Consider the following 576,716-nt stretch of genomic DNA (forward strand, 5'->3'; position numbering starts at 1 on the left):
GTTGATTGAACTACTTGGGATGGCTTGATTTTTGTTTGTTTTTAAACTGAGAGGGGCGGACCAAACTGCACTGCAGGGAGAGTCTGGTGAAGAATGACAAAAAAACAAGAAAAATGAGGTGTTTTTGTTTTTGTTTTTGGATTAATTCTTCTTTGGTCAACCTACCTCAGTTAAATTCTCTGAACTTTGGTCAAAGAAATGATGAGGGGGTGCCTGGGTGGCTCAGGCGACTGGACATCTGACTCTTGATCTCAGCTCAGGTCTTGATCCCAGAGTCATGAGTTCAAGCCCCACACTGGGCTCCATGCTGGGGGTGGAGCCTACTTAAAAAAAAAATGATTAGAGAAACAGTAACAAAAATAGTGGCAATATCCTTAATAGTTGCTTCTTGCTGCAGGAGTTGTTACCACCATTCTTAAAGAGGAGTAGAAAGTTCTGGAGACCAGGAACCAGGAAAACAGGTTCTAGTCCCAGTTCTGCGACCTCCTAGCCATGTGGTTTTGAGCAAGTCACATTTCTCTCGGGGCCTCAGCCTCCTCATGTATAAAGTTCCTACACTACGTTTTATCATCTAGGAAATGCAGTGACACCTGTCCTGCTTTGCCAGCCATCTGCCAAGCGACACTGGGCTTGCTACTAACCTTCCTGAGCCAGAGCTTCCCCACGGGCACAGAGCAGAGTAGGGCACACACCTACTCTGGTGTGGGGAAAACCCAGGGCCCGTGGTAGGTCCCTGGACACGAGATTTCTAGGCTGTATGACTGGCAGTAATGTCTTCCTCCTGAATTGTCCTCACGTTTTCCCTGTTAAAATGTTCCTTTGCTCCACACTTAATATCCTACGATCTACAATGGCACAGTCATGGAAAAACGAACACCGTTGTTCTGAGCTTGTTTTTCTGGGTGCCGGAGGGTCTGTCAGTTTTGGGGAAGAACGGGACTGAGCAAGTCCTCGCCAGTTACGTGAGGCCAGGAGCTGGGACTGTGTTTGTTTGTTTGTTTGTTTGTTTCTTTCTTTCTTTTTTAAATTAATTAAGCTCTTTTTTGTGTTCTGGGGTGGAGGTTTGTCACTCCCAGGTTAGCTCTGGGCTATTTTCAAAGCTGGTTTCCTTCCTGGCACTGCTATCTTGGGTGGGATAGTGGCCCCAATCCACTACCTGAAAGACCCCAAAACTGCTCTGGCAGCCCCAGCTCCAGGGCCAAAATGCTGCTCCAACAGGTTGGTTGGTTAAGAAAAACAAATGTGAGGAAATTTCCCTTAGTTCTGCTATTCATCCCCCCGTGGATTGTTTGGTCAAATTGTCTGCTGTGCCTTCCCACCCCTTTCTGTGTCCTTCCTCAAGGAGCTTCCAGAAGGAGCCAGCCTGGCAGCAAGGTGGCAGCACAGGACACAGGGGGGCTTTAGCTCCTGCTTCTGTGAAGTGGTCACTAGCCAGGGAGGAGACTGATGGCAAGGTCTAGTCAGGAGCTTCCCAGTTCCTGGGAACTGTGGGGTCTGTGGGGTGACCTCAGAGGTTGCCATTAGTTTGAGGTCTAAGCTGAATGAGGGTGGGGGCTCTCCAGCTCCCCTCCCCCTGCTAATCCTTGCATTCTTGCTTTCATTTATTTCATATACAGGGAGGCTATATAAAATTTCATCCATATTAATAGTTCAAAAATGTTTGAACGTGCTGGAGCTAGCCCACTGGGTGCTACTGAAAGAGAGTTCATTTCCAACTGCACTAGGAGAAAGCTGATATTTCTTCTGGGAATATCAACTCAGCAGGCCATACATGGAAAGGGCTCTTTATCATCTTCCCAAGTCTTGCCTATCTCCTGTCCCGTCCCATCTGCTGCAGTCCTGAGAGGTGGGCAGGATGGATGCGATCACCTCCATTCTACAGGTGACCGCTGAGGTTCAGAGGGATCTCATGACTTGCCAGGGAGCTCAGACCCGAGCTCGGGCTTTCTGCCTTGTAGGCCAGTGCTTCCTTTGTTTTGTATCTAGAACCCCCAAGAAGAACCGGGAGCCCTGGCTGCTGAAAGGGGACCCTGGCGAGAAAAAGCCCTTAGCTAGTGAAGTGTACCGGAAGAGGCACCCCCCAAATGAGCTACAGGCCAGTGAGAACAAGCGGATGCTTGAAAAGCTGTTCAAACAGGGCACAAAAGGAAATCCATTTTTATAAAGTCAATTTGTATTTGTAAAGTTGTCTTCCTTTCCTGTAATAGGAAGAGAAGGGCTTAATAACTCCTATCAGTGGAGAAAATGTGGACTTAATTCTGCATAACAAACCTTTCTAAACAATCCTTATTTACTGTACTTTTCTGGCCACCTTTCCATAACTTGCCTCTTCCTCCCAGAAGCGCCAAACCCCTTTTCCTTTATGTAGACTAAGGTGATCTAGAAGCCTCATTCATCTGGCCGCCTCCTTGAACCACATTTTTCTTTGCAAACTGCTGTGTGTAGATAGGTATGTAATTGAAACTGTTTTTCTCCCCTTTCTTAATCCATTTTTTTTTTCAGTTTGATTCATTGGCCCCAGCCAATGAACCTAAGATGTATAGAGGGAGAAAGAATTTTTTTTGCTCCCCTGCACTAGTCTGCCAGTGGTACCCAGGTATCAGGGCCGCAGTGGCAGGGGTAGAGCGAGCAGAGTGTCACAATGGTGTCCTAGTCTTCAGGCTCCTCAGAAAGATCCCGTCTCTAAGTAACAACTGGGGCTGACTCCTTTGGTGCTGAGTCATAGCGTCTACCATTCTTCCTCTTCCTTAACCTTTCCCTGCAACGCTGCAGGTAGTGTTCATAGAAGGGGAACTCAGGTGTTAAGGCAGACATGGTAACTCCCCTCGTCCCCCATAGAAAGGAAGTCCAATCTGGCATGTGTCTCTAATATATTTGTTAGAACAACCATCTGGACTCCTTGCTGCCCAGTTGCCTGCAGATGACTTAGCCTTTTGGAAAAAAGCCATCTAGTTCTAAAGAATTAGAGAAAATAGCTCTTCTTATGCATTATAAATGGAACAGACAAGATCCAGATTAGCTCTGTTTCTTATTAATCCTTTCGTTCCAGAGAGTTTCCTAGCGTGGAGGATGCCCCCTTTGTCATAAAACATTTGCCTGGAACTGGGATTGCCTCTAAACTTTGGGATGGAAAAAAGTTTCATAGAGGGAATAATGTGCTGACTCCAAAGTGAAATTTGTCCCCAGGCCACTCTTGATACGAAACGGATGGCCAACAAATAGAGCCAAGTGTGCATCCCCATGCAGGGGGCTCCTTGGCAAGACGATAGAAAGCAATCACGGTTTGGGCAAAATCTGGAGGATCTCACTCTGACTGACAGGTTGACCACCTAACAACAGCCCGACCAAAACAAAAATGTGTACCCATCAGAAGGCACTTTCAACTCTGAATACAGAAGAAAAAATCAGAGTCAGGAGGCCAGCAGTGGGCTGCCAGATACTTCCTGACTCGGGGACCTGGCTTCTCATCAGTTCATAGGAAGCATCTCTGGAGCCATGTAAACTGCTCTTTAGTTCCAAAATAAGGTGTTTTCATTTGATGTTGTGGGCATTTCATCTAGAACATTTGGCATTTTCTTCCAGGCCCCTATTTTGAAACCCTTTCATTAAAAAAAAAAAATGCTTTCCTTAAAAAATGTGAACGTTTAGGTGCAGTCATGGCTCATTCTCTCAGACTCTGTGCTAATTTAGAATTTATGATCATTTACCGAATGGATTTCTTTTAGCGAAGTTGCACGGGTCGGATGTGGTGTTAAAACCACCTGGGGGGGAGTGGGGTCAGGGTGGGGGGTGAGAATTTCAATTCTGCAAGGAAATGACAGTTTCAACCTCTGGCTCCAAAAGAAACCATACCATTCATGGAAGCAAGCCATGAAGTTTTTCCTAGGTGGAAAAGCACGGGTTGCCCTGATTTAGAAATTCGACTTGCATACCCTCTCACACTGTAAATGAGAAGCCAAGAACACCCTGTCTTCTCCCTTTCTGAGGTGGATTTCTTTGGATAGGTTGGTCTGATGCCTGCTTATATGTGGATTTTACCTCAGTGTGCACACCACCCTCTTAGGCACCAACTTTGTAAGGGGCTGGGGGTGGAGGGAGGGAGAAACTCTAGCACATTAAATGTATGCTCTAAGTCGAAGATGAATCCTCATTGTATGAATGGAGTGTTTTTATTTAATGTGTGCTTTGGAAGTGAGGATATAAGACACTCAACTTCCGTCCTCCGTTTCTACAAACTCACAGAGGACAGCACTTTACTGACTTTGAAAGACCCAAGTTGCATTTTAAACTGTTTTATAAGTCATAGATTGTATACATAGAGACCAACGCCCCCATTGTCTAATCAGCTTAGGTTGGGGGGAGTGGCCACTGGCCAAATCAGGTCCACCTCCTGATTTTGTAAATAAAGTTTTATTGGAACCCAGCCGTGCTGATTTGTTTACGGACTGTCTGTGGCTCCTATCCCACTACAACAGCAGAACTGAGAAGTTGCAACAGAGGCCATATGGCTTGCAAAGCCTAAACTATTACTGTCTGGCTCTTTACAGAAAAAGCTAGCTGACCCTGGTCTAAGGTTATGCAAACTGCCCCCAACCTACCAGCCGTAGCCACAGATATGTTTAGATGGTGTTTTAAAAAGTAATGCAGCAAGCAGGCATACAAGCAGCACGGCCCTGCTGTTGGCCCCGGGCCTCCTTCCTGCATTCTGCTCACTGCCTGGCACCCGTAGGCACTAGATCCCACCCCTGGTTAGCAGACTCAGGAAGGGGCTTGGCTTGGAAGTCTGGAGACCCGGCTTGCAGTCTTGCTCCACTTTGAGCTTACCCTGTGACCCTAATAAAGCTAATTCTATTCCCTGGCCTCAGTTTCCCCTTGTCTTACCTGGCTTCTAAGCAGCACTTTCGACTCTAACACACTCCCGCCTCGCTGCTCCCAGTGTGGTCCTCAGGCCAGCAGCAGGGACATCACCCACTACTTGTTAGAAATGCACAGTCTCAGGCCTCCGCCCAGACCAGAACCCACATTTTAACAAGCCCCCAGGTGATTCTCATAAACACTAGGTGTGAGCAGCACTTCGCTAGAATATCACCTTCCTGATGTGATGTTAGCAGCGAAGTAAATTAGAGGCGGCTGGGGATTTCCATTCTGAGTTGTTTTTAGTCCTAGGGTGAGCTAGGCGAGACTTAAAATGTGTGGCCTTAGTAAGCAACATTTCCCTAGGCACTTGCTTAAGACATTGTGGGACCCACTGTGAGTCTGAGGGTCAGCAGAACCGCTCACCACTCTTAAAACACACACGGCACAAATGCAGGACAGGTGCCACCTGGCTGTGAAATGGTAGCTTGACTTTACCAGTAAAGAAAGAGTATCTGTATTCACAACTGTGTGTCACAACTGTGTGTGTGTGTGTGTGTGTAGCAAAATGCTGAAATGTCTTTCTCACTGGGGAGGTGCTATTCAGGCATTTGCCAGAAGGTCTCAAGGAATCAGAAATGAGGAATCAGAAATGCAAAAATCAGGGGCGCCTGGGTGGCACAGCGGTTAGGCGTCTGCCTTCGGCTCAGGGCGTGATCCCGGCGTTATGGGATCGAGCCCCACATCAGGCTCCTCCGCTATGAGCCTGCTGCTTCCTCTCCCACTCCCCCTGCTTGTGTTCCCTCTCTCGCTGGCTGTCTCTATCTCTATCGAATAAATAAATAAATCTTTAAAAAAAAAAAAAAGAAATGCAAAAATCAGAGCATGTTTGCTGCTGGACTTTAAGAATACACACAGAATTCTTAAAAATTGCTGTTTCCAAGAGTCGAGGAGATTGCATTTGAGTCATCTTCTTCCAGGGTCCACTGTCCAGTAACACAAACAACAACAATAACAGTAACAGCCAGTCCTTCCTGAGCGCCTACTATGTGCCAGAAGCTGTTCTCAATCTTTTAACATGCATAAACCCATTTAATCCTCAGAGCAGGCTGATAAAGTAAATACTATCACTATCCCCATTTGGAGATAATGGAGAAACCTGGGAACAAAGTGAAACAATTTATCTAAGGCGACAGGGCAGAGCTGGGATTAGAATGGAGGCCTCTAGCTGCACGCTGGCAGTGGCAGTGTTATGCTGCCAGACGTGCTGAATCTATTTGCTGGGTGACTGGAAAGGACGGGGCTGCCAGTAGCCTATTTGCAAGGAGCCCCGGGGGTATCTCGGGAAGGGCATAGGCTGGATTCTGCTTGCCTGCCTTCTTGTCCGAGTAGATAATCGTCTGCTATTTGTTACTCTCCTCTGATAGATGGAAAGTCCTTCACAGCAGGAGCCATGCCTCCTTTGTCCGCCATTGTGTTTCCAATGCCTTAGCACAGTGCTTGGGCCAGACTGAGTGCTGAGTAAATGCCTGGTGAATGAATGAGGAATGAACTAGTGAGTGAGTGGCCTATTGCTTGGAGGACAAATCAGAGTCCGACATAGGTGCAGTTTGGTCAAGGGCTGAATCACTCAAACGGTTGAGACTCTGAACATCTGAAGGAATCACTGAGGGCTTCCTGGAAGAGGGAGTGCTTGTGCTGAGCCTGGAAGCAGAGTGGAGGAAGGTAGGAGCAAGTATTGAAAAAGCAGTGTTTGCAAGCTCTGGTCCAAGATGTCACAAACACCTGTCCTGCGGAGGGGGACCACACAGGCAATGTATTGAACAGACACCTTCCTGCTTGGCTTGGGGCTTTGGCTGGAGCACGTTCTTCTGTCCAGCTTTGGCACCAGATGGTCCCCTTGCATCGGCCAAGGATGCCCGCCTGTCTGCTCCTTCTCCCTCCTCTGCTTATCAGCTGAAGATGAACTCCGTAGAGCCCTCCTGTCAACTGAAGCACAAACCATTCCCTTGTAGGGCAAAGGCTTGTGATTCTTTGCAACAATATTTCATAATTTATATATTTGATTAAAAACCAGAACCTGTGCCAGCAGCCTGCATAATCTAACATATTGGGATCATTAGCTGCTTGTGTCACTCTTCTATTTTAAAACTTTCCATATTTGAACTCATGGAAGTACATCCTTCACATTTATTAAACTTTTCCCATAAAAACAGTTTAGTAAGGCTCCATCATCTTTCATAGAATTAAAAACAAAGGCCACAATAAAACGCTTCAGACATTTCCTTTAGGGAATACCATTTTATTTAGGCCTTTAAAAACATTTGTCTTGCCAGTAATTAAAAAAATATCAAGACAAATGGGATTTTTAGTGGCTTGATAATTAGTTCAAGATGAGCTTTGTGACTTGGCTTCTATCCTTGCTCCTCGGGGCAGGTCCTCCTAGGCCTCTCAGGAACCTGCGTTCCCCAGTCCTGGGACAATCTTAGTCCCTTCGGCTCCTTGGGTTGGTTCTCTTCCAACTTCTCAGATTGTTCCTTTTCTGTGCTTTGCTCCTGTTGTTTCATCCACCCTCCCTCTCTGTAGAGAACCAAGCCAGCTCTACTTTGCCCAGCAGGCTCCCCGCACCCTGCCCACCCAGCTCTAACAGGGCCTCTCACTCTTTTTTTTTTCCCCACTAGAGGCCTATTTCGGGGGTCTGCTTGTGGCCCCCTTTGTGAATCCCTTCTCCTCCACCTGCAGTTGCCAGGTTGGCACGCGATTGAGACTCTGCCAATCATAATACCCCAGTCCTCTGACACAGTGATTGGTCGAGGGATTGGCACGTGACCCACATTGGGCCAACCAGAGTCCTTCTCAGAAAGCCCCAGAAAGAGACGGTCATTTGTCTTCGGGCTCACCAGCACCAAGGGCAAAAGTGACCCTCTGGTTGCTGCTGGTGGCCATGGCCGCTACTATCTAGATCAGCTTACCTGAGGATGAAGCCAACATGGAGGGAAACAGAGGTGAGATGTGGAGAGAGGAATCAGATTCTTAACTACATAATTAGAATTACTAGATCCAGTTGTTCCTGAAGCTGGCGCTCCTCTTGAACTTTCTGACTAAAAAATAGATTCTAGAGTGTAGATTCCCTCTCATTGTATTTGTTTGTTTAAACTGGTTTGAATTGGAGGTCCCTCACTTGCAACAACAGCGTCCCAGATAATATTTATTCTGTCCAAATGCTTTCTGTTATTCAAAAGCCGATGTTGTCCCAAACTGAGACCAAAGAACCACTTTATGCTGATGCTTGCAGTTTCTATTACAGAACAGAGGGAATCAGACCAAGAGATCATTTTGCTTCAAATTAGTGGAATCTGACTGAATGTAAATAGCAGTTGAGAAAAAAGGAGCCAACGCACTTCTTCCTTCAGCAGCTCACCTCCAATGTTGGCCATTGCACAGTCTTGTCTTTTATGTAACTTTCTGGTATTTGATCACAAACATTTGAAGCCAAAGTCTGATAACCCAGTGAGTCAAGCACTTATGTCACTATCTCTTGTGTCCCCATGGGACAGACTGGATTAAAAATCCAATGAACTGAGGAGTGTAATGGCTTCAGAAGTATATAATGCACCCCGATGTTTTGGGTGTCAGTCACATTGTTTTTGGCTAGAATCAACACGACCCCACTAATGAGAAACTATGTGATGAGGCAATATGTTCCACGAGAAGGAAATGTCTCACCCTGCACAAAGAATAATGAAATGTATAGTCTCATGTAACAGGAAGCCCAGGGGTGCGTTCACTGGCTGGATGACATAACCAAGTACCTAGGCTCTGTTTGACTCTCAGGTCCATCATCCTCAGCTTACTGGCTGGGTTAGCTTGTCTCCTCAAGGTTCTAAGATGGCACCAACCCAACTGCACCCCACTCAAGAAGAGGGACCTTCTTGAGAAATGGCTGACCCCAAAGCTGAGGTAAAGAAAATACAAGATGAGCTGTGAACTCCTGATTGTGCCAGAACGTTAAAACTGTGTGTGAAGAATGATGGTGACATATCAAAAGGACATAGCCAGTTTGAGAGAGTTTTCTTTGGGACAATTTGAACGTCCAAATAAATAACGATTATATTAGATTGAGTGATTGAGCGTCAAAATAAATAATGATAGTGTTAGCTTATAAGTGATTTAAAGGAAATCTATGGAAATCTATAAATTTATGGAAATCTATATCTCCAAACTGATATAAATAAGGGGATAAATAAATAGAAGAGAGAGCTTTTCCTTATAGTAGAATGCTAATTAATAAACATAGAAGGATGACGCAATTAGAAAAATCAACATTTGGCAGCTATCATAGTAATTCATTAAGTCAAGAAACATCAGTGGATACTTAGAGGCAGCGGGTGGCATGTTGATGAGGAACAGCATATTAACATAGTATCAAATACAAGCGTATCTCAATTTATTGCACTTTGCTTTATTGCATTTCACAGATATTATGTCTGTTCGTTTTTGTTTTGTTTTTGTTTTTACAAATCGAAGGTTTGTGGCAACTCTCTACTGAGCAAATCCATCAGTGCCATTTTTTCCGACAGCGTTTGCTCACTTCATGTCTTTGTGTCACCTTTTGGTAATTTCCTTAATACTTCAAATTTTTTCATTATTTGTTATTGTCATCTGTGATCATTGATTATGACTTGCTGGAAGTTCAGATGATGGTTCTCATTTTATAGCAATAGAGTATTTTTAAATTGAGGTACATACATTGTTTTTTAGACATGATGCTATTGCGTACTTAATAGATGATGGTATAGTGCCAACATAATTTTTATATGGACTGGGAAGCCAACATGTTCATTTGCCTCACCTTATTGGTGATATTCACTTTGTTGCAGTCGTGTGGAACTGAACCCACGGTATCTCCAAGATAGGCCTGCACCTTCCCACAAGATCCTCATTTAATACAAAGAGGAAAAGAGGCACTTTACAAAGGAAAAACCTAGCTTAATCAAGTGCTGAAAATTAATATCAACACCTAACAGCACAAATGCAAATCTCGTACCATCTGTTAGGGCACAATGAAAAGAAAACAACCTCCCTTTCGTGGCATTCCCACCAAGAATGCATAACCTGAATCTGATGATGAGAGAGTATCAGACAAACCCGATTTGATGGACATCCTACTCAGTAAGTGGCCTTCTTAGATGTCGAGGTCATAAATGTCAACGCAAGAGTGAGAAACACTTCCAGATTACAGAACACTAAAGACACAAGACGACTAAATGGAATGCATCATCCCCGACTGGATCTTTCTGTAGTAAAAGATATTATTGGTACAACTGGTGAATCTGAGGGTTCAATGGTAGAGTGTTAATTTCTGATTTTGATGGTTGTTTTGTGGCTATGTGGGAGAATGTTTTTGTTCATGGGAATTATACACTAAAATACTCAGGAGTGATGGGGCGTTGTTTCAGCCACACCCTCACATAGTTCAAGAGGAGAAGTTCTTTGTTCTCGTCTTGAAACTTTTTTTAAGTTTGAAATTATATCAAAAGAAAAAAGAAAGCAGGGCTATTTCTTCCAGAGCGTCTCTTTCCATTAAGGAAGGAAACTTTTCTTCTTCTTTTTTATTATGGTACGTTAGTCACTATATAGTACATCATTAGTTTTTGATGTAGTGTTCAATGATTCATTATTTGCATATAACACCTAATGCTCATTACAACACGTGCCCTCCTTAATACCCATCACCAGGCTACCCAACCCCCCCACCCCCCTACCCTCTAAAGCCCTCTCATTGTTTCCCAGAGTCCATAGTCTCTCGTGGTTCGTCTCCCCCTCTGATTCCCACCCCCTTCAGTTTTCCCTTCCTTCCCCTGTGGTCCTCTGTGCTATTCCTTATGTTTCACATCTGAGTGAAATCATATGATAATTGTCTTTCTCTGCTTGACTTATTTCACTTAGCATAATCCCCTCCAGTTCCATCCATGTCGATGCAAATGGTGGTTATTTATCCTTTCTGATGACTAATATTCCATTGTACATATGAACCACATCTTTATCCATTCATTTGTTGAAGGGCATCTTGGCTCCTTCCATAGTTTGGCTATTGTGGACATTGCTGCTATGAACATTGGGGACCCAGCAATTGCACTACTGGGTATTTACCCCAAAGATATGGATGTAGTGGAAGAAAACTTTTCTAAGCAGCTCCCCAGTGGAGAAGCCCATTGGCCAGGATCGAGTCACATACTGTTTCTTTTTGGAGCCCAGGGCCACTGACAACAGTGAGTCCTCCAAGAGCCCTAGGCTGTTTGTCCTTGCATTTAGTTGCTGGGTGCTATCATAAGGATTGGGGAACCAGAGATAGACTCTCCTCTTAAGAAGTTCATAGGAACTATGAATTAGTTCCACCAACTAGGAATTATAACCCAGTAGCCTCAGTCAATGATCACAGAGCACCTCGGATATCTGAGAGCACAGATGAACCTAAAACACCCCAGAGGGGAGGGTGAGGCCAGGGAAGTCTTCCTAGAGAACGGGAGTAATGGGAATGGGGCTGCTCTTTTTGCTGAATGGGGGATAAAATCAGGCACAAGGTAACACTGTAGGCTTTGAAAGCATACCACCTTCCAGTTCTGCTCTAGAATGCCACTCAGCTCTGGCGGTTCCACAGACGAGGCAGCAGTTGAGCTCAGTGTGGGGAACTCTGGGGAAAGGGAACAGCCTGAGCAATGGTGCAGAGGCAGGGAAAGCCTGGAGCATGTCTAGGGCCCGGCAAGCTGTTCACCTGACTTCTGAGTGGGGAGCAGGAAGCAAGGTGGTTCGGGGCCAGGAAAATTAAGAAGCTTGATTGTAAGGCTAAAAAGTTTTGACTTTCTTCCGGGTGTGCCACAGGAAGCCCCTGACTGTTTTAGAAGAGGCTTGTGTTTCTGAGCAGTTCTTGTGGGCAGTGCGTGGAGAAGGGTAAGTCCGTGGTAGGGAGACTCACTAGGAGACTGTTGTCAGTCTGGGCAGAAAATGTCCAAGGTGAAATATGGCCTCGGGGATGGAGGGAAGGCGATGACAGAGAGAAAAGACTGCGCTGAGTGACCCATCTGACAACAGGGGAGTTTCAGAGAGGATTTAGGTGTTCCAAGTGCAGGCATGGTGTGTCATTAGTAGACATGGGGATGACAGGAGCGTGTCTGGTGGGGTCTGTCAGGGGACATCACTCCTACGCACAGTGGTGTGGGCAAAAAAACCAGGACAAAATCAGTCAGGCATCATGCTGGGGTTTCAACAGAGGAGAGAGAATGTATCCAATAATCTCTCTGTCTAGTCATTACCACTGTTGCTTAAAACTCTCTGAAGGCTCCCCATTGCTCTTAGGACAGAGACTGTTTTTTTCTGTTGTCCACAAAATTGGTGCACCTCCTGCATCTCACACCATCCTCCCTCTCTGTAGGCACCACACTAGTTTTCTTTCAGTCCCATCCATGGGCCATGGTCACCACTGTATTTCCAACACTAGTAAATACGTATTGAATAAACTGATGTTACTTCAGCCACAGGACCTTTGCACATGCCATCTGCCCATCCATCCTTAAACACCTTCCTTTCCCTCTTTGGCTGCTCAGAGTTTATTCACCCTTTAAATCTCAGTTCAAGTGTCAGTTTTCCAGGAGCACCTCTCCTGACATCCCTGACTAGGTCCAATCTCTTTCATATGCTTTATAGAGGCATGTACCTCCCCTTTCTGTAATTTTACATTGACTTGTAGGAATATTTGCTAAGGCCCATCTCCCCCACAGACTGTAAAATCCAGGGGGTAGTGGGCACTGTTCTTTCTGTGAACACTCTATCTCCTGTACTCAGCATGGGTAATGGAACTCTGTAATGCCCAGTGGATATCTGCAGAATGAATTAGTGAGCGAATGAATGAGTGAATATTCCATTGGTGCCTCTGGGAAGGGATTGAGAAGCAGGTTATGTTTGAGAAGGACCTTATAGGATAGACAGAATTTCAACAGATAGTGTTGGTCTTCAAGAAACCACAAATCTAGCAAAAGCACTGAAGAGGGCTTGATCAAAGGCAGTTGGTGAATGTCTAGGAGAAACAGGGAAATGGAAATCAAGAGAAACGAAGAGTTCCAAGACCAGAAAAACAATTAAGCCAGATTTTGGAAAGATCCAAATGTCGGGGAGGTCTTGGTTCTTAACTTGAGACACGGGGGAGCCATGTCTCAAGAAGATGACACCCCCAAAGCTTCTCCCTGGGGAGATGGACATAACGGGGAAGCAGGTAGCTGGAGACAGGAACTGGAAACAGAAAACCACCAGGCAATTGCAATACCTTTAGCCAAATGTGCGAAGTTGGGGTATTGTAGGTGAGAGATGAGCAGAGTGAAATTCGGGTGGGGAAATGAAAGAAACTTGGCAACAGATGGGAAGTTTAAGAATGAATGAAAGCCACAGGTGACTGGGCTGTGAGCTTGTAAGACTCATGTCTTTTTGTCTTTGGATCCCCCCATAGAAAAAGAGATTCCTTTTCTTGGAAGTTGTGGAAAGGAAACTAATCTGGGAGCTGCAAATGCTCAGAGAGGCCGTAAAAAGAGAGGAAATCTGGCCCAAAGACTTATTCTATTTGGCTCATTCAGTGTTCAGTTGGCAACATTTAAAAGCAGAGAGATTTCTCATAAACAGCCCATATTTCTTCAAGACTGCCCTCACTGGTCACCGTGTCCCCCAGGGCACCCTTGGTTGAGCTCAGGTGTCCTTGTGTGGCTGCTCCCCAACACTCCCCCTGGCCTTACTCCCAGAGGAGTTCCCTCACTACCTGTGAGGGCAGCTGACCAGCTCCCAGACACCGCTCTTCACTGTAGCAGGAAACATGACGCGTTCCATCACAGATCTGGGGCTTCCGGGAACTGGGGTCAGGAGTTCTGCCCCGAGGACCTACACTCTCAAAGAAATCTGATGAGACAAAGAGGCACGCTGGCACTTACGGCGCCTCCTGCCACCACTAGACGCTCAGGGTCACAGGGATCACCGGACACCACAAGGTCACTGCCACGGTGTAAATAACTACACCAGGGCGTATGCGGACTTGATCAAACTTTTATTGATACGTTTATCATGCCAAAAAAGTTTTTTAAAATTCAAATTCCATTTGAAAAGGAGGCCACAAATGATTGTTGGGGTCCCAGCCTGCTCCGGGACGAGGCCCCACGTTCATGAGAAAGCACGCACATGCTACAGCTACGTGATCTGATCACCGAGAACCATGGTCTGGGAAACTCCTGGCGATCCCTTGCAGGATGCCAGCTGTGTCTTTAGTTGGTAGCTGGGAAACAACAACAAAATAACTCCATTCTAAGACTTCTCAGAACATCGCTGGCTTTGAAACTATGGACCCTCAAGGATCTACCACCACCCAACCTAGAATATATGTATGTATGTGTGTGTATATATATATATTCCCACTAAAAAAATCACTGTTTTTGTTGCTTGCTGCTGGCACATCAGACCCTTAGTATGGCCTCAGCACTCCTGGCCTTCCTTCTTGGTGGGACCCCGTGGATTCCGGCTGTGGATGGGCGGCCCTTCAGGAGCGCTTGGACTTGCTGCAAGTCGGGCACAGAAGCTGCCCCTTGGTGACGATGTACGCCCGGCCACTCAGCTGCTGCTCACAGCCCTCACAGACAAAGTGCTTTCGGTGCCAGGCCAGGTCTTCCACGCGCTGGTAGTCCTCCGAGAATATGATCTGGGGAGGGGAGCAGAGGAAATGTACGACTCAGGTTCTGTCCCTAGTAGAGACAGTGAGTGGAGGACGAGTTATAGATGGTGGTTCGTCTTCCCCATTCTCCTCTTGACCTTTAAATGCGTCCCTGGAGGATTCTGACCTAAATCTCAGGCAGTAAGTACAATATCTGGCACAGGTCATGACTGCATCTTAGCTTCTTAGATGGAAAAAAAAAATTCTCCGCCACAGGCAAGTTTTACTCTTTGGCCCAAATCCAAAGCCCAGGTGTGTTCTGAGATGGGATCACATACCCCACTGAAGACAGCCCAACGATAGCTAAGGGCCAATGGCCAGTCTTCAACAGCAAGGTCACACAGGGTCACGTGGGCTTGGAATAAAGTAACACTTTGGAATGTGTATATATACACTGAGGAGTCCCTGAGGAGAGCAGAACAGCAGACTTATTAAATGTATTTTATGATTTGGGGGGTCAAACAGGAATCAGGGAACCAGCTGCATGATGTTGGGCAAATCACTTCATCTTTCTGTGCCTCAGTTTCCATATCTGTGGAATGGGGACATAAAAACTACCCATCCCACGGGGTTTTACGAGTGCTCTGTGTGTTACTACATATGCAGTACTTGGCATAGTGGCTGAGACATAGCCGATGCGATGTGATTGTCACTGACCTCTCTGAGCTGTTCTCGTCTCAAACGTAAAATGGAGATAATGACAGTCTCTCCCTAAGGGACCGCGGTGAGGTGTAAATGGCACATCACATGTAAAGTATGGAGCAAAGGGCTGACCCACTGTAAGCCCTTAATATTGGGTGGAGTGTTGCAACTCTAAATATACTGTTGTCCTCACAAAAATGAAGTTGTGGGGGAGGGGTGCCTGGGTGGCTCAGTCAGTCCAGCCTCTGACTTCAGCTCGGTCATGATCTCAGGGTCCTGGGATCGAGCCCCAGTCATCAGGCTCTGTGCTCAGCAGGGAGTCTGCTGCTTCCTCTCCCTTTGCCCCTCCCCTGCTCATGTTCTCTTTCTCTCTCCAATAAAATTTAAAAATCGTAAAAGATAAGGTTGTGGGGCAGGCCTGCTGACAGTCCTTTTCCCTCTTAACCTCTCTTGATCACACAGTATTAGATAAGACAGTCGTAGGGTTTCAACTTCATATAGAGAGCAACACGAGGGGAGGTGGGAGGAGGGAGGAGGCAGCTACTGGCTCAGAAAGAAGACGACGTTTCTAACTGTCGTATGTGCCAACGATGAAGGGAGTGAGTTTCCTGTCGTCACAGGCATGCAGACAGTAGTTACCATGATCATAATTATCACTGTCACTGTTAATATACCTTAGAGTTCCTCTAGCCTGAACTCATATTGGAGAGTCCAAGCCCTTTCATGGCATCTCTATTGTAACGAACTATAGAAGTGATCCTGAAAGTACAGGCTGATGGCATCTCTACTGTATTAAGCTAATGTTGTAGTACTGTATCATATCATATTACATTGTAAGACTGCTAGAAGCTCCTGTTTATTAATTACGTAGGCCCTGTGCCAAACGTTTTCATGCATTATTCCATTTTATCCTCATAGCAACCCCTTGGGATGGGCCTATTTTCCTCCCATTTTATGAGTGGTACACTGAGGCACGGGAGTCAGGTAACCACACCACTAACTGTGCAGAGCCAGGTCTGAATGTGGGCAGTCTGCTTTCTGGCACGCCTCGCCCCCCATCGTGTTCTGCCGAGTACTTACTAAGTGCCGGGCATTGTGCCAAGGATCAGACCTGACAAGAACGATGTGTCCGACCCATCCCGAACAACCCCATGCGTGTGAACTAATTTCTGCCCCACTTTGCAAATGAGGAAACAGAGGTCGAGCGCAGGACGTGAGCTCTGAGCCTCAGTTTTCCTATCTGTGGATCACATTCTCAATGAAGCCACACTCACCCTGGCCTCTGGGTCCTCTCCCACAGTAGAGGGAGTACCCACCTCACCGCCCAGACCTCCCCCCACCCCCGGCTCTCACCTCATCGCAGCCAGAGCACCGGGGCCGCAGGCTCTCGCAGTAATGGCGGCCACACCAGGGTGCACCGTCCTTCCAGAAGTAGATGAGGTCCACCAGTGGCTCAGAGCACTTGACACACACAAAGCAGGTAGGGTGCCACTGCTTGCTGTAGCCTGCCCTGTCTGAGTAGACCACAGGGCTGTCAGCGGGCGCCGCTCCCTTGCAGAACTCACAGAACTAGAAGGGGAGGAGGACACCATGGATACGAGATGGTCAGAACATTTTGACACAGGTTCGAGTTTCCATGCATCTCTTTAATCCTGAGGGCCCTCCAGCAAGTTACTGTACCTCTCTGTTCCTCAGTTTTCTCATCTTCAAAGTGGGATAACAACATTGCCTACCTAGTAGGTTGTTGTGAGAACTGAATAAAGTAGTTGTTTAGGTCAGTGAGTCTCAAACTTTTTATCCTCCAGGACCCTTTATATTCTTACAAATTATTAAGAACCACAAAGAGTTTTTGCTCATATGGGTAATAGCTGCTGAGATTTATTGTAAGAAAAATTAAAGCTGAATAAAAATTAAGTAATTATTTATGCATTTAAAAATAATAAATCAACATGTTAACATAAACATTCACAATTAAAAATAACTGTTTTCCCAAACAGAAAAATGTAGTGAGAAGAGAGGCACTGCTTTATATTGTTGCAAATCTCCCTACGGACTGGCTCACTAGAGGACTGTGGGATTCTCATAACTGCCAGAGCTCCTCATCGCTTGCATTATGTTGTTTTCTTTGAAGTATATGAAGGAAATCTGACCTCACACTGGTATGAAGTCGGTTAAAGGAAGGGAGAAGTATTTTAACAGCCTTTTCAGATAACTCTGGAGCTTCTTCCTTACTCTAAATCAAAACTGGGCAAGTGATAGTTTCTCAAAAGTCAATGTGGAGTCTGAACCGTATCAATCAACCTTTCATCCTGGTTACAGTAAAACCCACCGGATCATCTTGCACTTTGAATGGATCTTTTATCCACATATAATTATTTTTTAATGAACTTTAAGTTTTAGAAGAGTTCTAGATTTACAGAAAAATAGTGAAGATAGTACAGAGAGTTCTCATATACCCCATACCTAATTTCCTTTGTTCTTAATGTCTTAGAGTAATAATGATATATTTGTCACAATTAACCAATATTGATATGTTATTCACTAAAGTACCAACTTTATTTAGATGTTCTTAGATTTTACCTAATGTCCTTTTTCTATTCTAGGATACATTACATTTAGTCCTCATATCTCCTTAGGCTCCTCTTGGCTGTGACTTCTCAGTCTCCCCTCATCTTTTTTATGGTTGTTTTGTTTTGGGTTTTTGTTTTTTTGAGAGAGAGAGAGAGTGCGTATGAGTGCGGGGGTGGGGAGTAGAGGGAGACGGAGAGAGGGAATCCCAAGCAGGCTCCGTGCTGATGTGGGACTTGATCTTACGACCCTGAGATCATGACCTGAGCCGAAACCAAGAGTCAGACACTCAACAAAATGAGCTACCCAGGCGCCCCTAGACTGCCCTTGGTTTTGATGACCTTGACAGTTGGGAGAAGCACTGGTCAGGTGTTTTGTAGAGTGTCCCCAATTGGGATCTGATGTTACTGTCATGATTACATCAGGAGGAAAACCACAGAGGTTAATTGCCATTCTCATGACATAGTATCCAGAGTACATACTTAATCCATCAAATCTTTTGAGTCATTTTGGAGTTATGTCCTGCTCCTCAAAACTCTGGTGATGCTGACGCTTGGTGGCTCTAACATTTCCTTAAGACACATCTACGTCCAGCACTACGCTCAGGACTGTGCACGCCTTACTAATACCCCTTACAGAAACCCTGGAGAATTACTTCCCCTTCTAATTTAGCTCCCTTTTAAGGAAATCATTATTTCCCTCCAGACATGGCAAAACTGAGGTTCAGAGAGAGTCAGTGGTTGCTCAGTAATGTGCAGCTGATAGGAGGCAAAGCTGGGATTTGAACACGGGCCAAGCCTGCCCCGGAAGCCAAGGTTCTTTCTACTCCACTGCGTGTAGGCGTCAGCAGACTGTAGCCACAGCCAAACCGAGCTGCTGCATATACTTGTAAGACCCACCAGCTAAGAATGGATTTTATGTTTGAACTCCAATTCAGTGAAATGTTTTTGCCCAAAAAAGAATTCCATTTTTTCTCATTAGTGGACCTGTATTATGGACTGAATTATGTCCCCCCACCCCCAAATTCCTGTGTTCAAGTCCTAACTTCCAATGTGACTGTATTTGGCCATAGGGCCTTTTAGAAGGTTATTAAGGTTAAATGAGGTCATAAGGGTGGGGCCCTAGTCAGACAGGACTGGTGTCCTTGTGAGAGAGCAATCACCTTCTCGCCCACCCTGCGTGCGCACAGTGGAAAGGTAGTGTGAAGACATAGTGGGAAAGTAGCTACGTACAAGCCAGGAGGGAAGGCCTCATCAGAAACTTATAGCACCTGGGGCGCCTGGGTGGCTCAGCCCTTAAGTGTCTGCTTTCGGCTCAGGTCATGATCCCAGGGTCCTGGGATCGAGCCCCGCAGCGTGCTCCCTGCTCGGCGGGAAGCCTGCTTCTCCCTCTCACACTACCCTGCTGGCGTTCCCTCTCCCGCTGTCTCTGTCAAATAAATAAGTAAGATCTTAAAAAAAAAAAACAAAAAAAAACCAAAAAAAACAACCTATAGCACCTGCACTTTGATCTTGGACTTGTAGCCTCCAGAATGAGGAGAAAATAAATTTCTGTTATTTAAGCCACCCAGTCTGTGGCATTCTGTTATGACAGCCTGAGCTGACCAATATAACCCGTATTACAAAAACCTATGCTTAATGCTTTTATCCTATGCTTAATTCTATTTTGAATTTCAGAAGTAGAAAACTTGGTGGAAATTTGTTTTCTCTCTTGTTACATAAAGTACCTACATGATATCATCTGTTTTAGCTCTTGGCCTACAACACCTGAAATATTTGCTACCTGGCCCTCCACAGAAACTGTTTGCAGAGCCTGGCTTTAGATGAGAACTTGATCTGACGAAGCACCAATTGTAGGTCAGCCCAAACAGAAATACTATTTTGCCATGCAAAGACAAGTAGGCATATGTTAAGAGCCTAAACACTTGGTATCCTTAAGTTATAGACTTGAATTACATACTTAATATATATTTTTGCATATGAAGATGAAATAAAGGTTATGATGACGAAAAGTAGGGAAAGAAAACCAAACGACGAGGAACGCCCATGTACTAATAGGGGTCCCCAAGCACAGTAGTTGTTGAATGAATGGCTAGATAAAAAATGTGCTTGCTAATTGATTTGGACAGCCTGACGATGGTCCTTAGAATGTGCTGGACTTGTTTCAGTTATGCCCCCGAGAATGAACAGGGTGAGTCCTTTACCACAATGAAAACCCTGTTCCCCTGCACATGACTGAGTCCCAGCTCCCATGGAGCTCATCAGAGGGTCTAAACCAAAAACAAGTGATGAATCATCATTCACTTATTTTCACCCTCCCTTCGGCACAGCTGGGAAGTGTAAACTCTTTGGCAAGCGCTGTATGAGTACCAAGTGAGTTTTCTGTCTGGCTGGCTTTCTGTAGTTCACGGGATGAAATTTCCAGCCCTTTACCTCCCGCACAGAAGGGACTTAGTGTCAATCCACCACCCAGTTGGGTATCACTGGGATACACCAGTGGGGCTCCCAACTCCAGATTTCCCAGATGTTGCTTAACATGGAAGCAGGGAAAGGGATGTAAGTGCACCCGGGTGCGTCTGGGGAGTATCGGAAGGCACCCACAATCCACAGAAGGAAACAGAGCGATGGGAGGTCACAGAGGCAGTTTGGGGGGCCGTGAGCCCAGGTTATGGTTGTGACTTCTGGAGGTAATGAGGAGCCATTACTGGTTCTTGAGGCTGGGGGCACTGTTTGGTTCACACTGTAGCGCGATAATTCTAGTGGCAACAGCAGTGTGGAGGGGGAAGGAAGAGAAATCCGTAATCGCAGAGATTCGTCCCCAGCATGTCCGAAAGTGCTGTCTCAAGGGCCTCCCTCAATGAGGAGTATCCCTTCCCTCATTGTTCCCCCAGCATCCCTGGCTCATGGCCTCATTACTACCAGTAGCCTGCCCTTTTCAAAGCAAACAGTGTCACTGCCATTTTATGAAAACAAGATGTCTGGGTAATGAGCCCTGTCAGCATGTGTCAGGAACCAATTTCCTTCTCTGGACTCTGAGTTATTTTCTGTGCTCCTTTCCCTGTCATCTCAAAGGATAGTAGACTTGACAGTGTCCTGGTTCTGTCAGCCTGGTGGTCCTTCAGACATGAGGGGCAGGCTGGCAACCAAGAGTCAGAATGCCTAGCCTTTTTGGCTCCTATGATCCTGAACCTGCCTTTCTCTGCACAAACTTATTCTCCTACGACCTTGGTACTGAAATTGACAAATTGTAAACTGCAGTGGACGGTTGAGAGTGGGGCTAGCTGTGTGACTCTGGGCATGTTACCCAACCTCTCTGTGCCTTAGTTTTTTTCACCCATCAAGTGAGGACACTAATAATATTAACATCATATAGTTGTTCTTTGGATTAAATGAGATAATTGAGTTAAAATCTCCTGTTATCCCTTCCCCAGTCCTCTTTATAGATGAGAGACCTGTGGCACAGAGGGGTTAAATCACTTTCCCAAGATGACAAAGACATGTTGAAGACAGGATGTGCTTTTGGTTCGGAGGCCTGGGGTTTCTTTCCATAACTCCAAGATCACTTAGGTCTACAGGAGGTCATTCCTCCTATCAGTGAGCTTTGTTTTCCCCATCTCCATTTTTCCCATCTGTGCATGGCCAGAGGATAGAGTTATGTGAATTGCATTGTCAGTCGCTACCCCAGACTCAACTACGGTCAGTCCCTTCTCCCAAACCACCCCCTATAAGACAGTGGTTCTCAGACCTGAGTCCGCCCCAGCATGCCGTAAAGGGCTCATTAAAGCAGACCATTGTGCGGAACCCCAGAGTGTCTGATTCGGACAGGTCTGGGAGGAGCACAGGAATCCGCAAGCTCCCGGGGATGCTGGTGTGGTCGAAGGACTCAGTTTGAGAACCACTACCATAGAGTGTTGAAAGATGAACTTAAAAATAAGCTCAGCAAACATGATACCACCAATTCTGTTCGGTTACAGCAAAAGCCAATTTGAATTCCTGAGATGCTTAAATTCTAGACAATTTTTAAGAAAGCCCACTGTGGTCATTCTCAGGCTACTTTCCCTGTGAAGAAGATAGTGTGGCCAAGTAAAAGTCCCTTGGGACTATGTTAAAAGGCATAGAGAAGAACATTTATCATTAGCATATCAGTTGGTTCTTATTCATACTCTCAACCATCTAAAGTCAGAGCTTGCCCTTGAGAATCTGTCTAACATTTGCCAGATAGCTTAGTTTGCAGACTATTTCCCCCTGGGGGCAGGAGGTGTGGCACAAAAAAGGTGAAGTTTCTCCTTGTGCCACTGAAGTTTGGCCCTGGCCCTGTTCAAATAGAGATTCTGAATGAAAAGGGTCTAAATGAAAGGGTTTGAAAATTCTGTACTTTGGGCCTTTTGTGATGTGTAAAAACACCTGTTTGGAGAAAGCTGAGAAACATTTTAGATTTCGGTGCCTTGGGAGGTAAGACCCCGTAGGGAAATGATGTTGGCAAATTCTTGGACACACCTCCAACCAATGTATCTAAGTCCCTTCCTTTGATTGTGGCCCCTCCTTAATGACTTGCTTCTATTGAATAGAATATAGTGTGAGGGATGTTACGGATTCCTGAGGTTGGTCATAAAGACAACACAGTCTCTTCCACTGGGGTCTCTCTCTATACACACACCTCGGGAGCCCTGAGCAGGCAGGAAAGGAATCCCGAGACCTCTTTGCCTGGGCAACCCTGTGGAGAAACCACACAGAGAGAGGGGAAGAGGCCCAAGGAGCCCCTCCCTGGCTGGTCCAGCCCAGCTATTTGTGTCTTCCTAACCGAAGCCACAGACCAGCGAGACAACGAGCTTCACAAGCCTCCAGCTCCCAGCCTGCAAGCTGCTCCAAATGATACCACATGGACAGAGATGACATATCCCCACTGAACCCGGCCCAGATTGCTGATCTGTGAGCAGGACAGATGTTATTTTTTTTAAGCCTCTATACCTTGGGGTGGTTTGATATGTAGCATTAGGTGAGAAGAACAACCAATGTGGGCACACAGAATTATTAAGACTTCTGAAATGGGAGTAACCGAGACACAAAGTGTTTTAGGCAAGCAACAGTAGATTAGGGATAGTGGCCAAGGGTTACGTGGCCAAAGAATGATCTCTAAGGACGGAGCTGTGTTGGCCTTCAGAGAATGATCAACAGATATGGAGAACCCTCTGAACCAGCAATAATCTCTCTCTTAGGGTTGCCAGAAGTTCTGTCCCAATCATTCCGTTCTTTTCTGGAAGGCTCTTATCCAAAGGCCTACTCAGTCTAAACCCAGAGTGCCTTGTGAAAATCTCACTATTACAATATAGTAAATATTAACACAAGGGCCTTGAATTCAGGCGTTGGGTTCTTTCCAACACAAATACTCAACAATTTATTTATAAACAGCATCTCCCCATTTCCTCTTATGGTGATTATTCACCATCTTTGCTTAGCAGCCTCATGTATCGCAGAGTTTTGTTTTTTTTTTTCATATTTTCTTTCCTTTTTTGGCCCAGTGTCATTTCTGGCATCTTTAGACTCTTGCCTTCTACTCCTCCCCACACTGTCATCCTTCTGAGACTTGCCGTACAGACTGGGCAGGCTGGATGCAGTGGTTAGGGTGATGGGCTTTGGAATGAGATCGCTGCCATTGCTTCATCACCGGTGAGCCCTCAGACAAGTCACCCACCTCTTTGAGCCTCAGTTTCCTCATTAGTAACATATGGCAGGCCCTGATTCATGGGAGATGCTTTACATATGGTGGTCACCGTTGTTAGTCAACCATTTCACCTCACGCTTCTTCTTCGGGAAGATAACTGAATATGGGGCTCTCTGCCGAGCTAGGTATTATGTTAGGCATTTCTAACTGACTCTCCCTTACCGCTTATCTGCTAAAGGGGGAACATGGAGCCAGGAAGGCCCTCGGAAGAGAGGCAGTCAGCCTGGGGTGTTCTCAAATCCAGCTCTGACTAGTGTGTAGGCAAGGACTGCTTCCCATCAAAGGAAAAAGACTGACATGGGATCATCTCTGTTGTAATGGCCATGCTTGGTGCCTGCAACTGCATGGGGGCTGTGGAAATAGAAGGTTCCATTCACTGGAGTCTTGGTGGGGTTTGGGGTAAGGTAGGCCTTAGTTTAGTTCTAGCTTAACTATTCATAAGCTAGATGACTAGAAAAAGGGGAAATTATATTTTGTAGGAGAATTCTTAGAATTCAGTAAAAAAAAATTTGTGAAGCCATTGGCATAGTGCTGGGCACAATCTAGACAGTTAAGGGATGGCAGCAGACATCGTCATCATCATCCTATTAACCTATAATAGCAAAATGAAGTTGGATAAAACCAAACTAATTCATAAAAAGCTAATAACCATCTTTTACAGTGGTTCTAGTTCTGGGGTGAGCAAACTACATCTGTGGGCCAAATCCAGCCCACCACTTGTTTTTACAAATAAAGTTTTACTGGCACACAGCCATAGTCATCTGTTTAGATCCCGTCTGTGGCTGCGTTAGGGCTACAAGGCCAGAGTGAGTGGCTGCGACAGAGACTGTATGGCTTGCAAAGCCTAAAATATTCACCATCTGCCTTTTACAGGAAAAATTTGCCAGCTCCTGTTTTAGTCAATGGAATATGACGCAGCCCACTCCAGAAAAAAAAAAAAAAAAGATGCTTGTGAAGCTTATGTGGCAACATGGAAAAGTATTTATAGCATAAAAAGTGGGATAAAGGGAATTTTCTGTGGAAAAAAAAAATCCCTTTAATGTCATTAAAATATCCCCATTGTAAAGGAGGGAGGCAGATGTTGAGAAGCTTGGTAACCATGGTGATTTTCTGGGCCTTTTGGCCTGGGTCCTCCAGCTCAGACAGAGCTCAGGATTCGGGGGTGGGGCGCTGGTTTCAAATTCCCAGAGAGGGGCTGGCAGGAAAGCCAGCCTGCCGAGCCCACAAGCCAAACATCTGCTGCACAAAGCTTTGGAAGTCCCTCGCCCACAAATATGTCCCTTGTTGGGGCAGGAGTCGGGCTGAGCAGCCAGCTGCTGTAAGTTTCCATCTGAGAGGCAGACCTTGACGGGAGGGGCGCTGCGGGGAAGGGGCTGGGTGGGGGGCACCCGGCAGGGATGATAAATACTAAAGGGTGGAGATTACACCCAGTGCTATGTTCTGGCTCTCTTTCCCCTTTCTTCAGTTACAAGTTTGGGGTGTAGGGAGAGGCGGAAATTCCACGCCCAGGAAATCCGTGTATTTCATTTCTGAGAAAATACCAAGTAAGCATTCTAAGGGCGGGGAAATGGTTTGGTGGGGCTGTTAACAATCAGAGCATTGAGGTCATTGCCCTCACAGCCCAGGCGCTCATAGGTTCCATCCAGGTGGGAGAGGTGGGGAGCAGAGGGCCTGGAAAGTGGATACGGGGCTTTGCCATTCTGGAGTGAATATTCCAGGTTGCTGGCATTGGCAGGTCCCTGGCCATGGAGCCCTCTGAAGCCCTCCAAACCCATGAGAACTCATGGTGGGTGGGATTGGGGTGTGGTGGGAAGGTCCTTCCATTGTTTTTGGCACGCAGACAAGAGGCCCCCAGATTCTTCACTGGACTGGGCTGTGGGTGACTCCAAACATTGCCGCTCATCTAGCAAACCCAAATACATGCACCTTTGTGGCATTGTCCCCACCAGCCCAGGGCCCCACCCCAGGGCTGCTCAGACCCCTCAGGACCGGTGACACACAAGGACCTGGGATGGAGTCTCAGCCCCACCTCTTATCAGCAAGCCTCTTATCCTCTCTCTGCATCAGGTTCCACATCTGTGAAATGGGTTAACAACCCCCTGACCTCTCCAGCTAGTTGTTAGGAGGGTTCGAAGACATGAATGAGTCTGCTGGGCAGTAACAGGCCCTCTCCCTCCTGCCCCCCCTTCCTTGCCAGCACATATACCTGGGGCAAGTAAAGAGAGGGAGGTGAAATATTTTGGGTTTTTAACTGGCACCACTGATTCAAAGGGCATGCTTTGGGAGTGACAGCAGCTGAGTTAGCCCCTGGGATTCTTCTCCTCATGAAGACAGATACCTGCGACAGCATTTCCCAGGTGTCCTGCCTCTCCTAACGTCAGTGTAATAATGACACTTTCAGAGGGCTGCTCAGAGGTAGGTAAGGGCAGCCACAGCTCTCGGATTCACTCTTCAGATGTGCCTTGGATGATGTGAATTTGCCCCGTCCCTTCAGGGGAAGGCTGTGTGAGGGCCCGGAGCTAGAAAACTGGGGTGCACATCTATGAACCGGACTCAGATCTGAGTAACGGCGCAGCCCCAGCCACACAGGGGAGTTGGGCTCAGAGGGTACTGTTCCCACCAGTGGGCTGGCCTGGTCCACCCATTGTTATATGGCCTCACCCCTAACTCAGCCCCTGGGGGCATTTCCACGTGGGCGATTTGGAAAAGGCTTCTGGCAACAGTGTTCCTCTGGTCTGGATAACCCTTTCCTCTGAGCACATTTTGGTGGAGGGGCTTGGTGAGGAGGACTCCACGGTCTGGCTCAGCCGTTGCCGGCTTCGGGCCCCTCCCAAGGTCTCTGAGGGAGGATATCACAGTAACAGGCTGACAGCAGCTTGATGGAGCCAAGCGAGCTCACTGGAGGACCGCCCTGCGGTGTAGGCCGATTGCAGCACAGAGGAAAGGGAGCTTGTGGCCTCAGGCTACTGAGTAGTGTGGTTGCGTGGGGGTATAAAGCAGTGTATAGAGCAGCTCTGTGTTTCCAGAACTCCCCATGGACCATTCAAGGAACGGGAGAGTGTTGTGCAGTGTCCTCAAAGCTGGACTCCCGAAGCCAGAGGCCAAATATGTCTAGAGAATGCCCGTATTGTCCTCTCTTCGATCCTCGCCATATGCCAGTTTAGTGACATACTTTTTCCCGAGCTTATATACTCCTTAGCAGTGGTTCTCAAAGGGTGGCCCCCAGACCAGCATCAGCATCAACCTGGGTGCTCAGTAGAAAACCTGGGTCTCTGGCCCCACCTGCCCCTCCTGAGCAGGGAGCTCTGGGGTGGGGCCCAGCCCTCTGGATTTTAACCAGCCTTCCAGGTGATTTTACTCTGAGAACCACTGCCAGCATCTACCATGGGCTCTCAGAAGTCCCGTTACAAAGAAACCCATGTAGTTTTGGTCACTCGAATGTCTCCTAAACTTACATGGCCATGTAACCCTTTATGGCCTAATATCCATTTAGCTTTCCAAGGAATAAGCTTTGGGCAACAAGAAAGATGGACTTGGGGTCTGATGGAGGTTGGTACAAATCCCCAGCTTTTCTTCAAGGCCTTAGGTGGTTGGGAGCTTTAAATCAGATACTCTAGTGCTCAGCGCTACCTTCCCCCATTGTAGCTGCTAACAATAGTAACCTGATCACTGGATGATAAACCAAGCTATGTCACCAATATAGTTCTAGGAAAATAGTTTTCGTGTGTCCTTCCTTTTGCCTCCATTTTTTCCCCCTAAATCGCCTCTTGAATTTGGGGTGTCAGCCTGAGTTCTACAATTTCTTCCCCATATCTGGGTTCTCAAATTGAACAACCTGACTACTTCTGGCAAAGTTCCCTGTCCTCATCGGGGAAGCAAAAATCAGGATTCCTGCCTGATGCTTGGCTCTGGTAAACTGTTCTATGCTGCCCATTATGAGAAACAGAAGGCACAGCACACAGGATGGCCAGCACCCATGTCCACTTAACTTGGCTACTCACTGGGTAAGGCAGAGCAGTCCTGGGAGCACACCCACAGCTAAGTTTGGGGTTGCTGGGGACACACTATCTATGGTCTATGTCTATCTAGCTACCTTAATAGGATTTGCTCCCTGGCTTCAAGGAGATAAACAGGAAGTTATAAATGAGAGCACCCAGCCTTCTTCCTGGAACAGATCATGAGCAAGGTTTTATAACTCTGCATCATGTAGTAGGAAAAGTATCGGATCTGGGTTCTACTCCTTAGAAACTATGGGACCTTGGAAGAGTTACCTACCCTTCCTCTCTCAACCTCTGATTCCACACCTATAAGATGGGGTTGGTGAAATTCACTCTACTAGGCACTTGTGTGATAAACAAAGATCCTGAAAGAGTGGGCAGTGTATCTGGCTAGCACAAAGCAGGTGCTTAATAAATGTGAACTTGGATCCCGTCATCCTCCTGGGCAACATGGCCATCTAGATTGTCCCCATTGTTCAAGGCTCTATTTAGTTAGAACACTCACTTACTCATCCATTTGTTCATTCATTCATGGTTCACATATTTATTGAGTACCTACTATCTATATCAATGGCACCTGCTGAAGATACAGAGATGAAAAAGACAAGCCAGCAGCACCTAGAGGTGACACAAATACATGACATATAGACATGAATCCGCTAATTACATAACTAGTTATCTAAGCAAGATTGGGGTTAGGGTAAGGAAGGAGAAGGCCATCTTCCCCAGCCGGCCTAGCCCAACCAATACGGGCTTCCTTCAAATTCCCTGTTTATTGTCTGATCTTGTTTATGTACTTCCAAACTGTCACAGCTACTTCCTAAAGTTGACAGTAGGCAGAGACCTGGGATCTCAGGGCACCTTTGCCCCACCTCCATGCTGTACAAATATGTGGGGCTGAGTCAAGGATAAAATATGTTCTCAGATCAGCATCTCTCTCCTGGGCATGGCAATTGGGAACTGTCACAATGACTTGAAGAGATCGCCTTCCAACTTGGAATTAGGTAGTATTTATGCTTGAAGGACAGATGACTATGTGATAGAGGGCTGGCTGGAGAGGAGACTAGTTTATGAAACATGGTAACTGGATCTAAATTTTTTTTAAGTTGCTGGGACATATATTCTTCCTGAGAAATGGGTCTTTTCAACACCATTTCCGAATTTGTGGTAGGGAAAATAAGTTTTGTCCTTTTGTCTTCAAGTTCTCAGATTAGGGGCACCTGGGTGGCTCAGTGGGTTAAGTGTCTGACTGAGGTAGTGATCTCAGGGTCCCGGGATCGAGTCCCATGTCAGGTTCCCTACTCAGTAGGGAGTCTGCTTCTGTCTCTCCTTCTGTCCCGCCCCCTGCTTGTGCTCTCTCGCTTTCTCTCTCAAATAAATAAATAAATAAAATCTTTCAAAAAAAAAAAAGTTCTCAGATTAACAGTGTGTTCTCAGATTAATAGTTCACTGGATGGCAAACTCAGATAAATGTGCCAACACATGGGGGCTGGACATGTAGGACGTAGGTTTTAAATGACAAGTTTGAGTCACTGCAGGGAAGAAGGAGCCCGGCCCTCTCTGAATGCAGTGACACCATTATTGGGGCTGCCATTTCCGTGGGATGTCTGGCTCACACAGGTGACTGCCAGCCTGTTACCAGCAAGGCAGGTAATTTGCTTGAGGGCTCCCTGTATTGGGACATTTATCTCCAAATCTCAAATAGAGACAGTTGAGACCAGTTGGCTGATAGGGGCAAAGGGAAAAGGTAGAACGGGACCAGAAGCAGGAAACGGCAAACATCAGCCCTCAGTGGCACCTGCCTCAAGCTAGTCCTTTTACCACACTCTCTGGAACCCAGGCCTTTTGCACACACTCCCCTCTGTAAGGCAGCGTAGGCCTTCCCTGCCAAGCCTGAAGACTTGGATGCATCCTGGCTATTCTTCCCAGGCTGGTTAGGCCTCAGCTCCTCCTCTAAGCCGACCCTCACCCCAACCAAGGTTAGATGCCCTTTCTCTAAGCCATGACAGTTTGGTAGTCTGTGACCTCCCGTGGACAATGAGCCTCTCGAGCATGGTGATTGTGTGTTATTTTCTGCAGGACAGTGCCTGGCCCAGAGTAAATGAGCACCACATAGCTGCCGGTGGATGAACGCATGAATGAATGCATGAATGAGGGGAAAAGCCTGGAGCTGGGGCCCTGCCCATGCAAGCCCCAGGCCTGGTGGTTTCAGCCACACCGGGAGGCAGGGGAGAGACTTACGTATTCTTTGGATGGGTCGCCGATGCTGCCATTGGTGGTTGGGGCGGTGGTCTCCGTGCCCTCTGGCTTTTCCTGCTGCTTCCCCTCCTCCTTGGGCAAGCCCCCCTGCCCAGGGAGGGCCACCTCTCCCACGCCCAGCGCGTCATTCTTGTATTGCTTGACAAATTCTTCCATCACTTTCACCTCGTTCTCCAGAAGTCCACGGCAGCGAGCGGGGTCCTGGTCGTAGATGGGGAGCTGGTGCATGAGCTGGCGGCGGCGGTAATAGGCGCCCTCGGTGCCTGTCACTGGCTGCTTCTCCTTCGGGATGAGCTCCATGTACTGTAGGCCCTAGTGGGGAGGAGATAGAGCAACCGTGATTTGCACACCCACACAGGATCTGGAACTGGTCAAGTTTCCAGCATCTTTGGGTTTTCTGCAGAACCTGAGGATGGTCAAGGCAGAAATGTCGTGAATCTGGCAACACCCAAGAGAGGCCTAACTTTCACTCTGCCCCGTGTTGTCACAGATTTCACATCCTGGATGAGAATGGGGTACTTTAAGTCAGTGTTCATTTTAGATTCATTGGCTCTCCGGCACATGTTTGGTCTCCTTCAGCACTGAACATTTTCACTTCATTTGCCTCTTGGCAATGCTCCTGATTAAAAAAAAAAAAAGCCGATCTAGTTTAAAATTGCTTTTCTTAGAAAAGTATAATTAAATCATTATAGGCATAAGGTATTTTATGGTTTATTAATTTAAAAACAGGCAAAGACACCTTCTAATAGAATGAATTGACAAGGTCTCAAGGTAATAACATTTCCACATCAATATGACTGGTAACCATCTGAATATTAATATATCCATAGATAACTGTCCAATTTGGTTTTTTTTTTTTTTTTTTAGTGAACAGAAATCTTATACTTGGGTGGGTGCCAGAAATAGGGAGATTCAGGGGAGATAAATGTCAATGTCAGACAGCATGAGAAAGTATGAAAGGCAAATTGTTTTCTTTGACGACTGTTCTCGGCTTCTGGGCCTGCCCCTGACTGTGACTCTGACATCCCTACCAGGTTGCCTGATTCCCACAGCCCAGGTGGCTGTTTCCATATTAACCCTCTTGGAACCTGCCTGCCCCATATCACATCACTTGGGGCTGGACTCATTTTGGAACTGAATTGTGTTAATCAACATGGAAACTTATACAGCAATTCATAATAACACCCCCGTCATTGCCTGATGTTAGGGAGTAGGGGTGAGGAACCCGAGGGAGGGGCATATTAGTCCAGAGCCTGGTTTGCTGAGTTTCATAATAAATGAATTCTGGATGAGAGCAGTTTTGGAGAAGGGAGAGGCAGGTGACCCGCATTCCCATGGGACTCATGAAGCGAGTGGCGGCTGTGATGCCCCCTAGGTGGCTCTCTCCTAGATCCTGGACCACCTGGCTAAGCCGTCTTCTGACTCTGTGGGCTCATGGTACACCTGTTAATTTCCCTTCATCTGCACAGTCCCCAGCACTTTTCCAGGTGCTCTGCTGGTCAGGACAGGAAATTTGACCAGAGAGGAACTGGCCTGGTGGTGGACGTGGTCTTGGGGTGTCAGGAAATGTGGGGTTCTAGCTCCTGCCCTGTTGCTGTTCTCTGGGTAGCCTCAGTTTCATTATCTGCAAAGTCTGGGGTAGACTGCATGATCTTCAAGGGCCCTGACCCCTGTGAGAGTGTGTGGTGACCTCACGCAGTCCTTACCTCAACCAGGAGAGAGAAGCGGTGGCACGGACCTGAGTCTACAGCTTAGGAAAGTGGCTCAAGGAGCCCATGGATTCTGATTGGCCCAAGAGGCCAAGACCCCGACCCCCGCACATGGAAGAACAAGAAGCACCAGGGGGCCACACAGCTGACTGCGTGTCTGGCAAGGGCTGAGTCCTGACCCTGTCTGTAGAAGGCAGGGGGGATGTGGTTTTTCTCTGGGTCAGTATGAAGTTGCAGGGGGCTTTCAGCAGGAACATGCCAGGCAGGTAGGTGTGAAGAATCTAGTCTCACACTTTGGGGTACATAAGAATCACTGGATGGCCTTGTGAAAAAGCTTCCTGGGCGTACCCTCAACTCTGATTTAGGAATCTGTGAGGGGCCTAGAAGTGAGCACTTTTGCAGGTCTTCCTGGCTGAGTGTGAAGCAGAACATCTGAGGATTGGGGCCTCTCTGGGGACAGTGGGTGGTGGGACAGGATATGACCATCAGAGGACAGGGAAAGCAGCAGACCAGCAGCCTACAGGCTGGGGCAGGGCACAGCGCCCTGGGGAGAAGGGGTAGGGACAGCTGTGGGGGGCAAATACCTACCCCAGCCATTCCGATTTTGTGTCTGGGGCCTGCCCTGCTCCCAGGATCTATGGAAGGATTTTGGAGAAATAGAAACAAGAGCACTGCTCACTGTGCCAGAATGGGCACCCAGACTCGGCCAACATCTCACTCATTCCGTGTTGAAGCAGTTCCAGTTGCATGGCTGATGGAGCTCATGGGAGCATAACCTCTTCTCCTAAGGGGGCCGCTGACTCCCAGGTTGAGTGGTTGAAGGCATGGTAAGAGGAGCTACCCCTTACGTGGTGCTTCCTATGATCTGGGCACCCTTCTAGGTGCCTGACCCATGCTAACGCATTTAATTCTCACAGAACCCCTAGGAGGAAGGAGCTAATAATATTACCCCTCGAAACACCGAGGCACAGAGAAGGAACCTCTCACGACTCGTCTGTGGTAGGGACAGCTTGGTACTCAGCAGGTTGGGGCTCAGCCACGTGCCTACGACTTCTCCAGAAGATGAAGGATTTGCCAAGAGAAAACAATGTCCCCCAGTCTCTAGGGGAGTCTCCTTTGGTCTCTCCGTCGGGGTGAGGAGGCCGTGTAAGCACTGCCTAGGGCCATGGTCCCCCAGTGTCTGGATGTGTCTGAGACTCCGCCTTCAACAGCAGGCATCCCTCCCTGCTGAGCGTTACAAGGAACACTGCAGCAGAAATCCTGCAGCAGAGGCACTGTGCAGGTGCTGGCCACCTGCTTGTTGATCCCTGCATTCACTGTCCTTTCCTGGCTCTGTCCTGGCCACAGGTGTGTGTGGCCCGCAGAGCTAAAGGATTCCTGGCCAGGGCCCTGGAGACAGGGAGTGTTCCTTCCCCAGGAACCCAGTGTTCCCTTCGCAGCTCAAAGCCCCGGCCGGGTACCGCAGCACCCAGCTGCCACTGGCGGGTGTTCTGTGATGGCTGGCCTCGCTTGGCTGGCCGGAGCAGCCGATTCGCACACCTGCGACAGACTCTGTTCATTGACCCTGGGGAGGGTATCAGAGTCGGCCTCAACACGCCATTCAGACAACCACTGTCGGCTGGTGTGGGCTTGGGAAGGGGCTGATGGGGACAGGGGGCTGGGTCAGAGTCAGCTGCCTGTGCCGCTCAGAGCTTGTAAGAGAATCTCTCAGGAATCTCTCCAGGAAGCTGATTAAGGTCATGTTCCCAAAACCTTTAGCAAGAGATCTTTTCTCAGAGCAGCTGGAAAGATTGGTTTAGGTTTCAGGTTTTTCACAAGGACCTTTCTGAGTCATTTGTGCTTTACTGTCTGGCTGGGACATCCTGGGTTAAGAGGTTCCCAGAATCGGGCTTTATCAGGAGAAGAATCAAAGGGCAGAGAGAAAAGTGGAAAAGAAAGGTGCTTTATGGGGCACCTGGGTGGCTCAGTTGTTAAGCGTCTGCCTTCGGCTCAGGTGATGACCCCAGGATCCTGGGATCGAGCCCCACATCAGGCTCCTCCGCTGTGAGCCTGCTTCTTCCTCTCCCACTCCCCCTGCTGGTGTTCCCTCTCTCGCTGTGTCTCTCTCTGTCCAATAAATAAATAAAATCTTTAAAAACAAAAAAAGAAAAGGTGCTTTACTCCCAGGGTTGGGCAGCAGAACACACATGGACTCTGGAATCAGAAGACCCGATCCCGCCTGTTCTTTCTCTTTCTCCAGCTGTCAGGCAAGGACAGACAACAGGCTTCATGGTACATGTCAATCCTAGTCAATAGTGGCTACTTGAAGTGCTGTGTCGAGGAGGATTCTGAGGCCCAGTGAGGGCTCCATGGGAGACAGTGCCCTGACTGACCACCAACGTTTGCCAGGGGTATGGGAGTGGAGGATGAGGTAGGAGTGCCACACCTGTGTAGGCTCCTCAAAAGCCTGTTTGCTCTCCCATAAAATGGGGTTATTATGCACATAGGGACTGGTGAGGAGTTGATGATATATCTTTATGTGTATATCTCTATCTATCTATCTATGCAGAATGCTCAATGGATGCTGGTTCCCTTCCTCTTTTCCTCCTGGCCTCCCCCCAAATCCTGGCTAGAGTTCAAAGATTTGCCTAAGTTCCCTCCCTATTCTTAGAAGTCTTCCCTTAAAAGGGCTAATCCAAGATACCTGCTTCTTTCTTCCTCTCCTCCTACCTGTTTGGTTCCTCTGGCCTGGCTTGGTAGGGAAGAGCCTAAGCTTTGGAGTCAGGGAGGCCTGAGTCCAAGGCCTGGCTCTGCCATTTAAGCCAGGTATGGGCCAGTTGGCTAGTTGTGTCACTTCTCGGAGCCTCCCTCTGTGGATAAGCATAGTTATAGTACATCCCTAACGGTGTTGGAAAATTAGATGAGACCGTGTATGTACAGCCCTTAGCATACTGCTTGGCACACATAAGTGCTCAATAAATATTAGCCATCAGGTTTATTGTGACTAGTCCTTAAAAGCTTAAGAATTTCTCCGTTTTTCATTCTGGTTGGGAAGGATGGCAGCAAGATCCAGTCCCATTTCCAAAATATAATCAGTCCTGATCACTTGGTAATTAAAAAAAACGTCAGGAGGGTGAATAGGAAGGGAGAACTGTCCAATCTCAGAAAGGCAACTTGCTCAAGCAGGCCAGATGCGGGGCAGACAGAGGGCCCTTTATACCGTGTGGTTTTATGAGCCAGCATTAATCACAGCCTGACGATGCCTTCCTCTGATTAGTCTGGGGCCGAAGTGTTTGGGGTTTTCACCAGCCAGTTCCTGACGCCCACAGCTAGCTCTTTTACGAGCTGCTTGCTTTAGTTTCCACTGACATCTTGGAGACTTGCTTGATGGCTTACCCAGACCTGGGCGCTGGAGGCAGACCCGCACTCAGAGCTGCCCGGCATGTCCCGGCACTGCTGTTGTTGGACGCCACCCTCTGTGGCCCGGATGTGCCCCTGCCTAGCCCCTCCAACTGGCAAAGGCCAATTAACCATGCTGTGTTTCCTTACGTGTAAAATGATTCCTACTTCACAGGGTGGCTGAGCTCACAAACGCTGACATATTCTTTTAAAATATGTCTTCAGAAAGTATAGCTTTTTAAAAAGCATCTTGCCAATCTCCACTTGATCTAGAAGGGATTCCCCCCTCTTTCCCCCATTTAAGCTACAGCTTAGAACTGCACTGCTCAGACTCTCTATGGTGAAGGATCAGGTTTTTTTGTTTGATTTTTCCACCTATTGCAGAATGATTTGTGGGCTCACTGCATGAGATGAGAATGTAGCTCATGCCACATGAGATTTCCACGTGAGTCTGACCACAGTGGAATTCTGTTCAGTGAGAGGAGGTCTCTGATCACATGCTTGATGTCAGTTGCTACTAAATTTCCCTGACATTTCTTCTCAATTTCTGTACCTCTCCTTGTGGGCTAATCCCAGGATTTTGTGGTGCAGTGTCAGTCCACAGACCACATGTGGCCAGGAGGGTGACGCAGCACAAATACTCATCAAACCTACTATGTGTTCTGCATGGTGCAAGGTGCTGGATAGGATGGTGCGCAGGACCGGCATGGTGTCTGCCCTTGATGATAACTAAGCAAAGACACACATCAGACAACTGCAGCTTGCAATCAAAGCTTCTAAAGAAGCATTGGCGAACTGAGAGAGAAAAAATGTAGCGGGAGGGTAGGTGGCATCTGCTGTAGATTGGGTGGTTCAAGAAGGCCTGCCTGGGACCTGACTGTCAGAAAGACCCAGCCACGCAAAGAGCAGGGAATGGACAGTTCACATAGAGGGAACAGTAAGCGCAAAGTCCTTGAGAAGGGCAAAAGCCTAGAGTGTTCCGGAGCAGGAAAGAGGACGGTCAGGGCACTGTAAGGTAATGAGTGAGGGGTATAGCTGAAGCTGTGGGAGGAGCCTGTGGGGATATGAACATGTAGGATGCTGAAGCCTCTCCTTTTTTCCCCAGAAGAGATTTAATTAAAATGCCAGGCTTGCATCTCTAAAACTGTAGGACTTTTTCATCTCATTGATTTGTGGAATGCATCTAGGCCCTTGCTATTCCAGGTGTGGTCTGGGGGCCAGCAGGAGTGGCATCACCTGGGAGCGTGTCAGGAGTGTGGCGTCTCAGGCCCAGCCCCAAGCTTACTAGATGTACTTTGGCAAGCTGTGCAGAAGACGTACATGCTTGTTGAAATCTGAGGGGCACTGGTCTGGTCTGTTGGATCCTGAAGGTGGCTGCATGTGGGATGACCTGAGGGGTTAATTGCCCATGTCTGGTGATCCTGATCCTGCAACCTAGAGCTTCTGATTTACTGGTCTGGGCTGAGGCCTGTGCATGGGGACTTGTTAGGGGTCTTTGTCATGGTCAGCCAGGGTGTGACCTTGTCCTTCTCTGGGTGCCTCTTCCTCAGGGTTGTGTAAAGCTGGTTTGGTTCTCCCTTCCAAGCCCAAGAGGCCTCCACTGTTGGAGAGGAGAGAGGACTGTTTCTGTGCTCCTCCACGGGCCTGCAATGGGTATATCCCAGGCCACTCTGAGGGAAGACGAACATCTCACACATGAAGACAAGCACTCTGAGTTTAGAATGATAAACCATCCTTTGTCCAGAAGTGGGGAGCCCAAAGGGAACCATGGACGGCCCTGGACTAGAGCTGGAAGGGCCTTACAATTCAGAGACCCTTCTATCCATTTCATGGATGAGGAAAACCAAGGCCCAGAGAGTTTTCACTTCAAGATCAGATAGCGAGGCAGGAGCAGGTTTAGAACCAGAGCTATTCCTATCATTTCTATAATCTTGCCTTCTTCTTACCCTACCTTTGAAATTCAGGCATGACTAAGATTTACAAGGATAGGAAAACCACCACTTGGTTGGAGGAAGCTGCCTTACCAGTTTCTGGGTGACTCCAGGCGGGGCCCACTCATAGGTGATGGTGTCAAAGGTGGGATCTTTCCCAGTGGCAATGGGATTGGTCATGATCATCCGATTCCTCTTGTAAATCCGGATGCCGTCCCCGCCTTTCACCCGGGCCGTGAGGGTGGAATACTTGGAGTCCATCAGCAAGCGGCCAATTTTCCGATCGTCTTCCAGCTCATTGCTGAAGCAGTGGTCCTCGTGGCTGCATTTGCACGACTTGCATATTTTCCTGGGGTGGGAGGTGAATTGGGACACATGAGATCAACCTCCAGAGGAGAAGAGCAGAGTCTCCTGCTGGTAGCATCTGCCTTTTTTGAAAGCAAGTTCAAGGTTCAACTTTAGTAACTTGGAAGGGCTGGCAGCCGACAAGTGGTAACCTGAGATCAAAAGGCCTCTGGGATTGGGAACTGCATTTGGGAGACTATCAGTCTGTGGGGAATATGGGAAAAAGAACAGCACATTTTTACTCACTTTGGGTATGACAGCAAAGCCTGGTTTATTCATTAGAGATGCTCGAAAGCAGGAGTCTTTATGACCTGTGGGGTAAACCTGGCCCACAACCTGCTTGTGTAAATAAAGTTTTATTGGAACCCAGCCATGCTCATTCATTTACATATTGTCTGTGGATGCATTTGGGCTACAATGGCAGACTTGAATAATTGCAACAGAGACCGTGTGGCCCACAAAGCTTAAGATATCCATGATCTGGTCCTTTATAAAAACATTTGCTGACCTCTGCTCTAAGGAATTATTGAAATTGTCTCCCAAGATCCATGATCCTTGGAGCTTCAGCAACTTTCAACTCTTTAGCATTCATACTGAAGTTAGAATACAGCTGGAAATTTTCTTCAAGAAATGGGTGGATAGGACCCAGGGGGAAGGGAATGAGCTCAGAAAACCCCTTGGGCTGGAGAAATTGATGTTCACTGGCAAGGTTTTGTGGTGAGGCTCAGAGAAGGAAAAGCATCCTGGGGAAGTGTCAAATTCACTTGAAAGCCGTATGGTTCTGTCTGACAATTAAAAACTAAAGCAACTGGCTGCTTTGTGCCATGCTGTTCAGGTTTCAAAATCCACAGTGTTCCCAGTATAGGGGAAAACCGCTTCCCTCCCTTTCTGGCCTGACACCTGAGGTGTGCTCTATCTCCGTTGCTCTCACGCATGAGATTTAAGAACTTGTTAAGTAAAGTGAGCAACATCAAGACCTGCAACAGGGATGAGGCAGGCCCAAGCAAGAGACGTGTCACTGCATAGCACAAGACCTCACAGCCAGGCATGCCCAAAGCAATCCTCCTTTTTTCCATCAGTCGTTCTTTTTTTTTCTTTTTTAAGATTTTTAAAATTTATTCATTTGACAGAGAGAGAGAGAGAGCGCGCGGCAGGCAGAGGCAGAGGGAGAAGCAGACTCCCAACTGAGCAGGGAGCCCGACTCGGGACTCAATCCCAGGATCCTGAGATCATGACCTGAGCTGAAGGCAGACACTTCACCAACTGAGCTACCCAGGCGCCCCTTCCATCAGTAGTTCTAAACTAAGGTCACACCCCCAGGAGGCATGTGGCAATGTCTGAAGACACTTTTGATTGTCACTGTCACAATGGGGTGCTACTGGCTTCTATAGCGTAGAGGCCAGGGAGGCTGCTAAACATCCCGTAATATAGAGGACAGCCCCCTCCACAACAAAGCATTGTGCTGTCCAAAATGTCAATAGTGCTGAGGTTGAGAAACCCTTGCCTAATATAAAAGGAGGGAGGCCCCAGTGCAACCTTCCAGGAGCCTATAGTTGGGGTGGGAGAGGGAGAGAAAATCCAACGGACACTGTAACAGAGAGTAAGGTTGGGCCCTGTGAGGACTGCACATGCTCGGGCGGGGCGGGGGTTCTGCTGATCTGAACCAGGGCACGTGGAAAAAGGCTCAGGGTGATAAGTATGGGAGACAGTGGGTTACAGAAGGTTAAACACATTTCTCCAGTGCAAGGCTGATTCTTGTTTTTAATGCTCTGATATACAGCGTGACTTTAAGGCAGGGAGAACACAGTGTTTCCAGTGTTATCTGAAGAGAAGCTTGCAGTCCAAGTTCACGTGCAATGGGCTACAATTTGAGAAATGGTAAAATCGATGACCTCAAGGATAATTCCAGTATTTCAATACAGAATATGACCCTGAAGATGATGCAGGGCAAAACAAGAAGTCTTTTCTTTTTGTTCTCATAAGAAGGGATTATTCATTTTACAGAATTGGGGCATTTTATTCATAATAAATATCCTCTTGCCTCTCCCTTTTACAAGCCAGGCATGAAGGAGACTATCTCTCTAAGGTAGGGGATAGCACAACCAGTTTACACATGGGGAGTGACAGCAGCAGAGGGGGAAGTGGAAGGCGGAAGAGGAAGGAAGTAAGGGAAAGCCTGGTGTCCCACGAGATCATCTGAGCCCCAATGCCTTCCATGTATGGAGCTGGGTGGGGAAGCCGCCATTTGCTTTTTTGGTTCTCAGGATGCTGTTAGAGATGTGGCAAATGCAAAACATTTTGAAATGGAAAATGTTGATGGATATGAGATATTCTTTAAAATTGGGTCAATGTTCTTTTGCCCTTTATTCATACCATCATGTTGCCAGGCACTGTTGCTGGGATTCTACAGATGAGGAAGATAACCCCCTACCCCACTCTACTCTTTCCAGGCACCCAGACTGAAGGGGGCACAGACACACCCAGAAAGATCCTCAATCGTATTAAAATGGCTATTTCTGCAGTCTGTCCTGGGCTACCTACAATGCTGGAAAAGGCAAAGCCTTGAACTCTAATTCCAGCCTGAACGCTTGTCCAACACAGGCCCACGGTCAAGTTTCTTATCTGACAGTGAGAGAGTTGGTCTACATCAGGAGTTGGCAAACTACATTCCATTGGCCGAATCTGGTCCATCCCCTATTTTTGTACAGCTTGTGAAGAATAGTTTTTATGTTGCGACATGGTCGGAAAAAAAAATTCAGAAGAAGATTACTATCTTGTGACACAGGAAAATGATATGAAATTTGAATTTCAGTGTCCTGAAATAGAGACTTATGGGAACATAATCACATTCATTCATTTACATGTTGCTTAGGGATGCTTTCACGCTACAAGGGCCAAGTTGACTAGTTGTGCTGGAGGCCATATGGCTTGTCACACCGAAAATGTTTACGAACAGGCTGTTTACAGAAAGTTAGCTGACCCTTGGTCTATTTGATGAGTTTTCAAGCTTTGCTGCCCATCTAAATCACCTGCGGAGCTTGGTAAACTTGGAGATGCCCCCCCCCCCCCCCCATGGCCCCAGCTAGTCAGGTTCCATGGGTCAGGAGTGGGATCTGGGCAGGGTACTTGTAATCCTGTTCAGAGGTGATTTAGATGCCCATCAAAGTGCCAGAGTCCCTAGTGAGTGCCTTTCAGGAATTTAAGCAGCTCTGGTTGACTTTCTCTAGATTGTCTCCTGAAAAGCACAGTGGGCAGAGTTACCAGTAAAGATTCACTGCCCCGGGGAGAAGAGGCAGAGTTAACACTGTAATTCCCGGTGTAGCCACCTACACCAGCATGGAGACAGGACCTCATCAGAGGGGGTGCCACGATGAGGACACGGGGAGAATCCAAAGAACGACCCCTGAAGAATGTAAAATTGGGTAATCTGAAGAGCCAGTGGTCTGTCTCCCATTTTCATACTATGTCCCCTACTTCCCTCAAACTGGGGGTTTTCTCTACTCACTGAAGTCAGTGTGCATTTAAAAAAAATAAAGCTATTAGGATTATGATAATATTAAAAAAAAAAAAAAAGAATCCCTGCAAGGAAGAGACTTTCTGTCGGGCTCTGTCTGAAAAGCCTGGAGTCCTGGACATGTGTGTGCCTCTGCCCTGAAGGGCAGGTCAGCATCCTGAGGATGGCTCAGAAGGCCAAGGGACCCAACATGTCCATCAGGGAAGCAGGAGGCTGCAGGCTGCTCGGGGAGCCTCCCCTTCTGTTTTCATGAAAGTCTGCTTTTGCCTTCACTCTGTACCCTTCTCTCCAAGTAATTCTACCATCTGCGCCACTAATACTAATTACCATTCTAATTCTGCTAACCATGTCAATCACTAATTTGATTATAGACAGCTTGCCTGAAACTACTGATTTTAAAGCCAAAAGTGGACTCTAGAGCACATGGACTCCAATGTTCCCATTTTTCAGATGGGAAAGGTGAGGCTTACAGAAGGGGAAGTGTTTGTTCAAGCTGAGTCAGCACGTGAATTTGTCCTGTGATTATTAGTCGAGAGACTTGCTCATTAAAGCAGGCTGGCTGTCACTTCGGTCATTCAAATATCTTTCAAACTACCGAAAGTAGTTTGAGAACTGGAGCATAAAAATGATTTCATGTGGTTTCACCCCTAAGGTTCTGGGACCTCCCTGCTCCAGTATGACATGAATTTAGGTCCCCATTAAAGTTATTCAAACCAAAGACAACACCTGACACTGGGGGCCAGAAGCTACAATCTGCATTTCTCAAGGATCAATTTACTTGACGTTCAAGTCCTTTGTAGAATGGTGGGGGAACGTAGGGATTAAAACAATGCCGACATTCCTGCTTATAGTCCCGAAGAACAAGGCCCAGAATTGCCCTCTTGGGGCGCCTGGGTGGCGCAGTCCTTAAGCGTCTTCCTTCGGCTCAGGGCGTGATCCTGGCGTTCTGGGATCGAGCCCCACATCGGGCTCCTCAGCTGGGAGCCTGCTTCTTCCTCTCCCACTCCCCCTGCTCTGTTCCCTCTCTCGCTGGCTGTCTCTCTCCATCAAATAAATAAATAAAATCTTAAAAAAAAAAAAAAAAAGAATTGCCCTCTTGCCATAAACAGCTAGAAAACCAGACAAAATATGTTGAATGAACCTTTTCAGATGTCAGGCAACAAGCAGTAAGGGACTGATCCTTGAGAGGGGAAAGCATTATCAAACTGAGTTGGTGGGAGCATTCAGGGAACATTATCCCTACCCTAAGGATTCTAAAAGGAGCTATCCCAGCTGTCTTCGGAAAGCTGATGAGGAGTCAGCATTGTTCTGTGACACCCTGAGGGCAGATTCAGGACCAGGGGGTGAAAGGATAGGGAAGCTGACTCTCCTCAAGCCCAGAAAGGGCTCCAGTGGCCAGAGTAGATGTGCAGGGCATTCCCCCGATGGGGAGTGTGTTCGCTGTGGGAGGAATTTGTGCAGGCGATGGAGTGGGGTTTGGACGACCTTAAAGGTCCCTTGCATCCAGAAGACTATATGAGCTCCTGTGAGGTCCAGGGCTGTCAGGGAATGGAGTCAAGGAACAGTTTTGTGCTTCGAAGGCTTACGACCCACAGTACTGCCAAGTGTTTGAGAGCATGGGGGTAGGTTTCATGAAGACCCAAGTTTGAGTTCTGCCATGTACTGGACATCTCCCTGCTACCCACTCTCAGTTTCCTGACCTGAAAAATGGAGAAAATGCTACCTACTGCTCAGGGTTACTTCAACATTTAAATGTAAAAGACTTGGTTCAGCTCAGCAAATGTTTTTGCAATTGCCCTCTCACAATGGAAGTCAACAACTCTGAGATAAAAACCTCCAAATTTTCCTCCCCCATTGAGTGTCCAAGGAAACCCTCTGGCAGAGGAGACAAAAACTCCCTCTTTGTTATCGTGCCCTACAGAGATTAACCTCTCTCTCCCAGGGCTGCGGGGACAGTCACAAAGGCTGTGCCCTACACACCTCCAGTGGGCGCCCTCCATGTAGATGCTGATGGTGATAGCGCCCGGGAGCTTTGCAGTGGGGCAGCCCTACCTCCGGTTTTCAGAGTCCTCAATGAAAGACAAGAAAAACTCTGCAGATCCCAGTCCAGCTGGGTCTTATGGCCCTGCCTTGTGGGTATGAATGCACCACGGCCTGGTTTTTAAGTCCTGCGGACACAGTGACTTTTACTTCTGGCCCAGGGGCATCTGAGATTAAAACAGGGGCAATGACATAGTATGGGGAGATCAACCACATGCACCAAGCCCCAGGATAGAACAATCCAGAGAGGACCAGGCACGGACTAACAACTGCCCGTATCTTCCCCGTGCAGCCTTGGTGGGCTGAGTTTGGTGGCCTCCGCCTTGAAATGGTGTGTGAAGCACTAAACTCCTTCTCATCTTGGCTCCCAAGGGCTTCTCTGTCATTTCTGAATTAGGCCAAGCAGGAGTGCATTCACTCCGGAGCCAATCCTCCCCGAAACGCATGCATCTTAAGCAGTCCCAGCAGAGAAGAATGACCAGGGGTTCCCAGAAAGGACAGCCAAGAAATGAAGGCCGGCAGAGCCTCTCCTGACAAACTCCGTTACCTCCATGGATGTGGCTCAAAGCCTGAACACGTCCCCTTGCATTTCAAACAAGGCACACCTCTTGCTGACTGCTGCTGGCCCAGGGACATCTGGAAAAGGAGACAGAAAAGAGGGTGTTTTCCTTCTAAAAGTCTTGGACCGGGGATCGCTTGACCTCTAAAAGACTTGGCATGCCAGCAAAGGGATTGTGTGGGGTTCAAAGGGCTCGAGATGAATAAGCCATCAGTTACTGTTTACCAAGAATGGAGAAGACCAGCCAGGAAAGTGGCCATAGGGCAGGCAAGTGTGGAAGGGTGGGGCCCTTCCCAATAAAAATGGAACGAGGTGGGGGCTTTCGGTGCTGTTGCCAGCCAGCCACCAGGGCCCCGCTGGAAATCCCCTGCTAGTGAGGGATCATCTCCTCCTTCTTCCATATTCACCAGCTCCCCTGGTCCACTTGTCACTGGAATGGAATCTTCCAGCGAGTACCTCCTCTCCTTCCTTTGTGATTTATTGATAGGGTGTGATTAAACCAAAGCTACAGGCACAAACAAATGTTCATGCTGCCAAATGTTTATAGCTCAAAGCATGACTTAAATATTTTGCTAAAACACGGAAAATCAGGAGCATTTGAAATCTGGTGGTCCTTTGGAAGGAAAACAACACACAGGACAGGTTTTATTCTTTGTCACCAGCTGCTGCTGCTGCTGCTGCTGCTGTGTTGAGACCCAACTGGCTCTCCAATGGGGTCTTCAAATCAGCAGCATCATGGGAAGCTTGCCAGAAACACAGCCCCTCAGCTCCCGCCCCAGCCCTTCTGATTCAGAATCTGCACTTTCACGAAATTCCAGGAGTTTTTTATTACATTAAAACCGGAGAAGCAGGGGGTTAGTGTGTGGATCTGCTGGCTGAGAAACATACCTACCCCTCCACTGGGGGTGGGGAGGACTTACTACAGTTATGCATGTGTATTATGGTTTTATCAAGAATAAGGCTTCATCAACTCATAAGATAAAGGGATAACCTCCTCACTCAACAGACTGTTGATTCATTTAACCATTTATTTAGCATATGTCAGGCACAGGGATACATCATAGGACTCGGGTGTACCCTAGAGGTACTCAGAGACCAGAGGGAGATGGAAAGACACATACTTATCACCTGCTTCTGGAAGGGATAAGTTTGAGGCAGAGGGAGCTACCTGTTATGTAGCAGAAAGGCATGGACTTTGGAACCTGGGAGACGTGGATTCCAAACCCAGCATCGTGACTCAAAACGCATACTGGCCTTGGACACACTGGGCTTCAGTTTCCCTACTTGTCAAATGGGTACAAAGGTAATATATATAAAGTGCCCGTTCACACTGGGTACTAAAATCTGGTAGTTGGTGTTATTTTGCACGCAGACTTTAGGTGCATAGAGGAAGGTGTGAATAGACCTGTATGGGAAGTCCAGGGAGGCTTCTTAGAGGAGGTGACTCTGGATGGGGGTTATGCAGAAAGAGCAGGCAGAAGAGGAGACGGGGGTTCCAAGATGGGAGAAAATGTGCAAGGGCAAAAAGACATGAGAGGACATGATGGGTGGGATGCTGCCATCTGAGCATTACTCCTTAGTCTCTTTGCTCTTAAGTGGGGGGAAAACAGGCAGTGGAACTTGGGAGACCGTCTGCATCGCTACAGTTAGGATCCGAAGAAGTACACGAGAAGACACACTTATTCTTCACCATATTTCTCTTCTGTACCTCAAATCTTCCCACAGTGACCCTTGCTCCCCATCTCTCACTTGACAGCTGCTGTTTGCACACGTGCTCGCGGACTGCGCTGTTCTGATACATGTTCACAACTCTGCAGAATAAGGGCCGTGCTGCACGCATTGGAAAGAGAGCATGTTCACATCTGCCTGGTCAGTGCTAGATTCTTGGTAACAAAGAAAAACACGAGGATGCTCACCATCAACTCATTGTCCGAAGCTGGGGAGCTTCCCGTCACAGGCAGAACTTTGTTCTCTAGAACCCTGGCATCCAGCACCGTGCAAACCTCCACCTCTACTGCTTCTGACTCTTGTCACCTTGGCTTCTACCAGTTGAAACACAGTGATCCTTTCACGCTTCATGTTTGAGTGATTCAGTGGTTATTTTGGAAGGTATACAACTTATGAATAAGGCTTCATTGTTGGATCATTTTAGAAAGACCCAGAGGCAGCAAAGCCTGGAAACTGAAGAGCTATGTGGAAGCATTTCATAAGTGGCAAAGCACCCTGCGTGCGAGCACTGCTGTTCTTCTAACGAGTGGCTGATTTAACAGGCATCCTATAAGGGGATTAGTCCTTATGCTTGGCCCAAGAGTTGAGCTGCTGGCTCAGGGTTTGCTTAGAAATAGTGATGCGGGGGCGTCTGGGTGGCACAGCGGTTGAGCGTCTGCCTTCGGCTCAGGGCGTGATCCCAGCGTTATGGGATCGAGCCCCACATCAGGCTCCTCTGCTATGAGCCTGCTTCTTCCTCTCCCACTCCCCCTGCTTGTGTTCCCTCTCTCGCTGGCTGTCTCTATCTCTGTCAAATAAATAAAATCTTAAAAAAAAAAAAAGAAATAGTGATGCGAGGCAGCAGCAAGCCACAGAGCATGGGCCTGCGGGGCAGGGGGCTGGCTCTGTGGTGCCAACTCTGACATTTATTAGCTGTGCAGCTTGAGGCAACTCATTTCCTCTCCCAGCCGAAGTTGCTTCTCTGTAAGATGAGAAAACTGGCCTGGATCGAGGTTGCTAGAATCCTGTTCCACAGAATCCTTGTTCAGTGAGATGTTGCAAAGGGGTTGTTGATGGCTGGGAGCGCGAAGGATTACATGATCAAGTAAAAATGGTGGACACTGGGTGTGTGCAACGGCTTTCACGGCCTCTGAGGTGCTAGCCCATGTGAAGAACAAGACAAGAGGTGGGGAACAGGCAGCTATTTCAAGTGAAGAGGTCCAGGCTTTGGGGTCACAAGGTCTGGATTTTAGTCTTAAATTTGTTCCTTTCTTCTGCGGGACTTGGGCAAGTGACTGGACTTGGCAGAGTCTCTGTTTCTCCCTCTGGTAGTGGAGATAATAGGAACCAACCTGCCTCATGGAGCTACTGTGAGGGTTAAATGGGTTGCTGCAGGGAAAGGGTTTGGCGTGCACATATTATGCACTGAGTGTTTGTTCTCCTTGTCAGCACACCTCGTGTAAATGGTCTGAGAGACCCTGAATCAGATGTTCTAAAAAAAATTCCCTTTCCAGCTTCAGAATTCTAGGGAACTTTAGAGGAACTACTTTCTTTTTTTTTTTTTTTTAATTATTTATTTATTTATTTGACAGAGAGAGACAGCCAGCGAGAGAGGGAACACAAGCAGGAGGAGTGGGAGAGGAAGAAGCAGGCTCCTACCGGAGGAGCCTGATGTGGGGCTCGATCCCATAGCACCGGGATCACGCCCTGAGCCGAAGGCAGACACTTAACCGCTATGCCACCCAGGCGCCCCTAGAGGAACTACTTTCTAACTCCACACCTCATATACTTTCTTACTGTCTCCTTTGCTTCATATGTCTAAGTGTTGCCTCTCTGACTAAGTGCAGGAAGCAGAGAGTTGGCCTTAGTCTCCATCCTGCTAGTGGGACAATTTCCATGGCGACAGAAGTCCGTGGGAGAGAAAAATAAATGGCCTTGCAAGGAAGAAGCAGATTTGGGCCATCAGGCCACACTTGCTGCCAGTTTCCTGGCCGACTGCTTAACACAATAAATAGCCATTTGTCCCCTACATGTCATTCATCCAGGAACCAGACAGACCTGGCTATGTCGGACACAGAAAATGATGATCCTGTTTATTGAGAAGAGGAAAACATCAACCAGAAACAGTGTTTCAAACAAGATATTCTGGTTTATAAACAGTAGGTTTCTCTGATGTGGACTCTGTCTTGGATGAAAGATGGTGCAGTGGCGGCTCACAGTGGCTCACAGTAGCTGGAAACAGAAGAGCTTAAAAGGAGCCATCACTTTAAAAAAATGGGTTCCTGGAATGTAGCATCTATTCCATCTTTTTTCCTGAGGGGAGATAACATGTTTTGACAATTTTCTTTGGCTTGGGAAGAGTAGGATGTTGTGGAACTGGAATAGCATCAGGGACTTAAAAGGACTTAGGCCAGGAGCCCTGGGGACACAACGGCTGGAGAACAACAGGGCCTCCTCTCTACTTTGAGCATTTCCTTCAGGTGAACCCCCAGGGGAAGTCTTACAGGGGGAGAACAAGGTAGGACAGACATGAAGAAGGGAAAAGAAGAAATGCAATATGGAGTTTAGGAATGGACAGAGGACATGGGGTTAGACAACAGAAACTCCCCTCCCATATGTAACTCGGTTTCCTCCTCTCCAAACGGGTTTTCCCTGCCCGTTTTTGCCTCCACAGGGCTGTTGTGAGCATTAAATCAGATTAAAAGGTTGTTTGAAAAGTAAAATATTTACCATTATTAAAAAAAATTATCCAAAACTTGAGCATAAGGCAGAAAAGTGGGTGGCACGTCCTCTCAGTGTCATATGGTGGCAATAATCCCCTCAAGGATTATCTAGACATATTTACTTTGCTGTACTCCCAGACTTGGTGAAGCTACATGTTAATTTGGAGATTTTTGTCTGGTAAAGATACAAATACAAAGAGTTTTTATCTTTTTGAAATAGATAACCTGGAAGGTTATGGTTTATTGTCGTGTTGGGCATTATATCTAGTTATGTACCTAACCCATCAATCTTTTCCTAACATTAAATTGCCTATAAATACCCAGCCCCTCAAATCCTTTTTGAACGGGTCTAAATATCTTATTGATTACTTCATCAACTAATGAGTTGAATAAAATCTTTGCTAAGTTTTATTTTATATTTGCACAGGAGTCGTGATTTTACGTTTTTGGAAATTCTCTCTTCTCATCATCACATGACCTCCTAACCATCCCCGGGTTTGCTTTCTGAGCTAGGGTGTTCTGAATCTTAACACTAAATTCTATTCCAAGTCAATCACGCTGATTTGTCTTTTATAGGTAAACTCTATAGGCATATGTGTCATTAAAGATTATTAGCCAACATGCTTTGCTACTTGAAAACAAACCCTTTCCTCCCTACCAAGGAGAGACGTGGAGTAAGAGCAGTGAAGGGTGGGGTGAGGTGAACATGACAAGGTCCGGAAAAGAACTTCCATCATACACAGAAAACAACAATCCCAGAAACTCCTCTCCTGCTATCACCAACTCCAAAATGTGAACAGCTTAACAATCCATGGAGTGATTTTACTTACTGAAGCATTCTCTTCCTGAACACTTGACAACCCTGTGGAGTGTAATAATTATTCCTAATCAACAGAGGATGCATGACAGAGAGCAGAAGCAACTTGTCCATTCAGAATGGTCTAGACTGGAGATCCTATGGAAAAGGGGGGGGTCTCCTCACTCTACCCTTATCTGTACTGGGCTTGAAGCAAAAATGTTATAGCTTTCTTAATGATTCTGACTGAGCTAACATTTATCGAGTACACCTTATGTGCCAGGCATCTGCCAAGCATCTCATAATATTTATGCTTGATGAGAGGTACTTTTTGTGACTTCGTTTTCAGATGAGGAAGCAGGCTCAGAGAGGTTAAGTCTCTTTTTCAGGATCCAATAGCTAGTGAGTGGTGGAGCCAGGAAGTGAAACCAGGCGGGTCTCACTTCAGAGCTGTGCTCTCCTCTAATCTGCTGTGGTACTTTCCACTAAGGGTACAGCACTTGACAGTTTACAAAGTATATTTACATTCCTTATCTCACTTGGTTTTCCCAACAACCTTAGGATGTAGACACTTTGCATTTGGCTCATGAAAAAAAAATGCTCATAGAACTGATGGGATTTGCTGCTGCTCAGGACATAATTCACACTCATGTCTTTGGAATCCAGATCCTATGATTTCCTACCACACTGGGAGTCTGCAGACCTCAGACAGCCTCCTACGAGTCTAGCCTTGACTCTGGGCATCAGGCCAGCTGGATCCAAACAGACGGGACAGTATGTCTGTAGGAGTGGGAGGTCCCGGGTTAGGGCTGGGGGCAGCAGGACAAGGCCATGATCACCTTGGTCCCAAGATTTCTACCATCCAACCCAGTTCTGCTAAATAAACTGAAGTACAGATGTTCAAGGCAATGGACAGGTCTCAGAGGCAGCTGGAGAGGCAGTGGCCAGAGGAGAACATGAATCAGAACCACAGACAATGCCTATGGCAGAAAAGCACCAAGGCACTGGCTTCCCCCCTGGAAGCCCAAATGAAACACAAGAGGTCATGTGTGCTTAGTACCAGACCAGGGAGCTGGAGCTCATGCTCCAACCCCAGGCCTGCAGATGACTGGACAGACAGTGGCTTGGGGTCAGCATGCTGAAAACTGTCTTCTAGAAACTGCTACGACTTAAAAAAAGAAGAAAACCATAATAACCAAGAAGCAAGTCATTTCTGGGTTTATTCCCAACTCTTAATAGTTTGTTTATATTAAGGATACTAGCACCCATCTCATTGTGAAGTTGTATTGAGCTGCCTTTAAAAGGATAAACATTGTTGAGTGTTAGATGTCACGGGGCTCCCATGATGTGGTCCACCTCACTGGGCCAAGTGTATCTATTTCTACTTCCATATCATCTACTCCTTCTACCCAGTACTACTACTTCTCTTTCCAATCACCCGAGCCTCTTACACTTCTCCTAAATATACACTGGGGTTTTGGTACATGCTCATCTAAACCTCAGAGAGCTCACCCCCACCCACTCTTTAGGGACCAGTCAAGTCCCATCTTTTCCATAATAAAAATAGTTAATAGCAGCTGTAACGAGTACTAGGCTTTGCAGTTTCCTAGTCACTGTGCTATGCCTGAGCTCAGGCAAATCTTACACCACCCCTTTGAGGTAGGGGTCTTGTGGTGGTTCGCAAGGTGTGGTCCCTGAGAAGCACCTCAGAACTTGTTAGTAGTGCAAATACTCAGTTTTCACCCCAAACCCACTGACACAGATACTCTGCATAGGGCCCAGTCATTGCTGTACAAGCTCCCCAGGTGATTTGGACGCAGAACTGAAGTCTGAGAACCACTGATCTTTGCTGGTATCCCCAGGCAGTGTATGAAGTAGCTGAAGGGAAACCGATTCTTGGTTGGCCTGAGACTGAGTCAGAGCCTGAATGTAGGACTTTTTGTGCTGAAACCAGGAAAGCTCTGAACCAATCACGATGTGCTGGTCTTCTTAATTAAGACTATTCAAAGAAGTCAAATTAAGGTGCTGGCGCTTAGATTTGAACCCAGGTTTCTCTGAGTCCTCAGTCTCCATTTTAATTAAACCAATGCACCATAGGTGATGCCAGGAAGACTTTCCCAGATATTTTGGGGTGCTTACACTTATTTCTCAAAGAGCTCCTATAACTGTAGAATTACAAATGCAGTTGGAGCCAGGAATTAGAAAAAGAGTGTGCCATGAGTTGATACTTTAGTAGGGGGATTTGGCCTGGTCTGCGTGTGTTTGGAGGCAGTGACACTCTGATTAGCCTAAAGATCAGCCGGGCTCTAGCTAATAGGAAGATTCTGGTCTTGCAAGTCTGGCGTGAGCCTGATATTCCAGTTCTGCTGACCTCCCAGCAAAAGCTGCTGCTGCCGGTCTGGGGACCACACTTTAAGGAGCAAGGGGCTACATCAGAGGTTCCCAAACTTTTCTGCACATTAAAATCACCTGGGGAGCTTTTACCACTTCCAAATTCCAGGCTGCATGCTGGAGCAATTTAGCCATAATCCCTGGGGATGGGCCACAGGCTGCGGTCATTTGTACAGACAAGTTTGGGAACAACTGGGTCTCCCCATTGTACCCTCAGCCACTACAACGTGGACTCTGAGGCTCTCAGCTCATTGGTTCGACATCTTCTCCCACATTCTACTTCCAGACCACCATTCCATACAAGGGGTGTTTTTAACAGCACTCCTGACTTTCGTTATTTCATTTTGGTCCCTTCTTCCCCTGGCACAAGCCCGGCTCACAGGCTTTCATGCCAAGTGCAGGAACTCTCTTAACAGTTAGACAGGAGGGAGACAACAGCCCTTCCTCTGCTTCTAAATTTCATTGGCTGCCTGGCTCCCTGAGGGACTCACACTGATGTTGAGACCCTTTGCCAGGCCTGAGGTCAGGGGTGGTCCCCCCCTAACCCAAGTAGGGACTGAGAGGTCCTGCCAGACAGAGGTGCCCAACCTAGGACCCCTACAGCCCAGATGGTCACATGCTGCATCATGGAAAGTTGTCCACTCCCCTGCCCCCCCTTAAGAAATGTGAACATTTTGGAGAGTGTCCTGGTTGGGAAGTATAATGAGAGCCTTACATCCACTTCCCCATTCAAAAACCCCATGGTCTTGACAAGGTCTGGACTTCTTCCATTTTTTGAAGCTCCCCAATGATTGGAAGAATGAGTTGCTAAACAGCCTTACAAAATCTTAACAGAGTAATGAAATCAGTACACTAGTATAATAACTGCCCATCCTTGATGTCAAAATGACATTTGTGCCCTTCCTGAACACAAACCGTCCCTGTGACATGTCCTGTATGCTACCAGAGGTAGAGACTGGGGCCCAGGAGCCCAGGGAAGCTGGCTGAACCGCACAGAATCTTTCCAGTCTGTCTGCTCTTACATTCGGGGGACTTTGGGCATCCTGTTCCATAATGTATATTTATTTTCTTTTCATGTAAAATGGGCATTCCCTATCTTGCTCCCTCCAATCTTAGGCACAACTATTGCTCTGTGTTTGTCTTCTGGCTCCTGGCTCACTCCCCTCCCTATTGATGCTTGTACTCTTCCTGGGGAAGCCTCAAGCTATGGCTTCAGTTTGTGGCCAAGAAAACCCTGTTTCCCCAAATAGGACACGAAAACTGGGATTTGTAGCCCCAGTCCTGGAGGGTTCTATTTTTTTATCCCACTTGGCCTTAAGATGGCTGGCTTAGAATATGGTACGCCAGAGAAGTGAGCAGACCTGGCTGCTGGTGGTCTTACTTGTTCGAATTTCCATTCTGCACTGACTGACCTATGCTCTAATGCCATGCAAATTAGCCATGGAAACAAGTTGGGGTACAGCACCTTCTAAAACCAAGCAAGTCTCACAAAGGCAGCAACAAAGACCGTGTCTACATCAGAGATCATATCTGGGGGGCACGAATATTCTTCAGGGGACTGTGTGTACATGGATGGGTGTGCAGATGTGGGTAAATATATGTGTGGGAATGTGTCCAAATCTACTGTTTCTACCCCAGGGTTGCTCCTTGGGCACTTCTAGTCTCCTGTCCGGACAAGCACAGACGTAAAGAAATCACTTCAACTTAGATACCCTTTTCCTGAATTGTGTAATAAGGATAAAAATGCACAGACTAAACAAATTGAGATTAGCCCAGCCGATCTCGTACTCAGAATTCTATGGACGGAAAACTTGTTCTTTTTCCTTTTTGTTTTTAAATACCAATCTTATTTAAAGCAACAGAAAAGGAAAACATTTGGTGGGTGATGAGCTGATGGCAGAAATGCTTGAGTTGTCAGTATTTCAGGGTACGGATTCGATTATCTTTCCTAGTCAATGGTTTGTGTGTATTAAATTGATTCCATGGGCCAGCTGTGGTTGACAGAGTTAGTCTGATGGATTTAGCCCATGATGTTAGGAGTATCTAGTGTCCCAAACAAAGTTTTGCACAAATGCCCAACAAAAGAGTACTTTTTACTCTCTACTAAGAATTTTTTTTTTCCTCTTCTGTCAAGATAGTTTGTCCAGGCTTGACTCTAGAAGAATTTGTGTTTGGGACAAAATACACTATCCTTCCCTTCTCAACACATCATGTTTCACAGGTAAAATTAAGTGGAAATCAGGGCAGCCAGCGAGGAGAGACAAATTCACAGAATCCAGCACATGCTAGAGTATGTGGGAAGTTAGCAGAATCCCTGGTGGTCCCAGCCCCTTCGGGGTGGTGAAAGAGGCCTGTCGCTCCCCTGTCTCCCCCACAGCTGTCCCTGAAATGGGTCCCAATCCCTCTGTTCAGGCTGCTTGATGAACAGTGCCCCTGGGGAAGTTCTGGAAACCACTGGCCAGTAACTCCTATCACTTCTTCAGGAAGCTCTCCCCTCTCCCCTCCCCTATAAGCTCCTAACTGCCATGGAGGACCTGTTACACACCCTTCCACATGCATGCACACACACACGTGTGCATACATCTCCACACGCACATGCACACACAGCCCTCTACGGAACGATTCTATACTTGTCATCATTTGTTTGGTTCTGTCTTCCCCTCCAGGGAAGGAAATTATTGGGGATTCCCAAGATTCACATCATGTGTGAACAAAAAGGGTTAACACAGCTATGAAAACTGAGTAGAAAAGCAAATCCATATGTGGACAGGGAAATATGAAATGAAAGGTTTCTCTGTTTAAGACCCTGCTCTAGCCTCCTTCCCCATCCCCCCTCCTCCTCTTTCAGGCAACCTTCACTGACTTGAGGCTGGTTCCAGAAAAGCAGGAATGCCCAGACCCTGGGCCATGAACAGAGTAGGCACACGGAAGCCTGCCTTTGGGCAACAGCTGATCCCATCCGTAACTGGCTGCATCCTGAATATCTCCTCCCGAAGAGAACGAGCAATTGCTATCAACCCTGTTGTCAGGCTTGGCTGGCTGAGTCTGTTCGTAATGTCTACCTCCTACCACATCATTACTTGGCATAATGGAGCAGACACTGTCGGAGCTCCGCTAGCCGAGATAGGGGATTATCTACTCCTTTTTCTTCCCTTCCGTCTGCCTTTTTGGTAATTTTACTCTTATTATTTTTAGCACTTTCATCAAAAATAGGCAAAGAAGCAGTAAGACTCAAATTAGTATGTTTTCCAAGGGTTTGCAGCTCTTGGAAAGGCCTGGTGTGAGGGAACTTTGGCCAGAGGAGCTCTAGCCATTCCAGGAGACAATGCACATGGCTGGGCTCCTTTCCCCCTCGGCACTGGCCAGAGCCCTTGAAGGTGGGCAGCCTCGAAATATTCATAGAATATCTCTTATCTTTCAAAGGTGAGGAGGCTGGACTCATTTTGAAGAAGAGGAGTATGGAACAAGACAGAAAGTTCCAAATCCTACATTGAGCAGTTGATGGCAGGCTGATGGCATCCGTGTGATGGCAGGGCATGAAAAATGCAGGAAATCATCAGGCCCTGCTCAGGACTCTGACTCCTTTGTTTGACATTCCTTTGGCAGAGCAAAAATGATGTTGACCAAGGGAGGGAGGAAACCAGCCTCTGCACCACCAGCTTCTTGCTGACAGCTGATGGGTATGTGTGGTTGAATCCAAAGCAGGTCCACAAATTTTATGTATGAGGGACCCCGCTGGACTGAAGTGATAGGATTTTTAGGATTGAACTAATATTTTCCTTTGACACCAGCTCCCTTTGAATTAGCTACAGATGCTGCCCACTGACAAACCATTCTCTCCCGTTTTTGAGAATTACCTGTTTTTAGACAAATCAGCCCATTATTTGGGGGCACACTGCTTATTTGAAATAGGCAGTGGGAGGAAGGTCTTCCTACCTCCCCCCACGTGCAGACTTTTTAGGGATATTTTGAGACCACTAGGTTCCCAAAGTGTGGGCATTGTTTTCATTGACCGCGAAAGGGATTCCCATAGCGTAAGAGTGGGACCCGGCATTTCTTGCCAAACTGTTTCCAGAGGCTCTAATGCTATCTTTTTAAAACTTGTCTTTTTTCTTTCATGGATAGGCCCTGCCAGTTCTTGGGAAGATGTAAGTAAAGCCACTAGTCTCACTATGAGCCAGAAGTAATCCAAACCCCTTGGGAATTTTATCAGAGATTTACCAAGTGGTTTGAGGGAAGTTAAGATAAAAGAAAATAAAGTCCTTGTAGGGTTTCTTTACTCTCCCCTCCCCCATTTCCTAAAGGAGAACAGGCTGTTGGTGTCTCCAGGCCTAATACCTTCAGGCCATACTTGGAAATTAAAATCTAATTAGCTTCACGGTTCTTAGGTTTCAGCCCTTAGTAGACTCCTTCTCCAGGATAAGACTGCCAGCTTGAGGCTGGCAATACTGAACTTATTATAACTCCCCAGTTTTATTAGACCCCTGATTTTAGCAGCCTAATGTCTTAAGAACATCTTCCTATAAGGATGTTAATTTGGTATGTGTGTATGTGTACTTGTGTCTGAATTCTTGTAGCATTACTGATCTAAGGATAACACACTTTTATTGAGTTAGTTGTGAAAATGGAGAGACTTAGCAAACCAAGTTGGAGAATTTTTAATCTTGCTTATCTGAATCTTAATATCGTAATAGTAAGTGTGTCATGTAAAAATACAGCACTGTTATTAAAAGTCTGGAGGCTTTGCTTATGCAAATGATTCCTGCTGGGAATCTCACATGTAAATTCTTAGGTTAACTGATGACCATGGAAGCCTTGACACACACACATTTCCTTCAGCCAACTTTGGTGCCTTGATGTTAAGAAACCACTTGTGTTTTGAGTGCCTCTAGCAAGATGGTTTCTTGGTTTAAAACAAGTACCCTTCTTATAAATGACTTCCCTCTTCTTTATCTTCGCATCATCACGTTTTCTTTTTTTAAAGATTTCATTTATTTATTTGTCAGAGAGAGAGAGAGGGAGAGAGAGAGAGAGCACAAGTAGGGAGAGCAGCAGGCAGAGGGAGAAGCAGACTCCCTGCTGAGCAAGGAGCCCCGTGTGGGACTCCATCCCAGGACCCTGGGATCATGACCTGAGCCAAAGGCAGATGCTTAACCCATTGAGACATCCAGGCATCCCTATCATCATATGTTTTTCAAACTAACGTTAAATACATTTTCAAATATTTCATCCTTCCCTTGATTTTCTCCCTCCATAATGAACTAGTTGTACATACTTTATACAGTGGAATTCTATCTTTAAGAAAAATCTGGCATGAGGAAATCATAGATTCTTAGAAATGAAAACACCTTAAAGAGTATTTAGGTAAAGTTTTTCTAAGCCTAGTTTTATGAAACAGAAATTAGCAGATGGTCATTCACTTTGCCAATAACTCACTTTCAAAGACTCACCTTTGCAGCTCATCTAACACAATTAAAATGTAAAATCAGAACTACAGAAGCCAAGTCACTTTCCAGAAAATGATCTCTTGAATAGTTTTAGGATATTCATTTAACCATATGCCCCAGCAAAGATGCCACGTTCCTCTGAGCCTGCCCATATGCAGTACTCTCTGCTTTGAACATTTCTCTCTCCCTTCACCTGACTTCTATTTGTCATTCAGGTACCCGTCTCACACGGTCTTAGAAAACCCTCTATTTTGTACCGCTTTGTAGTACCCATCATGATTGTAATGATTCAATCCTGAATGGAACTCTTCAATGACATTCTCTCCTGCTAGACTGTAAGCTCTATGGGGGCAGGGTCCCTGTGTAGCGAGTTTATTGCTCTAACACCAGTGCCTCAAGTACTGCCTTGCACAGAGTAGCTCCTCAGCGAACATGTTTGACTAGCTTCTTTTATAACACTTTCATTTGTGCCTTCAATCAGTGCTTGTTCCGTGTTAATGTGAAAAGCTATTGCATAAAGGTATCCTTCATCCGAGGCTGATGCCTTGTGGGAAGAGTTGAAAAAACAAGAATCCCGCTGATTTCCTATAGTTTCAGGGATTCTAGCCTCCACTGGTTGCCCGACCCTTCTTGGCCCTCCTCAAGGGCTCCCGCCTCCCCTCTAAGGTTCTAGCACTGGTCCTTACCTCCTCTAGATTCTCAACATGCTTCTCTCTTAGGCATTGATCTATTCGAATGGCCTCAGGTATTCTCTATGGCTCTCAGTGTTACCTGCAGGAGTGTTTTCAGCTCCTGAAATCTCTTTGTGGGTAGACTGATGGAACCGCACTCTTACCTTCTTTGCCACCAAACTCACTGGTTCTCCCCTGTTAATGTATTCCTGCCAGTCCAGTCACCTAGACCTGTGGTCTGAATTCGGGTCAGTTATTCAAGGCAAGTAGACATGGAAAGAAATGCTCTTCTTTTTGGGCAGAATCCAACTTTTCCTCTTTGAGGGGCCCATTTCTAGTTTGTGCCATCCTGTCTGTGGTGTACCCCTGAAGGTAGGAGATGCTCCCTGGATGGGAGAGCCATTTTCTGAAACTTCTGGAAGGTGACTCATCAGAGAGAGAAAATCAGACTTCTCTAGAGCAATTCAGAATTTAGCAACCACAGGCTACTCTATGAAACAGAATATGTACAAGCACTGGGAAACTGAAAACTCAGGTCAGCCCATGAGAGTCGTTAAGCTCTGTAGACTTTCCGTGGCGTTTCTGGTCTTGGCTCATTGCTTTGGAATATCCCTTTATCCACTTCTGCCCTTGAAATGATTTGCTGGCGGGGCACTGGGGGAGCACCATTCATGTTGGAGCTCGAGGAGTTGAACCCAAGCCCTGGCTACCTTATCACTACCCATGTGACCCTGGTGAGCAGTTTCTGCTCTCTGAACCTTGATTTTTTTCACCTTTAAAATGGATCATAATTCCTACCAGCTTCATGGGGCTATTGTGAGAATCAAACATGATACTGCATGTAAGATGTTGAGAAAATTGTGAAGTGCTATAGAGATCAGGGATAATCGAATATTAGGTGTTTATGAAACCCTATGAATTCTGTCCTAAATATACCACCTGTGTGATTATTTGTTTTTCTTTAAACAAATTACTTAAAAAAACTTACTTCTTGAAAAATAAAAACCTTACCCTTAAAATGTATTAAAACAGAAGGTAACAGTAAAAAATACAAAAATATGAAACATCATTAAGTTCAAACTAATACCATTGTCTTTTAAAAGGTCTGAGCCTGAGGGCTACTCTCTTCATGGCCCATCTTTCTGGAACCCTACAAACATGTTACATATAGATAAGAAATGGCATAAAGGGAAGAGGGAGAGCTGTGGATTGAATTTCATCCATTTAATTCATGCTCATCATCTAGCTATGTCACCAAGGCAATTTATTTAATCTCTCTGAATCTTACTCATCTGTAAAATGAGATTTCTGTAAACATTAGGAAAAAAAACTATGTACCACAGTGCCTGGCCCATGGCCTGTGCTTGGTAAGTGCAGTTCATATGCCTTGTGCAAGAGAGGAGCTTCTATTTTAGTCCCTCATATCAAGGGCAGAACTTAATGAAAGTTTTTTTGCAATTTTGCTTCTGAGGAGTATGGAGTGACTAATAAAACCGAAGAGGGCCATTTGTCAACTAGCAAAGTAAAGAAGTGAGTTAAAGTGATTAACCATCCAGATTTTAGAAAGGTGGGAAAAGTACCAACCAGCAAAGCAATTTCACCCAGCTAAACTTTGAAGAGACTTACCCACTCTTTCAAGAGTGTTCGTGGTGTCCAGGGCTAGGCTAAAATTATAAAGCACTGAGAGGTGGTGATATTAAGTATTTTTTTAAAAAAGGAGTGCCAAATCTAAGTTTTCGGGATGAGAAGAAATATGATGGGTCCAGGGCCTTCTCAGAATTTCTTGTACTTCAAAGAGCATGTACTTGGCAATGATTCCGCTACTTTCCTGAGTTTGGTCAACGTGGCTGAGGGAAGGCAAAACTCTTAAAATCCACACAGATGGAACTTTTCCACTGGCCCTATTTTGGTATAAATATTCATCAAGGACTAGAAACTTAAAGTCGATATGGGTCTGAGCTATGAGTGGTTTGGACTAAACTTCAGCCAATTTTCAGTCGTCCCGCTGGCTCTTGTCTCTCAGGAGGGCCAACTCTCCTGAGATGCGGCTGCTGTTGTCCAGAGACCTGAGCCAACTGCCTACCCAAACCATGGAAATCACTGGAGTTTGTTCTCAAGAGACTTTCAGCCAGAAAGAGGGGGACCTCAAGGGTCAGATGAAGGTTCAAGTCAGTCGTTTGAAGGAAGGAAACAAATCAAGGTTTGGCTCATCCACCATCCTAAAGCCAATCCTTTCGTAGGCGAGTCGGCAGGAGGATAATAAAACTTGGGACCAGACATTAAAAATTCAGAGTCTGGTTTGGAATGGTGCCTTCCCCAACCCTCTCACTTTCATTTCCTTTTCATCTCCAGATTCTTCCTACATCTGCCAAAGAGTCTCCCTCCCATGCCTCCGGCCCCACTCCTACCATGCCAGTTCTAATCTTGAGCCATAGGTCAGAAGGTTTTCGATTAAGCCACATGGGTGAGGATCCCACTGAGGGGTGCTGGTCTCACTCTATTCCATGTCTGTCTTGTATCCTTTGCCCTCATGTTCTCTGTACCTCTTTCTACCCCCTCAGGATTCTTTGTCTCTACCAGTTTCCCAAAGTGGTTGTATCTTTTTAAAAATTTTTTAAAGATTTGAGAGAGAGAGAGAGAGAGAGAGAGAGAGAGGGCACGAGCACACACACGTGCATGCACACGGGAGGAAGGGCAGAGGGAAAGAATCCTCAGGCAGACTCTCCACTGAGCGCAGAGCCCCACACAGGGCTCAGTCTCATGATGCATGAGATCATGCGTCAAGCCAAACCAAGAGTCAGACGCCTAACCAAATGAGCCACCAAGGTGCCCCAGCAAAGTGATTATATCACTTTACATTCTTCCCGGCAACGTATGAATTCTAGCTGCTCCACGTCCTTATCAACACTTTTGCTATTGTCAGTATTTAATTTTATTACTCTTCTGGGTGTGCAATGCTATCTCACTGTGCGTTTGTGTTTTTCTGATGATTAATAAGGTTGAATATCTTTCCCTACACGTAGTAGCCATTTAGACATCTTCTGTCACATGCCTGCCTGTTCAAATCTCCAGCTATTTCTTTAAACTGGACTGCTTTTTAAAAATTGATTGAAAGGAGTTATTTATATATTCTGGATATAATCCTTTGCCAGATATATGTACTGTGAGTATTTTCTCTTTGTGGATTGTCTTTTACTTTCTTAGTGGCATCGTTTAATGAAAGCAAGTTGGTTTTGGTGACCAGCCTTCATATTTATTTTTTGAGCATTCTCTCCAGATGGAAAAGTCACCAGGATATAAAATTTACATTACTCTCTTACTGCTCTAGCATTCCACATAGTAATAAATTATGACAACTTGGCAAATATTTTTTAAAGCTTTTTAAAAAGATATTACCTCTGCTTATCAAGGTTTTCTTCTTTTCCTTCTTAGTCTTCTCTGATTTCTTATCATCTCCCCCTGCCTCCTGCCCTTTATAAATGAGGTACTTTACATGTGGTACAGTGCAGATTTTTCATGAGTATTTATGATGTGGGTTTGGAGTTCCTAGTGCTTTAGGGTTGCCTATCCCCTTCTCTTCTGTCATGTTTTTGTACTGTAAAAGCTCTGCTCCAAGAAATAGAAGTGACCTTCCCAACTGGGTGCGATTAGAAGGAGAGGTAAATATGCTGCTCAGATGGAGAAGGGGGCACAAGTCACAAAACTCATGTCAAAACAAAAACTGGGAGCTGTCTGTTGGCCATCTCACTCAGCTGAAAGCTGACAATAGGTCTCCCAGAAGGCAGGAACTAACCAAGGAAACAGATGCTTTGACCTTCATCCTGAACAATATGTAGGACTTGGTTAGTTACCAGAACTGGAACATTAGAAAAAAGTGGTTACTGCATCCTTGACCTGGGGAGCTAGGGAAACAGAAGTGATGGGAAAAAGTTGCAGAGAGAGAGATTAGCTCACAAGAACTTATAATATTTAGAGGGGTTCAAAAAATAGGTCCCGTCAGGAGCTGCACATGCTGGTCAGTGGTATTCTCAGAGCATCTGGCTTTTTTGTCCAGTTCATCTCATGTTTATGGCTAAGGATGGGATGGTTGAACAGAATAAAGTTTTAAAAGTCTTTCTGAACATGAAATGCTATGAGACCTCAAATTCTTACCCCAGCTCTTCTACTAACTAGCTCTGCGACCTGGAGCAAGTCACCTGACCTGCTAGATCTGTTTCCTTGTTTGCTAAATAAGGAGGATGACCTAGGAAAACTCTGAAGCCCTTTCTACCTCTTAAAAATTAATTGTAATGGCTGAAATATACAGTACAAGCATTATTCGAATAAGTGTATCATGATTTCCCTTGTGATGGCCCCAGCCCTGGGCTGGACCCAAGGAAAGGTGCAGAGGCGGGTGACAACAGCCATTCTCAATAGCATGAATCTTATTACAGGGTGTCTCTCCCTATGGGCTGTTTGGGCATGTTGGCTGTGTAGGAGGACAAGGAAACACAGCTTTTCCATTAAACTTTGCCTCTTTTCAGGTCCTTGCAAACACAGGCATGATCCCCATAACTTCATTTTCCAGATAACTGAGAGGAAATCTTCTGGGATTTTTTTTTTTTTTAACATATCATATACAACTGACAAAGATCAAGAGCAATCATTCCAGTGGCATTTTGACATCCAAACCATGTGTTTTTCATTTCGATGCCTCACCTGCTCTAACACATGGCAATGAGGAACCCACACTCTCAGGCCAAGTGAGAAATCTGAAGAACTTTACAGAAGGTATTGTTTTGATGTAAGATTCTGGATCTTGTTAAACAAGTTCCGTATTTCAAAGGGTTGATTTTCTTTCACTTATTTCACCAAAGAGTCCTAGTTGGGATTTTTCCTCCAAGTATCAGAGTTTAAAGGTGAATAAAACTTGGGGTGCACAAACACGCCCTGTGACGCTCTGGATCACTTTCATGTTCTGCTCACACGTGCAGTATGCTGAATTTCACGGGGTGTGTGTGCGTGCGTGTGTGTGTGTGTTCCTTTCTTCCTATTGATATTGCATATTCTCAGTTATCTGAACCTAAATCTTCCTGCAAAAATTCAAACTCAGAGGGGGTGAGTTGGCTGCATTTCCTTTGCTGGAACTGAGAGAGTCTCAAGCCACTGCCATAAAGCTTTCTGGGTGCCAGTTTGGCAGGGCCTGCTATCCTGATCACTCTCAAGTGTTCTGGTTGAGAGGCAAGAGGAGCAAGTCCTCAGATGAGAAAATAAAAGACACATACGTGGGGATGGATGCATACATGGAAATAGATTTCCCCACAGTTCAAGATGGAGGACATTCCCCAAGTTAGAAGTCAGGTAGGATGGAGAATATACGTGCCAGACTTGGAAAGCATAAAGCTGGACTATGACCTGATCCTAACAGCTCATTTATCCTTGTCTCTCAACACTTGGCTCAGATGTCGTCTCCTGGGTAAGTCTTCTCTGACCTCCCAGGTGGGGTGAAGTACTGCCTCCTCTGATCTCCCTCAGTTCCACACTTGTACCTCTGCTCGAGGTTTTCAGGCACTGTTCATTCTCTGATGGCCACACTGGCTGTTCCTTTCCCGAAACCATCAGCTTCCGAGACTCTTCTCCTTCTACTTTTCCACTTAACAGCTTAGTCCCTTTGTCCTAGCATATAATAATTGCATATAATACATGTTTGCACAGACTGACTTCTTGAAGTGTGCCAAATTGGAAGTGGAGAAGTTTCACCAAAGTAATATTTTTATTATCTTTACCATTTCGCTCTCATGCGCTCTTTTCATAGTGATGGTAACTCCTGTTTAACATACAACATTATTTGTCAAGTACTGTGCTAAGAACTTAACAGATTGTTGTTGAGGACAACTTTTAGGCCCGTTTTACTGATGATGAAACTGAGGCTCAGAGGTAATGTGACTTGTTCAAGATAATAGGAAGTGAGTGGCCAGGCTGAGGTTTAAAAAGAGCCTCAGATCTCAATCCATTACAGCTATATGTGTGGATGTGTGTTTATATATGTACATATTTGTGTATATGTGTATAGAATACTGTTAAAGCTTTATTTTGACAGAGGTCTTAATATATTTGGGCTCCTTTGGTTGTCTGACATGAAAGCATCCCTTCTCAGAACAATAGTTTAAATGCATGAAATATGTAGGATTACAGAGGATAGTACCAATATATAAAAACAGGTCTATGATTTAGTAATATACATGCCTTTATTAAGTTAATTAACAAGACTTAGCAGTGGATTTATTGTTATTTCAGAACATGGGCAAGTATAAGTGGTACATTAGACATCTATCTTAGCTGGAATAGGTATGAAAGTATTAGATTCCATCGGTATCAAGGGCACAGGGCCTATATCCAGCTATCTTTTTCTAATGTCAATGTCTTGTACAACAGCTTTATTTGGTTAAAAAAAAAACAGAACAAGTTAAGGGGCTGCTAAGCTGTCAGGGCTTTTACCTTCATTCATAATTGAAAGAAATGCTGAATCAGAAAGAGGTCGGGTATATAAAGGTGCAGTTTTTCTTCATTTACATTCCTTGATACCCTCAATTCTGTCCACAGATCCCTGGTTAAAAATGTCTCCTCTATCTGCTTACAGGATTTAAAAAAATTTCCTTGACTTCCTCTAAAATAAGCTCCCAAATGCTGACCCCTGCCCCTGTTATGGCCAGATCCCCTTAACAAGGACACCGGCTGGCCACAGGAATGTCTCGGCAGGTGGATGGCCCTCCTCCAGGATGAGGGCAGGGCTGGGCACCACTTTCCCTCTACTTCTTCCAGCCAATGGATTAGCCAGGCCAGTCACCTTGGTAGTCAGCCCCATGAATCAGTACCTGGACATGCCACTTAGTCATACAGCCCAAATAGATGCTGTCTTCTTAAGGGCAGGTTATAGGGGTGTTAGTCAGCCAAAAGGCCCTTTCTCCATGCTCCTGTCCTTTGGTGCCCCTGCCATCAACACCACTAAGGACAGAGCCTGGGGTGTTGGGCTGCCTCTGAGGACATAGGCTGAGCACGGACAGTTTGTCCAGCACCATGTCTGCAAGGCAGCTGAAGGGGCTGCTGGTTACCAGAAGTACCTGAGAGCAGCCAGTAGTTTCCCCTGGCCTCAGACTTTTCACCACTAAATACCCTGTTTAAAATGCACTAACTAGGGGGTGCCTGGGTAGCTCAGTCTGTTAAGCATCTGCCTTTGGCTCAGCCCACATCCAGCTCCCTGCTTAGCAGGGAGTCTGCTTCTCCCTCTCCCTCTGCCCACCGCCCTCACTCTCAAATAAATAAATAAATAAATAAATAAATAAATAAATAAATAAATCTTTTTTAAAATGCAATAACTGGGAGAATTATCAGCCTCATTCCTCTGTTACACTGTAGAAATGACTGCGGTCGGATGTGGCTCAGATGTGTGCAGTGTTGGGAAATATGAGGGCGGGTAGCAAAGGAGAAGAATTAAGTGTGTAGGGGTGTGTGTTTGTGTGCGTGTGTGTGCACGTGCGCATCCGCACACACAATACAGGTGGTCAAGGAATACACCGAATCATAGAACACTGACATTATTTGGCCTTTATGCTACCTTTATGGGAAATGAATTTCACCAGACTCAAGTTTACATGGCAGGGACCAAAACTTTCTTATTCACTGACTTCAGCACAATGCCTGGCACATGACAGATGCTGAATAAATATTTGCTAAATGAAGAGATGAGTGACTATTACCTTGATTTATAAGCAAGACATCTGAGGCTCGGTGAGGGTGAGTGCCTATCTAAGATCACATGGTTGGGGCCAACCACTGGTTTCAGGCAAGGGGAGGGCTGCTTTCTAGAAGTGTAGCAACCAGCCACCTAAAGCAAATTGTTGCCATTGTCACGATTTTGCATATGATGCAGCCTGAGTATATTTATGGCTAAGTCTAAGTTTAGCTACAAAGAGAAAATCCTGCAATCTGATATCTTAGAAGCCACATGTGACATGACGTAGGTAAGCTGAACTTGGTTTCCATGCTCCGGCGCTTAACTACCTACGGGATTTCTGTGCTGTACTGAGGAGAGAGGATACCAGGAAGCAAGAGGAAATATTTTTTGAGCACTTACTAGGCATCCAGGCACCTGACGTGCTTTATCTCATTAACTATTGTTTAGATGTAGAACTATTGTTAACTCTCTTTCTCGAATGGGGAACCAGAGGTCCAGAGAGGAAAAGCAACTTGGCAGAGGTTGCAGACCTAGCAAATGGCAGGACTATGAGTCACACCTAGATCTCCATGCTTGCAAAGGCTATGTGTTTAACCACTTCTCAATTGGCCTCTAAATCTTGTGGCCAGAGCTAAGTTCATAGCCAAAATGTTCGCTTGACCTTCTGAAGTTTGAAGGTATGAAGCCGACATGAAATTAGAGTACTCTGGGCATGGAAGTGACAGAATATAGAACATACCCTTTCCCCCACATTCATAAAAGATGCTGTGAATCAGTGCATCTTTCAGCTACGTCTCATGTAAGTTTTGGATATGCTATTTCTCCCCCACGTCCCAATTGCAACACAAAGGGACTGACCAAGCCAATCCCTAGATTCTGCTCAGCTCTTTTAAGTAATGATTCATTTGCATTTTTCTCCAAAGATTAATTTTATAAAGAATCTAATGTTTTAAAACAGAAGGAGAAAAAAAAAATCCATAAACAGATCATGTGGATTTGAAACAGCCGCCATGGGCTGGACCCCAGTACTCCTTTGTGCTTCCAAAGAGTTACTTGCCAAATGGAGCCTTTGCTTTTCTCCCCCTCAGCAATCTTATTTCCTTTTAAAGCATGTCCTGGTGGGGGCTTGGCTGTGTTTTGCTTGGTCCTGATTCACGTGTTATTGGGTAGACCATGAGTCAGGCTGACCAGGCATGTAGAGATACACATTCCAGAGGCCAGGCTTATCCCCAGGCTAGAATTTCCTGGAAGCTCTGGGACTGGGATCTCTAGGATTTTTTTATTTTTATTTTTATTTTTTTTTGGTCAAGGGTCACTGCTTCTTCAGTAATTTTAGGATACTGTTGTATGCTTCTTTAGACTATCTGTCTACCAGCCTCCTCCCTTGAGAGTTCAATCAGACATCTAGAAAACCAGGAACCAGGTGAAATCTAGAAAGCCCTTGTTCTATACCTGGAAAGGGCTTTGACTTATTGTGGGTGACAGGAGACACCGACTAGTGACCAAGAACTACCAGAGAGGTACAAATGCCTGGTAGCATTTGGCAAATGCTGGGCAATTCCTGAATCAGATGTGTAGAGAGACCTTGATCTCTGAGTGAAGCGCGCAGTGATAATCAGAGCTCCTCTCTACCAGACTGCTACTTCTGAGGAAAGCCTTATTTTTTCTTAGAGTGGAAAGAGCTTAAGGTTTGGGATCAGAGAAGAGCTTAAGGTTTGAGTTCTTAACCCGCCATCATATGATCACTTAGTCTTAACTTACTCATGTGGAGAAAGGACATTCACATTTTTGCATGGTAGTCCTTAAGGCTAAATGGGAGGTGAGAAATGTCAAGTGCCCTGCATGCGCTCAAGAGAGGTCTTTCCTTCCTTTCTGTGGTCTTTCCTCAAATTTGTCAATGCTAGCAGACAACAGATGAGTCTTCCTTCAGAGTTCTTAGGGGACAGGAGTCCAAACAAATGATAAAAGGAAGACCAAACATGTCCCTTCTGAGAAAAAACAAAAAAGGGTTTGCTTCTCATATAAAAGGAGTAGACAACAAGTGAAGAGTTGATCTGGGAGTTTGACAAAGCTTTGTACTTGTTTTATTGTTTCTGTTTTTGAGAAACCACCATCAAATTTCTTCATCAGATATTTAGGCCTAGATACAAAGTTTAAGTGGTGGCCACCGAAAAAGTCTCAGTGAACATATGAGACCTAATTCTTGTTTGTTATTTTATTTAAAAGCTTTATAGAAAAGAATTCTGGAGCTGCAGCAGATCCAGGCCATTGATATATACAAAGCTCCAAGAATGGGTTTAGGACATCTTGAATGTTCCATGTGAAGTTACAGAAATATCATAATCTCGAGGGACTCCTGTCAAATTGGTTGGTGGCCCTGGACCTGGCAAGATCGTGGCAGCTGCCAGCCAAATCCTCTTCCTGATAGCAACTGAAAGGGTGTGTGTGTGTGGGGGGGGAGTACTTCCATAAAGAACAACAGTTGTCTCTTCCTTCTGGATGTCCTGAAAAGCTGTTCCACAATTCTACCTTCAGTGGAACAGAGTTTTAGGCCTGTTTTTCCAGAATCACTTATTATTTGGGAGACAGCATGGTGTATAGGAAAGGTCAGTGGACTGGAGGGAAAAGGAAGAATGGTCCTCATCCAAGGTCTGCCACTTACTAGGGAAAGTGACCTGTCTAAAGTCACCTGGTAAATAAATGCTTGCGGTTATTAGAATGACTCAACCCCTGCCAGAAAGCGTTTCTCATAATACATGTTTAAATGGTGTTGGATGAACACTGGGGAGTTAAGAACTCCCAAGGTCTATACTCATCATGCCAGATTTCCACTTTATTATTCACACACTATTCACACTATTTTGAATGTGCAGGTTGGAAAGAAAAAATGATTCTTTCCAAAGTCAAAGTCAAATCGAATACCTCTTCTGGAGCCCTGTGACTCCAGTGGGTTGCACGAGAATTATCCCCTCACTTCTTTGCTCCTTACCTCTTCCTCACCAGAAGTGGTAGGCATGGCGGTGGGAAGAATGATGCACATGTGAGTCTGTGTCAATGTCCCTCCTTCCTGGTCCCCAGCTTTTGCTGAACTCAGCCTATTCTTTTTCTTCTTTATTACTTTTGGCCAGTTAATATGGAGAGAAGATCAAACTACGGGCCCTTCAGAGGGGAATACCAAAGTCCTTTTCCCACTGTCCTGCTTATAGCATGGTGGGTAGGCCCTGGCTAAGAGAAGGTCTTGGAGCCTAGGTGGCTGAGAGTAAACCCTAGAGATGGTCTGTGATTAAGCCTTTCCCTGCCTCCCATCTCCCCAGATGGTGGATGCACTGGTGAAAGTCAGTCATCAGCCCCCAACCCCATATATTCACACACGTCTGCACAATATGACAAGCATCTGTGATGTACAAAGTAATGGCTTCAGCATCTGTTTTCGGAGATTCTTTAAGAAGGACTTGGATAATTTCTTTCTCTCTTTTAAAATAAGTCCTCTCTTTTGGGCCAGCTTGCTTTTATACACCTATGGGCATGTCTCCAGTGCTTGGCTATTACGGTCTTTAAGTGACAGCTTAATATATTTTTAATATTGAGGGAGCCAACAACAATTCTCGAGGAGCTGTGTTTACATTGGATCGGCTCGCTCAGGCAACGTGCCAGCAGTGTTGCACGTCGCAGGAACTGGAGGTGAAAGCAGGAAGGGCTGAGGACAGAGGGGAGGATGAAGCTGGAGGACAGGAAAGCCAAGAGGGAGGGGATGCAGAGAATGGTGTGGGGAGACGCCCAGCTGAACCTGGCATTGCACTTAGAACCATCATTTAATGCTCCTTTGACATCGCGTTGAGGGGTGAAAAAGAGAACCTTTTGGAGCCAGTCCACTGGCACATGCACAGTCCACAGTGAACATGCTCTCAGATCTCTTTGTTCTTGTCCTTTCTAAATTCCTGCAAATGGCTCCTTGGCAGCCAACGGGCCTGTATTGTTGCAGAGCCTAAATGGGCTTCAGCACATCTTCTCAGCAATCTCAGATAAGGAGCTTGACCCCTCTGGGCCTCAGTTTCCTTGCCTAAAAAGTGAAAAGAGCTCCCTGTCCTCTCGCAGGCCTAAAATTCTGTGACTCCAGAGTGAAATGACTGGTAATCTCTGTTCCATGTAAGCAGATTTTGTATCTGTTGGGCTAGAATGAAGATGAGATCAATGTTCAGCTTATCAAGACTGAGCAACTCACTTTGGTTCAGTGGAATGAAAATTAGCTGCTCTTCAGAAGGGATAGTCATAAAGAAAAGTGTGTCCTTCATTCACCAAAAGACTCCTTTCAGCATTCACACCCCCATCAAAATATACCATTGCCACCAATAATAATAATAACAACTAACTCTATTTGAGAGCTGCTGGGCTGGGCCCTTTATATACATTATCTCATTTAATGATCACAGACACCTTGGGAGGTAGATGCTGCTATTGTCTCTCCAATTTTCAGATAAGGACACAGACTTAGAAGTTAATTAGGTAGTACACAAGAGCACACAGCTAGTAAGTGGTAGAGCTGGGGTATGAACCTCGATTTGGTTATAAGAATAGTAGTACCAGTATTCTTAAATATGTTTAATAAACAATAGAAGAACAAATCCACAGTAGTGGTTGATTTCACTGAAAGAAATGGCATTTGGCCTTCAAGGCCCTTTATTACCAAGGAATGTTGACTATTCTCAGGGAACTCTCTGTTCTAGGAAATCTTCTCTTTCCCAGTAGAAAAACAAATGATGGCTCAAGAGCAGCCATTGGGAGCATTTAACTTAGCACAGATGAGAGAAGGCAGGTAACTGTTTCTAAGCTCTGCCGCTAACTAGGTATGTGATCCATGGTGAGCCACTCAGTTCGTCTGGGATTGGTTAGACGATCTCTAAGGTTACTCCAGGTTTTGGATTTTATGTTCTCTTGAAGACCTTTTTATGACTTTCCAGCTGCTAGGGATTCCTCAAACCCCACTTCCCCTTGGGGTTAGGGCAGTAGAGACAGTCTGTATGCCATTTTAAGCCATTTCTTATTTTGTAAATAGGACCCTTGCAACTCCAAGAGTCTATGAAATCTTTTCAAAATGCTTAAGTGTGATTATGCATCCTGAAGCCAAATGTTATAAAACCCCCCACTGCTGTAGATTTAAAGGGTAAATATGCAATAAAAGCTTTTCAACATGCTGTTGGCATGACATGGTGTTTAATCACTATTATAACGCTCAGCAAGGAGAGTTTCTCCCCCACTCCTTTCCCTTCCTTTGACTTTTTGAGTTGAAGACATCGGTTAATCTACATAGTGTTGATTGTCCTCCTCATTGCCACGGTCCCAAGAAGTTAAAAAAAAAAAAAATCCACCCTTTCATCTCTACCCACCACATTCTTTCTCTAAGCCTGAAATTGGATCTAAATGGAAAATAAACCCTTTGCAGGCCAAGGAAGTTGGCACTAGAGGGTGACAAGAAGGGGAACATGTTCCACCTCTAATCCAGATAATCACACTCTCCGATGCAAAAGAAAATAAAAACAAGGCTTCCTCCAAGTGGTGGCTTTGGTCCTCAGCAAGGAGGAGGGTTTCCATGTACTGGGTCTTACTTCACATATTATCTACCCATCAGCTTGTAGTAAAACCACCCCAAAATCATCTGACTTTCTAGAGGACCATGGGGCTCTGCCCCTTTAGTTCTAAACTCTTTTACCTCAGCTGAATTTCAGGAGGCAGTTCAGACACACAAATATCCTGGTGCTATAACAAGCTAAAGAACGTTCATGTACAAAATGTACTGTCCGCGAACGCTATGGTCTTAGCTGGACAGATATTCAGTGGTTCACTGGTAGTTTATTGAGTCCTGCTGTGTATGGTATGCTGTGTTGGAACAGAGATGAACGGTTTGTCTTCAAGGAGTTTAGAAAGATGTATAAAGAAATAAAAGCTGTGCATGCATGACTTGCTACTAGGTAGAAATTAACAGGTAGCTTACCAAGTCTAAAGTGTTGGGAGAAGTCCATAGAAGGAGAGAGGACTTGATTCTCTAAATAGTCTGGCAAATGTGATGGGACATGGTACATTCCAGAGAGATGCCCTGATTAAGTCTGACTTGGTGTACACATTCAGAAGGGTCTGCTGGACTCTGTATGGGAGTCTGGGGAAGGTCAGCTGTGTACTGGTGCAGCTATAAATCAGATGCATGAACTCTGTGCCTCTAAGTTATGTGGCTTGCATTTTTATTTTGATTCTGACATACATTTGGGGTTTTTCCTTTCTTTCTTTCTTTCTTTCTTTCTTTCTTTCTTTCTTTCTTTCTTTCTTTCTCTCTCTCTCTCTCTCTCTCTCTTCTTTCTCTCTTTTGTTTTGTTTTGTTTTGTTTTTGCCTCTCATTCTACTCCACAGGTAATGGCAGAGGTCTAAGGAGGACTTTGCCCTGCAAGAGTTTAAAAATGACTGATGAGCACTGGGTGTTATACGTGACTAATGAATCACTGAACACTACATCAAAAACTAATGATGTACTATACAGTGGCTAACTGAACATAATAAATAAAATAAAAATAGAACTACACTATGAAAAAAAAATTGACTGCTTTGGGAGATTAACCCACAGTGTACTACTGCTGTTACTGATGCTGGGAGAGAAGAGGGACTATCATCCCCAAAACTGGAGACAAGAAAACAGAGGCACAGAAAAGTGATTTGGTCAAAACAGTACAGCTAAAAAGTCCAGGGCCAGGGTTTCAGTGCCTATGGCTTTCCATATGCTCCACTGCCTGCCGGAACCAACGCTCTATAACCCTGGGCTTCAGTTCTCCATTGGCTTAGACTGTCTGTGTCTCTGCCCCCTTCCAGCTCACTTGTCCTCTAAGCCTCTGGCCTGTGCCCTCTCCCAACTGCATCCAGGTAAGTAGCCGGTGGGTGTTGGAGCTACAAGCACAGCTGCAGGCCCCTCCTGCAGTAATTCACCCGTGACCTTCTGGGCTCCTGGCCAGCCCCTCCTGAAAGGGAAACGTGCCGACCTGGGGACAGAAATTAGTTCCCATGTGCTGGAACTGCTGCCATGGCCAATATCACCAACTAAAGAAACACGTGTGTGTGTGTGTGTGTGTGTGTGTGTGTGTGTGTGTGTGAAAAACACAAAACACCAGGATGACCGCAAGAGGGAAGATTCCTTATGAGTAAATATTACCCTCCCCCCAACCTTCACCTCATTACCGGGAGGGGAAGGGAGGGTTTTTTTCCTCTCTACAGACAATAGGATTGCTATTAAAAAAAAAAAAAAAAGTTTTACTTTATTTAAATTTTAATTGGCATCATGGAAGAACTAAGATTTTTTGCAAATACTTTACACAATGGCTTTTAAGAGTAAGTTTTGGGGTGTGTGCCAGTTAGTTCAAGTATGTATTCCCAACTGTTCTGTTTTCTGGGAAGTCTTGGAATTTAATGAGTTTCATTCTTATGTCTAGGTAAGTCTCCGCGAAACCTGGGGGAGGGACACGGGGAAAAGGAAGAATGTGGGTAAGTTCAGGCAGATCGCAGCTCACCTTTTGAACTCCTTGCTTGAGGTCCTTAGCCACCTTTGCCATCTTCTGTGGTGCAGGAACAGCGCCTAGCTTCTCGGGCAGAGGCGCGAGGGCGCGCAGCAGGGACAGCGCTGGCTGAATGGCCAAGTTCGCGGGCCCAAGGGGAGCTCTGCGCGCTGCCCCGCGCCGCGGGGTCCTTTAATTGGAGAGCGGGACTCCCTCTAAAACGGCGCCAGCCAATCCTCGCGGGCGCTCGCGCTCGGCCAACCAATGGCAGAGCGCGGCTCCCCCCTCCCTCGGGGCGGCCTAAGCCGGGCCGGGCGGCTGCGGCTGCGCGAGCGCTGCCCTGACGTCAGTGCGGCCGAGGCCCCTGCCTGCCCTGGCGGCTCACATCTGTCCCTCGAGCGAGCGGCAGGAATCCGTCCCCACGCCCTTCTCCTTTAAAGGACAACGGGCAGAGGGTGGGGAGGGCCGCTGGGCCCCCGCGATCCATTCAGGTCAAAAGGGAGAGTGATCAAACAGGAAGGCTGAGGTATTTTTAGTGAGCTGGGTCCAAAAATAAATGCTGAGCCGTGTTCCCCTTCCCACCCTTTCTGCCTTGTCCTGGGGGGAGGGGGGTGCGGGGCGACGGGGGAGGCAGGTGGTGTGCGGCTGCACTGACTGGGCCTGCTAACTTTCCCAAACCGGGGCAAGTCCTCCAGTCACCAGACAGGAGGTGAGAACACAGTGAGATAGGATTTTTTTTAAAATTAGTATTTGTAAATTATTAATCTGCCTTTCACAACTTGCTTTGTGTAAATCCTCCCAATTCAGGGAGGAGAATACAGTCCTGATTTTGTACGCGCTGAGATGTACATCTTCCTAGTTTCAGAATTACCTTAGGTGTTGTTGTGACCGTGATGATGGTGATTATCATTTGCATTTGGTAGATGAGGCCATAGGCTCACAGAGGGTGACTGGTCCAAAGTTGAACTCTTTGGCAAAGCTTTAAATCTGAGTTAGCGAGAGTGAGAACTTACCAGGGGAGAAGGGGCACAGGATGACAAGAAGCCACAAACGAGGAAATTCTAGTTAAACTCCATAAATTGGGCTATGGAGATCTGGACAAGCAAGATTCTGTCTGTGGATTTCTCACATCCTTGGGGTGAAGTGTTTGGCAACATCTAACATAAGTCCTGTAAGACAGTATGAGCAAGGTCTTCCCTCACTATGCCATCTCGTGTGCCTAGAAATCTACATTTGTATACTGAGCCAGTTCCACAGACCTGGGGTCCCAGAGGCATTTTCTTCTCTACCCGACAGAGGACCGAACTAGCCCCTTTTTACCCTGTGGAGAATACTGCTCTGTCATGAGGTTTTCCGTCCTGTAACTCACGTTCACAGTACCCCCTGCCAAAACAGGGCTCAAGTGAGCTACCATAAAGCTAGGTTGCAGGGAGGCTGGGGGGGGCGGTGTCTCAAAGTACTTCATATGACTGATTTAGGGGGATGGGGAACTGCAGGTCACATTCTAGGGCTTTCTCTCTTATTGGAGGTACTTTCCTTCTTAAAGCCTCCTCCGTTTTGGTTCTTAACACCTCATCATCCCCAGCTATCCCAAATCTTGACCAATGATTCCAAATTATGATTCCTTGTTCACATTCCTGGAAAGGGCTTTCTGTTTGTGATTCCCCTTTTCTTCTTTCATGGATCTGCTATAATTGATGTTTGTTTTGCTTGCTCCCATCTATAGCCCCAACACCTAGCATGTGCTAGGAACACGTGTGTTGAATGAATGCAGGTTGGGTTCTGGCTTTTAATCACCAGTGAGCCGGCAGGCAGGACTCGGAAGAGATGGTGCAATGCTACACCTTGGTCTAGTTTGTCCAAACTTCCAAGGTGGGCTGCACATTAAACCAGTGTGTAAATAAACAGTGGCCAACAGAAGCCTGGCCTGGAAGAGGTTTCTATGTGAATAGCCCATTCAGTAGCAAATCCTAGGAACAATAGTGCTGAACTGGGATGTCATGCCAGAAGCCTTTATATTTCAGAGTTATAGGAACAGAAGCCAGGAGAAAAACAAAGACATGCTTTATCCCTTGTGAACTGGGCAGAAGCCTTCCCAGTGAAGTCATTTCTCACTGCCTCCCCAGCCACCATTCTTGCCCCATCTTGAGAAATTATTGTTCCATGGAATAATTCTAATTTTACTAACTTTAACGCTGTATAGCTCCAAACTCATGGCCCCCTTCCCCTCCTTATTTTTACCCTTGGCTCCTGTGTCAGTTAAGGAGGCACATATTGTGACTCTTTCTCAGAATGTGAGACTCAAGAGCTATGCTTGGGGTGGCCCAGTCTCTTTTTTCTGGAGAATAACCTGTTGTGGGCAGGAAGGTGACCCCCAGTCCCTGCTAGTACTTACTCTTTCCCTGGCTAAAGATGCTCACTCTGACTCTTTGAACCCTACTCTTGAGCCAGATGTTTCAGGGGGACCTATAGCCAGAGTCTTGGCTGGACAGCTAGACAGACTATTATAATTTGGGACATGCTGGAAAATGGAGGAGATGTGGCTATTATACCTCAGCCTCATTCTAGCACTGAGATCCTTTTGCTTCTCTTTGGAAGAAAATGGGCTATCTTTTCTAGGTTGGAACAGTGAGAGATCTGATTTTCCCAAGGCTCATTGTTTCGTGTGCTAGGGCTTATTGGAAGCTTCATTCATCCACCAGGTAGTTTTGGGGCACCTGCCTTGGCCAAGCAAGCTGGGTGCTGGGGATACCCTAGGTAAATAAAAGAATCCTTCCCTTCAAGAATATCTTGATCTAATAAATGTCATTGGGGCTCTCCAGTTGACAAATCTCTTCTCTTACTTGAACTTCAGGACAATCACAGAATAATTCTAATTATTCCATAAAAATTCTAATTGTTTTTCTTGGAGAAAGTGGGGATTGGTGGCAGTCTAGGGCTCTATCCAAGGTCGCACAGCAGTATGTGGCATAGCTAAAATTCGAACTCAGGGCTTCTAACTCCAAACTCTGTCCTTTTAACTATACCACACTACCTCCTGAACAAATCTTAAGGATTGACTACAGGGAAAAAAGTAAGCACTTGAAGGAAGATGGTGTTGTTGTCATTGTCATTACCAGTGGGTTTGTCCTAACTGGAGTTTTTGGCTCTGTGTCTCATTTACTTTTCATTGTTCATTCATTCATTCATTCATTCACTCATTCAACAAACGTTGAACTGTGAACTACAGTGGGTCAGGAGGCCCTGAGCTGAGGTTATGATAGACCATGAATAAGACAGGAAAGTTTCCTGCCCTCACACAGCTTCTATTCTAGTGGAGGGAGACAGGCATTAAACAGGTGAACAGATAGTTAGATAAGGTAGTTGAGGATGGCAGTGAGTGCCTTGGAGGAAGTAATGGAGGAAAGATTCACTGGCTATGTTGTCCATTCACATCAGGTAAAGGCCTGACTGAAGGGGTCATGTGAGCTGAGACCTGAAAGAGAAGAATGAATCAGCTATGAGTGGAGTCGCCATGGAAAGAACATTTCAGAAGGATGGAGTCATGAGTGCAAAGACCCTAAGGTGGGTACAGGCTTTCTATGTCTGCAGGATCATAAGGTTGCCATGGCTGGAGGGTAATGAAGGACAGGAAGAATGCATAAGGGGATCCGAGAAGTAGGCAGTGACTGGATCACGTTGGATCCTGCAACGGAGGCTAAATTCTTTTCTGAGAATAGTGGGGAATTACAGATGAGTACTTTCCAGCTGAGACATAATGTGTGCCAAATATGTCATTTAAAAATTTCTAAGGAAACAGGTGAACTAGTTATAATATATTTTAGTTAACCCAATGTATCTCAAATGTGGTCATTTCTACGTGTGATTGAAATACAGCATTATTGAGATGTTTTACATTCTTTTTTTGGTGCTATCTCTTTGAAATCTGGTGTGAGCTTTACACTTGCAGTCCACCTCTGTTGAGATCAACCACATTGCAAATGTTCAGTAGTCACCTGTGGCCAGTGGCTACCATATTGGACAGAGCAGTTATAGAGTTTTAAGCAGGGGGCCATGACAGTATCTGATTTACTATTTAATTCACAGTAAGGACACCCAAGAGGTACTAGTAGAGACCTAGCTGGTGACTAACAACCTCTCATTGTCAGGTGAAAAGACTGAGGGTCTGAGAACCAGTAACTACCTGTCTGGTCTACTGTGTTTCAGGCACTGTACTGGGAAGGACAAGTGATTTGCCCAAAGCCACAAAGCTAGAAAGAAGCCAAACAAACCTTGAACCCAAATCTTTTGGCTTCATGTCAGACACTTTAGAAAATCTCCAATAATCATGGCTCCTGAGGATGCTTTTATTGTTACATTGTTACATTGTAGCAAGTGTGGCTTGGTTGTTTTAGTTTGCAAATATGAGTTATGGCTTCTATTTGGTTATGACTTTTTAGATATATTGTGTTCATTAAAACGCTCAACACTTCAGAGTGGGTAGATGTGAATAACCCAAGAATCACCTAATATATTTTGATGTGTCTTAATTGGTACAAATAATCCCTGAGCCATGTAGTATATTTTAATGTATATTAATGGATATAAATATGCCCCAAACCACTTATATGTTTTAATTTGTATCAACTTGGACCATCATTCATACCGTATATATGTGAATTGTTCACAACTTATATTTTTGGTTTCTTTCCTGTCATTCTTAGAGTAACTTTAATTTTAGAATAACTATCTAATTTTCTCCAGATTTTTGAATGGCTTCCTAGATCAAGAAAGTCTTTGCCTATAAGGCCAAAACATCTGAATAAAAACAAAACATGGTTGTTGGACCCAAGCATTCTCCTGCCTTATAGCCTAGCTTTGACAGGGACTATGAAGGACATGAGGAGAATCTATCCATTGTGAAGGAGCACTGGATCAGGAGTCCAGAAACCTACATTTTGATCCTAGGTCTGTTAAAATGTTGTGGCTGGCCATCATCTCTAAGGTTACTTGCAATCAAATGTATTATTATTTACTAGGAGCAATTGATCAATTTTCTCTGAGGATCAGATATATATCCCACTTGATGGTGCAATGGAGCCATTCCCTTCTTTTCCAGGTCAACAAGAATATAAAGAGCTGCTCTTTAGTTAGGATCCAAACCCAACTGGGATCACTCACGAGATGCCTGGCTTTACCATAAGGGCTTAGCTTGGACAAGAAGGGGAAACAGCGTTCCTTACCTTTCAGGATTGTTCTGGATGTTTTCTGTGTTTTCCTCCAGATCCACTCTTTGCTCTCCTCCTCTATTTCTGTGTCTGGTAGGCTGACACACGGACTCCCTACTTGGGCCCCTTTGCTGTCTTCCTGGGAGCAGGAAACTCTGGTCGGAGATCAGGGTTGAGTATATTTAATCTCTCCTCTTCCTCCCTGTTGGCCTGGGTTTTGGAGGTGGTAGTTATGTTCTTCTACCTCTAGCCACAGCTCCTGTGAGCCTGGAGACAGCTCTCTCCCGTGACCCCTTCAGGCCTGGGGATGGTCTCTGCTTCCTGCTGTCACTGGCTTCAGGGTGCTTCTTCTCCTTGTGTGGGTCCACTGAACCCCGTTTTCTTCTTCATTAATAGTGCCTTTATTAAACTTCCTTTGGTTACCTCTTCAAGTGTTTCTAGCCAGGACCCTGACCCATACAGAAGCAAAGTGGATTTTAGAGATGATCTCAGTGTGGCCTTTGCTGGATTGTTGAGATACAGAGTACGTGTGGGTTTCTCATGTAGTTTTTGAAGTAGTTAAAATGATTTGGGGTTTGGCAATTAATTAGAATAGGAAAACCAGTTAGAGGTACTGAGAGAAACAAGACAGAAATTTGGAGACCTTCCCTCGGGCAGGTCTGCTAGCTGACCATGGAGTTCTTCAGCCATTGACAGTGACTTTAGGTATATAACTCCCTTGTGCCTCTGTGTTCTCCTGTGTCAAATGGGACTCACTGTGAGGAGTGAATGTGGGGTCATATGCAAAAGTTTGGCTTAAGCCTGACGGCCCTTCCAAATGTTCCATTCCCATGCCAGTGTTCCAGCTGACATGAATCTAGTCTTGTATCCTTGGGAATGAGGCTTGAATGTGAGATACTAGGGAACTTGAAGCAATTTGCTGAGGTGGACCCTCTTGAAACATTGTAATTTGGTAACCTGCATGTAAGCCAAGATGTACCAAAATACTTGTGTTCTACATGGCCCACTGGGAGTGAGGTGTTGGTATCGCTCACTACAGGGAAAATATCTTGAACGGAAAAAGGGGCAATATTGCAGCTCTAAGTTCCTAGTGTAAGAATGATCTTGATATTTGGGGGAGTGGGGTAATGGTAGGGGTGGACTAGCTTGGACAGGTTGAGTGGTGGGTTGACAGTGGCCTATCAAAGGGGAGCTTGTCCAGCTTCAATGAACATGCTCAGGATAATTGGTACCAAGTGCCATTTTTGAGCTACACCAACATGACCACCCAGCTTTTTCCATGGACAATTGTATTGCATCCTCCCAGCACCTTCCTGAGGCAAGTGGTCTTATTCCCATTTTACAGAATAGCAGACTGAGCCCTCGAGGTGTTAAGTAATGGTCCCAAGGTCACATAGCTGGTTACAGAGCAGGAATTTGGACCCACATGTGTCAGACTCCAGAGATGGTACTGATGAGAAGTACAGGAAACCAACTAAAGCCCCAGCAATCATTTCCTTGGCGCCATGTGCCAGGCCATGCTAATCACATTTAATTCCTACAGGATAGGGTTTGGATCCCTATAATAGAAATAAACCTCCGCCCCCCTCACTACACACACACACAGACACTTAACACCTGTGGTCCAATTGTAGGTGTCCTTCAACAACCTAATATGGGGACCATTTAGAATAAAATTCTATTTTGGAATAACTTTGTATATACTAGATAATGGGTGAAAATCAGGCCTGTTCAACCCATTAGGGTTGTATAGCCAGGGATTGGGGGTAGCATTGTAGCACCCCTGTTTCCCAGGAGACAGAAAATAAAAATCAATACAGTTAAAGGCATCATCATCATCATCATCTCTTATTATCACATTTTGCATTCTGTTGGCCGTCTTGGCATTTTAATTTTCCAAAGCCTTATGAACCTGCATTACCTGGTTGCATCTCCTCATGGGATATTGAAATCATGGGGAAAAATGGTGAAGTTGCTTCTGTATATTACCTTTAGGGGCAAAATTGACATATGTGGGTTTTGTTCAGATTAAAATGTCTGAGGGCCTATTTATGAACTTGCATCACTCGTAGTTTGGAACCAGTTCTGTGGCTTGGGTTCAAGGCTGAAAGTTCTACTTGCATTGTGTGGGAGATGATGTCTGGCTTGATCCATTTCCTCTCTGTTACCTGCCTTTGCTCAGTGATTAAGTTGCCTGTCTGAGCATTGCATTCCGACCTACACTCTTGTGTTTTACTTCGTGCTGCAGCTTCCTTACTCCTCTTCTGCCCATCATAATCCACCTGTCCTAAGTACTTTCTCTCAGCCCCCTGCCCAACCTCCCTCCCTCACTGGGTTTGGCAGCAAACTGTTGAGAAAAGAGTGAGGGTTTTGAAGTCAGGCGTATCTGAGTTTGGGCCCTTACTTATTAGCTATGTGGCCATGGGAAAATTAGCTTTGCTCTTAGACTACTTTAGCTGTAAGATGGAAATGATCAGCCCTACTTCCAGAGGGTAGCACTCCGCTTTATGAGTGAGCACGTGTGAAGCACCCAAGCCATTCTTGGCGCAAAGTAATACCCATGGTTTCCTTCCTCTCACAAAATTTCTCTCCCTTCCAATGTCTCCCCTCCCCCCCAGTTCTTTTGTGTTCATCACAAAGAGATTCAGAGTAACAGTTCCCCGCTGCTCCTTCCTCTAGCCTCAGGGAGATGAAACTTGCATTCTGCAGACATTGTTTTCCTTGCATGCTTGTGCAGATGGTGATTAGGTGCAGGCATGGGTAAACTTCTCAGATGATTAGTGGGCACCTACCCAAAGCAGACAGAGGGCCAGGACCTCAAAGGTATCCCACCTGCTGCTGCGGCACCTACCTCCTGCTTGGATGCTTTCCGTGTTCAAGAACTCATTCTCTGACCAGACCTATCTAACAGTTTTGGACGTCTCTCATTGTTAGAAGGTTCTGTGTTGTTTGGCTGTCATCTGTCTTCCTAGAGCCATCACCTACCTGTTCTTTCCAGCCTTTGCAATCTAGCTAGTAGAAGGGCTCTCCCTTTTTCACACGATGACAGTTGATCGATTAGAAAACTGTTATTCATGTGTTCACAAGGTCTTCAGTCCTCCAGACTTTAGGTACTATTTTATCCTGCCTAAGTTATACTCCATTATTCCATTCCACATTGTCAGCAGTCATGCTTTCCTTTATCTCAGGAGCTGTGTTGCAACCTGTGGAGGGGTAGGGGCATCAGCTTTGAAGTCAGGCACATTTGGTTCAAATGCCTCCATGGGCACCTACTGGGAACTTACCTATCTGTAAAACTTACCTATCTGCAAAATAGAAGCAGTAATACCAGTATCATAGTATGCCCAGGCAGATTAAATGTGCTGACATATAGAAAGTATGCAGTCTCTTGCCTTGCATGGAAAAGAGGCAGTAGCTGTATAATTATTATTTATAATTTCTAGGAGAGTACCCACCATGCTCGGTTCTCTTAGAAAATCTTCCTAGTGACCTTTAAGGCTTTCATCAGCCTGGAAATGGGAGTTTTTCCCCCCCTCCCTTACACCAGGAAAATGGCATTAAATGAGTGTTCTGTTTACTTTGTTACAATCACAAGATTCTTAGGAGGAGGATAAGATAGTCCAAATACCATTCCATGGTCATTTTAAGTATGTTCATTCAAGGCAGGTTTTAATTTAAAAACAGTTTGGATAGTCTGTGGCTAAACATGTACATTCTAAGAGGTCCTTTGGGATTGCAGCAGAATGTTCAGACATTCATGGGCAGAATTCCAGAACGCTTGAAAGATGAGTGTGTCCTGTGGCTGATGAACAAGGTATGAAGACACCAAATCCCCCTGATGAAGTCCAGCAATGCCATGCCACTGATCGGCCTTTCTGGAAGGACTAGATGAGCTCACCAAGAAGAAAGGAGTTGATGGGAGATTTCAGGAAAGATTCTTAGTTATCAGAAATTAGGCATTGAAAGAGCTGGGGCTTCCTGTTGATTCTCCAAGTTGTTCTCACAGCCCAAGACACATGGTTGGGCCATGATGTCATCTGACATAGATAGACACGCTGAGGCCAGAAACTGTCAAGCAGATTCTGGATCATGATGGAGGGTGGGAGGGATGTGCAATTTGAGGGCCATGTGAGTGTGGAATGAGTAATGTTTTCCAGGAGGGTATTATCACCCATCCTATCATTGATGGGAGTGGGGGAAGAACTGAACTCTAAGATATTCAAAAACAAGTATTATATATCCCCCTAAAGACCCTACTTTTCCAAGTTAAAATCCTATGTTTAGTAGTCTCATATATTGTCATGCTAGGATAATATTTTCATATCCAGTGAATTTAGATGACCAATCTCAATCATTCATTTGTTCGTTCATTCCTTCATTCATTAAATCACTCAGTTGGTCATTCAGTTATTTGGTCTGTGGTTCTAGCAGTTATTCAGTCTGTCCCTTCATTGGTCCATTAGCTGTTTAGTTTTTCATTCAACAAATACCTATTGGACATCTTTTTCTCTCCTAAGAGCTCTGCTGGGTGAGACATGCAGCAGTGAAAAAAGATTCACCGAATCTACTCTCCTGGGAAAAACAGATGTTAAACAAGCAATTACAACAAAAGGTGATGAATGGGGAGCATTAAGATAGGAAAAGCACGGGCCCTGAGGCAAATGAAGTTCAGTTTGGCTGGAGATCACAGTTTTCTATTACCTAAAACATCAGATCCCAGTGGCTTAACTTCCTGGGTGTCTAAATACGTAACCCCAAACACTCATCCACTAGAAAGAACAAGAGCTAACATTTGTGGACCTCTTGCCATATAGCCAGCCACTGAACCAAGTCCTTTACAAAGATGGTCACACTAAATCTTTCCTGAGTTAGGGACTCTAAGTATCACCATTTCACAGATGAGGAAGTTGAGGCTCAAAAGGGATAAACGGCTTTGGATAAGGATAAACTACAGCTCTGCAGTCACATAGGGCAAGTGGCAGAGCCAGGAGTTGAACCCTGGTCTGTTTGATTCTACAGCTCACAGTAATAGCCATGAACGTTTCCCTCCTCCACGTGTTTAGGAAGTGGAAAACCCGTAACAAAGACATTGAGAAGTCAGGGCAAAGAGAGCCTTCGGACCTTGCTAGTGTACTCCCAAAGAATCAAGAGCTCTGTAGTGAGCCTCACAGCCCATGGGAAAAAGAGCAAGAACTTGGGGTGACCAGGTCAGAGAACATCATGGGGCAAACTCTGTTCCTGCATCCCAGAGGCATGAGAAAGCTTTGCGGGAAGTTATTTGTAACAGCAGAAAGAGCTTAGGCAATCCAACCCAGAAACGAATCAATCTTATGCTTGCATGTACATTTTAAATGCAGTTAGAATAATATAAAACCGAATTAGAAAGCCTAATATCCACATGATATCTTTATTTAGTGTAAAGCAATCCATTACACACGCTCTCTTTCCTTTTCGGTGATTAAAAAAATAAAGTGAGTCAGTCATCTTTGCAAAAATAGTTCCATATTTCAAAAGAAAATAGTTTTCTTAGAGAACATAGCCTTCTCTCTATTTTTTCTCTCTCCTTATGTCTCCTCCTCCAGCTCAATAATAAATATCTCCTGCCCAGATGTTAGATCATGTTGAGATAATTTGGAAATCTTAGTGCTTAATTTAGACATGATTCATGTACACATTGAGTAGTACCTAAGTTTGGCCAGGGATGAGGATAGTTGCTCGTGGTGGTGGTGATTCAGGCTTGCCCGTGAATGATCCGCCTTCTATCACTTGAGATATTACTCAACTGCTGTGATGACTCAGCTTGAGTCGGTGCAACTGTGAACACAATGGTGAGCTCCCAAAGCAGCTTCTCTTGGTGTTCCCCATGTGGTTGGAGATGATTCTGTGCTCACTGGCACTTGCTGAGTTTGTGCCATGTATTCTCGATGAAGGCACGAGTGAGTCATGTTTCCATGTGTCTTGCTGTCAGGTCTGTTTGGTATTCTGTGGTTACCACAGGTCTAGTCCATACATCATCTCCTTATTCAAAGGGATTCTTTTACCTGATGTCTTCATTATCATCAAAGAATCTCCTTTCTAGACTCAAGAACCACGAGCTTCAGAATCCAGCTCATCTGCCTATATCCTGTATTGGTGTACAATGGTGTTACTTCTTCTTGACACCAAGTAGTACTACTCTACTGGTGTAATACTGCAACTACCATCAGCACCACCATGAACAGCATTTCTCTTCCCACTAGGAAGCAGGATTTGGGAATACGTAGAATGTTACAAATACTGGTTGAGTTCCTTATATGCTTTATCTCAATTATTCATCATAAAGTCATATGTAGTATTTATTTATTTATTATTTATTTATTTTTGAAGATCTTATTTATTTGAGAAAGAGAGAGAGAACGAGAGAGAGAGCGAGAGAGTGCACAAGCAGGGGGAAAAGCAGAGAGAGGGGGCGGAAGGAGAGGGAGAAGCAGGTTCCCCGCTGAGCAGGGAGCCAGACTTGGGGCTGGATCCCAGGATCCTGGGATCATGACCTGAGCTGAAGGCAGATGCTTAACCAACTGAGCCACCCAGGCACCCCTACATATAGTATTTAGATCCCGATTTTGCTTAGGAATTAAAATCAAGGCTTAAATATGTGAAGTAACTCACCTATGGTCTCATTGTTAGTAAATCGCAGAGGTATTATCTAAACCCAGCTTATTTGACATGAAGCTTTTGACCAAGACACCAGTGTTTTCTATCTTCATGATCTTTTTCTCCATCTCATATCATCATTATCACCCCTGTGCTGTTAATTATGTAATAGTGGCTGCCTGGTACTCACTACAGTCATACGAATAAGGCTGCAAGAGCAGACAAGTCGTTTGCAACATGCAGTACTTGTAACCTACTGATACTGGGACCACAATCTGCATCATCTATCAGAATAAATCCCCTGAAGGAAAACAGAAATCCTGCATTAGCATGGGCTCTGAGGGATGACATTCAATCTCCCAATCTCTTCTCTCTGGCAGAAATTTTTCTTATCAATCTCCAGGCAAGAGAGCCGTTCTCTAGGTAGTTCTTCCTCTTTGCTACATGACTTCTTTACCGTACTGTACTATAATTTTGTTTTCTCTAGTGAGGACCTTAGTTCTTTCTAGGAACAGTCTCAGGCCATCTATAACATTTTGTTCGGACTTTATTTTTCTGGGTTGAAACTCTGCCCACAAGGACCTGGTGGTGTATTTGGAAATTGGAAATTATCCTATGGTTTCTAATTTCATGGGGACTCTAAAGAGTGGTGACTCCTAGTACTGCCTTTAGACTCAGGCAAGAGTGGCTCCTGTCCTGTGGATTCCACTATGGTCTGGTCCTCTGGCCACCCATCCCTTCCAGGCTAGGCATAGGTTCCATGGACCCCTGAATTCTCTTCTTGAAGGACTCCAATACCATTTCTAGAAAAGAGTGGGCCTCTGCCATGGGGCCATTGGACCAAGAATGGACCTTGTCACAGTTTACCCCTAGGCCCCAGGGGGAAACCAAGAGGTGGTTGCTAATGGGATGTGGTTAAAGTTTGAGTATCTGCACTTATTTGAGCAAGACCCCTTGCGGTGTGGGGCAGAGCTAGGAGTGGGAAGAGAAAGTGGAGACAGACCAGAAGCCAGAGGGGAGTCCAAGAGCTTAGAACTCAAACCTAGCTTTCCAGGTTGTTTTGAAGACATTTGTCATGGTAGGAGGATAGAACATATTTTTATTAGGCAGTGTGTTAGCTTGATTTATAACTTCTGTATATTTGACACATATCTTATGGGCCTGCACTACTACCCTTTTGCCCTGGCTCCCTCAAGTGTTAGGGATAGGCCTGTTAGCAACCACTAGGGCAACCAGTCATCCCAATGTATCTGAGACTAAGGGGTTTCCCAGGATTCAGGATTTAAAGTGCTAGTGGAAAAAGACGGGGGAAACTGGAAGAAAGTGTGTTGATCACCCTAGACCACCCACTCCCTATAATGTAGTGAATGTTGTTGATTTATATAACTGTACAGAACTCAGACTCCTTCCTGGGACAGAAAGAACTTCTATTTACATTTTCATCATAATAGCATGCAAGAAATTCCATTTAATGATAGACCTTCTCTCAGAGGCAGGAGATAATTAAAGGTCATTTAACCACTGGTAGGCATCCTGTCTCCAGGGCAGGATGCAGCCATTAGCAGTGTCCTTTGTAAAATTGCCACTAAAATCAACAATGAGCATTCATTGACCACTAGAAGAAGGAATATCATCAAAATTGTTGCTGGAAGTCATAATAGCTTTGTGGACTGTCTTATTTCTTCAAGAATGAGGAGAGAGGGGATGTTTCCATGTGACATTATTCCCATTGATACCTAGTTCCAGCTTTCCAACTTGGCTACAACTGCCTAAAGCAACTCCTTTCTAGGGGTGCCTAAGAGCTAGGAATATTTTGAGGTGTTTGGCAACTGAAAAAAGGGGAGATGGAAGCATCTTTAGCCAAACACCTTTCTGGGAAAAATTGAGAGGTAGGTGTAGTTAATTTCTACCCATGCTGCTGTTTCTACTTTTCCCACCATCTTGTTTCCTGAATTTTTAGGAATAAGACATTCATTCATTTATTCATCCATCCATTCACTCAGCAAATGAGGCCAAGAGTGGTAGCACTGCGTGGAAAAAGAAACAGCAAGAGCAAAGTCTCTGTGGTGGGAACATACTTGAAGATCTAAAAGCAGACTAGAGGGGCGGGCCAGAAAAGGAGGAAAGGGGAGCAGAATAGGTTCCAAAAGTTGGGTGAGGGTCAGGTCACATGGGACCTTAGGGGCCACAGTACAGACTTTGGATTTGATCAAGTGCTGTGGATTGATAATGCCCAGAGATAGCCACATCCTTGTCTGAGAATCGTCCACGTTACCTGATACGACCAAAATGGACTTTACAGATGTGATTAAATTCAGGATCTTGAGACGGGGAGATTATCCTGGACTATCCAGGTGGGTCCTATCCCTATCGTGAGGGAAGGGGAGACTGGACAGACAGAGGAGGACAAGGCAGTGTGACTATGGAGGCAGAGGCTGGAGTGATGTGGCCACAAGCCGAAGAAGCCTGGCAGCCTCCCCACACTAGAAGAGGCAAAGAACAGATTGTCCTCTAGAGCCTCCAGAGGGAGCATGGCCCTGCTGACATGCTGATTTTAACCCAGGAATACAGATTTTGGACTTCCGGTCTCCAGAACTGTGAGTTAATAAATTTTTGTTGTTTCAAGCCACCACATTTGTGGTAATTTGTTACAGAAACTAAAGGAAACTGATACAGGCAGTTTTTGGCTTTCGGCTAGGATATGACCTGATGAGATTTCCATCCTTCAGTGACCGCTTTGAGAGCTGTGTGGAACAGAGATCAGAGGGGACAGAAGTAGGAGTAGAGAGACCGGCTGGGAAGTTCTTGGCAACCATGTGCACGAGACACAATGCCCCTGTGGAGGTGGAGAGAAGTAGAACATTCAAGATTTTCTTTGGAGGTAGAATGCCCGGACTTGCTGACAGATTGCCATCAGGAAAGCAGGCTTTGAAAAGTCATCAACAACTTAGTCTGAATGTAAATAGGCCTTTTCCTCCAAGGGAAACTTGTAATTTTAAAAGGCAGCGCAGGGATAACCCAGCAGTGGGATTTTAGGCTCTGTAATACACCAAATGTGGAGAAAGGGGCTTAGTGGGTTATGGGCTTGTGGCGTTTCCCTGCAGCCCATTCTGTTATGCTGCTTTGCTGACCGCCTGCTCTGTTCATAATCTGTCATAAATCCTTTTTTAGAAGTAGATGGACCACAAATCAATGGATGATATTTTCCATGTTGTCTCAAAGGGAATTTTCTGGGTTGGAGAGGCACCTGAAAGATGTGGTTTAAATGCCCCATTGAGGTTCTTATGACATTTCAAAGGTTTTCTGTATTAGTTCTCAAACTTCAACCTGTATCTGATTCACTCGGGGAGCATCTATGTCAGGCAGAGTTGAGAAATGTGGCTCCAGAGATTTTGATCCTAGGTGGGGGAAGATTCTAGGACAGTGCTTCTCAGACTTTAAAGGTTCTGATTCTGCAGGCCTGGGTGGAGCCTGAGATTCTGCATTTGTGACGAGCTCCCAGGTGATGCTGACACGGGTGGTCTCTGGACCACACTTGGAGTAACAAGATTCACAGGGATCATTTTCAGAGCTTTAAGCCCCCATGTGCCAAGGATGAGTCTGACTCCAGTTTGGATGTGACACCACACGTGTCAGAAACAAAGGTAGCCCAGACACACTGCCAAACCCTTCTGTGTGATGGCCCAGTTGTCATCTTGGTGCAGCAGATTCTTTTCCCCTCTAAACCGGTGACACTCTGCATTCTCTCCTGCTGAGCTCATAAATGCCTCCTTGCCAAACCCAACAGGGGCCAGCTTCCCAGACTGGGTTACGAGGGTGAGGTTTGCCAGGCTCGCCCCTTCCGTGAATGCTGTGGGCCAGACGGCTTCCTTAACGCAGCGCTCTCTGTCTTGCTTGGGGCCCATGAGGGTTGGCATGCCACAATCATCATGCTGTTTCCAACACATAGTCCCGGCCACGCTCTTCCTCCACTTCATACCCTGCCCTGGCCCTGGTCAAGCTCACTGGCCTGCCCACAAAGTTCCTCCTCCATCTCTAGCTTTTACAGTCTACAACCCAGCCAGATAGAGCCACCATGAGTTCCTTGTTTCATAGGCTTGATTTCTCTTCTCACCAGGCCTGAGTCATAGTTTAACTCAAATCATTCTCACATGATGGTGAAGGATACACACAGTAAAGAAGGAACAGAGCTGTGACATAAAGAGAGGCAGTGCAAACCAGTGGTTAAGCACAGGCTTTAGTATGCATCCCAGCTAGGTCACACCTCAGCTACGTGACCGTGGACTAGTCTCTGTGCCTCAGTTCTCTCCTCTTTAAAATGGGGCAAATAGGGGCATCTGGGTATCTCCGTCAGTTAAGTGTCCAACTCTTGATTTCAGCTTGGGTTGTGATCTCAAGGTCGTGCGATCGAGTCCTGCATCGGGCTTGCACTCGGTGCCGAGTGCACTCTCTCCCACTGCCTCTGCCCCTTCCCACCACTCCACCCTGCACTCACATGCTCTCTTTTTCTCAAATAAATAAATCTTTAAAAAAAAAACCAGAATGGGATAAATAGAATCTTTCTCACAGGGCTGTCAAAAGGACTTAATGAGCCAATGTACTTAAAAGGCTGAATTTTGTGACAGGCTGTAGTAAGGGTGGAAATTAGCAATTCAGATTAGCCACTGCTGTTTGTCATTCTCTTCCTTTCTAACCTTACCATTTTCCCCCTTCTCTCCTTGTTCTTCCCCTTGAGATCTTGCGTCTTCCATAGAAGTACAGTTCTTGGCATTTCCTCCAGGTGAAATTCCGCAGGGTTGGGAAGTATCGATTGTATTTCAGAAATTGTTTTTGGTAATTGACCAATAGGAATTGTTGGGACTGTTCGCTTCGTTACATTATGAGCGGCACTCTAAAAGGAAATGAATGGAAATGCTCATTATTCCGGCCATTAGACCAAACTTGGAGCAAACAGGAATCTCTGGGTCCAAACATTTCCCCTGTAAAGCTTTGTTTACCTTAGAGACTGAAGTCAACACAATGAGGTTGAGATATCAACAACACGGAAAGGCTTGAAGTCAAGGGCAGCAGAAGCCTTTAATGAAGCTGGTGTCCAGGGCCACAGTGAACACCTTTCTCTCTAGGCTAGGAACGGGGCGGGGGGGGGGGGGGGGCGGGCGGGCGGAGCATTTCAGGGTTGCCCCATCAGACTGAGTAATCATGAGCTGACATTAGATTCCTGATGAGATTATCACTAGAATTATGGGGGAGACTCTGTACAGATACGGTCCAAAGATGAGCATTTGCTGAGGCCCAACCGTCACCACTGCCAGGCAGATGAGACCTCAGTTGTCCAGGGAAAAGAAGTAGAGGCTTTGACTAGGGTTCATTCACGCACATTAATCAACAGATGATTCCCAAGTACGTGCCAGCCACTGTTGTAGATGCCGGTGGTGCAACACAGTAAAGGAAACACACAGAAATCCTTGCCTCCATGCAGCCCACATGCTACTTAGGGAATATCTTTAGGTCTTAGAGAATATCTACGTGCCCTAGCCTGAATTCAGAGACCTAAAGGATTCTAGATCCCTTTGGTTCATTATCTTTCTTAGGGTCACATGTTTCCTAAGGAATATTGTGGAAGCCATGAACCCATGAACTTCTTACCTCTCGAGTTATGCTGACTTCTGCATTTAGTTTCAGAGGGTTTCTGTCCTGTCTTCCCTACCTCCCCAACCTTCTGATCCTGTTCTACCATCTGGAGAACATTCCTCAGCATCCTTGCTAAGAGAGGCTTACCCTAAGGTGTGGATTTTTTTTTTTTTTTTAAGAGATGGGAGACTTGTTGCCTCTCTAGGCAGCCATTCTATCCAAGTAATGGATAGAGGCAGCTCTACAGACTACACACTCTACCAGTTTCCTTTTCCACCCTGTTCCCTGCCTCTAAACCCTGAGACTGGGATCTGGTGCAAATAGGACTAGCACCCTATTCACTGGTATTCTGGTTTTTTCTTGAAGGTGCAAAGAGAAGTGCCTACTTCTACCACCCTCCTAGGTTTGGGGACTATTATGGGCTTGGCTACTATCCTTTCCCTGAAAGGGAAAGACTCCAGTAACGTTTCTTCTCATAGTCTCTCTATAAAGATACTAGCCTAAGACAGGCCTCCTTAATCTCCTCCACCCTCTGTTTACCTTCTTATCTGAAAATATGACTGGATTTGCAGATTAGCCAAAGGAAACAGAGACTTGTTTTTAAGACTGGCGACTTGCTTTTTGAGCCTGCCAGTATTTATAAGGCTTAAATGACTTCTCTGTTCCTTGTGTTGTGTGGGAGGAAAAAGAAAACTCTTACCTACAGCCGGGTGAGAGAGCAGTGTCAACAAGGTACCCCCACCCCCCTCTGCTGAAAGCCAGTTTTTCTTTTAAACCAGAGTCCAGGCCATGTGAAATCCTTCAGGAGGACAGGGCCAGAGACCCGACCCTGAGGGTTCCTTCTGAAGGGAAGGTAGTACAAGCACGTGCCAGCGCTCTGAAGAAGTTGCTCTTCAAAGAACGTTGGCTGAAGATTTTGGAAGTAACTGGATCTTGTTATCTATCAGACAAGAGCTGTGTGATCTTGAAAAGCAAGCCCCCCTGAGAGGGTAGAGAGGTTGCACTGATTCACAAAATCAGTGGAGCCGTGAGGCAGAGGGAGTTGGAGTGGAAGGAATTTTGTTTTCTTTAGCTCACTCCAAGCTGTTTTTGAGCCACATGACACGTAACCACCACCTCCCAGGAGTTGAATGTTACTGTGCAGGTGCCCAGGAGCTGGGCCGCACGTTTAGAATCCTCACAGCAACTGCACCAAGAAGGAATCCTTGTTGTCATCATTGCTCTTCAGCTTCACAGAATTAAATGGACAGTGACTCTGGGTTCATGACACACGCTCAGAATCACATATTTTAATAATGCCACAAACACTCATGACCCTGGAGCTAGAACGAAAGCTCAGACATTGACACAGACTCACATCTATGGGTGTAGCTCCCTCTCCCATTTCATCCCTGCGCCTCCATCAGAGGCAACCATCGTCCTGAACCCACTCTCTGGCTTTCCTCTATATAGTTGTGTTGTATCTGTGTGTGTTATAAAGATATATGTGTCTAATTCATTTTAGTTGGGTTAACTTTATATAGAAGGCTACTTACTGTACTTGGCACAATTTCGGTGTAATACCTTGCTGAGATCCATCCACATTGTGTGCTCCTGTGTAGTTTATCTGTAGTGATGGCTCTGGAAGATCACACTGTGTGAATATCCCACAGTTTATTCATTCACTCTTTTACTCATGAGTTTTTGGGTGGTTGCCAGCCTTCTGCTCTTGTTAACAGTGTGGCCTTTGAACATTCTTATGTGTCTCAGTTTTTCCGAATGGTTGCACCAATTTGCACACTTATTGGCAGTGTGTGAGAGAGCTTCAGATTCTGTCCAATGCAATGTTTGGAATGGTGAGATTTAAAAATTTTTCCCAAGCTAATAGACATAAAAAAATTTGTCTCCCATTGTGGCTTCGATTTGCATTTCCTCGATCACTAATGATATTGAACATCAATTCATACATCTTTCTTTTGGCTCTGTTTCCTCTCTTGTGAGTTGTTTGTTTCTTATGCCTGCTTTTTCTATTGCATTGGCTGTATTTTGCTTACTAAATTTTGGGGTTTTTTTTCCCTTATGTTCTTGTTACTAATCCATATAAAAGAATTAATATGTGCATTTTATCAGTGGAGAAACTGAGTGTCCTAGAGAGTAAGGGACTTGCTCAAGACCATGTAGCTATCCATGGAGGACCAGTTTGACTTGGTATATATTGAGGGTTCCCGGGCTACACTGTCTTCCTGTTGTCGAGTCTGTGGACATGGAATGTGAGGTCTGGTTCTGGCAAAAGACTGGCAAAAGAGGTTGAAATCATCAGGAGTCCGTGTCCCCACACACCTCATAGCTTCCTTCTCAGTCAGGATCCTCATCACAGGCTCCCCCTGTCCCCTCTTGTAGCTGCAGACATGGGAGGAGGGGAGGTCTGCCCTTCCCAGTAGTTCCCCCAGAAGCCTCAGACTCTCTTTGAGTGGCCCAGACTGAGCTGTGAGCAGGTCCTGAACCAATCCCAGTGGCCAGGGCAACAAAACATGCCCACTGGTGGGACCGGGTTACGTACCTCAGATGTCCTTGGGACTGGGACTAGAGTTCTCCTCTCCTGGACCCTGGAACACAAGAAGGAAATGGTTGTTCCCCTCCAGGAACACTAGGATGATGCTCCCAGAAGAAAGGATAGATGCTAGGCAGGCAAAACCAACCCAAACCAAACAGAAAAAACAGGTTTTTAAAAATAAAACATGGTTTATTAGGATATGAGTTCAGGTAGGGAGCCCCTGATACATCCACATGGAAATTCTTCCTGTGTCTCTCCAAGCTCATGAAGAATTAGAATTAATGAGGGGAAAACTATCATGGAACATGTTCTTTCTGTTTCTTCCAATTTATCTCTCTTATCTCCATTTTTGGATATTTTCAGACTGGGGAAATGTGACCCTTTGGAATACATTTTTAATATTGTTTCTCATCCAAAAAGTGGCTTACTTTTATAGAAGCTCATTCAGATCCGCTGTTGTCATTGTTTTCATTCTTGGTGTTTCCAAAGGTGAGCTCTAAAGGCTGGGTCAGGGCAGTTGTGTGAGGGGGTAGTGTTCGTTACCAAAGTATTTTTAAAGCTTCAGGGTTACCATGGATACAGATGTGAGCAAGGTCATATGTCTCAAAGAGGTCTAGAGTGTCTCCTGTGATTTTGAGAAATCTATGTTCTTTAGAGAGCTCTTTTCCTGACTGCTAACCACGTCTCAGCTGGCATGATTGGGCTGTAATGTATAGACATCCACAACCTAAGGAATCGGCACCTGATCAAGGATTCAGACTCTGCAATCAGGCTTGTGTTCAAATCTTGGCTCTACTGCTTGTAGGCAAGTTCCTTAACCTTTCTGAGCTTTACTTTTTCATCTGTAAAATGAGGATAACATTAGCATTGAGAAGACTAGACGACACAATGGGAGGAAACTTAACCCACGGAGAGAACAGACCGAGTCTTTATCATCGGGAAGTTAATAATAAAGTGACGATTAATAAAATGACCAAAACCCTACAGTGTGTTACAGCAAGAATGCAAATGTTGGCTTCTAAGTCTGGATTCCAACCCTGGCTGTCCACTCAACATCTGTGGGGACTTGACTCCCTGAGTTTTACTATTCTTATCTGCAAAATGGGGATGAGGAGACCACCTTGTAGAGTTAGTAGGTGAATTAAGGTGATTTCTGTCAACCATTTGACATGTCTAGCATAAACCAAGTGCTCAGTTGGGACACTAGCTTCTCCCTCCCTTTCTGTCTGAGAAGCTGGGGCCAGCCCACATCCCTGCACAGGGGAGGGTTGCCCGATATAGGTACGGTGCAAATCGCTGAATTCACTGGGGTTGAGAAGAGAGGGTATTTTACAACAGATGCTGTCATTCAGTGCTGAAAACTGCCAGATCCCCACCGCTGGGTACCCAGAAAGTGCTCATTAAATTATGTCCCCTTGTGACAGGATTTGACATGCAGAACAAATGCTTCTGTCATGCCTGTAGCAAGTGTCATCCACCACGGAGGGAAGCTGCATACCAATGACCAGGGTGACCCCAGCTTTCCCTGCATGGCCAGGGCTGCACACCATGGTAGCTAGCACCTCACACAAGCTGCCTCTCTCACTGACTAAGTTCCCAGGCAGCTCTGAGCGCAAAGCCTGGGTGGCATTTCGCTGCCGTGACCCCACCTAGGAGAGCACTCCGGGGATAATTAATTGCAGTATGAGAGTCTGGGTGGGAGTACTCGGCTTCCAGAGTGAATAATTCACTCAGTACAAACAGTCCCCAGCTGCGTCCCACCGAGAAGATGCTGCTTCTCATCCTGGCACTGCTGCCACTCAGGCTTGCTAAGTGAGAGGCAGACAGCAGGACAGCAGGATCAGAAGGAGGAATGAGTGTAGAAGATAGGTTTGCCTGGAGCTGAGCCTTGCAGATTCCCTTTGGGGGCCTTAGGAGTGGGAGATAGGAGACAACACGATGCTTATTGCTGGTTACTTCCTTCTCTTATCTGATGTCCCTTGTCCATTCAAACTTTTCTTGTCTGTCCTCTCTATCTTGTCTCAGAACACCCTGTCCTCTGTGTCTCTCTCATTGTCTGACCTGGTAGTGTCATAGCCCTGCTCACAGTTGGCTTGAGAGAAGCAGAGAGCTCCTCATCCCCCAAACTGATCCCCCTTAAAATATACAGTAGTCCCCCCCTTATCTGCTGGGCATATGTTCCAAGACCCCCAGTGGATGCCTGAAACTGCAGATAGCAGATGTAGGGCTCAATACTATGTTTTTTCCTATACATACACACTTGTGATAAAGTTTAATTTATGAATTAGGCACAGTAAGAGATTTGCAACAATAATTCATAATACAGTAGAACAATTATAACAACATACTGTAATAAAAGTTATGTGACTGTGGTCTCTTTTTCTCTCAAATTATCTTTTATTGTACTTACTCTTCTTGTGATGATGTGAGATGGTAAAATGCCTACATGATGAGATGAAGTGAATGACGAAGGCATTGTGATACAGCATTAGGCTGCTATTAACCTTCTGATGATATGTCAGAGAGAGGATCATCTGCTTCTGTACTGCGGTTTACCACGAGTAACTCAAGCTGTGAACAAGAGGGGATGGCGGTATTTCTAGCTGTCTCCTTGCAAGGCCTATCTGCCATAAGACATTGGGATTTCAGGAGGCTTATGTTGTAGGGAAAAGAAATCACCCAGGAGACTAGCATCACTGATGCTCAATGTACTGGTTAGCTATCGCTGGGTAACAAATAAACCCAGAATCTTGTGGTGTACAACAATGAGTATTTATTTTACTCATAGTTCTGTGCATTGGTTTAGGTGGCTGGTTTGGCTCTGCTCCTCGTGGGTTCCTTCTGGGAAAAGGCTGAGGGAGTGGTGTGTTCCTGAGAAAGCTCATTTCATGGGGATGGCAGAGCTGTCAGAGGGTAAGGTCAAATGCACAAGCCCATTTCAAGCCCCTACATGCATCATGTCTGCTAACATCCTGTTGGCCAAAGCAAATCCGTGACCAAGCCTAAAGAAAAGGGATAGGGTTATACCGTCTTTTTTTTAATGTGTGTAGGAACTACATGGCTTCATGACAGAGGGAAAAGTGAGAATTGGGGTCAATAATTCAATCTATGACTGTGCTTACCACCTGAATATGAATTAGGTGGCTTGGTGCAAGGAGAGCAGTAATGGGAAGGCCTAGCAGATAGGGCTCATACAATTCCATGAGGGGAGGTGAGAAGAATATAGACAAAGCCCAGTTATTCTCTAGATGGTCAGTGATTTGAAACCTGGAGACAATGTAAGGGCACTGGACACCTAATAGCAGAGGTTCTCAAAATTTAGCTTATCATAATTCCCTGGGAAGCTTGTTAATACAGATTGCTAAACTCTACTCCCAGAATTTCTGAGGCAGTAGGTCTGGGGCAGGGCCTGAGAATTTGTGCTTTCAACGAATTCTAGGCAATGCTGTTGCCGTTCCTATAGGAAGCATGCTTTGTAAACTGCTGTCCAAAGGAAATTGGTTTTACTGAAGGCAAGCCAATATACATTAGTGACAGTCTCGCCTAAGCTTGGCCTAGCCCACTCTCTCTTGATTCCATGCCAGTCCTATTCCATCACCTTTATTTCTTTATTCTCATTCATTTCCCTCTTGATTCTACACCCCATTTTTCTTCTCAGACGGCTCTTCAATCCTTCTCCCGCTCTGTAGCACCTTGACCTGTGTTTCCCTCCTCCTTGCTCCTAGATGAGAGAACCCAGGGTATGAGTGGCTAAAGTGTGCCTACCAGACACACCAGTCATAGCCTGGCAGCTGGGTCATAACCTCCAGGAGAAAAGCACTCCCTGTTTTGGATAGAGATCACCAGTTGATACGGAGATGATATTCTAGGGAGTATGTGGGTCCCTTAACAACATTCTTTGGTGGTTTATTTGTTTATTTATTTATTTATTTATTTATTTATTTATTTATTTATTTATTTATGCATATATGCAACATCTTGTACTTTCATTTAAAAAATATATTTGGTGTCTGGTGGCAGCCATCACAAGGCACTGACTTTAACAACTTGTGAGAGATGAAGATGTTCCCATTGGGACCATAACTGATGTGCCATGCAGCTTACCCAGAAGTTTGGGAAGTGGTTAGACCTAAAACCCAGTTCACTCTCAGAATTCAACCCAGGGCTAGTGCTGTCCAACATCATCATAACTCTCAGTAGGACCCCCTCAGTAGTGGGCTAGAGTGCCAAGAGATCAAGGTTATGGCTGTTCCAGCATACCCTTCACCTCCTGCCTGAGTAAATTAATGGTTCCAAGATGTTTATAGCTGGGTCCCAGAGAGAGACAGAGAGAGACAGAGAGAGACGAAAGAGAAGGGAGCTGCTGCACTGGGACCACCAGTGGCTCCTTTATTGCTAAGGCCTTTTACATCTGGGGGCCCATGTTGTACAGGTCCCAGGGGCTCACCCTGTTATGTTCTCTTCTCAGTTCCACACACCCCACCCCTTGGGACTTTCTCCTCCAAGCCTGGCTGGGGAGTGGTGCAAGTCTTCCTGACTCTTTTCTCCTGCCTTTCCAGAAGACAAGTCCAAAGGGACATTTTGCTGAACTTAATGCTGATATCAGGGGACATCACAACCATACTGACCATTGGTTAACAAATCTTGACTATCTCTGCAATGGCAAATGAAAGCATTTATTTTCTTGATTACAGGGCTCTATAAATTCTAATTGCTTCTGACCTGGCCTTAGTGTAGATATCTTTAGTGAAGGGGTCTTTCTGTAAACAAATGAATGACTTTAATTTCCGCTGTATTAGTTTTCTATTGCTGTGTAATTACCACAAACTTAGTGGCTTAAAACAACATAAATGTTAATTACTTCATTGTTTCTGTGGTTTGGAATTTGGGCACAGCTTAGCTGGATCCCCTGCCTCAGAGTCTTATCAGCCAGAAATCCAGGTATTAGCTAGGGCTGTTGCCTCATCAGAGGTTCAACTGTGGAAATAACCACTTCTGACTTCCTATAGGTTGTTGGCAGAACTCAGCTGCTGTGATCGTAGCACTGGGGTCCCGTTTTTCTCACTGGTTTTCAGCTGGGGCCACTGAGCTCCAGAAACCATCTGAAGTTGTTTGCCAGATGGTCCTCTCCATAGGCCTTCTCACAACATGGCAGCTAGCAGTAGAGAGAGAGCCTTTTCCACTCAAGTATGCTGAGATGGAGTCTTATATAATGCAGTGCAATTACAGGAGTGAGACCCCACTGCTTTTACCATATTCAGTTGGTTAGAAGCAAGTTCCATGTCCCACCACAATTACACAAAGGCATAACTAGCAGGAGTGTCTGTCTTTCACACCCTCTTGCCAATCTGAAGATGTAGTACAGGCAGAATAATAGGTACCTCTTGGTCTTCGAAATCACTTTGCTTTTCTGAGGACCTCTGATGGGATGTCATTCAGTTCTGGAAACCTCTTCCTCTATTCATTTCTGTTGCCACAGGACATTTTTCCAACAACCCTCTCATTTGGGAAAGGAACTCCAAGACTGTTCAGCACTGAGTGGCTGTCATCCTCATTGCATAATTCATTTTTATCACTTATTTTTAGTTCACTCAACAAATACTGACTGAACACCTGAAAGGTTCTGGGCACTGTTTCAGGCACTGGAGAGACAGTTGTGAACTTGACAGAACCCCTGCTCTCATGCAATTTATATTTTAGTTAGGAGAGAGAGACAATAACAACTAAATAAAGAAATGCATAGGCTAGCGACAGGTGTTCTGGAGGAAGTAAAACATGGACAGAACATGCCAGAACAGTGCTTTAAACAGGGCAATCAAGGAAGGCTTTCTGAGGAAGTGGTATCGAGTTGAGCCTGGAATGATGGCAAAGAGGCAGCCATATTACCATTTCAGAAGAAGAAAATTCAAGGTAGGGGGAACAGCATGTGCAAAGGCCCAGACGGTAAAAATAATTTAGCTTATTTGAGCAACTGCAAGAAAGCCCATTGGCTGGAGATAGTGGGAGATGAGGTTGAGGACATAGGCTGAGGGCTGATCTTGCAGGTTCTTCTGGGTCATGGCAAGGAGTTTGGGTTTGATTTTTATGTGATGGGCAGCCAACTGCGGGGGCTTCAGTAGGGATGTTATATAATGTAATTTATACTTTATGAGGCTCACCGTGGTTGCTTTATGGAGAACAGAGTTTAGGGCAGCACAGGTAGAAATGAGGAGACCCATCAGGAATCTGCCACAGTTTTCCAGGCAGTGATACCATCAGTTTGGGCTAAGGTCAGAACAGTGGGATTGGGGAGAAGTAATTGGAATTGGAACATATATGGACTTGCCTCATTTACCTCCTAAACATGGGAGTCTAACACCCTTTAGTTGTTCACTAGGGAAAGAAATCAGTCCTTGAATCAAAAATGATCCATTTCTTTTGTTTTGCAAATGTTTGAAAATTTCTATAATAAAAAGTTAAAAAGGTAATGTAGATCTTTTCGACGTACCACCTCAGGCTGGGCCTCCAGCCACCAACTCTCAGCAGCACGAGGGATTGCTCCAAAGTGGAGCCTCATGAAATAATTATAATTTCGCTGGCTGAAGAATAACACATGATGGGCCCTTGTGCAAAATGACTTCTGCCCCCATGGTGTGATTGTAAGGCATCCACAAATATTTTCTCTGTGATTCAAGGAGAAAAAAAAAAAAAGAAAAGAAAAAAAAAAGTGCTACTAAGTTCCCAGGGCAAAGGAGTGGAGCATTTTGTGCTGAAGCATGAAGCAAAGGCTTCTTGTTAACATAGATGTGCAGCCTAGCATCAGAGCTAAGAACACAGATAACAGTTAGTGTATTTGCCTTTGAATCCGTTTTGCTGCATGACCCTGTACAAGTTAGTTAGCTTCCTGCTGCCTCAATTACCTTATCTGTAAAGTGGGATGACAAGAAAAGAGATCTAATAGGATGTTACTAGGATTTAATGAAGTAATACTTTTTAAAAAAGATTTTATTTATTTATTTGACAGAGAGACAGCCAGTGAGAGAGGGAACACAGGCAGGGGGAGTGGGAGAGGAAGAAGCAGGCTCCCAGCGGAGGAGCCTGATGTGGGGCTTGACCTCAGGACTCTGGGATCATGCCCTGAGCCGAAGGCAGACGCTTAGCGACTAAGCCACCCAGGCGCCCCATGAATTAATACTTTTGAAGTGCTGTTAGAGAATAAAAGTAAATGCCATAAAGATATTTGATAATTTAAAAACAATCGTCCGGTATTTTGATTTTAAGGCCCTCATGATTAATAAGGAACCTGTTAAAAATCAGCATTGTTTCCTCTTCCTTTACTTTAAATGTCAGCACATTTATTGTGGGAAAAAAAACAACAAACCATGGGATTTGGTGTCACATGGACCTGATTTAACCCCCAACTCTGCTATTTAATGGCTGTGTGGCCTTGGGTAAGTCACTTAACACCTCGAGAAGCATCATGTCCTTCATGAGTAAAATAGAAAGAATGATTGGAGTGGCATGCTGGTAAATAGATAATAACTAAATCTGAAAATAAAAAGCCATTATTTGTAGTGTTTTCTGGTGACCCTGTTTTAAATATGTCCACTATAGCTGATATCAAGCTATCTATGTGATCTCCCTAAGCGCAGAGTTGGGAAGAAAGGCACATAGTCTGCTCTTGGGAGACAGCATGATTGACTCCAGCAGGCTCATGAATGAAAGCAATATCTACCACTTACTGAACACTTATTATGCATGCAGTCCCAAGTTATTCGAAGTGAAGTAAGTATTTTACTTAATCTTCAAAGCAACCCTATGATGGAGGTGTTAATATTATCCTTATTCTGCAGTAGACGCAGTAGAGGCACAGCTAGATAATTTGCCCAAGCTCACATGGCTAGTCGGGATGCAAATCACTCACTTCAGTGCCTGGCCCCTGAGAGGCACCCAAGAAGAGGCAGACATTGATAGTATTGCTTCTCCAACAGAAGGAGAGATATTTCTTAGTATTTATATATAATGTTATATAATAATGTTATAATGTTCCATTGGTTTTCACAAAGTTTATCTCCAATTGACATACTTCTAAAGGAAGTAAAATATTTTGTCCTTTCCACTAAAGTGAGGATGAGAGTATGAGGTTTTATGAAGATAAAAGTTTATTGAGATAAAAGCAGAGGATTTGACTCTAAACATACTTGAAGGAAAGATTAGTGATCGAGAGAAGATGTGGATATTTGTTGAGTACTTACTATATGCTAGGTGCTTCATATGTGTAATATCATTTAATCCTCCAGAGGTAGAAAGAGTTATCCCTCCTCTGCTCCCCATTTGACAGATGAAGATGCTAAGACTCAGAGCAATACAGTGACTTGCCCAATTTTACATCACTAGTGAGTGGTTATGCTGGGATTCGAACCCAAGAGAATGAGCCAGACTTGGTTTCTTTTCATTGTACCGTGCTGCTCATACTTGGACTCCCTGTCTTGTGAATGTCAATGAGGCTGTTTTCTAGAACGCAGGTTGGAGCTCTGTGAAATAACAAACAGAGCCTTGCCAGTCACAGAGCATCTCTTGCCAGCCGGCCCAACCCTTCTCCCTCTGACCACCATCAGTAAGAGCAGTGGCACAGCCAGTGTCATGATCAGTGGCCTCGAAAAACACAGGGGCCTCACTATGGGCCTTGGGTACTGTTTATAAGAAACTGTTCAGACCATGCCCCTGGGATGCCCAAAGCCCTGGCCAGTTGTTAAGGGAAAATGTCAACCAGTGCTCCATTCTGGTCACCATCTGTACACATTCCAAAAGACAAACAGTCCATTTTAGCTGATGACCAGCTTAACTTTGAGACTGCAGAGCCCAAGCCCTACTTGTCAGTACTCACGTTCATCTTATTTGCTTTAGGTCCAGGACCCGAGTCTAGAGCACTCCTGAATTTAACTTTTTATCTGTATGGCCAGGGTGCCCAAGTAGATGAGATTACATGTGAAATTACCTTTGTAAACACTGACAAAAGTATTACTATTCTGTTATCTTGAGTTTGCTGACCCAACAAATTGAATGGGGAGGGTTGCCTTTAATTCTTGCTGAAGGGGATAGCAAGCCAATGTATTTCTCAAACATTACTAGAAGCCCTAGAATATCCAGATGAAAAAGGACTTTACTCACTTATTAATTCATTGCTTCATTCATCAAATATTGTTCGGTCATCTGCCATGTTTCAGGAATTGTTGGGTGTCCAGGTTAAAAGATCAATTTGGCATGATTCTTATTAATGTAGAGCTTATGATCTAGTTGAGGAGGCAACTTCATAGAACAATCTTATCTAAAATTGCAACTGTGACAAATATTATGGAAGAAGAAGTATGTGGGCCAATCAAAGCATTTAATTAAGGGTCTTGACTCAACTATGGGGGTCATGGCAGGCTTCCCCAGGGAAGTGGCATTTGAGTAGTGAGATGGAAAATGATGGTGGTAGTGGAGAGAGAATTCAAGGTAGAAGGAACAGCATATACAAGGCCTGAAAGTTGAAGATAACATGGCTTGTTTAAGAGTGGAAAGAAGATCAGAGTAGCTAGGTCATTGAGTTTAAGTGAGGGTAGGATAAGATGATATTGGAGAGCTGAGCAAGAACCAGATCATGGAGGGACTTGATGCTAGGTTAAAGATATTGCTTAGTCTCCTGAGAACAATGGGAAAGCACTGAAAAATTTTAAACACTATGGTAACGTGATCAATGTTGTCACTGTAACAGAGCATCTGTGGAGGAAGGAATGGAGGGAGGAAAAGGCAGCTTGAGTGTGGGGTTGGGGAGTTCAGATATATCATTTAAGCTGTCAAGGGGAGAGATGATGGTGGCTTGGCCTAAGATGGTGATATTGCAGATGAAGAGAGCACTGGAGGCAACTCCATTCCTGGGAGATTTAGGAAGGTTCATTGGCAGGACTTGAAATTTTAAAAATTTTAATTTTATTCTTTTGGGGGAAAGGAGAGGAGGTGCCAGAGATGAATTCCAGATTCATGGCTTGTGTGGATAGATAGATATTAATCCCATTCACTACCATGAGAACATTGAAAAAAGAGCAGGTTTGTGGACTTCATTAGTCAGCGTAGGCTAGGTTATTCTGAGGTAATCAAATGACCCTCAAATCTCAGTGACTTACAAGAACAAAGTTTTATTTATTGCTGTGTTATATGGCCACAAATGCCAGCTGCATTTCTGTTCCATATCATCTTTACTCTAGGACCCAGGGTGATGGAGCAGAAGCTGCTCATAGGACAGAGGGAAAAGAGATGAGGCAAACTATGTGCTGGTTCTTAAAGCTTTGGAAATGACACACATCACTTCTTACTTTTCATAGTACAAAGCAAGTCACATAGCTATGCCTGAGCATACAATTCACCTACAGGTTGAACATTTCAGGGTAGAAAACAACTATTTTTAACAATAAAATCTATTGAAAGGAAATTTAAACTTCAATATCTGAAAAATGCAGATGATGATAGTAAATTTACTTCGTAGGATTCTCATGATGGTTGAATGAGTTAATGCACAGAAAGCTGTTAGAACATGCATACAATATACCCTATGGTTCAGAAAGGAAAAGGAGTTTACCCAGTAATACCTATTAATATGTATACCCACACCACCTAATTCTCAGGTGTGTGGTAAAAATAAAATTCCATCTGGCAAACTTACTGACTTTTATACTATGTACCAGGCACTGTGCTGAGCTGAGATTCAGATAGGAAGACTTCCCCTTTAAGGAATTTATGGTATAATGGGGCAAAGGGATGTGCCAGCAAGTACAAAACCCAGGGATCATGTAACAGTGCTAAGTCAGAGTGGTCAGTTTTGGACTTTGATTTTTCATTTTGGATGAGGAAACATGTACAGAATCACCAAGATTTCTCATAAGTGGGCATTCTTGACTTGAGTCTTAAAGTCTTAAGGGGCTTATCAGATAAGTAATGTGGGAAGGACATTCCAGGAAAGGGGAGCAGTGTGTGCACTCAGGGATTCAGAGCTGTGTGGTTCATTTGTAAACTCTATGTAGTGAGTGAATTAGGCATCAGCAAGCACTCAACCCTTCCATTCTGGGACTCACCAAGCCTGCTGGGTTATCAGGGTTTGCCTAATGATCTGGCTTCACTGAAACCTCTCAGCTAGCTGCCTGGCTCTTATTTTGTTCAGTAGACATTTGAGCTGAGTGTGGGGTGAGGAGAAAGAATTAACCTCAGTTGGAGAACAGTTTTTGCATAAAGTAGAGATACTGTTGACAGTTATAATGGGGAAAGGAATTTTGAGGAAATATTTTGAAAGGAATTTTAAGGGCCAAATAATGCAGAGTAATCCCCTTTTCAGTCTTTTTATACGGACCTTCAGTATAATTCAGCTTTATTGTTTGAATGCTGTAGGGCATAGATTTGAGTGTCTATGTATTTATGTATATGTGTGTGTAAGTATGAGTGTGTTGGGAGGAGGCGATATGTTGAACTTGACTGTGGTATAATGGCAGGTTGGCCATGAACATTCAGGTGCATTTGGATCCCACATTAGCACCTCAGCATTGTTATCATGTAAAATAAAATGTAGGCAATGTTAGGATATGAATATGTAGAAGCAGGCAGGGCCAATTGTGATAATAGCCTTGAGCATCAAACTAAGAACCTGGACTTGAGAACTCAAAGTTAAAAACTATTTATAGGTACAAAGGATTAATGTCCAATGGGGGACTAGAGAAAGAACGGCAATCCCTTGGTAAAGATGGCTAAGGTGTCCTCACATGCCCTCAAGAGAGCCTGCCAACACTGGTGTGATTGTGGAGTGAGAGAAAAAGGAGAATTCTGTTCAGTTTCAAGATAAACAGTATTGCTTAAAAAAAAAAACAAAAACAAAAACAAAAAAACCACCCTGCCATATCTTTCTATGTGGTGTTGCCATGGAAAGAACTATTTTCATCAGATGTGAGAGCAGGAAGCCACATAAAACAGAGAAATGGCCAGAATGCAGGCTTGAAATATCCCTAGGCTGCCCTAACTTAGCAGCATTTTTAGGGAGGGCAGTTTCTTCATGTTTATATGACAAGAATGAGAAAAATGAAAGGTCTCAATGACCTATTCCTTCCATTTTCCCATTGAACAACAAAGCATGCCTAAAATCTATGGAATGGAGGAAATATTCCAAGTAAATGACAACTTGCTGAATGAAGAATGGTCCCAGATGGCATATCTGTGACCTCACGCCCATCACAGCCTTCCCCTCTCAACACCACTTCCCTTTTGAATAATATAGCATATCTCATTGCCTTCATGTTAAATGTATGCATTAAAACTATTTAATCAGTTGTGGTTGACTTTTCAAGGGGCATATTATGCTCCGGCAAAATATGAAAGACAGTAATAGGACATACAGATCTTTCCAAGAAAAATATGTTTTAAAAAAGAAGCACATTCACAATGTTGGAAAAAAGAAAGCATAGTCAGAACTTGGAATGAAGTGCTGGAGCCACCTTATGTGTCTGAGAAAATGATTGGTGCCAGGGTAAGTAGTGAAGTTATGGGTTGGGACAGGAATTTGCAGTCTTGGGACTCTGGGAGCTGAAGGCTCCTGTCGAATGCACCAGAAACCAGGGAAGCAAATAATATTTTGTTGGCACGTCTGGCTCCTCTGTGGCCCTGTGGACAGGATCTTAAAGTTGACACAGCCTCTGAGGGTGAACAAGGGAAGGGTTGGCAATTTTAGGCAGCAAAAGGTTAGAATAGTAAGTCTTGTGTTTTCTGAACAACTTTTAGGGGAAACAGACCTCCACTTGAGAGCTGAGTGTGAAGAGGCATCCATTTCAGAGACCAAACACTCAGATACCAACCAAATGTTACTTCCTGCTTGTTCTGTGCAATTACTCTTAGTAACCTCATGATTTACTCACACTAATAAACATGGGTTAGAAGGGCAGAGTGCAGACTACACAGTTGATTGAAAACAATTCTGTTTGGTGTGGGAATGTGGGGTATGACTATTTTCTCATGGCTGGTGGTGTTTCTTCTTAAAGTTTTGCTTAACACATGAGGCATATGGGTTTGCTTTCTCTGGATAGCTGCAGGTCACGGAGAAGAGGGTACAGAAACCACTCAAATGCCTGGGTCATGTTGGAATGGCATCCAATTTAATTGGACAAACATTAATTGAGCACCTACTATGTTCAAGGCAACATGCAGGACAAAAGAATACAAAGAATAGCAGCATGTTATCCCTCCCCTGAAGAATTCACAACCTATGGTATACACAGATCCACAAATAGCTGTGATTACTGCTAGAACTCTAAAACAATGATGTGAGGTACTGGGGCTGGACATTGTCTATGTACGTGATCTCATTTAGTTTTCCCAGGAATTGTGTTAGTTGATGCTATTATGATCTCTATTTTTTCAGATGAGGAAACTGAGGCCCAGAAAAGCTAAACATTTTCCTGAGCACCCATAACCAGTAATTGTTGGAACCAGGATTCAAACTGTCTGATTCAGAGTTGGTGCTCCTTCTAGAACGTCGCTTTCTATAATGAGATCAGAGAGGAGCAGGAGTACTGATGGTGGGGATGGGGTAGGAGCAGAATTGACTCTGTCATTGACGGAGGTGGGGGTTAAGGCAAGCTACAGAAAGTAGCTGACACTGACTGAGACCCTGAAGAATGAATGGGGTTCATTAGGTTATTTGACGGTATAACAATGGGGAAGGGCATGACTCCCCTAGAAGGAAACTCTGCAAGGGTTTGGAGGCACACGAGGATAGAGTAGCAGGGAGTCTGTTATGGCTCTTATCTGGGCTAAGTTTTGGAGGAAGGGGCCAGAGATAACTATTTCATCTTTTTTTTTTTCTTAAAGATTTTTTTTAAAATGTATTTATTCAACAGAGATAGAGACAGCCAGCGAGAGAGGGAACACAAGCAGGGGGAGTGGGAGAGGAAGAAGCAGGCTCCCAGCGGAGGAGCCCGATGTGGGACTCGATCCCATAACGCCGGGATCACGCTTGAGCCGAAGGCAGACGCTTAACTGCTGTGCCACCCAGGCGCCCCACCATTTCATCTTTTTAACAAATATTTGAGGGTCAATGTTGTGCCAGTCTCTGGTGGAGGCACTGGTCATATGTTGCCAACCAAAATAGACAAGGGCCCTGTCTAGATGGGGCTGTCACTGAGCAAGAACATAAATGAGTCTACGAATATGCCAGCAAACCACATACATATCAGCTAGTGAGATGCTGAGAATTTAAGTAGTACCATGAGAAATAGATCATAGGTCAGGCCCCTCTGACGAGGTGACCTTTAAGTTGATATCTGAAGACCAAGCATAAGCCATGGGGAAGGGCATTCCAGGTGGGGAAATAAGCAAGGGCAAAGGCCTATGGTGGGAAGAATGGGCCAAAGAATACATAGCAACCAAACCTGCATTGTAATATGCACTTATGTTTGTCATGTGATCACCCTAGGGGGCTGTGATGTTTGCCTCCAACAGGCTCATGCCTGAGGGCCCCGTTTTGGAAATCTTCCTAAAATTAGGGCGTGTATTGTGGGTTCCAGATTACATAGAAACCACTCACGTGTTCCACCCACCTCCTTTCCCAAACGGACAGGCAGCGTGGAATTTTACTTAGGCTGTGCATTGTTAAGATGTGCTTGCCTTGTTTGTTCTGCCCTGGCCCTCTCCCCACCCTTTCCCATCTGAACAATTCTGCCAGTGAGTAAATTGTCAAATTTTAACCAAATGGCACCAATTATGCTTCCCCCCTTTATTTTCACTGTAGCCATGAAAAACAAAACTCCATTAATAATCTCCAGAGTGTTCCCTTTCTAAACCTACGTTAAATGAGGTTTTACCACTGAGATCATTTGAAGACTGTCCATTTGCATTAATTAAACATGAACTTCTTTTCCCATCTACCCACCCTGCTCTTGGTTTGGAATGCTTCTTGGAAGTATTTTTTGTTGTTTAGCAGGAAGAGGAGAGTATTGAAATGCACAGATTGTTCAATTATTTCCTATTCACCCAAGAAAAAGCAGGTGGAAGCTGTGAGGAAACAATGGAAAGGGAGCCAAGTCATATCCTTTGCCCAGCCTCCATCCCCTCCCTTGTCCTGTGCCTGCTCTGCTTCCATGTCCCCTTCTGTTCCTTAATTCTGAGTAAGTGCCCTCCTCCTCCTTCCCCTGCCCCTGGGGTGGTCATGTGACTCATACCTGATGGCCATGTGACCCAGAGCCACCCAGTCAGCCCCCTCACAGCCACAGGAATCGGATCAGGCATGGACGTGTGATCTGAGCTAGCTCACTGAGTGTCAGATCAAAGACTGGTGTTGAAAGATGGGGCAGGGGGGAAGCCCCTTTTTTCATGGGGCTATTGAGCTGGGAGCATTTGGGTTTGCAGCTCCTGTTGTCTATCTTACAAAAAGCCTAGTCAAGGGAGAAATTGAGACAGATTCCTGAAAATATTACTTGAATACTTAGATCCATTCATGTCCTGAAGCCAGTACAATCTCAGACTTCTCAATTATGTGAACCAATGAATATAATTTATTCTTCTCTGAAACTAGATTGAATTGGATGTCTATTTCTTTCAGCTCAAAGAGTTGTGTTAAATATGTATCCATAGCCACTATATGGCTCCACCTCTTGTAACCATCCCAACTTGGTTTTTCCTTTTCCTCATTCAGAAGACCTTTATGGAGCCCCTACTGTATGCCAGACACATTGCCATGGTAGCAATGACCCATATCCATTTCTCACCCACCCCCACTTTTCCTGGCAGGCAGAACCTCCAGTGGTTTACATTTGCCTTTCCCATAGAGCTATGGGTCAGGCGTGGTGACACTTTTTCCATTCCCCGCAGTGGATTTAGTCCAAGCAATTCTCTTATTCTTCTCTTTTTTTAAATCAAATTTTGGCCTAATTGTAAGAGGCATGTCACCAATTTCTGTTCAATGATGTGTGAAGGGAAATCTGGGGGAGAAGGCACTTTAAGGAATAAAAACAGGGCAGGAAAAACCCCTTTTCTTCTGATGGATATTATTTCTTTGTGAGACACTAAGAACTGTAGCAAGACAACGGCTGAGCAAAACCGTGGGGAAAAAATCTGGTACTTGGTGACATCACTGAGCTACTGAATTAACTCAGTCTGCGTCCTCTGAACTTCCTCACATGTGAAGTGATTAATTCCCTTATTAGTTAAGACTTTGGATTGGGTTTTCTGTTGTTCACAATCAAAAGGATTCTAACAGATGCAGTTGCTCAGTAAATACTGATAAATTCTCTGTGCCTATTCTTTCTACTGTTTCCATAGCCAACTTCAGTCACCTGACTTCTGTTTGTTGTTGTTGTTCTGTTTTTTTAGAGAAAGCGAGAGTATATGCATGCAGGAGCAGGGACAGGAGGGTAGGGTGGTGTGGGGCAGGGGCAGAGGGAGAGAAAGAATCTCGAGCAGGCTCCAGGCTCAGCACAGAACCTGACATGGGGCTTGATCTCATGACCCTGAGTTCATGGACCTGAGTTGAAATCGTGAGTCAAATGCTTAACCAACTGAGCCGCTCAAGCACCCCATGTTTGTCCTTCTAATAGCATTTTAATGTCACCTCCTCCAGGAAACCTTCCTTGACTATACTCTCTCTCCCCCTAAGCTGTGTCAGGGTACCCTTGCAGATTCCTCGGGTGCCTTTGTGTTAACCTAAGTATTTCATTTCTCCCATTGTAGTTGCCTATTGACTTCCTGCCTCCTCCTCAACTGTGAGCTCCCAGGAGGACAGGGACTGTGTCCATCTTGATTCCTATTGTATCCCCAGTTCCTAGGGCTTTGCTCTGTGTCCCAGATGATCAGCATATGTTTGTTGAACAAACAATGAGTGAATGAATGACTGTGAAGATATTCACAGAGCCCTTCTCCCCATCTTACTTAGTGGCCTTTCAGGATGGTTTTTTTGTGGGTCACTTGCTGAATAGGTGTTCAGTCCTTCTGTAGTTATTTAAATCCCCTTAACTGGTTATTTCCAGTTAACTCCTAGTCGGTCTGGGAGTCCTGGTTTGGATTCAAACAGATCTGTGTTTAAGATCTCTTCTCTGTCATTTACTTGTAACCTTGGGAGATTTTCTTAATGCTTAGGAGCTTTAGTTTTACCATCTGTAAAATGAAGCTGATGGCAACACCCTATCTCATGAGGTTATGGTGAGAATAGAAACAAATGTAGATAAAATGCTTTACTCAGCACCCATAATATACTAGGTGCTCAATCATATTCTCAATTATGAGTACCATGAAGCTTTGTGCCAGTCCTGAGGTCTGGGGATGGAGACACGATTAATTCTGGAATTGTGGAGGGCTGACATTTTATGCCCTCCATTATAGAGGAAGAAAGAACTCAGGGCTTCCACCTAGCATTTCCAATGATTATGTTTTTCCATAAATAGTATAAAAAAAACCCCAAATGTAAGAATGTTTGAGTCCAGCCCAAGAATGTATGTTATGTTCTTTAAAAAGGAAATGTCAACAGAATATTGGGTGACAACCAGTCTCACGCTGATCTTTCAAACAAAGCAAAGAGGGCATTCCACGGAAAATATTTATGAAGAACCTTATCTGAAGGAAATTAGCCTTAAGTTTCCTTCTAAATCAGAGAACAGGGGGTTCAGATCATTAGATGTAACAAGGCTTTGGGAATGAGGACTGTAAAAGCTGGCTCTCGAGCAGTGCACGGATGGGAGGGCTACAGAGGCAGCCTGGCCTTGTGGGGGCACTCACCATGGTCCAGAATCTACCTCCACCATGCCCAAGTTGACATCTCCAAATCTCAGTTTTTCCATCTATAAATGGGCATCACAACAGGTAGCCATCAACAAGAGATAATGTGAGGAGTTGAGTGCACATGGCACACTTGGCACTGTGCCTTGCACATGGATGGTCACCAGTGAACGTCTCTCTCTCCTCCTCCACCTTTCCTCTTCTTCCTCAGTGACTATGCTATTATGACGACCTACCATTTCTATAACTATTATTTCTTTCATTATTCCTGTACTTCTATTACTATGACTTCTTCTGTGACCCCTATATTTTTTTTTTACTACTGACTCTATTACTTCTCTATTACTACTACTTCTATTCTACACTACTGTTAGTACTGTGGTTTCTTCTAGTAGTATTATTTCTCTTATTACTACTACTACTACTACTATTTTTTTTCCCCTCTTCCTCCTCCTTTTATCCTCCTCCTTCTATTACTACTAAGACTTCTACTACTCTTTCTATTACTGCTACTACTACTACTTTTATTGCCACTATTACTTTTATTACTATTACTACTTCTATTACCACTGCATCTATTATTACTTTTTCTGTAACTACAACTACTATTTCTACTACTACTTCAATATTGCTATTACTAATACTTCTACTTCTTCTTCTACTACTACATGAGCTCATCATTTATAGCAATCATTTCATTTTATAAATGGGAAATGTAGGCTGAGAGATAGGAATGACCTGCCCCAAATCAGAATTTGCTGGGAACAGAGGTGGGGCCAGAAACCAGGTCTACTAACTCCTAATACAACACTCCTTACATTCTTCCATGCACTACCATGGCTGGACTGTGTGCTATGATGGTAATTCCCAATCATGAAAACTTAAGGTAATTAACTGGTTCAAGAGGAAACTCTGGGGAACACTGACTGGCTGTGTGACTGTAGGCAAATCATTTAATCCTTCTGTACCTTATTTTTCTCACCTGCAAACTGGGGATTAGAAAGTACACATCTGGGTGCCTGGGTGGCTCAGTCGTTAAGTGTCTGCCTTCTGCTCAGGTCATGATCCCAGCATTCTGGGATCGAGCTCCACATCGGGCTCCCTGCTCAGCAGGAAGCCTGCTTCTCCCTCTCCCTCTGCCTGCTGCTCCCCCTGCTTGTATTCCCTCTCTCGCTGCCTCTCTGTCAAATAAATACATAAAATCTTAAAAAAAAAAAAAAAAAAAAAGAAAGAAAGTACACACCTCCTAGGACTGTTCTGGGCATTAAATGAATCAATTCAGGTCAAAAGTGCTTCTAGCAGGGACTGGTGTGCTCTAACAAGCAGGTAACTCACTTATACTTGTCCCCCAGACCACTCTCTCTCTGTTCTCCCTGCCAAAGGAAGATGTGACTTAGCCATTTCCTAAGCAGGTGTCAGTTTGGGAAATAAGAGCTTGCATTTCCCTTACTTGTAGGCACCACTGACTGGCAACTCCAGCCGTCTGTGTCTGTCTGTCTGTCTTGTCTCTTTCCTTTTTCCTTTCTCCCTCCCTCTCTTTTCCTCCCTCTGTCTTTTCCAGCAACACCCTTAATCTTCTGCTTCTTTGCAGTATGGCTGGGAGTGGGGGTGCTGGTTGGGGATAGTGTGTTTACTTTGAATAAGCTCCAGTGGAGATCCTTGATGCTTCTGAGTTATCAGAGACCAAGAGCACAGATGTTGGAGCTTACCTGTGTGTAAATCCTCACTTTGACACTTACGTACTTTGTGACCTTGGGAAAATGACTTCACCTGTCTGAGCCTTGGTTTCCATATTTGTTGTGAAGGTTGCAAATTGAACAGATGTAAATCTCTTAGTACGTGTTAAGTGCTGAGTCAGAGAAAGTCCTGCTTCACATTGTGTGTGTGTGTGTGTGTGTGTGTGTGTATAAGAGAGAGACAGACCCTAACACACCCTGTCTCTTTATATGTCTTTACACCTTTGATGCTGGGAGAAGAGACATGGAAACCTAAGTGGGGTTGAGGGTGGGGGGGTTTCTGGAGCAGCTATTACAATTGGTATTAATTGCTATTATTATATCGTCAAACCGCCACATGATCTGTTCATTCTACTTGTCCAGATTGGTCCAACCCTTCTGATACACCATGTTGACACAGAGTGTGTTTTCTGGGAGCAGAGCTGGAGATGTTTATTAGTGCACGTGGTATTTGTTAAGAGTCAACACTGAAGGATAGGAGCAAGTGGGATTGGGCAGAGGGAGAAGCTGAACTGCCCTGCAGGCTTCACGAAGTCTCCTCAACCCAGGGGAGCTCCGGAGTGAGTACTGCCTGTTGGAGTGTCCCATGTAGTATAGAAATGGCCAGGCTTCTGTCCCACCTCACTCAGTCACTGGATATGGGCTGCTCCCAGAAGGCCGTGACTTTGGACGGGACAGCTCTCTGCAGCTGAGGCGGAGCCCTAAGAGCCGAGAGAGGCAAGAAATTCTACTCTGAAGGTAGACATGGCTTTCCAATGTTTAGGTATGTAAGCTCTATCCATCACTTAGAAAATGGTTCCTCCTGAGTTGTTCTTCCAAGACAGACTGCAGAACAAACAGAGGAGCTGCAAGAGATCTCACAAACCCTGTCAGCTCCTCTTACCTAACTAGATTTTGAGGGGGGGGGGGGAGCATGTGACTTATCCCTACAAGCCACTGAGCTGGAATTAGAAGCCGATGAATGGTGTAGAGGGATGGGGGTCCACCTGGCTGGCTCAGTCTATAGAGCATACGACTCTTGATCTTGGGGTTGTGAGTTTGAGCCCCACTCTGTGTGTAGAGATTACTTAAAAATAAAAAAAGAGAAGCCAATAGAACAGAAGAACTGATTTTTAAATTTTATTTAATTTTGGATCATTCAAATTTAAATAGCCACATGTAGCTAGTGGCTACGTACCAGGCAATTCCATAGCCTTAGAAGAATGTATCTCCTTAACCTCACTGAGAACCCCTAATGTCACTTCCAGACAGGCAGCAGAGAAGGCAGAGAAACAAGAGTTGTTCGAGCTCTTCCTCCCGGCCCACCCTGAGGCCAGTTTTCTGTCTCCATTCCAGGGTGCTGTTAACGTCCTTTGTTTGGTTTCAATCCACTGGAAAGACTTTGCTTGCAGATCTGTGAAGATTACTTACTCTCCTTTGCTCTTCTGTGCTGCTTGCAAACATCTAATTTGGTTATCTGCAGACCAGTAATCTCTTATATTTCATTCATAAGGCACTCATCTAAACCTTGCACTTCACCTGCTGTAATTTACACAAGGAACTAGCAATTCAGCTCCCCAGGGTTCCATGTTTTGGTTTCTCCTGTGCCTTTCCCCATCTCATTTTTGTGGTAAAGCAACGTAATTCTCTCTATAATAATCTTCCCTTCCTACCTGGGTGGGTTGGCTGCCTCTCCAGCCATCCGTGTGGATTATGCCTGATGCTCTGCCGCAGTGGTGATTTTGCTGTACATGCTAGTAATGATTATAACACATCACCCTGTTAATGATTAGAAAGTACCTTGGAGCCTTAAATCTCTGCTTCTGCTTGTGAGGGCATAATTCTAATCACAGATGGTCTGCAAACCACCGTAGATGGAATTGCATCTAGGTTGGGGCACTTTCTCTCTCTCTCTCATTATTATTGATTTTCAAAATGTTACTATGTGCTTTAAAAATAAAAACAGTGAGCTGAGGGTGCTCACTACTATGCAAATTGTGTCTTAGTCAACTTTCTACAAATCCCCACTTTCTGGATTCACACTGAAAGGTGAATTTGTCCTGCTGTAATTCATTGAAAGGAATAGTTTTTGTGACTAAGATTTTTCAGTTATTAGTAATCATATAGCATCTGCATTTGATGAGTATTCATAAAGGACTCCATGCCAGAATAAATACTTCTTATTCTTTCCTGTTAATCTTCAAGACCACCCTGTGAGGTAGGTCCTAACATTATGCCCATTTTACAGATGAAAAGAGAGAAAACTGAGGAAATGTTTCACCCAAAGTCACACAGTAGCAGAAATAGGGTTCAAACCCAGGCTTGACTGCAAAGCCCATGCACTTAACCCCTAGACCACGCAGTAATCTATCTTAGAGTGAGGGGAAAGCTGGAAACCCAGGAAGAGTTTGCATCATTATGGTGGATCTCTGTTGTTTTGGACTGTCTAGCAATCTCTCCCACCCCCATTTCTTTTGGTAATAACACCTTATCTTAGGGCAGGTTCCCCTTTTGGCAGACCCTGAGAGGAGATTTGGGGACAAATGAGTTATTAAGAAAGTGTTCCCAGGAGATCCATTAAGGAAGTGGGAAGTAGGCCTGGGGCAGGAGGACATGCCAAGCAAGTGGGCAATCTCAGCAAAGTCCCAGCCTCAGCCTAGTCCCGGGGGAGTTCTGGACTGTAGATGGCACCTGATTGAGTCAAGAGATCTGGGGTTTCCTACCCACCAGCCCCAGTGAAAAGTCTCCCCTAAGAGAGCTATAAATTCCCAGGCACTCCCAGCTGTCCAGCTTACAAGTGGCTCCAGCAGCCCAAGAACTGTCCTTTGAAGGAAGACGCAGGTAGGAGCTGGAAGAAGCAAAGACTGGGGAGGGAAAATAAGAACTGGCCAAAGGGATTCAGGGGAATCTGAGTGGAAGAGTCAGGGATCATGTCCTCTACACACCTCAACTTTCTGTTAAGAAAATATCCCTTTTCTATTCCTGTTGGGCCCATCAGTCAAGATCAAGGCTTTTCAACTTTGACACTACTGATGTTTGGGGCAGGAGGCTTCTTTGTCATATGGGGCTTTGCTGTGCATTGTAGGCTATTTAACAGCATCCCTAGTTGTAACAGTCTACCGATGCCCCAAAATATCTTCAGACAGTACCAAATGTCTACTGAGGGGAACCCCCCCCCCATCAGCCATAGAAAACCACAGGTCAAGGTGATCTGCCTTTCCTGGCCAGAGGATAGATGTTTGACCCAGACTCTCCCACCCAGAACTTTCACTCTAGCTGAGTGATGATGCAAGGGCACACATCATCAGGTTGATCAAGAATGCCGTATCCTGAGGAGACTGGGCCTGACTTCTTGCACCTGGATGCTCATAGATGCCCTGGTTTCTGGCTTCCTGGGGCCTTTTTGTTTCTCCCAGTTTTCCTCTGATTCCTATCCATCAGGAAATTCCTTGTCTGCTTGAGCTAACTTGAATCTTTTCTGCTGTCTCTGATAAAATACCCTTGATAAATGCAATGGTTAATCCCTTAAACTTTATAACCTGATAACTCTAAGCCAGAAATTATAAAGCAGACACAGAATGGAGAACTCTATTTGACCATGGTCACTACTACTTTTTCTTCCTTCTCCTCCTCCTCCTCCTCCTCCTCCTCCTCCTCCTCCTCCTCCTCCTCCTCCAACTCCTCCTCCTCCTCCTCCAACTCCTCCTCCTCCTCCTCCTCCTCCTCCTCCTCCTCCTCCTCCTCCTTCTTCGTCTTCTTCTTCTTCTTCTTCATCTAGATTGTATTTATTTATTTGACAGAGAGATGGAGAGCACAAGTAGGCAGAGCGGCAGGGAGAGGGAGAAGCAGATTCCCCACTGAGCAGGGAGCCCGACGTGGGGCTCAATCCCAGGATCCTGGGATCATGACCTGAGCTGAAGGCAGCCGCTTTACTGCCTGAGCCACCCAGGTGCCCCTGACCATGGTCACTTCTTGCTGCTAAACCTTCACTCTTCCTCTTTCTCACTTTCACATACATTTGTGTGACAGCCTTCCAGGGTTGGTTGGATTTATTAACTAACATAGTCAGCAATCTCTCTGGAGAAAACCTCTTCCTTTGCTAGCTCACCAAGTGTTGGCTACAGAACCACCTATTGCTTCAGGGGACATCATCTCACTAGGAAATATATAACTGGATTGTTTCCAGGGATTTATCTTTTCTATGTCTCAGCCACAGTTCTTCCTCTCCAAAAAAGGAGTTGTTCTTTTCTTTTTTCCTTCCTTTCTCTCTCTCTCTTTCTTTCTTTCTTTCTTTCTTTCTTTCTTTCTTTCTTTCTTTCTTTCTTTCTTTCTTTCTTTCTTTCTTTCTTTCTTTCTTTCCTTCCTTCCTTCCTTCCTTCCTTCCTTCCTTCCTTCCTTCCTTCCTTCCTTCCTTCGACTTGGGAGTCAATCCATTCTGTTTTCCTTTCCTGGAAAGCTATCTAAGACTCTGGAATTATTTCACTCCCAGATATGTGTAGTGTAGACTGTTCTTGATGTTTGAGGATGGCCCTACTGGGAATGGGTATGTGTGGCTGAACATGTGAGCCCTGTAAGTCCTCCCGCAAGACTCCCAGGATGTGATCTTCTCTCAGCTGTAGCACACAGTTTTCTGTTGTGTTTGTCTGTTTTACATCAGCTTCACTACTGTAAAGTATTAGGGGAAAGCATTAATGGTAGACTAGCAGTTTTTAGCAGCACTTATCAAATCCTTATGTTTAAACCATTAGGAAACATTTTAACTATTTAAGGATGTTCTTGGGAATTTACCGTTAAGAAAGACCTTCTCTTTCTTAAGGATTCATGAAGAATCACTAGTCCTGATGCTAAAAATTATGTAGTGTTTCCTTCACCCACTCCCTGTCTGCCAGGAAGCTCACAGCCAAATTTGATGCTACTCATAGATTTTATTAACATAAAATCTGAACTACTGTGTTTCGTATTTCCTCTTCTCCTTTTTCCTTTGTCTAGATTTACTATTCCTGTACTTACTTTACTAACTTTGTTATACTCTTTGTTGGAGGCTTCCCCAAAGTCCTTTTGAGAAAGAAATAGGGAATGAGCGAACACATAATTTTAGCCAGTTGTTGCTCCTCTGAGGTTGATACTTGCTAAGCATCTGAGCATTGTACTCTACGATTCTACCCTTTCCCCACTTCTGCACCTTTGAGGTTCGTAAATGGACCAACCCCAGACACTAACAGACACTCATTCAGTACTTGATCATTTTTCCTTTGTTTTCTTCATCTTTGGTCCTTTGGATTTGAGAGGATCAGGTACCAAGATACTTAGTTTATGTCAAAATGAGGATAGAGACATTTTATGTAAGAATCATAAACTGGTGGCTTGGGTGAGGGCTGTCACAGTCAATGGAAGTGGTTCATCCTGCCATTTTGTTTGGTATTGCCTGGTGTTTTAAAGAGGCAGCACAACAAGGCAGGAGTTACATTTGGTTGTGCAATAAGCAGCTCAGCTCTTTTGCCTTTCACTCCTTTGGGTTCAACATTTTATGCTACATGTTTGGCCCTGTGGTTATTTGCATTTGATATGCCTGCTTTATGGTTACTAACCCATTTCCTCAGTAGGTGACAAATTTATAAAAACAAAAATAGTTCCTAATTATAAGAAGTGTTCAATATAAAGTCATCCCAGATTCCCAGTGAATGAGCACTTATTTTATTTTTGTCTTTACAAGCTCTGACCCCAGAATTTTAATGGAAAATTATCCAGTGCTGAAAGTTTAACACTGAATGCATTAAGCACTATAGATGTATTACATCTTGACTTTTGAGAAGAGGTAATGTTTTGTGGGTGTATTGTAGTGCCCCAATATTCCAGGCATAAAATGGCATTATATGTGTGTCTATGTGTTTGCGTCTGCATGTTGGATGTTAATATCTCAGATATAAAATGGCATCATACGCGTGTGCATGTGTTTGCATGTGCATTTTGGGTTTGGGGGGAGTGGACTGAATATTTCCTAAGTACCTTCCAATACTGGTAAGTTTCCACAAGACCTTGGAACAGCCACTGTAGCTCTCTGGGCTTCAGTTTCTTTGGAGAGCTTTTTTTTTTTTTTTTTTTTAAAGATTTTATTTATTTATTCGACAGTGATAGAGACAGCCAGCGAGAGAGGGAACACAAGCAGGGGGAGTGGGAGAGGAAGAAGCAGGCTCATAGCAGAGGAGCCTGATGTGGGGCTCGATCCCAGAACACCGGGATCACGCCCTGAGCCGAAGGCAGACGCTTAACCGCTGCGCCACCCAGGCGCCCCTCTTTGGAGAGCTTTTGACTGGATACATTCCAAATCCTTGTCTGTTATTAACTTCTGTAGTACTGCTATCACCTTGCAATTTAATTAATCTTCAAAATGGTATGGCTAATCAAGAGAGTAAAAAGTGAGCCAATACAATGGAATAAAATATTTAATAATCATGTATCTGGGGGGTGCTTGGGTGGCTCATTTGGTTGTCTCTGACTTTTGATCTCTGCTCAGGTCATGATCTCAGGGTTGTGAGATCAAGCCCTGCATCAGGCTCTGCACTGGGTGTGGAGCCTGCTTAGGATTCTCTCATTCCCTCTCCCCCTTCTCCCATCTCTGTCTCAAAAAAAAAAAAAAAAAAATCATGTATCTGGTTAGGGTCTAGTATCAAGAATATATAAATAACTTTTACAACTCAACAACAGAAAGACAACCTAATTAAAATATGGGCAAAGGACTTGAAGAGACATTTCTCCAAAGAAGATACGTAAATGATCATAAGCACATGAGAAGATGCTCAATGTCATTAGTCGTTTGGGAAATACCAAACGCAAACCACGATGAGATAGCAGTTTGTGTCCAGTAGGTTGGCCATAACAAAACAAAACAAAACAAACAAAAAGGAAAGTAAGTGTTGGTGAGGATGTGGAGAAATTGGAACGCTTACACTTATTTTTTGGAATGGAAAATGGTACATCCTATGGAAAAGAAAACAATTTCACAGTTCCTCAGTAAGTTAAACATAGAATTATCATATGATCCAGCAGTTTCACTTATACATATATACTCAAAAGAACTGGTAACAGATGTTCAAATGAAAACTTGTACATATGCATTTATAGCAGCACTATTCATACTAGCCAAAATGTAGAAACAATAGAAATATCCACTCACTGATGAATGGATAAATAAAATATGGTATATCCATACAATGCAATATTACTTAGCCAAAATAAGGAATAAAGTACTGATATATGCTATAACATGGATGAACCTTGAAAATATTCTGCTAAATGAAAGAAGCCAGACACAAAATGTTACATATTGTGTGATTCCATTTATATGAAATGTCCACAGTAGACAAGTCCATAGAGACAAAAAGTAGATTAGTGGTCATAAGGGACTCAAGTGACGTGGGAATGGGAAGCAATTGATGAGTATGGGGTTTTCTTTTGTGGAGATAAAACAGTTCTGGAACTCGATAGTGGTGACTCGTGTCACATTGTGAATGTACTAAACACCCATTGAATCGTGTACTTTAAAACAACTAAAATGGTAAAGTTATGTGTATTTAACACACAACCCCAAAACATGCATGGTGGCCATTTTTCTAGATTAAAAGAGATTTAAAAGACATTAACAACTCAAAACAAGGCATGGCCATTTTTGTTTCAATACAATTTGCATAGATACTTTATAGATAGGTGTGTGTGTGTGTGTATATATATATATATATTTTTTTTTTTTTAATTTTATTTATTTATTTGAGTGAGAACATAAACAGGGGGAGTGGCAGACAGAGGGAGAGGGAGAATCAGGCTCCCCGCTGAGTGGGGACCCCAACGCAGGGCTCGATCTCAGGACCCTGAGATCATGACCTGAGCTGAAGGCTTAACGAACTGAGCCATCCAGCCACTCCTATAGATAGGTATATTTTTAAATCTATAGAATAATGTCAGTTTTACACAATGTTACTCCAAGTGTGATCTGTATATTGGCAGCATCTGTATCACCTAGAATGTTGTTGGAAATATAAATTCTTGGGTCCACCTACAGACCTATTGAATTGGGATTCTCTAGAAGTGGGCTCAGGAATATGGGCTTTAATAAGCTCTCCAGACAGTTCTTATGCATGCTGCTTGATAATTCACCAGGCCAGTGGTTCTCAACCTTTGGTAAGAATCACCTGGAGATCTTGTTACTTCTGCTGGTTCCTGAGTCCAGAGATTAAGATTCCTTACATGTGGGTGATGGTCACAAATCACATTTTTAACAGACATCCAGGAAATTCCAAGATAGGTGGTCCAAGAACCTGTTTAAGAAATGCAAAAAGAATGGGGCGCCTGGGTGGCTCAGTCGTTAAGCGTCTGCCTTTGGGATCGAGTCCCACATCAGGCTCCTCCGTGGAGCCTGCTTCTTCCTCTCCCACTCCCCCTGCTTGTGTTCCTTCTCTCGCTGGCTGCCTCTTTCTCTATCAAATAAATAAAAATCTAAAAAAAAAAAAATGCAAAAAGAATAGAAGGAGAACTGATTTTCAAACTGTGTTGGTCATGAATATCACCTGAGAAGTTTGCTAAAATGTTGTTTTCTGGGCCCCACTTCCAGATGTTCCCATTGGATAAGTCTAGGATAGGGCCTAGGAACCTGCATTTTATTTTATTCTTTTCAAAGATACTCTCCAATTTTATTAGTATAGATAAAATTCACTTACCACTTAGAACCTGCATTTTAAACAATCGCCTCAGCTACTTCTAATTCAGGGGGTTAAGAGATCACATTTTGGAAAACACGGCTCCAGACAGGAAGGTCTCTGAGGACAGATGACAGCTTTCAAATCATCTTGCTAGACTAGAGCTATAGCCTCCATATGATAAAATGGGATTAACTGGAGTGGTTGACAAGTCCAGAACTTGAATCCAGTTTGTCGGTTACGTTGGTAAACAATGTAGGAGATGTGGTGTAGCTGTAGTCAACGTAAAAAATAAAAAGGAAAAAAAGCCCGTGTAGTTTTATTCAGTGGTAGGTACTGAGAAAGTCAAAGCAGCTTTAGGCTTACATGAGAGAAATATTGTGCCTGGAAAGAGGGAGGTGATAGTCTTATGGTTGTATATGGTGTACAGACCATGCCTAGAATATCTTTAGTTCTAGATACCACAGATTATATGGATACACTTTAGTGGGAAGTGAAACTAACTTTTATTAAGCACCTACTATATACCAGCTACACATTTATTAACCTATTTGATCTCATTGAATGTTCACAATGACCCTGTGACATGTAGATAATACCCATTTTAAAGGTAAATATAATTGAGACTGCCAGAAAGGGGAAGGTAACTTGCCCACAGATTTTCTACTTCTTTTTTTTTTTTTTAAAGATTTTATTTATTTATTTGACAGAGATAGAGACAGCCAGCGAGAGAGGGAACACAAGCAGGGGGAGTGGGAGAGGAAGAAGCAGGCTCATAGCGGAGGAGCCTGATGTGGGGCTCGATCCCGTAACGCTGGGATCACGCCCTGAGCCGAAGGCAGGCACTTAACCGCTGTGCCACCCAGGCGCCCCAAGATTTTCTACTTCTTTCCAGAATAACTTAACATCTCTCTTGCCACTGGTGCCTATAGTTTGGGAAGGCTACATGCTGCAAGATACTCATTATAACTATGGCAGAATGTTGAGATGTCCCTTTGTCAGCCCTGTTGTATCAGGAGATGGTCCTTTGTAACATGGGAATCAAGCCACACAGTTTCCAAGTTCAACATTTCCTCGTGGAATGATTCCAGCACAGCGTTGGGATGACTTACTGTTTGCTTTGTGTCTCTGGTATGTGCCTAGTGTAATATTTACCAACTGGTCAGCTTTGTGGACACAGCAGGCTGTGAGACTGTCTGTGTTTGCCCTGCTTTGCTTCCCGGCGGGGCCTGTTTCCATGACAACAGCCTTTCCTGTCAGCAGCCTTGAAGGGATGCATAAAAGAGCACACTGTTGAGTATTGCTGTCTGGAGCCTAATGAGGTTGGTTTTTTCTCTTGGATCCTTAACAAGGAAAGAGGAGTAAGTCTTTCTCTTAAGCATTCCCACTGTATTTTCCTGTGCCCTGAAAGCTATCTTTTCAGCTTTGTGCTCTATATCAGCTAGGGAGTTTGATTTTGTGATTTGGTGAGGAGTAGGAATTTCCTCCCCAACGGACTGTCTTTTTGCGGGGTAGTAATCTGAATTGGGCCTGCCAGGTATTTTTCTTCCTCCTAAGTAGCTCTCCCAAGGTTCCTTTCTCTGTTTCATTCAGACCTAAACATTTCTGATTTAGCAAATTGTAAGGGCTCCGAGTGCCCTCCCAGCCCACGGCTTTACCCTGCCCATCTCCACCCACCTGGGGTGTTTCTAAACCCTCATTCATAGTATTGAATTGCTTCTCTGCTGGAAACGTCTGATGACTCTCTCCTGCTATAAGATGAGCCCCATGCCTCTTATGACACCACTCAATGCTTTCATGCTTGAATGGGCCCCAGCACTGTACGGTGGAGTTATAATGCCAGCCGCACATACTATCTTAATTTTCTAGTAGTCACATTAAAATAGTAAAAACAAGCAGGTGATATTCATGTTATTTAGTTTGATACATCCCAAATACTATAATATCCACAAGCAAACAGCATAAAAATATTAAGAAAGTATTTTACTTTCCTTTATTCTGACCGAATCTTCAAAATCTGCTATGTATTTTATGCTTGTGGCACATTTCTATTTGGACCAGCCCCACTTCAGGTGCTTAGTGGCTAGTGGCACCAGATCTAGCCCTTGTCTCCTGCTCTAGTAGCCTTCTGTTCCAGCTTCCCACTCTCCCCAAGTTTGCCAGTCCACCAGGCATACCAGCACCTTTGCCATCTTGTGAACTTTTTATGCCCTTGTGCCCCTGTGCCTTTGCACCTGCCCTTCCTATTGATTGGCATTCACTTCTATACCTGAATTTCTCTTCATCTTTTAAACCCAGATGCAGTGGTTTGTAAAGTCATTTTTCCTTACATCTTTTCTTCTCTCTGTCCTCTTTTTCCCTCCACTAGTGCTTTGTGTCTCAAATATAGCCCTGGATGTGTCATACTGTAATTATTCACTTAAAGTTCTTCTCCACTGCGGGGACCAGCTGTAAAGGCAAGGGCATGCCCTGGCCACTTCTGTGGCTCCCAGGAAATGTTCAGATGAGGAAATGAGCACACTGAAATCTCCTTTGATGCTGGGATGTTCCAGTTTCTCTTCCGGTACAGGCAGGACCATGCTCCCTGCCAAACTCTTGTTGTCCCTCGACTTTTGATGGTTGAGTGGTAGGCTTCTTAATATGCCACTTCTCTCTGTCAATCTACATTTGAATACATTCCCTGTGTCACACAACATACACCCTCACACGAGTGCTCCCCCACAGCAAACAGCGTTGAGACATTACATAGGCTGCTCAAAGCACACAACACCTCCCTCATCCTCCCAGATGAAGTGCAACATTACAATATATGTCAAAAGTTTTTTAAAAAGTTCTGTCTGGGCTAAATCAGACTACCATTCCACTCCATTAGTTGTTCCAGTTAGCGGTTGTAAAATCAAGGAAAGAGAACATTAGTAGAATCACGGAGTCAATGAATTAAAGAGTTGCTCTGGTGGACCTTTTGAGCCTCAGGCCTGGTGACAGCCTGTCATGTCCCAGGGAGTATGTCATGGTAGAGGTGAACGAGCTCAGCTGTAAGGTGTGAGACTGGGTTCAATCCTAGTTCAGCCACTTCCTAGCTATGGGAACTCAAGTGGGTCAGAGCCTGCCAGGCTTTCCGTGTTGTGTTCTTGCCTGTAAATTGGGGCGAGTAGTGGTATTGCCCCTCAGGGCTGTCCTGAGGGTTCATTGAGATACTGTGTGCCTGAGAGGGAGATGATGGGACACCAGGTTGTGGCATCTCCTTTGGCGACATTTATGAAAATCAGTGCTCCTTGACCTACAGCGATCTGGTGTAGCATTCCTTAGCTTTAAGACTTTCCCAGGGCTGAGCTGAGGAATTCTTAAGGATTAAGATTCCTGGCTTTGTTCTCTTGAGTCTCCAGCGGGTTTTGCATTTGGTGACATCTAGTGGTTCGATATGGTAGTTGTCAAAGCTGAATGCAAAGCCTCAGATTTGTTCTTCCTTCCCAGATCAACTTTCCCCATTCTTCCCTCTCCATTCCCAAAAAAGCTGTCCCCCAGCCCACCCCAGGTCTGCCACCTTGGTGTCTGTTTCTCCATCTCTCTAGAGTCAGGCAACAACATCCGTCCTCCAACATGTCCCAGCAGTCAATCCTAACTAGTCCTCTCCCAGCCCCTCATCCTGTTAGGATGACTGGAAAGAAGGTTTTGGTGCCACATGATTGACAGTTCCCTCTGCCTGAAGTTCCACGATCACCTCACCACAGCAGTCATTCTTCATGGATCGCCTGCAGCCACCGGCTTCATGAATTGCCCTGCTCTGCCCAGGCCAAGCCAGGCATGGCTCCTCTGGGCTTTCAAGACATTTCTTATTGCCCTTTATTTTAACTCATTTTTAATCTACTCATTCAGTCAATACTGTTTTCTGAAAACCCACTACATATGAGGCACTTATTACATCGAATTGTTGTAATATTATTTACAGGCCTGTGTCCCCCATAAAAAGTGAAATCTACCTCCCCACCTTTATCCACTCTCTTCTTTCTCTTCATTCTCTCCTTCTCTTTTATATTCCGGGTACTAACACAAAATTGGCACACAGCATATTCTAAATAACAATTTATTTTAATATCTTTTTCCAGATTTAAACACAAGAGAATTATAAATGCAGAAAATTTCAGTCCCCTTGGCGCTTGGTATGGGTAATATTTTGGGCTAGTTGGAGCTAGCCTAGTATCCTTCAAATTAAACCCCAACTGACTGTGTATTTGGCCAATAATCAGAATGAACATAAATCTATGGCTAGTTCAACTTAAGACATTATAGCAAAGTATGTGACTGGATAGTTGGAGAAAAAGTGCAATGGATTTTTGGTCAGTGTAAAGCTCAAGAAAACAGGAAGTGATAGTACAAACTTGGACCATTTCATTTCCCCTGCTTTTAAAAAATATTAACCTCCCCTTAGGCAAATGCAGTGATTCCCAGTTTTTTTGACTGTGTCTCAGCTGTAAAAGCCCTGAGAACTTCCAGTATTTTTATGTTACTTACAAATGGTATGTGTCGTGCTTCAGTAATATGCTATTTTCATTAAAAAGTAGACAAAAAGAAAAAATTTTAAATAATGAGAAAAAGTAAACATAAATAGGGGTCTAACACTCTCCTCTTATGCCTCAGGGAATCATCTCTATCCTCCTGACATCTGGAATCTTCTGCCATTTGGGCCCACTGCTCTGATACAGAGTTTCTTTTTTTCTCACACCTTCTGACCATGCTCCAGCTGTCTCTTCTCCCTGCCTTGATTCATCCTCTTGGAACTCTCTTTCCTCCTCTCCTCCTTGCGCAGAGTCAACCACATTTGAAAGCTGACTCCAGATCTTTCCATTTCAGAAAATCTTGGGGAAACTGAGGCCCAAGAGAGCAGGTTACAGTACAGGTGGTAGAGTGCAGGTAGGAAGGAGATGGGCTCAGATTTCCCAACTGACTGTTCATTCACTTAACAGGTATTTATTGAAGACTTGCACGGAGAGAGGTGCGGAACCTGGCTATATTCTATTCTAGCAAGCTCTCAAAGGTTGGCAAGCCTGGATTTACTGCCCTTGTAGTAGTTGGAAGCTGGGATGATATTTGAGCAAATCATGAAGTCAGTTGGATTTCGTGTCATGGTCTGGTTGGGTAAGATGGTCTCTGAAATCAGACCTGTCTTGATTTAATTCTGGCCAAAATGGCCAAACTTCCATATAGCTTTAGGCAAGAGTTTACGTTTCTGAGTCTCAGTTTCTTCATCTGTAAATTGGGGCTCGTAGTATCTATGTCATAGGATTGTTGTGAGGTTTAAATGAGATGATATAAGAAGAATGACCAACTTGCCCCAGTTTGCCTGGGGTTTTCCTGATTTTAGCCCTGAAAGTCCTGCATCTGGGGAGCCCAATCAGTCAAGGGCAACCAGAATGGTTGGTCACCTTTAAAGTAGGGAAGCTGCCTGGAAAGTCCCTATCATGTGATAAGTGCTTCATGAATGCTTGTTTCTGTCTTTTGTTTCTCTGTTTAGACTTCTATTTTCTTATATCCTTGATCCTTCTTTCTGTGTTAATTCTGTGAGGCTTACTGAGTGCTTGCTGTGTGCAAGGCTCCCGGCCAGGCACCAGGGAAATGGTGGGGGAACACAGCAAGCCAAGCCCGCCTTCCTGTTGGTGATGGACAGTTTCTGGCCTGCTTTGTTTGCGTGGAGCCATGGTACTGTATAACGAACTCTTAAACAAAAGCTCTGGCATCATTTGTCCTTACCTTTTCCCCATTCCTCACCAAACAGAGTATTTCTCGGGAGTGTTACAAATACCCTTTCCTCAAGATGCCTTTGAGAACTAAGAACATGGGAAATGTGAGGAAGGGGATAGAAGGCATGCCCAGAATTTAACAGGGTTGCCAGACCATGACATAAATGGCCCCTAAGCCATCTTGGGAGCCTTCAGAAACCGTTTGGGGACTTTGTGTCCCACTCATTATGCAGATGGGACAGGCTGTGGCCTCTGTCAGCATTCCTGCTGGGTCCCTTGAGGAGCCCTCCATGCTGATCTGATACATCACGGCTAGATTTTTACCAAGAAATGGCCTGGAAATCTCCACCATTCAAGGAAGCATGTAAACTGGCAGACACAACTCTGGTCTGAGCAGAGAGCAAAGTCTGGATTGGTTTTGGCCACAGAGGTTAGAAGAGAAGTAATTACTGAACAGCCCTCTTGGGCAAATGGTCATGCCTCTTTGGAGATGTAACTTTGTCAGTAATTCTAAATGGTCTATGTGTTGAGGACCTAAGTATAAATCTAGAGGTGTGTGTGTGCGTGCATGTGTGCACGTGTGTGTGTCTATGGGGGCTTCTGATAGGTAGCACAGGACACTGTTTAAAAACCCATCATTGCATTCAGTCCTGGCTCCACCAATGCATAATGTGAATCTTGGGTAAGAAATCTAATACCTCATTTTCTCCATCTGTAAAATGGGGAGAGCTTGTAGGTTTGTTGCAAAGACCAAACTACCTTATTTCATGATTTCACGACATTTTAACAACTTATAATTCAAGGGCATCTTCCCAGCAACAATGTGGTATTAGTTTGTTAGGGCTGCTGTTAACAAAGGCCAAAAAAATGAGTGGCTGAAACAACAGCAATGTATTCTGTCATGGTTCTGGAGGCTAGAGATCCAAGATCAAGGTACTGGCAAGGTCATACTCCCTGTGAAGGCTGTAGGAAAAGATCTGTTCTGAGAGTCTCTCTTAGTTTCTGGGAGTTCCTTGGCTTGTAGCATCCTACCTCCAACCTTCACTTTGGGTTCTCCCTGTGTGTGTGTCTGTCTCTTCACAAGGCATTCTTCTTCTTTGGACACCAGTTATATTCGATCAGATGCCCATCACACCCCAGTGTGAGCTCATGTTAACTCTACTGATTACATCTGTAGTCACCTCAGTCATCTTCTGAGGTTAGAGCTTCAATACATGAATTTGGGGAACACACAATTCATCTGTACCAAGTGTGTAACATTTAAAAAAAAAACTTCAGTTAATGTCTCATAAGTGATGGCACCTTAGAATCAGTGAAATAGAGTGAATCAATAAATATGAGCATTTAGCACAACACCTGCCATGTAGGAAACACTCGACTCATGATAAAAATTATCGTTATCACAATAGTGAACACAGTCTTTGTACTTCAGTTTTATTATCTGTAAAACTGGGACAAGAATACCTACTTGGCAGAATTCCCATCATACTTAAACGAGGCATTACATATGCATGTGCCCAGCGTGTGTTCTTGCACTAAGCAGAAACGTAGCCCGTGTCCTTTACTTTCTTCTCTCGCTGTGCCCCTTCCAGCGTCTGCTCGGTGTCCACAGGGTGTGGCTTATTTTTAGCACTCATCTGTTGGGTGAGTGAAGAAGTGAATGAATGGTGAGCTCACTGATTATATTAGTTGACTTTGTTTTGCTTGGAAATAACAGGAATGCAACCTAAACTAGCTCAGTCAAAGAGGGGACTGTGTTGGCTCAAGAAATCAAGCTACAGCAAGGGTGGGGGTGGGGCTGGCTTCAGCGATGACCAGGACCAAGCATTCCCAGGCTGGCTGGGTTCATCTGTGCCTCTCTCTGCATGAGCGCTTTATCTTCCCTTTCTGAACGCAGGTTCTTTCTGCACTGTGGGGAGATAGCCACCAGCAGACCCCTGCTCTCATCCTGAGACTCCCTAGTCAGAGCAGAAGGCTTATCCACGCTAGATTTTGTTGGAGAAATCTCAAGAGAGGACTCTGGTTGGTCTGTGGGTCTAGATAGATGCTGCTATCCCCTCCACTCCCAAACACATGGACTTAGAGGTTAAGACTCACTTCCCCCAAAGACGCAGCATAACGATGGCCACTGGGGAAATGTGTGCTGAGCAGCACCCCGACCAGTGCCACTCACAGCAATGAGGACTGGAAAAATTCACGTGGATGAGAAGACTTCAGGAGAAGTCGCAAGGCAATTCTGGTAGCTCATAGCCATTACATGTTTATTTACTTATTTAACAACTTTCTATTAAGTGGCCGTCCCATCCCAGGCTGTCAACCCATCATGCATGTTAGTTTTTGACATTGCTTATAGTCGTGTTGGGTGGATGGAATACCCACACATGACCAGTGAGGAGACCCAGGTGTAGAGAGCTGAAGTCCCTTGTCCCAGGTGACCCGGTGAGCGAGTGGCTGAGCTAGGATCTGATTCAGAGTATGAATCATGGCTGCATTACCCATTAGTTGTGACCTGGGGAAAGATCCTTGATGTGTGGGTGCCTCAGTTCCCTCAGTTTTCCTCAGCACCAACATGGGGATTTTCATAGTATTTAGGTTCCTAGGTTGGGAAAATTGAATGAGACAGTATGTAGACAGGGCTTGTTGCAAAGCATGGCCCAGAGTAAGTGCTTAATATACAGCATATCACCTATTATTGTTGTTGTTAGTAGCAGTATTTGGCTATTGCCTCTAAATCCCTGTGCTTTTCTCAGTGCCTGAAAGTGTTTTATGTGAGCATAGAAGGCAAATTGCGTGAGACCCCTGGAGGAAATTTACTAAGGAAAGGCGTTCTAGGAAAGCTTCCTGGGGGAGGAAAAATCCAGCTGCTCTTTTCTTAAAAACTAGGAGGAGGTGGCTAGTCTCGTCTCTGCTGTTAAGATGCCAGGTGCTTAGTGGCCTAGGCAGGAAGGGGCCCTCGTTAGTCCAACACTTTATTGTGCTCCTAAGGAGCCAGGTGACTGGATATCTCAGGCCCTAAGATCGAGGGCTCCCTTGTGCTTTTGCTGGGGGCTCTATCTCCCTCCATACTCTAGGCCTTGCTAGGGACAGGAGTGTGCTATTTTTGCCCCATTAAGCTCCTCTCTATTAACATGGGTCAGTTGTAGCACTCTTGCCTAGAATGATGTATCACAGGCCTGAATTTTCCCTCCTGCAGCCAGTAGTGCCTGGGAAACAGAAAGCTGGAGGCAGCTGCAGGGGGCAGGGGGTGGGAAAGCTGCTCAGCAGACATGATGTGTACTCCCTTGCTGGCCAAGACTTCAGGCCAGTCTGTAGCCATGTCAGTACCCTTTCCAACCTGCTCCTCTCCCTGGTCCCCTCCCATCCAAGCCCAGGCTCATCCTCTGCATCCTCTCTTCCTCCTTCCTTCCCTCCTTCTTTCCTCCCCACCTCCCCCTCCTCTCTCTTCTTTCTCCATCTCCAGCTTTATTCCCTTTCTCTTCTCTCTCCCCCTTTCTTTGCTTTCTCCCTTCCATCCCTACTGGGGCAAACAGCTGATTTGACCATTCAGTTTTCCTGCTCTTTTTGGTGACTGCCTGGAGCATCCAATTATTGGAGGCAAGCAGAAGCTCTAGGTTTCCCTCTCACTGCCTCACTTCTGGGTGGTTTATTATGTCCTCTCTAAACTCTGCCACACTTGTTACTAAGCAAGAGGCCACGCAAACAGCCCTCCACTGTCCTGGGAGCTCTTCACAGCCTGCGGTGTTTCTAGGTGCTTTGACAAGTCCCCACATGAAAGGATCACTGGGGAGCTAAACTTTCTAATCAGATCCAGCAACAGACAAGAAAGACCAGTAGACAAAGGTGGGAGACAGACAGGACCAACGGGATTCCAGGCTCAAGACACTGTTCAGCTGCCTGGCTCAGCAGATGCTTCTCCTGTGTGTACCAAGGATGGAGGGTCTGTATCGTGGCGCTCCTAGCCTCCCACATACCCTGTGCTCCACTCATTTAATCAGCGAAGTTTTTCTAACATCTCATCTGCTAATTAATGATCCTCTAGAGCAGATTTAAATAGAAGTGTTTGAAGCGCTTGAGCTGGCAGCTTCTAGAGTTTGGACCTCTGAAGAGGTCCATCAGATGCTCACCACCCCACCCACCCTGGGGTGTGGATTCCTGATTAGGTAATTTTAAATGTTAATGAACTGCCCCTAGCATAGACAAAATATAACTTGCATACTTACATGTCTGTGTCTCTAGCTTTCTCTGTGTGTTAGTTTATAAGTAGTGCTTTCAAGTAAACTGTAATTCATTCTCCTTCTTGTTGTTTATGTAGCTGGGAGAGCTTTGTAACCATAAACTCAGGTTTGACAAAATAACACCTTTCCCTCTTCCCTTCCTTTCCCTTCCCTCTATTCATGAAGCTGCAGACTTCATTCAGATGTTGCCAATTTTTCAAGAATGCCTCCTTGTGTTCTAGGATCCAATCCAGATTACCACACTGCAGTCAGTCATGGAGCCTCCTGTCTCCTGCTCGGAGTTTCCCAGCCTTTCCTTGTTTCTCGTGACATTGACGGTTTTGAAGAGTACTGGTTAGATATTTTGTAGAATTCCCCTCAATTTGGGTTTGTTTGACATTTCTCATGATGAAGTTGCAAGAGCGATCACTTAGTGTGAAGTTAACCTTGAACATTCTGTGAGGGTAGTGTCGCCAGGTCTCTATTTTTCCCCTTTCCATACAGTGTTATTTGGAAGCTGGTCAGTGAGTGGAGCCCTCGCTTACCAGAGGGAGTTGGTTAAGGTTCACCTCCTGGAGGGAGAATTATTGACTTCTATTATTTGGAATCGTTCTGTAAAGAAAGATTTTCCCCTTCTTCCCATTTATTTGTTTAGTTTATATCAGTATGGACTTCTATAATTCATATATTTATATTATACTTTGAGTTGTAATCCATTACCATGCCATATATATATATGTGTGTGTGTGTGTGTGTGTGTGTGTGTGTGTGTGTATGTGTGTGTGTGTGTATATATATACATTTTATTTTTGTTTTTATTTTTTTTTTGTTGTTGTTCAAATTGTTTCATGTTTGGCCACTAAGAGCTCTTTCAGGTTGGCTCCTGTGTCAATTTCCTATGGCTTTTGTAACAAATGACCACAGACTTGATGGCTAGAAATGACACAAGGTTATTATCTTATAGTTTTGGAGGTCAGAAGTCCAAAATGGGCCTCACTGGGCTAAAGCCAAGAAATTGGCTGCCTGGAGTCCTTTCTGGAAGCTGTGGGAGATAATTTGCCTTTTTTGGCATCTAGAGACTGCCCATGTCCCTTGGCTCACAGCCTCCTCCTGTCCTCAGAGCCAACAATCCCATCTCTCTGACCTCTGCTTCCTTCTCTGGCTCCGACCCTCTTGCTTCCTCTATCACGTAGAAGGACCCTTGTGTTACATTGGGCCCATCTGGATAATCCAGGTTGCCCTCCCTGCTTTACTCTGTTCCGGCTGCCATCACAAAATACCACAGACTGGTGGCTTCAACAATGGATATTTATTTTCTAACAGTTCTGGAGGCCAGAAATCAGATCAAGGTGCTGGCCGACCTGGTTCCTGAGGAGAGTGCTCTGCTTGGCTTGCAGATGGCCCCCTTCTTGCTGTGTCCTCACATGGCAGGGAGAGAATGGGAACTCCCTCCTGCTGTCTTTTCATATAGGCACTAATCCTATCACATCAGGGCCCTGCCTAATTGAACCTTAATTCCTCCTTATAGGCTCTTTCTCCAAATACAGACTCATTGAGGGTGAAGGCTTCAACATATGAATTTTGAGGAGGGGCACCATTAAATCCATCATACTCCCTCTCTCAGAAATTTAACTTAATCACAGCTGCCAAGTCCCTTTTGCCATGTAACATAACATACTCACAGGTTCTGGGAATTACAGCATGGATATCTTTGTAGGGGCCTTTATTTTGCCTGCCACAGCTTTTCTGACCTTCTGGTGTGCCCCGTGAAGTTTCTTAGTTAATCTGAATTACCCTCCAAACTTCCGCTGCAGAGGTATAGGTATGTTTTATCTCATGATTATTGTGGCTTTTACCCTGGGGTCTTTCTAATGTCCTGAGTAGTAGGAGGGCCTTGGGTAGCTCCAAAGCCCTGGTCCATGCTGTTCATTGTTCAGTAGAGTCCAAAGTCCCAGCTCACTGGTCCAGTGGAGTCTGGGGACTCTGCAGTCAAGCTTGGGGCTTGAGGTTGGGTCTATTGGTTGTGTCCAATAGGTTGGTCTAGAGGTTGGGTCCTACTGATGTCCTGTCACCTCGGGGGTATTGCAACTCCTGGGAACATCTGAGAACTTCTCTTTCATCTTTCTTGCTACTCTCAATACAGAAGGCTTGTTCCTTCCTTCCCCCCTTAGGAACATCTAACATAATCATGACCATTGATTAAATTTTTACAAAGTAAGGGAAAAGCTGTTGACTGTGAGCAGAGTCTGCTTTCTTCCAAAATTCTCCAAGTTAAGGAAATACATGTGGGAATTGGGTGGACAGGAGAAAAAGTAAATGAAGGGAAAAAAATATGCCATCTCAATAAATTGTCCTGTCACATTAAGTCAGGGAAAGCTTTTGGAAAATAAGCTTTAAAAAGGAGAAGTCCACTTGAGTATGGGGTTTTTCCTAGCTTGGCTCAGCATTGTCAGCTGCTTGGGCCAATTCTCAGTTATAAAGATTGACACTGGATGGGGTTGTTCTAAAAATTGTACTAGGGATCTGTTTTCATCAGGTATGGTACAGATGTGGGCATGATTGTCAAGAATGAGTTTATACTCACACATGTCTAGAAACAGGAGGCTCAGCAAGCCACACAGTGTTACATGGGAGGACACTCGGGTCTGTCAGGAGGCAGGAGAGGGAAAAAGGTCTAGAACCTTTACCGAGGTTTTCACTGGAGGAATTAGGGAGACGCAGGATAGGTACTCTGAGTAAGCTGAGGACCAGGTAGTATAGTGGTGGTCCCTAGTTATGGAGTACCTGGGCCTGGGTGATTTGGGGCAGGAGCAATATTGACGTAATGTGCGAGAATTTGATAAAGGAGATGGTTGGGAGTATAGGCTTGGGATTAGTTGACAGAGCATAGTTAAGGCACTATACTTACGGAGAGTTGTTTGCTGCCCCAGCAACGAGTGAGCCCTGGGAGATTCATCCTCGTCAGGATAAAGGCTTCAAATGCCAGAGCATCAAGAATATAGAATATAAGAAAATATAATCAATTTAGAAGCTCACCACACAAGGGGTCAGCTGACCACCACAGTCATAAGGGAGGAAGAAAAGTGGGTTTTCTCCTAAGTGAGGTAGTGACTTTTTCTCAGGAAGATATTTGAATGGCCTCTTGTTTAGATGTTGAGTACTTGGAAAGTTTTTGTTTGCAAAGAATAGGTTGTTTATCTTACTAGTGCTAAGCATCTTTTTTTTATTGACTTTTTTTTTTTTTTTAGTAATCTCTACACCCAACATAGGGCTTGAACTTAATGACACCAAGATCAAGAGTCGCATGCTCTTCCGACTGAGCCAGCCAGGTGCCCTGCTAAGTCATCTTTGACATGAGACGAGGGTGGCAGGCCCACTAACGTGCTCACTATTCTAAGATCCCAGGCCTTGGATGATGCCGTTCTGCTCCATAAGACTCCAAACTCTGTTATCCACCCGAGTAGAGGATAGGTGGTGTGACAAACCCCCACAGGCTGTTTCAAGAGACATTAGGTCTGGCTGTGAGCGGCAGTCGAATAACCAGTTGCGCTTCATTGTGTGAGCTCCCCTGTGGGTCACCTTGTCTTGAGTATAAACTGGTTGATTGATAAGGGAGGGTGTGTTTGGGTTCTCTCAGAAGCAGATGCTGAATGGAAGATCTGAGTTAAGTTTTTATCTGGGACATAGGAAGGAAGCATAGAGATGGTAGGGAGGTGATGCGGGGAAGGGAAGGCAACCAATTGTGCCATTTTCTTTTTTATAATATGCAGTTGACACATAACATTAGTTGCAGGTGTACAACATAATGATTTGATATTTGCATATGTTGCAAAATGATCTCCAAAAGAGGTCTAGTTCACGTCTGTCACCGTATATACTCGCGAAATGTTTTTTCTTGCATGAGAACTTAAGATCTGCTCTCTTAACAACTTTCAAATAAGTAACCATAGCATTATTAACTATGGTCACCATGCTGTACATTACGTTCTTATGAGTTATTTATTTTATAACTGGAAGTTTGTACCTTTTGACTCTCTTCACCTATCTCTCCCCCCCACCCCCACACACTCCTCACCTCTGGCAACCATCAGTCTGTTCTGTTTCTATGAACTTAGTTGTTTTTTGTTTTGTTTTGTTTTAGAATCCACATAAAAGTGAGATCATATGGTATTTGTCTTTATCTGACTTATTTTACTTAGCATAATGCCCTCAAGATCCATTCATGTTGTCACAAATGTCAAGATTTCATATATATTTTTTTATGACTGAATAATATTGTGTGTGTGTGTGTGTGTGTGTGTGTGTGTGTACCACATTTCCTTTATCCAGTCACCCATCAGGTTGTTCCTGATTCCTGTTCCACCACCATTAGGTTGTTCCTACCTCTTGGCTATTGTAAATAATACACAGTGAACATGGGGGTGAAAGTATCTTTTTGAGTTAGTGTCTTCATTTTCTTTGGATGAATACCCAGCAGTGGAATTGCTAGATCATATGGTAGTTCTATTTTTAATATTTTGAGGAACCTCTGTACTGTTTTCCACAGTGGCTGCACCAGTTTGCATTCCCACCAAGAGTGCAGGAGGGTTCTCTTTTCTCCACATCCTTGCCAACACTATTATTTCTTGTCTTTTTGATAATAGCCATTCTAACAAGTGTGGGGTGATATGTCATGGTGATTTTGATTTGCATTTCCCTGCTGATTAGTGATATCGAGTGTCTTTTCATGTACCTGGTGGCCAACTGTGTGTTTTTTTTTTTTTTTGAGAATGTCTATTCAGATCCTCTGCTCATTTTTTAATTGGTTTAGTTTTTTACTATTGAGTTGTATGAGTTCTTCATATATTTTGAATATTAATCCCTTGGGTGCACTATTAAAACCAGCAAGGGCAATGCATGATTTAAGCTCAATTAGGAACTAGTGCCAAATACAGACCTCACAATGATCCCATCCGAGGGGTAAGGGAGAGAGTCCCTGTAGGAGTGTTAATTCCTCAGCACCTCTGGCCTGCTGGGTTCACAGGCAGCTTGACTGTCCACAGTTCTAGAAAAAGAAACTCCTCTAGCACAGAGACGCAGCATCTAGCAGTTAGAGGCCAGCAGGAGCCCATAGAGAGGTCTGAGGATATGGATGGTATCCTGACAGTGTCTGCTTCAGGAGACCCCAAAAAGAATGGGAGTCAAGCACGGTTATGAGTTCCCAGAATTCTCATCTTTTAGGAATGTGCACCTTGGAGGCCAGAATCTCTGGGGTGGCCGTGGGCATCACACGGTGCAGGTGCCCTGACCCTGAGTAACCAAGCACCATTTCTCCATCACTTCACTGCTCTCTGTTCACTTTAACGTCTTTTTTTTTTTTTAAAGATTTTATTTATTTATTTGACAGAAAGAGAGAGAGAGAGAGGGAGTGCACAAGCAAGGGGAGTGGCAGAGGGAGAGGGTGAAGCAGGCTCCTCACTGAGCGGGGAGCCTGATGCGGGGTTTGATCCCAGGACCCTGGAGTCATGACCTGAGCTGAAGGCAGATGTTTAGCCAACTAAGCCACCCAGGCGCCCCCACTTTAACATTTTAAAACTGAAGGCATTCTCCTTTCTAACCATCACTTCTTATATGTTCATTTGGCCTTTGGAAAAACTCAGGTCGTAGGACCCAGGCACTTTACCTTCACTAGCCCCTTCCTCCTCAAGAAAGAAACAAGCACATACATGTATTCCAACTATGTTGGTATAAAGACAAATATATTAACATAATATATATTAATATCATGTGGTAAAACATTTCAACAATCTAAAAGTTCATTTTTATCTTTTTCTTTTAAAAGGAATTAAAACATGTTCAAGGTCTTCTAGAAGTATTACTGTGGGCCCTAGGCACTGCCTCTTTTGTCTAACGCGAAGTTAGCCCTGGAAAAATACGTGTGGGAGGGAAAGGTGACTGGTTTGTCTCATCCTTACACCCTGATTTCCTGGTGAAATGATGATCCGCGTGCCTGCCTCAAACGTGTGGGTGTAGAAACTCCCAGGGTCTCTGGTGGGAACTGTGAAAAGATGCCCCGTCTCACACAGCGAAACCTCTGACAGAGTTAAGCTGCCTTTATGGAGCGATTGTTTTGCTAGATGCTGAGGAATTAGAAACCTTCAAAGACCTTGTTTGCAGGCCTGGGTACCACTTCTCCTCAAGGTATCTTTGAAATGCAAACTTGTTCTCTCAGCAGACCCAATGCGTCTCAGCCTTTAAGATAAATGCTTCAAACTGGCAGCAAACCCACTTGAGTTTGGTGCCCGGCTTTCCGACAGATTAATTATATCGATTGCTGGCTGTTGGTTTGCCTTCGTGGCCATCTCTCCCTTGTTGGTTCGCATTTACTTCCTCCAGCTATCACAGTGCTGGGGCTGCCTTGAAATACACAAGCTCCGATTCCGCACACTGGCCTGACGGGCGATTGCAAACCCGTGTGCTTTCACGAGGAGCTGCCCGGCAGCAGGCTTGTGGGGCCCCACTGCAATTCCAAATCGCTTTGTTTCTGGTGGGTTTTGGGGGTTCCTTGGGGGCCAGGAGCCCTGATGTGCTCTCAGAATGTGCAGATGTCCCAGTTGACAGGGCAGGAAGGGCACGTGGTAAGATGAATCTGCACCTCTCCCTGCAGAATCCGCTTGAGGCAGCCGGCACTGTGGCTTTGCTTTGGGGGAGTCCTTTGCCTCCTTCAGTGTTCTCATCTGCAAAATGATAACAATAACATCAGGGGCTAATATTTATTGAACTCTTAGAATGCGCTATGCGCCGCTTTTAAGGCTTTGCAAGTATTACCCTTTTAATCCTCATGGCAGCGGGCTGAGATGTAGAGAGGTGAAGAAACTCAGCCAAGATTAAGACCAGGTGGGAACTACCTGCACGGTTCAAGGCTGAACCTGACTCTGAGGTTGTGCTGTCTCAGAGTGGCCAGCAGGGGTCATTGAAACTCGGTGTTTTGAGACGGTGGATTTCACCATGTGTCCTTGTGGCCTTCACGTTTTTCCCAATTGTAGTGGAAAGTTCTAATATCAATGTAGTGTCATGGCGATGCAGACAGACACTGTAGCCAGCCAGCCTGCCTGCATTTAAATCCTGTTCTACCACTGAGGAGCAGTGTGACCCTGCTCCATCTCTTTGTGCTTCGCTTTCCTCATCTGCAAGATATGGCGAATCATAATAATACCTATCTCACAGGGTAATTACAAGGATTACAAGAATTAGTGCTTGTAAAGCGTTTAAAGCACATGGAAAGAGCACAATGTAATTGTTGAAATATTTAATTATCCTTCATAAATGAACATGCAATTTCAGGAACTGAATCTAGGGGATGCCCATGTCTTACATTAGCTTAGGCTGGTGGGTTTTTGTGGCCTCAGAATCTTGAGTGCAGGGGCGCCTGGGTAGCGCAGTCGTTAAGCGTCTGCCTTCGGCTCAGGGCGTGATCCCGGCGTTCCGGGATCGAGTCCCACATCGGGCTCCTGTGCTGGGAGCCTGCTTCTTCCTCTCCCACTCCCCTGCTGTGTTCCCTCTCTCGCTGGTTGTCTCTCTGTCACATAAATAAATAAAATCTTTAAAAAAAAAAAAAAGAATCTTGAGTGCAGAGGCTGTGATTTTAATACCAAATGGAATAATTAGGTGTTGCAAGCCTGGGAAGGAAGGGATTCTACATCCTGTGACCCACTTCATTTTATTGAGCAATTAACGCGAACAAATTCACAATTAAGAGTGAAAATTCAAACATAGGGTGTGCATTTTGTTAATGAGGATTTTCTCATTTTGAAAAAGAATGTTGTTCCTTAATTTAGTTCTTGTGAAAAGCTGCTCCCCCCTTGGCAGAGGGCCCTAGATGTGTTTATCAGCAGGAGGGCCTGCTACCTGGGGGAGGGGAGTCAAGGAGCTGATTGGTCCGGGCGGGGAAGGGAGCATAACTCATACTCAAGCCTAGAAAACAAAAATCAGAGCAGGAGTTAAAGGAAAATCACATTGGTGATCTTGAGAGAATCGAATGAAATGCTGTTAGAAGCCAGTAAGCAAAGGAAAGCTTAGACATGCCTTCAAGGGCTTGGAAAACTGCCCCAGGCCAGAAAGATGCTTCGGGCAAAATAAAGAAGTCACATCAACCTGAGACTTTTCCAGAAATGATTATTTCCAAATTAGTGTATCTGTTTTCCTTTTCTCGGGTACGCACCTTCCCAGGTGGCTCCTGGCCTGGCTCAGGGTGCCTGGCAGGGACACCTGGAATGGGTCCCTAGCTGCTGTCTCCAGAGCTGGGCCCACAGATCTCAGCACCTCACGTCCTGCTCCATGGCTGGCCTGGATTCTGCCAGGCTTGCAGTAGATCGAGTGTGATGCTTGCGTTTTATCTGGCAACCAAGCATGACTTGTTTTTATAATGGAAGGGCAAAAAAAAAAAGGGCAAGAAGGAATCACAGAAGCATGGCCCACAGAGGAGGGCTTGCTTGTGAGTGAAAAAGAGGGTCATAGCATCATTTCCTGGTGGAAGAGTTGAAATTATTTATAAAGATCATCAAGACGCCGATGATGAACACATTCTAAGTGCTGTGCTAGGCACTCTCATGACTAATGCTTCCGACAACTTATCATCTCTATTTTCTAGATGAGGAAACTGAGGTCCAAGGGGCTACGGTCAATCTTACTTGACCTCTGTGTACCCAAGATGCATCTATATGTGCTGGACACCAGGACATAAGGTTAATAATGTTCACAAAAGGGGTGGGGGTGAGATGCCAAAGGGAGGGGATTGAGGGAGCAATAGATATGGATAATGACATAATATTAATAATGACATTACATATTAATTATTAATAATTGATAATAGCTACCATTTATTGGGAAATTCTGAGCTGCCAAGAACAGTAATGCCAAACTTACCCTGGACGTCATCTCTTTTGACCGTCACAACAACCCTATGAAGTTGGTGGCAGTGATCCCCAAATAAAAGTTTTCTCTCTGGTCGTGGGACAGTGAACTCTAAATCCTGGACTGACAAATCAGCATTTATTCCCTTTTTTACCAGTTACTGAGCACCTAGTACAACCAGGCCTGGGAAGATGTGTGTTGAGGAGCTCAATTCATTGGGAAGATGGGTCCAGAAGCCAAGGACTAAAGGTCATGACAGGGCTGACTCTCATTTTCTGTGGGGAGAGTGCAGAGGACAGAGATCTCTGTCTGCTGAGAGCAGCACTAGACACTACTTCTACAGAGAGATCCTGTAAACTATTGACCACGTTGGTAGTATTTATTACAAACCCACATGCGCCGAGTTCTTTATATACATGATCTTATTTAGTTCTCACGATGGTCACGCAAGGTGGATTCAATCTTGACTGAACAGAAGAGGAAACTGAGGCACAGAGCAAAGGTTTGAACTTACTCATCCCTAAACCCCTGTCTTCTACGGGACCCCTCAGTTGCCATCCCTGTGCTGGCCTGAGAAGGCTGTCCCCTGAAGCAGGACTATTGGATGTATGGGCCATGGCTTTCTCTTCCTGCGTTGGGTTTGGCACAGCCATGGTCTTGGTAGAGGACAACCAGATGCCTCAGAGCCTCGCCACATCCCTCAGCCAGTGCTCTGGCCTGAGGGTTTGTTAGCTGAGCTTGTGCGCTGTGGGAGGGTGAATTGTACTATGGGCCAATATCGTAAAGAAGCAGGGCAAGGAACAATCCACATTTCTCTGTGCCTCTAAATCACATAAGTCTTGCTTGACCCTTTCCTATCTTGTTGGAGAGGGCAGGGATTTCAGTCTGGTTTATGTTTCAGGGCAACCCTTCCCCATCCCCAGGGCTGTGTGAGAAGCCCACGGAATTCACAAGGTCTGGAAGCTGTGGGAAGGCTTGGGGATTGCTTCTGGCTGTCATGGTCCCCCTGAGCTTCTGGATGGCTGATTTTCCTGGGCCCTTGCCTGAGAGTTTGGATTAGGGTTGGGCCCTGCTTTGCCACTTATATCTTCTTGGGTGGTCCTGCCCCCTCCAGGGGTGCTGCGAGGGAGAGAGGCCGGTGCTACCTTCTCCTCCATCCTCTTCTGTTGGGATATCTGACTGCTCTCCTGGCTGGACCACTGACCACTCCTCTCCCTGGGGCTCTTCCATTTGTGGACAATATAGCCACAGGGCAACAGATTTTGCCTGGACCTGGAAAAATGCTGGGAGTGTTGGGGGTACCTGGATGGCTCAGTCAGATAAGCATCTGACTTTGGCTCAGGCCATGATCTCCGGGTCCTGGGATCAAGCCCCGAGTCAGGCTCTGCACTCAGCAAGGTGTCTTTTTCTCCCTCTCCCTCTGCCCTTCCCCCCACTCATGCATGTGTGCACTCTTTCTCTCTCTCTCAAATAAATAAATAAAATCTTTAAAAAAATGCTGGGGTTGTAGAGGGAAAGTACTTCTCTCATTGTTTTGTTATAATCATACTAAGCCAATAGCCACTGATGTTTATTTACTTCCTCCTATATGTGAAGCCTGTGCATTATTTAATAAGACCGTTGTGGTCATTGCATTTTGCAAACAGAAATTGAGGTCTAGAGAGGTTAAGTAATTTGTGTGGGGTCACGTAGCTGGTGCATCTCACTCTGAGATTCAAACCCAGGCAGGCTGACTCCAAGACCCACGCACATAACTACTATATGGACTTCAGGTCTACAACATAACTACGTAAGATGACTCTGCATTCCCCCGCTTCCCCTATTGGGTTGGTAACCCTCTTCATTCTAAATATCCCGTCCTCTTAATGTCTCCTAATTTAAACGTGAGCTTATACCTAGCAAAGGTGCAAATGAGATTGGCTGAGAGTCCTGCAGAAGACAGCATGCTAGACTCTAGGGCCATGGGGGAGGGGTATATGAGAGATTGCAAAAACAGTCATGCATTCTTTTTTTTTTTTTTTAAGATTTTATTTGACAAAGGGAGAGAGAGCACAGGCAGGGGGAACAGGAGAGGGAGAAACAGACTCCTCACTGAGCAGGGAGCCCAACATGGGGCTTGATCCCAGGACCCCGGGATCATGACCTGACCAAAGGCAGGCACTTAATCGACTGAGCCACCCAGGCAACCCAATGGTCACACATTCTTTCCTGCCCCGTTCCCATGCCTTTGCAGTGTGACTTTAAGCTCCTCCCACTGATGTAGAGTCCATTTTTTTGTTCCTTGAATGTTGGCTAGCCTTGGGGTCTGCCACAGCAATGGAATGCTGTGGAAGGGGTGGTGTGCCAGTTTCAGCCCAAGCCGTGTGCTTCTTCTCTTTGTCGTAATGCTGCCAATACCATGTTTACAAGCCCAGCGAGCTTGCCAGAGGATAACAGGCATGTGGCCCAAGCCTGGAATACCAGCCAGCTGCAGAAATGGATCTTCCTGTTAGCCTGCAGCTGACTGCTGATGCCCTTGTCAGCTGAGACCAGAAGAACCTCCCAGCAGAACTCAATCCAAGTTGCCAACTCCTAGAACCATATGGTAAATTCGTGTTTCTTGTTTTAAGCCACTAACTTTTGAGGTGATTGGATCTGCACCCAAATCTACCTGCAACAGTCAGCTTCAGGTCACATGCATTCCTCCCAGAACTGGGTGGTGAGACTAGGGGCACTAGAGAGGGCAGATAAACTAGAGCCATAGTTCTCCTTCCTCTGTGTTCCACGGATGCACACTGCTGTGGGTTTGTGCCTCCAATGCCCAATGCTGTGATTCTATCTGTGAACACCTCGACTGAGGAGATGAACCTTCCATGAGAGATGTGATCCAGTCCCAGCCCTGACACCAGCTTGCCATGTGGTTTTCAGTGATTTCCTTAACCAGCCTGGCTGGCAGTTCCTTGCCTATGTAAGACTAGAAGATGGACACACAAACTTTGTGATTTCTGCCAGCTCCAGTGTTTGTGACTCTGAGATATCACTAGTGTGATGTTCATACTGTCCACATTTGATTTGGATGGTTTATTCTGGACCACTAGAATGGCACAAAATGATGAGATTTTTTTCTTTTTAACCAACCACATAAAAAGAAACAGACCATAAATTGGCTTGTGTTATGGTAAGAAAATTCCTTTACTGACAGTGAAGCAAAAAAAAGAAAAAAAAAAAAGTCTTAACTATAAAAGTACAGATTTGGAAAGGAAATGCTCACGTTTCCTGACAAATAAGTTTGCATTATTAAAGTGAGTGGGTTTTATGGGCTTTTTGTTGAAATTTATGAAACTACATTGCTTTTGGCTTTTCTCCTAAAACAGAAAATGGTTTGGTTGGCCTGATTGCATAGGTTCTATAAAATGTGTTCGTTCGTTCCTTCATTCCTGCATTTTTTCAGCCATTGTCTGCTATGAGCCAGTCACTGTCCTCCTTCTGGGAGTGGAACTGAACAAGACAGGCAAATCACAACCCTCAAAGAGCTGACAGTGTACCAATAAAAGCAAATGCCCAGTTAGGCATTAGAGTCATCTAGTGAGTAACATGTCTCTCATCCTCTGGTTCTCAACCTGTATAACAGGGATACTACTGCTAGTACCTACCTCTCCGTGTTGTTGGCGGATCAGATGCAATAACATAAACAAAAGCATTGTGTTAAAGTTATCTTCCAGATGCACTGCACATTCCCTAAGGACAGAGGCCATGTCTTATTCATCTTATTTGCACAGAGCTTGGCATATCAAATGCTCAATAATGATGGTTGATTGAAAGAATGGGTCAGAGAATAAATTAGCACAAGAATGAAATTGAATCCCGTGGGCCTCAATTTTTTCATTTTGCATATTATGGCGCCCATGTGTAGTTATGTAGGTTGTGCACTGCACAAGTGAATTTGGCTGAGGGGGTAGGGGGACTAAAACCCAGATTTCCCACCTGCCAAGTCATGTGCCTGGTGCAGAGGGTGCCTTTCATAAAGGCCAGCAGTGGGTCTCCATGAAGGAGTTGGACTCTATTGCCTCCCAGAAATTCTAATTTTATCATTATGTGACAGGGCCCCTGATGCTGTGTCCTTCAGAAAATCTCCAGATGACTCAGATTTCCCTCCTAGTTTGGGTACCATTGGATTGGTGGTCTTTTAAGGCCTTTCCCACTCTAATAGGAGGTGATTTTGAATTATCTTTTAAATTTCTTGAGTTTATTATTTTCCAGTATTTCATGTTAAATTCTCTTTGTTAATGAGTACACGAGCGGCTGTCTCATAATGCCCTCACCTACCATTCCCTGTCTCTGGCAGGGTGTAGCAGTTAGAGTACATGCAGTATGCGTTCCCCATTCATCAATAAGGAATTCCGTGCCAAGCAAAATTTAAACAATTTCCCCGGATTTCTCTTTCCAGCCTCCACCACTTGTGTTCTTCCTGACCCCATTGGCAATATCAAACAATAATAAAAAGCAGGGTTCTCTAGGCAAGCTAGAGCTGCTAAGACAAAAGCCTGGTGATGAAAGCTACCAAGGTCTAATTTAATCTATCTGACTTCATTTCTTTCCCACCCTCTTCGTCAGTCAGGGTACAATGAGAAGAAAGAAATCACAGAGGAATTTCAGCAAGGAAAGTTTGCCGTGAAGCAGGCTTTCTCAGCTTCGACCCTTGGCATTTTGGGTTGGATAATTCTGAATTTGGGGGGAAGGTCCTGTGAACTGCAAGATTTCTTTTTTTTAAGATTTATTTATTTATTTTAGAGAAAGAGCATGAATGAGAGGGGCAGAGGGAGAGAGAATCTCAAGCAGACCCCATGCTGAATGCAAAGCCGGATTCGGGGCTGGATCTCATGAGGCAGAGATCACAACCTGAGCTGAAACCAAGAATTGGAGGCTTAACTGACTGCAGCACCCTGAAACCCCACTGTAAGGTGTTTAGCAGCTTACTGTCTAATCTCTGCATTAGATTCGAGTAGCGTTCTCTCTTTTCCTCCGGTTGTGACAACTGAAAATGCATCCAGGTATTGCCAGTGTCCCCTTGGTCTGCAGAATGGCCCCTGCTTGAGAACCGCTGCTGGAATAATTATTGACCTACATCAGAGTTTATCTAGAAAGGAGGAAAGTCAACTCTAAAGAATCACCTAGGGCTGAGGGAGAGTATGAAGGAAGGGACATGCTGAGAAAGGGGACCCCCTCCCCAAGCTGGGATTCAGACTGTGTTGAGGAAGGTGTGGCTGCAGTCCACTCTGAGGGGGCGTTCCCTCTGTGGCTCTGGGGCAGGGCTGGTGTATGGCTGCTAGGCAAGCGGGAAGGGACTGGAGGAGAGGCAGAGACCAGCTAGTAGGAAACACCCCTTCCCCATGCAGGTGGAATGACCACCGGGTTCCTGTGATTCACTGGAAACCCATCCTGGGAGTGTTGCTGGAGCTGATGAGAATGAGTGCCTCTGCCCACCACCCCAGGATACTGTGGGCAGCAGCTCTTGGTAGGAACCAGAAGAAGAACACATAAAAGCTTAGGAACAAAAGAAATCCCTTCTTCCTGCAGTGTCTCTGCAGCGCCCTCTACTGACAGAATTGAGCATCATGCCGTGTTCAAAAGGAATCTGTTCATGGAACTGGCAATAAAAGATGATTTGGATCTGAAAAAGGCAATAAATTGATAGCTGGCATATTCTTGTATTGTACCTTCCTCTTACCCATCTCTGTACCATCTACTTGGCATAGGTCTGGACTTAGTATGTACAAAATTAATGTTAACTGATCGAAAGAATGAATGACGAATGAATGACAGGATTTGCTTTTTTTTTTTTTTTTGGTAGCTGTTGGAGAATTTACCACTGGTTTAATTTTTTTCTCCAGAATAGCAAATGGCGGTGTTTACTCCCTCCAATCCCGCTTTCCTACTGAATTTAAAATTAATTGAATTATCATGTTATAGCTTCTCAACTCATATAACAGGTCAATTTGATAAAAATCAATTAAAGAATTGAGCAATTCAGTGGAAACAAATTCATTAAACTTGTTTGAATTGATTCATTGATTAAATTCCCCAGTTAAGCCAAGAAAACTCTAGACAGGTATCTGTTTTTAAGAACAGGGTATTAACCAAAGTATTGCTGGCGAGGGAACTAAGTTCAACAAAATTGTTGCACAGAAGGCTATGAATTATTAAATATTTCATATTCAATAATATGAAAATTAGATTTTATTTTGACTTAGGTGTCAAATGATTCCTTGCTGACTGCAATGTGGTAAATTAGCAGTAAGCAGGGATTAAGTTACACTCTCATTTACAATGAAGAAACAGTGAAAAGATAATTGGATTGGGGATTGAGTAAAAGTTTGGTGTGGGCTGCCAGCTAATGTAGGGGGACTACACTTGGCCTTTTCGGGGCCTCGCTCTCTTCTGGAATGTAAGAACAAACACACACTTCGTTTGGAGGAAGAGTAAACATAATATGAATGTAAAAGTATCTTGGAAATTGAAAGTACTACACAAGGGCGCCTGGGTGGCTCAGTCAGTAAAGCGTCTGCCTTCAGTTCAGGTCATGATCTCAGGGTCCTGGGATTGAGCCCTGTGTCAGGCTCCGTGCTCAGTGGAGAGTCTGCTTCTCCCTCTCCCTCTGCTCCTCTCCCTGCTTGTGCTCTCTCTCCCTCTCTCTCAAATAAATAAACAAAATCTTAAAAAGAAATAGTACTAAACACATTTGAGGCTCTTACTAGTTCATGGTTGTTTTAATCTTCTTAAGTTTCTAGAAGATTCTGAGTGTATCTGAAGTGCTGAGAATATAGTTCTATTTTCTAGTGTAAGGCAGAAGCCCAGTGGAAGGGGTTTTTAAATTTAGGGTATCACACATGATGTCTCCCTCAAGTGTCTCAGGGCCTTTGCACAAGCATTCGCTCTGTCTGGATTCTTCCCTCTCCTCTGCCTCTATAACTCCTACTTATCCTATTGGCCACCTCATTACTTCCTGACTTCCTGAGCTGGTCGACTCTCTCCTTTTTTTGTTCTTACATACCACATCTCTCTCATATAGTACATAGTGCCATGAATATTGTTGCATTTTATTGTGATTATTTGATTAATGTCTGTCTCCCCAACTAGGCTGTAAGCTCCGTGACAGGAGGGACCACTTCTGCTTTTGCCCACAGTGACATTTTTAGTAGGTGTTTAATGACTAATTGTTGGATGAATGAATGAGTGAATGAACAAAAAAACATATTATCCAGAGTTGAGCGCTGCCCACTGGGTTTCGATGTGTTGGTCACATTTTGAAAGAAACGGCTCTCTGGGGCTATAGAAAGAGCACAGGGATAGACATAGTTCACTAGAATGTCCTCAGCATGCAGCCTAAACTCTGGCATACAGTAAGAACTCAATTAATGTTTGTTAAATGAGTTAACTTTGCATCCAGAAGTCTGGGGCTTGAGTTTTCTATCTAAAATTCACAGGCTCATCACACTTAGTGAGGATGTTTAACCCGGCTTTCCCGTACAGTGAAAACAGGCTTGGAGGCCAGCATCCCTGGGTCCAAATCCCATATACTAGATGCTGGGCAAGACATTTAACATTACTATGTGCAAGTCTGTTTATTTACAAAAATGAAGGTAGGATTAATGTTGCAGGATTATTTCAAGTATCAAATGAGAAAAACTATACAAAAAGCCTTGCCTAATACGGCACGTATTAGGTATCAGGAAACGCTGGCCACAGTCCTTTCCCCTCCTTTATCCTTCACAACATTAGAATAATATCACCGGCTTCAGAATCGTTTTATCTCCAATAAGATTATGTACATCATTTTGTAACCTGAGGTGGCAGATTTCCTTTCTTCCCGTTCCACATCAAAAGAAAAATATGTGTAGAATCAGCATTTGCCACCAGGTGGCACTGTTGTAGTAGCTTTGATTTCAGGGTTTCAGCGTAACAAAATAGCACCTTAGTGGACCTTTCAAATTGAAGTCTTGAGGTAAGAAAAATGGGTTACATTTAAGAGAGAAGCATTGCTCGATATGGAGTAATGTCTTTTGTAAATGATATTTTAATGTCCAGGGTCTTACTCTGGAGAATCAGGAAGGAAAACTTTAAAACATTCCTTTACGTTCTTAATTTGGAAAAGTAAGAACCACAAAAACCAGATAAGTAAGGGAGAAGAGCTTTTATTTGCTTTATCATAACATAATGTTATCATAATTTACAACTTTTTCTCTTGGAGATCCCTTTTATTTTCTCAAATAGTCTGGTAATTTATGCTTATTATTATTTCTCCTTTTTCTTTTTCTTCTTCTTCTTCTTCTTCTTCTTCTTCTTCTTCTTCTTCTTCTTCTTCAAGAAATGTTTAGTTTGGTGGACAAATATTTTTTGGGTATCTAATGCATGCCATGCCCTCTTCTGCGTGATTGAAATAAGACGATGAGCAGGGAAGTCAAAGCTCCATATCCTGAAGGGGGTGAGGAGACCCATTATTCACTAGTGAAAAAAATGAACAAAGAGGGAATTTTAGTAGGGCGATAGGAGAAAGGGTGACTTAGGTGTACATGTTTGGGACACACACTTCAGGCAGGGTGGTTAGGGAAGGACTTTCCAAGCTGGAGGTGTTTGTTCTCCAACCTCAATAATTGGAAGGATCTGGTCAGGCAAATGCTTAGAAGAACGACATCTCGGCAGAAGAAAAAGCTGGTCGAAGGCTCTGGTGTGGAAACAAGCATGCCAAATTCAAGATAAGCATTTTTGGCAAATTAATACTATTCTAGTGACCCGTTGCTACACAACAAACCGTCCCCAAACGCAGGCGTTTTAAATGACATATTTATTTTGCTGACAGTTTTGTAGGTGTTAGGAATTGAGAGAGGTTCAGCTGGGTGGTTTGTTTTGATCTGCCTGCTGTCACCAGCAAGGGCAGCTCAAGCGGGAGGACCACCTTCAAGATGGTTCCTCATGGACATATTGGTGCCCTGATGCCACCTGGAATCTCTCTTTTCTACGTGGTATCTTATCCTCCAGCTGCTCCATCAGGCTGGGGCTTCTCACAGCAGTGATACCCTCGAGTATTTGCACTTCTTACTTGGCTACTGGCTTCCAAGAGACCAGGGTAGAAGCTGCCTGTCTTCTTAAAGATGAGGCCCAGAAATTACTTCTGACATGGCATCATTTCTGCCCAATTCTACTGGTCAAAGAGGCCAGTCCTCTTTTTGAAAGGGGGAGAATAAGTAGATCCTACCTCTTCCTTCTTCTCTCTCTCTCTTTTCTTTCTTTCTTTTTTTCCTTTCTCTCTTTGTTTCTCACTTTTTAATTGAGATATAATTAATGTAAAACATTATATTACATTACAACATAATGATTTGAGATAGATACATATGTATATATATATGTATATATATACGTATACATATATATCGTGAAACACTTACCACAAGAAGTTTAATTAGTATCCATTACCACGCATAGTTACAATTTTTTTTTTCTTGTGGTGAGATGAGAACTTTGAAGATCTACTCTCAGCAATTTTCAAATGTATTTTATTTGTATATATAAATATATAAATAATATAATAATGTTAATATAATAATATAAATATATATGTATATATACATATATATGTGCGTGTGTGTATATATATACATATGTATATGTGTGTGTATATATATATATATATATATATATATATATATATATATATATATAACTGTAGTCACCACGTTGTATATTATCTCCCTAGGACTTCTTTGTTTTATAACTGGAAGTTTCTACCTTTGACCATGTTCACCCATTTTGTCCACCCCTACCCCCTGCCTCAAGCTACCACTAATTTGTTCTCTGCTTCTATGAGTTTGGGTTTTTTGTTTGTTTGTGTTTGTTTGTTATTTTTTAGATTTCACATATAAGTGAACTCATAGAGTATTGCATTTGTCTTTGTCTGACTGAGCGTAGTGTCCTCAAGGTAATGGACTTCACCTCTTGAGAGAAAGAGAGTCAAAGAATTTGTGGCCATCTTCAATTGCAACAGATCCTGAAAAAGTTAACAGAAATTCCCTGTGAATGGCCAGGGGCCAGACTTCCACAGCCCAGTACCACAGCTCTGGTCTGTCTGTAGCATGGACATCAGGCAACAGATCTGGAGAGTTTTCTTTGGGACGCAGACCCGTAAGTAGGAAAGTCTGCACTGAACAAAATCTACTCTGTCCATTGCCCACCGTGAGCACTGTCATAAGCATGGACGTAAGTGCATAGGAGGTTTCTTAAGTCCTGATTGTGAATCTATGGCTTAGGGTCTGGGATGGAAAGCAGAGCAAGATGCCAGATTCTGTGTGTGCATTTTCCTATGCAGAAGAGTTCTGGGAAAATCTTAGAGAAATAGGAGCAAAGAGCAGCACATAATTATAGTTCAGATACTAAGAGTGTTTAGCATTGAAACAGCCTACAAACCACCTGTAACTGCACTGGTCACCATGATCTAGCCAGGAGAGTGATGAATTAGATTTGTCCCCATAAGAAAGATAATCGAGCCAGTTGGAGTCCTCTTCTGACTGAGTTCTAAGAGGAAAGAAGCAAAGGTGTGTGTGGGGGGTGAGATCCTGCATCTCTGCCATACCAGCCCTTAGGGAGAAGGAGAGAGACCAGTGGGCACTGAGAGTTTTCTCTGGTGGACAGGAGATTCGCGGGGAGGGGAGGATGAGGTGAGGCTAAGACAAGCTGACTCATGGACCTGGCTGGTCATGAGTCTGCTCTATGGAAGTGTGACAATCAATAGAGAAAATCATTTTTGTATTGACATGTGTCCCAAATCTCATGTTTGCCTAATGATGGTGGCTGGCTTCACTCAAGATGCAGTTGAACCCAAAAATGTTTGTTTAGTGATGGTGGCTGCTGAGTCAAGATAAAATTGCACCTGAGAAACGTTGGCAGAGTTTACAGTCGCAATCCTCATGTATTTTCCCATGGTAACTTATTTCTTTTAGCATCCTTTTGCTGTGCTGAGACTCCGAAAATGATCCAGTTACATGAACAGCTCTTTCTGTTCCTAAGTGATATGTCAGTATGGGCAAAGTTTCCAGTTTCCTGTTTGTTCTTGGAGGTCAGGGGGGACACTAATAAACCTCTCCTTGTTCTGTTGTTTCATCTGGAGCAGCATTTTCATTATTCCTGATTATGATTTACTGTGTTAAAATGGATGGATTTACCTGGATGAAGATTTTCATGGCAGCCCTAAAAATTAACTGGGAAAGTCCACTCGTGGTCATGTTGTAATTAAAATAGCACTTAGTTGTGCAAATCCCACACTCAGATGTTGTCTCTATGGACAGCCCAATTGTCTGGGTTTAATGAGACATGTTTTTGGAGGGCTCTACTTGAATGCAAAAAGCAATTGAATTAATAACGTATCTCTTGGTTCTAAAGTTTTACGTAAATAAAGGGAGAATGCATCAGAGATTGCTCTTCTGAAATTGGATCTGGGGTTGGATTGTATTTTAGCCTGATATCTCTGTGCCTGTGGGGCCAAATGGAGTCATAATATCACTTGCAGTGGCTTTCGTCTTTTCTTGCTCACGGGAGTGCCTATTCCTTAAATGAAACCCCCAAGCATTTTTCAGGGTCTTGGCAAGGAATTTTCACATACTCCAGAATGAATCCTGCCACTCATGGTCAGGGGCTTCCTAGGATTTTCTGTTCCTTTTGTCTTCTACTGTGGTTGCTGATACATCCACAAGGGGCTGTGGTCTTTTGCCATGCCCAGCTGTGCTGTTTCTGCAGCTGTCTGTCTCCTCTGCAGCCAGGCCTGGGGGCTTCCTCCCTTCCCAGACTGGGTGCTGTGTGCATCTGTGAAAGCAGGGGAAAGCTGCATTCCTCTTTGCACATCAAACTTGGTACCTAAGAGGGGACTCCTGCCATGTTGCTTATGCCCCAAAAGGTTACCATATTGAATCAGCTAAAATTCCATTTTAGTTGGCGTTCTCCCTCTTGATAGTGCTAAGCTGTGAGTTCATGGGGCTGAATTCAGGACAAAGCAGAGTGAGAGACCATCTGCTTCATGTGGACACATCTTTCTTCTCTACTAGAGTTTGGGCCTGGATCAAACCCATATGTCTGGTGTAGAGGAAAGAACAAAAGGGAGGCGTCTGGATGGCTCAGCCGTTCAAGTGTCTGACTCTTGATTTCAGCTCAGGTCATAACCTCAGGGTCATGAGATAGAGCCCTGTGTCAGGCTCCACACCACGCGTGTAGCCTTCCTAAGATTCCCTCTCTCCCTCTGCCCCTATCCACCCTCTCCCCCTTCTTCCTAAAAAAAAAAAAAAAAAAAAAAAAAAAAAAAGCCATAAGAGGAGCTAGATATTGTGTGTGGTGGGGGGGTGGGGGGGTGCGGTGGGGGGACAGTTCCTAGTTTTGTCGCCTGCCAGCTGTGACCTGAGGCAAGTAACTCAACGTTTCAGCCTCAATAGTTTTCTCCTCCTGGAAAGGGAATAACTATGGGATAATATACCCAAAGATCTTGTGGTATAGACCCGTCCTATTCCTGGCACAGTCCTCCTAGAACCCTTGGGACTTCCTCAGTGAAAGGAGTGTCTTATGTATGCTAACGAAGTGACTCCTGGTAAGGTCCCTAGCTTTAGGGTGGGTCTTGGCAGCCAGAAAACCAATTACAAGATTACAGTGGGAACTTTTGCCCTACCCTTGACCTCCAGAGAGGGTAGAGGGGTTGAAAACTGAGTTCAGCTACTCACGGCCAGTGATTAGCTAATCATGCCTGTGTAATGAAATCTTGATAAAACAAACAAAGTTGGAATGATAAGGATTGACGGAGCTTCCAAGTTGGTGAACACGTCCATGCTGGGAGAGTGGTACAGGCCAGACCGAGGCGGACAGAGGTTCTTCACTCAGGACCCTTCCAGACCTTGCCCTGTGTACGTCTCCGTCTGCCTGTTCATTTGTATCTTTTATGATAAACTGTAACAGTAAACATAGCTATGTCTTGCATTCTGTGAGTTGTTCTAACAAATTATTGAACCCAAGGAGGTGTCCTGGGAACCCCTGAAGTTGTAATTGGCTGGATAGAAGTGAGAGTAGTCCGGGGACTTTATTCGTCTGAGGTGGGGGGGCATACTTGTGGAACTGAGTCCTGAGCCTGAGGGGTCTGTGCTAACTCCACGTGGTTAGCGTCAGAGTTGAACTGAATTAGTAGGACACCTAGTTTGTGTCAGAGAATTGGAAAATCGGTGTTGGAATGATGTATTTGGTGTCAAGAAAAACCAAACAAAGGCTAGTGAAGTACTTGGTTCACAGTAAGGACCTAGGAACTGGGAACTCACATTATTGTAATGCTCTTTACTAAAATAAAAAGAAAATTAACAAAAATTTAACGTGGTGCTAACTGCACGTGGCTCATTTAACTTGTTTGCTCCTTGTAATGAGTCTAAAAGTTAGGTACTATTATTCCCATTTAACAGAGGAAGAAGCTGAGGCACAGAGAAGTTCAGGTACTTGCCCAGGCTCTTCACATAGCTTTACATGGCAGGATTCAAATCCAGAGACTGCTACCTGAGTCCACGCTCCTCATCTTTACAGTATGTTTTTGTAATTGATCTTGTAATTATTACTGCAATTTGTTCAGGGAGGCCTAAAGAGCCAAAAGAAGACAAATCAGACATGGAGGCTCATCACGGAAAACTGATTTCATGTTAAGTCAGATGTATTTGTTCCCCAAGTAGGTACTAGCCTTAGCAGTACGGCTTATACAGGACTTGGATTATTCATAACTTGGAAATTTCTGTGATCCCAGGATGACATGTAGAGGCATGAATGTCTTATATCTTGGCATGGGCAGATATGCTTGGGTTTACCTGACTTCTCTTGAGAAAGTTCAACCAACTTGAGCCTAATGTTGAGCTTGTTATACTCTGAAAGTTCCACTGTGTGGTCAGCTCTGTGCATACAGAGAAGATCAATGGACCTAGTGCTGACTTCTCTCCAGCTAGGCTCAGAGGGAAACCTGCCACTCGGTGGTGGGATCCCGCAGAGGGTGGGAGAAAAGCCGTGTCAGTAGCACTGCTAAGGGGTTGGTGGAAAACCCATACCCATTTATCACAGCAGACCCACAGATCTGAACTGCACAGATCTGTAAATAAAAGGCATTTGAAAGCAAAACCCATTGGAGCAAACAGGCATCAACAAAATGAATGGCTTTCTTTTTTAAACCTGGTATAACCTTTATAGGGCTACCACTTAAGCACACTTGACGAATCCATTATATTACTTAATTCCCACAAACACCCAGAAGGACTGGGGTATTAGGATGACTAAGCATCCTGGTTTGCCTGCTGTTCTGATGCAAATATTAAAGGAGCCCTTTTCACTTTCCAAAGTGCCCTAGATTGGACAATAAATTATATGGTCACCCAAGATATTGTGTTCATTTTATGGAAGAGGAAACAGGCACAGAGGAAGTAAATGAGTCACTCAAGACCATGTAGCAGGTGGGGGAATGGAGCTGGATTCTAACTCAGGTCAGTCTCTCTCCAATGTAATAATGCTTTCTGCCCAAGTCTTCTGTCTGCCTGTCAGTACAGAGACCTGAGCCCATCTGCCTGACAATCAGCCCCCTAGGAAGCACTAGAAACTCACTGGAGTGACTTACTATTGTTTGCAAGACTCTTGGGATTCCTCTTTAGAAATGACCTTCAGAGTAATTTGTTTTACTTTTTAAGAAGATTTTTTGATATTAACAAATCTTGGTCCTTTTGGGATAGATTTCATTTTTGGAAATACCCTCAACATTTTCATAGGTGAGTCTTATGAATAAGGTGGGAAATTATCTGGGGCACCTGGGTGGCATAGGTGGTTTTGCATCTAATTCTTGGTTTCAGTTCAGGTCATGATCTCAGGGTCATGAAATTGAGCCCCTCTTCAGCTGGGAGACTGGTTGAGGGTTCTCTCCCTCTCCTTCTGCCCCTCCCCCTGCTTTCTCTCTCTCTCTCTCTCTCTCTCTCTCTCTCAAATAAGTAAATAAATCTTTTTTAAAAAACATTTTAGAGCCAAATCAAAGACTTAGTTTGGATTAGTGACTTACTTGTTTGCTTGTTTGGCTGGTGAAATTGGCTTTGAAAAAAATTCTCAAAGAGTCATTCTGCAGATGTTTTGAACAGTAACAGCGTCATTTGAATGGGTTTAATTTCCCCAATTATTTTTTTAAGTCTCATTTTATCATGCCTGGTAAATGTGACATATTGTATCCAGTCTTTCCTAGTAGCTAAGCACACTTGGAATGAGTGGATGAGCTTGCCTAGGTTTGTTGGAATCCTTAGATGAAGAAAGTAAATCAATTCTTTCCCCAGAACTCATGCTTCTTAGTCATATTCCCAAGCCTTCATGTTCCACCGAGTGAATTCCAGTGTGTGTCACTGTCTTACATTTTAAAAATCAAAAGTCCTGGTAACCTACATTTGCTGTACTTAATACCTTTCTTTCAACATATGATAATATTTTGGATGGATTCATCCATTAAAAGTAATCATTATACATTTTTAATTACACTTTTTAATTTATAAAGCAATGTCAAGTCTACTTTTTTTTTTCTTATTTCAGTTCAAAACAACCAAGGGAATAAAGTGAGTCAGGCGTAGTCACACACATTAGAGGTAAAGAAAGGGAGGCTCTAGACGTCGTGTTTTGCCCACAGTCATTTAAGTCTAAGTGGCAGCGTCTGGAGTTTAGGGTGCGTATGGCATCCAGTTGTTCACTACCTTCCTTTCCACTGGAATATATTCCCTCCCTCTTGATTGTTCTGTTCTCAGAGACCATTGACACTTTTAAGTGTGTATTAGTTTTCTATGGTGGCTATAACAGATTACAACAAACTTGGTGCTTAAAACAATAGAAATTTATTCTTGTACAGTTTTGGAAGCCAGAAATTTGAAATAAGTTTTATGGGGCTAAATCTAAGTGTCTGTAGATCCATACTCTCTTCCAAGGTTATAGAGAAAAATCAATTTTCTTGCCTTTTCTAGTTTCTAGAGCTGCATTTGTTGGATTCCTTGGCTCATGGCCCCTTCCTCCATCTTCAAGGACAGCAGGGTAGCATCTTTAAATCTCTCTTTCTCTGTTCTGTCATCGTATTGTATTCTCCTCTGTGACTAAATCTTCTCATTGCCTTTTATAAGGATACATTTGATTGCATTTAGAGCCCACCCTGTTAATCCAGGCCAAGCTCACCATTTCAAGGTCCGTAGTTTGTCACACCTGCAAAGTCTGTCTGTCTATCAATCCATCCATTTGTTCATTCATTTATTCATTCAATATAAGGTAACAATCACAGGTTTGAGGGATTATAATGAGGAGATACTATTTTTGGGGAAAGCATGTTGTTATTCAACTTATCACAGTCCACCCTTTGGCCTTCAAAGATTCACAACCATCCCATGTGCAAAATGCATTCGCCTCATCTCAGCGTTGCCCTAAGTCTCAACCCATTAAAATATCAACTCCAGTCCAAAATATCATGTAACTGCCATCAGCTCAAATCTCAAATCTCATCATCTAAATCATATAAATCAGGTGTAGGTGAAACTCTTGGCATGATTAAGCATGAGGAAAATTTTCTTTCCATCTATAGACCTGTAAAGCAAGAGAACATGTTCTCTACTTCCAAAATACAGTGGTGGGGCAGGCATAGGATAACAGGCATGCACATTCCCATTCCAAAAAAGAGGAAATGAAAGAAGGAGTCATGAATCCTAAACAATTTTAAAATCCAGGAGGACAAGTTCCATTAAGTCTCAAGGCCTGGAAATAATCCTCTGTGGCTCATGGCTCTGACCTCTCAGCCCAAGGCTCCACTCTGGGAATTATTCTTCCTTTTTTTTTTTTTTTTCTTTGAAGTAGTATATATTTGCAGCTAAGTAGTTATATGAGCCTCTTTCTTGCCTTCTCTTCCTTTTGTTTTCTCTCTGTCTCTTTCCGTTGAAACTGGCAGTGTTTCAACAAATAGAACACTCACAAAAATCTGGTGGTTCTCCAGTGTATGTCATAGGGGTTCATGTCATTAGACAAAGGATCCTCCACAGATATTTCCTGGACAATCCTATCTGTATTCCCAGCTTCTGCTGAGATGATTGAGGGGATCCATAAGTCACATGCCCAGTTTTGTTGGCTCTCCCCAAAGGTTGTCCAGGCACACTCTTGACCTACTCTCCAGAGCATGATTTCCGGACAGTGATTACCTAATCTCCTAATTTTGGCATCTTTTGCAATCTGGATAGGATGTTAATTCCCCAAGTCATCAAGTTCTGATTCTTTTTTGCTTGATGTTTCTTCCTTCATAGTATGTCTTTCCTTTCACATTTTACTTTAAATAGCAAGGGGAAATCATGCTGCACCTTCACTACTTTACTTGGAGATTTCTACAGCTAAATGTCCAACTTTATAACTAACAAGTTCTGCTCTCCACGCAATTGTAGGACACATTTCAGTTTAACATTTTGCCGCTGTGTAAACGAGGGCTACATTTCCTTCAGTTGCCAATAACATGTTCCTCACTTCCTTCTGAGACCACACCAACAGTGCGTTTTATGTTCACATTTCTATTAACGTGCTGTCTAAGGCAATCTCTTTTTCTCCCATGGATCTCAAAATCCAGCCTCTACCCATTACCCAGTTCCAAAGCCATTTGTAGGAATTTGTTAAAGCAGATACCAAAAAATCTGTAATTGTTTCCAATTGCTACTGTAACAAATTACCACTCTCTTGGAGGCTTCAAATAGGAGAAATTTATTCTCTCGTAGTTCTGGAAGGTAGTAGTCTTCCTTAAGTTTCACTGGGCCCAAACCAAGGGCTGTACTGTCTCTGGAGGCTCAAAGAAAGAATTCATTCCTGGCTGCTTCCAGCTTCTAGTAGCTATCATCATTTCTTGGCTTGTACCTGCTGATATAATCTCTGTCTCTGTCGCCACATTGCATTTCTCTTTTCTGTGGCTGTGTCAAATTTCTCTCTGCCTCTTTTTTTTTTTTTTAATAAGGGTACATTTGATTGCCTGTCCTGATGGTATTTGACTGATTGTATTTAGGGTCTAGCTGGATGATCCAGGATAATCATCCATCTCAGGATCCCTAACTTAATTATATATGTATGTTAGTTGTTTATTTGTTTGTTTGCTTTCGCTGTATAAGGTAGAATTCACAGGTTCTAAGGATTGAGGATATGTCTTGAGGGCATTCTTCGGCCTAGTGCAAGCTTATTTTCCATGTCTGCATCTTGCCATGGTTGCATGATATCTAGGAATACCCATTGCATAGCAGTGTAATGTACACACGTTAGGTTGCTACTTGCCTCAGAGTGTCTTGTTCCACTTCCCCAACCTCTTGTGAAAGACCCATGCTCTAGTCATGGAGTAAGCCAGGCTGCACCAGACACAAGTCCTCAGGTACCCTGACCACAGTGGTAGGTGCATGGCCCAATCTAGCCAATCTGAATTCTTCCCTGTGATTTTAAAATTGAATGTAGAGAGAAAAATGCTACAGGTATAGGAGACTGGAGCTGCCTTTCTTCACCATGTGCTGAAAACAAAGAAGGACTCACCTTGGCAATTCCTCCTTTTTCACTCCTGAAATACATAAAATTCTCAGCAAGGAAGTCCATTCTTCAAAGATATATAGGCCCCTGACTTCCTGCCTAGGTGCAAGGAAGTCAGCAGGGGAGACGTGGCAGTCTTGATGTGTCTGAGCCCACTAAAATTTATAAATTTTTCAAGTAAATAATCAATAAATCACTTTGGTACCTTAATAGCTACACAAAAGATACCTCAAAGTCTGTTTGAACACAGTACACGTGGATTTCTGCTTCCTTCTGAACCCCACTAAGACAATGAAAAAAGAATTAAAAAGGTATAAATCTACACAGACAAGGGGGATAGGAGAGGCTCCAATAGCAAATTAAAGATGTCAACATGTGTGGAAGATGGAAAGCAAATGGATGAATGGCAACGGGATGGTGAGAGCAAGAAAGCTGGAACCACGTGCCTGGAGAGCGGAATTCCAACAAGAAACAAGCCGACTTTTGCCACAGAATTCTAGGGAGACTTGCAAAGAAGAGCCCACAGATACCTCTAAAGACAGATGTGTAGAATTGGGGCGGTAGAAGATAGCTCTCATATTTGTGGCTGTCTAGCGTCTTTTGAGTAGTGTTTCTATATTTAGGGAAATCTATGGTCTTGCTTCCCCAATCCAAACTCTAATACCCAGCTTCCCTACAGTCATGGGATCTGGCTGTGCCAATCAGACACACATGACATTTTAATTTAGAAATGAGCTGAAGAAAGAGAGTCTGTGTTTTCATTCTTCAAGCAGAGAACTCGAGCTTTTAGTGGAAACAGTCAACCATTGGCTGTAAGGTCATGTTTCTTTATAAAACTGGCTTTGGTGGGGTGGTGGGGGAAGCAGTGATCATCTATTTTAGTGTTCAGGGGGTAGTAGAGTCTGTGAACATTTCCTTATCAGGCCTGTTCTGTTGGTGATTTTGGGCTTAGTTCTAAAAGATTATCTTGTAGCCTGGCTTTTTACCTTTCTCAAGACTTCAGTGACGTACCTACCAGTTGTTAAACTCCTTTCCCATTTAAATTGCCCAAGTCCATTTCTATGGATTGCAGGGTTTTTTTTTTTTTTTTTGAAGATTTTATTTATTTATTGGAGGGAGGGAGATGCAGAGGGAGAGCACAGAGGGAGAAGCGGACTCCCCTTGAGCAGAGAGCCCCGATGTGGGACTCGATCCCAGGACCCTAAGATCATGACTTGAGCCAAAGGCAGACACTTAACTGACTGAGCCACGCAGGTGCCCTGGATTGGAGTTTTTTTTTAAAAAAAGCAGAAAATAAGCCAACCCCCCATACCCTATTAATACTGCATATGTAATGGATTGTTTTATCTGAGATGCCACTCCCCCCTCCAAAGAACCAGGTAATGGATTTTCCTCATAGCTTCTGGAGAAACTCAGAGGGGGTTCAGACTAAGGACATCAGGAACAATGGCTAGCTGGCCTCAGACATTAAAATGAAATAAGGAGAGAGACTTCTCAGTTCGATCCCCTTCCTCTCCTCAATTCCCGGAACATAGGCAGCAGGGTATATACTCCTCAGTCAGAGATAGGAAGATTTTTCTTCTGAGTAGCTGGGCACGCCAAGAAAAAAGGCCTCCAGTGAGTTAGATAAATTTCTACCCAGTCACCCTCCAGTAAAGCCCAGCCTAGTCACCACAAACTGCAAATCAGGTCTTTCTTGCCTTTCTCTTAAATATCAGTGGATGTGTAGGAATCACCAGATTTTGAGGAAAGTTTCTATTCTCAAATGAAAAAGACCAAATACTGAGAGGAAATGAACTTGATGAAAGCAGTGATAGTGAAGTGAACAGTAGGCAACTTAATTTAAAAAGCTATAATTAATATATTCAGAAAGAAAAGAGAAGATATTTCATTGATAAAACAAAATCTAATCTATTCTTTAAAAGGACTAGAGAATAAAGAGCCCTTGGAAATGAAAAATATTATAGCAGAAATGAAAAAAAAATCAGAAGTTTGAAAACTAATGTTGAGGCCATCTCCTGGAAAGTAGAGCAAAAGAACAAAGGCATGGATTGCAGGAGAGAAATGAGAAAATCAGGGAATCAATCTAGTAGGTCCAACAGCCAACCAAGAGAGACACAAAAAGAGAAGAATTTTAAAAAAATCCTGTATGTATTGAGAACCAAAGAACTTGAATCTCCAGATTGAAAGGACCCCCTGTACTCAGCATATGAGTCTACATCAAAGCCCATTACCATGGGATTTCAGAGCATGAGGGATAAAAAGAGAAGATGCTGAAAGTTGCCAGAGAAGATCAGATGGGTCACACATCAAAGGATCAAGAATCACAATGAGATCCTAATTCTCAGCAGCAAACTTCGAAGCCAAGAAGTCAAGGGAGCAATGTCTTCAAGGCTGAGCAAAGGTTTCTCACCTAGACATCTATATACTGGTAAACTGTCGATCAAATGTGCAGGTAGAATGCAGCTGGGCGAAGTCTCAAAACATTTATACCCAGGGAGCTACTGGAGGGTTTGTTCCAACAAGCAAAAGAAAACATCAGGAAAGAAAATAAAATTCTGGAGATGGTGTATCCAACTCTGGGAAGGAGTAAAGGAATTCTAGGAAGATGAGGAAGGGATTTCCTAGTATGTCAGCTATTCAGAAGCCTCAGTGACAGGAAGACAGAAACCTTTTGCCAAAAAAACTCCCACAAAACCAAAAAACCTCACCAAACTTCAAAGGAAAAATGCAGTGCTGATAGATTTCCTAAGGAATTGGAGTTTTTTGAAAGGGGGTTTGTAATTCTGTCAGAGTCTGAGAAAAACTGGTGATAATTAGAAAACTGAGTAGATGAAAAATAAAAGCAATTACCAACTTTAGGGAAAACACAATTTTGTATAAAAAATGGAATGTGGTTGTATACTATTTGCTTCATTTGTGAATAATTATATAATACTAACCTAAATAGTAACTATTTGTACAACCAACATTATAATAAAGCTGTATAATGAAGAAGGTAGAGATGAAATGTATGAGGAGAGGGTGAGGGCATAGGGTATAAAAGTGCTAAAACTTTATTTTTGTACAGTAGGAAGTCAATGGAAAATCCTAAAAGTAATTGAGGAATAAAAATATACATGTATAGAAACACAAAGATAAATGTTGGAAAAAAGAGCTAAAAGGATCAAAAATGCTTGGCTCTGGGGAGCAGTACTTAAGGGTAGGGTAGGGGACTCTTCTTTTGCATTATATGACTTATGGGATTATTTGTTTTTTTTAAAACCATGAACATGCATTACAAATTAAAAACCAGGGGCACCTGGGTGGCTCAGTGGTTAAGCGTCTGCCTTGGGCTCAGGGCGTGATCCCAGAGTCCTGGGATTGAGCCCCACATTGGGCTCCGCCGCTGGGAGCCTGCTTCTTTCTCTCCCACTCCCCCTGCTTGTGTTCCCTCTCTCACTGGCTGTCTTTCTCTGTGTCAAATAAATAAAATCTTAAAAAAAAATTCAAAACCAGCCAAACCTTGGAAAAATGCTTAGATCAACAGGAACTCTCATACCCTGTCACTGGGAATGTAAATTAGTGCTATCAATTTGGAAAACTGTTTAGTAGTATCTACAAAGCTGACATACACATACTGTATGATCTAGCAGTTCAGTTCCAACAGCGATGTGTATAGTCGTGCACCAAAAGCTGTATAAGCATGTCCGTGGCAGTACTATTCATGGTAGCTGGGCACAGGAAAGAACAAAGTGTACGTCTACAGTGAGTATTGTATGGTCATGCAAGGAAATGAGTTATCATAGTGCAAATGAAGTGCTGTTACATTTGACAACATGGATGAAACTCACAACATTGTGCTGAGCAAAAGAAGTCAAATGCCAAAGACCACGTGCTACTTGATTCCACTTACATAAAGTGTGAAACCAGGCAAAACTAACCTATACTGATAGAAGTTAGGATACTGATTGCCTTTGGGGAAGAGTTTGGGGAGGGTAGAGACTGGAAAGCTGTGAAGGGGGTTTAGTGTGCTGAGCAGTGTTCAAGTTCTTGATCTGGTTGCTGGTAACATGAGAATGTTCACTTTGTAAACTTTGTCAAGCTATACTCTACTGATTGCACACTTCTATGTATATAATATATTGAAGTTAAGTGAATTACCTTTAAAAACATTGTTTAATAAAACATACTTCTACAAGAGTAGCTCAGGCCAGGAAGAGATGCCCATCTCGACCAGAGAATCTGCTCTTCTGGAAAATTAGAAAACTATCTGTTAACTTACAAAAATACATTTAGAAAATCTCAGCAAGCTGAATATGGTTACTTCTTGGTTCTTGACTTCTTACTTTGATTTATGAGGGTTTTTTTTTTTTTTGGATTTGTCTTCTCTGTATATTCTACTTTAAGCTGCCTCAAGGTTTTTGTTTTATTTTGTTTTGCATAATTAATGATGACTTTGAAACTATTTGAGGGGCATCAGTCAGTGTGTGCCTGGGTGGCTCAGTCAGTTAAACATTCAACTCTTGATTTTGGCTCAGGTCATGATCTCAGGGTCATGACAGCAGGCCCCACAATGGGCTTTGCACTGGGCATGGAGCCTGCTTGAGATTCTCTCTCTCCCTCTGCCCCTCCACCCTCACTCACACTATGCTCTCTCTCTCTAAAAAGAAAAGAAAAGGGGCGCCTGGGTGGCGCAGTCGTTGGGCGTCTGCCTTCGGCTCAGGGCGTGATCCCGGCGTTCTGGGATGGAGCCCCGCATCAGGCTCCTCTGCTATGAGCCTGCTTCTTCCTCTCCCACTCCCCCTGCTTGTGTTCCCTCTCTCGCTGGCTGTCTCTATCTCTGTCGAATAAATAAATAAAATCTTTAAAAAAAATAAATAAAAAGAAAAGAGAAAGAAAGAAAGAAAGAAAGAAAGAAAGAAAGAAAGAAAGAAAAAGAAAGAAAAAGAAAAAAGAAGCTTTTTGAAACACTGAAATGGGCCTGCTCATGCTCAGTTCTGGTAAAAAGGAAACGAAGGCAGAACACAGCAAAAGTAATATTCTAGTAAAGAACAGAGCGTGCATTGACTGGGTTTCCTTGGGGGAGGAGGTGGGGCTGGAATTCTCCTATTATGCTCTTTTATGTTGTCGTAGGACTCTTACTCCCTGAAATAATATAATGCATCGATGACCTTGGTTTCTCTCAGAAGTGTTTAAGAAGAGAGGGCATTCATCTTGCCTTTGCCCTTTTATATTATTTGTGTTGGAAATCTTCATTGTGCAAGCCTTGGAAGGAGGGGAGAGGGATCAAGTTACATTCTCCTGACCTTCACCACACTATAAAAGCCCTTCAATTGCAGGCATTTGCCTTGCTATCTTGTTCCAGATCAAGGGATAGCAGAGGGAGACACTCTTGAAAGTTCAGCCACTTACACTGAATTACAATGGGTGGGATTGCAGGAGACAAGGAAACAGCCAAAGTTGGCTGGTAATTGGATTCATACACATGGATTTGTGCCTGCAGGCAGCAACCTGCAAAGGAAAGCCCCTCTCATGAAACATTCTGGGGGCTTCTGCTGGGCGCAGGGGGTGAGGGTGCCAAAAATTCTTCAGGACATAAAACAGTGTTTGGATACCATCAAACTGCATTTGGTCTCTTTGCTCCCTAAGACCCTCTGAGATTATTTGGGGGCAGGGGCAGCTGCTCAGTTGGTTGGGGGATTATATATAACAGCAGCAACTGGTCATTTAAATGCCTGTGATCATCATTGGCTTTACAATAGATATAACATCTTACAATACTTATTGTACTATACCCATTTAGCACCACAATTATATAAAATAAGAATATATATAATATGTAGTTATACTACTATAATACTTACAGAGAGGAAGTAATTTGCTATGAAGCCAGGAGAAGTGGATTCACCCCCCGGTCTTTCTTTAACTATTTGTGTGAATTTAGGCCACTTTCTTGCTTTCTCTTTGTCCCCACTGCTATCTCTGCTACCTGGAGGTAATTATGTCTATATTGAAAGCTGTGTTAGGGCTAGCACATAGTAGGTGTTCATTAGTTGCTAGGCATTTCCCCCTTTCTTACCCCGCAAAGTTATCTTTTGAACAAGTCTTAAAGAGTTGCTCTCTGTCCAAAGTCATGTATTGGGACAGCTCGAACAGAGATTCATGACTCTGGGTATTCCTACTGCTTTCAACAGTCTTGCAAAGAGCAAGGCACTGGAGTCATCTCTTAAAAATAAACATTAGATCTTGTTGCTTCTTGGTATACAACCCTTCATACTTTTATCTTTCCCTACATATGGAATGAAATCCAAGCCCCTTGTCATGTTCTACAGATCCCTTTGTGGTCTGGCCCTTGCCTGCTTCTCTGACTCCATACCCTAACCAGCCAGATTGCCACCTGTGTCCAAACACTCACACCACCTCTCTGGTCCTTAACTGCCAACAAGCTCATGCCTCAGTAACTTGGGACTTGGTGTTCCCCCAATCTGGATTGCCTCCTTTGCCTCTTGGTATGGCTGGCTCCTGCTCATTCTTCAAGAGTCAACTTCTGCCTTTCCCAGGAAGATGCTGAGATGGAATTTAGCATGATTGGTGTTTTTTATGGGGGCTCTTAGCCTCACCTACTGTGGGATGGAGGGGAATGGAGCCAGTGTGGGCAGAGGGATACATGGAGCAATGCAGACCAGGCACAGCCCTGGCTGACCACATGGGGAGCTCTGGATCTAGAATGGTCTTACAGTGCTTCTTCCAGCTTGTAGCCATGGCCAGGCCTTTATGCTCTCTCATGAATCAGCCTTAAGTGGGGGTTTCCCTTCCCACTGGGAAGGATGTGATCTTGGGGAGTCCACAGTCTGCAGCTGAAGCCATCCCTGAGAAGGTTGACAGCTGAAGGCTGAGAGCTGACAGTACTCCCAGGCATGAAGTCCTTCTTCGAAGGAGGATCTGAGCATCATCACCCACCATACAGCCTTCCCTGCACGCACACCCAGTATCTGTCCCATTGTTTTCTATCTGAGCATCTGATTATTTCCTTATTTCCTCATTGTTTCTTCCACTGGGCTGGGGGTTTCATGAAGACAGAGCTCAGGGCCACTGGGTAGCTCAGTCAGTTAAGCATCTGCGTTCAGCTCAGGTCATGATCCCAGGGTCCTGGGATCGAGTCCCACATTGGGCTCCCTGCTCTGCAGGAAGTCTACTTCTCCCTCTCCCTCTACCTCTCTCTGTGTCTCTCATAAATAAATAAAGAAAATTAAAAAAAAAAAAAGTCAGAGCTCCTGTTTGCTGTCTTCCCTGTTATTTTACCAGCTCATTGCATTGGGTTTAGTACAGTAGGCTCTTAATATGGATTTATTAAGTGAATGAATGAATAATGAATGCTTAATGATAATCATGAGAGTTATCAAAGAATATCTGTCTCTTAGTGTAACATTGAGCTTGCAAAAGAGGGATCATGTCTTTGCTCAGTCTCTCTGCCGTTTATCATCAGATAAGACCATGAGCAAAATGACACCAGAACTCTGTGTTCTAATACTTTGATCTTTATGAGCAAGAGAAGAATGAGTAGTGTCTGTGGAATGGAAATGGCTATAGAAGTGGTAACTGGATTTGTAGGCGTCCTGTCCTTGTCTCCATGAAGTAGCAAGATATAATGGAGAAAACCCTGGCCAGCTCAGACTTCCCAGGGACATCATGGGCTGTACCAAAGACAGAGAGGTCCTCCAGCGAGCTGAAGACAATTAGGCCTTGTTGCCAAATATTTTTTCTCTTCCCTGCTGCCTCATTCAATATGAACACTTAGAAGCTGAGTAGTTTAAAACCCATTAGGTGAGAAGAAAAAAAAGTGCTACAAGGAGTGAATTGTGCCTACCAAACTGAAGATTGCAAAAAGGAGTTCAGATATTCCTATAGCAAGACAGACAAGAACTGATGGCAACTCTGCCTTATGTCGTGTTGCTGTTAATTGTTTATAGGCCAGAAGGTAGCTTAGCAGACAGCTTCATACTCTCTTTTTCCAGGCCAGGGAACATTTACTTGGCACGCATTCATTAATTCAGAGTTAATTCTTTTATTTATTCATTTACTCATTGTTCGGCAAAAAGAATTCCTCATGATGCTTGGGGAAGGAAAGGATGGTCAATAGTTTAGGTGGGTTGATGGGTTTATTTACTTTTTAAATTTAGTTCTTTTTTTTTTTTTTTTTTTACTTTTTGCTGCAAAGAGATGCTTTTATTATAGCATGGGGACAGGACCCGGGGGCAGAAAGAGCTGCACTGGGATTGTGAATAGTGGCTGATTCTATACTTTTGAGTTTGTGGAGGGAGGGGGTAGAGATAATGTAAGTTTCTAAGCAATTTCTGTATGCTGAATGTGAGGTTTCCAGGACCTTAGAGGTCTGGCTTTTGTCAAGATAAGGTTGCTGTCATTTTTGAACAACAAAAGAAAGAAGACACAAAATATGCTTGTAGAGTTAAGGAATATTTTGATTTTTTCTTTATACAGTCATATATATACTAATTACAGAACTTAAAGCCTTAGTTAAGAGAGACCATAGCTTGGGCACCTGGGTGGCTCAGTTGGTTAAGTGTCTGCCTTCAGCTCAGGTCATGATCTCAGGGTCTTGGGATCAAGCCCCATGTCAGTCTCCCCCCTCAGCCAGGAGTCTGCTTTTTCCTTTCCCTCTTCCCCTCCCCACCGCTCATGATCTCTCTCTGTCTCTCACACATTCTCTCTCAAATAAATAAATAAAATCTTTAAAAAAAATAGTGACTGTAGCTTGGGAGAAAAAGGGGAGAGTTTTGGACAAAACTATTAATTGGTTATCTTAGGGGCACAGGTTGTGTAGGGTATATGTGAAAGTTATTTGTTTACTTTTTGTTTTTCTATGTTCTTAAGTTTTCCACTTTGTTGCATGTATTACAATTGTGATCAGAAGCAAAGCTATAACTAAAGTAATTTTGTTGAACTGCTTTGAAGATAGAGGTCAGTAGAAAAGACTCTTCAAGAGTCTAAGCTGTTTTATTTTGAAAAAGAAAGAAGTCCTCCCAGTATTTATTTAGAGGCAGCAAGAAGCAGTCATTTTTCTTTGAAATCATCATTTTATATTTGTCCTTGTGGATTACAGTTTGTCATCTTTGTCAAATTGTTTTCTTTTTCGTTCAGCATTAGAATGTGAGCATTTTCCCATGCCACTGGGTATTCTTTGGACGCATTTAAAATGGCTACATAGTATTCTCTTCCATGGTTAAACCAAACTTTCATTAACCATTCCCTTGTTGGTGGGCATTTGTGTTGTTTCCTGCTCTTTTGCTCTTAGAAACAACTGTCATCAATGTCTCTGTACATGAACAGTTTTATGCCTCTTTGAGGATTCCCTTGGGATGAATTTTGAGACATGAAAAGCAGAATCAAGAGTAAGGTCAGTTGAGGGCTCTTATGTGTAGTGCGCTGGCGGGGAGGTGTGGGGGGTCTCCATTCCTCAGGGACTTCTTGGCCTTGCATTTGCCTCAGGCTAGTTCAGCTATCTGGAGAGAAGCTGCTCTAAAGAAAGTGCTTCACCATTCTCGGGCTCAGGTCATCATCTCCTATGTAACATTGGGTGAGAAGATTCACCACTCTGGGTCTCACTTTGCTCATTTGCAAAATTAGAGCAATGCCATGGGCCCTCCAAGCTGTAGCAGAACTCAGTGGCGATCTCCTATCAGCCAGAAGTTGGGCTAGCGGCTTTGCATATCGCTCCTTCCCTGTAAACGTGGAGACGAGTATGGGATAGGTACAGGAAGTGCTCATGTGGAAGAGTGTGGTAAACTGGGTTTACTTGTCTCTAAGAAACTGTTGTCACAGCTTTTGGGACCAGCAAATGGTAAATGGTGTCACTTAATGAGAGTGGGTAGGCGTGCATTTTGATAGAGCCATTCACTTCAGGGTTTATTGTTTAAAGTAACTTAAGCTTGACTTTAAATCGCTACATTAAGAAATAATAGATACTTGACTTGCAAGTTTGATTCATTTTTGGAATCTTGCCTTTCTTGACTAGGAAAGGGGACTCTGGAGCACCCCCATCCCCTTCCCTGTTTCAGTTCTCTGATATGACTTAAGGGCATTAGGGAATGGCACAGTGTTTTCATATGAAATTTAAAACCTTGATTTTCTTGCTGATTTGAGGCATACCAATGCCTAGCATTTATTTTCCTTTCTCTTTTTCCTGTTGTCTCAGCTAACAGAATCACCCCAAATCCCATGATGCAGAAGTGGTTTGCTATAGCTAATATTTTGATGTACTTTCTTCCTGATTGAATTCAGATATAATCCCAGATATACAGGCAGAATATATTAAAAGGATTTGGTTTCATGGCATATGTTTTATAGTTTGATTTTTTGTCATTAATATTGTATCTTGAACATTTTGTTTTATCATTAAAGAGTCTCCAACAATATGGTCATGTAGTTTTCTATCATAGGAGTATACTATAATTTATTTAACTAAGGCCCTATTGTTAGAGGTTTAATCTTATAGCTTTTCATTTTTATAAATAATGCTACAGTGAATAGTCTAGAATATCTGTAGGTATATTGATGAAAATAATGAGTCAAAGGGTAAGGATATTTGAACACTTCTTGCTGCTTTTTCCAAACTGCCTTGCAGATACAAGGAACATCTTTACCTCAATCAGCTATAAGTATGCCCGTTTCATCAAAGCCACTTACACTTGAGAGTATCTTAAAATATTTCTTCCAAATTTGAAAAATACTTAAAATTGTTTTTTTTCCCTTCTGATCTTGGTGGGGCTGCACATTCTTCATGTGTTGTAGGGCTCCGTTATATCTGACTGACAGTATCCCTTTGTTCCTCCATGCGCCTTCTCTCATCTTCTCGTTTCCGCCCCTGGGAGGTGATCTCTGGAAAGGTCACCAACAAGCTCCCCTACCTGTCCCTTCTGTGGGGTTTGGCCAGTGGGGAGCCCCAGCAAGAGATGGGGTGAGAAGAGCAAGGTCAGGGTGTTTCTCTCTCAAATTCTTCTACCCCTATGTAGTCAGCTGTGACACAGATTCAGTACCCCGTGTGCCCAAGGTTCTACATGACTTTGTTTGCTTCCATGTTCTGGGACCCACGTTCTCTTTTCATCCTTCAGTTCCCAAGTATCCAGACCGTTCCACTGCTATTAGCTCAGGTTCCTGCACTGTCCCTTGAGTTTTGGAATGAATCCCTTTATAAATCTCTCTTTGAAATGCTATTGAGGGTTGCATCTGTTTCCTGTTGGGACTCTGCCCGATAAACACTATCTTAGTATGTGCAACAGGTTGCACATACTGACCGGTCATCACCCTGTTTTATAAACCATGAAGTTTAGGCCCAGGGAGACCAAGAGTCTGACCTCACTTGAGTTGTCTGGTTGTGCTGACAGAAGGATGAAGCATGGTGAATTTCATTAACAGAGATTTTTTTCAAGAAAGGTCATTTCTAGCATTTAACTATGATGCAATGTCCAAACAGCACCATCAGTGCTTCAATTGGTCTTCATTAACAGGATCTTCTGATGCTATTTTCGTTCCTGTGGCTGGAACACACAGGAGGGAACATGGACTTATTGAGTGGGCTGGGCTCACACCCCAGCACTGCCAAGTCCTGGCTAAATGACCCTGAGCCAATTAATTACTCTCAGTAAGCCTCAGTGTCCTCATCGGAGAAATGGGTGTCATAATAGTAGGTGCCTCAGAGGTTCTCATGAGTTCATTCTTGTTTGTGTCCTCCACTCTTGTTTGAAAGGATTATCTAAGACATGCAGAGGGGTTAGGAGGAAGTCCTCAAAAATAGTAGATGCAATGATTATAAACAATGATCACCTTATTTTTACTTCCTATTCAGTTAAGTTATTGTATCTGCCAAAGGAGAGAGATCAAAGATGTATTTTCTCCATTCCATAGAAGATTCCATAGCTATGAATTTTAACTCTGCTTGCAGAGTATCACAGGACTGCATCTAAATCACTTGACTTCTGATGTTTCTTCATCCTGAAACTGAATGAAGACTCACAGACCACTCCATGTAGCTTCCCGTACATGTTTGAGAATCACTTATAGTTCAGGATTCGGGTCTCCTCTGGAATATCCATGATGACATTATAGTTTCTCTTTGGAAATGTCCTGCAACACAACACTCATTTCTTATGGAACACCTGATTCCATGTTTGCATAGTTCTCAAAGAATAGTATTTATTTTATTAAGTAGATCTCTGCCTTCTTTGGCTCTGATTGAGGATTTCTCAACTTCAGCACTATTGCCATTTTGGTCTGGATCATTCTTTATTTGGAGAGGGCATCCTGTGCATTGTAGGCTGGCCTCTATGTACTAGGGTGCCAGCAGCACACCCAGTTGTGGCCGTTAAAATGTCTCCAGACATTGACAAATGTCCTCTGGAGGGTGAAATCATTGCCAGTTGAGAACCACTACTTGAATTTTTAAAAAATCTGCACCCCCCCCCCCGCCACTGTTTCCTAGAGCTTTTGGAGTTTTTGGCCAACTTCTCCAATCTGGACACTCTTTCCTAGATACATTCTATTTTCTGGTGGTTTGCTAATGGTATGCAAAGCCCTCTAGAACTTACTGCAGTTGGGCATATTACAGGGATGGTCTGAGGAACAGGGTAAACCAAGATATCTCCCTATATTGTAGTGCACTATCATACTGGGTTTTATCTTGTTTCAATTATTTATTTATTTTTGACCACCTCAACACAACCTTGGTTCTCATTTTACTCTTGGTTAATACCAACTCCTGAGGACTTTGTTGAAGAAATGACCCCACACAGTCCTCAGAGACATAGCCAAGATCCTAAGTTTTGAGAGGGCAATGGTCTTTGCCTCTTTTTGCTTCTTTATAAATCCCAAGTGTTTAGGATGATGCTAGGCCATGGTAGGTGGTTGTACTAGGGTTCTCCAGAGAAACAGACCCGATAAGAAAACTAGCATTTGTGTTAAGTAATTGGCTCATGTGATTGTGAAAGTGGACTAGGCAAGTCCAAAAGCTGCAGGGTAGGCCAGCAGGCTGGAAACCCAAAGAAGAGTTGTAGTTCAAGCCTGAAGGCCATCTGTTGGCAGAACTCCCTCTCTTGGGAGAGGTCAGTCTTTTTTGTAAAGCCTTCAACTGATTGGACAATGCCCATCCACATTATAGAGGGCAATGTGATTTACTCAAGTTTACTGATTTAAAAGTTAACCCCATTCATAAAATACCTTAATGGAAACATGTAGAATAGTGTTTGACCAAATGTCTGGGTACTGTGGTTCAGCCAAGGTAACACACAAAAATAACCATCACAACGTTCAATGACCATTGTTGAAAAACCATAGACCATTAGGATTGGCAGAGATTAAACCAAAATCATTTTACTGTTGAAGAAACTGAAGCCCAGAGTAATGGTTACATACTATAACTTGGAGATGGAGTCAGGACCATAATCCAGCTTTCTGACTCTATTTACCTGTCTCCCTCCCGACTTGTTTCAGCTCTTCTTTCCCTGTGAAGATCATCCAACACCAAATGTTCTGCTTCCCTTTGCCCCCAGGGTCAAGGCCACACCAGGAATTACTCAGTACTTCTCTTTTATTCCAGCCTCCCTTGCTACTTTCTTCTTAAAATCATCTCCTGGAGCTTCCTGTATCCTAGCTCAGAGCAATCTCATTCAGACTGTATGATAGATTTTTAGTGAAATGGCACCTTCTTTTCTTAGAAACAAGTTGATAGCAGTGAGAATGCTTTTCTTGTCCCCTTGGAAAAAAATAGGCATCAAATAAAAACAGTGATTTTCTCTATAACTAAATCAGACAGTTTATCCCCCCAGGCAACTGACACAGGAGAATCTAAAGGGGAAAAAATAGTAAATATTTTCAGCCAGGGTAATTCACAGTGAATAAGACAGCAACATATTCCAACTGATAACAGAAATTAATTCAATATTTCATGTAAGGGCAGCAGAGTTCATATCAAATGTGGTCCCCAAGTCCCGAATTGAAACTATAACAATTTCCTCTTCCCTACTAGAGGAAACACTCTATGGTGAGGTTATTGTGATTGCCCTGCCTTTTATTTATTTATTTTATAAAGAAATACTTAGCAATTTACATGGTGTTCGTTTCTTGAAACCTCAGGTCAAGATTCTTGGGGACATTCAAGCCAATGGTACTTTTGCCAGTTAAAAAAGTCATAAATTTAAAATGCTTCATTGATTGAAATGATTTCATTTCAGTGTTCAGGAGATGATTTCAAGCAGTGTTCTAAAATTATGCTTGCTGCTACAGCTGTTAAAAAACATTCTTTCAGGGGTCAGTCAGTCCTCACCAGGGGCAGTTACAGCCAGATCGTGAAGCACTTGAGGGGAAGGGAAGATGTGGGGACTCTAGGGCAGCAGTGACTGACCTTGGAACTGTGGTTGGGAAGGTCATGAGTAGAGGACCACACCTCCTGGTTGGCTAGGAGCTATCTCAGTTTATGTCTTTTATTCTGATTTAACTAGTACAGCATATGCAACTTTGGTTGGTTCCTGATATATGCCTAGTGAGGTCATTGTATTTGCTGTTCCTTCAGCTGGCAGTACTCTTCTAAATATGGGTGTGGCTGGCTCCTTTATATCTTTCAGGTCTTATGTCAAATTGTTAGCTCTTTAGAGATGCTTCTTAATTACTCTCTATCACGGTAATGTTTGTTGTTCTGTTTGCTGTGGTCTGAGTGTTTGCGCGCTGACCCCCAGGATGGGGGTCATGTGGGATAGGATGTTGAAATCCTAACCCCCAAAGGTGATGGTATTAGTAGGTGGGGCCTTTGGGAGATGATTATGTCATGAGGGTAGGGTCCTCATTAATGGGAATGGTGCTTTTATCAAGAGACCCTAGAGAGCTCCCTTGTTCCTTCCACCATGTAAGGACACAGAGGGAAGGTGCCAACTCTGAAATGGGAAGGGGGCCTTTACCAGAATCCAACAAGGCTGATGTCTTGGTCTTGGACCTCCGAGCCTCCAGAACCATGAGAAATAAATATCTGTTGTTTATAAGCTACCCAGTCTGTGGTGTTTTGTTACAGCAGCCCAAATGGACCAAGACACTTTCACACCATTACTCCGATTTCAATTTTCTTGTGTATTTATGTTTTTGTTTATTTTCTGTCCCTCCCTACCTACGGTGTTCCAAGTGCTTGGCACTATGCTTAACTAATAGTAGGTTTTCAATAGTGTGTAGAATAAATAAAAAATAAATGAATGAACTGAAAGGTGCTGTATGTATAGTTAATAGATAGCAGTAGTAATAAACTTTCAATATAGTGGCTTAATAGTTTATTTTTCACTAATGTCAAGTCCAATTAGTGATGGTGGGCTGGCAGTGCAGAGCTTGAAGGCAGAATCTCTGCTCCGTAGAGTCATTTTGGGATCCAGGCTGACATAGCTTGTCCTACACTATGCGGCTTTCACAGACATTGGCATCCAGCCAATAGAGGGCTAAGAGAGAGAGAGACCATAGAGGATTGTGCAGGAAATTACTATGGTTTGGGCCTAGAAGTGGTGCATATCACTTTTGCTCCTTTTGTTTGTTTGTTTAGGACGTGATGAACACCAACTTGAGCTGAGAGTCTAGCACAGTCAATATTTGAATGAATAACCAAGCTTCTCTTCATCACCAACTGTATTTGGGCACCAGGCCAGACACAGAACTTAACATGATGTGAGCACATAGTAAGAAACTCCATAAAGACTTGAAATCAACAAAGAATTCTTTGTCCTTTGAAGACAGACCAATCTCTGACTCCATGAAACACAGAAGGTAGCAGAACAAGCTCTGAAGTGACTTTCTGTGCCCCAGAAGGAGCAGGATACAATAAAAGACTCCGAGAATAAAATACATCAACTCAAGAGCTGTGCAAGGAAACGGCCTCTAACCCTGCTCTTTGGGTCTCTCATTGTATTTTGCTCCTTGGAGAGAAGTGAAAGTCACTTCAGAACATGATCTTCCATCTTCCCATTTCTTCCCAGAGACACAAAGTGAATTTCTATTCTACTTTTTTTTTTCCTTGACCTCATGTTCTGTTCCATTGTGTGTGTTGCAGTGGCAAAAAAATAAAAAAAATAAAAAAATAAATCAGACTGAGGCACCAAGCACATTTTAAACTTTAAGCAGGGAGTCTTTGGATTGAGATCATTGAATAGATCTCTAACCACCCTTTTGTGGGAGGTTGGACTCTTCAGAGGGATCCAGACCTGTGTCCTTTTGCAGAGGTTTATCTCATAAAGGGGAATGCCATGTTGGCCACCATAAATATGCTGACAGGCTTTCGTTGTTTTTCTCCTCATTGCCATGGTGAATGGTTTTGCTGAGCTCTTACACGAGGGAGAAGAATTGGGAGCAAAATTTGTCCTGTGACAATTATTCTAATTCTGAGATTTCCAAAATTTCATTGGCTGGCTTGAAAGGGAATATGTGATACCATTCTGGAAATGTGACACTCCTACGTGTATCTGGCTCTGTTCTTATGCTGAGGATACAGAGAAGGAAAACCACATTCCCATGGCCCATCCTCATCCTTCTTCTGTTCCTCTTTTCTTTCATTTTGGTTCCATGGCCATAGCAAAATGATGCTCCTCAGCTCTTATTATCTCCTTGTTTGTCAACAATAATGCTGTCTGTCATTGTGCCTTATACTTTCCTGAGTGCTTTTACCCAAGGTATGTTGGTAGAAATGTTTTGAAAACTATGAGTGCTTTGCAGATGTGTAAGAATTTCACGTTCTCGAAACTAGTCAATTGGCCAAGAAGCATGTCTGATGGCATCATTACTACTTTAAATTTTCATTATTTTCCAATTTTTATCCTTATAAAAATCTCCAAATGTAGCCCCAAGCAGGCATTATCCCATCATATGTCCCAGTGTTTGGGTGATAGTTTCCAGGTGAGAAAATGGGGGCTGGGGTGGATTGCCCATGGTATGGAGGTCCCTTGTGGCAGAGTCTCTGTTAAACCCTCTTAGTCTTATGGAAATTCTGGTGATCAGGCTTGGCATCAAACGTTACATTGAGGGAACTTTTATTTCTGTTCCACATTTCTGAGGTATTTTGTTGCAGTGACTGACCCCTTCCTAAAAGAGAGGCAGCATGACCTATATAGACAGTGTCCTCACTTCAGGGACACAGAGATTGGGTTTTAAATGGAGGCCCTGCCATATAACATTGGGCAGTTCACCTTCTTGCTCTAATCCTCAACCACACCCTCCTGAAAATGCTAGCGAAGCACCTATCTTCATCAAGTTCTTACAAAAATTAGAAATAATGGTGTTAGGTGGTCATTCCAGTAGCTATGGCTGTGTAACAGACCCTGCAAACTTAGTGGTGTAAATTAATAGCCATTTTCTTGTGGTCATGGTTTCTGGGGATCGGGGACTTTAGTAGGTTTGGCTGGTAAGCTCGTCTTTGCTCTGGGATGTCTAGGGCCTCAGCTGGGAAGACTCCACTGGCTGGGGGTGGGGATCTTCTGGTGGTTTCTTCACTCACATGTGTGGTGCCTAGTTTGGATGACTCTGAAGCTGGGCTCAGCTATGGCTCTCAATTGGAGCACACAAATGGCCTCTCCAGATGGCTTGAACCTCTCAGAGCATGGCAGCTGTGTTCCCAGAAGACTGGGACGTACTGAGAATCCATAAGTCAAGGGAACCAGGCAAAAGCTGCAGTGCCTTTTATGACCTAGCCTCAAAAATGTTATATCACTTTTGCTTGAAGGAATATGGCATATCCATCAAGATGTGATAGTAATAACATTGAAAAGACAAAGGAGACCTGCTGAAGGTGATATTTTTATTAAAAATCTCTACTGTCACAGATGACAGGCCTTAAATAATTTAAAGACTTTTAAAAAATTATGAATTATTACCATGTACAGAAAAGCACATACACATAAATACATAGCTTAATAATTTTTATTAAGCAAATCCCTATGTAATTACATAGGTCAAGAAACAATGGCCAGCACTCAGAACCCTTAGGATGCTTATCTTGACGATAACCTCTTCTGCCCCATGAAGATGACTACGGGGCCAACTTCTGTGGTAATCGCTGGCTGTGTTTTGCTGTTTGTGAGCTTTATATAAATGGGATTAGTGTATGTGCCCATTTGTGTCTCTTTTTTTTTCCTTCTCAATATGAGTTTATGAACTTGGTCCATGTTGTATATGTAGCTTTAGCTCGTTTGTATCACTGCCATAGAATATTCCATTGTGTGACTATTTATCCATTCCACTGTTGGTGGACACATGGATTGTTTCCAGCGAATAATGCAGCCATGCACATTCTTAAACACGTGTTTTGTTATACCTGCACACACATTTCTCTCAGGTATCACCTAGGAGGACACATTCAACATGAATAGGTTGTGGCAGGCTGTTTTCCAAAGTGATTGTACCAATTCATGCTAACAGAACAGTACAAGAGAGCTCTGTTGTTTGAATTTCACCAACACTTTGCCTTTTCATTAAGGTTTTTTTTTTTTCCTGAGGTTTTACCTTGTTCTTTTAATTGAAACGTATTTTTCTGTTTCCTTATTTTGCTCAACTCTTTGTGTTTGTTTCTCTGTATTAGATGAAACAGCCACCTCTCTCCCAGTCTTGAAGGAGTGGCCTTGCCTAGGAGATGAATCTTACCATTCATCCCTGCCCTAGCTTTTGGTTGTCTCTTAAACCTTTATGATTGTCCAAGCAGCTTATTTTGTTTTTAACAGCTCTCACTTTTTGAGGGTGTGCCAAGACCTTTCAGTGCTCCAGAGTTGGGCACCTCAGCACCTAGATGCAGGCTTATTGCAGCCAGGCCCCCAGGCATCAGCTTTTAAACTGTGAACGTATAGTCCTATGAGACCACACGCATAGTCCCTGGTGGCTCCCAGAGCCAGGGGATCTAGAGGTGTCCCTTCGGCGATAGTCACAAAAATCAGGTCTCCAGATGAATTAAGCTCCTTCCTGGGAGTTACTAGTGAACTGGAGCAATGCAGAGGGAACATGCCAAGATGGCGCCCCCAGCCTACGTCCCTTGAGAGCCTGTCTGTAGTTACCTGGACGTGTGCCAAACCTGAAGACTGCCTCAGATTACAATTCTCTTTTACTCCTGAATAAACACATCTTTCGCTGGTAAAATAACCGGCAGTTTTTATTTTTAAGGGTAACAAGTGTCAAGAGACCCAGGAACACAAGACTCCCCGGCACCAGAGCCAGGTATCCAACGGGTGTCCCCTGGGCAGTAGCTGCAGGAACGGGGGTGCCAGACCCGTGTCATAGCTTTCCTTCAAGAGATAGATACTGGCGCTCTGGAGCACAGCTGAGGGAGAGTTTGAGTAGTGCCTGCTTGCTGAGATTTCTGGGAATGTTTACAGCCTGCCCTTAGACGTGTGTTTAATCAGAAGCCTGCCCCTCAGGCTGTAGCTATGAAAATCAGCTCACAGGCCTCTTTCACAGAAACTCCCAGCTCCTGGGTCTGTTGCTTCTTGCTGTGCCTTGGTGGTAGCTGTTTAAGAACTCTTACTACATTGATTATGGTCCCATGGGGCCCGCAAGCACCAGTGTAAGCCCCACAAGCCAGCAGAGCCCTCGGATATCAGGTGTCCAGGCAGCAGCTGCAAAAATCGGGGCCCTCGTCAAGGGCATAAGCTCCTTTCTGGGAGATACCCAGGAGCTGGAGCCAGGCAGACAGAGAGCACAAAGATTGTGTCCACCTGCCTCCCTTCCCTGGGAGCACCCCCGTAGGCCTCTAGGTGTGTGTCCCACCCAAAGCCTGACCCTCAGGCCAAAGCCCCCGCACCAGCAAATAGGCCTCCTTCCCAGAAAGCCTGGGGGAGTATTTCAGTCCGAGGTCTGTGAGGTGCGCTGGGGTGGAAGCCTGCCAGGAACTGCCTCGCTAATTGTGTAATCCCATGGGACCAGGAATACAAGCCACCCTGGCCTCCAGGGCCAGGCCGTGAAGGGGCCTTCCCTGGACCGCGGCCGGAAAACCAGGCACCAGGTGTGTGTAAAGCTCACCTCCAGGAGATACTGGTGCTGTAGGGCGTAGTTGAGGGAGAGCACGAGGGTAACGCCCACTGATTGGAAGGTAAAGACGGCCCTTGCAAGGAGGAAAAAAAGTCCAGAGGTGGAGGGGGGGGGGGAAACCAAGGGGCCTGCTGGCTTTGCCAGGCAGAGGGAGGGTATAAAAATGGCGCCACTTGGGCCCCACACGGCCCCTCAGGCTGAGGCTTTCAGAGGAGCGAAGGAATCTCTTTTCACAGCCAAGTGCTTCTGCGCTGGGCCCTGGGGGCAGGTAAGTCTGCTCCAGCCGGTTAAGAGCAGTTTCTCCTTTTGCTCCAGCCCTTGTGCGTCTTTGTGTGGACGTGAACCCTTTTATTTTTCAGTCAGAGGTTTGGATGCCTTGATTCTCAGGTGCAAGTCCTAAAAGTTCGGGGTGCCCAATGCGGGGTACAAACTCTACACTCCACTGGGAGAAGTTCCAGGTGTGTGAGCTCCCTTCTTACTGTGGGTGGCTGTGAATGGAGGTGGGGGTGGGGGTGGGGCTTTATGGTGAGATAGTGTCCCAGCATTTCTTACCTGCTTCCATGTGGGCCTTCTCCTCTTTTTCTGATGGGAAAGAGCTGTCTGGCTGGTTTTGGGGTCTTTTTAAGAGGAAATTGTTCCGTATTTGGCTGTAGATTCAGTGTGTCCATGGGAGGAGGTGAGGTCAGATGCCATCTTGGACTGCCTCCAGCCTTTTAAATTTTTGCCACTGTAGTGGGCATGGAGTGGTACATCACTGTGATTTTGACTTGTATTTTCTGGATTTCCTAATGAAGTTGGTTTTATTTTCACGTTTATTGGCCATTTGGGCATACTTTTTTGGTGAAATGCTTATTCTTGCCCTCTTTTCTATTTCACTTGTCTTTCCCTTTTTTTTTTTTTTAAACAATGTATTTCAGGCGTACAGGTCTGTTATTCATCAGTCTTATGCAATGCACAGTGCTCACCACATATACCCTCCCCAATGTCCATCGCCCAGCCACCCCATCCCTCCCACCCCCCTCTGTCTTTCCCTTATTGATATGTAGGGGTTCTTTATGTATCATGGGTTGTGATATTATGATTTGTAATAAGAAATATATATTGGGTCTTTGTCCTTGTTTCTGGCACAGAGTTCCTTCCATTTGTGGAATTTCCTAAATGTTGAGCGCAATAAAGTTGCCTTTTTTATGTTAACCACACTTTGGGTGGGTGGGGGCTAGCTGCTGGAGGACCCAACCTTAGGATTAGAAGGCTGGAACGTTTAGTCCCACTCCTTGACCTCTTGGGAGGCGAAGAGGGGCTGGAGGTTGAGTCAAACGCCGCTTGCCCCTGATTTAATCAATCAGCTATATAATAAAGCCTCCATAAAAACCTGAAAGGACACGTTTCAGGCAGCTTCCAGGTTGGTGAACAGACGGAGATTTGGGGAGAGTGGTGTGCCTGGAAAGGGCATGGAAGCTGTCCCTGCACCATCTCTTCTCACCTTGCCCTGTGCAGCTCTTCCATGTGGCTCTTCCTGAGTTACATTCTTCTGTAACAAACTGGTGATCCAAGAAGTAAAATGTTTCTCTGAGTTCTAGCAAGAGTTCCTCTGAGTGAGCCGCTCTAGCAAATAAATGGAACCTGAGGAGGAGGTGGTGGAAAGCTCCCATTAACCAGCTGGTCAGAAGAACAGCTGATGACCTGGGCTTGCAGCTGTGTCTGAGGGCAAAAAGGGAGGGGGCGGGAGCAGTCTTGGAGGACTTGAGCCCTTAACCTCTGGAGTCTGATGCTTTCTCTGGGTAGACAGTGTCACACTTGAGTTGGATTGTAGGACACCCAGCTGGTGTTGAGGAATTGCTTGTTGGTGTGGGCAAAAAAACATACACTGGAATTGGTTCCACAATACTTTAGGGCCTTTGTTAGTTGTGTAAGTGAAATTTCTTTCTCACGCTGTAACTTACTTTTTCCTTGATAAATGATGTTTTTATGTGAACATTTATATACTGCTTCTCTTGTTCAACATTATGTTGGGAAGTTTTTCATGTTGTGTTAGTAGCAATGGTTTGTTAGTTTTATGTCTGCATAGTATTCCATTATTCTGAACTCTAATAATTCCAACCTATAATTTTTTCCATAACAGTAACTGATTTTTTTTTTTATATTTTAAGACTCCATATGTTGAGGTCTTATAGATTCTTTGCTGTATTATCTTATAGAAGCCTTATTGTTTTGCTTTTCTCATCTCTGGAGTCAGCCAACTGTTGCTGGCAAGAATATTGGGTCCACCACCCGATTTTATGAATAAAGTTTTATTGGAACACAGTCACAGTCATTTGTTTACATATTGTTCCTGGCTGCTTTCATGCTACTATAGCAGAATTTAGTCATTGCAACAGAGACAGTAAAACCTGTAAGCCTAAAATATTTACTACTGGTCCTTTGCAAAAAAAAGACTTCTGATTTAGATCTACAACGTATTTGGTAGAAGTTGTGTTTTCATATCACCAAATGGGTTTTTCATCTCTCGGTGAAAATCCTTCCTTCTTTCCATAAACATTTCATTCAGTGGCTACCTAGTGTGAGGTCTTGTTGATGATAGGCATTGATGATAACGTGGAACAGAAATATGGTTTGTGCCCTTTTGAACTTCACAGCTTGGTGGCATTGTGCTAACTTGGATGGGCTTTGTCATACCAGCAGAACCCTGTGTAAGTTAACAAACATTTACCGAAGAGATTTTAAAAGGTATCACATGTTATGTTAGGGATAAGAAACTCATAGATAAATAGGACTTTCTCCCAGCCCCCAGCAGGGTTTACAGTCCAGTCGGGTGACCATTGTAAGCAGCCACGATGAGCTCATACTTGATGACATGATGATATAGTAGGTGCTCACAGGTGTGGCTGTGTGGACCCAGAGGAGTGAGCAACATATCATTTTTGGCTCATGAAATATGACCAAGACAGAATTGAGCAAAAGAAAAAATGATTTTAATGTTATTTATAAAGAGGCTGTGAAGTCACCCCTTCCTTATTCTGAGCAAGCCCCACGACACACCCTGCTAGGAGGGGTGTGAACAGTGGTCATGGTATTCATTAAATTAGTCATCCTGATAATTATAGGAGTTCAAAAATAACTACTAATCAGCTTGAATAGAGAGCTAATCCCAGGATTCATTGACATGCATCTAAGATAGGGATGTTAATTTTGCATACACGTTTAAAGGAAGTTATATATAAAAAAAGAAGTTATATATTCCCTTATGGCTCTTGATAACCTTATATGGCATTAGAATGGCAGTTCAACATCCCGCCCCTCCATGTTTTAAAACTACATGTGAGACTCGATGGTAAGACATTTGAAGTCTCTATACATAGGGGATTTTTTTCCCCCCTCTCTCAGTAAATTCCATTGTAAAGTGACAGGTATGGGAGAGGCACTTGTCAGGAGACTGTAATTACAAAATAAAAGCACTAACAAAATCAGCTTATTAAAAAAAAAAGATGGGCGGGCATGAAATGGGTTATGACAATCCAATAATTAACCAGTGGCCAAAGCCAGTGTTTTTCACATTTGAGTGATGAATTAGAACATCCCACGTACAGTACTGAAGACCAAGTTGAAATGTAAATACTATTCACTTTATTAAGAGCTCTCTGATCTGGGCTGCTGGCATCACTAATATTTAATTTGGTTTTGTATCTTCTTGGTGTCTTCTCAGTTTTGCTTTCAAATAACCAGATTATTAATATATTGTTTTTGCTGACTAAATGATCTAATGCAACTGTTTTTTCTTTGTAGATGTTCCCATTTCTCATTCAGTGAGTAGTTTGGGACAGGAATCACCTAAGACTCCTCTTTCTTTTTCTGAGGGTCCCTGGATTGGGACAGTACTCAGAAAGGAAGTGACACCATTACTTTGTTTATCAATTGCATGGTCAGAATGATGACTGTTTGATATTATTTGAAAATCGATCTGCCGTATTCTATTCTCTTTACATGTAATACTTTAAGATTGGCTTCTTACTGGGGAAGTGTTCCAACCAGCAACTTGGCACCCCTTTTCTTACAGTATAGAATGGGGCGATGGGAAGGATTGATTGATTGATTACTAACTGTGTGCCAAGTACCACGCTAAAAGTATTTAGAGTAGGGATTGTCAAACTTTTTCTGTCGAGGGATAGAAAGTGAATATTTTAGGCTTTGTCACAAGTACTCAGCTCTGTCCTTGCAGCATGAAAATATCTATAGGCAATACTGAAACAAATGCCATTGCTGTGTTCCAATAAAAGGAGTTTTTTGTTTTGTTTTTTTAATCAAAGCAGGCAGTGGGTTACATTTAGCTTGTGGGCTGTAGTTTGCAGAGCCCTGATTTTGAGTGTTGGGGCTGGAAACGTTGTGGGAAGTCATCTGCCATAGCCCAGGTGATTTCAAACCATGGCCCTTAGATCTCCAGGGTTTCCCCATGATGGATGGGCCTCTGCCCCACCTCTTCTCTTCAGCTGGATGAGTGTAGTCTTTTATCCATCCGTATTGTGGGGACTTGCATAAGATTTCACTGGAGCAAAGATTTCATAACTATTTCAAAAGTTTCAACCCCCCCCCCCCCCCAATTCTCATCCCACTTTACAGTTAAAGCATTGAGGTCAATGGAAGCTGTGCTTTCCCCCCTCTAATTAATGCGTTTAGTTGTCAGAGCTGGGACTTCTACTCTGCACCAGAGCTCTCAGACTCTACCCATGCTGCCTCCATGCCATCAGTGTTCCCTTCTGAGGAATGACTTTGTCTGTTATTTTGTTTTTTTAACAACTGCTTACCAGCATCAGCAATTCATGAACAGATTTAGTTTCAAGAGATTATATATAACATTTCTCTAGAGTGGAGGAGAACCCCAACAATTCTAGGTACAGTGTCTTACAACAGATTTTGAATTCCTACTCTGTGACCTTGTCCATGTGCAGGCCCATCCACACTTTGGATGGTGGTAAAAAAAGGTCTGTAATGTCATTTTCTAGAGGCTGGCGATAGCCAGTGTTTATTTTACATCCTTTACCTTCATATAGATCCACCCAGCTGTCATGTTTTCATACAACTCTCTTTGCTTTCTTTGCAAAATTGAATTTTAAGCTAAATTAGAAAAAAAATCTATGGTGCTTTTGGCCTTGATGGAAGAAATTGTGCTGTGTTTCCCAGTTGCATAGCAGGGAAAACCTGAGGGCCAGAGTGCAGAGAGTTGTCCAGTTTTACATGCCCAGATCTGCCCTGCCTGGGACCTGGATTCCCACGTTGGTGGAGATCTAACAGGGGGAAGACAATCAGTTATCCACTCCACACACTGACTCTCACAGGACTCCAGCCCTGCTGCCAACCTGGAGTGGATTATGGAAATTTTGTCAAAGCTTCCAAGGAAGGAAAAAGCCCAAACTAATTTTTTCTTTTCTTTTCTCTTTTCTTTCCCCTTTCCTTTTTAAAAAATCTTTTTGAATGAGTTCTTCACTTTCTTTTTTTTAATTTTTAAAATTTTTAATTTTTTAAGTTCAATTAGCCAACATATAGTATATCGTTAGTATTTGATGTAGTGTTCAGTGATTCATTAGTTCCATATAACATCCAGTGCTCATCACATCACGTGCCCTCCTTAATACCCATCACCGAGTTACCCCATCCTTCCACCCACCTTCCTTTCCTCAACCCTCAGTTTGTTTCCCATAGTCAAAAGTCTCTCATAGTTTGTCTCCCTCTCTGATTTCTTCCCATTCAGTTTTCCCTCCCTACTAATTTTCAATTTGTATCTCTTTTTTTGAATACAGTGTAATGGAACCTTAAACAAAGGTCATTGCAGAAAAGAAATAGAAGGGTTTTACTTAGTTAAAGCAAACGTTCCCCCTAAACTTTTAGGTTATTTCTGTATATACGGTTTATTTTGGAGAGAGGAGATAAATAACCTGGTAGAAACTTCTATTTCAGATAACCAATGATAAATCTCCCTCCTATAAAAAGGTCATTGATTTATAGATATAAATTTAGGATGTTTTCTGCTTTATTCTTTGGCACAGAGAATATGGTGTTTTAATTAACATCATCTGATTATTGTATTTTGTTGCTTTTGATGTGAAGCATCATTTTGAGGACTATCTGTGAGACAACATATATGAGCCACCTTAATAGAACTCCACTGTGTGTGTGTGTGTGTGTGTGTGTGTGTGTGTGTGTTTTCTCAAGGAAGTAACATTCAGTGAAACAATCAGGGTTTTTATTTTGCTGGATCATTTTAATAATTTATTTGTTTTAAGAAAACAGCATCATTTATGTGGGAGTAATGATGGCACTTGTGAGAGAAATTTTAAATGTTTTCCTGATGGCTTTTTTTTTATATGGCTTATTGTTAAATTGACTTTTAGTTCTGGAAGAATTATAACAGCATTATAGAAAGTACTGAAAGCAAAGGGAAAATACTACCTATATGACTCAGAAAGAATAAATTTGGATATTTTTAGTTTCCTCCCAGTTCTAAATTTTGCAGAGTCCTCTGTTTCAGAATTCCAGAGCACTTGGTGAACCTAGTTCTAGTCTATTCCTCGTCTCCTACCTACCTTAAGGTCTGATGCATCTCAAGACTGGCGGATAAATAAGAATTTAGATACCTGAGAAGAGGGGAAAGGGCAATCTAAATCTGGGGGGTGGGGAAGCAAATGGAAAAGTCTGACGGAGGACAGAGCATGACAGATTTGTCAAACAGACAGAAGTTTCATAGAGCTGGAATATAGGGTCCCAGGACTGAAGTGGAGTGGAGAGGCTGGAGTGAGGTTGGAAAGAGGTTTTGAATCAGGTTATAAGTGGCCTTAAAAATTCTGGTGAGGAGTCGAGGTTTTTCCTGTTAGGTGTGGAGTGAAGCTGTGATGGAAGGGCCTGTTGGAATCCCTACTTAAACTCCTTAATTCCATGGAACAAAGAAATAGATCAGTGGTTATGACCAGTCAAGGAGAAGTCTCATTGCAGCTATGGGGTAGTTATAAAAGATGTCCCTTTCCTTCTCCTTCTTCTCCACTTGACCACCATTCACAAAGAAAGTGGGAATGTGAAAGAAACTTCTGATACTGCCTACCTCCTTCCTTTTCAGGATCTTGAGCCGCTATTTTAGTGTGTAGTGAGGAGGAAAGGGAAAAAGGCTAGATTGGGAGCAAATAGGAAATTGATGCTATGAAACAAACATGACTGAGCCTAAAGGACCAACCTGAGACTGTTTTAATAGGTGACCAACAAGTAAACAATGACTTCTATTCAGAGAGCAATAGGAATTCTATAGAGGATAGTTGGTGGCAATTCCTATAAAAGATAACCAGTTCACGTTTATACGCCAATGAATGGAGACCCCCCTTCCTAAATATGTTGTAGTGCATGCTAAGAAATTTACAAAAAGCAAATGGAAAGGGATTTCTAGAAATGGATAATTGTTGAGATTTCTGTATTCTCAGGAGATAACTGTTTCTAGGGGCTAAGTGAAGATTTTTAAAAATCAAGATAATATGGTTACTTATTATGCAGAAGATTCTTCTGCATTTTGCTCAATTTTATAGTGCAATAATGTGATTTTGTTGTCTTAAGAACTTAATAATTAAAAAAAAAACACACTCTTTCCCCATTGAGTTGAAATGAATGTTTTTAGTCTTATTAGTTTTTCCTATTATAACTGCTAAAGGACTCCTCCACAGCTCCCTCCCCCGCCCTTACCCCTCAACCTGATGAACATTTCAAGTGCATTTCTCTGTGGAGAAAGTCCTTTAATGGTTGTAATCTATCAAGAGGCTCTTTTGAGATTATTACTAGGAAACATTGTTGGTTGATCAAAAAATAGAAGAAAATAGGAGGGAACAAAGAAGACACAGTAAATGAAGCAAGTGCCTGGCGGGTTAAGGATTCAGTGGTCAGGGTTGACCAGTGCTAGGAGAGAGTCTTCGGGGGGCGGGGGTGGAAGGACGCGGGCACTTGTTTGATACTGGATCCTTAGAAGGCACAGTTGACTGAGAGAGTTGTCTATAGCTAATCTGCATTTTATTAACTTTAATTTTAAGGGAGAAAATGCATTGGAGAGGCAGAGAGAGTGATGGGAAAAGGGTGACTCAGTAAGTGATTTTGTTTTTTGAAGGATCGAGATTTATTTATTCAACACACGTGCAGGGGACTGATTTTTTTATTTAAATTTTTACAAAAAGGGAGATTTGTATCACTACCTTTCATGAAAAAAAACCAGTGTCAGTTATTATAAGTGGAAGATTTACATTAATGCATGTTAAAATATAACATGTTATTAGAATGAAAATAGTCTAGGCTCTGCCTAAAATTGTCTCTGGTCCCACCACTGCGGTACAATCTCTGTGAGGGAACTACTTTTATTAGCTGACATAATGAAGCTTTAAAAAAAAATGGTATTAATCTCGATTCTATTGTCATCTAATTTGAAACAAAGGCATTAAGTCCAAATTTAGATTCATCAATCATAACACAGGAAATGTTACTGACATCCATTATGAACTCCACAGTTGATTAGTTCCCTTGATTAAATAGTGGTGCCGCTGATGGAAACCAGGAGAGGAGCTTGCCGCTCTTGCAAAGAGAATTCCCAGCTCTGAGTCCCCATGGAGTTAAGAGAAGTGGAAAATAGAAGGCAAAGTAGAGCTGTTTCAACAGTAACTTGGTCCTCTCCTAAACCTCAATCCCATGTGTGGGCTTCAGAAATACTGCTCAGTTCCCTTCTTACACACCCAAATGTGGCTTTCTTTCTCTCTCTCTCTCTTTTTATTGGCAGGTGGAGTATGTATGTGGGGGTAACCTTAGCTGTCTAGCTAGAAAATCTTAGCTGGAAAAGTAAGACCCTAAGTTAAAAAAAAATAATCCCAGCATCTGATGTGAATAATACCTGAATTCTGACATTAACCAAATGCCACCTTTTTGGACAGCAGCACAGAAATAATGTCAAAATGTTCTGCCATGTTTTTTTTTTTTTTCTTTTGTTCATTCCTTTTTTTTTTTTTTTTTTTAAATGGCAGTTTTCCTGAGAGATTGGAAAAACAGGAGGAGGTGCACCGATGACATTTTGATTGCAGGCCCTGCTTGGAAAGGCATTGTGGAACTTTCTGCTTAACCAAGTTGAAAAAAACCCCTGCCACCTCAATCTGCATTCTTTTTTTTTTTTTTTAAGTAAATGGTAAAACTTTCCAGCAGTTGTTTGCAGAAATTGTTAAATGTTTCAGTGGCAGCTAATAAACTTAGTTGAGACAGCTAGCTGTTTGTTGATAATACTACTTCATGACTCAGCCTCATCTGTAAGGCACTGGACAAGATGCTGTTGTGCCTTTCATTCCACCTTCAACCTTCTCCTCAAATGCTTCTTGATTTCCACTGTGTGATTGCTCTTCTCTTCTTAGCTCTCAGGACTGTTTTGGTACCTCTCCTATGTCCTATCCCTGTCAGCTTTGATCTAAAATTATTTGTTAATAGTTTACGAAGTTCTTCGAGATTAGTACTTTGTATTTTGTAGGCTAATTGAACATTTAGGGAATGAAATGAATGGATGCATGGATGGACGGATGGGTCAATGATGGATGGATGGATGGATTGGAAGATGGATGGATGGATGGATGAGTCAGTGGAAGAAATTGAAAAATAGTTGTGAATTCTATAGTATTTGACATTAGACTGATAGCGACTTTGCCATCTTTCTATAGACCTTGAGAATGGTTTAATGAGTAATGGTATTGTTTAAAAAATGAAATAAATATAATATTTTGGATTTTATGTATGTAAAATTAATTTTTATTTTATTTTATTTTTTAAATTTAGTTTTTATAAAGATTTTTATTTATCTGCGGGAGGGAGGGAGAGAGAGAGCAAGCTTGCACGCCTGCATGAGCTCTGGGAGTGGGAGAGGAAGCAGACTTCCTGCTGAGTGTAGAGCCCAAGAGGGTGCGGCTAGATCCCAGGACTCTGAGATCATGACCTGAGCTGGAGTCAGCTGCTACTTATCCGACTGAGCCACCAGGCACCCCTAAATTTAATTTTTTAAAATAAAAATTTTTGGGGCGCCTGGGTGGTACAGTCGTTAAGCATCTGCCTTCAGCTCAGGGCGTGATCCCAGCGTTCTGGGATCGAGCCCCACATCAGGCTCCTCTGCCAGGAGCCTGCTTCTTCCTCTCCCACTCCCCCTGCTTGTGTTCCCTCTCTCGCTGGCTGTCTCTCTCTGTCAAATTAATAAATAAAATCTTAAAAAAAATAAAAATTGTATCTTTTGCTTTATTCTGTATCTTTTTCCTATGATCTACCTTTGCTTTTCTTTCAGAATTCAGGTATAATATTTGCTACAGCTTCACGTATAGACTGAATAGAAGAGAACTAGAGGGACAGTTTTATTTTAAACTTACGACTTTTTTTTTTTATCACATCTTAAGATGTCACATAAAAATTTTACAGGACAGTATTGATAAATTGTAACAATATAATAGCCAAAAGCCTTTTTCATTTTTTCCCTCCTTCTTCTTTCTTTGTATTTCTGACTGTCCCTAATACTTTTTTTTTTTTTTTTAAAGATTTTATTTATTTATTTGACAGAGATAGAGACAGCCAGCGAGAGAGGGAACACAAGCAGGGGGAGTGGGAGAGGAAGAAGCAGGCTCATAGCGGAGGAGCCTGACGTGGGCTCTATCCCATAATGCCGGGATCACGCCCTGAGCCGAAGGCAGACGCTTAACGACTGTGCCACCCAGGCGCCCCTGACTGTCCCTAATACTTATGCTAGAGGGTTGAAAAAAATTAAATTTTCTCATTTTTTTTCCTGTATTCCTTTTTAATAGAAAAAATGAGAGGGTAGTTAAAATTTACCCCTGAAGCTACCAAAATAAAAATGATCTATCTTCCAAGCACCTCTATAAGTGTTCCTTGAAATTAAATGGACTGTCTTGAAAACAGGATAGTAAACTTTATGCCGTTTCCTATTCATACATAGATGTAATATCAATCGTGTCTCCTATCAGTGCTTTTGTAAGTGTTTTGTTGCTCTGAAAAGCATGCTTCAAACATATTGTAATCGAATACAGTGTGTGTAAGAGAAAACAAGCAGTGGTTGATTTGGATAGATATGGATGCTAAATTTTTTTCTTTGTATTTTTAGGCTTCCATTTGTATTAAAAATATGATCTAAAATATATAAATGTATATTTTTGGTATGTACATTTGACCATACAGCACTGTATGAGTGTTTGTGTATTTTAGAGGCAATAAATTAGAAAATGAGGTGGTATGAGAATGTGTCTCAGGCCTTTTAAAAAGATTTATTCGCTGTCACTATCATAACTGTAATGAGCCTCTGAGCATGTAGTTCATGGCCAGAGTGGTACTAGGTATTGCTCAGAATAATGATAGGCCATGCTGCCATAACAAATAAACCTGACATCTCAGTGATGTAACATTTCAAAGGTCCAAACATTTCATCATTTCTCACTCTGGTAGCCTCTTTCATCTTGTTAACTGTGATATCTAGAATATGTGGTTTATAGATCACCAGGGAGGGAAGAAGGAGTTGGAAAAGACACATCACCTCTTAAATGCATTGGTCCAGAAGGGAGATGTAACATTTCCATTTATAATTCATTGACTAGAGCTAGTTACATGGTCAGAACCCTTAATTCAAGAAGTCTGGGAAATGCAAGGAAACCCATGGCATATTTGTTGAGGTTGTCTTTGCCACACATTACATTCAGGGAAGCACAATCCGAGCAGGGATTCTGATTTCAAACTGCACCTTGTGTAGAACATGGAGGACACCCTACTCGTGTGTCATTTCGTAACTTCTGAGTGCAGCAACATTGGACTACTAACTTAGACCCAGGCAGAGTTCTCTTCCTCAATTTAGGTATTCTGCTCCCACCACACACCACCCATGTAGAGCAGGGGTGGGAGGAGGAGTCATGTAGTGCATCATTAACTCTCAGTCTTTTCTTCACAGGAATCAGTGTGTATGTGGGTGGGTTTTTTTAAAATTGTTTTTTGTTTTGTCCTTTTCCCCAAAGATTGGAAAGAAGATCTGTGACAAGAATCCTTTTTACAGTGTGTAGAAAGGAAAAGGACTAAACTGGTATCTTATTTTGCTGTCAGGGAGAGGGGAAAGATACTAACTCCAATATGTTAACAGTCATTCCACATCACTATCAACGAACTTATGCTCCTTCCAAAACCCATCTACCCATATGCCTACCCCATCCATCCATCCATCCATCCATCCATCCATCCATCCATCCATCCATATTTAGTGGTAGCAGGGCCAGTATAAGGCCCTTGAAAGTCAAAGAAGAATCTCTTAGAACTGTTTAGCCTTTTCTGATTACCTTTCTTCTTGGATAGATACATTGTTTTTTCCATCATATGTATTTTTTAAACATTTTCAGGGTTAACAAGTGCTGGATTTGGCGTATGTGAGGTACATGAGTGGTTGCTTCTCTGCACCTGGCCTTGGGAGGCCAGTTTGGCTTGGATCTGAGTCTGCAGCTAAAAGAATCACTCCTTAGCTTTGTGCACAGCTCTCTCTACCCTGAGGTCTGTGCCTCCAGGAAGTGAGTGATTCTGATGGTGGCCTCTAGATGACCATACCAACAGTCAGTGCCAAGGCTGCTTTGGGGACTTGCTTTGCTAGGAAAAAAAAAAAAAGATCCTATTTGATTCAAAATCATCTGTAACCCTGAATAGGAATTATTATCTCAGAGAACAGTGTGCTCCACTTCTGGTTTCTTCACGTGACTCTCTTACTTCAGGCTGCTTCTTAAATGTAGGTTTTCTTTCAAGTAGCCCCTTGACCATCCTTCCTTTAGTCTGAACCAAGCTCCTACTTTCTCATGACTGGTTCTTTCCCCTCCATGTCTTCATCCTCTGTTTCCCCTCATGTTCCAGGCCTGCATTCTCAATTTCTACCTGGGAATCTCAACAGAATGTCTTACACACTTCAAGGTCAGCATGCTCCAGAAGAAATTAACCTCTTATAGTTAATGATACTGTATATTCTCACTCAAACTCAAAGTCCCAGAGTCAAGGTGTACTTTTCCCCTTCCCTCCTCTTCCCACTCATAGGCCAGTACCCCATCATTCTCTTCTCCATGATGCTTCTTCCAACTGTCATTTTTTTACTTTCATTTTGAGACCTTCATTCTCTCTCCCCTGCATGCTTTGATTATTTAACTCCTCTCTCTGTATTGTATTTTTGATTCCTCCTGTTATCTTCCTAGAATCCAGCCAATGACATTTCTAAAACATAATACTGCTCTGATATAATGTTTTTGAAGGTTATTTTTACCCTCCCAGTAACTTTTAGTTGCCAGTGTGGGGTCTAATGCCTAGTCATCTGTTTACAGCCTCATTTTCACGCTTAGAGGCTTCAGCCAAATTGCAATTGCAATACTTTCCCATCTCAGTCATGGCTCATGTAGTTTCTTCCATATGTTGAGAATGTTACTCAAATCTCTATGTGGAGACATTCTAGCTGCTCCTTTAGTACCAGCAATCTCTGCAGTAGGAATCAGTCTCATTTCCCCAAGTCAGAAATGGCAAGTATATTTCATCTCAGGAAGAAAATCTGGTTGATTAATAATAGTTGCCTGGAAGTTGTGTTGAGAAGGATTCTGAGGTTGTATCTAGGGGGAAAGATAGTCATGATCATTAGTAGTGTCTGTCTAGAGCAAGAGGAAGTGGAATTGAGAGGTCAGTTTCTTAGATGCCTTCTCTGATGTACCACTGTTCTCTTATACACACAACATCACTAATGCTAACTGGGAAGTCCTTTAAGGGCATAAATAATATCCTGCTGAATTATATGCATGACAAACAGAGCTCACTTTCACAATGTCCTATGATCATTAGACACTTCAAACATGGTTGTTAAATAAATCCCCTGATACTGGAATATGCTGTTTAGTTACAGAAGATTGAAGAGCCGTGGGCAGGGCTGTGAGTACATTGATCGGGTGGCTGCGTTACATTAGATGTTTCAGTTTGTTAAGGAATCTGACTGTGCCACCATGAGAGCTGCTTCTGCACAGTTACCTCTGGTGATAAATGAGAGCACACAATGCTGGATAAATGGACAATATCCAGTACCCCAGTGTTGCCTGTAACAGAATGAACTTTCAAGTAGCACCGATGAATTCTGCTTTTAGGCTAACTTTCACAGACCAGCAAAGCATGTTGTCAGATTTTCAGTCCCTCAGCCAAAGTCAAAAGCCAAAGACTGTCTTGAGACTCATTCAAAGGGCAGGCATTATTGATTTGGTGGTCCTTAAAATGCCCCAGTCATTCGGACAATTAAATAATTGTACAAATAACTATAAAATTATAACTTCTTCTGTTTTTTCTTCTCTTAGACAAACATCTCAATTATATCAGTTATTCTTATGACACAATTTTGAGATAGTACCTTGTCTTGCTTTCCCTTCTCTATCTTCCATTTATCTGGTGATATATCCAGAATTTGTGAATATTCTAGATGGGGTCTGACCAGCTACGATCAAGAACCCCACCTCTGTGGTTCTATACTCTGTATCTCTGTCATTACATCCAAAGGACACATTTAATCTCTCAGTGGCCACATTAAATTGTTGCCTCATGAAACTGATGAACATCTGAAATTCCTCATCAGAAAATATCATTGGGGTTACTTCACTTTGGGTTGGTTAAGCCTCTTTGTGTTTGTTAGAAAATCTGTTTTGAACTGGCCTATTAAAGGGACATAACTGGGTACCATCCCCAAAATGTCAAGAGCAGTGAATGTTTGGTCCAGGGTACAAAGAGCGTCATCAGGGTTCCATTTCCTTCTCTTCATCCTTTGGCTCCACTTCCTCCATTTTAGCTGCATTTTCAGATAACCTCTCCTCTCGTGGGAGCAAAATGAATTGCAGGAGCTCCAGCCTAAATCAGTTTCAGTTCAGTTCAACAGAAAAAGGAGGAAGCACATCTTCCTGGCAAGTCCCATACTCTGATAGGACAAACTTTATCATGTGGTTACCTATGAACAAATCAATGTGTCTTAGAGTATTCAGTGAGCTGATTGACTGGCCTGGGTCCCATGACCTGGTATAGGTACAGATCTATATGGGGACTATATGTACTGCTTTGTCCTGCACTTTGCCACTCCGGTCAGAACCCTGAGATTTGCATCCAAGGCCCTCCACGTGACCCTAGATGGGTACTCTATGTACTGAGGTAGGGGGCCATCACTAAAAGGGAGGGCAGGATGCTGGGCAGACCCAAAATAGCAAACACTCTCTGTAATACTATTATACTTTAAACTCTCTAAAGCAAAGATTATGGTTTGTTAATTTTTTAACACCCTTCTCTAGCCTTTAACAAAGTACACAATAAATATTCAAAACATTGGTTGTTGATTGAATGAGTGCCTGAACAAAGGGCTACAAAATGAGTGAATTTGATGTAGCTGCTTAATGTTGAGAATATCTTTGTCCCTCACTTACTGCATTGTAAAATATAGACCAAGCTAACTGATGGTATTCGTGTTTATATAAAGCAAAATAAAAGTCTTAAAAAGCTTGAGATGTCATTATAGGAATAGTTTTACACAGTAGTACCAGTGAGGAGAAATAATACAATTTAAGTACAGAGAAAAGGGGACATTTTCTTCTAGGACAAATGAAAACAGAGCTTGATTGACAGTCTAGTAACATTAATAATACCTTGAAGGTAGAGAGCTGCTCTTATTTTAAACATCCCAGAGCAATTCTATCAGAGGAATAAATACTCTCTGTTTCAAAATCAGACACTTTCAGTTGCTTTTGGTTAAGGCAATTGTTGTCTAACAGCCACATGGCAGCTCTATTTAACAAGCATGTTTCAATTTCTACATAAAATTGCAATCTTCCATAACACCAATCCCATCTCCTCCTTCCACTGGGGGTAATTTATTTGACACAGTGTTGTTTCGAATGCTGTAAATGCCCCTATCCCCTTGCCTCTTTACCATGTCAGTGCACGATGGTCTGACTTCCAGTTGCTGTCCCTGCATGCACGGCAGGCTGGGAGGGCCAGATAATTAACACCTTAGGGAGCGTCCCTCAACCAGTGACTGATCAGCATCAGCGCAGAGAGCCTTGGGAGGGCACTTCCTTGCCCCTTTGAGATGACTTGAGACATATGTTCTGAACTGTATCTCAAGGATCCATATCAGAACTAAGTGCCTGTTACCCATCCTTATAAGTTGCCTGATTATACACCTTTTATTTGTTTTCTTCCCTTCTCTTTTTTTATTTCCTCCTCCTCTTCCAATATTTCTCAAGATTACTACCCAAATAACCTACTGACATTACAGTCTTATCTCAGGGCTGCTTTTTGGGGAAACTAAATGTGACGAGTTTTTGTCAAGGAAGAAAGGTAATTTTCAGTCCTTAGAGGGGAGTAATTAAAGATCCTCATCTCATTAGGCAGATGTTAGAGTCAAGACTGGGGCCCTTGCTCTGTGTGGGTAGAATGTGGCTGCTCTGAGAACATGCTGCCTTAATGTGGTTTACGGCGGGGGGGGGGGAGGTGAGCTCAGGGAAAGAACTGCTTTTCTCTAAAGCATGAGAACCTAGAGCAACTGCAACAGTCAACCCATGTCCTTGGATGGATATTCCTAGGGAGGAAGTCCAACCCCAAAAGGAGTGTGGTCCCACCATATCAGAATCCACTGGAAAGTAGAATGGAATAAAGATTTCAGAAGTGGTAGGATATGGTCATGTGGAAGGCCTTGGATGCAAATCTGAGAGGTCTTATTGGAGTGGCCAAGGTATGGGACAAGACAGTGGATTGAGAAGACAGAGAAAATTAGGGAGGGAAGATAAGGAAGGGTAGACTAACTCTTTCATCATCTGGGGAGTGCCAGCAAGCAGACGATGTGGGTTGGCATAGTAACAGCACCTAACTCTTGAGCTCTTACTGCATCGCTTGTCAAGTACTGTTCTAAGGGCTATGCGTTTTCACAACCCCGTGATGTAGATTCTTTTTATTATCCCCATTTTGTTCCAAGGAAAGTTGAAGTGCAGGTAGAGTACTTAGCTTGCCGAAGAGCTCAGAGCTGTAAGGCACAGAGCTGGGATGTGAACCCAAGCATTCTAGCCCTGGAGACCTGGCTCTGACCCAGGGGTTAGCAGATTTTTCCTGTAAAGGAATTTCCTGGGAGATGGAGGTGGGAGAGAGAAGCACTAAATTTTGACCAATATTGTAGGGCAGCTATAAGTAAAAGGAACAAGTTTAAGAAATGCTATCAAACTCAACTTTATAGGATTCGGGCTTTATAGCAGATGTTGTAGCAGCCACATTGAGTAAATGTATGTTTTTCATTAGATTTTTATTACACATTTAAAGCACATTAAGGCACACACAGCTATCAAAGAAGAAAAAGTAGAGAAACTTTGGCTTCACAAGTAATCACATCAATTTTAAGGACGGCTGTATTTTATGAAGACAGTGAAAGATGCATGGCTGTTGTCCTTCCCAGTTTTATACTAACTCATTCTTCTTCAGGGAACAATATTAATAGATGTTTTGCTACATTTGTCTCCTGTTGAGGGAGCATTTCCCCCTTTTTATTTTTTTTTAAAGAATATCATATCGTGGATGTTTATTCACTCGCCTTTGAGTTGCAGGTAATTGGTTAGCATTCTCAGTCTATAAAACAACCTGCTTTGTTGGGGTTTGAAAAAAAAATGGAAACCGTTTCAACAAATTGTAACATGAAATTATTTCAGGCTCTGAGAAGCCATCTGATATCCAGTGACATTTGATGATACTTTAATTCCTAGCCACTGGGGTTGGGCAGAGTTGGTCAGTGAATCATAAGGGACAGCAGAATCACCATGTATTGTAAGGTTGTGTGTTACACAAATGCCCCTGGGGATGAAATGAAGCCTGTGCTGTCTCCCCCAAGCTCTGTGCCCTGTGTCTGCCTGGAGGAAGTGGCATCTTTTTTTTTCACACTAATGTACTGTTCATTTGCTGAGCCATGGCCTTTGGGGCCACCTCTGCTCAGAAGTGGTGACTTATTCTAATTTGTGTTCCCCAGGGGTGGGAGAGTGTGGGAGCTTTGCGGATTCTGTGTCAATACATTTAGGATGCCATTGTTTGTAAGATGCACCACTATTTTATGTACAGCTAAGAAAGATAAGATGCTGCCAATCAAATCTTGATAGGCCATTGGTTATAAGACACGTCAACTTTAAGGATGTTAAAAAGTAAAAAAGATGCAATGCGATAATTTGTTCAATGGGTGCACCTTTCCTTAGCACAAAGCTGTCAGTTGAACTGGCCGTCACCCTGTAAGAATGAGTTATGCATGTCCTGGGAAGGTTTCCACTAGGTTTTGTCTATTTCCTGTGATAAACAGCATCACCTCTATACTTTCCTGGAGGATGTCAATTGGTCAGAGTTCTAATAGAAGTAGAGATGCAGAATGTTAGAGTGAGATCGTCCTTGGGGAACATCTCGATTCTCAGTTGGGGGCATTTTTTGCCCTTTGGGGACATTTGTTAATATCTGGAGACATTTTGTGTTGCCGTAACTGGCGTGGGATGTTACTGGTATCTAATGAGTAGAGTTCAGGGTGCTGCTAAACATCCTCATTCACAAGACAGGTCCCCACAGAAAGGAATGATCTGGTCCCAAATGTCAGAGTGGCAAGATTGAGAATCCCTGATGTAGTGGGACCATGTAGAGAATGAGAGCCTGGACATTGGAGTCAGGCAAACCTGGGTTCAAATCCAGTTTTATACATAAGAAACTGTGTGGCCTTGTGTAAGTTAATAGGTTTTGCTAAGCCTGTGTTTCCTTTTCTATAAAATGGAGATCATAGTCTGTACTTCAGAGGGCTGCCAGGAGTTTTTTTTAAAAAAGATTTATTCATTTATTTGAGAGAGAGAGAGAGCGAGCGCACGCCCAACACGAGGTGGGTGAGGGGCGGAGGGAGAGAGATACTCAAGCAGACTACACTGAGCATGAAGCACAATGTGGGGCTCCATCCCACGACCTGAGGTCACAACCTGAAGGGCTGCCAAGTATGAAATGAAATAATTAAGGCGTAGGTTGTAAGGATAGCAGCAACACAATCTCAATCCAAGTGCAGCACTAGGTGCCTTTGTCTATACTAACTAAATCCTCAGGGCAACTTTGAAGTAGGTATTCTTATTACCCCTATTTTACACTTAAGGCAACTGAGACAAGTAACTTGCCTGTGGCCACTCATGAGTAAGTGGTAGACCCAGGATTTGAATCGAGTCCATGTTCCCAACTTGCCCAGTCCACCTGGCAGAGTGCCCAGCACAGCTTAAGGACTCAGGGAAAGGAGGCTGTATTAATTGTATCTGATAGTATTGTTATTAATAGTATCCAGCCCAAAGCCCCTAGTTACAGATGGCAAGTGACTCAGAGCCTGGAAAGAAGGGTTGGAGTTGGCAAGGTTCCTTTTGAGAGGGCAGCTGACTCTGACTAGTTTCTGGGTATCCTGCTCCCCAGAGAATAGTCTCTTTCTCTCTGCCACGCCAAACCTGCCAAAGAGCCAGTATGTAACCTGTGATGATGTAGCAGGAAAGAGCCCAGATTTAGCTTTGGGTCTTGGTACCACCTTGCTGAGTGTCATTAAGGTCTTATGTGACTTCTTAGCTCTCTCATTAATATATCTAAGAGGTAATCAGATCTTTCTCACAGGGTTGTTGGGATACTGACATGCAACAATAGATATCAGATACCAGCTAACAGTAGATATTTGAGCACATGGCATGTGAGTTGAGAACCAAGGTTCTGGAGTCATCTGGAGCAGCCTGCCCTGATGGACTTCTGGAAGTGCAAGGGGCTGGACAGTGACTCCCAAGATGGGCTGCCGGCTTCTGGGTCTCAGACAAATGCTCTGGAAATTGTAGGGAGGCAGTGGCCCTGGAATACCCTGGCTTAGTTCTGCCTTCCCCAGACTTATGATGTTACATAAATATTTGTTTGGGGGGGGGAATGAGGGAGGAGGGGAAGGAGGAGAGGAGTGGTAGACAGGCTTCATTGAGGAGAAGGGAACCCCAGGGTGTCCTGTAAAGTTTCTGTCAGGTGGTGGTTTTGATGGACTTGACAACATGTTGAAGGCCTTGGAGGCAGAGAGAAGTTCCAGCAGACCTGTGGTGCATAGGCTCTGGGTGAATGGACACCCCCTTCTGGCCCGCAACCGGACAGAGCAACAGCACAGGGCGTGCAGCAGTGTGGTAGCTGAGTGAAGGAGAAAGGTTTCTGGAGGTGCTTAGGAAAGTGCTCCAGACCTCAAAGTTGTGAGGAGTCTTGGAGCAGCCACCCCATCAAGCTCAGGGCCCAGGAGCACCTCTGTGTGAATGAACTGTGGCCCTCACTTCACATTTTCCCGAATGCTGTTATATAGGAGGCAATGCTGCATAGTGGTTAACAGGTCACAGGCTGTGTCGTCACACTGCAATTTCAAATCCTGCCTTGGCCACTTGCCAGATCTGTGACTGTGAGCAAGTCACTGCAACTTTCAGGGCCTCTGTTTCCTCATCTGGAAATTAGAATCTGTCTCATAAGGATGTCAAAAGGATGTCAAAGGATTAAATGAGATACTCTTCCGAGGTCCTGAGCACAGTACTCCATAGTGTTCACTCCTCCCATTAGTTAATATTATTATCATTATTATTATTGAATTTATTCCCAGCAGAAATGGTAAAACGAAGAAGCACTCTAGACTCATTCAAACCAGGACTGGAATCCTTCCTATGTTCCTGTTCACCAGTGGTGTGATTGTAGGCCAGTGACTTTGTCTCCTGAGCCCATTTTCTTACCTGTGTAACAAAATGATACCTGCCCTACAGAGTCATTTGAGGATGAAGCCAGTTAACATTCAAAAAGTGCTTGGCATGTTTAACACTTACTAAGTCCTCATTACCTGTCTGTTCCCTCCCCTCCCGCCCTCCCTCCCCCATTACCTCATTGTCCCCAGAGGTGAGTCCCCAACTCACCTGCTCAAGATCATGCGGTTAGAAAGGAGTGGAGCCAGCCTCAAACTCGGATTTGGTTGGACCCATCTCTCCTGCTCTTCCCATCCAATTACACCTGCCTATTGTATGAAGAATAGGTGGGTGGAGGAGGACAGACTCCACTGGTAAGATTGGTAATTTGTGGGAGGCTCCAGAAAGGGACACCTGAATTCTGAGATGCCTGGCCATGCCCCCCTAGCTCCTCCCTATGAAAGTGGTAGATGCAATAGCAAGACTATCCATAGATTGCTCATCTATTATTTCATTTGCTTTTCCCAGTCAGCCTGGGAAAGTGGTCCCACCACGCAGTATTGTGTGCATTTCACAGAGGGGAAATAGAGGCATCAAAAGGGCAAGTGACTTGCTCAGAGTGGAGTTAGACCCGGGTATGTCTGGTCCAGTGTACTTTCTACAGCATTTAGGTCACTGTCCTTACTTTCTTGTTCTTGCCTTCTTTTAACTCTCCCCCCCTCCCCCCACCCTCTATGCTTCCCCTCATGCTGGCCCCAGCTGTAGATGTATCACTTGGAGGATGATTGAATCTAGCTAAACCTTGGCATCACAGCAAATAGGATCAATTTATTACACTTACTCATTCCAAATTCTACATTGACATAGCTGTAAATTGAACAGTAACAAAGTCCAAATAACCTGACAGTCAAGACAATTCAAGTGCTTGAAGTCAGACGTGCAAGGAGTAGACAATCTAAGAGCAAGAAATCTGAAGCTTGATCTTTAGAAACTGTATTTGTTGTCTACTCTCCACTGTGACCTAAAGCCTTGTCAGGGTCCAGGACTGAACTGGCTGTGGGAGCTGAGGAATTCTGTGGGTAGGCAGACTTCGAGTTTCTACTGAGCAGCGAAACCAGACTTAAACAAAAATAGGAATTTACTGGGTCACATAACTGGAAGGTCCAGGGGCACCACTGCATTCAGATATGGCTTGATCCAGGAGCTCAAATATGGTTATCAGGAAATGTCTCTCACTCTTTGAGCTTTGTTTTTCTCTGTTCTCTTTTCAGTCAAGTCCTCCATAATGGTGACAAAAGTTTATAAGCTCTAGGCTTATAAACTACCAGCATAGTAAGTCTGACAGGAAGAGTAGCCTATTTCCAAAAAACCTAGTCAAGATTCTTAGTTTTTTCTTTTTAGCCTAGGGTGGGTCACAAACTTGTCCAGAACCAGTGTAGGTGGGGCATGTGTGCTCTCATTGGCAACATCTGAATTATGTGGTTATTCCCGGAGGTGAAGAGATGGGGCCTTATGACCAGAAAAAGGGGTGATAAACACCCCTCAAATAGCAGATGGCTGTTTTAATATTCCCAGCCTAAGTTTCCTTAATATTACTTTTATAGATTATAGCCTGATATATCCTGTTTGATAATGTTTCTTTTCTGGTCTTACCTAATTTCCCAAGGAAAAAATTGAGGAAACTGGATAAAACTCTTCTTGCTTTATTGACGTTATGTCCTCAATTTGCATGGTATTACATCATTGGCTCCTTTTTGATCCAGAATTAAAGTTGAAGATACTGTTTCCTGAACATCTATCATGTGCTGAAAACTGGGTTTGACGCTCACAGTGGGGGTTTGGTGTTTGCCTCCCCAGAGGCCAAACTTTTCCAGTGTTTGATTGGAAAAAAACTCCTCCCATGCCCTCTGGATGGAATCTATCTCAACTCCATGAATGGAGCATGAGATACAGATTTTCAACCAATCAGAGTATCACATTTCCTTATCCACAGAGATTGGGTCAGGGTGATCATGTGGTTTAAGCCAGGCCAATCAGAAGGAATTAGGTGACTTTCTATGAATCAGTGGAACTATAGGCTCTATGTTGTCCATTGGATTTAGGGAAGGGGGGTTGAGATGGTGGCTGCTGTGCTGGCATTTCTAGAGGAAAATGTGAAGGCTGATATAAAGCCAGAGTAGCAGAAGGCAGAGCCTGATCACATGGATTGCAATCTAGCTTCATTTGAGCCAGAGCTATCTGGCCTATCATTTATTTGAGCCAGGGCATTCCATTCATTGAGGTGGGTCTTCTTCTTCTTTTTTTAAAGATTTTATTTATTTGTCAAAGAGAGAGAAAGAGCGAGCACAAACGGGGAGCAGCAGGCTGAGGGAGAAGCAGACTCCCCACTGAACAAGGAGCCTGATGTGGGCCTCGATCTCAGGACCCTGGGATCATGACCTGAGCTGAAGGCAGATGCTTAACTGACTGAGCCACCCAGGCGTCCCAGGGTGGGTCTTCTGTAGTTTTTACTGCAATGAAGTTTTGATGTGCCTGAGTCCAGCAGCTCTAGCAGGTGTCAACATTTGAACCCAAGCTTGTTGAATGCTACTTTGAACTATCTCAGATTGTTTTGAAACCATTTAAAAAATTTTAACTCATTTTAAATTGTGAAACTGAGAAAATGGGACAGTGTTATATTCGCTCCTAAACTCATGTTTAACCTGACTTTTCCCATCCATGTGCCCTATGCTGTAGCTTGACTTTTTTTTTTTTTTTTAACATCACCCGGCTCATTTTTCTCTTGGATATTTTTTGTTTTTGTTGTTTTCATTTTTTAGGCACTATAGTGAGGTACGGTTGATGTGAAGAAAACTGTACACATGTAAAGAGTATGATTTTATACACCTAGGAAATTATCATCACTGTCAAGGTAACAAATATATACTTCACCCCCCAAAAGTTCCTTCATGTTCCTTTGTGATCCTTCCCCCTGACTTCTCCTGGACCCTGTCCCAAGCAAAGTGGTCTCCTGTCTGTCATTATCAACTAGTTTGCATTTCCTAGAAATTTATATAAACTGAGTCACACAATATGTACTCTTTCTGGTCTCTGTTCTTTCAAAATATTTATTTTGGCTTATTTAAAATAATCAATGAGGTTTATCCGCTATGTAGTGTATGTCAATAGCTCATTACTTTTTATTGCTAAGGAGTATTCTATTGCATAGGTATACCACAATTTGTGTATCCATTCACATGGGTTGTTTCAGTTTTTTTTTTTTTTTTTTTTTTTAAGATTTTATTTACTTATTTGAGAGAGAAAGAGTACACCAGCAGAGTGAAGGGCAGAGGGAAAATCAGACTTCTTGCTGAGCAGGGAGGTTGATGCAGGACTCAATCCTGGAACTCTGAGTTCACAACCTGAGCCAAAGGCAGATGCTTAACCGACTGAGCAACCCAGGGGCCCTGGGGTTGTTTCTCATTTTAACTAGTACAAATAAAGTCATAATAAATATTCATGGACAAGTCTGTGTATAAGCATAAGCATATAAACTTTCATTTTTTTTGGGCAAATAGAAGGGTAGAGTAGCTGGATAACATAAGATAAATGCTTAACTTTGAAGAAACTCAGTCTGTTCTCCAAACTGGTTGTATCATTTTACATCTTAGCCAGCAGTATGAAAGCTTCATTTCTCACATTCTTGTCAGCTCTTGATATGGCCAGTCTTTTAAGTTTTACCTATTATACTAAGTGTGTAGTGGTGTCTCATTATGATTTTAATTTACATTTCTGTAATGACAGTGTTGAGCATCTTTTCATGTAGTTATTTCTCATTTGCATATTTCTTTGGAAGTGTCTGTTAAATTCTTTGTTCATTTTTTAAATTGGCTTTTCATTTTTTATTATTGAGTTTGGAGAGTCCTTTGTATATTCTGGAGACATGTTTTAAACTAGATACAAATATTTTCTCCCAGTTTAAAGTGTGTCTTTCATTCTCCTTTCATTCGAAGAACAGAAATGTTTAAGTTTAATAAAGTTTGATTTATCTTTCTATTCTTTCATGGGATATGCTTTTGATATCATCTCTAAAAAAACCTTGTTTAACCTAAAGTCACAAAAGCATTTTTGTGTGTGTGTTGTATTCCAGAAGTTTTATAGTTTTTGAATTCACATTTAGGTCTACGATCTATTTCGAGTTAGTTTTTGCATACCATGTAGGTTACAAATGCAACTCAATGGGTAAAGTATAGTCTTTTCAACAAATGGTGCTGGAACAATTAGATATTCATGCGCAAACACCCCACAAAACTTGATCTTTCCCTGTATTAATTTCTTGGATTTGCTGTATCAAATTACCATAACTAGGTGGCTTGTAATAATATAAACTTCTTCTCTCACAGTTCTGCAGGCTAGAAGTCTGAAATCAAGGTTTTGTTAGGGTGGTTCCTTCTGGAAGCTCTAAGTGGGAATCGATTTCATGCTGCTCTAGCTTCTAGTGGTTGCCAGTAATACTTGGTGTCTTTTGGCTTATGGATGCATCCGCTTTCATCATCAGATGGCGTTCTCCCTTTACGTCTTTCTGCATTTTCATGTGCCTTCCCTATAAGGATACCAGTCGTTGGATTTAAGGTCCACACTAATTCAGGATGACCTCATCTTAACTAATGACATCTGCGAAGAGTCCCTTCTCAGATAAAGTCGCATCCTTGATAAAGGAGGAGGAGGATTAGGACTTTAACATATCTTTTTTAGAGTTGCGATTCAGTCTACTATAATAGATGCTGAGTTGAGTGTTTTGTAAATATAAATGTCAATTACTGGTTGAGAGTGTTGTTCAAATCTTCTGTATTCTGTTAGATTTTCTGTCAGTTGTTCTATGATTATTGAGAGAGGGATACTGAAATATCTGCTTATCTTTGTGAATTTATGTATTCTTACAGTTTTACCAATTTCTGCTGTTTATATTTTGAAGCTAATATTTACAAATTATTAGATACATAAACATTCAGGATTATTGTGTCCTCCTGATGAATGGCCCCTTTATCATGATAAAAATGACATGTCATGTCTGATAATTTTCTTTGTTCTGAAATATACTTTGGTATTAATATAGCCATGCCAGCTATATTAGTGTTAGCGTGGTATATCTTTTTCCATACTTTTAATTTTTTTGTGTCATTATATTTAAACTGTGTTTCTTGTAGGTAGCAAATGATTGTGTCTTGCATTTTTGTCCTGACAATCTCTGCCTTTTAATTGGGATATTTACACTTAATGTGATTAGGTTTAAATTGTTAACCTTTCTATTTGTGTTCTGTTTGTCCTGTTTTGTCTTTATTCTGCTTTTCTCCTTATTGTGGGTTAATTGAGTATTTTTTATATCCATTTTATCTACTTTGTTGGCTTCTTATAACACTTTTTAATTTTTTCATTATGTGTATTAGAGTGCATAGCACACGTCTTGAACTTATGTTCTCCCTTCAAGTGGTATTATTCCACTTCAAGTGTCATAGAATCTTGTGGTAACGTACTTCTATTTCTCCCCGCCTGACCTTTGTGCTATTATTGTCATATATTTTTATTTTTACATGTTATAAAAACCTCACACACTATTTTTGTTAAAATGATTACTTTCTTAATAGATGTAAGTCATAAGAGAAAATCTTAAACAGTTTACCCATGTAGTTATTATTTCTGGTGTTCTTTCTTCTTTGTGCAGATTTGTATTTCTACCTGATATGATTTTTCTTCTGCCTACGGGACTTTAACATTTTTTATAGTGCCTGTCTGCTGGTGATAAACTCTTTCTGTTTTAGTATATCTGAACACATCTTTATTTCATTTTCTTTTTTGAAATATATTTTCACTTGGTGTACAATTAATTCTATGTTTATGGTTTTTCTTTCTCTGCTTTAAAGTTGTTCTACTCTCTTCTTGCTTGCATTGTTTTCAAAAGAAAGCTATCATCTTTAACTTATCTTTGTTTTTCTGTCTGTGAAAGGCTTTTTTTTTTTTAACTGATTTTGAGATTCTTTCCTTTTCCATGATTTTGAGCAGTTTAATTATTATGTGCCTTGAATTTATCTTTATATGTATATATATATATATATGTATATAGACACACAAAATATACACATGTACAAACAGTATATATGTATATACATATGTGTGTGTGTATATATATATATGTAATTTGAAAGATTTTATTTATTTATTTGTGACCTGAGCTGAAGGCAGATGCTTAACTGACTGAGCCACCCAGGTGCCCCTACATTTTCTTTTGTGCTGTGCTTCAGTGAATTTCTAGGTTTATAATTTTAGTAAAATCTGGGAAAATTTTGGCCATTGTCTTTCAAATCATGGCTTATTGTTATGGTTTCAAGTTCACTGATTTTATTTTGTAAAGTCCAATCTTCTGTTAATCCTGGTATATTTTGCATTTCCATGTTTTAGTTTTTAGGTTTGTAAATTCTATGTTTGCCTTTTAAAATATGTTTCTAATTAAATTTTGAACATATAGCATAGAGTTGTAATAGCTCTTAACATCTTTATCTGATCATTCTAATATCTGTGTCATTTCTGGGTTGGTTTTGAGTGATCAGTTTTTTCTCATTTTATATATATATGTATATGTATGTATATATATGTAGACTTTTTGCATATTTATCTGGTAATTTTTCACTGGATACCAGACATTATGAATTTTATCTTATTTGTCCCTGGATATATTTGTATTCTTATAAATAACTTCAAGCTTTGTTCTGGTATTTGGTTATGTTACTTAGAGTTTAATCCTTTTATGTATTAAAATTTTTTTCATTCAGGAAACTCTCTCAAATCAGTCATCTGGGGCAATCCTAGGGTTCACCTCATCTCTCAAGTATCAGTGTTCTTCATTGCCTGTTGTTCAGTGTTTTGAAAGCTGTCGTTTCATATTTGCTGTCCATTTTTCCCTTGTTTTAGGTGGGAGGGTAAATCTGATTACTTTTCCTCCAGTGTGGTTGGAAGCAGAATTATGGGCCAGCCTTCCAGATATTTTTCATTATTATCACTCAATGTTACGATTGTTATCCCATTTTCAGGTGGGGAAAAATAAGTTTAGAGACATTAAGTCTTATAGAGGGAAAAGTAGTTTTAGACACTGAGTTTTTTCCTCAAGTTGAATGCAAGTAATAAGGAAAGTGAATTTACAAAGAAGAACCCATGTTGGTGGCCTGTTTCTTATCCTTCTGTCTTCAAAGATAAGTTAACTCTTGATCAAAGCATGGTGACTTGTACCTTCCTTACCCCTTTGGAGCATCAGCTTCTCTCCCTTATTGTTTTTTGAACCATTAAGTGCTACCTAAAATAGGTTTTACAGATTTTGGCTTCTTTGGGGATTAACCATCAACAAATTAAGTATTCATTCAATAACGAGGGATGAGAAAGGATTACTATTCTGGAAGAAATTTCATGAAGAAATGAATATCTCTTTGCAGTATCTTCTCTGAGGTGCTGCCAACAGCCAGTGGTAAGACACAAGAGTGGTGAATGGTGGTGCATGCCCTCAGATACTCACTTCTGGTTTTAAAGACCCGTTATCATTTTATGATGTGATCCAGTGGGAGGTGCACTGGACTGGAAGTACCAGGAATGTGGAGTTAAGTTCTAGCCAAGTCACTAATTTGCAGAGTGATCAGTCTCTTGGCCTCCACGATGTTCCCTATAAAATGGAGACAAAAATATACCAGCTTATCTATCTTGTGGGTCACTGGGTAGGTCAAACACAATCATGGATGTTGCATTAGTAGGAAAAGTTTAAAAGCTGAATCAAAGAAGGTTATTACTTAAGAGTTTCTTCCTTTCATAAGTTAATTATAAGTGCCCTTTCACCTTTAGAAAGGATGCTTTATATGAGGATGCTAGACTCGGGGGCTTTTTATCAGAGGAAAGCCCTGGGGTTTAGGAGAAAACCTATAGGCATGGGAATTGGACTAAAACAGGGTCTGTGCCTGATGTTTTTACTTATTTACATCCTCTTTTATTCCAAAGCTCATCCTTATTTGGGCTCAGTCTACCTAGCAGTAACCATGAAGAAATCTTGAGCCCAACTCCTAGTCACGCTAAACTGCTGCTTGTTCCCTCCAAGGAATGCCTTGGCTCTGCTAATCTATCCTTCTGAAATATCTTGACTCAGCTCTATCTGTCCCTCAAGAACTAGCCCAGTTATCTTCTGGGAAGGATTTCTAACAGATTGAGAAGTTCCTTTATCTGTACGTCTCCTAAACTTTGTGCTATTGCAGTAGAGCTTGTGATATTGTGGAAAAATTATTCCTTAACATTTCTGGCTGTTTTATTATATTTTAAGTCTGTAAAAAGCTGGGAACAGATTTAATTCATCTCAGTATCTCAAGCCCTCTTATGCTTATAACATTTGAAACGGTTTCATAATTTTTATTTTTATTTTTTAAGGAAAAAACCCTCATGGATAATTCATCACATTTCAGACAATTTTAAGACAGCACAAAAGGGGATAAAGTAAAAGTCCCCTTATTCCTCTAACCCATTCTCCCACTCTAGGGGCAACCACCATTAACATCTGGGGATAAATATCCCTCCAGACGGTCGTATACATGGGTATGTCTTATGGACAAATACATTAAACTGCCTAGAAAAAAATGTAAATGGATTTATGATTATTCCACAGTTTACTTTCTTTGCTGAAAATGTTTGGTATTTTTAAATATTCCATTTTAAAATGCCTTATTTATTTGCTAGTTTTCCTACTGACAGACACATTTTCAGGTTTTTATTATTAAGTACAAGGCAGCATAAAGTATCCGTGAACATTTTCAATTTGCTTTGCCCCAAATTTGGAAATGTTGCTTTGTAAGTGACTTTGAAATGTTTGATTTATTCTGTCCTCACCAGGATAACGAAAACGTCAAATTTTAAACATGATCAGCTTGAAAACAGTTGGCATTCACAACTGTTTCCAAACAGTTTTCCTCCATTTTAAATCCAAACATCTTAAAGCACAATTTAAAAACATTTTAGATATTAAACTAGTTTATTTTGTAAGCTTGCTGATGAGTTGAAATTTTTTGAAAATGATTTAGAAACAATTTGATGTTCCAAAATAACTTCCTCATGTTTTGAAGCATTTGAAAATTCATTGAGCTTTAAAAATATTTATAAAACATTTAAAATAAAAATCATTAAAAATTGCAGAAAAAGCACAAAGTGTTCATTATATAGCATTGCTGTTGCAAATATTTTTTTCTTCTAAATTTTGCCTTCTAAGTTTAAAAAATACTTTTAAAATGTATTATTTCTTTTTCATTAAAAGGATATGACCTGTTTCTTATCATCATGCATTCTCTCTGCTTTTCTCCTGTCTGGAATGGAATTCCCTTTCCTTCATTCACGTAACAAATATTTACGGAATGCCTTCTGGTATGTTAGCCAGTGTTCCAGGTGCTCAGGACACAAAAATAAATAAGAGACAAAAATTTTTGCCCATGCTCATGGAGCTTGGATTCTAGTGGAGGAGGTAAAAAATATACAAATCGATTAAGTAAAATATACAAGAGAGTGGTAAGTTCTTTTTTTTTTTTAATAATAATCTCTTATTATGTTATGTTAGTCACCATACAGTATATCCTTAGTTTTAGATGTAATGTTCCGTGATTCATTATTTGCGTATAACACCCAGTACACCATGCAATATGTGCCCTCCTTAATACCCATCACCAGCCTATCCCAATCCCCCACCCCTGTCCCCTCTGAAGCCCTCAGTTTGTTTCCCAGGGGCCACAGTCTCTCATGGTTCATCCCCCCTTCTGTTTACCTCCCCTTCATTCTTCCCTTCCTTCTCCTACCGATCTTCCTATTTCTTTTGTTCCATAAATGAGTAAAACCATATGATAATTGTCTTTCTCTGCTTGACTTATTTCACTTAGCATAATCTCCTCCAGTCCCGTCCATGTTGCTGCAAATGTTGTGTAATCATTCTTTCTGATGGCTGAGTTATATTCCATTGTATGTATGGACCACATCTTCTTAATCCAGTCATCTGTTGAAGGGAATCTCGGCTCCTTCCACAATTTAGCTGTTGTGGACAATGCTGCTATGAACATTGGGGTGCATATGGCCCTTCTCTTCACTACGTCTGTATCTTTGGGGTAAATACCCAGTAGTACAATTGCTGGATCATAGGTTAGCTCGATTTTTAACTTTTTAAGATCTCCACACTGTTTTCCAAAGTGGCTGTACCAACTTGCATTCCTACCAACAGTGTAAGAGGGATCCCCTTTCTCCACATCCTCTCCAACATTTGCTGTTTCCTGCCTTGTCCATTTTTGCCATTCTGACTGGCGTAAGGTGGTATCTCAATGTGGTTTTGATTTGAATTTACCTGATGGCTAATGATTTTTTTTTTTCAAGATTTTATTTATTTATTCGACAGAGATAGAGACAGCCAGCGAGAGAGGGAACACAAGCAGGGGGAGTGGGAGAGAAAGAAGCAGGCTCATAGCGGAAGAGCCTGATGTGGGGCCCGATCCCGTAACGCCGGGATCACGCCCTGAGCCGAAGGCAGGCGCTTAACCTCTGTGCCACCCAGGCGCCCCTGATGGCTAATGATTTTAAACATTTTTTCATGTGTCTGTTAGCCATTTGTATATCTTCATTGGAAAAGTGTCTGTTCATACCTTCTGCCCATTTTTTGATTTCATTATTTATTTCTCGTGTATTGAGTTTGAGAAGTTCTTTGTAGATCTTGGATACTAGTCTTTTATCCATAGCGTCATTTGCAAGTATCTTCTCCCATTCGTGGGCTGCCTCTTAGTTTTTTTGACTGTTTCCTTGGCTGTGCAGAAGCTTTTTATCTTGATGAAGTCCCACAAGTTCATTTTTGCTTTTGTTTCTCTTGCCTTTGGAGATGTGTCATGAAAAAAGTTGCTGTGGCCAATGTCAAAGAGGTTGCAGCCTACGTTGTCCTCTAGGATTTTGATGGATTCCTGTCTCACATCGAGGTCTTTCATCCATTTGGAGTTTGTCTTTGTGTATGGTGTGAGAGTGTGGTCAAGTTTCATTTTTTTTGCATATAGCTGTCCAATTTTCCCAGCACCATTTATTGAAGAGAGTGTCTTTCTTCCACTAGATGTTTTTTCCTGCTTTGTCAAAGATTAGTTGCCTAGGGGCGCCTGGGTGGCGCAGTCGTTAAGCGTCTGCCTTTGGCTCAGGGCGTGATCCCGGCGTTCTAGGATCGAGCCCCACATCAGACTCCTCCGCTGGGAGCCTGCTTCTTCCTCTCCCACTCCCCCTGCTTGTGTTCCCTCTCTCGCTGCCTGTCTCTCTGTCAAATAAATAAATAAAATCTTTAAAAAAAAAAAAAGATTAGTTGCCTAAAGAGCCGAGGATTCATTTCTGGGTTCTCTATTCTGTTCCATTGGTCTGTGTGTCTCTTTTTGTGCCAGTACCATGCTGTCTTTGTGATCACAGCTTTGTAGTATAGCTTGAAATCTGGCAACGTGATGCCCCCAGCTTTGTTTTTCCTTTTCAACAATTCCTTGGTGATTCGGGGCCTTTTCTGGTTCCACACAAATTTAAGGGCTGTTTGTTCCAGTTCTTTGAAAAATGTCCTCGGTATTTTGATCGGGATGGCATTGAAAGTGTAGATTGCTCTGGGTAACATAGACATTTTAACTATGCTTATTCTTCCGATCCCTGAGCATGGAATATTTTTCCATCTTTTTGTGTCTTCTTCAGTGTCTTTCAAGAGCGATTTGTAGTTTCTAGAATATAGATCCTTTACGTCTCTGGTTAAGTTAATTCCGAGATAACGTATGATTTTTGGTGCTATTGTAAATGGAATGGATTCCCTAATTTCTCTTCCTTCAGTCTCATTTTTCGTGTATAGAAATGCAACTGATTTCTGAGCATTGATTTTGTATCCCACCACATTACTGAATTGCTCTATAAGTGCTAGTCGTTTGGGGATGGAGTCTTTTGGGTTTTCCATATAGAGTATCATGTCATCTGCGAAGAGAGACAGTTTGACTTCTTCTTTACCGATTCGGATACCTTTTATCCCTTTTTGTTGTCTGATTGCTGTTGCAAGGACTTCTAGTACTATGTTGAATAATAACGGTGAGTGTGGGCATCCTTGTCGTGTTCCTGATCTTAAGGGAAAGGCTTTCAGCTTTTCCCCATTGAGAATGATATTCGCTGTAGGCTTTTCATAGATGGTTTTTATGAAATTGAGGAATGTAACCTCTATCCCTACACTCTAAAGGGTTTTAATCAGGAGAGGATGCTGTATTTTGTCAAATGCCTTTTCTGCATCAATTGAGAGGATCATATGGTTCTTGACTCTTTTCTTGTTGATATAATCTATCACACTGATCAATTTGCAAATGTTGAACCACCCTTGCATCCCAGGGGTGAATCCCACTTGGTCTTGATGGATAATCCTTTTAATGTACTGTTGGATCCTATTAGCTAGGATCTTGTTGAGAATTTTGGTGTCCATATTCATCAGGGACATCGGTCTGTAACTCTCCTTTTTGATGGGGTCTTTGCCTGGTTTGGGGATCAAAGTAATACTGGCCTCATAGAATGAGTTTAGTAGTTTTCCTTCTGTTTCTATTTTTTGAAACAGCTTCAGGAGAATAGGTATTATTTCTTCTTTGAATGTTTGGTAGAATTCCCCAGGGAATCCATCAGGCCCTGGACTCTTGTTTTTGGGGAGGTTTTTGATCACTGCTTCAATCTCTTCATAATTAATCGGTCTGTTTAAATAATCAGTTTCTTCCTGTTTCAGTCTTTGTAGTTTATAGGTTTCCAGGAAGGCATCCATTTCTTCCAGGTTGTTTAATTTATTGGCATAAAGCTATTGATAAACGTTTCTAATGATCCTTCCTATTTCATTGGTGTTGATTGTGATCTCTCCCCTTTCATTCATAATTTTATTAATTTGGGTCCTTTCTCTGTTCTTTTGAATAAGTCTGGCCAGTGGCTTATCGATCTTATTTATTCTTTCAAAGAACCAGCGTCTAGTTCTGTTGATCTGCTCTACTGTGCTCCTGGTTTCTAATTCATTGATCTCTGCTCTAATCTTGATCAGCTGCCTTCTCGTGCATGGGTTAGGCCTGTTCTTCTGTTCCAGCTCCAGCTTCTTGAGGTGAGAATATAAAAACTGCATTTTAGATTTTTCTGTTCTTTGAGTGAGGCTTGGATGGCTATGTATTTTCCCCTTAGGACCGCCTTTGCAGTGTCCCTTAGGTTTTGGACCGATGAGTTTTCATTCTCATTGGTCTCCAAAAATTGTTTAATCTGATTTTTAATTTTCTGGTTTACCCAATCATTCTTGAGCAGGATGGTTCTTAATTTCCAAGTGTTTGAGTTTCTTCCAAATTTTTCCTTGTGATTGAGTTCCAGTTTCAAAGCATTGTGGTCTGAGAATATGCAGGGAATAATCTGTCTTTTGGTATTGGTTGAGACCTGTTTTGTGACCCAGAATATGGTCTATTCTGGAGAAAGTTCCATGTGCATTCGAAAAGAATGAGTATTCTGTTGTTCTGGGGTGTAGTGTTCTGTATATATCTATGAGGTCCATCTGGTCCAGAATGTTGTTCAAAGTTATTGTTTCTTTGTTGATTTTCTGCTTAGGTGATCTGTCTGTTGCTGAGAGTGGAGCGTTGAGGTACCCTACTGGTAAGGTATTATTATCTATATGTCTCTTTATTCTGGTTAAGAGTTGGCTTGTGTATCTAGCTGCTCCCCATTTGGGGGCATAGATATTAATAATTGTCATATCCAGTTATTGGATACATCCTTTAAGAATAATATAGTGTCCTTCTGTATCTCTAACTACAGTCTTTAGTTTAAAATCTAATCTGTCTGATATGAGAATTGCTACCCCAGCTTTCTTTTGAGGTCCATTGCATGAAAAATGGTTTTCCATCCCTTCACTTTCATTCTGGATGTATCTTCAGGTTCAAAATGAGTGAGAGTGATAAGTTCTAAGCAAAAATATAAGGCAAGGAAGAAGCATAGCAAGTGTTGAGAGTACGACTTGCACTTTTAGATAGGGTGTCTAGGAAATGGCTTGCAGAATGTAATTTTTGTTAGAGTAGAAAGCCTGGAGGAAGTGAGGATGTGAGCCATGTGGATATTTGGGGAGAGAGCATTCCAGGTTGAGGAATAGCAAGTGCAAAAGTCCTGAGGTAGCAAAGTACCTGGAGTGTTTGAGGCACAGCAAGGAGCTCATGTGGCTGAGGTAGAGTGAATGAGGGGGAGAGGAACAGGAATGAGATCAGAGAGAGAATGTGAGTAGAACAAATCATGTGGGACCTAATACATAAGGACTTAGGCTTGTTCTCTAAGAGAAAGGTGAGGCTGTTGGAGGGATTGGACTTGACCTGAATTATCTGTTTTATATTTTGACAGGGTCACTATGGCTGCTATGTTGAGAGATGCGGGTGGCTAAGGGTAGAAGCATGGGGATAAGTTAGGAGGCAGGGTAGTAATTATATGAAAAATGATGGTGCTAGATCAAAGGTAGTGGGAAGGGGTTAAACTCTGGGTAAAATGAGAGGATAGTGGAGAGGATTTACTGGTAGATTTGTTAGAAGTTATAAGCAAAAGGAGGAAGTAAAGTTTTTGGCCTGAGCCACCTAGTGGATGGATCTGCCATGTAGTGAATTGGAATGGAATGGGAGGATGGGAAGAAGAGTGGTTTGGAAGACACTGGTTGTATTTTACCAATTTTGTCTTAAATTCTGGGTAAGAAATTAAGAAACTGGGCTATTCTCTTACTCCACTAATATAAATTCCACATGTCTGTAGTTAACCATCATTACCATTTAACCATACTTTTGTTTGTTCAGTATTTAATATTTTACAAGGTATTTCTACATATATCATTTACTTGAAACTCAAAAATGTCTCGGAGGCAGGTTTGCAGATATCTTTATTGTTCCCACTTTGCCATCGCCCTTCAACCTTTGAACTCCTCACCCATTTATGAGCTTCATGGGGGCAGAGACTGCAGGTCTCTTGAAAATCAGAAATTGGTTTGAGACATTCTATGTTTGAGATACCTTTAAACATCCAAGTGGAGATGTTAGGTGTGCCATTGGATATATAAGTCTGGAGTCCAGAAGCAAGGCCATGGCTGGAGACATAAATTAGGGAGACATCAGCATATAGATACATTTGAAAGCGGTGATTCTGGATGAGATTACCAGGTGGGCATGTTAATGCAAAAGAAAAGAGATCTAAGGGCTAGACTCTGGGATTCTCCAACATTTTGAATTCAGGAAGATGAGGAGAAATCAGAAAGGGAGACCCAGAAGATCTAGTTCCAGAGATGTAGGAGGAAAACCAGGTGAGGATATTGTGCTCTATCAACCAAGTGAGCCAGGTACTTCAAGGGGTAGAAAAGAGGAAGAACAGAATTACCTAACTTCTCATTAGGCACTTATTTGGGTATTGGCTTTTCTGGAAAGACTTTATCTCTATCTCCATTTCATTCCTTCTCCCCACCCTCACCCCTCAAGGTCAAACTGGATACCCCTGCTCTGGGTTCCCAGTCTCTTCAGGGTAGAGGTCAATTATTGCACACCCCACATTATAATACAAAGATCAGTTCACATGTTTGCCTCCCCCATTAGACTGGGAGACTTTGGAGGGCAGGGCCTGTATCTTATTTGACTTCATTGCCTGCTACAGGGTATGTAGCAGACACATTTTTAATATAAAGGTGTGATTTATTTTAATTCAGTTTTTTTTAAAGATTTTATTTATTTATTTGACAGAGAGAGACAGCCAGCGAGAGAGGGAACACAAGCAGGGGGAGTGGGAGAGAAAGAAGCAGGCTCCCAGCAGAGGAGCCTGATGTGGGACTCGATCCCAGAACGCTGGGATCACGCCCTGAGCCGAAGGCAGACGCCCAACGACTGCGCCACCCAGGCGCCCCTATTTTAATTCAGTTTTACTTTGCCATTTTTGAAAATTATTTTGGAGCAGGTACATAATAATTCGAATTTTAGAGATTTAGCAATTTTGGAGGGTAGAAAAGAGTATCACATTTGCTTCTTCAGGTGACTTTATCCTTATAGTCATAAAGTTTTAAAATCATTTCCAGATATCACAACACAGATCAAATCTCTAATTCCATGGTTGAATTATTATTTGAAATATTTATTCATATGACACTGGTTGTATTTTACCAATTTTGTCTTAAATTCTGGGTGAGAAATTAAGAAACTGGGCTATTCTCTTACTCCACTAATATAAATTCCACATGTCTGTAGTTAACCATCATTACCATTTAACCATACTTTTGTTTGTTCAGTATTTAATATTTTACAAGGTATTTCTACATATATCATTTACTTGAAACTCAAAAATGTCTCGGAGGCAGGTTTGCAGATATCTTTATTGTTTCCACTTTGCCATCGCCCTTCAACCTTTGAACTCCTCACCCATTTATGAGCTTCATGGGGGCAGAGACTGTAGGTCTCATCCACTGCTGTATCCGTAAGTGTTTAAAACAATGCTTGCTGAGAGGGAAGCAAGATGGCGGAAGAGTAAGGGACCTCTTTTCATCTGGTCCCTTGAATTCAGTTAGATATCTGTCAAATCATTTTGAACACCTAAGAATTCAGCCTAAGATGTAAGAAAAGAATTGCTGGAATTCTATGAATAGAAAAGCGACCACTTTTTGCAAGGTAGGAGTGTGAAAAAGTGAGATGGAGGAGATATACCAGAAGATAAACTGCGTGGAGAGAGAGCCTCCGTAAGATGACATCAGAAAGTGATATAGCCCCGGAGTACAAATTCGGAACTTTTAGAAATCTGCTCTAGTGAGCTACGCCCCTGCCTAAAAGATGTTCAGGTGGCAAAGCAGGGCAGATTCCTAGGTGGGACAGTGTGGTCTCAGGATCCCTGGGGTCACAGAAAGAGCAGGGTGCCTCAGTGCAGCAGAGTTCTCAGGCATTGGAGAGGGGAAGCTGGCTGCGATCAGCGAGCCCGGGAGTGGGCTCTCAGCTCAGGGTTGCCATAAACCATGAACCTTGGCATGATCAGGCAACCGCTCTCTGTGCGGGAAGGGGGCCTGTAAGCAGCAGGCCCCTGGTTACCCCCCTCCTTCCCCTGGGAGGATTGGCGAGGGTGCACATTGAAGGAGTCTGCAGAGTTTGGTGCACACAAAAGTGAAGACTGCTTTTCCCTGAGGATTTATTTAAGAGTGAGGGCTATGATCTTTCAGCTCCGGGGCTGCAGATCAGGGTGCCACCATTTTTATTTTCATCCTTTAAAGTGGTGTAGAAAGCCTTCAGGGAACAAAAGCCACATAGAGCAATCTGGAGCAGCTTACAGTGAGCCTGGCCCCCAGGCAAGGGGTCATGTAACTCCGTGGGGGCAAAGACACCTGAGAATCAGCACAGCAGACCCCTCCCCTAGAAGACCAGCTGGAACATCAGGCTAATACCAAGTTTATGGAGCACACAGAACTGCAAAACTCCAGCACTAGGGGAAAATAGTATATAGAATTTGACTTTTTTTCCTCATGATTCTTTTATCTTTCTGTTTAAAATTTTCCTTTTCTTTTTTTTCTTTCCAAGTAGTTTCTTATTTTATCAACTCTTTGTTTTTAAGAATTTTTAAAATTTTCATTTTCACATTTACATTTTATAGATATAGTCTTCAGTGTTGGCTTCCCTTCACTGTATTCAATTTTATTTTTGTATATATACAAGTTTTTCTTTCCTTACAATTGTGAGATCAAGTGTGTTCTAACAAACAGACCAAAATATACCCAGGACCAAGTGTATCACCCTGTTCTGTCTACATGTTTGATTATATTCTTCCCCCCCCCCGCTTTTTTCTTCTCCTTCTCCTCCTCCTCCTCCTCCTTCTTCCTCCTCCTCCTTCTTCCTCCTCCTCCTTCTCCCCCCCCCTCCTCCTCCTCCCCTTCCCCTTCCTCCTCCTCCTCCTCCTCCTCCTCCTCCTCCTCTTCTTCTTCTTCTTCTTCTTCTTCTTCTTCTTCTTCTTCTTCTTCTTCTTCTTCTTTCTGATCTCTTCTGATTTATCTAGTGTATATTTTGTTGGGATCATGGTTGAAATTTTTATTTTTTATTTCTTCTTTGTTCTCTCATTTATCTATTCTTATCTGGACAAAATGACTAAAAGGAATTCACCACAAAGGAAAGAACCAGAGGTAATACTCTCTGCCATAGATTTAATCAATATGGTTATAAGTAAAATGTGAGACCTGGAACTCAGAATAATGATTATAAAGATTCTAGCTGGGCTTAAAAAAAACATAAAAGACACTAGAGAATCCCTTAGTGCAGAAATAAAAGAACTGGGGGCGCCTGGGTGGCTCAGTCATTAAGTGTCTGCCTTTGGCTCAGGGCGTGATCCCAGCATTCTGGGATCGAGCCCCACATCAGGCTTCTCCAATGGGAGCCTGCTTCTTCCTCTCCCACTCCCCCTGCTTGTGTTCCATCTCTCACTGGCTGTCTCTCTCTCTGTCAAATAAATAAATAAAATCTTAAAAAAAAAAGAAAGAAAAGAACTAAAACCTAATCAGGCTGAAATTAAAAATGTCTTAACTAAAATGGATGTTCTAACAGCTAAGGTAAATGAAGCAGAAGAGAGAATCAGTGACCTAGAGGACAAAATGTTGGAAAGTAAGGTAGCTGAGGAAAAGAGAGAAAAACAACTAAGGGATCATGAGGGGAAGCTTTGAGAAATCAGTGATACCATAAAGCAAAACAATATTAGATTCATTGGGGTCTCAGAGGCAGAGGAAAGAGAGAGAGGGACAGAAGGTTTATTTGAGCAAAACATAGTGGAGAACTTCCCTAATCTGTGGAAGGAAACAGGCATTCAAGTCCAGGAGGCACAGAGAACCCTCCTCAAAATCAACAAAAATAAATCAACACACCAACATATAATAGTGATGCTTAGAAATTTTGGAGACAAAGAGAAAATCCTGAAAACATCTCCAGACAAGAAGTCCTTAACCTACAAGGGTAGAAACATTAGACTGGCAGCAGACCTATCTACAGAGACCCAGAAGGCCAGAAAGTGCTGGTATGATATATTCAGGGTACTAAATGAGAAAAACATACAGCCAAGAATACTTTATCCCGCAAGGCTGTCATTCAGAACCAAAGGAGAGATAAAGAGCTTCCAGGACAATCAGAAACTTAAGGAATTTGTGATCACTAAACCAGCTCTGCAAGAAATATTAAAGGGCATCCTAAAAGCGAAGAGAGACCCTAAAAGTAACATAGACCAGAAGGGAACAGAGACAATCTACAGAAATGGTGACTTTATAGGTAATACAATGGCACATTCATATCTTTCAGTAGTTACTCTGAATGTAAATGGGCTAAATGCTCTAATCAAAAGACACAGGGTATCAGATTGGATAAAGAAGCAAGACCCTTCCATATGCTGTCTACAGGAGACTCATTTTAGATCCAAAGACACCTCCAGATTGAAAGTGAGGGGATGGAGAGCCATGTATCATGCTAATGGACATCAGAGGAAAGCTGTGGTAGCAATCCTTATATCAGACATTAGATCTTAAACCAAAGACTGTAGTAAGAGATGAAGAGGGACACTATATCATACTTAATGGGTCTATCCAACAAGAAAACCTAGCAATTGTAAGTATTTATGCTTCTGAATTGGGAGCAGCCAATTATATAAACTGATTAATAACAGAATTAAACACATTGATAGTAATACAATAATAGTATGGGACTTCAACACCCCACACAATGAAACTAGAAACTGCTTCTTTGAAAGAATTAATAAGATTGATAACCCTCTAGCTAGACTAATCAGAAAGAAAAGAGAAAGGACCCAAATTAATAAAATCATTAATGAAAGAGGAGAGATTATGACTGGCACCAAGGAAATACAAACAATTTTAAGAACATATTATGAGCAACTATATGCCAACAAATTAAGCAATCTGAAAGAAGTGGATGCATTCCCAGACAAGTATAAACAACCAAAAGTGAAACAGGAAGAAATAGAAAACTTGTACAGACCCATAACCAGCAAGGAAATTGTAGCAGTAATCAAAAATCTCCCAACAAACAGTAGTCCAGGGCTGGATGGCTTCCCAGGGGAATTCTACCAAACATTTAAAGAAGAACTAATACCTATTCTGAAGCTGTTTCAAAAAATACAAATGGAAGGAAAACTTCCAAACTCATTCTATGAGGCCAGCATTACCTTGATCCCAAAACCAGACAAAGACCCCACCAAAGAGGAGAATTACAGAACAATATCCCTGATGAACAATGGATTCAAAAATACTTACCAAGATACTAGCCAGTAGGATCCAACAGTACCTTAAAAGGATTATTCACCATTACCAAGTGGGATTTATTCCTGGGCTGTAAGGGTGGTTCAACATCTGCAAATCAATCAATGCGATGCACTACATTAATAAAAGAAAGGATGAGAATCATATGATCCTCTCAATTGATGCAGAAAAAGCATTTGATAAAACACAGCCTCCTTTCTTAATTAAAACTTTCCACAGTCTAGGGATAGAGGGAATATACCTCAATATCATAAAAGCCATGTATGATGAGCCCACAGTGAATATCGTTATCAATGGGGAAAAACTGAGAGCTTCTCCCCTAAGGACAGGAACATGGCAGGGATGTCCACTCTCACCACTGTTGTTCAACATAGTACTAGAAGTCCTTGCCTCAGCAATCAGACGACAAAAAGAAATAAAAGGCATTAAAACTGGCAAAGAAGAAGCCAAGCTCTCTCTCCATAGATGACATGATACTTTATGTGGAAAACCTGAGAGACTCCATCCCAAAATTGCTAGATCATACAGCAATTCAGCAACATGGCAGGATATAAAATCAATGCACAGAAATCAGTTGTATTTCCGTACACTATCAATGAGACAGAAGAAAGAGAAATTAAGGAACGACCCATTTACAATTGCACCAAAACCACAAGATACCTAGGAATAAACCTAGACAAAGAGGTAAAGGATCTGTACTCTAAAAACTAAAGAACACTTATGAAAGAAATTGAGGAAGACACAAAGAAGTGGATAAACACTCCATGTTCATGGGCTGGAAGAATAAATATCGTGAAAATGTCTATGCTACCCAGAGCAATCCACACATTCAATGGAATCTCTATCAAAATACCATCGACATTCTTCAAAGAGCTGAACAAATAATCCGAAAATTTGTATGGAACCAGAAAAGACCTCAAATAGCCAGAGGTATGTTGAAAAAGAAAACTGAAGCTGGGGGCATCACAATGCTATACTTCAAGCCCTATTTCAAAGCTATAATCAGGGGCGCCTGGGTGGCTCAGTCATTAAGTGTCTGCCTTCGGCTCAGGGCGTGATCCCAGCGTTCTGGGATCGAGACCCACATCAGGCTCCTCAGCTGGAAACCTGCTTCTTCTCCCATTCCCCCTGCTTGTGTTCCCTCTCTCGCTGGCTGTCTCTATCTCTGTCAAATAAAAAACAAACAAATAAACAAAAAACCAAAGCTATAATCATCAAGACAATATGTACTGGCCCAAAAACATACACTGGCACAAAAGCAGATCAGTGGAACAGAATAGAGAACCCAGAAATGGACCCTCAACTCTGTGGTCAACTGGTCTTCAACAAGGCAGGGAAGAAGATCCAATGGAAAAAAGACAGTCTCTTCAACAAATGATGTTGGGAAAATTGGACAGCCACATGCAGAAGAATGAAACTGGGCCATTTTCTAACACCATACACAAAGATAAACTGAAAATGAATGAAACACCAAAACGTGAGACAGGAATCCATTGAAATCCTAGAGGAGAACATAGGCAGCAACCTCTTTGGCCTCAGCTGCGGCGATTTCTTGCTAGACATGCCTCCCAAGACAAGGGAAATGAAAGAAAACATGAACTATTGGGATTTCATCAAGATAAAAAGCTTTTCACAGCAAAGGAAATAGTCAACAAAACTAAAAGACAATCTTGTAATGGGAGAAGATATTTGTAAATGACATGTCAGATAAAGGGCTAGTATCCAAGATCTATAAAGAACTTCTCAAACTCCACACCCAAAAACCAAATAATCAGGTCAAGAAATGGGCAGAAGACATGAATAGTCATTTCTCCAAAGAAGACATACCAGTGGCCAACAGACACATGAAAAAATGCTCCACATTCCTTGGCATCAGGGAAATCAAATCAAAACCACAATGAGATACCACCTCACACCAGTCAGAATGGCTAAAAATAATGTCAGGAAACAACAAATGTTGGTGAGGATGTGGAGAATGGGGAGTCCTCTTACACTGTTGGTAGGAATGCAAGCTGGTACAGCCACTCTGGAAAACAGTATGGAGGGTCCTCAAGAAGTTAAAAATAGAGCTATCCTGTGATCCAGCAATTGCACTAGGAGGTATTTACACCAAAAATACAAATGTAGTGGTATGAAGAGGTTCATGCACCCTAATGTTCATAGCAGCAATGTCCAGAATAACCCAACTATGGAAAGAGCCAAGATGTCTGTCGATAGAGGAATGGATATAGAAGATGTGGCATACACACACACACACACACACACACACACACACACACACACACACACACACACACAAAATGGAATATTACTCAGCCATCAGAAAGGGTGAATACTTACCATTTATATCGATGTGGGTGGAACTGGAGGGTGTTATGCTGAGCGAAATAAGCCAGAGAAACAATTTTCATATGGTTTCACTTTATGTAGAATATAAGAAACATTGAAGAGGATCATAGGGGAAGGAAGGGAAAACTGAATGGGAAGGAATCAGAGAAGGAGACAAACCATGAGAGACTCTTAATGATAGGAAACAAACTGAGGCTTGCTGGAGGGGAGGTGGGTTGGGGGGATGGGATAATTGGGTGATGAGCATTAAGGAGGGCACGTGATGTGATCAGTACTGGGTGTTATATGCAACTGATGAATTACTTCATCTGAAGCTAATAATGTACTATATGTTGACTAATTGAATTTAAATAAAAAAATAAAACAATGCGTGCACCATGGAAACTTAGTAAATGTCTATTTAATGATTGAATGAACAACTGCTGGGTACATTGTTACTCAGAAAGGTTATAATGGGGTCTGGCTTGAATAAGAGTAGGACTTTCAAAATCAAAAACAAGCTATATGGATTCCTGGAGAATAATAAAAAAAATACTCAGAAATGAGTTATAGGCATATTCTCATTGCCACATGAAGTACCTGCTTTTTGAGGGCAATAAACGGAGAGGTAAATCTACAACTAGAACCACTTGATCACCTACACTGTGCCAGGCATTGTCCTAGCTTTTAGGGATGACTTCCTGCTGTGATGTCAGTATATAAGTGCTCAAGAAATAATCAAGAAATGAGTTTTGCAATATATTGAGGAAATCACTGAGTAGGGGGAGTGAGGGAGAGAAGCATGGTTTCTAGTATTAAAAATTACCAGCTTGCTATGGGACCTTTTTATGCCTTGGCCTCCTCATCTATAAGTTTGGGATGCTAATACCTACCCTTCTTACCCTCCATGACTGTGTACAAATCTGAGATAGCTGATGTGATGTAGTTTGATTGATTAGAAGTTCTTTACAAATGTATTGCCAAAGGATAAAGCTTATTTTTAGTCAACACAGCAGGAATTTTGAGAAGTTATGGTTCCAAAGCAGTTTTGATTTATTTAAAAATCAGAACATTTCTCTTTATAGTTATATAGTCTTAGGTACAGTTTCACCTCTTAGTTCTCTATGCTTCTCTTTCTCTATTTCTCACTCTGTTTGTCTCTCTGTTGTTTCTCCCCAGTAACCTGAAGCCAAAGCTCTCCTGCTGAAAAACATTTCCACACTCCATTATCTCTTGGAAAACTCGTGTTTCCTCCCTGGTGTTCAGTGCTTTCTACTATCTGACCCTTAACAACCTTTCCAACTTTCCACTCCAGTTTACCCCATCACATGCCCTCTCCTCCATTTACTTTGGACAGCTACTTTCTGTAACATGCTTATTTATTCTTTACCTCTATACCTCTGCTAAAGCCTGCGCATCCACCTGGAATTGCCTTCCCTCCATAACAGATCTTTGGAATCTACCTTGCTCAAAGGAAGCTTCTCCAAGCAGCGTTCCCACTCACCACCTCTGCCCTAGGCACATGTTCTATTAACACTTTTCTTGCTCTTATATTAGAATCAATCTGCATTCTTAAGTTTAAGATTAAATTGCATTTGTATTTTTGCTAGAAGCCAGCAACTCTAATTCATTTTTGTGTGGTTTATAGCTAGCAGTTCAGCATCTGGTAAAGTAGGAACCCACTAACTTTGCAGCATCAGAATTATTTGAAAATAAGCAATTTTCAGAGGCAATGCATATTGAAGGCAGCCATTGTGTAAGAGTCCTGAATTGATTTAAGGGCCCGCACAAATGAACGTCTTCCTAATGGAAATCAGTGCAATGTTCCTGCCCATTGTTCAGCCAATGGACCTTCTAAAAGCAGTTAGGCATTATTATATGTTCAGAGGATCTTGAGAAAGTAAATAATTTAATGCACACAATTCTTAACCTCAAGTAATATCACCTACCTTATGTTCTATAAAAGGTCAATGGAATCAGTAACTATTTTTTTATGCTCATTAAAGATTTTATACAAGTAATTAGTTGGTCACTCAGTAAACATTGACAAATGGTCTACTATGTGTTCAAAATAGGGAGAGGTGCTTTGGGGAGTCCAAAACACTAATACATGGTTTCCATATTCAAGAAGTTGTTATATAGCATGGTATTTGCTAAAGTGGGACATCTGCAAATATCTCCCTACTCTTTCCATTGGTCGACATTAGTAATTGATTGTCAAAATCTATAATGTTCATCCTGAATGTGATCTAAAATCCTTCTCTTGGAAGCCACTAACAGTTGGAGGTCACACATGAGATGAGAACTCATTGCCATTCCATATGTTGGGTTTGAGGAAGTGGGTACAGGGAGGCAATGAGGATGAAATGGAGTGGAGCCTTGAGAAATGGGAACCAGTCTGCCTTTCATGTGGATCAGGCACTGGACAAGAACGTAGGAGGGCTGGGATCAGTGCCTGTTTTGCTAGTGGAAATGTGATTTGGGGAAAGTCTCTTTAACTTCTGGATACTCTTCTTTTGGATAACTCTTATGTGGACAGAGTATTTTTATAGCAGCAGTTTCTTCGTATGTAGGAGGTTGAATTAGATTCCAGGGTTAATATTTTCCCTACCCACACTTGGGCTACTAAACTTTCTGTGCCAGGGATTCTGCTAAAGGACTTATGGGTTCTGAACTCTGTTCGTATTTGTGTGTGTGGTGTGGTGTGGTGTGTGTGTGTGTGTGTGTGTGTGTGTGTGTGTGTGTGTGTGGTGAGTTCCTCACACTACCAAGTAATTCTCCCACACCACGTGGGTGTCCTACATTTCAGCTCACTTCTGACACTGTCTACCTGGGGATAACAGCAGATTCCATAGGTTAAGGGCTCAATCCCACAAGACTGCACCCATTTAAGATGTCAGTTACAAGTCCAGATTGTCACCTGTACTTCTGACTGATTGGCTATAAATCAGAGGCTCGCATGACTTCTTTCTTGGGTTCAGTTAATTTGGTGGGGCAGCTCACAGAACTCTGAGAAACCTGTTTACTCACTAGATTACCTGTTACAGAGGATATTAAAGGAGATGAACCAACAGCCTAACAAAGGGATACATGAAGTGAGCTTCTCTCCTGGTGGAGTTTGGGGCCTGGCATGCAGCCGCATCCTTACATGGTTTCCAAAAGGCACATCATTGGCACCCAGTCATGGTGGAAAGGGGCTTGTTGTGAATAATAAGACACCCATTTCACCTTCGTGGCTCTGAAGCAGTTTTAGGCACTGAGGACAAGAGACTAAATATTTTGACAAAAGATGTTCCCATTGCTTGTATTGCTCAGGAAATTCCAGGGGTTTTGGGAACTGTGAGCCAAGAACAAGGGTTAAGACCAAACTTATGTATCTGTTACAAATCACAGCATCACAAGACCGTATCTTCATCAAGAAACTTAATCTTCTTAATATTAATATTCCCTGGACAGATGGAGAAACTGAAGCATAGAGAGGTGAAGTAATTTGCCCAAAGTCCCACAGCTAGTGAGTATTGGAGTTTGAATTTTAACCCAGTCTCCCTGAGCTCCAAATAACTCTGAAGTGGGCTCACTAAATCTGCATCTTACTGAGGTCACAGTGGTTTTCAAACTTTACTCTGGATGGAGCCAAGGATGCACAGTGCAAACCCTGCTTGACTGGCCTCTGGTGTATTTCTCCAAGCCCCCACTTTTTCTGACACACCTCTGAAACCCAGGGAATTACAAAATAGCCTCAGAACCTCTAGGCTGGAAGACCACCCACCTCCTTGACTTTTCAGCACCATGTTCTCCACATTCTCCAACGTAGCAGCATGAAATAACATTAATTCCTCAGCTCTCAAGGGGACAACTTAAATGATAGATGATGCTAATGTCCTGCAGAAAAATCTTCCTTCTCCCCTTCTAGGTTGTTTGGCTGGTCTAATGATTAAATTGACGTAAGACAGATTAACAGGAGAAAATAAATTTGATTTCATATGTACAGGAGTCCCGTAAAAATGTGAGACCCAGAGGCAATCAAACAACTCAGGCTTTCTATGCCACCAGAGCTAAGGAATAGAATAGGGGCCTGGGGCCTCAAAGGGGAGGAGAGCAATTCATAGGAAGAGAAGAAGGGCAAATGTTTGGTGATCAGATGTTTGCCCTGCCATGCAGGTAAGTCCTTCAGATAAAAAGTTATCTCTGGTAATAGCTCTCTTTCTGGGTCAGGCCTCATAATTAAATTGTTTTAGGCAGTTAAGGGAAAGGTAATTTTTTTTTTTTTTTTTTTTTTTTTTTAGTCTGCTGGGTCTTGATAGCCTTCAGCTCAAAATAATCCACCTACCAAAGTGGCACATTTTAGGGTGGCATATTCTCCCCTTCCCTAACTTGAATCCTGGGTTTATAAAACATAGCAATTATGAAGCAGTTCTTCAGGGCTGTTCTTGGGGCTGCCAATGATGTTGTTTGTTACATTATTCTGTGTCTTCACTCTGAGGGCCCAGGGGAGGCATCTTTCTCTGGCCTCTGTGTTAAGGGCTTTCCTTCAGCACTGTTGTGCGTTAGCCTTACAGATGCTGTGAATCCTGTAACCCACTCTGGCTTCCTTGACATACTGACTTCGGGAAAACTAAGCCAAATTAGTAGCATAGTCCTAGGGAGTTTACTGACTTCATTCATGGCTTTGAATTCCTTTCTTTCCCTTATTTTCTTTTTGTATCATTTTTCTTCCTTTTGATTTATTTTTCTGTGGCAGGCACATTTTTGGAAGCCATCTTAAATCCTGTTTGGAGTAGGGTGGGGGTATAAGTGAAGAAAAATTATTTTCTTAAAGAGGAATTCCCTCCTAATGACTGTGCTACTGAATGAATGAGTTTCCATTGCTTTTGATAGTATTTTCAGGTTCACCATAAAAATGGGCCCCAGTCTTGCTAGAGATGAAAAGGAAATAGGAACATATTCCCTACTTCCAAGTTGTCATGTTGTAGACTGGCCAAAGTGGAATGCAAGAGTCATTATTCAGGATGAAGGAATGAAGGTGAAGCCGGAGAACAAGGAAAGGGCTATCAAGAATAGAACTCCTATTAGTCGAATCCCTATTTTGTTTTAGATCCTCCGCTGGTGCTTCATGTAAAATGTATTCTTTAATCTTTATTGCAAATTTGTGCATTACTATCCCCATTTCACCGATAAGGAAACTGAAGCTCAGTTTAATAAGAAATTTAAGGGCAACAAGAGCGTGGTGATTGAATGTTTCTGTGGGTTTCTTACATTCCCTACATAGCCATTGGCATCATCCAGAGTTCAGACTAGAATCATCCCGCTCCATCATCTCTCTGGTGGGAACTGGGACTTCCCAACTGGCCTTGCCACCTGTACTCTAGCGCCCCCTACAACTTATTCTTCGCACTGCAGCCAAAGTGATGGCAAATTGTGAATCTGCTCATATTACCTGCCTGCTTAAAACCATTCAGTGGCTTCCTCTTGTCTTTAAGATAAAGACTAAACTCTAAAATGTGTCCTTAGGCCTGCATTGTCTAGCCTTTGCTGATTTCTCCAGCCTCACTTCTCGCTACTCTCTTCTTTCCCTCTCATTTTGTGTTTAGTATGCCTCAGAATCATCTGGAGAGCTTTCAGAACACAAATGGTTGCATGCCCCAGAGATTCTGAATCAGTAGGTCTTGGATGGGGCCTGATGAGTGCATTTCTGACACTTTTCCAAGGGATGCTGATGTTGCTGGTCTGAGGCCCACACTTTGAGTAGCACTGCCTACCATATTTTTGTCTAACATTGAGCCTTTATATAGAGATCAGTAACCTTTTTCCGTAAAAGACGGTAAATATTTTGGGCTTTGCAATCTGTTGGGCCTCCCTTGCATTTACTTATCTCTGCCTATTCAGCTCTTTCTCTTTGGCGTGAAAGCAGTCATAGACAATATGGAATAAGCATGGTTGTATTCCACTAAAGCTTTATTTACAGAAACAGATGATGAGTTGGATTGTTTGTGTCTATCAAACCACAAGCTGTAGTGTGGTACAGACAATGCTCCTTCTGACCATAGAGCTTTTTGCACATGCTGTTGGTTTCCTTTGATTGGAATATCCGTCCTTTCCTTATTTGCCCATTAATTTGTTCTTAGTTTTCACATCTCACATCAATCATACCATCCCTTTGCCTTTCTTACCTTCTCTCACACTTTCATGGCATTATTCATCCATTCAACAATATTCACCATGTACCTTCTAAGTGCTAGGCATTGTTCTAGGTACCAGGGTTATGGAGAAAAGGCAGATAGATCGCTATTATCAGGGGAACTTTATTTTAGTGGGGAAGTTATGTAATAAAGAGGTAAACAAATAGAAAATTAAGATCTGTTGGAAGATAATATGAAAATACAGGGTGATAGGAGCAATCATTCGGGAAAGGGTCCCTCTCCTTTGGAGTGATTGGCACAGTCCTAGTTTCACATTTGTTTGTGTGACTGTTTGACTTGTATTGCACTACTTGGTCAGGTTGAAACTTTTATGACCTCGAGCCTTTCTGGCTCTGCTCACCATTGTTTACTTATTGTCTAGCACAGAGCCTAGCAGAGACAAGGGTTCAGAAAACTCAAACTTGAGCTCTGGATTTAATGAGTCACACCTAGAACTATTTGATTTATTCTTTCATAAAACACCCATTCACCTGAGTCAGTACTCTGTCAGAGTTACTGGGATGTAAGATTTGTTTGTTTGTTTGTTCATTAATTCATTGATTCAGTATTTATTGAGCACATATTATATGCCAGGCTCTGCTGTAGGTCAGGGGACAAAAGGATTAGGTAAAACAGAGAAAGAGTCCCGCCTTCATGGAGTTTACCTTCTGTTTGGGGGCAGGGGTAGGGCATAAATTAAATGCTTAAAACATACTGTATTGACACAAATCATTGCAAAGGACAAAATAAAGTAGAAAATGGGAGGTAGAGAGTGCTGGGTGGGGAGGCAGGCAACTGTAATTTTAAATAGATTAGATAACAAGGGTCTTGTCAGTAAGGTGACATTTGAGCAGAGATCTGAAGGAGGCAGAGGAGTGAGTCACTGAGCCAAGCTAACATCTGAGCATCTCAAACAGAGAGCAAGCAAGGTCATAAGCACAGAGTTGTCTGGCGCATTCGTGGTCAATGAGGAAGCCAGTGCGGCTGGAGTGAAGTAATCAGGAGACTCTGTTGTGGAAATCAGCTCCATATCAGATGTTATGCCTAAAATGAGATGCAGATAGTGTGGATTCAGGAAATTCTCTGGGTAATGAACCTCTGCACAACTGGTGACTAGCTTCTCAGAAGCAAGAGTCTCTTCAGTCATGACAATGAAGGAAAAGTTGAGATTTTATAAACTTTTCCAAGGCTAGACATTCTCTTCTTGTACTAGCTATCTCTGAAATAAAGTCACCGAAGTATATTAGTTCAATGGCGTGAGGTTAGGGAGTTTGAGGCCCAAGTTTGCCAGGAGATATTGCCGAATGATCCCTAATTTTTGGTGCTTTATGTAGAGGAGTTACTGGGTAGACTTTAAGGAGATCATGCCTTTTATTTGACATGGTATAGCATGGACTGCCAGTTAGTTTCCCATATCCATTTTCACTTCTCCTACAGTAATAGGACTCCCAAATTTATTTGAGGATATGGCCATGCACAGTAAAGGCAATTGCCAGCCTCTCTTGCAGCTAGTTGTAGCCACGTGGTAAGGTCTAGCCTATGAATAGGATATATGGTATGCACAGTGCAATCAAGTATCTTGAAGGGGTAGAATATTTCTTCTTTGGCTTTTCTCCTACCTTCTGGTAGAATAGGGTTGAAATGACCAGGACTTGAGCAGCCATCTTGGACCTTACCGAAGAGGCCACATTCCAGCAACAATGAAAGAAAGTCTGGAAGGTGACAGAATTCCTTAGGATTTGTAAGCTGTCAAGTTGACCCTGGACTGTTCATAAATTTAATGGGACATAATAAACCTTCTTGGTTCTCAGCTTTTCTTAATTTGGGTTTTAGGTCACATGCAACAAAACATAATTGTAACTAACACATCTGGATTTTATGGAGCCACAGAGGAATGAGAAAGTAGAAAAAATATAGGTGTTTATTTTTTTGAGCTCTTAAATTAGATATAGTCAGTATGGGAAGTGTGTGAGTATGTATTTCAAAATGAAATTTCTGTTATTATTTGTTTTTATTACAAAAGCAATCCATGCTCATTTTAAAAAGAACAGACAGGCAAACAAAGAAGAAAATTAAAATAAGCCCATCATTCCACCCACCTAGAAACAATCAGCTAATACATGGTGTATTAACTTTCATATATATATTTAAAAGGGGATAATATCTTACAAACAGTTTTATGACTTGCTTTTTTTTTAGCTTAATGTATTGTGAACATTATTCTGTATCAAAGAATGTATTTTTGTATTCAAGTTTTTAATGGCTTTCTGATATAGCATTGTGTGGACATGTCATACTTTATTTGACCACATTCCTATAACTATCTATTTAGGTGGTTAATGTGACGAATATCCTTGTTGCTAAATCTTGACACAGACTTTGAATCATTTCCTGAAGATATATCCCCTGAGTAAACAGTATCATGAACCAGGAGAGCTGGGCTGGTTTCCAGCGAAGAAGACGAAGGGGTGGATGGGGGGCCCGAGGTCAATGCTGCCTCACATAGACTAATGCGGTTGCAGAGCAGTTCCAGTGGGATGGGGTTCAAAGCGATGGGCGGTGCTGACTGGTCTGGGTCGTGTGCCAAGTTGATAACCCTATATGAGCCTTAGAGACTGAGGTTTGGAGTGTGGGGGACAGGTAGTTTCCCAAAAGCAGTGGTTCTCAAACTGCCCCCTGGACACCAGCAGCATTAGCATCACCTGGGAACCTATTAGAAATGCAAATTATTAAGGCTCACCCCAGAACTTGTTAGGCCCAGTAATCTATGTTTTGTCAAGCCTTCCTGGTGATTCACATATCACTAAAGTTTAAGAACCATTACCCTAAGGAAAATAAGGGTGCTTGTACCAAATAGAGGAGGGCTCCCATATAGGCAAAGAAGATAATTTATAGGAATTTAAAAATTTCCTTCCACTAAAATTTTATAATGCTCTACTTATGGTTTATTCTATATTTCTATATTCTTTCTCTTACAGATGACACAGTTCTTGAGGGCAGAGAGGGCTGCTATTTGTGTATCCTCTTAGCACAAGGTGGTAGGTGTGCGTGACATCTTCTCTGCACCCCTTCCCATCCACTTCCCATCCTTTTCTGCTCTCTCTCCCAAAGATTGACCTCTGTTCATCATGTCAGTGGGCTCTGATGTCCTCTTTATCCCATTTGGGTTTGGCAAGTGGAAAATTCTAGCCACCCCCAAAAATGGAGGGAGAGGGAAGAGTGAGATAAGGATTTCTATTCTTTCCCTGTGAGTACTCTTCATACCAGGTATGCATCCCCATCCCCCTATAGGCCCTTGTTCCTCTAAAGGGTGCTTCCACTATTGGACTCTCTCTTTTAAGGGTTTGGAAACCATTCCTTACCTTGGTCCCTCTGGTCTAGGGGCCACACAGCTTCACTGCTGCTAGCCCCAGGTACCCACCACCACCCCTTGTGATTACTATGCCCATGCCTTTGTACTTTGCCTCTTTGTAAATAAAACATCTAGGGTTATTTGAGTGTGCGTCTATTTTTAGCTGAGACTCGATTGATAGAATCAACACCTAATAAGTATTTGTTAATGAAATTGGAACATTTTCAAAAATATTTTTTTTCTGTCAAAAACAAGGTATACACACACACTCTATCATATAAAATCCTTCAGTAAAGTTCTTTTAGGATGGAAAACTTAAACCTTCATTTAGCTTTATTAGAAAAATAAGTCCTAAAATATTTATAAGGAATTTGGACAAATACTCTATTATTCATATTCTTGGTTTAAATCATTGCAAAAGGGTAAGGCGGGATCTTCTCTAACTCCCATTTATAGTGATAACTTGAGCCCTTGGCGTATAGAAAATCCCAAGGGATATGCGTATTTGTGAAGATGGGCAATGCCTTAATTTATTTTCAAAGTTAATTTTTCAAAATTATAATGACATAAATTAAAGGCATTTGAGTTATATTGTAAGCCAAATAAATTAGTTTTAGTCCTGACGTGTATAAATTATACCTTGGTATTTCAGAAGAGAAATGTTCCCCATGGCCATTGATGGGCCCTCACCCTGCGGTTTATAAATCAAAGGTACAATTTGAGAATAAAACACTTTTTATGAAATAGAATGTCAAGAGCTCCTTGTTAAATTTGCTATAGCAATTAAGTTCTCAGGTGAGAAAATGCCTCTTTTTCAATGTTTTATTAACTCTGTCATTCAGTACTCCATTTATAGGAGCAACTCTTCATAGTAAGTACACATTAGGATGGCTTTTCACCTCCATTTAAATGAAAAGTTTGAGAGGAGGAATTGGTTCTTATCCATGTGCTTGAATAGCAATGGAAACTGGATCTTTGCCAGTTTGCAGAGAAGAATGAGGAGGGGAGAAGAGTGGTACTGGGCCAGCCTGGCCCAGGCTGGCTGGTGTTGAGGTGGAGACATCCCCAGGGGCTACCTGCCATCTGGGGCAGCTATCTCCATGTACCACTGGCATTGTCTCCTAAATCATGGCGCTGGCCCTTGTCTCTGGCCAAGCCTCAGATTCTCATTGATCACAACTTTTAAGTAAAAGTGTGACAGTCAGTTTCGTGTTGTTCACATTGGTTTTTAAATCAGGAAGAAGGTTGTATGAGAGAGAGAGAAAGAGGAAGAAGGTGACAGAGACACACAGCTATACAGATAACTGTCTTTGGCTTCTGTAATTATCCCAAGGAAAATAGTCACGTCGAGGAGAATATTTCTTTCTGCGATAAGGAGCACTGGGTTTAGAGTCAGTCAGCCCCATATTTAAATTCAGCCTTTGCTGATGACCTATTGTGGACTCCAGGTAATCTTTGCTAAATCTTAGTTGCTTCAGTTACTGACTAGTGATGACTTGTATTCATAGGTCAAGTATGAGGTTAAATGAATGAATTTCACAGAAGCAGAATTGCTTTATAAGCTATAAAGCATGTCATTGCTCTCCAAGAACACACCTGTAGTTGTATAGGTTGTGTCCATTACTCACTGCAGTGAGGGAGAATGCTCCCAAAGGAACTATGGGGCATCCTAGAGGGTGTTAGAAAGGACTTTGAGGAGGTTTGGTCTGGGGTCAGGTGGTTTGGGGAGGGTTTAAAGAAGAGGGGCTTTGTTGTGGACCAGATGCTGTCAGGATGCAACTGTAATTCTGATTTAGATAACTTAATTCATTTTATCTAGGGAGAGGGAAGATGAAATGAAGGCTGATGCTATAATTAGTCAGGAGCTGTTAGGTGATTTTTGTTGGTGTCTTGGACAATGTTCGTGTTTGTCTGTATTCAGACAGGATTATGGGTGGTCTTGTTTTTGTCTTGACCCATCATGCTCAAAACATGGCCCTGTCTGATGTTAATGTTCTGTGACATCGTCTGTGTTCAGCAGGAGAACATCAAGGGCTAGCTGGATGTCAGGGGCTGCTTTTCTTTTTCAAGCATTATTGAAAAGTAGAATGTTTTACATTTGCAGTTGTACAGAGGCAGAGTTAATGCTTCTTCACGTGTGTGTGCATGGGTGTGTACATTTGTATGGTGTCTCTGGGTGTGTGCATCAAAGCTACAGCAATAAGCATGGCCACCATTCCCTGGTAAAAGCATATCTTTTAATAGAGATGTGGACATGGAATAGTAGCCTTGCTAGACATTCCGGTGTCCTCGCTGAACATTTCTCCTTCCAGAGGAAACTGCCCCACCCACAAACCCTGCTGAGGAGTGAGACTGTTTGGTCTCACTGAGGTGGCACTTTCCCCTCACTGATCATAGCTGATGGCATCAGGGCTGGGGTCCGACCCCAAGTGGCCAGTCCATAGGTTGAACTGTGACCCATGGCCATGGCCTGGCCAGACATGTTTGCTTGGACCGATCAGATAGTTCTTCCAGAAACCAGAAAACTAAGAGACCGACCCACCTAATGGTGAGTGCAAGAAGTTATCGAATACCAGGAGGAAGAAAATGTGCAAACTGACATTATTAGGGTCATGAAAAAAACAGAGAGAAAGAAACAGATTAGAGGCGGAGATCCCAGATGGAGAGAAAAAAGAGGACAACAGAGTTGAAGCCCAGATTGAAGCAGAGACTCCCTGATAGAATGACTGGCCTCAGAGCTTCCTTAGGGCTGGACCACTTCCCAGTTCTAACCATGACCATACTATGCAAAAGCTCCTTCCTCATGCACCAGCTCCAATGACCTCTGTTTTTTTGCCACAGAATGATTTAGGTAATATCTGCAGTGTTAGAGATTTAAAGACGTGTAGACATCATCTAGCCTTTGCTTTCCAGTTGAGGAGACTTAGTCTGAGGAAGAGGAAATTACCTGTTCAAGCTGACAGAATAGGCTGGAGGTGCGATGTGGATAGAACTACATGTCCATCTTATGATATGTGCATGTGAGCACACACTGTGCTTCTTATTAAGGATGATGATCACATTTGGGGGAAGTCCGCTTTCCAGAAAAGTCCTTCATGGGGATGGAGTAGACGAGTGCCTGCATGGTATGAGAGGAGCACTGTAAAGTTCTCTTACTCCTTCCCTGCTCTCCCCACCACACCGTAGATGCTGGTACCTTACTTCTCAGATCATGGCAAAGGTAGAGTGAGTGAGTGAGTGAGTGAGTGTGTGTGTGTGTGTGTTAAATCCTTACCCACAGTGCTTGGTGCATAGTAAAAGCTAAATGGATAATATTTCTAAAAATACATAAAGCTGCTGTTCTAAGTTATTTAAGCATGGCTTCAGAGCTCATGAGAGTAAAAGATGATGCTCTCAATAGTAATGTTAGCTAGGCTTTTTACATTTAGCTTAAAACAATGACTGGAAGATATGATCAGCAGTATGTGGTCGATACCACCTGTGCTGATATAAACTATCTTAAACTAGTCTAGCACATACTCAGATCTAGCTACCTATAGTAGCTCCTTTAGCAAACACAAAAATTGTAACATTGTTATCTATGAAATGGGGAACCCAAGGCTCAGAGCAGCTGAGGGGCATATAGGGATATTTTCTCTGTAGGGAATAGTGTGAGAATCCAGGACACTTGGAGGTGGGGAAGAGAGTGTGCCAAGTTGGGGTCAACTTCCTAACTTCACTATTTTGTGCAGGACCAGCTCTCCATCCCAGGAACTTGCAAATAAAGGGCAATCTCTTCATCTAGCTGTGAGGGTAATTCTTCTCTGTCCAGGCTTATTGTCACCAACATGATTAGCACCTGTATCAGGGAAATCGCCTCCCTGGTGTGCATCCACTTTTTCATTCATCTCGGTCTCTGCAGATGATGAGAATGGCAGCTGGAGGTTAGAGAACATTTGTGGCATAATGCAAGTAGCCTGTATGGGTCCAGTGGAGCCTCCAGATTAGCAGATGTGGGAAAGAAGTGGCTGCGTGACTTTCTGCAGTGCAATAGACGAAGTTCACTTGAAAAGTTCTTTTAAAAACTTGGAAAATGTAAAGCTCCATTCCTTTCAAGAGACCGTGTTGAAAGCTGTAGTTTTAGGTATATGGGGTCCTAATGCTGCTTATGAGCAAAGCAGTGCTGACTTGAAAGGCAAAGTACTTGCTGGATTTTGGTTAGGAGTTTATCCAGACTGACTGCCACACATTTATTTAAAGGGTATTATCTTTTAAGGAAGCAGCTCTTTCAGAAACTTTGTGGACTGAATACTTAAATTTTCTAAGCTATCTGACAGTTTTAAAAATAATTCTAGGCATATTTTTAAAGCTGTCAGGCTTAAGATATTTATTTTGATTTTAGTATTTTTAGTCACATGTTAAATTCTCTTAAGAGAAATCATTACTAGTTTGAATTTGTATACATTACCCTTTTTAGAGACCTTAAGAACTTAATTGTAAAACAAAATTTTGATTGCTATTTCATGTGTTAAGTGCCCAATTTCTATTATATACTCATTGATTTTTTTAAAGTGAAGTTTCTTCTATAATAGAATATTATATTTATGGATAGCACTCATTAAGTATGGCTTTGGCATTTATACAGAGTATATCTACCTAGATCATAAAGCCAGTCTGGATATTAAAAGCTTTTATTCATATCTTTGGGACTGTTAAAGATAGTCAAGTAAGATTAAATCATTTTAAGTAATGGATTACTCTTAAAACATTTCTGAGAATTTTTATACTAGAAAAAGTTATTTGAAAAATTATAACTAGGGGCGCCTGGGTGGCTCAGTCAGTTAAAGGTCTGCCTTCAGCTCAGGTCATGATCCCAGGGTCCTGGGATTGAGCCTTGTGTCCGGCTCCCTGCTCAGTGGGGAGCCTGCTTCTCTGCCTCTGCTCCTCCCCTCACTGTGCTCTCTCTCTCTCAAATAAATAAAATCTTAAAAAAAAAAAAAATTACAACTAGCTTTGTCCAGTAGAGTTAATTTCCCAATGTTTTTATTGATACAGTTGTCCACAGGCAAAGCAGTTCACTGCTGTGTGTCAGTGTGTGTGCGTGTGCGCACACTTTAAAGATTTATTTATTTAGAGAGAGAGAGCAAGGGGAGAGGCAGAGGGAGCGGGAGAGAATCTCAAGCTGAGTCCCCACTGAGCGCAGAGCTGATGTGGCGCCTGATCCCAGGACCCTGAGATCATTACCTGAGTTAAAATCAAGAGTTGGACACTCAACCGACTGGGCCACCCAGGTGCCCTGCTTTAAAAAGTGTATTACATTTTTGGTAACAGTAGGCAGATACCAACTTGAGCATTTTTGGACTGACTTTATTATAATATCAGAACTTATCTGATAGTACAGATATCCATTTACCTGAATAATATGACCCTTCTCTTCTGGTTTATAATCATTAATCTTTGTTTCATGAAATTAAACAGGAGAATTAAAGGACATCTCTGCATTATTAATCGTATAGATTCATTTTAATAGGTTGCTTGATCCTCTCTTTTAGGAGAGTCTCTTTATCTTGCCAACATGACCTTCTTTTCAGCTTGCTGTTATCTGAAAAATAGCCTTTGTTATTCTGTGGAACTTTTCCACTCTTTGTGGCCTCCAATGTTTTTTATCATTGTTTAGACACTTAGCTTTGCTCACATAAAAGTTATCTTTTTTTTTTTTTTACAAGTTTCAGTGTACTTGCCAAAATACAATAGCGATTGTTAGCTAATCATTATTGTATGTGGAGCAGACAAAAGCTCTTTAAAATTGAGCGTAGGTTTGTTCTCCAGCAACAATAATTCAGAAACTCAGTTTTATCTATTATTCCATGGCAGTGACAGAGGCTGAAGCTTGACTTGAAACTCTGATAAGGGATGGAAAAAAAAAAAGGAAATGAATATTAGTAAGGACGATTTGACTGGATTGGAATGAGTATGAAATTTAGTAAAACTAGATGCTTTGCCATGTCTGGGTCACAGATAGTGCCAGTCCCCCCTCTCATTATTCCCATGCCCAGCATGGCTAACCGTGTGCCTGGTTGGATAGAACTGCCCATGTGTGTTGTAGACATTCATAGTTTTGTGGCTGCACAGAATCATCTGAAAAGTCTTTTTCAATATGAATCCTTCCTACCGCAGCTGGGAGCTGAATACTCATTTTCCCACACTCCCTCACTGCTGGGTGCAGACCTATGACTTAGGCTCAGCCAATAAAATGCAAACACAGGATAGCTTTGAGTCAGGTGGCAGGAGGAGGAAGCAGATGGGGCATGGAGTCCTTTTTCTGGAGAGCATGATGGTGGAGGCATCTGGTTTTGGGGATAGTTGTAGGTGCGGGAGTACTGGTGTTCTGGACCCATCAGTGGATCAAGCTTGGTATCTTTGTCCTAGAGGCAGTGGGACCTTCACTGGGCAGTTCTGAAGTGGGGTTCAGAGTTATTTCTTGCTGAGTAACTTCATTGTTATCTCTTGAATATAATTTAAAAATCTTATTAATTTTGAAAAATTTATTTGTTGATTTTATTTTTAAGTTGTACAATGTGATTTCATTTTTAAGGTATATAATGTGATGATTTCATATATGTATACATTGTGAAATGATTACCACCTCACATAGTTACTTCTTTGGTGTGTGGTGAGAACATTTAACATCTACTTTCTTCAGTCTCATTATTTGTGTATAGAAATGCAACTGATTTCTGAGCATTGATTTTGTATCCTGCCACATTACTGAATTGCTCTATAACTTCTAATAGTTTGGGAGTGAATTCTTTTGGGTTTTCCATATAGAGTATCATGTCATCTGCGAAGAGAGACATTTTGACTTCTTCCTTGCCAATTTGGATACCTTTGATCCCTTTTTGTTGTCTGATTGCTGTTGCAAGGACTTCTAGTACTATGTTGAATAATAGTGGTGAAAGTGGGCATCCTTGTCGTGTTCCTGATCTTAAGGGAAAGGCTTCCAGCTTTTCCCAATTGAGAATAATATTTGCTGTAGGCTTTTCATAGATGGCTTTTATGAGATTGAGAAATGTACCCTATATTCCTACACTCTGAAGGGTTTTAATCAGGAAAGCATGCTGTATTTTGTCAAATGCTTTTTCTGCATCAATTGAGAGGATCATATGGTTCCTGAGACTTTTCTTGTTGATATGATGTATCACGCTGATCGATTTGCAAATGTTGGACCACCCTTGCATCCCAGGTATGAATCCCACTTGGTCATGATGGATAATCCTTTTAATGTACTGTTGGATTCTATTAGCCAGGATCTTGTTGAGGATTTTGGCGTCCATATTCACTAGGGAAATCAGTCTGTAATTCTCCTTTTTGATGGGGTCTTTGCCTGGTTTGGGGATCAAGGTAATATTGGCCTCATAGAATGAGTTTGGTAGCTTTCTTTCTGTTTCAATTTTTCAAAATAGCTTTAGGAGAATAGGTATTATTTCTTCTTTGAATGTTTGGTAAAGTTCCCCAGGAAAACTATCCAGGCCTGGAGTTTTGTTATTTGGAAGGTTGTTTATCACTGACTCAATCTCTTCATAATTAATTGGCCTGTTTATGAAATCAATTTCTTCCTGTTTCAGTCCTGGTAGTTTATGGGTTTCCAGGAAGGCCTCCATCTCTTCCAGATTGCTTAATTTATTGGCATATAGCTGTTGATAAAAGTTTCTAATAATCCTTCCAATTTCATTGGTGTTGGTCGTGACCTCTCCTTTTTCATTCAATATTTTATTAATTTGGGTCCTTCTCTTTTCTTTTGGATAAGTGGTCTGTCAATTTTATTGATTCTCTCAAAGAACCAGCTTCTAGTCCTGTTGATCTGCTCTACTGTACTTCTGGTTTCTAATTCATTGATTTCTGCTCTAATCTTGGTCAACTGCTTCCTTGTGAGTGGATTAGGCCTGTCCCTCTATTGCTGTTCCAGCTTCTTGAGGTGAGAATATAAAAACTGCATTTTAGATTTTTTATTCTTTTGAGTGAGGCTTGGATGGCTATGTATTTCCCCCTTAGGACTGCCTTTGCAGTATGGAATCCATCCCATTTACAATAGCACCAAAAACCATATGTTACCTTGGAATTAACTTAACTAGAGACGTAAAGGACCTATATTCTAGAAACTATAAATCACTGTTGAAAGACATTGAGGAAGACATAAAAAGATGGAAAAATATTCCATGCTCATGGATTGGAAGAATTAACATAGTTAAAATGTCCATGCTACCCAGAGCAATCTACACTTTCAATGCTATCCCACTCAAAATACCGAGGACATTTTTCAAAGAACTGGAACAAATAGTCCTTAAATTTGTATGGAACCAGAAAAGGCCTCGAATCTCCAAGGAACTGTTGAGAAGGAAAAACAAAGCTGGGGGCATCACAATGCCGGATTTCGAGCTGTACTAAAAAGCTGTGATCACAAAGACAGCATGGTACTGGCACAAAAACAGACACAGACCAATGGAACAGAATAGAGAACCCAGAAATATGCGAGAAACAAATAAATCATAAAATGGGCAGAAGATATGAACAGACACTTTTCCAATGAAGACATACAAATGGCTAACAGACACATGAAAAAATGTTCAAAATCATTAGCCATCAGGGAAATTCAAATCAAAACCACACTAAGATACCACCTTATGTCAGCTAGAATGGCAAAAATTGACAAGACAAGAAACAACAATTGCTGGAGAGGATGTGGAGAAAGGGGATCCCTCCTACACTGTTGGTGGGAATGCAAGCTGGTACAGCCACTCTGGAAAACAGTGTGGAGGTCCCTTAAAAAGTTAAAAATTGAGCTACCCTATGACCCAGCCATTGTACTACTGGGTATTTACCCCAAAGATACAGACGTAGTGAAGAGAAGGGCCATATGCACCCCAATGTTCATAGCAGCATTGTCCACAATAGCTAAATCGTGGAAGGAGCCGAGATGCCCTTCAACAGATGACTGGATTAAGAAGTTGTGGTCCATATATACAATGGAATATTACTCAGCTATCAGAAAGAATGAATTCTCAACATTTGCTGCAACATGGACGGCACTGGAGGAGATAATACTAAGTGAAATAAGTCAAGCAGAGATAGACAAATATCATGATTTCTCTCATCTATGGAACATAAGAACTAGGATGATAGGTAGGGGAAGAAAGGGATAAAGAAAGGGGGGGTAATCAGAAGGGGGAAGGAAACATGAGAGACTATGGACTATGAGAAACAAACTGAGGGCCTCAGACGGGAGGGGGGTGGGGGAATGGGATAGGCTGGTGATGGGTAGTAAGGAGGGCACGTATTGCATGGTGCACTGGGTGTTATACGCAACTAATGAATCATCGAACTTTACATTGGAAACCGAGGATGTACTGTATGGTGACTAATATAATATAATAAAAAATCATTAAAAAAATAAAAAATAAAATCACAGTAAAAACATTAAAAAAGAAACAACATCTACTTTCTTAGCAAATTTCAAGTATACAGTACAACATTAATCACCATGCTGTACGTTAGATCCCCAGAACTTATTTTTCTTACAACTGGAAGTTTGTACCCTTAAACCAGTATCTCCCCATTTCCTCCACTCCCAAGCCCCTTGCAACCACTGGTCTACTCTCTGGTTATATGAGTTTAACTTTTTCAGATTCCACATCTAAGTGAGATTGTGGAGTATTTGTCTTTCTGTGACTGGCTTATTTCACTTAACAATGTCTTTCAGGTCTATCCATGTTGTCACAAACAGCAGGATATCCTTCTTTTTTATGTCTCTTTTATGGGAAAACACATAAAGAAACCAGTATGAGAAGAATCTAAACAGTCTACCGTAGAGTTTTACTGAACAGTTAACTTGGACATATGTCTAATTAATTATAACATTGTAACACAGCCTTCTTACTGGGGACAGGCACAGTCTTTTAGCCAAGGGAGGGAAAGAGAGACATAATACCATCTCTGACTCTAGGCTTTTTGGGGTCATTCTTTTCTTAGGTTCTTCTGTCAGTTTGCCAAGCTTTCATTTGCTGCTGGCCATCTATGTCTAGAAACAGTCTAATTACAGGAAGATAGTCTAGGGATTATGTCTGTCTGTAGTTTCAGTTAATTTTCTGAAGTGTAAGGCTTTCTGCCCCTGATATCATCAATGTTACTGTAGTTGCCGTGTTTTCTGGTCCTACCTTTGGGTCTTGTTCCAACTTTGCTATTTTGAGTTCCCTGTTTGAGAAGGACATCTGCTCTGGGGTGTCAGAAAAGCCATTGTGCATCACCATCCTTTGTATTGTCCTGTGTGGTGGTGCTGGGTCCTAATACCTTGGGCTGTTTTCTGTGGTGCGCCATGCTAATCTGTGCTCCTCTTGGAGTCTCATCCCAGGCTTTCTTTTTTTAAGTTATCTGCCTTTTCTGGAATGTAAGCTCCTTGAAGGCAGGAATCCCGCTGTGGTCCCTTCTTAGTTCTCAAGCTCATCAGACACCTTGTGTCCTGAGGGGCCCCAAGAAATATTGGGACTGCACACACCAGAGATGTTGATATTGTCTCACTGTCTCTCTGGTCTTGCTTGTTCTCTTGGCCACAATGACCAGTAACCAAACCTATTCGTTTGGTCTCTAAGTGAGACTTAGCTTTATCTTCTGGTGTCGTGGCTGTGATGTCTTATAAGTAACCTTCATGACTCCTTTTGTTAAGGCTTATTAGGGTCTTTAGGAAGCTCCTTTAGATTTTTAGGGCACATGCTTTTTTGAACCCCTAAGGAACAACAGATTCTTTTCTCTATAATTTTTTTTCCTCTTCTCCTTTTTTTTTTAAAGATTTTATTTATGTATTCGACAGAGAGACAGCCAGTGAGAGAGGGAATACAAGCAGGGGGAGTGGGAGAGGAAGAAGCAGGCTCATAGCGGAGGAGCCTGATGTGGGGCTCGATCCCATAACGCCGGGATCACACCCTGAGCCGAAGGCAGACGCTTAACTGCTGTGCCACCCAGGCGCCCCACCCTTTTTTTTTTTTTTTAATAGGTCCCATTTCTCCCACAGCTGCTGGACAGAATAATTGCTCTTATTAATAAAGTCACAATGTACATTTTAAACTGCTGTGGTCCTAGAAAACAAAATAAATAAACAGAAGGCTTTGGAGTTCTTTGAAATTTATGCATGCCGAGTGGATTACATCAGTAGAAAATACAAACGATTAAGTGAAAAGTAAAATATTTATTGCACCATTCGATTCCACAATTACAAGTATCTGAATATTTAGGAATACTTCCATACCATGGTGTATTAAAATGTGAGAGTCAGAAAGAACCTTAAAACTAATTTTATACCATATAACAGACAAATGACGTGTATCCAGGATACAGATCAAACTCGTATATCTTGATAATAAAAAACAAAATAACCCTGCGAAGACAAGCTAAATATTTGAATAGACATTTTAAAAATAGGCTATAACGAGGGGCAATAAGAACATGAAAAGATGGCCAGGATAATTATTAGGGAAATGCAAATTAAAACCACGGAGCAGTAACACTGCACAACCATTAAAATGGCTAATATGAAAAAGACTGACCATAGTAAGTGTTCATGAAGATGTGAGGAACCAGAATTCTCCTACCCTGCTTGTGGGAATACAAAATGGTACAACCATGTCAAGAGATGTTTGACAGTACTTTTTTAAAAGAGTAAATATATGCTTACCCCGTGACCCAGCCATTCCTCTCTTAGGTATTTACCTAAGAAAGACCAACACATATGTCCGTACAAAGACCTATCCCCACATTTCCATGGCAACTTTATTTCTAATACCCATCAGTGTACCTGATAGTATACTCAGACACAATGGAAAACTGCTCAGCAATAAAAAGAAATCAACTACCGATGTACACAACAACGTGGATGAATCTCAAAATCGTTATGCCGAGTGAAAGAGGCCAAAGCAAAAAAAGAATATGTGATGTATGATTTCATTTATATAAAATTTTAAAAATGCAAGCCAGCCAATCTATAATGACAGAAGGCAGAGCAGTGGTTGCCCGGGGACAGGAATGGAGAGAGGAATGAATTACAGAGGGCACAGCAAACTTTTACAGATATATATATTTTGTCCAAATTACACATAGCATGTTTCTCCCTACACTCTGGGTGAGTAGATTATTTTTGAAAATGTACTTTCTTTTTCATATTTCCTTTCTATATTATTCCTACAAAAGAAAGTTGCTTGGGTGCTTGTCTTTTGTACATGGTTCGTGAGTTATTTTTGTCATTCATCATAAACTAGTATTTCACAGTTCATGAGAATCTTTTATATTTTTTCTTCACTCAGCAGACTGTATGCTCATTCACTCATACCTTTTTTTTTTCTTTTTAAATAACCCAGCAATTCAATAAAAGTGATGCAGTGAAGAAAAACAGCTTTGTCTGCCTGAGAGAAGTCACCCAATAAAATTATAGCTTTAATTTTCAGACTGACCTTTCTTGTAATTTGTTTGAAGTTTCAGGATTTCAAAAGAAATAGACTGTTCACCAAGGAACACATCATCCTCTTTCCCATGGGAGATTATGAAAAGTAAAGCTTTGGGTCTAATAATCTAATAGCAACAGCCACATTGCTGTTTGCTTTCCACTTCTGTGCCTGTAAAGAGTGGAAACTGGTTATATCCAATTTTGGTCATCATTGTTTCCAAAGTAACCTCTTGGTCTCTCTCCGAATTTGAAGGAATCATGGCATGGTTTAGTGTTTCTCAGACTTCAGTACACACACAGATCACCTGGAGAATCCTATTAAAAGGCAGGTTTTCATGCAGTAGGTCTGGGGCAGAGCCTGAGATTCTGCATTTCTAACAAGCCTGTGCATGATGCCCAGGATGCTGGTCCACGGAACACACTTGACACAAGGGCACGGATAACACCAAAATGGTACACAACTCTCCTATTATTTGTTTGCTTTTAAAGCAGATTCCTCTTTGCCTAGAGATAGCCACATACCTTAGAAAAGATTGAAACACCGACCGTTTTTTTTTTAGTCTTTGTCATGAAATAGTCATCATGAACCATGTTGTGTGAAGCTCTTTGTGAAGATGAGACCAGACAGGAAGCAGAACTGGTTAAAAGACCAAAGAGAATAAAGGGAAAGGGCTGCTAGTGTTTCCAAGCCGTACTGTGTATGGGATACTAGGACTGTGTTCGAGTGGATGTCAGGTGAGTATGGGGTACCAGATTGCATCCTTAGCCTCAGTTTTTCAACCATCTATATATTCATACCTTTTCCCTGTAGATTTCCAGTGGAGCAATCACAGTCCTGCTGCGATTCTGGCTTGGCTATGTGACTGGCTTTAGCCAATGAGGTGTTAGTGGATATGACACAAACTTTGGATAGATCCTAGAGATATTTAGGAAGCAGAATCAATAACTCTTGACCTTGATTGGGATGTGGTAGGTAAGGAAGTAGGAATATCGAATTTGAAGTTTCTAATTTGTAAGAACTGGTGGTGCTATTCATGGAGACAGAGGACTTTGGAGAAAAATGAGTTAGAGAGTTGGATCACAAGTTTAGTTTTAGATATGTGATTTTGTTGTACTTGTGGTATATGGGTAAATGTTAAGTAGACAATTGAACATTTTTTTTTTTTTTTAGCTCAGAGGAGAGGCATGAGCTGGACACATAAATTTTCAAGTCATTAGTACATAGATGGTAGTGGAAGCTCGGAGACAAAGTATGAAGCCAGGAGGAAGGGTTGTAGAGACATCCTTGGGGAATATCAATATTTGAAGTGAGCAAAGGATACCAAGAAGGTAAGAGTAGAACTACACAAATGTAGTGCCATGGAAGACAAGGCTAGGGCAGAGTGGTCCGCTCAATTGAATGCAGCTGAAAAGATCCAAAAACTGAGGAATGACACTGGTCTATTGCATTTAGCATTTAAGCAACAGGGAAGTTATTAATAAATTTGGCAATACTCAACTGGTAAGGGCACAAGTGAGGTTTTAGTGGGCTAATGAGGGAATAGAAGGTAAGAGCATAAAGATGGGGAAGACTAATGAGGAAGGGAATATATTCTCCAAGCATCCACAATTTCTGTTTTGTGCAGAAGCAATGCTGATGTGCGTGGCAGGAGGAAAAAAACTACATGGGCTAAAAAAAATGGTCATGGATAGTTCAGAAAGTAGATATTACCTTTATCAGTGCAACGTGGAGTTAAGTTGCACTGGTTCAGATGTCAAGATTCATGATTTGGATAATGGCTTTGCTCAAAATTACCTATAATTTTATTATGAAAGAAGGATACATAATATTTGTCCTTGTGTAAATAAGGTTAATGGGGTGGTTGCCATATTCAGAAGGAAAAGGTTTTTGGTACATATTTTCGTAAAACCGTTGATCTGTTGATGACCTATCTTTCCCGTTTCTGTTGGATATGAAATTCCATGCAGGAAGAATCCCAACTGTTATTTCATAATTGTATCTCTGGCACCTGGAACAGCATCTGGTACAAGGAAGGCGTTCATTTACTGTTCGTTGAATGAATGAATGCTAGTTCTTTCTTTATTATTCTAGGAGTTGCTATGTACTCAGAAGGAATACAACCATACCTTGGCAACAATACTCAATGCTCCTGACTCCTCTGAAGGTTGAGTCAGTCTTGACATTTTACCAATAAGCCCAAGTCAGGGAGGCTATAGTGTTCTGGAAAACTCGCCATTGAAATGAGCTCAGCATGACTTAGACTGGGCCAGATGGAATTCTGCTTTCCGGAAACCTTGGGTAAATAGCAAGTGAATGGAGTACTGCAAAATGTAATTGTTTGCATTTGCTAGCAAACCTTTGCTATTACCCAGCCATCAAAGGGAGCGTGCTCAGAATGTGAGTGCACAGAACTGAATGGTACCTAAGGAGCCCTGGGAGTTTACAAACCTCTCTCATGATTCCTCCTCAATGCCAGCAAGGATATGAGAGACATTGGGTTTGGCTGTAACAAGTGCTCTCACTTTTTACTTAATCAGAATTTGCATTGTTTTCTCATTACAGTATTAAAATGTGAATTTTGCATCCATGTGCTATGGAAATAACAAAGCCCCAAAACATTTGGTTTTATCCGTAGCACCTTCCGTCTTAGAATCTCCAAGGATCTCATAAGCTGATAATGTTCTTTCCAAATGAGCTATTTTGTAATCACACTCCACATGATTGTTTAAAATGATTATTATTGTTTCACCTTAATATAAAAAGATTTATTTGCCAATAGAAAACTGAGTTTACCCAGGAATGCTTGTGTTAACTGCCTCTTAGCTCATCAAGGTCTGTGGGAATCTGGAGACTGAAATGCAAATGTTAGTTTCTGGTTCTGTACATTCCAAGAAAATTAGGAGCTAAATTTACATATTCATAGACAAATTTTGCAATTCTATCTCAGTGCTCAGGGTGGGGTATGACCTGGGCAAAAGGAGGGAAAGATGAAGCGGATGGAGGGTGCTGTTTGGGGAAGATGTGGGATGGGGGCATAGAGCAAGAACTACAGATGCATTTCTCCCTTTCCCTGTCCTAGGTTTAGGATTAGGATGGGATTTCCAACCCTTTGAAGCTTTCTTTTGTCCAGTGTTGCTGAATTTCCAACACCCTATTCCATATCTGTTGGCTTTTGTTTTGTTTTGTTCTGATTGAGCAGGTGTCATCTTGCTCAAGAGATCATACCAATGACTGATTTTAGTGCCTCTCTTCATCATCTCAATCACTGCCTACTACTCGTTGATACTTTCCTGACAGTATCCAGACTGCTTTTAGGTGAAAAAAAATTGGTTTTATTTGAGTATTGTTGACACACTATGTGACATAAATTTCAAATGTACAACACAGTTATTCGACAGCTCTATACGTTATGCTATTCATCAAAGTGTAGCTACCATCTGTCACCATACAGTCCAGTTACAATGCCACTGACTATACTCCCTATGCTGTGCCTTTCATCACTGTGACTTATTCATTCCATAACTGGAATCTTATATCTCCTACTCCTCTTCAGCCATTTTGCCCGTCCCTCCATCCCCCTCTCCTCTGGCAACCATCAGTCTGTTCTTTGTATTTATAGGTCTGATTCTAGTTTTTAAAAAAGTAGGTGAAAGAAAAAGTAGGTGAACAATTTTATGATGTGATACTTGGAGGTTTCTATTTTATGATCCCTCTGCTTACTTTATACCAAGACTCTACATTTTGTAGGTCAAAATTTTTTACTAACCATGTATGGTTATTTCCCTGTTCTGAACTCACTTCTCTTTTATCACTGAGATGACTAACTCTTCATGTCAGGGTTGGCAAACTTTTTCTATAAAGGAAAGAGTAAATATTTTAGGCTTTGTGGTCCATGAAGTCTCCCTTCGCTATCCCATTGTACTTAGCTATACCACTGTTGTGCAAGTACCAACATATGCAATATGTGAGTGAATGGGTGTGGCTATGTGCCAGTAAAACTTTATTTACAAAAACTGGAATTGGTGGTGGGCTGGATTTGGCCTGTGGGCTATAATCTACAAGGAGCCTGTTTTAAATCACAGTTCCCATGGTTTCTCCATTTTTATAACGTTGGAACAGGCATGCATGGGGCTCCAGTATGCACTCAGAATTATGATGACTCCCAGCTTTGTTATTCTCTCCCTTTCCACATATTCAATAGGGGATCTTGCATTGCTTTTTAGGGTAATAGCATCATCTCAGTAGCCTCATGATCTGGTTCTTTCTAATCTTATTTGATGCTCTTCTCTCCTTTCATACTCTGCTTCGGCTCCCCTGACCTTCTTGCCATTCCCTGAAAATAGCAGATATGCTCCCGCTTGAGACCTTGACTCACTTTTCTCTCTGCTTCTCCTCCAGATAGTTCCAATCTCACTCTGTTTTCTTCACATCCCTAACTCAAAGGTCACCTTCTCAGTGAGACCTATTGTCCTGGTCATTGTCTAGTTAGAAACACAGCAACAACTAGGTTTTTCAAACAGAGACTGTAATAGGAGATTGCTTGCAAATCAAAAGCCTGGAGATACAGAAGGGATAGGTGAGCCTACACAGAGATTCATGGCAGCCGGGGGGCTGGGGGAGAAAAGGGGAAATGGTGTAATCCAGAGCTTGTTCCTGTCCCGCCACAGTGTTGAATGCTTCTGGCTCCACCACCGCCACTGCCTTGCAGCAAGACCAGAGTCTGTACTTCCATTGGTGCTTGGAAGCTAGAAGAGACTGGGTCCTGGTGTTACCACTGCCAGAGCCAGAGCCAGAGCCATTAACTGCTGCACCGCCACTACTCTTGGTATCACTCTGTCTGATCAGGGATCAAAAGCCCTCCCACCCCCCAATTCCACCTTGACAGCTATAGTTACTTAAAGCACCACTAGAAGCAGAAAGAACATTGCTTCTTCCTTCCTTCTGCCTTCCAGTCTCCCATCAGTGCCTCCCATTAGCAGAAGGAGCATTGGCAGAACCTCACTAGTGCCAGCTGCAAAGGGATCTTGGAAATGTAGTTTGCAAGCTTCTAGCCCCCTGCTTTACAGAGCTGACTCTGGAAGGACTAGAATAGAGCAGACAGACATTGGGTCAATAATCAGCATGCCCTAGCTACTCTGTTTAAGGTGACAGCTCTCAACAGCATCCCTTTTCCCTGATTTATTTTTTTCCAAAGCTTGTATCACTACCTAACATACTCCTTATGTATTCACTTCTTTTTCAACTATCTCCCTTCCTAGAATGTAAACTCAATGACAGTAGGGATTTTGTTCATACCTGTAACCCAGTTCCTAGTAGAATATAGAGAACATTAAATAAATATTTGTAGAATGGTTTAGTGAATCCCTTAACAACACCAAGGACTGTTCCTGAAAAGTACTGTGCTTCAGAGCCAGGTTTGACAACTTTGAAGTATCATAGAAAATAAAGGATCAGGGGAAAGTGCTTCTCTCTCTCATTCTTTTTCTCTTCCCTTATATATGCATATTATATTTATATTTTTTTCCTCTAGAAAGCATGCACTCTGAACACTGACCATTTTTATTGGCATTATAAACCTATTCAGAGAAGGGTCCCTACATCCAAATCTGTGCCTTCAGGTATTCTGCAAATGTTACAGTGTCTTCAGACTAGTTTTATGAGTTTGCTAGGACTGCTATAACAAAGTGCCACGAGTTGGGTGGCTTAAATAACAGAAAGTAATTTTCTCACAGTTCTGGAAACTAGAAATCTGAGATCAAGGTGTCAGCAGGAACGGTTCCTTCTGAGAGCCTTGAGAGTAGTATATGTTCCAGGCCTCTCTTTCTGGTTTGTAAATGGCCATCTTCTCTCGTATCTTCATACCATCTTCCTACTATATGTGACTGTGTCCAAAGTTTCTCTTTATATAAGATCACCAGTCATATTAGATTGGAGCTCACCCTAATGACTTCATTTTAATTTAATTACCTCTTTAAAGGTATACTTTAAACTCAAAATCCAGTTACATTTTGAAGTTCTCGGGGTTAGGACTTCAACATATGACTTTTTGTAGAGACACAATTCAACCCAAAACAAGAGTCAAGTCAGGCTCTCCAAGTCTATGTGTTGCAACCTGGGCTTTATCTTTACAGTTTTTGAACAATTGCTTATAGGTTTAAAATTGAAAACCTTTTTTACTTGAGATCTTCTGTGTTTTATTTTCCCAGTTTCCTCACAAATAATTGGAGGAATATGGTAACACCATATATTTTTTTAAGATTTTATTTATTTGAGAGAGAGAGTGAGTGAGAGCGAGTGAGCACAAGCAGGGGGAGGGGCAGAGGGAGAGAGAGAAGCAGACTCCCGGCGGAGCAGGGAGCCCTATGCAGGGCTCAGTCCCAGGACCTTGGGATCATGACCTGAACCGAAGGCAGACACTTAACTAATTGAGCCACCCAGGCACCCCGGTAACACCATACTTACCGTGTTGTTTTCCTGAACCAGGAGACTTCTGTGCACATATTCAAAGGTGGAGGCTGAACAGATGCTTTCTCTACAAACACTGCATAGAGGTGATTGGGTGAATATAAGTACGTGTTAAGAGATTAGACTTAGCAATTGCAACAAAAGTGCCAAGACTGGTAAAGAAAAGGTTCTGTGCTGCTCCTGCACTAACATCCAGTGATGAATGTCTCAGTATAAAGCAGATTGCGTAGCAAGGGACACCTCGGATCACAAGATTACACAGCACCTATTGACTGGTGAGGCCGGCTCTGTGTTTATAAGTCAGTGTTCCGTAGGGAGGACCCTAAGTTGGTAGCTGATGGACTAGCCAGCAGCTCTGATAGGGGAGGGTTCAGCAAGAAAACATACCCTCTTTGACCTTGATGTAAATCGAATCTGTCATGGAACACACAGTTGAGCTCTCATCTTGTCTGTTGGCAGCCTTGTTCTGTGAACAGCCCAACAGATATCTTTCCATTCTTTCCCTGAATATTGAGTGACCTTGGAAATAGCCTAATCTGTCTTGGCAGATTGAAGATAGAGAAAACAAGCAGGAGAGACAGACCTGCTGGTTCCTGCTATTGATCAGTGACTTGAATGAAAGCTCATTATGAACTGGAGAGATGTGTCAGACACGGGTGTCAGGGGTGGAAAAACTCAAAACAGACCCTGGCAGCAGGGAGAAGTGATAAAAACAAAACACACACACACACACACACACACACACACACACACCAGAAACCTTTGTTCCTTCCTTGGGTTAGTTTATTCCTGGTGCTCAGCCATTTCTCTTCAATCATGACACTTTGGAAGCTGCACAAAGAGAGATACCTTTCCTAGAAATTAATCACTTGGTTAGTCTAGTCTTCTCATTTTATACTTGGGTAAACCAAGGCCAAGAGGGATGAAATGATTGTGCAAGATTCCACAGAGAGTTAGCAGCACAGTTGGGACACAGGTCTGACTTAATCCAAATTCAATTTCTTTTGCCACATTTTTCAGCTTCTCTCTGTGCCCAGCACTGTGTCTCAGGGTCCCACCTTTAGACTGTGAAACAGCAAGAGCTTGGCCTTGGGCAGACCAATACAGTTCCAGAAAGAGGGCAGAACTGAGGACAAACAAACATGGGTTTGAGTTCTGACTGACAGTAGACATGTCAATTTGGGCATCCCATTTGACCTCCCCAGGCCTTACTTTCCTCATTTTTAAAAAGGGATATATGAATGCTTGCTCTCCTTGCTCATCTGGGAGGATGTGAGATGAAAATCAGTACGTGGACACAGTTGTGGGCCCTAGCTACAATGAGTGTTCTCCCGGAGGGGTAATCTCTTACTCTGTTCATATCTAATAATGCTGCAGCCAGAAATAGTTAATCAGATTGTCCCAGCAAGCCTGGGGGGCCAGAACCAGAGCTGTGCATTGTGATTAGAAGGAGGAGTGGTGTATTAGTCAGGGTTCTCCAGAGAAACAGATCCAATAGGGTGTGTGTGTGTGTGTGTGTGTGTGTGTGTGTGTGTGTGTGTGTGTACGGAGAGATAGAAAGAGAGGGAGGGAGGGAAGGAGGGAGATACTGAGATTGGGAGATAGAGCTTTAATTTGAGGAATTGGCTCACATGATTTTGGGGGCACAGTCCCAAATTGGCAGGCCAGACCAGGCCAGCAGGCAGCCCAGGAAAGAGTCGATATTAAAGCTTGGGTCCAAAGGCAGTCTAAAAAACAGAAACCCTTTGTCCTTGTGGAATCTGTCTTTTCTCTTCAGGTTTTTGATTGGATGAGACCCACTTAAATTATGGAGGGTAACTGCTTTACTTAGAGTCTACTGATTTCAATGTTATTGCACTAAAAAAAATTCTTCACAGTAACATCTAGACTGGTGTTTGACCTAAAACTGAGCACCAAAGGACCAGCCAAGTTGACGCATGAAATCAACCATCACAAGTGGTAGGGATTTATAAAATCTGGAACATTTGGGGGATGGAGGTTGGGCCTCCCTGAATGGAAGGTAGTGTAGAAGTTCAGAGGGACTCAGGTGCAAAATATCAGACCTGCCCTAAAGCACCCGTTTTCTGAGAACCAGACTTGTCTTACAGTGTTGCGAGAAGCCAGAGTTCTCGCTTCTTCCCACCTTTGATCAGAGAAAACATAAAGGAGAGAGAGAGAGGGAGATGGCGCCCCCTTGCTGTCTCTGTTCGTCTCCATTAGCTTCCATCCTTAACCAGTTCAGGTTCCCTTTTCCCACTGCCCCCACTCTCTACCCCACCAAAACCAACTTGCCAAAGGACTGTACCATTGTCGAAAACTCTCTCTGTCTGCAGGAAGAAGGCAGGCTGATGACCTGAATGTTCCCATGTGGAGGAAATCTGACCACAGCTTAGGTAATGGCAGGTATACAGAGAGAAAATCTGAAATATATATCTAGAGGTGCAAGACCCTGCCTAAAGAGTGTCATGTACTCCATGTGCCATCAGTGTATCCTGCAAAATGTCACTTCCTTTAAAGGTCACAAGCTCTATCGATTCCTGATTCTCTTTCTGTGTAGCAGATTCCAAACAATTGCTTACATGATAGATTAGATGAATGGATGGTTTAAGACGGTCTGGCATTCTTATCAAAATGGAGAGGAAAGGGAATTTTCTTTAAGAATGCCACACTGCATAAGCTATCAGTGATAATTCTGTGTATTATGTATTGCCTACTAATTATAGTTTTGCATGCTCCTGTCCGCCTCCTTCCCTCCCTCTGAACAGCCTCTTTTCCCCTTTCTTCCTTTCCCTTTTGCTACCTTTCTCCTCTCCCTTTCTTTCTTTCTTTCTTTCTTTCTTTCTTTCTTTCTTTCTTTCTTTCTCCTTCCTTTCTCCTCCCTTTCTTCCTCTGTAAATGCACATTGAGTGCCTACTGTGTGCCAGGCTGCTGTGCAATGTAATGGTATAATAACAGTAAACAATAAACATAGACTCATTATCATAGAGCTTATATTTTAGGGGAGGGGTGGCAGAGACAGACGTTCAGCACAAATACCATAAATAATAAGTGCTATGAAAGAAAGGTATTGGGGGCATGAGAGCCTGTATCAGCAGGACTTGATCTAGTTCATGCTGTAGAGTGCTAAAGACGGAAAATTCTTAGAACTGAGAGAATCAGGAGTAGAAAAGTTTATTGGGTGAAAAGAAGGGATAGAACATTCCAGAAAAGGGAAAAGTATTTGCCAGGGTCCTGCTGTGGGAGGGAGTTATCTCATATTTGGAACAGGGGGAAAACCAAAGAGGAGGTGGACGTGGTAGGGGGCGCTGGAGATGGGTGCAGAGGTGGGCAGGGGCTTCCCTAACAGGTTTGAGCTCTGACCTGGGAGGTTAGCATCGACAAGGCCACCAGCCTGGCATGTGAAGAACAGATGGTAGGTGTTGGGGAGGACATCACCAGAGCTTTAAGAAGCCCAGGTGAGACATGATGGCTTTGACTCAGGTGATTTCCATGAGGAAGGAGGCAAATATTTGGAATGCAGAGAGATTCAGGAAATAAAAGAAGCTGAACTATTTGACAAGCTTTATGACCTTGCATAAAGAAGTCAGTTAACTACCTTGACCTCAGACTCCTTATGAGCAAAGTGGGCTATTATTACCTGCCCTACTTTCTTTGTTCCCAATGAGTCTTTGGATATCTACCAGATATAATTCACCCTGCCATGAACCATGGATATGAACCACAAGTGACCCCTGTTCCCAAGGGACTCACAATCTATGGGGGAGCAGACAATATCATACTTTATGACAGTTGCATAATCCAGGTGAGTGGGGGGATTGAAGAGAGCCAGAGAAGGGCCCCTAATTGTCTCTGGGAGGCCAGAGAGGACTTTCAGGAGGAGGCAATATATCAGCCAACCATGAAAGGATGAGTAGGAGTTTGCCGGTGAGGCAGCTATGGAGGATTGAGTAAGGGGCATCAAGAAGAAATGATGTAATACTTCATAGCAGCAGTTCTTACCAGGGGTAATTTGCCCCTCAAAATGTCTGGAGACACATGATTAGCACAACCAGGCTGGGGGTTACTGGTAGATAGTGGTTAGAGGCCAGGGATGCCGTTAAACATCCTACAATTCACAGGCCAGTCTTCTACCACAAAGAAGTATCTAAACCCAAATGTCAGCTGTGCTGAGGTTCAGAAATGCTGCCTTTTAGGATAATTGATGGAATAATACATGTGAAAAGTGTTCGCAAATTATGAAGTTCTGTACGTGGGTAAAGTCTTCAGGTTTTCTAATCCTTGATGACGTTGTTATGAGATACGGCTAAGGAGTCAAAATGACTGTTCCTAACGCACACGAACATATACTCGTACTCTGTCGTAGTACCCCGTATGTCTGCTGAGAAGCAGGGAGAACAAAAATGGGAGGACAAAGTAATAAAAGTGTAGGCAAATGCAGTCCCTGTAGGGGGGGATGTGGAGCTGGATGCTGGAATGGCCGGCCTTCTAAACTGTGTGAGTTGACAGGCTCGTTTTGACAGATAATCCCATGTGTTTGCATGTGGAGGCAGATCAGTGGTACCCATGACTCTGCTCTCATTTCTGAGCATCAAATCCTGAAGCAAAATGAAGCCCAGAATGACCTAAAATGGGGCATAATCGTTGGATGCTTTTGTTTCTTCTTCCCTCTTCTGAGGAAGATCTGAGTCCACTGGCCTTAGGCAGAGCTCACTTCATCCAAACGCAGCTTCTTGAAAAGTGGGGAGTGACGAGAGGTTAAGAGCATGCTGTCTCATCAGGAATACTATTGAGTTGCAGGACTCTTTAGATTTTGGACAGGGCTAGAATTTTTTTTTTGTGGGGGAGGGGTAGAATGCAATAATAATATCAACACACTTAAAAAAACCAACACAAACCAATTTTGTGAGACCAAGTAATGGAATGTCACATGTAACCCGAATATTCTCTGGTACTGTGAAATCATAGTTCTCAAATCTGGAACTCTCAAGATTAAGGAAGAATGTGCTTCTGACGGTCCGAAATGAAATTTACCTTGCTTTATGGGACTCCTTGCTTTGCTCTCTGTGATTTCTTTGTTGATATTTCAAACCCATCATCAGTCACTTGTTTCATCACCCACCATTGTTTCTGGTGCAACGAAGGTGACAATGGCTCTGAATAATCGTTGATAGGCATATCAGTAGATGGCATTCTTGTGCTGTTTTGTATCTATTCCTGTGGATTATTTCTGCATGCCTTATAGTAATCCCCCTATTCTTAAAATCCGTTAATGACCCTGCATTTCCTACTTAATGAAGTACAAACTCCTTAGCTTGTGTTAAAGCAACAGAATCTGCCTGCCTCAAGCAAATGGGGTAGCTCAGTAAATCAAAGGAAGAGACCTGGGGAATGAGACCATCCTGGGAATGATAGGACACAGGGATGCCCCCAGAGGTCTCAGAGGCTAGAGTGCATGACCTGCTTTCTAGAAAACTGCCAGAGAATGACTCAGGTTCAACCACTCTTGGTGACTGGTGTTTGAAGAACACTCATATTCCCAAAAGAGAGAATATGATCAGTCCAGCTTGAGTCAAGTGGTCTGCTTTCCATCTTGGACCAATCACTGTGGCCTGGGGGAGGTACTAGACTTGGCCTAATTTGGGTCGTATGGATGTGCTGGCATCTGTTACCAGCTCCAGAGAGAGATGCTGGGGAGACACAAGCAAGCCTCTACAAACCCATGCCTAGTGTTCTCCACAGCTTACGCAGACAACCTATTTGAGTGATAGATATACACCCAGTACATGCACTCTGTTCTTTATCAAAACTGAACTCTGATTTGGGATATATTTCACGTATTTTATAATTTCCCTACTCCACACCTTTGTTCATAATGTTTACATTTCTCCACAACTTGGTTCCTCCCCGAAGCCTCAAGGTCAAGTGCTGCCTTTCTCTAACATTTTACAGATTCCAGTTGCAGGGCGTTGGTTTCTCCACATTTTGGATTCCAGTAGCACTTTGTTTCTTGACACTCTGGGTGTGGGTGTGAGACATGAGGTGGGGACAGAGAGCCAGAGTGTGGTAGAAAAGGCAGGATGGGGGAGGATGGATGGTGAACGGTCCTTTGGACAGTGTAGCCGCTGAGGGGCTTGGGTCAGGATGGCAGTGGAGAGGAGAGGTCTAAGTGGAAGAGAAGGCAGTGTAGATGAGGAATTAAGTGGTGAAGTGTAGAAGGCAGTGTAGATGAGGGTCAAACAGGCCTGGATTTGGAAGCTGATTTCCACTTTCTGACTATGTGACATTGGCTTTATCTTCATGTCTCCTCCCTGTGTCTCATTTCCTTATCTATTAAGTAGGAATCATGATGTTTACCTCATCATTTATATATTTGTAAGGATGGAGCACAGTAATTAAGGTATAGCATGGAAATCAGAAATTAAAGGCTTTGATTTCTTACACCATAGTTGTTAAAATGTAAATTATAATTATAAAAAATAATTCAAAACTTTCATAAAATCTAAAAGATGCCAGGCTAACTTTTGTCTTTCTCACTAAAAATAAAGAGGAAAATGTTGGGGAATATTCATCCTTAAGTATTGGAAAAAAAAAAAAGACCAGGTGGGGCAAAACCTTTGAAGAATACTCATTTTCTTATGTTAAACACAATATTTTCTCCGTAATTTCAATGAGTTCATGAGATAAAGCAAACCCTAAAGTATCAGTTTCACCACTTAAATGTGTAAATTGCTTGGAAACTTTGCTTACTTAAAATTATAAAATGTATTTATGATAGGAACCTGATTTGTTCACCTAAGCTATAAAATGAACTTACTGGTCTTATTTTAATTTAGCTCACTGTTACAGATATCACATGGATATTGTCGCTCAGAAAAAAGGCAAAGAGAATAAATCCTCAAGCCACTAGGTCCAGTTTTTCTTTTGTAATGATAAGTAATGATAAATGAATAAAGAAGTGCCTTTAGCAAATTCATATCAAAATACGACATGTATTAGTCTGCTGAGGCTGCCATAAAAAACATCATGGATTGGGTGGCTTGAATAGCAGACGTTTATTTTCTCATAGTTCTGGAGGCTTTATGAGATCAGGTTTTCTTTTCTTTCCTTTCATTTTTTTTTAAAGTATTTATTTATTTGTCAGAGAGAGAGAGAACAAGAGAGAGAAAGAACAAGAGAGAGAGAGAACAAACGGGGAGTGGCAGGCAGAGGGAAAAGCGGGCTTCCCGCTGAGCCGGAGCCCAGTGCAGGGCTCCATCCCAGGACCCTGGGATCATGACCTGAGCCAAAGGCAGACACTTAACCGACTGAGCTACCCAGGTGCCCCTAAGATCAGGTTTGCAACGGGGTTTGGATTCTGGGGAGAACCTTCTTCCTGGCTTGCAGATAGCACCCTTCGTGCTGTGTGCTTACATGGCAGAGAGTGAGAAGGAGTAATCAGGTGTTTTTTAAAAGGATACCAATCCTATTGGATCAGGGCCCCACTTGGGTGACCTGATTTACCCTTACTTACTTCTTCAGGGGCCCCATCTCCAAATATAACCACATGGGAGATGAGGGCTTCAATATATGAATTTTGTGGGGGACACAGGTTCTATCCATGACAAAGGACAAAACCTCATTTGTTCACAGTAGTAAATGTTAAATGCAGATTGGCCGTGAGCATTGCAGAGCAGTGGATGTTCAGGTGCAAGTCTTCCTGATCTGTAAAGGGGTGGTGAGGGTCCAGGTAATCAGTCCCATCTCTGGATCTTCAGGTTTCCACTGAATGTTACTTCCTTGATTGAACCTGGCTCCTCTGTTCACTTTCACAGGACTCTGAACCTCACCTCCATTGCATTGATCTCTGTAATTACTTAATGGTTAATGTCCTTCACTGTTAGACTCTAAGTCTGATTTCCAGGTGTGGAATACAGAATCAGTCTGGTATCTCAATGATATTTTAGTCCTGGGCACCTGTTTGTGAAATGAATAATGCTCAAAATCCAGATGCTAGCCCATTTTAGGGAGCTAACAGGGAACTTGCTGAACATCAGCATGGGGGATGTGCCCTGACAGAGCAGAGGCTTTAATCTTAGTAGATTATTTGAGAGCTAAACAGGAAAAGCAAAGCCAAAACCCAAGTGAACACATTAGGGCAACGTGATTGGTGTGCAAATGCATGCTGAGGCCTGAGGGAAGCTTAAAGGTTTTTGTCCACCAGACTAACTTCAGGTAGCACCTAGAAGAGTGGCTGAGGTCATGGACAATCTATTTCCCTGGTGAGGATGGTGGCTTCAGTGCCAGATGGGGCCAACTGGCTGAGGGGAGGGCGTTTGGTTTTCCAGCTGGGGAGAGCTGATTTGGATGGTATGTACCTCTTATGTCACAAAACTCCTGTACTTTGGGTTGTGTTTGCTTGTGTCTTTGCTTATCACCCTCGTAGTTGAAAACTCACCCTTTTGATCCCTGCTGCAAATGCTGAGCACATGGACTCAGCAAATGTTTGCTGAATCAGATGGACTTGATGAGCTGGCTTTGATAAGACAGTGAAAGCTTCCCCAGGATTACAAATCAGCAAGAGGTGAATGTCTTCCTAAAATCTCTCAATTGGATCCATTTCCTCTTTTATAGTCCTCCCATCTTGGGATACATCTTCTGCCAGAAAGAAGCATAGAACCCCACATCTAGACCTTGAGAAGAAGGAATATAACACAACATTGGTGATCGGATGTCATTGTGCCATCAGGACAATCTGAAGAACTGGTAAACATACAGATTCCGGGGTCCCACCCTCAGGGAATCTTATTCCGTTAACTTGGAGTGGAGCCCAGGTGAGTGCCTTGTTTTCCATAAGCTCTCAGGTGATATGAGCCAAGTGGTCCATGAACTATACCTAGAAGAGTTAGTACACGTCTCCTGAGGATCCTGGTGAAGTGTAGGCTTGCTTTCATTAGATCTTGGGGAGGGAGGCTGACATCCTGGGTTTCTAACAAGCTTCCTGAAGTCAATTTCTGCTGGTCTATGAACCACACTCTGAGTGTCAAGGGCAGAAAAGTCACGAATGTGACAGTTGAGTTTGGGCTCCGGAGTCCGTCACAGTTTGAGTCTAACTTGACCACTTTCATTTGACAGCCTCTCCCAGTCTCCAGATCCTCGTGTCTCAAAGGAGAATAGGTACAGGGATTAAATGTGACAATAATATACATAAAACATTCATTATATTGCTTGACATGCCATTAGTTCTCCATGAATGTATGCTAGCCCATTATGTTGTTATTAATAATAAATCCTGCTAATTCAGTGCAAATTAGTCAGAGACGTTTGTTTTATAATCTGTCATTTTTTTCCGCTCATTTCATTTCTATGAGAATCGAGACCATGTTTCCATTCCTACTGTACACCACATCTGGAAAATAGCAAACATGGGCCAGTCCCCTACCAGATACCCAGTACATAACACATTCTTAATAAGATGTCACATTGATGAACATCCAAACATCTGGATGAGGAGCTAACTTATCTTGCTCCAGATGTTGGCTATTATGTTTGCAGAGCCAGTGCACCCAGCACTGGGTCGATGTGATTCAAAACTGAGAGGCTCCCCAGTGAAAATTTCAGCCCAGATAGGCTGTTTGACATCTTGGGAAACAGCAGCCCACAGATTGGCTCAATTGCTGGTCTTCAGCTTCTCACTATGTGCATTCTTAGTGATGTAGTAGCCTGTTGTTCTGTCCTGAGTTTGTTTAGAGCATGTTTAAAGGTTTTTCTTGGAAAAAGCAAAGGTCCTGAGGGCAGGGTAATGTCTACTCCATAGGCAAATGTTACAGCATAACAGGTAAGCTCTCAGGCTTTGCCTTCACACCGATCTAGGTTCAAACCTTGGCTCTGCCACTTTATGCCTATCTGGCTCGGGTTCGTGTGCCTAATCTCTCTGAGTCCCATTTCCCTTAGAGCAGCACTGCTGGGATTTTACTTACCAACTGTCAGTGACCTTAATGTCATGTGCCTTGTTCTTCTAGGTGAAGCCAGAGTCAGGTACTGGTCACTGCAAGTGAACTGTGATGGTTTGAGCCATAATCCCATGTTTGGGGACACGTCTGGTTCACAATATAAATACACATTTAAATTTAATTTTCACTATAGACGGCCAATGTCAGAGTGAAAAGAATTTCTGATGATTTTTATTTTCTTTTAAGACTATGGGGTACTGTGAGTGCTCTTTGGGAAGAAAGGGTGAAGGTTTTGTACATGATGGAGCATAATACAGCTCTCAAATGCAAGAAAAACTAAGGTCCCTTTCACATATGCTGTTATATTTAACCACTGGTGTTCTCCCTCTGGTTTTCAGATGAGAAGCTGAAGGACAGCAAAGATGTTCTCCAAGGTAATGGGTGGCACTGTGGGAATTCAAATCCATTTAATCTGATCCCAAAAAACATGCCTTGAAATAGCCCATTTCCAGACCACACAGTTCTTTCTCACAAGATGATAATTTTTTAAACTAATAAAAGAGTCAGTGACTCCAGTTAATTCCACAAGGAGGAATTTATCTTTCTGCCTTCAGTAACTGGATGAATTAGAAGTTTCATGTGAAAAATGATATTTGTGTTATAATGTATGTACATAACATTGGCATTACAATCAATGTTTAATTACAATTAATGTCTATTGTCCCGATTATTTTGCAAACACCCTCATCTACATGAAAAGCCTTTGTGATTCTAACAGTAAGAGCCAGTTTTCATGATTTACAATCCCCAAATGGTGTATCTGATGAACCAATCAAAAAGCACAACTAGAAACTAAGTGTTTAGCTTATAAGGTATAGGGCCAGCAGAAATCCCAGCAGAAGCTGCCTCTGAATCCCATACAAAGCACACCTTGATTGATTAATTGATTGATTCATTCATACACATTCATTTTTTCTCTCTCTTTTGACAGATCTCATTTTCATTTTTTGCATCTTCCATAAATATCTTCAGCTTGAATGAATGGATGATTAATTACCTCATTCCAGACTTAGGAAACTTACATTTTTACAGCTCTGTGGCTGTTTTTTGCTCCTGTATAGCACATAGCTGGTCACACTGACTGCAAGCTTGTGGGTGCCATGGAATGGGATTCAATTTAGTGAATACTCATTGGAGCTTCTACTTTGTGTTGGGGCCATACTGATACTGGAAATATAAGGATGAGTAAGATGATGGTGAAAATCATGATACGTCTGTTATGGACTGAACTGTGTTCCCCCTGAATTCATATGTTGAAGCCCTAACCCCCGCTGTGACTGTATTTGGAGATGGGCCTTTAAGGAGGCAATTAAGATTAAGTGAAGTCATATGGGTGGGCCCTAATCCAATAGGACTGGTGTCCTTATAACAAGAGGAAGAGCTAGCTACCAGAGAGTTCTCTTCCCCTACACACACAGAAGAAAGGCCATATGAAGACATGGCAAAAGGTGCTGTCTGCAAGCCAGGAAGATCATTTTCACCAGAAACCAACTGCTGGCACCTTGATCTTGGACTTCCAGTCTCTAGAACTGTGAAAAAAAAAAATCTGTTGTTTAAGCCACCCACTCTGTGTCATTCTGTCGTGGCATTCCAAGCTGACCAGAAGAGAAGTGAAACAGCTAACTTATTTTGAGAGAGCACTCTTGGTGAGCCACGGAGCTGGACACTGGGCATCATAGAGACAAATAAGCCGTGGTCCTTGCCCCTGGTGAACACACCAGACACCCAAGTTGGTGAGTACATGTATATGTTCACATCTCAGAGGGCAGAGCAAGGGCAGCTAGCTACAGAGAAGAGTTGGGTGAAATTCACACAGGTGAATCTGGTGCGGGGGGCGGGGGGTATGGTCAGAGGGGAAGAGGATAAAGACCTCTCCCCCGTCCATTGTTCAAAGTTCACTCATGATCTTGTCTGCCTGATCTTGTGTGTTTAACCTCTTTCCTGGTTGTGTTCTTCCTAGTCAAGTTCTGCTTTAATAGAATCCCTTTAAGGGGCTTCATGATGGCAAGGAGTCTGAAAGTTAAATTGCAGCAATCTAGAGCATCTTCTTTGCATAGACTTTTTCTAAAAAGTTTGAGTCTCCTATTAGAGTTTTTCTGAGGTGTATGCTAGGAGAATAAGATTCACTCCTTTCCTCCTTGCCTGAGCAGAAAGGTGACTCGTCTGTTCTTGGTGTTTGGCATGGACTATAGGATGGAGCTATGGTAGGCTGAAAACAAGGTTTCCCTGTGGATGACTTCCTTTGTGATCCAAGCCCCCCGAGTCCTCTAGATCTGTGTGTCTGGGTACACAGGGACACTGTGTAACATATGTCCAGGAAGTGGGCCTTTAGAATCAGGCTCTGATGAAGAGTCTTGCCTCCTCCACTCAGCAGCTGTGTGGCTCCAGGCAAATTGTTGCATCTCTTAGAGACCCAGTGCACTCATTCAGAAGGGAGAACAGTGGTACCCAGGATGAAGTCAGTGCTGCACTTCTGTAAAACACTGGGCATAAAACCTGGCACATGGTAGAGGCTCAATATATATTTTTATTGTTTTGCAATTTGGAGAAGACTGGCAGAAATGTAGTTGTGGGGCACCTGGGTGGCTCAGTCGTTAAGCGTCTGCCTTTGGCTCAGGGCATGATCCTGGAGCTCTGGGATCGAGCCCCACGTCAGGCTCTTCTGCTGGGAGCCTGCTTCTTTCTCTCCCACTCCTCCTGCTTGTGTTCCCTCTCTCCCTGGCTGTCTCTCTGTCTGTCGAATGAACAAATAAAATCTTTAAAAAAAAAAAAAAAAGAAATGTAGTTGTTACTATTATGCAACCATTGTGACCCAGGGTCTACATTATGTCAGTTTACCAATCAATTGAAGTTAACGTGTCCATTTCACGTGGTTTTTACAAAGACAACATGCAGTAACACAGACCTATATCTGAATTATAGTAGGTACTCAGTAAATGTCAGTTTTCAATTCCTTCTCAGCAAGAGCAGATATTGTTTACACCTTTGCTGCATGGGTGAACAGTTACTCTTCCTGACTCCTGCTCACACCAATGGTTATTTGTGATTCCATGCATTAACCTCTTAAAATGGGTAGGAGGAGTCTGCATTATCAAAACTTTTAAATGTGAAACCTGTGAGTGGTATTTGGAGATTGAATTTTAAATATTACTAACATTCCAATTACTTCCAAGTCAAAGGTGACACTGCTGAAAATGCAGTCAACCCAGGTTTCTGGTTTAATTCCTTAGTTCAGTGTAGAGACCTGAAATCTCCTGGTATCCTCTATTGAAATAATTGAGGTTAAGGACTAGCAGGTGTACAAGCTAAGGCACCTGCCCTCAAAGCATCCGCAGTCTATTCGCAGTAGGCATGTAAAAAGCCTTAAATAAACTGAAATAGAAAGGTTGGGCTGTGTGGCTTAGTCATTCAGTTTTTGTAAACAGTAACTACTCTGCCTGGTGAATTCCCGTTCATCTTTCAGACATCAGTCCAGAACATCAGTTCTTCCTGGGAGTCTTCATGGGCCAACTTCCCCATGTCCCCTACATACATTCTCTCTCTCTCTCTCTCTCTCGAAGAATCTTGTAGTTCCTTTTACTGCTGGTCTATGTTTACTGCTCACCATTGCATCCTTAGTGCCAGATAGCTTGGCACATAGCAAGTGTTGAATACAGGCCAGTTAATTTGACTGGCTGCATATAATAGAATGGGGTGTTGCTTTATTTTAGGTGACGAAACTGATTTCTTGAGAGAAGGAAATTTGTAGCAGTAAAGACTAGACTTAGGGATTCCGATCATTAGTGTTGTCACTGCTTATGACTCCGTCACCTTCTCACAGTTGGTTCTTCAGACCTGAATAGTGACTTCTTCAGGATCTAGAAAGGTTTGGTATGAGAAGGCATGCTCCTACCTCCCAGTTCCAAGAACTGACTAAATGGCAAAGCTCATGAATTCCAGTAGGGGGAGCTCCCTCATTTAGAAGTCCTATTGATCCATGTTAAAAACCTTGGGTGAGTTTTTCAATTTAAGCCACTCTCAGTAAGAATTCCCTCAAGACAGGATTGTTAGCTTGATTCTTTATGTCCCCTTTCCTCTCCTCTTTCAGATGTATTTATTGAGCACCTATGTGCCAGGTACTGAGGCTATAGAGCTGAATAAGACAAGCATATGACCTTCCCTTTTTCTACTGCAGCCATGCTTGATTACCTCCATAAGCCAGGAAGCTCCTTGCTCCTTGAGGAGTCTCCTTTCTCTATGGGCAGCTCTGACTGTTCATATGTTTTTTGCATTGAGTCAGAAACTATTCCCTGCTACCTTCTTTCCTTGACTCCCATTTGTGCGTCAGCGTAGTACCTTGCATGTAATAGACATGGAGCCATTGGAGCCTTTTGGCCTCTGATGTCCCTCCAGATACTAGAAGTGATTGGGCCCCTTGGACTCATTTCTTTATTTCTCATCATTATTTGGACCTGACTTCAGAATATGAGCATTCCTTTTGGTGAGTGAAGTGAGCAGGGAACGGGCAGGTAATGTGCAGGCAAAATGTAAAAGTAAAAGTCAGCAAAATAAGACATTAGCCCCTCCTTGTAACACTTCAGAGTTGTCTCTCCTCTTATAAAATTTCTACCTTTAGGAGCTCAGAGGTGTTGTGTTACCTTGTTGGAGTTGACCACACCTACATGCCATCTAATACAGGTGTTATCCAGGGAGTTTTAGGGACTAACTGGGGGACATTTCCCTGGGAAAGTTGCATTGAAAAAGTAAGCATAGGAAATAACCCACCATACCGAGGCTTTAGTGCGTTCCGTTAGGGAAAATGTCCTTCCCTGGAGAGGACAATCAAATTAAAATAGGGGATCCCCACCCACACAGGTGAGCAGTTGTCAAGAGTGCCTCTGGCTGGGCCTGGATATGGCTGCTACTCCAAAAAAACAAAACAAAAAAAACAACAACAAAAAAAACCAAAGAACTTGTTGAGTGACTTTGAATGAATGAGGGAACATAATCCAAATTTCCTGTCCCACAAACAATTTTATAGGTTCTCAGACTGTGTACAGAAATATTTGATAGTCTCCAAGGAGGGAGGGAGAATGAAAAAGGTGCTGGAGGGGCGCCTGGGTGGCACAGCGATTAAGCGTCTGCCTTCGGCTCAGGGCGTGATCCCGGCGTTATGGGATTGAGCCCCACATCAGGCTCCTCCGCTATGAGCCTGCTTCTTCCTCTCCCACTTCCCCTGCTGTGTTCCCTCTCTCGCTGGCTGTCTCTATCTCTGTCGAATAAATAAATAAAATCTTTAAAAAAAAAAAAAAAAAAAAGAAAAAGGTGCTGGAGAGGAGCTGAGCAAATAAGTAGTGATTAAAAATAAACAAAAACAAAAACTATTGACCAGTTGCCTTTGATTTTAACACAGTATGGCACAAATTAATTAATGGAAAAGATACTAAGCATTAACAAATTTGGAGTTGGCAAAGAGGCTTAAGCCAGTGTGCCAGTTCTGGTCTGTCAAGAATGCTACATAATATAATAAAAAATCATTATTAAAAATAAATAAATAAATAAATAAATAAATAAATAAATAAATAAATATGAATGTATGGAAAAAAAAAAGAATGCTTTCTATTGTGAATTTTGACATTTAATTTTGGCTCATCGGAAAATGACTGATGAGTGATGCTTTCCTTGGGACCGGGGATGGGGAATGGTGGCGTGTGTTTGCTCTCCCTGGCTAGTCCAGTGACCTCTGCTTTTCTAGGAGGGAAGAGACTTAAAGTCCAATAGCAGGTTAGCGGCAAAGAGTAGCCTGGTATATTCAAGGGTCTTGACTCAATTCACATGTTTATTATCTATCACATTGCCCACTTTCTGTACTTAACTGCAAGTTAATGATTTCTCTTACTGGGAGAAGCCGAAACAGTGGGAAGAGAATGTCTTTCAAGAGTTGGTGTAGTGATTGTGTGCAGTCAGCTTGTCCCACATGAATTGTTTGTGTGTCTGCTATCCTGACTGCTTGGACTCTGGGGAAGACAGGGGTGCCAGATCGCATAGGGTGGGGATGCAAGGTATGTAGAGGCAAGCAGAAGTAGGTCAATAGACACTGGATGAAACTGCTTACAGATAAGGAATGAATGAGTCAGTCAGGCATTAATTTGGAGGGGATGGGTGCTGGAGTACACAGTAATCTTTAAAGCCTTGAGAAGACACCATTTTTGTTTCTTTGTCATCAGAGGCCATGTCCGTGGTAGGGACTTCGCAGAGACTGTAGTAATTTAGAAAAAACTTCTTCCCTCCATACCTCTTCCCTCCTTCAGGCACCATTCACTCAGTATCTACTTTGTGTAAGGACACCAGGTTACCGGACACAGCTACGTAGGGTGGGTAGGGGAGGGGTGTCTTCACTGTACTTACATAAGAGCATTAAGAATTTCAGGGATACCGTGTTCAATTATATTTTGTTTTCTGAGGGAGTGGTTTTTTTTTTTTTACCCCCCCTCAAAAAAAAAAAACCTCTTCAAGTGTTTGGGTTAAAACTGATCAGAAGCCTCCTTTGAAATGCCCCTGCACCCTCTACTTTGGCTAAGTTACTTTATCTGTGCCTCAGTTCCCTCGTCTGTAAAAATGGTGGCTGTGAGGATGAAATGAGTGGACATACATAAAGCATTTGGATTTTAGTAAGCAACCTACAAGGTAGTGGTTATTGTCCTGCAAACTTGGGTTACAGTATTTAATACTGTGATTTTTTTTTTTTTGCCTTATTTTCTAATTAAAAAAAAAAAAATGCTGCCGTGGTAAGCCTCATTGAAAGCCAGAATAGCTGCAAATAGAAACAGGCCTGTGGGAAAGAAAAAGACATCACCTCTTCCTGAAGCTGAAGATTTAAAGCCCTTGAGATGATTTTCTAAATCAGGAATCAAAATATTCATTTGCTTGGTAGCAGAGCCATAGATTGAAGTAAGTACTTTGCAGAATAGAATCAATCGAAGAACCTTACAATTCTAAGGGTCTCAAAACTTAGTTTGAATGACTTGGTGTATATTTTGAAGCACCAATTGTGCTGTTAAAGAATTCTCTCTTTGGCAGATAATGAACTGATAAGAGATCTTTCTGGCTGCCAAGCATGGGTTATCAGGAAGGTCCAGATTACCCGAGGGGAATGTGGGGAACGTGGCCATATCTGCTGCAGGCACCGCCTGGGTCAGTAGCTCCCTATTGTATAAGAGGGTGGCACGTTGCCAGTTGATTCTCAAGGTGTTGAGACCGCCTTGGCTGATTGAGTATTGATCTCGGGCCTGTAGGTTTCAATGGAATTCAGGAGTGAGTTGCAATAAAACAAGCTTGTATTTGGTTTTCTAGATAGTTGTCATCCTGTTAATTTCTCTTTGCGTGTAACTTTGCCTTCCATTCTCTGAAAACACATGTTGCCTTTCTTGCAAAATGGACCTTTATGGAACTACAGGAAAATGTGTTAAGGGAAATACATAATTCCTTCAGTGTTCTATCTGCTGGCACTGCGAGAAATAGAAAGGCTCCAGGCAGTGATGATTTTGCAAGCCACATTGTAACCAAGGCTGTGTGTTCGCGAGATGGGTTCATAAATGCAGTGAGATATTTCAAAGGTTAGGTAATCAAATCTGATGCAGGAAGAAGAGTCTAAACTTCTAAATTAAGCATAATACACGTTCCCTGTATCTTTGAGACTCCTGAGGTGGGACTGAGCTGAGTGAATTAGAAGCTCACTTCACTTTGTTTCCTGGTGTACTATCAATTAAGCAATTTCCAGAAGCAACAGCACAGATGGTGTTTTACTTAGTTTTATAGGGTAGTTTTGTACCCTGTGATATAAGGAGAAATGGGAGCAGGTGGCAGTAAGGCTTTCCTTATTACCCTCTTTGTACTTTCTTAATGAGCCTACTTGGCTTCCACTCTGTGTCTTTCTGGGTACGAAGGGCAAAGCATTTTCTCCTGCCAGGTTCCATACTTAACCCTCCATCTATACTCATTTCTGATAAAAGGTTTGGCATAAAAGTACATAGAGTGTTCTTTAAGAGGAGCTCTCTCTACTAGACCCATATTTACAAAATAAACGTGCTTGATGGGCTCAAATATTTATCTTAAGATGCATCTTAACACACATATGTATCTGCTAAGTACTGAATTGTGCCTCCCCTAAAATTCATATGTGGAAGCTCTCACCAGAAATGTGATGGTATTTGGAGGTGGGGCCTCAGGTAATTAGGGTTAGTGAAGTCATGAGGTTGGGGCCCCGATCTGATAAGATTAGTGTCCTTTTAAGAAGAGACTCCAGAAAGCTTGCTGTGTCTCTGCTCATCATGGGAGGACACAGTGCGTGGTGTTTGTCAGCAAGCCAGGAAGAGTGCTTTTAACAGGGGCTGACAATGCTGCCTCTTTGATCTTGCACTTCCAGCCTCCAAAACTGTGAGAAAATAAGTTTTCATTGTTAAGTTGCTCGGTCTTTGTTATTTTGTCAGGCAATCCAAGCTGACTAAGATAGCATCTTATGTATAAATGGACTTAAACATGGTGTAATAAAGCCATCTTGCCAGCACTGGGTCAAGCTACTCCTAACAGACAGAAGAACGATGCAACTTCCAAGGGAAGCCTTACAGGTCCTCAAATAACTTTCCCACCCTATGCCTCAATGTTGTCAGTTCACCATTTGTCATTCTTTGCATTGGCATTAGGGCAACTGTCTTGCTTTGGGTTTTCTTTTTCTTTTTCTTTTTTCTTTTCTTTTTTCTTAGTTTAAAATTGAGAAACGGTCATGGACGTGGTCAGCAACAGACAGCAACAGCTACACATTACAAATGGGTAGCCAGTGAAAAGGAAGTCTCCGCTTTCACAGTGGATCCTAAGATTTTTCAGTTTCTTCCCCCAGAATCAACCATGGTTGTCAGTGTCTTTGTGTATTTTTTCAGATATTGCACGCATATATAAACATTTGTATGTATCAACCCTCACTTTTTAAATTTTACACACATGTGTGAATACTACTTACATTCACTTTTTTGTGTCTTGCTGGAAGTGTTAAGAAGTGTAGGAACTCCTGGGCGATGAATACATCAAGTCTCTAACATTTAATGGGACTGTTACTTCCCTGACAAGAGGGACACCTCAATCTAAGGAGATGTATGGGGACAAAGGGAGGCTGAAAGTGAAGGGAAGGGGTGTCCAATACGTACTTAGGAAAGGATATCTTTCTTAAGTAATTTAGAAATTCTGTGGTAATGTTGTAGTTAAATCTCATCACAATCCCAAAACTGATCCTTTTTGATCTCTGGCTCACCTTAAATGTCCTGTCCTCCAAGAAGCCTTCTATGACTACTCTCCCTAAAATAGCTTTTCCCATTGCTCCCAGCTGGAGGATTAGCATAACCATCTGTGTACCTTATGTATAATTTCCTTCAGTTCGAGTAACAGAAATGAGTGATTTTAGCAATTTTATAATACGGGAATAGACTCTTTCAAATGATCACCTTTTCTCACCAGAAGAGTTTTTAGCATTTGCTACCTTCTAACTTCAGTCTTACCCTAGCTAGACCCTGATTTCAATGAAGTCTGTGACTAGATCTTTTTTTTTTTTTTTTTTTTTTTTTTTAGTATCTCCAGGGTCTAGCCAAGGTCTCAGTAAATAACTGTTGAATAAAGAATAATGTGGAGAAGTTTCCCCCTGCATTTTTTTCTAGTAGTTTTATGGTTTCAGATCTCCTGTTTAAGTCATCAGTCCATTTGAACTGATTTTTTGTATATGTGTGAGATAAAGGTCCAGTCTCATTCTGCATGTGAATATCTAGTTTCTCCAACACCACTTATTTAAGAGACTATCTTTTTTCCATTGTGTATTCTTGATGTCTTGTTGAAAATTGTTTGGCTGTAGATGCATGAATTTATTTCTGGGCTTTCTAGTCTGTTCATTGGCCTGCGTGTCAGCTTTTTTGCCATTTCCATACTGTTTTGATTACTGTAGCACATATATGTGTACATTGAAGTATAATTGACCAGCAATGTTGTATTAGTTTCAGGTGTACAACATTGTGATGCAACATTTACATGGATTATGAAGTGATGATCACAATAAATCTAGTTACCTCCTGTCAATATACAAAGTTGTTAAAATATTAACTATATTCCCTATGCTGTGCATTGCATCCCTCTGTCTTACTTATTTTATAATTAAAGTTTCTGCCTTGTAATCCCCTTCCCCTATTTAGCTCATCTCCCCAATCCCCTCTCCTCTGGAAACCACCAGATTGTTCTCTGTGTCTATGAATCTATTATGTTTTGTTTGTTTTGCTTTTTAGGTTCCACGCATAAATGAAATTATAGGGTATTTATCTTTTTCTTTCTGACATCTTACTTAGCATAATGCCCTTTAGGTCCATCCATGTTGTTGTGAATGGCAAGATATTTCATTTTCTTTATGTCTGGGTAGTACTGCATTGTATGTATATACCATGTCTTCTTTATTTACTCACCTGTTGATAGATGCTTAGATTGCTTCCATATCTTAGCTATTTTAAACAATACTGCAGTGAACATAGGCATGCATAAATCTTTTCAAATTAGTGTTTTCTGTTTCTTCAGCTAAATACCCACCAGCAGAATTGCTGGAGTATATGGTAGTTCTATTTTTAATTTTTTGAGGAACCTTCATACTACTGACTAGTGAATATAGCATTTTGCATTCACAGCAACAGTGAACAGGGGTTCCTTTTTTCCCCCATATGCTTACCAACACTTATTTCTTGTCTTTTTTTGAAAAAGATTTTATTTGACAGATTGCATGAGTAAGGGGAGGAGCAGAGAGAGAGTGACAAGCAGACTCCATGCTGAGTGTGGAGCTGGTGGGGAGCTCAATCCCATGTCTTTTTGGTAATAGCCATATCTTACAGGTGTAAGGTGATAGCTCATTGTGATTTTGATTTGCATTTCCCTGATAGTGATGTTGAGTGTCTTTTCATGTGTCTGTTGGCCATCTGTCTTCAGAGATATGTCTCTTCTGGTCCCATGCCCAATTTTTTATTTGGATTTTTTTTGACACTGAGTTGTGGGAATTCTTTATAAATTTTAGATGTTAATTGCTTATCAGTTATATGTATATATTTTGCAAATATCTTCTCATATTCGGTAAGCTACCTTTTGGCTTTGTCAGTGGTTTCCTTCATTATGCAACAGCTTTTCAGTTTGATGAAGTTGCATATGTTTGTTTTTGCTTTTGTTGCCCTTGCCTGAGGAGACAGATCTAAAAAATTATTGTTTAGATCAATGTCCAAGAGCTTACTGCCTGTGTTTTCTTCAAGGAGTTTAATGGTTTCAAGTCTTAGATTTGACTCTTCCATCTATTTTGAGTTTATTTTTGTATATGGTTTAAGAAAGTGATCCTAGAGGAGAACATAGGCTTCAACCTCTTTGACATCGGCCACAGCAACTTTTTTCATGACACATCTCCAAAGGCAAGAGAAACAAAAGAAAAAATGAACTTGCGGGACTTCATCAAGATAAAAAGCTTCTGCACAGCCAAGGAAACAGTCAAAAAAACTAAGAGGCAGCGCACGGAATGGGAGAAGATATTGCAAATGACACTACAGATAAAAGATTAGTGTCCAAGATCTACAAAGAACTTCTCAAACTCAATACATGGGAAACAAATAATCAAATCAAAAAATGGGCAGAAGATATGAACAAACACTTTTCCAATGAAGACGTACAAATGTCTAACAGACACATGAAAAAATGTTCAAAATCATTAGCCATCAGGGAAATTCAAATCAAAACCACATTGAGATACCACCTTACGCCAGTTAGAATGGCAAAAATTGACAAGGCAGGAAACAATAAATGTTGGAGAGAATGTGGAGAAAGGGGATCCCTCTTACACTGTTGGTAGGGATGTAAGTTGGTACAGCCACTTTGGAAACAGTGTGGAGGTCCCTTAAAAAGTTAAAAATAGAGCTACCCTATGATCCAGCCATTGCACTACTGGGTATTTACCCTGAAGATACAGACGTAGTGAAGAGAAGGGCCATATGCACCCCAATATTCATAGCAGCGTTGTCCACAATAGCCAAATTGTGGGAGGAGCCAAGATGCCCTTCAACAGATGACTGGATTAAGAAGATGTGGTCCATATATATAATGGAATATTACTCAGCCATCAAAAGAACGATTTCACAACATTTGCAGCAACATGGACGGGACTGGAGGAGATAATGCTAAGCGAAGTAAGTCAAGCAGAGAAAGACAATTATCATATGGTTTCACTCATTTATGGAACATAAAAAGTAGGAAGATCGGTAGGAGACGAAAGGGAAGAAGGAAGGGGGGGTAAAAAGAAGGGGGAATGAACTATGAGAGACTGTGGACTCTGGGAAACAAACTGAGGGCTTTAGAGGGGTGGGGGGGGGTGGGGGATCGGGATAAGCTGGTGATGGGTATTAAGGAGGGCACGTATTGCATGGTGCACTGGGTGTTATATGCAAGTAATGAATCATGGAACTTTACATCAAAAACTTGGGATGTACTATATAGTGACTAACATAACATAATAAAAAATTTTTATAAAAAAAAGAAAGTGATCCAGTTTTACTCTTTTTGCATGTGTCTTACCACTTTTCCCACTGTCTTTTCCCTATTTTTGCCTCTTTTGTTGAAGATTGACTATAATTGTGGGTTTATTTCTGTATTCTCTCTTCTGTTGCATTAATCTGTATGTCTGTTTTTGTGCCAGTGCCATACTGTTTTGATTACTGTAGCTTTGTTAGTATAGTTTGAAATCAGGGAACATGATAACTGAAGCTCTGTTCTTTTTTATCAAGATTGCTTTGGATATTTGGGACCTTCTGTGGTTTCATACAAATTTTAGGATTATTTTTTCTATTTCAGTGAAAAATGCTATTGGTATATTGATATGGATTGCATTGAATCTGTACATTGCTTTTGGTGGTATGGACAACTTAACAATATAAATTCTTATGTCTATCAGCATGGTACTTCTTTCCATTTATTTGTGTTATCTTCAGGTTCTTTCAACAATATCTTATTCTTCAGAGTACAGATCTTTGATCTCTTGGTTAAATTTATTCCTAGGTATTTTGTTCTTTTTTGATTCAACTGTCAGCAGGATTATTTTCTTAATTTCTCTTTCGATAGCTCATTATTGTATAAATGTCCAACAGATTTATGTGTATTAATTTTGTATCTCGTAACTTAACTGAATTTCATCTATTAGTTTTAGTAGTTTTTTGGTGGATTCTTCAGGCCTTCCTTAGTACCCTGCCATCTGCCAAAAGAACCAGTTGTAATTCTGCTTTTCCAATTTGGATGTCTATACTGCATTTTAAATCCCATAAATACGATGGTCTTGAGCTTTGTCATTCTTGTTCAAGATTGCTTTGGCTTTTATTTACTTATTTAAGGACTTTTTTTTTTTTTCTGTTTTTGTAAAGAATGCCATTGGGATTTTCATAGGGATCACACTGAATCTGTAGATTGCTTAGGTTAATATAGACATTTTATCAGTAATCTTCCAATCCATGAACAGGGGCTGTCTTTTCATTTGTTTGTGTCTTCTTTTATTTCCATCATCGGTGTTTTCTAATTTCCAACATTCAAGTCTTTCACCTCTTCGGTTAAATTTATTCCTCAGTAAATTTTTTCCTTTTTGTTGCTATTGTGAATGCTATCGGGATTGTTTTCTTCATTTCCTTTTCACAAAGTTCACTGCTTGTGTATAGAAATGTAACTAATCTTTATACCTTAAATTTTCACTGACTTCATTTATTAGGTCTCAAGAATTTTATGTTTTGCTTTTGTTGTTGTTGTTGTTGTTGAGTCTTCAGGGTTTCTAACATTTATGATCCTAAGGAGAATACAGGAAAATGCATCCTGTGATAGTAAACATGCTACATGAAACCTGACTGGTAACCGAAATATGGTCTTGACCCAACCTCATGAAGGTTCAGTCTCACATGGGGCACATTAAATCTCACACGTGAAACTTTTGAAGAAGCCACTATTGGTTTATTCTGTGCCCCTGTTCCTCTCTTGGCTTTATCTTAATGGCTTTCAGAATGCCAGGTGAGGCCTATTTTATCCCAGCCTTTTGATTTGAACATGATCTCAAGGATGAAAGCATTATATACAAACCGCTATTGCTCTTACCATGATTCAACTGGTCCCCATCATTGCTTAATGTAGCAAAGTTTGCATTAAGTTGGTGTGGATTTAATGTGGTTTTGTTCTGTACTTGAAAAGTAAAGGTCTCGAGGTTTCTCTGTGGCTTTCACTAGGGTCAGGAGTGTCCCCCAATTTCTAAGAACCTCGTGTGGGGTTTCCACCTGCTTATCTCTAGAAAGAGCTCAGATTCCCAGGCATGCTTACATTTTATTCACATAAGAGAGAATTATTTTCTGTATCTTCTTCCTTCTATAAGCAGAGTGTATTAAAGAAAAGTTACTATTTTATCATTACCATTCACAATATTTTTCTAATCATAAGACTTACCCCTTCCATCTACTAGTTCTTCTCTTGCAAATTCTTTGAAACTTAGAAGAAATTAAAAAATGTTTTTTTTTTGTCTTCTGTTTTTGCATTGCATACTTAATATTACTAATTACCTTAGAAGGCTTGGAATTCAGACTAAAAAAGGGTGTATGTTTTTAGTCTCCTGAAACTGTATTTTGATTACCTTTAAAAAAAAAAAAAGGCTTTTGCAGTAAGTTTTACTTCTTTCCACTTATTTTTGCTGAGCCCTACAGTGGCCTTTTCATATCCTTTGGAAGTTTCTTTTATTGACTTTTTGTGTCGTCCATGATTGAGGACAGTCTCTCCCAACACTGAGAAAAGAACTTATAATTGGACTGTCTCCAAACATGGCCATCATCCTTGGCATGTGGCCTCTGGGATAGAAAGAGATGTATCGCTAAATGTTGAGTTTATTGTCTTGCTGAAAGTTCTTGTCTTTAATTCCACGAGAGTAAACAAATTCAATGAAATGAATTCCAAACTGCTCATAATATTACGTGGTCCTAAATTATTCTAACCCTCACTGTTGGAGAGGGAGAATATATTATTTTAATCCATAAAGATGGCAGTAATTAGGAGCCTCAGTCCTTGCAGGAAATGAAACAATTAAGAAATCACAAAATCAAAGACAAATAAGATGCCTAAATAGATTAAGCAGCAATGACTTCCAGAGTGCCACTTAGCTACTTGCTCCTAAGATACTCTGGCCACATACATGTTAGCTAACTACAGAAATGTGGGATTCACCCCTGCTAGGGACTGAAAGCATACATATTGTTTTGTTCTTGTTCATTTTCACCAGGAATTCCTTCAGACTTTTAGGAAAATGCATACGATGGCTTTCTCCTTCTAGTCATGCTGGATGGTGTAAGGGTTTATTTTTTAAAATCTTTTTACTTACGATGGAATCCCTAAGACATTTGGTCCTTGAAATATGAGTAGGGGCTTGCCAAGCAGGCAGTGGGGAGAGGGACATACGATAGTTCACATATAGGACAGGGTGTGCTCAGTGTTAGCTGGAGGTGAAGCTGGTGAAGTCTTGAATGCCACCCAAGCATGACTAACTATAGTGCTTTTGACAAGGAGGAGACATTATAGTCTATAAGGAAGAAAAAAATCTGGTCAGGTGATTTAGAAGGGTCATTTGGGCAGTAGGGTAGAAAGAAAGTGTGCTCCAGAGCAACTGGAGGCAGAATGGCGGGAGACAATTGCAGAAGAGATAAAAAGAGGACTCACCACAGAGATGCAAACCATAATAGATAAAGAGATAAAAGAGGACTCGGCAAAGAGATGCAAACAGGACTGTTGGGGGGATGGGGAGGGACAGGGTAAAGGAGGGTGGGGGGAGAGGGGGAAGAAGAGAAGGCTGGGGTATTTGAGATTCCTACCCTGGGTAAATATTTGGCTGAATTATTCCATTAGTCTTGGCTTCTCTACTTGTACACGTATTGGACACAAAAACTGTTAGATGCTGGAAGGACACCTTATCATTTCTCATTTATATATATTTTTGAGTTTCATCAGGTTAAAATGTACAATGACTGCTTGGCTCCTTACTGTAGCATCTGATCTTTGACTTCTCATCCTTCCATTTGCCCCTGAGTTTTAAGTCCTGTGATTCATTGTTTATTAAATGGGTTTATGGTGTACTTACTTTGCCAGGCACTGTTCTGAAGGCTGGGAATAGTATCGTGAACAAAACGAATATCCTGGTTTCATGGGGTGGTCTCTCTTTGGACCTTTTGAATCTTAGATTTTAAATTTATTTTTGCATCAAAGTCATGTGTGAGCATTCCTGAAAATTGCTCTATTTTCTTTAGAAGCAATTGAGACCTAAAACATACTGAAGAATAAATACATCCCTAAGTCTCTCTTGTTTTTATTTTCTCCCAAAGAGCCTTATTTAGGATATTCAGGACTCAGAGCCTCCCTGTGGCCTCTGATGTTCATAATAATTAGGAATTAGCTCCAAATCCCAGAGAAGAACACAAAGTGAACTTTGTGGCTGGTTATTTCTCTGGGAGGAGGTGGGAGTTGTTCTGCAATTGGGATTAGGAGCATTTTCTCTCATCTCTTCTTTTCAACTAGAGAAGAGTTTTGCTTTAATCTAAAAAGTGCTAAGTTTTCAAAAGACCCTTGAAGGAGGGGTTCAACTAGTGCTGGGAGGCAGTTATTCCAGATGTTCTAAGTGAGCAGTGACACTGTCATAGAGAAGGCAGGAGAAAGGGTGTGTGGGGGGATCCAGAGGTGGAGGCGTATCTATTAATAAACTGCAGAAGCAGTCCCGTGGATGCTTTGTAAATATGAGGGAAGCAAAGTGTGATGAACTGAGGTGCCTGCTGAGGTCTCTGGCGTCTGATGAATTTAGAGAACATTTTTCTATTTCCCTTAATGTTTCTCTGCAAGTTCCATCTCATTTCTTGGTTTAATGAGGACATTCTTTATGCCTAAACAAAACCCCTACTGTTAGAACTCAAGCCTGTTACCCCCGGTGCTCTTCTCTGCCAGGCTTGCAGTAGGACCGAGTGAAAAGAGAGCTTTTTATCTTCTGTGGGCTCCAGGGACAGTCATCTACCCTGACTGACAGCTTCTGGTTTGCCCATGTGATGGAGAACATTACTACCCACTCCTTTTCCCACATCCCCAGGCTCCTATATTGTGCTACCATGTCATGTGCAATTGATAAGGCAGTTGGATTTCTTTTGGTTCATTGCAATTCTGTGCACTTTTGCTGGACACTGTGCTAGCCACTGACTTAGGTGAATAAAGTAGCATCTAGTCAGTGGATTAGTCTAAGATGGATAGCTGTGTTGCCACATGGTAAGTATTACCACTGGAAGAATGTTCACAGCTCAATGGGAAGACAGAAAGAAGAGCAATTAATTCTGGGAGGTGCAGAGCAAGGACTAGCAAGGAGGCAGCATTTGAATTAGGACTTCACGGAAGAGTGCATTTACCAGGAATACAAGGGAGGAGTGATATTCCACATCCAGAGAACATGTACAAATGCTCAAAGCTGCCTGACACATTCAAGAGTATCGATTAGTTTAGGGGCCCGTGTACCATCTCCATTTGTTTGGGGCTAATAAGAAAGAGCTTGAAATACAGACTTGAGTGCCATACTATGGAACAGTGTTTAATTTGGTATTGAATGGGAAATCAGACGTTTTTAATCAGGTGAGAAATGGAATTGATTCTGGCTTCAGAGATTCTTGTCTGTAGAAATGTGGAGGGCAATTGTAGAAAATAGAAAATTGGAGGCAGGGAGCCCAATTATGAGATCATTGCAATAATGCAGGTGAGCGATGATGTGGACCTTGGTTCTGTCTCCACTCTAAACCTCCCCCTTGAATTCTAGCCTATTTTATGCGACTGCCTACTTGGTGTCTCTGCTCAGATGTCTAATAAACATCTCAAACTCTGCATGCCCAAGACCGAACTAGTGATTTTTCCCTTTTCCAAACCTGCTTTATTCCCAGCTTTCCTCCTGTCAGTTGGTGGTAACTCCATCCTTTCAGTTGGTCAGCACAAAACTTTAGAGTTGCCCTTGACTTGGCTCTTTCATACCCCATATTGGACCAATCCTAAAATCCCATTGCCTCTACCGTCTTCACTATCTTCCCTGCTATCAGTGGTCTAAGCCCTCATCCCTTTTGCCTGGATTATTACAGTAATGTTTCCCTGCTTAAGTCTTTGCTGTTTCAAATCCTTGCTCAAACTTCATCCTCACAGAGAGGTCTATCCTGCCCACCGTATCTAACACTGCACCCTGCCCTTCCACCGCACAGCCCATCCACTTGCCCATTTACCATCCATTTACTCAGCTTTGTTTTCCCTAATACCACCACAATTACATAGCGTGCCATCTAATTTTCTTATTTATTTATTGTTTATTGTTTCTCTTGACACACTCAAAAGTAACTCTGCAAGGGTAGGGTTCTTGGTCTGCTTATTCATTACTGTATCTGAAAAACACCTAGAAAAGAGCCTGGAACAGAATAGGGACTCAGTAAATATTGGATGAATGAATGAATGGGAAGTTGGCTGAAAAGAATGGCAGATGTAGGTTAGCAGAGTAGAAAATGCAGCTCTTGGCATCCTACTGGTTAGGAGGGTGTAAAGAAGAGAAGAGTAAAGAATGATTCTGGGTCCCTTAGCTTGGGCTGATGCCTTTACCTAATGATAGAAGGCAGGAGAAAAAATATATCAATATATATGTTGAGTGTCAGTGCTTGGTGCTTGTGAAATAACTAACTTTAGTTGTTGGACATAGGGATTTTGCTCAACAGAGAGGTCAGGCTGGAACTAGAGTTTTGACAGACATTAGCTATGGAGTAGATGAGATTTCCAAGGGAGAAGGAACCAAACGAAAGGGGAGGAGTTGGTGGAAAGATGCCAGGAGATACGCACTTTTATTGATTTGATGCACCCAGGGTAAGCCAGCATGTACTAGTCAGTATTACTGGGTGTACAGTTTGGTCTCCTTGACGTCCTTGGACACCTCTTTGGAAGCCGGAGGAAGAGGCAGGTAAGTGGAAGAGGCAAAGAGTGAGATGATCAGAGTATGTTTTTACATCGTCTTGGTGAGTTTGTGTAATGCTTGGGTTGCTTCCTAGGCTCCTGTGTCCTTCAACCATCCTCACCTTCCTGAACCCTACCTGCAGCATCTATCACAAGCTTTGGGGTTATTCTCCTATCAAGATGGCAGAGAGCAGAGCCTTAACTTAGAGCATTAAAAGCACCAGCAATTGTTTTCTTCACTGAATTGGCATAAAGGCAATCCTGCCTATATCACATGCATTTCACATTCCATGATCCGTTTGAGACAATTTGCTACAAGGCTTCAGATTCCAATTTCTCAGAACAGTCAGAGATCACTTAAATGAATTTTGCGTCTTTACCAGAGCTGATGATGCTTGCTTCACCAAATGACTCTTTAAGGAAATTCAAACAAAAAGCCATTTTCTTTTCATTGCCTTTTTTTTTTTTTTAAGAAACTTCTCAGGGAAAAGTCAATAAATGTATATGCAGGCATCAGTATTAGCCTCAAAACGAATGCTGATTGGAAGGATGAGGGGCCTGGGTTTACATTTAATAGTCATGGAAGCTTAATGTCCAGGACCCTGATAAATGACAGCATTTGCATCTTATTGCTATCAGCAGCTATTGTTACAATGGTTATGCCCACTCACATCTGTGAGGACCTTTTGAAATGTAACCATTTCATTTTAAAAAAGAAACTTAATTGATTTCGTTACTTCATGGGGAAAGTGGAAAGAAAATATAGGGTGTGTTTCCTTGTCTCTCTTCATTTGAGAGGATTTTCTCGAAGTGATAGTCATTACCTTCAAGGTGGGTCCTCCACATCTTTCTGGGCTAGATAAGCAATGCCTTTGGGTCTTCTTTTTTCCAGCATCTCCTTTTCATGTCTTCCACTTAGGCATTATGGTGTTATGGGGTCTTCTGTCTTCCCAGCAGAAACATAGCTGTCATGACTTGGGGTCTGTGTCATGATGATAGCGGTGATGGAGTAGTGACAGTGCTGTTAATATTTCCGGTGGTAGTAGATGTATCTTTACTTAGTACTACCATAATGCTGCATAACAAAGTACTGCAAACTCATTGGCTTAAAATAACAGTCTTTTATTCTTTAAATTTAATTTTTATTATTATTTTTTCACTTCTTTGAGGAAACAGTTGACATCACTGTATGGCAGTCAGTCATTCCTGTTTACCTGTCAATAGTTTGCCTGGCAGTTGACTGTTCTAGGCTGGCCTAGCTGGGTGGCTGTATGTCAACTTGCAGATTGGCTGGGCTTGGCTTTTTACTGCAGTTTGAGCTCTGGTTGTTCCACCTATGTTCATTCTAAATTCCAGGTCAATGGAGCTATGGCTACCTTGGGGAGAGAGAAAATCTTAAGCTGGGCGTGGAGCCCAATGTGGGGCTCAATCTCATGACCCTGAAATCATGACCTGAGCTGAAATCAAGAGTTGGACACTTAACGGACTGAGACACCCAGGTGCCCTGAGTGTGGGAGTTCTTATAATGATGACAGAAGTGTAATAAGGTAAGTCACATTGTACAATCTCTATTGTATCAAGTCTGCCTACATCCCATTGGACGAAGCAAGTTACATGTCTCAACCCAAATTCAAGGTATGGAGAAGCATAATCTGTGATCATTAGAACAACAACAACACAGTACTATGGCCAAGCAGTATTCTATTACCATTTACCACTTGAGGGGTATGTGCATGTTCTCGACACGTTCATTAATTTTCTTATGCGATCAGTAATGTTACAGTTCCTAACTGAGATTATATTCAGGAAGTCCTAGAAGAAATTTAGAGCACATGGATCCTAGGATCCTGCTAGAAAAGCCAGCTAGGGCCTGATCTGATGGGCTGGAGAGAGAGAGATTTGATCCTGGGTTTTAGGAAGGGAGTAGGTTTAAGGTTTTGGAGGTCCTACATCCTGAGGGTAGTGAATGCAATGAACATTTCATATTCCTAGAGATTAAGCTCTTTCTACCAGCCTCTGGTGTTCTACAAGATATAAGGTACGATTTTCTTGGTCTAGAGGGAATGTATGTGTCTTGATCCTGAACTCAGAAAAGACTCAACATCAGTGAGTTAGGAGACTAGCTGCACTGGATAATGATTTGTGGAACCAGGCCTCATCACATCCAGGCATCAGCCACCCGGATTTTGAGGCCACCAGAGAGATGGCTGCCATCTCAAGAGTTCTAGGACTTGGTCAGATTCAGCCCTAAGTAATCCAAACAGAAACTTGCAGAACTCATGGAAAAACAGTACACAGCATGGCTAGGTGATGGCAGAGCTAAGCCTTGTGTCTGTGTTTTCTGTGGTTGTTGCTGGCTGATCATGTAAACCTCATTTTTCTCTGATCATGGCTGGTGCTCAGAGGTGTCTTTGAATTGATTTATATACATGCTGCTGGTGGCCATTCTGATTGCATTTCACAAGAAAGTCATGAAGCTACCTTGGTGAATGTTTTGTCCACTTATATCAGTGGAGCACAAAGTTCTAACAACTATTTGAAGGAGAAAAGCTCTTCTAGAGAATAATGACAATAGAAAGTGAAATAACTAATAGGCTGGAAAGGAAGCTTTCATTGACCCTCAGCAAAGGGATAAGTAAAACTTGGTAGTGTCTCAGGATGGCAACAGTCTTCATCAAAAATGTAATACACAAATGTGGTGGAAGGAGCATTGCTTTTTACTGATGTGGTCAATATTTCTTTGCTTAGTTAACTAATTTTCAAAGTTGCACTGTATGTAGGCCTAAAAAGTCCAGTGTTACCAGCTAAGTTTTATGAACTCTGGGTGTTTCATGTATTGGACTTCACAGATAGAGTGGATGAGAGGAAATGTTGCGTATGTTACAGAATCTGTTATGTTATCCATATATTAGTCAGCTATAGAAGTAAAAAAATAAACAACCCCCCCAAATCCCTTTTTAACCATGTCAATGACTTTAGAGCCACCTCTATAAAATCTCTTCCTTATAGAATTTTTTGAAGCACAAATTCAGTGGCCATTTCTGAAGTTTACATTAGTACATCTAGGGTTTCTATAGAGCAGGGGCCAGTAAACTACAACATAAGCAGGAAATCTGAGCTGCCAGCTTGTTTTTGTAAATAAAATTTTATTGGAACATAGTTCTGCTCATTTTTACATCCCATCCATGGCTATTTCTATGCCACAACAACAGAGCTAAGTAGTTGCAACAGAGACCTTATGGCCCACAAAGCCTAAAATATTGACTATTTCACCCTTTACAGAAAGAATTTGCTGACTCCTGCTGTAGAGAGTAGACGGGGTAAATTGGTATGGACATGAACTCAGTATATGAGGAGGCACTTTTTTCATTGTGACAGCACACTTTATGGCATCTGGGTCTGCAGACCCCAGGTATGGATGGGGCTTCAGTTATGGCTGGATCTGTGGACATAAAGGATGGCACCAGGACTCTCATTCTCTACCTTTTGCACTTGCTTTTTGTTGTACTGGCTTCATTCTCAGGCATGCTGTCTTCACATGATAGAAAAGATGGCCAACAGCAGTTCTGGGCTTATATGGCCCTTAGTTCTTACTGATGTACTTGCTCTGGGAAAGAGACCCTCTTACTCCCAGCATCTGTTATAACTCCTTCCCCATTCCATTGGACTGTGATTGAGCTGGGCACCCAAGCTGAACCTATTTTGTGTTTAGGAGGGTAGAGGGGTCTTTACTGAGCATTTTGTGTTACAGGCCCCTCCTCCACTGAATGGGAAAAGAAGGGCCATGTGTGTGTAGCCCTACCAGTTGGGAGAAGAGGAGTTCCCAAAGGGAAACTAAGAATGCTGGAAGTTTGGAGACAGTTCAGAATCTAAGAATTCTTTGGGAGGCTTGTGTTTCTACTATTTTACCTCTCACTGTTATTTCTTCCAACTGCTAAATTTTTCACCTCTTCAACCTGACTTGGATCTTACAGCTCCTGTGTTCTATGACTGCTTTGCTCTGTGCTGCCCAGAATCTTTATTCTTCATTTCCTCCAAGTTCCATTATAGAAGGCTGTTGTGTGATGCAGACTTCACTTGTAGGCACACAGTGTTTGAAGGGAAAAATAACTGCACAGTACAACAGAGACAACTAAAATTTAACATCAGTCCTTACTCCCAAGAAGACTTAACCATTAGTCATCATAGTGAATTTCTTTTCTAACCATGTACCTCCCTAACATTCCAGCTCAGTACCATATTCTTGGTCTGTTCTTCCCCCTTAAGACTTTTCCTCTCATTAGCCACCAGACTCCAACATCCCAAAGCTTGTAATATGTTGCTCAGAATGGTTTTACTTTATCTAGCCTGTCTTAAGGTAAGATCCAGTACAATTTATGTCCCCCAAACTTAAGGGGCTCTGAGAAATGAAATGCATCCCTGCAAGGTCATCAACCTTAGAATACTAACAAAAGATTCAAAGATATTGTGCTGTTGTCATAGTGGTTGTAGTAGAACAGAGAGAGGAGTGGGTTCGGGAGGGTTTTGCTTTCACATGCATGTTTTGTCCACTTGACATGTGGAAATTACAGCCTTTATAAATGATCTCTTTTATAAAGAGAACTCGACTCCCCTATGAATAAAATGTATAAGGCTCATAGGGCCAAAATCAAGGGTCATGTGCCTTCACTGTGTAATAAGAACATGTTTCAGAGTCACTGGTTCAAGGAGGTGAGAGAGAAGTAGAGAAGACCTGAATCCAATGCAGAGTCTCGAGACAATTCCAGGATTTCAGGAGGAGCACATTCTAAATCAGCTATGCCCAGGTGTCCTGCAAAATGAGAAAAAAATGTTGGATGTTGTAAGCTTTTGTTAAAAGGATGCTTGTTACACTGCATTATTGCAGTAGTGGCTAAATGATACATTGAGGGGGAGAGTCAAACCCCATCTTTGTTCACAGCTCTTGCTCTTTGCTATACTGACTGCCCCATCTTCTACCATCTCACCTCTAGGGGCACTTACTTTTGTCTGAGCATATTAATGCCCCTTTTCTCTTCCTCCCACTTGACTGTCATTTCCTAGAAGACAGAAAACTAATTTCTCTCATGTTCTGCAGCCCAGCATAAATCTTTGTACCTTGTTGCTGATCAATGAAGATTTTGGATAAATGGTAAATTTGAGCCTTATGTTGGGGATAGCTACAGATGGAAATTATGTCTTAATTACCTCCTGGTAAATAAATATCACTGGTCCCAGGTGGGACCAGATGAGATTTAGATATGAGCTGGCACAAACTCATCTCTGTAATATTGTCTGAGCTTAGGCCTGACAGCAAAAGTGGTGAGGTGAACCACAATAATTTGCTTATACCACTAGTGGTCTCGCCATTATTTCATGTGAGCACACAGTGAAAGGTATTTTGGATTGATGTGAAAGGGTTTGTGACTAAAGTAAATGACTGCATCAAATGGAAATAATTTGCAGATAAGATTCTCTGCCTTCCCAGGAAAAGCTGTTCTGGCTGCCGAGAAAATTGGGGAGTGTTCCTGTCTCTGCTACTTACCTCTTTCCTTTGCTGGTTTTCATCAAATAGACTTCCTTAAGATGGCCAAAATGTGATGTATTGGTATGTCATATACCATTATATGTTGTTTTATGACTTCTGCTGGTATTTAACAATTTTAACAAAAACATATATCAAACTTTTAAAAAATGGAAAGAAAATACAAAAAATATGGTGATACCTTATTTTCAAAGTAATATACAAATAAAGTATTCAGCAGATCAAGGTGAAAATATAGAGCAAAGATAGGTGGGGGGTGGAGTGGCTAAAAAAAAAAAAAAAAAAATCAACCTACCCAGAGCATTATGTGATGATTCTTTGTCTTGATCCTGAAATAACTTTGGCTGTTTTTCTTTCTTTCTTTTTTGTCAAATGGTAGTAAAAATAGGGAAGGCTATTTCAGACAAAAAGACTCAAAATAGGGCTGTGATCATCTCATTATGTGATAACAGGGAGAACAAATGTGGAGCTCTCCAGTATGTTCAAACCATCTCTGCTCTGGCAAAACCAAAGGACCTGGCAGGACCTCAGAAAAGAGAGGATAGAGTAGTTTCAGAATCTAGCTAAAGTCTAAGAGGGGATTGTTTCTCACTTATGCCTAGTTATAGACTCCTTACACAAGGTTCATAGTGACCTCCGTTCGTAGAGCAAGATGAGGTCTAAAGAATGTCACTGTGACCCTTTATGTGACGTAAAGCCTGTGTGTGCTCCTCAGTCTTAAAGGGTAGAGTGAGGTCCAAAGCATATGAGTTTCTGAGACAGAAATCGCAGGCATTTCAAGGAAGCCTCCTAGGATTGTTAGAACATCTCAGCACAAGTCAGCTGGTCTACCTCCCTGTGGTATTACAAGGTGGTTCATTCACTGGAGTTTAGCTTCTGACCTTCAGCTTTACAGAACCAAACATTCATTGCTATTGGTGACTCCTAAGGACATTAATCACAGAGACACTGAGCCATTCAAATTTTACTGCAAATGTATGAATTTATATGGTAAACGGGAGCAGTCAGGGAGATTAAATATTCATACTTGTGTAACCAGAACATCTTAAAATCTCTGATCCATTTACATCATTCTTTCAGCAAATATTCACTGAGCGCCTGCTGTGTGCCAGATATGTAAGGGACCATGCTAGAAGCTGTGATGTTTGGTGAATAAAACCAAGTGACCTGTGTCATTGGGAAGCTTATATCCTAAGAGGTTGGGCAAGTCAGTAAGTGAGGTAATTTCAGATAGTGGGAAACAGTAAAAGTGATACAAAACAGGATTAGGTGAGTGAATAGGGGTGAGGGTTAGGGGTACTCCTTGTGATTGATAGTGCTCAGGTCCCTGGTTCCATTTGTCCTTAAGGACCAGCTCTAACCCTTCTAATAACTGGATCATGAGCAGGGCCTGTATACCCCTGTTTGCTTAAGCTTGTGCCACTTGGGTTTCAGTGATTTCCAGTCAGAGCTATGAGTAATGTACTTTATTACTAAAAAAGTAAAGCTGGGACTCATGAGTGTGGCATTTAAGGCCCCTCTCGGTCTTGTCCCAAATGACCTATGTCCCTAATTCCTGTTCTGCCTCATAGCACCACCTGCTCCACCTGCACTGGGCCTTGACAAAGCTTATTCCCTCCTGCCACCCTTTCCTTATACAAGAGAACAGAGGAAGTGGTTTGGAAACGTACATTGGGACCTTTTATTGCTGCCCATTATCTATAATTTCCTCCCTGCCAGAACCCCCTTGGCCAATGTCCACCTGTCAAAGTATAAATTGTGCCTCAAGGCCCCATTCATATCTTCCTTCCTTCAGGAACATTTCAACCTCTTCAGGTTGAAATTAATCTACCCTTTCTCATTGCACCTTGAGCCTCTCTTAAAGCATTTAATAAAATTTGCCTTGCAATATTATTACTTACATTACAGATCTAATTGCACCACTAGCATATGAATCCCTGAAGAATGGAGTCTATGCATTTTATTTGTTAACTTCTTATTCTCTTCAGTGCTCAGCAACACAAATTGAATTAGTCTGTCCAATATAGGAACATCCGAGAAGGTGTAAAGTGGTATGCAGAGTTAGGGGTAATAAAAAGAAGAGCAACCATATATTTTGTGTGCTTACTCTGTCAAGCATGGTGCTCACTGCTTGAGATAAAACATGTAATCCTTGTTTTGGCTAATTTAAGATTAGCTTCTCTAATAGGCAAAGACTGAAATCTCAGTGGCTTAATATAGTAGTTTATTTTTTACATATTCATGAGTCCCGTACGGGAATTTGATTGACAGACCTCCTCCTAAAAATGAGTGAGAGACTGGGTATCTTTTGTTTCCTGGTCTGGGAGCTGGTACAGTCTAAAGCCATTTGTTGGATCCTGTACATGAGGAGCCTTGTGTGTATGACTGTGGAAGACTATAACGTGGTTCCTGTGGACCAGAACTTGATCATATGATCCTATCTAGATGTAGAGCAGTCTGGGAAACATGGTCCCTGGCTGAGCAGTGCTCACAGTACAGCTGTATATTCTGCACAGGGAGCATGATCCTTGGTGGACAGCTAACCATTTATGTTCTAATCATAACTCTGAGTTAGATACTATTTTTATCTTCTTCTTATAGATAAGGAACTCAGAGATATGAAGTGATCTCAAGGTTACCCCCCTGGAAGGTGCAGAACCAGGATCTGAACCAAGGTCTCTCTGACTTTGAAAAACCACCTTGGCATTGACACATAAGGAAGCATCATTTCCCTTTGCCAGTCTTTTGCTTTGTTTCCCCGAGAGCAAGAAATGGTTCTCCTGTCAGCCTTCATTATTGAGCATACTTATTCATCCTTCTCTCTCCAAGCCTCTCATTCTTCCCAGGTATCTGTTATCTCTGAGCATGGCAGGACCCACTGTCCCTTTTGTGGCCACACCTGTATCCTTTCTCTTTAATTCCTCTGAGTCTGGTGCATCCAAGCCCATGTGCATCCTCCTTTGGCTCATGCCTGGGGAACCATACCATCCATCCACTGTGGATCTGCCTCTTTGAATAAATAGAGACATTGCAATGGGGACATTTGGTGCAATGTAGTGTATCTCATCTTGAGACAGGATTTGGGGATGGATACAGAAGAAGGTAGTGGGGAAAAAGAGCCTGTTTATCTTTCTCAGAATGAAATGTAACTCAGTCAGTATTGAGGAGTAAACATGGAGGAAAACAATGGACACATTCAGCCTATAGCTTGTAATTGTATTCTAAGGAGTGCTAGAAGTAGGAGTCATTCTTGGCTCTTAACTTTAGTATAATAAACTGTTTTTTTGGGAACATCCTCTGTCTCCCCATGTTCTTCCCTGCAAAGATTCAGATGGTTTTTATTTCGGGTCTTGGCTGACCGACCATTTTGGGGAGGTGACGCATCAGTATAAAAATGACAACAGGTGGATTGTTTTCACCAGAAGGCGTGCCATGACTGTGCGTGTGGTTGATGGTCAAAGAAGGGAATGGTCTGTCCGTATTGAAGCGGTCAGCAAAGGCTTCTTGGAAGAGAGGGAGTTTGAAGCTGGAGAGGTGGGACAGGATCTCAACAAATGGAGAAGGAATTGCAGGCCATTTCTGGCCAAGGGAAAAGTCTGAACAGAGTCATTGGGGGTGATTGAATAGAGCTGCAGCCAGAGTCCAGGGAGGGTGGAGGGAAACCCACCCACCTGTGGTTGGGGAAAGCAGTGGTGAGGTGGGGGGAAGGGAGAAAGGGGAGTAGGGGTCAGAGAATATAGTATCTTTGGAAGGCAAAGGAAGAAATTTCAACAACTATTCATAGTGGCCCACTTGCTGCCATTTTTACCAGTGAGGAGGGCTTGTTCTTCCCTGATAAGTGAGAGGTCAGGGCCACAGGCCAGTTACAAAGCTTGATTTGTGCAGGACTTGGTGGTCCTTGATAGGCTATAACTTTTAAGAAGAGTTCTTCATCCTGTGCCCCTGTAACTCTTGTCCTTCTGTCCTTCTTTACCCTGAACCATCACCCCTGCAGATAATGCATCCCTCCAATTCCCACTCTTCAGGACATTAATGCATGGTGAGGAATGCCAGTGGTACTTTTCTGCGCTTTTCCAGATACTTTGTGCAATCCCTATGGACAGATTCTCAAAAAGTGACTGAGTTTGAACATATGTCCAACCACTTGGGTGAGTGCAGAGCTTAATTAAATTTGACTCAGCAAAATGAGGCAATATGCCATGTCTTGCCTTTTACCATCTTAGGGTTAATTTTTGCTCCTTGCATCATGCACCAGTGTGGCCAAGGCAGGAAGCGCACCCACTCCAACATGCCTCAGATCCCTTTTCTGTTTTCAACCACACTGGCTTCTGGGATGCTTACTCTCCTGATCAAGCTTTCTCAATAAACAGACTCTGAAGCAGGGACTGCAAACAAGAGGTTTACTGAGGAGAGCTTTGGAACCACACCTGTAGGAGAGTGAGGGAGGCAGGATTGGACAGAAGACTGACTCCCCACTCCTTCTGCAAGGAGCTCTAGAGCACGAACCGCTCTTCTGAGTGGACCATAGGAGGCCAAAGAACTGGGCTTTGTGCCCCCATACTGACCAGTCATTAGATGCAGCTACTTCTAGCAGGGGGTGGAATGTTGGGCAAGGCTACTCTGGTCAAAGGCAATTCCTGGGCAGGATTGTGCGGGAGAATGAGAACTTTGATCTGAAAGTAGGGCGGGGTCTTGACCGAACAGCACCGCACTCCCTACAGCCCACAGGAGCCAGTTCTTGCATTTTCTCAGCAGATACAAGGAGACCCTCAGGTTGCTGTACCCCTTTTGCCTGTTTCTTCAGAAATCCTGGGAGTGTCTGGAAATTTACATACCCCAGGGGCAGCCCTTCACCAATGACTGATAGAAACACCCCAGCTTCCTTCTCCCTACAGTGACGTTTCTGACCCATGCTATTTCCAGAATGCCCTTCATGGGAAGGATATTTGCCTGATGTCTCACTTCCCCACTTAGGTAGTTGCTGTTTTTTCCCTGGAAATGCTTCATAATAATCACTTTTTCTAAGTTGTCAACTCTGTGAAGTCTCAGACAACTGGCTTTGTCATGCCTGGGTATGTTACATTACTTCTTTGAGCCTCAGTTTCCTAATCTGCAAAATGAGATTAACAACAACAGATTTATGGGGTTGTTATGGAAGCTGTGAGCAAGCACCTTGCATGAATAAGTACTGAATAAAGAAAGAGTAGTAAAAGAGTAGTATCTGGTGTTGGAGAGAATGGGATCCCCAGATAGCACCTCATTCTGGCTGAAAAGTATGAGGTTTGAATTCTCTACAATGGGACCTGAAACTTCGTGTACCCACACTCTTCACCTGTTTCAGCTTGAGTCATTAGCACTGACCACAAATAGATTGCTGGTAGGGATCTGGCCACTTTTTTTTTTTTTTTTTTAAGTGTGAGAAGAGGTAATCTCTAAAGGAAAGGTTCTGAGTGTTCTTTTGAGTTTGTGTATATTGAGTGCCCTGATTAGCTTCTCCTTAGAAAGCACCTCATGAACTAATTAAATTAATTTGAGATGAAATTTTGGCTCCTTTACACATGCCACTCAAGTAGAAGTACCTGATATTTAAGAATGTAAATTTCACTGCTTTTTAACTGTTTTGCACTGGTGATCTTGGTGGTCAGGGGAGGAAGGGTTTTCTTCTTCCCTGAGGTCACCTCCACCCTGGATCCAGCTCTCATGCCCCCTCATGGTTGAGAGGGTCCATTGCTCTGCCACCAAGGTGAGATATGGTAACAAGGAAACCATGTGCTACCCTTGATGGCTTTGCAGGACCACCCTTGGCTACGGTTCTCAGTCTCAGCTATCTAGATGAAGACGGGCATATAGACTTGAACTTGCCAAAGTACCTCTGCTTGGTTGATTGTCGCTGTCTGAAGAACTGTGTTAAAAAGGATCTGAGCTCCTTTTTTGGCCTCAGGGAAAAAGAGTACAGAGATTGTCTGTAATATCTGTCATGAATATTGGACAGGAGTTTATGGCATATGTTGGCCAGCCAGGACTAGAGTTCCATGTTTTTTGCTGAGATGTCATGTCTTCTATCAGTGAAAGCTCCCTGCTACTTTTATATATGACAATATTATATATTGGATTTTGTTGTGATTTGGAATGTGTTTATATATAGTCACATATGTAATTATATGTAAAAATATATAGAATTTTATATAAAATTTAAATTGTGTAACTTAAAAATATTAATATATTCATTATACTACATCTTTATATGTATTAAATATTTCATATAAATGTGTATATATAACTACATAATATAAATGCATTCCAAATTATATGACTTGTATATGAATCCCAAAAGAAGAATAATAATATGAGTAATATCATTCATCCCCCTTAACCTTCTTCCCTATCCTTATTCTCAAGATGAATTCAATTACTACCTGAGATGAACTCTACTTATAAACCATATTAGCTTTGACAGTTTATTCACTTTCCCTGTGACTCTATTTCCTCATATGTTAAGTGGAGGTAATGAAAGGATCTGCCTCAGGTTGCTGTGAGAATTCTTGGAGTTCTAGATCTTTGTTACTCAAAATGGTGCCTGGTACATATCTAGACTGAGATGCTTGACCTGCTCTAATATTAAAATTCAGTTTTTGTTTACCATGCTCCCACGGTTTGGCATCAGCCAACATTCTGTGGAGGCTGCTCTTTGATCTCCAAGGTTGTCCACATAGCTCCCTTTTCAATCAGGTGGAGAAAATAATTTTAATTTTTATATCAGCACTGCTTATTTCGTGCTGCTATTTCCAGGGCATGGGAACCCTAGGGCAGGGGCTTCTCTCTCAATAAGGCTGAAACCAAGGAAAGGTCATATGTAGCAGAGTCTAAGTATTTTGGTGTAAGGCCTGGAAGATGAAATTAAAAGCTTCAATTCTTTTTCTTTCTTTATCATAATATTGACTGACTTTAGTCATAAAAAAACACATTAAAAAATTTAGTTCATCTAGTTTTCCCATTTTTAGATACAGAGATCATTGTCAGTAAGCCTTGCCTTTGCAGAGCCATATGGGATTATGTAAAGAGCCAGGGTTTTGGTGTTGGAGTTGGATTTAAATCCTGGCTCCATCCTGTGTCCATGGAACTAGCAGTTGCTTGACCTCACCAAGCCTCCGTTTTCTCAGCAGTAGAACGGAGTACTAGCTGGTCACTGGCAAACCTGGTCTCTTCAAATTGGTGCTTTGGAGCCTACTGTTTGGTAAAGGTTTTGCTTTGCAGTGAAAGTCCTGAGGTCCAGCAAATTTCTCAAGGGCCTCCTGAATCTTCATTGAAGAAATTAGATTCTATCTAGCTGGTCTCATGTCTGATGTGTTGTACTTTAAAGCTTTGAGCATTGATAAATCTGTATAGGAAGATCTGGTAATTTTGTTCAGATTATAGGATCATTTCTAGCTTGGGATGGGTCTCCATAGTCCATTTCAGGTGGTTGCTGGACAATGGAATTCGTTTTCCCATAGAGGCGTAGTTAGGCATCAGTTAGCTGCCCAGAATAGCTCACAAATGCCCATTCAGCACATAAGCCCCTTGGAATATGGAGTGAAAAACTCAACTGCACTAGACTTAAATAATTTTCAGGATACTTGAGTTTAATTCTAGCTCTGTCACTTATTAGCTTTGAGATCTTAGCTTTTTGAAGCCTTTCTTCTTCTGTAAAGTCAAAATGAAAATGTTTTCTTCATGTTGTTAAGCAGATGAAATGCTATATGGCCCACAGTAACTGTTGAGCTTAGTCCTCTATTATTGTTGTTATTTGAACCAAATATTTAAACATTTTTGTAGAAAATGTATGGGGAGAATTTCAGCCTTGAATTTCAGGAACACATCTTCCTGCACGGTGTTGCTCTGAAACTAGAGTTTCCCCAGGTTTCATTCTTTCATGGTTGCTTCTGCCATCTGAAGGAAGTGTCCCAGGGGAGCCAAGTTAGGGGAGGGGGAACTAAAAGAACAGGGGTCAGAACTTCAAGGCACAGAGGTTGAAGATGGCCTGACCAGGTAGTAAATATCGTTGGGCTGGATCACTGATGGCCTCTCAATTGCTGCCTTTCTTCTTCACCAGCCCCAAGACTGAATGCTTTCCTCTCAACTCCTCTGTGGTGATGATTCTTCCTGGGGCCCCAAGAAAGGCAGTTTCAGGGTTTCCCCCCATCTCCTGTTCCTCCTGCAAGCTCCAGACTCATTCAAGTTTTCCTTCAATGGTTTTATTTCATATTACAAATTTTCAAGTTCACCTATGGTAAGATTCACTGTTTCTGGTGCATAGTTTTGTGAATTGGGACAAATGCTTACAGTCATGTAACCATCACCGAAATCAAGGTCAGAACACCACCCCCAATGTTCTCCCACGCTACTCTCATGCAGTTTCCTTAGTGTTTTAAACTCCCGATGAGAAGGGGGAAAATGTCAGGCAGAGGGGTAACAAATACAGTTTTGTAACTTCTTTTCTCTTTATTCACATAGAGCCTTCTGAGGGAGTCCCCTGTAAGTTGGTAATGGGCCACAGAGGACTGTAATATGAGTCTGTGGCTTTTTTAGATTCTCCAAGAACTTTCATGGGGACCAGAATAGAGGTGGGGGCTCCAAAGCAAGGGGTTCCTAAGGCCAGGGAGCCCAAATGGATCAAAGAAGCTAGTGGGGTTTAGATTAAGGGATCCAATGGAACCTAGGAAAAGCTCTGAGAATTTTTCTTTCTATGTTCTCTTGTCACACACCAGCCTCCTACCAAAAAATACTGGACTGTAATGGAATGAGCTGAAAAGCAATGACTGGCTGAGGGCAGAGGACATAGGAGTAGATGAGGAAGAGGAAATAGGAGGGGAAGGGGGAGTACTAGAAGGCTGAACTGGAGAGCAAAAGGCAAAGTTGTTCTCTGAAAGGGCTTCCATCAGGACCCTGCCAGCTCAGGGTGAGCGAGCATATGTAGCCCTCTCCTCTCATGGCTGGCCCATTGAGGCAAGACTGGCCTGGGTCTCTGCCCCCATTCGCCCCCTCAGCAGGGCATCTTTGAGCAGGGCACAACTGGAAAGTCCTCTTGGTGAGAATATCCATTCAAGTTCTCACTCAGATCAGGAGTGTGTTCAATTAATCATTCCCCTATTACCTAGGACGGCAGAGATTTTGCTGAATAAAAAATTATTTGTGGAGAATGTACGAGCTTCAGCCATCAAATTTTTTGACAGAAATATTAAAAATGCAGGCAAAATTTTTCCATTAGGACGCTGGCTGTCCATATTTCTTGATGAGATCTTATTATTGAACCTGAGGTAAATGCTTGTACTTCAGTAGCTGGCAGCAATTCCCTGCCTTTGTGTTTCAAATTTCAGTAAAAAATCTCAAATGTCAAAATGTATGTCACTCTCTAAATGAAATTTTACACCAGAGAATGGGAGAAATGTTGCTGTTGAGTCATTTGATGTCATGCCTGACAGGAATACTGATGACTTGAATGAGCAGGCTGATGAAGACTGAGGGGGAAATGGGAATATTTTGCTAGGCATGAGATTGGAGATTTGTGTCTGGCAGTGTTAAATTTTTCTCACTTGGTTTTGTACCACCTGCAACAAAATCACAATCTGAATCAGAGTTCTTGTGTACAAATCCTGTTCATTCTGGGTACAGCATCCTATTAGGAATATGGACCAGTGTCTTGTAACCTGGAAGCCTTAAGACAGTTTTAAGCTTTTTAAAGGTAGTTATTTCATGTGTGTGTGTGTGTGTGTGTGTGTGTGTGTGTGTGTGTGTGTGAGAGAGAGAGAGAGAGAGAGAGAGAGATACTCCATGACAGCTAAAATTTTAGGCACTAACAGTTACTTATTACATAAATCTATTATATTGATAAACCGAGTATGCATGGCAATAACCTATAACAAGCACTTTTATTTTTGTAAGTGTCCCATAGCATTGTTAACTCTTCACTGCTGTGTTTGTAGATAATGTGGCTCAGTGGAAAGAGACCAGGCTGTGGACCTGGGTTCAAATCCATCCCTTTTTTGCTTTTACTATTCGTGTAACCTTAGGGAAAATCTTAAGAAAAGGAAAATTTTGTCTGTTTTCTCTTTTATAAAATACGAATAAGAGTATCTACTTCATAAGAAAGAATCCAAGAAAACATATGGAAATATACTTAGCGTAGTTTCCAATATAAAGCTGTTGTTCAATAAATTCCATTGTCCTTTCTTTAATCACTTGATATTTTCAGGGAATAAGATGTTACACATGGGTAAATATTAAGTAGACGACTCTTCCTGTAAGATATTATAAAGTAGGTAATTCCAAAAAAGGTAAAACCAACTGATAGTCATTCGACTATAGTCAAATACTTTAGGGTCTTCTTTTTCCAGGCACAGGGTAGGATTTTATTTTGCCATATCATTCTAAGTTAGATGTGATGATGTCACTTAATCTGGCCAATTAAATTTGAAAAGTCATGTGAGGGAAGATTGAAGAATCAATGTGTAATTTGACATTTTCCCTTCCCACTGTTTCAGTGATTGTGGTAGCAAATACCTAGAGTAACAGCAATGAGAAGAGTCCACTGTTGACCAGCACTGGACATACATCATGGGTGAGGAATAAACTTGTGCTGTAAAGCCGTTTTTTGGGCTTGTTCCCACAGCATAACCTAGTTTATCCTGACTGATAAATCAACAAAGCATTTGGTAAGGTTCATGGACTTGATTCAGTTACAAGAACTTTATAAAATAGCATTAGAAGAGTAATTGTGCTAGATTCCACCTCACAAATAGTTTAGAAAGTTTGAGGAACTCTTAAATATTTACTATGGCTTAATTAAACACTATAGCTATTTGGAAAAATTTTCTGTTTCACCAGTGACCATGTCAAAGTTGGGACTTGGGAAGATTCGGCTCCTCATATTTTATCAGCCTCATTCATGGGTATAGATTTACATAGTCCAATATAGTAGCCACTTGTCTCAAATGACTTTTACACTTAAGTAAAACTAAGCATTCCGTTTTTTAGTCACATAAGTCACATTACAAGAGCTTAATAGTCTCATGTACCTAGCACATGTGTAGAACATTTCTATCATTACAGAAAATTCTGTTAGGCATCCCTGGTATAGATGCTTGAAATTCTCTCAATCATATGTAAGGTTCTATATAATTAAAGCATCTCTTCTAGTGAGATTGTTACCCCTTAAACCTTCCTCTATAGAAATCTGCCACTGTGTCTGCATCTTATCTTCCAATTGAACACTGTGAAATTGCAAAGGAAGGGAAAATTTCCCTAGGCTTTCCAGAGGAAAGGTACTTAATACATCCAAAGCTGCAAGTGTATAATACTATAATAGTGATAGTATAATAATTATTATGTATAGTGTTTGAGCCAAGGAATTAATATTTATTGTCTTTTTACAAAGCAGAGCTCCCATGGAAGTAAAGGGGCAATTTGAACTGTAGTGAAGTAAAGGTGAGACTGGGTGATTCTTATGTAACAAATGACCTTTCATACCAGGCAAGTGTTGTGCTCTTTTCATATCAAAGTTTATAAGGCCTGTGGATTGAATAATCCTTTCCTGAGACAGAAATGAATAGAACAATAACTCTTCTCAGTTAACATCAAACTTGGAGTTAAATATGTGTGTATCAGTCAGGATAGCCTAAGTGATGCTGCGGTAACACACAACCTAAAGGTCTCAGTGCCTGGGACAAAACCCCATTTCAAATTTATGCAGTCCCTTGGGGATCCTGGTTACTGTCCCGAGGAGTTATTGTCCATTTTCAATAGTCCAGACTTCCTTCTGTTTCAACGTGAAGTCTCTCCCCTGATCCTACAGCAGGAGAAGAGTGCTAGAACATCCCACATCGTCAAATAAGTGCTTCAGCGTGAAAGCGATGCATGTTACTTCTTTCAACCCACTGGCATTAGTCATATGACCCTTCTCCCATGCATGGTGGGAGTCAGGGAAATACAATCCTTCCATGCACCCAGAAAGAGTGGATAACTAGATAGAAGTGAACTTCAGAAGCCTCTACCACAGTGCAGGAAGTGGATTTTTAAACAAAATCATTAAATGTGTAGGTTTCCAGCAAGCCAATGGCTAATGTTTTCTAGAATAATGTTGGAATGCTGATAATGGGATCAGATTTCCACAATTCCAAAATATTTTGCCAGCTTATGAAAAAGTCAGAGTTGAATTGTATGCTTTTATGAACCTGAGTTTTTACTTCTATACCAAGCTTCCATCTACTGTCATGTTCTTTGGGGCAGTTAGAAAAAAAAGTGTTCTAGCCTATGACTTCATTCAAGTTACTTTTTTTCCCCTGCTTGGCATGTAAAATGTGATGGCAAGATTAGATTATTCTTTGTCCCTTTCCAACACTGTTACAGTTTTTAGAGGTTTTTATGGCCAATATTAGCAGTCCTGAGTGGTCTCTGAGTATACAGAGGACTCTAGATACAGGTGTGGACTTGAGCCTTCTCTGTTTCCTGCATCTCTCATAAGCACAAACCCTCTTTTGTACCTCTCTTCCATTCCATTTTTATTCCAAGGAATTTAGAATTAATGCTCTTGGTAAGAGAGAGAACCCATTTTTTAAAAGTCAGGTCTATTGAGGTATAATTTACACACAATAAAATTTTCACCTTTGAAATGTGCAGTTCTACATGTCTTGACAAATACATACAGATGTAAAACCCTCACAATTAGGATGTAGAATACCTCCTAAAATTCTCTTTACCCCACTGTAATCTGTCTCCATCTCCCATTGTATTTTCTGACAACAGTGGCATGATTTCTGTCCTTACAGTTCTGATTTTTTTTCCAGAATGTCATAAAAATGGAACCATAGATTATATAGCCTTTTGGGTCTGGCTTCTTTCATTTGGCAAATTGTCCTGAGTTTCATCCATACTATTACATGCATGCGTAGTTTTTTATTGTTGACTAGTACTCCATTGTACCACAATTTGTGTGTCTAGTCACCATTGATAGATATTTTAGTTGTTTCCAGTTTGGGGCATCAAAGGTTTTTAAGAGGAGCATTGGGATATTTTATTGTTTGGAGAATGGCTGGGTTAGGGAGAGACCAGGTAGGGAAAGGATAGTAAGTAGGGCAGTGGCTGTGAATTTGAGGAGATGTATATCATTAGACTTTATGTTAAGTATATGAAGGTTTTTACACAAGGGAATTAGAGGCTTATGTGACCAATGGAAGAAAGGGACAGGAACAAAGTTCTGGATGGAGACGTGATGATCTCTGCTTACAACTCTGATCCAAGTTGTTCTCATGAAATCATCTGAAAGCTACTGTGAATTCCTTAAGCCTCTGGGAATCTCCTCCAGGTATCTCAGTCTATAGAAGTTGTTCTAGATATGGGGTCTTCCAATCTTCAGTATCCATATCATCTGGGAAATTGTTAGAGAGTCACGTTTTCAGGCCCCACCCCAGACCTCCTGAGTCAGAAACTTTGGGGATGGGGCCCAGCAATCTGTGTTCTAACAAACTTTTCAGAGGTTTCTGATGCTTACTAAGGTTAGAGAACCGCAGGTCTATAGTGTAAGTACAGGAAGGCCCCCAAGAAGCTCGCTCAAGAACCACTTCAAATCTAGTGTACACCCATGCATCTGCGTGCAAATGCTTCTGCCTGCCAAATCACACACCACCGCCTCACACTGTCTAATCAGGAACCGTAGGGGTAAGGAGGCTATGGGAAATGAAGTTCTCAGCTTCTCTTCTGAAATTCAGAAGAGGCTTCAAGAGACTAGCAATGATTGCAAGTTGATAATGAATGATCTGGCACAATATGGGAAAGCTTATATAGGGGACAGGATTTTTGAGTAATGAATGTTGGTGAATAACAGTGAGAGTTCTGCAGATGCTTCTAACTTTAAAACCATGTAATCATCCCACTAGTTTCTTCCTTCTGCCCAGTTAGGCAGCACCTTGTTGAATTGCTATCTAAAGGCTTACTGGATTCATCTGTAGTTGATTTAGTGGCTACTTGTAGAAATGTGCTATTTCCAATTTCTGAGGCAATTATGTCAAGTTATATTCCCAAACATAGATGAGGTTGCTATTTCCAATAAACTAAGGTGTTTCCTTCCTGGAATGTGACAAATTTAGTAACAATATCTATGTTTTTTTCTGCTTGATATTTTAAGCCAAGGAGAAAGGTAAATAATGTTTAAGGAACTTATAAACCAAGTGTGTAACCATTTTGCACAATTCATGGTTTTATTTAATGAGCTTCAGTACCACAGGATGAGAGTTGTTCCCAAAGGGCCTCAATCAACTAGACTATTGAACAGAAATGCAGAATGTAAATTGGGTTTTAACTAAAATCATACTGCTATTACTTTTTATGGAACCCATAATTTCTGGTAGAGAGCAGGCATATAGAAAACTGTCATTATGGAAATGCCTTCCGGGATTTGACCAACTGCATTTGGAGCACGAATAAATACTTTGAGGCTTGATTTGTATGCTACTTCTGGTTGTGTAAGACTAAATGTATGCCACATGGTTCTTAACACTGCAGCTTTCATGGCTTTGTGGATTCCGTGCACTACCGTTTAGATACATTATGCTCCTATTTATTTATTTATAATTTTAAAGCCAAAGTGGAGATATGTCTTCTTTCATTTACCTTCTCAGGATAGATATTTTTTTTCCCCTGAGAATGATGATGGAAATTTGTTTTGAAAATATTGAGAAAAGGAAGACAGACCATATATTTTTTTCCTGGTAACTGAATATAAACGACTACTTGAGAATGGATTTCTCTCCTCCTTTGTGCTTTCCCTGGGTTGCTATGGGCTTCAGAATTCACAGCGGGATTGGTGACTGGATCAGTACTTGCACAGCTGATTTCAAATATTGCTTGCATACCAGTAATTCCAGAATTCCAAAGCTCCAGATACCAGTTTCTCTCTGCTTACTGGACATCTTCATCTGAAGGTCTCTGACTCAGGATGTGCTAAACCAAACTAAGTAGATTGCTTTCTATGGTACAGACATTAGCTCTACCTTCACGGCAATAGTAAGTATTTCTGGAGGACAGCATTCCTTAATGGTCCTTCTCTTACAAGGCCTGGAGTATAGTTTACACATAACAAATTTTTATTGACTGAAAAATTGTGGTGGTGATAGCAAGTAGTTTATAAGCATGGAAAGGAGGAACTAATGAGGACATTTAGAATCTGTAGATTTATAATGTCTCCTGTAGTGCACCTCCTATTGCCAGAATCCACTTTGAGTCAACAGCATCTTGGCCATCACAGTGCCTAACAGGAAAAACAGAAGACAGCATGGTAACTTGGAAAGAGGACATATTTTAGAAGCTTTATGTTCACATTCTGACTCTGCCAATTGGAGTTTATTTAACAACAGCTATGAGATGAAGATCATGACCTCTACCTTGAGAGAGCCTTGATGTTGTTAAGGTATAAATATAAAGTATAAATTATGCTTGGTATTAGTAGATGCTAACTAAATGATGGGTATGATTATGCTACTTCAAATTTGTGTGGCCTCTTGTGGTGAATAAAGGATGCTCCCAACCATTCCAAAAGTTAGAGATGACTGTGTTTTCTAATTTGTAAATGAGGAAACTGAGGTCCAGAGGCCCTCAGCTAGTAAGTGGGGACCTAGGACTAGGAACTGGAATTTTTTCTGGAACCAGATCCTTTTCTCATTCTCCCAGTTTCAACTGTCCTTTGCAAAAAGCATCCTAATTCTACACCCAAGGCAGAATCAATTCCTGTTGTCTCCTCCTCTGCTTCTAAAGTTCCTTCAAAGCACTCTGTATATAGTGTTTTTCTAATACTGCATTGCCTTGTGATTATATATGGGCCTGAATTCCTGAAAGACTTTAAGTTCTTTAAAGCAGGGCCATGTCTGATTTATCTGGGTGAGCATGGTGTCTGGCACATAGTAAGCACTCAATACAAATTTGTTGAATTGGTGAGGAGAGTCAGAATGCAGCAGCAGAGTAAAAAGGTTCCCTTAATTAAAGAAAAAGGGAACTAAGAGCATTGTTTGGCATATTACTCCAAAGCCAGCATGCTAGCTAACAAGACAGGAAGCATCCATCTGCAAGTAATGTGCGCAACTCACCCCACTGAGAATGTTAATTATGTTTTTAAAGGGAGACAGGGAGCCCTGGTTGCTTTTGGCACAAAGCAGTGGAGAGAGGGATGGCCCAGGGAAGGAATGCTAAATAGTTTCTGCAGTCTGTGTTGCCAGCTCTCTGTGTAGCTCTGGAAAGGGAGAGGATTCATGATGTTTATTTGTCTGAGACAGAGATTTCATTACTTTGTTCTGATGATGACTCCATAGATATGCTCCTTGCCCACGTATATTTTTTATTTTATTTTTATTTATTTTTAATATTTATTTTTAAATATTTTTCAATTTAAATTCAATTAGCCAACACATAGTACATCATTAGTTTCAGATATAGAGTTCAGTAATTCATCAGTTGCATATAACACCCAGTGCTCATTACATCACGTGCCCTACTTTTTATTTAGAACCTCTCCTTATGTCTAGTTCAAATTCTGTCCTGATCCAAAGTCTTCCATATTCCATGGAACTTGGCTCTGTCCATGGCCCCTCTCCATTCCCATATACTCAGATTGATCCAACATGGTTTCAAGGTCAATTTTGAGATGCACTGTCAACATCTTAATGTGCATAGTTTTTGACTCAGTAATTCCACTTTTAGGAATCTCTCTTTTAGAAATTCTCCCACAAGAAAATAAAAAATAGAATGTGTGAATAGGCTTATGTGTAATAATAGAAATCAGAAATATCTGCAATGCTCATCAGTAAAAGATTGTTTAAATAAATCTTGCTATATAGCATTTTATGTAACTGTTCAGATGAATAAAGTAGAACACTATACAAGGATATAGTTGTATTTTGTTGAAAAGAAAATTCTAGAAAAATGTGTATTGTAAGATCTCTTTTTATATAGAGAAATTCCAGAAGCATATGCAACATTCATTTATTCAAAAAATACTTATCAAGTATATGCTATATGCCAAGCAGTGAACGGGGAAAAAATCTGCCTTGTGGAACGTACATTGTCATCCAGGGAAATGAATAATAAACATAATAAATAGAATTACCTTGTATGGTAAAAGATAATAAGCCCTAAGGAAAAATAAAGACTGGATAGAAACAACCTTTGAGACTTTAGTGTGGTGGGTCCTAGATGAAGGGGCAGGGCTTTCATTTTCTACTTTATTTACTTCCATATTGTTCATGTGAGTATGTGTTATTTTTATTTATTTAGGGGAAGTTAAAAGGTGTCCCCCTCTTTCCTGTATCTTCAACTTCTTTTATTCAGAAAGATTTTTTGCTTCCACTTTTAAACGTATGAGTTTCTTGTCTTTTTTTTTTAATTATTTTTTTTATTTTTGGTTTCTCTTCCATCTTAAAAATAAAAAGTATAAGGGAGGATGTTGATTTAAGTCACCTCTGGTTACAGACCCATTTTTCTCTTTCCTTTCCCTTAACAATTTTTTTTCAGAGAGTCCTGGACAATCAGAGCCTCATGTTTTGCCTCCCATTCAGTCCTTTCTCTAAATCTGTGTGGCCTTTCGGCTTTCATGTTGCTGAAACTTCTCTCTGACTTCACCAGTAAATTCTGAGGACAAACCATATCCTCTCATGCTCTAGGTAGTCATGCTCCAAGGAATCCCCTGGAGTCTCATCTCTTCCTTAGGTTTTTTCAGGGTTCTGTCCTAGGACCACTACTTTAGCCCCCTTCCACTCCCCACATTCTCTCTGGGTTACCTCATAAACCTTCATATTTCATTGACCAGGGAGTAACCATTTTTGGGGAGAATAGAAGCTTTGTTTTCAACTTTTTCAAAGTTTTACTGCCATGTATATGGAGAATCTGGAAAGATACATGCTTGGGGCAGGACATAATGCTCAGAAAAGACCTGCAAAGACCTTAAATTTTCATCGTTGGCTGTTTTTGGGGCTCAGAGTACATGAAGACTAAGGTACAGTGTGAGTAGTCTGATTAAACATTGAAAGAGTGCCTCAACACAAAGCCAAATTATAAAGACCTGGAGTATATGCTTTTTCTTTTTCTTTTCCTTTTTCTTTACTAGTTTTTCCTTATTTATATTCCTGGTTTTTTTTTTTTTTCTTTTTTGCACATCAAAATATCCAGAATGTTCACTTTTCAATGGAAAATTATGAAGCATGCAAAGAAATAAGGAAGCATGATTTAAAAAAAAAAAAGGAAAAGAAATGAAAAGGAACTGTTTTGGGGGAAGCCCGGGTGTTGTACTTACTATAGCAAGACTTTAGATCAGCTGTCACAGACATTCTCACAGAGGTAAAGGATGCAGTGAACAAAGAAATAAAACAAGGATAACAATTTCTCAATATTGTTGAGAATTGTAGAGAATATCAATAAAGGGCTAGGAATATTTTTTTAAAAAATAGAAATTTTGAAGCTGAAAAGTATAACTCAAGTGTAGAATTAACTAGAGGTGTTCAAATTGGAATTTGAACAGACAGAAAAATGAATCCATAACTTGAAAGTATGTCAAATTATCCAGTTTCAGGAGCAAAAAGAAAAAAATAATGAAAAAATGGAACTTAAGAGACTGTAGGACAGGGGTACCTGGGTGGCTCAGTCAGTTAAGCGTCTGCCTTTAGCTCAGGTCATGATCCCAAGGTCCTGGGATGGAGCCCCTCATCAGGCTCCCTGCTCAGGGGGAGCCTGCTCCTCCCTCTCCCTTTGCCCCTCCCCTGCTTACATGTTCTCTCCCTCTTGGTCAAATAAATAAAATCTTAAAAAAAAAAAAAAGAGGGAGACTGTAAGACACTGTAAAACTAACCAGCATACACATGATGGAAATCCCAGAAGGAGAAGAAAGAAAGGGGAAAAAAAGAATACTTGGAGAAATAATGGCCTGAAACTTCATAAATCTGTTTTTAAAATGTGAACCTACACGTATAAGAAGCTCAATGAATTCTGGTAGGATAAGTCAAGAGATCCACACTGAGATACATTATAGTAGCAGTTCCGTAGCAGAAATCATGGAAGACAGAAAGCAGTTGGGATGACATATTTAAATTGCTGACAGATAAGAACTGCCAACAAAAAAATTACATATATGGCAAAAATGTCTTTCAAAAACGAGGGAGAAATTAAGATATTTCCAGATAAGCAAAAGATGGAGTACATTAATAGTAGACCTGCCCTATAATAAATGCTAAAGGAAATCCTTTAGGCTTAAATAAATGAACACTAGGAGTAACTTTAAGCCATATGAAGAAATAAAGAATATTGGTAAAAGTTACTACATAAGTAAATAAAGTATTTTTAAATTGCATTTCTTCTCCCCCCATTATTTAAAAGAGAAATGCATGAAACAAAAATTATAAATCTATCTTCATGTGCATCTAATATATAAATAATATGTGACAACAATATAAAGGGGGAAGGACGAAGTTAAACTGGAGCAGAATTTTTGTATATTATTGAACATGATGTTAAGTCAAAAAAGTTGTATAAATTTAAGATGTCAATTGCAAGTCCTAGGGTAACTACTAAGAAAACATCTTAAAAATACAAAAAAGAAAATGAGGAGAGACTCAAAGTGGTGTACAAAAATCAAACACAAAAAAAAGTGGTAATGGAGCGATTAAGAAACAAATATATTAATGACATAGCAAACAAAAAGCAAAATGGTAGAAGTCATTCCATAATTAAATGTAGGATTAAAGTCTTCGACTAAAAGGTAGAGATTGGCAGAACAGATTTAAAAACATGATTCATCTATATGTTGTCTTTAAAACAGAATCACTTTAGATCCAAAGGAAAGGGGAAAAAAATTAAAGGATGAAAAAATATATTCTATGCCAAGAGTCTGTATGGTGAAATATTATTCAGCTATGTACAGGAATGAGGCTTTGGCATACACTGGATAAATCTTGAACACATTATCCTAAGTGAAAGAAGCCAGACGCAAAGGCTATATATTGTATGATTCCCTTTACATGAAATCTAGAATAGGCAAATCCATAGATGGAAAAGTGACTTGTGGTTGTAATGGGCTGTGGGTAAGGAGTAATGGGGAATGGCTACTTAAATGGTGCAGGATTTCCATTTGGGGTGATGAGAAATTCTGGAACTACATCGTGATGATGGTTGTGCATTATGAATATTCTAATGTCACTGAATTGTACACTTTGAAATGATTTTACCGGTAAATTTTTCTCTGTGTTTTGCCACGATAAAAAGAAAAACAGCATAAAATAGATGGAGACTAACTCTAAGATATTAGAAATACAGAAAAGGATTTTAAAGTAGCTTTTATAACTATGCCCAATATCTTAATAAAAATATGCTAATAATGAAAAGGTAGTGTTAAAGCCAGGTTGCCAGTCAGAAAACTACACCTCAAGACAACTTGATATTGAGAAGGTTAAGATGATGAAAAATTAAATAGTCCTTCATATGAGTCTAAGTAAGAGATATCATAAGGGTGTTACAGAGCCATATGTGGGGAGGTATAGAGATGATAGCTCTCTTCTCTGCTGCAATCAACAGTCTTGCGGCTCTCTCTTTCACCATTTCACATCTTTTATTTTAGACTGCTTGAGATTGAAAATTAAAGTGAGATATTTTCAGAGAGGGTCTTCAGTATTCCTATCTGGCCTTTGGGGTTGACAAAAACTAGTGTGGTTTACTGAGATTACTGTGTATGTCATAAATCTTGCTTTAGATGATCTTGATACTAGTATGTTTGACTTAAAGGAAAGATGGAATTTGAGGCTGAAGAATATCTAAGTGTCTCTGAGTCCCTTATTGCTCAGGCAACTACAAAATTTTTTTTTTTAAGATTTTATTTACTTATTTGACAGAGATGGAGACAGCCAGCGAGAGAGGGAACACAAGCAGGGGGAGTGGGGGAGGAAGAAGCAGGCTCCCAGCAGAGGAGCCTGATGTGGGGCTCGATCCCATAACGCCAGGATCACGCCCTGAGCCGAAGGCAGACGCCTAACTGCTGTGCCACCCAGGCGCCCCAACTACAAAATTTTTTACCAGGTGTTTGGTCATAAAAATTTGTCATTGGCTCAATCTGTATTTGTTATTGTGAGGTTGAACATTTAGTCTGCATTACTCCTCAAAAGGTTGCACAAATGCTAATTTTGTTCTTTTATTTTCTGACCAGAAGCCATATGTTAATTTCTGGCTGGTGACAGAAAATATTGAGCAATAAAATGTAGAGCTGCAGTTATCAAAGCAGGAATAATACTTTAAAAATATGCACTATTGAATTCTATAGTAGATTGAAATTTATTACTCCCAGGCATGAAATCTCTAAGTGAACAAAAAGGTGGTTAACTTTCTTTTCAGGCAAAAAAAAAAAAAAAAAGGAAAATCTGATTCTTTCATATATTGTATTCCATAAACTAGCAATTTGTTCATTTGATTTCGTTTGTTCAAAAAGCTGAAAGATATGTCAATTGAAATTCCAACCTTTAAAAATTATTATGCACTTCATATATGATGATGTCTAAGGTTAAAAAAAATATCTAGATCTGGTTGCTGATCTTAGCATTTGACAGATGAATATCAGACTGAAGACAATGACTACATAGCTAGGTATATTTCCTGGAGGATTAGGTTGTAGTTGGTGATCTATATTAATTCGTAGTTGTTGCTAAGGAGAGACTGTTGTGCCCAGTTAGTGATGTATGGTTTACGCCTTTTAAACTTAAAAAAGATATAATGATACAAAGGAATTTATTTTAAGGGTATGTTTCTTACACTCTGGATTTGAAGTGGGAAAAGCAACAAACACATTAATATGCTAAAAACCCAATTTTCTGACTTGTTCCTCAAACTTGATATCAGAAGCCACATAGTTTTCTGATAATTGTCTATAGAGGAATATAAATTCTGTAAGAGAAAGCCCCTAGTGAATTAATAATGCCACTAATGACTTTCTTTTCTTTTATTTCCTTTTCTTAATATTAATTGCTTACCACCATTTCTCATTACCAGTGTTGCAAATTGTATTATTCTCAATTATTTGTTGTGTTCCATTTTTGACTCACTTCCCTATAGCTTAATACACTTCCCTATAGCCTAATATCACCCCATTGATATTAAGCTTAGGCATATGATCTTCTTTAGCCAAAGGAATCTATGTGAACAGAAGCTTTAATTGGTTTGGCTTTGCAGCTCTTGTTCTTGCTCTCTATCATGAGATCAGCATGTTTCAAAACATACCTTCTTCTTCAATCTTGAGTCTGGTATGAAAAGATTTGTGGAGCTGAGCTTATCAGAGCCACAACCATTTGCAGCCCTTATGTAACATGAGCAAGAAATAAATATGTATTTTTGTAAACCACCGAGGCATCGGGAGGCTTGTGATTTGGCAGAGGGTGACTAATACATCAAAGAATACCAACAAAATAAAACTTAATTCGTTTGTCCCATTCTCTCCTTAGTAGACACATTGTTCATCAAAAACAGTGTATGAGGAACAGACTTCGCCAAAACTGTGAGTTCCTTGGCAGCAGAACTGGGATTCTTCCTGTTCATTTTGGTACCCCAGTCCTTGGCATAGGATAAGACTCAACAAATATTTGATGAATGAAGGGTTATCTGTAGGTGCACATTCAATCTTTGTGTCCCCCACAAGGATCCTTTTAACTACACAAGCTGTCACCCTGAGGTCTGTTCATTTGCATTCTCTAAAATCTCTAATTAATCTCTACAAAAGAAGTATGGGAAAGAAAATGCTGCAGGGGAATAATAATACTGCTAAATATAATAGTAGCATATGTAGACTCAGTCTTTACTATGTATTAAATGGTGGACTGTTTAATCCATTTTCTTCCTTACACCTCACAAACAAGTGAAATAAATTTGAGTAATTCTTCTTTCTTTTTTGCACAGAGGAGAAAGTAACTTCTAAATTCTGTAGCTGTTAAGTGGTTAAATTTAGAATTTTGAGCCCAGACACTGATTATAGAATTGAATTCTTATCCCATTATGTCATCTTACATATTGTATTTCAAAGATAAATTGAATCTAAAGTTTTCATGATTTGATGTTTGGTATTGCCTTCAGAATAGCTTTCTACAAATTGACCAGGGAACATGTTTCAGTCATGTCAGATTCCCTAGGTTGGTAGCATCTTGGGTCACTGAGACGGAGAACATCAGAAATCTTTTGCTTTGCCTCTTCTCTTGGGTTCACCCTGATTAGCAGGTGGTCTTTGAGGAAAGCTTTTATTCTTGACAGGTTTTTTTTTTTTATTGTTATTATTCTGTGAAGTGCACAAGGATTAATAAGACAATTGTCTGCAAAGTGTTTGGAGCTCTGGGGAGCCAAGAGGCAATTTAAGTGCATAGAATTACTCCCCTACATAAGCCAGCACTGATTTTTAAATAGAAACCCTCTTCAAAGAGTAACACTAAGGTGGTGATGAAAATCAACAAGTGCCAAGCAGTTCAGTAAAGTTTAAATGTCTTCCATTGATGCTCAGATGTGAGAGGCTGCCAAAAGAGAATTGTAGAGCCAAAGTCTGAGCCAGGAAGGATCTAAGAGGCCATTGAGTCTAAATTGTTTGTTTAAAAAAATGATGAAACATGCCCAGTGTGTAAAACCAGTCATTTTAAGCATCTCGCCCAAGGTCACACAGCTGGTTAGGATGAATGAGGCAGAGAAGTATTGATGTATGGTGGAAACCAAAACATGTATTACCAGATCAGATTGCCAAGGAGAAGGATGAAGGGATGGATGGATCTCTTAGTGGATGAGGATAACTTCAACGAAAGGAAAGAATTTGAGCTAATTCTGAAGGACTGGGCAGGACTTACATTAAGTGAAGGAACGAGGAGATTTATTCCATCTCATTAAAACTATATGATCTCAACTTTAGAGGCTGGAATATTCATTGTAAGAAGTCACAGTACCTGATACTATAATTTGTTATAGACTCAGTACAAGTTGTAGCATCTGTAATTTATGATGGTTTCTCTGCCTCCTACTCCAATTCTTTCTTTCTTTCTTTCTTTCTTTCTTTCTTTCTTTCTTTCTTTCTTTCTTTCTTTCTTCTTTCTTTCTTTCTTCAAACACATACCTTTTGTGAGACATTGGACTAAATTTTAGGTTCTTGGAAAAGGACATCACATAAAAATTAATAAGTTATTCCCTACACCGAGGAGGTAAGAAACTATCAATAGGTCCTCTACCCATCAACATAAAATTTCTTGTTGTTGAGTAGAAGATGAGAACATAAGACATGAAGAAAGAATGGCATAGTTGTTTGGGGAAGGCAGAGACTGATTCTAGCAGGAGGGACAGTAGTAGCTACCATCACCAGCATTTATATTGGCTTACCATGAGCTAGGCCATGTTTAAGAGCTTTATATTCATTAATTTATTTAATCCTCACAACTATCCCGTGTGGTGATTTCTGTCAACAGGAATCTCTCTCTCCACATCTCTTGGATCTGTTTTTCTATGTCTTGGCTGGATTATCAATGTAATCTCCAAAGTGGTAGAAGAGTTGCAGTGTGGTACAGAGCCTGTTTGGAGCCTGAGGCAAAAGGAAAAATCAATATAATACTGATCCTATTTTTATTTAAAAATTTGATTAATTTTTTATCATTTTTTACATTATTTAAAGTTTTCTTTAATTTTTTTATTGAGGTAAACTTGGTACATAAAATTATGTAAGTTTCAGGTATACCACATTGTAATTTGACATTTGTATGCACTTACTAAGTGATCACCACTAGGGTCTAGTTAGAATCCACTACCATACAATTGACCCCCTTCACCCATTTTGCTCAGCCCCAGCTTCCCTGCCCCATTGGAAACCACCAGTCTAGTCTCTGTATCTGAGTTTATTTTTGTTTTGTTTGTTAGTTTTTTTTTAAATTCCACATGAGTGAAATCATACGTATTTGTTTTTTTCCATCTGACTTATTTCACTTAGCATAATACCCTGAAATTCTGTCTACGTTGTCACAAACGGCGAGATTTCATTCTCCCTTAAGATTGAGTAGTGTTTCATTATGTGTATGTGTGTATGCCACATCTTCTTCATCTCTTCACTGAAGGACATTTAGTGTATTTCCATTTCTTGGCTATTGTAAATAATGCTGCAATGAACATAAGAGTGCATATATATTTTTGAATTAATGTTTTTGTATTCTTTGGAAAAATACCAGAAGTGGAATAACTGCATCATACAGTAATTCTAATTTTAGTTTTTGGAGGATCCTCCATACTGTTTTCCATAGTGGCTGCACCAGTTTATATTCCTACCAGTATATGAAGGTTCCCTTTTTCTCCACATCCTCTCCAACATTTGTTATGTTTTTCTTTTTGATAATAGCCATCCTGACTGGTGTGAGGAGATATCTCTTTGTGGTTTTGATTTGAGTTTTTCATATAATTAGTGATGTTGAACATCTTTCATGTATTTGTTGGCTATCTGTAAGTCTTCTTTGGAAAAATATTCAGATCCTCTGCCCATTTTTTAATTGGGCTGTGTGTTTGTTGTTGAGCTGGTTGAGTCCTTTATATATTTTGAAAATTAATTCCTTGTCAGATATATGATTTGCAAAAGATTGATTCTGACAGGAGAGCTAGTAATATGAATATTGTTAACAAATCTTCCTTTCAGTAGATTGCCTTTTCATTGTGATGATGGTTTCTTTTGTTGTGCAGAAGCTCTTTAGTTTCATGCAGTCCCATTGGTTTATTTTTGCTTTTATTTCATTTGCCTTTGGAGTCAGATCTAGGAAATACTTCTCAGATTGATGTTTGAGGAACTTACTGCCTGTGTTTTCTTTTAGGAATCTTATGTTTACAGGTCTTACATTTAAGTCTTTAACCCATGTTGAGTTAATTTTTGTATATGGTGTAAGATAGTGGTCTAGTTTCTTTCTTTTGCATGTGGCTGTCCATTTTCCTTACACCATTTATTGAAGAGATTGTCCTTTCTCCATTACATGTTCTTGGATCCTTTGTCATAAATTAGTTGTCCATATATGTGAGGGTTTAATTTTGTTAAATTAGTAACAACTAATTTAACAACTAAATTTAACAACTAAAATTAGTTAAATTTTGTTAATCAGTTCTGTTCTATTTTTCTGTGTCTGTTTTTATGTCAATACCATACTGTTGTGATAACTATAGCTTTGGAACATAGTTTGAAGTCAGACAGTGTGATACCTCCAGCTTTGTTGTTTTTCAGGGTACTTTGCTATTAAATGTCTTTTGTGGTTCCATACAAATTCTAGAATTTTTTGTTCTATTTCTATGAAAAATGCCATTGGACTTTTGATAGGAAATTCAATATGTAGATTGCTTTGGGTAGTATGAGCATTTTAATCTATGAGCATGGAATATCTTTCCATACATTTGTGTCTTCAGTTTCCCTCATCAATATCTTACAGTTTTCAGTGTATAGGTTTCTGACCTCCTTGGTTAAGTTTATTCCTAGGTATTTCTTCATTTTTGATGCAATTGCAAATGGAATTATTTCCTTAATTTCTTTTCTGATGATGCATTTTTTGTGTATATAAATGGCACAGATTTCTGTGCATTGATTTTATATCTTGTTACTTTCGGGAATTCATTCGTTAATTCAAAAAAATTGTTGGTTTTTGGTCTTTAGGGTTATATATATATAGTATCCTATTATCTGTAAATAATGATAGTTTTACTTTCTTCCTTTCCAATTTGAATGCCTTTTTTTTTAAAATTGTTGAATTGCTGTGACTAGGAGTTGCAGTATGATATTGAATAAAAGTGGGGATCCTTGTCTTGGTCTTGATGATACCATTGAGTATGATGTTAGCTGTGGGTTTGTTATATATGGCTTTATTAGGGCTATGTATAGTCTCTCCATACCATTTTGTTGAGAGTTTTTATTATAAATGGATATTGGATTTTGCCATATTCTTTTTTTCTGCATCTATTGAAATGATCAAATGATTTTTATTCTCCATGTTGTTAATTTGGTGCATCATATTGATGTATTTGTGGATGTCGAACTATCCTTGCTTGCCTGAAAAAAATCTCACTTGATCATGGTGTATAATCATTTTAATGTATTGTTAAATTTGATTTGTTAATATTTTTTTGTGAATTTTTACATAAATGTTCATCATTGATACTGGTCTATAATTCCTTCCTTCCTTCCTTCCTTCCTTCCTTCCTTCCTTCCTTCCTTCCTTCCTTCCTTCCTTCCTTCCTTCCTTCCTATGTTCTTGTTTGGTTTTGGTATCCAGGCAATGCTGACCTCATAAAATGAGTTTGGAAGTGTTCTCTTTTGTCCAGTGTTTTGGAAGAGGTTGAGAATAATAGGTATTAAATCTTTGAACGTTTAGTAGAGTTCACCAGTGAAGCCTGAACCTTTGTTTGTTGTGAGGTTTTGGAATATTGATTCAATCTCTTTGCTAGTATTTGGTCTATTCAGATTTTTCTATTTCTTCATGATTTAGTCTTGGCAGATTGTATGTTTTTAGGAATTTATTCTTTTCTTCTAGATTGTCCAATATGTTGGCTTATTATTACTAATAGTAGTCTCTTATGATCTTTCTTATTTCTGTTTTGTCAGTTGTAACTCCTGCTCTTTCATTTCTGATTTTATTAGAGCTCTCTCTGTTTTCTTAGTCTAGCTAAAGGTTTGTAAATTTTGTTTATTTTTTCAAAGAACCAGTTCTTAGTTGAATTGATCTTTTCTATTGTATTTTTTTTTTAGTCTTTATTTCTACTTTGATCTTTATTATTTCCTTCATTCTACTGACTATGGGCTTCTTTTATTTTTTGTAGTTCCTTTAAGTGTAAAGTTAGACTATTTGAGATTTTTCTTATTTCTTGAGGTAAGCTCGTATTGCAGTGTTCTTTGCTCTTCGAACCCCTTTCTCTGTGTCAGTGATTTTAGTATGTCACATTTCTGTTTTCATTTGTCTCAAGGCATTTTTTTTTAATGTCTCCTTTGCTTTCTTTGATGACCCATGGTTGTTGAATAGTATGTTTAATCTCCAGACTTTTGTAGTTTTTCTACTTTTTCCCTGGTAATTAATTTCTATCTTCATACCATTGTGGTTGGAGAAAAAAAAACCTGATATGATTTCAGTGTTCTTGAGTTTTTTGAGACTCATTTTATGGCCTAACATGTGATCTATCCAAGAGAATATTCCAACTGCACTTGAGAAGAATGTGTATTCTGTTGCTTTTAGATGGAATGTTCTGTATATATCATTATGTCCATCTGGTCTAATATGTTGTAAGATATTTCCTTACTGATTTTGTGTTAGGATGATCTGTCATTGATGTAAGTAGGATGTTTAACTTTCCTACTGTTATTGTATTGCTGTCAATCTCTCCCTTTGGGTTTGTTAAGATTTGCTTTATATATCTTGGTACTTCTATGTTGGGTGCACAAATATTTATAATATATGTCTTCTTTTTGGATTGACCCCTTTATCATTATGTAAAGCTCTTCTTTGTCTATTATTACAGTCTCTGTCTTAGAGTCTATTTTGTCTGCTACGAGTATAGCTATACCAGTTTTCTTTTTGTCTCCATTTGCATAGAACATCTTTCTCCACCTCTTCACTTTCAGTCTCACTTCTGAAGTAAGTCTCTTTTAGGCAGCATATAAATGGTTCTTCTTTTTTTTTAAATCCATTCTGCCACTGTGTCTTCTGACTGGAAATTTTAGTCCATATACACTTAAAGTAAATACTGATAGGTATGTACTTAATGGCATTTTGTTAATTATTTTCTGGCCTTTTTTTTTGCAGTTCCTCTTTGTTTCTTTATTCTCTTTCTTACTTCCCTTGTGGTTCAGTGGCTTCCTTTAGTATTAGATTTCTTTCTCATTTTCTTTTGCAAATTTACTACGGGTTTTTGCTTTGGGGTTACTGTGAAGTTCTCCTATGACTTCCTATGTATATAATGGTCTCTTCTGAGTTGATAGCAACTTAATTTTGAACACATTCCAAAACTACTTTTTTTCTCTCCTGCCACACTTTATGTTCTTTTTAAAAAATTAAAAAAAATATATTTTATTTATGTGAGAGAGAGAGTGTGTGTGAGGGAAAGAGTGAGAAAGAGCTTGAGTGGGGGGGGGTGGGGAGGGGCAGAGGGAGAAGCAGACCCCCTACTGAGTGGGGATCCCCATGTGGGGCTCAGTCCCAGGATCTCAGGATCATGACCTGAGCTGAAGACAGCCACTTAACCAACTGAGCCACCCAGGCACCCCCACTTTTTATGTTCTTGATGACATTTTACATCTTTTTGTTTTATGCATCTCTTAAGTAATTATTTCAGTTTCAGTTAATTTTACTATTTTTGTCTTTTAACCTTCATACTTGCTTTATAAGTGATTGATCTACTTTTAGTATATATTTACTTTTTTTTTCAGTGAGATTTTTACTTTCATATGTTTTCTTATTAATGCCATTTTTTTTTTCAGTTTAGGGATGTTCCTTTAATATTTCTTGTTAAGGCCTGTTTAGTGCTGATAAATTCCTTTAGGTTTTGCTTATATGGAAAACCCTTAATCTCTCCTTCCATTCTGAATAATAACCTTAGTGGGTAGAGAATTCTTGGTTGGAGGTTTTTTTCCTTTCAGGACTGTGAGTATAGTGTGACCTCTCTTCTGGCTTGGAAAGTTTCTATTGAAAAATCTCCTGATAGCCTTATGGGACTTCCCTTGTATGTAATAAGTTGTTTTTCTCTTGCTACTTTTAGGAGTCTTTCTTTATCTTTAAATTTTACCATTTTAATTATAATATGTGTTAGTGTGGTTCTCTTTGGGTTTATCTTTTTTGGAATTCTGGGCTTCATAGATATGTATGTCTATGTTTCCTTCCCTAGGTTAGGGAACTTTTCAGATATTATTTCTTCAAGTAAGTTTTATGCTTCTTTCTCTCTCTCTTCTCCTTATGGGACCTCTATAATATGAATGTTACTCCAGTTGATTATGTCCCAGATGTTCTTTAAATTATCTTCACTTTTTAAAATTCTTTCTTCTTTCACTGCTGTCTGGGTGAATTCTGTTGCTTTATTTTCCAGCTTGCTGATCTTGTTTTTGGGCTCATCCAGTCTGATGTTGAACCCCTGTAGTGTATTTTTTTGGTTCAATTGTATTGTGTTCTTCAGCTCTATAACTTGTGTTTAGAATTTTCTTATATTTTCTGTCTCCTTGTTGAGGATCTCATGATGGTCATCCATTTTTCTTCTGAGTCTGGTGAGCACCTTTATGACCATTACTTTCAATTCTTTATCAGGTAGATTGTTTACCTTCTTTTCATTAATGTCTTGTTCTTTTCTAATATTTTGTCTTGTTCTTTCATTTGGAACATATTCCTCTGTAATCAGCTGCATCTTAGTTTTTTGTTTTATTGTTTTTCACATCTTAGAGTTTTAAAGGATCTGCTTTGTGTAGGAAATTTCACATGGAGCCACAAAACACAATCTCCTCTACTACCAGAGTTCAAAGATTGTCCCATATGTGGGATGCACTTGCTTGTCTGCTGTGATAGGGATGTATCTGTGATGTGGGGGTGGGTGGAACTGTCACCTAGCCTAGCTGTGTTATGCAACAGTGTTGGGGTGGTTGTTAGCCTGGGCTGGTGCCTGGCCTGGCTGCAATGTGTGGTTTTGCTGTACAGGCAGGTAGTGTTCTCAGCTGGGTTTGCCCCCTGGCTGTAGCAGGTTAGAGGAATAGTTCCAAAATGGAATCCATGAGCACCAATCTTAGAAAGGTAGGATGAGGTTACAAATATGGCACCTACCAGTAACTCTGCCCTGGAAAAGTCCCAGTGGTTTTGTGCCTTCCTGTTAGGTGCTTTAAGATTAATAAGTGGGTCTCCTTCATATATAGTCTGGGTGTTTTCAAATTGGTGTTTTTGCACTGTGTCCAGGGGCAAGTGTCCAAGGCTAACCCTTTAAGAGTGGGTTCTTCATTTGCAACAATTCTACAGTTTTCCTGGATGTAATCCCTGTTAGTTTTCAAAGCCCACTGTTTAGGGGACTCATCTGTCTTGTGCAAGATCTAAGGATTGGGGTGCTTAATATGGAGCACAAATTCCTCACTTCTCATTCCTCAGTTCTCTATTTTTGACATCACTCCTGACCATGGATCTCTACATATGGGGTGGGATTTTTGGGTGAGATAATGTCTATGCTTCATTTATCAATCTTGCTTTTTTTTTTTTTTTTTGGTCTTTGTTGTGGAGCCTCTGTTCATGCAGTTTTGTTTTCGCCTTTGGTTTTTTTCCCCAAAGGTAATTATTCCATATTTAGCTGTATATTTATTGTATCCATGGGTTGGAGGAGTAAGTTCAGGATCATCCTATGCTACCATCTGAACCCAGCTGAATCTATTTTTTATCTTCAAAAATAATTAAAATATTATTTTGTTTTCTGTTTTTTTAAATATATATACATTGTGAAAAGATTCTCCCTATTTAGTTAATTAACACATCTATCATCTCACATATTTATCTTTTGTGGAGGGGAGACCTTAAGTTTTACTCTCTGCAAATTTCACTCATGTAATACAGTTATTGATTACAGTCACCATGTTTTACGTTAGATCCTCAGACCTTATTCCTGTTATACCTGAAAGATTTTGCCTTTTATTTTACCTTTTACCTCTTCCTGTTTCCCCCACTCCCCAGCATTTGGCAACTACTTTTACTCTCTGTTTCTTATGTGTTTCACTTTTTTTGGGGGGTGGGGGTTCCACATTTAAGTGATACCGTACAGTATTTGTCTTTCTCTGACTTATCTCACTTAGCGTAATGCCCTCAAGGTCCATCCATGTTATTGCAGTTGGCAGAATTTGCTTCTTTCTTATGGCTGAATACTATTCCATTGTATATACCACATCTTTATCCATTTATTTGTTGAGGGACACTGAGGTTGTTTCCCTATCTTGGCGATTGTGAACAATGCTGCAATGAACATGGAAGTGCAGATATCTCTTCAATATTCTGTTTTCATTTCCTTTGGATGTATGTTCAGAAGTGGGATTGGGTAGTTCTATTTTTAATGTTTTGGTGTTTCATAATAGCTGCACTAATTTACATTCCAGGTTTATTGAATTATTTGGTAAGCCCTAGATTTTGCACCTCAGGTAAATGCCTCTCTCACCTCACCTTATTCCTAGCCCTGATGAAAGACTCCCACCAGTTCCAAAATAATTGGTTTGACAATAGTTTCACCAGATAGGGTTGTCATTGGGCTAGCATTGGTCCCATGCCATTCCCTGAACCAATCATTGATGCTTAAGAGGAATGCAGTGCTTTTATTGGGCTCTGAAGGTGGGTGGGATCAGTCCTTTCCCAACTTCTGAGAGTGTGAGAGAAGGCTTCCCAGAAGTGGAGTCTGAAATGGGGATTCTTACTCAATTCATTTCGCTGGGGGTTGCACCAGGAGAAGGGGGTGATGAAGTGGGAAGTTGATAAAGAAGAATGTGGTTTCAGGTGAAAACCAGCTTCAGCATGATCCCTCTCAGTGAGACCAGGAGCCCACCTTTTATAGCCCTATCCTGGTCATTCATTGACTGAGGCCTGATGGTGGTGGAGGGAGGCAGCTCTATTGGACTGAGGACAGTTCTTTAGAGAATGAGGCAGCTGTACATTCTTATCAGCCAACACATACAGCAGCTAGGAATGGCCACATGTACCAGTGAACAGGTCTGGCCAGGGCCTCATCAGTCTCTAGTAAAAGACATGGTCTTGAAAGATAAAATTATCAGAAAGGGAAATGGATGCCACTCTGGCATTTAGCAGATGTCTTTGTACTTAGCTCTTTAGCAAGGGAAATGGAATTGATTGTCGGTTAATGACATCTCTTTCAATGAGAAAAAGTTCTAACATGCACTTTCATATATCTGATCTAGAATGTTGAAAAATGAAGCAGATGCTCAACCTGCATTCTTGCTGCCTGTCTTTTAAGTAGAAGCTTTGAACAGAGAGTCAACAAGCAGTGATGCTCACCTGTGCTCACCTCCTGTCTTCACCCAAACCTGAGTCACAAAATGCCAGGGAATCATGCAGTCCATGTGCAGGCCTGGGAGTAGCTTGATGAGGTAGAATTATGATGAACAAAATGGACTTCTTCCTTAAAAATTCCATTAGGGGAAGTGTCATGGCATTTAGAGTTCCATATACTGGGGAAACTGCCCTGGTAGAGTGAACTGCAATCGGGAGAGGAAAGAGGAGACCGCTGTCAGCTGCAGGCCATGCCAGGGAGCCTGCATAAATGGTCCTCTGTCAGCAAGGGGGAGCCCTGTCACCCTTTCATTAGCAGTAATTGAATGCCTACAGAGGCAGTAATTACAAATACCAGCCAGGCCTCACAGGCTCATCTGTCTTTGTTTATCATCACAGTAAGGGTATTGATCAGTACTAGGGCCCTCCTTTCCTTTGGATAGGGACAGGGAAATTGGATTAATAAGGCCTGGCATGTATCGTGTAACACATGCTTACAGGGAAAAGGCAGATCAGAAGTGCTGAGAAATGGTGAGCACTTCATTTCCTAGGGTGTCCAGCCTGCTAACATTCTTGAGTGCTTCCTTTGCAGGGGCTTATGCTCAGATTCTCCATCTGAGCATCCTTGCTTTTGCTGGAGCCACAGAACTCCATAGATACAAAGCAAACTGAGTAACTCGCATCTTAATTCACCTTTCTGCAGGTAGCACCTAAATAAATAGAGAGAGAGGGAGAGAGAGAGAGTGAGAAGATAGCTAGGAAACCAACTTACTATTCTGTAAGCTGTATGCATTGTGTCATGGTAACCACAGAGTTGGTGAGGGGAAAGTTTTTTTTTTTTTTAAGATTTTATTTATTTATTCGACAGAGATAGAGGCAGCCAGCAAGAGAGGGAACACAAGCAGGGGGAGTGGGAGAGGAAGAAGCAGGCTCATACCAGAGGAGCCTGATGTGGGGCTCGATCCCACAACGCTGGGATCACGCCCTGAGCCGAAGGCAGACGCTTAACCGCTGTGCCACCCAGGCGCCCCGAGGGGAAAGTTTTTATACAAGCAGTATAGCTAATCAATGAAAAAGCAAAGGTAGAATTAGAGAAATAGTTCTCAAACACTAGCATGCATCAGAATGGCTTGGAGGGCTCATTAAAACACAGATGTTTGACCCCACCCCAGAGTTCCTGATTCAGAGGACTGGGATGGGGCTGGAGAATCTACATTTTTAAAAAAAGATATATTTATTTATTTGAGAGAGAAAGAGTGTGTGAGTGGGGTGGGGGGGGGAGAGGGAGAGAAATCCTCAAGTAGACTCCCCACTGAGCATGGAGCCTGACTTGGGGCTTGATCCCCCGAACCTGAGATCGTGACCTGAGCTAAAACCAAGAGTCAACGCTTAACCTACTGAGCTACCCAGGTGCCCTTGGAGAATCTACATTTTTTAACAAATTGCCAGGTGATGCTGTGGCTACTGGTCCAGGATTGCATTTGGAGAACCACTTGATCAGAGCATCCCTATTTTGCAAACCTTAATGAAATAACATATGTAGGAAGTGATTATCAGTGATTTTAATGTCACACAAAAAAGAGACAGTTAACTGAACACTATATGCCTCTTGATGGAAGTACAAAAAACCACCAACAAGAAATGTCAAAATAGTCATCCCAAATCAGTCAAGCCAGGTCTAACTACCAGTTTATAGGAGATACAGGGGACAGAGAAACAAGTTAAATAGTGTTGCCACAGGCACCGTACTGCAGTACAAACAGCAAAATCCAGACTGTTGGAAGACTGTTCAAGACAACTCATTTATTCCCTGTAAGAAAAGAGAAGTAGGAGGGGGAACGTATGGATTCTAAAAGACTTACGAAACACATGACCCCAGTGAGTGGGCCTGTTTGGATGCTGTTCTGATCCATTGATCTGTGAAAAAGAGAACCGTGAGCCAAGCAGGAAACCCTGGAAGCTGAGCGTGTGTTCGATCACATCAGAGAATTATATCCACCACCCTCACTCTTCCTATGCTGGATTCCTTCTTAACCTTTCATTCTCAGTGTAAATATTGTCTTTGCAAAGAGGTTTTCTTTAACTATCTGATCTAGATAGCTCCCCCTTCTCTATGTTACCCTTCTGCTTATTTACTGACCTCTCCTTGTAATTATGTATTTATTGGCTTGGTTTTTGTGTGTCTCCTGACCAGTCTGAAAACTCCATGGGGCTGTGTCTCACAGTGTCATGTCCCCAGTGTGCATTGCTTGGTACACTGGAAATGCACAGTATTTATTTCCTGAATGAATGATGAATAAATGAGGGCATTCTAAAGTTTTCAAATTCTTTTCCTGTACCTGCTTTTAATTAAGTTTTATCTGACCTTGTCAGAGGCCTCTAGGTAGGTAATACTTTGCCATTTTTTGGTGAAGTCAAACATGATGAGTGTTTTGTCCAAGGTCGTGAGTTGTACTAAACCAGCATAGTCAGGAAAAAAAGCCAGTCTTTCTGACTCCAGTCCTGGTGGTCTTACGGTTCTAATAAGTTTCCGTTCCGAGATGTCTGACCATCTAGAAATAGTCATTTTAACAGTTAATCTTGATGGTTTTGGTGGAAGAGAGGGGGCTCTGTTAATGATCTTTCTCTCTCTTCACAGAGGCAGGGTAATGAACATCTGAGATGCTGCATATTTGGGTGATGAAATAGTTGCATATTTGGCAAGTTAGCATCCCTGAAGTGTGTTGATTTGCCCTCGTAGCTTGCAGGTAGTCCCTTCAGTTTCCTGACCATTCCGGAGTAGAGTTATCAGCTCATTTCCATCAGCATGCCAGTGTGTTTAGGATGTCCCACCCCCTCTCCTCTCTTTCTCTTTCTCTCTTTCTCTTTCTCTTTCTCTTTCTCTTTCTCTTTCTCTTTCAATCTCTGGTTCTGTAAATCCCTACTTCTTTCTCCATCTCTGTCTTTATGTCTGTAGATCTCTTTTTCTATCTTTGTCTCAGTTTGAATCTCTTTATCTTTATGTCTTTAGCTCTGTATCTCTAGCTCAATCTCTGTCTCTGCATTTTTCACTGTTTGATCTCTTTATCTCTTTCCTTACCCTTAACCTCTTGCCTTTCCTCAGGTTCTGCCATGTTGCTTCCTGCTCCATTTCACACGAAAACTTAGCAGAATTGTCCACAAGTGTTTTCCATTTCTTACTTCTGCTTTTTTCCCATCCTCTCCAAATTGGTTCCTCTTCTTTCCATTCTTCTCAAACTGTCTTTGACAAAGAAACTGAGAATTTCCATATTTGCAGATGGAGCAGTCTGTTCTCATGTTACTTGACCTCAGAAGGATTGGGCGCTGCCCATCCCTTCCTCATTGATTCACTACTCTTAGTGTATTAGTCGGGATTGAGTCACTGCCATAAGAAATAATCATGGGAAACAAACTGAGGGTCTTAGAGGGGAGGGGGTGGGGAGATGGGCTAGCCCTGTGAAGGGTATTAAGGAGGGCACGTATTACATGGAGCACTGGGTGTTACACACAAACAATGAATCATGGAACACTACATCAAAAGCTAATGATGTACTGTATGGTGACTAACAGGACATAATAAAAAATAAAATAAACATTGAATTTCAAAAAAAGAGAAATAATCACAAAATCTCAGTGGCTTAACACAATAAAATTTAATTTTTTGCTCATTATACTATCCATTGTTATAATAATGGAGAAAATAATAGGCAGGATTGCGTGGAAGATTTTTATGGGCTAGGCTTGGAGTAACATATATCACTTCCACCCAGATGCCATTTGCCATTCCTTGGTCCTTCCTGGATACAAGGGGTACTAAGAAGTGTAATCCCAGGCTGGGCATTTATTTCCAAGCAGTAACTACACTATAGAAGATGAGTGTGAGTCTAGTGAACAACTTGTCTTGACCATAGGTAGAAAGGCAGGCAGTGGTCAGGTCATGTGTGTATGTCCCTGAGTCTGCAGAGCAGTGCTTAGCATACTTCCTCCTCAAATCCCATCTCTGCTTTGGCCATTGGGGGTCACTTGTCCATGTCACCCTGCTTTCTTCCTACTCAGGGTCTTATCTCCTTATGAAGACATCCCACAGACAAATATTTGTTGGGGACCCCCAGATCACTTTCATACCTAGAACTTCTCTAGAAAATGGACCATTTAATTCAAGATATCCTCTTACAAGCCCCCATTAGAATCTTATTTATCCTAATACAGAGGAACTTCATTTCTTAGTGGGAGGCACATTTTTAATGATTTCATATTTAATATGTTTCATATTTAATATGTTCTCTGTGCTTTCTTGGCTCTGTATACTCTGTATACTCTGTATTCCTCTGTATACAGGGAATATCATTACCCAGCATTGCACCACAATTCTGCAATTATTTCTATATCAAATTTAGAAGAAAAAACCCATAAGTACACATGTACATGTGTAGACAATTAATGGTTCTATTCCACATGGATGCTTAAGGCTTTTAATTTTAAAATGCCCTTAAAAAAATCACAAGAGCTCTTATCATGCTTCTCTTTTATCTAGAGGCAGATTTATTATGTGGTAGGTCTCTTGGTAGTGTCTCCATTTCCTCACAGGGGCTGGCTCAGAGCCAAACACGTTCTGGGGTTTGCATGGGAAAGTGAGCATTGGACACAACCAAGCAAAGCCCTTTGCATGAAGAGCCCTCCAAATGGGTTGCAAAAGGGAGAGTTATCATACTCTGCTTGGCTAGACCCACTCAGTCCTTGGAGAATGTCTCCTTACAGATGGCCCAAGTCTCCTTTCTCCTGAACATGCTTTACTCTAAAAGATTTAATTGGTAGGGGAGTACCATCAACATAAGATCTGTGTCTCTTCAGGATAACTGAAATTCTTGGAGCACTCTGCTGCCTCTCACTTTTTGAAATTGCATTACCCCAGATCATTCACAACCCTGGCACTGAAGTACGTGAGAAAATGCAAGTTGCAAGGAGTAGGTGTGTCTGAGGCTGTAGTATAGCAAGGACTGTCTCTGGCCATGTTCTCCATATACAGAATTCATTTGAACAAATTTTCACTGGCCACTTGATATTGTACACCCATTACTAGGTAATTTGGGATATAAGCAGTAAATAAAATAACACAATGGATGCTGTGATTCTTCCTTCAAGACTGAAGAACTTAACTCTCAGCTAGTGTGAATGCTCCTAGCTGACAGTCTTCAGTAGTCAACACTTTTTAAGAATCAGCTCAGCTAGAGAGCTGCGTCACCCAAGATCACATCCCCTTCCTGTGTCAGCCCATACATAATGACTGGATTGAGGGTCTTACCATGAAGGGCCATCCTAGTGACCGAGTTCCTGATAGGGTTGGCTGAGACCTTGGTTGAGACTGCATTGCAGGCTTCTTCCCTTTGCCCAGTTCCGCTTTCTCTGCATCTCTTCTTCAGGTGTTCTCAGGAGTACTCTACCATAATCCTCCTGTATGCTAATGTCCAGATCAAGGTCTGCTTCCTTCTTCTGCCTGAGGAGCTAGCTCATAATCTGTGGGACCCGTTGGGAGAAGCAACATGCAACTCTTCTGCTCTTATTCTTCCTTTCTCCAAGATAAGAAAGAATGATCCTTGTCTCAAACGGGAGCAAAGATGGGTAATTTCCACTTTGCATAGACAGGGTATGAAAGAATGTTCAAAGGCCATTTATTTTTTTTCCATTTCTCTTTCACAACTTCTTTCCCTGTACACCTGTATAATGCCTTGATTTTAATTTCAAGTGGTGGGTGAGGCTTTCAGCAGCTCCCAGGCATACATTACATATTCTACCATGGATCTAAAAGACCAACTCCCAAGTAATAGGTTTTGGAAGATCAACAAGGAAGTTGTTCCCAGACTTGCTGAAGCAGGTTTTACATTTATAATGTAAAAAACAAAAGGCTTGAAGGAAGAAGTGAGTTCATCTAAAGAGAGCTAGATTACATCATTAAATCTTTAATTAACCTGATGGTTTTGACTTAAGAAAATCAATGGAGCTTTCTCACTTGTAGGAAAGAGAAACTTTAATATTTTATATGCCAATATTTATCTTTTTTTTCTTTTCTAATATAGCATGCAGTTTCTCTGGTGGGTGTCTGTTGGGCTTGTTTTCTTCTCAAAGTTTAAAACTGGAAATATTTTTTTGGTTGTTTATTGGCAATGTGGTAACTATATTTGGAATAAGATTTTAAAAGACTAAAACTTAAAACTTGGCAGAAAGTAGGATATCTTGTGTTTTGATTTCAGAAGTCTTGGCTGTATGGGGAGGGGGTTAGGAGGACATGAAAGCATTTTTACTTGGGTATAATTAGGTTCAGTTTTGTTCCTTTGGGAGACTTTTGAATTTTTCTGTTGAGTAGTTTATTTTAATAGGAGTTCACTGGGTAGCAAAATACTGCAGTAGGTACTTTGAAAAGACCCAAGAGAAGTAGTGATCTGTGCCTCCAATTTAATTGATTTAAATCTACCTAATGCTTAGCTGTGGCTATACTAGCTGGTTCAATGTTCATGAGCACAGACAATTCTGTTAGTATATACAAGTTGCTAGTAAACAGCATGAAATAAACCTGCTAGTATCAGGGACACTTTAAAATTCTTCTTCCACCCTCATTCACTGATAGGGATAGGATAGTTCTCTAAAGGACCTGCCCATGTGCATGTAGATTTTTCTTTTGTTTCTTCAGTCTAGATTTATGATGCTGGCATTTAGTGTGCATAAAAAAAATCTGGTTAGGATTGAGTAAGTCAGGTTTAGTTTTAGGAAATATAAACAATTCTTGATTTATTTCGCAGAAATTCAGGGAGTCAGATATTTACAGCCTCACTGGAAGCCCAGAGGATATTATTTAAGGCTGGGCCTGAAGGTATAGCTCCTAGGACCATATTTGCATAAATACAGGAGTAATTTGAAGGGCAGGAGAGAATACTGAACAAATGAGAAAGACGTTACCTTCTTTAATGGGAAAGGGAAAGGAAAAAGATAACTGGAGACACTTACATGGTAATAATTAATTCCCCCCCCCAAACATATTAAAGAAAAATGAATAGTCCAATCGAATGTACTTTGCACCATTTTTATGTAACTAAATTGTGGTAACAGGAGTTGGCTGACCCCTTTGGCCTGGGAATATGATGACTTGTCCATCATTATGACAAAGTAGGGAGAAAGCAGAAGAACAATAGTTGGGGTACCGTGGTGACTCAGTCAGTTATACATCTGACTCTTATTTTGGGTCAGGTCATGATCATAGGGTTGTGAGGTTGAATCCCATGTCAGGCTCCACACTCAACATGGAGTCTGCTTGGGGGATTTTCTCTCCCTCTCCCTCTGCCCCCCTCTGTGCCATCTCTGCCCCCCACTCAAGTGTGCTCTCTTGCTCTTAAAAAAAAAAAAGAAAAGAAAAAGAAAAAAGAAAAGAGAAAAAAAAAAAAAAGAAGAGCACCAGTTCATCATTTTAACTGGGAGGAGGGATTTTTTTTTAAATAACATTTTGGAGAGAAAATCACAGGGCTGGTAATGGTGTGTGAGGGAAGGTAATGAAAAGAAACAGTGCTAAAAAGTATTTTTTATGGTATTTGAGAAATGGAGGGAAAGACCTCGAAGTTATTTTGAAATTATGGTTTGGTTGTTGAACATTTTTCAAACCTTGATGTTACTCTGAGCTGGGCCACGTGGATTATGTCTTTGATGGAGTTACAAAAATAGGAGCATAAATAGTCATCCTTACGGATTTTTAGGTCTGCTCAGCACCTCAATTGACTCCTTAATTTTTTTAAATAGATAATTCACATTCATGTGAAATTGCACTTTGCACAGGGTAACCTGAGCATGTGATTATTGAGTGAAATGAATTGGAGGAAGGAAGCTCAAAAAAGCCATTTTTAGGGGGGAAGTTTTTCCTCCCTGACTTCTCCTTGATGTCATCTCATCAATTTCAAACTCAGCTATATTATTTTCAGCTAATGTATTCCAGACACTGTGATAGATGCTGGGGAGATAAAATAAAAAGGCAACTGTACATGTTCACAGTAGCTAATAGTTTGATGGAGGAGCTAGTAAATCTTTCATTTCCATAGTTGTCCATATAGTATTTACTCAGTGCCCATACACCAGGCCTTGTGGCTGCAGTGATAGACAAGGTAGGCATGGTTTCTGCCCATGGAAGTTAGAGTCTAATGGAAGAGGCAGACCATTGGCCAGATGATTACCACTAACTGTGTTATGTGCTACCAGAGTAAATGTAAGTGTAATGAAAGCATAAAAAAGGGCAATTCACCTGGTCAGTAAAGTCATTTGTCATAATATATTAGGTTATAATTAATGGACTAAATTTCATAGTTAACCAAAGACCATACTTTATGCAGATTTCCTTAGTCTTTACCTATTGTCCAGTTTCTATTCCAGAATCCCATCTGGTATACCACCTTACATTTAGTCGTCATGTCTCCTTTGGCTTCTCTTGGCTGTGACAGTTTCTCAGACTTTTCTTATTTTTGAAGATCTTGACAATTTTGAGGCATATACTGGTCAAGTATTTTGAAGAATATCCCTCCGCTGGGATTTTTCTGATGCTTTTCTCATGATGTGACTGAGGTTTTTTGGTTTTGGGGGAGGAAGACCACAGAGGTAAAGTGCCACTTTACTCATAGCCTATCTATTAATCTAGAAATATTTATCACTTGTTATTGACCTTGATCATGGCTGTTGTAGTGGTTTGTCAGAGTCCAACACTATAAAGTTGCCCTATTTTTCCCTGTTTCCATACTACACTCTCTTTAAAGTAACCACTATGTGCACCTCACACTTATGATGTGGGGCATTATGCTCCACCCTTCTGAGAGTAGAGTATATCAATGATTTAGAGTTCTACGTGGAGATTCCCCCCCAACCCCATTAACTATTTATGTATTCAGCCGTTGATTTCCATCAGTATAGACTTGTGGATATTTATTTTCTACCTCAGGTTATAATCCAGTGCCACATAATTCTGTGACCCAAATTGCTCTACTCTGAGCTCTGTCATTTGGTTTCTGGATCCCTTTGATTTTCCACCATCAGTGTGAGTGTTTCATTTAGCACATCCTTACTTTTTTTCCACTAGAAGATGTTTCTCCAAGCTCAACTTATATTCTACTCCAGTCCCTAGAGTGGGCCAGTGAGCTGTGGTTCCTTTTACTGGAGAACGGTATGAGAATCCAGGACTGAATGCTAGGAGTGCACCTTGCTATGGGTGTTGTTGCACTTAGCCCTTGTCAGCTGACAGAGGAAGGACTTACATGTGTGTATGTAACGTGTGTATATACACATATCTGTAAATATTTTTATATGTAACTATATGTTAGGCTAAAAAGGAGTTCATATTGATGTCTCTGACTCTAATTCATTACCATATGGATCATTCTGGCCTTCTCCCCACATTTATCTACAAACTCTTACTGCAGTAGTGGGAAACCTGCCCCTACCATCTGCCATTCTTTCACTCAATTGCTTAATTCTAGTATACTTTATAGAAGTATCAGGATTGTGAACCTGTACTCATAGGGCAAAACTTTATCAGTAGGAGTACAGGGCTTATGTACAATTTATTCTGCCTTTAGTCTGTAAGACTAAGGACTTTCTAAAATTCCTTAGGTGAGCACCTTTCTCCTCTATCCCTAGGTTGTTTTGTACATTTGTAATGCATTTAGGTTGTTTGTCATATTCTGGACTCCATCCTGGAATCTCCAACCTCTTAAATGATTTTTTAAAACATTTACGTACGTTAAGGTTCACTATAGTTCTATGCTGTATGGTTTGTGCTCTATAATTCTTTTTTTTTAAATTTTTTATTATTTTATTTTTTAAAGATTTTTATTTATTTATTCGACAGAGATAGAGACAGCCAGCGAGAGAGGGAACACAAGCAGGGGGAGTAGGAGAGGACGAAGCAGGCTCCCAGTGGAGGAGCCCGACGTGGGGCTCAATCCCACAACGCCGGGATCATGCCCTGAGCCGAAGGCAGACGCTTAACCGCTGTGCCACCCAGGCGCCCCTGTGCTCTATAATTCTATGGTCTTGACAAATAGTGTCATGAACCCACCATTATGGTATCATATAGAACAGTTTGACCACCTTAAATCTCCTGTGCTTCACCTAATTCAACTTACCTCCCCACATCTGGACCTCTGGCAATCTTTTTTATTCCTGTTAGGTTTTGCCCTCTCCAAAAATGTCATATAATTGTAATCATACACGGCATCGCATTTTTAAAGTAGCTTCTTTCACTTTTCAAAATGCCTTAAGATTCATATATGTCTTTCCATGCTTCAATAGCTCATTTATTTTCATTGTTGAGTAATACTATGTTGCATGGATATACCACAGTTTGTACTCATTCACCTATTAAAATACATTTTGGTTGCTTTCAGTTGTTAACAATTATGGGTATTGATTCTATGAAGATTCATAGGTAAGTTTTTATGTAGATATAAGTTTTCAAATCAGTTGGGTAAATACCTAGGAGCACGATCACTGAATTGTCTGGTGAAACTATGTTTAGCTTCATAAGAAACTGACAAACTGTCTTCCAAAGTGGCTGTACCATTTTGCATTCCTACCAGCAATGCAAATGAGAGTTCCTGTTGCTCTACATCCTTGTCAATAATGCTTTTGTCCGTTTAAAAAAATCAGATATTCTAATATGGGTGTAGTGGTAACTCCTCATTGTTCAACTCACAGTTTCCTAATGACAAATGATATTGAGTGTATTTTCATATGCTCACTTGCCATTGTATATCTTCTTTGGTGAGGTGTGTGTTAAGATCTTTCAATTACCTGATCAATTTTTCAGACTCTGTAAATCCCCTTTGCTTGTTACTATGGCTCTTGTGTAATTTTATTGCTGGCAAAACCAAAATTCTTGGAGATGTTCAAGAGTGTTAAGCACTTAATTGGAATGAATGAGTAGAAAGAATCTCTTTGAAATCTGTTGGTCTGGAAAGAAGAATATGTGCTAGAAATATAGATTTTGGATCCAAAGGTAAAAAGATTATGGATCTAAGTTGGGTAAGACTTAGAACAATCTTTTGGTGATTCCAACACTTTCGTTCCCCAGGCTTTATTTATTTTATTTTATTTTTTTTAATAATTTTTTTAAAATGTTTTTTTATTATATTAGTCACCTACAGTACATCCCTGGTTTCTAATGTAAAGTTCGATGATTCATTAGTTGCATATAACACCCAGTGCACCATGCAATACGTACCCTCCTTACTACCCATCACCAGTCTATCCCATTCCCCCACCCCCCTCCCCTCTGAAGCCCTCAGTTGCCTTTCATGCTTCATTCCCCCTTCTGATTACCCCCCCTTTCTCTATCCCTTTCTTCCCCTACCGATCCTCCTAGTTCCTATGTTCCATAGATGAGAGAAATCGTATGATAATTGTCTTTCTCTGCTTGACTTATTTCACTTAGCATTATCTCCTTCAGTGCCATCCATGTTGCAGCAAATGTTGAGAACTCATTCTTTCTGATAGCTGAGTAATATTCCATTGTATATATGGACCACAACTTCTTAATCCATTCATCTGTTGAAGGGCATCTCAGTTCCTTCCACGATTTAGCTATTGTGGACAATGCTGCTATGAACATTGGGGTGCATATGGCCCTTCTCTTCACTACGTCTGTATCTTTGGGGTAAATACCCAGTAGTGCAATGGCTGGGTCATAGGGTAGGTCAATTTTTAACTTTTTTTTTTTTAAAGATTTTATTTATTTATTTATTTGACAGAGATAGAGACAGCCAGCGAGAGAGGGAACACAAGCAGGGGGAGTGGGAGAGGAAGAAGCAGGCTCATAGCGGAAGAGCCTGATGTGGGGCTTGATCCCATAACGCTGGGATCACGCCCTGAGCCGAAGGCAGACGCTTAACCGCTGTGCCACCCAGGTACCCCTCAATTTTTAACTTTTTAAGGGACCTCCACACTGTTTTCCAGAGTGGCCGTACCAACTTGCATTCCCACCAACAATGTAGGAGGGATCCCCTTTCTCCACATCCTCTCCAGCAATTGTTGTTTCTTGCCTTGTCAATTTTTGCCATTCTAGCTGGCGTAAGGTGGTATCTCAGTGTGGTTTTGATTTGAATTTCCCTGATGGCTAATGATTTTGAACATTTTTTCATGTGTCTGTTAGCCATTTGTATGTCTTCATTGGAAAAGTGTCTGTTCATATCTTCTGCCCATTTTATGATTTGTTTATTTGTTTCTCGCGTATTGAGTTTGAGAAGTTCTTTGTAGATCTTGGATACCAGTCTTTTATCTGTAGTGTCATTTGCAAATATATTCTCCCATTCCGTGGGCTGCCTCTTAGTTTTTTTGACTGTTTCCTTGGCTGTGCAGAAGCTTTTTATCTTGATGAAGTCCCATAAGTTCATTTTATCTTTTGTTTCTCTTGCCTTTGGAGATGTGTCATGAAAAACGTTGCTTTGGCCGATGTCGTAGAGGTTGCTGCCTATGTTCTCCTCTAGGATTTTGATGGATTCCTGTCTCACATTGAGGTCTTTCATCCATTTGGAGTTTATCTTTGTGTACGGTGTGAGAGAGTGGTCAAGTTTCATTCTTTTGCATGTAGCTGTCCAATTTTTCCAGCACCATTTATTAAAGAGACTGTCTTTTTTCCACCGGCTGTTTTTTCCTGCTTTATCAAAAATTAGTTGCCCAAAGAGCTGAGGGTCCATTTCTGGGTTCTCTATTCTGTTCCATTGGTCTACGTGTCTGTTTTTGTGTCAGTACCATGCTGTCTTTGTGATCATAGCTTTGTAGTACAGCTCGAAATCCGGCATTGTGATGCCCCCAGCTTTGTTTTTCCTTTTCAACAGTTCCTTGGAGATTCGGGGCCTTTTCTGTTTCCATACAAATTTAAGGACTATTTGTTCCAGTTCTTTGAAAAATGTCCTCGGTATTTTGAGTGGGATAGCATTGAAAATGTAGATTGCTCTGGGTAGCATGGACATTTTAACTATGTTAATTCTTCCGATCCATGAGCATGGAATATTTTTCCATCTTTTTGTGTCTTCCTCAATGTCTTTCACGAGTGATTTATAGTTTCTAGAATATAGTTCCTTTACGTCTCTGGTTAAGTTAATTCCAAGGTAACATATGGTTTTTGGTGCTATTGTAAATGGGATTGATTCCCTAATTTCTCTTTCTTATGTCTCATTATTCGTGTATAGAAATGCAGCTGATTTCTGAGCATTGATTTTGTATCCCGCCACATTACTGAATTGCTCTATAATTTCTAATAGTTTGGGAGTGGATTCTTTTGGGTTTTCCATATAGAGTATCATGTCATCTGCAAAGAGAGACATTTTGACTTCTTCTTTGCCTATTTGGATACCTTTTATCCCTTTTTGTTGTCTGATTGCTCTTGCAAGGACTTCTAGTACTATGCTGAATAATAGTGGCGAGAATGGGCATCCTTGTTGTGTTCCTGATCTTAAGGGAAAGGCTTTCCGCTTTTCCCCATTGAGAATAATATTTGCTGTAGGCTTTTCATAGATGGTTTTTATGAGATTGAGGAATGTACCCTCTATCCCTTCACTCTAAAGGGTTTTAATCAGGAAAGGATGCTGTATTTTGTCAAATGCTTTTTCTGCATCAATTGAGAGGATCATATGGTTCCTGAGTCTTTTCTTGTTGATAACGATGTATCACGCTGATCGATTTGTGAATGTTGAACCACGCTTGCATCCCAGGTATGAATCCCACTTGGTCATGATGGATAATCCTTTTAATGTACTGTTGGATTCTGTTAGCCAGGATCTTGTTGAGGACTTTGGCATCCATATTCACTAGGGAAATCAGTCTGTAATTCTCCTTTTTGATGGGGTCTTTGCCTGGTTTGGGGATCAAAGTAATATTGGCCTCATAGAATGAGTTTGATAGCTTTCCTTCTGTTTCTATTTTTTTAAAGAGCTTTAGGAGAATAGGTATTATTTCTTCTTTGCCTGTTTGGTAGAATTCCCCAGGAAAACCATCTGGGCCTGGATTTTGTTATTTGGAAGGTTGTTTATCACTGACTCAATCTCTTCATAATTAATTGGCCTGTTTAAAAAATCAATTTCTTCCTGTTTTAGTCTTGGTAGTTTATAGGTTTCCAGGAAGGCCTCCATCTCTTCCAGATTGCTTAATTTATTGGCATATAGCTGTTGTTAAAAGTTTCTAATAATCCTTCCAATTTCATTGGTGTTGGTTGTGACTTCTCCTTTTTCATTCATAATTTTATTAATTTGGGTCCTTTCTCTTTTCTTTTGGGTAAGTCTTGCCAGTGGTCTGTCAATTTTATTGGTTCTCTCAAAGAACCAGCTTCTAGTTCTGTCGATCTGCTCTACTGTACTCCTGGTTTCTAATTCATTGATTTCTGCTCTAATCTTGGTCAACTGCTTCCTCGTGAGTGGATTAGGCCTGTCCCTCTGTTGCTGTTCCAGCTTCTTGAGGTGAGAATATAAAAACTGCATTTTAGATTTTTCTATTCTTTTGAGTGAGGCTTGGATGGCTATGTATTTCCCCCTTAGGACTGCCTTTGCAGTATCCCATAGGTTTTGGACCATTGTGTTTTCATTCTCATTGGTCTCCATAAATTGTTTAAATTGATTTTTGATTTCCTGGTTTATCGAGTCATTCCTGAGCAGGATGGTTCTTAGTCTCCAAGTGTTTGAGTTTCTTCCAAATTTTTCCTTGTGGTTGAGTTCCAATTTCAGAGTGTTGTGGTCTGAGAATATGAAGGGAATAATTTCAGTCTTTTGGTATTGGTTGAGACCTGTTTTGTGTCCCAGAATATGGTCTATTCTTTAGAATGTTCCATGGGCATTAGAATAGAATGAGTGTTCTTTGGTTCTGTGGTGTAGTGTTCTATGTATATCTATGAGGTCCAACTCGTCGAGTATGGCATTCAAAGCTCTTGTGTCTTTGCTGATTTCTTGCTTAGGTGATCTGTCTATTGCTGATAGTGGAGTGCTGAGGTCTCCTACTATTAGTGTATTTTTATCTATATGTCTCTTTATTGTGGTTACGAGTTGGCTTGTGTATCTTGCTGCTCCCCTGTTGGGGGCATATATATTTATAATTGTCATATCCACTTGTTGGATACATCCTTTAAGAATAATACAGTGCCCTTCTGTGTCTCTAACTATAGTCTTTAGTTTAAAATCCAATCTGTCTGATATGAGAATTGCTACCCCAGCTTTCTTTTGAGGTCCATTGGCATGAAGGATGGTATTCCATCCCTTTACTTTCAGTCTGAATGTATCTTAAGGTTGAAAATGAGTCTCTTGTAGACAGCAAATGGATGGGTCATGTCTTTTTATCCAATCTGCAACCCTGTGGCATTATGGGAGCATTTAGGCCATTTACATTGAGACTGATTATTGAGAGAGATGATTTTAATGATGCCATGTTGCCAGTAAAGTCTTTGTGTCTATAGATTGTGACTTTCTGTTCTGTATCACTCTTTGGGCCATTTTACTTTTATAGAACCCCCCTTAATATCTCCTGTAGGGCTGGTTTCGTGGTTACGAAATTGGTCAATGACTGGCGATTCTGGAAGGTCTTTATTTCTCCATCAATTCTGAATGACAGCCTTGCTGGATAAAGGATCCTTGGCTGCATGTTTTTCTCTGAAGGAGCTTTAAAAATGCCCCCAACCCTTTCTCTCATTCCAGGTCTGTGTAGACAGGTCTGATGTAATTCTGATACCTTTGCCTTGGTACATGAGAAATTTCTTTGTCCTGGCCGCTTTCAATATGTATCCTTGGATCTAATATTTGCGAATTACACTATGACGTGACGTGGCGTAGGTGTGTCGTGGTTGAGCTTGGGAGGGGTCCTCTCTGCCTCTTGGACATGAATGTTTGTTTCACTTGCTAGATTAAGGAAGTTTTCAGCTACAATTTGTTCAAATATCTCTTCTAGACCTCTGTTTTTCTCCACCCCCTCGGGGATGCCGATGATTCTGACATTGGAACGTTTCATTGAGTCAGTAATCTCCCGTAACCTACATTCCTGAACGTGGATTTTTTTGAGTCCAGATTCTATTTTAGCTTTTTCTTCTACTAACCCATCCTCCAATTCACTGATTCTTTCTTCTGCCTCATTCACCCTGGCCATCAGAGCCTCTAGATTGACTGCATTTGGCTCATAGAATTTTTAATTTCTGCCAGATTTGCTCTCATTTCCGCCCTTAGAGATTCTATATTCTCATTAACATTTTCGTTAATACTTTTTTCAGGTCTACACATCATCTTGACCACTGTTACTCTGAATTCCATTTCTGATAATTTGGTTATATCCATATCCATTAGTTCTGTGGCAGAGGCCACAGACTCACTGTCTTTTCTTTGCTGGGGGGGGTTCTCCTTCTCGTCATTCTGATGAGGCGACGTTGCGGGGTTGTCCAGAGCCCAAATTATTGACCAGGACCCAGGCTGTGCACCCTTGTTTTATAGGGATCTTAGGGATGTGGGCTTCTTGATTTTTCAGCCTGCCTTCTGGGGGAGGGGCCTGCCACGCCAATACTCAGGCAACCCTGTTTGGGTAGAGTCTCCGTGTTCCCTGCGAGGGGGGATGGGGATGGGCACCCTGTGAGCCGGTCTTTCCAGGCTTTTGTTCTCTGGCGGCTTTCCCTGGCGGTTTGCTGTGCCTCTTCTGAGAGTCAGAGCAGCAGTGGCCGAATCTCAGCCTCTATCTCAGAACAGAGGGATCGCAGACCGTTCTTCACTGATATTCTGGCCACTTTAACTCTGTTTCTGTTGGTGTTGCTCAACCCTGCAGCATCCCAGGATGTGTGCCCCACACCCGGCATCCCAGCCCTCACTTCCAGGGCCGGCGCGTCTCTGTCCTTTGTGTTTCTAACACCGCCAGCCATCAGCCACCAGTCGCCCCTGCGTGCTCCTGGAGCTCCCGGTCTCAGTCTGGTTCCAGTGAGCGCACCGGAGCTCCATTTCAGTTTGGTGGTGCGCGTTCCCTGGCTCACGGTCCCAGTCTGCTCTCTCGCGGGTGCCGTCCTTGAGTCCACCCGCTCCCCCGTGCAGGTGGCTACCACTTCCCGGTGCCTGAACGCGGTGGCTCCCTCCCCCTTCCGTTTATCTTCTAATATCTGTGCGCCGTTTCATGGCTCCCCACTTCGTACCTCAATACTCAGAGCTGGAGATGTTCATTTGTAGATATCCAGATGTATCTTCCTGTGTCTCAGGCTGATTCCGTGGATGCTCAGGCTGGTTTGGTACCTATCCAGCTCGACTCAGGGGACCGGCTGGAAAAGGGGTCCCCTACTCTGCCATCTTAACTCTCCAAATCCAATAATAATATTTTTTATTATATTATGTACATGCCTAGTTTTTGATGTAAAGTTCCGTAATTCATTACTTTCGTATAACACCCAGTGCACCATGCAATACATTTGTGTTCCGTGGCATTTGTGTTCTTAGTTGTCTTCTGGGGACCACTTGATTGTATATCATGATGGTCAGGAGATTTAATTTGGGAGCATATAATCTTGACTCAAAACTTAAGCATGACCATGATTTGAACCATTTCCCACAAGAAGTCCAGTATTAGGACAATTATTTCACAGGACTTAAGTATCATCCTTCCTTTCATATTTGAAGAAATTCTAGTGTTCAATACATTTTCCCTTACTTCTAGTTTGATGGATTGACTTGCTAAAACCTGGCAGGACTATTCAAACTCCCTGGCAGTGTTGAGGATGTGGCTCTTCATCTAGAATACAGGCTGGGTGGCAAAGGAAACTCTTGGCATACTGCTTCACTGAAACTTGTAAACAATAATTAAATGGACTTATGCATCCTAATTCTGCTGTTTCATTTACTTTTTTCAAAACACATGAAGGAGTTTTAGTTCTGGATAATAAACAATAAGAATCATAGCACTCTGCATTTAAACCAAATGAACTCAATGAGGGTATACAATTCTTGCAATTACAATTTTACTGTTTTGCATATATTCACAATAGAAGAGGAAAACAAAAAAGCATAGGCTTTTGGTATGCTAAGAGATGGAAACTCACAAAAAGCTTTGTGGGACCTCTGGTGGTCACATCATTTGGAATCTAGTCCCATCCTGGCCTATGACTGGTTCTACCATCTTGGGCAAAGTTCTTGTGACTTTTGCCAGTAGTCCTCTTATTCAGAATGAAGAAGTGAAGGCAGGTGATATCCGATTTCTCTTCAGATACAGTGTGTGCTAATAGATCCTAACACAGGCTGCAGTTTTTATGCAAAGGAGAGAGCAGAAGAGCTGGTGGTACATGTATTAACTACCTTAGGAAACTTGCATTGACTCTATTTGGCCACCAGGGGACATCCAAGAGCACTACAAGAGCTCAAGAGTTGTTTGTAAATCAAATTTCTGTGTATTGAACCTTTCTTTCCTATTGACAAAATTTCAGAGATGTGTTCCCACAGGAAAACAGTAGTTCCTAGAGCAATAAAAATTATGCTCAAGGATGTAAACAGTTTTAACAGCAGTATTTAAAGGGAACAACATATGGAGTAATAGATCTTTAATATTATTGTGTCTTGCATTAAATTGGATTTGTGGTAAGGCAGCAATTTTATAAGTTTGTGGAAAGAATTCACTTCTTTTGGTTATGAATATTTTAATATTTGCCTGTTTTTTAATGCAACTGTGGAATTGTTACCTCTTAATAATAAATACATGGTCATTATATCATGTTTACCTACCCCATCTCTTTATTGTTTAGTGCTCATGATGGGCAAAGAAGGACCATCGTATAACCACAGAATGACAGGACTGGAAAAATTTCTAGACCATAGAGTTTAGTCCTCTTACCATACTGATAAGGAAACCAAAGTGAGACAGATTAAATTATTGGTAGGAAGCCATACAAATAATTAGTTTAAGTTGAAAGTACTATATATGGTTATTCCTGAGGTCAATTGTAAGGAACACCAGCCTTCTCAGAATCCATCATTTGAGGGAGCAGACCAAATGATGATATAAAAGTGACTAGGAAGTTAGCTAACATACAATTAAGGTGGCCTGCGTTTCTCAGGAGGTAGGACAGAACAATGATTGTAATGTAGTAAGTGGAAATATAATCAATTACATATGAACGGAAAAAGATTCTAAGAAGAGAATGGTATTGATAAAGCTAGTATAGAAATCCCAGAGCTACATGTTGGCAGTGTGTGTTCAGCGCCTTCTAGTGGCAAAAATCAACTTTTACTGCAGGTCAGGTATAGTCCATGAGTTCCTATTGTGGCCTTAAAATAGCCCTAAAAATGTCCAGCCCTTTGTTCTGAATTCATAAGCCCTAATTTATCCATCTGCGGCTCTACTGCTGAGGGATCTGGACCAACATTAGTTCCCATTTTCCATTTACGGTGTTGCCAAAAGCAAGTGTGACTATACCAAACTCTTAAACAAGAAGACATGAATTATTGAACCGAAGTGATTCTTATCTTTGCAGGAACACTGTCTCAATCAGCAGAAATAGGGCCCAGCTTTTAGTTGTTTCAGAGGCCAGGGTCTAGTCTAATATTGGCTTTATTTGATATATTTTTGTCATTTGATTTATTATATAATCTCCAGAAGGGCAGATTGTAGGTTAGTGCTCTGATGATGAAGAGGCATGAGAATTTATTATCCTTGACCCTCATGAGGTCAAGAAATGCTTTGTTTAATCCAGAATTATAGTTTATGAAAGTCTTTTAAAATGGCCGGGTATTTACACATTGACCAGTCCATTTATGTAAATAGAGGCATATCTCCAGTTGCTCATGAATAAGTGGGTAGGATGGTGATGAAATCAGCCACCGATAAGTCCTTAGGCAGCAGAAAAACTCAGGTATTTTGAGCATTACTAAGCATCTCAGATCCTGTAGAAGGTAAGAAATTAAAGTGAATTAAGGAAAAGAAAATTTATGTGTATTTTAAAGGGAAATAACACATTACTGTTTTCTGTTTTTACCACGTCTCCAGTGTCTCCTTGGATTGGGCCACAGTGCTTTTCGTGATTGCTGGGGCAGGTTGGGCATGCCATCCCAGGCATTTAGAATTGCGATTACCAAGTTTTCTGAGCTCTTAGCGTTGGAAATAAAACTTTAGTCTATAACATAGCAACCTTTTGATGCCTCAGGCTTCTGAATTGAGAAGGAAGGGGACCTAGATGGGGGACTAAGATTTCCAGGAATTAGAACAGCATACCTCCCCCCCCCCCCCACTGGAAACTAGCAAACTGACTTGTGGTCCATGTGCTTCAGGCTCTTATATTTGATTGACATGAGTCAACTTTCCCATGTCAGGAAACTCTGGGCTTTAGCCAGGCTGAGGCTTAGGCTCTTGGATTGTGGTCCATCCATTCAGGGAAGCCTCTTAGAAGAGAGCTTTCTATGTATCTTCAGTAAGTCCTCTGTACTCCTTGTTGACTTTTCATTTTCTCCACCTGGATCTCCTGACTTCTCACCCAGGCATGCCTTTTGCCAACCATACTGCCGACTCTCTGCTACAGGTAAATTTATTTCAATGTCTAACTCTGATGGCAAGCATTCCAGTTGTTTACCTAATCTGTCTACCTACCAGAAATTTTCCTAAGACTTCATATATGTATTTGTATGTTTAATCTTGTAGTTTGGCACTTTGTATCTCATTGATCTTTAGTAATTATTAATCAGACAAAATGAATTAAAATCAAGCAAAGATAAAAGCCAGACAAAAATTAGACTAAGTAGTTGGTGGATATAAACCTACCACATAAGCCAAAATGTTAATGTCTGGAGGAGGTTAAAAAAAAAAGAAAAGAGGGAAAAAGGAGAAGAATGAGGAGAGGGGGGAGGAGGGCAAGAAGATGAAGGAGGAGAAACTTTAAGAAAAGACTAGTAGTAAAATTTAGAAAGAAGCCCGCATGATACCCTTGGCTTCCCCCGAGAAGAGAAATCACAAATATTTGCACAACATGATATGAAACTACGGCTCATTTATTGCCTTTTTATGGAGATAGGTCTTTAATGGTATTTGTGTTACTTATCACAGAAACAAAAAATAAGAAACAATTCTGTTGGAAGTAATTATGACTGGATGATCAAGCCGACACTAGAAATCAAAATAACTTGTAGTTTCAAGTGGAGCTGATAATCCAGTCTGACTTGGTGAAGTCCGGTGAAGTTTCTCGTGGTAGCATCCATTCTGATTGGTTGTGATATCTGTCAGATTGGGTGATATCTATTACATGTTTTTGGTCTCATCCCTAGTTTTGGGTAAAATATACTTCATTGGCATCTTTCTTTTATTTATTTTTATAATCATTTTTTATTATTTATGTTAGTCATCGTACAGTACATCCTTAGTTTTTGATGTAAAGTTCCATGATTCATTACTTGTGTATAACACCCAGTGCACCATGCAATACGCGCCCTCCTTACTTCCCATCACCGGCCTATCCCAATCCCCCACCCCGCTCCCCTCTGAAGCCCTCAGTTTGTTTCCCAGAGTCCACAGTCTCTCATGGTTCATTTCCTCTTCTGTTTACCCCCCCTTCATTCCTCCCTTCCTTCTCCTACCAATCTTCCTATTTCTTTTGTTCCATAAATGAGTGAAACCATATGATAATTGTCTTTCTCTGCTTGACTTATTTCACTTAGCATAATCTCCTCCAGTCCCATCCATGTTGGTGCAAATGTTGAGAAATCGTTCTTTCTGATGGCTGAGTAATATTCCATTGTATATATGGACCACATCTTCTTAATCCGGTCATCTGTTGAAGGGCATCTCAGCTCCTTCCACAATTTAGCTATTGTGGACAATGATGCTAAGAACCCTGGGGTGCATGTGGCCCTTCTCTTCACTACGTCTGTATCTTTGGGGTAAATACCCAGTAATGCAATGGCTGGATCATAGGGTAGCTCCATTTTTAACTTTTTAAGGGACCTCCACACTGTTTTCCAAAGTGACTGTACCAACTTGCATCTTTCTTTTAGAGAGGGCAGCTAACATTTATTGATGACCTACTGTGTGCCTTCATTTCATCCTTAAAGCTTGCCTATGAAGTAGGGAGTGTTAGCCTGAGAATTTGCAAGAGCAGTTGAGGGTTCTGTAAAGTCAAATGTTGCCCAAGGTCACACCTTGAAGAGGCTTAAGTCGGGAGCTGAAACCATCCTGGTAAGCTTGCGCTCTTTCTACTCCTCTCTGTAAATAATCACCTCCCGCATCTTTCCCTACTCTCAGCAGGGCCCAGAGTTATGAATTCCTGTGAAAGTATTCGCCTCTGCTTAACACCTTTAGTCCATGCTGCCCCAGGCAAGGCATAAGCCAAAAAGGCATTAAGCAAAATTATAGGCCAAAAGCTTTACGGGTAAAATCACTATACTGTTTGTCTTTGGGGGGTTTTTTATTCTAAATGTTATTCTCTCTCTAGTCAGAAGAGAAAAACTAGGAGAAAAAAAAAACACCCTCCAAAACCAAGTAATGTGACTAGTGCTTTGTTTATTTCCTTTCTTTGGGTTTTACTTCATGTGCTTTTCTGAATTATTTCATGTCTCGCTCCTTGAATCATGAGTTAATATTGCGGCACCAACTGTAATTCTGCAGTTTACTTCGTCTTTCACGTTATTTATGTTTTAAACTTCTCACAGTCGGCCTTCAGGTGATTTTGTGGGGCTGGGTACCACGCAGGGATCTTAGGACAGCAGCTGTCCAACCCCTCCCACCCAGCCTTTGTGCTGTGGTCTTGATACACTTACTTCTATGTGTGTTAAAAATGCCACAAAACAATGTAACGAAGTTTGCTTTAGGCAGTGAATTTACTTTAAGAGCCATTTAAAGTAAAAAAAGAAATATGTTTACCTTTATTTGGAGCATTTCCAGATCTTTTCATTTCTTTAGATAAAGGCAGGTTTCTGTCTGGATCTTATTCTTTCTGCCCAAAGAACATCCTTTGCAATTTCTTAGCATGTTTGCTGGCAATAAAAAATATCTGTTCATTTGTTATTCTGAGAAATCCTTTATTTTGACCTTACCTTTTAATAAAATTTTAATTTGGGGATAATTTTAGATAGACCAAATGTGAAGATAGTACAGAAAGTTCCCGTACACTCTATAACTACTTTCCTTTATAATTAAAATCTTACATTAGTATGGTAGATTTGGGTACAATATCGATAACTTATTATCATTATTTGCATATGTTACCTATAAAATATAAAATGTGAAATTATAAAAGTTATATTATCATACTTCCATGGTACATTTATTAAAATTAATGGACTAATATTAATCACATCATTATTATGAACTAATTTTCTTAGTTTTTACTTAGTGTCCCTTTTCTAGAATCCTATTCGGGATACCACCTTGTATTTGATTGACATGTCTCCTTAGGCTCATCTTGTTTGTGACAGCTTTTCAGACTTCTTGCAATTTTTAAGACATGGGTGGTTATGGTAAGTACTGGCCAGTTACTTTGTAGAATGTCCCACAATTGAGATTTCTCTGATTTTTTTCTTCTTATGGTTAGACTGGGGTTGTGGATTTTTTGGAGGAACAGCACAGAGGTAAATTGCCATTATCATCATATCACTCCAAGAGTATGACTGATCATTGTTTATACTGACCTTGTCATGGCTGAGGTATTTTCCAGATTTCAACACTAAAAAGTTTCTCCTATTTTCCCCATTTCTACACGGTACTCTTTTTTAAAGAAGGTATCATGTGTACCCCACGCTTAAGGTGTGGAGAGTTATGTTTCACCCCTTTGAGGGTAGGATATCTATAAGTGATTTAGAGTTCTGCACAGAGATTTGTCTCTTCTCCCCATTTATTGTGCATTCAACCATTGATTTCTACCAGTGGGAACTCATGGGTTAATATTTTACATATGCACCCTCAGCTTTTAGCTATTCCTTTTTTTTAAATCAGTAATCACTTTATTTTTTTAAATAATTTTTTATTATGTTATGTTAGTCACCATACAGTATATCCTTAGTTTTTGATGTAGTGTTCCATGATTCATTATTTGTGTATAACACCCAGTGCACCATGCAATATGTGCCTTCCTTAATACCCATCAGTGGCCTATCCCAATCCTCCACCCCCCTTCCCCCTCTGAAGCCCTCAGTTTTAGCTATTCCTACACGCTCTGGCATAGACAGCATCTCCAGGTTCTTGCTCCTTCCTCAGTTTTATCCTCATGGGGGAGGGAGGTAAGAAGGGTGTTCTGTTTTTCTGGCCCAGCCTCAGGTTTATATAACCCTTCGCATCTGATGCTTTCTTGGCTTTCCTTACTTCCTCCTCCTGAGAGCCCAACTCTGACTTGGATCTGTAGTTGGTATTAGCTAGTAGTTTCCTGCCTCATCTTCAATGATAGCAACCTCTGCTTGGTATAGGATTTTTGACCCAGTGTAGTTTTCAGTTCTTCCCTGGGGTAGAGGCTTCATCCACCCATCCCCCATTTGCAGTGATTGTTTGCTGTGCCTTGGCAGTGACAAAGTTTATTTTCCTGCTCCTAGCCGCTTAAGGCTTTTGCTTTGTAGGAAAGAGAGGTCTGGGGAAGTGGGAAGGGCTTTGTTCTTTTCTGCCAACAGCTACTGATCACCCTTGCACTGAAATTCTGTACCAAGGGAGAGTTTCCCCAGGATCTTTTTTTGACCCCAGCATTTCTTGTGAGTCCTCAATTAAGAGCTATGGGAAATGTAAATTCTTCTTGTGTCTGAAGGTATCACGGAATGACATTATAGGACATAATAGTCTACAATTAGCCTTTAAGGAATGAATTAAAATTTTACCTGACTTACTACCTGCTGTGTGGTGGCTGCCTCTTCTCCCCATGCTGTACCACAGGTGAGATAGTTTATGTGTTCTGTTTCTTGTGGGAGAGGCCTATTTCTCTTTGCTTACTTACTGGACTGGATTTTACCCCTGAAGATGGAGACAAAAGTGTGAAGGCATACATGTCTTTTTTTTTTTTTTAAAGAGAGAGTGCCTACCTGTAGGCACAACCCTATGTGTATGGTTGGGGGAGGGGTGGAGGAAGAGGGAGAGAGAATCTTAAGCAGGCTCCACGCCCAGTTCCCAACTTGGGGCTTGATCTCATGATGCCAAGATCATGACCTGAGCTGACACTAAGAGTTGGACACTTAACTGACTGAGCCACCCAGCCTCCCTCATGTCTTGCTTTTTATTTTCATGCTCATTTCTTTGTATTGAATCTAATTGTTTATCAAAGTAGTATTTCCCTATAATATTATCATTACCTAAAGTATCTTCCAGACTCATCACTTTTTTGGACCAGTTTTTTGGAGAGATGTCTTCATGTTTTCATGTCTTCATGAAGACAAGTCTTGCACTTGTACAGACTCACACACCAACAAAGAAGGAAATGCCCATAGGCCATGGAGTGCATGGTGTGACACCTCCTCATGAGAAAGAGAAATGGTGCAGAGTGAGCATGGTGTCAGAAATCTAGAATTAAGATATCCGTGTCTTCTAATGGCTGAAAAAAAATTACCTAAGTGCTAAAGAGGTATCAATTCTTCTGTAAAATTTTATTTTCATGCAAAACAGTTCTTGAATGCCTAAGAATGAGATGAAGACTTACATATGTGATTTCAGCAGTTTTATATATAGACCATATGGGTGGGAAGAATATTTGCATCTGATAATTGATCTGAGGGAGAGAATGTAGGTTGGACAGGGAATGGTTAAGGATCGGATCATGATTTCTCCTAGTTACGCAGGTGGATGGTGACGGTTGATGTGTTACCACTTCAAACTCCTTTCCGCCATTGTTATCCATCTTGATCTCTGAAATTCACCTTGGGAAAGACACTACCTGTTCTCTCAAAATTAAGGCTCAAAGTGTCAACAGGTGTGATGTAAATATCATGGAATGTAGTGTCAGTGGGCTTGGATCTGAGTCCCAACTCTACCAATTTCCAGCTTATAACTTAGCTTTTTAGTTCCTTAACTTTTTTGAGCCTCTGTTTCCTCATCTGAAAAAATCCCAACCCTTTGAGAAGAATAAAACAAATTGTGGATATAAAAAAAAAAGCACTTTTCAACTCTCAAGTTCTACAAAAATTTTCATTTTTATTATGGCATCACATTTTGTTCCTCTGGACTTGGTGGGCCAGGGCAATAGACATATTCAATTTTGAGAACCGATTTTCTCTCCATGTTCTAAATGTGCTCATTCCTACATTAAGCAAATATACAAATAAGTATATAAATTTGATCAGTAGCTTAGTTTGTTAATCTGTGTCTTACTTGAGATATTTGCCTAAGGAGATTTTATTTCCTTGCAAACTGAGAAAAGGTAAATTAAAAAGCTGTAGGATTACAGACTTAAAACAGTAGTCAATGGAGGAAATATGAAATTAATAGGGATACCATAGAGGTGTAGCAAAAGCTAGCATATTGGAAAGCAAGGGAATTATAGTTTGAGAAGAAAACATATTTGTATGTTTTCAGAGGACTTGCTAGTCAGAAAGTTACCTTCTGGCTGAATGGTTTTATAGTATGAAGATTAATTTTCTCTGCTATTTTTAACTAACTCTCTGATTTTAATCTACAACCCAGCTTCTTTCTCGTTGTAACTAAAATTTCTAGCATGCAAACAGTACATGAGAATGGTAGCCACAAATCAAAGGCTACATTTGAGGTTCCAAGGACAGGATGAAACTTCTTACAGCTTGAGCTGACTATTCTCTTTGGTCATAATTTTCATGGATTAACGTTGCTATTTGTGTATTTCTGTCTGTTCTTCCTTTTGATCAGGAGAGTATTAAAATTGAGAGGGGTAGTGTGTGTGTGTACATGCGTGTGCATGCACAATATGCGTGAATATTTACATTGAGAGACAAAACTAGCATCAGTCATGTATTGAAATTCCTTTTCTAAATCCTTCAGTCCGGCTCCAAAGAACTCTGTTTATGTCTCAGTATGTTATCTTTGAAGCTTACCTGTTTTCCTTCTAGAAAGTTACATGTCAGGTTTGAGAAGACCTAATTTTCTCAGTATACCATCAGACCTACAAAGTTGTTTTGTAGTCGTAAGTGCTAATTAAATAGAGGCCATTCAAACTGGAACACCTTTGTCCATTATAAATTACAGAAAAACAGAATTAAACAAACTATCTCGGGCAAACCAGGGTATATCAAATAAAAATTTGTTGCTTTTGAGCTAGATTAAACAATTTATGACCTCTGTCATGGTTTCATGACTATAAGAGAACAGGTTCCTTTGGGTGAGTGTAAACAGTCATCCTGAATATTTATATTAGTCAAGCTTCTTTCAGATGATAGAATAGAAACTCATCTTTACTTAGCCAAAGTATAAAAGGGAATGTATTAGTTCAAGTACTAGGGAGTCGAAGGGCATAACTAGTTGCATGCATAGCTGGAACTAGAGGTTTGTTTAATGTCAATAATAATTTTCTCTTTGTCTTTCTCACTCTATGTGTCTCTGTCTTTCTCTCTCTCATCTCTTTACTCGTCTCTGTTTATCTTTGGGTGTGGTTCTACTTTTCCAGTGTCACAGACAGGATGTTTTCCTGTGGTGGGAAAGAAACTGTAATGTGATATCAAACCTAGTTACAACACCTTTTGAGACTCCAAAAAGAGATTTAGTCTTTCCTGATAGCTTTTTTTTTTTTCTCTTGAGGACTTAATGGAACACTCATCCTGGCCACACCCACCCAAATCTATATTTATTGGAATAATGATGTGAACCAACTCTTCTGGAGCCCTTATGTGCTAGGTTTATCTCATGTAATCATGACTACAACACTGTGAAATAGGTGTGTCTATTTTCCTCCATCTCATAGATGAGGAAACCGAAGTTCAGGAATATTGAGTAACTTTCCCAAGATTACGCAGCTAGATTCAAAGTGCTGACTCTGGATTCAAACTACCGGGGTTTGAATCTTAAATACAAAATGAGCACAAAGACATAATTCAAAAAATACCAATATCACTTAGACATATATTTGAAAATTTTTGCAAATACCAAATTATAAATGAGAATTGTATATCATTGTATAGTCCATTGCCAGATACAGTGCTCGAGCAGTGGTCACTAGTTGTGATTTTGTCCCCAGAAAAATTTGGCTAAGTCTGGAAACCTTTTCAGTTGCCACAGTTGGAAGGGGGGTTCCTCTTGGCATTTAGTTACTAGGAGCTGGGGATACAATGCACAGAACAGCTACCCAGAAAAAAAGAATTATCCAGCCAATAATGTCGCGGTTGTAAAAGCCTGTGCTAGATGAATAGAGGTAATATGTGAAACTTGGCTCTTAGAAGCTTGCAGTTTAGTTGGGGAGGCAGACATTTAGGTAGATATTAAAAATAAGATGCAGTGGTTCAGTAGCGTTGGAGACTTTCAGACTAAAGAGAAAGCAGGGACAAAGTTACCATCATGAACTATTTAAGGGCTGAAAGAGTGTAATCCTAAGTAGCAGACAGATTTCAGCTCTAGAGAAGGTGAGCAGGTATGCTCTTTGGGGATATAGAACGTGTGTGTCTCCTCACAGTTACATCTTCATGTCTAGAGCAGTGCCTCACAGTGCAATAAGCCTTAACTAATACTTGTTGAATGGATAAATAGATAAATTGATGAACTTAAATGTAGAGGGCAAGTTAAAACAGGATCCTGTCCCATTTAGAGATTCTTTAATTTTATGACAGTCATTCTCTAAGAGTTGAAGACAAAACTATTCTTGGTGGATAAGGCTTTGAGGAAGTGGAAAAGATGGAACATCTCTTCTAGATCAGATAACATCATGAGCAAAGGTATGGGTGTTAACATTCTAGACATGCAGTATTCTATCAAGGTGGGTTCTATAGAGAATTCTTGGAAAAACAAGAAAACAAAAAAAAGGATGAGATTTTCATGATCCACTTGGAATGGGTATGATAAGAGCAGCTATTTCTCTCCTACCAATTTGTTTTCTGTGGAAACAGAAGTATAGTTGGAATGAGCAATAAGGAGTAAAATAAATGTATATGTATGTGTTAAGGGAATTACTTTTTGTTATTATCTCTGTGAATTAGTCATTGCCACCAGATGTGGTAAATGGATACTGTAGAACAGTTTCAGGATTCACCTTTTATCTTTTCTCAAGTAATTATTATCAAACAAAAATAGAATGGTAGATTTAATGAGTATTTCATGGGAAAAAGTCACAGGGCCATAGTTATAAGATCCACTTACTGAAATTATAGTATCTGTATTTTTAGCAAGTGCATTTGGAAATGGTATAATATCTTTGTTCTATACAATAGTCTTAGCTGTTTTCCATTGTGCAACATGGCACTTTATGATACCTATTGCTGACCCACTCAACATTCCCAAAGCCCCTGGGTTTTCATTAACTTGTATCTTTTTTTTGTTCTGAATGTATAGGGTTATACAGTAATACATTCACAATGTGCAAGGATGACTTTCTGACTGCCACATTGAACAGTAGCCTAGGGGTATGCCAAACTTTGATATGAGCTGGTGTTTTCTGTATTGTCCAAACTTCTGTAGTACCTAAATTATCATAGGCTGTTCTTGTCTTGCTCAATGTGCAGCAGAAGAATTTACTTTGTATAAAGATTGGAGATGAATGAAGATTTAAGTGTTCAAATGTTGACATGTTCAAAGAACAGTGTGATGTGTGATTAGCAATTTCAATACTGAAGAAGGTACCACTACCTGTATTTTACTATTTATTCCACATGTTATTAAAATAGTAATACTAATACTAGTAGTTTGTTTTAAATGTTTTAGAATTCACAAATTTAATAAATGAAACTAAATATTGAATATATCTCAAACTAGGAATTTATGAACACTTCAAAACACATGTGAAAAGTAAATTTTTGAAAATACAAATATTACACAAGCATACATATTTCTAACATTAAATTTTAGCCATACTGGTGCTCAGCATCCTTCATCTTCAGTCCTAAGCAGTTTTGATTTCTCTTTCTTGGTTGACCTTAAGTGTCATCTCTGCCCTTAGTCCATATTTTCCCCTAGCCTTGGTGACTGTATCTGCATGCTTTTCTAGGTGCCTCCCACCAGCTTCATTTTTAATCTTGGTGATGATGATGATGATGATGATGATGATGATGATGATTGGTATAGTTATTATTAGGTGGAAGGCAAAGAGAGGATAAAAGGGGACAGGAGAGTTGCATGAGCTCAATGAAATAAAATGGCTGGGAAAGTTGTGGTGAGGGCATTGGGGATGGGAGGGAAAAGGCAGGAGATATGGGTTGAAGAGAGGAATGAGAAATGGAAGGACATTACTGAATCATATCTGAAATAATGATATTACACTAATGAAAATCCTGGCATTGATATGCTAAAATAACATGGGTTGACGTTTTGTCCAAACAAGATGTCATAGACCCATTATTTCTGTTCTTCTCTGCTAAGCACAACTATAAACCCTAAAAATGGTGTAAGAGACAAGCAGAGGATAACTCTGCTAGTTGGTAAGAAGATGAGCTAGTTTGGGATCTTAGGTCTGGAAGAACAACATAGTAGTAGCAGGAGGTTTTGTGTCTTCTCACCCAACAGAAGAAGGTCACAGACTTGTCATTTCCTGATCTTGACGTAGCAACAGAAGACAGCCCAGGAAGACTTCCCTTCCCCTGAATTGAACAGAAGTCCCTTTCACAACATTGGGTGAGCCTGATACCCCTGGGAAGAAGGATAAATTGAGAGCTCTGCCAGAAACAAGGGGCTACTTCTTCCACACCAAGATTGGGACTCCCCTTTTTTTAACCAGGAGATAACAGAGGAAAGGTGGCAGAACTAGCAAGAGAAAACCAGGTACAGAAAGCTTTCTTGTCCAGGAAACCTCTTTGTACCTGCAGTCTCTTTCTTCCCTGACCCCCAAATTCCAGATGGGCCAGCAGAACCAGAAAAAGAGACCTGGTTACAGTGGCTTAGGCCAGGAAGCCTGTTTGTCCCTAAAGACCTAGGACTCAGTTCTTTTCTTGGAGACACTGGGAGGCTGGGGGACACTGGTAAGGGAATCACACCATACCACAGTCTCTCCCATCAAGAAACACTTGATGACCCAGGTGGGGAACTTCTTTTTTCCCCCTTCAGACAGCACCACAAAGGACTAAAGGGAGCCCCATGGTCACCAGGTAATCATGGTGGGGAAACCAGTGTGATGAGGTGAGTGGGAAGATGGTGGCAGAGGTTGAGATCAGAATGACAAAAGGACTGATCACAAAGATGCTTGTATGCTCTGTGAAGAATGTTGAATTTTATCTGATAGACAATAAATAGCCACTAGAGGTCTCAGTGGAGGGGAGGAGGTAGAGGGATTTAGGAGGACTCTTTTTTGTGTAGGTAAGTATCTTGACAGTGTAGGAAGGACACCAAACGTGGATTTCAAAGCGCCTTTGACCTTCCAGCTACATGATATTAGGAAAATAATTTAATCTGTTTTATGCTTTTTTTCCCTCATTTGTAAATTGGGCAAGAACATAACTTCAGACTATTTTATAGGCATTGTGTGAGGATCAAAGGCTATCATGTGTACAAAAGTGTTTTGTGAACCATAGTTTGCATTTCCCAAATAATGGATGAATGTTGTCTCATTTGTACATTTTTCCATGGTAAATTAAGATTCTATTATATACGTCAGACTTGACATCATATATAATATGGTCATGAATAAATGATGATTATCTAATACATTAAGCAGATTCATTTAATTTTTAAAGAAGTGTACAACACCAATACACAGCCAGTTTTGTTCTCTTGTGATACTGGCATATGCAAGGGAACATTTGAGTTTAAAGAAAATTAAAAGAATTCATCACATATCTCCCTTTTGGCTGGAAAAGTTTCTCTGCTCAGATTTTTCACTTTGCTGCAATGAAGTTTCATAAGGGTTGCCCCATCACAGCAAATGTATGTTGCTTATTTCCACACATAACAGATTATGCTTTCATTAACACTCCAGCTGCTGCATTTCTCTTCTAGCTTTTTAACATCCATAAATTCACATCTTTACATGTTCTTGTTATACAGATAATGTTCTACAAAGGCACAGAAATGCAATCTGTTTCAAAATTCCAAAGTGATTTTAATGTGGACAAAGACATATCTAAGATAATAACATTGAGAAGTTTGCTCCCTATGTATTATTGTGTATAGAGTTATTGTTTTTAGTGCAGAGTGTCACTGTCCTTGTCTTACCCTCTTGGTTAATCATCCTCATCCCCGTATCCTCTTTCTGTAAATTTTGGTCTTTTCTATTTATGCTCACTTCCTTGGTAATCTCAACTACTCCTTCACACGGATGGACCTTAATTCTACATATTCAAATCTGGCCTTTCTCCCAGATGTTAATGGGAACTTTACAACTTCTAGACATTTCTTGGCTACCCCAGCTTGGCTACTCCACATTTACATAAAATGTACCATAGACCCATATTATATATAACACTCTGGTTTTTTTCCCCATCTTCCAAATCAACTCCACTCCTTTAAGTGAACATGACACACAGAACTTCTGCTCATCCAAATCAGAGACATTAGAATCATCTTGGACTTGTCTTCTAACTTTTTCTGCCTGTAATCATCATTTTCCAGTCAGTCATTAAAGCCCTCTCAGTCTACCCTTCAAGCAATTTCCCCAGCTCTTCATTCTCTTTGATTGCCCTTGTTACATTATAGTTACCACCCCTATTATTGTACACCTGAACTGTGGCACTAGATTCCCCACTCTTCCTATCTCTAATCTGTGCCCTACTGAAATGTTTCTACTGCCTGCCACTCTGATGCTCAAAAACTTCAAGAGGTCTCTACTGCCTGGACTATAAATTGAAAACTTCCTGACTGGCTGTGATAAATTGGACTACTGTTTCCAGTTCTTCATAATACGATTGCAAATCCCAATCTCTTCCAGGTAATTTTGCAGTACCTCTTCATGTGAATAGAGTATGCTTTGCCACCCCATTAATGTTGAAGTTGACTGTGTGACTTGCTTTGGCTGAGGGAAGATGAGTGAGTATGATGCAAACAGAACTTCGCTTGCATGGATTTCCCTCTCTGTGAGCTACCATGAGGAAAGCATACCCCAGGCAGCCACTATCCCTGTAGGCTAGACCCCAGAGTGCAGATGCATGAGTGAACTGGAGCCCAACCCATAATCTGAGGTACAGTTGCCCTGTCTGTCCCAAAGACTCAAGAATGAGAAAAAAATATGATTTTGTCACAAAGCTCCTGTGATTAGGGGGTCGTGTGTTACACAGCGCTATTGTAGTAATAGTAAACTAATACACTGACTTTCTCAAATGCTCTTTCACATCTTTTAAGTACTCTCATATGTGAAGACTTTGAGGCTGGTAAAATAGTCCCTATCACATGTCTCCTTCACTTTTTTGACTCTTTTCCTTCCTGTTTTCCTCTACTTGTCCTTCAAGGGCCAATATTTTTCCTCTCCAGTCAATTCTACTGTGATAACCACAACCCACTAGAAGGTCTCTGTTTTCAGACTCCTTAGTGTCCACATCTCTTGTTTCATACCTCAAACTTTGGTATTGTTAATTATCTAGGAGCATATATCTGGTTATGTTACCACCCTGTTCTATGCATTTATGAACATCCAATGCTTATCCCTAACCACATGTAGTATTAAGGCATCTTGTTATCTTGTCTGTTTCCATGTAAACTTCAAGATCCCAAGGGCAGAAGCTGTATCTGACTTCATGTCATCTATCCAGAGGCCAATGCAAGACCTGACACATAGTAACTGGTGCAGAAGTATCTATTGAATAGATGATGACTCTTTGCATCTCTGGTTTCTAAGAAAACTCCATGCTCTTTGATGGCAAGAATTACCTTTAACTTTCCCAAATATCTAGTCACCATCTTCCAGAGAAGAGCCAACTATGATATAATTGTGGCACATTTTGTGAAGGCTTAATGTAATTTCCCAACAGATAATAATATATAGCCACTCTCCTTTTTGTAGACGTTTCTATAGTATACATTTAATTACTTTTCCTATCATTCTACATCGTGCACGTGGAAGATGTTTAACCAAGTTTTCTTTTCATGCGATAAAGAAAAAAAAAAAATATTCTCTTTGTTAGCTTTGTGGGAACCTCTCTAGGCTTTTTCCAGGTAAGGAACCTAGGAAGTCTTATTCCTTCCAGTTTGGGTCTTGGAACATGCTTCAGGAATCAGCAAAGACTCAAGAATCATCCAGCTTTCCTTTACTCTTCAACATTGTTCTTCTCTGAACATTGATGTCTCTCTCTGTAGTATTTTCTGTGTTACAAATTATCCCCAAATGTAGCCCTTTAAGACAGCATGCATTATCTTACACAGTTTCTGAGATCAGGAATCTAGGAGTGACTTACATGGGTGGTTTTGGCTTAGGGTCTGTCATGAGGTTGTAGTCAAGGTGTCTACTTGACTGAGGCTGGAGGATTCACTTCCAGCCTCATTCCTGTGACTGTTGTTAGGAGAGCTCAGCTTGTTGCCGTGTAGGTCTTTACATAGGGCTACTTAAAACAAGAAAATTGGCTTCCCCCAATGTAAGTGATTCAAGGGAAAGAGCCACCGAAATGGAAGCCATGGTACCATTTTTAAAAAATTATTATGTTATGTTAGTCACCATCTTTAGTTTTTGATGTGGTGTTCCATGATTCATTATTTGCCTATAACACCCAGTGCTCATTGCAACATGTGCCCTCCTTAATACCCACCCCCTGGATACCCCCTCCCCCACCCCTCCCCTCTGAAACCCTTAGATTGTTTCCTGGAATCCATAGTCTCTCATGGTTCATCTCCCTCTCTAATTTCCCCCCTTCACTTTTCCCTTCCTTCCCCTTATGTCTCATCTCTAAAGTCACACATTGTGACTTCTGCTTTATTCTACTTCCCATTAGAGGTGAGTCACTAAGCCTAGCCCACCCTCAAAGAGAGGGACTCCTCTTCAGGGGAGGAGTATCAATTTGTGGACATATTTTTAAATCACTGCATCCTCCCCTGGACAGGCTGTAGAGGTGAATGCCATTTTTATGGTCCTACCTCCCTGTCACTCAGGTAAATAAGCTCCTGTACTTTTTTTTTTTTTTTCTTTCCTGGCTACAGGGTATTGCTATCTAAACACTGAAATGATACAAAGATTTAAAATGAGTAAGATGTAAAGGGAAGGGGCAATTTCCATAGATTTTCAAGTATTCCTAAAGCTAATTCACCGACTAAGGTCTGTAGTCTCTAACTTTCTTTCTTAAATGAATGTCTCTTCAACTTTGGGCTCTCTGCTTTCATTCCTGAGGGTAAGCCCAGGGAGGGGTCACTTTGGTGTTCCCTTTGGACCCATCCTCGCCTGGGTCATGATGTTGCTTCCTGAAAGAAGATTGCTGTCTTCTTCCTGAGGTCCTAGATGAAGAGAATGCTGGATGCAGGATGGCTGGAGGCCTGGAATAGTCCCTTTGTCCTAGCTGAGTCTTCTTCACATAGGGCCCTGAGATCCAGGTAACATCATCTTCACAAGTCCTTAACAGCACAGTAGGCCAGGAAATTTTTCTTAGGTGCCTTTCACCAGAGGGCGGCATGGTGTACTGGAAATACATGAGCTTTGGAAGCTTTGGAATCAGGCAGATGCTGGTTCAATACCCAGCTCTAATACTGTCTGGATTTCTGAATTTGGACCAGTTATATAACCTCTCTGAGCCCCCGATTTTTTCAGCACAAAATGAAGACAAAGTGAGGATTGAACGAAACAATATATGGAGGTAAATAGCACAGTGTCTGGCATATAATAAGCATTAACCAATGTTAATTCAGTGAGTGCATGAATGTGCTTCAGAGCTACCTGCAATACTTAACGGAGGACTGTGATTCGGAACATCCCTCTCTTGCTTGTAGAAGCTGACCAAGAACTGGGTTGTGTATTTCTGGGGCAGTATCTTGCTTGTCTATTTGTATTACATGATTTGCTGAGTTTCTTTAATACATTCTCTTGGAAGATTTTCTGTCTGCTTTTTGTGACACAAAAGAATTGTAATTCATTTTGTATTTGAAAGCTGACAACACAATGTGAGGACAGCCGGAAAGAGCGTCTTTTAAAATTCATATTTTAAGTAAGCTTCTAAGAAATCAGAGCTTGGTTTCTATGAAGTATATTTTTCTAATGACTCCTCTATCTTAGCTATTTTGTGTCAAGGTTTTCTTAGGCAAGAGAGAAGGGGGGATGTGGGATGAAAGAGGTGAGACTGAGCAGAGAGAACAAAATGCCACTTCCAATACTTAACTTTCCTGCTTAGGGACCTTTCTCTATGTATATATTTTCTTCTTCTGCACTCTCAATGCAGAGAATAGCCCCTGCCTGATGGATGACACAATGCAATTTGCTTCTCTTACTTTCTTTCCCCCCAGAGATACATGGTTTTACCTTTAATAGATTCAAGGGCAGCCTTTGCTGTGTCTGGATTGGCATTTGTAATTATATACTGTGAAAATATAATGTGGAGGGAGAGTTTAACTCTTTTCCCAGGTTTTAAAAAAGTTTAATGTGTTAATGTGTTCAAATACACCACCTGTGGAGAGGAGATCCAGTGCCATTTGACTTCTTTCTTCTACATGATAATCACATTCTGTTTAAAAATCACATTCTCTTTAATAAATGAGTGTGTGCTGCTTTGTTGTGTGCTGTGCAGAACCTCTGTAATGCTTAACCACCATTCCTCCTTAGTTATTTTCCAAGACATTTGATGTTCTCAACAGCATTAATTGCACTGAGGTCTAATAGGTTGTAATTAACATGTGCAGACCTTGCTCTGTGAAGTTGGAGCCAGTGAATGGTGGACATCTCACAGCACAGAGGCACAGGTGAGCACCAGAGAAACTCAAATAAAGGATCTAAAGCTCTTTACATAATAAGCAATATGATAATTTGATGACTGTGTGGATGGGTGATTTTACCTTCCTAAATATATAGTCCACTACTGTCTTCTTTAAGTTGTTTGAAAAAATATAAGACTAGCTCAATTACAATAACTAAAATTACTCCAACTGGCAGAGCACCCATTTGAAGTGTCAAAAGACTTTTCTCCATTGCAAAAATGAGGATTTTTGCTTATTGATGTGTATTTGGAACCACCATTGATCTAAATGGACTGAATTCAAACTTCAGCATAAGACGCTTAAGTGATACAAAAGATGGGACTCTCAAAACTAAAGGTTGTTAATTATAGTGAACATTTATTATTTTTGCACTTCTTGTCCCATTCTGTGAAAAACTTCCCCTGCTTTTTGCTGGGGAACCACCCCTCACTCACTTTTAACTCCTGTGATTTAATTTCCACCACTCCACTCCAGAGCTGGGCTCAGATTGGTTTAAGCCAATTATCACATCCCTATTCCCTGAGCATAGTGATTGACCTAGGATGGGCAGAAGGCCCATTTCTGGTCAGTAAGCATCATATCCCAGATTCATGCTTGGCCATTGTGGGGAGAGTGGTTCTTCCCCCACAGGTTGGAAAACTGAGAAGAGCTAAGGTCTAGAGTTTGGCAGACACCTTGAGAACAGGAGGAGAGAGCCTGAGTAAGAAAGAAATCACAGGAGTAGGGGAGCAGAGGTGATCTCAGAGACAAAGAGAACAGAGTGCTTGGGAAAGTATTTGAGCCTCTGTCTTATGCTGACTTTAAATATAATGCTAGCCCTCAAACTTCCTGGTTCAGAAGTCAAGAATTTTCTCTTTTCCTCATGGAGGGTTTGATTTTCTGTTCCTGGCAAATCAGAAGACTTCTAATTGAGTCATACACAAAGAGGATTAGTGCTCACTCTCTGCATTGATGGGATCTATATTTGAATGGGCAGGCATTGTGCGGTGTGTCTTGTTTGGTTCAGAGTACCTGGCATTTTAAAGTCTCAGTGTATTTTCTAGTTGATCTTTTTCTGTTTTTATAAAAGTAAATTCTGGTTACTGATTATCAATATTCTGCATCCTGCTTATTTCCACTCTTTTAAATCTTGTCCAAGCCTCAAGTAAGAGGGGAAATTTCATTTTGACAGTTTCCTACCATATTGTCTTTTTATCTTCTCCTTTCCATATCCAAGTTGCCCTGCCAAATTTAATAATTGGCTTTGTGACTATATTATAAATCTGCTTTAATGTTCTTCTTTATTATAATAAATCTTAATCTCTTAGCTTCAGGATTCTTTCCTCTCCTGGGCTATTGAGATTTCCCAGGTATTTAAAATGATTCACCTGCTTGTAGTAGTTTATTATCTACCACTCTGTATCCTCCCCCCCACCCCAAAGAATCAAGGCTTTTTATAGAAATTACCACATTCATATTCAGGCTCTTTTTATGTTGTCATGGTTAATATTATCTGCAAGTTGTTTCCAGAATTTGTACAATGTTGTAGCATTGGCTTATAAATGTAAACAGTTTAAGGCTACCCCCAACATACATGTAAGTGGGTGTGAGCACACATAGGCACACATGCCTCCATCATTCCAGTTTTCCAACTGAAAAGAGAGTTCCTTAGGTATCTAATCACTGCCTTAACCTCTCTCCTGTGTGGGAGCCCAACTGGTTCTTTCATTATTTATTTTAGAATTTCCAATCTGTGACTGGATCAGGTAGGACCTAGTAATGCCATTTTTTCTGTCCTTTTCCTCTATGCAAATAAGGACTTAAATAAATCCAAGAAGCCTGTTCTTACCTGCTTTAGAGAGCCTCCAAAAAAGGAAATTCCAAATCTTTTTTGAGGATATATTTCATTGTTTAAATTGTTCTGTTGTCCCCACTACTTCCCTCCATTATTAAGAGCAATTTCCTCTCTTGATGTCTACGTCCTGTACCTGTCTATCCATTTCTCAGTTCCACTGGCTCCACTTCTTTGATCTAGTTTTGAAATGCAGGAACATCCCCAGGACATGAAATACATCTCAGTTGTAGAGGACCACACCCAAACTTCCAGCTTTCAATTAAATATACCGGCCAGGGTATTTCATGGGTACCTCAAATTCAGTATGTGCAATGAAGACCTCATGGAGTTTCTACTCTTTTTTTCCCTTCAGAGATAAGTTTTTGTTTGTTTGTTTGTCCTCCTATGTTTCTTCTTCCACTTAGTGGCCCCATCTTCAACCTAATCACTAGCTAAACAACTGGATGGTATCTTTGACCTCTCCATTTTTTACACTGCCCCCTGTGATGTCTGATCTGTACAGATTGCATTTTTTCCCTCAGATGTCTTTCCTTTCTGTTCTTTTATCTTTTCCTGGGACAGTTCACCAGTGGCTGCTTAACTGGTCCCATTGCCTCTTTTTGCTCCTCCAACTATCTTCCATATTATTGCCATGTTGATTTGTCTACAATATAGATCATATAGTGTAGGTTCTCTGCTTAAAAGCCATCAGTAATTCCCCATTGCCATAGATTAAAATCAAACTTCTTGGCATGGCTGCAGACATTAAGAGTCCAGACTTGATATCATACTGACCTGAGTTCAGATTCTCCTTAAGCCACTTACTAATTGTCTGACTTGGGAAAATGTCATAGTTTTTCTATGCCTCACTTTCTGTATGGTAGGTATAATAACCACCTTCCAGAATGGTCATGAGAATTAAGCTATGTGATGCTTGTAATGCAGTAGCACAGTGCCTGATGCCTTTGGAGCACTCAGCAAATGATCATTGCTATTATTAGGGTTGCTATTATTCTACACCAGTATAATATAGTTGTTAGCACCTTGGCCACCTTTACCTCTTAAGAGCTGTGTGACTGTGGTCAACTCTTCACTTGTTTACTTATCTGTAAAATGGGGAAAATAATCATAACCTCATAAAGTTTTAGGGTATTAAATTGGCTAATAGAGAGCAGTGTCTGACCTACAGGAAAGCATTGTAAAAATGTCAGATCTTATTCTTCTCAAACCATGAAGTCATTTCTCTAAGTCAGGAGGTCATACTTCTGTACCTTTGTCTATACTGTTAGGTGAAAACATGTCCACTCCAATCTCTGTTTTCTATCATGGGTTCTTAGTTTCTTTTGTGCCAGTGGCCCATTTGAGATCTGGTAAAGTCTCTTCACTTCTTGTCAAAACAACATTTTAAAATGCATAATATAAAATCCATAAATTTACACAGAAAACCAATTATATTTAAAAATAATGAACAAAAGTTTAAAAACTTAATTCGTGTTAGAGTAATGTATGTGCTTTTCCAATGGACTCATAAATAAGATGTAACAGTTGGTCTAATAATTACTGTAATTTCAAAGGAGCAATGAACATAAATAATATTTCAATTATCTGTAATATAGTAACATGCCATGAGACTACTTGTGATTTCTACTGGTGACAGAATCACAGGTTCTACCAAAACTATTATGTGTGTGGCTTAATTAGTAAATGAAGGAAATGCTAAATGTCAGAGATGGGTGAAAATCAAGATGTTATTTTTTTCCCCCCATTCAAGTTCATGGACTCTACCCAAAGGTCCATGGAGTTCAAGAAGTTCTTATCTAGATCCTACGCATATTTTAAAGCTGAGTTCAAACATGCTTTCTCAAAGTCCTCCTTAATCCCAGCCAGTTGTAATTAACCTACCTCCTTTATCCACTCATGGCATTATGTTCTTTTTGTTTTTTTCAAAGACCCATATATTTTTTCCTCTGACATGTTAGTAGCTGTATGCACATGTTCCTCCTCATCAAGGATGTCAGACCCATGGTCAGTCTTCACCCTGGTACACAGTACCTGTGACTAAGGAGGCCATGGTTGGGTAGAAATGTGAGCATGATGTGGGCAGCAATTACTTATCTCTATTTCCCTAACTGCCCATTGCTACATAAAGTACAGCATTTCTGAGAATGTAGCTCATTTCATTTTAGTGTTATTTACTGTGCTGGTTCTACTGCCTGGGCTGACAAATCACCCCTCCAAAAGGCACGTTCTAATCCCATACGCAGTCCCAGCTCAGTGGCAATTTATATGACAAGCTCTCTGAGTTTAGGCAAATATCCTGATATTTTAGCTCAGTTATTCTGACAACAACAATTTCTGCCTTATGGAGTGCATATGTCACCAGAGAAAATCAGCTTCCTGGGCTTCCCGCCTGTTGCAGGAACATAAATTTTCATGGTGAACTTGAAATGCAAATTATGTGCCTTGATGCTCTTCGCAAATCTTTGCTTGCACCTGGCAGCCATCTTTGCAGAACTTTGGGTAAAGGAAAGAGAGGGGAAAGAGAGAGAGACAGAGGGGGAAAAAGAGAGAATAGAAGAGTTGGATAGAAGGATATAAGGAGGGAGGGAAGCTAGGCTTTATTTTCTGTGTTGCCTGGTACTCAGCGACTGAGCACACAATAAATTTTCTTGAGTTTCATGTTTATGATTTTAAGAAAAGTAAGCAGATATTTAGTTTCAGAGTTAACAAAAATTAATGTCTTATAGTCAAAACTTGTTTCAGCATTTTTTTCTAATACTAATTTAGAGCAACTCTGATACTATTGACATTTTAGGGTAAATAATTCTTTTTTGTGGGAGGCTGTCTGGTGCATTGTAGGCTGTTTAGCAACATCTTTGGGTTATAGTACAGGCCAGTACAGGCCAGTAATGTGCCTCCCCAAGTTGTAACAACCAAAAATGTCTCCAAATATTGCCATATGTCCTCTGGGGGGAAAATAGCCCTATCCTACCTCCTGCTCCAAACCAATAGAGAACCACTGATTTAGAGGATAATGGTTCCCTATGTGTGTCAGACTCTGCTTTTTGTATCACATATGTCTTCTAACTTAGTCTTCACATAGTCCCATAAAATAAGTGCTATAATTATTCCCATCATATAGTTGAGAGATAAGATTCAAGGAGATAAAGCATAGTGAACTGGAAGGGAGCTAACAGGAAGAGATGGAAAACTAATGCAAAGAGGCTGTCATTATATGATGTAGTCTAAGAGTAGGAATAGGAAATCTGTAGTACCACCAAATGCCTAAGAGATATGTCATATCTACTCTCAGCAGTCTATCTTGAAGAGCCAAAATGATTATTAAGTTGGGCGTTCCTAATAGAATGAAATTGGCAGGGGAGTTAAGATTTCATTTACCAACTCTCGTTGGACAAAGTCTTCTCTGAAAATTGATTTTTTGTGCGACTGTGTGCCTTCATAGGGCATTGGTCACTTCTGACCACTGTGTAAGTACACTATCTGTATTACCAACACGTAGGGAGGGTCTTTAGCATGGACCCTCAGTATGTGTTTGTATAATGAATATGTAGTACCTGGAATCTCACCACTGGTAAGTCCTGCCTTAAGATATAATATTGTCATCTTTCTTTATTTTCCTTTAAATGCATATACTCTTAAAAAACATGTAATGCTTAGGGGTGATGACTTAATAGTAGCAGACTTATGCAACACTAAAAGTACAACTGTGGATATCAATATTTTCATGTGGTAGATGAGGAGACTAAGGCAGAGATGGGAGAAGAAATTTTTCCAAGTTTCTTAGTCCAAATTAGGGACTAGGTCTGGATAGAAAAGTAATCTGTGGAAACCAAGTCTCAGTTTTCCTTTTTATACTATATCATCCATCACTTAACACTTTACACTGAGCACATTATAGGGCATTTTCTGTTGGAAAGGAAGATCCTTGATTAATTTAACAGATGTAGAAGGAATTGGAGAGATAGGAGAGGGAAGAAGTCTACCTCAGTAGGACAGAAGGAAAAGATTACAGAGAAGAGGAGGGAGACCTGTGGAAATGTTTCATCAACAGCTTCATTGACTTGGGTTGAATTCAGTAATAAATGTTTTATTTTTTGTCTTCATTTAATTTTCATTTAGAATGTTCTAAAATCATATTTTTAAAACTTAAAAGTCAAAGATAGAAACAGGTCAGAGACAGGTTAGGATTTTGAAGCTTCAGCTGCTTAGGACAAAGAGAGGTGGACTGAAAATGAACTAGGGATTTGTATTTCGAATGACAGTCAGCTTCAGATCCTTTGTATGCAGTCCCCTGATGTTGAAACCCTAACCCCCAATGTGGTTGTGTCTGAAAATAGGGCCTTTTGGGTGGTAATTAGGATTAGATGATGTTATAAGAGTGAGGTCCTTATGACAGTGTCAGTGCTCTTAAAGAAGAGACAGCAGAGAGTTTCCTCTCCCTTTGCCTCTACCTCTCGAGGACACAATGACCATCTGCAAGACACCGAAGAGAATACCCCATCAGAGCCTGACTGTACTGGCACTCTGATTTCAGAGTTCCAGCATCCAGAACTGTGCAAAAATAATTTCTATTGTTGAAGTCACCCAGTCTATGGTATATTGTTATGGCAGCCCAAGCTGATAAAAGGCAATGTTTCACCAAATAGCATCAATAAAGAAATATAAATTATTTAAAACAAAGAACTAAATGGAAATTTGCAGTTCAATACTATAATAACTGAAATGAAAAATTTAGCAGAGGGATTCAACAGCAGATTTGATCAGGAACAAAGAAAGAAGCAATGAACTTAAAGATGGATTAATTGAGATGGTTCAGTCTGAAAAACAGATAAAAGAATAAAGAAAAATAAAGAGAGCTTAAGAGAATTGTGGGAAGACTATAAAGCACATCAACACACTCTTAATGGGAGACCTAGAAAGAGAGGAGAGAAGGTGAAAACATATTTGAAGAAATAATGGCTGAAGTTTTATGCAAAACCTTAATCTACACATCAGATAAACTCAATGATTCCAAATAGGGTGAACTCTAAGAGATAATACCTAGACACATTATAGCCAAACAGCCAAAAGCAAAGACAATCTTGAAAGCAACAAGAAAGATGATTATTATCATGTACATGGGGCCCTCCATAAGAATAAAAGCTGATTTCTGATCAAAAGCATGGAACCCATAAGGCACATTCAAAAAAAGAAAAAAAGAAAGACTGTAAGTGGAGAATTCTATATTCAGTGAAACTACCTTTCAAAAATGGAGACATCAAGACATTGTCAGCAAGTAGAAACTGAGAACTGAGACAATTTGTTGTTGGCAGACTTGCCCTGAAAGAAATAATAAAGTCCTCCAGGCTACAATGAAACGATACCGGGACGCCTGTGTGGCTCAGCCAGTTAATCGTCCAACTCGGTTTCAGCTTAGGTCATGATCTCAGGGTTCTGAGATCAAGCAAGCCCTATGTTGGGCTCCATACTCAGTGTGGAGTCTGCTTGAGATTCTTTGTCCCTCCTTCTCCCTCCCCTTCTGCTCCTCACCCCACTTGCATGCTCTTTCATTCTTTCTCTAAAATGAATAAATAAAATCTTAAAAAAAAAAACAAACCTTGGAAGAGTAGAAATTTTAAAAAGTTAAAAAAAATAAATAAAATGAAATGATTTTACAGAGTAACCTAATTCCGTAGGAAGGAATAAAGGGGACCAGTAGGTCCTCTTTTATTTGTAAGTAAATGTAAAGGCAGTATACATGTATGCTTGGTTTGTAACTCCCTTTTTCTGTTACTTGATTTAAAGACACCTACGTAAAGCAGTAGTTATTAATTTGTGTTGAATGACATACAGTTTTAAAGGTGTGATTTGTATGACAATAACAGCATAAGAAGAGGGGCAAGATATGCAGATATAGAGGAATAAAGTTTTGGTATACTATTGAAATTAAGTTGGTTATATATACCATTTATATATACTATTGAAATTAATCTGAACTATAATGTTATCAACTAAAATGTTAATCTGTAAGGCAACCATTAATAAATAATAATAAAAGAAATGGCAAAATAATTAAAATAGTACCCTAAAAAATACCTGCTTAACATAAATGAAAACAAAAGTGAAGGAACAAAGGAACAAGAAACCATAAGATATATACAGAAAATAAATAGCAAGATAGCAGGTGCAAATTCTACTTTATCAGTAATAACATTAATTATAAATGGATTACATACTCCAATCAAAAGGCAGAGATTGGCTAAATGAGTTTAAAAAAAAATTATCCAAGAGTGCCATCACCAAATGGCCCCATAGGTCATTCCTGACTTCACTTCCCCTCACAAGAAAAACAACTGACCACTGTTTACAAACAAGACACCACTGACAGACTTCTAGAACATGGGGTGAGGCTGAAACATTTCCCTGCACTGTAGAGACCAAGATGGACTGCATTAGAAGGGGAAGAGAACAGGTACATATTGACCACATGGCCCTTCCTCTAGGTCAGTGCAGCACAGTGCAGAGGGAATTCCTTTTTCTCCAGTGGGAGAAGAGAGTCCTAGGAACAGCCAGCACCCCTAGCATTGTGAGTCGCTCTGTGGGAACTTCTACTCTGCACTCACCTCACAGGCAATTATAAATAAATGGCCAACGTTGACATAACTAATATATAAAACAAAAACTAAGAGCTAAAAGGAGAAGTGAACAGAAATCAATAGTAGTTAGGAATTAAAATACCCTAGTCTCACCAATGAATAAATCAGACAGGGTCAAAATAAGGAAATAGTGGGTTTGAACAACACATTAGACAGAATGGACCTAACAGACTTATACAGAACTAAATGCTGTCTAAAAAGATACGATTTTTATTCAAAGATACAAATAGGTTGAAAGTAAAAGAATAGAAAAGGATATACCATAAAAAAGTAACCCCACAATCTGGAGTGGCTCTACTAATAATAGACAAAACATACTTTGTGACAAAGTTTGTTACTAGACACACAGAGGGATATTTTATAATAATAAAAGGTTAATTTCACCAAGATGATGTAACTATAAACACATCATAAACCAAACAATACAGTCCTGAATGCATGAAGCAAAAACTGATAGAATTGAAGGGAAGTCAACCAATTCAACTTTAATAGTTGGAAACGTCAGTGCTCTATTTTATATAACAACTAAAACACCTGTGTATAGGATGAACAAGGAAACAGAAGACTTTACCAACACCAAACAAACTATGCCTAACCTACGTCTCCAGGGCTCTTCACTCAGTAACTGCATAATATGTATTCTCAAGTGCATTGGGAACATTCTCCAAAGTGGACTGTGTATTCGGCCATAAAACAAGTCTCAATACATTTAAAAGAGTTGAAATCATACAAAATATGTTGTTCCTTGACAACAATGGGATGAAATAGAAAATAAGCAATAGGAGGATATTTGGGAAATTCCCAAATGTGTGGAAATTAAACCTCACCTTCCTAAATAACCTAAATAACCAGTGTGTCAAAGAAGAAATCACAAAGGAAATTAGAAAACACTTTGAAATGAATGAAAAATAAAAAAAATGTATACTTTATTAATACAGAAATGAAAATCCTTTACAAAATACCAGTGAACCAAATACAACAACATATAAAGAGGATTATATGCCAGGATCAAGTGGGATTTATCCCACAGCTATACAAGGCTTGCTTAACATACAAAAATCAATCAATGTTAATATACAGCATTAATAGAGTAAAGGGAAAAAAAACTCACTTGATTATACTAATAGATGCAGAAAAAGCATTTTACAAAGTCCAGAATCCTTTTGTGATGCAAAGCACTCTCAACAAACCATGAATAGAAGGGAACTTCCCCAACATGATAAAGGCAATCCACCAAAACCCCATTGTTAACATCATACTGTGAAAAACTGAAACGTTCCTCCAAGATCAGGAAAACAGTAAGGAAGTCCACTCTCATCAATTTTTTTTCAGTGTTGCACTGGAGGTTCTAGCCAAGGCAATTAGACAAGTAAAAGAAAAAGGAATAGAGGGATACCATATGATTCATGGGGTGGAAGTATAGTCTTTTCAACAAAGAGTGCTAAGACAACTGGATGTGCACATGTAAAAGAATGAAATTGGATCCCTACCTCATGCCATTAACAAAAATCAACGTAATTAAAAAAAAAAAGAAAAAATGAGCTCAAGGTGGATCAAAGACCTAAAGGTAAGAGCTAAAATGAAAAAACTTGTAAAAGGAAACAAGTATAGATTAATACTTGTGACCCCTGATTAGGCAATGGTATGGCAAATATGACACCAAAAGCATAAGCAACAGAAGGAAAAAATAGATAAGTCAGACTTCATTAAAATTTAAATATTCTTCGAAGGATACTATGAAGAAAGTATAAAGACATCCTGCAGAAAGGGAGAAAATATTTGCAAATTATGTATCTGTTCAGGGACTATATACAGAATACATAAAGAAGTCTCACAACTCAAAAATTAAAAGACAAAAGCCTAATTAAAAATTGGGGAAAATATTTGAGTAGACATTTATCCAAAGTGGTCAATAAGCACGTGAAAAATGTTCAACATCATTAATTATTAGTGTATTCCAAATCGAAATCTCAATTGGATACCACTTCGTATGCACTAAGATGGCTATGATAAAAAAGACATGGGATTCTGCATGGCTCAGTCAGTTAAGTGTCTGTCTTTGGCTCAGGTCATGATCCTAGGGTCCTAGGATTGAGTCCCGCATTGGGCTCCCTGCTCAGCGGGGAGTCTGCTTCTCCCTCTCCCTCTCCCCTGACTTGTTCTCTCTTTCTCACTCAAAAATAAATAAAATCTTTAAAAAAAATGACAATAATAGCAAAAGTTCGTGAGGATGTGGAGAAATTGGAACCATCCTATTTGCTGTTACAGATGGAAAGCGGTACAGCCACTTTAGAAATCAGTTTGGCAGTTCCAGTGAGCTATCATTTGACCCGGAAATTCTACTCCTTGGGATATCTCTAAGAGAAATGAAAACATGTCCACATGAAACCCAAACATGGAAGTTAATAACAACGTTATTCATACTAGTCCAAACATGGAAATGACCCCAGTGCCTAATAATTAATGGATAATGAAAATGTATCGTGCTATTAAAAACTATAAAAATAAGGAAGTACTGATACAAGCTGTAGCCTCCATGAACTTCAAAACCTCATGCTAAATGAAAATAAGCTAACCAAAAAAAGCCATGTATTATATTATCCCATCTATATGAAGTGTCCAGAATGGACAAATCTAAGGAAATAGTACACTTACATTGTGTTAGGTCAATAGTGGATGACAGGGCTTCAGGAGAGGGAGGGAGGGAGGGAGGGAGGGAGGGAGGAAGGAAGGAAGGAAGGAAGGAAGGAAGGAAGAAAGGAAGGAGACTGCCAATGGATATGGGATTTCTTTTTGGGTGACTATAAGGTTCTGGAATTAGTGATGATGGCTATACAATGTCATGAAGGTACTAAATAAATTGTACACTTTGAAGACGTGAATTTTATGGTATGTGAATTATATCTCGAAAATATGATAAAAACCCACATTCAAGTTATTTCCCCCCTAAAAAAAGAATAGATGAGAGTGTGTCAAATAAGTAAGAGGAGGAAGAGCATTCTCAGATTTTCACAAAAGAATATATATGGGTACTGGGAAGTCCTAAGATGTGCCACTCAGATCTACTTCAGGCTGAGAGCATACTACAATTGATGCCAGACCAGGGCAATACAACTGATTCCAAAACAAGGTATTTTTTGCACTCCTGATGATTCAATTCTAAATGATTTAGTAACTATCATCATAGTGATGGCCATTGGTTTTATAATAGATATAATCACTCCAGAAAAATCTAGAGCTGTGCTGTCCAATATAGTAGTCACAAGCCACATGTATCCATTCACATTCAAATTTAAATTAAAATTAAATACAATTACAATTCAGTCCCCCAGTTGTACCAAGACATTTCAGATGCTCAGTAGCACAGCTGGCTACCATATTGGACAACACAGAATAGTCCCATTATTGTAGAAAGTTCTGCTGGATATGATTGGTTTTGAGAGAGATGAGTAGAGAACAGAAGGAAGGGAAGGGGAACAGTAAAGGGGTCTAAAAAAAAACCTTCCAAAATTTAAAAATCTTGTGAATTCCAAAACTTTCTAGAAGTTATTCAACAGTCTTACCTGAGTGCCTATCTACTATGGGTCATTCTAGACAATAGGGATTGATTAATTGTTTCATTGATTTTTTTTTTTCAATATTATGGAGTAGCAGTGAATACAGAAGACTGTGCTAGGGGCATGGTATAAAATAACCAAACTGGCATATTGTATCTTCTCAAGAAATTTACATTCCAGGGGAGGACACTGCCCTTAATCAACAATGACACAAACAAATACAAAATGACAAATGTGATAATCACTCTGGTGGAGAGGTATCTGGACCAGTGAGAGCATATGAGGGGTATGCTTGATCTACTGTGGAACATCTTTTCTAAGGAAGGGGGCACCTGAGGTTGAATTTAAGTGAATAGATTAAGGAAAAAGAGAAGAACAGTCAGCTCAAAGACAGTATGCACAAAGGCCCTGGAGCAGAGGAAACATGGCAGGAAGGAGTAACTGACAGGTCCAATGTGTACCATCACAGAAAGTGAGTCACTATTCTCTGTGTCTGCAGCACCAGCATCACCTGCAAACTTGTTAAACATATAAAATCTAAGTCTCCCCCAAGCTACTGTATTAAAATCTGTATTTAACAAGTTCCTCAGGTGAGTAGTAAGCATGAAGCTCGAGGTGCATAGTCTATGCCAAGAGTCCACAAACTGTGGAAGGCAGGCCAGATCCTCCCACTGCTTGTGTTTATATAGAGAGTTTTATTGGGCCACCATTTTGCCTGTTCATTTACTGAGAGTCTATGGCTGTTTTCTTGGGGCAGTGATGGAATGGAGAGTTTGCCACAGAGATTGGTTGGCTGGCAATGCTGAAAATGTTTACTCTCTGGCTCTACACAGAAATTTTCTGACCTCTAGTTTATACTGTTCCATACCTCAAAGACAGCATTAAAGATTTGGCACTTATTCTAAGAGCAGAGGGAAACTGTAAAGCCTTGCATTTTAGAAGGATTGCCCTGGCTGCACAGAGATAAAAGGCACAGACAGTGAAGGGGTGCTCATTCTTGGCCAGAACTTGGATGACCCTCCACAATTTCCACCTTGCTGTCCGGGGCCTCCATCCTAAAGGAGAGTCCTTGGAGAAAGTTCTTGTGACTACTGCCTGAAGATGACCTCTTGGGGCTATCTCATCCCCCAGAAGCACCCTCAAAGGATAAGGAGGCCCCCAGAAATGTTGACTCATCCTGAACTGAACTTCGGGGTGTCCTGGATCAGCTCTGACAGCAGTTCCCTATGTTCCTCCCTCACCTGTTGGTGCAGATGGAGAGCATGTACTATATACTCCAGAAAATCTGGCAGGGTCTCCAGGAACATGATAAGCAGGCAGAAAACTTCCTGTGGACCATGAAGACTTGGAACTGACTTTTGGCCTTCCAGCCCAGGGAGTGCCAGGTAAGCCAGGTCTCCCCTGGTGAGACTGCTCACCAGGATTCCTGGGAGCCAGCCAGCCCTGAGGCTTCCCCGCACCCAGTGGTCAAGACCCCACAGCCCTCCAGTCTTCAGGGGCCACACTTCAAAGATTTCATGGCCACAAGGTCATCAGACTGGCACAAGCAGCCCTCTGGATCAGACACTGCCCCAGTCTACCAGATGGACATGCAGCCTTCTTGGGACTCTGAACCCCAGTTTTGGCAGGATATTCTGATTGAGCAACTCTGGAGATCTTTGCTGGGACCCACAAGAGGGTGGACCAGCCGCAGCACAGGACAACAGAATAGGCACTAAGCCTACAGAGCCAGGACCCAGGACCACATTACTTGAGATTGGAGCCATGTACCAAAGATACTTTGGTTCTCAGCCCATCCGCTCTCCACCTCCCCCCACCTTGAGAGTTCCCAAGAAGGGGGCACAGAGTCATGTACCAAAGCAGAGAGGATACTCTCCTGTGTGGCCTAGGAGCCTGCTGGGAGAGCTTATCCATTTTTGAAGCCCATATGTTGGTACCCTGAGGACTTAGGGGACATGTGGAAAAGACCAGATGCCTTGCCCTGACAGTTCAAGAAGCTGGCCATCCCACATAGAATGGAGAAGGTGTGGATGCTAAATCACAGGGAGCTGTTGCTGCCATGGCTATCAGCAGCTTCACATGACACACATTCACCTGTGACAAGGGGCGTCAAAGTGTGGAGCTTGGTTGGCCAAGTGGTATAGGACAGGTATCCTGAGAACCACCTGTGTGTACAGATCTAGTGGGCCTACTTGCACACCTACCTGCTGTCCTCAAACAGCATGACCCTGCTGATGGGTGGCCACAACTTGCTTGGCTTGGGTGTGTAGGACCTGATAGTACCCTCCCTGCATGTGAGAGATGAGCTATCCTGTGCAGGTCTCACCTGCCAGGCCCTGGCCTCCCACCCTGAAGACAACTTGACTTTCATTGGCTTCACTGATGGCACAGTTAGAATCTGGGACCCACAGGACCAGAGCATTGTCAGGGATCTGCTGGGCCACCTGGATGGAGCCAAAAACATTGCTGTTAAAGACCGGAACATCTGAACAGGGTAGGGGGCGGGGGTCTGTGCACCTGCCTGTGGTACCTGAACACCACTGGGGAGCCCCAGGAATACAAATTTGAGTCTCAGATAAAAAGCCTGTTCCCTAGTCCCCAGGAGGACTGGGTGCTGGTGGGCACAGCCAATTGCCAACAGTGGCCGTAGCCCACCTGAGGGGGCCAGAAGCACATGGTGGGGTATAAGGATGGAACCATCTTGGGTCTCAAGTTCTCCCCTCTTGACCAGATCATTGGGATGGATGACCTGGTCAGCATCTACAGCATACCTGCGAGACCACAGTATTCCAGGTACCCAAGACCTCCTCCATCCTATGCTGTGATGCATACCCTAGAAACTGCCTGAGCATCACAGGGTTCAGTGACCATGCCTTGGTGTACCAGATCACCTACTGAGGAGCTTGGCACTGTGGTCCTGACTTGGGATCCCTTTTTTGTCTTTTTTCCCCCAACAAGGTGAAGGCATAGTGGTGGGACAATGTGGTGGGTGGGCTGGATTTCTTTCCCATTGCACAACTGGGCCAGTGATCTTTGTTACATGTAATAAAGCGATTGGAAAAGATGAAAAACAAAACAAAACAAAACAAAAACCAGGCACACTGACAGAACTTGCTCCAGAGGAGCTTAGGGTCTAGTGAGAACCCATTTTTGACTCCGAATTGGTTTTGACTCATTTCATGAGAAGAGGATGATATTTTCACCTAGTTGTCTGTTGTTGTTAACTCCTTCAGTGCCTGGCAGAGTGCTGTTTAGTCAGGGATTGGTGCTATTTAATGATTCAGTAAATGGCTTGACCTTATTATGGTTAATGCTTACCACTCTTAGAAACTTCTTTTGTAGACACTTCATTTCTTTTTTTTTTTTTTAACATATAATGTATTATTTGTTTCAGGGGTACAGGTCTGTGATTCATCAGTCTTACACAATACACAGTACTCACCACAACACATACCCTCCTGAATGGTGGACACTTCAGAAGTCAAAATACCATGATGCCTGATCTGCTTTCAGCAGTCCTTGACAGTTCAGCTCTATTTTTGACATGGAAGCTAGGCCAGTACAGTAGATGGCAAGCTCTTGGCTACCTTGTGAGTTTGAGGAGAGCAGGGGAGACAAGAATCTGAGTCCAGTTTCCAGTATGGATGGGACCGAGCTTCAGATTCTCCCTCCATGATGTGAGGAAGCAGAGACTATTTATATTTAAGGTTTCCCAGAGCTTGAACATCTTTTTGGCCTTAGAGTTGCACAAGGTCACAAAAAGGGGACACTAGACAAGTCTTTGGCTTATCTGACTCAACCGCCTATATATTTTGTGTACATGGAGCTCTTCACACGTCATACACAAAGCATAGTTGATGAGAATATGGGAAAAAAGACAACAGTGCAGTCACAAAAGAGGTTTTTGAATTATGCATTATTTTTTATTTTAAACACTTCAGCTCCCTTTCATTTGTACAGATAATTGAACATTACCGGCTTATTCATAATGAAACCAACCTTTTCTACCAATTAGGCATGATTGTGTAGACTCTGGCCTTACTGGCTGGTTAGCTTGCTTTTCATATCGTGAGCTGGCAGCATTTGAATAAGTTGAATATTCAGTGAAGAAAAGTTCGATGTTTATAAACTCACCATGACAAATGGACATGCCATCATATCCACAATGCAACCAGAAGAAAGTGTTTTGAGAAAGTCTTGGGTAATGGTTTCTGGAAGAGGTTATAACTTGGTGTATAAAAAGAAGGAAAAGCTTTAAGGATAATAAATTACTTTGAGCACAGATAGGTTTTTTAGCAGTGTTGCCATCTCCTGGGCAATATGCCTGCTACAGAAGTGTTGTTTCAACGCATAAAAAAGCAGTTTGCAAGTTAAGCAGACTGTGTAATGGATAGTACTAAAGTAAGGAGGAATATTGTGAAGTCAACTTTATAATATTTTGTGAATGTCGTTTCTTAGCATTACTTCCCATTGATTGTCATTGATAGCATTCAATTAAAACATTATTTCATCAAGTCATCCTATACTAGGTGCTGTGGAAAATATAGAAGCAGTGCCGGCTTCATGGGCATGAGACTTGGGCACCCATGCACAACCTCACACTTAAAGCACCTGGTGTTTGGTTTACTGTTCTGATATTACTGTCTGGAAATTCTTAGTGTATTTGGGACAAGGGATCCTGCACTTTTGTTTTCACAGGACTCTGCAAATTATGCAGTTGTTCTGTACAGAAGATGGTGGAGTCTGTTTCTTCCCTCAAGTTGCTTACAATATTGTGTCTTGGAATCATGTTGGGACAGTATTATAGGAAGTTGATTAATTTTTCTGAGCTTTTGTTTCTTCCCTTTGTATATAAAGTACTGCCGGGAATGTGGCCTAAGAAAATAAATGGAAGACTTAAACTATTAAGGTGATTTTCCCAAAGTAAGCAGTCAAGTGAGGAGATTCAGACTTCCTCTCCTGAGTTTCCATCCACTGAGAAGGGACTTCATGAGCAAAGCTTCCTACTGAGTTCAAAATAGAATTCAGCCACGGACTAGTGGCATCATGTCTCCAGTTGCTAGGGAACTCAAGAACATCTGGATGTATTGGAAAAGTGCCCCAGGAGAAGGAGATCTGGGCAAGGCTGTGACGGAAAGATTCATCAAAAATGGGAACCAGGATAAATAGGCAAAGTAAAGGTCAGGTCCACAATACCATATTAAAAACTCTGGAACCAGATACATTTTGGAATTCAGAATTTTTCTTCTTTTGAAAGGTAACATGATACATATTCCATTGATTATATAAAATCTCCCCAGCATGTCTGGGCAGAGCTTTATAATCAAGTGTGTTAATTTTTCTGCAGTGAAATGTAGAATTGTTCACACCAAGTAAGAAAATTTAAAGACTACGAATAGTTTTGTGTCAGTTTACATCAGGCTTTGCTGCCAAATGTAATCAGGTCAGGTTTTACCACAAATGGATTACAAACTCTTGGTTTTCAGAGAGTTTGGATTTTAGAATTGTGGATAAGGAATCATAGACCTTTATCAAACAAGATTTAGGGAAATGGGGCCGTAGAATTTAGGAGAGAAGAGATAGGTCTAGCATTTCTCAAGGGAAGTCAGGCTAGGTCTAGTGTCCTGCTCCAATGGCTTGTCAGAAAGGCCCAGATTTTCTTCCCATGACAGCCGGAACACAAGCATTATGCTGAAGTCAATGAAAACCGGAAATACAAGGCTATGGACATCAGTTCTCAGCTTCTCTCCTCTTTTTTCCTGTTGCCCCTGCTTGGCAGCTTCTGGAATACATGGTCTGTCTGGTCATATTTTTGCAGTGGAAAATAGCATTTTCAGAACTGGCTGTCCTTAGGATTCATCTGTCATATTTCCTCTGTGTTTCTTCTATGGCAGTTGGCACAAGTGCTCACTCTTCACTGCTGAAATGGGTTTAAAAATCCTTGGCCAAATAGCCAGCCTCTTCATTAACACCCTTCTGGTCCCCAGACCAAATAAAGCCAATGAAATGGGCTGATATTTATGTGGCATTTTCCCCAGGAAAATAGAAATAAGCCCCATCCAGGTTTAATATTGGTTTCATTTATTTTCTGCTTTGCTTGGACCATAAAATCAACCCGGTAGAAGCTGTCAAAGACAAAACAAGGCAAATCCTACACTGTTTTCATTCTGCTAGGCAAATGGTTTTCAAAGTATAATCCCTGGACCAGCAGAAACAGCATCACCTTGGAAGCTGTTAAGAATGTGAATTCTCAGGCCCCTTCCAGACCTATTGAATCAAACTCGGGGGTCGGGGCCTGACAATTTATAATTCTGATGCTAGCTGAAGTTTGAGAACCCTGTACTAGATAAACACCTTTCTCTTTCATGTGTACAGAATTCCAATTTTGTTTAAGAGATGTTACTAGTTAAAAATTCTCTCCACCACAGATCCCCTAGAGCTGAGATCGCTATGGGATTCGCTTCTTACGAGTGAGATATAACTGAGTGATTGCAACATTTACACAGGATTGGATAATTAAAACAACTCATGAGGGTGTGTACGTGTATGCATGTGTATGTATGTATAATACATAAATATAGACCCTGTATGTAAATACAGATCATATATATATATAGATTCTTGTTACATAGATATTATCTATCTCTATATATCTATTCTATATATCAAATAGGGATTATGTATTTAAAGATACATCTCTCTATATATGTGTGTGTGTATATATATATATATCTTTAATGAAGATTTAAGATACAATATAGAAAGAGAAAGGAAGCATAGGTAAACATTAGGAAGGTTTGAAATATCTAGGCACAGCTTCTCAGTCTCAGAGGAGGTACCTCCTCACCAGTTCATAAACTATCCAAATATTATGAGATAGCTTGTTTTTAGGGAAGCTGAGGCACAAGTTTACTGAGGAGTTTTTTTTATACGCTACTGGTCGAATAACAAAAACTAGGCTATAAAACCAGGTAAACCAGCTGCTCCCTATCAATCTACACATTTTCAACAAACAGTGTAGAGAAGCTGGTATAGCATGCCTCCTGGGGAGTATTGGACTTTAAACATAATATTGTAAACCACTAGCTAGGGCGTTTTATCCCTTTCTTGCCCAAGGGTCAGTACCATGGTTCCTGGCATGGTTCTAGCCATCCATGAGATAGGAATAGAATTATCAGAGACAAACTACAGATTAGCTCCTTCCCTACACAGTGGGCTTTCTGGAAATAGTAGTGTTTTCCTGTTACAAGGAGATGGATTCAGCTGCATACCTCATGTTCCCTTCTCCTTTTTTCTTCCCGGAATGCAAACAAAATGTCTGTGATAGCCATTCTGAGACTGGGAAGATGGAGTCCACACTAAGCAAGGCTGAAGAGAAAGATTCAATGAGTCTGGATCCCAATGACATCTCTAAGACTCTTTCTAGACTTCTTATTAGACGAGAAAGATGGACTCTTGTTCATTTTAGCCACCGTATCTTGAGGTGTTGTTATTGTGGATAAAAGTCATCCTCAAGGAGACAGAGGTATAAGAGGCAACATGTACCATTGTTTTTTCTTGCTGTATGAACATGGCCACTCTCGGGGCACCTGGGTGGCTCAGTTGTTAAGCATCTGCCTTTGGCTCAGGGTGTGATTCCAGGGTCCTGGGATCGAGTCCCACATCAGGCTCCCTGCTCCACTGGGAGCCTGCTTCTTCCTTTCCCACTCCCCCTGCTTGTGTTCCCTCTCTTGTTGGCTGTCTCTCTCTCTGTCAAATAAATAAATAAAATCTTAAAAACAAAACAAAACAAAACATGGCCACTGTTGTTCTCCCAACAACCCTATGATGTCAAGAGTGTATATTTCCATTTAGTAGATGCAGAAATATGGGTTCCAAGAGATAAATTACCCAAAGCCTTGTAGTTAGAAATTCAAAGCCAGAATTAACTCTCTTAGGGCACACTTCTAAATATTGGGTAAAGTAGCGACAAATATAAGTTTTGAGGGACCTGAAAGTCATAACATTTCAAGGGCCCTCTTGGGGAGCTGTCTGGTAAAATGGAGGAGACTTATCTTTACAGAAAGTCAGTTTTTGGTTTCAACCTCTATTGTTAAGAATAATCATTTTCTAGCACCATGTATAATTCCTACATGAAAACTTGATATACCAATGACCAAATTTTCAGACATTTTTAGAAATCTTAAACCTATTTTTGTTTTTCATGGCCACTCCTGGCTTTAATGCAAGAAAGCAGATGGTTTTTATATCACAATTTCTTTATGCATTGGCTAAATTCCCTTAGTTTTGTGGATATTAGCAGGTGTTGGATTTTAGGTGGTGATAAGTGGATGTGTCACTGAGATGACATACTTTTGCAGTATGACAGTGACTAGGAACACTTTTTCAAGTCACCATACCTTGATAAACCTTAGCTCAATGATTTCCCAGCTTTATGAACTTATACCTCATTCTTCTTATTTGAGAAAAATTGTATAAAAATTCATGAAAATAGCCCATGTCAAGAACTTGCTTACCAGGTACTTGGCACGTAGTTAGTACTCAATAAAGATTAATGGTGCTTATTATCACCTCCAGTACTTTTGTTTACTACTATGTGATGCTAGGAAAGTAACTCCTTAGGTCTCTGTTTTCTCATCTGTATAATTGGATAAGTTAAATTGCTCTCGTGGTATTTGGCTTAGAAACGGAAAATTCTATATTCTGCACATGCTTCCATTATATGTAATCCTGAGGTCAGAGAGTGTATCTGTTTTGTTAATATTTACTTAATCTATAGCATAATGCCTGGTACACAGCAGCCATTCAGTAAATATTTGTTGAATGAATAATGTTCGCAAATATTTAACTTCTTAAGAATTAGACTCTGTGGCTTATCCATGCTAAAACTGCACAACTGAAGTTATAAGCAAACATTTCTCTGATGAATATGACCCTGGTAAAAGAGAATACTTAGTTCTGTTATGCTGGAGATTGGAAAGATGGTGTGGTTTCACTTGTGTTTACTGGCAGCATGATCTAAACCCTACCAATTTTCTTCAGTAATCTGAGTTCAAAATCTTGGGAACTGTGGGGGAAAAACAGTACCAATAGCTATTATGCTTCCTCTTTACCTTTTTATGATAACACATAGGCTCATGAGTTTGTGACAATGTCAAACCTATTTTCATTTACTCATGGTCACTATTGGCTTTAATATCAGTTTCAAGTTTTTCTTATAATTTGGACGCAAAGATGGGATTTTGCCAACCTCTGTCACCCTACAAATGATCGAGATTAATCCAGCTGATCTATTTGGGTAGGCTGACACTCTTCTTCCTTCCATGTTGTAGATGATGTGGCCTTTACTAAAAATGGTGACTTTTAAGAGAAAAGAGACATATTCTCCAGTTAAGGGTGGCAAGTAGTAAAGTTACCTTTAAAACCTTACAGCAGGTCCTCAAGTCCCCTTGCCATATCTGGAATATTCCATCAGTCTGTTTATAGAGCAGTTCTGAGGCAGAAGGCAGAGACAAATAAATGATTTGTCCCCAGATGACATCCATGATCACTAGACCACAATGACTATGAAAGAGTGTCTAAATTGGCAGTCATATAATGTGCGGAAGGCTTTTTATCTCTAAGAAGCAGATAGCCAAAACTCATCAATAAAATTCTACGGTCAATTTTGTTTTCCCTCTGGGAAAAATAATTGACAACATTGTCATAAGCCCCAGAGAAGCCTCATTGTATCAAGGACAAACAGCCAGATATAGTGAAGCAGGTCACAAAAGTAACACCATCCACCTACAGAGATCAAGCAGGATGCAGATCTCCCCATTTCATCTCTGGAAAGAAGACCATGAAAGTAATGAGGTGGAAATAGACCCATATGACATCCTCCTCCCCCACTCACTACCACCTGCCCTTGTCTGGATCTCCACCAGAAACAATTTCCCATTTGTCTTCACGATTATTTAATTAACATTTTAAACATGAATTTGATCATGTACCCTCCTGCTTAAAACCTTCAGTAATTTCCTACTCCCTTAACATCCTTAGCATAAAATATAAACTTCTTCCCTTGGCCTTCATGCATGGATAAGCCATAGAGTCTCATTCTTAAGATACATATTTGCAAGCATTCACTCATTCAACAAATATTTGTTGAGTGGCTGCTGTGTGCCAGGCATTATGTTATGGACTGGATGAATAAATAAGAACAGCACCATGTTGATATCTAAGGAGTCAAAAATTAATCTTTCTTTTCCTGCCAAATTGAGAGCTAGTCATTGAGAAGTCAGAAAGTGCTTTAGGTGTGTGGTTATAGAGTGATTCTTTACTGTGAATCCCAGATTACTAAAAAATTTTCCACCTGAAGACAATGCTGCATCACCAAAGCCCACCCCTTCTTCCCACCTAGGAGGTTGCCCCTGTATAAGGTACAGTTTGAAGGAGTAGACTGCACTTGTCATCCTAAGAGAAAAGCAGTCAGTGCAGATGAAGCTCTGTTCTTTATCTTAAATTTCTCATGGGGAGGAGTGAGTGGGTTGGTGTGTGTGAGAGGCTAGATGTCCACATGGAAGGATATCAGCAATGGGACATCTGTCTTCCCCAACAGTACAGGGTCACAAAAACAAACAGGTGAGCTCAATATTTGAACAAAACCAGCATGGTCCAAAATGGCCTTGTTTGTTTCAACAAAGGCACATTTTAAGTCATGTGACCTTTACTTCACTGAAATCCTTCTTATTGGAGTAAATGTCCATCCTATCACTTGCAAACAGTCCATTTTCTTTCAGCTGATGTATTTTGCTTTTTCCCCTCCAATAATAGAAAATAATGCTTTGGCTATGTGTTTGAACTACATGAAATTGATGTTATTCAACCATTTTTGACACGTTCAAAATGGAAATTTCATATAATTCATTCTAATAAATATACTAATGTTGCAGAATGTAAGAAAAGGAATGAAAATACTGATCAATTAATTAATGCTTATAGATTATAGATATTAATAATAGATTATATAGGCTATGAAAAATCCATGGAACAAAATCAAACCTGAAGGATCTGGTTTGGGTCTTTTAAATGTTCCGCTTGATTAGGGATTTTTTGTTGCAAGGGGGCAGTAGGGAAAGAAAGGGAGTGTATCACTAGGAGATGGAGCTTTCAAGGAGACTAGAGTCTGTGGGGATAGGAGACAAGTTATATTTATCTGTGGTTGTCCATTAGTATTTGGCTCCAAGCCTCTACCTGCCTTGTTCACAAGCATAGGGAGGGAAGAAAGGGAAGCAGGAAAAAATTAAAGGCAGTGGTCATCACAGTAGTTTCCTGGAGGGTCCCAAGACTCAGGGAATCTGAGAGGTCAAAACTATTTTCATAGTAATACTGAGATACCATATGTTTTTTCCACTGACATTTACAGTGCTATTGCCAAAATAATGCTGCTGTAGGACACATTAAGACAGTGGGATCAAATCATAAGAAGAGTCATATTCTTCAAACCATGCATTTACAGTATTAAAAAAATGCTAGTTTCATTTAGGACTGTCCTTCATGAGGAAGTAAAATCATTTTTATTATTCTGTATAATGAAATAGGAAATACACAGGAAATAGTTCCATTGCAAACTAGGTATAGTATAATGGTTATCTCAAGGAAACATATTTTGGCAGTTGTTTGAGTTGTGAGGAGAATTATCTGCTTTTTTCACTGAACACCATTTTTACTTGAAAGACCAGCGGACAGACTGTTGGTATTTGGTCTTGGGCATTTGGCAGACATTTTCTCTAAAATGAATGACGTGAACTTGTCATTTCAAGAAAAAACAACTGACTGTATTAGTTGCCAATGGCAAATTTGAGGGTCAATGCAACCATTTTTAGAATTTTGGAAAATTTATATTTGCCAACCTGAGCTTGAATGCTTAATGCCTTTTTAATTTTTTTTTCATTTTCATAGAAACGTGTTATGAATGTAATGAGTTTATTGTTACTTAAATTAATAAAGCAACCATTTTTAGAATTTTGGAAAATTTATATTTGCCAACCTGAGCTTGAATGCTTAATGCCTTTTTAATTTTTTTTTCATTTTCATAGAAACGTGTTATGAATGTAATGAGTTTATTGTTACTTAAATTAATAAAGATCCTTTATATTTTTCAGGTTTAATTTCAAATATGGTCAATATTAAAAGATACAGCTCTCATAAACAAATGCTTTGTGGGGTCTTCAATAGATTTTAAGTACCTAAAGTATTGAGACTGAGAGAGGTTGAGAATGATTTGTAAGGGCTAGTATTTTTCCTTTAAATAATTTTTCCTTTAAATAAACTCTAAGACTCATGCTTTTTGCTTACCAACTTTCCCCCATTATTTCTGAACTTCTTTCTCACTGATCTATTGCTCTGTGTGTGTGTGTGTGTGTGTGTGTGTGTGTGTGTGTGTGTCTTTCTTTCCATTATGAACATTTAGGTCTGGAAATACCTTTTCATGGTTAGATTAATGGCAATGCTTCTCAAGAAAACCAGTGTCCCTTGTCCTAGGAGATTTTCTATATTCCCTGTCTTACAGATCCTAAAATAGTTTCCTTCTCTTTTGCTGGTTTAATCTTATATTTTCAGTGATTCAGCACATAAGACTGAAATGGAAAAATGGTATTATAAACTTATATGCAATGAAGAAGCTAGAAAGAATAAATAAGGAAAAATATAAAACATTGTCAATGAAAATAGAAACCACAAATACAGAATGACAAATGCAAATGCTAGAGATCATTCTGTTTTTGTGAAGTCTTGGATGTGTCCATTTCCCCCAAAATATCTATTCTTTTTTCTGTTTGTTACTGATGTTGCCGTGATTACTTCTGACAAGTGTGGCACACACAGACTTAATGACAGGATGATTGTTTGTATGGAAGAGACACCTAAGCCCACACCCATGAGGAAATTGTCGGGCAAGGGCCCACACACTGAGATACTCAGCAAGTCACTACTGATGATTATTAAATTATACTTTCTAAATGATATTATTAATAATGCTGCCAAATCAGCCAAATTTTAGAATATGTGATACAGAGAGGGCTCTAGGGACTGTTGTTTTCATAAAAAGTGAAGCTCAGATCACATAGAAACTTAGAAAATATTCCACTTGAAGGAGATTATCAGTATAGTTTTCTCATGGGTAGCATTCTCCTGTCAGGTTTTAGCCACCAATTCCCTCTGTTATCTGGGTAATACCCTCTTATGTAAAGTGGAAAATACCACTAAAATCTTAACCCGAAACCTTAATGTATAGAACAGAGAGAACAGCTGCCTGGCTTAAAGAAAAGGTGAGGAAACTTAAAATCTCCTCTTTGGCTCCCCACTGAGCTTCTCTGTCTGCTCAGTTTGTGAGATTCTACAGCGAACTCTGGGATTCTGGGACACGCAGTTGGAGACCCATTGCACTAAGGACTCCCTAGCTCCATGTGCATGTGGAGGCCTTGTCAGAATCCGAGTAATTTATTTTAATTAGAGATCCAGCTGGCATCAAGTTCAGAATTAAGTGCTCCCTTGGGTGCAGTTGGCAAAGATGATGGAGAAAGTGGCAGCTCCCTACTGCAGTCGGATTCCTGAGCTAAGAGCCGCTGTGCACTTACTGAGCACCACCTATAGTTTATCCACATCCTGGGCATTATGGGGTGAACAAAATAGAGACAGACCAACATCGATCTTCAAGGAGCAGAGTCCAGCACAGCATTACCTGGAAATCCAATAAAAGGCCAGATACAATAAGGTTTCAGAATTCAAGGATAGATGGTAGGTGGCATGATTAGGCAGATCAGGAAGGACAGATGGGGCAGGATGTATCATTCATTTATTATTCAGATTTTTAGTATACATTTATTCCATACCAGTCAGTCAGCTTGGTGATAAGGATATGAAGGTAAACATACATGGTTTTGATTCCTTCCTCCTTGGTGCTTGCTATCTAGTTGGTGTCGGGTAGAGACAGGCATCAGTCAAGTAATTGAAAAAATAAATGTGATATTTCAACTATGTTGAGGTGGACTTTGTCTGAGGGGTGGGTATGGTGTTCAGAGAAAGCTTCCCTGAGAAAGTGCTCACTGAGCTGAAATTAGAAAGATGAGTTGGTATGGAGCAAGAGAGTGAGAGCAGGGTATGGCACAAAATATTTGACTGTGGCTGTCCTTTACTTAGGAAAGCCACAAATCAACAACCCTGACCCTAACTCTGACTTCTCATCTTGTTTTCTACTGTCTGCAGGATTCAGCCACTCTTCTGTGCTTTATCATTTGAGAATGAGCATACAGAAAACCAGCTCTCTGTGCCATCCTAAGACCCTTTCTCTTGATTTTCTTTCTGTTGCTAATAATATCTGATGTCTCCATAGCACTTTATATTTACAAAGCACTTGTGCATGCACTGTCATATTTTCCCCTCACCAGAAATTTATGCAGTGGATATTACCATCCCCATGTTACAGATGCAAAAATGAGACTTAAAGTAGTTCATGACTTTCCCAAGGTCCCACAGCCAGGAATTGCTATTACATATGAAGTCTAGAGCTCAAACCTTCCATCTCCATATCCTTCACCTTCATAGCACATGGAAATATTACTTCAATTTCTCCCATAGGTAGACTGAGAACCCTGATCCCTGCCTCTCCTTTTCCACATATAAATAATTCACTGGGGCCTTTGATTCTTTCATAACTACCTTTTCTATTTCTAAATTGATGTGAGAACACTTGAAATGAGGCCTACCCCCTTATCAAGTTTTAAAGTGCATACTACAGTATTGTTAAAAATAGGTACCATGTTGTACAGCAGATTTATAAAACATTTATTTTGTATAACTGAAATATACAGCAACTCCTCTTTTCTTCCTTCTCCCAGCCCCTGGCAACCACCATTCTATTCTCTGTTTCTTTTTTTTTTTTTTTTAAGATTTTATTTATTTATTTGACAGAGAGAGAGAGCCAGCGAGAGAGGGAACACAAGCACGGGGAGTGGGAGAGGAAGAAGCAGGCTCCCAGCAGAGGAGCCCAATGCAGATGCTTAACGACTGAGCCACCCAGGCGCCCTGAGTTTGACTATTTTAGATTCCACATATGAGGTCATGAAGTATTTGTCCTTCTGTGACTGACATATTCACTTAGCATAATGTCCTCCATATGTTGTCACATATGGCAGGATTTCTTTCTTTTTAAAGGCTGGATAGTATTCCATTGTATGTATATACCCTGTTTTCCTTTTTCATCCACTCACTGATGAACATTTTTGTAGTTCTTGTATCTTGGATATTGTGAATAATGCTGTAAACCATATATCAGATAAGGGGCTAATATGCAAAATATGTAAGGAACTCCTATAACTCAGTAGCAAAAATAACCAAATAATCTGATTAATGAAAAAACTTAAATAGACATTTCTGCAGAAGGGGGCATACAAAGGGCCAAGAGGTACATGAAAAGGTTCTCAGTATCACTCATCATCAGGGAAATGCAAATCAAAACCATAATGAGATATCCCCTCACACCTGTTAAGATAGCTATTATACTTTATCAAGATAAAAAGCTTTTGAACAGCTAAGGAAACAGTAAACAAACTAAAAGGCAACTTCGTAATGGGAGAAGAAATTTGCAAATCTCTTATCAGATAAAGAGCTGGTATCCAAAATCTATAAAGAACTTATCAAACTCAATACCCCCAAAACAAAAAATCCAGTCAAGAAATGGGCAGAAGACATGAACAGATACTTCTCCAAAGAAGACATACAAATAGTCACTGGACACATGAAAAAATGCTCAACATGACTCGGCATCAGGGAAATAAATATCAAAACCACAATGAGATACCACCTCACACCAGTCAGAATAGCTGAAATTAACAACTCAGGAAACAACAGATGTTGGAAAGGATGCAGAGAAAGGGGAACCCCTTACACTGTTGGTGGGAATGCAAACTGGTGCAGCCCCTCTGGAAAACAGTATGGAGGTTCCTCAGAAAGTTAACAGTAGAGCTACCCTACAACCCAGCAATTGCACTACTAGGGAGTTATCCAAAAGATATAAACATAGTGATCCAAAGGGGCACATGAACCCCAATGTTTATAGCAACAATGGCCATATTAACCAAACTATGGAAAGAGCCCAGATGTCCATTGTCAGATGACTGGATAAAGAAGAAATGGTATATATATTAAACGGAATATTACTCAGCCATCAAAAGGGATGAAATGTTGCCATTTGCAATGATGTGGATGGAACTAGAGGGTATTGTGCTGAGCAAAGTAAGTCAGTCAAAGAAAGGCAAATACCATATGATTTCACTCACATGTGGAACTTAAGAAACAAAACAGATGAACATAGGGGAAGGGAAGGAAAAATAAAATAAGACAAAAACAGACAGGGAGGCAAACCATAAGAGACTCTTAACTATAGGAAACAAACTGAGGGTTGCTGGAGGGGAGGTAGGTGGGGGATGGGATAACTGGGCGATGGGCGTTAAGGAGGGCACTTGAAGTAATGAGCACTGGGTAGTTGTATGCAACTGATGAATCACTAAATTCTACCTCTGAAACTAATAATACAGTATATGTTAATTAAATTTAATTTAAATAAAAAATTTTTAAAAAGATAAGTGGTGGTGAGGATGTGGAGAAATTGGAACACATGTACTGTTGGTGGGAATGGTGCAGTTGCTATAGAAAACAATATGGTGGTTTTACAAAAAATTAAAAATATAATCCAGCAATTCCACTTCTGGGAATTAACCCCCCAAAATTGAAATCAATATTCAAAGAGATACCTTCATTCCCATAACTACATTTTTAAGCAGGTTGGCCTTATAGGGAACAGCCAAGAAATGGCTTTGTTTTATGCCCAGCTCTGCCTTCAGATATCTTTTTTGAATTCCTTTCTCCATTCCCAGATGCTGTATTAAGCAGATTCCATTAGTTTTCTGGTTGCTTTCAAATATTTTAGCGATATCATTTTCAGAGAGAGAAAATTCAGGAGTCTAGTCTGTCATCAATTCAGAACTGATTTGCTCACTTGGGTTTACTTGCCTTGCATTCCACTGACTAGCAGTGGCGAAGGAAATGCAGGCTCTTCTTCGCTCTCCTTTCTCTATCTTTTCCCCAACTCAGTCTGCTGCTTCTGGCTCCTCTGGAGTTGGGGATAAGAGGAAAGAAAGATGGTAGTGAAAATTACAAATAATTTTGTTTGCATAATTCCAGCAGTACTATGAATATATATGTGTATATATATGCATATATACCTGTGTGTGTGTGTGTGTGTGTGTGTGTGTGTGTGTGTGTGTGTGTGTGTACATATATGCTGAATCATCTAGGTGACCTTCTTATAACTGAATTCAAACATACGCTATCTAGTTAGAGTGACCATTTCATTCCAGTTTGCCCAGGATTTTTCCAGTTTTAGTGTTGAAAGTCCCACATCTTGGGAAAATCCCTCACTCTTGGACAAATTGGGACAGTTGGGCTCCCTAAAGAGCACTTAGTAGATCCTTAAGAGTGCATCTTGGGAGCACTGGTGTTCTGCAGACACCAGTTAAAATGACACTCACATAGCAAATAGATTCCTGATGTGGAAATCAAGAGAAGTTGCTCCTCTCCTTTTTACTAGCAGAGAGACTTTGGGTAAGGGCTTAAATGGAGTCAATAATTATTTGTAAAGGAATGAATAGGTGAATGTGCATATAGAGCTTCCATTGTACCTATATTCATGTTTCTCCCTAAAGGTAGTAAGGCCAGACCAACATTAGGCATTGGTTGTTTAGTTAAATAAGATTATTTGCTTTCAGTTTCACCGTTGGTAATTATGTCAGTAGATGTTTATTTTAAAATATTTAAAGTTTAAATGAAATTATTAATCTGTTCAATTATTCATTGAAATAATGAGTATGGGGTATATTAGCATTATAAAATATTCACTTAGAATGAGAATATTTTATTTAGCCTTCCCATGTTTTATTCAGGAATTTTGATCATTTTTATTAAGCTTAGAATTGATGTGAAAGATACCATGAGTATTAGGAATTAAGAAACAAAATCAAATAAATAAGAAAAAGAGAAGCTATGTTGGTATAGTCAATCTCCTCGGAAGATGTGGATCATGAATTCAAGACTTTGCTAGCTTATTTTAGTGCTTCCAGCATGTGCAGTGAATTACTTGTAAAGATATATGTTAAGAGCATTGACACAATTGGGGTGCAGTCAGTTTATTGGGAAGAGCATAGGCTTAAGAGTCAAAAGTCTTGGATTTTCATCTTGGTAGCTATTTACCAGCCATGTGACCTTATACAAGTTAACTTTGAGCCTCTGTTTTCTCACCTATCTTCCTATTTTATAGTAATTTTGGGAAGATTAAGATACCGAATATAAAATGACCAGGGACAGTGCGTTGACCCCTGGTGACCGAGAGTAGGCTGATGGAGGTGAGGGAATGAACGTGTGTGGCCTGGACAAAGCAGCAGCTATGTTAGAGAGAAGTAGCACCTCTGGCAACCAAAAGGGAAGGATCAGGCAAATAAATCCTGACGTCCTTCTCCTCCTGCCCTCTGCAATCTTGACAGTGTCTCCCACAAGCTAAATCCAACGGGAAGTGAAAAGATAAGGGAGCTGGTTGGTGCAGTCATGGATACCAATCTTCTGAGCATGGAGAAAGATGAAGAAGAGCCAAGAGTAGATCTGGAGGAGCAAAGATCAGACATAAGCACTGTAATCTGCCTGTAATAATACTGCATACAGGTAGATATGAAAACTAGCTCTAACTTTGGAAAACTTTGTGGCACGTTCTTATAAAGTTAAGAATACAGCTACCATATGACCCAGCAATCTGCTCCTGGAGACTTATCCTAGACTAATGAAAACCTCTGTTCAAATAAATATCTGTATGTGAATGTTCATTCCTGCTCTATTCATAGTCATTCCAAACTTGAAACTGGCCAAATGTCCTTCAACAGGTGAATAGATAAACTGTGGTACATCCATACAACAGAATATTATTCAGCACTAAGAAGGTATGACCTATTGATACACACAACATCCTGGATGCACCTGAAAGGTATTATGCTGAGTGAAAGAAGCCGGTCTCAAAAGGTTACATACTATGTGGTTCCAATTATATGACATTCTTGAAAACACAAAACTGTAGTAATGAGGAACTGACCAGTGGTTATCAATTGTTATGCATGAAAAAGGGTATAACTGTAAAGGGAAAGTAGGGGAAAATTTTGGGGAGTGATAGAATGGTTCTGTATATCAATTGTGATAGTAGTTACACAAACTTATTTGTGTGCTAAAAGTAATAGAACTGTACATTAAAAATGTTTAATTTTATTATATGTAAATTTCAATACAAAGAATAATTTAAGTATGTGAGATATATTGTGGATAAAAGCAGTAATGATAGATTTATTCTTGTAAATATTGTCAACCTCTTTGTCCCAAAGTTGAATCCTAAGATATTCCAATCCAAATTGATAGAGTTGTAAATGCAGAAATGCCTTAAAATAGGACATTAAGAAGGGAGAGTTCTCTGTGGCAAGATGAAGGCAACAGGCATCAGAATCTAGCCAGTGGGCCTGAGGGTCAGAAAGCAACTGATCCAGATGGAACTAAAGGACATGGTAGCAAACAGGTGTCTGAGAAAAGCAAAGGGAGATTACGGCATGGAGTCAAGGACAAAGCCTGGAGACTAGGAACCAGACCATGGTTTGGTCGTATCACGGGGCTTTGAGGCAAAAGACCATCCAGCTCTTAGCAGTTGATTACTAAGCAGAGAGGCAGGACAAGAATGAAAGAAGAAACAAAATAGTGTAGAGTTTAAAGGCATAGGCAGTGGAGTGACACAGCTAGGCCGACTTTGGCTTTGCTGCTTCCTAGCTTACGACCTGAAACAATTGTTCTAATTTCTCATATAAAGAAAGGGTTAAGAACATCTTGCCCATTTCACTGCTGTAAAGATTAAGGAAAGTCATCTGTAATAGTTTCAGTAAGTTGCTTGCCCAGATGATAGAAGTACATTAAACAGAAGGTTGCAGGTCACATCAGGACCATGGAGCTCATGAGCTATGTATTTGGAGAGTCATTTTGTCTTGCTAAGCCTATCTACGCCCTAAAATTTAGGGGAGAGGGACCCATTGAAATAAGACCTATGAATTGCTAGAATTGCTATTTCAATATACTTGTAAGTTCAATCCAGGCCAGGAGGAAATCTTTTCTTCTTACTTAGCTGCTGTGCTAAAGATACAGAAAGTAATCACCCAGATCTGGGTCAGTTTTTGAGCTACACAGGGCCAGATATACAGAAGAGGATCAAGAGGGTTCAGCCAGGAGGTCCCAAACAACTTTGGTCAGGAGGAAGTGGTGACATAATATTAACATGACCATGAGGACTCACCTTTGTGCATTAGGTACAGTTTGAGGAAGTACCCTGAGGTGGTTAACACCATGGGCTCTAGAGCCAGAACTTGTTAGGGGAAATTGGGCCAATGGTAAAATAGGTCTGTTGTTGAAGATGCTTAACTGTTACCCTCTCTGCCCCTCCATACCTGTAATAGGATTATCCACCCATATTCTTAATCATGTGACTTTTCAGTGTCTTCCACCAGACTAGACAGATTTTACATCCTTATTCCATTGATTTTGTGTTTACCCAGTGACTCGTTTTGGACAGTGATAAGTTAGGGGTATAACATGAGCATAGCCACATACACTGCTGACATGTCATGAGGCGGTCTTGTCCCAGATAGCTACTGCCACTTCAGCTTGAGTCACAACTGAGTGACACATGGAACAGAACTGAACCCAAACTACAATCTGAACCAGAGTCAACTCAGTCCTTCAGCTGATTCTTTAAATAAGAAATGAATGATGATTGTTGGAGGTATTTGTGATTTTGGGGTCATTTGTTACACAGCAATATTGTAGCTGTAAGTGACTTAACACAGAAGTTCCTTAACTTTAATTATCTTCATTTTGACTTTGTAAAATTAGGTTAATAATGCCTAATTGTAAACATTCAGTAGGACAGTTATCAGGAATAAATGGGGTGATACGTGTAAAGTACTTAGCATAGTACTCAATACCAAGCAAAAGAACAGTAAATGAAAGTTACTACTATGAAGATAGAAGGCTAGGAAGAAATTCTTTAAAAAAGTGTCCATCTTGCTGAGTCTCCGTTTCCTCATCTGTAAATTGTGTATAAAAATACTTGTTCCACCTCTCTCTAAAGGATGGTGTTAGAATGATACCAGGTGATGGATGTGACATTAACTAGCTCCATGAGGAGTTACTATTCTGTCTACTACAGGGAATCCTCTTATCCCAATGTTATTTACCATCACCCCTAAAGTTACAGCTATATAGGAGAGTGGGATGAAAAGCATCAGTGCATGACAGCATGAACTAAACAGTCCACTCATTACAGTTAGTGTCCATGTGAATATCTCCCTTCACTTAACACCCTTCTCTCTACAGCCACAGCATTGGTACCTTCACTGGGTGCTCTCAAACATCTGATGACATAGCACATATATATTCCAATTTGATTGCAGAAGAAAACTGTACATCTTGGAAAAAAAGTTGCAAGATTTTGCAAAGATGAAGGGATGATGAAGAATTTTTCTAATCACATGCAAAATAATTGACAAATGAGGATCTGACAGAGTTAGACCAGTTAATAATTGAAGAAGAAAAAAATCAAGGAGGATCATGACATGATAGGCTTCAAAGGAGAATAATTTGATGATTTGAATATCAAAGGATGCAGGGAGGCCTTTGGGAAAATTGATGCATTTTTTTTTTTTTGCAAAAATTATTCCCTTTACATTGAAAGGTATCATGAGCATACAATTATGTTCTTTGGAAAATAATCTCAAATATTCTTTGTTAATAATCATCAAATAATTGCAATATAATTCACATTTTTATTAAACATAAAATTAACTCCTTTTAATACATTTTAGTTTTATTTTTTTCAAGATAAATTCTTAAACTTTGTTCCTTTCATTTTCTAGGAAATGGTAGTTCCTATTTTTAATGGTCTAATCTGCCAATATTTTTTACTTGTGTAGTTAGGATTTTGCCTACTTATTATTCCCTTCTCCCTTTTAGGCTCAGGACGCCTTTGGAATCACTCTTTATCTAGAGATTTTGGGAACTGAAGCTTTCAGTGAGTCCATAAAGGCAGGAAAATAATAGCCCAAGGTCCCGAAGACTGTCTTGACCACTTTGGGATGAGTTATTTTATGTGACCAGCCAAATGAACTTTTAAAAACTTGAAAGTGTGGGGTATAAGGCATGTCTGTAAAAGCCTATCACAGACTCACTCTCTTTTCATAATTTACTTCTATGTGACTTCAGCCAGGAGACATCACTTTGAGTCTTTTCCTCCTCTGTAAAGAAGGAATAATAATATTTACTCTGAAGGAGATTTATGAGGACTGAATGAGATTATAGGTAATCAAGTATGTTGGACAATGTTTGCCCAGTAGACATTCAAAGAACATAACTATGATTATGTCTAGTACAGCCATGGTGACCAACATCCCACTAGGATAATCCCCTTGCTTCTTCATTTCTTTTTTTTTTTTTTTAAGATTTTATTTATTTATTCGACAGAGATAGAGACAGCCAGCGAGAGAGGGAACACAAGCAGGGGGAGTGGGAGAGGAAGAAGCAGGCTCATAGCGGAGGAGCCTGATGTGGGGCTCGATCCCATAACGCTGGGATCACGCCCTGAGCCGAAGGCAGATGCTTAACCGCTGTGCCACCCAGGCGCCCCTGCTTCTTCATTTCTAACTTCCTTTGTCTTGAGCATTTTTGTATACATTCTAGAATTTTTCTTCCAGATTTTCTTGTGTCCTGTGCTTGGTCCCACAGGATGCACATTCTGGAGGACAGTGTCTTATAGCTACATTTTATTCTTCTAATGGGTGATATGGAGGAAGATCTGCTTTAAAATCCCATTGAACTTGAGCTCACTAAAGGGATAATAGGGAGGAGGAAAGAAGGTCTGGGGATGAATGCTGGACTGGGCATAGAAAGGAGCTTTGCCTTCTCGATGACTTGTTGTGTTAGCATTCTATAAGTTGACTTCTCAATTTTTTAAACAAACACTGCACCAGCTGATGCCAGCATGTCCAGAATTAATGTCCAGATCTAGAATAAACTCAGTTGTGTTAATTTTGTCATCCATGGAACTAACATGAGAATAACTCTATGAGCTAATTATTTTGTAGGTAAGGAAAAGAAGGTTGATTATTCAGTTTGAGTAACTTGCCTGGGGTCACACGTACAGCCAGAGTTGGAGGTGGGATTTAAACCTTGCAGGTCACCTCCAACACCCTTCCTTACATGTAACCACAAAGCTCTACTGCTGCGGGCCAAATAAGAGCACCGCAGGAGGCACCTTGAGATTTTATCCCTAGGAGACTGTATATGATAATATTTATCAAAAAACTTGCATTCCTAATATCATTTTTCATTTTTTGATTGTTTCCTGAGATAAGTGAGATAGAATCTCATTTTACTAATGAGTTTGTGATTTATCCAAGGTCACCTATTTAGCTAGCAGCAGAGCCAAGACTATAACAGAATACTCTGACCGCTTTGACTATGCTTTCTATTTCTCAGTTCTTTTTTTCAAAGCACTTTGTTGTGTCTTAGGATCTTTGTGTTGTGTTTCTGTGGCTTCCAGCTGGGAGATAGTATACCTTCAGAGAAGATAGATGGAAAGAAGAAACTCAGTCCTATGGAGATGCATCTCCTCTCCACTCCAGAGAGCCCCATCCATCAGTTTGTCATTGCAGAGACCCAGCTGATGCATGCCCAGCAAGGCTAAGGATATATAAATATAATGGAAATCAGTCAGGGGCCAATTCTCCCTATTGAAAAGGGAATTGCATTTCTCAGGCATGTGGGCAAAGAGGTTGATTAAACATAAAACATTTCCACAAAGGGGTAGCATAAAGGAGAACTCAACCCCTGCATGTTTGAGAAGGAATTCTCCTGCAGCAAACACAATTGAGTGCCGTCTGTGCTTCTGATAACTTCATCTGACTTCCCGTCTTGTTACAGGATTGCTGATTTGAGCAACTTGAAGACACTTACATGACCTATGTTTCCTTATATGAAGGAAGTTTCCAGAACAGGATGTGAAATGTGAAATCATCCAAGAGGTAATGGGGTGGTTCACCCCACACTTGGTCATGTCACTAGATATTGAAAGAGATCAATAGTTTCTTTTAAAGATGGCACGCTTTGAGTACTGAATGCTGCTATGCCTGAATAACTGACTATCTTTTGTGACTGAGAGACAGAGGGTAGAGGGAAATCAATAAATTAGTACTTGACGTTAATATAATAACTAACTTATTCACCAGACAAGACATGGAAATCTAGAGTGTGAACACAGCGAGAGACAATTGAAAGCCATCCTGTAGAAGAGGCAGCCAAGACTAGAGAGTTAATTTTCTGGCCAGGAGTTATATGGGACAGAGGGAGGCAGTGTTAACGATTTGAATGTAGACTTTCAGTTCCCAAATCCAGCATTCTTTTTATTTTGTCATGCTACCTCTCATTCTTCTCATACTCTCTTATTTATTTATTTATTTATTTATTTATTTATTTAAAAGATTTTTTTTTAATTTATTCATTCGGCAGAGATAGAGACAGCCAGCGAGAGAGGGAACACAAGCAGGGGGAGTGGGAGAGGAAGAAGCAGGCTCCCAGCGGAGGAGCCTGATGTGGGGCTTGATCCCATAATGCTGGGATCACGCCCTGAGCCAAAGGCAGACGCTTAACTGCTGTGCCACCCAGGCGCCCCTCTCGTATTTATTTTTATCACTACTTTCTTATGATTCTTTTTATATGTGCTTTTATCATGTGCTCCTTTTACACGAGCATTTTTTGGTTGCTTTTATTTTTTATTTATCTTAAATGTCACCATTGCAATTATTTTTCCAAGTCTCTTTGGACCCCATTGCCCAACAATTCCCAGCATAGTGCTAAATATATGCCCATGCCCCACAGATGTATTTTTACTGTTGGATTTGTTGGTTAACTGGTTCCTTTATTACTATTATCCCTGTTTTCTCTCTGAAATTACCACCCATTTATTCACCTAATAATTCAATAAACATTAGTTGAGTGCCTATTAGGGGTACAGAAATTAATCTTATATTTTCTATTAAAGCACAGACAGTAGGTAGAGAAGGTAAGTCATGGCTCAGGGTAGAAAGTATAAGTTTTGGTGAACTAGAAGAGAATACACTAAACAAATGTCTCCATCATCTTTGCTCCATGCCTGTTTGATATTCTTGCATTTTTTCCATAAGTTTTTTTATCTCTAAAGAGCAAAGGGACACAAATGAAAACAAATCCATTTGTATTTTGACATTATATTAGTCAGGGTTTTCCAGAAAAACAGAAGGAACAGGATGTGTGTGTATGTATGTGTGTGTATATGTACATTCATACATGCATGTATGTGTGTGTTTGTGTGTATGTGTATCTATCTATCTTTCTATCTATTTATCATCTATCTATATCTATCTGTCTATCTATATATGTAGAGAGAGAGAAGGAGAGAGAGAAATTGATTGATTGCTTTTAAGAAATTGACTCATGTGATTGTGAAGTTTCAGTGAGGGTTCAGTGAATCCAAAATCTGCCAGATGGCTTGGGAGGCTAGAGACTCAGGGAAGAGTTGTAGTTCATTGGACGTGGACAACGCGGTCTGCTGGGAGAATTCCTTCTTGCTCAGGGGACCTCAGTCTTAATGCCTTCAACTAATTGAATAAAGTCCACCTATGTTATGGAGGGCAATGTGCTTTATTCACATTCCATCAATTTAATGTTAATCTCATCAATAAAACACCCTCACAGAAACATCTGGAATAACATTTGACCAAAAATCTGGATACCATGGTTTAGCCAAGTTGACACACAAAATGAACCATCACAGACATCTTTTAACCACACAGGCTCTCTTGCAGAGTACAAATTGGAATCACCAGGAAGAAAAGGCAGCTCTTCATTCTTCTCTCACTCCTGCCACCAGTACCTCTGCCCCCACCCACCAAGGAAAAGAAATATCATGAATATATACCACCATGAGAGTCATCCTATCAATGGTGAGTTTAAATGCTATAATGCGATTCAGTAGTTTAAAGTGGATGAAACAGAATGTTATTTATTCACGTTTTAATATGGATACATTTCAAAAATAGAACAGTGAGCCAAGGTGTGTGTGTGTGTTTGTGTGTGTTTATAGCTTGCAGAGAGACATAGAATATGATAATGTTTGTACAAAGTTTTAAAACACACATGAAGGAAATTTGTAGATAACAATTTTATAGATAACAAAATTTTATAGATAAAAACATATATATCCATGTAAAATTTATACTCCAGAGAGTAAACACATCTCAGAAAGAAGGTAGGTGAATGAATGGTATAGGTGGGTTTCTCAGGAAGCTTCAACCACATCTTTGATGTTCCCTTTCTGTTTCTATAGATCTGATAGAAGACAAAACATTAAGAGTTGACAAAGTTTGGTAGTGGGTGTAAGAGTGTTATTTTTATTATTTTGTATACATTTTTATAGGCTTGAAATATTTGGTAGTAAAATTGTTAAAGTGTCTCCTTTTTCTCTCAAGAGTCCTTGGCAAATGTAAGATGCCCAACCCACCCTCTATACCACTGCTTTTTTTTACCAAGGCCTCAGACACACACAAGAGTTATAGTGTCTGTTCAGAGAGGGGTGGGGAGGAGAGGTAGAGCCCTTCTTCAGAGGAAAATTCCATCAGGCCTCTGTGTACTAATCTATTCCTGCGGCTGGGCCCAGACTATTTAGTGCTCAGCAGTCAATCTTGAACATCCCAACAGGGACACACTATGTAAATGTTCTGAGAAGAAAGCTAGGAATACATAAGTAGTTAACCCGTATCTCTTCATTCTGAGCCTTCTGAGGGCCCAGACTAAAATGGCTGCAGTGTATCCAGAAAGAAGCTCTATTTAATTTTACTAGGCAGAGTATTATATCAGTGATTTTCTGTGTTTAATTACTGACACAACCAACAAAGCTAAGGTATAAGATGTTAGCCCTAATTCAGTTAGTCATAATTCCATGCATGTGGAATTATAGGAATTATGCAGTTACTGGAAGATCAGAGATATACCATCCTCTTTGTAATGGGCAATTATGCTCATCTTTCTTACAATGATCAATTTTGAATTAATCTCTTGTAAAGTAGATTGAGAAAGAAAACACCTTTAAATTGGAAAGGTTAAAAGTGGGTTGTTTTTTTTTTTTTTTTTTTGGAGTGTAATCTGCAAATTTCAATTTGTTATTCGCATAAAACAGAAATATTTGCAAACCTTTAAGATGGAAATGAAAGGGCTTGCTTTAGTTAAAAACAAATAATACTGAGGTAAAATTCTAACAGAAGACAAGCAGGTCACTTGGGTATACTCGTTTAGCCACATAGGGTAGAAAGAAAGTATCTACAAGAGCCTGCAGGTTACCACTGGCCTATCTGGGGTACAGGTAGAAGTTTTTCAAGTAGCAAATAAAGGAGGTTGACTTTAATCATCTTAATTGTGTATGTGCTTGGGGGCCACTGACGAGTAAAGGAATATTAACTTTTTATAATAATATGAATAACCATCTACTATATGCAGAAACTTTTAGGGATTACTAATAAGATGATAAGTAAAACAGAATTTTCCCTGTCCTGACAGAGCTTGGGTTGTCACGAAGCAAATATAAATTAGATCTCTCAAAAGTTCTGTGAAGGAGAAGGACATTAGGTCTGTCTTTGAGGAAGTTTCTCAGGGTGGTCTTTGAAGATTTTTCTGAGGAAGTGATGTATGAGCTACAGCCTCAAGTTTTGAGAGAGTGGAAGAAGACCGGCATGGCAAGAGCATATACTTAGTTCACAACTGTTGATGGAACATCTATTATATACAGGACCTTTTTTCTGGTTGTGTAGGACACATGAACAAGACATTAAGATGCCAGTCCTTGAAGAATTATATGTTTGGAAAAGGGAGAGTTAATGACGAATAAACACAATAATTAAGTTATATAGTACATTAGAAGGTAATAAGGGAAAAGGATAGAGGTGGGTGAAGAGAATCATGAGGATCTCCAGTCTGGGGCAACTTATACTTTTGAAAGGACTGATCAAGGTGAGCCTCATTATGAGGGTGACAGTCTGAAGGGTGAGGGGGGTGAGCTCTATAGATACCCAGTGGAAGAGTGTTTCAGGTAGAGAGAACAGCCAGTTTGAAAGGTGGGAGTGTGCTTGGTATGTTCCGGAAAAACAGGAGGCCAGCATGGTTGGAGCAGAGTGGATGAGGTGGAAGGTTAGTAGGAAGTAAGCCAGAAGGATCTGGGTGGTGGTTAGAGTATAGAGGTCCTTCCGGTCATTGTTGGAGTAGCTACTGGAGGGTTTTGAACAGTCAGGACATGATCTGACTTTAAAAAGGATTTCTCTTACTACTGTACTGGAAATAAAGGTGTAGGGGCCAAGGGTGGAAGCCAAGGTCACGGGGGGACTATTGCAGTGATTTCAACAAAAGATGGCCATGGCATGGGCCAGTTGATGGCAGCGTAGGTAGTCAGAAGTGGTCATCCTTCACTCGTATTCTGAAGGTGAGGCAATAGGCTTAGCTGATGGATATGGCTATCAGGTAAGAACAGTCAGACATTTCTGCAAGATTTCCAGTTTAAGCAACCAGAAGGTTGGAGTTGCCATCAACTGATGTGAAAAAAAGTCCAGGGAGAGAAATCTAGGGAAGGAGGGGACCAGGAGTTCATTGCTGGACATGCTGAGATAAGATTTACATTTTTTATCCAAGTGGGGATGTCAGGTAGGCAGTTGGGAGAGAACAACTGAACATCATGAACATGGGGAAATCCTTCAAGAAGTTTCACTGCAAAGGAAAGCACAGAAATGGGGCTGAGGCTCACAGGAGAAGCTAGAGCAAGAGAAGGAATATTGCGGGTTTTTTGGGTTTTGTTTGTTTGTTTTGTAATTTGGAAAAATATAGTAGGTTTAGTGTAAAGATGAGAATGAGCATGGTGAGTCATGTTACTAAGCAGCCGGGGGAGGCCAAGCATTTGGCCCTATTTGAATATTACAAAGAATTGAGTTTTTAATTATGGCATTGAGAAACTATTGAGAGTTTGAGTAGAATGTTGTGACAAGGTAGAATTTACTTTTGAATGGATCCCTCTGGCTACAGAAGACAAAACGTGAAAGTAGTTGCAGGCAGACTGCTTGATTCGTATTAGTAACGTGCTAGACGTTTCGTATATCTTAACTCATTTAATCCTCACAACATACCACTGAGGTAGGTGATATTCTTATACACCTTTTACAGGTGAGGGCACTAAGGCTCATAGTGGTTCAGCGACTTGCCCAAAGTCGTCACACTGATAGTAAATCAGTAACGAAGCCGCGCTTGGAACACTGGCTGCTCAGTTCCACTATCCTGGTCTTTTTGCTGTTGGTCGTTTAAGCTGTTGGTCACAGGCTTGTGTACTTTTTAAGTTGGAAGGCCTCTTAGGAACTGCCTAGCCCAGCCCCTCAAGTAAACTAAATTTGAGGTATTCAGAAGCAAGAGCTTGCAAATGGAATCATAGTTTAAGTGCACTAGGGGGAGGTTGCTATTTAAAGTCCTCTTCTGGGAAATCCTTTGTAAAGTCGAGAATCCTTCTGTAAAGCAAATAATCCACTTTCCAATTTAGCTGTGGAGAAAATGCTATTCTTCAAATATCAGCTAAATCTATAAAACTAAAAAATGCCAACGTGTTCTTATTATTCAGGGAGAGGACCTGTGGCAAGGTGGCATGGAGAGATGTGGGAAGAGAAAGATGCTTGGGAACTAGAAGAGCGGAATCCTTGGTTTTGTGTGTTGGAGGGTACACCAGGTTCTAGATGGACTTCATATTACAGCTCAAAGTTTTCCAATCACTTTAGCACTCAGGGGTCCTAGAATCTATTTAGCGAATCTGGGAGCCATTGCGGAAGACATAGTGCTACTATCTGCCCAATACTCATTTCTCCATCACAGAACTGTTCCTCTCCCATCCCATCCCCACCAGGTGATTCTGGTGGGATTATCAATCACAAGGATTCACCTGCCCTCTGGTCCCTGAATTAGGCACATGATTAGGTCTAGCCAGTCAGAGCCTCCTAGACTTCCACCTGAGTTATTTTCTTTTGGATTATGAGCAGATAGCCAGCCACAGGGAGAGAGATTGTTTGAGTATAAATCCATACAGAGATGAGACAAGTGGAGCCAAAAATGGAGAATAATTAAAGCCGAGTCCTGGTGACATTGCCTGAAGTTCTGGACCAGTCATACCTGAATCCAGTAAGATCATCTCTTTGGGATATTCCAGTTAAATTAAATAATGAGTTCCCTTTGTTTTTCTATGCCTCATGTTCTCACCTCTAAGATGGGAATAATAATATTACCTACTTCATAGCATATAGCAAGGATTATATTAAATAATGTGTGTAAAACACTCCAAGTAGTGCCTGGCACATACCAGTTAACTATTGCTATGGTTGCATTACAAACTACCCCAAAGTTAGTGACTTAAAACAACCATCAATTGAGCTTACGATTCTGTGGGTTGGCCATTTGGCTGGGTGGGCTGGGTTCTGCTGGGTGGTTATTCTGATCTCAGCTCTGTTCACTCATGTATCTGTGGTCAGTGTCTGAGATGGTTCAGTTTGTTTCTACATGGTCCCATGTTCTCCAGCAGCTTGCCCACATCCTTTTCCCATGGTGCTTAGACCAAGCAAGTCATAAGGCCAGCCCACATCTGTGAAGTGGGGAAGTAGACTACCTCTTCGTGGGAAAATCTGTTGTCACATTGCAAAGAGTCTGAATAGACGGAGAGTTAGGAATGATTATGGTCACTTTATCAATCTACAGTAAGTGTTTCATAAATCTCACTATATGTTGCTATTATTATTTTATTTATTACTTATTATTATTATTGCCTATACTAGTTTAACTTACTTCTTGTCACTTGCTGCAGACATGCTCATCCCTGCTATTAGATGTTTGAAAAGATTATCAATAATAGCTCAGCAATCACCTAAATGTCTTTCTTAGACTTCTCATTTAAACGTAAATATAGTTTACTTCTAGAAATATACAGTTTGCCTTCTAGAAATACCCCCAGATGACACTGTTTGTCATTACCAGAGAAGTGCAAAAGTGAGGGACTGTAATTCCTCATATTGTAAATAATACTTTTTCTGCTTAGCAAACCTTGGAAATTACTAGGCTTTAATGATGTAGCTTACACAATCCATCATTTGTTTGTGAGTTTCTCCTCAATGGTTTTCATTTTGTAATTATTTATATTTCTTCGTGGTTGGTTCATCTTTAATTGCCTTAGATTTGAGAGAGAAAATATTGAGATCACTCAATTGTTCTTATAAGGCCATAATATTTGTTCTTTTCAGAAATAAATACGTTGTAGACTTTCATGCTTATTATTTTTTGATTGTAGAGAATATCTTATTATGCAAGGTGTGCAGTGAATACATTTAAATTTATTACTTAAACAAATTCCATCAAGAGTATTAATACCGATTTGATGATTTTCATTATTATGTCACTAAGATACTGCCAAATTTCACTTTCTTTGGTTTCTAAATCCAGCTGAGGATTAGTATAAGCTTTTCCCTTTGTTATTATAAAGGCAAGCAATGTAAAAAGGATGTGGATTTTTTTGTCGTTGTTGTTAGATAGGTCGTGGTTTTATTCCAGAGTTAGAGGGATCTATAATATACTTGTGAAATCAATATGTCAAGAGAAAATATAAGCATTGCATTTTCCCACTGTAACCAGGAGGGAGTAAACATCATTGTCAGCCAGTGGTAAAAATGTGCTACTGTGTGTTTATAAGTTATGGCACCGTTATCATCCATACTTAGCAGAAACCTTTATTTATTTATTTATGTTTTTACTAGAGTAGATGTTACCTTTGTTTATATTAGATTGAATATTAGTATTAATAATTGATAATTGAGTACCACCTCTGCATATGGACCTATATATTAACTAGCTAAATTCTGGATAATAAATTATTCCAAAAATTCAGTGGCTTGTAGAATAATAGTTGGTTATTTCTTACAACATAGATGAGTCATGTGTTCTGTAGCAGTATGACTGTGTAGTTCTGGCTTAAGTATCTCATGAGATGGCATTCAGACCAACCGGGATTGCAGTCATTTGGTTTGATGGGGGCTGGAGGATCCAGTTCCAGTTTGGCTCATTCATGTGACTGATGAATTGATACTGGCTCTGTTGAAAGACCCCTGTTCCTCACCACATGGGACTTTCTACACGGCAACTTGAGTGGCCTCGTGATATACCTTTTCAGAGTAAGAAATCCAAGAGACCAAGGCAGAGGCCACAATACCTGACCTCCATGACTTAACCTCCATAGCCACACATTACCAGTTCGGTATTCTATTTGTCATACAAGCCATCCCTGGTTCAGCGTGTAGGGAGAGTACAAAAGGGTGTCGAAATCAGAACGCAGGGATCATCAGCTGCCATCTTGGAGGCTGGCTACCACAAACTGTTATCAAGTGACAATAGAGTATCTACTAGGCCAGCTTTTTCAATCATCAAATATTGGGTACATTTTTATGATATATGTGCTGGTTATGTCCTGCCCCGTTCATAACCAGGAAGTCGGTGACTTAGATTTTCAGGACCTCTGTATGTCTGTAATTGTCTGAGTCCTTTACTATAGTAACAACACTCTATCTTCTGTAGAAGAATCGAGGCCTTTTCTGATGCTCTTCCCATAGTCATGGTATCTTTCTCACAATATTTTTAGCATCAAATAACCTTTCTTATGGAAGTTATAGAATGATTTTCAAAAAAGTATATTCACAAATAAATATACTTATTCATTTTAGTGTATTTAGGAACACTCTCTACTCTCAAGCAAATCAATACTTATTTAGAGTAAGTTAAGATTTTTTTTTCCAGAAGAGGTTAAAAAGTTCCTAGTTCTTACTATTCCATATTTTCTCCAGTATCTCATTTTCTAAATCCACCTGTCCCCACTACTTTTTGCTTTCAGCTTGCACACACTTCTCTCTCTTATCTCTTCTTTCTCTTCCAGCTTTTTACTTTGCAGATTGACTTAGCCTTTCTTGTAAAGGACTTTCTTACCTCTACCTCACTCAGTCTTCCTGCCCCTTCTCTAATAATGCACCGACAAATCAAATAACCAGTCTGGTGCTGATGTTCTTTCCTGGAGAGTGGGAGGTCTCAAAGGTGCAGGGGAAGAGGAAGAAGAGCTAAGGGTGAGTATAGCATTCTCTTTGTCCTCTGGTGGAAGGGGAGGCCTAAAGACTTCGATGTTTTAATATTTTTGGCTTCTTTACACTTACATTTAGTGGCAGTTCATCTGCCAGAAAAAAAATATTCGAAACATTCTGTTTAGAGAGTCCTGCCTCAATGAGTCCCCTAAAGAGTAACCAAATCACATGGCTCAATGTAGTCTGTATTCTCCTGGTTATCCTGATAAGTTGTCATTCCATGTATTCTTTGATGTATTCTTTTCATATGGATTTCTGTCCTAGTCAAAATGAAACAGCAAATAAACTACAACAACAAAACATTGATTTTTTTTTAAAGATTTTATTTATTTGTTGGACAGAGATAGAGACAGCCAGTGAGAGAGGGAACACAAGCAGGGGGAGTGGGAGAGGAAGAAGCAGGCTCATAGCAGAAGAGCCTGATATGGGGCTCGATCCCATAACGCCGGGATCACGCCCTGAGCCGAAGGCAGACGCTTAACCGCCGTGCCACCCAGGCGCCCCACAAAACATTGATTTTTGACTCTTGAAATCTCCGTGAATCAGGTAACTTTGGGAGCTGGAAATAGCACACCACCTTGCTCAGCTGTGTAGTACATGCTAAAGGGTTGAGTTGATCAATTAGTTGCATTTGAGGTTAGCTTGAGATGATCTTTTATCTTTTCATACCCCAGTCCCTCAAGGTTAAGGGAGAAGAATGACAATGTTGGAAAAGCAGAGAAAGTCTTGGGATAGGCAGAATTCTAAGATGGCTCCAAATATCCCCACCTTTGGGTAATTCCCATGCTATGGCTCCGCTACATGTCTTACCATCTTTAGGTTATTTATATGGCACAGGTGGCTTTATGAAAGGGACATTTTCCTGGGCAGACTTAATCTAGTTAGGTGAGCCCTTAAAAGGGCTCCTCCCGGAGATAGAGATTTGAAATATAAAAGGATTTAATGTAGGGAGAGTCTCCATTCCTGGCTTTGAAGATAAAGGGGACCACATGGCATGATCTGAGGGCACCCTAAGGAGCTGTGAGTGTCCTCTGGGTGATAGCCAGCAAGGAAATGGAGACCTTAATCCTACAACTGTGAAGAACGGATTCTGCCACAGCCATCTGTGTGTGGAGAGGACCTTGAGCTCCAGATGAAAATATAGCTACCCAATACTTTGATTTCAGTCCATCAGAATGTGAGCTGAGAACCCAGTCATGCCACGCCCCAACTTTCTGACTTGCAGAACATTGAGATGATAAATGAATGTTGCTGTAAACCACTGAGTTTGCTATGATTTGTTACACAGCAGTAGAAAATGGGTACAAACCATAATCTCTTTTATTATGAGGCAGCACCTGGGGGAGGTGAGGCAGCAGAAGGAGAGGCATTGCCTGTGACATTTAAGAGCTCCAGCACTGGAATCTTAGACCTAGCTTTGTGACCCACTTCTATCCAATTATAAACTATGTAACTTTCACCAAATGTCTCATCCCTCTGAGCCTCATTTTCCTGCAAAAGGAAAACCATTATTGATCTCTCTCTGGCATCGTTGAGAAACTTAGATGAGGTAACAGACATAAAAAACTAAGAGTGGTAGCTGACACATGTAAGAGGTATGTATGTATTAGGTATTATTACCCTGAGGAAAGTTACTAGAGCATTGATTTTGAGAGCTGGAGAATAGGAGAGATTATTAAACTCCCAAGAATCATGCACTTTTGGCAATTTAACAATATATTTAACAATATATTTTCATATTTTATTCCATTTAATCATTACTACCCTGTGAGAAAGATATTATTAACACCATTTCTTTCAAACTTTTTATTTTTAAGTAATTATAGACTTATGAGAAATTGTAATAATAGTACAGAGAGGTCTCATGTACCCTTAACCCAACTTATAATGACATCTTACATAACTCTATACATTACCAAAACCAGGAGACTGACATTGGTGCAATGCTATTAATTAGACCACAGTTCTTATTCAAATTTCACCATTAGTAATTTATTTTGTAGATGAGAAACATGAGGCTTATTTCAATTGCTGGTTTCCAGTTTCCCTTGAAAGTGGTGGTCATGTTATATGAACTTTCATATAAATCATTTGTCTCTATTGCCTGTTTGTACTCAGTGGCAGATTAGGAAAGAAAATGTAGCATTTACTTGACCATCCCAACTGATTAAGATTCAACTCTGCTTTTAATTGCAAAGTCTTGTTTTTGATTAGAAATCTTATTTTTTCTGCTGAGGAAAAAAGATGACATTGTTTGAAAGCCAGTTGACACAATCACAAACCTGCAGGTCGATGCCCAACAATTGTGCCCTGGTACCAACTCCAGTGACCGCAGAGATTTCAGAAATAGTCTCAACTTTTCTTTCAGTTACCACTAAATGCAAAATTTCTCACACGAAATAAAACAAAGTAACCTGGAAGTCAGCAGCCTGACTGTGAGAGTTTTCTATGTCTGTGGGAGTTTTCAAGAGTTCAGCGAATTCTTCCCGGAGATTATATTCCCTTGCCCTTGTTTGCTTTGGTGATTCCATTCCCACACATATGTTTTGCTGTGCTTCTCTGTGTTATTCAATATAAAACTCTTTGGATTCCAGGGAAGCTCTAGCAGCCTAAAGTCTTTTGAGAACTTTCATAAGTTTTAGAGGGACAGTGGAGAGGTTGACAGTCCATGCTTGCACGTGAAACAACTTTAATCTTGGATATTAGAATTTCTCCTTCCTAATACTCTGTAGAGCCAAATTTGTGCCAGTGGCTCTCTTGGCACGTTCTCTCTGCCCAGTCTCAGCACTACCTTCCCTAATTTCTCTTTTTCTTGTTCATCTCTCCTGCCCTTGGGAGAAAAATCAACTCTTTCCCTTTTCTTTTGCCCTTTCTCAGATATCCTGGTCCCAAATCCTTAGGCTTGCCCCACCTACTCAACTCCTGATAAGTCATTTCTCCAAAATTTTTATTCTCTCTCTAAAAAGACATCTGGTTCCAGGTGTTAAGACAAAATGCCACTTTGCTGTTAAATACTAATTTTATTACACATTAATTATTCATTTAACGTTTTAACACCTTTCCTTATTTTCTGAAGTTCCTGGAGGTTCTTCATTACCTTTCCATTTCTCCTAGTTTTCTTACCAGAATAGTCTAGATCAGGGTTACTATGGATGCTATATCTTCCATTAATGAATAAACCAATTCTTGTTGCATCTTGGATCCAAGAGGTCTTCTACTTCACCTTTTAGGAAAGACAGAACATTAACGTGGCACACACTATCACAAATGTTGCAAACCCAGTTTGAAACCACAAAATTAAAGGGACCACTAAAAAAATTACCAAAGAAGGATTTATTTTAGGATCTCATCAACTTGTATTTTAGAGGTCAGTTCACCCTCCCAGTCTTGTCTTCCCCTCTCCCTGTTGACCCAACTGAGTGTCCAGTACTTAGTGTGGTGGTGTGCACAGGGTGGGCACTCAGCAAATATTTGTTAAATATATTAAAGGAACAAAGTGTGCATTGTAGCAAATAGACTGAATTGATAACCTTTTGAGAAACCATAAAATAGACATTTTTCTGTCCCCCGTAGCTCCCATACTGACTCCTGTGTGATATAAGTAACTGATCAACTGGTCCCTTGGAAAGCCAAGTTGTAATATAACTGGATATTTGGAACATATTTATTATTATGTCAGGGAGTAGTGGGTTCAATGGCTCAAGAAAATTACTACATCACTTAATACTGTTTGTATCACGATGCTGCCTGGAGAGTACTTTACCTATCCTTTTTATTCCAACCACAAATTCTGAGAAACAGCCTTCCTCTCCTCCTGCTCCTAAAATGCTTGTCAGCTAAATCCCTTGCATCGCCATGAGTGGGAGGTTGCGTATGCTAGCCAGGTCTCGTGTCACTTTTTATCATCGCAACGTCATCAGGTTTGATGGCAAGCTGAGGATGGAGTGGGCATAGCTTCACCTCTGGTGTTGACTGAAGTGACAAACAGTCTAATGTGATTAGTGTTTGACTGAGCACTGGGGATTTTTCCATATCAGAAGGGATTAAAAAAAGAAATGTAACTTTAAGGCCATCTCTGGGGAAAGAAACGGATATATTCAGGGCTAGATAGGTTGGCGGCCCCACTGTGGTGGGAGAGCTAATGTGACAACCCTAGGAACCCCAATCTTAGTTTCCCACATATAGTCACCTGGGTACTTCCATATCTCTGGGTGGGGCTGGTTGGAGTGGACGGGAGGTGGTCTGTAAGATGTGGTTTGTTTCCCTCTCTTTCCCCCTTTCCATGTCTGAGGTATACATTAGTCAATCATTCTTCATTCAGGTATTCATTCATCCAGTAACCATGTCAGCACTGCCCTGCACCAAGCCCAGTGGTACTATGCACTGGCACTACAGCAACTGAGAGGCACAGGGTGGTCCCTGTCCTCCTGTTGCTTATAGTCTAGACTAGAAGATTCAAAAGTGGTTAGTCATGAAGCAGGATGGTAAGTTCAGGACAGAGCTTATGCTCTGAATTATGGGATGCATGGAGAAAGCGTGTGATACAGCTTGTGGGAGATTCCCTGGGGTTGCTGAGTTTTAAAAGACAAAGAGTCAAGCAGGAGAATTGGAGGAAGTTGGTGGGAGGGAGGGAAGAGGAGAGGGAGTGTCTTCCAGGTGGAGGGCACAGCATGAGTAGAGGACCAGGGAAGAGGAACATCATGGTATGCACGGAGTTAGAAGCAGCATGGAGTTGCACTATGAGGCAGAGACTGGTTAAGAGATGAGACTAGAGAAAATGGAGGGCTTAGGCCATGGAGGCCCTTGTAGGTTATGCTTAGAAGTGTGGACTTTGTCTTAAAAGCTATGTGGAGCCCCTGAAATAGTCTTCAGCACTCTTTTCTTAATATGCCTATCTGATGGCAACAGGAATTCTTCTGTCCTTTTTTTTTTTTTTTTTTTTTTGAGACTGAGCAGGGAGCCTGATGCAGGGCTTGATCCCAGGACCCCAGGATCATGACCTGAGCCAGAGGCAGTTGCTTAACCAACTGAGCCACCCAATTACCCCAGTATTCTTTTGTCTAACCCACTTGGCTCACTCCAACCTCAATGGTCTCCTCAATGGTGCTGGGGATTTTTCATTGGTTGAAGGGGTGACATTACCTGTTGCTCAAGGATTTCAATTTTGCTGTGTTGCGGTCTTTAGACAGCAGGCTTGTGGGCTTCCTGCTTCTCTTCTCGTTTCAAAGCTATACTTTGATACTCTGCTTGATGTACATGACTCCTATAGGACTGCAGGCAGAGTTCTACAGGTTCTATGTTTCAGCTGTGTTTCTAGGAATGCATGAGACTCCTCTTCCTCATCTCCTAAGTTTTTCCCAGCATTGTTTATGTTAATTAAGACATGCCCAAGATTCCAGACTCCTTCGGCATCTCCATCGCCTTCTTCTATAAGAAAACCTAGGATGGTTTGACATCATTTTAGTAATGCATGAAACCCTCTAGCTTATACTAACTTTCTCTGCCAATGTTCTTGGGAACAAACATCAATATTTGAAAAATAATTTTGCGTGCATGCCTTCATATTTTCACCACTAATGTTAATCCTGTTTCTAAGTGTGAAGTATGTCATGAAGTTTATGTTTCTTACTTAATAGGTATAACATGATGGGGGAGTAAAAGAAAAATAAAACCTGAGAGCAAGTTCTCTTTGTCCCTGGATGGCATCTTAATGCTTTTCATGCTGAAAATTGAAATGAACACATGTTTATTGAGCACCTTTGATATGCCTGACATTGTGTTAGGTATTTTCATATACCTTATCTTACACAGTCCTCCCAATCACACTGTAAGAAAGATTTCTTTATTTCTCATTTTTATACATAATGTACCTGAACCCAAATCCATTTGCACAAGGTGCAACAAAGCCAATCACTGACACAGCAGGTATACAACAAGGAAGTGTTTATTTAAGAGGCAGCCCAATGAGGGGACAGGAGGGCAAGTTTCAAATCTGCCTCCCCAAAATAGGAGAGAACAAATATTTTATAATCATAGCAGTTGAGATGACGTACATATTGATGAAAAGGGGGGACTTATGACTATTCATGAGGAACAACGGAGCATGCGCATTGAGCAAACGTGTATGTAACATACATTCCATGTTTACTTTGGGGTGGAGAGAACATCAGAATGAGGCAAAATTCAGGCCCTGACATCAGAAGGTTATCTTAGGACAAGGAGAAGGGGTTATGGGCATGCTCCCAGAGCTGTCATAAACTAGCTGGGGTTTTGGGCTTGTTATCTCACGTAAGGAGTACAGGGTCTTGCTTGTTCCTAGGTAGGAACCATTCCAGTTGACCTTGAATCCAGGCTTCTGCAGAGACAGCTAGTGGATTTGTTAGTGGGGTCTGAAAAGGAACAATAGCTGATTAGGGACAAACAGTTCTCTGAAAAACAAGCTTTAAATTTTCTGCTAGTTTCAACCATTAATGCTATGGGGCACAGTTTCAATAATACAGCAGAGGATCAGAAAGTTTAGGTGGGTTTTCCCAGGACGCATAGCCAAAGACTAATGAAGGTGGATTGAGCCCAGGTCAGTCTGACTTCCTGAACAGACTGTGGGGAGAATCTGGGGTGGGAGATATGGGGGTAACTTCAAGCAGTTATTTGTAAAAAAAATAAATATAGCATCTAATATCTGAATGAACAATTGGTTTCATCTTTTTATTAACCTTGGTCAGTTAGTAGTGGCCATCTGGAGAATGTGGTTGAACAGCAGTGCTGAGATTAATTAGCTAGATATGACATGGTGGAGTTAGATAGTATCTACTCAGATGCCATTTATTTGACATCCTAAGTTTATTGATAGAAAGGGTGTGATCACTGTGATACCAGGGGTATAATGGAATGCCACTGGATTGCAGTCAGAAGACAGGGTCAATTTTCGCCTAAAGGTGAAGGGGTTAGCAGAGCTACACTAGGGATTTCTTCTTTGCCTTTCAAAGTTGCATGTGTCAATTCCTTAACACCTATTGATATTAAAGGGCAAAATGCTTACAAACTTCCAACAGGTATCTTCATATGGACATTTTCTAAGGTAACATCCTTTGAGAACATATGCCTTTTGGTATTCTGTGTTTGGCAGAATTGGATCAGCATTCAGCCCAGACAGACTTAATGCACAAAGCATAATAATAGCGATTCTGCATGTATGACTCCCCACCCCTAGTCCTGTAAGTTGTCACCATGTGTGAGCCCCATTGCTCTTACCTACCAGGTACCTTTTCTTTTCTTCTTCTTTTTTTTTTTTTAAAGATTTTATTTATTTATTTGACAGAGATAGAGACAGCCAGCGAGAGAGGGAACACAAGCAGGGAGAGTGGGAGAGGAAGAAGCAGGCTCACAGCAGAGGAGCCTGATGTGGGGCTCGATCCCATAACGCCGGGATCACGCCCTGAGCCGAAGTCAGATGCTTAACCACTGTGCCACCCAGGTGCCCCCTTTTCTTTTCTTCTTAACCATGTGTTTGGTGGAGAGAGTTCTGCAAATATTACAGGCTTGGAAAGCGCAGTTAGAATGCTAATAGAGCCATCAACTCTCAGACACCTCCTTCTTGAAATCTGACTGAGCAAGGTGAGCAGTGCAGCTCATACCTTGTGCCTCCTCCTACATGATTGCAATTAACATTTTATCTGCCCTGTGTCTCAAGTTAAAGCTTTGGCACCATTCCCTGGAGGGTGAGGAAGGACCTTAATTACAGAACAGGTGCACTTACTACTGCCTGCTGTATTCTGATGTCACCACCTCTGAGCTGCAGAGAGAGGTCAGGCAGATCCTAGGATGTCATGTGGCTCAAATCGAATATTTTAATTTAGAGACTCAGTAAGTTGCTATATCAATTAAAACTGGCTGTACTTGCAGCTGACTTGCTGGGGCACAGCCAGGAGCTTTGATTTATTTCATTTCTTACTGACCCCGTCACACAGTGGAGGGACAGCCAACATTTTAGTGGGTGGTGGAGAGCTGCCAGAAGTCAAAGGAAGACTAATGATTGAGGAATACTTTAAAGGGTAGGATTGGCATTTGAAATGATAGTACATATGTCATGCTGGCTAAATGATGGTGCTGGGTGGGGGTCCAGGGAAAGAGGTGTGTATTATTTTATAGTTTGTTAGCACTAATAAATCCCCTATCTCAGTGAATTATTATAGGAAATTTTGCTTTTTGTTCAGGTAAATTGCAGTGCAACTAAGTGGAAATTCTTTTCAGGGTCCAGACCCTTTCCATCTTATGATGCTATCAGCTCATGGTGCACTCCAGGAGGGAACTAGAGTAACAGAAGAAGGTGTTGCCTTTCAGAGGATCAGATTGGGGCCAACTCTTACCTCCTTTGACCCTCAGTTCAGGATTAATCCCAAACCTAGGATGGAGTTGAGCCTGTAGAAATGTGCATGTGGGGGAGGAGGACCGAGTGAGAAGGAGGTGGCGGGGCCGAGATTGCTCCACACATAAGCACAGCTGTGGACAGTGAGGGTTAGGCACCATCAAAAACCTATCTCCCTTCTTTCCCAAATCTGCAAGATACTGCTTCAGCCACTATGCAGTTGGGTTATAATGTGCTCATTCCCGTTCGCCCAATAAAAACCTTGCAGTTAGCAGGTGCCCAATCATGGAGGCAGCTAACACTAGGCCTGTGGGGAAAGTTCTTTCGGGCAAGGCAGGGAGCAGCTCTCAGCTTTAACTATAGGTAGGTCTTTGAAATCGATATCACACAATCAGCTCTTTTCAAGGGGGAACAGAGGCTAATGACTCATTCCCAATATTATTGGTCTCAGATGAAACATAATTTAGAATAAAGTATTGTTTTAGCAGTGATACTATCACTGCTTAAAATACACAGTGGCTATCATTTCCATGTGCTGCCTGGTGATTATCTTGCTTATTTACAAAGAAAGTGGCTAGCTGTCACCCTGGCTTTCTTCCATAGTAAACGATGAATAATTTTTTGTTAAAGTTTGTACTTTGAATTTAAATATAACTGGGCCATTATGGCTGGCTGCCACCGTGAACACGTGTATGATGGGCATGTCTAGATGAGCAAATCAGAGCTGCAAACAATGAGGACTACATAGTAATGCATTAATCTGCCTCCCCTCCATCATATGGAATTAACTACTGCCAAGGAAATCGATTCATAACAAAATGTCCAATCAAAGAGTTAGGGCAGGATAATATACAGTTGCCAAAGTAAGGTTTGATGTGGAATTTAAATCTTGTCTCAGGCTTGAGACACAGTGGTTAGAAATGCAAATTGTTCTTTCGAAACTCACTTGCAAATGGGAAGAACAATTCCTGAGTTAATGGACACAATGGGAATTGTATCCTCCCACTGGCAATTTGAGGGGCATATTTATTATCAAGTTATTGGGCCCACGACTCCTCTCTTTGCTACCACTGCCATCCCCAGCAAGGAAGCTGTGTTTGGATTTTATCAAGCTCTTAAACTTATACTTGTATTAACTTTGAATGATTCTAGTGGAGCGTATCACTAGTTGTGACAGGATTATTCATGAGCTAAATGATTCTGACTCAGTTAGAAGAGCACCCCGGCTTCTAGCCCTGGTGGAAGGAAACAGAGTTGACAGGATGGCACCTCAGGGAAGCACATTGTTTGTTGTGTCTTTCTTCATGGAAGCTTTCCTCAGAGATCTGACAACAGAGCCCTGCAGGGAGCTGGGCCTGAGGTGGCACTGGTTTGGGAGAGGCCCCTGACATAGGCATTGGTTATGTGTAGGATGGGAAGTTGTGTGTGTGTGTGTGTGTGTGTGTGTGTGTGTGTGTTTCACTATTTGTTTCCAAGTGGCTGATTTTGATAGCACCATGTATACATGCTTGGAGTATCTACAAAGCAGAGGACCCCTCCAAAATGTTCTTTGGAAAAATTTTAGTGTAAGAAAGAAAGCATCCAAGTAGCCATTTAAGAAAACCCAAGAACTCTCCTGGAGGCTCTCGTGCTTCTCTTGTGGTTTAGTATCTGGGTTGTCACTTGATTGGGTTGAAGTGTGTACAATAAATCTTGACAGTGCTTGAGACGCTAAACGTCGTACTCAGACCTTACCAACGGCCCAGCTCCATAATGTGAACCTGGCTGGGTGCTGGAGTGACACCAGGGAGGAAGAAAGATAGGAGTGATCCACTGACGGAGAAACTGAGTTAGAGCCCAGAGGCTAAGCTGCTGTGACTCCTTATGTAACACTCACCTTAGTTTGGGTAAAATCATAGCACTGGTGAAGGTAAAGGCCCCCAGACCAGGAGTTAGAGGTGCTAGGTCTGATTTCTGTCTTTGTCTGCCTTAAGACCTCAGACCATTGACTGTAGTCCTATGTAAATACTGCACCTTCCTCATTCACAACTTGCGCTTTTTCCCTCTTGGGTTGTGGTGAGGATGTATTGAGAGGGAAACTATGAAAGCACTTTGAGGACTAAAGAATGCTTGACAGCATAGGTGATAAAACCTCAGAAGTACAAACTAGACCCTCTGAATCCAAATCTTCCACTGCAATAAATATATAAGAGAAAGGGTTTCATTCTTAGGCATTTATTGGAAAAATATTTTAACTGTCCTTATTATATACAAGTGGATATGACATCAGAATTGTACTATGTCAGAACAATTTCTTCTGAAATGATTTAGAAGATGAGGGCCGGATAGAGACTAGACTACATCTGTTCATCTGTTTTTTTGTTGGATTTGTGTTGGGGGGTGTGTGTGGGGGATGTTGTCTCAAAGGATAATTGCAATTAATAGGGACCTGATCTCTTTCCCAATTAAACTACTGATTTATGGAACAGGACAAGTACAAACCTGGGCCATAACATGGTGACTAAGAGAAGTAAATAAACAGCATGACAAACGGTCAGAACAAGCATGTACCCTCTGGTAATTACAACCCTTTATTATGATATATCATTAAGCAACCTAGTGTTTTATATAATGTAGAAGTTATTAACCCACCAGAAACAAGTCAAGGTGCTCGATCTTCCAACTTCCCTGGAAATTTAAATGGGAATCGATTAGGCAAACTTTTAAAATTATGCCTGGATAACTTGTATCTTCCTCCTTCTTGTTATATATTGAAAACAAAGTCCAGAAAGAAGAAGCCTTAGATGCAATCTAGCTCCCCCCCCTTGCAGAGATGAAGATACTGTGGCCACTCAGATAATGTGAGTTGAAAACATGAAGAGATCTTGACTTATGCAGCTGAATTAAGTATTTGCCACATAGTAGGTGCTCAATAAATGCTTGATGATAAGCGTTAGGGATGAGGAACACCAACAGGTAGGAAAATAAGAGGCTTGGACAGACCTCACATGGTTGCATGTCAGGTCAGGCCATATGAGTTCTCGCCCTAGTTCAACCATCTGTAGCTTATGCAAAGCATGCCATTTCCTGTACTCTGAGTTTTCTCTATTTTCATGGCAAATAATATTTTCTCTTCTAGCTGCCTTAAAGTAGTACTTTTGCATAAGTGGAAAAAGAGGTATAAATGCACTTTAGAAAATGTCAACTAGTCTCCTCTATAGCTTGTAAACTTTTCTCGTAGATGAACTAATAAGTTCAGATTGTCTTTGAGGGAAGACCCCGGAAGCAACAGGAAACAGCTAAAGGAGATATTCTGCTGATTGAAATAGGTGGCTCTTACTTATTTCTCCTCACCTCCCCTGGTGTATGAACTTGATTGTCTAGGTCAGGACTGTGCAGTGGAAATCAGTGTGTGCTATTTTGATCATTAGGGCATATCTCTTATGAGACTGTTAAGATACAATGACAGGCTAAGGTACAATTTCAATTTTCTAGGAGTTCAGAATCTAAGACTCTTATAACAACAGTGCCAGGAGCATAGGGCAACAATAATGAACCCACCAAAGAGAGAGAGGGATAATCCCTTGTATTTAAAAAGCCCTCAAGTTTAAAAAGTGTCCTTAAACATTTCTATCTTTCTTCTTAGTGCTTCAGAAGTCAGAGAGTCAAAATCTTTTGTTTGGAAGGCCAGCCGTAATAGAACAGTTAGTTGAGGAATGAATATTCATGTTTTACCATAAAATTCAGCCAAATAACTAACTGTCTTAGAGTATTTAGAAATATGAACCAATGAATTAAAATCTTACTGACTTTAACAGTTGTATACCTGTCTCCGTTGTAATGGTATAGAAGTCTCATAAAAAGTAATCCATTAAATTTTTTCCCACTCGAAACTGGTCAGATAGTCATAGCTTTCCTTAAATCAATTAAAAGTAGAAGTTAGATTATTGTAATGTGAACTTTACTCCAAGAAAATTCCCTATAATTGATAATAGATTGAAAGCATTTATTATTGTATCTTTTGTCTTTCCAGTATTAAGATATTCTCCTTGTTCCAGTTGGTCATGCCATGATCATAACAGGATTCTGTAGTTTAGAATTCAATCCCATCACCAAAGATAATTTCTTTATACAGAAGGACAATAATTCACTTGGCTCCTGTATGTGTGAACACTTACTATTAGTAATGGTTTTGGTACAGGAAGGCTTTCTGAAGACTAAGTATGATTCCCTAAGTATGATTCATTTACACCACCATTTTATCAGACTAAGACGTTTCATGGACAATCACCATAACTAAGTGTAAGAGATGTGTAATTTTTCCAGAATAAGCTTGAGGTGATCTAAATATCAGGACTTAAAATTTAATTCTTATTACATATATTATCTTTTATCAATGAAAACAAATGTTTTTCTTTCTCCTTTTGTTTCCCCTACTCCAAGTTTGGACGAAGTGTATTCTGTGTGATATTATCTGGAGTTCCCAACTGGCGCCTTTCCCAAAAGGGAGAATGGTCTCCTTAGGGCAGTGTTTGTCAAATTGAGGTCCAAGGATTCCCTGCAGTTAAAAATATAAATTCTTGGATTCTACCTCAGACCAACTAAATTAGAACCACTAGGGTTGAGACTCAAGGTCCTAAATATATAACGGACTTCCCAGGTAATTCTTACACATGCTAATGTTTGCAAACTAGCTACTGGCATTGATTGAGCCTCATGTCCTGAAGGAAATTGATCAGGGGAGGGGGAGAAGATCCTCTGAGGGGCCAGAAGAGGATGCCCACGGAGAGTCCTGTGCTTCTATATCTTTATATAGAGGACTTCTTTCTAGAAAGGTCTCTATGGTTTGCTACTCACCTTCTGGTCACTTTACCATTTAGGCAGCCATCATCTGATTGGATGGGTTGTCCCAGTGCTACAGGTGCCTAAAGTGTGTATATATGTGTGTGTGTGTGTATACACACATACATGGGGGATGAAGAACTGGGTACAAGAATACCAGCACTCACCTTCCCTTTAGTGTCAAAAGAGCATCGCATTTGCCAAGCATTACTTTTTTCTCAAACTCATTGAGGCTTTACAATTTGAACATTCTTCTCTTATCTGAAGAAACATATTAAATGTGACTCCGAGCCTTCCATAGGTAGGTGAGCATGGGCTGCCTAATGTGTTAAAATCCTACATTAGCTTTGTTACACTACTTTTGACTCTCTCACCCAACACAAATCCATCAAAACCTACTCTTTTCCATCATCACTCACCCCATGGTGAACTAGGAAAGAATTTGCCCCCCTTAGTAACGTTTTGAATTTTTCTTATTCCCAACTTAGAAAATGTGCTGCTTGATTACTCTGGTTGCCATGGCTACAGGTCTGATTTCCCTCAGATCTGTCTTTTGGTGTCACATGTTCCCTATAGTTTGATCTGTAAGGGAGTTTTTCAGAAATTCATCTACTAGGTGTCATGAGGAAATAATACATTAGGACATAAAAGTGGGCCATTCGTAAGCTTAGTTTCAGAGAATTATCAGTAGCATTCCTGATGGTATATTTAGAAAGAAAATACCGAAAAATATATCTTCCTGAATTTTCCCATTGGTTGTCTATACTTTTCCTTCTTTGCCTGAATATTTTCAGTGTTTTCTCATAGCCTTCATGGTCAACTTTTATCTAATGAATCTTAGTGAGTTTCATAAATATTTGCCAAAGGTTCTTATCTCTATTGGTGGGTAAACTGGCTTCATTTTAATTCTTTCCTTTTCGCTGAGGTGTTTTTTTGTTTTTTTAATATGAGAATTCAGATTGTCCTTGCGGTACTCTACGATGTACACAATTAACAAAACATTAGCTTTTGTTAAACTGTCATCTTTAGTCTCTTCTTACTGGGGCAGTCAAGTGGCCTAGATTGTTCCAAGGATTCCCCAGAAATTGTTAGAAACAGTGATCATTCAGTGTTCTTGTATATTTGATGCAATCTGGCCCTAATATTGATTCAAAAACATCTCAGGTGCCTAAGAGAATTTTTGTCTTGCAGGATTCCAACCCACTCGAAAAATCAAATTTAGATGTATCAAATGAATTGACACTGCACACGTCAACCTTCCCACAAGGCAAAGATTTTTCAGTGATTTGGATACCTGTTTTAAAGGACTGCCACCTTTGTTTTTTGTCCCACTTTTTGGTGGCTCATTTTAAAGAAATCATCCACAGATTTGAAAACAAAAGACAAACTGAATGACAAATTTATGGGTAATTGGGGCTTGACATAATGTGGAAGGAGAATTTGTTCCTATCCTGGCCAGAGTGGATAAGAAATTCTGGAGTTCTTTAAGGAGATGTTTCAGCAAAAGCACAATTAGAATGATTAGGGCAGTCATTTGAAAACAACTAAGATTTATTTATTTTTTTTAGCTCACCTTGTGTCTTTACAGATTTACCTATTCGTGCACGTGGGTAGAGCCAGGCTGACAGACTTGTCAAACTACAAAAGGCATGTGGTGTAAGGCTTTTTAATGCTTGATGAAGCATGAGTCCAAATGGAACAACAGGAATAAATTCATTCTTGGGATTTGTAAATAAATGCATTAAATGCCTTGAATATTTAATTCACTTGTTCCTAATAATATTTGTTGACATGGAAGATAATAAAGTGTAATGACTCCTAACCTCCTAAATGGGAATAATCCCTAGGAGCTGTCATTAATATGGAAAATTTTAGAAGGTTGGGTTTCAGTGGCTAATAATAAATATACTGCCTGCTTGAAATGGTGTTTGATGGATGTTACAACCTTCTCTTGGAAGAAAAATTAAAAAGAAAAAAACAACCCAGTATTTGTATACTCCTTACACACTGTATTCATTCACTTTGTCGAATATCTTTTGCCCATTGTGTCCACTCTGGATTTTTTTAGCATCAGAATATTAATTTTAATGACAACCACAAGGACACGATAGAGAAACTGTATTTGAAAAAATAACTGAAAAATTCTACACACTTAAAAGTATCAAATGATTTCCTCTGAATTAATTGATCCAACAACAGAACAAATTATCTTCCAAATCTGATTTTCTAAAACCATCATTAAGAAATTCAGCAATGGGGGGCGCTTGGGTGGCTCAGTTGGTTAAGCATCTGCTTCTCCCTCTGCCCTCACCCCACTTGTGATCTCTCTCTCACTCTCTCTGTCTCTCTCAAATAAATAGATAAATAAATAACTTAAAACAAACAAACAAAAAAGAAATTCAGCAATGGTATAAGACCTTAGCAGTCTACATGAGAAAGAAAAATAACTGTCATTACAGAAACCAATACTGGGTTTTCCCTTTGTTAATATAACTTTGTAGCCAAAGGAATATATTATTACAGAGTTAAAACTGGGAGGGACCCAGACCTCCTTCGCCCTCATTTTTTAAATAGCAACATGGAGGTTCAGCGTAGCTGACTATAAGGTTCCTGGTGACAGAGATTTTGCAGAAAACATGATTTCAGGGGGAGAAATAAGAATAAAGGAATAATTTGGTTTGTTGGATTTCTCTGAGTTCCTGCCATATCCTGAAGCTCTCTGAATCACAAGAGAAAGTAAATTACCTTGAATATTGTTTAATTTTATCATATTTCTTTGAAAACTGGACCTCTGAATAGTTGCTAAATCTCTGGTTAATCAAAACATTGCTTAACCAGAAGACCTGAGTTTGGACCATGATGGATGATAGGGAATTTCCCTTTATGCTTTGTTGTTTTGTCCAGTATCTGCTTCCAGCAGGGACTTTCCTGCATTTTCTCATTTACTAACATTTACAGTATTATTCAGTTGTTTTGCTAGAAGGGTTTCTCTTTTTTCCTTTTTTCAGTGTGAGGAATTGTTGACCTTTTGAGTACACAGCATTTAATGAGGTCCCCCTGCTGCTAAATGAACCGAGATTCAAATGCTGGCCATTCAGATGATTGTGCAGCTAGGCTGTCTGACTTAGACCCTAAAGAACTGTGTCCTCTGAAGGAACTGGAATTAGTCCTACGTAACTTGCAGTGTCCTTAAATCTGGGCCTCCATTCTGCGTTGTGTCAAGGTATACACTCTCTTAATAGTCCCTGAGATGGTAGAGGTTATTATATCTTAGAACAAATCTTCATAAGTTATTTGGGAAGGTAAACAGAAATAGAGGGGGAAAAAAAACCCATATTTTGTTTGTGGTCTGAAATCCATACCCAGGAAATAGTCTGGAATCTATATCATTTTATTGCAGTATCATAAATTTAGCTGAATTTCACATTGCTCTAAAAGTACAAACCTGCCGTAATTTTATATGTTATCACAAGGATTCAGATATACTCCAGGTCAAGTTATGGCTGCTAAAACTACCTCCACAGAAAGTTCTTGGATATTAACTTAGAAAGAAGTTTGTTCTTTTTCTTATTTTCAGAATAGAAATGGATTTCATTGTGCCTTATCCAAGGGAAAGAAAGATGTTCTCTACTTTAAAAATAGAACGCTATTCACATCCTATAATATTTATTTAAGGGGATGGTTCGGTTGTTTCAGAGCTTCATACTTTTCCTGGAAGAATGAGACTAAATTGTGTCTATCATTTCTATATATTTCATGTAATGTTCTAGCCTCATGGCTATCTTGGATATTAAATACACCAAAGACTGTTTGCAGATTAAAGGCAAATAAATCTTAATTTATTCAATAAACATACTGATTGCCAAATATCTACCAATTGCTGAACTCTATAAGCAGGATCAAAGAGGGTGTAGTTCCTTTCCTTAAAGAGCTTGGAGTGGAAAATAAAATCAGCCAATGGTGAAAACAAAGTGTGATGAATGACAGTTGAAAGTACAGGGGCTATAGAGAAGATATATCATACTTTCTTGGGAAGAATTGGGAAGAAAATGTCAGCAAAGGCTTCCTGGATGAAATGACAACTAAGTTGGATAGTGAAAAGCGAATAGAATGTAGTTAGCAAAAAAATGAAACATGGGGAAGTTTCATGCAAAGGACCACCTGATAGAGAATCTATAGAAAAACACAGTGTCTCAGCAAAATTGGAGGGACAGTTGCCTTGAGGGGAACAGGAGAGGTAGGCAGGGGCCACATCTTGATGACCTTATTTCCCTTTCTAAAGAATTTGAACTGTGTTCTTGGGGCAAGGGGAGATTTCTGAAAAGGTTTAGGGTGGCATCATCAAACTGTATCTTAGAAAGGTCGCTCTGTTTAGAATGAATTGTAGGGGAGCAGGATGAGAGGCAGGGAGACTGTTGGAGATAAGAGATAATGGTGGCCTGTGTTGAAATAGGAATAGATTGAATGTGATGGAAGAGTGAAGAAGGATGCCTAGGTATTGACTAGGACATCAAGGTAAATAGTAGGGCCAGAATCATCCCTACTGGAAAGATGGTGGTCATGAATCTGGAGTTTGAAATTTGAGTTTTGATTTTGAAGATCTTGCATTGTATTCTTTAAGGAGAAGGAACTAATGAAAAGACTGTTACCTGATTAGATGATACTTGCTTCTGTGTATGTGTGTGTGTGTGTCTGTGTGTGTGTGTGTCTTATTGTAGATGATAACCCCAGAACACACATGTTGTAGGCAGAAGATAGAGTAGCATAGACACAAAATCAAATGGTGAAGAAATCATCTGAGAGGAGCTGGTGGAAGTTGAAGACCAAACTTTGACAATAAGAAGCAAAGTACATAGCTGTAAGGATTAGACTGGACCTCTGGTTATCTTTATCACTCCTTGGTTCCTTTGGCTGTATTTCCTAGGCAAGAAGCCAAACAGGAGGCTGGTCAGGGTCCGTGATTTTAGCCCAAGCACTAAAAAGTTGCAGGCATGTGCATCATCATTGATTGGTAATGATAACATACCCACATTAATCACTAATGTATACTAATTCGTAGGGATATAGGATCAGTAAGACTTCCTGGATGGAATGGCATCTCTGTGGGGTCTTGGAAGACAAGAGCAAATGTGGCTAAAAATGGGGAAAGAGGCATTCCAGGCAGAGGAACATTTGCAAAGGACCATTTTCTCAATGATAAAAAGAATTTTCCCTATATGCCTAGAAGTTGTTTAAAAGCATATTTAAGACATCACAAACAAAATAGAGCCTTCAGAAATCAGTTCAAAAGTTGTAATAAATTACTGGGGAAAATCAAAGTTGCTAACAAATTTGAAAGGATCATTTACATCATCTCACTCAGTGATTACCAGGAATAATCCAGTGCACCAATGGGGAGCATAGGCTCTGAAAATGGACTGGCTAGGTTGGAACCCCAGCTTCCCACTTCATGGCTGTATATCCTCAGGCAAGTTTTTTTTTTCTTTAACATTTTTTAGACCTCAATTTCCTTAGCTATGAAAGCAAGATAATATCCCTGACTTAAAGAGTCGTGGTATAAAGTACTCAGCAGCTGCTCCATACATGTTAGCTGTTGTTGTTATGTTTTTATTTTTCCTGAACACATATGCATGGATCAGTTTGTTCAGAAACTCTAGGAGAGGTTTTGGAAAATATAGTTTGCTGATTCCCCAACCCCAGGATTTTTAATTCATTAGATCAGAGGTAATATACAGAAATAATGAACGTTAAAAAAACATGAACAATTTTGGGATCTAGTGCACATTGTGAATGAAGAAACTTGACTCAGAGAGGATAAGTTACTTATGCAAGGTGAAACAGAAAACCAAGATGGAAGCAGATCCAGGAACCAGGTCTTCTCACAGTAAGCTCTGAAATACCCACCCCCTTGCCCAGCTCAATCTATCTGAAATATTTTAAGTGAGACAAAATTATTATGTGTAGAACAGAGAGACTATATTAAAGCAGCCATAGTAAAAAAGAAAGCCATTTACATCCATGAGAAAAAACAGGAAGCTAGAAAGAATTTAATCCCAGGTGATATAAACATAGGTATGTCTAAAATGGAGAACATCGGAGGGAGAGAGGCCAGAAGAGTAAAGTATGGAAGAAAATGTCTCACTTGATAAAATTTTGAAGACATCAGACTAAGGGGACACATTCATATTTGGGTAGGGTATGTAAGTCATCTGTCCAAGGCAGCTGAGCACGATCAGAGCATCCAAGTTGAAAGGATTCAAGCAGAGTGTGGATGTGCAGAGATGCAGGTATTGTGATGAGGGTTGCATTTAATAATGCCTGAAGTCTTCTTCATAGTTCTTTGGTGGAGAAATGGGGGAGGGAGTCCAAAAACATTTAGGCAAACTTTTTGGTATTAAGAATTTATTATTTTGAAAAGTTGGATGGAATCTGGCCTATGAGTGGAAAAGAAATACCTTTTGCAATTCTCTGCATATATCATGTTTACAGATAATTCTAGAAACAAGAAGAACCAAGCAAAAGATGGCAAGATTTCATCAGTTTAGCCAATTTCTAATGATTAATTGCCATGGAGTGAGAAAAGTAATCTTTGAAGGAAGCACCAAATTTTGAATTTTTCAGATATGGTTTTCATTGACATTTACAAGGTGTGTGTGTGTGATATGTGTTAATTATTTTTTCTAAAGGGGTAGCCTTTACCTCTGATTATGAATTATACGAAGGTCCCATCTGAATCTGAGGAGCTGTTGAAATTCATTGCGCTCAGCTTCACAGACAGATGAAGACTTAATTGCAGCCCTGCTTTGGTCGCACATTTGATAATGGCACTTAGGCTTGTTCGGGTGTTTCTCAGTGTGTGTTGATGGTGAAATCCTCATTCTGACCACTCCCAGGGCACCACGCCATCAGAACTGAAGCTGAAGGGCATCTTTAGTTTTTGGGTTTTTTTTTTCCCTCCTTTTGTTTTATTATGAAATATTTTAAATGTTCAAAAAATTTCAGGGAATAATAAACTTCTGTGTATTCACTACCCAGATTTAATATTTCATTATATTTACTCTACTCCCCCTTTTAATTCTTTAAATGAATAAAAAATTAGAGATAATTGCTCACTTTGATGAGCATTTGCTAGCAATCAGAAATGAGAAGCAAAACACAGTGAAAAGGGTAGCTTTTCATCACCAAATTCAATTTCAAAAGAGGGAAGAAAGTACACGTTTTAGAGTACCTCCTTTGTGTTTGACACTAGGCCAAATACTTTCACATACATTCAGTAGTATGTTAGTGAGCTGGCTCTCAGAAGAAAAAAAGAAAAACCGAAAACCTGATGTGCAGTATTTGCTGTTTTTGTAGTGTGTAAAGACAACAGTTATGATTGGTTTTGAACCACCAACAGTTTAACAACTGGCTTGCAAAATTCCTGAATATTTAACAATCTGGTTTTGTGAGCCAGGGCAAGCTGGCTCCAGCATACACCTGCATGTTCACTGAACAGATATTTGTGGGGACCATTGATGTGCTGTAAATGTTCTGAAAACAGTATCTTTTCTTGTAAAACAGCCTTTCTACTGGACTTGAGTCTTGAGAGATTGAGGTATTATTATCTTCCTTTTATGGATGTGGAGACTGAGGCCCCAAGAAGTTAAGTGTATATAGAGGCATCAATAAAGAAACTTCTATTGATAACATGCCCTTATCACCTTGGCATTTACTTTATTCATACTGCAGCCTAATTTATATCTGCTCATACCTGTGATTCTATATGTAGCCCACTTGAGCTTTCTCTGCCTGTAAACAGGACAGGTAGAGGAGTCTGGGGAATTAACATCCCTTGGGAGCTGCCTTCATCCAGTGACTGATGGGAATTAGCAGATAAATACCCCATCTCCCTCCCCCTTTGAATGGCATAACCTTGAAATGCATGTTTCACACTGGATTCTCTAGCAGGATTAAATGCACAGGGCTTAGTCCCCCTCATTAGTAACTAACTTGAAAACACACCCTTTTTGACTGCCTTCCCTTTCTCTCATCCCTACATCCCTACTTGGGTTTCTACTCCCAGATACACTATTTGCCCTGGAATCCCTGCCTCAGGCTCTGCTTCTGGGAGAAATCCAAACTAAGATAGGTGCTTGATCAGTCAGACTCCAGAGTTCTGCTTACTTTTTCCACCTACTACCCTGCTTCCTAGAGCTCATTCTTTGCCTTAATATTTCTGGTTCATGCTAAAATGCCAAGATCTCCATGAGGGTGACAGCCCTAGGAGAGATGTCTTCCTTCTCCCACTGGGGTTCCTAATCCATGCCCTTGGGGAAGAACCAGCTACACCAGGACACTGTAGCTGAATACCACATTTATTCTTGGTCCAAGCATATATCCCGAGTCTGACTCTCTTAACTGCTGGACTGAGCTGACCTGGAAAACCAAGAAGCGTGATTAAAGATATAATTTATTTCTCACCTGTAATTCCAGACCTTGAAGTCACCTTGAGGAGCCTGGTATGTCCCCATGCTAACCATCTTCCCACCCCTTCCCACTGAGGCCTCCCAGCCCCATTCAGAAATCTAGAGCCAAAAGTACCTTCTACACAAAAGGCCTTCCAGGTGTGTAATCCTTCCTTGAGTTTTACTGTTTCAAAGTGGCTCTGTCATCTACTCTTGGAGCAGTCCGTGTCTCTCCCCAATGACACTTATTGCTGTTTTAATTTCATATTATTTCTGTGCTTATTTAATATCTGTGTCCAACTATAACAGACTGAGAGTGCACCAAGGAGAATCTCTGTCTGGTTTTGTTCTCCAGGGATCTTTTAACATCTAACCTGATATCTGGTACATAGTAAATGCTGAATAAACACTTCTGAATGAATACATAGAAGAGGGGGAAAAGTGAGGAATAACTCTGCTTATTCTGTGTTCAGGGTGAACCCAGAGGCTGACTCTACCCACACCCTGGGTCTTCACATCTCCCTGTGACCTCCTGAGCTCAAATATATTTGAATATTAAAAAACATCAGCCTAGCTTGATATATCAGAGCAGGGACTCTGGACTTAAATGCCTTGGTTCAAGTTCTGGCTAAGTGATTGCTGAGCTCTGTGACCTTTGGCAACTTGCTGGACCTCTCTGTTCTTCAGTTTTCTCATTTGCAAAATGAGGAAAAGAATACCTAGCTCTAAGAGTTGTTTTGAGGAGTAAAAACCTTAATGTAAGTAAAATGCTTTCAACAGTTTCTGGCATATAGTAATGACAACAGACACAATATTCACTCAATAGCAAGTTCTTAGTTAACTTTTTTTAAATGTTTTTTTATTATATGATGTTAGTCACCATACCGTACATTCCTGGTTTCTGATGTAAAGTTCGATGACTCATTAGTTGCGTATAACACCCAGTGCACCATGCAATACATGCCCTCCTTACTACCCATCACCAGTCTATCCCATTCCCCCACTCCCCTCCCCTCTGAACTTTTAACTATCATTACCATTTTTTTAAAGTGAATTTTGCATTTCTTATGAAGAAAACCTTCCTGTGCTTTAGGATAGGTTCTCAGCTCTGACCCTGGTGACTCGAGCTACCTCTGCCAGCCTCTTGTCTTCACCTACTGCTTATCTCCCCTGTGCTGTCTAAGCTCCAGGCTCCCTGGCTGCTTTCCTTTTCCCCCCAAAAAGCAGAATTTTTTGTGTTTCTGGGCCCTTATCCACACTGTTTTCTCTGACTGGAACCCTTTCACCTTTGCCTCTTTGAGTTGCATCTTTCAGGAGTCACCTCCTCCATGGAGCTTTCCCTGATCTAAAGAAGCTCCGTCCCTAGCCACTGTATCTTGGAGCACTTATTATTGAGTGTAATCATCTAATATGGTTGTTTTATTTCTCTCTTCTACCAGCACATCAGCTCTATGAGTGTGCTGACCGCTGCACCCAGGATTGAGTATCAGTCAGTACACATGTAGAATCAATGAACATTTGAGGCACAGCATTAGGTTGCAGATTCCAAGCTCTGACCCTGGCCCCCATGTTGCTCCCACATGGCTACTGTGTCTCCTCTTCCTGTATTGTGCCTGCCCAGCTCTGACCTCATGCTCTCAAGCCAGCGTCCCATCTCATAGCACTGGCCACATGCTGTGTCTACTACTCTCAATTCCTCCCAGCTTCCATGCTTTGTTGAAATCCTGTTAGTCTCCCACTTCAAACCCTCCAGTGGCTTCTTATCACACTTAACATGGCAAGGTCTTTTTATTGTCTGTGTCTTTCTGTCTCCCTTTCGGTCATTGTGCTCCAAACAGACTGACCTTCTTTTGTTTCTCAAACATGCCATGCCTGTCTCCACCACAGGCCTTTGCACTTACTGCTCCTGCCTGCAATGCCCACCCCTGACCTCAGACCCCAGCATGCTCTTAACTTATCTTTCAGCTTGGTGAAACCTTCCCTTGCCCCTCATGATACATGGTACTCTGAGATAGGTGTATTAACCTATGTTGTTACCTGTTTTATTTTCTTCATAGCTCTTCCCATTATTTGAAATCATCTGCAAACCTATAAACTTTCCTACCTGTCTTCTGTACCAGAACATATACTTGTTAGGGCAGGAAACTTAATTGTTCCTCTTATTCATCACTGTATAACTAGTGCCTAGTATAGGGCCTGGCACATAGTAGTTTCTTAATAAATATGTGATGAATGAATGAATGAATGAATGAATGAATGAATGAATGAATGACAGAATGAATGAACTAGTACCCATGTCTGTTCTTCCTTGGAGACACAGTGGCTCTCCCCAGAATCCCTGTTTTCTGAGTGGAGTTTGAGACCCCCTGCCTTGCCCATAATAGTCCTGATAAAAACATAGCTACCATATTACCGGCTCGGGGTCCTCAGTGAGCTTTGCTCTTCTCCCTTCCTCTCCTTTCCTGGATGATGTCCTGCTATGAGTCTCTCTCTAACCCTCTGAGACAACAGTTTCAGAAGACAGCCAGTGTGGCTTTACATGCTGGCAGATCCAGGTTCAGTATCTTCCACTTGTGAACTCAGGCTTTGACAAAGTCACCTTGCCTCTCTGAGCCAGAGCTTTCTTAACTGTGAACAGATACTGTAGAGAGAAACAGCAAATACTATTGTTTCAGAGGGTCACTGAGAACATTACATGAGATAATACATCAAAAGGGTTTGGCACAACAGTAAATTGTACACTAACTGTTGGACATTTTGACAGTCGGCTACACTTTCGATTTGGCTTGTCTTCATGTCCTGGCATCTTTTCTGCTCCATGAATTTTCACCCTCCTGACACCACAGCCTTGTCCCAGACAAGCCCCCATGCTTGGACTGACCAGTGAATTAATGACCATGCGTCATTTTGAGTGACAGCCTTGCGGTTCTGCAGAAACTGTGAACGTGACCCAAACAAAGAAGCAGCTGGCTTGTAGGACTTAGAGCGATAGCTCTGCATGTTGCCTCATCAAAGCAGAATTCTCTTTGCACAGTCTCCCTGGTAGGGAGGGGGTCAGATGCTGGCCCATCACCATCACAGATGGCTGATGCCTCATAGCACAAACCCTATCTCTGGTGGTACATGTGGAGTTTCTGCAGAAATGTTCTGATTAGATAATAATATTCACTTTCTGAAAACCCATACAGGGAAAAGTAAACCTTTCAAACCTAATGACAAGGTCCAATAGTAAGCATGGGTCTCTTTACTTAGGAAGCAGACCACAAAGAAGATGAGATATTTTAAGACCTAGTACCAGGCTTTTCTAGAACTGAATATGGAGACACGCTCACCTGGGAACTGGGCTTTACTTGCTCCTTTAGAGCTGTGCTAATGAATACTATGTCCCAGACTTTCCCACCTTCTGGTCTTGATGTAAGATGTAAGTAAAGCCAGGTATTCAACAGCTCTAGGTCCTTGCCCCTCTGATATCAACTGTCATCACTCACATTCAGCCGTCACACAGTTCAAAGTGAATTTCTCACCACTTGCTTTTCTAGCAAGACCTGAATATAAGTTAGAAATCCCTCTCAGAAGATGAAAACAAGTATGGGAAAACAAAATAATAAAATGCCCAGATGTAGTCATTAGGATTTGTGGAGGACAATAAGTGGTTATTGCTTAGTGCATCTCTCTAGATTCATTAAGTTGGAATATAAACCAGCGATGTTAAGTAAGCTATTGCTTAGGAACCAACAATGACTCATCTTCTATGCAGGCTAAAATCTTTGGAGGAACTTGTGAGCATTTAGTAAAGCCATTTACCTGTCATTGGCCTCTCTCTAATTCCTTGGTTATGAAGTGATGTCTTTCCAAACATCCCACAAAAAGAAATCAGACAGAGACAATGATGCCTTGTATCAATAGGAAATAAATAATACATATTCTGGAAGCACAACTTCATTGAGAATATCACTGCTCCATGCTAATTACTTTACTATGGATAAAAAGCCTATGATTGAATATGTAGGATTGTCCTAAGTCATCATTAAATGTGAAAGTCTATTTCCCCCTTTAATGGCTTAAAAAAATTCCCTAGAATGATGGAAAATCTTGTTTGTGGCAAGAACTTCAACCAAATGCATCATCTTACGAAAAAGTATATAAATTTTGTGTTTAAAAATGGATTATTGCAAATATTTCATTCTGTTTAGAGGTAATCTTGGTGGAAAGCCCTTCTCCAAAATCCTAACCTTCACAATTATGTTGGTTATTTTCTTGTGGATTTCCTAAGCCCTATAGATATACATATGTAAAAACATTGCTATATTAGTTATCTGTTGGTATTTAACAGATTGCCCCTAGAATCAATGACTTAAGGCAACCCACATTTATTATCTCATAACCCCTGTGGGTCAGAACTCTGGGCATGACTTAACAGAGTCCTCTGGGTTCCTAACAAGACCTTAATCAAGGTATTGGCTGAAATTGCTATCTTATTTTACTGCTTGACTCTGGGTAGATCTGTTTCCAAGGTCACTGAAGTGATTGTCACCAGGATTCCATTCTTCAAGGACTGCTGGGCTGACTGTTGGACAGAAGACTCCGTTGACTTTCTGCCACTTGGGTCTTTCCATGGGGTAGCTTGCAACATGGTAGCTTGTATTGTCAGAGAGAGCAAGCAAGATGGCAAGACAAGGAGTATAAGCAAAATGGAAGATACTGTCTTTTGTTAACTGATCTTCTAAGTGACATCCTATCACTTTTGCTATGTTCTGTTTGTTAGAGGCAAGTCACTGAGTCCATCTACATGCAAAGGAAAGGGGTTTCCCAAGGGCATGAACACCAGGTTCCAGGGCTCATTAATGGCCATCTCAGAGGCTGCCTGCCCCAAATGCCAAGGACAAAAATCTAAAATGATTATGAATCTACAATTACTCTCTAGACACAAAGCAACAACACTGAACCATATAGTGAAAGACCATATGTTGCAGTGTTTTAATACACAGACCTAGATGACACACTGAAGTTCAAATTCTGACTCTGCAATGTACTAATTGTAAGAATTTGGGCAAGATTTTCAATCTCTGTCTATAAAGTGGAGATAATTCCTACCTCACAGGGTAGGACAGTCTACATTTTTCAGTATGTTGCTTACTACATAGTAAATAGTAGTAGTACTAGTCATAGTATTTTGTGTGACTTATGTAGATCAAATTTTGTTTTTGCCATTGTCTTGGCAATTGTATGAACTAGGACGAGTCACTTAATCTCATTGTGTCTGTTTCGGTTTAGAATGCATTTTGCTACAAGTAACAGAAAACTGTAGTGGCTCAAAGGAAAAAAAAAAGATTATCTTGAAAAACAAGATATCTGGGAAGACAAACGAGTTGATAAAGTGGACTAACAATATTTTTGGGGACTGAAGCTTGCTCTTTTCATTTTGCCCTATTTGAAATGTTGGCCTTTGTGCTCATGCTTGTTGCTTCAGGTTGTAGGACAGCTGTTCCATCTCCATTCTCATCTCCATGTTTCAGCAGGAAGAAGGAAAAGGGAATTCCCAAGATAATGATAAGGTGAAGTGTTAGAATGACAGGTATGTCCTAGAGAGTAACAAGTCCTAATTTAAGGACAACAGGAGGAAGTCTCAAAATTTTTCCAAAAAAAATAAAAATTGACAGGCTACCCGATATGATTAAAGTCATATTGAGAGGAGATGTATGCTAGAAGATGAAGCTATGACTTATAATATGAAGATCAGAAGCTAGATGGACAATAAAAAGAAAAAAAAAGTGAAGCAATAGTTAATTCCAGAGAAAGCAAAACGTTGTATAGGGAAGACAGGTGAAAGCATAGAATGCTGTAAGGTTTAACTGTGAACATTATTTACATAGCTATGCCCCTGAATATTGGTTTAATATCCAAGAAGTAAAATATAACAATTCCATAATAATAAGGGGAGAGTAACTGCGTCAGTTTGTGTGTGTGTGTGTGTGTGTGTTTTGTGGAGGTCATATAAGAGATCATTTTTTTTAAATAAGCCAACAAATAGAAAAAAATGTAAAATCCACAGATAAATGTGTCATATAGAAATGTGGAGGTAAATCTTGGAAGTTGCTAGTGGTTTCATCTGGGGAATGGGCATCAGAGGTAAGAAGGGTTGAGTAGAGAATATTTATTTATCGTAGCTGCATCCTTACTGTAAGGAGAAAAAAAAAGTACATGAAGCCTGATACAAATAGAAGTGGCAAGGGAATAGAATTGAAAAACTAGCTATGCTTTAGTTTTTGTAGTCTTGTCATGAAAGAATGAAAGCCATGTTTCCTTGCTTCCTTCTAAGGGCATCCCAGAAGAAAGTTAAATTAAGTATTTCTTCCCCTGAGAAAGGGAGGACTAAAAGAAGTTCAGCCTCATTTTAAGGAGATATTTAGAGTTTCTAAGACTAGGGCAGGAAAGTAAAGATGGTTAGTCCTGGGGCTGATGTAGCCTGGTGTCTCAGCCTCATACAGCACCCACAGACAGTGCAGATCCTCAGAGGTGGGGACTGACAATAAACTCTGTGGCATCAAAAATTCAGTAGTTAATTTAAACATAAAAGGTATGAATGCTGGGGGAATTTGAGACCCACAACTTTGAATGAACCAAATGGCCGTGGTCAGCAAACACTTCATTGAAGGCCAAAAGCCCTTTCCCAAATTTCTTAAACTAAATTAATCTCTTTGGGATTTCTGTACCACCTAGGAGGGAGAGGGAGCCCCTCTGATTATCATTATTGGATGTCTTGTCAACCCTAGCAAGTGGTGTTTCAAATTGGGTTTAGATTTTTTGAAAGTATCTTTAATGTGAAATTTCTTGTTACAGAGAATATTCCATTTCACTATCTTAGAGAAGCACATGTCAATCAAGAAGTAAATATATAAGAGGAGTATAGAAACAGAACCAAATGCTAGTTATATAGGGATAGAGCTGAGGTCTTTCTTGGTTGTCTGCCTTGATATATTTCTTGAATGAATGAAATGCTATTTGTGACATTGAGTCCTAAAGGAGAGGACTCTTCATATGGCCAAATAAGCAATATCTTTGTTGAAAGGGCTAAAAAGATACTAAAATGTCAGTAGAATAAAATGTTGGCCAGAATTTGGTGAATCAGTGAGTGGAGGGGGGTCTGGAGGTAGGCTCAGGATTGAAGTTACTCTGTGCCCATCTTAGACATTTCTACCTTTTCCCCATGTCTTACATACGGAATAACATGGCATGACAAAAGATGGAAGTTGGACTCATTTCTGGTAACTAAAACATGTAGCCTACTAAACTCATAAGCAATATTTATACTATTAGTATTCTTCTTCATATGAACTTTTATCTTTTGTCTCTCACCTGTCAGTGGAGGGATGTTGGCTCAATCCTTCTTTTCACTTTGTCTTTGAAACCCAGTTTTTAGGACATTTGTACAAAAATAGAGTGGAATAAAGAAGAAGAAAAAAACAAGCTGTAAAGCCCTAAGTTATTTGCTAAGTGAAAAAATAGATTGTTTCCAAAACCTTTCTACATCTAAATGTGGTTCCATCACCGCAACACTAGACATGCAGTTCCCTATGGCTTTTGCCCACAACTCTTGGCTGTAATGGGCTATTGACTCAAGCTTAATTTGGCTTCCAGGATATGGTTTGTGTATGTGAGTCTGCAAGAAACATAGGGCCAGTTTTGTTTTAGGAAATGAAGATTAATAACCAGCAGCTGGCTCATTAATAACCTTGGGTGTGTGGGACAAAAACAAATTTTTAGATAAATTTGTAATTCCATAAATATTGGTGAAGCAGTAAACTTCTGATTCTAAATTAGTTAAGTTTCTAAGGCTATAAAACACTTTTACTGCTGACTTCCTTTTCTAAAATATCCATCTGGGACCTTCAAAGAATAATGTCTACCATCTTCTTTGAAACAAATCTTATTTTTACAGTATTTGTAGAGTAAGAGTTTGTATTAATACTCTACTTCTTTCTTGAAGGATCAGCATCAGCTGGTAACTACGGAAGTGGCACCATCTAACATTAACACATGTTTGTACGTTTGTACCATGTAGTTACCCTTTTTCAAGCCTGGGTAATCTCCTGGGGTAGAATATTTTCACTTTGCTTTTTCAGTGTGATTTTCTCTTCTGTGTTCAGATCTGGTTTTAGTCTTGGAACATTACCTTTTCTGTACTTGAGAATCAGAAATAGTTGTTTTTGCCTAGTGCTTTATAGTTTACAAATCATTTTCCTGTCTTTTGTTCTTTGACCCAAAACCATTCTTTGCAATAGGTATTATTAGCCTTTGATGAGAAAAACAAGATTTAAAGGTGTTAGGTCACTTGCTAAAAATTAACACTAACAGGAAGTGGTAGAGCTATAAGATCTTGAGGTTCCAAATCTTGTGTTCTGTTCATTCTGATAGAGAAGGGAAGGTTTTGGGTGACAAAGATGACCTCTGCACACTAACAGTTGTGCTATGGGCTATGGCTCACAGATAGTGGTTCTCATATCCCTTCTCTCTGTACCTGATATTCTTTCATGGGAGCACTTGCTAGTCCCTCTTGCCCTTCTCCTGCTGCCTTCTAGAAACATTTTTTTTTATCAATTGTTTCCTAAGTTTGAGTCCCCCTCCAAAAAAAGCAGACCCCGACAAAAGATTTGGGTGCAGGTTCTTTATTTGACAGATAATTCCCAGGTAGCACAGTGAGGGAATGAGGAGGCAAGACAGGAAGGAAGGAAAACCAGTAATGGTTGTTTCAGTGAGTGAGTTACTACTGTGATATTCTACTAGACATACTTTTAAAGATTTTATTTATTTATTTATTTGAGAGAGAGAGCACAAGACAGAGCATGAGCAGGCAGAGAGAGAGGGAGAAGCAGACTTTCTGCTGAGCAGGTAGCCTGACTCAGGGCTCAGTCCCAGGACCTTGGGATCATGACCTGAGCCAAAGGAAAATGCTTAACCACCTGAGCTACCCAGGCACCCCTGCTAGATATAATTTTAAAAATGCTTATCAGAGTGATTCCACCGAGGGGGTGGCAACTCCTATCCTTCAATGGTTGAAGTTTGCTTCTGGGGACCTTAGCTTCCCATTTTGCCATGTATGGAATAACCATGCTCCTGTGGCCAGAAAAAGTCCTCAGGCAGAAATACAGGCAGTTGAGATAAGAAGCCATCAGCATGTATCATTTTTGTCCACTGAAGTTACAGTTTTCACCTTTGCCTGGGTGGATATATGGATATAGGGGGACACCAACTGTGTCTGCTAGAGCCACTTTGTGTGTGTGTGTATTTTAGTCATATGGTAATCTTTCCTTCAAGGCTTTTCTGTCCTCTCTCAGGTCTCTTCGTTGTAAGTGACAGAAAACCGAACCCAAACTGGCTTTACCCACACAAGGAATTTGTGGGATCATGTAAGAGGAAAGTCCAGATGAAGGTCTGTTTCAGGTGCTAAATGATGTAGGGGTTCATGCATCCAGTACCTTCATTTCCTCTGTACGGTTGCTCTCTTTTCAAAAAGGCTCTTTCCTCATAGTCAAAAGTGGCTGCCAGCAGCACCTGGTTCTCTATTCTTCTAGGTTCAAACCCAGTGCAAGAATGAACATTTTATTTAGAAGGCCTGGCAAAAGTTCTAAACTTTATTCTTACTGAATTGCTGTATGTGACTTGCCCACTCTAGAACCAATCACTATGGCCCAGGACATGTGACACACCAGTTTTCTTAGATCTACATCGTATGTCACACCACAAGTCCAGATTCTACGGGCTCAAGCTGGAGAGAAGTGGATTCCCAAATGAAAGTTAAGACCGTACCCTGCAGAAGGGATAACGGATGTGGAGAAGCCAGAGAATAAATATCCAGTGCAATCATCCAGGAGAATTAGTTGTTAATATTTATCTCTAAATGCCATTTCTGGAAAGAGTTTTAGGTGTCAAGGAACATAAGTAGGATGGGAGTGTAATGGATAATATTTACTAAGATAGTTTACAGGATGGTGGACTCTGCTCCCTGCTTGTGTTTCTTGGTTTTCTCAGCCAGTCGGTGGCTCCTAATATACACGTTCAGGAAATCTCTTACCTAGTCTGCACCTATGCAATTCAGACACAATTCAGAGAGAATTCCTTGAGCACATACTATGTGCAAGGCTTATGTTCTCTGCCAATCATTTTTCCACTGCAAGTGCTTTATCCCTAAGTTCCTCTGCTTTCATTCTCCGTTCTGAGTGAATCATGTTATGTCCTGTAGTCTTTATCAGCCCCAAGAGAACACTGGGAAAGAATGCAACATTTTTATTTCTATACTCATCCATCCTTTCATCAGTCCAGCCGGCCAGTCATCATCATTCATTGAATGCCTTCTGTGTGCCACAAAGGAGGCTAAGACTAATCAGAACACATATTTTGACGTCAAGGAGCTGAAAATCTAGAAGGGGATATGTTAAGGGAGATAAGACACAATAAATGTATAAGAATATCTGTAATGTGAGCCAGAAATTGACCACTGCCATTAGTCATAAATAACTCCCCACTTCGTTCAGAGAAAGAAATGACCCATTTTCTGAATCAAGATGGAATCTGATGAAAGAGGGGGAATAGTTAAAATTAAGTTATTGTTTGTATTTTGGAATACATGAAATATTTGGCATGATGAAAGTTCTTATTCCAGTAAGTTCAACATGTCCATTTAAAATGGCAACTCTTGCAATTCAGATTATTCCAAATTATGGCTCATGTTTAACCCCATCTCAAGGAATGTGATTTTTATGTTTTACTAAAGTGAAAATACGTAATTTAGTTCTTATTTTTGCCTGATGTGGTCCCTGTAGGACAAATGCCAGTATTTATTCTCTAGCAAAGACTTGATGCATTGCTTGCGAATGAGTCGGTAGAACAATGTAGCCCATGGGACTCTGTGAACATGTCCATTCTGGAGTAAATTAAACACAATGTCAAAGTAAAGATAAGATTAGATTTTAAGATAAGGACATAAGAGCGAGAAAGTTGAAAATTAAGAACACATCGGATCAATAGACCATACACCCTTTTGCAGCAGGGACTGTGGCTTATTCCTTAATGCACCTTACGTCACTCTGGGTTCAAGGCCTGGCACATTAGTAGGTGCTCAATGAAGGCATTTTGAGTTAATTCCTTGTCTACCTTTGGGGATACCACCATTAATGAGGGATCATTTGAGCCACCAATAATCCCTACCCTTCTATGAACTCCTAGAAGGCAGGGACCATGTCTGCTTGCTCTGTGCATCATTGCTCCTATGTGCAACCTGGCACACATAGAGGGTACAAGTGGTGGAATTGAAATGCCAAGGATAACTTTCAATATTCTCTAACATTCCCAGAACTGGAAGGTAATTTTGGTCATTTGTGCTCTTAACATTTTCAATTCTGTCTCTCAAACGAATCCTCTTCAAGTGAGCCTCAGTTTTCCTGAACCATAAAATTACAAAGTGGCCAGAAGGAAGATGATATCTATCAACTTCATAAGACAGTTGTACAGGTAGCATAAGTTACCATGTGGAAATAACCAGCAGATGGCTTGGCACATAGTGGGAGTTCAACAGACGACAGCTGAATCTGTAAACATGAGCAAATCTTATTTTCATGTCTAGCTTCTGCCTGTGAATCACGTGATCAACAACACAAAGCCGGCGACTTTTAAACTCATTTTCATTTTCTCTCTCTTAAGCTGCTGCTGGTTTTGTAGCAGCAGAGAATTGGACTAGCAGGGAATTTATAGACTAGGAGAGAATTTGATTCTACACGGGGAGTCAATGTGAGAAACACCTGGATAAGGTTGGATGTTTTGGGGTCAAAAAAGGTGACTATAGAAGATGCTTGGGGTGCCCCAGTCCAGACCCCTTTGCCCAGGTGGGGCATCCTTCCCTCACTGCAGGGAGGGTTGGCTGCTGACAGTTCACAGCTATATCCTTTGCTGGAGAATTGCCCTTGACAGACAGAGCTGTTTCATATGGAAATGCCTGGGACATTACATCACTTCCATCTCCCCCATGGCCAGTGACAGATGTAAGGATACAAAAGACCCTTTTGCTCAAGTGAAGATGACCCTGTGATGTCATTAACACTTCAGAGCTGCCCCGGGGATCAGGCTGGGGCTGGATTGTAGCTGAAACCTCACCTCTCCTGGCCTTCTCCTCCTGCTCTATTTTGTTTTCCTCCTCAAGAAGCATCCTGGTTTCAGACTCTTCTAGGGATGCCAACCTAAGTCAGAGAGATCCTGAAGACAGAACAAAGAGATGCAATGTTTTATGTGTGGTTTTAAATAAAATGCAAATGTTCTGTTAATAACGGCAGCTGACGTACACATTTCACAGCATGCATAATGTTTTTCACATGCCAGCTTTCCCTCAAAATAGTTCTGCTAGAGAGCTGTTATTAGTTTACCATTTTACAATGAGAAAAATAAGGCCCAGGTTGGTTAACAAGCTTGAATAAGCTCATGAACCTAAGTCGTCGGGGGCCCCTGGCTTTGTATTTCTTCATACTTGTCAACCTCTCAGTCTGGCTTTCTCTCCTGATGTACTTTTTCAACTGGTTGCCTTGTTTTGTGGATGCAGAATCATTGACATTGCTTTGCAATTCACTTTTAACCACTGAAGCTTCTGGATCACTTTGGATTCCTTTAGACCAAAAAAACAAACATGAAACAACCCATTTGAGATATTTGACTCCATCTAAATGTCAGAATTGTATTGCTTTGGGCACAGGGTATTACAAAACTTCCAGACCAAAGATAAAAAGTTGCAATGTGTTCTGCAATAAAGGTTATGATATTTCATACAAAACTGAATAAAAAGAAGTCTGCATATACAAATAAACAACTTCTCAGAGTTTATTTTTCAGACAAGATAAACATGCTAAGTTACCTCCATTCTGTGTCAGAGAAAGAATAATTAACATTTTAAAATATTAGTCAGTGCTCTTTAGTATTACTACCAAGAAATTTTTAGTTTGGCTCTAAATATACACTACAGTATAGTTTTCAGGCTTTGGAAAAAATAGTTTTCTGAGAGAGAGGAATATAATACCTATCTGTAGAGTACATGCCTATAAAAATAATTTTATTTATACTATTAATGATTTCTAGATAATATTGCCTCTGACAAAAATCATAGTAAATTGTATCATGTCTTTTGTGTAACAGTTCTGACATGTGGTCAAATTACTGCAAAATGGAGATAAAGTATTTAGGAATATGATTTAAATCATAAAAACCTTAGAGAGCAAGCAAGTGAGTGCAACAGGGAGAGAGATTGATGGTCTAGGAAAGATGGTTAAAAGATTCTTTGCCAAAATGCTGTCCTTGCACTTTCGTGGTACTTATTTATTTTTAGTTGTTATTTTGTCTGTAATGATTCGCCGCACCATAATAAAAGATAATTAGCTCCTGCTGTAGTGCATAGGTTCTGAAATGTTATCTGTTACACTGTGTGGCAGAATAATAATTTGATACGTTAGCTGGTATGTTTTTATTCTTAGTAAATAATTTTTCGAATCCGTTGCCCTGCCAGAAAAGTTGAAGCATCCATTGATTCAGGATATGGCGATTTAGGCACATCTCAGGTAACAGAAATCTTGGCTTTTGAGTTTTAAAACAGGCTTTTCAAATACATTGCAGATAGAGAAGTTTGGAGAAGAAAGGCTTTTCAGTTGCAAGAACCTGACCTTTGAAACTAAATCCAGAGAACTCAGGGCATGTATTTTCAAATATAAACAATTAAGCACAGAAGAAGCTATGACTGGGTAGAGCCAGTTTTCCTGCCGTCTCGGACTAGATAATGAGCCCATAAGAGACATCTGGTTTGAACACAACAGCAGGAAGTACCTCAAAGAGAAAAATAAAAATTTCACCTTCAATGGAAGGAGATGGCTGAAACCCCAAACCATGAAGTTGGTGGAAAGGCAGACCCACGAAAGAGAGATGTATCAGAGGTGCAGTTAAGAAACTGAAGGTCTCAGGAAAAGCTTGGAAAGGATGATTCTTGAAGCTGAGCAAGCAGAGTTTGATGTGAACCAAAAAAATCTCCTTGGGAGTAGGTTTGGAAAACAAGGTCTTGGGCTGACAGATGGTATTGTCCTGGATTTAATCTCAGTCTGAGAAATTAAGGAAGTAGGTCTAAGCAAAGAATCACACAGAGCAGCCATGTTTGTGGACAGCAGTGTGCCACTGAGGTAGTGGAAGAAAAGAGAGAATTTACAATATGAGCAGTCTCATACCCCCCCCCCTTTTTTTTAATTGCCTGGAGAGATGTAAAGGCCAAGCAAACTCACATATAAACACTTGGGTAAAAGAAAAAGTCCTGCTCACCTGAAACACATCTTTGATCCCTTCTCTGTATATGGCTCAAGAAAACTTATCTCCTTCAAGGATGAGTAATTAAGAAGGACCAACAGACAACTATAAAAGGATCCAATGAGGAGAAAACAGGAGGAAGAAAATAGGAGCAAATGACAGTCAAAGATTGTTGAGAGAGGTAGCCAGAGTAATTTGGTAGCATGGCTCCTGAGAATGAGCCTGTCTCTCTTCTTCCTTCCATGCCCTCTGCAAGCACCTTCCCCATCAAGTCCTGGCAAGGGGCTGGGAATGGGAATATGAGTTTGAGGACTCCAAGCCAGAGCATCCTGAGCTAAGTTTGGTGAGGTTCCCCTGTACTAGGAATGGTGAGTGAGTTGTACTGTACGTATACAAGGCACGCTCAAGCAGAGATGGTCATGCCCACCTCCTGGAGACCCTTCTGGTTCCAGAGATACACAAGAGAACTGCCAGATGTTCCATCCCTCCTATAGGGGCACAGAGGCACAACGGACAAACTTTTTCATGTTACTGTCTATTTTGGATAAGTATGACTAGAGCCCAGAGGGAACACTGATGTTTCCAAGAATTCCAAAGCAAATAGGTGATGGTCAACATTAGTCAGGGTTTTTCAGAGAAATAGAACCACTAGGATGGAGAGAAATGGTGGGGGGAGAAAGAGATGCATTGATTGATTTTAAGGAATTGGCTCGTGAGACAGCAGAAACTGGCCAGTCCAAATTCTGGAGCATAGACTGGCAGGTTGGAGATCCATGGAAGAGATGATGTTGCAGCTTGAGTCTGAAGGTAGTCTGGAGGCAAAATTCCCTCTTCCTTTCAGGAAGTCAGTCTTTTTTCTCTTATGGCCTTTGTCCTATGGCAGGTAATCTGTTTTACTCAGAGTCTATTGATTTAAATGTTAATTTCATCTAAAAATTATCTTCACTGTGACATCTAGATAGGTATTTGATCAAATATTGGGTATCACATCCTACCAAGTTGGTACATAAAATTAACCATCAGGACCCCAAGCCACAGAACCAGATACTCTCACTTTACTTATTGTTTTTGGAGCTTCTGCAAATCCTTAGAGTGGGAGGGAGGGGAGACCTAGATTGACTGTCTCTGACCCAGTAGATGGGGTTCAAAGGAAAAATTAAATTCAACTGTTGGAGAAATCGTCACATGTCTAGAACACCCAGATATGTGAATTGACATCTGTATTAACTGACCCTCTGTGCTTTGCCCAGGCTGGCTCTAGGGCCTGAAATGGCATTCTCCATCATCTCTGCTCGACAAGGCTCCTCTTGACCATCACTTCCTCAGGACCTCTCCTGATGCTCTGACAGACTTTCACCCTCCTCTGTGCTGGTGCCTTATGCTCACCTCTTCTACTCAGACCACCACATGTTCTCCTTTCCCAGAGCCTCTCTCTCCTAGAGTTCCCAACAGGACTGAGTCCGTTTGTCTCCAGGGATAATTTGCTTGTTAAGCCTTTTATTTTATTTTTTCTTTTTGCTTTCCTTCCCTTTCCTGTCTTTTTTTTTTTTTTAAGATTTTTATTTATTTATTTGACAGAGATAGAGACAGCCAGCGAGAGAGGGAACACAAGCAGGGGGAGTGGGAGAGGAAGAAGCAGGCTCATAGCAGAAGAGCCTGATATGGGGCTCGATCCCATAAGGCCGGGATCACGCCCTGAGCCGAAGGCAGACGCTCAACCGCTGTGCCACCCAGGCGCCCCTTCCCTTTCCTGTCTTATCCCCCTTTCCTCTACTATTGATTCCTGGCATCACCTCCCAAAGGAATTACATGTCCTCCAACCTTCACCCCCCCCCCAGGTTCTGCCCTGAGAAAACTAAAAAATGGTGTCCTTCCTAAGAGCTTTCTTCTTCTTTCTTTAAATCACACAGTAGACACTTGATGCACAGTCAACATGGGAGATTTAAGTCAGATATTTAGAAGATTATGCAACCTCAGATTTTGAAAAAGACAGGTTTTAAGTGTTGCATGTACATGTAGACCTGTTTTCTTCTCTTTCTTATGTGCCTTATTGACAGTGGTAAGTCATGGCTGACATCTGAGCTTGAAGTTTGCATGACCATCAATCAGTTGTCTTTGCCAGTGTCAGAGACTTGCTCTCACTTTCCTGCCACAGAAGAGCTCAGGATGTAGGATTTTTACAGTGGAGTTGGGCATAATCTATCCATAGCATATGTTTAGATTCCTTCTTGGAATTATTTTAAATGAGGTATATGACAAAGACCCCAAAACTACATATATGTCCTTTTTTACTCTATTGGTTCAACAAATATTTATTGAGTGTTGTAGGAGCTGAGGATTTGCTGGCAAATGAAACAAGCAAATCCTTTTCTGCGTGGAGGGACACACTAAAAAGATGATGTTTAAAAAAGAAGAAAGGAGGCATAGGATAGGCATGCACAAATCTGGAAGAAAGTTCCAGCAAAGGAAACAGCAAGTGCAAAGGCCCTAAACACACACACACACACACACACACACACACACACACACACACACACACACTCAATGTGTTAAGAAAGGAGGCCAGTGAGGATGGATCAGGATGAATGAGGAGAGGGATAGCAGATAGGGCCTGAGAGGTGAGGAGGGGTCACGGTGCAGGTCATGTAGGGCCTGGTAATTTTGATTTTTACTCTCACTGTGAGGGGAAATAGTTTCGAGCAAAGCAGTGACATGATTTGTCATATGGTTTCAAAGGATCATTCTGGCAGCTGTGGGGCGGGGGGAAAAGTGCAAAGAAGAGAAAGAAGCTGAGATGCCTTCGGCATGACTACATGTGTGATAGTTGGGTTTAGTCTGTGACATCATTTAGATGGAAAACAAACTTTTAAAAAAAATAAGCCAATGGATTCTTTGGGCAGCGAGAGTAGGGATAAGCTATTTAAGTATACTATCATATAATTTCTTTCTCAACTGGAAAGGAGCTTAATTGCACAGAGACAGCTGAAGACCATTGTTAACCAAACAACAAAACAATTCCGATGGAGAGAAAGAGAGGAATCCCTCGCCAACGAAAGGGTCACATTCTCATGGGGAATTTCCTTGGAAGCCAGACTTGCTGCTCTGCTTTTTTTTCAGAGCTATCATATGTTCTGTGTGAACTGAGAGTTTGTTTCCTACCAGCATCTGGAAATTGAAGGACACCACACTGGGCAGTTAGAGAGCTGGTTTCTCAGTGTGGCTCTGTTGCAACCTTGTTGGGTGACCTTGGGACACATCACAGTTGCTCAGGTCTCTGGTCCGCACGTCTATAGAATCTGGGGGGTGATGTTGCTCCTCTGCTGTGTTTCACCAGTGTGTCTGAGGGCCTCCTGAGATGATGCATCTGAAAGTGTCTTATAGCTGAGAAGCAGCACTCAATGCATGGGCATCAGCCTTAACTTTGCCCAAATGCTAAAGGAACAATGTTTGTCTTTGGAAGGGGGATGTAACAAGGTGACAGATGGAGAAAAACAAAGTGATAACTGTCATATACTTGCTTTGTACAGCAGTGGCAAGCACTGTCCTCTTATTAAGATTCAGAAACATCACACAATGAAATAAATTTTCATATAAAAGGCACCACATGCAAAGGCTCGGGGATGCATTGGGCCCATGTGCACAATTGCATGGATGGAGGTAGTGGCAGGGATTCTGAATTGGACAGGTTTGTCCAGCACGCCTGGGGTGGGCAGCATGAGCTGGTGTGGTCAGAGGAAGGCTCTCTGGAAGAGATGTAAGCTGAGTGAGACTTGAGTGGTGAGAAGACATAGTGGAGCCTGGGCTATGGGTGCTCAAGGCAGAGGGAAAGTTAGTGCAAAAGTGCACACATCACCTTAGGAGCATTTATGTTGATATAAATGTGCAAAGCAGTTCATTGTGAGATAGTAGCATAGCATATTAATAGAGATTAATACCGATAAGAGAGATTTAGTGTAGCAGGTGCAGCCAACACTTGGCCCGCTTCTGAGTTACCTGCAGGGAAGGTGGACAGTTCTCCCGTAAGATTATGAAAGCTTCTCACTTCAGCTGCCTGCATCTGTCTACTTCTCTGCCTTCAGGCATTGCCCTTCATCAGCAGGAAAACCTGCTCTTCCTTTCACAGAGCAATCGGCAATGCTCCTGGGGACAGCCCTCAGCCAAGGGGGAATCATGCCAGGGCAAATGCCTCAGCCTCTCCATTCTCTGGTGGCACAATTCTGAGGTGTGTTCCCCATTGGTTTCTCGAGCATCATCAGCAGGACTGAGCCCCAGTGCCCACAGTGGTGACCCCTTTATTCATTCACACATGCAGTGTTCGTTTCCTGGGGCTGCCATAAAAAAGGACCTCTTATTAAGATTCAGAAGCATCACATAATGAAATAAACCTTTGTATAAAAGGCACCACATGCCTGGTTGGCTGAAACAGCAGGAATGTATCTCACAGTTCTGGAGGCTGGAAGGAAATATACAAAGTGTCAGCAGGGTTGATTTCTTCTGAGGCTTCTCTGCTTGGCTTGCTGATGGCCACTTTCTCCCTGTGTCCTCACATGGTCTTTTTGTGTGTGTCCCTGTCCTGATCTCCTCTTCTTATAAGGTTACCAGTCATTATTGGGTCAGGGCCTGCCCATATGACTTTGTTTCACATTAATTACCACTTGAAAGACCCTCTAGCCAAATGCAGTCACTTTCTGAGTCACTGGGGGTTAGCACTCCAACTTAGGGTTTTTGGGGGACACAGTTCATCCCATAACACACTTTATTGGCATTGCATTTCCCGATGTCTCAGTATCTCCCCTGCCTCATGGCCTCCCAGATCCTCTCCCAGATGCAACACCTGTATCCAAGTCCTTGTCTTGGATCTGTTTTGGGGGAATCAAGCTAAAACAATAGGAAGTGCTAAAAAGCAAACAAATAAACAGTAACAACAAAAATCTGTGGATAACTGTAGAGTACAAATTCACCTAAAAGTATTTAAATGCTTAAATTCATTTTGGAAAAATAACAAGTAAATAAGCAAAAGTACTATGCGGGCCATGCAAAACACTTCCACAGTCCAATCTCACCTGTTTGTCTATGCAGTCTGTGGGCCAGATACTTTCTAGATTCAGCTGTTCATTTCTATGATTCATGTCTGTATGTTGTGGAAGGAGGCAGTTCCTTGAAATGAAGGAAATATATGTAATTAAAAATAAAGGGGAAAATGCTATCTATAATACAATTCTGCATCCTAAGACTTTAAGGAGGCTCTTACACCTTAATCTGGGAACATGATCCAATGTTTCAATAATGCCCAGTTTTGCCCAGGCATATCAGTTCACTCAGGGAGACTGTCACATCCTATCAAGAAGGGCTGTGAATGACATATTCTCTCTCACTCAGCACTTTTGAGGGCATTGTGCCAGTTTTTCCCACTAGAGGGCATTGCAGCTACAGAAACAAGAGCAGAGGTGTTTTTTTTGGCCTGAAACTATTGAATTAGGAAGCTTGCTGCTGGGAGATTGTATTTCCAGTTGAGATCACAGACAACCCTCCCGTACTTTGGGGTGAATTACATCCACCATGGCCTTGTGCAGGGTGCTGGAACAGATGACTGGATTCGTAACTGGTCACTGCAAAATTGGGAGTATGATTTTCAGAGACAATAGGCAGGTTATATTAGTAATATGTATTCTTTCCCCAGTCTCTGCTCCCAGTAAGAGCTGGCCACAATGAGATGGGGAGATGGCCAGAGATCAAAGCTGAAGCTCTGGGTCTAGTCCTTTTTGGCACCTTGAATTTAAACAAGTTCTTTAAATGTGATGTTTCCCTGTTGTCTACTCTGTAAAGCAGGAATAGTGAACTCAGCCCATAGACAAGTTTTGATAAATAAAATGGCAAGGATTTTGTAAATTTTAAAAGACTAGCAACCATATGGGTTGCATGTTATTATCAAAGCTGACTACATTAATCTATGTGTTTTAAAAAAATCCTTGAGGCTCCTGGGTGGCTCAGTCAGTCAGGTCACGATCCTAGGGTCCTGGGATCGAGCCCTGCATCGGGCTGTCTACCGTACAGGGAGCCTGTTTCTCTCTCTCCCTCTGCCTGCCGCTTCCACTGCTTGTGCTCTCTCTCTCTGTCAAATAAATAAATAAAGAAAGAAAAATCTTTTAAAAAAATCCTTGATGAGGGGTATACATCCTAAAATTCTGCTCTTAGATATTTATCTCTTCAGATTCTCTGTGAAGGCAGTAGTGGGTTCTTACTGTTCATATCTATACGTTTGTTATTTGACACATGCTAAGTGTTCAATGCATGAATGAATATTTGAATGACTGAATGACTGACTGACTGACTGACTGACTGACTGAATGAATGAATGAAAGAAATCATCCTAATTTGGGGCAAGGATTTTCAAAGTATGTTCCTTGGCACATTCCCATCAGAATCACCTGATCCTTTTCTATACTAATAAACACTTACTATGCACACACTGTTCTAATTACTTTTCATAAATTAACTCACTTAATCTTCACTCAGTCATATGAGATAGGTGCTATTATTATTATTTGCATTTTTCAGATGAGGAAACAAATGTTCAGAGTGCTTAGGTCACTTACTCAAGATCACACAGCTAGTTAGTAGCAAAGAAGAGATTTCAACTGAGACACTGTAGCCCCAGAGTCAGTGCTCAAAACCACTTCATTATATTGCTTCTCTCTACCCAGAAAGAATGAGACACACCAGCATGTGCTGATAAGAAAGAGCCAACAATTTATATTTTTTAGTGAAAAAAGGAAAAACAAGATACTGGTCGATGTCTTTAACAATATGTGTCTAGAGAAAAAAGATTTAGATATTTGTGTACGCATAGATTCTCAAGAAGGAAAGAGGACATCAGGGCTAATGGGTCAACTTGGAGAGGGGAGCTGGAAGAATGGGAGTTAGAAGTGGGAAGGAGACATATATTTTGCTGCATTATCATTTGTAATGGTTCCAAACTTTTTAGTTTACTTTTAATTTTTTTTTCTTTTTTTAAAGATTTATTTATTTATTTTAGAGGGAGAGAGAGAGAGAAAGAGGGACAGAGCATGTGTGTGTGGGGAGGGGCAAAGGGAGAGGGAGAGAGAGAATCCAAGCAGACTCCCTGCTGGCATGGAGCCTTAAGTGAGGCTTGATCCCATGACCCTGAGATCCTGACCTGAGCTGAAATCAAGAGTCAGATGCCCAACTGACTGAGCCACCCAGGTGCCCCTAAAAATGTTTTCTTTTGATCAGGTAGCTTTAATTTGTATGTTTATTTTTAGTTATATACAACTACTCCTACCAGTTCATGTATTGAACTTTAGTAAAGTGTATTTCTCCAGTAGTAGGGCTGACATTTTTTTCCGGCAGTCCTATTGGCTGTGCTCACACCCCACCTTAGAGACTCCTTCAACAGTCATACTGGCGATTTTCCAACATCTGTCCTGCTCCACTCCTAAGAAGATCCATGAGACCCATCCTAGATCCTCTAGATTAGAACTTCCAGAGTTGCTTCTGGGTAACTTGCATGGTTTACAAAGACTGGGTAATTCTTTTGTACCCCCATGTTTGAGGATCATTATGCTAGCTCTGGGCCAGAGAATTTAACTTCATTAGAAGATTTAGGGGCTTTCCAACCAGCTTTGCCCCTTCCTTTCAACTACATGAATTCTGTTTGGCAGAAAACAGAAAGATGAGCACAACATTGGTTCACAGTTCTCTCCAGGGTGGTTAACCACACTATAGACACTATGCAACAGGCCTCATTCCATCCCTTCCTCATTTCCTTCTTCTGCCATTATCAAAAGACAAAAAACATTCTGTTATTGTTACAAATTTAACCAAGAAACTTGGTATACAACATTTGACCCTATTCACTCATTATGTTGTCATTCTTTGATATCATAGCTTCCCTTTCCATCATTGCATGCGCCCTTCTTAATTTATAAGCTCAGCAGAATATTACATTTGGGTTGTTTCTTAATTGTTTTCCTCCTTTTGCTCATCCAGATTTTTTTATGACTATACTGGACTGTCATTTCTGAGACCATCCTATTGAACTTACATTTTAGGGAGGATCTCTAGAACTGCTTGATGCAACATCATGGCCACTGGCCACACTTCCACACCTTTTAAGTCAGACCTGTCATATTTCAAGGGCTCAATGGCCACATTGAGCTAGTGGTTACAATATTGGCTAGCGCAAATTACAGAGTATTTCCTTCATCGCAGAAAGTTACATTAGAGATGCCTCTCTAAAACCTTCCTATCCACCAATCTTTGCTTTAAGAAAGTTTAAATCATCTTTTCTATAGCCAAACAAAAAAAATTTCAACCTATTTGCCTTCTTTTCAGGTTATTTGGGGCAATAAATAACGTGAGTCTTCCAAAGTGTATTCGACTTTCTCTCTTTGGTCACCTCCTCCTTATAGATTATAACATAATGCAGGGCAGCAGGTGCCGTCTTTACTTTTATTTCCCTTTAAGAGTGAAAATTTTCAGAGAATTTGAAGACCTGAAATTTCAAACATGAACATTTATCTGTTGCATCTCTTAGGAAGCTACTTGAAGATGTACTTCAACAAAGTGAAAGAATATAATAATCATTAGAGCTGTTCACAAATACCACCTTTTTCCTCTTTTCTTACATGTGGAGGGATTGCACTGATCTGCCTGCCCCTTTGTAGAGATAGAATTAAACATGTGACCTGCTTTGGCCAATGAAATGTATGTGGAAGTGACTTGTGTCAATTCCAAGGGGAATTTTTTAGAACCAGTGCATGATTAGCCAAATTCTTTTTCTCCCTGCCAGCCTGGGTCTTGGAATGAGGTGATGTGGGGCAGAGCTACCATTCAGCAAACAATGAAACTTGTAGTTCTGAGCCATGGAAGTTGGGATTGTTGTGATTTCAGCATAAAGAAGCCTATCCCGAGGGATACAGAGAAAGTACCAAGAAAAGGGGAGATCCATGACACAGAGAGTCTAGCATTGTTTCAAACATTTAAAACCAAGTCCTAAGATGATAGCTGTGCAGTAAGCATTTCAACTAAGGGTAGCAGTTGGAGGACCCAAGAAGTCAACAGAACATTTCGACATAAAGGGGATCTGGGGAGAAATTAGACGTATGACAAAAGTAAGAAAGAAATGAGTAAAGATAATGAGAAACTCTAGGGAAAAAATTATTTTAAAAACAATAGTAGTACACAAATGATCTCCATTGTGAACATTTTTTCCAAAGTATAAAAAAATCAACATAGATTATTGATATGTAATTTTAAGATCAACCTCTAGATATGGCAAGAAAAGCAAAATATAAAAGTTATTTAACTTAGTTGCATGACAGTGAAAACACAGAGGACAAAAGCTGGTGAAAAACAGAGGAGAGCTGAAGGACAGAGGAGGGATATGTGTATCTTCATGTATCCTCTAGAAACTATTGATTGTCAATAGTTTGCTAGGATAGGATTTAAAATTAAAAAGTAACTGATGGAAAAATTTAAAAAATGATGAAAAATCTAAACAGTGAAAGGGAGTAAGAGTGGTATAAGTTAACTAAATCCTGCCCAAGTGTATGGCAAGCAATACATAATGATTAAATTTGATCTTAATTATCAAGTTCAAGTCATATGGAGATGAACTCCTGAAAAAGAAAACAACTAAAAGCTGGAAATGGGTGTCTTTGCCAAGTAGGACTGAGGTTGTGAATGGTGGGCCAGGATTATTACTTCCAAGGAATGTATTACTTTGATTTTAAAACTTTTTAATTAAAAAAAGAATATCTTCACCTAGGCAAGTCACTAATTGATCTGCTGCTATAGTTTTAGCGAAATGAGATTCCCAAAGGTGTTTTACTTTCCTGCTCTCTACTCACAGGCAGCATCCAGAATGCTTCAATCTTTTCCTCTCCCCTGTGGGACAAAAAGTAAAGTAATTGGATTGTAAGAAGCCTTTCACCATTCACTCAACAGATATTTAAGAGCTCAGGCTCTTGAGTCAAATTACCTGGACTTCAGTCCTACCTGTTTCATTTCAGAGCTGTGTTCCTCTGGAAAAATCACTCTACCCTATGAACCTTTATAACACAGGGAAAAAGTAGTGGTAATAATACCCTCATGTGTGTTAGGATGATTAAAAGAATTAATTTAAAGTGATTGGAAGAGTGTCTGGAAAAAAGGAGTCCTCAGTAAATGCTGGCTGTTTTCCTTACCATCCCCATCATCCTTATCCTCATCATCATGTGCCAAGCATTTCTCTGGGCCTTGTGATTTCTAAGGTAAGTAAGAAACATTTGGTCTCCGTCCTTGTAGAACTTAGAATCTAGTACAAGAAAGACAAGTGATCAAGCAGATATAAAACGGGAAGATAAGTGTTCCTGAACGGTAATACCCAAGGCTGCTGATGGGTGTCACCCTTTTTGTCATGCACTGAATATTCCTATCATCCTTCTACCTCCGGTTCACAGCCACATGACTTTCTCTGATAACCAGTAAAACACAAAAGCTATTTTTTAGCAACATCCCACCAAGTGCTTGTGACACGTGTAAGACCTTCCTATCCCTGTATGTCTATAATCTCATTTCCCGAATCTCACAGGCATTATGAATTATATATATGATGTTCTTCCAGACATAAGCACTGTTAAAAGTATTTGGAATTTCAAAACAAAGGGCAAAACAAGGTGTATCCCCTGTTAGAAGAAATAATATGGGTCTTTTTGGGTCTCTCATTGTCTCATTTCAGGATAAGTGTAGTCCAGTCATTTTCCAAGCCAGAAGGCTCTTGCTTTGCATTTGATTCAAATCTATGCACTTTAAAAAATACCATGACATTTTGCTTTCAAGACAAAAGTCAAATGCCAAAAAAAACCCACCTCTACAAATGTGAGTATTAAAAACTTAAGTTATAAATGCAAACAAGATCAGCTGCCAAGATGCCAACACAGTTACTAAGTTTGCAGACTTGGAGATTGTAGCAATATTCCCCATACCTGCTCAACACCTGTGTGTTTGCTGCTTTACCAGGGATTGTGAGAGCTGTCCCAGAAAAAAAGCCTCCGTTGGCATCCTTTCCTGTCTGAATGCTTAAATGCAGCTGGTGGGCTTGAAGTGACAGTTCTGGAATTTATTAAGAGGGAAAACAGGAAATGAGATGGTATATGGTATATTGATTGTTCTGTGCTCTTAAAACACCTGTATCCTTTGGAAAACTATGCCTCCCTCATTCCATGATGTCAGTCACAGTTTGAACTCTTCATTATGGCCCCATGGTGGTGAGTATCTGGTCCAGATCACTCAAGGAATAGTGACCCTTCTCCCTGGGAACAACACAAGCACATAAATAGTTGCTTCATTAGAAGGGCTTCATCTTACTAGTTGTGGAACAGTGCTTCAGAGGTCATAAGTATTCAATAAATATTTGCAGAATGGGTAAGAGTCTCAAATATTAGCCAAAAGATCATTTGCGAGTTTGTGTAAGGATGTTGGGAGAAAGAAGGGTCCTCATTGCCAAGGAGTTGCTAAGTGGGAGATACAGTTGGGAGTGTTGAAAGTCATCCTCCCCTCTTGGGAAAGATAGAAGAAAACATGAAGGGAGACAGAGGCAAGACAGGAGGGAGAGACCAAGCCCTATGCTGTTATAACAACTGAATCTAATTCTTTCCCAAAGGTGGCACCACACCTGCACTTCCCAGTTGCCTGACCCAATACATTTCCTTTTCATTTAAGCTATTTTGAATTAGCTTGTGTTAAAAAAAAAATGGCTTGGCTGTCCTTTTAATTCCTATTACATCCACCATCCAGAGCCTCCCAGTGGTGCAAGAGGAAGGAACAGAGCCAAAAGTTGCATGCAAGTGGAGAAGGCAACCAAATAAACACATTTTTCCCCAGTGATGTTAGTGTAAGCTCAGATGTCCAGATGTGGTCCCTCACTCACAGTCCTCTGGAGTGGACCATTCTGGCTCAATTTAAACATGTCTGTCTCTCTCTACCTTCCTTTCGCTTCTAATAGGAGTATGTAGCTTTTAGCTCTTAAGCTCTTAACTTGGTTTGTTAGGACACAAATCTTGCTGATTTACCGAGATGTTAGTAACCATCCATAACAGAAGGCTAAACATGGGTTTGGGATTCAAGGACAGTCAGGTGACCGGGCGGTAATTCCCTAGTTTCACTGTCCTCAGCACCCACTGTGGCTTCAGGATAGAGCTTCCCTTTTGCCCCAGGTAGACATTCCTCCTTGGCTGTCAAGTCTTCATTTTCCTAGTCGGCCTTCTGGGAACATGGGGTTGCAGCTCTCCTCTTAGCTGACCACCCCAGAAGAACCTTAAATCTCAGGTAGCACTACTACCTTTTTAGATTCTGTTGCCAGCAACTCAGAAATGACCAAATCCTGCCAAAATCCCTAGCACAGCCTGAGTGGGATGTCCACAAAGCCTGTGTGCACATTCCAGCAGTCAGCTCAAGCCCTGGACCACATGCATGTCCCAAGTTCTCCAGACCTTTGCTAGACCTCATGCTCCCTCCTGGTGGTGAGTTTCTGTTCCTTCTGAGCACTTGACTTTCTCCGAATCTCTCCTCCTGTTGCCTGTTCTTCTTGCCACCTACTCCTGAAACTCAGTCTCTTTACCTTGATTTTACCTGAAACCCATATAAAGGCTTGTGTGAATTGCAGACTTGGTGGAGGGTTAGAAGGTCTGGAGGATCCTTATATTAGAGCAACCACAAATACGTTAATACATGAATTAAGTTAAGTACTTAAAATGTCTGCATTTAAATCTCTTGACTCTCTGGGGCACCTGGGTGGCTCAGTCATTAAGCATCTGCCTTTGCCTCAGGGCGTGATCCCAGAGTGCTGGGATCGAGCCCCGCATTGGGCTCCCTGCTCCACTGGGAGCCTGTTTTTTCCTCTTCCACTCCCCCAGCTTGTGTTCCCTCTCTCACTGGCTGTCTCTCTATCTGACAAATAAGTAAATAAAATCTTTAAAAAAAAGTAAATAAAACTCTTGACTCTCATGTTGCTCACTAATGTCACTGTCTTCTTCAGTCTTCACTCTCTTCTGCCCCACCCCCACATCCTATTTATTTCTTCAGAGCAGTTTGTTCTCCATACTATTTTGTCAAGGCCTCACCTTTCCAAAAGGCTCAGCAGCCTAAAGACAGTTTCTCTTCCAACCAAAATTCTTATACTTGCTATTTTTTTAAAGATTTTATTTATTTATTTGACAGAGATAGAGACAGCCAGAGAGAGAGGGAACACAAGCAGGGGGAGTGGGAGAGGGAGAAGCAGGCTCACAGCGCAGGAGCCTGATGTGGGGCTCGATCCCATGACGCCGGGATCACGCCCTGAGCCAAAGGCAGACGCTTAACCGCTGTGCCACCCAGGCACCCCTATACTTGCTATTTTGATGGTCATTTCTACCACTTCATTGACATGTACTTTAATTTATGTACAGATGCACATTTATCCATTCTCCGTATATGTGTGTATGAGTGTGTGTATGTATATGTGTATATATGCACATATGTGCCTTGTGTGTACACACATACAATATATAGAGATATATCCTGTGTATGTCCCTTGACTTCCTCTGGTCAAAATGTCTTCTTTTATAAAGTTGGGGATATATACTAGGTCTTTTTAATGCTCCATTTAGCTCTGATTATTTTTGGTATATATACTGTGTGTATATGCAGTATATATAGTATGACATATATTAGGTGGTTAAAACAGTATTCACTTGCCTGTTTGGATTATGTTTTTTTTCCCATTGTTTTCAATTTTAAAATATGGTGTCTTTGCTTTTTCAATGCCTGTGAGATGTTAGAATAATTATAGAATTACCTTGAACTCTAAAACATAAAGTTTCTATTTTCGTCTCAAAGTTCACTAGAAGAATTAGCTACCTGAGCTAAACTGAACTGATGGAACATTACTCGATACTGAATGTAGAAAAGCTGACCCTCTGCATTCAAATGTCCCGTGGAGTTTAAGTGACTCTTTATGTCCATCACTGACCTGCCCCCAGTGGTCAGCTAAAAATGTACCTAATTTCATGGTCAGGTGGAGCTAGGTCAGCCAGGGCTTTGTGGACAGACCCAGAGGCTCATGGTGCCCCTGAATGGCATCATAAAATACTACGCGATATACTATGAGGTAATAAGTTTTTTGGGTAGGACAGTACATTTTAGAGCATGTAAGTATTGTCTGAAGTTGTCTCTCTAGATGAATCTGATTTGTTTTGCAGAAAATACATCAATTCTTAATTATATGTTAGTGTTAAAAAATCCAGGCATAAGGGATTATTTCAGAACCATGACAGAGTTGCTTTTTTAAAAAATCTGATTTGATTTTTGTGAGTTCCAGTTTTTGCATTTATAAAAATTATCTTGTCGGTAGGGCAGAGGGAAAAAAGACCCTTTTAGGCTTTAATCGTAGTACTGGCTTCTTTAGCTATGTAACCTTGGAAATGCAGCTCAGTCTTTCAAAGCAACAGCTTCTCATTGCTTACCTTGAAGGTTGGTCTTCAATCCTTGAGGATAATAATACTTACTTAGAAGAAATGATCTAAGGATTAATTAAAAATCCTAGACATTCAAATGGTAAACAAATGTTAGTGATTTTATCCCTGTCCTTCTTCCCTAATCCTCCTCCTCCTACCTTATCCCATTGAAATCTAGAATGAGCACAAGCATGAATTTCCTGGGAATATAGAATAGTCCTTCTTCCCCTGGCTCTGGCCCTTCCTGGCAAACCTGCTGCATTCCCCTTCCTGAAGGGCTGCTTTATCAGACAGGGGTCAGTCTAGGAAACAGAACTTGCCAGCAATTCAGTAGCAAAAATAAAATAGAAGCGATTTCTTAGAAGGCAGCTGGGAGGGCTCAAAAGCCAAATGGGATGAAGCACTTCAGAGTTTAACAACTGCAGGAAGCCATTGTCACTTCGGAGCTTGAAGAACAAACAGAGGAGGTGGTGTCACCAGAGCCTAGGAGCCAGGGCTGCCCAGTGCAAACTGCAATCGTGGTGGAGACAAAGCCTCTACCAGAGCTACTGCTTGTGACAGAGAGAGAAGAGGACAAATGCCTTGGCTTCTCCCACAAGAGCCTCCCACTGGCTGAACCTAATGGGAAACCACTTCCCAGGGAAGCTTGAGAAATGTAGTTTATAGAGCCAGCCCCCAAACAGAGGACAGAAGAGCAGGGTAAGGGAAGGAATGGATTAGAAGCAAATAGGCAAAGACTGGAGGAGAGCCAAGTCGGGGAGTTTTCCCCTTTATTTGTAGTCCCAGTTTTTGCCTGTGAGTCTGGTTAAAAAAATTCAATCAGAAAATTCTTCCCCAAGTCAACACCCTTTGAGAGATCCCTCCTTAGGCACTTTTCATTACAAGTGCATCAATGCATGGTGCTACCTACCACCAAGGGTACCCTAGCTAATTAACACAGTTGCCGCAAATCTTCTAGCACCCGTTTTCACTGAAGGGCAAAAGCTGAGACCTCAAAGGATTTGGACTGCAGGGTGGATTACACTGATGGAGGGGATTAGGCAGACACATGGGGCTGCCACAGTCGTAGGTGCTACAGGAAGAACACTGCATGTCTGAGGCTGAGGGAGAGGGTCCTGGGGTGTTGTGATAGAGAGATGGTCCAGAGGCAAATATCATGCAATTTCTTAATCAGCTGGGAACAAGTATGGACTGTATAGGATAATTAAAGGAGGAGGAAAGGAGTGCCCATCAGGGATTTAATTCATGCACCATCCTATTTGACTTAGGTTTCTTCATCAACTATTTGTTGAAGACCTTTACATGTTCTCAAGCGCTTCACACATAGAAATCACCAACTCCATCTTAGCCCTTGTTGTTATTAATAATTATTATATTATTAACCCTATGCAGTGAAATCATAGAGAAAGGGCATCCACCTTCACCTGGGGTATGTCAGTAAAGCTTTCAAATGGTTCAGAGTCTAAGGAGTTGGCCAGGCAACATGGAAAAAGGCCTTTCAAGCAGAGAGAACAGTAGGAAAAAAAAATGCTTGTAGACGTGGAAAAGATGTAAAACTTGTCAAAACTATTCCTGCTTCCGGAAAACTTTGGGGCTCATTACTGACCCCAATTTTATGAAACCAAGGTAGGGTTGCCATGGCAGGTAAATAAAAATACAGGGCACCCAGTTAAATTTGATACTCACATAAACAACAAATAATGTTTTAGAGTAAGTATACATGAAATAGTTGGGATATGCTTATATGAAAACATTATTTGTTATCAGAAATTCAAATTTAACTGAGCATGTTTTATTTTATCTGGTAACCCTAAATCATAGGGCTGATCATAGACTACCTTATGAAGACAAAATACCATAAAAGAACAAAATTATGATTCTTAGCCCCAGGTATTTTTTCAAAAACAGCCCAACCAGATGGCATCTTTAGAAGAGTGGTTGTTACAATGGAATATTATTCAGCCATCAGAAAGGATGAATACCCACCTTTTGCATCAACATGGAAGGAACTGGAGGGGATTATGCTAAGTGAAGTGAGTCAAGCAGAGAAAGACAATTATCATATGGTTTCACTCATATGTGGAACATAAGCAATAACATGGAGGACCATAGGGGAAGGGAGGGAAATCTGAAGGGGGAGAAATCAGAGAGAGAGATGAACCATGAGAGACTATGGACCCCAGGAAACAAACAGGGTTTCAGAGGGGAGAGGGGTGGGGGGAATGCAGTAACCAGGTGATGGGTATTAAGGAGGGCACGTGTTGTGATGAGCACTGGGTGTTACACGTAACTAATGAATCATTCAATACTACATCAACAACTAATGATGTACTATACAGTGGCTAACAGAACATCATTTAAAAAAAAAAGGAGACTAGAAGAGTGGTTGACAAACTTTTTATGTAAAAGACCAGGTAGTAAACATTTTAGGCTTTGTGGTCCATATGGTCTCTATGGCTGTCATTCAACTCTGCCTTCACAGTATGAAAGTAGCTGTAGATGATGCATTGACCAATGAATGTGGTCTGTGATCTGATAGACTTCATTTACAATAGACAGAGAGCCCATTGTCACAGCTTGCCAACCTCTGTTAAGAAATTTTTTTCTCGTTATGGAAAGCTGCTTGGAACTCAACAACAAAAAATAACCCAGTTAAAAAAAAATGATAGCTATTTGAATAGATATTTCTCCGAAGAAGATCTACAAATAACTAATAAAGACATGAAAAGATGCTCAACATCACTAACGATTAGGGAAAGACAAATCAGAACCACAATGAGATCCCACTTCATCCCCATCATTTTGACTCTTAGGGAAAAACCCCCAAATAAACCAAACAGCAATAATTGTTGTCAAGAAAGTAATAAATTGGAACTCTTGTGTATTGCTGGTAGTAATGTAAAATGGGGTAGCCACTATGGAAAAAAGACGTGGGGGTTCCTCAAAAAAAATTAAACATAGAATTAGGATATGATTCAGAAATTCCACTTTCAGGTATTTATCTGAAAGAATTTAAAGCAAGGACTAGAATAGATATTTATACAGCGATTTTTATAGCAGCATTATTGACAAAAACCAAAAGGTGGCCACAGCCTAAATGGCCATTAATTAATGAATGGATAGACAAAACATGGTATACACACACACACACACACACACACACACACACACACGGGAATATTATTCAGCCTTAAAAATGAATGAAATTCTGTTATAACATAAATAAATCTTGAAAAGAGTATTGTAAGTGAAATAAACCAGGTACAAAAAGAGAAATACTGTGGGATTCCACTTATATGAGATGCCTAAAGTAGTCAAATTCATAGACACAGAGAGTAGAATGCTGGTTACCGGTGGCTTAGGTAGGGATGAACAGGGAGTTACTGTTTAATGCATGCAGAGTTTCAGTTTGGGAAGATGAAAAAGTTCTGGAAAAAATAGTAATGATGATTGCACAGCAATGTGAACATACCTAATGTTACAGGAGTGTGCGCTTAAAAATGGCTAAGGTGGTAAATTTTATGTTTTGTATATTTTACCACAATTATAAAAAAAGCTACTTGCAGACGTTTACCTGAATAATCATAAACATAAACTCTTAGACAACCGATCAGACAGTATTCTATTTACATTATAATACTCTAAACTAGAACCAATGGCACAGATTATAGTTGCTTATAAAATTCCAGTAAACCGAGATATAAATACGATGTAATGTTACAAAATGTAAAATTCTGTCTTCCCAGTACACAGACAAATTATGTCTCAAAGTCTCACTGTAGAACTTTCTCTCTCAAATGCTGTGGGAGGAGACTGTGACATTGCACAGTGACTATTGATGAGCCTGACAGTTAACTCCAGTCCCTGTGTTGAGATGAGAACAATGGCCAATAAGTCATAGTATCTTGATTAAGATCCATGATAGGCGCTAAGGAAAGAGAAGGTCGTAATTAAGCCTGGTCCTTGGTTTCAAGGGCTTTTGATATTGTGGAGGAAAACATACAAATGAATGCTTTTTTGAGAGGTAGAGACAAGCAGTTGCTAACTCATTATAGTGTTCTCTTACCCACTTTGCCGCTGGACCAAGCACACTTCTTATCTAGCCATTGTCAATACTTAGAACATTTTTGTTGATTCATTTTGGCCTCTGCCTCATTCCACAAGAGCATGATAAAATATAAATAGAAAATCAAGGTCATAAAAAGAGAGAAGCAGAGAGATTCAGTGAAATAATGTACCCCATCCCAAAGCAACTCATTATATGTATCTCCCACTTTCTTATTGTTTCCTTTTAAATGGCAGCAGTGAGAAGGCTTCCTTGAGTTCTAGCAAGATTGATTTTCCAGGGATTTGAAATTATTCAGAATCACTGCTTTTGATTTTTGTCTATGGGTGAAGCATTGTAGATGGAATTTGGGGATATTATTATGTGAAAATGAAATTCATTTGTAATAAATTGTCAAAATAATATCTGCTTTTGGGATATGCTAGATGTTTAGGCCTTTGACAGAGTTTTATGTGAGCAAAAAAGGCTATTTTTGGACTTACTGATATATTTGGACAAAGTGCTTCCTATTATGTGATAATTGATGTAGATACATATTTTGAGGACAAACACAAACAGCATGCACACCACACACACACAACACACACACACACACACACACAAGTCTTTAATGTGGGCTTCTTTTTCATGTATATGCACAGTTATGTAAAGAATATTCCTCAATATATTTGTTTACTTGATTTTACCATGATCTTGATAATGAAAGCTTTTCTTTCTAAGAGTAGTATTCAAAATTTTAATTATTTTTTTCCACTAGAAACTAAGAATTACCTTTTGCTTTGCTTACTTACTTCCCTATCCACTTTTCTTGTGTAGCTACTTTCTTTATTATCATTGCTGTGCCCTAGTGCAGGCCCCTAGCTCTCTCCCATGGATTCCTGCAGCCATTCTCCCTGCCTGCAGTTCTGCTTTTCCTCCGATGAGATTGACAATGGAGTGACCATTATACAATGCTAATTTACTCTTGCCACTCTCTTGCTGAATAATCTGCAAAGACTCACTGATGTTTTCAGGGTAAAGTGTCAATCGTTGGCTGGTCAGGATCTGACTCTTCTAGTTACTCACCACATTTGCAATCGCATCTTCTATTCATGCAGAGAAATCACATTCGTTCCCTAAGTGTTCCATGCTCTCTTTTGCTCCATGCCTTCACTCATACTGTCCCATCTACCTGGAATACTTTTTCTATCTCTGTTCACCTGATTAAATCCTAAGAGCATAGTGCAGTAGAAAAAGATCAGACTTTGGATTTGGATACAAAAGCTGAACTATTTATCTTGTTGCTTAATATTATGCGTCTCTGATTCTTTCATCTGCAAAACAACTTAAAAATATCTACCTTGTAGGGCTCTCATGGCAAATAATAAGATAATGTAAGAAAAATCACTTGTGACTTAGCAGTCAGCACTTCATCAATAATTATTCATAATACTGTTATTCATAGTATTGACGTTACCGTGATTTTTATTAAATACACTGCTCAGGCATCACTTTTTTTTAAAGCTTTTTCTGACATCCTCAAAAAGGATTAGGTTTCCATGTGTGACTTGTCCAATGCCTTGAAAACCCTTTCTCTGTTTAAGCTGTTATCTAATTGTATTCGAATTGTTAGTGCAGTTGTGTCTTGGTCTTAATTACTTGTGCATATCTGGATCAGTGAGTGAATGAATACAAGAATTCCCCAGGTTCTACTGGCTTTTTCATAGCATCACCCAAAATAACTCGTAGTTACTAGTTCAGACATAATCTCTCAAGCTAACAAGATGTTTAGATATTTTGAGGCCAATAGTTTAGGTAGTTTTAAACAAACCAGGGAGACCATGTATGCATCATTGAAGGAATTATTTCCAGATGGCAGAGGAAGGTGGCATCTTCATTTGTTGGCTTCTCATCTCTCTCCTCGCTCTTTTTCCTCCCAGATAACTTTTGTCAGTGATAGATATGACACTACCAATGCTCTGCTTTAAGTACGTCGAAGATTTCTTCATGTACTCAGCTAAACCTCTTAATATTCTGAACTCTCAATTCTCATCATTCTGCACCCTCTTTTCAATATTCCAGCCACAGGGAGCTTCTTCCAGTTTCTCAGAATACTTGACCTTTGCACACAGCATTTTCTTGGCTGGATGTTTCCTCACCACTTTACTTGCTACCTCCTCTTTACCCTCTGGTCTCAGCTTAAACATCAGTTCCAGAAGGAGGTATTTTCTGATGTGCTAGGCTATTTTTGGATACTCTCTACCCACCCCGCCCCCCACCAACTGGCTACCCAGTGAGGTCCCGTGGTACCTCCCCTGTCACCACACTCATTGCAACTTATGGTACTGAATTACTGGATGTCTGTTCTTTTTGCTAGACTGTAGTATCATGAGGACTGGGATCAAGTCTGTCTGGTTCACTACTGGATCCCCTTACCTATAGTAATATATAGCTATATATAACTAAATGGTCGTAGCACATCTCTGAATAAAAACAACAACAACGACTGGTAGTTTAGAAAGTAGTTACTGGGAAATGTGCATCCCTAAGCTTGATAAACCTTGTTTTGAGATAAAAGAGAGTCTTTCCAAACCCAGATGGTCAGCATATCTTTTCTCTCATCACTCATATCAGAACATTGAAGGGAATCTTCATTCACTCTTATACTCACCTAGTTCCCTAGAGAAGGACCAAGTTTCGTGGCCAAGGTGATGAATCAGTGAGGAAGCTTTTGGCCCAGTGCACCTGTCGTGTGACTATGGGGATGGTACAGCTTTCTAATTCACCTGGAGTCTGGTGATACATTCTATAGCACATCTGCAGATCTTAGTTTAACTTTTTTCTTTAAGGATTTTCTGTAACCTTTCCCATATTCACATATACCGCTCTCACCTGATGGTCAGGACAAACAAATTAAGCTAAACCACTTTTTAAATGTATCTTTTCTAGTCTTAGATGATGATGAGTGTATGGGAGAGAGAGATCCTGACGTAACAGATTTATTTCATGTATCACATAGTTATATAGCTTATTTATTTTTACTATTCTTTATCTAAGAAAAGATTTAAGATGGTTTTATATTAACACTATCCACTCTGCCTGATTACCACAGACAACTGAAAAATACTTCATGTGATCCTTTAGAATTATTGGAACACTCTATAAGTGATAGACTTATTTTTTTCTCAATTTTCATTTTGATGTTTCTACTTATTATTTTCTCTTAACCAATTTTCACTCATCTGAAGTATGACAATTCTTCAGAAAATCAAGGCTCTTTCTACTCAGAGGATTCTTCCCTTCAGATCATTCTATCTATTGATGCCAGAACAATCTTGCTAATTCATAGGTTTGCAGGTGGCTGTTAATAAACCTAAGGCCTTCAAGGCCTCTCAGATTCCTATAGAATGAAAGCCAAATACCTTAGCCTGGCATTCAGAATTCTCTAGCTGTATTGTCCTGACATCGAGCATTAATTTCAGCATTTTTTCCCCCCACAAACACTGATTAAGCACCAGCTGTATGCAAGGCTGTGTGCTAGGTGCTTCATGTGATACTATGACAAACATGACTGTGATTCCACATAGCTCACAAATTTTAAAGGGGAGATCAGATAAATATGATCCAAAGGAAGAAGAAGGAGAAATTATTTCTGATTCTGTATGTATGTATATGGGGGAATGGTGATCAGAAAACTCAGAGCTGCACATATCGTAGGTGCTTACTCAGGGTAATAGGTGCATGCACGAAAGATGCTGTGACACAAGTTGTTCTGTTGGGAGGTTAATATGATAGAAGGGATTGCATTGGGTCCAGGCTGGAGATCATGAAATCAAATATAATCGATCAAAGGAGATGCAGGGAGGTATGAACCTTGGGTGCCACTGGGGACTGTCAGTGAGAATAGGGTGTGGGTAACCACAAAAGGAACTGATGGAGAATCAGCAGGAATATGTCTGAGGAGGAGGAGGTTAAAGATGCTAATACAGGTTCCAGTCTGGTGTGATGGTGCTCTCAATATCAAAGAAAGGAAGATCAGGAGGGAGTTCAAGAGAAGAGCTTTAGACTACTCGACCTCGAGGAGCGGGTGGGATATTCCAAGGGAGATGTCCCATGCCTGTCTCAGAGGAGGGTGCAAAACTTTGTTGGAGTGGAATTTAGGTAACAAATGGGAGTCTGTGGCACAAAAGGTGTTTTTGAGCCATAGGTAAGATTTTTAAAAGGAGGGAGTTTAGAAAGAGAATTATTTTCTTCTTACCTTTTGTACTTCCTGCTCCAGGCCGCCTTTTGTGTTCCAGAGTTCACCAGGAGCACCCACCCCTGCCTGGCTTTTGCTATGTACCCAACTCTGGTGTCCTCTTCTTTACTTGACTGAGTGAGTCTTATGTCTGTTGAGTTCTCCAGATATTCCTTTCGCATCTACTATGTACCAGGCACTTAGCTAGATGCTACAGGTTACATAAATGGGTCCTCTATCCTCCAGAGGTTGTCTTTAAGTTCTTTGTCCAAGCCCCAACCCACATTAACCTTTCTGTCCTCCACATCTCTGCAGCCTATTCTGCTACATATCTGATATTTAGTACAACGAGTACTGGCATTGGTATTTATCCATCTAGACAATGGGTTCCTGAAGAATAGACACTTTCATACTCTGGTTTGAACTCCCTAAAAGCCTAACACAATGTTTTGCACATAGTTGGTACTGTTCAAAGGCTATGCTTTTATTTACTAGTATTCTCCCCTGCCCTCTGCCACCCACCCCTTTATATCTAGTGGCTTTGTAGTTTGATGACTCAAGTCTAGATAAAAAGATGACTTGTTATGACTCACAAATTATAGAGACAATTTTAATAGAGAGGCACTTATGCTCACCTTGTCATTCAAAAGAGCTAAAGTGCTTTCTACATGCTAAATATATGAAGATGCTATAAACACTGCAGTGAAGAATGAAGTGATAATTAGTACTTAAGTAATTAATCACCCGGCTCAGTCCATGGTGGGTAGTTTGGTGCAGTTGCTGTTAAAATCATTTTCTTTTGTTAAAGGGACAACATTTTAAGTAGAATTTGGGTTAAGGATTTCCATGGTTTTGAGATCATGGAGTCATAAATTTCAGAGGTTGGAGAGGAGTATATACTTGCCTAGCAAAGGATAAATGGTTCCTCCTCAAGGGCCAATTGTGAGTAACTGGTAGAAGATTCAAGGTACTGTTTCAAAAAATGGTCTAACGTGGAGTCTGGGATCAAAGGAAAAGTGTCATGATGGAAAGTGTCCACTACTAGTTACTTTAAAGGTAGTAATGTTACTTTACGTCTTGGACCACATCCTCATTCTACAGATGAAGAAACTAAGTCTTAGAAGAGGGACATTTCCAACAGATGAACATTTTTTGAGGGCTGCTATGCACTAGGCAATTTTCCATGTAATATGAGCATCCCCTGCACCTAGATGCTGTATTGAGAAAAAGGAGCACTACATCGAAAGCTTTTAGCACAGTGCATGTGGCAGAAATTGCATTTATATTTCTCTATGTTTTCTGGTACACTAGAAAGAAGGAAAATACACTCATGTATTTATTTTCAGTTTACCCTCTCAACAAACAAATTGAATGTTGATTTCTTAACCTAACTTTCTAACCCTAGTTACTCTTCACACCTTTTAATTTTCATAAGTCTTGCATTCCGCCCCCCCCCCCCCCAGGAATAGCTTCACTTACATTTTCAAATAAGAAGTGTCTGTTCAAAATGGAAGTCCCTAACGTAGATGACTAATACTGACTTTTTGGAATTTCAGAATAAGCAGAGGCTAATTCATGAATTCGTTCATTTATTTTCCCTCAGCTACAAAGCATTTGGTAGACATTGTCTTCAGTTATCTCACATATTCACATCCCCAGAGTGATTTTAGTCTGGATATTAAATAGTCTGATGCAGATGGTAGAAGAATTCTGTCTTTAAATTTAAATTTTAGATACTTTAATAGGCACGTTTCAGGTATATAGTAATGTGCTTAATGGAGCATCTGGAATTATCCATTACGTCTATGGAATTTAGGTGGCTCTGTTTTGTTGGATCGATGTTCAGCTATACCTGAGGGAAGGAACTCTACAGAAGGCCTGTATTTGAGGCCAGACTCTGTCTTTCAGCTAGTTTGTGACTTTTGGCAAGTCATATTTAACTTCTATATCTTTACCTATAAAATAGGGGCTACAGGTTTACTTTGTTTGATTGCTTTATTATGATTCAAAGATACTGTGTTTTTTACACACTGAGGTCTGTGGCAACCCTGCATTGAGCAAGTCTGTTGGCTCATTTTCCCAACAGCATTTGCTCACTTTGTATCTCTGTGTCACATTTTGGTAGTGCTTGCAGTTTTTCAAACTTTTTCATTATTATTATATTTGTTGTGGTGATCTGTGATCAGTGATTATGATCCACTGAAAGGTTAGATGATGGCTAGCATTTTTTAACAATAAAGTATTTTTAAATTAAGATATGTCCATTTTTTAGACATAATGATATTGCACACTTACTAGCCTACAGAATGGTGTAAACATAATTTTATATGCACTGGGGAACCAAAAATTTGTTTGACTTGCTTTAGTGCAGTGTTCTAGAATTGAATATGTATTATCTCCAAGGTATACCTGTTATAATGAAGCCTACCTTTTAGGGATAGTGTGAAAATTAATTAAATATTATAATGAAGTTTATATCTAATGGCCTCTCATCTGTTTTGGTTATCTATTATTGTATGACAAAGTACCCTCACAACTTCATAAATTAAGACAATATCATGTTAGTATCTTCCCTGTTTCTGTGGATTGACTAGGCCTTTCCTCTACTCCCTTCTGTGTTGACTGGGGTCCTCTGGGGGCTCTGTTGGTATGGAACATTCAGGATGGCTCCTTCATATGCCTGGAAGTTGATGTTGCTGTCAGCTGGAGGCTCACTGGGCTGTTGACCATACCAACTGAATTCTTCATGTGGCCTCTCCATGTGACATGGCAGCTGGGTTCTGAGAGAAAATGTTCCCAGTACTCAAAGAGGAAAGAAGCAAAGCTGCTAGTCCTTCTGAGGCCTGGACTCGAAGTCCCAGAACTTCGCTTTACCTGTTCTCCTGGTCAGAGCTCTCACATGGCCAGCGCAGATACAAGAGCACGGGAACTAGCTTCACCTCTCAAAGAATGACATGTGTAAACAAGGAGGGGAGGAGTTGTTGGGGCCACACTTGCATACTATCATCTCATCACATAAAGGATCAAATCTAAAATCCTCACCATGACTTACTAGGGTTGGTCCTCATCTGCCACCACCTCTGCCCTCTCTTCTACTTTCCCTCCCATCTTGCCACACAGATCACCTTGCTCTTCTTCAAATATGCAAATCTTGGGATGCCTGGGTAGCTCAGTTGGTTAAGCCTCTGCCTTCAGCTCAGGTCATGATTCCAGAGTCCTGGGATCAAGCCCTGCATCAGGTTTCTTGCTCAGCAGGCAGCCTGCTTCTCCCTCTGCCTGCTGCTCTCCCTGCTTGTGCTCTCTCTCTCTCTGACGAATAAATAAGTAAAATCTTTAAAAAAAACAAAAACAAAAAATAAATATGCAAATCTTGTTCTCACTTTGGGGTCCCAGCCCTGCTGTTTCTTTTTCCTGCAATGTTCTTACCCTAGTTTTTAGCCTAGCCTGTGGATTTCATTTAAGCAACAGTTTCTCAGAGGCCCTCTTTCCTGACTATCTTGTCAAAAAATAACACATACCTCTCTTTCCTATCATATTATTTTAGTTTTCTTTAGTTTTGCTCATATGATTTTAGTTTCCTTCAAAAAGACTCTGGGACAGGAATGTATGAGGTACCCAAAGTATTTCATTTTCTTTCCTTATCATTCACTACCTGACATTCTAGTTCTTTTTGCTTACTGCCTGTTTTTCTCGCTAGAAATGGGCTCTGTGAGGACAGGGACATTGTTTTATTTACTAAGTATTTCCAGTGTCTAGAACTATGTTTAAACATAGTAGATCTGTGTGAGTGTGTATAGACGTATATATACATAAACATGCAGGAATTAAGTGAATGAATGTAAAGTCTTTGTAAATTGTGTAGAGTATTATTATTATTATTATTATGCAGAGATGTAATTCACTCTCTTTCTCTAGTTGGGTCATTCTTATTTATGAAACCATCTACTGAATGCATACTATATGTAAGATCCTGTGCTAAGGACAAGTTGTTTATAGAATTAACATGGATTCATAGTACTTGACTTGTAATTTGTTAGATCAAATGACAACAAAGTCTAGGTTACCCCCTCACAGAGAGTTTTACTTATCTAGACTCCATAGATTGGCTCTTAAAACCCTACCTGTCAACCTTGCAATTCCGTACCAAAAATCACAACTTTGCAATTAAGTGCCTGAATATAGTTAGCTGTATGGGTGATCCTGGGCTGGGGAAGATAAAACTAACATTTATTGGATGTCCAGTCTTCTTGCTTTGTCTTCTTTATCCTGTCTCATTTCATTGGCATCACAGTCCTGTGAAGCATAACATATGGCCTCCAGTTTACAGATGAGGAAACTGAGGTTCATAATGCTTCAATTCTCCCATGCTCTCATGCTTAGCACAAAGGTGTTTCACAAATATTTATAAAATACTGAACAAAAGACAAGTTAGCTAAATTGTTTTTAAAAATATCTCCTGGAATGGGGTGCCTGGGTGGCTCAGTCGGTTGAGCATCCCACTCTTGATTTTGGCTCAGGCCATGATCTCAGGGTCCTGGGATTTAGTCCTTGCCATTGGGCTCCATGCTCAGCAGGCAGTCTGCTGAAAATTCTCTGTCCTGCCGCCCCTTCCCCCACTCACATGTTTTCTCTCTCTCTCTCAAAGAAATGCATCTTTAAAAAAAATATATCACCTGGAAGTTGAATAGACCTGAATTTGAACCCAGGCTAATGGGCTCCAAAGGTCAAATAATGTCCACTATGCCAAAGCCAGGCACTGTTGTCTTAGTAGCATCAGTGTCAAAGCTAAAAATTTGAGACGAAGAGAAATCTTAGAGGTAAGAGTTACAGATCCATTTTGAAAGTGGGATTGAGGCAGGAAATAAGATAATTATTCCAATGGACATTTTATATTAGATACTATAGTTGGTTCATTGTGGAACATCTGTTTAACATCACATCCGAAATAAAACTTTACCTCTGATGTTTTTGGCTCGTGCTGCCTAGAAAATGCTGGGTGATCTACATCTTTTGAATATTAATGAAGCAAATTAGCTCCAGAAATGCCCTACTGTGTCTCAACTCCAGGAACCAACATGACTCATTAGACTCCTGTTGATTAGAAATGTTAAAGTGGGTTTTCTTTCTTTTCATTTTAATTAAATAAAGTTGACAGGCTCTCTTGATTCCCAGTTGTCCAGGACTCCCAACCTGGAGTGAGAGGAAATGGCACCCTCTTCTAAACAACCCTTGCTGGGCTGTGTTGGGTTTTATTCTTTCTTGAAGGACCCCAGGAAGCAATCGGTACATTTAAGACAAATGAGATCTAAAGGTTTTTGCTCTTGGGAGAAAAAATAGAGAGAAAAAAGATATTTCTAATATAATTGCAGGTGAGTGGTTATGGAGATTACAAATTAGGTCAGACTGGTCTGCTGAGTGTCACAATACTGTGTAAGCAGTAAACACAATTGTAATTCTCCACTGTCCAGCTGAGCCATAACAAAAGACTGCAGTGATTCAAGGACACTTAATTTTTTCATCTGGGTGGGTTGCTGCACAACCATAGAGACTGGGCAAGATCATAGCTGAGAACCTTATCATCCAAGGAAGACATATACTTTGATTTCTGTCTTTTATTTCCTGTGTCACATAAAAGCATCTTAACCTTAAGTTGTACCATTCTTTGGTCAGTTTATAACCACATAAATACCTTCTGAGAGTGCAGTGAACAGGGGCAGGGAATAAAGACCTGGAACAGGACAGTTTTGTGATATGCAGGAAAAGGAAAGGAACTTGCTTTTCCCTTTAACTTCCTCCCTATACTGCATCATCTTCTCTTCTGTTAATGATGAGAAGCAGAGAGCTCTGTTCTAAATTAGACCAAAAAAATCAGTTAGTATAGTCTCCTGCCTTTAAGGCGTTATTACTCCCGTTGTACAGATGACCTAACTATACCAAAGAAGGTAAAAGAGACTTCACCATTGTCACAAACAATTAATTAGAATATATTGAGCACCTGAACCTGGTACTATGTTAAACACTATGGAAACAGAAATAAATAAGACATAACTATTACCCCTAAGAACTGTCCCTACTCACTGGATGACTTGGGACATTCAGTCCACCAGTTAATGATTCTATTCAGTTCTTACAATGGGCCAGGAAGTAGGTAAAATCACTTTTCTAGGTCAAATCACTTCTCTTCTCTGGGACTCTGTATCTTCATTCCTTTTTACCCTCAAAGTCTATCTAGAAAAGAGCAGTGGGCATGGAGACAAGAAACTAGGGGGAAGAAAGTCCTTTCTCAGTCACCATGTATTTAACCACCTGTAGCATATCCCACACTGTAGGGGGTTTGTTGAAATAGAAAGATAGCTAAGCTATGCTCTCTCCTCAGGAACCTTGCAGTTTGCTTGACTCGTATTCCCCTCCACCCCGCAAATTCATATGTTGAAGTTCTAACTCTGATTTTGGAGATAGAATCTTTAAGAGGTAATTAAAGTTCCATGAGTTATTCAGGGTGGAGCCCTAATCCAATAGGACCTGTGACTTTATAAGAAGAGGAAGAGAGAGATTTCCCCTTCCCCATGTGTGAGAGGTAGCAACCTGCAAGCCAGGAAGCAAGTCCTCATCAAAACCAAACTCTGCTGGAAACTTGATCTTGGACTTCCAACCTTTGTCACTGAGAGAAGCAAATTTCTGTTATTTAAGCCACTCAGTCCGTGGTATTTTTTTGTAACAGCCTGAGCAGACTGGGTCTAAGAAGACAACTGAAATGACACAGCAAACCATACAAGCTAGAGTATAGTTGTGGTAGTCATGGTTCCTAGCTGTTTTGAATATGATAATTTCTATCTCACGTAATTCCTTCATACATCGTCTCATGCTTTTGAAAATTTTCGATTAAGGAAATATTTATGTGTGTGAATTTGGTAGTTCTTTCTGTAACTCTTAAAACCCCTGATGAGTTCTCAGCCTTGTGTCTTGGAACAGATAGAATAGAAGTTGAAAGCAAGAAGAAAACCTGGCAGCAAAAACATGTAAGGAAAGCTCTTTATGTCCAAATAGACTGAAATCAGAATAAGGAAGGCATTCTGGAAGAAGAATGGGAAAGAATCTCTCTATAAAAATAGTCCCAGCCATGGCCATGTCCCCAACCTCTGCCCTTTCTCTCACCTCAAAATTTGTGGTAGGTCGGACTCATAATCTCAAGCAGTAGTGTGCTGGAAAATTGACTCTCTGGAGAAACAAACTCTGATTTGTGGTGTTTGCCCATTTCTGTGGTGTAAATATTCCCATGATGGCTGGTTTCACGCTACATTTGATACCATTGACCTTGGAGTTGGGAAGATAGGAGCAGAATGGGCACTCAAGAATCAATCGGAGGCAACTTCAGCACATTATTGTAAGGAACCTTAGAAGTTGCATTATTCCAAACTTTGATTTGTAGAATTTAACCATCCCTGGGGAGGACTCAAGGGCTCCGCTGGGGCCAGTGAGATGGCCTAAACCTCCAAGGCTCTGCCTCTTCCTTCCTGTAGCCTTCTATTTGCCTCAAATCAGAGCAGCTCCGCTTTAATGCACACAATGGGTTTCTGGGTAAAATACCACTTGAACAAAGCTACGTAGTTATACTTTATGTCAATGGGTAATGGTTTGGTGTTTTCCAGAACAAAGATTCCAAATGTGTTAATATTTAGTGTATGATCTCAAAAAGTTTTTAAAAAACTGGGAAAACCACTTCTTTGTATATTGGTTACAATATACATTTGCATATAAAGTGTTCTGAAAACTCCTGCAATAAATAATCCTATCTCAGTTTTGTTGTAATTCAGTCTTTTCCAAACTTCTTTGATAAACAAATATTATCTTTCTAAACATTCTGCAGAGCACGATTCTACATCATACTCTTTTGGGATATCTTTTCCCTATATTTCCTAAAGTTGTCATGGGTCTTGGTTGAAACCCCTACTTTACGAGTTAAAGAAAGGACCAGGCCCTTGGGAAGATTTCTGAGAATACTTAGGGGCATCTCCAGCTCTACATTCTTGCTTTGGTTGTATTCATGTTGTATGTATGTTTTTCTTCGACTTTTCTGTTTTTGATTCTATCCAAATATCAGTGTTCTCTGGAAAACTTCCTTTTCATCAGCTCCTTCTTAAAAATGTAACAGCTATACCTAACATATGTTATTCCAAGCAGAGCCTGGAAGAAATAGAACTATTATATTTCATGGATTCTAAGATGCACATTTTTTTTTTTTTTACATTTTAACATGTCTGAAAGTGAGATCAAACTTACAGTTAAAGTTGTAGTCTAATTGGAAACACTTTTTTCTTTTAGTGTTACATAAAATAATGATGCATCTTAGAATCAGTATCATCTTAGATCAATGCATATGAGCTCTAAAAACCTGCAGACCTGAGTTTCATGAAACATTATAGGTGCCTCATTTGTATTTGTTAAATGAAAGAATAAATGAAATGAATAGATGAATGAATAAAACTTTGTTGTTCCTATTTTTCCACATCAATATAAATAAGGGTCTCAGTCCTGTTTCCTAATTTAAACACTCATTCACACACAAATACATACATATGTATGCACACACAGGTATTTTCTGAAATCAGCTCTACTAACAAATTAAGATTGAATGTTAGACTTAACTCTTCTTCAGACAGTCCATGGACCATTTCATCAACTCAGGTTACAGATGTTCTTCCTCCTCTTTCTTCTTTTCTCCTTTTTTCTTTAAAATATGACTGACACATAACATTGTGTAAGTTTATGTCGTACAGTGTATGGATTTGGTACATTTATTTTTTTATTTTATTTTTTTATTTAATAATATTTTTTTATTATACTATGTTAGTCACCATACAGTACATCCCTAGTTTTTGATGTAAAGTTCCATGATTCATTACTTGCGTATAACACCCAGTGCACCGTGCAATACGTGCCCTCCTTAATACCCATCACCAGCCTATCCCATTCCCTCACCCCCCTCCCCTCTGAAGCCCTAGTTTGTTTCCCAGAGTCCATAGTCTCCCATGGTACATTTATATATTGTAAGATGATTGCCACTGTAGTTACTGCACCTCAATCACGTCACATAATTACTGTTTCTTTTTTTGTGGTGTGACTACTTGAGATCTAGTTTCTTTACAAGTTTGATTATTACAATGCAGTACTATTGTGTATATTCACTACACTGTGCATTAGATCTCTAGGACTTATTTACTACTGGCTGCAAGTTTCTACCCTTAACTAACATGTTTCCTATTCCTCCATTTCCAACCCCCTGGCAACCAATATTTTACTCTCACTTTTTACAAGTTTGCCTTTTCATATTTTACACATAAGTAATATCATGCATTATTTTTGTTTTCTCTCTGACTTATCTCATTTAGCTAGTATCCTCAAGGTCCATTCATCTTTTTTTTTTAATTTGTGTTTTTCTTTTTTTTTAATAATTTTTATTTTGTTATATTAGTCACCATACAGCACATCCCCAGTTTTTGATGCAATGTTCCATGATTCATTATTTGCATATAATACTCAGTGCACCATGCAATATGTGCCTCCTTAATAACCATCACTGGCCTATCCATTCATCTTTTCACAAAAAGCAGGTTTCCTTCATTCTCATGGCTGAATTCCAATTGTGTTTGTGTGTGTGACATCTTCTTTATCCATTCTTGTCTTGGCTTTTGTGAATAATGTCGCAATTAACATAGGAATGTATATATCTCTTTGATGTCCTGTTTTCATTTCTTTTGGGTATATACCCAGAAGTGGGATTGCTGGAATCATATAGTAGGCCCATTTTTTAATTTTTTGAGGAATTTCCGTATTGTTTCCCAAAGTGGCTGAACCAGTTTACATTTCTGCTAACAGTATACAAGCATACCTCATCTTATTGTGTTTTGCTTTATTGTGATTTTTGGATTGCATTTCTTTACACATTGAAGGTTTGTGTCAATCCAGCATCAAGCAAGTCTATAGGTGTCATTTTTCCAATAGCATTTGATCACTTCATGTCTCCGTGTCAAAGTTTGGTAATTCTCACAACATTTCAAACTCTTCCATTATTATTTTGTTTTGGTGACCTGCGATCGGTGATTATGACCCATAGAAAATTCAGATGATACTCGGCATTTTTAATCAATAAAGTATTTTTAAATTAAGATATATATATATATATATATATATATATATATATATATATATATATATATATGTATATATAGTTTCAGACATAATGCTATTGCACACTTAATAGTATAGTGTAAACCTAACTTCTATACGTACTGGGAAACCAAAAATTCATTTGACCTTCACTTTATTGTGGTGGTCAGAACCAAACCTACAATATCTCTGAGGTACGACTGAAATAAGCCTTCCTTTTTCTCCATGTCCTCATCAACACTTGTTATCTCTGTCTTTAATTTTATTTTCCTCTTTGTCCTCTCTTCTAGAACTTTTCCCAGTCAGAATCAAAACAAATTCTTTTCCCTTTCTTATGTGAAGAAATGTACTCATCCCAGGCTTTTCCCATCCATGCTCAGGGTGACGCCACCACTCCAGGGGCTTGACTGTATGTTCTTGGACTAAGATTCTTTCTCCTAGGCTCCATTTAGAAGGGGAAGGAAGTAAAGTGTAGGTGTGGTTTTATTTTTATTGGTTACATACACACCCCCTCCACAACATTCCAGGGCGGTCCTATTACTTCAGTTTTATTTCCTCCAATGATAGAGTGCATACTGTCTCCCAAAGCAGAGAGGTCCGCTTGCAAATAGTTCTAATAATCAGAACCTTGTCATATATGCATGCGTATGTGTGTGTTTAAATGTATGTGTGTGTATATATATATATATATATATATATAGTTCTAATATGTATGTGTGTGTATATATATGTATATATATACATAATCTAATATGTATATATATATATATATATATAGTTCTAATAATCAGAACCTTGTCATATATGCATGCGTATGTGTGTGTTTAAATGTATGTGTGTGTGTCTATATATATATATATATATATATATATACATAAATATGATTTCATATATAAAAAGAGATTATATATATGACAGTTGTTGAAGGATTGAAAGACAAGGGTCACATTACCTATGAATTTTCTATTCCACATGACATCATTTCTTTCTTTGCTTTCTTGAATGTCAAGTCTCCCAGATTCTTTAGCATGGATATCCATCTCCTTAGGTATATTCTAGTTTGTCAGCCTTCAACTGAGGGTGTGCAGCCAGATCTGAGTGGAACACTTCACGTATAGCTTAGCAGCACATAAGACATTATATTCTTCATACGATTTATAATCCTACATTATTTTATTTCCTTGTTCATTGCCTTAAGTCTTTATTACAATGCAGAGACATGGTTCTTGTCTTTATGTTCACCATTTTATCATAGGTGTCTGGCAAATAGTAGATAAGTAACACATGTGTTGACTGGTGGGATGAATATCATTTCTCCAGCATTCCTTTTTCCAGCTGTCCTTTCTCCAGCATTCTTCATAGATGCCTCATAGCCATTCATGTATTTCATCTGCAATTCTCTTGGTGTCTTCAAAATGCTGTTTATTAGAAACCTAAACATAAAAAGTATTTTTTTTAAGATTTTATTTATTTTAGAGAGAGATTGAGAGGGAGATAGAAAGGGAGAGGGGCACAAGGAGAGGGAGAGGGACAAGCAGATTCCATGCTGAACATGGAGTCAAAAGCAGAGCTCTATCTTACCATGAGATCATGACCTGAACCAAAACCAAGAGTTGGATATTTAACCAACTTGAGCCACCCAGGTGCCCCCACAAAAAAGTGTTTTATTTGTTTATTTTTAAAGATTTTATTCATTTATTTATTTGACAGAGAGACAGCCAGCAGGAGAGGGAACACAAGCAGGGGGAGTGGGAGAGGAAGAAGCAGGCTCCCAGCGGAGGAGCCTGATGCAGGGCTTGATCTCAGAACACTGGGATCACACCCTGAGCTGAAGGCAGACACTTAATGACTGAGCTACCCAGGCGCCCCACAAAAAGTGTTTTAAAGACTCCTGACCCAGTTTGAGTTTCATGTCTCTCATATCAATAGCTATTGGTATGTGATAGATAGAGCTAGAAACTGATGTATCGATATCCATCCATATCTACTTTCTCTAGTCATTATCTTCCAATCATTATTGTCTGACAGAAAAGGCAGAAGCAAAATAGAAATCAAGCAATTCTCTTTCTTTCCATCATCTACCACTTTTATTTATTCATTTATTTAATTAATTCATTTTTGAAAATTTTATTTATTTATTTATTTGACAGAGAGAGAGACAGCAAGAGAGGGAACACAAGCAGGGGGAGTGGGGGAGGGAGAAGCAGGCTTCCCTCTGAGCAGAGACCCTGATGTGGGGCCCGATCCCAGGACCCTGGTATCATGACCTGAGCTGAAGGCAGACGCTTAACAACTGAGCCCCTATTTATTTATTTTAATATATTTTTTTATTTTAGAGAGAGGGAGAGCGTGACCTGGGGGAGGGACAGAGGGAGAGAATCTTAAGTGGACTCCATGCTGGTCATGGAGCCCAAAACAGGGCTCGATCTCAGGACCCTGAGATCATGACCTGAGCGAAACCAAGAGTCTGACGCTTAACTGACTGAGCCACCCAGGTGCCCCTCCATCGTCTATCATTTTTAAACCATCCTTTCTCTGGTCTGTGGAAGACTTAAAAGGGAACTCAAACTCAATTATGGATGCTATGCCATGGGGTGGGGGGATTCTGTATCGAAGACCGAAACCTACATCACTGATTCAATTTGTGTTTTTGGATACACACTGAATTCTCTTGTATCTTGAGCCTTTCCCCTTATTGTATGATTTAGTCATAATTAGAAGTTCTTGAGAGCAGGGGCCTTCTTTGTCCTCTTCACCATTCTATTCAAATTTGTTGATTGCTTTTGCAATAGATGTTGAAAATCCAGGAGAACTTGTACGACTCTGGGCCATGTTCTTGACCTGAAACCTTCAGAAGTGCCCTTATTCCCAGGAAGTTGATTTGGCTCTGCCTGCATGCCAAGAGCCAGGAAGAGGAAGATGAGATCCATAGAGGGAAAAACACGCTAAGAATAGAGGTATGGGTGGGATTAGCTATTGGCTTTCCATATAATCATATCACATGCCATTATGTAGATCCTAAAAATTAGGAACTTATCTTCTAACCATTTGGAGGAATGTCCACAATGCAGTGTTTGTCTAAGAAAGAAAATACAGCAAAGTGCAAATGGTTAGATGCATAAAAAGAATCACGTGACAAAAAATCTGTGTGTGTGTTCATGTTTTTGTTATACACAGGAATAGGAAAGATACTCATCAGGCTATTAGGATTGATTAGACTGGGAGGTAAAGAATGAAAGAAAATAAAAAGAGAAAGAAGTTCGATGGCTATAGTTTTTCTTGCTTAGGTTTGCATTATTTCCTTGGTTGCCATAAACATGTTAGGATTTCCCCTTGGAAAGAGGAATTTTGTAAAAGATTAAAGGGAAAACAAATCTAAACTCCAATAACTCTTCAAAAGAAAACTCAGGGCAAAGTTGTAGAAAAGTAGAATTTTTAGGCATGTTCTCCTTCTTTTCAGGTTTTTCAGGGGCAGGGGGAGAGATTTGACCTTTCTGACTTGAGCTTAAGCCTTGAGCATCTCTGTATTTCACACATGATTGTAGATGGGCCATGTGGTCAGTAAGGTCTCCCGAATGCTGAAAACACGTGAGATGTCTTCTCCTTGTTGTTCACATTTCTCAAAGGGGACCATCCTGAAAACAAACAAATAAAAGCTTTACATGTGTTGGGTGGTGGGGGGAATGCCTGCTGGGTTCTGAGATCAGGCAATACTAATGACATTAAACAAATGCTTAATTTCTTGCCCTGACCAAGCCACGGATATTATAATAGATGTGCTATTGGGGATTTTTATTCTTTCAGATAAATCCAGAGTCTGGCACCTAAACTCTCCCCTAAGCAATGGTTCACATTTACATGTGGTTTTCAGTAAAAAGCAACCTAGAATGTAAGAGTAGGAAGGGTGGCTGTGGAGACAGTCTGTGTGAATTTGAAACCACAGTCTCCAAATGAATTAACTGTGTGACCCTGGGCAACCAAGTTCACCCCTCTGAGCCTCAGTTTTCCTATGCAAAGTACACAAATGCAAATCCTCTATTTTAGCCACAGCTGAGGCAGACAAGTCCCTGTGGGCTGGGGCCAACTTTGCAGAAATGCAACCTGATGCTCACAGGTATCCATCTTGGTTCCCAGGCCTCACTGCCACAGTGGTGTGAGATGTCTGGGGGAAAGTGGTAACCATACATGTGCAACCTGGACTCCTGGGGTGGAGGGGAGGACAGCTCTGAGCATTTCCTTAGGGCTCTGTAGGGAAAAATGTGTGTGTGTGTGTGTGTGTGTGTGTGTGTGTGTGTTTGGTTTCTTTCTTCTTCTTCTTTTGTTTTTGTTTTTTTTTTTAAACTAACCCCTGCATTATCTAGAACCTGGAAGAATCCTATAGAAGTTATTTTATGCACACACACAAGTGATTCATTTGTAATCATGTCTGAAAACCATGCCGTTCAGATACTTCTCTCAATCATCTAGCTGAACTTTCTAGATTGAGTCCTTAAGTATTTCTCTTTTGAAGACTTGGACTGTATAGGATTATACCTTTCCTTTTCTGAACTCCTTGCAATGAACTTCCTCAACAACATGGACAAATATTGTTATGTTAGAGAATTATAAACTCCTATAATTATACAAAGTCTGAGCTCTCTGTCCTGACTCTTACTGATGATAGGCCTATTGAGGGTGTCAAAAAAAAACCCTTCCACATTGACTAGGTAGGACCCATTTCTTCTTAAGTGTTGGCTATTAATGAATAAAAATAATCACATGGTATGATCCAGAGTCAGTGTGATCTGTAACTATATAACAAGAGACACAATTAACACCAGGCTTGGGAACTGTTATTGTAATGAGTATTTGATATGAAAGGATCATTATTAAAAAAAAAAAAGTATAGGAAGAAAAGACTTAATATGCCAGTTGGTGTCTGTAGACAAGCTAAATGGCTTAATTATCACCATTAGGAATCGGGTATTGAAACTGTGGTACAAATTGCTGAGGACTGAACTTTGTGTGGAGAGAGGTGTCATCAGAGAAAGGAAGGAGGAGAAGGGGGTGTTAACAGACATCCTGACAGGTCCTTTTCCTATTTCACCTCATTGAACCCACATAAGAACTCTCTTGAGGCTGATGAAAGCAAGGAGTCACAAGTATCCAGAGGCACTGAAGAAACTGTCATGGGGTTCTGGGAAGTGAGAGGTGCAGGGCTCCCGCAGCTATCCTCGGAGGTGGGCCGCAGGAGAAGGGGCTCTCTGAGAACTTTCCCACATTTCCTCCTTGCCCTGCTGCCTCCTTTAACATGGTTTTCTCTCCCTTACCCTCCACCACCTACTTTATACTCTCTTCCACCTTCATGTAATTCCTCGGGCCACTTTGTATCTTCAACTTCCTACACCATCCCTTTCGCAACTTTAAGTACTACCTACTCCTCTTGAATCCATTTGAGCCACTTCTTAACCAGGATAGTTTCTAGCCAACTGTGGAGTTCCGTATTGTTTTAGTCAATCAGATCTATGGCAGCTAGCACTTAATCGCTCATGGGTGGCCTCCTCGTGCCAGCTCCACTTCTTTCATTTAGATGCATAAGCCTACTGGTATCAAGGACTGCTTTAGGGGAAAAGGGAATGTATCAGTTAGGAAGAGGTTCAATCCTGACTGATGGAAAACTCAACATGTATGTGTCGTGGTTTTCTTCACAAGACAGATGTTTGCTTCTCTTTCATGTAAACACAGTCTAGGGCTCATATGATGGTGCTGTGATTGTTGGAGACCCAAGCTCCTTTTATTTTGTTGCTCTGCCATCTTCAATATATGGCTTACATGGTTTTGTTTTGTTTTTAAGATTTATTTATTTATTTGAGAAAGAGAGAAAGAGAGCTAGAAGTGGGGAGGGGCAGGAAGAGAGTTTTAAGCAGACAGCGAACAGAGCATGGAGCCCGATGCAAAGCTTAATCTCATGACCCTGAGATCAGGACCTGAGCCAAAGCCAAGTGTTGGACACCTAACAGACTGAGCCACCCAGGCATTTCTGCGACTTACATTGTTAGTTCCAAGATTCCAATTTACTTTACCAGTTTACCCAAATAACTAACGTTTATAGAATAGCTTTCATGTCTTTGCCCCCTGCCCAACCCACTCCTTACCCCCCAAAGCAGAAACCAAAACAGAAGCTTACATAAGGTAGTTTACTTGGGACAGTGATATTAAAGAATCAGGAGTGAGGGGCAAGAGGCAGTGTAACAGGGTGGGGAGGGGGAAAAACAATACAAATTTATGTTAAACGCATAGGCTACTGGTATTTAATCCCTTGGGACATTCCAAGAAACTGTTAAAAGATAATTCATCAAGTTGGGTAAATCATGATTCTCATACAGATATAAAAATGAACACATTTTAAATATTTAGTTCATGGTCCATAAAAGAATAGACATTTTACTCACTTTAAAAGAGAATCCAAAGAACAGATGTATTCACAGATGAGGAATATTAAAATGAATATGCAAATGGAGGCAAACTTGCTTTTGCTACAGTGGGAAAGTCTTATGAGCAGGACAGAATTTACTTGTCTACAGACGAGAATTATTTTGCCTTGCTATCAGTCACTTATAATTTAGAGTGTTATAAAATACTTATAGAATCAGATGACCTGGAGGGTTATCCTCCAGGTTCTAGACAGTGCAGGGTCTAGAAAAGTACACATTTTCCCCTACAGAACCCTGAGGAAATGCTCATAGCTGTCCTCCCCCAATCAGCCAAGGATAACCCCATGAGTCCAGGTTGCACATGTGTGGGTACCAGTCACTTTCCCCCAGACATCTCACACCACTGTGGCAGTGAGGCCTGGGAACCAAGAGGGATACCTGTGAACATCAGGTTGCATTTCTGCAAAGCTGGCCCCAGCCCACAGGGACTTGTCTGCCTCAGCTGTGGCTAAAATAGAGGATTTGCATTTGTGTACTTTGCATAGGAAAACTGAGGCTCAGAGGGTGGAAATTGGTTGCCCAGGGTCACACAGTTAATTCATTTGGAGACTGTGGTTTCAAATTCACACAGACTGTCTCCACAGCCACCCTTCCTACTCTTACATTCTAGGTTGCTTTTTACTGAAAACCACATGTAAATGTGAACCATTGCTTAGGGGAGAGTTTAGGTGCCAGACCCTGGATTTATCTGAAAGAATAAAAATCCCCAATAGCACACCTATTATAACATCTGTGACTTGGTCAGGGCAAGAAATTAAGCATTTGTTTAATGTCATTAGTATTGCCTGATCTCAGAACCCTGTAGTCTTCCCCATCCGTCCTCCTCCCCTGCTAGACACACACACACACACACACACACACACACACACACACACACACACACTTGGCCTTTACAGAAACAGCTTTGTAATATTTTTTCCTCACTTCTTTAAAGCCAGAATGAATTACAGAAGCAAGTATGGAATCCTTTGGAAAAGTGGAAAAATTGCCTTCCACAGAATTGCTCTGGGAGCTTGTAAGTCTTGGTGTAAAGGAAATGTGAAAGCAACTTGGCCCCCACTGTCACCAGCTGTACAAATTATCAGTTTGTGTATGGTTTGTGTGCACTGGAGCTGGGATGGAGAGCATGGGTGCTTAGAAGACTGTTGGATACTTAATCACAGTTCTCTGAGGACTTACAGGCTAGGCCAGGGGACATATTTAAGCCTGATTATTTATTTCTGTGATGTACCTTTCAGGCAGATTATATATACATACGTTATTTTACTTGTGACTTCCCTTTCTTCTGGCCCTATTTCTATGTCTAAAAACCCTTTTCATCCTCCTGTGAAAAATCCTCATGTGGCTTCCCTCAGCCAGGTTACTTTGACAATGAGAAATCAAGCAATGTTTGTGAGCACCTCTCTCTCCTGCTTTGGTATAAGTAAATACTAGCAACTGTAGAATTTCTCTGGAAAAAAAAAAAAAGTGCCACCCCGGAATGTTGTGGCATGAAGAGTTTGCAAAGTTTAGTGATATCTTCTGTTTTTTTCATCTCTTATATGAGCTCTGTGACCTTGGACAGGTGGCTGCGACTGCATCTCTACTGATTTCAAAGGCTAAACAGAGTTGATAAGCCCCACCTCACTCAAAAAGGCGCAGGGAGGGCAGAGTGAGACAATTGCATTGGAAAGTGCCTTGCAAACTATTAAGTGCTGTGCTACCCAAGATTCAGCAGATGCTAACATTTTTCTCTCTGACCTTCAATATGAGAAAAGCCAAGGGTGTGAATACACATTATAACTCAGCCAAGGCGACAATGCAGGGGCATAGGCTGATGTTACCTGAGTTGACATTATCCATGGTTAAACCTAGAGAAACATCATCTTGTTGCTTGTCTTTGGGAAATAGCACATGATAATAAAGTTGTATGGTCACTTGCCATATTCCACACAAGTGTTTTCCATACATTCCTCATGTATTATGTCTGACTATCAGCACAAACAAAGCAGGGTGTGGATAGAATGTGGAACAATCAAGAAGCAGACCCTAGTGAAGGACACCATAGAACTTCTCTGTACTTGTTTATTCAGCTTACATTTGCAGAGTTCCTACTGTGTGCCAGATAGTATGCTGGGTAAATATATATCTTGGTGTTTGTTATTGAGACTAAGACATGACCACATATGGCAATGCAAAGAGAGGCAGCTGTGAGGCTAAATGGTAGGTAAATCCTGGAACTAGCATATGCTTCCTACCCTAGGCTGGGGGGCTCTGGCCTTGGTTTTGCAAATCAAAACCCAGGCCAAGAGCTTGGAGCTGCTTAAAGATCGCTCCTCAGAGGTCGCTAAAAGCTGCTAAGTGAATGTTCCCACCTTCCATCTGTCCCTCTAATCACAGCCTCTGTGCTTCTTTTAGTCACAGCAAGTTCCCACATGGAGGGCGTGGGAGCAGACAGGACCCACCTCTGCCAGCTCTTTGTTAAATATGATTCTCCGAAGGCTCCTCTCCAAACTCAGGAGGAACCTGGAGCTTCTGGCTTGGGCTCAAGCTCCCAACAGCAGCAACTCAAATATGTCATGTGGTCTGCACTAATTAGACCCGCCATAGCCATTACCAAGGAGAGCCAGAGCGTTTAGGCAATTAGTGATGATTTGGCTAGTGTCCATATTTGCCAGATGGCCTCTGCAAGTCCCCCACATTCTCAGAGAAATTGCACATGGAGGAAAAGCTGATGTCCTATAAAGGCATGGACAGAGTGAACATTCTAGACATGTAGTAAGAAGGAAAGATAATACTAATAATCCTAATCATAAATATAGGTGCTATTTATTGAACATCAGTGATGTGCTAGGCTTGAGGCTAAACATTTCATATGATTATCAATTCAGTCCTCACATCATCCCTATGGAGTAGGTGGTAAAATTATCTTCATTTTAGTTGAGAGAAAACTAAGGCTTTGAGAGGTTGTCTGAGGTCACCCAGCAAGAACACTTAAATGCTGGGATTCAAACTCAGTTCTTTCTGGCTGCAAAGTGAATTCTGGAATCACATACACCATTTTGTGACAGCTTGATAGGAAGATATCCTTGAAATATGTCAGTTCCCCAGCCTAGATTATGTCTTTCTTGTATATGCTCTTTTGGCACATATTAAGCCTTTTTTTTTTTTTATAGCCGTAACTGTCATATGCTAAATGCTTATGTCCCCTAAGTGCAATGAAGGTAGGACTTTGTTGTTTTCTTCACCACTTTACCTGCAACAATTTGCATTGTGCCTGGTATATAAAAAGTTGTCAACAATTACTTGTTTATGGATTAATGAAAGCAGATAATCAGGCAAGAAAAAGAGGGTGAAAGAAAGAAGACATGACTCATGAGAATATGGAGACATCACTGAGTTTCATATATACAAATATGTAGCAGTGGTGTGCATGTAAACCAGTTCTCTGGGGGGAGAAAGCACCCTGATTTGTAGTGTTTTATAGGTGTATATGCTCCCACTGTGACCAATGTCAAGTTATCAACATGATATCACTGAATGTGGATTTGGGAAGACATGCAAAGTATTGGCTCTTGCCAGATTCCGCAGGACTTCCTCAAATTTTTTGGAGTCTAGAGAGGGTCATTGTCCTCCCTGATTTTCATTCTCCCCGTCTGCAGAGTGAGGAGTCTAGACTAGTGTTTCCACATTCTCTCTATCAGCTCTGAGAGTCCCTGAGCCTACATATGATGTCTTTCATTATTTTGTCCTCCTACTGGGGTGGATATCAGGGGGAGAAAAGATAGATGACTAAAGCCAAAAAGATAAAGTGAGGGCTCAAACCCATAGGCAGTTATAGCACATTGGCTTCATGTTTGCCTTTTTTTTTTTTCCTTAGAAATATCTCCCAGTGCTTTCAAAATAGGGCACTTTTTACATCTAGCTGCTTCCCAAGTAAAATTCAGCTACATCTCACTAATTTCAAAAGTCAAGCATTGGTGGATTTTGGAAAGCTAGTACTTAGTATCAGGATATAGCTGAAGATTAACCACCCTGTTACAATGTGTTGGAGAGGTGTAAAGAGACTTACAGGTTCTATATTTGAGACAGACAAATGGTTGCAATGAGAGCATGGTGATACCTCTATTTTATGCTCTTCTGCTTACTTGACCATCTCCTTCCTGTTTTCACCATTTACCTTACAGTATATAAGCTCTTCATCCAAGGTAAATGTAAGATGTCACAGAATATCCTAGGGAGAATAGGAAATGGTTATTGTGATTGTAATCTGTGGTAGCTGTATTTCTGCCTCTGCAATATTTTCAATGAATGGTCACTTGGCCTCAACATCTCAGTTTCACAGGGCTCCTAAGTCACTATTCTGAGTGTTCATCTTGTAGAAAATTGAAAACCATAGATTTTTATAAAAAGAAAATTCTTTCAAGTAAAGTCACTGTAATTTGGATAGTTCTTCATAGAAAGCCTATGTCAAGAGGTTTAGAGATTTAGGGACAGAGAATGAGCTGTACATGTTTGTCATCTTCTGGGACTCAATAGCAAATGGATCATTCACAATGCCTGCAGTCACCCACACAGTCAGACTAATTAGATATTTTGCCTTGAAGTTCCTTTTACCCCTTAGTCAGTATGTGTAAGGCATTCATTTCAAATTCAGATATAGAAAGGATTTGTTGAACCACCAGTATTTGTCAGGCATGCTGGAGGTTTGGGGAGAGGGAACAAATGAAGAAAACCAGGAGCTTTTAATATGGTACCAGGAAAAGGAGATATGAATGAATAGTTGAGGAGTATAATATGACTAGAAACAGAAATATGTAGAAGAAACACAAGACTTTGGGTCATGTGCTGGGGAAAGAAGGCTCTGGAGTCAGATCAAAAATATTTACTAGCCATGTGACCTTAAAGAAGTTACTTAACCCTCTAAGTTTTCCTGTCTATAAAAAGGGTTAAGAATAATCATGCCTATCTATAAAGTTGTTTTGCAGATTGTTGAGATCATGCATGTGGAGAACTCACTATAGTCTCTGACATTCAGTGAGCACTCAATAAATACCAGCTATGATGAGTTCTTTTCTTTGGAAGTAGTATTTTGTGTGAGATTAATGAGAGTGTTCTTGGGTAAGAGTGGGGACAGGGAAAGGCATTGCAGACAGGGTGATAAAGACATGAAGGTGTGAAAGACCACCCTATATTTGGGTAATATTTAGTAGACCAAATTAATCCAATAAATGTTGAAGGGTGGGAAGGGATGGAGTTTGAAAAAGAAAACTGGAACAGGCTTGGAAAGGACTGATAGCCCTTGTAAAGGAGGTGACCTCAACCTGAAGGCCAAGTGGCTCACTGAAATTTTTAAGGCAGTAGTCAAATCTGTGTACAGTTTGTTCAGGTGATACAATGAACTGGAGAGGGAAAGAGTTTCAAGACAGGATGACCTACTAGCGGCCTTTTGTCTTGAGACACATATTAGTTGACACCATGGGAGTTGGGGAAGTACTCCCACAGATATAGAATGAGGAGGACAATTGGTGAAGGCTTAGGGAATCCTACTTTTCAGGAATGGCAGAGAAAACAAATACTGACACTAAGGAAAGAGATAGCAGGGAAGCTGGCAGAGCTAGGGGCAGGAAGAGAGGTTGGCTTCACGAAGATGTGGAAAAAAGGACATCTCTGGGAGGATAGGGTAGTTTAGCAATGTCAGGCACACTGAGATGCCAAGAAGTCTGAGACTTGAAAAGAGCCAAGGGTTGAAGCAACTATTGGTTCATTAATGGTCTAATTAGAGTGGTTTGCATCAACTCCTAAATTGCAGCTGAAAAGAGAAGGGGTGAAGAAATGTAGTGGTGAGTGTGTACAGTTCTTCAAGGAATTGGGAGGTAAGGGATAAATAGACAAAGGTAATAACCTAAGCTTTGGGGCAGGAGAATGTGGAAGTTAAATAACTTAGAAATATTGGGATGCCCCAACACTATTGAAGGGGTTGGGTTTGGTTGAGAAAGAGGACTTGAAGTAACAGAGAGAGAAGAGATCCCTGCAGAGCCTAGAGAAAAGCAGATCAAAAACTACAAGTGGAGAAATTGACTGAAGAGGAGACCCTCTTCCTCTGGGTCAGGAGGGAGTAAGGGAAGCATGCATAGGAGGATTGCTAAAATTGGAGGTGGTGGCACACTGGACTGTATTTTCTCTGTGGAACAGTTAAAGATGTCTTGTGAATAAAAGGTGGAGATAGAGACTGGATTGGTAAATCTTTGGGGCAGGCCCCATGGACAATGAGAAAGAATGTGAAGAAAGGCCGAGAAAATGTGAAGGTATCACTCAGATCAGAAAACATGATGTAGCAAAGAGGGCATAGTTGTGATTTTCTCTGACACTTGTGGGGAATCCTGGAAGCAGTTGCAGAGAAAACCTATATGTAGGATGGATTCAGGGTTGGGGATTGGCAGGAAGTAGATGACAGAAGGGCTATAGGGTAAAGGAATAGGGGATCTCCAAAGGATTATTATTGATATAGATATTAGTGGGGACCAGATTGGCAGGGAAGGAAGAATGGCTGGAGGGGCTGAGAGGCTGGTATACGCAGGCAGTAGGGAACAGAAATGTGAGAATATGTCCTTTGTCATCTTCCCATCACTCTGTCGGGATACCATATGATCTGTGTCTTTCTCTCTCTCAGCAGTAGACATAAGTAAGTAAGCAAAGCAACTGATACTAAATAATAGTACTCCAGAACATCCTATGCCAGTGGAGGTGACAGTGTTTATTCATTGCATGGCTCCTATGATGGTAACTGGAATGACTAGAGCTTTTTAGGGTGATATAGAGTTTCTATGAGAATGGAACAATCCCTGCATCCAATAATCTTACAATTTGATTTCTAGTAGCTCTGGAGGGACCATATCTTTATTTTTCCTCTTCACTTCTTCCCCACATTAGAAGAATATCCAGAAATTTGTGCAAGCAGAATGTTCCAGTTAGGTATCTTAAGCATGGTCAAAGGAAGAATTTATCAAAGTAGCTTGGAAGGTTCCAGTCACAGTAATTTACTCATGAATGTCTTATAGCTGATCTCAGAAATTCCTCCTGTAGTAAGCTCCAATATGAGGTTAGGCATTATCTCCTTGCTCTTCAAAGTCAGATATGCCTGGGTGAAGTATATCTTCATGCCTTCGTGTGAATGAGTTCATCAGATAACTTGCAGAAGCTGAGGATTATAGAGTTTAAATTCTTTGACTCTTATTAAAGAAATATAACTGTATTTGATAGGAAGACTTGAGAATAATGTTACTAACAAAATGCTCAAGTGCTGTTGAACTTGCCCTTTTTGGCAAGAGAGGGAAGAGAAGTACTTTAAACTGACTATCCAGGAGGGGTAACAGTCTAAATGAAGTTTAAATCTATACATGCTGTGTTTTTATCTTTAAAATTGACTATTAAAATGTTTTTGTGTAATCTCAAGGAGTGTAATGTTTTACCACAAGGCTACTATTCACAAAACTTTTAAAAAATCTTTATTGGAAGATCCATTTTTTTTCAAGAGCTGCTATGATATATGATTGTTTTAGAAACTTAAATTTGCTCTCTCAGGCTGTAAATGAACTCAAAGCCTGTGGTAATTAACCCACCACTTTGAGAACAAACTCAACAATTGTTGATTGATCCACCATAATATATATTGGTTATGTTTTGCTCTAAGGTAGCATTTTGTCTCTCTCACTCATCTTGGTAGTAGAAAGATCTGGGGAATAAGAATGGATTGTTGCCCACAGTGGGTAGGTGATGAGCACTGAGATGAGAGTAACAGACTCCCTTCTGTTTATTGCCTTAGATCTAGTAAGGGAAGCAAATGTGTGGGGGAGAATATTGAATTGTCACGTGCATTTGAACATCCTCTTCTGCCCTAAAAATTCATCAGTGGCTCCCCATTATTCTTTGTATAAAGTCTAAACTTCTCTCCATGGTCAGAAAGGCTATTCATGATCTAACCCATGAATATCTCTGCAATCTCTCTTTTTCACAATATTCTAGCTGTACTTGTTCTCTTTCTATCCCTCAGATAGCCCACACATATACCTACCTCAGGATCTTTGAACATGCTCTTTCCCCTACTTCTCTCATGGTTTTCATTTCTCTTCCTTAGTTTTCAGCTCAGATGCCACCACTTCAGAGTTGTGTTCCTAGATCTAACTACCAAAAACAAGCCCACCTTTATTTTTATCTCACCTAAAACCTTGCTTGACATCTCTATGGCAATTTCTGCAAATTGGGATTACTTTGTTTCTTCATTTACCCAGCTCAGGCTATGTGAAAAATGGATGTATCCACCTTACCTTCATTCAAGTTGCAGACCCAGATGGGATTAATGTTAACATGATGATAGGAATCTTACCTATTTGCTTTTCCTTTCATTATTGTTACCCCAGCACAGAGCATGGCACACTGTAGGCATTCAATAAATATTTGGTAAATGAATGAATGATAATAATATTAACCTTTTATTGAATTATTTCTAGGTTCTAGACAACTTGTTAAACACAATGCATATAGTCATGTCAGCCAGTTCCATCAGCAGCTCCTCAGAGAATGTCATTATTATTTCCACTCTCTAAATTAGTAGGAAGATAAGTAATTTACCCAATGACTTTTAAGGGTCTAAGCTGTAGTTTAAATTCTGTTATGACGTAAATTTTTGTCCTCAGCCATGACTTTTATTTCTCTTGCTATTTTTTTAAGAGTAGCAGATTGGGAATCCAAATTCAAATTGCCCAGAATTCCTTTTAAATACATGATAGTTGGCTAAGTTTTTAAACCCTGCAATCAATTCTCGAACTTCCCCAAATTTTCACCTCATTGTGGTGCCGCCAAGCTAGTCTCAGTACTGAACTTAATTTTATAGGAAGTTTCCCGAGGCATCACTTCCCCTCTGATTCTAATCTCATCTCTCTGTGGCCTCCATTAAAGAGGTGCTGAGGCATAAACAATCACTGTGAAGTATGTATTTTAATAGGTATTTCAAATGCATGGAAGATGTGCAGAATTCTGAGAAAACAGAACCTCAACCTCTGCAAAAGCTAGTCAAAATGGTATTTAATCAGCCTAGATTTTTATTCCTCCCCAAGAACTCTGAGTCCCTGGAGCTCTTTTAATCTTGGCTCATTAAAAGTTAATATAATTTGGATTGGTGCTATTCATTTTGTGTCTGGACACCTCATTTACCCAGCTTAGGCTGGGTTTCTGGGCACCAAGCCTATGTAAAAAGTGTATCCACTTACCTTCATTCAAGTTGCAAACCCAGATGGGAGTAATCAATAGCTGATCGTTGATAAATGGTAATCGTTACAAAGAATACAGATTCAAATGTCAGCCACAGAATGAATGCCAGCTATTTGTTGTTGGGTAATTCGGTAATGTCAGGAGGTAACAAAGAGAGATTGCTATGCTGCAGTCATTACCCAGCCCAGGGGAGGAGTGTTAAACATTAATACTTGAGCTGTGAAAGTATCAGAAACTTGATGTCCAGGCAAGCTTTGTAAGGGACGGGAGAAGCTTAATAAGCCCCAAATTTTCAATCGTGTGCAAAGGACTACTGATGTGTAGAATCTCCATTTTATGAATTAGACTCATTCTCTCTGACTCCTGTAGTACTAAATTTGGATAGAATTATGATCTGGAGAGTGACGGGGTGGCTTGGGGTTAGAGGAAAAAGGAAGTAGGGAAAGCAATACTTTTAGATAGAAGAGTAATCTCTTCATACTGTAGACAGCTTCCTGAGTGGTTACACCATTTCCTTGGGGACACACAGTTATTTGATTCGCCCATTAATTTTTCTCATTCACTTATTTATGCATGCATCCAAAACAATCCTCGTATATGCAGACACTTGCTACATTAGGAATGCAAAAAGGTAAAAAAGGCTAAAATATGGATCTTGCCTTTGAAGTGGTTATATTCTATGTAGGTGAAAAATAGGTATTAGCATAATAGTTATTAAGATACAGTGTGATAGCTTCTATGGTAAAGGTTCATGGAATTATCAGAACATAAATCTGAGAGTATGTTAGGTGAATAAGGGGGTGGAAGAAAGTGTCATTATGAAAAGATTTTTGATATTGATCTTGAATGATGAATCCTTCATCATTCACCAGATGGGGAGTGTAGACAGAGCAGTTTGGGAAGAGAGAAAAAGTCTGTCTGGGTAAAAACAACTATTCGTTTGAAAAATAGTGGCGTGTGAGTTGACATAGTGGGAACTGAAATTGTGATAAGTAAGGAAATAGTACCATGCAGAGAAATGTTGTTTTTTGGTCTTTTTTCCTGTGGCTTTTGCAGTTTTTTTAAAAAAATAGAATCATCTATATGCTTCAGTGTTTTATATAGTGCATTCCCTGGAAGTACATGGTGATTACATGGTAGAGTGGAGATATTGAAGTCTTTGAAGCTAGGACTTTCATAACAGTCCATGTAAGAGCTGTTGTGAGATAGAGAGGCAGGACCACTATTCATATCATTTACTGCCATGGAGAACATGGAGGAAGAACAGGGACAACAATGTGAATAAGGAGCTTGGAGAAAGAACATGTTGAGTATGAAAACACTTCTCTGCCGAAGTTGGAAGAATTAGAGGTATGAGGTTAGAGCTTAGTAAAGATGTCAGGGAGAAAGTTAGGGGTTTAATAACTATATGATGGGTGTTCTGATACTTGGTAAAATTATGGGGATAAGGAATCATGAGTAGGTTAGAAGAAATCTGAGGATGAAAGCATGGTTAATACTGATACCTAGAGGGATGAGCAGAGGAGAAGGCAGTAAAGGAGACTGGATGAAAATGGTCAGAAAGTTCAGAGGGCAACTCTGAGGGAAACCCAAGGAAATGCTCGTGTCCTACAACTACATTAACAAACATCTCAGTGAAGAAGAACCTAAGTTGGTCCTTATAATGAATACAATTTATTAACTCTTTGGTTTTGCCAATTTGTATTAATAGTTTTGAATTTTAGTTGAACATCTATTATATGTTAATAGGAGATAATGAAACCTAATTATGGTGAAGCTAGTAATTATTTCAGAACAATGTGGAGGCATATTGGTAAATGAGGATGGAAAAACCTACGTCATTACCTAAGAGTTTTCTTTGCTCCTCATATAACAAGAAAACCTCATTATCATACTTATTAAGGTGATGTGTTTTAATAACGAAAACTTCTTAATTAATGGTTCCTACACTATATTTTATAATTAAGCTTGGGCTGAAACTAGAGAGAATACTTGTCTCAGTTTTATTGGTGGCCTCTTGGCACTGAGTCAGACATGTTTTTTTTGAGTTGCGTTTACACATATTTCACGGTTGGATAGGGATGCTGGTTAAGTAATGTCTCATCTCAGTGTATTAATTCATTCAGCAAGTATGAATGAATTCCTAGGAATAGTAATAGCTTTAGACTCTGGGAATAAAACAGTAAAAAGTGGTCAAGTGTCTGTACTCTCATAGGGTTAGTTTGGATGATGGCAGGAGAGCGGAATGATCAATCAATAAATGTCACATACTGATAACTGCTTTGAAAAGCTAAAGCAGAATAAGGGATAGGGATGACAGAGAGGCTTGCATTTAAGAACCAATGAGCCTGGGCCTCACAGCCTGTCTCCTGTGTCGGTGAAGACTAAGACAGTGGAAATTCCCTATGAATAATGTGTGCGGATGAACACTTCCTCTCAGCAGAAGCTTCTTTCATTCCTGCTGTCTTCTCTGTTACTTTCCCATGTCGACTCTCATGGTCAGCAGCTGGTAGGTCCCAGGAACTCACAAAGATCCTGCTGTGTCTCCTCAGGCTCTCTCATCTACTGAGCAATTCTTCTGATGCTCTGCTGCTAGACAGTTCTTTATCTTTCAACACCCCAGAGAGAGAACATCTCCCCATGGGCTTACAGTGGCACCCTCTGGATGTTTAGCCTTGGCTAGCCAGTGTTTTGGTTTTGAGTAATTATTTATGTTTTAATTTATCTCAGTTTGAACAACTGTAACAGTAATGCATAACATTGGGGAAACTAAAACAATAGTATTGAAAAATACATATGTCTTTCCTTTTACGCCCTTTGCCCCAATTTCTCTTGTTTTCCACCTACTCCCTAGAGGAAATTACCTTTAACGGTTTCTTTCATATTTTTCCATCTATATAAGAGTAAGAGGTAGAGGCCATGTCCCCAGCCCTACAATATTAAAATATCTAATCAGTGTTTTCATATGAGGACACAGGCTTTACTAAGCTTTGGTCTCAACTGCTTCAGTGTTTTGGGTATCTCAGTAGGGCATCAGATTAGAAGAACAAACTCGGTACTAAGAAGAATACCACAGAACAGCAATGCAGTGTGAAATAACAGATTTTGGTAAGAAACCCAAGACTTTTAAGATAAAGACTGATGAAAATTTATAGTGGCTGGGGCACCTGGGTGGCGCAGTCCTTAAGCGTCTGCCTTCGGCTCAGGGCGTGATCCCTGCATTCTGGGATCGAGCCCCGCGTCAGGCTCCTCAGCTATGAGCCTGCTTCTTCCTCTCCCACTCCCCTGCTTGTGTTCCCTCTCTCACTGGCTGTCTCTCTCTCTGTCAAATAAATAAATAAAATCTTTAAAAAAAAAGAAAATTTATAGTGGCAAATTGTAGCGGCAAGGTTTGTAGTGGCAAAGTTGATTCTGACGTGGTCCAATTCCAGAACAAATTGTGGCATCCGTGTTTTGCTTTGTGCTTTTCACTGACCTCATCCCTCACTGGTGATCATCTCCTGACCTGGAATGACTACCCAGACTCTCAATTTCCCTTATGAAGAGTAAACTCTGTCTCTTCAGATTTTGTACTGTTGATTCCCAGGCTGCTGAGGTGTCAAATTTGCATTAAATAGGCCTACTTTGCATATTTAAATTAGTTGCTTCTTTTTAAAAATAAGTTTTTATAAAGAAAACTTTATATAATCATGCACAGAAAACCAATATACATCTTTACAGTGGAATACAACTATAAAATTATATGCAATTAAAAACAAATTAATAGTATTAAATTATAGCTAGATTCTGTTGCCTGCCAAATCTCTGAGACTGAAGTCCACTATTTCTTTGTGTTTGTGTTGTAGCAGGGAGAGAGGTAATTCTCCTGAAGGTATTTAGAAGATTAAAAGAGGAATTAAAAGAAACAAACAAAATTAAAAAAATACCTTTCTCAATAAGGAATACACCACACAGCCCTTCAAGGATCTATAGGATGAACAGTTAAAGGGAGTATAGTCCCAAATGGCCTCCAGCTATTGGCTCCTACGGGGTGTGTCTCAGCTGCAGAGAGCCATTCGACCCTAGTTCATGTCCTTGCCAGAGTAGCACACACAGTGACTGAGTGAGTCAGGTGTATAAGGTCTGGCTATTTTGGCCTACGGAGAGGTCATTCTGGCAGACAGTATTTACAGTAGAACTTCCTGTCAGGTTGGCTGGGGCTTTCTTGGACTTCACTATGGTTTGCTCAATCTTAATTCCCCCCTTTCTTCCACATGTGTTGATCTCTAATCCTGCACCCCAAATTCTATTGCAGCATCTGCTTCTGGAAAATCCAACCAGACTCAAGGATTTAACATTATTTAATATTGGGTCAGTTTGCCACTAAATATAGTCTAGTGCAACCAAGTGAACCTGAAGTGGAGTCAGACAAACCTAAAATCCAATGTTCTCGTTGCTTCTTATGAGTGATTTAGCCTCCAGAAATTCCCAATTTTATTAAACCTAAGTAAGAATAATAATTTCTCACTGGACTTCCTTATTCAGTGAAAGAACACATATCAGGAATTTAGAACAGGGATTGTCACAGAGAATATTCTGGATCTAGATTAGGCACTAGATCAGTGCTGTTCAGTAAAAATATGAAACAAACCACAAAATTTTAAGTTTTCTAATGGCTACATACAGAAAAGTAAAACACAGCTGAAATTAAATTTATAATACATTTTATTTCACCCAACATATCTGACATTTAATCATTTCAACATGTAATAAATATATAAATTATCAATGAGATATTTTATATTGGAAGGGTATGGAGTCTTCTAAAACTGTGTATGACTTACACTTGGAGCTCATCACAATTTGGACAAGCCACACTTCAAATGCTCAATAAACACATATGGCTAGGGGCTACTGTATTGAACAGCATGGTGTAGAATAAATCGTGAAAGAGAGAATTATAGGGGCTAAACAGCTATACAAAATAGAAAGGGCCAGAATGGGATGAAGTCAGCAGGAGGAAATACCTTGACAGTGCTCACCTTCTCTCAGAAATACTTTTGGTCTGATATCTGCAGAAGCTCCCAGCCCATATGCCAGGCAGATAGTTGGTGGAACATAAAGACCATTAATTCAGAATAATAACTTCCACAGCTTTAACAGAAATATGATTCAGTGTTATTCATATAAAATTGCATTCTTCACCAAAGACCTTATTTATAGCAAAATGTGAAGAAGACTTATTCTCAAGAGATGGGAAGGGAATTAAGGAATTTAAAAGGGAGCTTGGATATAAAAAGCTGAAATTTCAAGATACCTTACTGAGAATGCCAGGATTAAAACAATACTTTGTGTACTGTTCAGAGGGAGACAGGGTAAAAGTTATTTACAATGGAAAAATTATTTTCATGATACAGAAGCAATATTCATTTATTATAATCACTTGCATGTTTACTGAATCAACAAATACTTAGTCAAGTAACTAATAAAAGTATGAAAGAGTTAACATTTCTTGAGGATTGACCATGTATCACCGTTCTAAGTATAGTGCATGGGTTGAATAAACCATATCATAGATATGATTATAATCCCAATATGATATTTGAGGAAACCGAGGTGCATAGGTTAGTCAGATGCCCAAGGTCGCACAGCCAGTAGTGGATAGAATCAAAACTCCATCCCAGGCTGTCTGATTCTAGAGCTGCACCTTTAACCACGACTAGGTGGTATGTGGAACACAATGACGAATCAGAGTCCATTCTTGCTTCTATTTGTCCTGCAGGCCCAGAAGGAGGGATAAGCATATAAGTAAACCTGATAGAAGACAGAAACTGGAAAAAAGTATGATAGAGGGAAAAAGGCCAATGAGAATTCAATGAAGCACACAGGAGTATTTAGGACACCCCTCCTTATCTTACAGATGAGGAAAATCAAGTCCAGAATTAGATCATTAACATATCTAACTATTAAGTGACCGAATCCTTTTAGACGCAAGTTTTGTGTTACCTGGGAGTGCATTGAATGGATCTTAGTGCAGTCTCTCCAAAGCAGTGGCTATTGTTTTAATAATACCAGAATGTATTTTGTTTCTCTTGGTCTGAGTGCCTCATGCACAAACTTTCTAGTTTGTTAAGGTTTCTACTTTGTCGAATACTATTTGATTAACATTTTCCTGAATGAAATCATTTGCAGATCATTTCTGTGCTCCCCCAAAGTAATAATTCAGGAAGTAAATATTGTGAATATGAGGAAAGAAAACTGTCACTCCTACCCACTGCACTCTGTTCACCTGAGAATATGTGTGGATAAGAACTGAGGGATATTTCAGCTGAAAAATGAGAGGATTTATTGCTCTCAGATTGTCATCTTACATCTATAAAGGTGTATTTTATTTTTTCAAGATATCTTGTTCATGAAGATCATTCATTTACAATCCAAGCATAATTCCTCTGATTATCTTGGTAAATACATCTGTATTTACTGAAACAACTAGAGACCCCAAGACCATGGTTTTCAACACACAAGCACTCTATCACCCGGAATGACATTATGTCACCTACAACTGTTCTTAGTGACATATTTGAATACTAAAGTGTCCCCAAGGTTTCCTATGGGGAAAAAGGAGTTCCAAAATCACAGACTATTGGGAACTGTGGTTAATAGGTTTATTTACTCCAGAACTTCTAAGGGACTTAAATATGCTAATGTAGATGCTTAAGCTACACGATTGGCCTAAAATATTTGACCCAAGATCAGCCCATGCCCCTCTTCATCTATTGAAGAGCATTTCATAAATCTAGAGAGGGCTTAAATATATTATTTTGAACCCCATGAAATTGCCAATATTTGGCCTCTTTATCTTACAAAAATGGCAACCTTATATAGCTCTACTTAAATAGTTTGGAAATTGGGGACACCACCATAAAGCTTAGTTCTGAGAGCTGTTAAGGAATTTGTACTTTATTTTGGTTCCCGGTTCACAGTCCTGCCTAACCCCTACCACTGACTTAACCAAGCCTGTCCTTCATATAAGTATTAATTCTACTTGCCAGAGTGTCTCTGTGGGCCCTCCTTGGTGGGCCTCTCATGAGCAAGTGGAACTGCCTGGTAATTAATATTAGATTAATTTAATTCCAGCCTCACACCTCTAATGATCTGCTTTACTAGAGAAATTCCATCCTCAATGCTTGAGACCAGGTAAAATCTCAATACTCCACTGATACGTGCACTTAATTTATAGGAAATCGACGATCTCAGTGGAAGGGCCCATACAGATGATAATTTACAAAATATGCAAAATGTATACAAAATACCCAAAAAATACTCTGCAAAAGCTGTTTAAAAATCTAAACTCAAGTTACGTTGTCGCACAAAAGACTGATTTTCCCGGGTATTTCCAGGCAAAAAAGAGTCTCGATTGGATCTTCAAATGTTAGAACTTGGGAAATTGTTGGATGGTCTCTGGTGACAGTACAAAATGTTTAAAATTGGAACTGCTAAAGGAAATCCAGCATGTGTGCTCCCCAGAGCTACCTCATATACTGTGTGAGTCCTTGCAAATGGCACTGGGTGTCTCAGCAAATTTATGGGGTGGCCAGACATTCTCATCAGTCTGTCTGTCTTTGTACCACCAATTTCAGACTACATCTCCAGAGCCTTGCTCCGTAGCTGGCACAGAGTAAGCACTCATTAAAAATTTGTCAAATTGAATCAAATCTTCCCTTCCCTGTTCACCTTCCTGTGGTTATGTCATTAAGCAAGAAATTAGTCAGAACAACCCGAATTGGTGAGGAGAACACAGAAATACATTATCCAGATAAATGGAGAGAGGTGTGTGGGTTGTCTGCATTCCCCAAATTACTTCCCTAATCACCATCTTACTTAGCATGTGTTAGAGAAGCGTTAATTCCACAAAGTTCCAATGGCTTGGCTGTAGAAAATACTCTTCACTCTGTCCTGAGTTTTTATTTTTTTTTAATTTTTTAAATTTAATAATTTTTTAAATTATGTTATGTTAGTCATCCCTAGTTTTTGATGTAAAGTTCCATGATTCATTACTTGTCCCGAGTTTTTAGATAAAGACTGTGCAGCAGTGAAGTCCTGCTCTCTGAGTCCTATGCAAAAGGGGCCTTTTCTGGTGTCAGTGCATGTGTTAACTGAGCAATCTCTCTCGACCTTGATTAAGAACCCCATGATGCACTGAATAGATTTGCCTTAGAAACTACCTTGACACGGCTTACAAATCAATTACACTTGCAGAGTTTGGGCTTTTGTTTGGAAAAAGTGTATTCATTTTTTGCTCATTTTGTTCCTTCCTGGCACCAGTCTGAACAGCATCCAGAAAACAATGCTACACCTAATTTGCTCCTGCAAATGAGAGCAATTAAAATACCTCAACAAAAATGATGGAGGCTCTCAGGTGATTTACAGACCAAGAGTGGAATATAATGACTCTGTTTATTCCTCTATCATCTGACTTGCTAGTGGTGCTAGAAGTTTAGTTATTAAGCACTTCCTGCCCAGTTTTGACTTGCACAGTTGTTCTTGGGACATGAGACACACAGCTGTTGGTATGACCTCTGGTGCTGGAAGAAATGGACCAGCCACTGTCAGGTCATCTTTATCATAAAACACATATATCTGGACTGCAAGGATCTGCTCCTGAATTGGTAGCCCTGAATCAGAAGGATATTTATGTATGCGCCCTGTCTCTTAGTATGGAGAGGGATAGTATATGTAGTAGAAAGAGCATGCTAAACTATGTAGTTTGTTTCTGATCTAATTTAATCTTGATCATCGCCTTTGGGTTCCTTGGACCTGTTATTTAATCTCTATGAACCTCTGTTTCCTTATGCATGGCCTGGGTCTTCGTGAGGGTTTGGCCTGTGAAGTTTTCTTTTCACTTCACCTCGCCCTCATACCTGACTTGCTGTCCTTGATATAGCCTTAGTTTAGTGCCTCCAACAGGCCAAAGTCTTTCCTACCTCATGGCACATGCCTGTGCTCTTCCTCTTGCTTACAACTCACTTGCCACCTCTCTTCCCACCTGCACTCTACCTATTAACCCGTATACCCTTCAGGTCTCAGCTTGAATGCCACTTACTTACACAGGTCTGTCTTGATACCTCCCCTACCTCCCCATCTGAATTATGTTTACTCTCTCATTATATATTTCTGCATAGATCCTTTGTAGTATGTTGTCATGCCATTAATTACAGTTTACATAAAAATGTGTGTTTTGTGTTGCCCAGCACTCTTTATCTCATTTATCTCCTGTCTTAATTCCTTTAGAGTGCTTATTAATTTCTTACATTTTATTGTTCCATTTATTATTGTCTACCCTCCCCAGAATATAAGTTATAAGTGTCACGAATGTAGGGATCTTGACTGTTTGGTTCACAGCTGCATCCCTAGTGCTCAGCACAATGGCACTGGCATGATGACGGACCTCAGAAAACATGTGTAGGATGGGTAGATAATTGGATAACACTGGGTGAATATGCCCTTTACAGGGTAGTTGAAAAGATCAGAGAAGATGTATAGAAAACACCTAGTGCAGTGAGAGGCACTCCTAGCACCTACTATTCAGAAAGGTGGTTACTGTCGCTGACATAATGAAGAGGCATGTAACAAAGGCAGGAAGGGTTTATTCTAAAAACTCTGAGTGTATTCCCAGATTACAAACAGGGTCAGTGTAATATCCTATACCACCTCTCTCAGTGGTTTTGCAGAATCCTTGCCATGACCCTTCATCTGTACCACCTCATTCCCCAAGCTGCACACCCTCTTTAGCACTGTGGACAATGTGGAGTTTGTTGGGCAGCCCTAGTGTTTCATTCCACTGGGTCTTTGCACACCTGGATCCCTCTGCCTGAAATAGCACAGCAGGAGGGCTGAGGCATACCCCACCCCACACCCCACAATTAGGGATGTTCTAATTACAGGTGAGTTTCAGAGATTCCCCACATCGAGTCATGGCCAAACTTGGATGCATCAAGTTGTTGATAAGTTGTCAGCAGCTGTTACCGGTAAGACCAGGTTATTGATCCTTTTCTCCTTAATTTTCAGAAACATCCTCAGTTGAGTTTGCGAAAGGTCTCTGTACTAAAATGGAAGAATTGAGTCTAAATCTTAAATCTCTCTGAGATACTGAACCATAGATTACTATCTCTTTCCCTTCTGAATTGAGAAAATGTAGAGAGGACAAGTCAAGGATATAATGAAATACTATGTCTGAAATGGGGGTTCTCTGTTTGAGTTGGAACAAATGAGGAAAAAGCCATTAAATGGGACTTTAGTTTTAATAATAAAAATATTATGTTCTCTGCCATATTTTTCCCAGGAGAAATAGACTAGTAGTCTTACTACATTAGCAGCACCTTAGCAATGTAATGTCACAAAATACCTCCTGCAGAGGGAAATTGGGGTTCAGAATAATTGATTGGTTAGTTCATGAGAGAGTTTTGACCCCTGGCCCATGCCATGGACTCCCTATACACAAAATTGTCTTTATGGTAAAGCATTAGAGTGGTAGCTAGACTCAGTGGTAATGAGATGCCATTCTGTGGCTTGCTAAAGATGTCCACAAGAGTTAGGCTGGTGATGAATGGGTGGTACTGACCTGACTAAAGGAAAAAGGTCATTTTCTACTCAACTTAAAAATAAAAAAATAGTGCCCAGTCAATAATAAATGGCAACAAACAGTTGACCTCAGGATTTGGGGATAATAGGAATGGTAGAGTTTGTGGCCAGTTAGAATGGCATGCCTCATCTGAAAGCGGTAACTACTCTGAAGGTTGAGCAAATTGTTCCAAGAAGAGAAGCCTGATGTTAGAGCTTCATGTGCCTCAGTAATGAGAAATGTAGATTTTGGGATGAGGTTTCCTAATTTTAATTATTGTTGACTAATTACAGTTATTTACAGTGTTTTTATTTACAAATATCATGAATCCTCTGAATGCTCTGGTGCCAGTGAAATCTTCCTAACTCTCTGTGTCATTTGTGTACAACCAAGTGTTGCAAAACCTCCACTTGTGCACTCTGAACTTGAGTTCTCGTTAAAGGCTAACTGTGCCAACATGAGCGCCAAGTGAAGTGCATTGTTCTCTTGAGCAAAGGCAGTGCGGACCGCTGTTCAGGAGTGACTCCAACCCAGTTCACTCCATGTACCACTCACCATCATTCCCTAGCATCCCAGAAGGCTAGACCAAGTCATTGAGATCAGTGTGTTAGTAGGCAATCTCATTCTGCCAACTTGAGACTAGCTTTCCTGAAATGTGCTGTCCACCTGCTGTTGAACCATAGCTTGGATGCCTCTTTATACCTCCAGTTCATTAAGTATCTTCTTCAACATCAGTGTTCTGTAAGGTCATGCCAAGGGGCCTGGTGTGACACTCTTTTCTTTCTTGGTCCTGTGCATCCCATGGGCCCTGTCAGTCCAGAAACTCATAGTTTTTTGGTTCTAAGTAATATCTTTACATTCCTTGATAATTACAGTTCCTTTTTTATTTTTTTCTCTTTCTAGACCTCTTGTCAGTCAACTGTTGCTCTTCTTGGATGGATCCTCTCAATATTCTTTTTATTTATTTCATTCCAGTTTTCCATCTCTATGCTCATTTGTTTTATTTCCTGAGAGACTTCACCATCTTTCTCTTTCAGTCCTTCTAATGGAGTTTTACTAATATTGATTACTATATTTTTAATTTTCAAGAGTTTTCTTATTCCCTTGTTCCTTTTTAAAGATATACTGATATTCTTATTTAATAAATGTAATATCTTTTCTTCTTTCTAACAAGGTATTAGTTATCTTTTAAGGTTTTTTCCCTCCTTATATTACCTTTCTACCTCATGAGTCTCTTTCTGTGTCATTTTCAGTGATTGTGTTTCACGTTACAGGCTTTCCTTAAACATATGGCAGACTTTTGTTTTCTGCCCATATTAACAGTTAGGCAAAAACCAGAGTGTGAGTCTCATATGTGGGGGGAGCAGGTTGGGGAAGCATGTTGAATGGTGGGCTTCTCTGTAGCAGGATCAGGCAGGGGACAAGCTGCTTCATTAGGGGACCGCCAAAAGTCAGCTGATCTTTTCTCTGTCACAGACAAGGCCCCCACAGAATATCCCACTACTTTCTTGCTTTGATTTCTTCCAGTGGTGATTAGAGGTGGGGATGTGGATGTGGCTGGCAGTGCTCTTAGAGCTGTATTGCCAAGTGTTGCTGAGACTGTTATCATTCAATATGATTTTATTTAAGCCACTTGTTTTCAGTCCTGGGCTTCTTCATCAGCCTCCACAGGGCTTGCATCTCAGAGTTTAGAACACTTCTGATTCAATTTCTTCCTAGATAGAACTTCCAGATTTAGCCAAAGAACAACAAAGTAGAGATTGCCTAGTACAATGTGAATTTCAGATAAACAAGGAATGCTTTTTTAGTATAAGTATGTCCCCTGCAAATCTGAAAGTCAGGTTTAACTTGGCCTTTTATATTTTATTTGGCAACCTCATCCACATCATTAGACGAGAGGAGTAGTAAACTGGCTTCATCAGTGTGTGAAGTGGCAGGATCTGGGGGAGCCCAAAGGTTTTTGTGTTGTTGTTTTTTTAAATCAATTTTGGATCTTCCGTCTATCATCAGCCCTTCTCTTCAGCCACCCCCTCCCAGTATCTGGTGCTTCCAAGTCCTCAGTCCCTCTTGAAATTTTGCAAGGCAGCTTGGTTTCCTCTCAGTGATATGGCCCTCTACAAACTTTTGGGATTCAGATTCCTCTGTGTGGCTACCATATTTGATTGCATCTAAGTCGAGATCTATTATATGATGTACCATCTATTATCAAATGAAAAATGAAGAAGGAAAAAATGCTGCCAATTAAATTGCAAGATACCACCAATTGTAAGAGTCATCTCCTTTCCGAAAAGTTAAAATATGAAAAAGATACATGTTTTAGAGTGAATAAAAAATGGTAATTCTTCCACTATTTCTCAGTCTCCCCCAAACTAGTTAACATCTCTTAATTACTGTTTCCTCTTCTTCCATCTTGTTTGTCCTTGTAGATTCATATCTTTTTTGAAAATCCATTTTTTTCTCATTTTAGAGGAATTTTAGGGTATTGTAGAGATTTACACATGTGTTTATTCTTCCTTGTTCTTCTAGTCTTGTTTGATTCAGTGGAAATTTTAGATAAATATGTTGCTTGGCATGAAGAGACAGAAGCTCTGGCTGTGTGTTTCTTTCCATTCCTACCAGATGTTTTGGCAATGGAGTGGATGGTGAACCAAGAGCCCCTGAGCCCAGGCAGGCTCCAGCCTCACCCCGCCATTGCCAAGCCCCCTGCCAGAGAACATAGCTCACCATAGCTGTCACAGCCCAGAGAATCATTTATTCCCAGTGCTCTCTGCTGTGATGCTGTAACTTTTTCAGGCAGAACAGAACTTTTGAGACATGAATGGCTCATTTCAAAGGGCAAGAGGTCAAGCAATAAGCCCCCACGCTAAGTCAAACAGTGGGAATGGCAGGAGCCATTTATCTTGCCTTATTCTATACAATATTCAAAATCTTTCCTGACTTTGTTTTCTTTCTTTCATTCATTTAACTATGTGCCAGGGACTGTTGTGGGCACTGTAGTGACCCAAACAGACAACAATCACCACTCTCATGAAGCTTCTATTTCAGAGGAGGGGTGGCAGAGAATAAAAGTAAAATAAGTGGTATGTTAGAAAGTGATCAGTGCTATGGGGAAAGGAGCATCCAAGGAGAGTGACCAGGTAGAGGGACAGGGGTGCAGAGTGGTTGCCATTTTAAATCAGGAGTTCTGGGAAATTCTCACCAAATAGGGGACCTCTAGGGAAAGTTCTGAAGCCCAGAAGCCAGGCCATTGGGGGGGGGGGTTGATTGGATGGAGTAAGCAAGGAAGAGAACCACAGGAGATGGGGGAGGGGGCATCCCAATCAATGGGCTTTGTCATCATTGTAATGTTTTCCAGGCTTCCACTTGATGTGACCTGAGAAGCCTCATGTCCTTACCCTCACATTCCTTGCCTCCCAGGAAAAAAGCCCTGGGCAGACAAAGGATGTGATCTAACCTATATTTTATCTGGATCTTATCTAGGCCAATGAACTTTCTCTCACTTTTTAAAATTCCTCCTCGGGGGCGCCTGGGTGGTGCAGTCTTTAAGCATCTGCCTTCGGCTCAGGGCGTGATCCCAGCGTTCTGGGATCGAGCCCCACATCAGGCTCCTCCGCTATGAGCCTGCTTCTTCCTCTCCCATTCCCCCTGCTTGTGTTCCCTCTCTCACTGGCGGTCTCTCTCTGTCAAATAAATAAATAATAATAAAAAAAATTCCTCCTCATTTCTAGTTTCCTTTGAAAAACCCAGTCTGAAGTCACACCTGCTTTTGCCAGAGATCATCCCTTTCAAGCCAAACCCACTTCTTTCCTCAGCCACGACTCCAATTTCAGGATCTAAATGTGTACCCCTCCATTACCTCAAGAATTAAAACTAATAAAAAGCTCAGATAGTGTTCTTACAGTTTAATTTTTAACTCAGGGATTTAATCTGACAAATTATCCTTTATCTCATTTGTGGTGACTGGGATTCACCAACTTTCCCTTGAACTAAAGGGTAAGTTTGTAAAATACTTCTTTAGGGAGGAGTGAGATATTATATTAGTTCCTGGGGTGCAATTATTAGCAGCAAATCTAATGTAATCATCTAGCAAGTGCCAAGTATAACCTCACCACTCAGAGAAGTTTATCAATATGTGCAGACTATGTCCTTTACCGGCATTGCTGATATAATAAGAGAACATTTTAGAGTTCTCTCAAGGTCGAAAGAGAGCTCAAAGAATCCCTCTTGATCACATTCATTCAAGGCTAAAGTCATAAAACAAAAGACTGATTAAAAAAATTCCTCGCTATCATTTGTTCTTAAGCAGAAGTGTCGAAGGGTCTAATTTAATCATTTCGTGTTATTAAGTAGAAATTAGGTTTCCATGGAGGCAGTGGCTTTAGACTGATCCTTATTTGCTAGCCTTTTTCCTCTATAAAAGCAGACTGATAATAATAATACCTGTTTCTTCATTTCCAAAGATGAAGAATTCTAGAGTTTAGGTTCCTAATGGCCAAATTGGGTGATGGCCTCTCAGGTCCAGGTGGTTCTGGAATGGAACTGTCTTCTGGTTGAGGAGACACGAGACAAAATGAAATGAACACACTGCTCGGACTTATTTCAGGTGCTCATTTCAGGAGTCTGGAATTATGATTCTAAAGCTTTGAGGGTTTTGATTGGTTCACCTACTCCATGACAGTGGACAACTTCTTTCTCTCTGTTGAGTGGGAATGATATCTCTCCCACAAGGATTAAATGTGAAGATTCATTCATTTTTCCAGCAGAAGCAGCAAGCATAGAAGGTGTTCAATAAATATCAGTGCCCTTCTGTTCTGTTTCTGTATAAAAATACCTGCCTGGACTCTCTTGTAGGTAAGATCAAATGAACCATATATCCAAATATGTTTCCAAAAGAAGAAATATCATTGACTGCTTTATATTTGCTGACCTACCCAATGACCATACCCAAGAAGACATGATCCGTTATACTGTGGTTGGGAAAAAGAATGGGGTTTTTATTTCCCCATTTGGTCTTAACCTACTGTGGCTCTCCTTTCCAAAACCAGAGTTAATTGAGACTGGTAAACCCCAGAATCCGTCATATGCCTACCCCAGCATCCCAGATCTGAGCCTCAAGCTGTGTCCTCCTCATAACTGCCATGACTTCCAGAGGATCCTGCTGGTTGCTACAGAGAAGATGCTCATCATGTTCATGCTGGTACCCACTTCATGCTGGTGCACATGGAGGGATGCTGCCAAGTTAAGAACAGGGCACACTAGAGCTGTGACCAACCAAGCATCATCTCACATTGCCTCTGCCAACCCTGCCACAGGGGTTGGAATGAATGAACTTGATCTTGGGGTAGCATAACCACCCAGTTCAGATAGCAGATTGGATGGCCCCTTCTGAGAGAGAAAAGCAGGGAAGCTAGAGCTTCAAGTATGAATAGGAACATATAAACCATTAAATATTTTCCTTTATAATATTGTATAGATTCAATTTTTATTTATATTTTATAGAGTAACTTCCAGCTGTTTCCTTCCTTCCTTCCTTCCTTCCTTCCTTCCTTCCTTCCTCCCTCCCTCCCTCCCTCCCTCCCTCCCTTCACTCCATTTCTTAAACAAGTAATGAGAACCCTCAGTGTGCCCTGTGTTGTACCAAGTACTGGGGAATGGCATAAATATTACAGAAAACTACTTTGTCTGAAATAATTTCTAATAGTTGAGCATTTCTGAAAATGTAGTAAGCTTTTTCAGAAGGGAGGAAGTTGGGCTTTGTCTGTACTTAGTACCAAAGTCCAGTCTCTATGGACATAATTATAATATCTCAGGGCTAGAAGGAATATCGTCCAACTCCTCATTCAGTCCTGTGCTACCTCAAGTGCTCAGCCATTCTTCTCTTGCACACATCTATGAGTGAGATACTCCTCTAATAACTGCTACACTTTCAGAAATATATAGTTTCCAGGAAGCATCTCTTTTGCTTGAGCTGAACCCAAGTCTGTCTTATAATATCATTCATTTCTCCCTTCTGGGGCAATATGGAAAAAAATTGCTGTAATTTATTATTTTCGTCTACCTTTCTATTTGAAGACAGGTTTCTCTTCCATAGTGAATCTTCTCTTTTGATGTTGAACATTTCCCTTCTCATTGGTTCTTTAATCCCTTGTCCTTCGCCTTGACTTGAAATTCTTCCACCTTCCTGGTCACTCTCTGAGGTCAGCCTTTTTCTTTGCTGACTAGTAGGTAAGGAAGGGGAGCTGCTAGAATTTAAATCAATCATTCATCCTCCTTGTTAATGTTTCTGTAAGATTCCTAGAGAACACTGCTAGATTATGGCAAGAAAGAACATTTGGGGCATTTCACTAGATTGTGTTTATTTATACCATCCCAAATATCATGGGATCTTGGAGCTGCAGGAAACCTCAGAGATAATATGCCCCCAACACACTCATTTTGCAAGAGGGAAACATGCCCAGAGAGAGGAAGTGCCTTGCCTGGAACAACACGGAGAGCAGAGATGATGGTGGCAGAATTGGGAATCAAATCCCAAACCCATGTGCCCTGATTGCCAGCTTTTTCCTCTTTCCATGGAGACACACTGCTCTACCCACTTGGAACCAGGTTCTAGCAGGGGACACACCTTCCCTGGTAAGTTTGACCAAATAGTGGTCCTTGCTAATGGGTTTTTATCTCCATAAAGTACACAACTTCCACAAGGATGCACATGGAGCATCAGGGAGGAGGGTGGCTTCTTAGATCAGCCCTACTAGCCCCAGGGTTCTATAGAGAGATGTGGCAGCTGAACATAGAACAGAGGTTGGCAAACTATAGCCTTCAGGCCAAAAACAATATATAACCTGTTTTTATAAATAAAGTTTTATTGGAACATAACCATACTTACTCATTGACATAATATCTATGGCTGCTTTTGCTTTATAATAGCAGAGTTGAGTAGTTGCCATGGAGACCATATAGCCTGCAAAGCAGAAAGTTTCCACTATGTGTCCCTTAGCAGGAATAGTTTGTTGATCACTGCTGTGGAGAGTTTGGAATTCCAGCAGTGGCTCTAATCACAGTCCTTGCATTTTTGTTGATCCACCTGTGCGGCCTCTTTGCTTGACTCTGTCAAGATAGACCTGGGTAAGGCTGACTTAATTGCATTGTTTGTTTATTTGTTTGCTTGTTTTAAAGATTTATTTATTTATTTTAGAGAGCGTGGAGGGACAGAGGGAGAGGGAGAGAGAGAATCTCCAGCAGACTCCCTGCTGAGCGAGGAGCCAGACACAGGGCTTGACCCCAGGACCCTGGGATCCTGACATGAGCCGAAATCGAGAGTCAGAAGCTTAACCGATTGAGCCATCCAGGCTCCCCAGTTGCAGTATTTAAATCCATAATGGAGTAAAACAGTCCACAAAGTCCAGTTCAGGCAAAAAGAATATATACACTATGATATAATTTATGTACATAATAAAGAACTAGTAATCAAGACTATATTAAAGCGTATTTAGTAAAAGTACACAAACTTGCACAGGAATGAAAATTATGAACTTTTAGGGCAGTGGTTACTTATAGGTCTGTGTGTGCAGATAGGAAAGGACGGGGTTAGGCTTGTTTATAATTTTTAATTAAAAACGAAAGACAGTTTTGAAGAAAATATAGTGAAATATTAACATTGGTTATATATGGCTTTGGATATTTTCTGTGCTTTGTTTTTTATATATTTACAATTAAAAGTAAAAACACAAAGGGCAGAGAGTCACTGGCTAAGTCATTTAGCTTCTGTGAGTTTTAGAGAAAACCTTTATTTAGGAAGTTTTCCAAAGTCATTGATAAAGTCTTTATTCCTTCTTAAGGAACATGGGGAAACAGGCATCATGCCCACAGAGAAAAAAAAATCTCATTAAGAAACATTCTGTTTGTATGTATGCATATTTAATGCTCGTATTTCAAATACACACTCAAGTACATACTCTCATTAAGTGATTCAATACGGAGCGTGGAATTTCACTACCATTCCTCAACCTTAATAGTCAAGTAATTACTAAATAGTAAAGACTGCTCAGTGCATATGTTTTTGTCTCCTTTTATACATTTACAAACAAATGAACATATCTTTTTTTTTTAACTCCTAAAAACAGTCTCATACAACATAAATTGTTCTAAGACCTGTATTTTTCTTGGAGATGTTTCTAATTCAGAACATAGAAGTCTGCTATTTCTATATGATGATTCAATAGCATTTTGCAATATGCATATATTGTATTTCATTTAACTACTTCTCTGCATGAACCATTCTATAATACATGTTATTTTCATCCTTCTGTGTGTGCCAGCATTTTGCTTTCCAGTGGTCAGGTACAGTTATTCAGTTTGGGAATCTATCGATAAAGAGTGAAGAAATTTCTTAATTCAAACTTAATGAAAACTTATCCATAGCACTGGGCCTATATTCTATACTGTATGCTCTATAGACGTCTATGTCTGCACAATAAGCTGCACATGGTAGACTAGTGAGCTGGAATAACAGTCGTTCCTTTATTAACTATCAGTTAGTATTAACTAATGTGATTAATTTTGTAAATTATTTTTCATACATTTATTTAATCAAGTCTGGCTTTCCATGCTTTGACGGTGGTAGATATATGATTTTTTTATAATACTTTTTTATTATGTTAGTCACCATACAGTATATCCTTAGTTTTTGATGTAGTGATTTTGTCTTATTATAGCTCATTTTTGATTGAGATGTTTGAAAACTCCCTTCATGGAAGATCATGTCCTGCTGGGAGCCAGAAGGAAAAAAAAAAAAAATCCTTCTTCGCTGTACAGGACTGGAGCACATTTGTATCAGGATTAAAAGTTCTGGGATGCCCAGGTGGCTTAGATGGTTAACTGTCTGTCTTCAGCTCAGGTCAAGGTCCCAGGGACCTGGGATCGAGCCCCACCCATGTTGGGCTCCCTGCTTAGTGGGGAGCCTGCTTCTCCCTCTGCCTGCCGTTCCCCCTGCTTGTGCTCTTCCTCTCTCTCTCTCTGACAAATAAATAAATAAAATCTTTTAAAAAAAGAATTAAAAGTTTCAGGGATGAAGCCTCTGAAATATATTACTATTTCATCACTTCATACCTGACACTGTGTTGGTTACATAGCCAGAGGCAGTTGAAGTTGGATATATATAATTACAGAACACCTTCTCTGTATTTGCAAGATCTCCTTGTTTTTAGAAGACACTCAAAATCCATCTTAATCACCTTTCTTTTTCCCAAGAGAGTGCAAAAAGTTTAATGCTTCTAACAAGTGTATCTGGAAAAAAGTTATTTCACAATAATGATACCAGTACTTCCTCACAGTGGTAGGTGTGACTTTTTGAATCTTTATTGTGGTTGAGGTATGATTGAAGAAAAGTCAAGAAATTCACAGTTAAATCAGATAGAAAGGCCAGAAGCTATTCCTTTTTCTTTGTAAAGTGAAGCTCCAAGGGTATGAATTTAAAAAACAAATGATCTTTCCCAAATTAATTGAGAATGAGGCTGGATTTAGCCCAGTCATGGTTGCCTAGCAACTGAGCTACATAATGGAAAGAGGATGAGGGTACTTTAGCCCCTGGGTACCACTTAAGGCACTGAGTTTCCTTGAAGGATGTGAAAAAAACTTTGCTCTTTTGGAAGTTTCTACTTAAAGATTCCTTTCACCTTTTAAATCAGATTTAACATCGTAAGACAGCTTAATTGTCACCTCTTCCATGAAGCTTTTCCTGACCATCTCCATACCTACTTCCTCTGTGCTCCCCTTACCCTATGGATTTCATTATCTTTGCACTTATCATCCTAGAATCACTAACAGGTTCATTTATCTTTCTTGTGTGTCTGCCCAACCTGATTGTAATTAGGCACTTCTCCTGTTTTCCTTTGTATTTCCCAAGCATAACGCCATGTCTCATAGTCTGTAGATGTTCTGATATTATTTGTTGAATGGATGGGTGGATGAAGAAATTAATGCATGAATAAATTAAAGAGTTAATCAGGCTTCAATGAAGACTCACTCCCTATATGAGCAGATGTATCAAGGACTCTATATGAAAAATGTAATGGAATAACTCTAATATATACTGTTGGAACAGACTTTGTGATAACCCTGTTTCAAGCCATTGCTGTAAAGAGTTTGTTTGAATTAAGTTACCTTCCCTCTTTCTTCTGTTCTCTGCCCTACAGGCTGCCTAAGCAGTTGTGACTGGTTCTTAAAGTGAGTTCGAATTATCTGGCAATTGGCCTCAACTTCCCATCCAAGGCAGGCAGCTCTGCCTGATTCTCCTTGCTTGTTGGACTTTACCTGTGGCTTATTCCTCTGTTTATTATTACTAAACTGCTATTTCTTTCATTTTAGTGTGAAGTATTCTTCATCTCAGGTTGGCACAGGGAATTTTTCTTGGGGAAATTCTGGATTCCCTATGGCTGTTAACACGTTTAGTTATGACTATAATAACCCTAGAATTCCCCTGGGTAATCTTTAAAAAGGACATCATACATCGGGCTGTTTCCTGAGATAGGGGAGCTATAAAGGGAACTCATTTCTCATATCCAGGTCTTCACTTCCAAGGTATTAGAAGGACTCAGTTTCGATCAGGGTTATTGCAGGCATCAGATGGCACATAGATTGTGTAGTTTGAAGACTGTTTTAGAAAGGGACTATTTACAAAGTCTTGGTCAGGACAAAGAGAAATCAAGAGAGATAGAGTACTATACCAGGGTTAGAAATAGGATCATCTGAATGGGAAATAGGAAAGAATGGTTCTCAAAATCTAAAGAAATGAAAGTCAGAGAGGGGAGATGAGAGCTGTGTGGAGAGGGTTGCCTGAGAAGAGTAGTACCCTTTGTTCAAGTTCATGGAGACTCTACAGAGAGGCATTCCAGGGAATAAATGCCCTGAACTTCTTTCTCTTCCTCTAGTCTCTCACTGATGTGCTCCAGTAGCTAAACCCAACTGGAAAACCAGAGGGCAAAGAAGCTTGAAGAAGTGTCCTATGCCAGCCAGCCTCTTGGGACACAGGGTACAAATTGGAGAGAAGATCTGAAAGGACAAATGGAAGATACTTAGCACAACCACCCAGAAGGAAGGCAGGCATAACAGGCCCTGTGAGTGGAGGTCATGTTGTATATTAGCTTCACTCCAGAATAATTTGCAGGGTAATACTTAAACATTTTCTTATGGATCTTCAACTGCTTCTGTAAACATTTCTTTATCTTATTCCTTGTTGGCATTAGTCCCTTATTAATTTGCTTACTCTTACCTCTGGGATAAATTCCATTTTTAATGTGGCACTTGAGAATCTTTAAACTCTGGTTCCAACTTTTTACTGTCTGGGTAGCTCTTATTCATCTCTCAGTACTTATTAACCTGAAACTTGACTAGATACAAGTGGGATAAATCTATATTATACTAATTTAGGCAAGGAATGGAATTTACTGGACAGATTACTGCCCAGGAAGGGCAGGTCTCTGATCAGCTTTTGGGATTCCAATACCGCAGAGTGGGGACAGTTTCTCTGTAGAACACCACCATTGATGTGACTTAGGTTCCAATCCCTATGCTTTATGTGTTTCAGGTCAGGTTCTCCAGAGACACAGTCCGATTGGCCCAGTTCTGGTTAGATGCACACTGCTGGTCTAATGGTCAAGGGGTGCCTGGGTGGTGCAGTCAGTTAAGCGTCTAACTCTTGATTTTGGCTCATGTCATAATCTCAGGATCCTGGGATCCAGCCTATGTTGGGCTCCACACTCAGCACAGAGTCTGCTTAGGATTCTCTCTCTCCATCTCCCTCTGCTCCCTGCCTCCCCATGCTCTCTCTCTCTCTCTCTCTCTCTCTCTCTCTCCAATAAATAAATAAATCTTAAAAAAAATTAGGTATGATCAATAGAGATACAAAATAGCCATGTTGTCCCTAGGAATTTATTGGTAGATAGTGGTGTTGGAACAGTTAATAGCTGAAGAAGAGATAACAGATATCTAGTATAAAGACCTAACTTAATTATGATCTTTTTAAAAAAGATTTATTCATTTATTTGAGAAAGAGAGCACCAAGTAGGGGAAGGGACAGAGGGAGATGGAGAGAGAGAGGGACAGAAGCAGAATCCTGCTGAGCATGGAGCCTGATACCGGGCTCAATCTCACAACCCTGAGATCATGACCTGAGCCAAAATCAAGAGTCCAACACTTAACCAACTGAGCTACCCAGGCACCCCTATTTGTGATCTTTTTTAATGAAGTTTTTTCGGATTTCTCTAGAGGCTTCTATATCCTTGTTACAATCTAATTATTTTTCTAAATATTTGTCAGTTGCTCCCCTAAAATATTGAATTCAAAGAAAAGGACCATATAGTATTCATCATTGTATGCCCAGTACCTAATAACAATGAACAGAGAGGTACTCACTACTTTTGGTTAAGCATTGAATGAACATTGTTGTAGAAAAGTAATGGACATTGGAATCACAAGGTTGAGGCTGAGTTACTTCATTGATTTACTAGATCTTTTTAATTAAGCCAATATTTAAATTATTTTAGCTCTGGTTTCTTTCTTTCCAGTAATAACCACATCTTAGAGTAATGTGGACCAAATGGGATGCTCATGAAGTAATAGCCCATAAATAAAGGCTTTAATCAGTTGCAAGTCTGCATACTGTTTGAGTCAGACAGACCTTTGAATCATTCTGTTCCCTCTTGTGTGACATTGAGCAAGTCCCTTAATCTTTCTGAGTTTCTGTAAGATTAAAGATAATAATACCTACCGTCATAAAGTTATGATGAAGATTAAACTTGATAATCTACATATTATGCTTGGTGTTTGATGATTGCTCATATATGTTACCTGTTACTATCAAGGCCAAATCCTAGGCAATATAGAAAAGGAGATGAAGTCTGATTTTATGTTCTTTTTAGCTGCCACCTGCTTCATCTCCACACTTACTTCCTGGCTACAATGTTGACTTTTATTTAATCATCTGAAATGACCATCCCCTTAAACAATTCAACTGGGGGATTTTCCAGCTTTCCCCTCCACTTTATCAGCATGGACTCCCCTGATGGATTTTTTCTTTCTTTAATCTTTCAGGGACTAAGTGAACCAATAATCAATCCCTGATAATATTGTAAAGGATTCTTATGAATTCACATCATCTCTCAAACAAATGTTGTGTGTATTTTTCTGGGCACATTTTGCAGATTCAAAGTAAACTCATCAGAATGGCTTCCATGGAGAGATGTGCCAGCATTGGGCTTGGCTGATGGGTGAGAGGTCTGGAGGCATGTGTGCCTCTCAGCATTTCACACATTATAACAGAGGGAGACCCTTGCTGTACCTCAAAGAGCAATGACCTTGCTGAGAAAAAGTAGTCTTTGAAACATTGTCTTCCTTCTCTAAAGAAAAGAAGATTTTGGCATAGTTGGATAGGTATAGAACAAAAAGTCAAGATGTCTTCTTTTAAGTGGCAGTACTATCTACCATCACTTTAGGGATCACTCCCACTCTCAAAGACTTCCCATCTGTGAAATGGGGCTAACGTCCATCCCATTTTTCCTACGGGACAATTTTGGAAACCAAAGAAATGGCCTATGTGCAAAATTTTGTGGAGATCCTTGAAAATCAAGGATATGTTTCTAAAAGCCTCCATTTAATGTAGCTCAAAGCTTAGAAAGGCATTTTCGGGCTCTAAAAAATTAGTCCTTATATATTTACTCTGCTTTAAATGGAGGCTCCAGACCAAAATATTCCACTGTGGAGAAGAAACTAAGTTTGTGATGTGGTTTAGGTTTAAACTGCTAAGTGATTTTGAATTTGGTCCAGGCTTATTAGGACCAGCAACAGGGAGACATCAATATGAAAAAGCCACCTCAAAAACTATTCTGGACTTTCAATATATTGAAGAAAAAGGGGGCTTACTTCTAGATGTTAAAGAAGTAATGTTTTTACATGTATGTTTATTATAAATTCATTTATATCTGAAGTACTTAACACAAGATGCAACTTATAAACTATCATTCTATTCTAAACTAGCCATTTTTTACAACCTGCCACAATTTTCTAAAATGTATTTTTATAGACTCTGATACCTAAACAACATGGAGGTTTGTATTTCAGATGCATTTGTACAAATACTATAGTAAAATTACTTGAGAGTGATTTCTTATCTCTGCATTAAAGGCCCAAAATAGCACTGAGGAACTCTTTTATTTATGATTAAAAACTTTGCTGAGCTTTCTGCGTTAGCTGGTTTGTCAGTCAACTAAAGCTCTTTGTGTTTGCCAGGTTACAATTGATGGATCCTGTGGCTTTTCTATCTGCACAGGGAAGGAATTTAAAAGCAGAAGAAACAAAGTACTTAAACATTCTAGAGATTTACTTCATGACTTCCTTTAATTAAAGTCAATTCCTTATTAAAGAGGGATTCATATTTCCAATCCTGTATCTTCTCTTTCTCTCAAAGAGAGCACTCACACTATTGTTTCCACAACTGCAAATATTAGATGGGTTTCAAATTATTGCTTTATCATTATTTTTTGAAGTCGTTCTTTCATGTGAATACCTAATTTAGAATCTCTCTGCATGTTAATATCCTGATTTGTAGGAGAGATCAGTGATCATAGTGTTATTTTGAGAATTCAATGAGTTAAGTAGAAGTAAAGGAGTTAGAATTCTCCCTGGCACAGAGTAAAAACTCAATCTGTGTTTTCCACGCTGTGGTTGTTGCTGGAAGTGTCCCAGTCACTGTTGCCTTTGGTCCTCTGGACCTTCTTGAATCATATTCTTGCAAGAACATGAAAATGAATGGGCTGCTTTTGTTTCTTGTGCTCTGGTAGAATCCAGAAACATCAGTCCAACTGGTAGGATGATCTCTGAGGAGGTAAATACGAGATTTTATTTCAGAAGCTTCAGTTTTTGAGAGCCTTTCCCTTGGGAGCAGAATATGAGTATTTGGAGTGCTCCAAAGCAGAATAATGAATATTTGCTTTTCCTTTCATTTCCTCTGACCCAGAAGCAGTGGTGGGTTCTTCTGTCATTCTGGTATTCCCTAGCTATTCTTGTGGGCACCTTGCCTGATTCAGTTATGCTTTATAAATTTTAAAATACAATTGGAGCCTCCATACTACTTTATCTCAGAGCCTGAGAAATATAAAAACGAAAAATATAGTGGAAGCCTGTGTTAGTTAGGATTAAATTCAGCTACATATGAAAGAAGCTCAAATAGCAGCAGCTTAACTAAGAAAAGAGAACATTTTTTCCCTCTCACATAAAAAATGAACAGTAGTTGACAATCCAGGGCTGGGAGGGTAGCTCCACATTAATCAATGACCCAGGTGTATTCTCCCTTTTTGCTCTTCCATGTGACTTCCGTGTGACTTCCATTGTGACTTCTGTCCTCAAGGTTGCCGTACTGTTGTGAGATGGCCATTGTAACTCCAGCCATCATGTTTATGTTCTAGGCAGCAGAATGGAGGAAAGGAGAGGAGCAAAGGAAAGGTATTTATCCCGAGTGAGGTCCCTTCAGAAAGCTTTGTGAGAAGCCACACACTGCAACTTATGCCTACTATGTCAAGGGAAGATGGGAAGTACAGGTTTTATCTAGAACTTGTCAAAAATTATTTATAATCTAGTGGTACATCTTTACCATCTCTATAACCTGACCAGGTCAGAGCTTGTACTTGCCATTATATTCCATTGTGGTAGGCATGGGCTACAGAATCAGACCAATCTGGGTTTGGATCTTGGTCTACCTCTTACTCTTTGGATGTCTTTGGGGAAATCGGGGAATTTCTTTGAGCCTCAATTTTATCATCTGTCAATTGGAAATAATAATAGAGCTTACTTTATAAGGATTGAAAGAGATGACATATGTATATAAGTCTTGATCCAAGTAATAATTTTTAGATGAGTACCAACAATTTTATTTATTTCACTGTCCCTTATGGGTCAAACATTGTACCAGCTTAGACAAATGTCATATCTTATCTTCGCAACTAGTTTGCAAAGTGTTTTACAAATGAATGAATCAGAAACTCAAAAACGCTAAGTAACTTGACCAAGGTTATACAAAATGAAATAGAAGGCTTCCCTCTCAATTAAGGAAAAAACAAAAAAGCCCAGATCTTTCTGACTATACCAATTGTGATTTTTCTTCCAAATTAGATTCTTCTTTTTAGATCCGGGTACACACAGTACACATAAGTTTATGTAATAACAAGCCGGGTTCTAATAGCATTTTATTTTACTGATTGTGTTCATTTGGCAAACATCAGGAGTTTCCAGAGATTTTAAATTGGGGTTTTAAGCCCAGACTTTGGACTTGTTGTGTCCTGAGAAAAAAACGGGACCCCACTGTAGAAGAAAAATAGGAGACATTTTTTATGTAAGATATTGTTTCAAAGTCTCCATGTTTCTAGTTCTTTGTCACCAAGATACACATGTAGACTTTGAATGAAATAATCAGGTTGGAGAGCCAGATCCTATTGTTCTCTGTCTTCTGATGTCAGTTCAACTTGTAAAATTGAAATGGGGCATCTGCTATGCTAGTTAGAAGGTTGAGCTGGACTAATGTGGTACATCCCTGGAGGGTGTATATAATGCCCATATTATTTGCATATGGTAAAAGTTGCCATGATAGAGAAAGTCAAGGATGCTGTCAGTGCAACAGAAGGTGCAACTGAATTCACACATGGGGGTCAGAGCAGGAAGAACATTTTTCTAAGCTGAGACCTAAAGGATAAATTGGGATTTACCAAAGGAAGAGAAGCTGGAAAAGTATTCCAAGCAGGAGAGACAGCATGTGACTTTGACCCTGGGCTCTGATTTTTGGACATCTATCCTGTGATTATTCCTACCCTTACCTTTTAACTTTTGCTTTGACTCTGCCAGGTCTGGCTTTCAGCCTTGCCATCTGAAAGCCCGTGGTGAAACATAGATGCTACCACCTTAAACAACATGGCACTGGGATTATGTCCTCATAAAGCCAATGTTAACAAACCATTCTGCAGAATTGTTCTACAACAGAGATGGCTACTAAGCTTCATGTACTGTGCCAGTGCTAATAGTTTATGGTAGCAGCCTGGACAGATCAAAAGGACCCTGAGGATTAGTGGAAAGAGTCCCACGATTAATTAGCGATGCTTCCCTAGGTTCAGAAAGAGAGTTCTGATGCACACGAATTTGCATCTTGGGTCCAAAACTCTCTTTCCCCCTTTCCAGTATGTTTGAATGGAACTAGGAAAAATATCAAGCAAGAAGCAGGGTACAGGCCAGAAAGGATAGATGATAACACCTCCTGTCTCTTGCCCATAGCATTTCCAACCTCAGCATACAAAATTTGGCTTTTGATAATAATGAAAAGCTAACTCCAAGTTTCCTGGGTCATCTTGGTGGTCCCTACATTTGCAAGTACCTTCAGATACCCAGCTGCTGTTCCTAACATACCTGCCAATAATAAAATGCCTAATGTAAGGGGTTGCCCCAAACAGGAATGGCTGGGGAGAGGCAGGAATATGTCTGTGGCCACAGACTTGAGTTTGATACTGGCCTGCATGGACTTGAGCCTATGACCTTACCCTCAGAAACGTTTCTTGCTAGTCTATAAGTAACAAGCCGCAGACAATAGTCTTCTTTACAAAAATTTTTTAAAGTGATTACTCTATTTCCCTGCTTAAAGCTTTTCATTGGTTCTATTGACTGCTTGCCAATCATTCTAGACCGTACTGTATACTACATTCCAGATACATAAAAAAAAACCCAACATTGCTTTTCTTCTTTGCTACCCTTTTCTACTGTCTTTGCCTTTGTCACTCCGACCTTTGTGGTTGGAGCCTTCTTCAGCTATGCTTTGTCTGTTCAGCTAAGTCATCCAAATTCCAGGCCTGGCTGGGATATAACCATCTCTGCAACCCTTGCCCATCCATCCCACCTGGTTCATCTCTCTCACCAATGCTATCTCTGCATTTTATATACTTTTATTATTGTGTAAACATCATTGTATAAAACATATTGTATAAAAACATCATAATGGTTATAAATAAATCATATGCCCTAGCAGACTGTGAGCTTCCGGAGGGCAGAGACTGGATCTCCCTCCTCTTCTGACAGACATTTAAGCCAGAGTCTGGTCACCTCAGATATTGAATTCAACTTAATCTTTAAAAAACAAAACACTAAAATGCTCTTTATATCCACACTTTTCAAAGGGCTGTGTGCATATCTGTAGGAGGGAGGAAACCTCTGGCTAATCAAAGATAGAGATATATGCCTGTTTCATTTGTTTATCTTTGAATTATATTATTTCATAGACTATAGTCAGGACAGGGAAGATCAGAATTAAAAGTTAGACATTTTGAGTTACTCCACTGCAATTTGGAGGTATGGGTGACTAGGTATTTTTCCTTGGGATTGTTAAACAAAGATATTTTATTTTTATTTATCACAATGGGTTTCCAGGCAACATCTTGCCTAGTCATAGTAATTGAATTATTCAGATGCTCATGAGTTAATATTGTCTTATCTCATGTTTCCAGCTCATTAACTAATAACCAAAAATGCAAGTAATTAAGGCATTTAGAAAATGCCATTAACTGCCATTGAATTTTGTCTCCCTTCTGTGTTTGTTGAATAGTTGGGTAGAAAACACTTAACCTTTGGCTCACATTACCATCCTAGGGAATGACCATCATCCCTTGGCTTCTTCCCAAATGCACTGGGCTAGTTTTCTACACTGCAGATTCTTGAGGCCTTTATTCCCACTAACTCTTGTGCTGCTTGGAAACATGCTGTCAATCAAAGCAGAAGAAGGAGAAAGGTTGTGAGCTCCCAATTGTCCAAACATGCTTATTGGTTTGCTTGCACTCTCAAAGTTAGATAAAGACAAATGTTAGTGTATCCCAAGTACCCACCCCCTGACCCCACCAGTCTCTGTTAGAAAATAAAGTTAAACTCCTTTCTTTTTTAAATACCAGAATTAAGAAGTAAGCCCCCATTATGTTTGCAAAAAGCTCTGTATTTAGAACACTTGATTTCCTCGGGTATCTCTGCACATCCACAGAGAATGCTTAAGTATTTCACACATTCACCCCATTGGTTATCCTCACCATTATTTGGCTCTAGATCTCTGCCCTCCTCTGCAGCTTGGTTCCATCTTACTGTCTCAGGTGGGTCCACTCATGCTTGGGATTCTTTCTGTAACTAGGCCTGGGCCTGGGCACAGCCTTTTCCTTTATCGCACCATAGAGACAGCTAATACAGGCTGATGAAACCTTTGAAATAGTGGGGGACAAGCGTAGCACAAAGACTAGAAATAGATATCGGATGTAGGAAATCTCAGAGTTCATAGGCTAAAGTCCCCTTTGGAAGACATATGGGGGTGTGTGTGATCTGTTATGAGCTGAATTATGTTCCCCAAAAGATATGTCAAAGTCTTCAACCCCACTACCTCAGAATGTGACCTTACTTGGAAATAGGGCCTTAGAGATGTGGTCAGTTCAGAGGAGGTGATGCAGGAATGACACAGGTTCTTTAGTCCAATATGATTGGTGTCCTTATAAGAGAGAAGAAACAGAGAAGAGAATGCTGTGTGAAGATAGAGGCAGAAACGAAGGTGATGTAGCTGCAAGCCAAGGAACACCAAGGACTGATGGCCATCACCAGAAGCTAGGAAGAGGCAAGGAAGGATTCTCTGCCACAGGCTTTTAGAGGAAGCAGGTCCTTGTCGACAGCTTGATTTTGGCCTTCTGGCCTCTGGAACTGTGATACAATAAATTTCTCTTTTTTTAAGCTACACGGTTATGGTACTTTATTATGGCATCTCTAGGAAACTAATACCAGGTCCCTCCTGCTAGCTCCCGGCCTGTCATCATAATTAGAGAACCAGGGCACCTGGGTGGCTCCATCGGTTAAATGTCTGACTCTTGATTTTGGCTTAGGTCATGATCTCGAGGTCATGAGGTCAAGTCCCACATCAGGTTCCACACTGAGCGTGGAGCCTACTTAAGATTTTTTTCTCTCCCTCTCTGTCTGCCCCTCCCCACCCCCACTCTCTTTCAAAATAATAATAATAATAATAATAATAATAATAATAATTGCAGAACCCCACTCATCTCTCTAAATCAGCAGCTGCCCTTGCCCATCTGAAGTCCCAGATTAAATTCTGAGGTTCTCCCTGTCTAGCCTCACATCTGCTTTATCCTAGGATGACTGCTACTTGGGATGTCCATTTTTTTTTCAGGAAAATAAATTAAAAAAGCTTTGGTTGACTCTCTTCCAGGAGCCCCTTTGTGATGACCACCACCAGGCAGAAAATATAAGACAACAAGGCAATAATACAGCAGTTGAGGTGGGTTTTGGCATTATCAATCCCGTTCCTTTTAGAGTCCCTCTAATTTGCTGACACAATCTCTCTATCATTCTTCTCTTTTTATGATTTTTGCATAAATAGGAATACATGTCTTCTAAGAATAGACACTCATTTTAGGAACAGAGCATGAATTAGGAAATGAATGTGTCCTTAGAGAAAGCATAATCTGTAAAATGTTAACAGAATGAAATGAAAATTTTTAGTCTATTTCAGAGAAGCTTAAATTGTCTTCGCATTCTGTTTTTTCATTCTAAAACTCATTGCTTTACCTTTGCATAGCTAAAAGCCACGTCAGAGTGAGTTTTCCTAAAATAAAGGTACAGTTTTTATTTCAAGGTAAGTTTAAATTTCTACCGATAAGGTAATATGAAAACTATTAGAAGCATTGAAATGCCCAACCCCATTTATATATCCCACCCTCCTGCTTCTACCTATGAATGGTTTCGAGAAAAAGAAATTAAAAAAAAGAAATAGAAGGGCGCCTGGGTGGCACAGCGGTTAAGCGTCTGCCTTCGGCTCAGGGCGTGATCCCCGCATTATGGGATCGAGCCCCACATCGGGCTCCTCCGCTACGAGCCTGCTGCTTCCTCTCCCCCTCCCCCTGCTTGTGTTCCCTCTCTCGCTGGCTGTCTCTATCTCTGTTGAATAAAATAAAATCTTAAAAAAAAAAAAAGAAAAAAGAAATAGAGATATATAGAACAGTAGAGATAGAGGTAGAGGTAGAAGTGGGGAGGAAGACAGAGGCAGAGAGAGACAGAGAGAATTCTCAACCCCTCAGCATCTCGCCTTGGCTAGACCTCCCCATTACCTCAAGATTTTTTTCATTTTAGGATTTCAGTTCTTCCTACTCTCTCTTCCTCCATGAGTAATTGCTCCTTGGATTATGCTTGGATATGGCCCTTAGAGCTGGAAATTCCATAAGTAAAAGGAGAAATAGCTCAAGAGGGATGAGATATAGAGGGTACAGTGATAGCACTGCCATGAGGAGGCAGCTTCCCAGTACGTTGCCATCCCCAGTGCACTCCCATGATTGATCTGTGATGCCCATGTGGGTATGGGAGGAGGTAGGGATGAACCTGGTCATGAATTTTCTGTTCTGCATGGTCTGTCTAATCTGGCTTGTGCTATAGCTGTCCTTCTTTAGGTTAAACCCTCCATGTCAAGAATTAGCAGATTTGGCTCACCACTATTTTTGTAAATAAAATTTTATTGAATGCAGCCACACTCATTCATTTACATACCATCTGTGGCTGCTTTTATACTAAAAGGGCAGAGCTGAGTAGTTGCCATAGGGACTGTAGAGCCCACAAAGCCAAAAATACTTACTATCTAACCCTTCGCAGAAAGGGTTTGCTGATCATTACTCTATATGGTGCCAGTCCTGGGCTATGTCCTTCTTGGATCTGCTAAGTGGACTGATTCCATTCTTCAACATAGAATATTTCATGTTCTGGTTAGAACTCCACCAGTAGCAGATAATTGAAATCAATATCAAACAATCTAGAGTGAAAACTAACAAACAATCAGGGTGAAATAGTACAATTTTGGCTCTAGCTGCAAGGCCCAGGTATAACTGGCTTTAGGTACAGATGGATCTTAAGAGGCAAATATGTCATCATAAGTAACCTTCCTATCTTCATCTTTCAGTCTTGCTTTTCTCTCAGGTACCAAGGAGTCCCAGATTTATAGTTGACCCATTATCCCAATAGGGCAATGGCATCTCCTTGCCAATCAGTCCAGCAAAAGCACCCTCCTTGCCAATCAGTCCAGCAAAAGCACCAGCACTGAGTATAAAAGAGCCATCATTTGACATTCTTGGACAACTACCATGGCCAAAGGGAATGCAATTTGATAATTAGCTTGCCTGGGACCATGGGTCTATCTATCCCTGTAGCTGGACCTGGAGTCAGTTCCACCCAAATTACAAGACTGGTTATGAGGGAGAGCTAGTTCTCCAAAGGAAAATCAATGTTTTCCCCCAGATTAAGGGTGAATGAATTTATAGTAAAGAAACATCCACTAGTCTTGGCTAATGGGATTTCTACAAGAAGGAAGAGAAATAAAAGAGGCAGAGAACCCATTCTTTTAGATTCTGGTCGATCTATCCTTTGACTGGGCCTTCTGGATCCCTTCTGATAGATTCTGATCTGATCTATGACTGCCAGTCATTGCATGACAATCTGAAGGAGCATTCAGGGATGCCCTGGCTCCAGGCGGTGGCCAGGAAAGAAAGCTTGGTGGCTTCTTGATGTCTATATACTCTCCTAACTATGAATATTTGCAAAGGCAGCATTCCCAGCTCAGAGCATTGTACGTTGTGACCTCACCCCAAGAGATTTTCCAACAGAGCTGTACCCACATCCATCTGTAATTACTAGTGATGATGCATCATAACAACAGACCAAACCTTGGCTAATACCTGCCAGGGAGATATGGTTGGTATCTTTCTTTTCTCTCTAAAATAAACCCAAAACAATAAAAAGTGGTTGTTAATTTAATAGCTTTGATTGAGAAATGATCATTGTTGACAATGAACAAAGGAATGACACAGCGTGGCCATTTCAAAAATTTATTTCCTTTTCCACATAAATTTAAGTTGTTAGTGCTTTCATCTGTAAATACTTTCAATAGAAACAAAAGCCACAGTTCTCTGTCCCTTGCCTTCTATTTATTTTAAATAATAATGTCCTAAGGTGGTACAGCCTATTCACTGTATAGGATCTGTTCCTCTGCAGGTGAAACCAGGCCACCTCTTTCCACCTATCCACACATGTATAAGGGGCATCAAGGCATTGGTATTTTTTAAAGCTCCTCAGGCATTTCTAGATACTGCTGATTAAGATAGTCTTCTTGTTTGGCACTTCTGAATCTTCTAAGTCCTACACTGATCACAGAGTTAGCTACCATCTTCTCTCTGTTTTCATTGTGCTCTTGTTATGACTTCCTGAGCAATTTTGCGATAGCTGACTTACTTATTTTCTTCTTTCACTACACTTCTCTCCCTGTAGGCATAGACTCTTTGTTTATTTTTGTATTTTCAGCACTCAGTGGAGCCCCTGGAACAAGATAGCTATTTGAGAAATCATAGCTGAATGGAATAATCTCACACCATCGTCTCAAAGGTGCTATGAAGTAGGTATTATTGTAATCATTCCTGTCTCATCAGGTCAGAAACTGAGGCTCACAGACATTAAGTGCTATATGCTTGAACCCCAAGCTTTTGACTCCAAGGCCACGTTCCTTTCCAGAACATCATTCTTAATGGAAAGTACTGATACAGTTGCTGCTATTTATGGCTGAATGATATGAAACAGCAGGTTAAAAATGCTCAACATTTGGCAATTTCATAGGCTTCCACCTAATACTTTTGTTGTGGCCTTTATACAGGGTTTGAATTTTTGTTAAAAGAGATCAACACCCTGTAGTCAGAGAAAATGGGCTAGAACTCTCAATGGCCTTAGCTGGTCAGAACAAATGTACCTAGAAGGTTGGTGATCAGAAACTCAGACCCACTGGCTCCTCATAGTACAGACTTCAGTAAAGTGTTTCATGGGATGAGATCAGTCTAATGGCTGTATGAACATTAACCATCAGATGGGGCTTTTCTTTATCAATTCATGGAGTCTTGAGTTGGAAGTCAATCTATCAACTCATGGAGCTGTGGAATCATGAAGACTCCAATTTCACATGGAGTCAGATCATTGCACAAAGAGTTAAAAGGCCTGAATTTAAATCTTGGTTAAGCTACCACCTTGCTATGTGAACTTATGAAAGTCTTTCATCTCTGTGAGCTTTACTTTCTGTATCTGCAAAATGGGGAGAATAATTTCTATCATAAAAGATTACTCTAAGGTTAAAAAAAATGTATCACCCACTAAAGGCTTCACAAACTATAATGTAGTGTACAGCCATATGATAATTTTATTGTTGCTCTTCCCTACCTAGAAGGGAAAGGCTAGCAGGCTCACTAAACACAACATTAAAATATAAATACTTGAATGAACAACCTAGATGTCTTTAATGATAATACATGAGCATCCTCTTTTTAATGTAAGGTCCCCTCTGGCATGAATAGATTGTTACAGCCAGTTCATTTTCCATGTTTCCAGCAGATTAACTGCTTGTCTGAACTCCTGAAATAGGAATGATGAGCCTCCATGGAGTTGAAGGGGCTTCCTGATTAACTCATCTGTTTTGGTCTCTTGTAATGAGAAGGTACCACGGTGCACAGACTCTTCTGCTTCTCTGAAGGCTTACAGTTCTCACTTTATACACAGTGGCAGGTGGGCACACAGGCCAACAGTCTGATTGAGAAATTCACTACCTAAGACCTAGAGGAAGAAATGACATTGGGAGTTAAACCATCTTAAAAATAATACATGAATAGTGTCATCTCCCTGTTTGTATATTTTGGGTACTTCTGAATTTAATTTTGACAGTATATCTATATGGTTCTCAAAGTGGGGATGCCAGAACATCACCATCATCATCATCATCTGAGAACTTGCTAGAAATACAAATTCTTGAGCATTTCCTAGACTTACTGAATGAGAAACGTTGGAGGTGGGCTCCAGCAACCTGTGTTTAAGTACTTTCTAGGTGATGCTGATGCATTAAAGTCTGAGAAGCACGACTTATCTTTACTGGACAAATTCATGCCCCTTTAAGTAAGACAGGGACAAGAATAGTAACATAGGGGGGTGCCTGGGTGGCTCAGTCAGTTAAGCATCTACTTTCGGCTCGGGTCACAGTCCCAGGGTCCTGGGATGGAGCCCTACATCGGGCTCCCGGCTTAATGGGGAGTCTGCTTCTCCCTCTCCCCCACCCTTCCCCCTGCTTGTGCTCTGTCTCTCTCTCAAATGAATAAATAAAATCTTAAAAAAAAAAAAGAATAGTAACATAAGGGTATTTATAGTTAATCTCTCTTTCCCTGGGTATTTACTTATATGTCAATGATGCTCAGCTCTGTTTATAGGACTTTATTGAGTTAATAGATGTGTGGGTGGAGAAAATTGGGAAAAACCTGAGAATCTGAAGTAATATAAAATTTAAAGAGACATGTTGCCATCTTTAGTTGAAAAGTTCTGGGAAGTACAGGTGGGGCAAAAAAGGAGGTATGACCAAGATAGCTAAATGAACTGGTCTTTCTTTGAGGAAAAGACACACACACACACACACACACACACACACACACACACACACACACAAAGGAAAATGTACATGTCCCTAGTTGTTTAAGCCATCAATCTAGAGTCACACTTTTAACTCATTTTCTTTTCTTCAATGGCCACATCCAGTCCATTAGCAAATCCTCTCAACTCTGTCTCCAAAATGTGTCCTAAGCTCATTCACATCTCTAAATCTGTGCTGCCACTGCCACATCAAAGGCTTTATCATCTTTCTTCTGGGCCATGTCTTGCTTCCTAACTGGTCCCTCAGCTTCTACCCTTGTCAATCTACTTTGCACATTCAGAATCACCTTAAACATAATTTAAGTCACTCCCTTACCTCTCTTACTCTCTAATGGGTGTCTTTTGCATTTTGAATAAAAGCCACACTACTAACCATGACCCATAAGGCTCAGCCTGATATGGATATTAACCACCTAATCTCATTTTAATCCCCTCTCCCCCACAGTCTGCTCCAATAGAATTTTTTTTTTTTTTTTGGTCAGTTCCTCAAACATCCAGCCTCTTTCCTGTCTCCAGATATTTGCCCATGTTATTAACTCTGGTTGGGATGCTTTTCCTCCCACTCTTTCAAAGCTGGTGTTCCTTCTGCTTTAGGTCTTCTCTTAACTGGCAGCTCTTCAGAAGGACCATTATTGGGGAATCTGTCTCAAGTGAGTTTCCCCAAACTCACTCAGTACTTACTCTACCTTCACACCTTTTTTGTTTCATGCATAGTATTTTTCACAGTTTGAGACTATTTATTTGTTTGTTTCTCAGAGTGTGAGGTTCTCATAGACTGAAATCATGTATGTCTTATTTGATTTTATTTCTGCCCCTACAACAGTGATGGGCACATAGTGATTGCTCAGTAAATGTTGAATCAGTGAATTGGTGTATCTCTGGTGCTGTGTGATTCTTTGGACAGATAGATGGATATTTAGAAAGATTTGCTTTGTGCTCTGTAATATAATTCTGTTACAGTTGCTCTTCAAGAAAGCTTGGGAAAGATTTATCGGTTTTAAATGAGGTGGGCTATGAATATATGCAGTGTTATGCTAGAAGCAGATCATACTGGCTTGTGAGAGCAGATTGTGAGCATTTCTTCTTAATTCCATGACCTTGTATTTATAGCTTGAAATCTGTAATGGTGGGAGTATTTACACCATGGCAACTGTGACAAAGACTAAAGATTTTTAGAATTTTTTCTCCCCCAGATAACTAGTTCTTAAAAATCTCCCAGCATATTATTGATAGATATGTGTTCCAGGTTGTGATCCCCAGAAACAAAACCTTAATTGAGAATTTGTAAGAAAGTTGATTAATTTGAAATTATTCCAGGATAATGGGATGAGAGGGGAATAAGGAAATAGGACCAGTAAGGGAAGAAGACCAAAGAAGGATGTGATATCCAGCAAAGTCCCATGGAGTTTTACTTTGGCTCAATCCCACAGAGCATCTCTAAAAATAAAGTTGTCCATTCAGGTGCTAAGGATCTGGATTATTTGTACTGTCATTTATAAGTCATTGGTTAAGGACTGACCCTTGGGCAGCATGCATTCTTTGGCATTGCCTGTTACTATGTATAAAGGGAAAGCTAGTTCTGAGAGTTTGAGGGCAGGACTATAGCAAAGAGACACACAGGTGATGGCTGTTGGGAATGAGAGCACCCAAAAGTTGTAAAGGGAACCTGGGCCCATGCTCAGCTTGCTGACAGCCCTGCTACAAGAGTGCCTCCCAATCTTTAACATAATTACCCAGGAATGCAGAGGCCTGGAGAATCAGCTGGTCTGGGACTGGGTCTAAGATTCTGAAAGTCTAACAAGCTCCCAGGTGATCCCATTGATGCTTCTCATGAATCACACTTTGAGGAGCAGAGTGCAACAAGATGCTTTAAATTATTTTGTACAGGAAGATCCAGTTTTATTTGGCTTATTCAAGTTAGTTTTCATGGAAACATGGTTTATAGGAGAGTTTGAAATACAGCCACCTGAGAGATACCTGATCCCACCATTTAATTTCCCCAAACACTTTATCAAGTCAAACGCTTAGTTATAGTACTTTAGATTTGCAAGGGACATTTCAGATCCCCAGTACTTCAGAGAAGATAAGTAAATGCCAGGTAAGTACCTTTTTGACCATGTCATGGTGCTGGTAGCCACATCTATTGCCCATATACCAATGATTTTTGTTCTCTGTGTCTTTTGGCTTCAAGTTCATTCATCCATTCAACAAGCATTTAATGATACCTATTTATTTGCAAGTCACTATGGGTGTTTTTTTTGAAGACATAAAAATGAATCTGGTAAAAAAAAAAATAGACATGTCTCTTACCCTCTGTGACATCACAGTCTACAGTGTTGACTTATAGAGATAACTGGAAACTGGTTTCAAACTGATCAAACATCAGCAATGTTTTACTTTGTTGGTGACAGAGCTTGGGTGACCCCTGAGTTGCATTTTTCTTACACAACTGACTTAAAGATATGAGGGGGCTGCCTATGGTACAAACTCAACGAAGAAATAAAGTAGAAAATTATTTTTAAGCCTCATCACTGGGAATGTGAAGGCATAAATGCTTTTTTCATGCCAACTATACTCTTTATTTTTATATTCCTCAATGAATGCTAATAAGACATACCAGTGCAGACTGCCTTAGGCAGAAATAAATATTATGCACTTGCAGTAATTAATTTATGGCAAAGTGTAGTCAGTAAAGTGAATTTGTGAAATTCTCAGAGTACTTGACAGCTTCTTATTGAAGCAGAAATAAAATGTAGTCAATAAATGGTAAAATGCTGAAGAAAGTGTTTCGTTATCACCACAAGGGTTATATTAAGTAATTTGGGGTACTTTGCTTTCCTACTCAATCCAGAGGTTGTACATTCATATTACTGCAACATCAGTGCAGTATTTTCTAAACCAAGGAAATAAGGAATTGAGCAGAAGAAAATTTTATGGAAGTATTCTTTGACAATATCTTTTTTCTAACAGTATGCAGATAAGTTTCTAGATATGTTAGCCCTTACATGGGTCTGCATGGAGCCCCCAACTCAAGTATTTTGGAAGTATTTTGGTTCAAATAATTTTGAGGCAGCTGCAGTTCATAAAATACTGCTTCATAGACATGGGAATAGTTTGGCAGGTAGACATTGTTAACATGATGATGTTGAGTATTTCCAGGATCCCCTGCCCTTAGGGATGCAGTTTTGTTGGTGGTAATCTCTCTGAGTTCAGATTCCTGAGAAGCAGAGCCTGAGATGGGGAATGTTGTGCAAGTAGTTTATTGAAGGAGCGCACTTAAGAGGAATGAAGGAAAAATCTGGGCAAAAATATGATTTCAGAATAAGTCTAGCTTCAGCTCGATCCCCCAGGGAGCTCTGGAATGTGAACCAGGTTACAGAGTTGGTCCACCATGAGTCAAGGGACCGAGCCTTTTGTACCCCCAAGTCAGTTACTCAGGAATTGACTCTGTTTCAGGAGAAGTGGATTATCTCCAAGTGAGGTGGCTCCTTTTGGCCAGCACAGTTTTTGTATTGGAGATTTGGAGGAGGGAACAGCTGAGATCCAATACACACAGGCAGCTGGGGGATGGTGTATTTTCCAATAAAGGGAATTTGGGTGGGGCACAGACTTGACCCATTATACTCACCTGGGAAATGAGGAAAGGAGAAAAATGGCAAGTTGGTTTATGAACTAAGTGGTCTGATAAAATAGCAAAAATAATGCTCTTGCACTGATTAGGAGGTCTTGCCGCAAGAACATTTTGGTTCCTGGTATAACTAAACTTTTCCTTCTGAAGTAAGTTAAAAGTTAGTCCAGTAATGACCCCACATTTTTTTTTATCAGTTCTTAACATAAAATATGCCCATAGGAAGTAAATTGGTTATTACAACATTGGGGGAAACTTATCAGGGAAGGCTCATGCTTTGGATGACAGAATCTGGGAGAAACAGTAGTAGTAGTAGACTAATCCTTAGGCATGAAGCAGTATTACTGTGGTCAATGTATCACTTCCTTTCTCTATGGAAGTCTTCTGCAGACCCAAATTGACTGCTCCTGTATTCCTCAGATATCACCTAGATAGCAGCTGGAGCATTTAAAGCCCTGGTCGCTGAGGGGTAGCTAACATGGGCATCTGTCATCAGCCATGACCATCCTGTAGGACAACCTGGATGGTGGAAATATCCTGCCTGGAAGCATGGGTGCAAGCTCAATGGGAAACAAGGATTGAAGATACTTTTTTATTTGCTCACTATCTCATTATTACATAGGTAATTTTTTCCATTTGTCAAAATCACCTGGGGTTCCGGAGTATCCCTCTGATGAGCCTGGAGGTGCAGGTCAGAGAGACTTGGGATAAGTCTCTCCACCCCAATTCCTCTAGTTAGCTTTCAGGGCAACTGGAACACTAGATATGATACCTTATGTGGACTGATTCTTTTCTTCTTCCCTCTCTTCATTTTCTCTTTTTTATCCTTTTCCTCACTTGTTTCTTCCTCCCTCCTTTTCTTTTTTCTTTTTATTTTTTTTAAGATTTTATTTATTTATTCGACAGAGAGAGAGACAGCCAGCGAGAGAGGGAACACAAGCAGAGGGAGCGGGAGAGGAAGAAGCAGGCTCCTAGCAGAAGAGCCTGATGTGGGACTCGATCCTAGAACACCAGGATCACGCCCTGAGCCGACTGAGCCACCCAGGTGCCCCTTCTTTTTTCTTGAAATTACTTTACCTTCCTCCATTCTTCTTGCCATCTCTCTGCCTTCTTCCTTCTCCTCTCTTCTTTCTTCCCTACTTTCCACCCTTAATCTCCTTCCCTCTCCCCCCTCCCCATTTCATATGTTAAATTTCCCCCTGCTGGTTTCCTTCTCCCCTCTTTCCTAATCCATTCTTCTGTGTTCCTCCTTATCTCCCTTCCTTCTGTTCATCATTTCCCTCTTCCCATTCACATCTGTTCTTTTTTCTCTCTATCCCTCTTTCTCCTTTCTTCTCTTTAATTTTCACAGCACATCGATTGGTTCCCAGCTAGCCAGGGTGCCTGCTGTATTCAAACTGCCTTCTCAGGCTCCAGACTGGGACAAGGTTTGTTACAGTTAATTTGGTGAAAGTGATACAACCAAATGATCTAAGTATTTATGTTTAATAATTTGGGGATAGCACCAAGAATGTGTGAGGCAGGTTACTACTTAACACAGGCTTAGCTCTATTGGGCCCTTGCCTGCCAGGGCCCCAGTGCTTTGGATCTACCATGCTTAAGAATTCTTTTCCAGATTGTCCAATTTGCAGTTCATGGCATTCTTAGCAGAGCTCCAAAAATGCTGATGTAAGTTCACTATCCCCACCAGCCAGCTTTGAGCAAGATCTGTCTCAACTGCCTTTCTCTCATTACACATCCCATCTGTCTCTGATGCTCCTTTGGCAAAGAGCTTGATGCATTATGCATCTCAGAATATTAGAAAGGTTATATAACCACCAGGCTATCAAAATCAGGAGACCAGAAATAATGGGAGCATCTCTTTCAAGGACTTTTCCCTTAGTTCTAATGTCAAGGAGGACAATGGTACTGGTTGGAGAATTTTAAATGGGAAGAAAAATATACAATCACAGGCATATACACTTGCAACCTCATACTGTTCTAAGGATTGACTTTGTCAGCTTGGTTAAGAAGAATGGAAGTATTAAACATCATTTGGCAAGAGTCTTCCAGAATCATTAAGCGATTTTGTGATTCAACAAAGGCCTATAAATTGCTAAAGGTATTGCCAGAGAGATGCGGTTTATGTATAAATAGATGAAAGTAGAAGATACTATATCTTTTATGGGTGGCTTAATGATATCCATGGGGTGATATGTTAGCCATAAAAGTGAGTAGATAGAAGGAATTAATGCAAGTCATTTCTTCACATTGTTGATTTGCTAATCTGACTAGATGAGTAGTTATTTTTACACCAGAATGTTAGTTGGTTATCCTAGCAAAGTATCAATCTATGCTGCACTTTGTTCATTAGATTATTCTAATTATAAGAAAGATTCAAGCTAATTAATGCACAGAAGGCTCACCAGTAGGCACGAAAGAGTTAACTAACTCTATGGAACATTTAGAGATGGCATGAAAGACTAGGATTTCAGAGAAGCAGGACAGCAGGGGAGGGTTGCTAAAATCAAGGAGGGGTGCTTATCAAGATTTCATCACCCCCAAACCCTAAAAATCTAACATAATTATATCATTGCAAAACCTCTTTTAATTTGGGAAATTCCCATTTCACCTGGACCATACTTTCAGGTGTTTGCTATGATTCAGAGACTTATCATAGAATTCAAGCATAGAAAGTGTATGTACTTTGGCCTTCTGAAGTACAGGAATGTCAGTGAAAGCCACAGCAGTTTCATTCTTCATCTTCCTCTGGAGCCACAGTGTCTCTATCTCCGTCTGTTTTCCATATTTACTTTTAGAAGAGGAAAGGCTTCTTCTGCTTCATTAGCACATTAGCCATCACAACTACTCCCAAGATGGTGCCTTTGGCCGCTGAATCCGCATCTTATTTCGAGTCTCCTGCCATAGCCAAATGGTCCAGTCAGTCTTGACCCAAGCACCCAGTATCAGGAGAAAACATCTGATTGGCTCCACTTGGGTCATATGACTACTGCTGGTCCAATCAGCTATGACATAGTGAGTCACATGGCACACATCTGATTGTGTTCATATATTTGGTGGAGGGGAGAGTTAGTATCAGAGCATGGATGTGCTGGGAACATCAAAGGATGTCTGCAACTTTATTCCAGTATTTCAAAAGTTGAGATGAGGAACACCAGCAGAATGATGATCCTGGAATGGAACTGTAAAAGTTGAATGGATCTGTAATCATATCCTAGTTTAAACGTAATGTTCTCAGAGGCCTTAAGCTCTATATAAAAATATGAAGGTTATACAGGAGTTTTAAATTATAGAAATTTAACATGATCTTTAAGATAAGGTCCCCAAAGGCAAAAACATTTGTACTTGACACTAAAATATATAGTTTAAAATAAACAAATTAATATGATGGCTTTAAATGGATGCGTGTTGTTGCTTCTTTAAATTAAGTGTGTTTTTTAAAAAATCATATTGAAATATGAACACTATTGCCAATTACTTGATTTTTTTAATAAAAAAAAGTTATTTTCTCTCATTATGTAAATTAAATTATCTTCTTATTTCTTAGCTCTCCACTTTCCCCTTAAAGGAAATGTATTTAATTCTCTGCCTTTCAGGTTAACTTCTTGCTGTTCCAATAACTTCTTAAATAACAGAAGTGACCTGCAATAAGCCCTGAGATATGAGATATGAGCTTTATAAATAAGATCTATACCTCTGTCGTTGCTGCTATTCATTCAAGTGCACAAACCCATAACTCTTCTTTCTCTGACCCAAATCATTCAGTCACCAAGTCCTGCCAATTTCTCTTTCTCGATGTCTATCAAATCCATTTCTTTCAATATTTCTTTCCTTCAGTCTTTTCTATACACTCCAAGAATACTTCCAAGGCACTACTTTGGAAGAATAAAAGCTCCAAGAATACTTCCAAGGCACTGATTTGCTTTTGTCTATCCTTTCTGCTAACAAACTTTTAATGATTCACCATTATTTTCAGAACCAAGTCTGCTCTCACCACCCTCCCATTCCAGAATCTTCCTTCCTACCTCCTAACCCAAAGATAACAGAAAGTTGGGAAAGGAGGATGAAAAATAAGAGGCAAAGACTGGTGTGGACTTTTGTGGCTAGTTCAGGCAGTAAAGCTAAATTCCCCCAGCCAAATGCAAATAAATCTGTCTGGTTTTGGTCATTACACATTCTCAGTATTATTTTCTTCTTTATCAACATACGGGTCCCTGAAATGATGTCAGCCTCCCAGTAGCTTCTGAATGAGTCTTCACACTGCTTTGTCTCCTTATCCATAATATATCACATTGCTCTGTTAGAGGATGAATCAGAAGCATGTGTGCAAGATTTGATTTAAAAGCTTTTCTGCTTCTTCTCTTAACATACCTGGTTCTATAATAAATGTTAGTTTGCATTTGCTCATAAAGGTATTTTATGGAGGGGGTGCTTTGCAGCTATTTCATTATTTTCCCAAGTATAGAGAAGACAAATTTTGATCTTTGTTGTTATAAAGTCCTATGTGTACATTTAAGGTTTTTTTTAAAGAAAGAAAAGGTAAATATACAGAGATAAATTAATATGTAATAGAAAAGTATTAGAGACAGAAATTGCACCTGGCATCTACTTATGGTAGGAATATATCTGTTTGCTCTGGAATTATATCCCCCATCTATTTCCCAACACTTCCTCTTGTTTGGGGGTGTGCATAATTGCTTTGAAAACAGTCTGTTTCTGGAAGTCCCAGTTCTGCTTTCTTGACTTCCTAGTTTACAACTCTTGTAGAGCTGATAGTGTCTGCTGTGGACCCATTTAATAAATATCTATTTTGAGCATCTACTATGTGCAAATACTCTTCTAGGTACCAAAAACAAAAGTGAAGATGATCATGAAAGGGTTTTTAACAACTTGTTTAAATAGCTTCAGTGCTTCTGTGAAAGTTGGAGTAGGAAATTGAAGAGCCTGAAACATAACATGTAATCAATACATGACCAGGGCCTTCAGCCCTGGAATGGAATTTGTTTATTAGTGCCAATGCTAGGTAGAGAGACTGTTGTGCAGGTGTCACTGTAAAGTACAACAATCATTTACTGAGTCCCTACTTTGGACATAATGTCTTACTAGATGCCAGAGATACAACTAGGAGCAAGACCTAACCCTTCCTTTCCAATGCTCACAGTCTCTTAGATTGTTTGGAGGGAGGAGGAATAAGGCACCTATATTAACAAATAAATGTGTGGTCCAAGATACTCTCATCCCCTTTCTGCCTTTCCATTCCTCTCCATCCTTAGTTTTGGTGGAGGTGGAGTTTCTTTTAGCATAAGAATCCATGGAATTTATCATTTGAGAGGTGATCAATGTTTGTACTATTTCTAATCTGATTAATAATATTATCAAAACAAATAACAGCTGACATTTATTGAGCACTGTTTGCCAAGCACCCTTCTGAGTGAATAGTGCCTCATTTATCCTCAGAACTACTCTATGAAGTATGCGCTTCTATCCTATATATAGTTAAGGAAGCTAAGATACAGAAATGTTAAATAATTTGTTCAATAATTCAAAAGAGAGTTGATCTTGTAAATGTGAGACTTAACCATTGCCAGCCTCAGATGCCTGAGGCCAGCGGTCTTGCCTCTCTGAAACACAAGTGAGGGGGTGGTTTGCTGAAACTAGGAACTTGGGTGAGGGCAGAAGGGGCGGATTCAAGAAGGGAAATGAAAGGAGAAGGACTTAGGGGCACCTATCGAAAGTGGGCACTGTCTGGTCTGAAAAAGATTCCATGGGAGCAGTAGGAGAATCCTTCAATTTAGATGCCAAGTACATTTGAACTTGGCTGGAACTAAGAATTATTTATTTATGGTAGGGATTACCAGGTTATTGTGGGACAAAAGTCATGTATATATCATCCAGCATCATAGGTCCTGAAACAGAATTTTTTGGGGAGAGGTATAAAAGGAAATAGTCAGTTTTGCAGATTGGCAGTCTGGAGATAGGAAAGGTTTCTTGGTGGAGGTTAAGTTGAATCTTAGAAAGTAAGCAGGTATTTACCAACTAACCCCCTCTTCCTCCCAAAAAAGAGGATGAAGAAGGGCATTCCTGGCAAAACAGTTAGCATGGACAATGGCATATAAGTAGAAAATGATCTTCAGGAGAATCACCAGAAGTTTAACTTGGCTAGACTTACCTTGCTGTGATGATGTGGCTGGAGATGTTGCCATGAACTGACAACCTTGTAAGCCATATTTAGAGTAGAATACAGGAAAATGTTGAGGATGTCTTAGCAGAGTTGGGTGAAAGATACATGCTTCAGCATTGGTCCCAAACCCACTATCTCTATAGAAATGCAAACTGTAGCTTGTATACCCCTTTAAGCCTAACCCAAGTATATCAAAGGAGAAAAAATATATCTATACGTGTTTTTGTGACTTTGAATTTCTTAGGAAAATGACAAACTGTATATTGCTCATGGAGCAGATGGAAGATCACTTGTAGTTTATATTTACATCTGTGAGAAATCTTAAGGATTGCGTGGTTTAACAGTACTTCTATTGTGTGTGCTATAAAAATTCATTGGTCAAATCAAGTGTCAATGCTGATTATGAAAAGAAAATGTGTTACTCTATTTCACCTTTTTATTATTTAATTAACAAATATAAATTTAATGTTTACTGTGTGCTGAATGGATCTTGTACTGTGGGAGATCCCAAGAACAATACAGATACTAATACTATTAATAATAACATGGTAGTGGCCAACATTTATTGAGTGATAACTTGAATCAGGCATTTTTGTAGATGCTTTACCTGGATTACCTAGTTTAATCCTCACAAAAACACTGAAAGTTAGATATCATTATTATTTTTGTTATACTGATAAGGATACATACCCAGAGAGATGCAGTATGAGATTACATAGCTAATTAGAGGTAAAGCTGGGATTTCAAGTTTGTCTGATACCAAAACTTAAGCTTTTACTTTTTAATTTTTTAATTTTTTAAATGATTTTATTTATTTATATGAGAGAGAGAAAAAAATCAAGAGAGAATAAGAAGAGGGGGGAACAGAGGAGAGAGAAAAGCAGGCTCCCCTTGAGCAGGGAGCCTGAAGTGGGGGTTGATCCCAGGACCCTGGGATCACAGCCTGAGCTGAAGGTAGATGCTTAACAGACTGAGCCATTCAGGCACCCCAGAACTTAAGCTTTTAATGTGATACTCAAGGAATTTAGATTCTAAATGAGGATATGAGCCAACAAAATGGAAAACAATAAAAATGTCACAGGACAGATAAATAAGTATGAATGGGTCCAGAAAAGCAAGGTGACCACATTTATTTTAGTAAGGTCCGGGAAAACTTTGTGGGGAGAAAGTACTGTGACTTGGATTAGTTTTCTTTAAAAGAAACTCTGAGATAAGGACTCCAGTATAAATAATTTATTTGGTAGGTGATCCCAGAAAGCACTGGTAGGATTGTGGGGAATTGAGAAGAGGAGGAAAGCAATAAGGAACATGTTCTATCACAGGTCACCACTGTAGACAACTAAGGCTTAATTCCACTGGGGACTCCAGGAGATAGTATAGAACGAACGCGATGCGGAGTTGTACCACCCACAAGGTGAGGAAGCGGAGGTATTTGTGTTCCTGTTTCAATCTTTCAATGACTAAAGGCGGCTCCTAGCTTTGTTAACTCCCTGGAATTTCCAGCCCGCTCCAGGCACATATCCTCAAGGCATTGAGTATCCAGTGGTTGCAGTAGATGAGGTTGGAATGTACTGGAGTGCTGACTGGGGAATGTAAGTGGACCAGACACCAACAGCATCAGCTACAGAGTTTGAACTGTGGCCACTCCATGATGAAAAGGAGGCAGGACATGTAGTCTTTATTCTGGTCATCTGTGTGCTCAGCTAAAAATCTGGGATACTACTTCTGAGGAAGGGGCAAAGAATAGGTATATGGAACCAATTCACAGTCTCTACCTTATTGCCCAGAGAATGGTTCAAAGGAGTTGTAAACTACACAAGAAAGACCAGGGAAGGTTTCCCTTAAGATTGTTAGCTGAGCTTAGAAAGCAGAGATCAACCAAAGGGGTGTGTGTGTGTGGGGGGGGGCATGGTAGCAGCACTGGCCTTGAAGTAGAGGAGAATGTGGTAAATTGGAAGATCTGAGGAAGGTTGTATGGCAGAAGTGTAGGAGTTAGGGAGAGAGGAGGGTATAATGAGGTTGGAGAATAGGGAGGTGGGGTGCCAAGCAGGGCCAAGTAAACACAAACTAGACTGTAAACCTGATGCATTTAAATATCATCCTCAAATACCGCATTGTTTGACCTAGTTGACTATCAGCATTATCAAAAGATCATTAAGGAATGCCTCTAGTTTTAGGGACTTCAGGTGTTATAGCCGATGGCAGGTAAGATATATGGGTGCAGTCTGCCACTCAATGCCTCTGAAATCACACCAACTGAGTGGCTACCTGTTTTATCAGGATGCCTTGGGCTATAAAGATACCGTGACTCAAATTGCCTTTAGTAGAAAGTAAGTTTATCCCCTGGATAGAGGTATGTGACCAGGCTCCAGTGATGAGGGATTTGGCTATTTCCTGCTGTTCTCTTGATTCTTTCCTCCTCTGTATCAATTTCCTTCTCAGCTTGGCTCTCTTCGTGGTCGTAAGATGGATGCCATCTGCAACTAGGGCAAGGTGCTGCTTTGTTCTAGTGGGAGAGAGATAATTCATCTCCCTAACTATAGAATAAATTTCCTTCCCTCAATCTTATTAGGTTTCCTTAATGTGTTGAACCCACCTCTGAACCAATGATGATTACCAAGCAAATTTCCACAGCAGACTGGTGCAAGCTTGAATCACCATCAAAGAGGACAGAAATACCACAATGGGCTTAGATTAATCAAGGATGACTTCTGGAGATGTGGATGGAGTTAGAGTCATGGGAGCAGAGTACATACCTGAAAAAAAGAATGATTTTGACAGGAAGAAGGGAAGAAAAAATGATGCTGGGCTGATTACCAAAAATATTTACTCCACTACAAATTCCATCTGTTCTTCAAAATAGCCACATAAAATACAGGACCAATACTTGATACATTTCAAAGCATAACTTTTCTTGAAAATATTCACCCGAGGCAATGCAGTATTTCAGTTAAAAGCTGAGATTCTGGATCTAGACACTTGAGTCCAGATCCGTGATTCACCATTTACCAGATACATTATCTTAAGAAACTTAAATTCTTAAAATCATCTCTACCACAAAGAATTGTACAGATGTTAAAATTAGATGATGTTTTATAAGTCTTGGGACAGTGCTGAGCCCATGGTAAAACACCAATAAATTTAAGCTAATATTATTTTGTGTTTGCTTAGTACAAAATGCTTTTCTGTCAGTTATGTTAAAATGGAGTGAGAACTTGTGATGTGATTGGGAATTTCTGGCTTGAAAATATCTTTGGGAATTGGTAGAATTGATATGAATTTAAAATGACTCCATCTAAATGTCCAGTTTACAAATCTGGGTTTTGAAATGCAATGAAGGCATTAAAAAGAGCTTTCCTGATATGAAAGCATAACCAGGATATTAGTGTTTCCATGTACAGACATTACCTAGTCCCTTCAAGGAACAGATGGACTTAAATATGAATGAATGAAGTGATAACCTAGGTATAATTAGTGGGAAGGTATAATGACACTGTAATTAGACCAGGGATATGAAGAGTTAGAGAAGGCTCCAAACACCTATCTTTCTCTGCCCAGAAATCATTATAGGAGGTTTGGGCTTAGGGAACAAGGAGAACTTGCTTCATAAGGATGTTTCCGTTGCTAATGCCAAAACACATCCAACCATTGTATAGTTTTGAAAATCTCTCTCCTGAGAGAATGAGAAGATAATTTTCAAGGCAGCTAAACCCACATAACCACTAAAATGGAAATGAAATTAATGGAATAGTTTTTATATTCCCTCTCATACTCATCTATAATAAATCACATGAAGCCACAGCGTTTCTGCATTTATCACATAAACAGTCCCTTTCCTCCTAATGGCTGTACTTCTGTCTTTAAATACTAGAGAAATAGATTAATTGTCTGGAGTCTGGGAAAAGGCAGTACTTGCTCATAAGTAGCTATCAAAGGATAATGCCTGTGCTGTCCAACTGGCACTTACCTCTAGGACTCTTGGGCAGTGGAAGAATGTTCAGATAACGGAAGTACAGGAGCAGACTCATCCCTCCTCCCCACCCCATCTCTTTTGGTCCATCCAGTAGGTGCAAGCACACTGTTCTGTTGTCAACATTGTAAGGAAAACTACATTGAGAGGACATCCCTCCCTTTGTCTTTGCTTGCATAACTTATATTGAAAACTGAAAGCTGATACATCAGGCAACAGAGGGGCTCTTGAACAATGGAACATGAGTCCCGAAGGAAACAAATGGAAAAACTCTCTAAGAATGCCAAATATTCTTTGTGCTGATGTACTATCTCTTACCTTCAACCTAAAAAGCACTTTGCATGTATGACTGTCATAGCCATTCTCCAACTAGAGGGCCAAGGTTAACTCAAACACAGAGAATAAAAGAATTCTCTTGTCCTTCTTAGTCTTTGAAAATGGTGGTGTTTTTCCAAGACTATGCTTTTTTATCTCAGGTGCGTGTGCTCCCTGAGGTTGTGGCCTGGTAATATGTGAAACCTCAGGATAAAGTTATATCTATTTTAGTGGAGCATGTTTTCTACCTGAGGGTTAGTATATCAGTTAGGAATACATTGAGCTGCAAATAACAAAAACAGTGGCTTAAACAAATAACATAATTTGCTTACATAACACGAGCTCAGCATTAGATGCTGCTTTTAGGGACTCAGATTTTGTCTGAGATAAAAATGAGATTTTTAAGACCTAGTAGCCATTCTTTCAGCATCTTTTGCATATCAGCTCGTGTCCTTTTTCTTGCACTAGTGTTGCAATACAGCTGCTGTACTTTAAGGGACAAGACTGCTTACAATCTGATTGGACAGTGCTGGTAGCCTCTGTCTCCTTTTGAAGCAAAGAAAAATCTTTCCAGGATTCTCACCCTAAAGATTCCATTTACACTCAGTTGCTGGAATTGGACTATATTTTGTCCTTACATGTAGGGACAATTACACATCCGAATTCACAACTGCCTTAGTTGGCTTAGACCAGTTATGATTCTGTACTTGGGGCTTATCAAATTGTCATCTTGAACAAAATTCAGATTCTATTAACAAGGAGAAAATGCCTTTTTATTACTCAGTTAATGAGTTTAACCACAGTCAATATCTGGAATATCTTGTAATAGTAAAACAAACAAGATATATTGCATTAAAAATGAAAAAAATTGCATTAAATTTTAAGACAATATTTGAAGACACCATAGTCTTTCAGAACGTACTCTAAGCCTGCCATAGTGAATAACTGATTATACATGCCCCTCATCCAGTTTACTTTCCACAGAGTAACAGGGAGATCTTTGGAAGGTACGATCTGAATATGTTGCTGTCTTGCTTAAAAGCTGTCAGTACCATCTCAACAGTGTTGGTAATGTCAGTACATAAGAGCCTAAAGCTCTTATGGCACCAATGAAAGTCTCACAGTCTGTTCTCAGACTCCTCCCTAACCCCATTTTTGCCATTCTTCCCATTTGCCTTTGAAATTCCTGGTATACTTGTTCCAGTCTTCAACAGAGCTAAGCAAACTTGCCTTTGAACCTGGTACCTGCTTCTTCTCTCTGGATATCTCTATCCCCACCTTCCATATGTCTTTTCCATTGCTAACACCCAGCCATCCTTCCAGCTGTTACTTCCTCTGAGAAGCATTCCTTGATGGATTTGATAGGTTCGATGACTACTTTTTGTTCCTCCTGCACCCTCTCATTGCATTTAGAGTTCTTATCAGAATCGCTATAGATTATTTGGAATACAGAGAACTTTTCTATCTTGTTCACCTTGTTAATGGTTTGATCTTGACTGCCTAGCAATAATGCCTAGCACTCAGTAGGAATTCCATAAATATCTTAAGTTTTAATTGGTTTCTACTTACTTGAAGTTTGTTGAAGACCTTCTAACTCACTTATTGACAGCACACTAATTGTATAAGGGGAAGCTCCATCCCTTCCCAAGGAATTTGAACAGACAGACAAAACTCCGATATTAAGGGGAAAAATAGGATATCAGAAGCAGAGAGGCATTTGACCAGTTGCCAAATATGACCCCAGTGCCCATTTCATCAGGAAGATTTAGCAGGTGAGAATTTTATCATATTAAGAGAATTGCCTTTTTCTTCAATAAGTAAGGTTTTTATTTTGTTTTTGACTTGTTTTATAAAGATGTCTGTCATCTCATATTTAAGGACTTATGTTGTTTGTTTTGTTTTCTTCCAAGTTTACAAATGAGAGTGTGGGCCTAGAATACTCATTAAGCTCGCTTTCCTTCCCTAAACTCTCTGATCCTTCTTGATGGGTCTTATTACCATCTAGATCAGGTAAGCTGGAGCCATACAGCAGAAAAGATGTTACCTGGGAGCCAGGTTTATTATTGATATGTCCAGATTCATGGTTTGTATTTCAGAAGGAAGACAGGCAAAGAAAGAGACCTCTGAGGTTCCAGACCCAGCCATATCTGAACCTAGATGCTCCCTTGAGCTCCCAGGTTTATAAATCAGTAAATGTCCTATTGTTTAGGCTTCTTTGAGTCGAGATTTGGTCATTCATAAATGAATAGTGAATACAGGATTTGGAATCAGAAGCATAATGGTTAATTGGCTGAAAGTGTTAGCATAAACCCTGTGGCCAACAGTAGGAGGAGTTTTTCCCATCTAAACCACAGAATATTCTATTATCAGAGAAGAGGGAAAGTATGCCAAGAGACAAAATTTTTTAAAAAAATGGTATCTATTTTGTCCATATCATATGCCCCTTCATCACTGCACCATTAGATAAATTTATGAATTGCTTTTATTTCTGAGATTGGAGCTCCCTTCAGGATGGAGGAAGTAAACAATTTCTGAAAATTAATTCCTCAAATGTCACTTTATCAAGACTAGTCTACTGAAATCCAATATGTTAAAAGTTAATTTTAAATTTTTATTTAAATTCAAAAACATGAACAAATCAAAATTAGCCAAAACACATCATACAATAAATTAGGATTAAAGGACAATTCCCATATCAACACTGAGATTTTAGTTCCAAATGATAAAATGTATGTTTCTAAATATTATATTTAATAGCCGAAGTTGAACATTTTTGTTAAAACTGTTGAATGTTTTGTTAAGTTTTATAAAATTACAGTGAGTACACTGACAAAACCAAATGCTGGCAAGATGTGGAGCAACAGATACATTCATTCATTGCTGCTGGGAATGCAAAATGGTATAGCCACTTTCGAAGACAGTTTGGTGGTTTCTTAGAAAACTAAACATACTATATGATTTAGCAGTTGTACTTCTTAATTTTTAGCCAAAGGAGTTGAAAACTTATGTCCACCAAAAATTTGCACACAGATGTTTAGAGCACCTTTTTCATAATTGCCAAAACTTGGAAGCAACCAAGACGCCCTTCAGTAGGTGAATAAGTACATAAACTGTGGTACATTCAGACAATGGAATGTCTGAAATGGCTCAGTCGGTTAAGGGTCTACCTTCAGCTCAGGTCATGATCTCAGGGTCCTGGGATCAAGCCCTGAGTCATCAGGCTCCAGTGCTCAGCAGGGAGTCTGCTCTCCCTCTCCCTCTGCTCCTCCTTGGCTCATGCTCTCTCTCTCTCTCAAATAAATAAATAAAATCTTTAAAAAAAATGGAATAATGAATGTAAAAAGCCTAGTACTGTACTTGGTAGTCAGAAATCAATAAAATTAAGTATTACTGTTATTATTATTAGAATTAATATTTATCCTTAGTGTAGACTATCACATTGAGTAGCATCATCTGGGTCTTTTAAAAGATATATCTTATTTATAAGATCAGATTAATTAATTTTCATTGGAATGAATAAGTTCCGTAATCACAAAATTTCTTCTTCTTTCCTCCATTTTTATAAATGAGATCATTTACCCATTTATACAAGCTATAAATGTAGACATCATCCTTAACATTTCATTTTTCCTCACCTCCCTGATTCAGTTAATTTACCAAGTCCTGTCAGTTCTACTTTATGAATATCTTTCCACCTCACTGCTACCACCTGTTTCAAACCACCATCTTTTCCCTGGAACCATTGTAGTAGCATCTCAATTGGTCTCCCCAGTTTCCTTTCTTCTTCTCCATCTCCTATTTCACACAAGAGTCAAAGTGATTCGTTTTTTAAAATGCAGACATGAATAAGCTTCTCTCTAGATTACATCCTTAAGTGGCTTTCCATTTCATTTTTTACCAAGGTCTACAAAGTGCTTTATGAGCATGGGCAGCTCTTCTACATAAAACTACATTCTAGGTCCACAAGGATGAGAGATTCATCTAGTGTTTCTCTAATGTGCTTTCCCTGGGCTTTGATATGTTTGGCCAAATTTTCTGGTGTACATCTTGCGTGCCACATGAGGTCATTCTCCCCTGTTCCCAATGAAACTGCAATCAAAATAAAGTAAACACAAAGGCCAACCCTGCCACCTCCCCAGGGTGTTCCAAGAGCTCTCACTTTCCCAGGAAATAGAGATGGGATTATTTGCTTCCACTTGTCAAAAGCCCAAAAATTGCTAGTGTGTCACTATAACTCAGAGGGTTGTAAACCTCAGTGTGATTGCAGACTATGTGCCTGTTTGAAAACTTTTATCGGCTTCTCTCTGTTTTTAAGACAGCAGATAGACTCCAACACAAGACAAATTAAAAATGATTGTTGTTACTCTTGGTTCCATCAGTCAACCCTCTGAATGTGATTCTAGGAGAGACAGGGGTTTCTACTCCCAGATGAGCCCTATTTGTCACACCATGCAGTTCCATTCTGCTTGGTAAGCCTGCCAACATTTGTGACCGGAGCCTTTTCTTTTCCCTTAGGTTAGCATGGTTTTTTTAGATCAATATTGTTGGGGTATAATTCACATACAAAAAATTGTGTAACCTTTTAGTATGCGGTACAGTGAATTTTGACAAATGTATACACTCATGTAACCATCACCACAATAAAATATGGGACATTTCCGTTACCCCCAAATGTTCCCTGAGCTCCTTCGTGGTCACCCTTTCCATCCTCTGCTGCAGATAATCACTAATCTGCTTTCTGTCACTAGAGATTAGTTCTACTTGTTCTAAAATTTCACGTGAATAGAATCATACAGTATCTACTCTTTTGGGTCTGGCCTCCTCCTCTCAACATCATGTTTTTAAAAGTTTATCTATACTGTATATATTAATGTGTGTGTGTATATATATATACACACATATATGCATTTCTTTGCATAGTATTCTATAAATACAGCATAATCTGTTTTTTGGCTTATGAATATGGCTTCGGTAAACATTTGTACACAGGCCTTTCCTGTGGATATGTGTTTTTATTTCTCTTCAGTAAACACCTCCCCTAGCTTAACATAATTCTAAATTTTCCATGATGGTCTTAAAATTAAACAAATTCAGTATTTTCATTATGATATTCTAAAGATCTTGTTAGCAGTACTCCCTTTGAAAACTCTACCAATTTAGAACAAAATTTTAAGAAATACTAGAACTTTGGTACATTTAGGTCCATCAGGTCCTCTGAGGCATAATTAAATAACTTGCATATTTATTAACAGTGGCAAGTAATCTTAATCATATCAGCAAACATTTATCCTATAATACCTACCAGTTGAAATATATGGTATGAATAATATCTGCGGGATACACAGAAGAAAAGTCATCTCTACCATGAAAGCACTACAATCTAGATGGAAATACTGAATCAATGTTAATCAGTGAGAAACTTCGAAATAATGAAATACTGAGTTGAGTGGTACATACTAGCATTGAATCAGGACATTAAAGAGGTTGAATGATGGACAGTGGTTACGTGGGATGCAGGTGTAGATTTCAAAATAGGATCATCATAGAGGAGAAGATATCCTAGCCTCTCTTGCCAAAGCAAAGAGGATTTACTGATCTGTTTGGTCAGAATTAAGCTCAACTGTGTGGGACTTTGGCCTTGTGGTTACCATGTGACAAAAAGGCAAATGCCCGCATTTATTTTACTCTGTCTTAGTCTATGCAATTGAATGGGTAAATGGACGTGGGGGTCGTAGGAGGTGGGCCCATCTCTCATCATGTGTCCTGCAAGAATAATTGCTCATTCTTGGATTTGGGGAGATGTTGTAATAGAACATGTTATTCTCTTTATCAGAGACACTCAGGGACAGATGCGGACTTAGGTAATAATATCTGATTTGAGTTTCTGATTTGCCTTCTGTTTTGCCTTTGTCTACATCTGGATCCTCATTTTTGAGGGGAAAATTTTGTAAGGTTGAATTTAAGTCCTTTGCTGTAATACCATTAATAGGCCACCAAAATACTCACTGCTTAAATCCTGAAATTAATTAAAATAAATATATTTAATGAGAAGTTGGAACATACTGTACATGTTTCAAACTATGGAAGGTTTAGTTCCACATTTACTGTTAACTGCTTGAGACAGGATTAGAAAAATAACAAATAAGGGAAAAATAAAGTTGAAAAAGTCTTATGGAATATCTTCAGTCATAGACATTGGTAGCAAATTTCAGACTCCCTGCCTTGAATTTCTATAATTAGTTTTATTATTTCTTAAAGAGAAAATGGGGGGCAGGTAGGAACATGAGAAGTGGGAAGGTTGAAGGAATCTCATCCCCTGCCCCTTTTGCTCCCTTTCTGATTGAGAAGGTCTATGTATTTTTTCATATGAACAAGTGGTTCAAACAGAACAGCAGGGATATTGTCTCTAGTTAGCAATTTCAATCTGAGAGAAGGATAACAAATGTCTTTCACTTCTTATTTCCACTTCAATTCACTGTTGATGGCTTATCCAGAGGCCTGAGTGGAGAAGGTTAAAAGAGGGCTCCTGTGGAAGGGAAAAAAAAAAAAAAAAGGGCAATAAAATTGATTGGTGATATCTGCCACCCGCTCGGTGTGAAGAAGTATTGAGGTCCATTAGTGAGGTCTGCCACTGGTGAAAGAAGAGCTAATTGCGATGGTATTGTCACCCTTATCTGAGCCCTCCATCCTGGATGACAACTTTCCTCTGGAGTCCTAGAAGTCATCTTCCTTTGAGGAACTGCTTCCCAAGAAGCATTCAAAGTGCAGTGATCATTTACTTTCCGATAGTGTCAGAAGGTTTAAATGCTGATGGAATTTGGGGGAACCTCTGAGAAAAGTGTATCACAATGCTAGGCAGGTATGACATTAGTTTCATGTCTTGGACTCACTTTTCACTGTTGGAGATATTTTGATTTCTCTCTTACGTGCCACAAGAGCAGCAACAATATTTGGTTCAAACAGAACTTTTTTATTCAAAGGCCTCACACAGTAATGGGTAAAAACTTGGAAAATGCCTGCAGGAAATTAGCAGCACAAGTTGCTTACTTATTTTCAGCCTATTAAAATTACCCTGAACCTTGTAAACCAGAGAATGTTTTCCTCCCAAGGGTCTCCATCTGTGTTGCTCCACTCTTAGAAATAATCCAAGAAAAGTAAACCCCGAGTCTGGGGAGACACCAGAAAAGTTTCAACCTGGGTGCAAAATTCAGTTACCTTCTTTCATTATTTTGTTTCCTTCTGAAGCCCATGGATCATACCACATGGTTCTTTCTGCAAAACAGTTGAGAATTACCAGTAATTGGAACTATTTACATTCAATGCCATCATGACAGAAGCAGCTTTATTATATTACAGGGGGATGATTAATATATGACAGAGATTAAAGATTGCATCGCAGCAGGTAGACTTCTTGTCTGATCTGTCATTTCGCTGATTACAAAGGCATGCAAATTATATAAACAGAAAAATGACTTTCTTTTATGCTAATTTTAGCTCAGCCCACCTGTGCATTAGCTCATTTTCAATTAACTGGTGGAAGGTGGATTATAATATATTCACTAAGGTAGATTTCTGCCCTGTTGGCCTACCGGCTCTGACATCAAATGCTATTGTCTTATATCTTTTTATCAACCTTAGTTATAGTCCCATATTTGTTTTTTTCTTTTAACCCATTCCTTTTAATTCCTGAAAAGATAAAATTCAGGCAAGTGACTTACATGAACTGTAGTGATTTAGGAGGTGTCGTGTGCTGGTAATTTGGGCAAAGTAGGCTTATCTTTCCTGACAAACTGAGCAAATGAAAGTAATATTGTTGCCTACTTGACTGTTGTAATATTTAGGCCTCCTAGGTTTGTACCTGTGTGTCAAGAATCTTTAATACCTAATATGGTTAGTTGCACATACTATCAGTACCTTTCTATGCCTCTATTATAGGTCAAATGTACAAGCAATAATGATAAACCATTTTAGATTTATTTCCATTGGAGCAAGAATGGAAAAAAAGTGACCCCTAACTCCAGTGATTGCTGGCGGGTTTCTGGAGTCCTCTGTGATCCAAGCCCAGACTCAATGGAAAAACAATTATATCTGCTATAGGCAAGTAAAAAATGCTGGTGACTTGTGAGAGGGATTACAATCCTTAAATTAGAATTTGCAGTCTTCTGTTAGTCCACAAGCTTCTGAGGGCAAAGCTGTGTAACCCCTTTTCATGGCCTCAGTTCCAGGCACACAGTAGCTGCTCCTCTTGATGGCTAAGGACACTGGGTCTGGAGTCAGGCTAGGTTCAATGGCTGTCTCTCTCACTTAAGCAGAGTGACTTTGCAACGTGTTTTTTGTTTGGTTTTGTTTTTGTTTTTACCTAACTGTGGTTCAGTTTTCTCCTCTACAGAGAGGTTATAAAATGGGTTCTTAATTTATAGGGTTATAATGGGGGTAGAATGAAATAATGAACAATAAGCTTCTATAGAGTTTAGCATAGTACCTGGGATATAGTAAGTGCTTGATCAGAGCATGCTTGAACTCAGAAGAAAAATTGTCCATGTATCTCTAGTTCAGTGTTCATTTTCTGTTAAGAGCAAGGAAACTGAGGGCAAGAAAAAAAATAGTCCTGCTGGTTATATGTGTTTAAGATTGAAAAATCCTTAACCGTTAAGACTGGGTCAGAGCCTTATTATTTCAGGTTGTTTGTAAGTGTGAGGCCATTCAGAGTTTGGAGCAAGAAAATAAAAGGAGAGGCCAACAGGGTTACAAATAAGAACTGGCTTCTCTGGGAACAATATTTTCCATGATCATGCCTGTGTTTTATCCTCTTATACATATTTACAGCTGTGATACCAATGCGATACAAGTATTTTTCCCCCTTGGACAACAGTAGGTAGGGCAAGCATGCTAAAGTCTTAGCGTGAGGGTGAAAACTGCAAGTTCAGGGGCTGTCACTACTGCCCCGTCTCCCATAGCTTACTGACTCCCTTTCACCAATAAGATCCTGCTCATGCCATGTACTAAGCTTCTGTTTTCTATACATTGTCTTTGTCCTCTCTGCAAACCTGAAGTGGGTACTAATATCCTCCTCCTACAAATAGAGAAGCTAAGGACTAGAATGAGAAGCCATTTTCCCTATTCAAGAACCTATTCCTGCCAAGTTCCAAATGGGTGATGCTTCCTGCCATAGACATCCTGGACCAGCAGGTAGTCAGAGCTGGACTGTCGAAGTGGGATCTCACAACAGGTGTCATATCACCTGGCCCTGCCAACCTTGGCTTTGAAGACAGAGAGCTCTTTGCCTGTTAAAGTGTCCTGTGCATCATTTTTTTTTCCATCTAGAAATAGGGATTAAGTGGGTCAGGTGACATTTTAAATCAAGCAATGAACATTTGAGTACAGAACAATTTTTAGAAACTTGGTTCTGTGGTTCAGTGTTAAATTTGGCAGTGCTTTTCAAACTATTAGGAGCAGAAGAATCACCTGGGGGGCTTACTAATGTCCACATTGATTAAGAAGCAGCAGGGCCTAGGAGTCCGTGCAATTCTAAAAAGGTTCCAGGTGATGCTGATCCTGGTGAACAAGGACCACACTGTGAGTGTGAAGGCTTTAGGCGAGGCTTTCTCAAAGTGCTTTCTGCAGATGACTTATACCGGCGTATGCAGACATGAAGAGAGTCAGTGTCACTGGGTTTTGTTAGAGAATAGTTAATAAGCATTCAGGTGATTCAACTACATACTAAAGGTTGTGGCATTAACGAGACCATGTTTTCCAACCTAGCCCCATCATTAGAATCACTTGTTGCTGAAAAGGCACAGACTCCATGGCTCCTCCTTCTAGAGACTCAGATTTTAAAGATCCGGTTTTCCTCATCTTGATCCTTACAACGTCACAATCTATGACTCGGGGAGATTAAGAATTTTTCCCAGAATCAAAAGTAGTGAAGAGGAGTCTTGAACATACATGATGACTAATGGAGAAGAGACGGGAGAAGAAATAAAGAGTGAATGAGAGGATGGGAAGGGAACCTGACAGGCTCCATTAGGAGACACCCGGGGGCAGCCCTAGGCTACTTTATCCACAGCGCCTGCGCTGGAAACTTGTTCACCCTGTGGAGAACAGCAGTGACCTTCCCACAGCATCCCCGAGCTTCAGGAGCACAAGAGGCAGGCTTCAGACAGGTAAGATGTACACCCCAGTGGAGACAGCCATATAGACTTGTAACTAGCTCGAGAGCTTCTCTGAGGGTTCATTTATTTCTAGAGTTTCTAGTATTTGTCATACTAGTAACCCCTGCCTTGGGTTCTTACTGGCCTAAAACAAACATGAAAAATCGCACAAAATGACATAACTGGAAATGATGTTCTGAAAATAGAACTTTCACAATAATCTCCTATGCTTCTGTATCAACATTTTTAGTCACCTATAATCCTTTTTTCCCAGTTTTTACATGCACACATACACATACCTATTTTGATAAAACTGTTATTTCCGAGAAAAGTTCACCTTTTTGCAGGCCAATGAGCCCCAACAGATAGAAGTTAGGGGAAGTCAGATTTTTGTGGACAGATTAAAGGATAATGGTTTAAAAAATCAACATGGGAATTAATTAGACGAGAGATGGTGAAAATCCTTCATCTTTTATGCTAATCCCAATCAATTATTGGCTGCCTAGACAATTGTGTGGAAAGGGTTGTGAGCTGACAGCATGATTTAGAGGTAAGAGTGGCCTGGTTGTTTTATAACGTCTGTCCTGGGCTCCCCAGAGATGACTTGCGACACGTTTGCTAAGTTAGATGCTCTGTAACTCAATTCCATATAGCACCAGTGTTACATTCACAAATACCATATACCACCTACTTTTTCATCTTGAGGGTGGATGGTGGCATGAAAATGCAAATCCATGCTGAGCAACGCCTCGTTCTTTACTGTTAAGTTCTCTCCTACATCATTTTCATAGCCCAGTTGTGTAAGTCAGGGGTGAAAAAAACTTCTATAAACGTCCAGATAGTAAATATTTTAGGCATTTGGGGCCATATGGTGTCTGTCGCAGCTACTTAACTCACTTTGTAGAAGGAAAGCAGCTGTAGGCAATATGATGTAGACAAATGATGGTCCTGGCTGTGTTCCAATAAACATTTATGTACAGAAGTAGTGGTGGGCCAGATAAAGCCCATGTACCACAGTTTGCTGACCCCTGGCAAAGAGGATTCTTGGGCAATTGCTACTTTATGGACAGTTTAGACTGTAGGATTAGGGCATGATAGAGTTGATTAAGGAGTAATTAAATGCTATGGGAGTGAACTACTGAGAGCATCCTCAAGCTCTCCTATCTGGCCTACAGTGCATGTATGCATATGTCACCACAGATTTATATTGCATATGAGAATTGCCATGTGGTTTTCTAGATTGGGTATATTGTAAAAAGGCAGTAGTACAGTGTTCTGGCCTTTGGCTCTGCTGTTAGAGTGTTTGCAGCAGACAACATCGTGGTATCTGGTGGGCACTGAGTGAAGACGGCAAATGGCTTAGCCAACTATCCTATTCACTATTAAAATATTCAGCTTCTCTGTCAACATTGTTTTTGACCTTGCCTTATTACGGATTTTTCTCTCCATAGCATTCTTGTTTGACTCTGAATATTTGCAAATATTTAAAGCAGAATGGAATTCCTATTATTTACATATCCTTTTTGTGGTATTGGTAGTTTTATTCCCTAAGAAAGTTTACACCTATGGTGTTAAGAGTGTTTGGGGGGGGTGGTTAAAGATGGGGTTTTGATGACTGTAGTGGCTATTTTTATGGCTTGTTAAGTTCTCAAAATTGACTTTAAAGGGATAATTTTTAATCAACTTCTTAAAAAGGACCATGGTGGCTGAGTCTTTTGTGTGTGAAGTGTAATACGAATTGTTTCTGATTTTTTTTTTCCACAATTGTGTCTTAATAGTTCTCCGGGGGGCGAGAGAAAAACTAACGGCCTGATAAACAAGGGAAGCCATTTTAGGTTTCTAAGTCAACCTGACTGTTGATAAACTTTGTTCAAACCAAAGGCCTGATTTATGGCCCGCCATGCATGCGTGCATTGTACATCTGCTTTGTGAATGAGTAGCCTAAAGGAAAATCATCTTGTCCTTGAGATACCAATCAATGCTCCTACTCCCTGCATTCCTTCATGATAAAACTCATGATTCCTGACTATCTGCTAATCCATAATATTTTGAGTTTTTGCAAGATAGAAAATGTATATAACCCTGTAAAAACTGTTCATTCTCCTTAACACCTTCTTCCTTGTGAAGAGTGTGTTTTGGGGGCAACTGTCCTAACTTGGGCTCGCATAAAACTATTTTTCTTCCTTTTAGAGATTCTAGAAGGTTTGTTCAATTTGCATTGACATGGGTGAATATGCACTAGGTTATGGGTGAACGTACATTAATATGCCTGACGATTTGATGAGGAGGGACTCATCATTCCTGGTTTCTTATTAATATTATAAGTAAAGCTTGGTTTGTCATGCTTTAAGGCCTGGCTCTAGGGAAGTGATTCAGGTTACAGAGTTTAAGAACTGCAGTAGAACAAGCAGAGGAGGGTTCTACCACAGTCTTCCGGAGGTGGAAGGGATGAATGAAGTCATGCTTCTTGCCTGGTTGTTGGTTTACAACCAGGGAAACTTCCCAGATATAATCTGAAACTGGCCCTCCCTATGCAGAGTGCAGGAAGAGACCCAAGAAGGAGATAAGTCACTCCAGGTTGGTAGGTGGCCATTTTAATAAGCAAAGGAAACTTAAATCTGAGGCTTGTCTTGAGCAGCAGGATGAAGGGATCCCTGCACCCTCATGCCACATCTTAGAAGTTTACAAAGAGGTGCCAACTGGCGCCCATATACTGTGCAGGTGTTTGCAATATCACATCACTGTCTCAAGGCTCTGTCCTTGGAGCAGCGTCTGGGAATCTGAAAGGCAAGTGAAACCCACATTCCTAGGACAGGGGAATGAGGAGCCACTGAATGCCTAGGTCTAGCTCACAGGTCAGTTGCAGTCATGTCTTTTCAGTGTACCTCCCCCAACACTGGTCTTATCCTGCATTCTCCACAGATCCCCTAGGTACCTTCCAGAGGACCCAAGTGAGCTTGAAATGTCCATTTGTTACCTTCTTGAACCCACAGACAGTATCTAGAAGAAAGTCCAGTTTGTCAGTTAATAACCATGTCCTTCATTGCTTTTATCCTGACTCTTCCACTTACCCCTTCAACCTTCACTCCCTACACAGCCCCACTTTTCTGTGATCATCCTACTATCTTTGTCCAGTTAATTTACCCCTAAGGATGATTCAAATCTTCACATAAATCAAACCCCCAACTCTGATTTCTTCCAGTTCTTCCATTCTCTGCTGTCCGTGAGGTTCTGTGTGAAAGATTCAGTGATCTTTCCAAAGTTCTGAGTCCCCTTTCTTGCTGACCCATGCAACATTCAGATTCAACATCAATTTTAGAGAAATTTTAGAGCTCTAGAAATTTAGAGAAAACTCTGTATTTTAAAATTTGACATTTTCCTGTGTATTCTTAATTTTATGAATCCTAAAATTAATAAAGAGCTTTATTCTCCTTTTGGACAACACAGGGACCTTAGGACGTTTAAATTCTGATCACCTTTGCAGGGCTTACATACTATTACTGTTCAGTATTAAAATCTTGTCTATTTTAAATTTTTAAGGCACTCTTGTTCATTTACACAGTCATTGCTTCTTTAGATTCACCCACATAATCATCGGTTTACCTGGCTCACCATTCATTACTTACATCTCCAACCTTTCTGGTATAATATTTATTTTTTCAAAAGTATGTATTTTAGCAATTCCCTTAAGAAAGTCTTGTTGTGGTGAACTCTATATTTTGGTTTATCTGAAAATAGTGTTTTTATCTCGAGCGAGATTTTTGCTAGAGACATAATTCCAGTTGACAGCTATTTACTTTCAGACCTTTGAACATGTTATTCTGCTGTGGTCTGGATTCCATTCTTGCCATAGAGAAGTCTCCTGTTAGTGCAATTATTACTCTTTTTTTAGGCTATCTTTTTTTTCTCTCTAGCTGTTTTTGTTTTTTTCTTTACTATTCCATAGTTTCACTATAAAATGTTTGTGAATTTGTCATTGATTTTTCTCAAAACTTGTCCTTCCGAATCAGCAAATCCATGTTTTTTTCAATTGTGAAAAATTCTCAACCATTATCTATCTTGGTGAATCGTCCATGTGCAGTTGAAAAAATAATCCAAGTGTGCGATGTTCTGTCATATTTGCTAGGTCAGGTTGGTTGATATTGTTGTTCAGTTCTTCTGAGTTAGTACTGATTTTTCTGTCTACTTTGTTTACCAGTCATTGAGAGAGAAGTGTTCATCTTCAACTATAATTGTAGATGTATCTATTTCTTCTTTTAGTTGTATCAGTTTTTGATATATATATTAAAATTCTGTAATATTGGGTACATACACATTTAGAATTCTTATGTCCTTTTCATAAACCGATCCTTTTTATCATTATGAAAGACTCTGCTTTTTATCTGGCAATACCTTAACCCATAGTTTAATAAATCGCTCTCATACAGATAGTCCAGTTTTCTGATCATTAGTGTTTGCATACTCTTCTTCCAACCATTTAATTTTAACCTGTTTTGCATCTTTATATTTAAAATGTATTTTTTTTTTAATGTTCAGTTAGCCAACATTTCTGATAGACAACATGAGGTTGGGACTTGATATTGGTTGGGACAACCTGTTCACTATTCAAGGTGGCCAAAGAGTGTGACCAGTTTACTAGCCTGGTATAATCTCTGTATTTTGGTGGTTGGGAACTTGGCTTGGAGAGAAAAAGGTACTTAGTTAGGATCCCACACGAGGCTGTCACAGACATGAGCATAGAATTCAGGTACCTGATGTTCCACTTGGCCATTGTCTGGTTGCCACACTGCCTTTGTCTCATCATTTGTAATGAAATTGAGGGGGTTCCTCCAATATCCTGCTTTTGGTTTGATTTCCAGAGAAGCATTTCAAGGAAAGGTCAGTAGGATGAGTGCTATTGTTCTGGAGTAGTTGAAAGCTTTTAACTTTGCCTGCTTCAGTGACTTGCTCATAATATGCAGTCCTTAGTGCCAAGTGACTTCTTGGAAACCTTCAAAGATTTTGGACAACTCTAAAACCTTTGTAGTGTGCAACTGGGCAGTTCAAAAGCCAAGTGTTCTTTTAAAAGGGTGAAAAAAGTCTACCCATGTGCACACTTGCTCTTTGACCTCTTTTGATGTCTTCCCTTTGAGAATATAGATCTTTTTTGCATTCCAGCCTCTCCATACTGATAGGCCCTTGACAACTCCATGCCTCATCACATCCATTTAAAACTAAAAAAAACTTTAAAAATTCTTCCTGAACATGTGGGGTCTGCTATTTGGTTAAAAAAAAAAAGTGATGGAAATAAAGAATATTTTTTCCCTCTTGAAGTTGGAATTGTAGATATTCAGGAACCAAGGGAGCTCATTTTATATTTTACTTAAATCTGCATGACTATACTAAGCTATAAATGAATATCATCAATTATGCATACACATGGGTTTCAACTGATATACTGTAAAGTCTTGAAAAGAGCTCAATCATGGAATGAGAGACAACTGATTTCTACTTTTGTCTTTGTGTACTAACCAACCACTTGACCTTGGGCAAGTCATTTAACTTATCTGGGTCTCAGTACCTACATCTGTTAAATAAAATGTTTGGGATTTCCAGTCTCTGAGATTTCCTTCTTTAGTGCTGTTTCAGTGCCATTTAAATAAAACCCAACATTTCTTTGTTTTGCATAATAATTTCTGTAATATATGTGTATATATTTGTAAGTTTTGCTCCACGCTGTTAATGAATTTCACAGAGTCTCTTCTGCTATGATTTTTTTCCTTTGTGCTTAGCAAGTTTTCTCCCCTAAATTCAATGCATTCCTTTCATGATTTTATACTTTTTAACTTTAACCTTTACTTCGGGAATTTGTGTGTGTGTGTGTGTGTGTGTGTGTGTGTGTGTGTGTGTGTGTGTGTAGGATGTCACATATAGATTGGTCTGCATGATGTTCAGGAAACACACTTATTGAGTTTTTGTTGTTTTTGTTGGGGGGGGTTGGTGTGTCATTGACCTTTCCCAATGAAGCTGACATGGTTAGCCAATTTTATGTGCATTGCATGAGGGTTCAGTGCCATAGATAAAGTCTGATGATGGGGCATTGCCCACCTGAAATGGGATTTGCTATAGGAAAAAATATTTCATGTTCTTCAAAGCAGTGGTTTCACTTATCATTTTAAAGGTCAGTCATGGTGGGCTTTGAAGTAAACTTTGGTTTGAAAGTTGATTCTGCCACAAATTTGCTTAAGATCAAGAAATAGAGGCGTGGTAAATTTGCTGAGCCATGACTTTTTTATATGCAAATGAAATAATAATCTAATTTTGCATGGTTGCTATAAGGTTAAATGACTTAGACTACAAGGTTAAATGACTTAGAGTATATGTCTGGTTTGTAGCCAGTGCTCCATTCCTTTCCTTTTACACCTTAAAAAAAATCACCCATGACTCTGATCACCAATCATGATGATCAGCAAAGGCTTCTTTTTCTTTTTACATGACTTATTGCTTCAGAATCATCTGGTTCCTTCTTCTGAAGTGGTATCATAGTGTTCAAAGTATAAGAAAGGGAAATCCTCTTGAAATATATCAATTAAAGAGAATGTGTAGGAAGCATTGGGGATAGCATGCATCTCAACTGTAATAAATATGACTCACCATCACAGGAACTAGAAATAATCAGGTGACCTCTTTCTCTGTGTTGTCTTCTTGACAACAATATGACTCTGTCATATTTACTTTTTGAGACTGCTCTGTTCTGCTCTTTGCAGATGTTAGTTAGACACAATTAACCTTATCTCCTTGACACACATTCTCCTCTTGACTCCCGTGACACAATTTCCCAGTGTTCTCCTACCTTACTGATGTCTGCATCCCTTCCCCCACCTTCCTTTTGTTCCTCTTGCTCCTCTTCTTCTTTCTGTGTTCTTTCCCTCTGCCAGAATCTTGAGTATTGATGTCTTAAGGGTTTGGATCTAATCCTTCTTATTCTCTGAACACAATTTCCCTAAAAGGTTTGACTTAGTGCTTTGCCCACTGCCTCTGAAATTCTTTTCTACACTCCTTAGTCCCTGAGCTCCAGACCAGTATCTCCAACCTCCTACTTGTTATGTGTACTTGAAAGTCTTATAGGCCCCTCATATTTAACATGGCCAAAATAGAATTGTTGGTCCCACAAGCCTATTTTCCCCTTGAAGTTTTTCAAGCCAAGTTTCAAGCTAGTTCCTCAAACCAAGTAGCTAGGAATCATTCTTATCCTTACTCCTTCCTGCAGTTCGCCAGCTACGTGTAAGTCATCAGCAATCCCTGTCCTGATGCAAATGTGTAATGTGAAGCCTTTTACTGCTTTCTTTCTCTGTTCCAGTTATTCATCTGGACAGAATTATCATCTGTCACCTAGAGTTACTATGGCCTCCAAACTTGTCTCCCTACTGTTCTTGTCCTTTTAGCTATCAGTTCTCCCTACTTCCTTCACCAGAGATACAATTTAAGAATGAAAACCTTACCCTATCACTCTTATGGTTAAAACCCTTCCGCTGTCTCCTACTGCATTGAGAATAGTAACGAAGTTTCTTATTCTCACACACAAGGTCCAACCTGATAAGATTTCTGCTGACTTCTATAACCTGAAGTAAATGGTTTCTCTCCTTTCCTCACTATAATACTTTGGTCACACGATGGGGTTTCATTTTGATCTTTTTTTTTTTTTTTCTTTGAAGCCATGCTTTTTAAAGTATCAGGGCATTTGTATTTGACAGTGTCTCTCTCTTGAATGCTGTTTCCATGGGTCTTTGCAGAGTTGTCTCTTTATAGCATATGAGAAAACATGTTCCAGAAAACTCTGAATACTGAAAGGATAAATCAAAAACTAATAAAATGGTTATCTAGAGGAGTAGTGCGAGGGCATAAGGGCATAAATGAAACTACTATGAGTTTATTTTTAGTATTTTTACTTTGAAACATGTAAATTGAAAAAGAGAATTCTGTCAGTGAAAAAATGTAATTCCTAAAATTAAAAACAAGCAGAAACTACTAACAATAAATTTTGGGAGAATGAGGGAAAAACAATTATAAAGGTTTCTACTTCTGATCATGATGTAATAAGAAGGACCAGATTCACCATGGCACTTTAACAAGACAAAAGGCAAAGAAAACAGACAAAACTTAGGAAGCGATGGTTTTCAGTCATTGCACAACAGGGCAAGATCACTGAAGAGAAAAAATTGAAGTGACCCAACTGCCCACAGGCAGTTTCCAAACAACATCATAGGAGATAGAATTCTGGGAGCCCAAAGAAACAAGAATTTTTGATGGCAGAACACCAGAGAAGATGGTGCCAAACAGTGAGAGCTCTCTGGTGATTTGCAGAGGCATCCCTTCTGATCTTTGGTTGAGTGCTGGTCTTTTTTTTTTTTTTTTTTTAATGAATTGTAGTTGACATACAACATTAAATTAATTCCAGGAGTATAACATAGTGACTCAACAATTATATACATTACAAAATGCTCACCGTGAAAAGTGTATTATGGTATTGACTATATTCCCTGTGCTTTACTTTTCATCTCTGTGACTTAATTATTTTTTATAACCGGAAGTTTGTACCTCTTAATCCTTTTGACCTTTTTACCCATCCCCTGACCCCTCTCCCCTTTGGCAACGACCAGTTTGTTCTCTTCATTAATGAGTCTCTCTCTCTCTCTCTCTCTCTTTTTTTTTTGTTGTTGTTGGTTTGATTGTTAGTTTTAGTTTTTAGACTCCACATACAAGTGAAGTCATATGGTATTCGTCTTTCTCTCTTGGTGTGCATGACAGAAAACTATGGAAGGTCAGGGAGAGAACCGCTGGGCAGAGGCAGGATCCATGACTCTCACAGCTGCTTCCAAGTTGGGAATATTTTCTGTCATAGCAACCGTATGGAAAGCCACCCAGGACAAGGGGCATTGTTTTGAGTCCTCAGGTTATAACCTTAATAGAACGGCATAACTTAGCCCTAGACAAAAGGCTGCCTTAGATCTGCCCTAACAAAGGGTAGAGGCAAACCTTAACAGATTAAACTGTTTCAAAGTAACTGAGAGCTAGGAAACTGTTTACTGAAAGGAATAAAGCTAGGTCTGACAACTAATAACATAAAATATCCAATGTTCAGCATCCAATCAAAAAAAGAAAGCATACAAAATAGCAAGAAAATATAACCTATAACCATTAGAAAAATCTCTTAACAAAAACAGAAAATCCATACGTAGCAGATTATATTGCAGATGATGACAGCTAACTGAAAAACCCACACAGATAAAATGATTTTTATTAGATGACTTTAGAATAAATTAGTTTAACCACACATCGTTAGTAGGATATTTTTTAAGGTCTCTAAACAAACAAATGAAATACCAAACTGGAACATATGAGCCAATGAATCTAAGTAAATATAAAACTGATAAATATCCATAAAGAGAGACTCTTTCAAGTGATTTCTGGTAGAATAGTGACTGACTATATCCTTAGTGAGATATAGGCTAAAGACCATAACTGCAAGGCAATTTTAAATAGCACAGAGCAGTTGTGTCTTTAGGAATAATGTTGGTTTTGCTATCTTGAAACCATTATATTTAAATTACAGTGTCGAGAAATAATTATGTTATTGTAATTAGAAACCATGATTTCCAATGCAAGAGAAAAGAGGTACAATTATAACATAAAAAATGTTAAGTAAATCTTTTAAGACTTAATTTGACTTGAAAGTTTCAATATGTACTCATATTTTTAAAAGATAATTTTGCCATCTCTGCATTGAAAAAGGCTGGAAGCAATAACTTTGCAGGACTAGTGAGCACCCCTGGCATTTAGATTTTATTCTTTACCATTTCTCACTAAAATAATAGAGAAATGCCTGATTTCTGATGAAGAGAATGCACTAGGTGTCCCTGGGATGTCATAGATATACTAGAAAGCAAAAAATAAAAAAATAAATAAAAAATAAAATAAAGACTACTATGGTCATTGAAAAAGACGAAGAGCCAGTTTGAGTGGACCTTAGTATTCACAATAAAAAAAAGTATATATAATTAATATATAAAATTACATGAGTCCATAGTCATTCTCAAAGAGAAATCCAAATGAAAGCCAAATAGTGACAATAATAAAAAAATCCATTAGAGATGTAAAGGTAAAGAGGTATTTATTCTGCCTTTCCTCTGCAAGCTACATGTCAGGGAGATCAAATAGCTCCATTTGATTAGAGAAGGCTCTCTCAGAAGACTGCTTGGCTAATAGAAGAAATAAAGGAATTAGAAAAATGACCTTTTTAAAATTACCTAATGGAATAATTGAGTCAGTCAAGGATCATCAGTTATACTATTTCATCAATGAAAGATGGAGAAGGAATTGGATATGTGTGTTGTGCCATACTATCTGTGGGTAGTTCCTGCTGGTCGCAAGTCAGGAACCGTCACTCTTTGAAGTCAGGATCAGGCTGTCACCATCTTAACCCAGGGGGTTTAAGGGTCATCTAGATGTTATGTGCTTTTTGACATGACATAATATGAAATGCACAATGTGCCCTGTTAAGTAGTCTTATCAAAAATGTCTAACTTGAATATAATCAAGCCTTTACACCTAACTTCAAGTTTATATGAAATATGGGGAGAAAAAGAACAGGTTGTCTAACACTATGATAAAACCTTTAAACAAATCCAGAATTAGCCCAGTATCCTGAACTAGTCAATAACATGGGGAAAAAAGAAGGGGGGGTGGTGGCAAGTTTAGATAGAACTTATTGTAAAGATGGGACCTTATTAAAATCTTGTTTTGCACAAACCAGTTCTAATAGGCTTTTGGAGAATAACTGGATTGAATATGGTGGGGAATTTGATATTAAGAAATGATAGCTTGTGTTTAGTGTGTTCATGGTACTGTTTGTGTAGGAAAATTCCAAGATTACTTAAGTATTTAAGGGATTAGCTAGGTCTGTAAGTTACTTTAAAATAAAAACATATCAATAGCATACATGAGAAAAGATTCTCTCTACTTCGCTGAGTCTTTGAAAAGTTTCTTAATACAGATTTGGAAAAATCGATTATTTTCCATAATCCCCCTAGCCAATTAATCCATCATATCACCTCTTTTCCCCATGGCACTAATCAAGTTTGTGAAATATTTTATTTTCTGAGGATTCTCACTTCCCCCACTTGAATGTTGGTTTGATCGGAGCAGGGACTTTCTCTATCAATATTCACCAGTGGAGTCCTGGAAATGGGTCCTGACACATAGTAGGTATTTTTTAAATGAAAATAGAAGAAAGAATTATAACTGGATTGGTAAGTTAGAGGAAGATTATGGAAGGCCACAAAGGGTAATATACAAGAATTAAACTGTAGTAATCAGGAAATGAAATACTTCTGGAGACTTCTCAGAAGCTCAGTAACATGATCCAAGTTATAACATGATTTTCCACCCTTGTGAAGGGACTTTACAATCCTTGATGATCCAGGTTCTTTGCATAGTAGCTATGGTGGGCAGGCAGCAAGTCTTCATGAATTGCCACCATGGCTTTGTGACTGACATGTAATATTTTATAGGGCCATTTAGCATTGTATAGTGATTGATGTACACACAGCCTATGTAAATACTAAATTGAAGGGGACTTCTAAATATCTGATTGAAAAACTGATGTAAGAGACAAATTGTATCTCAACATGAGAACTTTAGGTAGAGTTTCTGAAATTGTTTGCAGGTAATACTAGTCCCTTGAGGTCCTTTCTTAATTCTGGGTAGTTGTGAAATTCCACATACTTTACTTCCTCAAAGATACTTTAATTTCTCTCAGGAATTCTTCTGGGCATCTGTAACTATTCTATTTCTGAATGAGTGCAAATTGTCTTCCTGACCCCTTTCATTTCTCTGTACCCCACTTCATCCACCATCTTTCCTTGAGAAGGCAAATGTGCTCAGCACACTACTAGGGAAAGGAAGGTTTCTGGAATGGGGCTGGACTTTGTTCTACAATGTCTATAACCTCAACAGGGAAGGCTCAATGACTTGTGGCTAGAACCATCTACAACTTTTCTCATTTACATCCCTGAACTGGGAGGACTCTGGACTACTAAGCTCAGCTGGGACTGTCAGCCACAGTGCTTACATACGGACTCCTCAGGTGACTTGGGCTTCCCCACAGCATGGTGACATTTGGGTATTTGGGCTTCTTGATTAAGCACAGGACTCCAATACTTAGTGTTCTAAGGTAGAAGCTGTATAACCTCATATTAGAAGTCATATAGGTTGTCCCTTGTACTTAATTAGTTAAAGCAGCCACATGTCTGCCCAGATTCAAGGGAAAGGGACTTAGACTCCACCTCTCAATGGGAGGAGTATCAAAGAATTTGCAGCCATATTTTAAGTCTGCCATGACTGGAAATACTATCCAGTCAGAAATACTTCACTACATGGACTATTTAAAATAATCATGCTTGTTCCCATTCTTATGCACGTGTGCTCTCAGGCAGAACAAACTCTGCAGGGCTATCTTGATCACGTTTTCATCATTTTACTTTTTTTTTTTAAAAGATTTTATTTATTTATTTGGCAGAGATAGATGACAGCCAGCGAGAGAGGGAACACAAGTAGGGGGAGTGGGAGAGGAAGAAGGAGGCTCATAGTGGAGGAGCCTGATGTGGGGCTCGATCCCATAATGCCGAGATCACGCCCTGAGCCAAAGGCAGACGCTTAACCGCTGTGCCACCCAGGCACCCCTCATCATTTTACTTCTTGTTCTGCTGGTTCCATCTCACACAGTGTGTGATAGTATATAAATGTGTTTTCATATCCCAGCTAACAAACTCTTCTAATTGTGCTTTACAAATGTAGATACCCCAAATTCTATAGAATTGAAGAATCAGATGGTAAGTGGATCATTCATAAAATGAGCAATGGATAATGATTCCTCCCAGCTCTAAACTTCGATGATTATGAACTCATTTCTTCAGGACACATTTCGAGTTGATTTTTATCAGATCACATAGCCTAGTACTTGGGCTGTCCATGGCCCAGTCATTACGATTCTGGGCTGCTGGCCTCAAGAAGCACAAACAGCAAACAGGGACTTTTTAAATTGTTCCGACACTCAGCCTAGTAAATTAATTATTGAACAGTCACTACCAAATGCTGTTGACATGTGTGCAGTTTGACAAGTCTGCTGTAACATCCAGCCCTTTCAGGAAAGTAATTCTGTAAGGAAATTGCCTGCAATAGAAGTTACGGGACTCAGCTGGGTGACAGCCATGTCATGGCAATCAATACAGGAACAAAAAAAAATCAAATATTAATGAAAGATAGATTTATTCGTGCACGGGATTAGTATTTTTTTGTAAATGCCATTTTACTTCTACTGTCTACTTTCCAGCCAAGACTGAGTGTTAGCTCACTGACACTGAACTCAAGGTGACATTTCTCATTTCAATTATTTCTTAGAGTGTCTTCCTCCTCCTCTTTCTCCTACCTCTTGTCAAGAATTGCAGGCAACATAATGAAATACTCCATCAACTATGGAGCCTACGGTCTGGAAAGGCAAGAGAGAGTTTTATTGAGATTGCTGGATGTAGAATACATCCTAATTTGAAAGCCAGCATGAGGCTTTGAGGAGGATCATGGCCTCAGACAAAAAAAAAAAAAAAATGGTATGGAGACAATTTAACCTTAAAAGAAATCTGAATTTCTATTTAGCAAATTAGCTATTTAGCTAGCTATAAGTTGGCAACTTTCAAGATAAGATTCCTAGGGATGCTTATCCTACTAGGTAACACTTGTTGAGTATTTAGACTGGATATTGTTTAATAATCTCTTGTTTTCTGAAGAACTGGTACCCATTTCTAATCACTTATGTTTATGGAATCTCTTAAAGTTTTGCTCTTGATTACTTTTACATAATGTGTAAGCTTTTAGGAAAATTCATGAAGTGGAGGAAAGCAATAAGAATAATTGGTATTTGTTTATTTATTTATTTAGTTAGTTATTTAAAGATTTTATTTATTTATTTGACAGAAAGAGAGACAGTGAGAGAGGCAACACAAGCAGGGGGAGCGGGAGAGGGAGAAGCAGGCTTGCCGAGCAGGGAGTCCGATGCGGGGCTCGATCCCAGGACCCTGGGATCATGACCTGAGCCAAAGGCGGACGCTTAATGACTGAGCCACCAGGCGCCCTAATTGGCGTTTTTTTTTTTAGACTGGCAGCAACTTGTTGGACAGTTTCTGGATTGGCCATTTTGAGTTGAACAGTGAATATGCGCTGGTCTTGAAGGACTGGCTAAAGGAATCAAGCAAAAAAACAAGTAGAAGCCACTTATCTTTGGAAACATGAGATATCTTCCATTTGTTGCCACTTGATCTATTTCCCAGAGACTTACAACATTACAGCTTTTATCTTGTTTTGGAATGGATAATAATTGCTCATTTTGCTATGGAATACACCTAACATACTCATTCTTTAAGTCTTAGATAACTAAAAGTGGTATATTTAATAAAGAATTAATAAAAATTTGGACTAGTCAAGGTCAAGGCATTTTGTTCAGTATGAACTCACAAAAATTTGGTTGAAGGCAAGAGTGACCAAAAGATACAGGAGTAGATAGCGTTATGATGGAAAGTTTTTTGCAGGGATCAGGTTTAGGTAGTGACATAGGATCCAAGGGGTGAGGGATTAGAAGGAGAGAATCATTCCTCCTTTTCTCCCCTCCCTTTCCTTCCCCTCCTTTCCCTTTCCCCCTCTGTGGTAGACAGAATAATGAACCATCAAAAGTGTTCATATCCTAATCCTCAGACCTGTGAATAAATTACCTTACATGGCAAAAGGGACTTTGCACATGCAGTTTAATTATAGATCTTGAAATGCTGTGGAGAGTATCTTGGATTATCCAGTTGTGTGCAATATAAATACAAGGGTCTTTGTAAGAGAGGGGCAAGAGGGTCAGAGTTAGAGAAGGGGAGGTTGACATTTTACCATTGCTGGAAGAAGGCCAGGAAACAAGGAATGAAGACAATCTCTAAAACTAAAAATGGGGAGGAACAAATTCTGCCCTTGAGCTTCCAGAAGAAATGCAACTGTGCTGGCACCTTGATGTTAACCATGTAAGACCCATTTTTGGACTTCTGACCTACAGAAGCATAAGATAACAAATCTGCTCCTTTAAGCCCCTAGCTTGTACTCAGTTGGTACTTCAGAAATCAGAAATTAATACAACCTTCCGTCTATCTCAGCCACTACTCCTGCTTCCCTTAATCTCCTCCTCTTCCTCACTTAGTCTTATCTACTTCCCTCCACCAATATTTCTCAAAATATGTGAATGGGGGGGTATTTTAAAAAGGCAGAAAACATTAAATACCTTATGCAATTGCTTTGAAGGGAATAAGCAGGGATCAGAGGAAATGAGATTGTGTTTACATGGTAATTGGGGACAGTCTTGTTAAGAAGATGACCTTTATACAGAGATGCCAAAATTGAAAAGGAGCTACATGCAACAAGTTTATGTGTGGGTGGGGGTGAGTATCTTCTGTCCAGATGGTAAGGCCAGTAGGAGGCAGGAAGGAGTAGGCAAAGCAGTTCAGGTTGCTTTCTAAGAGTAAGACTTGTCAAGCCATAATCCTTCTTTTAACCTCACTGAGTAAAAAACCAATACCTTTCATACGCAGGATTTCAAGCTCTCATCTAACATTTAGTTCAAGCTGCCAAAATTCTTGTTCTTGAAGACGTAGAGGGGTTTGATTAATTGGTTTGGCTCCAAGTTCTGTCCTACGTGGGATAATAATGTCTAGTAATGTAACACTCTAAAAGCAGCAAAGTGCTGGCTTGGCTGGCTTGGCATTGGAGCCAGTTATTAAAGAGAATATAGCTGCTATGCATGGTCTCTTCTTTCATGTACTCTGCACAATTAGGGACTCAATGGATGGTGCAGTTGATTATCCTTCTATCTTCTTTTCACCTTTCAATTTTAGTCCTCATTTGTATTTAAAGTTTTTAATAGCACAGCCTGCAGAAATCTCATCTTCTGTTGATAAGAGCTCTTGTCCCATTGATGGCTCCAGCCAAAGATGCTGATGCCACTTATCCTTTTCTCCCACAATGCTCTTAACTCCAGCCCTCTTTAATAGAGAGTGGAAGATTGAGGGGTTATCATGGTAATTCAAGTCACAGAATGTTTTCCTTTGTATTATCCAGATAGATAACCAACAGGTACCTTTGGCTTGAATTACCTGGATAATTGCCTTAAAAATAATGTATTTGAGGCTTTGACTTATTCTTACACTAGATAGTAAGGTATAGCATTAATAAATGATAAAAGGAAGAACTGGGATAACATTTGAAAGTAAATCGGGTCATTGGCTATATAATTTGTTATTACTGAGTACTTACTTTGTTTCTCTTAGCACCACAATCTTGAAATTGTTCTCTCATTTTTAAATTGTCAGTTTTACCACACACTTTCCTCCTTGACTACCTGTTTCCTCTAACTTCTTTCTCAAAGGTCCCTGATAATCTCTGAGTAATTAAATTCAATAACTTCCTTTTCCTTTTTTTTTTTTTATTTCTCTTAGAGGTAGACATCCCTGTCTTCTTAAAATACTTTCCACAATAACTTCTATGATACTTTACTCTCATTATTTGATTATTTTTTTGTGGGTTTCTTCTTCCTCTCTAAATTTTGCTTCTTTTGGTCTTCCATACTTGCATACCAAGATGCTTGCATACCAAGATGCCACTAGGATCTGCCCTTTGTCATGTTTTCTATGTTTTTATATTTTTGACTTGGCAATCTTGTAACGTCATTTTTCTGTGTGTACCTTCTCTCCAAGGCTAGGTTCTGTACTGGGCTGCATTTCTAGCTCTATAATAGACTTCTGCATCCAATTGTCCATCTGGTGCCTTTTAGGAGCTTACAAAATCTCTCCGCTCAATTTGTCAGGAGATCTTGCCATGTGACCATGCTACTCCATGGTTTAGTCTTTTAAATCCCCACCTGTAGATCAGGAACATCATGGGGCTTAAGTTCTAGGACTCTGAGCACTATGACCTGGTAGTTCTGCCACTGGAGGCCTCTACTACAACAGTCCTTCTAGATTGATTTTGAGCAAAGTCACTGGAAATGATTCCTGGAGTTGTCCAATGTGAGTCAGACAGAGGTATATATTTACTATAACACTGTGACCACTCCCAATGGATACATCATTGTATTTGCAGAGGAGGGCTCAGCCTTATCCAGCCCATCCTTAATGGAATATGTTTTCTCCTTCCCTTTCCCTGCTTTACTTTTCTAGCTGCTTTGGGCTACAGGCTGAGAAGGCATGAAAGAAGTCATGACATCTCCTTTATTTGTTCTTTTCCTGTATCCTCTCTAATGAATGAAGCAAATTGGTGTTTGAAGAAAATGGGGCATAACTTAGACTTTGTAGACATGGTCCCATGGGGAGTTGGTGGGTCAGTCATCTAGTGGGCTTCTAGCTATGCACTGCTTCAACTGAGTGTTTTCCTCAAACAGACCACACCTCCTCTTTCCCAATTGGCTCTCTAAGTGTGTTCTTTATTTTCTCTGGTGATTTTACAATCACTGACCATCCAACACCCAAGCTCTGTATTCTAGAGCTGCTTTTGCTTCTGATTAGAATACTATTGAAATAGTATAGCTATGTGATAATAAGGGTCTGTTGACATAGAACTGAAGTCCTGGTTGTGGGAACGGGGAGGGAGGGACAAGTACAGAAAATAAATGATGAATTTAATGAGACTTGGGAGTTCTTTATGAAGAAAGGGTGAAGGAGAGGGTGGAGTTGGATAGCAATAATAGTTAACATTCATTGGACCCTTACTTAGGTGTTGGGCATTATTCCAAGTTCTACCCATATTATCTCCATTAAGGAGTTGTAAATAGGTTAATGTTGAAGTTTGACTGGAACCAACTGGTGGTACATGTCATTGCCACTCAAAGGAAAGTCCACAGATGGGTGTAGGCCCACAAACTGCACTTATCCATGTCACAGTGAGCGTAGGAACTAAAAGTATGGATAAAGATTAGAAGCTTTTAAGGAAAATTGATAGAGTGACTATGTAATAAGATAATTTGGGCTTCTATGTTTTATGCCTTTGCTTTTTATTTCATATAATTCATTTCTTGGGGGACATCTAGAGGCTGTTTCAAGCTTCTTCCCCCACTAAATTCAGTTAGTTTGTTTAGTCTATGTAGAAGTAGTAATACCAGGGACACTACTTCTTGGGTCTCATTTAAATAGTGTTTTGCCTTTAGCCCTTCTTCTTAGATACCAAATTGTTTCATATTTTTTTAGAGAAATATTCCAGAGAATTCTTATGGACACTTATAGCTGAGCTGTATAAATGGGAAGGGCATGTTGAAACTTAACTCATTTTTGCCTATAAGGAAAGATCTCAATCTAATCTACTGAGAATTGGCAAAGGGAAATGCCTTCGTAAAGATTCTGTGGGGAGTACCGATACCACATATGAATCTGCTTACCTGGGTTCAGGACAGTTGAGTCTCTACCTGAGGCTCTAAGTCCTGTTCTCCAAATAATTGTGGGCTTAACCCATCTGGACTTTGTCCCGGATTAGCTAGAAGGGGCCAGGATGACCCTTACGAGAAAGGAGAGAGCCTGGAAACTCAAATACACAGCCTCTGATGATAATAACAGCTCATTTCTGTTGAACACTTAGTATATGTGGGCAGTTTTCTAAGTTCTCCACCTGTGCCAAATTCTTGAATCCTCACAACAAACTGGTGAGGTTGTGATATCATGGTCTCTATAGATGAAGAAATTGAGCCACAGTGTTTAAGTTGCTGATGGGTGTACAGATGGTAAGTGTCAAAATCAATATTACCTGGGCTGTCTGCCTCCATATTATGGACCATTGTACTTCTGAGATGTTCTTGTGTACATCATCATCATCTTCTCTCTCTTTTTTTTTTTTTTCAGTTGAGTTGTAGCTGACATATTATATTAGCTTTTGGTGTACAACATAATGATGGGTATTTGTATATTTTATGAATTGATCGCCACAGTAAGTCTAGTTAAATTCCATCACTACACATAATTAGGAAAATGTTTTTCTTGAGATGAGAAACTTTAAGACCTACTTGTTAAGCATGCTGTTCTTTTCTTTTTCATTTCATACATGTATCTGCCATATAGTAGTCTTAAAAAAAAAAAAACAAGGTCTCTGAATCAGAAAACATTCATTGCTCAGAAAACATGTCTTAGAACCCATTCCCCAAGCCCCACTCTTCTTGGGGTGATACAGTGAAGGCAAGAGAGGAACCCAGAAATTATGAGACTTGGAGTTTATTTATGGTGGCTGGCATATCGGCTCATCCTTCCCTCCAGAGAGAAACTTTTATGCTGGAACATAAGTAAATATTTTCCAGGAGGCACAGGGAATGAGATCTATAACTTCCCTAGCTTGGAATGAAAGCCAATGGCTCCAGGAGAGATAAGACCCTAAATCTCTTTGGAGCAATATACTATTTCCAGCTTCCAAGGGTCTGTTTGCCATTAAATCACCTTTTACCCATGCCTTTCAGTTTTCAGAAAGCTTAGGCCAAGCAAAAATATAAAAAAATATTCATGGAGCATTAGCTCCCATCAGCATCAATCTGAGACAGAAAGAAGAATTAAAAACATAAAAAGCCCCCCACCCCCTCAGAAATAGTTTGGGAAGCACTAGTGTAAGTGATGCAAATAGGGAAATCAAGATGTGAAGCCATATTTGGTGAGGGCCAGGTTGAAGAATTTAGTTGAGATGACCCTTCCTGGAAAGGTCATCCTATAGCTTAGAGGAGAAGGAGAGTTAAAGACAAAGTTTTTTAAGTCACAATTAGAATGTTATTTGAGACCAGGAGTGGAAGGAATTTGCAATGGGCAGAGAGGAGGGAAGAAAAGAAGAGAAGAGAGAGAACATTAAGTAAAACTTTGCTAAGCATTGGGATTTATGAAGAGAAGGGTGGTCTTAGAGGGAGTGTCTGGAGAAGGTTAGGTTGGGCATCTAGGTAGAACCAAACAGTGTTCTAAGGAAAGACTGTAGGTCAGCCATTGCCAGGTCCTGCAGAGCAGTCCCCTGCTCTTAGCTAGAAGGCCTCTCACCATTTGCTTCAGGATTCCAGTTGCAATCCCTTTGGCCCATTCCTGTAAAATTACCTCTCTTTCAAATGCTAATTCTTCTGAAAATGAGATGACAGCAGAACTAACGTTTAAAAATCTAGAGCTTTCTCATAAAAGTTCACATTTATGGCTTCTCTATCTTCTCTTCCCCACCCCCTTCAAAAAATCCAGCCATATTAAATCTATATTAGATACAGTTCCATAATCCCCAACATACTAACATACCCTCCCTAGCCTTGAACCTGAACAGCAGTTGCCCTTAACCAGTGTGAGCATCAATCTTTTCTTCCCCCTGACTGGTTTTACTTATTTACTTGATGTTCCAGGTACCTGTAATGCACAATATATTTCCTTAGAAATTTTCTTTTGGAAATAGACTTCTGTATCTTAAAAACAACGCTGGTCTCCCAAAGTTTGGTGCCAGAAACTGATCCAGTGGAGGGTTTAAAGAGCTGAATTTCAGGGATGCCTGGGTGGCTCAGTCGTTAAGCATCTGCCTTCGGCTCAGGGCCTGATCCCAGGGTCCTGGGATCCAGCCCTGCATTGGGCTCCCTGCTCCACTGGGAGCCTGCTTCTTCCTCAACCACTCCCCCTGCTTGTGTTCCCTCTCTCACTAGCTGTCTCTCTCCCTGTCAAATAATAAATAAATAATAAATAAATAAAAAATAGCTGAATTTCTAATGTAAGCTCTACCATGTGCTTACTGTGGAAGAGAGGGAGGCCGATTGCCAGAGCTGATGGCCTCTGCTCAGAATGGTGAGTTGTTGCTGGAAAGTGGCTGCCCAGCCAAGCGTTACAATTTTGAGCTCCTTTGTATCTAGGTGAGACCATTTTATTTTATGCTGGGAAATAAAATGTGGGAGGCAATAATCCATGTCACATCCTGACCTAGGAAGTTTCTAAAAATAGAGTTTGCTTTCTCCATCCTTCTTGTACCCCTGTGATGCTCTCACAGGACATTTGGCTCCATAGATGCCTCTAACCTGAATTCCTGAGTCCTTGCTTGAAAAAGAGCCACCCAACAGGGATGGGGATGACTTGACCTGGGATATTTGACTTGGGGTTTACTGTAAAAAGAAGTACCTCCTGAGTATGTTAAATTAACAGGATTTTATGATTACCTGATACTGCCATTAGCCTCTTGACCAAAATACCAGCTATATGACTTTGAATGGGATAATTTACCTCTCTGTGCCTTGGTTGCCTCAATGATAAAGTGGAGAGGAAACTAGAGAATACCACATAGAGCTGTGAGAAGGAAATGGGGATAATTTGTGTAAACATTTAAAGTGCCTGCCACATTGTAGGCACTCAGAAAACAGCTGTTGTCATTTGTATCATGGTTATTTGTTTTGTTAATGGAGCCAAAGGTGGTCTTTATAAAAATGGGACTCATTCTATTTCTTCTTAATATATGATCAGACCACAAGGTCAAATTAGGCAAAACATAAAATCCTCCTCCAGGAATCCAAGTAAAAGTAGAAAATCTACCAAGAAAGTAGAAGATCCTGTTGTCTGTATTCCAGTTTGCCAAAATTATATAGATAATTGGATAGGACTTTCTTGAAATGACCATTCTATCAATTCCTTCTTTTTCTTGGGCTGAGCCTATGCAGCCACCAAGCTAATGGCCAATGGTGGAAAATGTGGCAAATTCCACATCAAATTATTGTTTTCACGGCAGGCACAGTATCTTGGTGGGGCCTGGCTATTGTGTTGACTCTCTCTCAATATCTGATTGTCCTTAAAACAGAAGCCTGCATTTGTGGGGCAAGGCACTCAGTGCAGAGATCATGTTTCTTATCGTGAAGCTAGAAGGAGTGCCTGAGCCTCCTTTATTCTGGGTCTCCCTCATTCCACCCTGCCCATGGGTATTGCTGGGGGTTGAGCCAGAGAACAGTACTCTGGAAAGCATTGTTGAGCTGGCCTGCCTTTTTGTGATGTGAGAAGACACAGGAAGAGAAGACAGTGGGAATGTTTGGAGGGGTCATACCCAAAAAACTCCAGTAATTTGTAGGAGTCTTTGCTATAAGGCGAAATCTACCAGTTTCCCCCATTTAAGCTATAGCAGAGTGATGTGTGAACTTTGACCCTCCCTTGTCTGCTCTTTCTTTCTTCTACCATGTTGATTTGAATCCATGTTGCTTCTTCATTAAAAGTGCTTCTCATTGCCTTGACTTAATTTAAACAACAACAACAACTCTGGCTTTACTTAAACTCAAAAGGAACCCACAGATAGTTGGCCCCGTTTCTGAATCCATGACTTAATTATTTATTAAAAGACCATGAAGAGCACCCTGCCCCTACATCAGGACCCAAGGTACATCCCCCATGTCCTCTTTCAGCCGTCACGCTGGTGTCCCTCCCCACACAGCAGCTCTGGAAGAAGCCTGTCAGCACTGGGAAGGAAACCAAGCAGAAAATCAGGAAATCAAGTATTCACCAGGAATGGGTATTTGGAGTGCAGCAAGTTCAATTTGCCAGATAATTTGCTTCCCACACTCAGCTTTACCTACAGCACAATGAAATACATTTCAATCTAAATTGCGTCCTAACTCCAATCAGCATTAATTTAATAATACATATTCAACAGATATAAACACTTTAAATGACTGGAAAATGAGTACAGATCCACATGTGTTTATGCTGATATTGGTGCCTAAATACGATATTTATCAGCGATGGCAATGGAAATTTTTTTTCATTTTATTCCCTCCTCCCAGATGTGACTATAAAATCATTTACAAGCTGCTAAGGGGTTTACATATTGGCAGAGTTGGGAGAGCCTTCAGCTACTTTTCTTTGCTTTTCTGTGTGTTCACTAAGATTTTCTCTGCTGGGCCTTACTCTGGTCTGAGAAGTTTCTTCTCTAGTCTGGACACAGTACTACCTCTCTTGGTTGGTATAGAGGCTCAGAGGTGATTTTTCTCCCAGCTTTGTGGAAGAAGAGGGGAAACTGGGGAAGCATTAGCATGTCGTCAAGAGGGCCACAATAAAAGCCTTTAGCACAGAGAACATCTAGAAATGGAGTAACTTCAAGATTATTAAACAGATGGGGACACTGAGCCTCTGAGAAAGAATGAGTGTTTCTTAGAGTGTTAGACAAAGCAAGGACCAGAGGCTGCCTGACCTCCAGGTCTCTGGACATCCCCAAATGCAGCCTTCTATTCTGGGAAAAAAGGAAAGAACTTACAACTTACATGCAACTAGAATGACCTTTTTTTTATTGGTGTTCAAAAAATGGTTTAGCAGCTGAAAAAATAATAGGAAATTTGAGACTTTAAAAACAAATGGTAGTGACAGTGAAAGGGATTTTACAATATTAACTCTGTCAAAGGACAGTTTTCAAAATGTTAAAAACACGACCCTAATACAAACAAAGTAGGAACATGTGATTTAACTTAATAAGGAAACTGATGAGATGGTGAAGCTGGTTACAAGAACATGCGAGGAATTAACAAATTAGGCGTTAACAAATGTTAACCTAAGTTTGCTAGGTTGGCTACAAAGTTGGTTAAGGTCCAACAAGGCTATAAAACTTAAAACCTGGGTGTTGGGGATTATCTTTTCTATTGAACCTAAATCTATAAGTTAATGTGTAATGTCACAGTGCCTGGGCTCCAGTCGAACAGTGAAGAGCAATGTCAAACACAGGTACCGTCTTCCAGAGAACTAATCCTTAAGTGGACCCTGTTAAGACCCGTCTCAGTATGCCATTGGTTAAAAATGCCCCTGTTCCTGCCTATCACCTTATTTTACAGGTTTGAATAAGTTCTATGTCATCATCACACTAGAACTTCATAATCACTCTTCGTATTTTTTCTAAATATACTTCTCCTACCAGACCCTGCTTGTCCTGATCACATGCACACTGTCAGCAGACTCAAAGCCTGTGTGGGCTCTTCTGTTTCTGCCCTCTTTCACTGAGTCCTTACTCTTCCTTCCTCTGACTCGGTACTTCTTTCCATCTTCAATGCTAGGCCCACAAGATCTTTAGATTTGTATGATTCTTCCTATCGTGGATCTATCTAATGATCCTTAAAATCAGAAATGGTCACGCTAGACAAAATTCCATGCCAACTATAGACAGAAGGGCCAAACCCAGAAAGCAAAGACTAAATTTTCCCTGGGGAAGGAAGCAGTGGGGAAGAAACTAAGAATACTCAAGCAGTAGAGATCTTACTTTATCCCCCGTCATCGATAAAATTTCCACCCAGCAATAGGTCTGTCAGAGATTCATGGTTCTGGAAAACCTACAAGGATTTGGCATTTTGGGGCCAATGTACCAACTCAGGGTAGCATCAACTCCTTAACACTTCCTGAGGTATCCTAAAACCACTTGGAAGATTCCCAGCTTTCAGTGAGAAACATAACAAGCATTGCTTTTCTTTTACGGATCTCTGTGTTTGTTTTCTTGGATATATAATTATTATTAACCATTTGGCCTATTTATTCAGACACACGCACTTCAATTGCTATACCAAGTTCTAATATTTTGAGGAAAAGAAATGTTTGAAGCTGACATTTCATCAGGTTTCTAGCAGTATCTAAGATAGGGAACGCATTTTCTGGGTATAAATAATTTAAGACATTTCTGCCTTCAATTGGAGTCAGTAAGTGCAGAATTTGTTTACTTTTAAAATAGATCAGAGACAGGGAAAGTGTGTGAGGCTTGAGGTTGGAAGACCCTGGTTGTCATCTGAGGATTCTCAAAGGTAGCTGTGGGCAAGCTCTGCAGACCCTGAGTGGGGAAGTGACCCTTGCTTGGAGCTTTGGGTTATACAGGGAGCTTCCGAAGAGAAGTGTGGGAGGCAGGGCGGTAGATGAATGGGTAGGGACAGCATGGAAACCTGCTCCCCCATTTCTCAGCGCATGGCTTATTTGAGTATTTGCACATAATATCTAGAGTGGTAAAATCAAGGGTTATCCTGGACTTTATTTTTTGCAACATAAGTAAAGGATATAGTAATTCTCATCATTAACAGAGCTGCATTTCGATTAATTTGCAAAAGCTGTGGGGGTGGGCATTGGGTATTAACTCTTAGCACATGAATATTTGCTCTTGCTTTTGGACATGTGACAACCTGCTGAAGGGGACTACCCTGTCCCCCTCCCTGTGAATTCTGTTAACTCCCACGGATGTGAATGAGCAAGGGGGCTAGGGAGAGGTCCCTGGACTCTGCTCAGAAAGCCCTTGAGGCTCCTGGACTGGGTGCAGTATTTGTGTGTGTTATCAGGAGCCTCCCCATACTTGGGATGCCCCACTCCCACAGTGGATTAGTTTCCCTTCAGAGAAGATGTGGGCAGGGGATGTTGACATACCCACCAAGACACACACTGTCTCTGTAGCCCCCAGCCTCTGCCCCCACACAGCAGTTGCCACTGAAGGCCTCTGAGAGCAGGTATTAGAACCCAGGAGGCTTCCACCTGCAAGTGCATTTTAAGCACTCTCCTCAAAGGGCCCAGTGCATTTCCCAGAGATGTGAAGGACTCATCTTGCTCAACAACCTGGGGCTCACCTTTGGTACTGCAACTTTGGTGTAATTCACCTTTGTCCTGTGTTTCCTGCCATCTGATTACTTCTTTTATCCTGGAGATTCTGAGTTCTGGCTCTTGACTAAATTTTGGCACAAATTTTGTCACAAGGTCACCCACGATTTCTGTATGGCTGCATCTCTTATATGGGTTATCTGTATCCTATAAATGGGATTCCTAGGTCTTTAGATTTTATACAGATTTGCACATCATGGCTTGGGAGTTCTATGCTCTTTGAAACTTCTTATGAGAAGTGAATGCAAGCTCCCATGTAGACCAAGGCTTCCCAAATTTTCTATGGGGAAGGGTCAGTTGTATTATTTTAAAAATTTTGAATCCATTGCAGATTAATATACTTCTAAGATGCAACCAAATAAATTTTTAAAAATGTAACTAAAAAAGATACAAAGTACAATCTTTTTTTTATAGTACTAGATTCAACAACTATGAAATGTGCCGTCAAGTCTCTATTACAGTTTCTGAATGCTTTCTTCTCAATTTCAGTACTTACTTGCCATGGACCAGTAACAAGCAACTCACAGACCAGCTCTGTTGTCCATCCACAGTTTGAGTAGCTCTGAGTGAGAGCATATGTAGGAAGGCTCTAAGCCCGGTGTATACTGTCCTTTTTATGGTGGAGGATGAAGATGGTGTATAGCTGTGATATTCTCGAAATTGTGAGTGCCTCCATCCTACCCATCCCCTCCCAAGAGGTAGGACCATGTTTGGAAAGTCTATTCTATACAACTCCCGCGTAGAAAGATATTCTTGCTCACAAAAAATCTAATCAGAGCTTGAGGAGACTTCTTTTTTAACAATGAAGATGAAAGACTTTTACCATCCAGGACAGTCTTGATGTTAAGTTACCCATCACAGTATCTTTGGTGAACCTGAGATTTTCCTAGCCACACTGGAATTGCCTTAAATTACCTTAGGACATATGGCATAGATAAATGCATTGGGGGCATCACTTTAATAGCCACGTAAATGAGGCAAGCATGAATGCAGGTCCAGCAGATGACAGAAGTCATTCTATGTTTTCCCAACATGCCAATGTGAGAAGGTTCAAAACGTGTACTTACTATTTGTAAAGAGGTCTGTAGAGAAGCCAGGAACTTTAAAACGAACATAAGGAAGCCAATGACTTCAACTAAGTGTTTAAGATAACCACCTAAATGCTACACGAAATGAGGGTCTAAAGGGAGGATGGGGAGAAGAAAGGAGAAGCAAGAATCTGAAACTGGCAGAGCAGATGGCTTCAAAAGAGATGGGTTGAGTTGGAGTAGTCAGTGCTAATTTTTAGGTTCAGAACTGTTTGCATTCTTAACAACATCAAAATCACTGAAATTCCTTTGTTACTCTATGGAGCACTTCCATGATGTGTAAATTAATGCATCATAGCATTAACTACATTAAGTGCATTTTCTCATTGTCTGAAATTACTGCATCAGTCACCAAGATTGCAGTTGGCTTTGTATGTAATTGTGACAGAGATTTACTTCTGAGACTGGAGTTATGTGGACCAATTAGATGGAAAAATAATGCCATTATTTTTTTTAAAAAACTCACACAAAAGAAGCCACCCCAAAGATGAAGCTATATGAGGAGGTTTTGGGGACTCATCAGAGACAGTTTTCTAGGTTGACACATTGTAGAAGAGTTGATTTTATTTAGTCAGCCTTACTACTTGGCAAAACTTATTAGTACTGGAATACATGATGTGTACCTTGTGAGTACCCTCACCAAAATGATAAATCATTTCTCTAATTGAGAACCAGTTTGATACAATTGATGCAGTAAAATGCTATAATAGAATGAAAAGGGTTAAGTATTATAGTTGCCCATTTTTACTGGGTATCAAAATTATCTGGGGTACTTGTCAGTAATATAGATTCCAAGTAATACAGGGTCCCAAATCCAGATATTCTTCGTCATCATATCTGAGGGAACATAAACTGCTTTCACAAACAACTCAGGTGAATCAAACACAGGTGGATCCTATAGCACATTTTCATTTTTTTTTATTATTAAATGGTAGTCACCATGCAGCACATCATTAACTTTTGAAGTAGTGTTCCATGGTTCATTGTTTGTATATAACACCCAGTGCTCCATGCAATACATGCCCTCCTTAATACCCATCACCCATACAACTTCTCATTGCATGAAGAGGAAATGGGGACCCCTTAGCTCTATGACCTTGATGGGGTCATTTAGATTCTAAGAGGTAGAACCAAGACAGAAACTCAGGGATCTGGTCCCACCCACATACTGCCTTTCGAAGTATCTGGGTCTCTGGCTCAAGTGTATCCCTGTACATTACCTTGGAAGCCAACACATCTTTCTCAGTTTACAACGAGAAGAGCTCTGCCAAAACCAGGGGTGACTCAAACAACAAAAGCTCCTGGGAGGTCATTGAGAGTGCTTCTCAAATTTGGCCTTAGTGGTACCATATCCAGTGACTACCTTCTATCTCCACAATCTCAGACACAGCCTGAGGACATAGGGGGCAGACAGTCTCTCTTTTTGCTCCAGTTGGGGAATCTGGAAATCACAGAGAAGGCAGAAAAACTAGAGTTCATACCCAGTATAGTGACCAACATGTGAAGGAAGTCTCAGAACCAAGGCAGTTGTCTCTTCCATCATTCCAACAGTAATTCTCTGACACCAACCAGGTGTACTTTGGCTACATTCAGTTCTAACACTAACCACCCAGAGATAGCACAGACTCAGGTTGAGGGTTGAGTCCCACAAGACTGCCCCTACTTCAAATGCCAGCCCTAAAGCCCAGGTATGCCCTCACCACCTTCACCTCTGCTTGGCCCACTACAAACTGGGGAGTTCCCATGACTTCCCTTCAGGTTCGATAATTCCTTAGAACAGCTAACAGAACTCAGGAAAGAGCTCTACTTAACATTATAGTTTAGGATGGGGAGACATGAGGAGGCAGAGCTCCCATGCCCTCTGCAGGTATGCCACCATCCCAGCGTATCAATATACTGACCAACCTGGATGCTCTCTAAACCTCAGTATTTCAGAGTTTTTATCAAAGTTGCATTACATAGGCATGATGGGTGAACTCATGGGTCGTGGGATGGAACTCAATCTCTAGCCCCTCTCCCCCGACAGAGATTGGGAGATGGGGCTGAAAGTACAACCCTCTAATCACCTTTGATCTTTCTGGTGACCAGCCCCCAATCTGAGGCTATCTGGGGGTCTTGTTGTGGGTCCTCTCATTTACATAAACTCAGGTATGGTCTAATACTTTTTATAAGTAACAAAAGACCCTCCTACCGCTCCAGAAATCCCAAGGGTTTTTGTTGCTCTGTACTAGGAACTCTGGACAAGGACCAAAACAGGTTTGTTTTTTTTTTCTTACATTACATCTTTCAGTTTTGTTTTGAATAAAGACTGTTGTCAGAGAAGACCATTCGTCTTATTGACTAATCTGCAGGATTGTGAGAGAAGATATTTACTATCTGAGTCTGGACTGCAATATGTAGGAATATTAGAAATTATATGCACAGTTTGCATTTTTTACATTAAAAAATACAAGAAACAAGATGGCTTTACCGATTATTTTGTAACTGCTTAAATGCTGTTAGGATGTATAAGGAAGAGAAGATTTATATAGGATGGTACATTACCTTGTTTGGAAAATTAGGCTGCAGTAATAAATAACATCCACTGGCACCTTACAGTTTATAATGTACTTTCATGAGCATCATAATAAACTGCTAACATTTATTAAATGCATCTTTGGGTCAAACTCTGTGCTAAGTGCTTATATGCGTGATAACTCTGGCTTTTAGGCTTCATAACTCTATTAGGTAGGCACTGTTACAATCTCCATCTCCATTTTGCTAATGAGGAAACTGAGGTGTACACAAGGTTAAATAACTTGCTCAAAGTCACTAATTAGCATTAGCATCAGAACTTGAAACCTGGTTCATCTGAGCCCTGCACTATACTTAACAATCCCTAAGCTATAACCTCAAAGTAGAGGAGAGAATCCTGGACTGATGGTGATGCCCTGGGTTCTAGTCCTTGTCACACAGACCCGCTGTTTGACCTTGGGCACTTCGCTTTATTAACCTCTGATTTCCACTTTGACCTCGCTGAGTGGGAGGCAAATTGAGGTAGATGCTGTCTGACATTTCAAGTTTTGCCATTTATGACCCAATGCCTTGAGTTTGGCTTCCACTCATGTTTGGTCCCTACCATTTAGAGAAGTGGCGTTTTATGAATCTGGGAGTTTGGAGTGTGAGGGGCAGCTTCCTTGAGAAATTCTAGGGCCAGTGCCCTTATTTGCTTTTATGCTCTAATTCCTGGTTCCAACATACTTAATGCCAACATATTTATTTTCTCTGAATACAAATGGAGACCATTTCACAGAGCCATATGGACAATGTAAATACAGATTTAGAGGTGAACAGAGTCCTGGGAAAATGCCTTCACAATCTCTAGGCTTCATATTGCTTTTATTTATTTATTTTTTTATGAATGATTGAAATCTGGGAGCATTGGCAGTCTGTTTTTCCCTCCTCATTTTGTAGAGCATGGACTTCTTCATACAGATCTCAGGTTTTCCTTTCTGGCTTTCTCATTTACCAACAGGGCTGATCTTAGTCAAGTGACATGACTATTCGGAACCTCAATTTCTTTATGTGTCAGATGACAATAACACTTACTTCATAGGATCACCAGGGGATAAAAGGAAAGAGCTTGAGAACTGCTTGCTAAATATTTTGTGTGCGTGCATATGTGTATGTGTATGTAAATTGAGTTTGGACCTCCCCCTTCTCTGCCCTCTCTCCCCTTTCTTTGCCTCTGCCTGAGCTTGGCAGGCAGCCTGCTGGGCTGGAAAGTGTCCTGCTCTTGCTCCTGCCTGTTTTATTTTCAGTACTTCCTCCACACATCTCAGCAGGATTCCATTTGTAGACGGAAAGGAATATTTTGGGGTTAGGCAGAGAGTGCCTCTCAGTTCACGGATAGGCTTTATCTCCACCGTGGAATTGTCCCCAGAGCCTTGCAGTGGCCTCAGGAATAATACAAAGTTCTCAGGGCCTTGATTAAAGTTGACCTGAATTTTTTGTCCTTAGCGTCATTGTGACCTGAGTAGAGCCTCAAGTACAAGACACACATTCCTGTGGACCTCTGGGACTCTGGCTTCCTAATGGTGCATCTGTTTACCGTGGTATATAGGAGGGAGCCAGGGCTTTGAGAGCTTCCTGATGCTTCATGGAGACACAGTAAGCATTTGGACTCTGAAGACAGACTCCCAGGGTTCAAGCCCAGGCTCTGCTGCTGACTGACTTGATAACCTTGGGCAACTGAACTTTCCCGTGCCTCAGTTTCCTCTTCTGTACAACAGAGATAGTAGTAGCTGTCTCATAGGGTCATGGTGAGAATGTCTGACACATATTAAACACCATGTGTTTTTGCTATTACTTTTAATATTTGCGTTAATATAATGAGTGAAGCATATTTCCCTATTACTCTTGGTATATTAGTATAATGAAGGTAACATTGTCAAGAATCAGGAAACTGTGACAGTATTGGAGCTTGTAACACTCTGTTTAAATCAGTTTCTCAAAGGGTGGTATTAAAAAAGAGGATTTTGGATGACATGAAGATAAGCTTTATTTTTCTTAATTTTAAGCTTATTTTAATGTATTTGGGAAAATGTGAAGAACATATCAAGCTTGTGAGTCCATGGGTTTGCTTGGGATGAGGCCAAGGCCTGATGGTGGGAGGAAAAACTCATTATACGTGAGGGACCAGGAAAGTTTCCTTTGGAGAATTGCAGCATACAAGAGGTTGTTAATGTGAATACAAGGCTGTAAGTGCTTGCAGATCTTGAATGCAAGTTGCAAAGGATGCATGAGTTGTCAATGACTTGTAATGAGATGAGATTACAGATAAGAATTGGTATTTTAAAATAATTTTGAAAAACACTTTGAGAAGAAAAATATCTTCATATGACTTGATAGTAATAAACGTGGGATTGTGTTGTTTGGTTTTTTTTTTTTTTTTTTTCCTTGCATAGTGTTTCGGTGATGATGGACAGTGTGATTCTTCCCCCAGGCCTGGTTCTTGATTTACTTAATGATGAACATGTCTCGGTAGAATCCCCTTGATTGCTGCTAAAAGCCTGTTCCTAAGTAGAAATTGCCATTCAAAGGGGGAAATAATGCAGCCGTGACTGACTGATGACAGAGGAGGGCTTCAGGGCAGAGAGCCCTTGATATTGATTGCTTGACTTCTACTCATTTCTGTATGGTGGCCCAGTTCTGGGCTTGCCCTTCCGTGCTGGAGAAATAGCCACCGAGAAAATTGCATCAGTTTTCTCCTTTGGAGGCTGTGGCATAAATAAGGAAGATATGAGCAAATCTGGGTTCTATTTCCAGTTACATCTCTTTCT

At 41.0% G+C, this 576,716-nt stretch overlaps 1 protein-coding gene, 1 long non-coding RNA gene and 2 pseudogenes across 2 annotated transcripts; 3 read left to right on the forward strand and 1 right to left on the reverse strand.

The window, feature by feature from the left end:
• Positions 1–13,918: 13,918 nt before the first annotated feature.
• LMCD1 (LIM and cysteine rich domains 1) lies at positions 13,919–72,414 on the reverse strand. Its single transcript, XM_045808131.2, has 6 exons — positions 72,254–72,414; positions 43,249–43,337; positions 36,896–37,151; positions 29,767–30,096; positions 16,592–16,807; positions 13,919–14,584 (listed from the first exon to the last, which is right to left on the reverse strand). The coding sequence occupies exons 1-6, from the start codon at positions 72,293–72,295 to the stop codon at positions 14,426–14,428; spliced, it is 1,092 nt and encodes a 363-aa protein (XP_045664087.1). The 5' UTR covers positions 72,296–72,414; the 3' UTR covers positions 13,919–14,425.
• A 55-nt stretch (positions 72,415–72,469) lies between these two features.
• LOC123799173 (uncharacterized) lies at positions 72,470–390,814 on the forward strand. The gene is made up of 7 exons (XR_006781521.2): positions 72,470–72,764; positions 75,677–75,802; positions 258,348–258,547; positions 260,065–260,100; positions 260,658–261,459; positions 280,124–280,314; positions 390,325–390,814. It is a non-coding gene; the product is annotated as an uncharacterized LOC123799173 (long non-coding RNA).
• Positions 367,339–367,948, forward strand: LOC148108909 (transducin-like enhancer protein 6; annotated as a pseudogene).
• On the forward strand, positions 368,002–369,135 carry LOC123799230 (transducin-like enhancer protein 6; annotated as a pseudogene).
• Positions 390,815–576,716: the final 185,902 nt, after the last annotated feature.

Source organism: Ursus americanus, chromosome 14 (assembly GCF_024610735.1).
Source record: "Ursus americanus isolate L20-20 chromosome 14, mUrsAme1.1.p, whole genome shotgun sequence".
In the NCBI taxonomy this organism is placed as follows: Eukaryota; Metazoa; Chordata; class Mammalia; order Carnivora; family Ursidae; genus Ursus; species Ursus americanus.

Excerpts from the sequence above, each read along its gene's own strand:
- LMCD1 (XM_045808131.2), bottom strand. The coding sequence starts at position 72,295 with ATGGCAAAGGTGGCTAAGGACCTCAAGCAAGGAGTTCAAAAG. Across the intron at positions 37,152-43,248 it reads TTTGAGCCACATCCATGGAG|GAAAATATGCAAGTCGTGCA; the intron begins GTAACGGAGTTT and ends CTCCCACCCCAG. Across the intron at positions 16,808-29,766 it reads GCGACCCATCCAAAGAATAC|TTCTGTGAGTTCTGCAAGGG; the intron begins GTAAGTCTCTCC and ends CTCCCCTTCTAG.